Genomic DNA, 487,587 nt, shown 5'->3' on the forward strand with positions numbered 1-487,587 from the left:
ACAGCTGGATTCTTAAAACTGCTTCTATATTCAACCTGTTATGATAAGTTGTTTTATTGAAGTATAGGAAAAAAATCTGGCTGCACACAGATATGCAGTTGAAAAGAGGTGGTATGGTTTAATAGCTTTTTCAGATATTTATAGGCATTTTCTTTGATACTACACGAAAACATAACAAATGATAGAATCTTAAAGGTTACTTGTGATGTGGAATCCAAAACTATATTTATGAATTTTTCCTAGCTGCTTACATTAAAATCCATTTTTTCTATTTAAGCACTTTGAATAGCTTTTCATCCATGCATGATTTTTAAAATGTTGATTTACTGAGTTATGTCTCTCCTCAAACTGTTGATATATCATGTTATGTATATATATACCACAATAACATTTATCACATATATATCACAATAACACTTATCACATATATATGTTACACACATGTATATAACATATATACACAAATATATGTAACATATATCACATATATACATATATCACAATAGCAAAAAATATTTACTTGTTAATATCATAATAAATCTCATTAGAAAAATATGCAAAGCTTTCAAAGTCCCAATGGTGGCAGAAACATTTTTCCAAAATTCTAAGTTTTACTTAAAAGTTTGAATCTTGTCATTTGCAACAAACACTTGTAGCTGGTGTCCTTGAATTGCACACTTACCCACTGATTTTTAAGAAAATACCTGCAAATTACCCAAATCTGAGTAATTATACTTTGCCAGTCCACTTCTTACAAGTTGGTGGCAGTTTTCTATGATTCTGTGAGTCCCACGGTTTTATCATAGAGTCCCCAGAGATATTTTTCCCTTTTAAAAATATTCACACATTATTAAATTTAAGGAGTGCTGTTGTATAAAAGACAAAACCTACTCTTAATACTTAAGGTCTTTGGAATTTATACCTCAACTAAATTTCTTGATTTATAGTTCACTAACCGTGCTTACCTGTGGATTCCAAACCTAGCCGTTCATCAGAATCACCTTGAAAGTTTTTTCAAGCTACAGATTCCAGATTGACACCCCTTGAGATTCTAACCTAATTTGTATTCTAAAAGATTACATTTTAACTGAAATCTGTATAATTTTTGAAGTTCCCTCTGATTATAATGTCCAACTGGATCTGAGAACTTGAATTGGAGTTACTCTGCTTTCCTAGTCAGCCTTCCAACTATCGCAGTTTTCTATCTCCACGTGTCTGCTGCCCATCTTCTTATACTCTCTGCCCTCTTTCTACCTAATCAAGTCCTACCCACTTCAATATGGAGTTGAATTAATAACCAATCACATCTCTACAAATATCCTTCCTGGGTGCATCAACTGGAAAGCAACCACTTACTCCTAGGACTTCAGAAATACTCTCTTTGTCTTTCTATTTATTTGGCACATCATACTGTACCACTTCCTTCATTATTGCTTTGAATAACTTTTGACTTTTTTTTGGTTTGTTTTATTTTCCTATCTACAATGGAAAAACCTCCAGCACAAGAATATGCCTCATTCTTTTGATACCAAGTTCCTAGCTACTGTCTTTCACACTGCTAGCTTTAAAACAATCTGTTATTTGATGAAACATATCAAACATTCTCAGATATGCACGATGTTTAACACTCATATAAGGCTTTATGATTTGCTAAGAAATTTTTATCAGTTATTTCATTTTTCACATTCAGTTCAGTTAGTTAAATTCAGTCACTCAGTTGTGTCCAACTCTTTGCAATCCCATGAATGCAACATGCCAGGCCTCCCTGTCCATCATCAACTCCTGCAGTTTATCCAAACTCCTGCACATTGAGTCAGTGATGCCATCTAGCCATCTCATCCTCTGTCATCCCCTTATCTTCCTGCCTTTAATCTTTCCCAGGATCAGGGTCTTTCCAAATGAGTCAGTTCTTCATATCAGGTGGCCAAAATAATGCAGTTTCAGCTTCAACATCAGTCCTTCCAATGAACACCCAGGACTGATCTTTAGAATGGACTGGTTGGATCTCCTTGCAGTCCAAGGGACTCTCAAGAGTCTTCTCCAACATCTCAGTTCAAAAGTATCAGTTCTTTGGTGCTCAGCTTTCTTTATAGTCCAACGATCACATCTATACATGACTATTGGAAAAACCATAGCCTTGACTAGATGGACCTTTGTTGACAAAGTAATTTCTCTGCTTTTTAATATTCTGTCTAAGTTGATCATAACTTTCCTTCCAAGGAGCAAGTGTCTTTTAATTTCATGGATGCAATCACCATCTGCAGTGATTTTGGAGCCCAAAAAAATAAAGTCAGCCACTGTTTCCACTGTTTCCCCATCTATTTGTCATGAAGTGATGGGACTGGATTCCATGATCTTCGTTTTCTGAATGTTGAGCTTTAAGCCAACTTTTTCACTATCCTCTTTCACTTTCATCAAGAGGCTTTTTAGTTCTTCTTCACTTTCTGCCATAAGGGTGGTGTCATCTGCATATCTGAGGTTACTGATATTTCTCCCAGAATTCTTGATTCCAGCTTGTGCGTCTTCCAGCCCAGCGTTTCTCATGATGTACTCTGCATAGAAGTTAAATTAGCAGGGTGACAATATACAGCCTTGACATACTCCTTTTCCTATTTGGAACCAGTCTGTTGTTTCATATCCAGTTCTAACTGTTGCTTCCTGACCTGCATCCAGGTTTCTCAAGAGGCAGGTCAGGTGGTCTGGTATTCCCATCTCTTTCAGAATTTTCCAGTTTATTGTGATCCACACTGTCAAAGGCTTTGGCATAGTCAATAAAACAAAAATAGATATTTTTCTGAAACTCTCTTGCTTTTTCCATGATCCAGAGGATGTTGGCAATTTGATCTCTGGTTCCTCTGCCTTTTCTAAATCCAGCTTGAACATCTGAAAGTTCACAGTTCACATATTGCTGAAACCTAGCTTGGAGAATTTTGAGCATTACTTTACTAGTGTGTGAGAGGAGTGCAATTGTGCGGTAGTTTGAGCATTCTTTGGCATTGCCTTTCTTTGGGATTGGAATGAAAACTGACCTTTTCCAGTCCTGTGGCCACTGCTGAGTTTTCCAAATTTGCTGACATTCTGAATGCAGCATTTCACAGCGTCATCTTTCAGGATTTGAAATAGCTCCACTGGAATTCCATCACGTCCACTAGCTTTGTTCATAGTGATGCTTCCTAAGGCCCACTTGACTTCACATTCCAAGATGTCTGGCTCTCGGTGAGTGATCCCACCATCCTGATTATCTGGGTCATGATTTTTTTTGTATAGTTCTTCTGTGTGTTCTTGCCACCTCTTCTTAATACCTTCTGCTTCTGTAAGGTCCAAACCATTTCTGTCCTTTATTGAGCCCATCTTTGCCTGAAATGTTCCCTTGGTATCTCTAATTTTCTTGAAGAGCTCTCTAGTCTTTCCCATTGTATTTTTTTTTCCTCTATTTCTTTGCATTGATTGCTGAGGAAGGCTTTTTTATCTCTCCTTGCTATTCTTTGGAACTCTGCATTCAAACGGGTATATCTTTCCTTTTCTACTTTGCATTTCTCTTCTCTTCTCTTCACAGCTATTTGTAAGGCCTTCCCAGACAGCCATTTTGCTTTTTTGCACTTCTTTTTCTTGTAAATGGTCTTGATCCCTGTCTCCTGAACAATGTCACAAACCTCTATCCACAGTTCATCAGGCACTCTGTAAATAGATCTAGTCCCTTGAATCTATTTCTCACTTCAACTGTATAATCATAAGGGATTTGATTTAAGTCATACCTGAACGGTCTAGTGGTTTTCCCCAGTTTATTCAATTTAAGTCTGAATTTGGCAATAAGGAGTTCATGATCTGAGCCACAGTCAGCTCCCGGTCTTGTTTTTGCTGACTGTATATAGCTTCTCCATCTTTGGCTGCAAAGAATATAATCGATCTGATTTCGGTGTTGACCACCTGGTGATGTCCATGTGTAGAGCCTTCTCTTGTGTCACTGGAAGGGGTGTTTGCTATGACCAGTGTGTTCTCTGGGCAAAACTCTATTAGCCTTTTCCCTGCTTCATTCTGTACTCCAAGGCCAAATTTGCCTGTTACTCCAGGTGTTTCTTGACTTCGTACTTTTGCATTCCAGTCCCCTATAATGAAAAGGACATTCTGAGGGGTGTTAGTTTTAGAAGGTCTTGTAGGTCTTCATAGAACCATTCAACTTCAGCTTCTTCAGCATTACTGGTGGGGGCATAGAATTGGATTACCATGATATTGAATAGTTTGCCTTGGAAATGAACAGAGATCATTCTGTCATTTTTGAGATTGCATCCAAGTACTCAATTCAGACTTTTTTTTTACTCTGATGGATACTCCATTTCTTCTACGGGATTCCTGCCCACAGTAGTAGATATAATGGTCATCTGAGTTAAATTCACCCATTCCAGTCCATTTTAATTCGCTGATTCCTAGCATGTCAACCTTCACCCTTGCCATCTCCTGTTTGACCACTTCCAACTTGCCTTGATTCGTGGACCTGACATTCCAGGTTCCTACCCAATATTCCTCTCTACAGCATCAGACCATGCTTCAGTCACCAGTCCCATCCACAACTGGGTGTTGTTTTTGCTTTGGCTCCATCCCCTCATTCTTTCTGGGGTTATTTCTCCACTGATCTCCAGTAGCATATTGGGCACCTACTGACCTGGGGAGTTCATCTTTCAGTGTCCTACCTTTTTGCCTTTTCATACTGTAAATGGGGTCAAGGCAAGAATACTGAAGTGGTTTGCCATTCCCTTCTCCATTGGACCACATTCTGTCAGACCTCTCCACCATGACCCATCTGTCTTAGGTGGCCCCACACGGCATGGCTTAGTTTCACTGAGTTAGACCAGGCTGTGGTCCATGTGATCAGATTGGCTAGTTTTCTGTCATTGTGGTTTCAGTCTGTCTGCCCTCTGAATCCCTCTCTCAGTGCCTGCCATCTTACTTGGGTTTCTTTTACCTTGGACATCAGGTATCTCTTCACGGATGCTCCAGCAAAGCACAGCCTCTGCTCCTCACCTTGGACATGGGGTTTCTCACATTAGCTCTATTAAATGTGGTAGTATCTGTTACCACTGTCTTCAGGACAGAAACTAAGATTTAGAGATCACATCCTCATCTAACTCAATGAAACTATGAGCCATACTGTGGAGGACCACTAAAGACAAATGGGTCATGGTGGAAAGTGCTGAAAAAAACGTAGTCCACTGGAGAAAGGAATAGCAAACAACTTCAGCATTCTTGCCTTGAGAACCCCATGAACAGTATGAAAAGGCAAAAAAAAAAAAAAAAAAAGACACTAAAAAGTGAACTCCCCAGATTGGTAGGTGTCCAATATGCTACTGGAGAAGACTGGAGAAATAGCTCCAGAGAGAATAAAGAGACTGAGCCAAAGTGAAAGAAACACTCAGTTGTGGATGTGACTGGTGATGGAAATAAGTCCAATGCTGCAAAGGACAATATTGCATAAGAAACTGGAATGTTAGGCCCATGAATCAGGTAACTTGGAAGTGGTCAAACAGGAGATAGAAAGAGTGAACTTCGGCATTTTAGAAATAAGTGAACTAAAATGGACTGGAATGGACGAATTTAATTCAGATAGCCTTTATATCTACTACTGTTGGCAAGAATTCCTTCGAAGAAATGGAGTAGCTATTATAGTCAACAAAAGTGTCCAAAATGCAGTACTTGGGTGCAGTCTCAAAAATGGCAGAATGATCTCTGTTCGTTTACAAGTGAAACCATTCAATATCACAATAGTCCAAGTCTATGCCCCAAACCATTAATCCAAAGAAGCTGAAGTTGAATGGCTCTGTGATGACCTACAAGATCCTTTAGAACTAACACCCAAGAAAGATATCCATTTCATCATAGGGGACTGGAATGCAAAAGTAGAAAGTCAAGAAATACCTGGAGTAATAGGCAAGATTTGCCTTGGAGTACAAAACGGAACAAGACAAAGGCTAACAGAGTTTTGGAAGAGAATACACTGGTCATACAAAACACCCTCTTCCAACAACATAAGAGATGATTCTACACATGGACATCACCAGGTGGTTAATACCAAAAGCAGATTGGTTATATTCTTTGCAGTCAGAGATGGAGAAGCTCTATACAGTCAGCAAAAACAAGACTGGGAGCTGACTGTGGCTCAGATCATGAACTCCTTATTGCCAAATTCAGACTTAAATTGGAGAAAGTAAGGAAAACCATGAGACCATTCAGGTATAACCTAAATCAAAGCCCTTATGATTATACAGTGGAAGTGACAAATAGATTCAAGGGATTAGATCTGACAGACAGAATGCCTGAAGAGCTATGGACAGATGTTCATGACATTGTACAGGAGGTGGTGATCAAAACCATCCCCAAGAAAAAGAAATGCAAAAAGGCAAAATGGTTGTCTGTGGAGGCCTTGCACATAGCTGAGAAATGAAGAGACGGTAAAGGCAAAGGAGAAAAGGAAAGATATACCCATCTGAATGCAGAGTTCCAAAGACTAGCCAGGAGAGATAAGAAAGCCTTCCAAAGTGATCAATGCAAAGAAACAAATGAAAACAATAGAATGGAAAAGACTAGAGATCTCTTCAAGAAAATTAGAGATACCAAGGGAAACTGTCATGCAAAGATGGGCACAATAAATAGGTATGGATCTAACATCTGATAGGTATGGACCTAACAGAAGCAGAAGATTTAAGAAAAAGTGGCAAGAATACACAGAAGAACAATACAAAAAAGATCTTCATGACCCAGATAACCATGATGGTGTAATCACTCACCTAGAGCCAGACATCTAGGAGTGCAAAGTCAAATGGGCCTTAGGAAGCATCACTATGTACAAAGCTAGTGGAGGTGATGGACTTCCAGCTGAGCTATTTCAAATCCTAAAAGATGATGCTTCTAGTGCTGCACTCAATATGCCAGCAAAATTCAGCAGCGGCCACAGGACTGGAAAAGGCATTTTTATTACAATTCCAAAGAAAGGCAATGCCAAAGAATGTTCAAACTACCGCACAATTGCACTCATCTCAAATGCTATCAAAGCAGTGCTCAAAATTCTCCAAGCTAGGCTTCAACAGTATGTGAACTGTGAACTTCCAGATGTTCAAGCTGGATTTAGATAAGGCAGATAAACCAGAGATCAAATTGCCAACATCCGTTGCATCATAAAAAAAGCAAGAGAGTTCCAGAAGAACATCTACTTCTGCTTTATCGACTACGCCAAAGTCTTTAACTGTGTGGATCACCACAGACTGAAAATTCTGAAAGAGATGAGAATACCAGACCACCTTACCAGCCTCTGGAGAAATCTGTATGCATGTCAAGAAGCAACAGTGAGAACTGGACATGGAACAATAGACTTGTTCTAAATTAAGAAAGAAGTACATCAAAGTTGTATATTGTCACCTTGCTTATTTAGCTTCTATGCAGAGTACATCATGTGAAATGCTGAACTGGATTAGCACAAACTGGAGTCAAGATTACTGGGAGAAATATTAATAACCTGAGATATGCAGATGACACCACACTTATGGCAGAAAGCAAAGAGGAACTGAGGAGCCTCTTGATGAACATGAAAGAGGAGAATGAAAAAGCTAGCTTAAAATTCAACATTCAAAAAACTAAGATCAAGGCATCCAATCCCATCACTACATGGCAAATAGATTGGGGAACAGTGGAAACTGAGATACTTTATTTTTGGCTCCAAAATCACTGCAGATGGTGACTGCAGCCATGAAATTAAAAGACGCTTGCTCCTTGGAAGAAAAGCTATGAGCAACCTAGACAGCAGAGAAATTACTTTGCCAACAAAGGTCCATCTAGTCAAAGCTATGGTTTTTCTAGTAGTCATGCATGGATGTAAGAGTTGGACTGTAAAGAAAGCTGAATGTGAAAAACTGATGTTTTTAACTGTGGTGTTGGAGAAGACTCTTGAGAGTACCTTGGATTGCAAGGAGAGCCAACCAGTCCATCTTAAAGGAAATCAGTCCTGAATATTCATTGGAAGGACTGATGCTGAAGCTAAAACTCCAATAATTTGCCCACTTAATGCGAAGAGCTGACTCATTTGAAAGGACCCTGCTGCTGGGAAGGATTGAAGGCGGGAGGAGAAGGGGATGACAAAGGATGAGGTGGCTGGATGGCATCACCAATTCAACAGACATGAGTTTGAGTAAGCCCTGGGAGTTGGTGATGGGCAGGAAAGACTGGCATACTGCAGTCCACGGGGTCGCACAGAGTTGGCAGGACTGAACGACTGAACTGAACTGAAGGCTTAGAGAAGTCTAACAATATGACCAAGGTTAAATAAGTGTTCATTGGAAGTGTATGAAAAATAATCCAGGTTTATCTAATTCCAGAAGCTAAGTTCTGAGTTATTATGCTATATTTCTTTATATCTCATACATCACTATTTACTTTTTTATCCCTTAATTTTTATCTTATGTATATTACATATTCAGGAATACATCTGAGGTCTTAAAAATGCCATCTCTATTTCTCAGGAGCAAAAACAAATGATTCTAAAGAGCCTAGGGGGTGGAGTAAGGGGAAACCCAAGAGGGCAAATGAAAAAGAGGAAGCATGAATTGGACCTTAAAAGATGGGTAGAAATAAACTAGGCAACCACTGAGACTAAGAGAATGAGCACCACCAATTTTTAGAGTGTGATTCCTCTACGTGAGTGATTTGAGTGAGAATTTGAACTTGGCTACTTCAGAATGTTTGTGCTAGAGAGTTCCATACTTGTGAGGTAAACTGAGCTTGGTAGAGAGAGGTTGAGGTAAAAGGTCTTAAAATACCAGGAAGTTAAAGCTCTCTTAATCCCTTATGCAACCAGTTGTTAATGGGATAATTTCCTCATTTATGTGCTTTCCTAATAATGGAAATTTGATTTGAGTCAATTGATTTGTTATTTATGACCCCAAAGCTTGATATTTCTGCTGAAATCTACAACACTGAAATGTTAGCAGGGTCAATCAAAACACCTGGCAAATCATTCTGAACCATTATATCAGAAGCTATTGCTACAGTCACAACTTCAAAGGGACTGCTTTATTACCATTTCTTCTGTCTCATAGGGCCATCACTAGAATTCCTATTTGACTTTGTTTCTATGGCCAGATCCCCAAGTCAGTAGGTGCCCAATATGCTACTGGAGAAAAGAGGAGAAATAGTTCCAGAAAGAATGAGGAGGCTAAGTCAAAGAGGAAACATTAGACACTTGTGGATGTGTCTGCTAGTGAAAGTAAAGTCTGATGCTGTAAAAAACAATATTGCATAGGAACCTGGAATGTTAGGTCCGTGAATCAAGGTAAGTTGGAAGTGGTGAAACAGGAGATGGCAAGAGTGAACATTGACATTCTAGGAATAAGTGCACCAAAATGGACCAGAATGGGAAATTTAACTCAGATGACCATTTTATCTACTACTGTGGGCAAGAATCCCTCAGAAATAATGGAGTAACCCTCATAGTCAACAAGAGTCCAAAATGCAATACTTGGGTGCAATCTCAAAATGACAGAATGATCTCTGTTCATTTCCAAGGCAAATCATTTAATATCACAGTAATCCAAGTCTATGTCCCAACCACTTAATCCTGAAGAAGCTGATGTTGAATGGCTCTGTGATGACCTACAAGATCTTCTAGAACTTACACACACATACAAATGAGATCTCCTTTTCATCATAGGGGACTGGAATACAAAAGTAAGAAGTCAAGAGATACCTGGAGTAATAGGCAAGTTTGATCTTAGAGTACAAAATGAAGCAGGGCAAAGGCTAATAGAATTCTGCCAAGAAAACACGCTGGTCATAGCAAACACCCTCTTCCAACAACCAAGAGATGACTCTACATATGGACAACACCAGATGGTCAATACCAAAATCAGATTGGTTATATTCTTTGCAGTCAAAGATGGAGAAGCTCTATACAGTCAGCAAAAACAAGACTGGGAGCTGACTGCGGCTCAGATCATGAACTCCTTATTGCCAAATTCAGACTTAAATTGAAGAATGAAGGGAAAACCATGAGACCATTCAGGTATGTCCTTAATCAAATCTTTTATGATAATACAGTGGAAGTGACAAATAGATTCAAGGAATTAGATCTGACAGACAGAATGCCTGAAGAACTATGGACGGATGTTCATGACATTGTACAGGAGGTGGTGATCAAAACCATCTCCAAGAAAAAGAAATGCAAAAAGGCAAAATGGTTGACTGTGGAGGCCTTACCAATAGCTGAGAAAAGAAAAGAAGCGAAAGGCAAAGGAGAAAATGAAAGATACACCCATTTGAATGCAGAGTTCCAAAGAACAGCAAGGAGAGATAAGAAAGCATTTCTAAGTTATCAGTGTAAAGAAACAGATGAAAACAATAGAATGGGAAGGACTATAGATGTCTTCAAGAAAATTAGAGATACCAAGGGAACATTTCATGCAAAGATGGGCACAATAAAGAACAGAAGCAGTATGGACCTAACAGAAGCAGAAGATATTAAGAAGAGGTGGCAAGAATGCACAGAACTATACAAAAAAGATCTTAATGACCCAGATAACCATGATGGTGTGATCACTCACCTAGAGCCAGACATCTTGAAACGTGACGTCAAGTGGGCCTTAAGAAGTGTAATTATGAGCAAAGCTAGTGGAGGTGATGGAATTTCACCTGAGCTATTTCAAATCCTAAAGGATGATCCTAAAGCTAATGCACAAGTGTATTTCACAAAGAAATGAAATAGGATACTACATCATTCAACCTCACCTGGAGAATTTTTAAATTGCAGTCCACGCTTCCAACCTAATACAAGACAACAGAACATAATTGCTATGATCTAAATGTCCCCCTAAAATTCATATGTTGAAACCATTGTGATAGTATTAGGAGGTAAGGCATTTTGGAGGTGCTTAGGTCATGGAGGTGGAGTCTTCATGAATGAGATTAGTGTTTTCATAAAACAGACCCCAGAGAGATCCTTTCCCTGTCTGCAGTGTGAGCATGCAATGAGCAATACCTTCTATGATCTAGGAAGTGGGTTCTCAACAAGCACTGAGTCTACCGGTATCTTGATCCTGGACTTCTCAGATTCCAGAACTTAAGAAATAAATGTCTGTTATTCTACCTATTTCATAGTATTTTGTATAGCAGTATGAATGGACTGTGACAATAATGGAAAAGCAATGTGAAATGGGGCTGGACTAACAGTCGACTCTCTTTTCTTTCCACATGTTCTCTTGGTAAATATTGTTCTTATGGATCACAGCAGCAATATTCCAAGTGAATAGTATAGTGTATTTCTTACTATCGTAAAAGTGTTATGTATTTTTCTTTTATCGTTATAAGTAGGAGTGTCACAATAAAATGATGCTATTAATCACTTTTGAGATTCGATTTTTCATTTTTAGTAATTAAATATACTCTAAATATAATCCAAAATGAAGATCATTGGGGCACCAGTGACATCACTGAGATGGTGAACAAACGGGAACTTCATCCACTTTTGAACCAGTAGAGGACCAACAGGGAATCTTTCAAATCCAGTGAAATGAGTCTGGATTAACAGCACTTGATGTCTAAAGGTAGCCAAGCTTCCTCTTAATAGAGTTTAAACTGTGCTATCATAGACAGAGAGCTACACATACCCAGTAATCACAAGTGCTTTCTTTAGATTCATTCCTCCAGCCACCAAAAGGTGATAACAATCCTGCAACAATTCTGTCAACCCTCAAGACATAAGCCAGTTCTAAACAATAATGACAATAATGGCAGCTACCATTTATTGAGCAGCAAGGATGTTAGTCTGCAAAGTTGGCCACAATAAAACTTTGTGATCTCTCTCTTAAGAAGTGACCCTTTCTTCACCCTTTGAATCTGGGCTGGTCTTGTGACTTGCTTTAACAAACAGAATGTGGTCAAATGACATTGGACAGGTGTGAGAGCCTAGGCCTAAAAGGTTTATTGCTTCTGCTCTTGCTCTCTTGCAAGAGAACCAAACTAGCTACCTGGAGGATAAAAGGCCACATGGAAAGAGAGAGGCAATCATCCTAGTTTTTCCAGCCATACAAGCTCAGGCCTCAGTTTCATGAGAATGGCGGTCCTACACCGTCCAACCAGCCCCAGTCAAGCCACCAGCTGACTTCAGCTACATGAATGAACCCAGGCAAAACCCATATAAGAATTGTGGAGTCAACAAAAATCATGAGAAAGAAATCATTGTTTTAAGCTCTTAAAAATCAGAATGAGGGTTTTTTTTTCCAATTATTGATAAGTGATATCCTAAACATGGGTTAGAAAAGCTAAGTGTTTTATTTAGTATCTAATTGATCTCAACAACCCTGTGTGGCCAAAGACACCACATTACAAATAAAGAACTGGAAGTTCAGTAAATTTGAGCAGCTTGTTCAAGGTCACCCAGTAGCGCAACAAATAAAATCAAGCTCTGTCTGGCCTCAAGAACCTATTTACATCACTTTACTATTCAGGACGATGCCCTGGAGAAGGGAATGGCAAGCCACTCCAGTATTCTTGCCTGGGAAATCCCATGGACAGAGGAGCCTGGCAGGCTACAAGTCCATGGGGTTGCAAAGAGTCAAACACGACTGAACGACAGAGCGTGCACTCACGCACCCACACACACCATTCTATAAGAACGTTTTAAAATATCATTCCATGATAATGTCTATGAAAGAGAAAAAGGTAAGTGACGAGGATTTTAAATCCAAGCCAGTATTATTTTTCTACATGGAATGTAACACCAGTTTCTGGAATTGCAAAAACATAGTAGTGTGCATGGGAAAAGGAGATAAATGTAAAGCACAGAAAATGTGGGACTTCCTTGATGGTCCAGTGGTTAAGAATCTGCCTTCCAAATAAGGGAAGACAGGTTCGATCCCAGATCAGGAAGCAAAGGCTCCACATGTCTCAGGCCCAGGTACCACAGTCAGAGTGCCTGTGTGCTGCAACGAAGACCCAGCACAGCCAAAAATAAATGAATAAATATTTCTTTAAATACAGTTAATTTATTTGTGATTGAATATGTATATTCATACATCAATCAACATCTTATACTCCAATAATTTTCAAGGACTTTAATAAGTGTATAGTGCAATAATTTTTAAAATTTACGCAATGCATGATACAAAGGCACTAGATCCTCAGCAAAGTTACAAAAAGTGAATTCTACCAAATTTCTTTGATACCTTCATAAGCTTAAAAAACACTAAACATTGTGCTTCCTAAGGCACTCAAGTCACTCTGAAATTTTTGTTTCATGCCAGGCCACCACCTTCAGGATCCTTTTGCTCAGCTGAACCTGCATCCACTCAGAGGCAAGCTAATTAATCAAAATGCCTATAGGTGAGAGGTTACATTCAATTAACTATTTATTGAGCACTTACTAAAAATCTCATTGCTAGGTTCTGTGGCAGAGACAAAGAATCTTAATATTCATCTCATGTGAAGCCAAGAATGTATAATGAAAATCCACCAAGTTGTTCCCTCCCTTCAGCCTCTCTGGCCATGAGACAAAAGATCTGACAACATTATGTAGCAGCTGGACTCATCCACCGAGAGCGTAATATTTTAACTGGTGTACCAAAAGCATACATGAAAAACAGTCATGAAAGGAACTGTTCTAAAAGCCTCTGCATGAACAAATTGCTCATTGCTAGCCCTCATGGTTGTCCACCTGGTTTCCATCTCCCACACCTATTTGGTGTCTTTTAAAAATAAACACACTCATAATATATCCAAAATAACAGATAAAATGAACATCTGCATTAAAGAGAAACAGTCTAACCCTCACTGTTATTGAGAGTCCCCATCAAAGTGTGGTGTTCAGCACTTAATGTTCAGAGCTTCCTTTTCCACTTCTGATTCAGCCTCAATGCATGTGGCTACTGATAAGCCTGCTACCATTGCCTTGGCAGCATATCCATTTGCTAAAACCCATGGTTTATATTACATTTTCTATCTGCTGGGTCTCTTACACTAATTTAGGAAATGTTTTACTTATTTGTTTATTTAATCTGTGCTGGGCAGCTTGCAGGGATCTTAGTTCCCTGTCCAGAGATCAAACCCAAGCCCATGGCAGTGAAAGCATCAAGTCCTAACCACTGAATCACCAGGGAATTCGGGAAAATATGTTTTAAGCAATAGATATTAGTAGCCTAAAAACAGTAACAAGAAAATATTTCACAAGAGAAGACATTGATGAAAATGTCTTCGTGAAGATGAAGTAAAATATACTGTGTTTAATCTTTTAGTAACTTTCTGGATTTTTCATATTGGAATTTATTTATGATTAAAAACAGTAAAGATTATGGTGAGGAAGACCTAACTATAGTTTTGAAAACTATAAAAGATTAGTGTTTTAAGGGTATAGTACTTAAATCAAATAAAAATGCAAGTTTAAAACTAAAGAATTTTTGAATCCTTATCATAGGTTTCTATGATAGAAACTGTAGCCTCATAATTGTGATCTGTTATTTATAGTCCACTTTAATCTTCCTGCGCTTTTACTTATTTTCTTTTATCAGATTCTGTTGGTAAATGAAAAACAGAAGAGATGGAAGAGTTTTCAAATCTGAACCTAAATACTAAATAGTAGCAGATTGTAGAACACCCATATACCACAAAAATATTCATAGCATTTAATTTGCATGCTTCAATTTGTTGGGTAGAAACTACATTTAATAGTTATCTCACAGAGATTGCTCACAATTTAGGAAGTCAGCTAGGCAACTTTCCCAGGAAATACAAAGAACATGAAAGGGCCTGCACTCTATTGGAATAGAAGCACATTTAAGACCATCTTGGAGCACAGTGCCAGAGTCTGCATTCCTTTACCCTATAATTAATTATTGCTGTTGCAATAGGATTCTCATCTCCATAGATATTCTTCCAATTAATCTAAATGTTTATCTTATTTTCAAAGGAATTATTCTAATGAATCATTGAATTCTGAAAGTATTCAAAATGACCTCAGTTTAGTTGTTTTTTATTTACAGGGACTATTACACAGCTAACTAGTAGAATACCTAGAATACTAACAGTTGGTGAACACTCGTTATATACCACATAATTATATTAAGTGCTTGCATACATGACTCATTCACTCATTCAACATATCTCTATTATCTACTATGTGCACTACTCTAGGTCTTGGAGACAACTGTAAACAAAACAAAGAACCTGTTTTCAAGGAGTTTACATTCCAGTTGGAAAATAATAACCAACAGTTATAAATATAGAGCATATGTATGAAAATAAGTGCTGTGAAGAAAAATGAAGCAGAGAAGGGAGATAATGAGTGCCTCTGTGTGTGCAAGCACATGTGTGCGTGAGAGAGAGAGACAGAGACAGAGAAACAGAGCATCTCACCCAAATGATAATATATGAACGAAGACCTGAAGGAGGTGAGGAATACAAAAGTGGAACTCAGTGGGATGCTTGTTAAAGAGTATTGAACAATGATTCACTGGGGTTTTCTTATGAACCACTTATTTAATTCTCACAGCAGCACTTCATGGTGGGTACTTTTATTGCTCCCGTTTTATAGGTAGGAGTATTAAGGCTTAAAAATGTAAAGACACTTGCTTAAGGCTACACTATAAAAGGACAAGCTAAGATTTGAACCCAGATCTGCCTCATTCACAACTCGGTGCTTTTAACCATCCTGTCAAATCACCCAAGTACCCATTACCAACATTTCTACATTCTCAATAGGATATTATTAGGCTAGTCAACTACAACATTACACTTGGGAAAAAAAAGTCGATTTGAGGGGAAGAAAGTAAATGAAGTTTGGACCAATCAAATAAATAAATGAGAAACATTCCTCTCCACTCCCCTGCTGAAGGATCTATATGGAGGCAGAGTGGACTTTATTAGGCGCAAAAACCAAGGAATGGCCCAGCTGACCCTGTGGGACAGGTACTTAATTTATCTTTCAAAGCAGCATTTACAGAGCTGCCAGAGGAGGCTACCAGGAGGGCGGTGGAGGGAGGAAGAAGAAGAGGACAGGAGTGAAATTCAATGTTGGAAGTCTCTATCATCACTTTCCCTTCAGTTCACCCTTCTCTTTTTCAGTTGAATCTCAGCACCAGGTTTGGATATTTACATCTGGCTATATATGTAAGTTCTTCGCAAGGTATGTGTGCCTGTGTGCTAAGGCACTTCAGTTGTGTCCAACTCTTTGCAACCCCATGAACTGTAGCATGCCAGGCTCCTCTGTCCATGGGATTCTCCAGGAAAGAATATTGGAGAGGGTTCCCATGTTGTCCTCCAGGGGATCGTCCCAAACCGGGGATCAAACCCATGTCTCTCACATTTCCTGCATTGGCAGGCAGGTTCTTTACCAATAGCGCCACCTGGGAAGCCCTCCCAAGATATAATCCACTTTAAGACTAGTCCTACTGGGATAGGACTTCCCTGGTGGCTCAGACAGTAAAGCGTCTGTCTACAACGTGGGAGACCTGGGTTCAATCCCTGGGTTGGGAAGATCCCCTGGAGAAGGAAATGGCAATCCACTGCCTGGAAAATCCCATGGACAGAGGAGCCTGGTAGGCTACAGTCCATGGGGTCACAAAGAGTCGGACATGACTGAGCGACTTCACTTTACTGGGATAGGAGGAATTGCATAGAAGACCCACCATCTACATGGCTTCACTTAAGCCATGTGGCCAGCTGAGAAAGGATGGCAGAATTGTCGCCACTCCGGTTGTCCAGGCTTTGGGCCCCTTCACTTCCTATTCATCCCCTGGAAGGCCTTATACTGTGCTTTAAGTGTGTGTGTAAAGACAAAAGGATATGCCATAGGAAAATGGAGACGGGAGAAGCTGTGTTCTCTAGCCACCAGAAACCTGAATAAGTGAGGTTCTGTAATAACTCAGTGATTTGAGGTAGAGTGAACATAGAATCCCAAGTAATCAAATGGAATTTATCTTATTACCGGGGATAGATGTTTTTCTTTCTGCCTCTCAAGTCCAAAGAGGGAAAGCAGGATGAGTGACTTAATTTGAAAGCTTTAAGGTCAAGGGCTCTTTCTGTTGAGTTTAGCTCAACAATGTTCTCTGTAGTTAACGAAGTGTGAAACACAACTAATAGCAATACATTGTGGAATACACGACTGAAAAGTCATAGACTCCTTCCATGGGATCCCTACAAAGGGATAAAAAGGACTTTAAAAGTATCAGCTATTGAAAGCGTGCTTGCTCTCTTATCGGAGCTTCTCTGTGTGGGAGTGTTCATAAGAGAGGAGTGGGTGAGCAAGAGTGTACTGGGTACAATTTGTGTATGTGCAAGAGAAAACAGAAACTCTCAGTAAGGAAGAACATATGTTTCCGGGACTGCATCTGCGCAAAAAGGACAGTCCCTGAAACTGTACGAAGGGGGGAAAAAAATTATTTTAAAAACTCATTTATTTCACACAGATCGTCTTCTCAGCACATTTCCCTCCTACTGCCTTCTTAAGCCTGATCAAATAACCCCTTCTCATCTCAGATCCAGGAAATGTTTCGAACAGTCTGACAGAGCCTGACGAACCAGACAGACTACTCCCTCGGAGATCCCAGAGGCAAACCTCGGCCCAAGAACAGCACTGACCCTCCAGGGAGCAAGTGCCTGCAGGTCGACCCCGGCAGTCAGGCGGAGATCACGTCGTTCTCGAGGGCTAGGCGGAGGCCGGGCGAGGCATAGAGAGCGGGGTGCGGCCCCGGCCCGCAGGATCCGAGGTGACTCGGAGAGTGTGCACGCCCCACGGCGGACCGCGCCCCTCTCCCGCTTCCTCGTGAGCAGTTCAACTCGCCAGGTGTCGGCGCGCGAGGTCCGCTCGGCCCAGCTCCCTAGCCGAGTGCTAGGCGCGCTAGAGCCGCGCCCCTCTCCTGCCTTAGACCCAGCTCCGGCCTCCGAAGGCCCAGCTCTCCTCAGCTCCGGCCTCTCACCGGCGCGGAGGCGGGGCCGGAGGCGGGGCCGGGGCGGTGGGGCGGGGCTTGCACGGGTGCCCCCGGGCTCCGCCGCAGCTTCTCCCGCAGGTCTCGCGGCAGGCGAGCGGCTTGGTCCCCAGCTCCGGCCTCATGGCTGCTCCCGGCTCTTCGGCGGAGTGCGGCTACATCCGGACAGTCCTGGGCCAGCAGATCCTGGGGCAGCTGGACAGCTCCAGCCTGGCTTTGCCCTCCGAGGCCAAGCTGAAGCTGGCGGGGAGCAGCGGCCACGCGGTCAAGAGCCTGCGGATCCAGGAGCAGGTGCAGCAGACCCTGGCCCGGAAGGGCCGCAGTTTCGCGGGCAACGGTGAGTGCAGCCCCGCTGTCCCCTACACCGCCCTCATCCTGCCCTTTATCCCTTCCCTACTCCCCGTTCACCCTCAGCGCCCGGTTGCTTCCTCTTGCTTCTTCCTGAGGGTGCAAGACCCGGGTTCTGCACACCTGTTGGTTGCCGGCCCATTGTACGGCCAGTCGTGCCTCCAGACTCAAACCAGCTTACTTTGGAAAAGCACTCTTTCTTAAAATTACCTCTTACTCAGATTTGTCATGTATGTATCTACGTATATTAAATGCATATACGTGTGTATATATATATATTTGAAAAGAATTCAGTCCAAGATTTTCACCCCTTCCTTAACCTACTCCCCTAGGCCCTCCACCCCAGGGGACTTCATCTGAAGGTTCCAGGAATTTGTAAACACTTTGAAATTCTGTGCAGAAATTTGATATAATCATTTTTTTCTGGGAGAAAGCGCCCCGAGCTTTTATTAAAATTTTTAAAGGATCTGTGACCTCCATTAATATTTTTAAAAAGAAAACCTGAAAGTACTGGCTCTCCTACAACCTATAAATTGGGATTGTGGGCCTTGCCTAGATACTTCGGGGCACTCCACCTCGTGTATGGAGCGAGTGGTTTCATCTAGGAAGTGAAAGGTAGGAGACTTTGGACTGGGGAGCAATCACACCACCCCGCGGGTTGACTAGGAAGAGGAGAAGAAAGAAGGGGACTTTGACCCGGCCAGCAGCAGTCCCGCCTGCCTTGCTTGCTGTGCCCCGCCAACGCACTCGTGAGTACAGCGCTGGTATTTACAAAAAAAATTAAACTTTGGAAGTGAACAAGGTTTGGTGGGTTTTTTTTCTTTCTTTTTTTTTTTTTCAGTAATTGATAGTTAAGGAGGTGGAAGGGGAAGAAGATGGCAAACCAGTTCTGAAAATTAGAGAACGTGAAATACCTTTTCTCTCTTGCTAAAAGTCAGATGATCAGAGCCCCCCAGTAATTATTTTATTAGTTGTTTAATTTTTTAATATAAAAGTATTCTAGGCTTGTTATGGAAAAGAGAAGAGGAAAGAAACAGTTAAGTTGGGTTACCAGTTGTTTCATGCAATGTTGAACTGTTTGTCTAGGAAATTAACTGGAGAAATGACAACTGTAGAATCGATTAGGAAAAAGAAAAATGCTTGCAGACCAGATCAGAGATCTAAAACAGCAGAAACTGAGAGGCTGTATTGTTTTCCATTTGTGTAAAATAATTTTAAAGGGTCAGGCAATCAATATTTATGTACTTGAAAGGTAAAGAGAAGCTGTTTAATGATTAGAGTTGATATAATTGTGTGCCTACTATGTGCCAAGAATTGGACTTTGTGGTGTGTATTCATTATGTTATTTATGTTTCCAGGAAAAAACAATGCTTGTGAGGTAGGTTGCTTTACTAAGCAGTTAAGTAACAATTTCCCACAGATAGTAAGTAGCAGAAAAACTCCCAAGCCTTAATTTTTAAACTACTCATCAGTTACGTTGTTAAGCTTTTTGGTAATTAATACAAAGTAGGATTTTTATTAGACCCAAGCCTGTCTATGGTCCATTCCCATTTTTCCTTTAAATATAATTGATAAAGTTCTGAGAGAGTGGAGACATCTCAGTGACACAGAACTGCCATAGCACATGGAAAAAAAGAACCTAATTTACATTTAGGAATCTGACTAAAGATCCCAGGACAACTGAGGCCAGTTTTTGACCAGTGAGATCATTGTACCCCTTTAGTCTGTGCGGATCCAGTGCTAAACTGGAGCCAGACTAGCTGCTTCTGCATAGGGGAACGCAAGGAAGGCACATGAAATATTTTTCCTACCCTTTGAGAATGGCGAGGAAGAGCAAGCAGACATCAACTATTCAGTGAAAATAGGGAATGAACAAAAGGAAAGGGAGCATTGCTGAGCGTCTACTCTGTGCCTAACCCTGTTCAAGATTATGTTTGCATTTTATTGTATCCTTCAAATAGTTACATGAAATAGATGCGAGGATCCATTTCACATATGAAAAGTCTGTCAGTCTCTCAACATTTATTGGACGCTTAGTTCCAAACCCACACATGATTTTTCTCTTGAAAATGGTGCATTCATGTTGTGTGGTGAATTCAAGAACTTTCTGTTGTGTCTAGTCTTCATCCAGGGCACTGTTGCAGGTGCTGAAATAAACATACACTCTTTTTGCTTTAAAGCAAGGAGTTCAAAGTCTGTAGAAGAAAAATGCTCTCTAAAAAATGTGTTAATCAAATAAAAAATGGCAAGCTACTCAAAGGAAGAACAGCCAACAAATTATGAAGTTTAGAAGTATGAGTTAGACTATTATCTGGAGGGAATTTTGAAAAGTTTCTTGGAGGAATCGGGATTTTAGGTCTCAAAAAATCAGTAGGATTGGACATAGGTAATGGGTTGAAGGAAGAGTGTTCTAGGGGGAACAGCAGGAATATTACACAGTTCACAGAATTGATATGGTAGAACAAAGGGCCCTGTCATGATGCTTCTGCTGTAACTGCTTGAGTCCAACTGAGGAACAAAGCTTCTGAGACTCAAAGAGGAAATTAGCTTCCGAGGAATTTAGCATTAACATACTATGGAACAATTACCAGGGGTGGTTTGTATATATTGTTAAAGTTCTTTGAAGAAGTCTGGGGGCTTCTTACGGTTGGGAGTGTTGTTTCAATGTTACTGTCCTGTCTCTAAAGTTGAAACAGACAGGGGACTGTTGAAACTGTGGTGGTCTGGAGAGAATCCTGTATCAACATAAATTCCAGGAAGAAGTGACCCTAATGTTAACTGCTTTTAGCTCCAGGGCTCTGGAGAATTCTGAATTGTTGACATACCTGTAAGATTGAACCAGCAGATAATCTTCTGAAAGCAGAGATGAGATAAATACTGACTGATTTGTTGATAAATACCCTGCAGGGTTCTTTAACTTGTTAGCTTCTCTCTAATGCCTTTATATAAGTGAGTGGTTTAATTGGAAATTACTCTAACTTTTGATGTTATTTTTAAATTGTGTTGAACATTTTAAAATTGGCTGTAACTCTTGAGGGGTGGGGAGACGTAACTGAGGTCTATAGCAGCATTGTGAGATGAGTCTGTATTGTAGAAAATTTTAATTTTTTTTATAAAAGTTAGAACTCATTTACGAATTGCAAGTACATTATTATATTAGCAAAGGGAAGAATTTTAAGTGTCCATATCCTATTTATTACATTTACTTTGAAAATACTACTACTTTACTTATTGTAACAGTTCCCCCTTGGGTGCCTGGGTAAGGAAGTCATGTTTTAAGTTATCATATGTAATACTTCTAAACACAATGAACAATATCATAATAAAAATTGAAACTTCGGAAATCAACCAAAGGCATGCTGTTTACTTAAATGGTTTTCCTTGCCAAGATGTTTTGAATACCTGTAATCAGAAGGATTTGGGGGGAAAGGACTGAAAATTGGCTAAGGTAGCAAAAAAGGCAATTAATAGGTATTATTGGGGCTGGGGGGTGAGGGTGAGGATTGTTGGACATTGTTTAAACCCTGTGTGAATTATTTGTTGCCAAAAAAGGAATTCCAGGAATGAAGCAATTCTGGGAGCAAGGCGACTAGTCCTTTACAAAGTAGGAGAATTCTGGAGAGAAGTAAAAAAAATTAGATGGTGGGATAGCAGGAACATGGCTGTGTTGCTGTGAATGTAAAGTATCAGTACTGCCACCTGATTTAATGTACTTCCTTGTTTGCCTAATATATGATATAGCCTAATGTCTAGCAGATCAATTGCAAGGATTAAAAAAAGTGTTGTTGTTGTTTTTTTTCAGAAATTCTTCCAATTATAATTAGTCAAAGGATATAGAATGTTAACAACATGGTGATTACAAAAAAAATTAACTCCTCATCCCTAGATAATGGTGACAACACATCTTTTATGGATAAGGTCTTGAGTGAGGGCATGAGTAGCGATGCCTCAGAGTCAATTGAAATGTAACAGTGTTTGATTATAAAAGTACATTGCTCTGTCCCAGATAAGGTATCTGAAATTACCTTAAGAGAAGACAGCTGTTCACTTAGACTTTTTAAAGACTGCATTAATGTTATTTATGCCCTGTGTTAGTAAGTTCCAGTCATGAGAACACAGGGTAGCCCCCTTGAGCTAGAAATTCTAGGCATATGTTTTTCACCTTCTCCTAACTGTTTTGGATATCAGCTTTAAATTTTTTCCTGTGTATTAAAATAAGGCTATACATATTATCTTCAAACAGTTAACATTAATTTTATATTCAAATTGAGTTTCTGGTCTGATCAATAGAAATTATTAGAAACTTTTTTTAAGATTTCCTGAGAGAACAAGCATATCTTTGATAATAATGAAATATAAATAACAAATATGTTGCTAAAACCTCTGGGATTTATATATCAGACTTGATTAATATTATCTATAACAAGATCATTTGGTACTATCTCAGATGACATTCAAGAATTTTAAATTATACCATTCTGAGGTAAATGTTGGACTCCAGCTATTTTGTGCATGTACACAAATGTATGAAGACATAAATATCATACTCCTTCTGGGAGGGTAAATAGTAAAAAGAGTGTTGCAAATGGGAATAGACAATTAGTAGAATTACAATTAGTAGAATATTTAATCTTTGTATTAGAGTGAACCATCCTCTGACTTATTAGGATAAGAACAATAAGCAGAATTTCAGGTCCTTTTAGAATAGAATTATTGAAAAATCTATTGTGTATCTTTTGTGTAATTCCATTAATGCAGACCAGATATAGGACATAAATACAGTCGCTCTGTTATTAAGCAAAGTGCTTAAAGATGAGCTGAGGAGCCCATTCAATATGTAGACTTAAATGAAAATACATATTCAGAAAAAAGAACTTGAGCGTTTGAAAACACAGCTTGCTATTACCATTAAAAGAATTTACATGCTTGTGTTCTTGGAGTAGTCAGCTTTAGGCTTAAAAGTATTAATTGGCCAAAGCATCATAACCAAAGTTCTGCAACTCCTTGATATCCAGAAGAAAATCCTACTCACTAGAAGCTTAATAAATTATTCCCACTAAATCTTAAATCTCACTAGTATGGTCACAGGATGGTGGTGAGGAAGATCACATCAGAATTATTGTATCTTGATGACCTTTTCTTTTGAAGGAGGAATATAAATTTAAACTTTTCTTGACAGATCATAATAACTTATTATAGAATATCAAAATATTACAGAAAAATAGACACACCAAAAAGATAACAGAATGGCAGTAAATATATATTATGCAGATGTAGAATCAACCTTGCCACAATGAACATACTCAGCTTTTCTAATCACTTAGAAAGAGTCTGCCTATGTTTCGGGGAAATTTTTTTCTTCCTCTCTTTATTTCCAGAATGACAGAGAAACAATAGGAAATATTTGAGCACCTTCTATCCATAAGACAAAAGCAACTGTCATCCTCCCATTTTGGCTCCACTGTGGTGATCCACAGGAAGGATTAAGTGCAAATTGAATATGTGTAACTAGGATATTTTGAATGTACAAGGAAATATTGACTGATCATCCATTAACATGTCAAGTTCTGATGTAGGACTGCCAGAAGTGGTAGTAAAAGATGGATTCTACATTAAGAAGGTAAAAATTTACTTGGAACATAAGACCTCTTCCTGCTTTTACTGGCCTTACTCCAATTCATTCTCCACCTAGGTAGTAAAGTTTCTAATCTCAGCGCTCCATTTCCTGATTTAAATGCTTCAGTTTCTTGCTGTTCTCTACAGGAGTGAAATTCCTTATTCAGCATGGCATTTCAAGTTCTCTGCGCTCTGATGCCTGCATCTTCTCAAACTTGGTCCTATCACCACTATTCTGGCACACAACCAAACGCCAGCAGTTTATCTTGCTCAATTCCTCTCCCTACTACTACTCTGACTCCCCCTTCCCTTCTCTTGGCTGGCTTAACTCTTACATGCCCCTCAAAACTCAGCTCAGTTTGTGCCCCTGTATAGGCAGCTTTCCCTCATCCCTCCACCTCATAGTGTCGAGTTAAAGATCCAAGTTAAAGATTTGATCACTGTGAGTCAAACAAGATGTTTCAAAGGGGAGAAACATGAAATATGCAGGGGTTTTCTGAAAATACATCTGGCAGATTTGGTGGATTTAAAGAAGGGACAGAAGTTATGAATCAGCTGGGAGAGAAGAGGTTAGCACTGGCAAGTGAGAGGCAGTAGAAATATCATGATTTAAGAGTTACTACCAAAACTGGTAGAGTTTTTTAAAGGAAAAAGTTCTATAAATTCATCTATTTGACTATTAGTTGCATCATTGTGAGTATAATGTGTTATTTGTCATTGCAGTTCTAAAGTTTTATAAGTAAAACAGTTTGGTGATAAATTTTTATAAGTTTTTATAAAACTTTATACTTTTTTATAAGTAAAAAAGTATGGTGATAAATTATAGGAATTCCTATAGATTTAAAAAATTCCAGGATGTATCTACTTAGTATTTTACCAGTATGCTAAATTACCAGTTTATAATCACATTTTATAATAACATATGGCTACTCAAAGTATATGATATAGATACCTGCAGCATAGAAGGAACTTTTAAATGTGTGTTTTGTGGTTATCTATGGACAGGGAGGCCTGGCGTGCTGCGATTCATGGGGTCGCAAAGAGTCAGACACGACTGAGCGACTGAACTGAACTGAACTGAAAGCAGTAATTTGAGGAATACCTCAAAAATGTCATAGAATGGTATCATAAACTACATAAAGGGACTCCTAAAAAATAAGGACTTCTGGCGGCTGGTTAGTATATTAATGGGTGATAGCCAATGACTAGTGACACAGTGGCACTCGGAGTTCAAGGCCCTTTCTGCCAGGATTGTTGGTCTGTCTCTGGCATACTCAACTTTGAAGCCAGCTGTGGTCACCACTGTACTGCCAACACTGACTCCTGGCATATTCCACTTGGTAAGAACTCATAGCCAGTACTTTCCAACTGTATACTCAATACACTCAGTTGTTCCTCAGGGTTGATCATGTGAGCTTTCTTAACTGGTCATTTATAGCACCACCACGTTTTGTTAATATTTTCATAATGCAAGACATTAATAGACTCTAGTCTTCTTTAAAACAATTCTTTACCATAGTTTTTTCAACCAACAAATTCCACTCATTTTCCAGCCTGAGCAAGTGCTTACCTGAGTTGTGTAACAGGGTTGTAGAATTGTGGTTTTCATGAATATATTTTTCTTAGAAAGTAAAAACAGAAAGTAAAAGAAATAATTTTTTTTAATGTTAAGTCAGGGAAAATGAATTCTATGTTACATGACCACACAGACAAAGAAAAGTTCTTCACTAACTCAGTGAAACTGAAAGAGTTAATCACTCAGTCGTGTCCAACTCTTTGCAATCTCATGGACTGTAGCCCACCAGGCTCCTCTGTCCATGGAATTCTCCAGACAAGAATACTGGAGTGGGTAGCCATTCCCTTCTCCAAGAGAACATTCCAACCCAGGGATCAAACCTGAGTCTGTTAATGTCTCCTGCATTGGCAGGCAGGTTCTTTACCATCCAAGCCACCAGGGAAGTCCATTTGGTTCTTGATGGGTCCTATTTTGTGTTTTCTTTTAGTACCTACTTTTGTTAGTAAATGATTTTAAGGAGCTTTTTAAATATGAACTGCTATACAGATTCCTTCTAATAAGTTTCAAGACGTCATGTAGTTAAATCTTTTTTAAGGTATGTGGAGAAAGAGAGATGTTGTTCCCCAGAGGTTGCTGTGAAAAGACCAAAGAGAAGAAGGTGATAGCTTTTAGACTTCCAGAGTCTAGTCTCTTTCCATTCAAAAGACCATTGTGAGTTCACACAGTGAAGGCAACTGTCTGTGATTGAGCACAATAAATTGTAGCATTTAAATCAACACCGGTAGTGAACACATACTGATTTCTATGAGTACCTGTTTTCATGGGAATTTATTATACCGCCATCTCTACACATTCTTCTTTTAGAGTTGAATGTGAACCAAATCAGTTTTTCAACATGCGTAGCTCTTGCCTGGAAAATCCCATGGACGGAGGGGCCTGGTGGGCTGCAGTCCATGGGGTCGCTAGGAGTCGGACACGACTTCACTTTCACTTTTCACTTTCATGCATTGGAGAAGGAAATGGCAACCCACTCCAGTGTTCTTGCCTGGAGAATCCCAGGGATGGAGGAGCCTGGTGGGCTGCCATCTATGGGGTCGCACAGAGTCGGACACAACTGAAGCGACTTAGCAGCAGCACCAGCAGCAGCAGAGAGTGCTGGAGGCTTAAAAACAAGATGCTTTTCTGAATGTGAATGCTACTCTCATCTCTCTAATAAACACAAGCTATTTAAAGGTGTTTGTTTAGCAACTGTATCACCTGTTAATGCTTGCCATAAAGGAAGCTGTGTTTGATTTTTTTTTAATGTGCCCAGATACAGGTAATAGAGTCATAATTAGAGACTTGTCGATTTAATTTCATACATACATTGTTGTTGTTCAATTGCTAAGTCATGTCCGACTCTGCGACCCCATGAACTGCAGCATGCTAGGCTATCCTGTCCTTCAATATAATAAATGTACTAGATTTATTTATCTATAATATATACAAATCAATGTATTAAATTTAACCAAATAGACATTTATATATATGTAATATATATAAATAAAGTATTACATTTAACCAATTAGGTAATAAAGCTGGTCACAAAAGCTACAAAGAAAGAATTGATTATAGAAATTAATTTTCAATTTTTAACTCTAAGAGTATTTCATTATCTTGGACAATACTTGCATAGATGACCAGAAACCAAGATGTTTTCCCATGAACAGCTGCTTTGGGATCACATCATTCCGATTAACATTCAGAATTGGAAAGAGAGAAAATTACATTTCCTGTGAGGTCTACACCTCTGCAGTCCTCTAAGCCATTTGGAATCAAAACCAACCCCCCCAACTCTCACCCTCCTACCCTGCCCCCGCAACTGCTTTGATCTGAATTGCTTGTTATTTGAGGAGGACTGAGTTCTGTAACTTCCTCCTTCATGTTCCTTAAATTGGGCTCCATAGATGTCTGCAGTGCTCTTATAAGAAACAGTTTGGATAATGTTGCCTGAGTGAGTATTAATTTGAAATAGTGACTATAAATCATTGCCTTTTTAGGAAATAGCAAAAGCACATTATATGAATGACTATTTAAAACCACAATAATGTCATTGTGATCATCCTCAATGGCTGGGTCAATCAAAATAACCAGAAAAAGCCAAATTCAATACCTGAATAAAAACTCTTAGATACAATACAGTGTGAATTAAAGCATGCAAACCAGTTTATCCCTCTTTCTACAACAGATTAATTCATGAAAATGTGTGAAATACAAATTTTCTTATCCAAATTCTGTTTTTAAAGCCTTATCTAATTTTTGCATGTTGCTTTACAATTTTAAAAGCATTGAATATATGCTTTCTTGGATAAATGTCTCTCACCAACTCTGTTAATAGGTGGAATTATGGGAAATAAATGTAGGTAATTTGTCAAGACATACAGAAAGTAGTAGAGTTGGGGGCCTCAGATTATTTCAGTTTAAAGAAGATACCCATGTCCTTTTGTGATGTAAACAAGTCCTTTGAAATAAGGGCATGACCTGATTTTCCATGTTACAAAATATGAATTTTTATGTTGGATTTATTTAAAGCAGTATGTACCTGCATGTATAATATGTTTTTGTTGCTTTCTTATTTCTGTTTTTGGAGAAGGGCATGGCTGAGTTATATGTTCAGCCATGACTATATTATATGACTATATAATATGACTATATTATTATGTGTTTTATCCTCTGAGTGAACGGAAAATAATGATTTGCCTTAAAGAGATTTGTTTCCATCCTGATTAATATTTTTTAATTCCAGCCAGTTCAAAATATTTTTTAAATCTTACATCACAGCTGCTAATTCATTACTCCCCTATACTGATCTCAAACTCATGACTGCCTAGGCAAATAATGTGCATTATTTATTGTTTAAGATTGGCCTTTTAACCAGAGAAACTATCTATTGAGCCATCCTGCAGTTTGAATATCAAGAGTTACAACTCTTCTTGCATAGGAAGAGAGTCTGTGGTTTAAAGATCTAATCTTATTTTACTCCCTGTTACCAACTACCTTGTAGTTATTTTGGGAACCAGTAAATCAGTCTCAATTCATTCATCTGAAAACAGAAGAACTTCCTTATAAGGATTTATGTCAACAAATTAAAAACTTACAGAGTATTTGGAGTTGTCCAGGTAAAGGTTCTAGAGGAAAGAGAATGATTGTTTTGGTTCTCATAAAAAACTGATGATAATTCCTCCAGGGATTTGATAAATGACAATTTCAGAAGAGCCACAATACAATCAAATAGTAGAGATCAATACTAAAGATCAGTGGAAAGGATGAACCCAGAGTTCAAACCTGATAGTAAGTCTCTTTGCAATTTAAAGCAAGTAATTTAAGTTGGCTTTGAGCAAACGCCCTCTTCCAACAACACAAGAGAAGACGCCACACATGGACATCACCAGATGGTCAATACCAAAATCAGATTGATTATATTCTTTGCAGCCAAAGATGGAGAAGCTCTATACAGTCAGCAAAACAAGACCAGGAGCTGACTGTGGCTCAGATCATGAACTCCTTATTGCAAAATTCAGACTTAAATTGACAAAGGTAAGAAAAACCACAAGACCATTCAGGTATGACCTAAATCAAATCCCTTATGATTATAAAGTGGAAGTGACAAATAGATTCAGGGGATTTGATCTGATAGAATGCCTTAAGAACTATGGATGGAGGTTCTTGACATTGTACAAGAGGCAGTGATGAAGACCATCCCCAAGAAAAAGAAATGCAAAAAGGCAAAATGGTTGTCTGAGGGGGCCTTACAAATAGCAGTGAAAAGAAGAGAAGTGAAAAGCAAAGGAGAAAGGGAAAGATATACCCATTTGAATCTAGAGTTCCAAAGAATAGCAAGGAGAGAGAAGAAGCCTTCCTCAGTGATCAATGCAAAGAAATAGAGGAAAATAATAGAATGGGAAAGACTAGAGATCTCATCAAGAAAATTTGAGAGAACATTTCATGCAAAGATAGGCACAATAAAGGACAGAAATGGTATGGACCTAACAGAAGCAGAAGATATTAAGAAGAAGTGGCAAGAATACACAGAAAAGCTATACAAAATAGATCTTCATAACCCAGATAATCACAATGGTGTGATCACTCACCTAGAGCCAGACATCCTGGAAATGAAAGTGGGCCTTAGTAAGCATCACTATGACCAAAGCTAGGAGAGGTGATGGAATTCCAGTTGAGCTGTTTCAAATCCTAAAAGATGATGAGGTGAAAGTGCTCCATTCAATATGCCAGCAAATTGGGAAAACTCCACATTGGCCACAGGACTGGAAAATGTCAGTTTTCATTACAGTCCCAAAGAAACGCAATGCCAAAGAATGTTCAAACTACCACATAGTTGCACTCATCTCACATGCTAGTAAAGTAATGCACAAAATTCTCCAAGCCAGGCTTCAACAGTATGTGAATCATAAACTTCCAGATGTTCAAGCTGGATTTAGAAAAGGCAGAGGAACCAGAGATCAAATTGCCAACATCTGTTGGATCATCGAAAAAGCAAGAGAGTTCCAGAAAAACATCTATTTCTGCTTTATTGACTATGACAAAGACTTTGACTATGTGGATCACAATAAACTGTGGAAAATTCTGAAAGAGATGGGAATACCAGACCACCTGACCTGCCTCTTGAGAAATCTGTATACAGGTCAAGAAGCAACAGTTAGAACTGGACATGGAACAACAGACTGGTTCCAAATAGGAAAAGGAGTACGTCAAGGCTGTATATTGTCACCCTGCTTATTTAACTTACATGCAGAGTATAACATGCAAAATGATGGGCTGGATGAAGCATAAGCTGGAATCAAATTGTTGGGAGAAATATCAATAACCTCAGATATGCACATGACACCACCCTTATGGCAGAAAGCAAAGAAGAACTAATGAGCCTCTTTATGACAGTGCAAGAGAAGAGTGAAAAAGTTGGCTTACAACTCAACATTCAGAAAACTAAGATCATGGCATCCGGTCCCATCAACTCATGTCAAATAGATGGGGAAACAATGGAAATAGTGACAGACTTTATTTTGGGGGGCTCCAAAATGACTGCAGATGGTGGGTCACTGCAACCATGAAATTAAAAGACTCTTGCTCCTTGGAAGAAAAGTTGTGACCATCCTAAACAACATATTAAAAAGCAGACATTTACTTTGCCAACAATTGTCCGTCTAGTCAAAGCTATGGTTTTTCCAGTAGTCATGTATGGATGTTGTACCATAAAGAAAGCTGAGAGCCAAAGAATTGAAGCTTTTGAACTATGATGTTGAGACTCTTGAGAGTCCCTTTGACTGCAAGGAGATTAAACCAGTCAATCCTAAAGGAAATCAGTCCTGAATATTCATTGGAAGGACTGATGCTGAAGCTGAAACTCCAATACTTTGGCTACCTGATGCAAAGAACTGACTCATTGGAAAAGAACCTGATGCCAGGAAAGATTGAAGGTGGGAGGAGAAGGGGATGACAGAGGATGAGATGGTTGGATGGCATCACCAACTGGATGGACATGAGTTTGAGTAGGCTCCTGGAGTTGGTGATGAACGGGGAAGTCCGGCATGCTGCAATCCATGGGGTCGCAAAGAGTCAGACACAACTGAGCAACTGAACTGAATTTAAGTTTCCCTCTTTTAAAGGGATATGATAATAGCTAATTCTGCATCACAAAGTATAAAATAAAATAATTTGAGTTCCTTAAAAGTAATCTTGCAGTTTAAGGTGTTAATCCATGTTGCTTTAAAAAGCCTTACCACCCACAGCAACAATGTTGAGTTAAGAATGTAAGCCAAACATTTAGCCTCCTTTCCCACATGGGTGGGACTCTTCCTTGCAGCATTACCTCCCTGATAGTCGGGGGTGGGGGTAGGGGCGAGAGAAGGAACAGTGAGACCTGAGTTGGGGACTACAGACAGCCTGAGCAGGAACCTCAGGCAGACACTGAGAACTGAGTACTTAAGCCTCTCACAGCTTTTGATATGGGTTCGTACAGAAGATTTTCCTTCCAGTGTCCAAGTTCTAGGCTTCTTCTGACATTGAAGTTAAAATTAAGGGGCTGCCTGACCTTGTGCTAACTCTTGAGAAGAAATCAAGCCCCTGGAAACAGCTGTCTGCTGCTGCTGCTGCTAAGGCGCTTCAGTTGTGCAACCCCATAGACGGCAGCTCACTAAGCTCCTCCGTCCCTGTGATTCTCCAGGCAAGAATACTGGAGTGGGTTGCCATTTCCTTCTCCAATGCATGAAAGTGAAAAGTGAAAGTGAAGTCGCTCAAGTCGTGCCCTACTCTTAGCGACCCCATGGATTGCAGCCTACCAGGCTCCTCCGTCCATGGGGTTTTCCAGGCAAGAGTACTGGAGTGGGGTGCCATTGCCTTCTCCAAACAGCTGTGTACCTTTGCTCAACACCCCCGATCTTTAGGGTGATACTTACAAGCCTGTAGCTGTCTTCCCCAGGACCCCTTGAGGCCTGAAACATGTTTACTAGCCAGATTACTTGGCTCCAGGAAATAAAACACATGTACAAAAATAATCTGGGATGGATTCTTACTTTTTTAGCTTTTTGACAACAACACTCTCCATTCTACCTCTCCGTCAAAATAACTTGAGAATATATTTAGTTAGACTCTAACAATTTATTGGGAAAGTATGTTGGTATGTTCTAGTTGTATTGGAAAGGGTCTACCTGTGTTATTTTATTACCAACATCTTTCACGAGTCTCTGAAGCCTAGAAGAGTTAATTTACTATTTTATTTTTCCTCTAATTTCTAAAAGAATGCTATGTGACAGTAATTTTGGTTAACATTAGGAAATTAGAAATTACCTAAGTTTTAGAGCTATTTGATTATTTTGATTAGTTTTTTGGCTTTTTTATTTTTATTTTTTTGTAAAGCAGTGGGAGATTACAAAAGAACTGATTAAAAAACGGGAAGCTTTTTAAGACATTTGAAGCTCAAAGAGTATTTTAAGATGTGCCCCAGTTAGAGTCTGACACAACTTAGCAACTAAACAACAAAAAATTTGCTTGAGAGTCCCTGTAGTCCCCACAGACCGGGGCAGGAAGGGCTTGTCTCCTGTGCAGCATTTGCAGGAACAGGCTATCTGTTAAACCCCAAACTAAGAACCAGTCACCAGTTCTTTTTTGGTGTGGAAGTGGATTCCCTCTCCTGCCTGACTCTCACATTGCCTAATGCCCCAGGCCCAGAGTTGGCATTTTTCAAACTGACCCATGTTTGTCTGAATACATTGACCCATTATATTTGTTGCCTCACCTACATTCTCTCAGGAAACTTCAGAGTTCTGCCGTGGGTATTCCTCTTAACTTACAGAAACTGAGCTTTTATAGTACAAACCATGTAAGCCAACGGAGTGATTTCCAAATTCTTCAGGATTGTAATAAACGTTTAGATTTTTGTGAAAATCTCCTCTCTCCTTTCTTCCCTTTCCTCAAAAAAAAAAAGTTTTAATTTTATTTTTAATTCAGCTTTTATTTTGAAAAGCTTGTGAAGGATGTTGCCAGAACTTGTGATCATTTGCCACATTCCAGGGTCATATTAACCTTGCCTTGTATTGCATGCATGCTCAGTTGTGTCTGATTCTGCAACCCCATGGTCTCTAGCCTGCCAGGCTCTTCTGTTCATGGAACCTTCTGGTAAGAATACTGGAGTGGGTTGCCATTTCCTACTCCAGGGGATCTTCCCAACCCCGTGGATCGAACCCACATCTCTTGCATCTGCTGCATTAGCAGGCAGATTCTTTACCATTTCGTCACCTGGGAAGCCCCATGTTAACCTAACACTGAAAAACACTAATATAAACCTAATACTTGTCACTGACTTTAGTTACTTAAATTTAAAATATACTATTGTTATATATTCTTGCCTGGAGAATCCCATGGACACAGGAGCCTGGCAGGCTACAGTCCATGGGGTCGCAAGAGTCGGTCACAACTTAGCGACTAAACCACCACCACCACTGATTGGCCCACTTATTTTGTTTGCTTTCAGGAAATCTTCACCGAACTAGCAGTGTTCCTGAATATGTCTACAATCTACACTTGGTTGAAAATGATTTTGCTGGTGTGCGTTCCCCTGTTACTAAAACCTATGACTTGCTAAAGGTAGGATACCAAAGAATAGAACCATAGTTATTAAAATACCAAGTAAACATTTTAAAACTTCTATGAGTTATTTTTTAATGTGTACCGTTCTCAAGTATTACCATTTCCTAAATGTATTATAAGAAGATTGGTTTTGTGTGGACATCATGGAAAACTGGAAACTTTAAACAGTATCAAATCCTGGTGCGAATAACTAGACAACCAAGTCTTGTTAAAAACAGATTTTACCCAGAAGGGAGCCGACTTTCTCCATGTGATTTAGAGAAACCAACATCTTGTGTAATAGTCCTAGGATAATTGATCTTCAACAAAGATGAAAACTGATTCATGCCTCATTTAAATTTTATTTCTCTTTTGTGCAGACAGGCACAGCTCCCACTTATGAAGGTCGCCGGGGAAGAGGAGCTTCTCAGTACAGCTCCCAGAAGTCGGTGGAGGAAAGGTTCTTCAGGCAGCCTCTAAGGAGACTTGAGATTTCCCCAGACAGCAGCCCTGAGAGGGCTCATTACGCACACAGCGAGCACCAGTACAGCCAGAGAAGCCAGGCCGGGCACACCTTGCGGCACCAAGAGAGCAGGAGGTCCACGCTTCTCGTGCCGCCTCGCTACGCCCGCTCAGAAATTGTAGGTTTCAGCCACTCCGGGGCAGTGGGCAGACAGCGTCACTACGACACCTACAACAGGCGCTACCAGTACGGGTCTGTGAACGAAGCCGAATTTGACGGCGCCCCTGTCCACCCGGTAGTGCTTACCTACCCCAGGCCTGGGACCAGCCACAGCCTGGGCAACCTCCTGGAGAAGGAGAACTACGTGACTGCGGGACTCGCCGCGGGGCAGGCCAGGCCGGCGCCCATGCCGCCGGGCACGCAGGGCCGGGCAGAGCGGTCGTCCTGGAATCAGAGCTCCTTCCACAGCACCCGCACACTGAGGGAAGCCGAGGCGGGCGGGAGGAGGCCGCACATGACCGTGGGCCAGGTGGCGGCAGGAGGAAGTGGGGTCATGCTCGCCGCCGAGAGAAGCGCTTTCGCCGAGGCCCAGTCTGGGTGAGTCCCCTTCTCAATCTGCAGCGCTGTCACTGCCAGCACATCCTGTTCCCACAGCCCTTAACTGCGTGAGCTGGCGCTTCTGGGGCTGCAGAGGAAGGCTTCCAGAGATAAGTGATTAAAATAATGGCTTCTCAGGCCGCTGCCTAATTGACAGATTAAGCCTATTTACCTCAGGGACAGGGGCCAAGCTACCTGCTTGTATGGCAGCTCTGCGGGGAAATGTGGCTTTTAGTCCATCTGTTTCAAATTAGACGATGGCTAAAGGGAGGCCTGACCCCTTGGTTATGTGAAAATCTGCTTTGAATGGAGCTAACTCCAAAGTAGAGGAAGAAATGGATAATTACATGCATTTTTCACAATCATTCCTTGAAATAAAGGAAGGAAAAAGGCAAAAATGTTTATTCCCGGTGTTAAAAGTGAACCACAAATGCTGTTTTGATAACACTACTGAAAAAGGAAGTGCTAATCAGAGGCAACTAATTTCTAAATGTCTCTTTTCCTTTGATATACCTGATAATTTTATTCAATATTATTTGACTGTGTATAAGGAATTTATCGGAGTTTTTGTTTTGTAGTACTGAATAATTAAAATACTTGAAGTTTCAAAGTCATTCCTTTGCCTCTCCTGTTTACGTTATGGCTTGACTAATCTAGTTTTTGGAACTTTAACTTTCATTCAAGTTTAATGCTGGAGCACAAATTTCATAAACTGAGGAACTCACTAAGAGAAAAGTTGAGAAATGGATGGATGATTACATTTAGTAACTACTAAAATAATGATGTATCATTATGGTAAAACATTAAATATTTGACTTTTTTTAAACCTGTGAAGTTGGTTAATGGAAATTATTACCTTTAATCATCCCTTTAAGTGAAATTGTGCAGTATTCTCATTGATTAGGTAGGCACCGGTGAGAAAAGATTTTAGGGCTAATCTAATCTTGAAGCAAGAAATATTTTTTATAAAATAAAATTAATATGAGACATAACATTTCTTTAGAAAGTAGATCTTTGTCAATATGGACACACTTATAAAAAGAAAAATGCATGAGGTAATTATTTATGGAGGGAAAAGCTGATCAGTTCTTTTAAATTGATAATTCAAGATGTATTGCTGCTGCTAAGTCACTTCAGTCATGTTCGACTCTGTGCGACCCCATAGATGGCAGCCCACCAGGCTCCCCAGTCCCTGGGATTCTCCAGGCAAGAACACTGGAGTGGGTTGCCATTTCCTTCTCCAATGCATGAAAGTGAAAAGTGAAGGTGAAGTTGCTCAGTCGTGTCTGACTTAGTGACCCCATGGACTGCAGCCTACCAGGCTCCTCTGTCCATGGGATTTTCCAGGCAAGAGTACTGGAGTGGGGTGCCGTTGCCTTCTCCACAAGATGTATTAAATGCCTGCTATATTGTAAGATTTGTCCTTGGTCAGTTTTAATGAAATGATTCTAACAGTAACAGAACTATTGCTTCACCTTCTGCACAGCTGGCACTCTTCTCTTCTTCCATCTCTGTCCTCATGCTTCCACCACCTTGTCACTTCCCATCCACTGCAGTGAGTGCAGTGAGTGCTGCCATCCACTCACTGAAGTATGACTTTAGTCCCCAACATTTTTGAAATAGACTCCCCACAGATCTACCAAAGACTGCTCTAATGCTACATCTGAAGCAGACACATAATTAGCACCTGTATTAGTCTGTGGGCAGCATTTAATAAACTGTGAAATTCTCTCTTCCCTGGGTTGTCGGGACACCAGCTTCTCCTGGTTTCTTCTAGCCATGCCTTAGTCTTCCCTGCAAGGACTTCTTTGCATGCCCAAGGAAGTCATCTTCATCAACCCTTCTGTTTTGGTCTTGGTGCTCTTCTAAAGAGGCCCTGCATACTGCACTCACATCCTGTGATTCCGTGTTGCATTTTCATCTCTGTCCTCTATCCTCAACTCTAAATTTGTTTATATTTCTAACAACCTCATGGACTTAGTATGTTCAAAATTGAATTTATCAGCTCTTCCCTACCTTCTATTCCTGACCATCTCCTCATACTAAAGTCCTGTCATTTACAAACCTGGGAGTCATTCTTGTCTTTTCCCTTCATAGTTACATATCACCAAGCTATTATTTTTAACTCCTTAATGGGTCATAAATTTTTACCCTCTTTCTGTCTCTATTGCATAGGTCTCTCTGCCTCTGGTCTTGCTCTCAACCATTCTCTAAAACTGTTAGATTGATCTTTGAAACTCTGATGATTCCTCTCCACAACTTATAATCTTCCCATAATTCCACCAAACCTTTGTGCTTTTTAGCATGGCACACAAGGCCCATGTTTCCACCTCCGCTTACACTCTAGTCTGATTTCTTTCTACTCTTTTTCACCCTTCATCGTCACCATCCCCAAAAACATGCCTGAACACTCAAACCACCTTGAACCTCTTGCTTTTCTTGTTGTTGTTCAGTTGCTAAGTTGTGTCCGACTATTTGCAACCCCATGGACTACAGCATGCCAGGCTTCCCTGCCCTTCACTATCTCCCAGGGTTTGCTCTAACTCATGTCCATTAAGTCAGTGATGCCATTCAACCATCTCATCCTCCATCTCCCTCCTTCTCCTCCTGCCATCAATCTTTCCCAGCTTCAGGGTCTTTTCCAATGAGATGGCTCTTCACATCGGGTGGCTGAAGTATTGAAGCTTCAGCTTCAGCATCAGTCCTTCCAGTGAATATTCAGAGTAGATTTCCTTAAGGGTTGACTGGTTTGATCCTCCTTGCTGACCAAGAGACTCTCAGGAGTCTTTTCTAGCACCACAGTTTGAAAGCATCATTTCTTTGGCGCTCAGCCTTCTTTATGGTCCAACTCTCACATCCATATATGACTACTGGAAAACCATAGCTTTGACTATATGGACCTTTGTCAGCAAATGGATGTCCCTGCTTTTTAATACGCTGTCTAGGTTTGTCATAGCTTTTCTTCCAGGGAGGAAGCATCTTTTAATTTCATGGCTGCAGTCACGGTGATTTTGGAGCCAAAAAATGAAATCTGTCTCTGCTTCCATTTTTTTTCCCTTCTATTTGCAATGAAGTGATTGGACCAGATGCCACAATCTTAGTTTTTTGAATGTTGAGTTTTAAGCCAACTTTTTCACTCTCCTCTTTCACTTTCATCAAGAGGCTCTTTAGTTCTTTTGTGCTTTCTGCCATTAGAGTGGTATCAACTGCATTTCTGAGCTTACTGATTTTTCTCCCTACAGTCTTGATTCCAGCTTGTGATTCATCCAGCTCAGCATTTCTCCTGATGTACTCTGCATATAAGTTAAATAAGCAGGGTGACAATATACAGCCTTGGTGTATATTCCCAATTTTGAACCAGTCCATTGTTCCATGTCCAGTTCTAACTGTTGCTTCTTGACCTGCATATAGGTTTCTCAGGAGACAGGTAAGGTGGTCTGTTATTCCCATCTCTTGAAGAATTTTCCACAGTTTGTGGTGATCCACACAAAGGCTTTAGCACAGTCAATGAAGTAGAATTAGATGTGTTTTGAAACTCTCTTGCTTTTTCTATGGTCCAACAGATGTTGGCAATTTGTTCTCTGGTTCCTCTGCCTTTTCTAAATCCAGCTTTTATATCTGGAAATTCTCGGTTCATGTATTATTGAAGCCTAACTTGAAGGATTTTGAGCATTACCTTGCTAGCATGTGAAATCAGCAGAATTGTATAGTAGTTTGAACATTCTTTGGCATTGCCTTTCTTTGAGATGAAAAGTATTGATTCACTGATTTTATTTCTTTTTATCTTTGTGCCTTTTTTTCTTTCCTTCCTTTCTTTCCCTCTTTCTTCCTTCTTTTCTTATCTACCTACCTAATCTATTTCTTCCCAGCAGCTATTTTTTGGCTGGCTAAACATGATTCTAGACTTACCTCGGTTACCACCTGACCACTTACCTCGGCAACTAGGTGCTCCAGATAATTGCGCTGTGTGGATGTCTCTACTACAGAATAATACATTGTGGTTATTCATTTACCTGTCTGCTCTCCCTCTAATTTTGAGTTATTGTTTTAATAGAAAAAAATTTTATTACAATAATTAATCATGTTCCAAGAATAGGAGAAATACTTGGGATCAAGAAATTTAAAATAAAGGGCAAGAAATCTATTCTTGATGATTCCCAAAGTTGCCATCCTAGAGAACAGAAATCATAGAAATGACCACTTCTTGAATATGTTGCTATGTATGGAAAGGAAAGGGGGTCAGGGATACTTCCTATAATGATCAAGGTGGCATCCATATCTGGTTCTCTTCCTCCTTTGATGTGTCCCATGGCTCACTTCAGTTCCCCAGGCTGCCCCCTGAGAACACATGCTCTGCTTTCCTATGCCTTGCAGTGTCTCACATTTCAAGCTCTATCCAGTGCCTATATATGGAATTCAATTTTTTCACAAAGTCCCACATGTGAAGAAGTGTTCTTTCACATTTGTGGAACATTCCTTATAGAATAGGAATAAAACTATACTCTCTAAAACTGTAATCCTGCATAATGACAGAAGATATTAAACCATGGGTCTTTGTTTCTAAAAGAAGAATGGCTGACCAGTTTCTAATGTAGCTGAAAATCAAAACACTGGAGTAGAAGATAGATAGTCAGTAGCTGCTCTAAATCAGACTATTGAAAAAGATTTAAGAAATGGCTAAGTAAAACACTGTAATCAGTTTTATGAAAATATTATTTCTGAAAAAAAAAGAAAAAAAAGAAAATATTATTTCTGTACATATAACGGACTGGTGGTTCAGCAAATGAATATTAGGTTGCTTCGCCGTACCCAGCACTTCGGTAAGCACCATAGAGATAAAAATTTAATGAGATATATGAAGGTCTAGAAAAGATCTGTGGAAGAAGGCAATGGCACCCCACTGCAGTACTCTTGCCTGGAGATTCCCATGGACTGAGGAGCCAGGTGGGCTGCAGTCCATGGGGGCACGAAGAGTCGGACACAACTGAGCGACTTCCCTTTTACTTTTCACTTTCATGCATTGGAGAAGGAAATGGCAACCCACTCCAGTGTTCTTGCCTGGAGAATCCTAGGGATGGGGGAGCCTGGTGGGCTGCTGTCTATGGGGTCACACAGAGTCGGACACAACTGAAGTGACTTAGCAGCAGCAGAGAAGATCTGTAAAGAAGAAAATAAGACACATCAAGTGCTAGATTGTACTAGTGTCTATAGGAATTCAAAGAACAAAAGAGTGATGCTTTTGCATTAGTTCAGTTCAGTTGCTCAGTCGTGTCCGACTCTTTGCGACCCCATGAATTGCAGCATGCCAGGCCTCCCTGTCCATCACCAACTCCCGGAGTTCACTCAGACTCACATCCATCGAGTCAGTGATGCCATCCAGCCATCTCATCCTCTGTCGTCCCCTTCTCCTCCTGCCCCCAATCCCTCCCAGCATCAGAGTCTTTTCCAGTGAGTCAACTCTTCACATGAGGTGGCCAAAGTACTGGAGTTTCAGCTTTAGCATCATTCCTTCCAAAGAAATCTCAGGGTTGATCTCCTTCAGAATGGACTGGTTGGATCTCCTTGTAGCCCAAGGGACTCTCAAGAGTCTTCTCCAACACCACAGTTCAAAAGCACCAATTCTTTGGTGCTCAGCTTTCTTCACAGCCTAACTCTCACATCCATACATGACCACAGGAAAAACCATAGCCTTGACTAGACGGACCTTTGTTGGCAAAGTAATGTCTCTGCTTTTGAATATGCTATCTAGGTTGGTCATAACTTTTTTTCCAAGGAGTAAGAGTCTTTTAATTTCATGGCTGCAGCCATCATCTGCTGTGATTTTGGAGCCCTGCAAAATAAAGTCTGACACTGTTTCCACTGTTTCCCCATCTATTTCCCATGAAGTGATGGGACCAGATGCCATGATCTTCATTTTCTGAATGTTGAGTTTAAGCCAACTTTTTCACTCTCCTCTTTCACTTTCATCAAGAGGCTTTTTAGTTCCTCTTCACTTTCTGCCATAAGGGTGGTGTCATCTGCATATGTGAGGTTATTGATATTTCTCCCAGCAATCTTGATTCCAGCTTGTGCTTCTTCCAGCCCAGCGTTTCTCATGATGTACTCTGCATAGAAGTTAAATAAGCAGGGTGACAATATACAGCCTTGACGTACTCCTTTCCCTATTTGGAACCAGTCTGTTGTTCCATGTCCAGTTCTAACTGTTGCTTCCTGACCTGCATACAGATTTCTCAAGAGGCAGGTCAGGTGGTCTGGTATTCCCATCTCTTTCAGAATTTTCCACAGTTTATTGTGATCCACACAGTCAAAGGCTTTGGCATAGTCGATAAAGCAGAAATAGATGTTTTTCTGAACTCTCTTGCTTTTTCGATGATCCAGCGGATGTTGGCAATTTGACCTCTGGTTCCTCTGCCTTTTCTAAAACCAGCTTGAACATCTGGAAGTTCACGGTTCACGTATTGCTGAAGTCTGGCTTGGAGAATTTTGACCATTACTTTGCTATCATGTGAGATGAGTGCAATTGTTTGGTAGTTTGAGCATTCTTTGGCATTGCCTTTCTTTGGAATTGGAATGAAAACTGACCTTCTCCAGTCCTGTGACCACTGCTGAGTTTTCAAAATTTGCTGGCATATTGATTGCAGCACTTTCACAGCATCATCTTTCAGGATTTGAAACAGCTCAACTGGAATTCCATCACCTCCACTAATTTTGTTTGTAGTGATGCTTTCTAAGGCCCACTTGACTTCACATTCCAGGATATCTGGCTCTAGATGAGTGATCACACCATCGTGATTATCTGGGTTGTGAAGATCTTTTTTGTACAGTTCTTCTGTGTATTCTTGCCACCTCTTCTTAATATCTTCTGCTTCTGTTAGGTCCATACCATTTCTGTCCTTTATTGAGCCCATCTTTGCATGAAATATTCCCTTGGTATCTCTAATTTTCTTGAAGAGATCTCTAGTCTTTCCCATTCTGTTCTTTTCCTCTATTTCTTTGCATTGATCACTGAAGAAGGCTTTCTTATCTCTTCTTGCTATTCTCTGGAACTCTGCATTCAGATGCTTGTATCTTTCCTTTTCTCCTTTGCTTTTTGCCTCTCTTCTTTTCACAGCTCTTTGCATTAAGAGAGGGAGACAAAGGTGAGTGACTGTGTCTCTGGTTTGATCGCCAGTGAAGTTTGTCATGTAGAGCAGCACAGAACAGAAAAGATGTCATATTAACTTCCCTTCACATCCTCTTAGTTACCTGCTTCTTTAGTTCTTTGATTATTCAGGCCTCTTTCAACTATATCTTTCTTTCTATTTTTAACAGCCCAGTTCACAACTTCATTGCTTCAGCTAAGACTTTTGTAATGCCCTCAAAACTGTCTCTAGAAACTCATATCCACTCTAAAGTCACCTTTATGAAGCAGTGCTTTCATCACACCTAAAATCTTTGTGAGGTAGGAGGGTTTGCATTTCCTAAGCATCTGACAACACGAGGGAGCTCTTCATTCATCATTTGGTGTTTGCTTGACCTTCAGAGCTGTTCTGATATCTGTGAACCATCCTGGGGTAGGGCGGTGTTGTTATTGTCAGGAATGTGGTTGCTGAGGGATTGCATACCAAAAAAAAAAGTACATGTTTTTAATTTTTTCCTATAATTACTCATATTCTGACCAATACTTTACACTGCTTCCTGTTTACATTTTTATGATGAAGGTATTGACATCATATTAACATGTTAACTAAAGTGGTTCAAAAGACTCACTATTGGAGAATACATTCAGTGGATAATGGAACCCAGGAACAACTGCTCGTCCTGATCCTTCCCTTCCCAACCCTTTCTCCCAAGCCACATTTCTATAGGCTTCAAGAAATGTTTTATAAGTGAGCAGAAAGAGAAGGAGGAGGGAAGAAAGGGAGGCAGAGAAGAAAGTAAGGAGGAAGAGAGAGATTGAAGGAAACCAAAAAGGAGCCTGCAGGGCCTTGCCTGGGTGCAAAATTCCCTCCATGTCCCCCGTTTCTTGTTTGAAGAAAGGCTTTAGTCTCCTAGGCTTTCTCTAAGACCCAAAGAGCAAGAGCTTAAGCAGTTAATGATTATAACATGAGTCACAGGACTCCTGGTTCACCCTGAGGACTATAGATAACAATCTGACATGTATCTTAGAGTTGTTTTGCAGAAATTAGGATCCCTAATCATGGTGGATAGTGACTACATGCTCACCACCAGCACCTTGACCCCATACTGGTTGGAACCAGAAGGCTGAGTGTTAAGATTCCTGAAACATAATTCTGTTACCCCACTAGGAATCAATCAGAAGAATATCCACAAACTGACTAGGCACCTTGCAACCCTCACCCCTAGTTTTCCATATCCTGTCCTGACAGCCATCCTGTGTTTTGAGCGTGAGCTGCCCTTTCTCCTTGCTGGGTGTCCTATAACAAACACTGTACTTTCCTTCAGCACAACCCAGTGTCATTAGATTAGCTTCGCTGAGTGTTGGGTGAGCAGACTCCAATTCCACTGGGTAAAGAGAGAATGGAGGAGGAAAGGAATACCTTTAGCTGGGGATAGGAATACAGAAGGGATGATATTTGAATTGAGTCTTGAAGAATGATAAGAAATAGGTAGAAGGGTGGGTTTCCTAGAAACATCAGAGAGAGTGGCTTGTGAAGGGCATGCAGCATTTAGAGAAGGATTAAAAGTGGGGTGTGACTGGAGGAAGAGTTAGTCCATCAGGGGAGGGAGAGGAGATGGGGTGGAGGATGGCAAGAGAGGGAGCCAGACTGAGGTCAGATATGCTGTGCTATATGGTTAGACTTTACAGACAGTAACACAACAGAAAATTGATGCCCTGACAGCTGTGGCAGACGTTCTTGTTGAGGAAGTCTTTGTTCTGTTTGGGAATTGTTTTTAGTGATAAATTGAAGTAGCATTAGGTTGGCTGCCAGTGAATAAAGAACTTCTTTGTGAATCATGTTCAGGAAAATAAAGGATTAGAGTAATGGAATTATTTGTTGATTGGGAAATTTTGGTTTGGATGGGAAATTTTGTTGGGAAATTCAAACTTTCTTGAGTCATTTATGACCTATGAAATGGATTAATGGCTAAATCTTAAAAAAAGAAGTATTAAACAGAAGGCTATTCTTAGCTTATGAATGCTGTCTCATCAATTTAAACACCTATAGTGGTAGATGGTGAAAGACTTAAAATTTTTTTGACTTTTGATTTCCCTGTAATTGGAGTCCATGCCTGTGAAATATTTCCATCTTTTTAAAAGGGAGTTTATGTTAAATAAAAGTGATTCAGATTCTAGTTTTAAAGGTAATAGCCTACATTTTTACCAATTAAATTGACTCCTGAGGCATAAAAGTTTAAAATATGAGATCATTATATAATTCTCAGTATAGATGCCAGAACTGCTTCATTTTTAATACCCTTATACTCATGAGGTAACACTTCTATGTTTGGACATGTGTTTCAGAAGCAGTGGGAATTAGTTTTTAGTCATGAAGGCTGTTACTCTTATCCTCTCACCTGTGCCACACCCATTCACACACAGACATGCCACTCACAACATAAAAATCCTCCCCTCAGTACATAGGTGCATGTATTGGTGGGTTAGCCTGATATAAGAGCGAATTTCTTCACAGTGCTTGCTAGCAGATGCTGGAAAATACCTTCCCATAATGTCTTAGAAGTCTCTGTTAACTGAAATGAATCAGTTGTGATCCTCTTTGACACCGAAGAGAACCCTAGGTCACTTTTAAGGCATGACTTTAGCCACAGTCCTAAGGTGGTGCCATCCTCAGTGTGGTTTCTCTGAGGTGATACTTTTTTGTTGTTGTTCAGCCGCTAAGTCATGTCGGACTCTCTGTGGCCCCATGGACTGCAGTATGCCAGGCTTCCTTGTTCTTCAGTATCTCCTGGAGTTTGCTCAAATTCATGTCCATTGAATCAGTGATGCTGTCCTAACCATCTCATTCTCTGCCCCCCTCTTCTCCTTTTGCCTTCAATCTTTCCCAGCATCAGGGTCTTTTCTGTCAGTGGGCTTTTCCAATTAGGTGGTCACAGTATTAGAGCTTCAGCTTTAGCGTCAGTCCTTCCAATGAATATTCAAGTTTGATTTTCTTTGGAATTGACTCATTTGATCTCCTTGCAGTCCAAGGGACTCTCAAGAGTCTTATTCAGCACCGCGGTTCAAAAGCATCAATTCTTTGGCACTCAGCCTTCTTTATGGTCCAACTCTCACATCCATACATGACTGCTGGAAAAACCATAGCTTTGACTGTACAGACCTTTGTAGGCAAAGTAATGCCTCTGCTTTTTAATATGCTATCTAAGTTTGTCATAGCTTTCCTTCCAAGGAGGAAGCATCTTTCAAATAAATAAATAAAATTTTAAAAATAAAAAAGGAAATACAAATATACCTTGGTAATAGGCTGCCTAAACTTAGTCACCCTCCAGGCAGAAATAAAATGGGAAGGAGAATTAATGCCACTTTTGTGAGGCATTTGGGAGTTATTGTTTTATTCATAACAATTTTATTTATTCTCTATAAATTATCTTCTCAGTATCAAACTATATCCGATTTCATCAATACTGTATGCATTTGCAGTTAGTAGAGGACAAAGTATGTTACTTAGACTGTAGCTGAATGTCATTACAATGGTAACAGAATGTTTATTAAATTGTATTTAAAAGGGACTTTTTATTAATATTATTCCATTTAATCATTATCTTTCCTGTTGGATTCTGTCATAACTTATTTTAACCATACAAACTCAGTTTTCCTGGCTTATACTGTTTGTATACTACTGTATTCATTAAATAGTAGCACTTTTACAATGCTTCTTTTAAAACTTATTCTCAGGTGTAATAACAGATTTTAAGCAGCTGTGAGAAAAATATAATAATTTTTGAGGGAAGGTATTTAACTTTCAGGTATGAGATTACCAAGGTAGGGATAATTTTTAATTTCTGTGACCAAATTTCTTTTAAATTTCATGTCAGATACATTTATATTTCATGTGAGACATATATGTATCTTAAATAGAGAGAAGTTCCTTCCCAATTCAGTAGTGTCCTCAGAAGCTAGTCTGACCAGAAGTGGAGTGTTTCTGCTGCTGGATTCCTATACCTTCTGACCTCAGAAGCTAATTTTTCTTTTGCCTGAACAGGAGCCAAGGCTCAGATGTTCTAGGTGCTTTAGGCAGGTTATCCCCTGGAGGATCAAGTTGACAGGCAGGAGGGAGCAGGTTTGGAATCTTGCTGAATCTGTGATTGTTTGTCTAGGAATGTAGACACGGAGATGACTCTGGAGCGAGCAGTGAGTATGCTTGAGGCAGACCACACGCCACCGTCCAAGATTGCTATTGCAGCTACTTTCATACAGCATGAGTGTTTCCAGAAATCTGAAGCACGGAAAAGGGTGAGTATATCATCTCAAGTCTGGTGCAAAACAAGCATACTTTCACATCTATTATGGTGATCCTGCAAACTGAAACCAAATTTAATTTAATATTTGAAATTATTGAATTATTTGTGGGCTTCCCAGGTGAATCAGCTGGTAAAGAATCCGCCTGTAACGTGGGAAACCTGGGTTTGAACCCTGGGTTGGGAAGAGCCCCTGGAGAAGGGAACGGCTACCCACTCCAGTATTCTGGCCTGGAGAATTCCATGGACCGTACAGTCCATGGGGTCCCAAAGAGTAGGACACAACTGAGTGACTTTAACTTTCATTTTTTTCATGTCAATCATAGCTTATTTTTAAAATTAATTAAATAATTAAAAATAATCTTTTATTGAGACCTTTTAATCTAAAAGGAAATATACACTGATTACCAAAAAAATTTTCTGCAATCCAGAAAATTAGAGCATAAATGACTACATGTACCTCTCCCTTCTTTGTCTGACCTTTCCCTTTAGAACCATCTCCAGAGATAATTGTTTATAGCAGTCTGTGTATTTTCAGGTTGTTTTGAGAGAAGAGGGGAGAGAGAGAAAATGAGTGTACATTTTAGGCTATTGTTTTCTATATTTTAAAAATATATTAAATGTGAGCAATGTGTTCTAAGTTTTTATTTTCCTTAAACAGTTTCTTTAACATTACAACAATGACTCAATGAATAGCTTTATGCATATATCTTTCGGCATTTCTACCAGTGTTGCTATAGGACAGATCCTCTAAGATGGAATCAATAGGTCACTTTGTTTTAAATGATACGTTTGTAGGGGGGAAAAAATCACGGTTTAAAAAGCTACGCAGTGAATAGAAGTTTTTCTCCTACTCCAAACCCCAGTCTAGGCCTCCATCTCCCTCTTTTTCTCTCAACCTCCCATTCTCTGTCCTCCTCCTCCTCCCCTCCTTCTCTCTTTGTCTCTCACATCAATTTTAAGGTACCTTTCCAGAGATAGTTTATGCATGTAGGAGCAGTTATTGGATGGGTTGATTGAATATCCCTTTTGTTTTAAAATAAAATCACAAATGGTAACAGGTTACTTACAATACTCAGTACTTTGTTTTAATTTAACACTGTATCTAGGAAATCTTTCAGTATATATTACCCCTACCTTCATTCTTTAAAACTGCTACCTACATAGATTTTTTTTAATTTATTTCTTTTTAATTGGAGGATAATTACTTTACAATATTGTGTTGGTTTCTGCTGTACATCAACGTGAATCAGCCGTAAGTGTACCTATGTCCTCTCCCTCTTAAACATGCTTCCCACCCCATCGCACCCTTCTAGGTTGTCACAGAGCACTGGATTTGAGCTCCTTGTGTATTTTACATATGGTAGTGTATATGTTTCAGCGTTAACTCTCAATTCATCCCACCCTCACCCTCCTCTACTGTGTCCTCAAGTCTGTTTTTTGTCTGTGTCTCCTTTGAAGTGAAGTGAAGTGAAGTCGCTCAGTCTTGTCCGACTCTTTGCGACCCCATGGACTATAGCCTACCAGGCTGCTCCCTCCATGGGATTCTCCAGACAAGAGTACTGGAGTGGGTTGCCATTTCCTTCTTCAGGGGATCTTCCCAACCCAGGGATCGAACCCGGGTCTCCTGCATTCCAGGCAGACGCTTTAACCTCTGAGCCATGCAGGTCAGGAAGCTGCCCTGCAAATAGGTTCATCAGTCCCATCTTTCTAGATTCCATATGTGTGTGTGTGTGTGTGTGTGTGTGTGTGTGTGTGTTAATTAAAACCGCTACATAGATTTCTCTTGTATAAATGCACTATTTTGTTTGTTCCATTTTTTAGCAGTTTTATTAAGGTTAAAAATGACAAAATTTTTGATACATGTTTTGATACAGTGAAACCATCATTACAATCAATACAGTGAGCAAATTCATTACCTCCAAAGTTTCCTTGTGCCCCTTGGTAATCAGTACATCCTACCCCTCCACGACCCACTTCCCATCCCCAGGCAGTCAATGATCTGCTTTCTGTTACTATAGATTAGTTTAATTTCTAGAATTGTATATAAATGGTATCATAGAATAAATATGCATTTTTTTTGTCTGAATTCTTTTACTCAGCTTAAATCTTTTATGGTTGTATGTATCAAAAGGTGTGAGTATGTGTGTATGTGTGTGTGGCTGAGTAGTATTTTGTTTTGTGGTTACCATAATGTGTTTATCCACTTACCTGTCGATAGGCATTTGAGTTTTGGCTATTACAAATAAAGCTGCTATGAACATATGTTTACAAACAAATGTTTTAATTTCTCTGAGGTAAATACCTTGGAGTAGAATACCTGGATGATATTGTAGTTGTTCGACTTTTTAAGGATTTGCCAAACTGTTTTACAAAGTAACTATACCATTTTACATTCCCATTAGCGATGTATGAGAGTTCTGGTTCCTCTATGTCCTAACACTTGATATGGTCAGTCTTAATTAGAGGCAAAATGTAGTAGTTTTTCATTGTGGTTTTAATTTGCATTTTCCTAATGACTAATGCTGAGCATCTTTTCATTTGCTTGTTATCTATATGTTGATACCTTCTTTGGTGAAATGTGTTTTCAGATCTTTTGCCTGTTTTTTTATTTAGGTCTTCTGTTTTCTTATTATTGAATTTTGATATTTCTTTATAGATTCTGGATATAAGTCTTTTTTCATATGTATCATTTGGAAATATTTTCACTCAGTTGTGTTTTGTTTTTTCATTCTTTTAACAGTTTTAAATTTTGATGGAGTATAATTTATCAGTTTTTTCCTTGTGGATCACACTTCTCATGGTGTATCCAAGAAATCTGTCTGTTCTCAAAGGTCACAAAAATAATCTCCTATATTTTCTTCCAGAAGTTTTCTTAAGTATAAGACTTTATAGTTGAATAGGACATTTGTGATTAATCTTTGTATATATTGCAAGATGTTTACCAAAGTTCCTTTTGTTAAAACATGTATATCAATATATGCAATTGTTTAGGCAGGATTTGTCAAAAAGATTATCCTTTTGGTACTGAGTTATTTTTGTACTTCTGTTGAAAAGGAATTAATCATATACATGAGTTTAATTCTGGACTATGCATTCTATCCCATTGACCCCTATCTTTATACAAATACCATACTGTCTCGATTACTATAGTTTTATATTAAATCTTGAAATTAGGTACTGTTAGTCCTCTGACTTTGTTCTTTTTCAAATTATTTTGGCTGTTCTAGGTTTTTTTGCAGTTCCATTTGAATTTTAGAAATAAACTTGTCAATTTCCATATTTTAAAACCAACTGTTTGGATTTTGTTTTGAGGTTGCATTGAATCTATAGATCAATCCGTGGAGAACTGACATCTAAACAAGTCTTCTGACCTCTGAACATGGTATATTTTGCCACTTATGTTGGTCTTTAGTTTCTCTCAGCAGTGTTTTTTGGTTTTTACTCTAGAGATCTTTCATGTCTTTTGTCAGATCTGCCCTTAAAGTCCCATATTTCTAGATGCTTTTATAAATGGTCATGGTTTTTTCATTTTAATTTTTGATAGTTTCATGATAGTAGATAGGAATTCAGTTTATCTGTTGATTTTGTATGTGTGTTATTACTGAATTTACTTATTAGCTCTTATAACATATTTATAGATTCATCATGTTTCTACATAGAAGATCATACCAGCTACAAATAAAGAGAGTTTTTTTTCCTTTCCAGTCTTCTTTGATTTTGTGCTGGCTAGCACCTCCAGTACAGTGTTAGAGAAGAGTGGATATGTTGTCCTGTTCCTGATCATAAGGGAAAGCATTCAGTTGTGCTTTCATTCTTAAGTATGATTTTTACCTGTAAGGTTTTTTAGTTGTTTTTTTTGAGGAATTTAATATGGGGGATTTTTGTTGCTTTTCTTTTCTTTTTTTGGAAGAAAGGGAAAGGCTTGTACTTTAATATTCTTAATAACAGTTTTTCCTGCTTTTTGTTTTGTCTTTTGTGTTTTTTTAATTGAGATATAACTGGCATATAACGTATTAGTTTTAGACATACAATATAATGATACAATATATGAATGTATTGTACAGTGATCAGCACAATAAATCTGGTTACCATTCATTACCACACATAGTTATGAGGTTATTTTTGTCATGAGAAGTTTTAAAATCTACTGTCTGGCAACTTTCAAGTACGTGGTACCATATTATTAACTATAGTCATCAGGCTGTACATTACATCCCCGGAACTATTTTATGTTACAGCTGTAAATTTGTACCTTTTGACCCCCTTCGCCCAGTGTACCCTTCCTCAAACTCCCTCCCCAACCTCTGGCAACTGCCAACCTGTTCTCTGTATCTGTGATTTTGTCTTTGTTTTGTTCTGTTTGTTTCTTAGATTCCAGATGTGAGTGAGATCATAGGGTGTTTGTCTGTCTCTGACTTATTTCACTTAACATACTGCCTTTAAGGTCCATCCATGTTGTTGCAGTGACAATAATTGCTTACTTTTTATAGCTGAATAATATTCTGTATATATATGGAATATATATGTGTATACACACATACACCACAACTCCTGTATCTACTCATTCATCAGTGGATACTTAGGTTGTTTCCATGTCTCTATAAATAATATTGTAGTGAACATGGGGATTCATATATCTTTTTGAGTTAGTGTTTTTGTTGCCTTAGGATAAATACCTTTAATTAAAATTGCTGCATCATATGGTAGTTCTCAGTTCAGTTCAGTTCAGTCACTCAGTTGTGTCCAGCTCTTTGAGACCCCATGAACTGCAGCATGCCAGGCCTCCCTGTCCATCACCAACTTCTGGAGTTCACTCAAACTCACATCCATTGAGTCGGTGATGCCATCCAGGCATCTCATCCTCTGACGTCCCCTTCTCCTCCTGCCCCCAACCCCTCCCAGCATCAGAGTCTTTTCCTTCGCATGAGGTGGCCAAAGCACTGGAGTTTCAGCTTTAGCATCATTCCTTCCAAAGAACACCAAGGACTGATCTCCTTTAGAATGGACTGGTTGGATCTCCTTGCAGTCCAAGGGACTCTCAAGAGTCTTCTCCAACACCACAGTTCAAAAGCGTCAATTCTGCGGCGCTCAGCTGTCTTCACAGTCCAACTCTCACAGCCATACATGACTACTAGAAAAAACATAGCCTTGACTAGACGGACCTCAGTCGGCAAAGTAATGTCTCTGCTTTTGAATATGCTATCTAGGTTGCTCATAACTTTCCTTCCAAGGAGTAAGCGTCTTTTAATTTCATGGCTGCAATCATCATCTGCTGTGATTTTGGAACCCCCCAAAATAAAGTCTGACACTGTTTCCACTGTTTCCCCATCTATCTGCCATGAAGTGATGGGACCAGATGCCATGATCTTCATTTTCTGAATGTTGAGCTTTAAGCCAACTTTTTCACTCTCCACTTTCACTTTCATCAAGAGGCTTTTTAGTTCCTCTTCACTTTCTGCCATAGGGTGGTGTCATCTGCATATCTGAGGTTATTGATATTTCTCCCGGCAGTCTTAATTCCAGCTTGTGCTTCTTCCAGCCCAGCGTTTCTCATGATGTACGCTGCATAGAAGTTAAATAAGCAGGGTGACAGTATACAGCCTTGACGTACTCTTTTTCCTATTTGGAATCAGTCTGTTGTTCCATGTCCAGTTCTAACTGTTGCTTCCTAACCTGCATATAGGTTTCTCAAGAGGCAGGTCAGTTGGTCTGATATTCCCATCTCTTTCAGAATTTTCCACAGTTTATTGTGATCCACACAGTCAAAGGCTTTGGCATAGTCAATAAAGCAGAAATAGATGTTTTTCTGGAACTCTCTTGCTTTTTCCATGATTCAGTGGATGTTGGCAATTTGATCTCTGGTTCCTCTGCCTTTTCTAAAACCAGCTTGAACATCTGGAAGTTCACGGTTCATGTATTGCTGAAGCCTGGCTTGGAGAATTTTGACCATTACTTTACTAGCATGTGAGATGAGTGCTATTGTGTGGTAGTTTGAACATTCTTTGGCATTGCCTTTCTTTGGGATTGGAATGAAAACTGAGCTTTTCCAGTCCTGTGGCCTCTGCTGAGTTTTCTAAATTTGCTGTTCTACTTTTCATTTTTTGAGGAACCTCCATACCATTTTCCAAAGTGTGCCAATTTACATTCCCACCAGTAGTGTACAGGGTTTCCTTTTCTCCACGCCCTTGCCAGTGCTGTTATTTCTTGTCTTTTGGTAGTAGCCATTCTAACAGGTGGGAGGTAATCATCTCACTTCGGTTTTGATTTGCATTTCCTTGAGGATGAGTGATATTGAACATCATTTCATGTATTTTTTGGCCATCTGTCTGTTTTCTTTGGAAAAATGTCTATTATTGCCCTCTTCTCATTTTTTAATCAGGTTGTTTGGATGTTGACTTGTATGAATTATTTGTATATTTTGTATATTAACCCCTTATCAGATGATTTGCAGTTATTTTCTGCCAGGTATAGGAAGCCTTTTTCATTTCTTTTAGATATTTGTTGGATGTGGGCCATTTATAAAGTTCTTAGTGAATCTGATTTAGTGCTTCTGTTTTATGGTTTAGTATTTCGACCACAAGGAATGTAGAATCTTAGCTCCCCAAGAGTGATCAAACCCATACCCTATGCACTGGAACATGTAATCTTAACCACTGGACCACTATTTCTGCTTTCGTTGCTTTTTTCTTCATGTGTCAAATCCAGAAAATCATCACCATTACCAAGGTCAAGGAGCTTATAGCCTATATTTTCAGGAGATTATAGTTTCAGGTCTTAACATTGAAGTCTTTAATCCATTTTCATTTGATTTTGGGGTATGGTATAAGATAGTTATATTAAACATGTTTGGAGCTAAGTTGTCAACCAGAAAGGGATAAGGAACAAACTTGTCAAGGGCTGCACTTGCTGCATATCTGTTTTCAATTCCTGTAGAGGACTAATTTTCCCAGGAGGTGCTAGCACATCTAGTACATCTTAATTTGATCGAAGTAACCTGAGACCTGGAGAACAGCTAATCTTACCTATTCCACAAGAAAGCTTTTGCAACTTGCTATATTTGACTGGAGAATGAACATGTTGGGTTTTTAAAGTCATTCCTTTGGGTGCTCTTAGCATCATAAGGTGGTTGGAAGGGATTTTTCCAGTCCTTTACAACATGACCAGCAGTCACCCTTGAGGGGGAAAGAAATGGAAACACAAAATTAGATACTGTAGGACATGGTCATATACTTTTTGATGTCTATGAATGTTCAATAATTTGATTCAACAAATTTTGTGTTTTCTGGTACTGAAATACATTTCTGAAATCTAGGAATAAATATATTGAATTCTTGCACAAAAACTGTATTTCTTCAGAGGCACCTAAAAATATGTTATCAACAAAATTTTAGCTAAAATACAACTATTAAGTTCTTAAACTGCCTTCTAAATAGTAGCCTCCCAAGCTCCTCTGTCCATGGGGATTCTCCAGACAATAATGGAGTGGGTAGCCTATCCCTTCTCCAGGGGATCTTCCTGAACTAGGAATCAAACTGGGGTCTCCTACAAGGCAGGTGGGTTCTTTACCAGCTGAGCTACTGGGCAAGCCTGTTTCTATGTTTTCTACTACTATATATATATATATATATATATATATATATATATATATATATATATATACACATATATACATATACATACATATACTATATATATATACATATACATATATATACAGGTGGATTCTTGATTCCAGCTTGTGCTTGTGAGATGAGTGCAATTGTGTGGTAGTTTGATCATTCTTTGGCATTGCCTTTCTTTGGGATTGGAATGAAAATTGGCCTTTTCCAGTTGTGGCCACTGCTGAGTTTTCCAAATTGGCTGGCACATTAAGTGCAGCACTTTCACACCATCATCTTTTAGGATTTGAAATAGCTCAACTGGAATTCCATCACCTCCACTAGCTTTGTTTGTAATGATGCTTCCTAAGGCCCACTTGACTTTGCATTCCAGGATATCTGACTCTGATCTTGAAGATCTTTTTTATATAGTTCTTCTGTGTATTCTTGCCACTTCTTAATAGTTTCTACTTGTTAGGTCCATACTATTTCTGTCTTTTATTCTGCCCATCTTTGCATGACATGTTCCCTTGGTGTCTCTAATTTTCTTGAAGAGATCTCTAGTCTTTCCCATTCTATTGTTTTCCTCTATTTCTTGGCATTGATCACTTAGGAAGGCTTTCTTATCTCTCCTTGCTGTTCTTTGGAACTCTGCATTCAGATGGGTATATCTTTCCTTTTCTCCTTTGCCTTTTGCTTCTCTTCTTTTCACAGCTATTTGTAAGGTATCTTCAGACAATCATTTTGCCTTTTTGAATTTCTTTTTCTTGGGGATGGTCTTGATCCCTGCCTCCTGTACAATGTCACAAAGCTCCGTCCATAGTTCTTCAGGCACTCTATCAGATCTAATCCCTTGAATCTATTTCTCCCTTCCACTGTATAATCGTAAGTGATTTAATTTAGGTCATACTTGAATGTTCTAGTGGTTTTCCCTACATTCTTCAATTTAAGTCTGAATTGGGCAATAAGGAGTTCATGATCTGAGCCACAGTCAGCTCTCAGTCTTGTATATGTGTGTATATATATACATATATGTATATATATACATGTGCATATGCATGCAGATGTATTGGGCTTCCCAGATGGCTCAGTGGTAAAGAATTCACCTGCAATGCAGGATACATGGGTTTGATCCCTGGATTGGGAAGATTTCCTGGAAAATGAAATGGCAACCCACTCCAGTATTCTCACCTGGGAAATCTCATGGACAGAAAAACCTGGCAGACTACAGTCCATGGGATTGCAAAAGAGTCAGATGTGACTTAGCGACTAAAAAATGAGATAGTGGTACAGTCACATTCTTTGGCGAGTGGCTGTGCAGCTTATGCAAAACCTTTTATTATGCATTCTTGGCTCCTTTGTTGTAAATCAATCAATTAAAGTGTTTGTATTTACTTCTGGGCTCTCTAATCTGTTCCACTGATCTGTATCTCTGTGTTTATTTCCAATATCATACTCTTTTGATTATTATAGCTTTTTAGTATAGTTTGAAATCAGGGATGCATAATGCCTTCAGCTTTGTCCTTTTTTCTCAAGATTCCTTTATACATTCAAGGTGTTTTTTGTGGTTCCATATAAATGTTAGGACTGCTTGTTCTACTTCCATGAAAAGTACCATTGGAATTTTAATGGAGACTTCACTGAATCTGGAGATTGCTTTAGATAGTATAGACATTTTAATGGTATTAATTCTTCCAATCTGTGAGCATGGAATATTTTTCCATTTATTTATGTCTTCAGTTTCTTTCATCAGTGCCTTATAATTTTCAGTGTACAAATCTTTTATCTCTTGGTTAAATTTATTCCTAGGATTTTATTATATTTTTTGTACAATTGTAAATGAGATTGTCTTCTTAATTTCTCTTTCTGATAGTTTGTTATTAGTATATAGAAATGCAACTGATTTTTGTGTATTGATTTTGGATCCTACAACTTTTCTGAATTTGTTGATTAGTTCTGATAGTTTTCTGTGATGTCTTTAGGGTTTCCTATCTATAATATCGTGTAATCTGCAAATAGTGACAATTTTACTTCTTCCTTTCTAATTTGATGCCTTTTATTTCTTTGTATTGCCTAATTGCTCTGGCTAAGGCTTTCAATAATATCTTGAATAGAAATGGTGAGAGTAGACATCCTTGTTGTTTCTGATCTTCAAGGAAAAGCTTTCAGTTTTTTACCATTAAGTTTGATGACTTCTCTGATAGCTCAGTTGGTAAAGAATCTGCCTGCAGTGCAGGATACCCCACTTTGATTCCTGTGTCGGGAAGATCCGCTGGAGAAGGGATCAGCAACCCACTCCAGCATTTTTGGGCTTCCCTTGTGGCTCAGCTTGTAAAGAATCCACCTGTAATGCAGTCCCTGGGCTGGAAAAATCCTCTGGAGACGGGAACGACTACCCACTCCAGTATTCTGACCTGGAGAATTCTTTGGACTGTATAGTCCATGGGGTCATGAAGAGTCAGACACAACTGAGCGACTTTTGCTTTCACTTTGATGTTACCTATGGGTGTAGACTTTTCATAAATCACCATATCAAGTTGAACAACTTCCCTTCTATCCCTAATTTAATATATTTTATTTTTACTAAAGGGCTTTTCTGGTAGCTCAGATGGTAAGGAATCCTTCTACAATGTAGAAGACCTGGGTTTGATCCCTGGGTTGGGAAGATCCTCTGGAGTAGGGCATGGCAATCCACTCTAGTATTTTTGCCAGGAGAATCCCCATGGACAGAGGAGCCTGGTGGGCTACAGTCCCTGGGGTTGCAAAGAATTGGACATGACTGAGGGAGTAAGCACACACAGATTTTTACTAAGGAATGACTTGAGTTTTATCAAATGCTTTATATACATCTATTGAAAGATTTAATTTTGCTAATATGGTCTCTTACTATGATTTTTAAACTTATCCCATTCCTATGATAAAACTCACTTGGTCATGATGTACTGTCACTTTTTTTAATTAGATATTTTTTAATTAGATTTACTAAAATTTTGTCAAGAAATTGCACAGCTAATTTATAAATGATATTAATATGTAGTTTTCTTATAGTATCTTTGTCCAGCTTTAGATTGAGGGTTCTCCTAGCCTCATAGAATAAATTAGAAAGCGACCTCTCCTCTTGAAAGAGTCTGATTGGACTTGGTACTCTTTCTTCCTTAAATGTGTGTTAGAATTCACCAATGAAACTGATTTTACCTTTAAGTCTTATTTGTGAGGTTATTAACTATATATTTAATTTCTTTAACTGATATGGGGCTATTTGGACAATCCATTTCTTCCTATTGAGCTTTGTTAGTTTATGTTATTCAAAGCCCAAAATCTTTGTTCATTTTGTCTAAGTTGTTCTCTGCTCTTCATTTCTTTTTATAAATATCATCTGATGTCATTTCCCTTTCCCTGAAGAATTTTTTAAAACATTTACTATAGTACAAGTATTTTGATGATTAACTACTTTAGCTATTGTATATCTGAGAAAGAATTTCATTTTTGCTTTCATTTTGTTTTACTAGCAACAAAACTCCTAATAACAGAATTTGAAACTTGTTGCTCTGCTGTCCTGTCACTTGCATTGTTTCAAACAAGAAATCTCCTGTCCTCCTAATTGTTCCATTATACGTGATGTGTCTCTCCCTGCCTACTCAAGTTGCTTTCAAGATTTTATCTTTCTCGTTGTTGTCGACAGTTTGTACCTTGGTGCAGTTATCCATAGGTTTCTTGTGCTTCAGTATCAGTTCAGTCGCTCTGTTCAGTCTGACTCTTTGTGACCCATGAACCGCAGCTCCCCTGGCCTCCCTGTCCATCACCAACTCCCAGAGTTTACCCAAACTCATGTCCCATCGAGTTGGGGATGCCATCTAACCATCTCATCCTCTGTCATCCCCTTCTCCTCCTGCCCTCAATCATTCCCAACAGCACAGTCTTTTCAAATGAGTCAGCTCTTCACATGAGGTGGCCAAAATATTGGAGTTTCAGCTTCAACATCAGTCCTTCCAGTGAACACCCAGGACTGATCTCCTTTAGGATGGACTGGTTGGATCTCCTTGCAGTCCAAGGGACTCTCGGGAGTCTTCTCCAACACCACAGTTCAAAAGCATCAATTCTTCTGCACTCAGCTTTCTTCACAGTCCAACTCTCACATCCATACATGATTACTGGAAAAACCATAGCCTTGACTAGATAGACCTTTGTTGGCAAAGTAATGTCTCTCTGTTTTCATATGCTGTCTAGGTTGGTCATAGAAAGAAAGAAAGTGAAGTCGCTCAATCGTGCCTGACTCTTTGCAACCCCATGGATAGTAGCCTGTACCAAGCTCCTCCATCCATGGGATTTTCAAGGCAAGAGTACTGGATTGGGTTGCCATTTCCTTCTCCAGGGAATCTTCCCAACCCAGAGATTGAACCCAGGCCTCTCACATTGTAGACAGACGCTTTACCATCTGAGCCACCAGGAAGTCCTGGTAGAAGGTTGGTCATAACTTTCCTTCAAAGGAGTAAGCGTCTTTTTGCTTCATGGCTGCAGTCACCATCTGCAGTGATTTTGGAGCCCCCAAAATAAAGTCTGCCACTGTCTCCACTGTTTTCCCATCTATCTGCTATGAAGTGATGGGACCAGATGCCATGATCTTTGTTTTCTGAATGTTGAGCTTTAAGCCAGCTTTTTCACTCTCCTCTTTTACTTTCATCAAGAGGCTCTTTAGTTCATCACTTTCTGCCATAAGGGTGGTGTCATCTGCATATCTGAGGTTATTGATATTTCCCTGGCAATCTTGATTCCAGCTTGTGCTTCTTCTGGCCCAGCATTTCTCATGATGTACTCTGCATAGAAGTTAAATCAGCAGAGTGACAATATACAGCCTTGACGTATTCCTTTTCCTATTTGTAACCAGTCTGTTGTTCCATGTCCAGTTCTAACTGTTGCTTCCTGACCTGCATACAAGTTTCTCAAGAGGCAGGTCACGTGGTCTGGTATTCCCATCTCTTTCAGAATTTTCTACAGTTTATTGTGATCCACACAGTCAAAGGCTTTGCCATAGTCAATAAAGCAGAAATAGATGTTTTTCTGGAACTCTCTTGCTTTTTCAATGGTCCAGCAAATGTTGGCAATTTGATCTCTGGTTCCCCTGCCTTTTCTAAAACCACCTTGAACATCTGGAAGTTTACGTTCACGTATTGCTGAAGCCTGGCTTGGAGAATTTTGAGCATTACTTTACTAGCATGTAAGATGAGTCAACGAAAGAGTCTAAAATGCAGTATTTGGATGCAGTCTCAAAAATGACAGAATGATCTCTGTTCGTTTCCAAGGCAAACCATGCAATATCACAGCAATCCAAGTCTATGCCCCTACCAGTAATGCTGAAGAAGCTGAAGTTGAACAGTTTTATGAAGACCTACAATACCTTTTAGAACTAACACCCAAAATAGATATCCTTTTCATTATAAGGGACTGGAATGCAAAATTAGGAAGTCAAGAAATGCCTGGAGTAACAGGCAAATTTGGCCTTAGAGTACAGAATGAAGCAGGGCAAAGGCTAATAGAGTTTTGCCAAGAGAACACACTGGTCATAGCAAACACCCTCTTCCAACAACACGAGAGAGGACTCTACACATGGACATCACCAGATGGTTAGCACCAAAATCACATTGATTATATTCTTTGCAGCCAAAGAAGGAGAAGCTCTATACAGTCAGCAAAAACAAGACTGGGAGGTGACTATGGTTCAGATCATGAACTCCTTATTGCCAAATTCAGACTTAATTTGAAGAAAGTAGGGAAAACCACTGACCATTCTTGTGGTTTAGAGCTCATTAAACTTCTCAAAATTGTGGATTTCTACTTTGCATCAAATTTTGAAATTTTACTTAGGAAATTTTCTGTCCTGCCTTTGAGAACTGCCATTACATCTATTACATATATATTAGGCTGCTTGAAGCTGTACCGCAGTTCGTGCGTACTCTGTTTCTTTTTTAGTTGTTTTTCCTGTATGTTTCTTTTTGGGTAAATTCAGTTTCTATGCTTTAAATTTACCGATCTTTTCTTCTGCATTGTTGAATATGCCATTATTTCATTCAGTGTACTTTTTATTTTGTAAATTATAATTTCCATATCTAGAAGTTAAATTTTAGTCTTTTTTTATATCTTCTGTGTCCATACTTAACATGTTTCTCAACATATGCAAGACTGTTAAAATAGCTCTTTGACTAGCCTTGTCTATCTGGCTGGCTGGTGAGAATAGGCACCATTCACAGGCCTTTGTGAGCCTGAGGAGCAGTAACTATTTAGGCAGTTACTTCCCTGGCCTCAGGCAATTTCCTCACAAAGATAAAACTGGTAAATACTCTACTGAATACTAAATGGGGACTCTGCAGATCTCAGGAGTTCTCCTTCTATGCAGTACTTTTCTTGCTAGTACTCGTCCTGCCTTGTTCTTGTATTCTTCACTCTCTCTTCTCAGCTCTGCTTGTTGAATTCCACTGGAGATTTCCCTTACAACACCACAGCCTGGGGTCTCTCTCAAGACTGTGACCTGAGGCAGCAGTAGTGCTCTCCTTACCTGTTCGCCATCTCTTAGGGATCACTGTCTATCATTGCCTCATGTCCAGCTATTGAAACAATTATATATTTTGTCTGGTTTTTAAAACCATTTAAGTGGTAGGTAAATCCAGTCCTCATTACTAGTGAGTCATTTTTAATTTTGATAAATAACTTGCTATAAATCTTCCCCTAAATTATACAAATGTACCCTCCACCAACATGGTGTCAAAGTGCCTATTTACATGCACCATTATCATAAGATATGATTCTTCTTCATTCATTTTTGCTAATCTGATAAGCAGAAAGAAAGGTATTTCTTTATATTATAAATTTTCCTCTTTTTGAAATGAAGACAATCACTGATAGGGTTATCAGAATTACAGAGAAAATCTTTTAAAATATTATAAACACACAGAGTTTGTCATTGTTTTTCATATATAAACTATGCCCATTATGTTTCATTTGCCATTTTTTAGATTTTTTGGAGTAAAATGAGAACCTAATGGCCCTAATTCATTGGAGTTCATATCCTTCTAGATTCTTATATTTTTACCTAGCCTTTTAGGTTAATTTCTTCCGGTTACAACCAATTACAGATCTTTTCAAAGCTCTTCACCTTTATCTAGTCTTTCTAAAGCATTCAAATAGCTTTCAGAGAGACAGAGCTTTTTCAGAATAGGTAAATACATAGAATAGGTAAATAAATTACATAATTACAGTAACAAGTACAGTTGGCATAAATGCATTGGGTAACAAACCTAATTTGCTCTTGGTAAACAGAATAAATAAGAGTCCAAAGGCCAACATATACTAACCTGCCAGCTTCGACAGTACTCAAAATCTGGATTTCACAGCGGAGAAAGAGCATGTGATTAATCCTACAGATTGGGTAGTAAGTCAGAGCTTCCACTGTTTTTTTTTCCCCACTTGCATGTCATTAATTATTCATGAAGATGAGCACCTTTTTATATTTTTTGACTTCATATTTATTCAGTCAGTTGTCATTGTTTAACTCATATTATTTTTCTAAGACGTTTGCCTGTTTCTTAATGAGTTGTAAGTGTTCTTTATTATGCACATTAGCCCATCCCTACATATGTGACAATGTTGTTTCCTGACTTTTCTTATGATATCTTTCATTATGCATAATTTTAAATTCTTATGAAGTAAATTTGTCAGTCTTTTTCTTCATGATATCTATTATGTATTGTTTCAAAAGATCTATTCCATATATTTTTACTTCTAAAAGTTATATAAGTCTTGGGTATTTCTCACTGACCCTTTGTCTATGTTTATTCCATGGAAAAAATAAGGATTTTTAAAAAAAAATAGCATATTTAGTAATAAACCTTCTTTATACACAAATCTTTTTTATTCCCAATTTTTAACACTGAGCACTTTTATACATGCTTTCATTTTATAATGTGGGATTACATGAAATATTCTCTTGTTACCCAAGTTGGGCTAGATTTCCACTCTCTAATTACTAATTTGACTATCAATATCATTCTGCTTACATGTAAGATTAAACTGTGCTTTCCTTCTTAGCTCTTATTCAGTGCAATAAAGCTAAAACAAAGACAGGTTTTGAGAATAGTGAAACATGAAAACTATATGAAACCTAAACACATACATGCTTGATAGGAAATCTAAGAATTGTGACAATATAACCCAAGGGCATTCACAAAACCCCATTAATACTAAGAATGATAATATATATTTTTTAATGTATTTACTAAAAACAACAACAATTTGGATATAAAGGTCAATATTTTAAATAAAAAAAGTTTTAAGACCACTGACCACTTTTCAGTTATTATTTTATATAAGATTCAGCATTTAACATCATCAATTCCTCATTCCTTTTTGAAACTTTCTTCTTTTGGCCCAGAGTCTCCTGGCTCCTTTTCCATCTCTCTGGCTCCTTCAGGTTTCCTCTATTAAAAAAAAAAAAAATTATCCTCAACCTGTACCTTAAATGTTCATGTTTCTTAGATGTTTTCCTGGGACTTTTCTTATTTGACACCATCTCCTGACCGACCTCATCTACTCCTCTGACTTCCACTAATGTGATCTCAGTGCTAACAACTCACAGCATCTCCAGTCTTTCCCCGGGTTCCAAACCACATATCTGTCTATTTCCTAGGCATCCTGCTGTACTCAATACCAGCTCATCTAAAAAAGAACACATCGTCTTGCTGCATTTTCTCAGCTACCCTGTCCTCCTTCTAAACTTGTTCTTTCTGCTGAGTTGAGAGGTTCAAGCATTGACTCTCAAGAGTAGCCAGGGGCTGAGTGTGAATCCCAGTACCCTAATTACCTATACTTTACCACTCTCAACCTCAGCTTTCCTAGCTTTAAGCTGAAAATAATAGTCCTACTACTGAGTTGTTGTGAGAATGCAGTTAGATAATCATACAACACTTGCCCTGAAATAATAGCTCTCTCCTCTCTGAGTGGTAATTCACTCACGTAGTTTGATACAAAACATGGACAGACTTTGAACCTTCTTTTTTCCTTACCTCTCATATTCATGCAGGCTTCAGGTCCTGTTAATGCTGCTCTTACACGTGTCTGGAATCTACCTACACTTTCTCTCCCTACTCAGTGCCACCATGCTCTGATCCCTGTCACCATCATCTTTGTTAATACAGCTGACTCCTAATTAACCTCTCTGCCTCCATTCTTATCCACACCTAAGCCCAGTCTCTTCACAGCATCCAGGAGACCTTTCCAATATCTGTCCTGCTTGCCTATAGTATAAAGAACAAATCCCATAATTTATTCTGTAAGACCCTTTTTAGGCTGGTTTTATTTCCATGCCTACTTCAGATCTCATCACAGAAGCAGTGACTGCCATAACTGTTTTGCAAAATCTTTGTATAAGTTTATTATAAGAAATTTGAGAAATTAAAAAAGAAAAAATGTTTTAGAAGGAAATCAAGAAAGAAAAAAGCCCACAGTCCATCTATTATTATTTTGGTTTTACTCTCTAATTTTTTAATGCATGTGTATACATAGCTGTCATCAAATTGAATATGTAGCTTTATTTATGAGGACTTTTTGTTTTGTTTTTTAAGAGCATGCATAAATACATGCTTGCTGTTCAGAAAAAAATACAAAGTAGCAATCCCCATTCATACATTATATCCCGTCATTTCTCCCAAACTCCCTAGTCACATTCCCTTCCTTGTATCTGTGAGCAGAAACACATAGATATTCAACTTTTTTTCAGTAACATTGCATGAATCATTTTCTTATAACATTAAAGATATTTTTAAACAGAATTCCCTAGTGATCCAGTAGTTTGGATGCCATGCTTCCACTGCAGGGACATGGGTTCAGTTCCTGGCCAGGGAACTAAGATCTCACATGCCACTGCATGGCAAAATATATTTTTTTTACTGGTGGCATAGTAATCATAATAGTAGTAACTACTATATATTGAGAACTACTGTGGGCCTAGCACACAATTGCCAATCTTATATAATCCCATTTAACTGATGAGGGAACTATATGACCAATAAAATCGCTGTCAGTTCAGGCATTGCTGTGCCTCTTCTGTGGATACCTCAGTATATGAATATGTGACAGCCATTAACCAGTCTTCCCCCATCACTGGACATTGATGGTTTCTTATTTTTTAGTATTATAAATAATGTAGTTACTATCATCATGTTAATCTGTATCTGCATTTCAGATTATTTCCTAATGAAGTTTACTAAAAGTGAGTATGTTTGAAGTTTTTAACACATATTGACAATTGCCTTCCTGAAAGGTTATACCAGTTTACAAGGAGTCATTAATTGTAATGAGAGGAAAAGAAAGAGTGACACTTGGCAGAGGGAGGTAATATTTGAGCTGGTTATGCAAGATGAGTGGGACTTCGCCAACAGAAAGGCAGAATGGCAGAGCATTTCAGACAGGAAGGCACCAGGGCATGAGGAAGCCCTTGTGCCAAGAGAATTTGTCTGTTCCCCTACTTATTTGCTGTCAGAAACCCTCATCATTTAATTCTTTAAGAGTTTTCAGGGAAGAGAATCAGAATAATCAAGGAGAAAGTTAAAATTCTAGTATACAATTCTGCCCTTTCATACATTTAGAAACCATTACAAATGAAGTTTTTTTGAAGTTCTAAAATGTTTGTGTAATTCTGGTTTTTTTCCTTTCCCCAAAGGATTTTCCCCCCTGAGGATTCAGTGTAAAATAAACATGCAACTTCTCTGGTCCTGCCTGTTTCCCTGAATTCAAAGGGGCAGGAACAGTGCATTTAACATTGGACCTAACGTGTATAGGGCTTCCCAGATGGCTCAGCAATAAAGAATTCACCTGCCGAGCAGGAGTCATGGGTTCAATTCCTGGGTTGGGAAGATACCCTGGAGAAGGAAATGGCAATTAATACTGGAGTGGTATTAATTGCCTAGGAATTCTTGCCTAGGAAATCCCATGGACAGAGGAGTCTGGTGGGCTGCAGTTCATGGGGTCACAAAGAGTCAAACACAACTTAGCAACTAAACAACAACAAATGTGTATAGGAGTCATTACCAGCTGTCCAAGTTATAGACAATACGCAGAATGTCATCAACTTCTTGTACTTGATATGATTTATATTCATTTAATTGATAAAATGGGTAAAAATAGCTAAAATCTATTTTTAAATGTGAGGTAGGTGCCAAACACTTGAGAGGCACATTCTCTAGTGAGCAAAGCTATAGCTGGATTTCAGCATTTATCCGAGTATGGTGTGTCTGAAGTTTCTTCTTTCTAGACTGGAGCAAGTGCTGCAAGCCAAGGGGATAAAGGTGACAGGGTAATAGAATGGGTCAGAGGGATGTGAGCAGAAGCCAGCCATTCATGCCACCCGGACAAGGCAGTGGAGGTTTCCACTAGCCACTTCTGACGCATGCTATCATCACAGGTAGAAATGAAATTTGGCCAGTAAGCCATTTCATATCATATTTTGAAGAAGGCAACTTGTAAGTTATAAATTAAGAAATGAAATATTTCCATAGTCAATCTACCATTTAAGGAGTTTATAGAATAGGAATTCAGCCATCATAAAACCTAACTATTGACAGAATTAGGGAAACACAAGAGTTATCGGCTATTTTCAAGTAAGTTTTGCCTTTCTGCTTTTGAAATAAATGATCAAATAGATGATCTGCTGGACCAGATCTAATTGATAGCTATCATTAGCATTTTCTTACAAACACATTAGAATGGTTTTAGACATAGCCCAACAAAATTGCTGTAGCCAGTCTCCCAGTCGTCTCTTCCCTCTGAAGGGAGTCAAAAATGGAAGTGTTCTTTATTGCCTTAAAGGGACCCAAAGAGTACTTTCCTTTTAAGGTTCTTGCAAGCTATTGCTTAGATAATGTTTGTATTAATATATAAAATTTTTAATACTATGCCAATACCTCCTAATGATAGAAGTAGGAGGAAGAGTTGTTATTTTTGTTTAATTATTATTGTGGTTATTATTTTTACTAGATTGTCTCACAGCCTTGACTTTTATTCCTGACTTGCTAATCTCTCCCCAGTCCTGACAAAGGAAGATTGTAAGACTGGAAGACAGTGTCTTAAATTCCATTTATCTGCCTATCAGATACATAGAAAACGTGAAATGCGCCACTGAGCCAAGTGTGCAGGTCTCTCCTGTTTGGAAACTGTTGTGCAGTTAGGACATCATTCATAAAGTGATGAACTTTATCCTAAGGGGAAGTGTATTCACAGCAACTTAATTCCTATAAATGTCTGCATTAAGACAGTAAAAATGACTGAGATCCTTACCAAAAGGTCTTACCAACTAAAAGTGAAGTCGCTCAGTCGTGTCCGACTCTTTGCGACCCCATGGGCTGTAGCCTACCAGGCTCCTCTGTCCATGGGATTTTCCAGGCAATAGTTCTGGAGTGGATTGCCATTTCCTCCGCCAGGGGATCTTCCCAACCCAGGGATCGAACCCGGGTCTCCCGCATTGTAGACAGATGCTTTACCGTCTGAGCCACCAGGGAAGTCCATACCAACTAAAAAGTTTTCATCAAATGCTAGTGGAAGCCTCTGAGAAAACAAGCCCTCAGTCTGTAACTTAACATTTCTCTTCAGCAATACTGCATCCACCTCCTGATTTCTTCAATATTTGCAGCTTAAAACACAAAGTCACCTTGTTCAGAATGTCATTATTTGGCCTCTTATTAAACAGCCTTAGGTTTCAGAATCAAAGCCATCTTTTTTTCTTTTTTCTTCCTAGTTCTTACCTTCAGGTTCCTTCTCCAGTAGCATGCCCTTTCTTGCATATTTGTATAGAAGAAATATTTTTTAAATAGCATATTAAAAATTATAAAGTTACATTATTTACTTAAAATGCTTGCATAACTTATTTAAATGTTTTTAAATAGCCAAAACAATTGGTTATAAAAATAGCTTGCATTCTTCTAATTATAAAATAAATGTCATGGGAATGCAATATACAGCCTGGTAACAATAGAAAGTTGCTAAGAAAATAGATCTTAAGAGTTCTTATCACAAGAAAAAAAAATTTGTAACTATGTGTGGTGAAAGTGAAAGTTGCTCAGTCATGTCTGTCTCTTTGCAACCCCATGGACTGTGTAGCCTGCCAGGCTTCTCTGTCCATGGAATTCTCCAGGCCAGAATACTGGAGTTCCCTTCTCCAGGAGATCTTCCCAACCCAGGCATTGAACTCAGGTCTTCCACATTGCAGGTGGATTCTTTAACAACTGAGCCACCAGGGAAGTCCAATTATGTGTGGTGGTAATAGACTTTTTATATACCGATGTTGAATCATTATGTCCTACACCTGAAACTAACATAAATGTTATGCCATTTATATCTCAAAACCAAAAACTTGCATTTAGGGTTGGTTTTGCATTGCTGCTACAATTGCCATGGTAAATGAAAAATGAATTTTTATTTCTACTACTGATGGAGGTGATTTCTATTGTATATATCGACTGTATAGCTCTGTCCTGGAAAACAAATTCATGTAATATGGTATTCTTCCATAAAACTTTCTCTGTTTCTTGGATTCCTAGTTCTCTTCATCTTTATTGTGATTAAGGCTTTTCTGTCCCCTTAACTGGGCCTCCCAGGTGGCTCAGTGGTAAAGAATCTGCATACGGTACAGGAGGCTCAGGTTCAGTCCCTGGGTCCGGAAGATCCCCTGCAGAAGGAAACGGCAACCCACTCTAGTATTCTTGCCTAGAAAATCCCTTGGACAGAGGACCCTGGTGGGCTACAGTCCCACGGGGTCCCAAAAGTTAGACATGACCGACTAAACAGCAACCACATCCACTTAACTATCATTTATTCAGCCTTTATCACTTAACTTTGCCCTTCAGTTTTTTTCCTAGGTTTCAGTCTTAACTTCGCAGATTTATCCTGAGCCCCTGATGAGAGTTACTGCCTTAGAGCTGGGAGTGTGTTGTACACTGGAGTGTCAGGTTGCACCACACATTAATTGGTGGTAGTTATCAGCAAATTCAGTGAACTTCATCTGTTCATTCATATTACATTGAATATCTTTCTATCAAATAACAATTAATAAGTATCTGAAATATGCATCTACTTCCCAGGTTTATCAGCTTCATGGCATCCCCAAGCTTCTACAGCTGCTAAAAGTTCAGAATGAAGATATCCAGCGAGCCGTGTGTGGAGCCTTGAGAAACTTGGTGTTTGAAGATAATGACAATAAATTGGAGGTAGCTGAACTCAGTGGAGTGCCTCGGCTGCTCCAGGTGTTAAAGCAAACCAGAGACTTGGAGACTAAGAAGCAAATAACAGGTAATACTTACTGTTAACAGGGGTAGCGTAGTGCACCCCAGCCAAATGTGTTTGAATTAAAAATTCTATGCACCTTTCATCACCTGGACCCCTGTCAATACCAGCTTCCTAACTTCCTGTCCTTTGACCTCCTAAAAAGAAAACATGACTAGATATGTTTTTCAGTTCTCCATTTCATATTTCTATTTAAATACTGATTTGGAAAAATAAATATCTCTTTTCGGTGTGTGGATTGGAAAACTAAAATAATCAGAATAAAGTAATGCTTTTAATAATTCTTGAACCATGGAGAAACGTGGCTTAATTTTGTTTAAAGGAATAGTGCATATGATAGAAAATAACTCGTTGAAAATGATTCATCAGCTCTCTGCTGAAGCTCCCTGAACTCATAACAAAGAATGTAAGAAACCATTACTGAGTATAATCATTAGTAGTATTATCTTGGGGAAACTTTTAAGTATCTTCAGTGTCCTAGGTAGTAGAAATTTTTAATTTATTCTCACAAAAACCTTGGTTTTGAGGTATTTTGAGGTATTGGGTACTAAATCTCAGTTTTACAGATGAAGAAGTTAAGTCCAAAGAAGTTAACCCTTTTTAATATATAAAAGTTTTTCTTAGTGATATAGTTGACAGTGTTCATACTCATCTAAAAGAGGTGCTCCATAAATATTGAGGGTTTTTTTGTTTTGTTTTTTTATAAATATTGTTTAAATTGAACTGAATATCTGTTGTACTTCGGCTATCTTTTATTATACAACAGTTGTCTTTTTCCCTATGAAAATGTTGTCATTATATCTTCTCTACCCATTTGTATCTCAAAATATCACATTTTTCTATCTTGATATAGTTTAATTTTGTAAAACTACATGAAGCTTTGTAATTGTATAAAACTATATGGAGAGTTGCAGCATACTGCCCTCCTGCCAGCACGCTGTCATGTCCTAGGAGAGATTTCCTTGCATATCCATAACTTACATTAAAGTACCTCAGAAATTAAGTCATCTCACTTATTCATTCATTCAGCCAACATTTGGAGAGCAGCCTTCAAGTGTCAAGCAACGCACATCACAGACTAGAGAGGTTGTGAATTTTATTTTCCATCTACTAAAGCATGAACAATTATACAATGGTTGGCCGTAAAAAAAACACACACACATACACACACACACACACACAAAAAACAAACCTCACGTTTAGAACCTAACATTTTCTTCGTTAAACTACAGTAGTGAACACAAAAGAGAATCAGATACATACACAGTCAGAAAGGACTTCATGAAGGAGATATGTCTCATTGTGGACCTTAAAAGAGGTATAGACTTTGGACTAGTGTTTTGAAAGAGAATGAAAGTTATTCCCAGCATAGTGAAAATCGCTAGTAGAGCAAAGAAGCTGCTGTTCATCTAGAGGAATCTTCAGTAATAAAGTGATCAAGGTTAGGGTACATGATAGCCAGAAAACTTAGGAGGAAGTGTTTGTAAAGGAAATAATCTGTTGTTTGTGAACTTCCTCTTCTTTTGTGTAGGAAGAAGGAAACTAAGAACAGAGAATATTCTGTGGTATTCATGCAATAGATATCATTCAGTCTTCTTTAGATAATCTACAGAGCTGAGAAATGGAATTTGTGCAATTCTCAGAGTTTCTAGTATAAGCCAAACATCCCTACCAGCAAGTGCTCGTTACATATTCATTTAACTGAGTTGATACTTGAATGTTTGATACAAACCCTACTAAATAACAGGCTTCCCTGGTGGCTCAGTTGGTAAAGAATCTGCCTGCAATGCAGGAGACCTGGGTTCGGACCCTGAGTCAGGAAGATCTCCTGGAGAAGGGAATGGCAACCCACTCCAGTGTTCTTGCCTGGAGAATTCCATGGACAGAGAAGCCTGGTGAGATACTCTCCATGGGGTCCCAAAGAGTCGGACACGACTGAGTGAGTCACACTGCTAAATAACTTCCTTTAGCTCTATTAATAGAAGCACTAAATAAGTGCTTTGTGGGCCTCAAAAATAGTTAACTTAATTTAGACATGTTTATATCTTTGTTTAGAAACATAAAGTGAGTAGCCATATATATGAATCTTATCTGTTTTGTAAACATCTTTTTCTTTTTAATTGAGCCTCTATCATGGGCTCAGTCATATCTGACTGTTTGGGATCCCATGGACTATAGCTTAGCAGATTCCTCTGTCCATAGAATTCTCCAGGCAATACTGGAGTAGGTAGCCATTCCATTTGTCAAGGGAATCATTCCAAAACCAGGGATCAAACCCAAGTCTCCAGCATTATAGGCAGATTCCTTAACATCTATGCCTAGCCATAACCTTGAACTTTCCATTTTTTACCTCTGTTCTTCCTGACAGCTCCATAAGGTATGGTATTATTGACTGTTTGCATATGACTAGTGTAAGACTCAGGGGGTTACATGAGTTGCCCAACGCTGCACAGCTAGGAAAACAACAAAGCCTAGATGTGAGTCCAGTATTATCTGAGTGTTTTGCTGTATCAAAGTGTCCAAAGTTGCTCCCTTTGGCAACAATTGACTATCTCCTGGAGTTTGCTCAAAATCATCTCCATTGAGTCGGTGATGCCATCCAACCATCTGATCCTCTGTTGCCCCCTTCTCCTCTTGCCTTCAATCTTTCTCAGCATCAGAATCTTTTCCAATGAGTCAGCTCTTCGCATCAGGTACTGGAGCTTCAGTTTTAACATCAGTCCTTCCAGTGAATATTCAGGGTTGATTTCCTTTAGGATTGACTAGTTTGATCTCCTTGCTGTCCAAGGGACTCTCAAGAGTCTTCTCCAGTCCTACAGGTAGAAAGCATCAGTTCTTCAGCACACAAACTTCTTTATGGTTCAACTCTCAAATCCCTACATGACTACTGGAAGAACCATAGCTTTGACTTTGTCAGCAAAGTGATGTCTCTGCTTTTCAATATGCTGTCTAGGTTTGTCACAGCTTTTCTTCCAAGGAGTGAGTGTCTTTTAATTTCATGGCTGCAGTCACAATCCACAGTGATTTTGGAGCCCATGAAAATAAGTCTGTCACTGTTTCCTTTTTTTCCCCATCTATTTGCCATGAATTGATGGGACCAGATGCCATGATCTTAGTTATCTGAATATTGAGTTTTAAGCCAACTTTTTCACTCTCTTTCACCTTCATCAAGAGGCCCTTGAGTTCCTCTTCACTTTATACCATTAGGGTGGTGTCATCTGCATATCTGAGGTTATTGATATTTTCCCCAGCAGTCTTGATTCCAGTTTGTCATTCTTCCAGCCTGGCATTTTACATGATGTACTCCACATAGAATTTAAATAAGCAGGGTGACCAGATACAGCCTTGACATACTCCTTTCCCAATTTGGAACCAGTCCATTATTCCATGTTCAGTTCTAACTGTTGCTTCTTTGCTGGGAGCCAGCGTGAGGAATCCCACCCATGGCAATGGTCATGAGGAAGGAAGCCAGACAAATCACAAAGGCGTGATCTAGCTTCAGGGGTTCCCCCTGAGTTTTCCTGAATATCTACCCCCCCAAAACCAGAGTCTGCCTGCACACCACCACTCTTTTCTGGAAAGAGTTAACTCAGGGCTTCAGTTAACAGTCTCCTGCCAAAGGAGTGTCTCAGCTCAAACCCCTCTGATGGCTCTCTAACTTGCCTGACAGTTAGAGACTTTTACAATTTGTGGATTGTTTACAGCCCCCCAACCACAAGAGGCACAAAGCTTAAAGCATCTTAAGATACAGAGCCTTTTCTAAGAGCTAAAAATCATTTTGGTGACAGGTTTTCACTGTTGACTCAATGACTGCTGCCAGGCCTCCATATTCTTTATCTTTTAGGCACCTGAAGGATATTAATCAATGTAATTGGATATAGAAATAGGAATATAGTAGTTTTGATGTTAGCAACACTAGACTTTTGAGTTAATTACTTTTCTTTGTTATTTATCACTGCACTCCTCTTGTGTCCTTGCTATGTAAGAATGTAACTTTATTTAGTGCTGAGAGTGGCACCAGACTTTGGGAAGATCAACACAAATAAGTCTTCTGGTTGACAAACCCTTATCAGAAAAAAGGCTGTAAAATGTTAATTGGCCCTCTGGCTAGAAGATGATGTAAATCACCTAAGACTTGTGTATACAATTAGGTATGCAGAGAGAAAGCCTGGTTTTGATAAGAGTCAGGGCTGCTGACGCTGCATAACTTTATATTACCCATTGATCTCTATGTACAATCAAAAAGGTATAAAAGGCCTTTCTAGACAATAGAAGCTGGGCCAGTCATTGGAAGGACTGGTTTCCCCATGTCTCCTCTTTACTCTGTTTTCTGGCTGAATTCCCATCTGGGGCGTGGAGGCTCGCCATGTCTACTTACTTGCCCCGGCTTCTAAGATCCACGAGAGAGGGAGCCCAAGGTGGGGCACCCCCCGCTATTCAAGAGGACACCAGTGGCCTAACGTAGATGGTGCAAGCTCCTTGTCTGGAACTTTATTGGCTTTCCACATAAACCAAGTTATTCAGCTTCTTTTCTCCACTTAATTTTCCTACTACACTATTTCTTCCTAATCTGATCTTATATTTCTAAATAAATAAGCTTTCCTCCCCTATGCCGTCTTTCCCTTCGAATTTCCCTGGATCCACTGGGGCTGGACCCCGGCACTTCTTGATCTACATACAGGTTTCTCAGGAGGCAGGAAAGGTGGTCTGGTATTCCCATCTCTTGAAGAATTTCCCACAGTTTGTTGTGATCCACATAGTCAGAGGCTTTGGCATAGTCAATGAAGCAGAAGATGTTTTCCGAATTCTTGCTTTTTCTGTGATCCACGGATGTTGGCAATTTGATCTCTGGTTCCTCTGCCTTTTCTAAATCCAGCTTGAACATCTGGAAATTCTCAGTCCACATACAGTTAAAAGTCTGGCTTAAAGGATTTTAAGCATTACCTTACTAACATGTGAAATAAGTGCATTTGTATAGTAGTTTGAACATTCTTTGGCATTGCCCTTCTTTGGGATTGGAATGAAAACTGTCCTTTTCTAGTCCTGTGGCCACTGCTGAGTTTTCCAAATGTGCTGGCATATTGAGGGCAGCACTTTAACAGCATCATCTTTTAGGATTAGGAATAGTTCAGCTGATACTCCATCACCTCCAGTAGCTTTTTTGGTAGTGATGCTTCCTAAGGCCTACTTGACTTCACACTCCAGGGTGTTTGGCTCTAGGTGAGATGACCGCACCATCTTGGTTATCCAGATCATTAATACCTTTTTTGTACCATTCCATGTATTCTTGCCACTTCTTCTTAATATCTTCTGCTTCAGTTTGGTCCTCAAATTTCTGTTCTTTATTTTGCCTATCTTTGCATGAAATGTTCCCTTGGTATCTCTGATTTTTTTTAAGAGATCTCTAGTCTTTCCCATTCTATTGTTTTCCTCTATTTCTTTCCATTGTCCACTTAAGGCTTTCTTATCTCTCCTTGCTATTCTTTGGAGCTCTGCATTCAGTGGGGTATATCTTTCCCTTCCTCTCTTGCCTTTCACTTCTCTTCTTTTCTCAGCTTTTTGTAAATCCTCCTCAGACAACCATTTTACCTTCTTGAATTTCGTTCTCTTGAGATTTATTTTCAAATAAGTGACCTATGTTATAATATGATATTCCTGATAAGTTTTATACAAGTTAGGTTAAAGAAGGAATGATCCATGTAAGGGACATTACAGAAACACATTCCTCCTATTCTGTGATCATTTTGAAATATAAATTTTAAAAGAATCACTTCTCCTCCTGCTGCTCCTTGAAGATTTAATCATAAAATTTATAAGTTTTGCTATTAACATTATACAGATTTGGTTAACTTTATTTGTGGTCCTAAGGGCAATATTAATAAAGCTGGGGTTTAATATCTATTAGATCCCTTTATTCAGTAACTATATTTTATAAATATCAGTTGGCAATAAGTTTCTCAATAATGCAAGTTATCATTCTCTCACTTAAAATTGCTAATTGTTCAAATTATACCCCTTACCAGAATCCTGTTCTTTATTTTTGGCTAGAAAGATAGCTTAGTGACAGAAAATTACAGACAGTACACCTACAATAAAGAACTGTAATAATAGAAATTAAGGTACTATGAGTAAACTGACCGAAAGTTAAAGCAAATGAAAATCTAAACCCCAAATGTAATGCAGTATCAGGGAATACAGAATGTAATCATTGAAAGGGACATCTATTCAGGGTCATCTAAACCATTAATTTCCCAATGCCAAAAATGTGAATCATTTTTAAAATGTAAATTCCTGGAATCCATCCTGAGAGTCAGGCTTAGTCAAATTTTTTAGGAGTATGCCTAAAAAAAATTGCAGGTGTGGCCCAAGAGTACATGATTCTAATTTGCCACTGCTGCTGCTGCTGCTGCTAGTCTCTTCTAATACTCTAGCTTTGAGATAAAGCACCTTGTTGATATTTTCATAAAAGATGAACTCATTTTTGTTGGCTCCAGTGATAAGGCTGGATCTTACAAGAAGATCTTTCTGTTTTCTTCAAAGTTCTTTTAGAAGTTTATACTTTCACTGAGCCAAAATCTTCCTCGGAATTTCCACTCATTGCTCTGGTTTTGCCTCCTGTAGCCACAGAAAATGATATGTAGTTGTTAAATAATGCATTTTTTTAAGTTACTAGAGAGCCTGCGTTCTTATATGTATTAGACACTTTTCACTTTGGGTTGGGCTTCTCTTGTGGCTCAGCTGGTAATGAATCCGCCTGCAATGCAGGAGACCTGGGTTCGATAACTGGGTTGGGAAGATCCCTTGGAGAAGAGAAAGGCTACCCACTCCAGTATTCTGGCCTGAAGAATTCCATGGACTGTATAGTCCATGGGGTCGCAAAGAGTCAGACACGACTGAGCTTTGGGTTAATTTTTCTACTAATAATTTAATTTTTAAAGATTTATAAGAACTTTTTATATTAATGGTAGTTAACCTTTGTCCTGTATTGTCATATACCTTTTCCCAATTGGTAATTGGTCATTTACTGATTTTGTATGCATGTGTGTGATGGTGTGTGTAAGGATGTACAATCCTGAATCTCTAGTGAACATTTAAGCTCTTTCCTAGCTTTGTATCATACATAAATTTGGCAAGCATAACATTTCTGTACAATATCTTACGTTAAAAATTCAAAAATTATACTGAAACTCCCCAAACCATATACTTCTGTAGTAATAATATAGCATGCCAAACTACAAAGGACATTGACTGTTGGAAGAAAATTCCATTCCCTTTGTTCAAATTAACCCTCTCTGGTTTTATTGTAAGGTATACTTTTCCTTTGAGTGCTCTGTGTGGTCTTTCTTAAAGAGAGGAAATGCCATTATGCTTCACATTTTTAAGCTTCTGGCAGGCAGAGACTGTTAATTTGTTTGCTTATTTAGGACAGGAAGCTTTTATTTTCCTTTTCTCTCTTTTCTCTTCAGCTTTCTTTTGTAGCTTAGTAACCAAAACTCAACCTCAGATCTGCCTTTCAGTTGTTTTCAGCCACCTTAGGAGTTCTCTGCAATTTTATTCTGTCTCTCCCTTTCCAGGGCCTCTTAATATGAGGTGTGACCAATGAAGTCATTGTGTTGCAAAGCCTGTGGCTGAGTGACACTGCTAACCCCAAGTGCAAGTTTAATCAGGAAGAGACCTCATCAGCCAGAATTCTGGTCCTCACGAAACACTAGACCCCACATTGCTTTGTCTAATGGAAGCTAGGTGTAAGCTGTGGTGGCTATTTGGTGATTTAAATAAAAAATTAGTTACTTGTACACAGCTAAGTAAACTGTTTAAGCCCCAAAAGACTACATCAGGCCTAGAATGCGCTAATTGAAGGGCCAGATACAAGTATGGTTGATTAACTACTAAGCTTTAATCACAGACTAGTATTTCTGTCATTAATATTAGGGGAGGTAATATCACCACATAATTTAGCTGAGACCAACATGTTTGCTTTATTCATAAAGTGGACTGCCCTGTGTGTCTATGCTTCTCTGTTCTTCATGCAGAAAAAGCAATAAATTTAAGAAGTAAGAATTACTGACTGGGCAGTGGGGCATGAATAGGAAGAAAATTCTCTTTCTGTCCCCTCTCTCTTTCCGCTTTCTTGGATGATGGTGAGTTATAGTAATTTACTGAAGAATGAATGATGGCACAGGAACTTGACACCTGCTGGGAGTCACTGGAATAGCAAGCAGTAGGTATATAGTCCTTCCACTGGATCAGAGGTATTTGAGCACCAAATCTGTGAGAAAAACAAATCCTAAATGTAAATACATGCAACTTTGTATTCTCTCTCAATACTCAGCTTCAGTCCCTGTGGATGTCCTGGGAAGTACAGTATTCTGTTATCTTAATTTCTTCCTGAGTTGGCTGATACGGCCTTTCTTTTTAATCGGGGGTTGAGGGGATTCAAGAGGACAGGAAAGTTAAGTGAGTAAATGTGGTACCAGTCTTAGACCAATGCTTAGCCCCTGCAAGTTGGCAAGTAAAGACTCTTATCTCTCCTTCTCTGCCAAACTGTAATATAAGATGAGGTAGTGCTAGCATCAGAGAAGGAAATGGCAGCCCACTCCAGTATTCTTGCCTAGAGAATCCTGTGGAAAAGGGAGCCTGGGGGGCTGCTGTCCATGGGGTCACACAGAGTCAGACACAACCGAAGCAACTTAGCATGCATGCATGCATTGGAGAAGGAAATGGCAACCCACTCCAGTATTCTTGCCTGGTGAATGCCAGGGACAGAGGAGCCTGGTGGGCTGCCATCTATGGGGTCACACAGAGTCGGACACAACTGAAGCGACTTAGCAGCAGCAGCAGAGCCAGCATAAATTCTGGGAGGACATAAAGTTTACCATTGGGTAGGAGTTAATAAATATTCATTGGTAATATTGATCAGCCTACTCTTGACAGGCATAGGCAAAGGCTTTCTACAGGTTTTTCCTGCTGTTATCGGCAAGTGAATGTCTGGTGGGAGTTGTGGGTAGTAGGGAAGCAGGAGGCAGGCAGAGATATTCTTAGAAATGTATCTAAGGGAGAAAAATATGAGTCTTAAAATGTTGAACTCTTAATTACAGTAGGATCATTTCAAGCTTTCCTGTTGATGAGCCCAAAATGTACTATCCTAATGAGGTCAGCTTTGTGGTAGGATCTTTTAAGAGAATAGTAATAACAATTTTTGGCATTCATTTATGTTCTTGATTAATTTAAATATGTATGGTTTCACATTTTAAGTTCTCTTTGTTTTATATATATTTTATTTGTTCTTATGGGACAGCTTCCATTGGCATCTAACGAAGTCTAAACAGGTTCTTTCCCTTGTGAAAAGGACCATCTCCCCTGCCTTTTTTTTGTTTTTGTTTTTTTTTATAACCAGCCATGGATCTAAGGGTGATGGTCTTAATTGACCTTTTCAGCAGTCATTTTGACCTAGCCTTGCACTGTTTTGATGGTACTCTTTACTTTTCTAGGTTTGCTGTGGAATTTGTCCTCTAATGACAAACTTAAGAATCTCATGATAACAGAAGCCTTGCTTATCCTTACTGAGAATATCATCATCCCCTTTTCGGGGTGGCCAGAAGGAGACTACCCCAAAGCAAATGGTTTGCTTGATTTTGATATATTCTACAATGTCACAGGATGCCTAAGGTAATGCCACTCTACATCTCCCTCAACATTTTCTCTGTTGACTCTAAATACTGCATCCAGATCTGTCTTAAACTCTACCCAATTACCTGGAAATACAGTTAAAAATTATAAAGATCACTCTAAGTACTAGAAGCACAATGTAGAAAAGAGTATTGTTTTTCCTGACATGTTTGATTCCAGAAGCTACCCACAGTAGCTCAGGAGAGAGAGCATATCATTTCCGATAGATAAACTGGAAATCCAATCCGAACACCTACAAGTCTGTGCAGACTGCAATTCCCTATCTCACAGGATTTAAGTCAGGCTACATGCTATTTTTCAGTTGACAAAAATATAATTTAATGACTTGGTTAAAAAAATATAGTTTTGAACCTGGTGTTTTTAAATAGGCAACAAAACCTAAAGGGATAGATTATCTTGCCACAAGAATAGCTACAAAAGAAGTTAGTTTGATCAGCATTTCTAAATATTGGGATGAAAAAGGTGCTTGAAATGTTTTCTCCCCTGGACTGTCAGGTGCCAGCTAAACCAGGAGGAAATAGAAATGCATGCAGGAAGAGGAAATGTTAGTCTTAACTCCTCTCACAGTGTGTCTCAGGCTTTCTTACATATATTTGAAAATAATCATTGTCCTTTATGTCTAAAGATTAAAAGAAACCAAAGAGACATGTAACCAAAATTAGGCAGCCCAGAAGAAGCTGTGATATATTCTGCCTTTTGATCTTTTCTCTAGTTTCACAGTTCACATTTTGAGGGAATCTGTTTGGATGATAACGGAGGGAATTTATTATGGTAAGATGTTTTATCTTATCTCCATAATTAATCACACTATGTGTGTGCATGCACACGTGCTCAGTCATGTCCAGTTCTTTGTGGCCCCATGGACTGTAGCCTTCCAGGCTCCTCTGTCCATGGAATTTCCCAGGCAAGAGCTGTGGAGTGGGTTGCCATTTCCTCCTCCAGGGGATCTTCCCATCCCAGGAATCGAACCCACACCTCGTGTGTCTTCTGCAGTAGCAGGCAGATTCTTTACCACTAGCTCCACCTGGAAAACCCATAATCACAGAGTAATACATATCAAATGCCAAGTTTTTATGAAGGATTATGTTAGCCACTGAGAGTTTTTCAAAGATGAATGAGAAAATTCTTAAGAAACCTAGAATCTAGCAGGGGATACAGATGAGCAAATAAACTAGAATGCAATGAAATAAGTTACAGCAAATTTTTCTATAGCTCCCATTGCCTTACCATGTGCAGCAGAGTTCTTAGTGTGGCAGATTAGGTTAGGACTGTTTCACTTCATTGTGTACATGACAGGTACACAATTCAAACTTCCTTGTTTACATGTTTTTGCTTATTTATTTTAATTAGAGTATAATTGCTTTACAATGTTCTGTTAGTTTCTGCAGTATCACAGCGTGAATCACCTTCACACCCTCTAGGTCTTCACAGCACCGAGCTGAGCTCCCTGTGCTCTATATAGCAGCTTCCCACTAGCTATCTGTTTTACAGATGGTGTGAATATGGCACTGTATATATCTCAGTGCTACTCTCTCAATTCACACCACCCTCTCCTTCCCCTACTGTGTCCGCAAATCCATTCTCTACATCTCTGTCTCTATTCCTGCCCTGTAAACAGGTTCATCAGTACCATTTTTCTAGATTCCACATATATACATTAATATGTGATATTTGTTTTTCTCTTTCTGGCTTACTTCACTTTGTATGACAGACTCTAGGTTAATCCACATCCCTGCAAATGATCCAGTTTCATTCCTTTTTGTGGTTGAGTAATATTCCACTGTGTATATGCACCACATCTTTTTATCCATTCATCTGTCAGTGGACATTTAGATTGCTTCCATGTCCTGGCTATTGTAAACAGTCCTGCAGTGAACATTGGGGTACATGTGTTTTTTTCAATTATGGTTTTCTGAGGGTATAGTAGTGGGATTGCAAGGTCATATGGTGTTTTTTGTTTTTTAAGGAACCTCCATACTGTTCCCTATAATAGCTGTATCAATTTACATTCCCACCAACAGTACACAAGGGTTCCCTTTTCTCCACACCCTCTCCAGCATTTATTGTTTGCAGATTTTTTGATGATAGCCATTCTGACCAATGTGAGGTGATACTTCATTGTAGTTTTGATTTGCATTTCTCAAATAATGAGCAGTGTTGAGCATCGTTCCGTGTGCTTGCTGGCCATCTGTATGTCTTCTTTGGAGAAATGTCTAAGTCGTCTACCCACTTTTTGATTTGCTTTTTTGTTTCTTTGATTTTGAGCTGCTTGAGGAGCTTTTGTATTTTGAAGATTAATGCTTTGTCAGTTGCTTTGTTTGCAGATACTTTCTCCTAGTCTGAGGGTTATCTTTTCATCTTGTTTATGACTGCCTTTGCTCTGCTAAAGCTTTTGAGTTTAATTAGTTCCCACTTGTTTATTTTTATTACTATAGGAAGTGGATCAGAAAGGATCTTGCTCAATTTATGTCAAAGAGTATTCTGCCTGTTTTCCTCTAAGAGTTTTGTAGTGTCTGGCCTTTCATTTAGGTCTTTAATCCATTTTGAGTTTATTTTTGGTATGGTATTAGGAAGTGTTGTAATTTCATTCTTTTACATGTAGCTGTCCAGTTTTCCCAGCACCACTTATTGAAGACGCTGCCTTTTCTCCATTGTATATTTTTGCCTCCTTTGTTAAAGATAAGGTGACCACAGGTGTGTGGGTTTATCTCTGGGCTCTATCCTATTCCATTGATCTGTATTTCTGCTTTTTTGCCAGTATCATGCTGTCTTGATTACTGTAGCTTTGTAGTATAGTCTGAAGTCAGGGAATGTGATTCCTCTAGCTCCATTTTTCTTTCTCAAGATTACTTTGGCTATTTGGGGTCCCTTGTGTTTCCATACAAATTGTAAAAAAAAAAAATGTTTTCTAGTTCTGTGAAAAATGCCATTGGTAATTTTATGGGGATTGCATTAAATCTGTAGATTGCTTTGGGTAGTATAGTCATTTTTACAATATTGATTCTTCAAATCCAAGAACATGATACATCTCTCCATCTGTTTATATCATCTTTGATTTTGTTCATCAGTATCTTATAGTTTTCTCCATACACATCTTTTTTCTCCTTAGGTAGGTTTTATTCCTAGGTATTCTATTCTTTCTGTTGCATTGATGAACAGGATTGTTTCCTTAGTTTCTCCTTCTGATTTTTTGTTGTTAGTTTATGGAAATGCAAGAGATTTCTGTGTAATAATTCTGTATCCTGTGACTTTACGAAATTCATTGATTTAGCTATAGTAATTTTCTGATGGCATCTTTAGGATTTTCTATGTGTAGTATCATGTCATCTGCAAAAGTGACCATTTTACTTCTTTTCCAATCTGGATTCCTTATATTTCTTTTTCTTCCCTGATTGCCATGGCTGGGACTTCCAAACTTCGTTAAACCAAATGACTCCTGTGGCTGAGATGTTGATAGCCACTTGTGGAAGTGAAAGAAATACACCAAGAACCATGACCTCAAGGACTGGGGTAGAAATTCAGCATCTCTAAGACTCAGTCTCCTGTTGACAGGCATACCTCAGATATATTGTAAATTCAGTTACACACCACTGCAATAAAGTGAATATTGCAATGAAGCAAGTCACGCAAATTTTTTTGTTTCCCTAGTGCATACATAAGTATGTTTATATTATACTACAGTCTGTTCAATATGCAATGGCAGTATGTCTTTAAAAAATCAGTCCACATACCTTAATTTAAAAATACTTTACTACTGGGATGTCCCTGGCATTCCAGTGGTTAAGACTCATGCTCCCAATGCAGAGGGCCCAGGTTCCATCCCTGGTTAGGGAACTAAGATCCCACGTGCTGTACATGGCATAAAATAAACAAATAAAGATTTAAAGAAATATTTAATTACTAAAAAATGCTAACCATCATCTAACAACACAGAGTTGCCACAAACCTTCAATTTGTTAAAAAATAATTGTAATATCTATAAAACTCAATAAAGCAAAGCACAATAAAACAAGATATGTCTGTATATCCCATCTCTGCTTACTCTTCTTTGAAGACTACTGGGCTCATTCTCTAAAAATGCAAACAAGCCTTCTCCACATAGCAGATCCCTAAACCACAGGCCACCCAGCAGAAAAAGTACACTTCTTTCTTCAAATGTCAGTCTCAGGGAAGATTTAACCCTGACCCTGCTTCTGAAAAGTGCATACATATCATTTGAGCCTCTGTCCCCCTGGCTTGGCCAGACCTGGATCAGATACTTGCTTCATGGCAACGATGACAACAAGGTTTGTTAAAGTAACAAGAGGGAGGGGAACACTTGCTGGGAAAATAAAGCAAAAATAGAAGACACCTTCCTCAGTTACAGCATATGCAACCTTTCTGGGTCTGTCTACAAGCTTCTTTACAGTCTTACTTCACATTTTTCCACCAACATACATCAAAGTACAAGCAAACTACAAAATACTTGCTTTCCTTAGATGTTATAGGTAATTTCATATAGTCAAGGCTTTATTCAATTTTATTTCCTGGGAACATTTTCCATTATCTTCCCATTAAATGCTTAATCTCCTAATCATCTAACACCAAAGATAAAGTTCATCTTTTCTAGAAAACATTTTTCTGCCTCCTCAGACAAACACCATTACTTGTTTTTTAAGAATTCAGATGGGAATTTTTACAGGTAAATCACCTGTGTACAGATTTTGCATCCATTACTGTTTTTATCGGAAGTTATTTGCATACCTTTTTATTAGATTGTGAACTCTTAAGAGCTAAGCCTATGCATTGTTTTAATCTCTAATTCCTAGCACCTAGCAAGGTTTCTGACACATAGTAAGCAAATATTTGAGTGAAATGGGTAAATGAATGAATAAGCAAATTAAAATCCATCATAAATTAGGTGGATAATCAAGCCTGGCAAGCTATCAAATTTGTAATGGAAAGTAATGAAACAGAAGTTAGAAACATTAGCTAAGGCCAGATATAGGGGCATTATAAAACATGCTAATGAGTTAATTTTCTTTCTTCTGTAAGTAAAATTCATAGTGTGGGGAGAATAGAAATATAAGTTCTGTGTGAAGTAGAAAAATTATAATATCAACATGAAAGGTATGTTGGGAAGGTAGAAATCTAAAGACAAAGATATTGGTTACAAATCTTCCTGTAGTCTTCTTTTATGAACAAGGAATAACAGACTTGCATGGTTTGAGAGAAGCACATTTTTCAGATATATTTTATCCTAAATCCACTCCCATCATAATGATATTTTGCAAAGACAATCCAAACCACTGGTTTGAACTACTTTCAGAAGCAGAATATTACACAAAGACTGGGAAATTGAGCATCATGGTATTTGCTTGCTAAAATAATCTATTCTTATTTCATCTGTATATCTAGTTTATAATAATAATAGCTAATATATATTGTATATTATGTTGTAAAAACTGTTCAAAATGCTTTATGAGAATTTCCTCAATTTATTCTCAGAGTAACCCTTGTAAAGTAGGCCTTCCCATTTTATGGGTAAGGAAACTGGAGCTGAGGGAGGTTAAGTGATTTTCACATCATCATACAGCCAGTAGGAGACAAAGCTGGAATTCTCATCCAGGAAGCCTGTCTCCAAAACTGAGCTCTTCATCTTGTCCTGGATATGTTGATGTTAATCAATGTATGCAAACTGTATACCTGTTTACCAACTGCTCCGCTGTGGATTAAGCCTCTTCTGCCCTTTACAGTCTCATAACCTCACAGAGTCAGGTATGCCAGTGTATAGTCATGTTCCGTCTTCTTATAGGCATTATATCTATGTTTCAGTAATTGCCTTTTTTAAAGAGTTCTGTGCAAGTAGAACCTCTGCACTGAATTTCCTATTAACAAAGAAAACAGAAAGCATATGAAGTTGGAGGTCTTTCTAAGAATGGAGTTGGCTTTGTAGACTACTTCAGGTAGATGTCACAATAGGTATAAAAGTCAGTAAGGAGATGTAAATTAGAACCTAAGAAAAGACCTAGAGGGAAGCTTCAGTCAAATAGACTCGATTTCCATGAGAGCAGAGCCGTCTTCTGAATAGTTGCTTACTTCTTTTTTCTTTTTAATTTTTAAATTTGTATTGGAGTATAGTTACTTTACAATACTGTGTTATTTTCTGCTATACAGCAAAGTGAATCAACTATACGTGCATGTGTGTGTGTATATATGTATATATATACCCAGTGTGTGTGTATATATATATGTATATATGTACCCACTTTTTTTGTATTTCCTTCCCATTTAGGTCACCACAGGGCACTGAATTGAGCTCCTTGTGCTATATAGTACATTCTCATTAGTTATCTGTATTATACATAGTAGTGTAAACATGTCAAGCCCAGTCTCCCAGTTCATCCTACCCCATCTCTCCCTGTTTGGTGTCCATACATTTGTTCTTTACATCTGTGTATATATTTCTGCTTTGTGAATAGGTTCATCTGTACCATTTTTCCAGATTCCACATATATGTGTTAATATACAATATTTGTTTTTCTCTTTCTGACTTCATTCTGTGACAGTCTCTGGGTCCAGCCATGTCTCTGCAAATTGCACCATTTCATTCCTTTTTTTGGCTGAGTAATATTCCATTGTATATATGTGCCACCTTTTCTTTATCCATTCTTCTGTTGGTGGACATTTAAGTTGCTTCCATGTCCTGGCTGTAAATAGTGCTGCAAGAAACATTGGGGCACATATATCTTTAGGAATTATGGTTTTTCTGACTCCAAGTTACTCTAAAAAGATTTTGACTGGTGTTGACTAGCTCTGATAAAAATGAATCTTAACTACATAAAAAGGTCATAAATGTTAACAAATATAATTTCTACAAGTTCACTGGAGGTATTGTCTCCCCTGCTGAGTGTGGAACCAACAATGATTTGGCATCCTAAGTGTATCTTTGACATTGTGGTTGACTTAGGTTCAGTTCAGTTCAGTTCAGTTAGTTGCTCAGTCGTGTCTGACTCTTTGCTACCCCATGAATTGCAGTACGCCAGGCCTCCCTGTCCATCACCAACTCCCGGAGTTCAGTAAAACTCATGTCCATTGAGTCGGTGATGCCATCCAGCCATCGCATCCTCTGTCCCCTTTTCCTCCTGCCCCCAGTCCCTCCCAGCATCAGAGTCTTCTCCAATGAGTCAGCTCTTCACATGAGGTGGCCAAACTGCTGGAGTTTCAGCTTTAGCATCATTCCTTCCAAAGAATACCCAGGACTGATCTCCTTTATTTTTTTTAATATAAATTTATTTTTTTAATTGGATGTTAATTACTTTACAATATTGTATTGGTTTTGCCATACATCAACATGAATCTGCCACAGGTAAACACGTGTTCCCCATCCTGAAACCCCCTCCCTCCTCCCTCCCTGTACCATCCCTCTGGGTTGTCCCAGTTCACCAGCCCCATTTAGAATGGATTGGGTTGGATCTCCTTGCAGTCCAAGGGACTCTCAAGAGTCTTCTCCAACACCACAGTTCAACAGCATCAATTCTTCGGCGTTCAGCTTTCTTCACAGTCCAACTCTCACATCCATACATGACCACTGGAAAAACCATAGCCTTGACTAGACAGACCTTTGTTGGCAAAGTAATGTCTCTGCTTAGGTTAGTGTAGCTAAATTCCTTCAATCTACTTTGGAATAAAACTTCTGCATACCAGTATACCAGTGACTTTGTCTCTTGATTAACTTGATGATGAGATCAGTTCTGAGAGGGACCACCCAGGTCTTTATGTAGCAGTGGTGCAGAGTGAATATGCTCTGCAGGTAAAATCTTTGCTTCATTAATGAACTTGTGAGAGTGACTCCAGTTCTGCCCATCTGGAGCTGTTACCAGCTCCAATGCCATACTGTGAGATGGCATTCAAATAGGAGAACACACCTGGTTTATCCTTCGAAAACTGTCAAGTACACCATGTGCATGCATGCTAAGTTGCTTCAGTCATGTGTGACTCTTTGCGACCCTATGGACTGTGGCAATTTTTTCTTAAACAATATGCTTACATAATGATTAGTTAGTAAAAGAAAAATAAATTGATACATTCCAATTTGTGGTAGAGCTGTCAGAAGCAGTTGTTAGAATCTTTTCATACCTCCACATGCAGTGGCATCACGTTGCCACCTTGAAATCAGCCATGGCAGAAATATTTACACCACAGAAATTTGCAAATGCTACAAGTCAGAACTCTCCCCACTCCCCTTCCCCTGCCTCCAGGGGTCAGACAGGCACTTAAGTGGACGGGTGTGAGACTATGGGCTGCTGTCTGACTAGAAAGTCGGAAAAATGCTTACCCCAAAGAGAAGTAATATTCAAAGTTCTGGAAAACACTTTAGGCCAAACACAGACTCTTCTGAGGCAGCCTCTGTTAGCAGTCTCATTCTTCAGTTGAAGAAATTAAGTGCCAATGACTCTTCAACAATAATAGAATCAGTTATCAGAAATTTGAGGAAAGCAACTAATTCATGCTTCTTGGGATTTTACCACTTGGTCTGTCTTTCCTCTTTCTCTTATCCAACCCTGTCCAGTACTTGAGTGCCTGCTGTATCCAAAGCACTATTTAAATTTCTGAAATCTCAAAGGGGAATGGGACCTATTTTTGCCCTGGAGGAACTCCAGGTTTAGTGGGGGAAAGGCACCAGAAGAGATAACCACAATCCATTTGATAAGAAGTGTAGAAGCGGTCCGAAAAGACTGTCATGGAGGCACTGAGTTGCTTAACTGATGTCTCCTGGGAGTTGGGGAAAATGTTGACTGGAGAGTCGCATGTGGTAAAGGATGAGTAGCTGTATGAATGATTGTCTCCTCAATCATAGCTCATCATTCCATCACTCATTCATCTCTGTCCTTTTTCAGTATAGCCATATAAAAATATGAATTCACAAAAGTCTGAAAAGTTGCTTTCCTGAAGTCCTATTATTTGTTAACCATTTGCTTAATTTTATCTCCACATCTGATTACCAGTTATTTCCACAACTCACAGACTTAGAGAGAACCAGTATGTGGTTGCGAGGAGGGAATAGATTGGAAGTTTGGGATTGACATATACACACTGCTACATCTAAGACAGATAACCAATAGCACAAAGAATTCTGATCAATTCTGTAATAAGCTAAATGGAAAAAGAATTTGAAAAAGAGTAGATACATGTGTATATATAACTGAATCACTTTGCTGTAAACCTAAAACTAATATACATTTTTAATCAGCTATGCTCCATTATTAGATAAAAATTAAAAAACAAAACACACACACAACCATTTCTGCATTGTAAAGGCTACCTCAGAATTTGCCATTTTGTTTAGGATAATAAGACAAATGACAAAACATTACTATGAAACATTATGAAACATATTCCTTTTTCCTAATTGTATTTTATGCTGTGGAAGAAGAAAAGCAATTGGTAATGCATTTCTCCTGAAAATGACTTAAAACTTTTCCTATATCTATCATTGTTTAGTAAATGTGTTTTAATGAATGTATAATATAGTTATTTGTACTAAAATTTATAACTGTCTTAAAAGAAAATTCCATTTTCACTTATCGCTGAAGATCTAGCTAGTCTAGGGTGGGGAGTAATCAGAGGAAGCAAACTGTACTTCTAGAAAGAAACGCAATAATTATTAGCCTTAATCCTGATGAGCCTCTTGATTAAGGACAAGTTTTTTGGTAATATCAATACCAACTACTTTTTGGAAAAAGAATATCTCCATGTAAATTTTTAATATATTCAATTATATCTGTCTCAGTTCAGTTCAGTTCAGTTGCTCAGTCGTGTCCTACTCTTTGTGACCCCATGAATTGCAGCACGCCAGGCCTCCCTGTCTAGCACCAACTCCCCGAGTTCACTCAAACTCATGTCCATCTAGTCAGTGATGCCATCCAGCCATCTCATCCTCTGTCATCCCCTTCTCCTCCTGCCCCCAATCCCTCCCAGCATCAGAGTCTTTTCCCATGAGTCAACTCTTCGCATGAGGTGGCCAGAGTACTGGAGTTTCAGCTTTAGCATCATTCATTCATATATCTGTCTAGTCCTGCACAATAAAGCATGTAATTGTATTTTTGAATTTCATTTTTTATAATACCTGGATATCAAACTTCAGAACTCTGCTGAAACTGTGTTTCCTTAACTGTGCTTTTCATTCTGTTTACCTTTGCTTAGTTATCCCTTATTCTGAATACTCCTGACAAAAAGATTTATCTGGTCTGTCTCTGCGTAATCCTATTTAGTTACTCAAATAATTAAGAATTAGATAATTAAATGAGAGTCTAATTTCTCTTATTATCAAATAACTATTTTCCTTTTTTGAAAAACATATCTTTAGTAAAGTTGATGTTCCTTGTCCTGGAAGGAACAAGACATGTAGGTTGTACAGCTTTGTTCTGTTCCCAATGTTGCTTCTGTTTGCAGAATGAGCAGCTGACTTTGGCTGATGTTTGCAGATACCTGCAGGATCTGTTGTTGACTTCAGAGTAACAGACAAACCCTTCTTTTGGCATAGGGTTTTTGTTCCTCTGCCAGTTCAAGTGAGGCTTCCCTTTTGTTCTGTTCAACCACAAGCTGCCTTTGCTGCTTTCGCTAGGTTAATCACAGACAAGGCCTAACTGTTTGATATGTATCATCTGAGAGCTAAACAAAAACCCAGACCTAAATCTCAAATAACAACAGGAAGAAGGATGCCTCCTTATCAGCCAGTGTCTTATCAAGTGCCTATTGGGTCTTAGAATGGACTTAGACCAAGCTCTTAAATTGACTGGTACCACTTGGGATACAATTTATAACATGTATTATTAGGAAGTGTATAATTGTTGGTGAAAATGAAAATATAGCCACAGTTTTTTTAAAACCATTGTGGTGATCACTAAGTATGCTGATTAGACCTTTAAGATAGGCACATTAACACACGTGTAAATTTGTGTGTTAGTAGAAAACCACCTATTATCAGAAGTAGTCCCTCGTGGGTTTTTTTTGTTTTTTTTTTTTTTTAATCTCTGCATCTTAGAATTACCTGTCAGTGAAATGTCTTGAAAAGATTCACTCCTATCCTTTTGTTGCCTGCCGTTCTCACGCCCTGGTGACTAACTATGGCCTTTAATTCCAGTTGTCCATATATGACATTTGGACATTCTGTGTTGTAACAAACTTTCTTTTAACGCCTATAGACTATATTTGACAGCTTGCCTGCACATAGCCCCACACAGATAACTTTTTATGGAAGGGCCATTAAAAATCCCATTAGAAGTGGGTAATTCTGATTTTAAAAAATAGCCATAGGTCAGGACTCTGAATGAAATTCAGCACACCCTAATTTCAGGAATTTTGTGAAAGCATAATATTTGCAAAGTATACAATAATGTCTAGCAAATGCACTACATTGCCGTTATTCTTATCATTTGACACTGTTCACACTTTGGTTTGCCATATGAATTTAAAGTTTATTGTCATTAATTTTAACTGTCATTAATCTTAACAAAGACAGTTCTTTATTTTAATTCCAGCAAGGTCCTGGGTGTTTGTTTTCTGGGTTTTTTTTTTCCCCCTCCTTTTGATTGTGACACTGAGGAATGTGTGAGATAAATGGCGCTGGAGAGAGTCAGGAATCACTGATTCTCTTTCAGATAAACCACCTGAAGCCTCCTATGTGAAGTTTTGGTTAGAGACATGCAGAGGTTCAGATTCTATTTTTTTCTCACCCCTTACAGGTCACATTACCAAAAAGATTCTTCTTAATATCAAACATAAGCAGCTATAGTTTGTGCTGGTATCCTCCTACTCAGGCCCAGTGGAGGTGAAGAGCTCTGAACCAGCCCTGCCTTTATATTTAGAGTAGTTCACATCCTTCTCTACCCACTTCCTCCTGAAGCCCTAGCCCCTAGCCCCAAAGACCTGATATTTAAATTTTAATATACAACAGGGTACAGTTCTGATTTCCAGAAAGGTGCTCACATATTTACTCAGACTTCTGCTAAATTATACCAAGGGGAAATAAATTCATCATTTAATCAAATTCAAACCGTAGACACTAAATTAAACATTTCCAATATATTCATTGGGTTTCCCTGGTGTCTCAGAGGGTAAAGTGTCTGCCTGGAACGTGGGAGACCCGGGTTTGATTCTTGGGTCAGGAAGATCCCCTGGAGAAGGAAATGGCAACCCAGTATATTCATTGGTAACTCTGATAATGAACTTTTATCGAGTAACTACTGTGGTTTTTATGCTCTTTTTTACTTTTCAACAAGATAGTTGTTTTAATATATTTTGTGAACAGTTTTGAGGTAGTTTTCCATATTAAACCTCTATTGGGCTACGTCTAGGAAACAGTGATACATATTTCTCAGGACTCAGGAGACACAATGTGAAAGGATTGATTCTTCCTAAGATTAGCCATGTTAATTCTCTCATTCCCACAAATTTATGTATTAGTTGTTGAAAAAATACTGTAAGATGAATTTCTTAATAATTTCCTCATAATTACTGATTATTTTCAGAGTGATACAATAGCAAATTCCTTTTTAACTAGTGACCTGTATTCATGGATGTATTGCTGTAAAATAATCCACCCTTATCATTTATCATATTTCTGAGTATCTGAGTAAGGTAGGAACTATTTTTGATATGCAAGAACAAATATTGAGTTAGTAGTGTTCCATGCACTTTCTGTCAGCAAAGGTATCAGCTGTCAGGAACCCCTGATAAGTCCCGTTTCAAGCCAGTAGAGTCTGGATAATACCAAACTACAAGACAACAGTTAGTGTGTGTGAGCTGGAAGTACTGCCAAATTGAATTACCATCCTCACCCAAAATAAACAGCCTGAAGTTAAACAAAGCTGAGTCATTCATCTGCAAGGTATGTAAGGGGCTTTGCTAGAAAGAAAGACCTTTTGATTTGTCAAAGCCATTTTAAAACTACTGCCATTCTCCAAGCCAGATGTTGAAAAGGTCAAAGGGAAGCTTTAAAATATGATAACTCTGTCTTGGAGTTGGGGGACATATGGTACTTGCTAAACAAATGGCAGACTGAATAAATGTTAGATAAGGTTTGCTCTACTCTGGTGCCGCCCTCAGCACAGAATAAAGAACAGCTCTCCTATCCTGACTTCACCACTAACTTAATCTCACCAGTAAAAGTAACTTCAGCTCTTTGGTTTCTCCATGTGCAATATAAGGAGACTGTGAAATATGCTTTTTCAGTTTTGTCAAGCTTCTTAAGATCCCATGACCTTAAAGGGCTCAGAGAATAGACAAAGGATCTTGGTTCAAATAATCATTTCTTGAGAAAAAAAATTACAGGAAAAAATGGTTTTATTTACCGTCTATGAGCCAATTCATAATCTTTTTTTTAATGGACAAAGTATCAAAATCTTTCAAGTACAGGGAAAATAAGGAAGTGAATAATTACTCATAGAGGGGATTTTGTTAAAATAAAAAACTCACTGTATCATTTCAGCAACCATTAAATTATTAGTACATGCTTAGTTTTAGGGTACTTGTCTTATTTCCTCAACTATTAGGTTGGATTCTGAAACTGCATTTTCATGGGGTAAAGACAGCCGAATATTATAGATGTGATCTCCCCGGGAGCAGGTGCAGTGCTGGGTACTCCTTCCTTGTTCCCTGCAGTTCTTTATACAATGCCAGGCACTTTTGTTCTTTGACAGTATGTATTGAAAACAGTATTTGGGGACAGAAAGGCTTTTTTAAATCACTTAGTACAGTATATTAAAGATGAAGAAAATATGACCCCCAAAGTTCTCAGAATTGTAGTTCTTTCAGTGTTCAGTATCACACTGAGACTTTATACACAAAAAGAATATGCTTTGTAATGTTCTGCCTACAGTGAAAGGAGCTGGTCTGATAAATTTTTTAGGAATAGTTCTTAGCCAATGAAGTTAGCAAAAGAGAATGAGGGTGGTTTTCAAAATTCTAAAAACCTGAAGTTGTTCTTTTGTCATTCTTGTTTATAGAGCTGTTAAAATTTTTGGAAAAAAATATTTTTAAATAGTTAATGCTGACAAGAAAAATTAATGCAAAGGAACATAGTAATACCAACATAAAAACATTATCTGAATCTAAAATATGATCCCTAAATATATTACTTTACTGTATTTGATAACCTTCAGTGTCTATAAGGAAGCACTTTTCACATGTAGATTTAGTTACTGTTTATAGAAAGGTGTCATGGCTTAGCCAAATTAGAAATAGACTAAGTGCAAAGATGTTTATAGGTCAGGCTTGTAACTTAGGTCTTATACACTGTGAAGCTGCATTTTTCGTGGCATCTCTCTGTCATTTTAATTATAGAATCATCACATTTTAGAGCATTTGGTTCAATATTTGTCAGTAACAGTTTATGCTGAAGCCTGGAAAACCTCCAAATGGTATAGTCTAACACTCTGTATTTACAAATTAGGAAACTAAGGCCCAGAGAATTTAAGAACTTTTAATTTAATTAGAATCAAGGCACAGAATAAGTTGAGACTTGAACATGTAGTGTATTGCTACAGCTAATATGCCATTTATTCTACTTTTAACTGTAAGATGTTTTCCTCATATATTTATACCCTTTCAAAAATAGGGTGAAGATTAAGTAAATAATACTCTGGTGCTTGGAATGAAGTAGACAGAAGGCTTACATTACACAATGATGTGTTATGAATATATTTATTAAGTTGTGTCCAGAGTTGATGACTGTAGGCAATTGGTGATTTATTGAGTCTAGGACAAGTCTGTCATACTTTGACAAATTTTCCAGTTTTCCCTTGGAAGAAACTTTGAAACAAAAGTAAAGCTTTGAAACAAAAACCTATTAGATACACAGCCTGAGTATATCTTCAGTTCAGTTCAGTTCAGTCGCTCAGTCGTGTCCGACTCTTTGAGACCCCATGAATCACAGCACACCAGGCCTCCCTATCCATCACCAACTCCCGGAGTTCACTCACATCCATCAAGTCAGTGATGCCATCCAGCCATCTCATCCTCTGTCGTCCCGTTTTCCTCCTGCCCCCAATCCTTCCCAGCATCAGAGTCTTTTCCAATGAGTCAACTCTTTACATGAGATGGCCAAAGTACTGGAGTTTCAGCTTCAGCAGCAGTCCTTCCAATGAACACCCAGGGCTGATCTCCTTCAGAAAGGACTGGTTGGATCTCCTTGCAGTCCAAGGGACTCTCAAGAGTCTTCTCCAACACCACAATTCAAAAGCATCAATTCTTCAGCGCTCAGCTTTCTTCATAGTCCAACTCTCGCTTCCATACATGACCACTTAAGCCTAAATCTTATGACTAATTGTTTGTTTGTTTTTCCTAATAGAAATATGAGTTCAGCTGGCCCTGAAGGGAGAAAAGTGATGAGGAGGTGTGATGGACTGATTGACTCACTGGTCCATTATGTCAGAGGCACCATTGCAGATTACCAGCCAGATGACAAGGTGATTTAAGAGTTAGATATCTCTCATATTAAATTACTTATTTTGTCTTACTAAGACTTCAGAGTATTCTTGAAGTAGCTGCTTGGGTTTGGCTTTATTCATTAACTCATTTGTTGAGCTTAAGATTTCCCATACATGCTCATAAATTTTAAAATCTATATAGTCCGGTTTTTCTTTCTACTTTCCAGAACCAAATTTCAAGCTGTTTAACACCTCTAGATATTTGAAAGGAGCTTAGATGCTACATTTTCAGCAATGAAATTCACCTCTTCCTTCATCCCCAAACTTGCTCCTCTGTATAATCCCCCTTAATATTTATCACCATCTACCAAGTGAAAATAGAAATCTAAGTAATCTAGGACTTCCTCTCTTCCATCATATCCCACATCCTCTGGACAACAAATCATGTGCATTCTACTTCTGAAATACTCTATAGTTTAACCACTCCTCTTTAATGCTACTACTGCTATCCTAATTTGTGCATCTTTCATACTGATTATTGTCGTCAACTCCTGATTGATCCCTATAAGTATTATCTCCTCCTGTTTTCTAACTCCCATGGCTGGTAAGCAATATACCTAAAATATAAAATCATTCTGAACACACTGTAAAAACCAATGTTTTAAAAAATTCAGCCTCTATTTCTTAGCATTGTGCTCATGACCATTTATGATTTAACCCTAGCCTTTCTAGCCATACTTATGTCACTCCCCCAGGCACCCCGTAGTCCAGGCACACCCTGTTGCATCCAGTTAACCTTGTAAGATCTAAAGCCTCAGAAGTTCTGTGATATGATACCTGCGAAGTTACCTATATATACATATATATAATCAATATGCTTGTCCTGTTTCTCAGGCCACAGAGAACTGTGTGTGCATTCTCCATAACCTTTCCTACCAGCTGGAGGCAGAACTCCCAGAGAAATATTCCCAGAATATCTATATTCAAAACCGGAATATCCAGGCTGACAACAAAAGTATTGGGTGTTTTGGCAGTCGAAGCAGAAAAGTAAAACAGGTATATTGGGAAGTCTTTGAAAGAAAAAGTGTGCGTGTATATTTCTAAGTACTTAGTGTATGTCAGGCTCTACTTTAAGTTCCTTTAATCTTTGTATCAGTCCTATGAGGTGTATTAATATCTTCCTTTACTGATGAGGAAACAGAGATACGAAAAAGTTAATTGATCTTTCCAAAATAATTCAGCAAGTTAGTAAAGGAGATAGAATTCCATCCCAAGCAATCTGGCCCCAGATTTACATTGTTAGCCATCAAACCATATGCTCTGTGCCCCACAGTTTAGGAAGTAAACTTAATACCATGTGGCCAGTGGTATAGCATTGTCTTAACATTAAAAGAAGCCTAGACATTCAGCTTTAAATGTTCTAGAAAACAAACAAGACATCCTAAAAGCAAACCGCATAGGAAGGACACCTTCCAGACTGGCATTTTATGAAAATTGAAGGAATGTGATCTCTCCTACTCCTCAGAGTACCACCGTGTTGATGAACTTGTAGAATACTTGGTAAATTTAGAATCCTGATGCTATCCTGGACAACTTCACAAGACTCTGAGAAGAAGCCTGTTTTTCTTATCTTCGGAGCAGTTGTGACTAATTTAGCTTTTAGCTTATCAGCAACCTGAAAAATATTCTAGAACAGTCTTTGCTTAATTCTCTGTATTCTCTCTCATGGTGAGGGAGAAATAATCATCATGGGCTAAAAGTTAAGTGATTGTAAATCATACATGTCTGCCTTTTTAATGGTTAAGGTCTTATTAGTTTCTCTAGACAAGACAATACTTCTGGTCTCTTGGTTTGAGTATGGAATTGTATAAATCACTTGAAGTCTTTAATTTTGGATTCCGTTGTGTGTGTGGTTAGCAATACCAGGACATGCCAATGCCAGAGGAAAAGAGCAACCCCAAGGGCGTGGAGTGGCTGTGGCACTCCATCGTGATACGAATGTATTTGTCCTTGATCGCCAAGAGTGTCCGAAACTATACTCAAGAAGCATCTTTGGGAGCGCTCCAGAATCTCACAGCAGGAAGTGGACCAGTGAGTATCGTGCTACTTTTTAAAATAATGACATTATAGATACACCTACATTAAGTTCAGAAATGATTGAAGTAAAACCATCAGTTTTCTCGCTTTAGTCAAGAAAGTTCTCAGGAATTGCCAGAGAGTTTGGCTTTCCAGGACTTTCAGCTTCAGCTTCTGCAGAGCCAGGTCAAACTGTAAGTGAAAGACTCAGTATTTATCAGTATTAGTCAGAGCTCTTTCAGTTAGAAGTCTCAAAATCCTACCTAAACTGGCTTAGGCAAAAGAAAGGAATTTCTTGACTCATATCACTGAAAAGTCCAGGGTGGGTTTTCCTTCTATCCTGGTGGGACGTAGGTACCCCAGGGATTGTAATTGTGATTCTCTATCTCTGGCCTCTGTTTTCTTTCCTCTGTTGGTTTCTTTCTCAAAGGCTATCCTCATATTACAGCAAAGATAGCCACCAGTGATTTCAGGCTTACCTTTCATCCAGCCCAGTGTCTCCACAAGAAAAGAAACTACTACTATTTTCCCAATAGCTGTAAGAACTTAGCCATTTGCAAACAAGTTTCTGTGGCTAGGAGTCTGTGATGTTCTAACTGGTCAAGTCTGAGTTGTGTGCTCACATGTGAATTTCAGGGGCATGTGGTTGAGTGAGCAAGAGTCACTGCCACTTGTACCATATAGAGTGACTCTCTAATGGAAAAGTCAGTGTTGTTACCAAAAAGAAGAATGACTGCCAGAAAACAGAGACAACATATGTCCACTACAGTTGGAAAGAACATCTGTGCTTTTGTGTCCCAGAAAGTCAACTGCAAAATGAAGAGCTACGTCTCTTTTCAGATGTACTTACTTTACACCAGCAAAATCAAACTATTAAAAAGAATAAAAACTTACAAGGTCCTGTGATAAACCATAATGGAAAAGAATATGAAAAGGAATGTGTATATGAATCACTTTGCTGTATGGCAGAAATTAACACAGCACTGTAAATCAACTATACTCCAATAAAATTTATCTATTTTTTATTCTTTGGCCACCCCACATGGCATGTGGGGATCTTAGTTCCCCAGCCAGAGATCAAACCTGCACCCTCTGCATTCGAAGTGCAGAGTCTTAATCACTGGACCACCAGGGAAGTCTTAAAAAATTATTTTTAAAAAGAGTAAAAATTTGTTCCTTCTCCCATGTATTTTGCAACATAGTAAGGGATTCTATAAGTATTTAATTATTTGAACTAAGCTTGTGTTCTTTGCCTTGATCATAAAATGATTAGAGTAAACTCTCTTCCAATAGTTCATTATAAGGCAGCCTAATTATCCACCATCAGAGAGGAAAGCACTCTTGTACCTAACAAAAATATTGTTTGTTCTTTACTTGAGAAGCCATGTTCATTCTTTTGTTTATACAAAAGCTTGTTCAGCTTCGAATAAAACTATGAAATACTGAAGCCAGTATTTCTCTGATTTTAGCACTGTGGTTAAGAATACAACCAAACTTTAATCTCTTTGAAATTCTTTAAAACATACTTGTGCACAAGAAGGAAATGGGGAGTGGCCAGGGAGCCCTGACAGCAGAGAGACAGAGCTTATCGCCTTATCTTCCCACTTCCCCATGCTTGGTTTCCCAAAACCACTTCTTTCATTTTCCCAAACTACAGAGGCTCTCTTATTAACCAGCAACCAGTCAAATTAATAGAAGAGATCAGAAGTTATCCTGCTGTGTACTTATGATTTAAGCTCACTGTGCTCTGCTGCTGCTGCCGCTGCTGCTAAGTCGCTTCAGTCGTGTCCAACTCTGTGCGACCCCATAGATGGCAGCCCATCCAGCTCCCCCGTCCCTGGGATTCTCCAGGCAAGAACACTGGAGTGGGTTGCCGCTTCCTTCTCCAGTGCATGAAAGTGAAAGTGAAGTCACTCAGTCGTGTCTGACTCTGAGTGACCCCATGGACTGCAGCCTACCAGGCTCTTCCATCCATGGGATTTTCCAGGCAAGAGTACTGGAGTGGGGTGCCATTGCCTTCTCCACACTGTGCTCTGAGGGTGGTTCAATATGAGCTAATCCTTTAATATGGATTTTAGAACCTTTTCCATCCCAAATTCTATGTTGGAATCAAAACCATTCAGAGGTGTTTCCATATTCCTATCAAAACAAGAATATTTGCCACCTAATATACAGGAATATGCCACTTAAATTCTGAATATGTAGTTTGTTACCTAGATTCTAATTCCTCTATTCATTTATTAAACAGTATTTGAGCACTAAAAGGCACTAGCCTAGTGCTAAGTATATAGTGATGAATAAGACAAAATCTCTGTGTTTGGTAATAATTTAGCTGCGATAAAAAAATAAACAGAAATCTAAGATACCAGGAGAGTTCCAAGTCAAAAGGAATCCAGGAAATGGAGATATCTTCACAACTGTTCTAATTACGTGAAGGCATTTAAAATCATACCTAACCTTAGACCAGTCCAGTCCCCTGCAAGGAGACCTGTACTAAACTGGTAATAATCTGTACCCAAAGCTGTTGGAATTGAACTTAAATAGAGATTTATAGGAGAAAATTATTAGCAGCATGGGACAATGATAAGAGGAGTCTTTATTCTTTTAAGTTGTGAGATGCTTTTTATTAAAGTTTTGACTTATATGTATTTCTTTTCTAATTATTTCATTCCCTGATTTTCTGTGTTTAGATATATGATAAAGAATACTTGGCTTTATAATTTATAAAAGGAATCACTGAACAGAAAAACATGAAAAGCTGGCCATTAAACATAGTTCTAGAAAATACTCCATCCATCTACCTGTGTTCATAACAGAGACATCACTGAAAATTGATGGCCATGTGTCTTAGATGGCAAAGAACCTGAACTGGACTGAATAGCTTCTGAAAGATAGAGTATGGAATTTTTATATAAAATATGACAGTAATTTTTGTCAGGAAGAATACCTTAATGTAAACTTTATTCAAGTATAATGGCCATTATTTTTAAATGACACAGAAAGCACAGAAAATATAAGGAAAGGGGATAGGATGATAAAATTTGCCCATTTAGCAAATTCTCTAAATATAGTGTGAAGTATAACGTACAATATAAATAACTCTTGGAGGTGTAGTGTACAGCATGGTGACTATAGTTAATAATACTGTATTGGTTAAAAGTTCTCATCACAGAAGGAAAAAAATTGTGACTATATGTGATGATGGATGTTATCTAAACTTATTGTGGTAATTATTTCACAATGTATATCAATACATATATCAACTCATTATGTTATATACATGTAAAATTAAAAAGTACATTGTAAAAGTTAAAATCCATTGAAATAAACAGTTTTCAAGTTTCTAAAACACTAAAGGCACTTAATTTGATACCACTGAAAAAAAACAAAACATATTTCTTATATCACACTGTACCCACAAATTAGTTCCAACAGCAGTGCGATTTAAATGTGGAAGATAAAACAATAGAGATTCTAAGTGTTAACATAGAATATCTTCATGACCTGAAATAGGGAAAGATTTCTTAACAGTGGACATAAAAAGCACATAAAGTAAAAGTTTCATGAATTGATTACATAAAAATTAATAGCTTATGCTAGAAAACAAGCATAAGCTGAAATCAAGATTGCCAGGAGAAATATCAATAACTTCAGATAATGCAGCTAACACCACCCTTATGACAGAAAGCAAAGAACTAAGAGCCTCTTGATGAAAGTGAAAGAGGAGAGTGAAAAAGTTGGCTTAAAACTGAACATTCAGAAAACTAAGATCATGGCATCTAGTCCCATCACTTCATGGCAAATAGATGGGGAAACAGTGACAGAATTTATTTTTCAAGGCTCCAAAATCACTGCAGATGGTGACTACAGCCATGAAATTAAAAGACGCTTGCTCTTTGAAAGAAAAGCTATGACCAGCCTAGACAGCATATTAAAAAGCAGAAACATCACTTTACTGACATAAGTCTGTACATTCAAAGCTATGGTTTTTCCAGTAGTCATGTATGGTTGTGAGAGTTGGGTTATAAAGAAAGCTGAGTGCCGAAGAATTGATGGTTTTGAACTGTGGTGTTGGAGACGACTCTTGAGAGTCCCTTGGACTGCACGGAGGTCCACCCAGTCCATCCTAATGGAAATCAGTCCTGAATATTCATTGGAAGGACTGATACTGAAGCTGAAACTCCAGTACTTTGGCTGCCTGATGCAAAGAACTGATTAATTTGTAAAGACCCGGATGCTGGGAAAGATTGAAGGCAGGAGAAGGGGATAGCAGAGGATGAGATGGTTGGATGGCATCACCGACTCAATGGGCATGAGTTTGAGTAAACTCCAGGAGCTGGTGATGGACGGGGAGGCCTGGCGTGCTGCAGTGCATGCTGTCAAAAAGAGTAGGACACAACTGAGTGACTGGGCGGAACTGATGCTAGCAAAAGACGGTAAAAAGGCAAAGCAGAGGAGGAAAAGATTTCGGTAACGTATATAAGTAGTAAAGGCTGGTATCTAGGAAATTTTTTTTTTAAAGACTCATCAATTTAACAATGAAAGGATAGACAACCAAATTGAAAATGAACAAGAGATTTAAACAGGCATTTCACAAAACATAATATAGAAATGGCCATTAAACATTTGTTAAGATGCTCAGCCTCATTAGTAATCAGGACAATATGAACTAAAATTGCTATGTGTAAACAGTTATAGCAGTCATTTTCACAAATTCCCTAAAACTGGAATATGAAATCTCTATTTGGTAAATCTCATTGCTTATTTTCCTTAATGAGCAAATTCTAAAGGCCATTCCACGTCAGCCTCTCCCATTTCCTTCAATGAATCAGAATTCATGTTTCCATAATCATTTTTATATACTAGACCTTGAGATGACAAAGAAAATGCGGTGAGAGTGATAGAGCTCAATGGCAGTGACTCAGAAGAGCAGAGCTTTTGCATATGAGGAAAGATGTAGTTACTTAGATGGACCATTAGAAAGAGAGATGAATACCTCCATCTTCAAGGAGGAGGACTTTTACAGAATCCTACAGAAGAAGGATTTTTCTCAGAGAAGAGAAAAGAATCTAATGGAATGTTTTGCAAATCAGTGAAAGACAAAGCGTAGCTTTGGAATAAACATTGCAAAATAGTGGCTATTAAACTTCCGTGAGATACTCATGGATATTTTGAGTACCTAATAAAAATGAGAGATTCTTTCCTTGAGAAAGATTATTATAAACACAAAAATAATTTTAAGGACCTCCCGTTCCCTCCCTGAAACCTATCCTGGCTCCCATATTAACTCCTTCTCTGGAAGGTATAGTGGAGAATATAAGGGGAGCAGTCTGCAGGAGGTAGGGGAAGCAAGCAGTGTTAGGTAAGATAAACAGGAGATAGACACCCTCAAAAATGGTTAAGAATGTATGGATTTTTGGCACAGTGACCTAATATTAGCTTCAAATAAAAATACATAAAGTTGCAGGCACAAGTTAAGGCCTCAGTATTGTTGGGGGTTTGCTGATGCCAGGTAGGGCCTACTTGGTACTCAGACCTGTGAAAGTAGGTGACCAACCTTATTCCAAGTAAGATTTGCTTCTGGTGGACTTAGACCTGAAACAAGAAACTTGCACATGCAGCCTCCCATACAGAGCATAGAGTTACAGGTAATCTGACTAGCCATATACTCCTTTTAAAGTCCAGTGTATCTTTCAGAATAAACTGGCTTTTTAGAAAAGAATGTTTTTAAAATATGTAAAATGCCAAAGTTTAAACTAGAGAAACAGAAAAGATAAATAAGCCAACAGCCAGTAAATACATTTAAATAGTAATCAAAGACATCTCCCTGTAAAATTTTTCTCCGTTCAGTTGGCTATATAGCTAAGTCCTACCAGAGCCACAAAGTTGAGAGTATTTTTGTATTACACACATAGGAAAAAAAACAATAAATTTTATGACATTAGTGTAAATTTCATCCTAAAACATTCTTTTCTTTTCATAACAATGAACTGAAAATGTGAGTAAAAAGCAGAATATGAAGAAAAAGAAAGGAAAGAGAAAGACAGACCCATTTTATTTATGAGGTGAAGTGAAGTGAAGTCGCTCAGTCGTGTCTGACTCTTTGCAACCCCATGGACTGTAGCCCACCAGGCTCCTCAGTCCATGAGATTTTCCAGGCATGAATACTGGAGTGGGTTGCCATTTCCTTCTCCAGGGGATCTTCCCGAACCAGGGATCAAACCCAGGTCTCCCGTATTGTAGGCAGACACTTTACTGTCTGAGCTAAACTGATGCAAAAAACATTGTAACTAACCAAATCCAATATTTTTATTTTAAAATACTGAATAAACTGTCTTTATCCAGTAATTGAAAACTTAATAAGAATTTGAAGCTAGCTTTTTAAACATATTTACATCTTATATTATATAAACATCTTATATATTACAATCTCCAGTAATCTACAGAAACTTAGAAATTTTACCCCGAAATGAAATACAGTAGTATTTATAGGGCATGTCTCACGAAACAGATGCCAACATCAGTAGCTCAGACAGTTGTCCAGAAGGAAAATGGCCTTCAGCACACACGAAAGATGCTGCATGTCGGTGATCCAAGTGTGAGAAAGACTGCCGTCTCTCTGCTGAGGAATTTGTCTCGGAATCTTTCTCTGCAGAATGAAATTGGTAAGTGAGTATAAGTCTCTAGATGTAATGTATCTGTATTGAAAATACAAACGCACTAAAACAAAAACATTGTCCTTATCCCATTCTTTTTACGATGATAAGTTGAAAGTGTGAATGAAAAGCAAAATGTGATAAATAGAACTGGGTTTCGTGTACCTAGACATCAAGAGTAGACTTTCACACTGGTTTCAAATATCATTTTTCTTAGTATCCAGCTTCATTTTTGTTCCAGTTACTACTGAAGAGAAATTTTAAACCATACTAAAAATGAACAAAATATGTAATATATATGATATTTCTTGGCCCTCAACTATGCCATCCAATGACATCTTTTTTAAACCATGTCTTTCAGAATGTTCTGTGTAATCTGCTGAAGCACCACCCTTCTAAAACATTAAACACACACACACACACACACACACACAGTGCTTGTTCACTTAAGAAGCTTGGCCATTGTTATACTAGAAAAAATGGATGGACAGATGATCACAGAAAGAATGAATCACTGAATATACCAGATTTGGCATAGGTTTTAGAATAAATACGATAAAACACATTTGCTCCCTTTTTTGTAAGCCCATATTATTGACAAAAATGATAACATGTTATCCTTTCAAATAAAACAATTTTTTATTCATTTTCTTTATATCTGAATATGTAAATGTTTGTGACTTAAGTCAAAAGCTGTAAAATGAGATAGTAGGATGATAATGCTAAAATTAATCATGCTTCCTAATGTTCCATAAATTAGTCATTTCAGACTACTTAAAATTCAATTTTTTCAGAAATTCCAGTATTTTTTTTTAATGAATTAGATTACTTTGAAATCTACATACAGACTCACACAGTGTGGTTGTGTTTTAATAATGTCATTTTCAAGACAACCAACAGCACAACATTGAACAGGTTTCATACAATGGTTTTGTGCCCATTATAAATGTAGAGAGCCTGAAAATTTTTCAATGAAATCTAAAAGAAACTTTGCCAAAGGCAGTGTCTGAAAATTGTGAAAGTGTTCTCCTCATTATCTTTTATGGACTTTTGTGCTGTACTTCAATCAGGTGTATTATCCTTTTTTTCTCTCTCTCTCTCAAATGAACTATTGACTCCATCTTTAGAACACAGCTGATGAGAACTGTGCTCTACACACTGAGCCTGTGCCTTCAGGGCAGAAATGCTATTGTCTCAGGTTCCACGGTCCTCCAGCTGTTAGGACAATAGAGCTGTAGCCCTACAAGTTACATAAGGTGATTTCACTGATAAACCTCTCCAAGTTTTATGGACAATCATGAGAAGAGGCTTCAGTAAAATAAATGAAATTTTTTAATTCCATATTGGCATTATGTCAAATATGTAATTTGAGTAAAATAACCTGTCTTGATTTAGAGTATTAATAGCCAGGAAGAAACGAAAATCAGTTTGAAAGATAAGCTTTTTGTTTTTCTTGAGATTTGTAGGCCAAGTAAAACTTTCCATGTGTTGACTTGGAATGAAGTCATCACATTTTACTTTGATTTACAGAAGTCAACTTGAAATTATATTTTCTTAAAAACTAGAAGATAGGCAACTTAGCATGGCGACAGAATAACAGGTCTCATGCAGAAGACACTGATCTGTGTCTTCCAATGCTACTTTGCCACATGTCACCTTGGATAGTCATTTAACTGCCCTAAGCTGAGTAAAATTAGTAGTCACTATGAATAGTGTTTTTCCAGGGATCAGACAACCTAATGTATGTGAAAGCACCAGCATTAAATAAAATCTCCTCAACAATATGACATTGAGCTATTGACCCTCCAGTATCATGATAGGGCCCTAATTTTATATTTCACTGTTGAAAATCTAATTTTAACTATCTCAAAGTGAATGTATTTACTCAGGTCCACAGGGTGTGTGTGTGTGTGTGTGTGTGTGTGTGTGTGTGTGTGTGTGTGTATAAAAACAGAATGACCCTTTACTATATTGTAATATTTCACTTTGTCTACTTTTCTAAGAAAAACAAGCAAGATATAAAATGTTAAAGACTCTAATTTCTCTAACTCTCACTCCTCCTCAAACATAAGCCAAAGTTTCAACCATAAAATTGACCTGTAGAATTGGACGTTCTCGTTGGTCACACAGAGGCAGAAGTAAAACCCTCTCAGCAGGGCTCCGTCTCAGTGTGGGCAGCCTGGTCTCAGCCAGCCATAGCTGCACCCTGCAGAGAGATCAGTTAGACATTTTCTGGTGTCATTGTCTCACCCTTGCTTTCATGCTGTCAACCTAATTTCAGCAAAAGGAAAATTCAGGTTCTCAAGGCTTTTCATTCTGTTTTACCTTTCTAAAAGGAGGAAGCCTTCTGGTAATAGCTCACATCTATGGAGAACTTACTGTGTGCAGGGAACTGTGACACAGTTCACACATAGTAACTCATTTAATTCCTCAAAACGGTCCTGTGAAGTAAATACTGTTATTATCCCCTTTTACACATTGGGAAAATGTAGCTTACCCAGACCACACAGCCATGAAGTGGCAGAGACGGGACTAAAATTTTAAAAGTGTAGCTTCAGAGACTCAGCTCTGAGCTCCAACACTACACTGTGATGCTTAGACAACAGTGAAAAAGGAAGTGTTCAGGCCTTTGAGCAGAAGGTATGTTTTTCCTGTCAATCAGTTCCAGGTATTATCAAAGGAAAACATACAGTTCATTTCCTTTTATTGACTTTTTCTTTTAGGCATAGTGATTGATGTTGAAATCCAGAAATAAATACAATAATTATTCTCAAGGAACTCATGGCTCCGTTTAGAATTCAGACAAGCACGTAACTAATTACAGTCTGGTGTTAGAGAGAGGGGTTACCAAGTGGCACAGTAGTAAAGAACTGCCTGCCAGTGCAAGAGGTGCACGGAAGATCCTCTGGAGTAGGAAGTGACAGCCCACTCCAATAATTGTTCTTGCCTGGAAAATCCAATGGGCACAGGAACCCTGGCAGGCTCCAAGTCCAGTGGGTCACAAAGAGTCAGATATGACAAGCAACTAAGCACACGCAGCACCAGTATTCTTTCCTGGAAGTTTCCATGGACAGAGGAGCTTGTTGTGTTACAGTCATGGGGTCACAAAGAGTCAGATATGACTGAGCATGCATGCGTATATCAGGGAGAGAAGAACAGTTCAAGGTGCCATGTAAACTCAAATGAAGAAACAATGAAGTTAGGCGCAAGTATTTGTACAACCAAACAACAAAAGCAATAGAAGCATGCTATCTTTCAAGGAGAGTCCAAAGTAGTTAGGGGTGGAGAAAAAAGAAAACCTCTCATTACAATAGAAAAAGTGAAATGAAAACACTGTAGCCAGGATCTTACATATGTAGTAAAAAAACAAATTTTAAGTAGTCTTATCTTTTTTTATATAATGGTGTTATTTTCACATTAAGATAACTTTGAGCAGTACAGATAATTTTTTAAGAATATTTTGAGATCACCATCAGTATTGTAGAAAAATAAATCCTATTAGTATTTTAGTGTATTTCTTCTCAGGTTTCTTCTGTATGAGTTTTCCTTTAAGTATATCAGTTATTTGCACATGAAATATTAACAAATATTTTCTTGTCATTATACATGCTTCATAGATATGTTTTGGGATACATGAGATTCTTTGAAGATATGTTTTAATTAATCATAGTCATATTACTGGGATGTTTAGACTTTGTAAATTTTTCATTTTATATAACACTAGAATAAAGATCTCTGCTTTAAAGTGATATCTTCAGGATGAATTCTCAAAAGTGAAAATACTGAATCAAAAAATGTGAACATTAAAAAAAATTTTGACATTTCTGTCAGATTTCTTTCTGGAAAGATTTCCAGTGTGCTGAGCACAGAATATCTTTAAAAAAAATTTTTTTTGGTAATTTGAATATTAAAATGGTTGCATCCTTTCATATGTTTGTTAACCAAATGTTTCTTCTTAAATGTTATTGAGCTCCTAAGGTTAAGAAACAATCTTTTTAATCACATGTTCTTTTTTCTTACATTTGTAGCCAAAGAAACTCTACCTGATTTAGTTTCCATAATTCCTGACACAGTCCCAAGTACTGATCTTCTCATTGAAACTACAGCCTCTGCCTGTTACACATTGAACAATATAATCCAAAATAGTTACCAGAATGCACGGGATCTTCTAAACACTGGGGGCCTCCAGAAAATTATGACCATAAGCGCAGGAGACACGTAAGTCCTCTAGCACTGCCTGGCGGTATCTCCCCTCTTCCCACCGCCAATCCCATATATAAATAATGTAGTGAATGCTCAGTCTTTGAGTACCATGGCCAAAAAATTAAGGTTGTAAAGCTGGGCCAGATCATGTGGCCCAGTCCTTGGTGATCAGGTAAGTGAAAACCTGAATCCTCTAAGCCAAATAGTTGCTCATTCTCTACTGAAATATGCAGAAATAGTCAAACTTCATAACTTATCTGAGTCATGCATTCCAGCATTTTATTGACCTAATGAATTGTTTCCCAGAGCCACAGCTGTGATTTAAGACAGAAGAATGTAGGCAAATTGGAGTCCTATGGACAAGGAATGCCCTTATCCTCACTTAGCTATGTGAAACCAGGGTCACCCCAGGAGAAGTAGGAGGTAGCATAACAAGAAGTTCTTGCTTCCTCAGTTTTCTTTATCACATCTCTTCCACCTCTTACTCTCTTTTGAAAGTAGAAAGTTTAATGCATGTAAGTCATCTCACATCCTTGTTTCTATGTCTTTAAATATTCTCCATTCTTAAAAAAAAAAGATGAAGAAGAATGTAACTAATTATTACTGTTAGTTAATTTAGAGTGGTGGGATTCCAAGGAGGTATGAAGATTATTTTTTCTCTTTATACAATTCTGAATTGTTTGACTTGTTAAATAAAGTTAGTTTTATAAGTGACCATAAAAGAAAACCAGTGTTATTATAGTCCAGACTTGTACTTCTAATGAGTTGCCAAGCAAATGGACTTTTGACTTGTAGTAGACAAACGTGTGCTTGGCTGCACAGGGGCTAGCATAGGGATCTGTGGTATCCTAGAATAAGCACATCCCTTCTCCCACAGCTCCACCCAGTTTAGCCCCTTGTGCTCTGTGATTTCCCTCTGGCAAAGTTCACAGGGAAGGGGGACTACATTCAGAGTCACACGATTAAAAAGAGCACAGTTAGAATGTCAGTTTCCCAAAAGCAGGAAATATTTACCTGTTCCCATGTAGCAGTTTCTCTGCCTTTGTGGAAAGTCATCTTTAACTTTCCTTTGTGGAAATAGTCATCTAAACTTCTAACCAAATCTCCATCGACAGTAGATGACTTTTTTTTAATATGAGTATTCAGACATAATAACAAGCACATGGGAATATACCATCACTTTTGGAAATTTCTTGTAGCTTAGCCAGTTATGGGGTGTGCTGTTCTGTTACTTCTTTGTTGTACTGAGTATCCATTTGGGAAGTTCTGTCTCAGGAAAAAAACCAACAAGGACACCCTACCATTGGGTCTGCTTCCTTGCTAGAGTGTTGCATAGCTAACCCATAATTTATAGACTAGCCTGATAACCAATCAGTCATCAATTACATTCCCTCTTTGAGTAAATGAGTTCCAAGTGCCAAGCAATCAACTTACAAACAGACTTTATAACACCTTTGCAGTTTAAGAACTTTCAATAGTAAATATTAGAGATCCATAGCTTTCATGGATGTCTTAATACTTGAGTTATTAGCAAGTCACTCTCAAAATCCCCTGAGATACTAAAGAATCTGTGAAGTGCTGATTTGACTTACCATCCCTATTATGCTGGTAGCTAGCTATTGAATGAGCCCAGCATGGGCTTCTTCATACATCTTTGCATTCTCTATTCTTGGTTGCATACTTACAAATTCCTATGATAGGAAAAATAATATCTTTTGTTTCTTTGTTCAAAGAAGAAAATACAGTCATGTGCTAATTCAAGTGATGGAAGAGAAAAAAATCTATGAAAGTAGTGATCTTTAGCCAGAAGCTAGAAGTTTGAGATGAATTTTAAAGAACATCAAAAACTAAGAACATATAATAATAATAATAAAGTTAAAACAAAAAAAAGAGGACATCCCTGGCTGTCCAGTGGTTAAGACTCCACACTTTCAATGCAGGGAGCATGGGCTTGATCCCTGGTCAGAGAACTAGAATTCCCACATGCTGTGCAGTGTGGCCAAAAAAAAAGTAAGGACAGTGTCAAAATCAGTGGTGACTCGGATTCATAATAGGAACACATTTTCCATTTGCTATACAAAAAAGCATAAATTTTTAAACTATTTTAAATGCTCCAGTAAGAATTTATTAATTTGAAAAAAATACATAATTCCTATATTCATGGAGTCACTAAGTTATACATATTTTTCAGTCATACTTTCATGCATTTGTCTCTATAAATATGCATTATAGACAAATATTTTCTAAAAATATAAAATATAAATACAAATATAAATTTTATTCTATAAATTCAAGGATTTATAAAACTTTTAAGAATATATGCCTTATAAATATCAGGGATTTGCTTAATAACTATTTATTTGTTAGCACTTTGCTAGTGGTTTAAAAAGATTTGAAAAAAACAAAAGTACCCACACGGCTCCTGCCTCCTAAAGCTCTCCATCCTAACCTCCTGTCACGGTGAGTGGCCTGACTTAATGGATGGCTCCTGAGCGACAGCAATTAAAGAAGATTTACAGAACATCCAGGGGCAGCATCCAGAAGCCTCACACATTCTCACTGATCATGGAAAAATGTCCTTTTCTTATTTTCAGCTATGCCTCCACCAAAGCAAGTAAAGCTGCTTCTGTTCTCCTGTATTCTTTGTGGACCCATGCAGAGCTCCATAATGCCTACAAGAAGGTAAGAATGCTAAAAAGAGCCAAGTAATAATGTCCCACTTGATTTGACCCTGGTGACAAGTTACTAAAACCTACATTGTCTTGTGCATAAATATTGCTACCTTTCACATTTCTGTTTGTTTATTCCAAAGGCTCAGTTTAAGAAGACAGATTTTGTCAACAGCCGGACTACCAAAGCCTACCACTCCCTGAAAGACTGAGGAATGTGGAAAAGTGCTCTCAGAAATTTACAAAAAGCCCCAAAGGAAAACACCTATTTTTCTACTTCCCAGCTTAAGAAACCTCAAAAAAGCATATCCTGTTTCTATACTTTTCTATTTCCATAGTCCTTGAATCCGTGAGTTTGACACCAGTAGGTACTGGCAACAGGCTCAATTTTACCCTTTACAGATGGTGGTCTTTTTGATCAGGGCTAATGGTGCATGGCCTTCTGGAATCAAAATATGAATTTATATGGAATGGACATTAACTAAGTAAATAAGGAAGAAAGCTGTTGTATCACTAGGGTTTTTAATTTTGACTCACATTTATATTCCTTTCCTGATTTCCATGTTTTGTCACTCACCTGTGTGTTGTTTCACCATTGAGCCATGAGTGTATTGTTCTGCAGTGTTGAAACAGAAACAAAAAATATTTGTGGAGCCGTCCAGGAGAAAATATAATGGCAACATTGCCTGTTTGTTTACTTTGTGCTTGTTTTTATCCTCTTGGATTTTTTTCTCAGCTTTTCAATAAATGTAAGAAATTTAGATCACAGAGCATGCATGACTATAAGAAGAAGAAATTGAAAGGAAGTGATCATAGAAAATTTAAAAATCTTTCCTACAATTTGAAATTCGGTGTTCCCTCTAAATAATAAATAGGATTTTTACTCAAGGAAACACTTCACCTATAACAACACTATTAAATGCAAATTACTCCTGACAGTAGTATTCACAATACTGTTTGCTGGACGTCAGCCACTGCAATGAGCTGGTGGAAGAATGGACTTTACTGTTTGGCTACAAAAGGAACCTAGATCTCTCAATCTGTTGGACAAGCCAGGGCCATGAAAACCCAGCTCATTTTAATGAACTACATTATCAACCAGCCTACCTTGCCCAAAATTTTAAAAATAGTACAGAACCACTAAATCTCATGTGATCTGCCTTAAGCCATTATTTTAAGTCAAGAAAACACTAGAGAAGAAAAATGAAGTTATGTTGAGGAAAAAAATGTGTCTAGGCCATCCAGAAATGATATATATGAGAAATGCTAACATTTAAAAGTTGACAGCATCATCTATTGGAGTCTATATTAAGTGTTATTTTAACTGGGCTGTGATTAATACCATTCAGATAGAATTAGTCTTCTTAACCATAATTCTGTTATATTTTTCTTTTGAAAAAGAATCTGACAATAGTTATGTCAAGAAAATAAGAAGGAAAAAAATCCTTCAGCTCCTTTTGGCCAGCAAAGTATGATAGGAAATAAATTGCCAGTTTCAATTTGAATGTGTACTTAAGTCTTTATTATATTTGGAACTTTAATTTTTTCATTTCAAAAGCTCAGTGAAGAAGACTAAGGTTACTACGTCAAAATGAAATTATTTAGGTACCAGTTTTAAAAATGCTGAAGAGAGAAATTATATCTCTTTTTCCAAAATTCTGATGATAAGCATTTGGAGTATATTTATTCCTCCAGATAATTAATGTATATTTAAGAAATTTCTGTGCTTTTAAGGCATAGTAGAGCCTTCAATAATATTAAACACAAAATGAGGCCTTGGTAGTTGGGTATATGTGACTTATTTGTGTATCTTGGTATCTGTGATATGATTGACATGATGTTTGAGTATTTGACTTATAAAGTTCAACTTTAATTACTAAGAGTTTAATAAGAAATATAATTGCTTATATTTCTCCCCTAATTAGTCCTAAATTCTTTACCAAGAAACACTTCCTGTAAGAAAGATGGGAGTAGCTAGTGACTAAAGATGGAGAGACATACAAATCTAGATATTGTTAGATTTTAAATTGAGTGGGTCTGCGACCATGAGAAGATAGACTAATGTTTGATCCCCCATGTCCTACTTTGTTTGCAAAAATCTCAGTACTTTACTGTCTATGAACACTTCTGAGGGAGATCCATATGTAGCTGAATATCACTTTGATCACAGGGCTATATACACAAAGCTTTTCTTTTCTGTGTGTCCAAGACTGTGTCCATGTCATCAAAGGGACTGAGCTGGACCTCTGCATTTATTTCTGCTAAAAGATCTAAAGGCCTTGCTGCTTTGTCAAGAATTCTTCATGATCTTCTGGGATAGGGGAGGTTGCTGCCCTGGATTTCTATTAAATGGAAACATTGTTAATACTTGATAGAAATAACCAAAGGGTTATCTGACAAGATAAAGAGGGGATTAATGTGTCAAATGGGAAAATTAAGCAACATATGTAGATAAACCATAAAACCAATCTAATCACCCTATAAAGAAGCAATTCTTTAGAAGAAGGAAATGGAGGGGAGATATATATAAAAACATGTATATATAATCTACATACTATAGTTACAAATGAAATTTCCTCTAAATAAAGTGCATGGAGTGAGGACTTCAATATGTATATACTTTGAAAAAAATTGCAGAAGCCTCAAATCACAAAATCTGAGGATTAGGAGGGAATTTAGAGGACATCTGGTCAAGTCCTCTTTAGAATATCTTCTTGTATCAGAAAAGATTCAGTTCTTATTAAGAGGACAGAGAAGGAAAATGTGCAATCATTCATTCAGTTAATGCCCAACATGACCCTGTAACTGGCCCATGTTAAGATTCAGTAACTTACATTTTAAAGTATTTGTTGTAAGAATGAAAACAGATTAAAAAGGAAACAAACTTTTCAAAATAAAATTCTACTTTAATGTTTTATTTATAGTAATACTGACAGTTTCATCTCTTAAGAAATAAACTTCAACCCTTTAAGGACTATGAGTAAAAGGAAAACTTTTTTATGGTCTGTTCAGGAGAGAAAAATCAAAATACCACACATTGGCATAGGAGTTGTTTAAAATTTATTAAGGGGGAAGCATTCTAAAAGTCATAGTCTGGAAGACAGTTTTAAAAAAACAGCAATATTCAGCCTGGAAGAAGAGTGTCACGTTATCTATCTTTAAATATCTGAAAGACCACAGTGTAGAAGATGACATGGTCTTCCTCTGACAGAGTAGAGGACACCCTAGGGTCAGTAGGGGGAGGCTTGTATGACTATCTTTGACTGAATAAGAATGGACATATGTTGAGCACTTCTCACAGCCTCCTCATAAAGTATATACTTTTTTCTTTTCTTTTTTCATTTTACGTGTGAAAATAACCTGAAGCAGAGAAAGGTTAGGTTACATTCCAAAGTGGCTTAGCTGGAAAATGCAGATGGGCCATGTGAATCCAGGTGAGATGGCTTCTCTCTGGGGGTTCCCCGGGAGCCAAGAATGCAAGACTGTGTCTTCACTCTGGGGAAATGTGGGGGCTCTCTTTGGTTTGTCTCTTGGCCAGTTAAGAGGACTGATTCTAGGACCAGCCAGCTTGAACTCAAATTGCAGTTGTCCACTTGCTGGGAGGGTAAAGGTTAGGCTTAGTTGGGGTAAAGTCCTTACTCTCTCTGAGCCTCAGTTTCCTTCTCTGTTATACATGAATGATAGGGGTAGTTACCTCATGGGATCACTTTAAGGATTGAATATTTTCATAACTATAAAGCACTTAATGCCTGACAGTATCTACAGAATAAACACTGACTAAATTATTTGGAGTTTCCTGTGTGGATGGGCCTTTGTTTTCCTTTTTTAATCTACTTATTTGAATTTCTCTTTCAGATAGCTTGATTTAGATAAAAGCCCAATCTTCCCCCCAGTCAACCATTTTATACACACACATAGACACTTATGATTCATCCCTCAGAAGGCCAGGTAGAATGAGGAAGATAAATATTGCCCAGACAAATGTTCCTGAAAGTCTGTTCTTCAGAACACAAGTTTTTTGGGGGTATTTATACATGTTACATGAGAAGAAATAGCCTATACTTAATAAGTTTGAAGATGGCTGAGTTATACAAAGATTGAAAAGATCTAAATTATAAGATTTCTCAGTCCCTAATATGCAGCATGCATTGTGAAACCTCTAAGAAGGAATAGAGTATGCTGCATGTCACCAATCTTTTTGAATCAATAAACCCCTTTTTTCCTAGATGATTATTGTAAACACTGTGACATCAGTGATCTGAGCTATAGTCAAGAGGGGAAAAGGCATTTATCTTATTCACAGTCTAGCCCAGGCTTCCCTGGTGGCTCAGTGGTGAAGAATCTACCTGCAATGCAGGAGACACAGGTTCAATCCTTGGGCAGGGAAAATCCCCTGGAGAAGGGCATGGCAACCCACTCCAGTATTCTTGCCTGGAGAATCCCATGGACAGAGGAGCCTGGCAGACTATAGTCCATAGGGTTACAAAAGAGTCAGGCAAAACTTAGTCACTAAACAACACAACAGTCTAGCCCAGTTCATCCAGCTAAAGCCTTGACTACTGGTAAATCAGACCTGGGCCTAATCATGATTTAGTAAAACCTGAAAATCAGTGATTTCAATAGATTTAGGATTAGTTCCTGAACATTTTGTCTTACTCCCACTGGAATGCTGCATCTGTGGATGGAAAGACAACTCAGAAGGTATAGATTAGTCCAGAGAAGCAGGCTGAGGCAGCCACAGACATTCCTTCATCTTGACTGATCAGACCTTCAAAGATCCCGCTTCAAGAGGCAATTAATTCTCTCAGAAGCCTGAATTTTGCTTGTAAGCTGCTAACATACATCTGGCATTTTTATTTTGAAGAAAAATGAAGTCCAAACTGTTGCAGATTTTCTTTGAATCACTGCAGGGTATTTTCTTATGTTTAAAAGAAGTTAGGGATTTCCATTTTCATTTAGAGTACCTTTCAACATGCATACACTGGACACTTATTCCTAGAGCTGTGGACCAGTGAGATGTACCTTTCTAAGGAAGCACTCACAGCTCTTGATGGAACTGACTTCACTGTGACACTGTCACAGTTTATAGTGCCCTTTGTTCCACCTGGGACATGAGGAGTCATCAACTGTGTGGTGAGAGTAAAGGCACTCTAGACCTATACAAGTCTTCTGGAAAAGATCTCTCTCATAAAACAAGAAATGATTAGAGTGAGAAGCAGAGAATTAATGAGAAAATACTTTTGTTTTTAGCCAAAATGGGTGAAGTCAGAATTGACAGCCTCTATAATAAGAGTGCATGAAAACTAGTATTTTGAAAATTGACACTATTTTCCTCAGGAACTTGTTTCTTTTATTCCTTGCTCAAATTGGAGATTTTTGCAGTCATAAATTTAAAAGATAGAAGTAATCTGTTTTAGTGGTATTGTCAAAACAGATTTTTAAAAGAATTAGGTGTGAACGTATTAATAGCATAGTAACATATTCCCACTCTTGGTGGCTCATATCTAAAGTGACCCAACTCTTCATCTCAGGTTGTGTTTCTCCTGTTGGAGTTTATCACTTAAAATGCTTCATTTTGCAGTTGAGTAACAAGAAAGTTCAACTCAAAATGGTTTACGCAGTAAATGTTTTTTGCTTAAGAAACAGAAATGTCAGGTTTAGGCTCAGATTTGGTTATTTAGCGATTCATTGCAGTCATCAAGAACTCAGATTCCTTCCATCTGCCTACTGGATCATTGTCACTGTATTAGATTTTGTCTCTAGGTTGATTTCTTCATTTTGACAAAACGGTTACAGCAATTCCAAACACCTCATCTTCACAGAGCGATGTTTAAAGGCCAGAAAAGTAAACATTCCTTTCTTGCATTCTTTTTTTTTAAATAAAAAATTTCCCAGAAGTTTCCATCAGACATCACTCATACTGTCCAGTGTTAGATCACACATCCATTCCTAACTCAATTCATGGTAAGAAAAATGAAACTACAATTCGTTTCCTAAACCAATCATACTTCACCAAAGGCAGGGGCTACCTTCCCTAGGACTCATGAATGGTGACTACTTGAACAAAATCAGTGTTTTATTGAGCAAAGAAAAAGGGGGCTGCAGAATAGTCAACCAACATTGCCTGCCTTATATAGAGACACTCAAAAAGAATTCAACAATTTTAGCAAACTGATTTCTTCTGACTTTCAAGATAACTTTTTTCAAATGCTACAGATTATCAACTATGGCTGTTTCATTGTATTCAGGACAAAGTTCATGAAAATTTATGGTTAAAGAATGATAGGTGAGCTAAGAACTGCAGTTAAACCAATAATCATGATTTCAAGGAGAACAAGAAAAGATGATGCGCAGTTGAACTACAGGGATGGAATAAAGTCATTTCAGAAACTACTGTGCCTCTTTTTTCATTCCTTACTTTTCTTGACAGTTGCCATTCCTCACCTTTAACTGCTAATTATGGAACACAAGTTGTACCTTCATTGAGCAGATTACCTTGGAAGAAAGTTGGCTTGAGCATCAGCTGTTTGGGTAATCTCCAGTTACTTCAATGAGACATTAGTTTAGCTGAGTAGAGAATTGGGGTTTGATTCTGACTTTACTTCTCAATGACTGTGTGACTCTGGAGAGTTACTTTAACTTTCTGAATGTCAATTTTACCTCACTGATAAAATGGAGTTGAAACTTCCTGATTATAAGATTGTTGAGGAAATAAACTAACATGATGTTTCCAAATGTCTGGCTCCTACTTAATAAAACATAGTGATTGTTGTTGTTCAGTTACTAAGTTGTTTCTAACTCTTTGCAACCCCACGGACTGTAGCACACCAGGCTCCTCTGTCCTCCATGATCTCCCAGAGTTTGCTTAAATTCATGTCCATTGAATCAGTGATACTGTCTAAACATCCCATCCTGTCACCCTCTTCTCCTGCCTTTAGTCTTTCGCAGCGTAAAGGTCTTTTCCAGTGAGTTGGCTCTTTGCATCTGGTGGCCAAAGTATTGGAGCTTCAGCTTCAGCATCAGTCCTTGCAATGAATATTCAGAGTTGATTTCCTTTAGGATTGACTGGTTTGATCTCCTTGGAGTCCAAGCAACTCTCAAGAGTCTTCTCCAGCACCACAATTCCAAAGCATCAGTTCTTCAGCACACAACCTTCTTTATGGTCCAGCTCTCACTTTCTTATGGGACTACTGGGAAAAAACATAGTTTTGACTATATGGATCTTTGATGGCAAAGTGATGTCTCTGCTTTTTAATATGCTGTCTAGGTTTGTCATAGCTTTCCTTCCAAGGAGCAAGCGACTTTTAATTTCATGGCTGCATTCACTATCCAAAGTGATTTTGGAGTGCAAGAAATAAAATCTGTCACTGCTTCTACTTTTTCCCCTTCTTTCTATCCATGCCACGAAGTGATGGGACCAGATGCCATGATCTTAGTTTTTTGAATGTTGAGTTTTAAGCCAGCTTTTTCACTCTCTTCTTTCATCCTCATCAAGAGGCTCTTTAGTTCCTCTTCACTTTCTGCCATTAGAGTGGTATCATCTGCATGTCTGAGGTTGTTAATGTTTCTCTCAGCAGTCCTTTGATTCCAGCTTGTGATTCATCCAGCCTAGCATTCCGCATGATGTACTCTGCATAGAAGTTAAATAAGCAGGGTGACAGTATACAGCCTTGTTCTCCTATCCCAATTTGGAACCAGTTTGTTGTTCCATGTCCAGTTCTAACTGTTGCTTCTTGATTCGCATACAAGTTTCTCAGGAGACGTATAAGATGGTCTAGTATTCCTATCTCTTTAAGAATTTTCCAGTTTGTTGTGATCCACACAGTCAAATACTTTAGCAAAATCAGTAAGCAGAAGTAGATATTTTTCTGAAATTCCCTTACTTTCTCCATGTATGATCCAACAAATGTTGGCAGTTTGATCTATGGTTCCTCTGCCTTTTCTAAACCCATCTTGTACATACAGAAGTTCTCAGTGCACGTACTGTTGAAGCCTAAGTTGAAGGATTTTGAGCATTACCTTACTAGCATGTGAAATGAGCACAACTGTGCAGTAGTTTGAATATTCTTTCTCATTGCCCTTCTTTGAGACTGGAGTGAAAACTGACCTTTTCTAGTTCTGTACAGTATTTATTTATTTGGGAATACCAGACCACCTTACATGTCTCCTGAGAAACTTGTATTTATATTTATATGTCTGCTTAGTTGCTCAGTTGTGTCGGACTCTTTACGACCCCATGGACTGTAGCCCACCAGGCTCCTTTGACCATGGGATTCACCAGGCAAGAATACGGCAGTGGGTTGCCATGCCCTCCTCCAGGGGATCTTCCCAACCCAGGGATTGAACCTAGGTCTCCAGCACTGCAGGCAGATTCTTTACCCTCTGAGCCACTAGGGAAGCCCATATTTAAATATATTTGTCTATAAATAATTTATAATAATATAAATTTTATATTATAAAATATATAAATATTAATGTAAATAATTATAAATTATTTTTATAATAAATTTTATTACTTAAATAATGAATAATTTTTAAAATAGGTGCAAATTTCCAGTTTTAAAGGAAATCAGGCATGGGCATAAAATGCACAGTGTGGAAAATATTGGCAATAACTAATATCTTCAGTGACACTGTAACTAGACTTATTTTGGTGATCACTTTGAAATGTACAGAAATACTGAATCATTATATTTTATATTAAGAACTAACATAATGTTGTGAGTCAATTATACTGCAAAAACAAACATAGAAAAAGAGATCAGATTTGTGGTTACCAGGGGCAGGGGTGGGAGAAAGGGGAATTGAATGAAGGCAGTCAAAGGTATAAACTTCCAGATACAAGATAAATAAGTACTAAGGTTATAATTTATAACATGATAAATAGAGTTAACATTGCCAAATGTCATATATGAAAATTGCTAAGAGAATAAATCCTAGTTATCATCACAATAAAATTTTTTTCTATTTTTCTATTTTATTCTATTTTGTACCTCTATGGGATAATGGGTGTTCACTAAACTTATTATAATATCACTTCATGATATACATAAATCAAATTAGTATTTTGTATACCTTAACTTATACTGTATGTCAGTTATATTTCAGTAAAACTGGAAAAATAGGAAACCACTATGCAATGTCACCTCATGGCTGTTAGAATGGCTGTGAGTGCTAAGTCACTTCAGTCGTGTCTGACTCTGTGCTACCTCTGGACTGTAGCCCACCAGGCTTCTCTGTCCATGGGATTCTCCAGGCAAGAATACTGGAGTGGGTTGCCATGCCCTTCTCCAGTTAAAATGGCCATCATCAAAAGAAAGAGATAACAATTTCTAGTGTGAATGTGGAGAAAAGTGAACCTTGTACACGGTCAATGAGAATGTAAATTGATATAGCTCATATATTAAAGAGTATTGAGGATCCTCAAGACATTAAAAATAGAACTACTATATGTCAGCAATTCTACTTATGAGAATATGTCCAAAGAAAATGAAAATACTAGCTCAAAGAGTTATCTGCTGCCCCATATTCATGGCAGCATTATTTACAATAACCAAGGCAGATAAACAACCTAATTCATCATTGGATGAACTGATAAAAGAAGCCATGATACATATAGATACTATACACGTATACTATGAAATATTATTCATCCATGAAAATGAGGAAATCCTATCATTTGCAACAACATGGATATATGGTAAAGGTATTATGCTGAGTGAAATAAGTCAGACAAAGAAAAATAGTGCATGAACTCATTTGTGGGTGGAATCTTTTTTAAAAAGAACAAGCAAACTCATAGAAAAAGAAACCAGAACTATGGTTACCTTAGGTAGAGGTTCAAGGGAGAGAAAGTGTAGGAAGGTTGTAGAACGGTATAAACTTCCAGTTATAAATAAATATTGTGGAAAAAATAGATAACATGATGACTAGTTAACACTTCTGTGTGATATATAGAAAAATTAAGAGTATATCCTATGAGTTTTCATCAAAAAAATAAATTTTTTCCTTCTTTTCTTTTCTTTGTATTGTATGTTTACGAGAAAATGGATATTTGCTGAATATATTTCACAATATATGAAAATCAAACCATGATTCTGTATGTCTAAAACTTAAACAGTGATCAATTATTTCTCAATAAAACTAGAAAAAAGTAGAATCATTATAAGAAATGGCAGCAGGTAGCCTTAATAATGGTCCTCAGACTTGAAAGGTTTTTGCCAAAAACAGTAACAAACAATCTAGTATTTTTCTTGGATTCAGAAAAAGAAAACTCCCTTTTGAATGCTCAGTGTTAGCAAGTAAACCTGTTACATTTCCTTATGACCCTTTGTACAACATATTCTGATGCCATCGGTAGTTTTCTTTGTCTGTACATTAACTGATGTTTATTGGCCTCAATGTAAGAATTTCACAATGAAAGATGATTTATAATTTGCTTCCCTCTTCATACTGTATTATGAAATACAAAGATAATGATAAGGAACATGCATATGTGAGCTCCATGCTGAAAGTTTGCATTTTCTTAGCCAGGAAGACCCCTGTTAAAGTCCATTTCCAGGACTAAAAAGAGAATTCAGGCTGAGACCTTCCCTAGGATATCTCTGTCTAGTTCTAATACAGCTAATGTAACCATAACAGAGATGAAATTTATAATAATCTTCACCATTTGGATAAAGGTACAAATAGTGCAAACCCCATTGTAAGAGCACCAATTTTCTTGACCCATAATTGCAACTACAATCTATTCCTTCAGTTCAGTTCAGTTCAGTCTCTCAGTCGTGTCCGACTCTTTGCGACCCCATGAATCGTAGCATGCCAGGCCTCCCTGTCCATCACCAACTCCCAGAGTTCACTCAGACTCATATCCATCAAGTCAGTGATGCCATCCAGCCATCTCATCCTCTGTCGTCCCCTTCTCCTCCTGCCCCCAATCCCTCCCAGCATCAGAGTCTTTTCCAATGAGTCAACTCTTTGCATGAGGTGGCCAAAGTACTGGAGTTTCAGCTTTAGCATCATTCCTTCCAAAGAAATCCCAGGACTGATCTTCAGAATGGACTGGTTGGATCTCCTTGCAGTCCAAGGGACTATTTCTTAGTCTTCCTATATTTTCAGTTTAGAGCTCTGGACATATTGTTGCCATCTTCTCTGCCCATAGGACTTCATTTACACCCTAAATGTTTTCAACTTGAGAGAATGCTGAACTGTATCTTTGCTAAGTACATTGACTTCATTTGAGGCATTAACAAGAATATGTTTTTATCCAAAGATGCACACCTGGAAGAACAAAACTTTGTTTCTCATCTGAACAAACAAGTCCAGTGAAAATGACTTATTTTTGCTTTTTGGGTTGTAAAACCTAACGTTACCCTTCTATCTTAAAGTGAATGTTACTTTGAAGCCAGAGCCATTGCAGTTTAGGGTGGAGTTTAGATGGATAGCTTACCTCTGTTATCTCACTGTGCCCACATCAGAACAAGGAAGCAATAAACCCAGAAATTTATTTGTCAAACATGAACTGATTGAATTTATTATTGAAAATAGTCATAATGCTTTAGTCTTAAAGATTGTATATTTCACATTTCCGTCACATATACTGCTTTATGTGATTTTACAAAGGTAAACTGGATCAACAAATGAATATATGAGTTCTCAAACAACTATAAAGCACTGTGCCCAGTATTGTAAAGGACACATTATTCACTCTCACATTCCTGGAAAAAATTGCCAATACCTATAAAACTTAAAATTACATATCCCCTGATCAGCAATTGAATTTCTAGGAATTCATACTACAGATGCATTTGTGCATATGTAAAATAGCATGTGTAAGATGATTCATGCAGCAGAATTTGTACTGGCTAAAGATTAATGCTATTGATCATCAGCAAGTATTGGTTAAACAAATTAAACAACAGACAAGCCGGAAGCAACCTAATTATCCATCAATAGATGAATGGACAAAGAAAAGATATAGATATAGATAAAGATATAGATATATAGGATCGGATACGATAGGATATTATTCAGCCATTTAAAAAAAGGGACTTCCCTAATGGTCCAGTGGTTAAGACTCTGAGCTTCCACTTCAAGGGGCACAGGTTTGATCCCTGGTTGGGAAACTAAGATCCTACATGCTGTGTGGCATGGTCAAATAAATTAATAAAATTATGCTAAAAAAAAGAATGAAATCTTGACATTTGTGGCAACAGCAACATGGGTGAACCTAGAGGGCATTACACTAAGTAAAATAAGTCAGAGAAAGATGAATTCCATATCATCTCACTTATATGTTGAATTAAAACCAAGCTCATAGATACAGAGAGCAGGTTGGTAGTTGCCAGAGGCACAGTTGAGGATGGGCAAAATGGATGAAGTGGGTTAAAAAGTACAAACTTCCAGTTATAAAATAAATGTCAGGACTTCCCTGGCTCTCCAGTGGTTAAGACCCCATGCTTCCACTGAAGGGGCCACAGGTTCAATCCCTGGTTAGGGAACTAAGATCCGGCATGACACACAGCACAGCCAAATAAAAAATAATAATAAAATAAATAAGTCATGAGAATGTAATGTTCCTCATGTGGCTACAGTTAGTAATACTGTAATGGATGTGTTACAGTTGCTAAGAAATTAGATCATAAGAGCTCTCATCACAAAAAAAAAGAACTTTGTAACTATGGTGTGTGCTTAGTCATTCAGTCATGTCCAACTCTTTGCGACTCCATGGGCTGTAGCCTGCAAGGCTCCTCTGTCCATGGGGATTCTCCAGGCAAGAATACTAGCATGGGTTGCCATGGCCTCCTCCAGGGTTCTTCCCAACTCAGGGATTAAACCCAGGCCTCCTGCATCGCAGGATTGTTTACCGTCTGAACCACCAGGGAAGCCCTATAACTATGGTGATGGATGCTAACTTATTGTGGTTATCATTTCACAAATTATACAAATATCAAAACATCATGTTGTACACCTGAAACTAATATAAAGTTATATATCAATTATATTTCAACTAAAAAAGAAAACGAATTAGGTTAATGTAAGGTCGGACCCCGGGGGCCATGATGGGCTGCCCTTCCTCTCCCTCCCGCCGGCGAGAAAGTCCCTAACGGAGGATCCTCCCAGATCCCAGGGACCAATGACAGCACACTCCGCCAGCTAAAGCCACCCTGCCCCAGCTGCATGAACCGCGCCGCCTCAGCTGCATAAGCCACCCCGCCCCAGCCGCATAGAGAAACCTATCAGCTCGCGACGCGGTGAACTGGCAACCTATCCAAACCCCCTTCCGCTAGCCCAGCCATCCCTCACAGCGTGCCTATATAAACAAACTTCCAACACAGCCCAGCACGCGGATTTCCTCAACCTGCCCGGTTTGGTCCGGGAACCCCGCCCGGGAGCGCTTCACCATTAAAGCCTGTTAAACATTTTTTAGTGTACTTGGTTGTCTTTTACCTAACAGTTACAGCTTTTCCTTAGACTATAAAAGAATAAGGGTGTTGCTCTTTCTGTACTGACTAGCAACTTTGCCAAGATACAATGTTAAATGAAAAAAGAAAAATGAAGAATAGTCATTATCAGTGCTTTATATGGTATATTTGAAAAGATGTGAAAGAAACTGATAGCAATAGCTGTCTTTTGGAAGAAAACTGGACCTATCTAAATGCCTCAAATTTGACTATTTAGGTTTTTACATTGATCCTAAGATATGGTGGCCACGTGGCTGAGATCACAGGCCTCATTATGCAGTGAAGAGTTACCCTTCTACTTCTTAGAGCTCCTCATATGTGTCTCTTCCCTTAGGTGGATTCTTGGCTTTTCTTGTAGCACAGACCCCAAACATCATTCTTCGCTTCCACCCCAAGTGGAAAAACTGAAGAAATTGAGACTGACTCCTGCCTCCAAGCCAAAGGAAAGATCTGCTTTTCTGAACTTGCCTAAGGAAGGAAAAGAACAGCAAGAAGCAATTGAACATACTGATGAAGAAAATAAAACAGACCTGATGAACAAGCCAGTGCGGAGATTTTGAAAGCAGAACAGCAATACAACAAATTCTGCCAAACATTTTTTAAGAAGACGTCAAAATTGATTGCCAAAATACAAAATTTTACGGTGACAACATTTGTTAACCATCCACAAGTGTCTGCACTGCTTGGGGAGGAGGATAAAGAGACAGTGCATTATTTGACAAGAGCTGAAGTAACAGAATTTGAAGATATTAAATCAGATTATGGAATAGATTTTTATTTTGATGAAAACCCTTTCCTTGAAAATAAAGTTCTATTCAAAGAATTTCATCTGAATGAGAGTGGTGATCCATCTTCAAAGTCCACTGAAATCAAACAGCAATCCAGAAAGAATCTGATGAAATGTTCAAGTCAAACACAGAATAAAGCCAGCAGGAAGAGACAGCATGAGAAACCAGAGAGTTTCTTCACCTGGTTTACTGTTCATTCTGATGTAGGTGCAGATAAGTTACGAGAGGTCACCAAAGATGATATTTGGCTAATCTCCATTACAGTAATACTTGATTCCTGACAAGGATGATGAAAAGGGGAAAGGAGAAGAAGGAGAAGAAAAAGGAGATGATAACAAAGAGGAAGAATTGGAAGATATTGTTGAAGTGGATGAGGATAAACATGAAGATGAAGATGATGGTGAGTGGGAGTAATGAAAGGAAGATTAAGGAGGAGACAAACGGAACACTAATGGATTCCAGTAGTAGTAGTCAGTCGTGTCCAACTCCTTGTAACCCCACAGATTGTAGCCCGCCAGGTTCCTCTGTCCATGGAGTTCTCCAGGCAAGAATACTAGAGTGGGTTGCCATTCCCTTCTTCAGGGGATCTTCCTGACCCGGATATCAAACCCAGGTCTCCTGCACTGCAAGCAGATTCTTTAATGTCTGAGCTGCAGGGAAGCCCTTCTTTTTTTAATTTTCTTCAGTCTGTGGAAGCAAGTTGCAGCCCTTTTTTTTTTTCCTCCTCTTGTGCTTGGTTGCTCTGTTTTTGAGGTCTCTTTTCTTCTTTATACCATGGTTTGCAACTTATTTTGGGGAATAGATACCTTGAGCAGAACTCAGTTGAAAAAAACTTTTTACCCTCTTTCTGTTCCAAATTCGTTTTAATCCCTTCCAGCCTCAATAAAAACTTTATGTGATCAACACCACCATGTTCTGTGAGAAAACAGAAAAATCTTCTGCTCCCTCAGTTCTGTTGGAAGCTGGAGGGTGCTAGCTCCTATGTAGTAGTGTACAGAATTCTAGCTTTTTCACTCCTTTCTCTGAATATTGGACTCAGAGATTACACTGTATATCTATGTGAATATGGACAGTTAGCATTTACCAACATGTATCTATCTATTTTTCTCTTGTTTAAAACAAAAGATATTTTTTTAATGGGGTTATATAGGTCAACAAAGTATGGTTTTGAAATGATTGGGTGAGTTAAGTGGACATTTTAATTACATGGCTTCTTCTCTGGCATATTTAGTTATACTGTTTAATGGACATATTTGCAGTATAAGATAACACTTTTTAAATAAAATTTTATCTTAATGAAAAAAACATAAAAATAGCTACCTTTCTAGGGAAAAGTAATAAATGTCTTATTTCTATTCATGTCTCTTTTATATAAATATTTTACATGTGGGAAATGCCAAGTTATTTTCCAATATTCCAGCCAATTAGTAATTATCCAAGACTTTGAGTGGCTTCCAGGTCCTTTCCACCTTGGGCTGAATCCAGGTGATGTCTAAAAGAAATCATTCTTTTTTGCTTGCATGTATATCTTGTCAATTTTTCCAGGAAAAATATTTTGTAAAATCAATGTAAGTGTGGGAATTCCCTGGCTGTCTAGTGGTTAAGACTCTCTGCTTTTACTGCTGAGGGTCCAGGTTCAATCCCTGGTTGGGGAACAAAGATCCTGTAAGCCATGTAGCATAGCCAAAAAAAAAAAAGAAAGAAAAAATCAATGTATGTGCATGTCTTTAAATATTAAAATGTGATGGAAAATAGATTCCCTGAGAGAAAACAAGACTGAGAATAAGAAGAGTGAGCAAAAGAACAAAAGTCAAAGAAAAAAAAAGAGAGAAAGAGAAATCAAGGATTAAGTTAGTTAAGGCTTGAAGTAAGAAGGGTTACATGTATGCAGTGAGAAACTAAAAAGTCATTATTTTTTTTTTAATCTTAAGAAACTTAGTGTCATTCTGAGGGTAATTTGGGATCCAGCAGCTGCAGAGAAAAAATCAAAAGGATAAGAATCTCTTAACATTTTATCCCCAAAGGAAGAGCCATCTTCAATACCTGAGAGACCACAAAAGAAATTAGGTAGAAAATCAGAGATTATATTCTAATAGTTCCTCTCAAATTACATGATTCATTCAATCAAGAATATTTATGGCAGCATTTCTAATCCTACCAAGATGGAATAACTGTTAGCAGACTTGTCCTTTCACTGTAAACAACTGGAAAATTAAACAAAAATATGTGAAACACTTGGTTTTAGACCTGAGACAACAGACATTCCAGAACTTTGATCACTGAGAGAAAGAATAAAATGAGTGATCACTATGATCGCTTCAACTTTCTGCCTGGAGGCATTTTCCAGTCCATAGCATGGGGAGGAAGGATCCAACCAGAGAAGAGCAGCTGCCAGCAAGTAAAGGGAGAAAATTATCCAGGAAAGTTTGAAAATTTCATCGTCAGTCAAGCAGTGAGACTAAGGTCCGTCTAGTCAAGGCTATGGTTTTTCCAGTGGTCATGTATGGATGTGAGAGTTGGACTATGAAGAAGGCAGAGCGCCGAAGAATTGATGCTTTTGAACTGTGGTGTTGGAGAAGACTCTTGAGAGTCCCTTGGACTGCAAGGAGATCCAACCAGTCCATTCTGAAGGAGATCAGCCCTGGGATTTCTTTGGAAGGAATGATGCTAAAGCTGAAACTCCAGTACTGTGGCTACCTCATGAGAAGAGTTGACTCATTGGAAAAGACTCTGATGCTGGGAGGGATTGGGGGCAGGAGAAGAAGGGGGTGACAGAGGATGACATGGCTGGATGGCATCACTGACTCAATGGATGTGAGTCTGAGTGAACTCTGGGAGTTGGTGATGGACAGGGAGGCCTGGCATGCTGCAATTCACAGGGTCGCAAAGAGTCGGACACAATTGAGCGACTGAACTGAACTGAACTGAGAAAATAGAAATATATAAAATTTTGTGAATCATTTTGCTCTTATTTAACAAATTATAGCATAAACAAATACATATATACATAGATGTATTGCAATAACAATATCATTTTCGCTCATGTGAATTCTAATATGCTTTCTGGAATGCGAGGTAAAAGCATAGATTATACCCTCAGGTCATGTGGTTTTCATGCATGCAAATGTCAATCATTATGCATGTTGTGAAAAATTGTTCTAAAAGATTATTTTAATGAATACAGAATATATCATCTTATGATATATGGTAACAGTGATGTCCAAGAACAGGGCTTTGATTAGGTCATGGGGACCTGTCTTCTACTTTGAGAATCCAAGGAATGAGTGTGAAAGTCAGACACACAGTAGTAATAGCAGCAATGATAACAACAGGAATAACATAACTGTCGTTTATCAACTTTCATTATGTATATGGAACTTACACAAGGTGACATTTAATCTCCATGACAGTCCTATGAGGTATATTATCATCACTATTAATATTTTACAGTAAGGAAACTGAGACTCCTAAAAGTTAAATGACTTTCCTATGGTAATTGAAGAAACTTTGATGCCAAACCTGATTCCAGAGATTATATTCTTATCCATTACACAAACTGTCTATCAAATCATAATAGGATGGCTGCCTAGGGAGCATGAAACTAGAACCATGAGAGTGAAATAAATCAAATGAGAATTGAGTTGTCAGTCAAGATTCAGTACAGGAAACAAATAACTCCAAAAAATTTATGGGCAAGGGATTCAATAAGGAATCATTACTGTTGGAAGGAACAAAGGAGTAGGAGTGAAGGGGCTGCCACTGGAATTTCTGTGGTCTAGTAGGAAGATCAGAAAGCCAGAACCAGAAAACCGTAGCTGCTTCTACTACTTCTATAATTGCCTCACAACACCCATGAAGCTGGACACTAGACACCAGAACACAGTCTGGCTCCTTGTAGTCACCCTTTCAAATTCTTGATACATTTCCATGACTTGCTGGCCAGGAGAAACAGCATCAGAAAGACAGCTTCAAAGACTATGCAATAGGGGAAGGACAATCTCTTTTAAAAATGGTATTGGGAAAATCAGACAGCCACATGTAAGAGCTAAAATGGAGGGGGTGAAGCCAAAATGGTGGAGTGGTAAGATGTGAAGTTCATGTCACAGGGCACCTACTTGACGTTGGTGGGGGATAGATAGGGACACCTAAGAGAATGAGAGGAATGCCCAAGCTACTATGTAGGATGTGGGGGTGGGGGTGAGCAGGGAGCAGGGAGAGATGGAGGCAGGAAGGGACAGGTACCCTTGAGAGGCAAATAGGAGAGAGAAGGGGGATCCCACTACTGGAGGGGTCCACTCACGATGAGGAGAGAAACTAGGACAGGAAGGGACCCTCAGGGGATTGTGGGATGGGAGGGGAATGTGGCCAACATTTCTCCTGTCCACTTGAGCCCCAGAGAGCCTACTGGGTCCCAAGCCTGGTCCTCCACCCTCTGATGCTCCCTCCAATGCCCCCTTCAGGTCCTGGGAGCGTGGGAGGGAAGAGGAGGAGAGGAAGGGTAGAGGTAAATGGGATAACAGGGAGGGACCCTTAGGGACAGGAGGATCAAAGGGGAACACAGCCAGTGTTTGCCCAATCCACTTGGGCCCCAACAAGCCTGCAGCGGTCCTGGTCCTGATCCTCCACACTTGGAGATGCGAGGCTGCACCCTGCCCCCGACCCTTAGGGCCCTTTCCAGACCCCTGGGTCCTGAACCTAGGCCCCGCCCCCACCAAACATGAGCCCCACCTAATCCATACCCACACCTAAGCTCCAGCCCTACCACCACCAAGGCTTTTTCCAGAGTTTTGGGGGGTTTTATTTTTTGCCATTGTGGTTCTGTTTTATCTTGTTGATGTTATTTTGTTTCATTTCTATTTTTATCTTTTCTAATATATCTGTTATTTTTCTAATTTTATTTTTTATTCTTTGTTATTATTCTCCATTTTTTTTCCTTTGTGGTGTCATGCAGTTTGCAGGATCTTGGTTCAAAGGCCAAGGGTCAGGCCTGAGCTCCTGTGGTGGGAGCATCAACCTGAAACCACTAGACTAACAGAGAACCTCAGAACCCCAAAAATGTTTATCAGAGTGAGGTCTCCCAGAGATCCTCATCTCTGCACCAAGACCTGGCTCTACCCAACTGTCTGCAAAGTCCAGTGCTGAAAGCCTCAGGCCATACAACCAGTAAGACAGGAACATGGTCCCACCCATCAAAAGACTGAAACAACAACAACAAAAATATGTTACAGATGAAGAAGGAAGGTAAAAATGTACAAGACTAAATAAATGAAAAGAAAATACACAATCTACCTGAAAATGAATTCAGGATAATTATAGTAAAGATGATCTAAAATCTCAGAAATAGAATGGAGGAATAGATTAAAAAAAATACGAAATATTTAACAAAGACTTAGAAGAACTAAAGAACAAACAGATGAACAACACAAAAATTGAAATAAAAATGAAAAATACACTAGAAGGAATCAATAACAGAATAGCTGAGGCAAAAGAATGAATAAGTGAGCTGGAAGATAGAATGATGGAAATAACTGCCAAGGAGCAGAATAAGGGGGAAAAAGTCAAAAAGAATTGAGGACAGTCTTAGATACTCTGGGACAACATTAAATGCACGAATATTTGAATTATAGGGGTCCCAGAAGAAGAAGAGAAAGCAAAAGGGTGTAATAAAATATTTAAGAGATTATAGGTGAAAACTTCCCTAACATGGGAAAGGAATATCCACACAAGTTCAGGAAGGACAGAGAGTTCCATACAAGATAAACCCTAGGAGAAAAACATACATATTAATCAAACAAACAAAACTTAAATTCAAAGAAAAAATATTAAGAGCAGCAAGGGAAAGCAATAAATAGCATACAAGGGAATTCCCATCAAGTTATCAATTGATTTTTCAGCAGAAACTCTGCAGGCCAGAAGGCAGTGGTATGATATATTTAAAGTGATGAAAGCGGTGGGGGGGGATGGGGGAACTACAACCAAGATTATTCTATAAAGCAAGGATCTCTTCCATATTTGACAGAGAAATCAAAAGTTTTACAGAATAAGTGAGCTGGAAACTAAGAGAATTCAGCACCACCAAAACAGCTTAGCAACAATGCTAGGGACACTTACAGACTGAAAGTGAGGATAGGGAAAAAGAAACTACAACAGTCTCCTGAAATCTCACCTCAGGAAACAAGAAAAATCTCAAATAAACTGTCTAGCCTTACACATAAAGCAACTAGAGAAACAAGACTAAAGACAATTTAAAATCAGTAGAAGTAAAGAAGTCATAAAGATCTGAAGAGAAAGAAATGAAGAAAACACTAGCAAAGATCAATAAAATTAAAAGTTGGTTCTTTGAGAAGATAAAATTGATGTCTCATCAATTTTGATGAACCAGACTCATCAAGAAAAAAAAGGGAGAACTCAAATCAATAAAATTGATTTGGAGAAATTACAACTGATGCTGCAGAAATACAAAGGGTCATAAAAAACTGCTACAAACAACTATGAGTATTACCCTGGTGGCTCAGATGGTAAAGAAGCTGCCTGCAATGCAGGAGACCCAGGTTCGATCCCTGGGTCAGGAAGATCTCCTGGAGAAGGAAATGGCAACCCACTCCAGTATTCTTGCCTGGAAAATTCCACGGACAGAGGAGCCTGGTGGGCTACAGTCCACAGGGTTGCAAAGAGAAGGACACGACTGAACAACTGTCACTTTCATTTTCACAAGCAACTATATGCTAACAAAATGGACAACTTGGAGGGAATGGAAAAATTCTTGGAAACGTACAACTTTCCAAGACTGAATGAAGAAGATTTAGAAAATATAAACAGGCCAGTCACAAGTAATGAAGTTGAAATTGCAATTAAAAATTGAATTGTAATTAAAAATCTTTCAACAAGCAAAAGTCCAGGACTACACAGATTCACAGGCAAATTCTATCAAGTATTTAGAAAACAGATAACATCCATCCTTCTCAAACTCTTATAAAAAATTGCAGAGGGAAAAACACTCCCAAATTCATTCTACAAGGCTACCTGATACGAAAACCAGACAAAGATCACGCACATACACACAAAAGACAACTACCGGCCAATATCACTCAAACACAGATGCAACAATTCTCAACAAAGTACAAAGAAACAGAATCCAACAACACATTAGAAGGATCATATACCACGATCAAGTGGGGTTTATCTCAGGGATGCAAGGATTCTTCAAAACATGAAAATCAACCAATGTGATACACCATATTAACAAACTGAAGAATAAAAACCATGTGATCATTTCCATAGATGCTGAAAAAACTTTTGACAAAATTCAACACCGATTTATGATTAAAAACTCACCAGAAATTGGGCATAGAGAGAACCTATCTCAACATAATTAAGGACAAATATGACAAACCCACAACATCATTATCAATAGTGAAAAACTATAAGCATTTCCTCTAAGATCAGGAATAAGACAAGGGTGTCCACTCTTGCCACTGTTACTCAACATAGTTTTGGAAGTCCTAGCATGGCAATCAGTGAAGAAAAAGAAGTAAAAAGAATGCAAATTGGCAAAGAAGTAAAACTGTCTGTGTGCATTTATGATACTATACATAGAAAATCCTAAAGATGACATGAGAAAACTATTAGAGTTAATCAAAGAATTTGGTAAAGTTGCAGGATACAAAATTAATGCATAGAAAGCTCTTGCATTCCTATACACTAACAATGAAAAATCAGAAAGAGAAATTAAGAAAACAACCCCATATACCATCACAACTAAAAGAATGAAATATCTAGGAATAAACCTACCTAAGAAGGCAAAAGACCTGTACTCAGAAAATTATAAAACATTGATGAAAGAAATCAATGATGACACAAATAGATGAAGAAATATACCATATTCTTGGATTGGAAGAACCAATACTGTGAAAATGACTATGCCACCCAAAACAATCCACAAATTCAGTGCAATCTTTATCAAATTACCAATGGCATGCTTCACAGAATTAAAACAAAAAATTTTACAACTTGTATGGACACAAAAGACCCTGAATAGCCAAAGCAATCTCGAGAAAGAAAAATTGAGCTGGAGGAATCACGCTCCCCAGTTTCAGCCTATACTACAATGCTACAGTAATCATGACAGAATGGCATTGCCACAAAATACAGAAATATCGATCAATGGTACAGGATAGAAAGCCCAAAGGTAGACCCACGCATCTATGGTCACCTAATCTATAACAAAGGAGGCAAGAATATACCATGGAGAAAAGACAGTTTCTTCAGTAAGTGGTGCTGGGGAAACTGCACAACTACATGTAAAAAAATGAAATTAGAACACATCCTAACACCATACAGAAAAATAAATTCAAAATGGATTAAAGATCTAAATGTAAGATTGAACACTATAGTACTCTTAGAGAAAACACACAGAACACTCTTTGACATAAATCATAGCAAGATTCTTTTTAGATCCACCTCCTAAAGAAAATAAAAATAAACAAGTGGGGCCTAATTAAAAGAATTTGCACAGCAAAGGAAACCATAAAGAAAATGAAAAAACAATCCTCAGAATGGAAGAAAATATTTGCAAACAAAACAACTGACAAAAGAATAAAATATACAAATAGCACACGAGGCTCAATGTCAAAAAACCAAAAACCCCAATCAAAAAATGGGGGAAAGCCCTAAATAGACACCTCTCCAAAGAAGATATACAGATGGCCAAAAGACACATGAAGACATATTGATCATTAGTTATTAGAGAAATGCAAATCTAAACTACAATGAGTTATCACCCCACATCAATTAGAATGGCCATAACTGAAAAATCTATGAACAATGAATGCTGGAGAGGATGTGGAGAAAAAAGGAACATTCTTGCACTACTGCTGGGAATGTAAATTGATACAGCCACTGGAGAGAACAGTATGGAAGTTCCTTAAAAAACTAAAAATTATCATATAACCCAGCAATCCCATTTCTAGCCGAATCCTCTGAGAAAACCATAATTCAAAATGACACATGAACCCCAATGTTCATTGCAGTACTGTTTACAGTAGTCAGGACATGGAAACAATCTAAACATCCAACGATAGTTGCATGGATAAAGAAAATGTGGTACATATATACAACAGAGTATTACTCAGCCACATAAAGGAATGAATTTGAGTCACTGGAAACAATGTAAACACCCAACGGTAGATGCATGGATAAAGAAAATGTGGTACGTATACACAACGGAGTATTACTCAGCCACATAAAGGAACGAATTTGAGTCACTTGTAGAGATGTGGCAGGACCTAGAGCCTGTCATACAAAGTGAAGTAAGTCAGAAAGAGAAAAACAAATGTTACCACACATGAGGAATTTAGAAAAACGGTACAAATGAACCTATTTCCAGGACACAAATAAAGATTCAGATGTCAAAAATGGACATGTGGACACAGGGCAGAAGAGGAGGGTGGGACAAACTGGGAAACTAGGATTGATCTATATACACTACCATGTGTAAAGTAGATGGCTAATGGGAGCCTGCTCTAAAGCATAGGGAGCTCAGCTTGGTGCTGTAGTGACCTAGAGGAGTCTGATGAGGGGGTGGGGTGAGAGGGAGGTCCAAGAGGAAGATATATACACACAGCTGATTCACTTCGTTGTACAGCAGAAACTAACACGACATTATAAAGCAATTATGTCCCAATTTTTTTAAAAAAGAACTAAAGTAGACCACTCTCTTATACCATACAGAAAATCAACTTTAAATGGATTAAAATGCTATAAGAGTCATATGTCCTCCTATCTGTTAAATTCTCAGAACCTATTACAGGGTTTAATACATATTTCTTGAAGGAAAAACTACTTAAAAATTTGTTGTTGTTGTCAGAAAAATCTGCATTCAAGTACTGGTGTCTCATCATCTCTCAGCTAAAAACAAAAATGAAATTTCTCTCAAAAATGTTGGTGAGAATTAAATAATATATGTAAGGCACTTACCACAAGACCTAACACACAGCATTCAATAACGTTTGAATGGAATTCTCCAGGCCAGAATACTGGAGTAGAGTGGGTAGCCACTCCCTTTTCCAGAAGATCTTCCTGACCCTGTGCCTAAGTGAGAATTACTAAAGTTCTCTGCTTTTGTTGTTTTTGTTTTTAGATGCCAAGTCATGTCTGACTCTTTGCAACCCCGTGGACTGTAGCCGACCAGTCTCCTCTGCCCATGGAATTTTCCAGGCAAGAATACTGGAGTGGGTTGCCATTTCCTCCTCTAGGAGGAGCTATCTCTTTTTTGTTGGAAAGGAGTGTTTTCTATGACCAGGGTATTCTCTTGACAAAACTCTGTTAGCTTCATTTTGTATTGCAGGGCCAAACTTGCCTGTTATCCTCGGTATCCATTGACTTCCTACTTTTGCATTCCAATCCCCTACAATGAAAAGGACATCTCTTTTTTGTTTTTTCTTTCTTCTTCTTTTTTTTTTTTTGGTGTTAGTTCTAGAACTTGTTTTAAGTCTTCATAGAACTGGTCAACTTCAGCTTCTTCAACATCAGTAGCTGGACAATAGACTTGAACTACTGTGATGTTGAACCATTTGTTTGGAAACAAACTGAGACCACACTGTCATTTTTGAGATTGCACCCAAGTACTACATTGTGGACTCTTTTGTTGACTATGAGGGATTCTTGCCCACAGTAGTAGATATGACAGATTCCATAAATATACACACATTTATACACTCACACACAGACACACTCTTAGAAGAATGGTGTTTCCCAAACAATACTAATTCGTTTTTTGGAAAAGTAGCGTCTGATTCCTCTATCTTGTTTTTAGTTGCAGGGTGTTAACAGGGTGTTAATGTGTATTAAACACATTATATAAAGAGCAGTCTAGCACCAATCATTGGAAAGCTGTCTGATTTTCATTTTTGAATGATTTAACTGAGACATGAAGGAAGCCCTTAACATTTAGTTAGAATTTCTTAATATATATTGTGGAGGATTCTTAGATATTAATTTATTCTCTTTATCCTTTTCATGGATCACAGCCTTGTTGTAGTGATTTCCATAATTCAATGAAGCTATGAGCCATGCTCTGCAGAGTCACTCAAGACAAATGGGTCATAGTGAAGAGTTCTGACAAAACACAGTTCACGGCAGGGGGAAATTGCAACCCAATCCAGTATTCTTGCCTGGAGAACCTCATGAATAGCAGGAAAAAACAAAAAGATACGACATTGGAAGACGGGCTCCCTGGGTCAAAAGGTATCCAATATGCTACAGGAAAGAGCAGAGGGCAATTACTAATAGCTCCATAAGAATGAGCACTAGGCCAAAGTGGGAACAAATGCTCGGCTGTGGGTGTGCCTGGGGATAAAAGTAAAGTCCAACACTGTAAAGAAAACTATTCTATCAGTTCAGTTCAGTTCAGTCGCTCAGTCGCGTCCGACTCTTTGTGACCCCATGAATCGCAGCACTCCAGGCCTCCCTGTCCATCACCAACTCCCGGAGTTCACTCAGACTCGCGTCCATCGAGTCAGTGATGCCATCCAGCCATCTCATCCTCTGTCGTCCCCTTCTCCTCCTGCCCCCAATCCCTCCCAGCATCAAAGTCTTTTTCAATGAGTCAACTCTTCGCATGAGGTGGCCAAAGTACTGGAGTTTCAGCTTTTGCATCATTCCTTCAAAAGAAATCCCAGGGCTGATCTCCTTCAGAATGGACTGGTTGGATTTCCTTGCAGTCCAAGGGACTCTCAAGAGTCTTCTCCAACACCACAGTTCAAAAGCATCAATTCTTTGGCACTCAGCCTTCTTCACAGTCCAACTCTCACATCCATACATGACTACTGGAAAAACCATAGCCTTGACTAGACAGACCTTAGTCAGCAAAGTATAGGAACCTGGAATATTAGGTCCATGAATCAAGGTACATTGAACATGGTCAAGCAGATGATAACAAAAGTGAACATAGACATCTTATGAATGAGTGAACTCAAATGGACAGGAATTGGAGATTTTAAAGGTCCATCTAGTCAAAGCTATGGTTTTTCCAGTAGCCATGTATGGATGTGAAAGTTAGACTATAAAGAAAGCTGAGAGCCAAAGAATTGATGCTTTTGTGGTGTTGGAGAAGACTCTTGAGAATCCCTTGAATTGCAAGGAGATCCAACCAGTCCATCCTAAAGGAAATTAGTCCTGAATATTCATTGGAAGGACTGATGCTGAAGCTGAAACTGCAATACTTTGGCCACCTGATGGGAAGAACTAACTCATTGGAAATGACCCTGATGCTGGGAAAGATTGAAGGCAGGAGGAGAATGGGACAACAGAGGATGAGATGGTTGGATGGTATCACTGACTCAATGGACATGAGTTTGAGCAAGCTCGGGGAGTTGGTGATGGACAGGGAAGCCTGGCATGCTGCAGACCATGGGGTCACAAAGAGCTGGACACAACTGAGTGACTGAACTGAACTGCAAATTACACATTGAAAGATGAGTGGATAAAGAAACTGTGGTGTATATATATATATGTATGGAATTTTTCTCAATCATAAAAAAGAATAAAATCTTGCTATTTACAACAACATAGATGGACCTAGAAGTTATTATGCTTAGTGCAATAAATAAGACAGAGAAAGATTTCACCTTATGTGGAATCTAAAAACAAGAGAACAAATATAACAAACAGAAACAGACTCATAAATACAGAGAACAAACAGGTAGTTAGCAGAGGAGAGGGGAGTGGAGGATGAGTGAAATATGGTGGGGGGGATTAAGAGGAGCAAAATTCCAGTTACAAAATAAATGAGTCACAGGGATGAAATGTACAGTTTGGGGATTATACTCAATAATGTTGTAATAACTTTGTTGGTGATCATTTTGAACGTATAGACATATTGAATAACTATGCTGTGCACCAGGAACTAACATAATGTTGTAGGTCAGTTCAGTTTAGTCACTCAGTCGTGTCTGATTCTTTGTGACATCATGAACTGCAGAACACCAGGACTCTGTCCATCACCAACTCTGGGAGTTTACCCAAACTCATGTCCATTGAGTCAGTGATGCCATCCAACCACCTCATCCTCTGTTGTCCCATTCTCCTCCTGCCTTCAATCTTTCCCAGCATCAGGGTCATTTCCAATGAGTTAGTTCTTCCCATCAGGTGGCCAAAGTTTGGAGTTTCGGCTTCAGCATCAGTCCTTCCAATGAATATTCAGGACTAATTTCCTTTAGGATGGACTGGTTGGATCTCCTTGCAGTCCAAGGGACTCTCAACAGTCTTCTCCAACACCACAGTTCAAAAGCATCAGTTCTTCGGTGCTCAGCTTTCTTTATAGTCCAACTCTCACATCCATACATGACCACTGGAAAAACCATAGCCTTGACTAGATGGTCCTTTGTTGGCAAAGTAACATCTCTGCTTTTTAATATGCTATCTAGGTAGGTCATAACTTTCCTCCCAAGGAGCAAGCGACTTTTAATTTCATGGCTACAGTCACCACCTGCAGTGATTTTGGAGCCCAGAAAAATAAAGTCAGCCACTGTTTCCACTGTTTCCCCATTTATTTGCCATGAAGTGACAGGACCAGATGCCATGATCTTCGTTTTCTGAATGTTGAACTTTAAGCCAACTTTTTCACTCTCCTCTTTCACTTTCATCAAGAGGCTCTTTAGCTCTTCTTCACTTTCTGCCATAAGGGTGGTGTCATCTGCATATCTGAGGTTATTGATATTTCTCCCAGCAATCTTGATTCCAGCTTGTGTTTCTTCCAGCCCAGCATTTCTCATGATGTACTCTGTATATAAGTTAAATAAGCAGGGTGACAATATACAGCCTTGACGTACTCCTTTTCTTATTTGGAACCAGTCTGTTATTCCATGTCCAGTTCTAACTGTTGTTTCCTGACCTGCATTAGGTTTCTCAAGAGGCAGGTCAGGTGGTCTGGTATGCCCATCTCTTTCAGAATTTTCCACAGTTTATGGTGATCCACACAGTCAAAGGTTTTGGCATAGTCAATAAAGCAGAAATAGATGTTTTTCTGGAAATTTCTTGCTTTTTCGATGATCCAGTGGATGTTGGCAATTTGATTTCTGGTTCCTCTGCCTTTTCTAAAACAAGCTTGAACACCTGGAATTTCACAGTTCACATATTGCTGAAGCCTGGCTTGGAGTATTTTGAGCATCACTTTACTAGCATGTGAGATGAATGCAATTGTGCGGTAGTTTGAACATTCTTTGGCATTGCCTTTCTTTGGGATTGGAATGAAAATGGACCTTTTCCAGTCCTGTGGCCACTGCTGAGTTTTCCAAATTTGCTTACATATTGAGTGCAGCACTTTCACAGCATCATCTTTCAGGATTTGAAACAGCTCGGCTGAAATTCCATCACCTCCACTAGCTTTGTTCGTAGTGATGCTTTCTAAGACCCACTTGACTTCACATTCCAGGATGTCTGGCTCTAGGTGAACGATCACACCATCGTTATTATCTGGGTTGTGAAGATCTTTTTTTTACAGTTCTTCTGTGTATTCTTGCCACCTCTTCATAATATCTTCTTCTTCTGTTAGGTCCATACCACTTCTGTCCTTTATTGAGCCCATCTTTGCATGAAATGTTCCCTTGGTATCTCTCATTTCCTTGAAGAGATCTCTAGTCTTTCCCATTCTGTTCTTTCTTTGCATTGATCGCTGAGGAAGGCTTTCTTATCTCTCCTTACTATTCTTTGGAACTCTGCATTCAAATGGGTATATCTTTCATTTTCTCTTTTGTTTTTCACTTCTCTTCTTTTCACAGCTATTTGTAAGACCTCTTCAATTGTATGTCAAAAAAAAAATGTTGGAAGGAAAGAGAATTAAGCTGAGACAAAACGTCTCTAAACTGAGGCTTATGGTCACCTACTTACAAGGTGCATCCTCAAGCGCATAGTATAAAATAACTATAGAGTTCACAGTGTAGGTGTCTTAATGTATATGTATTTGGTAACAATCTGATACCTACAAAAGTGTCCCTGATTCCCACTACCTTAAATCTTCCTTAAACTCCATGCTTGGAGTAAAGTTTCATAAAATGCATAATGGGAAGAGAGGCCTGGGTACCTAACATTTCCTCTACTTTCAGGGAAAACAGCTCTGACCATATAGAGGAGTCATTCTCATTTGCTCATTGTCTGTTAGTAAGACCCTTCCAGCTTGGTCTGTCAGTCATGGACAGCTCTGAATGAGATCACTGGATACTAAAACTAAACATTTCTGCAAATGTGATTCATGTTTCATTGGTTAACTGTCCCTTCATAAATCTTTATTTTTCAAATGTTATCATAAAACAGTTAGACTCTAATTACAGCCATGTAGGGGGTTTCCCAGGTGGCTCAGTGCTAAAGAAACCACCTGCAATGCAGGAGATACGAATTTGATTCTCTAGGTCAGAAGATCCCCTGGAGAAAGAAATGGCCGTGCACTCCAGTATTCTTGCCTGGGAAATCCCATGGACAGAGGAGACTGGTGGGCTATAGTCCATGCCATCATAAAGAGTCAGACATGATTTAGCAACTAAGCATGCACGCACTCACATTGACTTCTATCAGAAGTGATAGAAGTCAGTGATTGGCTTCTATCACTAAAGTAAACCAGTAAAGAAGAAGACAGATGAATCTCCTTTTTAGCAAAACAGCTTAAATAATGAAGATAAAATTTAGAAATAGTAAATGAGAACTTTGACTAATCTAATAAAAAAAAGGCCTCCCAGAATTTTAGAGCTGAATGGGATTTTAGTGATAACCTAATCCAGTCCCTTTATCTGTAAAATGATGACACTATGGCATATAGTGCTAAGTGGTTTACCTAAGGAATACAACTAGTAGAGATTGGGTAGTGAGACTACTACCCAAGTCTATGACTCCTAGTCCCTGTGCCGCAAATCAGAACCACATTTTCTTGTAGCTGTGAGCATGAAGGAAATGATGTTTATCTTTTCTGTTTGACGCAAGTAAATGTAAAGTATTTGCCCTCATTATAGAGTAGTTAGAAAATGTTTCCAGTCTTGCTTCTCATTAGGTAATTGACCATAATGCTTACAGTTGAAGCAATAAAGCCTATACCATACTGAAGACTCTGAAAAGAAAACAAACAAACAAACAATAGATAGAATCAAAATGCAAATGCTCTACAAAATGTAGACTGATTGCTTATTGTTTTACTTCTCCAATGGAGACAAAAAATCAGGTGACCATGATGGAAAGACAATGATGAGTTGATTTGCTCATTTGTACTCTAGTCAAAGAGACCAGAAAATTACTAAGGTAAACTGAGAAATAGAAAAATTCTAAAATTATCTTGCTTGAATACTTTTTTTTGCATAAGCTCATCAAAATGCAATCATAACTGGTATCTCCAACATTCCGTTTCTAGGAGCCAAACTCTTTGCTCACCACATTGTCAAACAAATAAGCAGCTCTTATGGCTTGCTAATCAAGCCTGAAGAAGCAAAATGTTGATGTGAACATTTGGTGATAGCACCAGCTACCACCAAACTCACAGCAGAAAAGAAGGGTGGTGGGGAAAGAGTTTCCTGGGGTAAAAAATTTAGTGCAGCAACTGTGAAGGAAGACATCATTGCAGATCGAAAGGGGAAGAAAAGTTTGAATTCATCAGCCCCAAGTCCCTTTAACTCTATACCTTTTATCACCAATCTTCCACTAGGGATGTCCTTCTCTTGTCATATTATCCATAATGCTTCTCTCTTGAAGCCCCATCCTAACCCAAATGCTCCTGAAACAACCTGGAAGTCATTCCCTCTCCTTAGTGGAGGACAAAGGAGCCTGGCATGCTCTCGTCCATGGGGTCGCAAAGAGTTGGACACAATGAACAACAATGACAACATTCTCTATCTCTCTCTGCTCCAAGATTCATGGCTGGAAAAGGATTCTGGGTCAGATAAAGGATGTTGTTGAAGAACAGCACTATCAGAGAAACCTAACTCCATAAGCAATTTTATCTCCATTAGAGCAGGGAACTTCCTTAGGTTTATGAATGTGTCTTAGCCATTAGAACAGAGAATACTTTCAATAAAAATTTAAGTGAATGAACTAACTTCTTAGTCCTTAACCCACTAAAATAGTGGGAAATTGCTTCGCCATCATCACTGGGCTCCTTTCTTCCTCCTTCCAGGTTTTCATCAAAATTTGATCATCCTTCACGATTTCCAGGAGATAATAATCTATTACCTATTCTGATCACAGTAGCCAACCTTGTTGGCCAAGCCCACAGTGGCTCTCTGAGGCTTCCAGTCAGTGCTGAGGCACTACCCTGCCAGGAACCTCAGGCCTAAAGGTACATCAAGACCATCTCTTTGAGGTCAAGAAGAAATGCACAGTTCCTCTTGCAAACAGGACCAACCAGCTGGGCTCTCCCACCCAGGATGGAGGCCCTCCTTAATATGGAGATTCCTATCTGTTTCTCTAAGCTTAGCTTGTCTTTAAATTTCTGACTTTTCCAAATAAAAGCCACAAAATTTCCAGATTTATTTTGCATTCCTCCCTGCCTTCCCCAGGTACTAACACACACAAACTTCTATCAGGTTAAACAGATAAAATGGAAAGTGGAAAATGAAGGATTAAAAAAAAACCATAAATATCTCAAAACATTATCCAGACACATCGGTATGGGCAGGTGCATATACTTAGAGCAACTGTAAGTCCCACAGGTTAATCCACTGACTACAAAAGTAGCATAAAACAAAGAATGAACAGTTGTTTGTGTCCTTCTTTAAACTCCAGTACAGAAAGAATTCACATTCAGTAACAGGTTCTTCAGTTTTGTTTTTTGGTCTAATATCCTTCTGCAATGAAAAACTTAAAGAAACTAATCTCTTCCAGAAAATGTTTGGATGTTAAGACAACCACCAACTCAAAAACCATCAGAGCTACTTCAATAAAAGGATAGAGAGTAGCTTTCAAGGTACTTGGCCTACATAAATTTGTACTTTTAATTAAATTTAATGGCCTTTTTGTGAGGACAATGAGCATTATTAATTTCACATTTTAATATATTTTAAGAGACATGAAAACTTGGATAGTAAAAACATCTTTCTCTTATCCCACTAATGCAAAGGAAACTTTCTGGAAAGAATTTGTTTGGAATGAAAGGGGAAGGATTGGTGTGTAGGTAAGGCTGGGCAGAGTGGGAGGGTTCTTTAGGATTTATGGTGTTTCAAGATTAGCAACAGTGAAGCCATGAGAAAGGATGAAATTATGAGGCAGATTGATTAATTAGAAATACCATGGAAATAATTTATTTGGAAGGAAGGCCATCACCAAATACCTTACAATTTCTATTCCTTATTCCTAATCACTGCTTTGCATCCTGCGTTACCACGTATGTGCCAGAACAAACCTATACTTCTAGTCTCCAGGAGAAAAAAGGAAACACAAATAAGAACAACATTTTATAGCCATTTTAATGACCAGAACTCTCAGACTCCTTTCTGCCATCGTTTTCCTGTCACCTCTGGATTAGTTCCTATTGCAGCCCCAAGCAGGCCTCTGCTGTAGCTTGCACCGTGCTGCAGATAGACACTTCAGAATTATGTGGGAGCGCCTAACTCTAAGGGCTTCCCCAGTGCACTGGTGGTAGTGCACCTGCCAATGCAGGAGATCCAAGAGACATGGGTTCAACCCCTAAGTCAGAAAGATCCTCAGGAGGAGGGCATGGCAGCCCATTCCAGTATTCTTGCCTGGAGAATCCCTTGGACAGAGGTGCCTGGTGGGCTATGGCCCACAGGGTAGCAAAGAGTCGAACACAACTGAAGTGACTTAGCACGCATGCATGACTAACTTTAAACTGTGGGCATAACTTGTGAGAGACTAGTTAAAACACTATTAATCTGTATTATTTTTGTGTTTTTTAAATGCTCTTATATTTATAATTGTTTACATTTTAAAAATCAAATCATATAAAACAAAGATTCTTTCAAAATGAATATTATGTGGCATTTTGTTTCAGGAAAGAGTTATTGTGAAATAGATGTCCCACTAATCCAAAGTCAGCTAACCTAAAGTTACAACAGTTGAGATAAACCATATTTTCTAAAATATTTTTTAACACCGTTTGTTCACTTTCAAAACTAATAAAAACAGCAAAAAATAACTTGTGCACCTTTACTTACCCCAAGCTCAAGTTCCAGTTTCATAGAACTTTAGTCATGTATATAATTCCAAAGACTAAAATGTCCCACCTTCTTCAAATGTTTCCATCTTTGGACAAAGTTTCACTTTTCCTATTAAACCAAGACAAATTATAAAAGGAAATAACTTGCTGTCATTGAGCCACTGTCAAGACTCACATAGGACCTGTTCTGATACTACCTTCTGTACCAGATTTCACTACATGTTCATAAAACACAACTAAATTTAAAAAGACAGAACTCAAATCTATAAAGGCCCAATAATAAATTAGATAATAAATTCTAATCTCCAATAAGATTTTTCTGTTTCTCACCATCTACCTTTAAGCATGTCATCAAGTAAGGTGAAACAGGAACATAGTTCTCTAAGAAGTATGATTTCTTGAAGTGACTAATTACACCACAACATGAAGGCATAATTCCTCATATAAAATTACTAACATACCTGTAAAAGTCACCTGTCATATCAACCAGAAACCTCAAGAATGAAAGATACTCCTTTGAAAATGTTCAAATCTTCCCGTGTGTTAGGTACTAAAAATACTAAAAATATACCATGACAGGTGCTCAGGAAAATTTCTTGCTACACATACTGAAATATATATCCCTGATCAAAGTGGTATGAAATAAGAATGCAGCTAAACTGGTTATGATGGCAAATATTAAGATATGTTGAATAACAACATGAAAGCTAGAACACACCCTGCTTATTTTCTTCAGCACCAGATGGAACTGCAAATATTTTTTGAACCTGGTATCTTTTAAACTGAGGCAGAAAGATAATGGTAGACATTCAATGATTCAATGCACTTTAAAATATCACTGTAATTGATAGAATGAATGTATGGATACAAAACCTGATTCAAGAGGCTGTCTTTTCCAAATAAACTTTTTTTAAAGAAATGTTTCTCTCTTCAAATGTTCGTTTTCTTGAGGAAAATATTGCTGTGTCTTAATTTTAATTATCAAGATTCAATTTGGCCCTTGCTAATATTAAATAGAAACATTCAGTTTATGTGCTTTGGGGAAGAAAATTATGGGAATTGGGGTTATGTTACATAGCCTGATGAAACCCTATCAAAATTACTCTTTAAAATTTCTCATGAAACTCACTTCACTGATAATTACATACATAAATAAACAAATTTTTAAAAATAAGATATCATTTTGTTAAATGACTTTATAATGTTAAGAACTGGAAAAGTTCCTCTAAGAACGGTTTGGAGCATGGCCACATGCCTGCATCAGGAGCAAGGCACTTCATCTCCCAGCTGCTGAGAGTATTGGCTGCTCATGGCTCATATCTGAGTCCTCTTCTGCATCTCACTCTCTGCCATAGCTTTGCCCAGGGGCATCTCACCTTTAAGGAATGGTCAAAAACGGTACAAAAACACGCCCCCTTGCCTATATTCAGGTTGACATTGAATGGAAACTCCAGATCCAGAGCCCCTATGGGGGTTGCCTGTGGCCTCCACTGCAATGTGTTCACAAATCAACTTCTCCCTCTGCTTCCATCTTTCCAGTACAGATGTTGTTCCCAGTAATTATGCACATAAATCTCCCATTGGAGTCTCTTTCCCAGGTAACTCGATTTAAGACAGTTGACATTGAAAGCCGTCCCAGAAATAAGATGCTAATATGGAGTTTTGGAATTCCCCGTTGGCCCAGTGTTTAAGAGTCCACCTGACAGAGCAGGGGACACAGGTTCAAAACCACATGCCACAGAGCAGCTAAGGCCACACGCCACAGACTCCTTTAGACACTGCAACTACCGCACCCCCCTCCTGCAACTAATGAAGCCTGGCACGCTCTAGAGCTCTGCAATAAGAGAAGCTGCCAAAATGAGAAACCCTCGCACCACAACGAAGTGTAGTGCCTACTTGCAGCAACTAGAGAAAGCCCCTGTGCTCTGTGTTCAGTTGCTTAGTCATGTCCCACTCTACAACCCCATGGACTTCAGCCCATCAGTCTCCTCTGTCCGTGGGATTTTCCAGGCAAGAAAGCTGGAGTGGGATGCCATTTCTTCTTCCAGGGAATCTTCCTGACCCAGGAGTCGAACTGGCATTTCCTGCATCGGCAGGCAGACTCTTTACCACTAAGCCACCTGGGAACCCCCAGGGAAACACCATACACAGCAACAAAGACTCAATGCAGCCAAAAATATTGAATAAATAAAAATTTAAAAAAAATAAGTGGCAGTTTTGGACTTGGATCCCTGCCAGCCAGCTGCCAGTGAGAGGCCCATTCCTAGCCCAGAGAGGACTGATAGCATCTGGTTATTACTGTGGCAATGTGATTACTAATTTGAATTTCATATGGCTCAGTGGTAAAGAATCTGCCTGCAATGCAGCAAAAGTGGGTTCCATCCCTGGGTCTGGAGGATCCCCTGGAGGATAAAATGGCAACCCATTCCAATCCCACGGACAGAGGACATTGGCGGGCTACAGTTCATGGGGGTTGTAACGAGTCTGACACGACTGAGCACTCAGATGCCAAAGCTGTGCCCCACTTGCTTACCTGTAATTGAAGTAAATGAATTAAACAAGAGCCTTTTGCATTTAATTAATTAGATTATATCTGGTTATAGTTTAGACAAGACTGCCACCTCCTGGAGAAGCTAATAAATACTGGTGACTGAGGCGTTCCCATCTATTTGGGAATCAGCATTAGGAAACTGATTGCATCTCCAAGCCACCTCAGTATTTCTCCATGAGGTTAAACCAATTCCTAACTTCTCACAACCTCTGTGAAAAAATTTTTCCATAGGACCAAGAATTCAAAGAATTTGTGCATCACGACTTTTCTTAGGTGACAAGAAAGCGGTAATTTAAGTTTAAACAAAAAATAATATTTTAGAACTCTCAGGTCTTAATTCTTAATCCTCACATCAGCTCTCTGAAGTAGGAACTATTATAAACACATCCACGTTACCAAGGAGGAAAATAAGGTCTACGGAATTTACGGTTCCCGGACTTTTAGCCGAAACCCCACCCAGGAAGTCAGAACTCCAAGGCTGAGGACATCAGTAACTAAGTAACAGCGCCGCCTCAGTTGGGCATGCGCAGAAACACACCGACCAATTCTGTAGGAATTTCAAGAGGCGGGAACTGAGGGGTGTGGTGGGCCTCTAAGGTCCCAGCATTCCCTTCGTGCCGCCGCCAAGATGGCGGCGCCCATGTTGCGGTGCATTTCCCGGAATGCGTGGCTTGGTACCCAAGGCCTGTCAGGAGTCTTGCCCTTGGGGCTGCGTGAGGCCCACTCGGCCGCTCAGGGGTTGCTGGCGGTGCAGAAGGCTCGGGGCCTGTTCAAGGAATTCTTCCCCGAGAGGGGTACAAAGACAGAGCTCCCAGAGCTCTTCGACCGCGGCACGGGAGGGAAATTTCCCCAGACCATCTACTGCGGCTTCGACCCCACGGCCGACTCGCTTCATGTCGGGCATCTGCTGGCGCTTTTGGGCCTTTTTCATTTCCAGCGAGCGGGCCACAACGTGATCGCGCTGGTGGGAGGCGCCACGGCGCGCCTGGGAGACCCAAGCGGTCGTACCAAGGAGCGCGAGGCTCTGGATGCGGAGCGCGTGCAAAGCAACGCCCGTGCCCTGAGTCAAGGGCTAAAGGCCCTGGCGGCTAATCACCAGCAGCTCTTTGCAAATGGGCGGACCTGGGGCAGTTTCACCGTGCTGGACAATTCGGCGTGGTACCAGAAGCAGGACCTGGTGGACTTCCTAGCGGCAGTGGCTGGCCACTTCCGCATGGGAACGCTGCTGAGCAGGCTGAGTGTGCAGGCTCGGCTCAAGAGCTCCGAAGGCATGAGTTTGGCCGAGTTTTTATACCAGGTGCTCCAGGCCTATGATTTCTACTACCTGTTCCAGCATTATGGATGCCGGGTCCAGCTGGGTGGATCAGATCAGCTGGGCAATATCATGTCTGGATACGAGTTCATCCACAAGTAAGCGCCTGTAGGCCGGGAGAAATCTCAGGTCAAATAAGTTACACACAAATAGCCTGTAATGCACTGTTAATATTGTGGAGTGACGCCCTTTGTTTCAGCCCTTTTATTTCCCCGGAGAGTCTAATGGGGTTAATTTTATATCACTGGCTAATGAGAACTAAAGTGCTGAGTTAATGATATTAGGTATGGGATATATTCTAGAGCTCTGAAGGAAATAGACACCACTAGTCAGACACGACTGAGCAACTTCACTTTCACTTTCATGCATTGGAGAAGCAAATGGCAACCCACTCCAGTGTTCTTGCCTGGAGAATCCCAGGGACTGGTGGGCTGCCATCTATGGGGTCACACAGAGTCGGACACGACTGAAGCGACTTAGCAGCAGCAGCAGCCGGGATTCAGATTGTATCTGTTTGCTACTTCTAAGAAGCTTTTTCTGTGTTTCTAATTTGAAAGACTGTTTATAACCTGAACGTGACTGGGCCACCTTGAGTAGTTTCTGCTTTTGCTCTGCACCTTCCTTGAAGCTAAGTGTTAGTCATTGGTTGGCATTTCGAAAAAAATTTTTTCAACTCCAAATATTTGTGAATAATGTATCTTTAATGGCATTTTCTAGAGGGAGATGAAATACAGGGCTAGCTCATATGCTACTCATTTTAAAAATCCTCTAAAATACCTCTTTTAGTGTCTCTACCTGACCACACCTTTACCTAGTTTTCCCTCCTCTTCCCACCCAACCTTTAAAAATTTCTAGGCCCCAATTATGTGGCATTTCCCTTTGGCTTGCCCAGAGTCACTGGTTCAGTTGCAGTTCAGAATGACAAATGTCAAAATAGGGTGCTGTGAAAGCAGAAAGATGGACAAGAACCCTGGTTTAGAAGGTTAAGGAAGGTTTCTTGGAGCAAAAAACCACACTGAAATCTGAGAATGATTAGCAGAACCTGCCACCACTTGAGCTTGAAGCACATAATAAAGTTCTTCTTTATGCATAGGTTGACTGGAGAAGATGTGTTTGGAATCTCTGTTCCTCTAATTACAAGTACAACTGGAGCGAAACTGGGCAAGTCTGCTGGCAATGCTGTTTGGCTAAACAGAGATAAGACATCTCCATTTGAATTGTATCAGTTTTTTCTCAGGCAACCAGATGATTTGGTAGAAAGGTGAGTTCTTAATAAATGTGTGCTGAGAAAAATTAAGTTCATTAAGCTCATGATACAATTTTAGTCATTGACTCTCTGCACCCTTCATCCCTTCATAGTTTTTTTGGGTTTTGTTTATTTTAACATAGATTCTATTTAAGGCAGTACATCACTATAACATTGTAGTTAAACACTGTTGGTTAAAGCAGAAAACTACTGTGGGTGCTAAAAAAGTTAGAGCCAAGTTTGTGATCTACATCTAGCAGGTACTCAGGACATTATTCCTTGCATATTCTAGTTTTTCACTCCTTTCATCATAAACTTGACTTTTATTATACCATTGTCTCTAAAGCTCCTTTTCTTCAACATAAAAGAAGATCCTTTTTTTTTAAGTGATTTTTCTTATTGTTTCATAATATGTCAAACTCTTGGAAGAATATAAATTAATGAGAAATACACCTGCAACAAAGAAAAAGTGAATTTCTCCCAAAAAATGCCATCTGACATAATGATCATCAAAAATAGGAATAATTCTTAAAGTTTTTAAATATCTAAGACTTTACTACAGAACATGAAAAACCACTATTGAGTAGGAAAACAAAGTTCTCTCAGAGCACTTTCCTTTCCAATCTCTTAAGGATTGCCAGAGGGGACCAACAGTGGGATTTGGGTGAGTGTATAATAGTTGGTATATAGGATATGAAGGCCCAAGAGGTGAGAATTAAGCAAGATGAGGGTCTGGAGCAAGAGTTCGGTCCATTTTGGGGACCAGTTGCCTGAGAGTAATTTCAGGAGTGTCTCTTTAAGGAAGTTGATGATGCTCAGTGAGGCCAGGTGCCTGGGGCTATAACCTAGATGGAAATTCCAAAAAATACTATGTTGGAAAGCCCATTGTTTGGTCTCTGGAAAGATAAAGTGGGTCAGAGTCAGTAATGCCTGGCAATCCAAAGGGCACAAAAATAAATTTACTGAGGCAAGAGATTTCCATCATCTAGACAAGTCCTGTGACTGTGAAGGCGTATCTGGAGGCCCCAGGAGAAAAGGGAAGTGGCCAGTGAAATTGAATGCCAATGGGAACATGGTTGGTCTCCCCAAGGAATATGTCCCCATCTGAATATCCTCCATTGGTTTGGGAACAGAGACTACAGTCATCTGTTACAACTTTGGCTGTTGCTAAGATGATGGTGAGTCTGCTCACTAAAGCCCAAGCTGTCAAGGCCTGAATTCCTTAGTGACCCAAGGAATTGTGAGCCCATTTTTTTGAGCTGGTAGGGTGTGTGCTGGGTAGAGTGTGGTGGGCTTAGTACTGCAACAGTCTGCAGTACTGTTGAAATGGCTTCCAGCATAGCGCAGGTGGTGCTAGTATTCTTGCCAAGAGAATCCCTCAGACAGAGGAGTGGTGGGCTACAGTCCATAGCGTCGCAAAGAGTCAGACACGACTGAAACGACTTAGCACGCACACACAGAGCAGGTATTCTGAACAGAAACATGAGTAGCAATGATAGGAACTAGGGACTCCTTCCAGGTTTGGGCCAAATGGGCTTGTCTTATATGAGAAAATTATCCCTTAGCCATTGGCCAGACCAAACCACGAGGTCATTAGCAGTAGCCCAGGAGTCTATGAAAATGTAGATCTGCCAACATTCTCTTTTTTTGGCTTACTAAGGGCTTCCCTGGCGGCTCAGCTGGTAAAGAATCCGCCTGCAGTGCAGGAGACCTGGGTTCGATCACTGGGTTGGGAAGATCCCCTGGAGAAGGGAACAGCTCCAGTCTTCAGGCTTGGAGAATTCCATGGACTGCATAGTCCATGGGGTTTGCAAAGAGCTGGACATGACTGAGTGACTTACACTTTCAAGGGCTAAGTGAACAGCTACAAGTTCTGCCAGTTGGGCTGAGTCAGGACTGCCTTCAGCTAGAGAGGCCCCTGAGACCAGGGGGAATGCTGCAGTCCTCCAGCTAGCTGCAGTGCATACATACAGTGGTGGTGCTGCCATTGGTTAAGAATATGGACTCCCTGTCCATCTCAGACAGTTGGTCCCAGGGGGCTCTCCAAGCAGCAGGAGCACCACTACCAACTCCAGAAGGCTCTTAGGTAAGGAGCTGATCATGAGGGAAGCTCCATTCTCCTGTAATTTTTAAAGGCTTTGATATCCAGATTAGCCCTCTCCTGAAGGTACCATTTTGATTTTACCAAGGAGGCATCTCTAACCCAGGGCATTAGGTGGTTGTGTTGGTTGGGGGCTGTTTAGGGCCTCAGTTTCTAAAAGATCCTGGTAGAATCCTTTGGGGTTAGCCATTTAATCCAAAATCCATAGGAAATCAAGTAGACTTATATTTGGTCCAGAGACTCCAAGGAGACATAATCAGATATGGTCAAGTACTGACTTGGAATGTGGAGCCAGATGGAACTAAAGGTAGGGCTCATTGGCCTGCCTGCTGGGCAGCTTCCCAAATGTATTGTTGGGCTCGCCCCAGTGAAAGGCGGCACATTGCATGTGATTGTGGCAAAGAATTGGTAAGAGGTGAGGGATGTGTTGCCTCCAGAACATGAAAAGGCCTAGTACACGTTGTACCTGAGTGTACTGGTGGTTTAATGATGAGTGATTTCCTCCATGTCTAGGAACCCTGTCATTGCTCTCCAGTGCCCTTTGAATGGTTTTGACAGACCCAGTAAAATGCACAAGCATTACCCCATAACTAGACAGAACACCTTGTAAGAAGAATTCTCTGGACTTAGGGTCAAAGAGACTCAAGGTTAGAATGAAGAGGGGGTCATTTAAGTCACTCTGGTCATAGACATGATAAACCAATTGGCCCATGCCAGTTTTGCACAGCAGGAGACAGGCCTCTAGCAGTAATCACTGTGGTGGAAGGATGGGCCCAGAGTCAGGCAGTAAATGTCCAGATGAGGCAAGGGAGGGCCCTGGTACGAATACTGGTGGGTCTAGGATCATCTGTCTTCCTTTCTTCTCCCTCTTCATCCTCACTGGAGGCCTATAACCCTGTCAGCCTTTCCAGTGGTGGCAGGGGTATCTTATGAGGCATGTTGCTTTATTCTGTCCCATTCAGGGGAAATCTGAGGGGACTCAAGATCTTTGTTTTCTTAGAGGAAGGAAACATATATCCTGGACAGATAGACCTCTGAGAAGGTTGTAGATTCTAGGATCTTTAGATACCAGCCAGCTGATGCATTTCGGCAGCCATGAGTAACAATTTAGGTTCTAAAAACCTGCAATTGCCAATCAACTCCTTCCTTTTCTTCCTTATGCACAGAATTTCAGTTAAGGTGTAATGTTTGATCTGTTTTTACTTCCTGTTTCTCATAATCTTACATGTCGTCACCAGAAAGTTTGTGGAAGACATCCCCATGAGCCTTCTTTATAGGTGGCTGCCTCCCTTTTCAGGGTGTTGCAGTCATCCTCCCCAGTACTGGGCTTTCACTCCAATGGCAGGTTACCATAGGGTCTTTGGGAAAGCCCTCGGCCTCTAGAGCATAACACTAGCGCCTTGGCATATTGGTACCCAGCAGCAGTAAGCAACACCCAGGAAGCCTCCAGAGGGGTTCTGATTTATCAAGGAGCTGCTGTACCTCCTCAGGGGTCTTACAAGGCATTGGCACAAGATGTTCTGAGCGTTTGTATTTATCCATTGTTCAACAACATCACACCTGATACTGAACCCATGGTATCCCACTGGGTTTCAGGGACAGAGGAACAGCACACCTCAGCTGTATTTCTCTTTCTTTGCTCTGCTATTATCCTGTTGCAAGGTTGTTCCATTCATCCAGGTTAGGAAGTATAGTCCCAGTATGACTCACTCACAGGGCAGGTCTCTTTCCTCCGTACATATATGAGTATCCTTTCCTTTGCCTTGCACTCAGAGCCTCAGGTTGGGCAGTGATAATAAATAGCCTTGGGATCCCTTCCACCCTCCTCAGCTCTCCTTACCCTGAGATGTAAAGGATCTTCATGTACATTAGTAGTCAATCAAGGCTTTTCTAATTAGTGATCTGATCATCTCATTAGAGGATACGACTTTGACTGTTGATCACAATACTGCAGATATTGTTGAACTGTGGCAGCAGTGACATTTTGGGATGAATACTGAGGTAACATGAGGCAATATGCAAACGACATAGCATTATGGACCTCCAGCATACACTGCTACCCTTGCAAACGTTTTATCCATCTGGGTTAGCCAGTTAGTAAACTAGTCAAAGCTAAATGGCAGTCATGCAGTCCTGCCAACTATGCTTTTGCCAGTTATGTGGGCCTCAACCTGTTGGTAGTGTTACCATCAGCTAGAAATGCCTGGTTGGGGCAGGGGGTGGCCCTCACCTGGGCCCATACTACTTGTGGGACATTTCCTTGGCCAGAGCCAAACTTGTGACTAGACTGGACTTGTGGTCCTTATTAAAATGACTATAAGAAATGCCTCAGCAACAATCATCAGGGAACCTTAAAAAATAAAATGTATTACTTAGTTTCTGAAGGGCACAGGCACACAGTGAGTCAACGATAGAAAGGGAGGGAGGACCGACCCAGGGCTCTGCCTTTATTGGGGTGCCTAGGAGAAGGCAATGGCAACCCACTCCAGTACTCTTGCCTGGAAAATCCCATGGACGGAGAAGCCTGGTAGGCTGTAGTCCATGGGGTCACGAAGAGTCGGACACTTACTGAGCGACTTCACTTTCACTTTTCACTTTCATGCACTGGAGAAGGAAATGGCAACCCACTCCAGTCTTCTTGCCTAGAGAATCCCAGGGACAGCAGAGCTTGGTGGGCTGCCATCTGTGGGGTCTCACAGAGTCGGACACAACTGAAGAGACTTAGCAGCAGCAGCAGCAGCAGGATTCTGCAGGTTCACTCTTCACTGGCTAATTTAAAACAGGGAAAACTAGGGAGTGGGAAGGCTGGAGAGGGGTCATTCAGGCAGTCAGTTATCTCAGTTCCCCAGGGTTTTCTAAAAGGGGATTTTCATCAGTGGGGGTAGCCTGGCTCCTTACCTAGTTGGTGGGTGAACTCTGGGAGTTGGTGATGGACAGGGAGGCCTGGCATGCTGTGGTTCATGGGGTCAGAGTCGGACACGACTGAGCAACTGAACTGAACTGATGACATACAACTGGCAGTTGTTTATTCGAGATCAATGTCTTTAAAATGGATCCTTTAGCATGAAGCAGTCAGAAGCTTAATGTCAAGCACTTACATTATACATATAGAACCACCTGGGAAAATGTGTGGCTGTACCTACTCAGTAGAATATATTTATGACTTGAGTTAATACCAGCAGTCCCTCCCCTGGGCACATCCCTGACAGATTCGTGCACCAAGAGAAATACATGGGAATAGTCGTAGCAGCACCATTAACTACTGTCCAGGAGTAGGAACAACACAAAATATCCGCACCAAAATAAATATATTGTGAACTATTTTTAATGTGGAATGCTGTATTCAGCAGCTGCACACACAGCAACATGGGTGCATTGCCAACATCATGATGTGCCAGTGAGTGAAGTCACTCAGTCATGTCTGACTCTTTGCGACCCCATGAATTATAGCCTACCAGGCTTCTCCGTCCACAGGATTTTCCAGGCAAGAGTACTGGAGTGAGTTGTCATTTCTTTCTCCAGAGGATCTTTCTGACCCAGGGATCAAACCCAGGTCTCCCGCATTGTAGGAAAACACTTTACCATCTGAGCCACCAAAGAAATCTGATGTGCCAGAGTAGTCAAAAAAATATATGTTCTGTATGATTCTGTTTATATATATAAAGTCTAAAAACAGGCAAAACTAAGTGACGCTGTTTAGGGAGGCATACTGAGATGGTAAAAATATAAACAAGGTCATGACTACCATCAAAGTTGGGAGAGTGGTCACCATTGAAGTGTGAGGGGATGTGATGCAATTGTGCTTCCTTGGGTAGGAGCACTGTTGTGTATCTGTTATTGTTGTTCAGTTGCAAAGTCGTGTCTGACTCTTTGCAGCCCTGTGAATGTAGCACGCCAGGCTTTCCTGCCCTTCACTGTCTCCTGGAGTTTGCTCAGACTTATGTCCATTGAGTCAGTGATGCCATCTAACCATCTCATCCTGTGTTGCCTCCTTCTCCTCCTTCCCCCAATCTTTCCCAACATCAGGGTCTTTTCCAAAGAGTTTGCTCTTTGCATCAGGTATTGGAGCTTCAGCATCAGTCCTTCCAATGAATATTCAGTGTTTTCCTTTAGGATTGACTGGTTTGACCTCCTTTCTGTCCAAGGGACTCTCAAGAGTCTTCTCCAGCACCACAATTTCAAAGTATCAATTCTTCTGTGCTTAGCCTTTATGGTCCAACTCTCAACAGCCTACATGACTACTGGAAAAACCACAGCTTTGACTATACAGATTTTTGTAGGCAAGTGATGTCTTTGCTTTTAATATGCTATCTAGGTTTAATACACTGTGATAGCTTTTCTTCCAAGGAGCAAGTGTCTTTTAAATTTCATGGCTGCAGTCACCATCTGCAGTGATTTTGGAGCCCAAGAAAATAGTTTGTCACTGTTTCCATTGTTTCCGCATCTATCTGCCATGAAGATGGGACCGGATGCCATGATCTTCATTTTTTGAAAGCTGAGTTTTAAGCCAGCTTTTTCACTCTTTTTTCACCCTTGTCAAGAAGCTCTTCAGTTTCTCTTCACTTTCTGCCATTAGGGTGGTATCATCTGCATATCTGAGGTTGTTATTTCTCCCAGCAATCTTGATTCCGGCTTGTGAGCCACCCAGCTGAGCATTTTTGATGATGTGTCTGAGGCAAGAAGAATATATATATGATGGGGATGGGGTCATCTGTATCTGGACTGTTACTTTTAAAAAGAAAGTATCGGAAACAAAGATGGCAAAATTAAATCTTCGATTGGGGTGATGCTGTATTATTGTCATATTTTTGGTACATTTCTGCATGTTGTATTCCATAATCTAAAACAGAGGGGGGAGACAAAAACTAGGTATGTTATATAACTCTAACAGGCTTTTTTTTTTTTCACCCCAAAGATACCTGAAGCTCTTCACTTTTCTGCCTCTTCCAGAGATTGACCACATCATGCAGCTGCATGTCACAGAGCCAGAAAAGCGGGGTCCTCAGAAGCGACTTGCTGCGGAAGTAACAAAGCTTGTTCATGGACAAGAAGGGCTGGCCTCTGCTAAAAGGTGACCTTGTAGAATAAAGATCACTTGATTAATTAGTTAAGAGACTGCAGAACATTTGGAGCCACTGTTTTAAGAGTTACCTTTTACCACTAACAAGGACTGTCAGTGTTAATCAGTTTAAAATACTAGCCTTCATTTACTAGGAAAAAAGATTGTCCTGAATTAAGCTTATAAATTATATAAGATAAATGTTGCTATTTGAAAAACTTCCCATCTGGAATATAATGGGTACTTCATAACTGTTTATCAGGTAGTAGAACACGTATCTGTATAAGCTGTCAATGTGATGTGGTTCTCAAAACATGTTTTCCAGGTGTACACAAGCCCTTTATCACAGCAGCATAGATGCGCTGGAAGTCATGTCTGATCAAGAGTTAAAAGAATTGTTTAAAGAAGCTTCATTTTCTGAATTAGTTCTTGACCCTGGAACAAGCGTCCTAGATACGTGCCGCAAAGCAAATGCCATTCCAGATGGTCCCCGAGGGTAAGGTTATTTAACTTTTAGGTTCCCGGTTATATTTCATAGCATGTATTTCCAGAGATGGTGTTTTCCTGATAATGGCATCTCATTCCTTATAGATGCTAGGTTAGTCTGAGAATAAGTGAAAACTGAGAGTACTTATTGCTGAAAATAACTTAAATTTTCTGTACAGTATTACTGTACTCTTATTAAGTCTAACCTGGTAAGTTTTTTCTCCAGCATTAGAGAACTGGTTTAAGGAACCACAATTGCTGGGATCACTTGGCTCAGGGATAGTCAGTTTGAGAAGCTCACACGATCAGAGGCCCTAAGTACACAGATTCACACAGGCCCTCTCATACTCAGTCTGTGTCATCTTTACTTGAGGGGCGTAGTGGGGTTGCTCAGCTTGTTGTAAAATTTTAGTTGAATTTCTTCCATCTATTCCTTTAGAAGAACTAAAGGGGAGGCAGAATCTAATCTAGCAAATATGAAGATAACAATTCAGTGCTAAATGGTTTCAATTAGCCTTTGAAATTTAGGTGAAATAATGATATATGTGTATTGTTGGGAGTGGTCAACAATAATCAGATTTATCTAGTTACTAAACATTTCTATTTTTAGGTATCGGATGATTACAGAAGGTGGAGTCAGTATAAATCACAGACAAGTAACAAATCCTGAGAGTGTTTTAGTTGTTGGACAACATATTCTTAAGAATGGACTTTCATTACTTAAAATAGGAAAAAGGAACTTCTACATTATAAAATGGCTTCGGCTATGATGAAAACTCCTTCTGGTGTTGAAACATCCATCATTCATTATCAAGATATACAAATTTATATCTTCACTTACGCAACTCAAAACAAAGACTGGAGTATATTCTAGGCCTCAGTGTGAGTAATTTCATTGTTCATACAGGTTGGTTAAGTTTGTGGAATATTTTACTTCCTGATCCTTAAATATTAAAGACTAACACAGAAAAGCATGATTTCTAGGTTTAATCTCTTTTAATAATTATGCTTCATGAAAAACTAAATGCTAAGTTTCCTATCCTGTCCTTGCTCTTGTATCAGGTAAATATATCATTGGATTTTTCTGGTTGTTGTTCAGGAAGCAAATTCTATAAAAAAGAGAAATGTTAGAGGAAGCCATAAACAGCATTAGAAATTACAGTAGAAATCGTTTCTTTTTGAAGAAAAATCAGTACATGACTTTTCAGAAAGTTTATAATTCAGTGTTCCAGTCGCCTGTGTTTCCATGAAATTAAATTTACTCATTAGCCTTGTTTTAACTCAGTAAAAAAGGTGGGAATGTCTTATAAATTTGTCAACTTATGAATTTGTCAACTTATAAATTAGTCTTTAAGTTTCAACTTCTGTCCCCATGCAGATTGCAGCTTGAGATGAACCAAAAAGTTAAGTAAACAACATGATAAAATAGAGGCAACAAGATAAAACAGTAGATACACTATTATCATACACTATTATATGAGTGGATACACTCATATCCAAACATATGAGAATATCAAGATATTCCAGGAAGGGAAGTTTTCAGGCCAAATTTAAAGGATCTGGAATCAAGATTTAGTCAAATTAAGCTCTACATTCTTTAGGCAAGTTGATTCTCCAGAACTGTTCGCAACATCTAAAAAAATCAGATCATTGATTTTTCTTGATTTCCTTAATTTCACTTGATCACTTGAGGATCAAGTAAAACACACATACACACAAAATGGTTAACAATCAGGTTTGTTCTAGAAAATCTTACAAGCAGCAAAGCATGGCTTTAGAATTCAAATTCTAGCTATTTACTACCTGGATTATTTGGAGCAAGTCATCTTCATATGCAAAAAAATGGAGATGTATTATAATTAAACCTCAATAATAAAAAGAAAAAAGTCATTAAACTTTTATATAGCATAAGCTATATTGCTATGTTCCAAAGTAGATTTGCATGTACTCTTCTGGGAGTAGTTAGGAAGAATTCACTTATTGACAAGCTTTTTAATGTCACTTCAGACTAGCAACTTTATTTACAAAGTAAGAACATACAGGTATCCATTGTAAGTCAGAGTGATATCATCTCTACATTTCAGAACTTCACTCGGTTTAAGGGCCAACAAAAGGAGGTTTCCTCTTTCTGTACCTATCTTGCCTGTTTTTCTTTGTACCTGGTGTGTAGTACTAACAAGTGTATTACCATAGCAGGTAATGTTTTCAATTTGAAGTTTGCTGGAAAAAGGTGCATTATAAGGTTCAGTCCCCCTTTACAAATTAAAAGTTAGACTAGAATGGTAATCATCTGATCTATCTCAAATACATGAATCGTGGATGGCTATAATTTCAAACTAATATTTAATAATGGCAGAGTGATTTTAAAGTATGCTAATAAACATTTTGGAAGCATGTATTCTATGAAGATGGTACTGCGAACAGATTCATAGTCCTGTATCATCAGACTGAATCTGTTATGTTTGAGATCAGTTGCTGATCTTGTTTCTCAGTACAGTGAGTATCATTCATATGTTCCTGCCAGTATTTCTTCATAAATGTTATAACATAAAAATAAATTTAATATCTGCAATATATAATTCATCTTAAAATTTATTATGTAATTCATATCAAGAATAATCTGGGGAATTTTGGTAAAATGTGTTCTAAACCTCACTCCCAACCCTCTGAGAGCATTTAGGAGTATGTGTGTGTCAGGATGTTTTTCTGTGAATAATAAAGCCCCATCATTATTTTCGTACCTTTATTCTAATCTACTTTGTTGGTGTGAAGCAAAAGTAATAACTATTACCAACTAATCCTTAGAGATACTTAGAGAAAGAAGATACACTTAAAATCAGTACAGTATTGGTTCTAAGACCCTCCTCCAGGTGAATCTTGAAGTGTGGTCTGTGGGATCCAATTTATAGATGGATTACTGGATTACTACTACTATATTTGAAAGCCAAGGAGAATTTACTAGTTCTCCTAAAAACTAAAAGGAAATGGTCATGACCAAGTCTTACTAGATAATCAAGGCTAGATGGCTGTTCTTAATGCAGTAAAACATAATTCATGCTTCCAAGTTTAAGTAAGATCAAAGGAATTTTAATTTTTAATGCACCAGGGGAAAGTGGACCCAGAAGTGGAAGGACAGTAGCTACACATTATGCACATCACATCACTGTCAGTGTTACAGATCCTCTCATGTGTTCAGCTTTCTTACAGACACATCAAAGGTTGCAGAGAAGCTCAATAAAACTAAATCAAAAGATAATTGGAACAGTGACTACGTGAGTAACTTGTCAACTCATCTCTTTCCAAAGCCAGGTCGGTTTATATAGAGCATGCATCATAGTCGTATGAAATGGTGTCTTGGTGCATTCTTCTCGAAGGGCTGTGGCAGCAGCTTTAGGACTACTAGCAGATCACACAGGTCATCTTATTCACAGACAAACTGCTTATACAACTAGAACTATTAATGGTTCCTTTTAAGTTCAAATGAAACTGTCACAAGACAGACTTGATGTATTTTATATATACTAGGAAATTTTAGAAATAGCCATTTATTATTTGGATTAAATGTGTGATTTGTTCTGGAATACAGAGTACAATTTTCAGTTTATAGCCAGTCTTCACATCAGCAGATTCCTATCACTGCAAGACACAGGAGTTCATAAATAAAATTCTACTCAAGTAGGCAGGACTAACAAGTCAACAAAATTTCAGGATTACATAGTTCTCTTCACCAAAGATGAGTCTCTCGGATTTCAGCAATAATTTGACTGGCTCCTTGTAATGCCTGCATTAAAGAAGATGATAAAAATTGTAAATGTTTAAATTATAATACCAAAGAATCTGAATTAATATAGGATAATCTCTCTACCTTATATGTGGTTGATTCATATCTTCTCTGAAATTTGAATCGAATAAAGTGCCAACAGAGTAATATTTAGCCATCATACAAAGACTAACTCCAAGCATTTTAAATAATAAATGTTTATACCTACAACCCAAATAAGAAGATTTTTTTTAAATTCCCAGTTTACCTTTAGCATATCAGCTGCTTCTTTCCTACGCTGTGCCATGTCCTCAGATTCAGTCAGAAGATCATCCAGTAAGGATGATTTATACAGCTGTCCTACTAACTCACTCTGAAGAGTATCTTTCACATGATTAACCAAAAAATGCATTACTGCCTTTGGCACACTGCAAAACAATCAAATAATCCATTTCTTTGAGAATAAAAACCTAAACTTTTAAAAATACATATATTTTCAAAATGATTAAGAAATTATCCAGCAGTATTCTAGTCTGATTTATATACATAATACTAACCTGTCTTGAATATTCTTTCTGACAATAAGAAAATATGATTTGATGAGTCGTTCAATAACTTCACAATCTCGCTGTTCACGGGCAGATAGCTTTCGAGCAACAGGAACTGGCTAAATTGGGTGAGGGGGAGAACAAATTTAGTGTTGTGCCATTTTGAAATGACAACACGTAACAGTACGTTTCTGAGATACCAGTTCCTTCTGTCTTTTAAAATACTTCCTTGGTAATTTGGTTCTTTGTCCTCAACCAAATTCTACAGCTTACCACATCCAGCAAATTCACAGCGTGACCTTTTTGTGGACTGGCTGGCATAATTGGAATTGGTTTTGATTTTTCCTCAGCTAGTAACTCCTCAGCTTTTGAAGTTTTCAGCATCCCTCTCCAGTTGCCTGTTGTCGGTTCTTGAACAGCATCTCCAACCCCACCACCTCCAGATGCAACCTGAAAAAAACGTTCCAAGACCTGTACCAACCATATCAAACTGGCATTATCTAAACAAAGTTAATTTTTTTTTATAAGAGTCAAGGAGAATACCCATCTAGTACCCATCTGGAGTTTAATCTATTCAGAGATAGCAGGGTCTGAAAGAGATGGTGACTGGCATGTGCGACTGGAACCCTGAGCTGTCTAAGTAACAGGTTCTGTTCTAAACTGCTGGCAAGGCCTCAGCCAGGATATCTTAAATTCCTTTTTTATTACTTGTTAACTTTTCGAAGTTTTTCCTCCTCTCCAACCTCTAACACTAGAGATTGTGGAGAAAATATGAGCTAGCCTTCTAAAACAAGACTGCCATTAAAAGCACAAGGAAAGCCAAAACTGCTATTCACATTATTTCTTCAAAGTAACTTTAAACACTGTTGAACTGTGATCTGTCTGAAAGTTCAATGAACTCATGTCTCCAAAAGTTAAGACTTTATATATTTCTCAAGTCAGTTTATGTTCCTTATGGTCACAGGATAAAAGTAGGAATCCTTTAATTAACAGAAACAAGAACACACTCATGATTTTATGAGCTTGCATGCATGCTTGTGTGTACGTGTGTGTGTGTGTTAAGTTGTGTCCAGCTCCTTGTGACGCCATGGACGATTGCCCACCAGGCTCCTCTGTCCATGGGATTCTCTAGGCAAGAATACTGGAGTGGGTTGCCATTTCCTCCGCCAGGGGATCTTCCTGACCCAGGGATCAAACCCACGTCTCCTACATTGGCAGGTGGATTCTTTACCACTGAGCCACCTGGAAGGCCCAATAATGACATTAAGCTGCCTAAAATGTGGAATATGACAAACCCATGAGAAAGGATCTGCTAAAAGAAATCTAGTGTTGTCATTAATCACAAGTGCTTTCGCACCTTCTTTTTTAGGATATCTGTTAGTCTTGATTTATAAAAGAAAAATGACTGTTTAAGGTAACAGGGAGCACTAATTTACCAATATTTAAGACATGTTTTTAGATATTCTTTAAGATTTTATAATCTAAAATGAAGATAAAATGGCATTCAGAATTATAGAAATAAAAATGACTTTATATAAATTTAACAATGTTATAGCAATTGTTAAATATTTTTTGTATCATACTGATTCAAAACACTACCCAAAATTTGTCTCTAAAATATGTATTAAAGATGATGTTTATCAATATATAGGTGGAATATTTATATACTACTTTTTAAATGAGTAATTGTATTTCTAAATGCCCGTTAACTACACATTAGTGATAGATCTACATATGAAATCTTAAGGAGAGAGTGAGCAAATTCAAGGTGAAGCCATGAGTAAAATAAAAAGCAGTGATTTAAATGGTTCTCTTAAAATCTTAGTATAGTGGGCTGAGAGAAGATAAGACATTTAATTATAAGGTTTTATCTGAGGTTCAGAATCTTAAACTTGGACAATAAATAAGGAAAGGAGCTGAATGGCAAAAATAAAAATAAGAATGGGTCTGAATAACTTAAAGATTATTTTATCAAGAACTGGCAACAGTCTCAAACTCTCACAGTCCCCCTGTATGCTCTGAATTTGCTTAAGCTGTTGAGGCACATGTTAAGCTACATATTTAGGGTGACAAGTGCATAAGAAAGCATAGGAAAGAAGCCTAAGAGGACTATCAGCACTGGACAGATCTCAGAACCTTTAAAGAGGAAAAGTCCAAAAGTACAATTTTCATCTCCAGAATTTTAATTTCCTACCAAAATATTAAATTCAACACTATTCTTGAAGATAACAGAAAATGGTGGGGAAGGCTGTTATTTAAAACAATGTTAAAACTAGAATTAATACCATCTTAGAAGTTAGTTGAATAAGAGAAACAATAAACATAACAAAGACAATGAGAGATAGATGCCACTGTTACAAACAAGTTCTTCAATGGTTTTGAAGACAAGTGTTTCTGAAAACCAGGGGTACCAACATTTTCATTGTGAAGCAAGACTCACATTTTTAGTTTCTCTTCTGCTGTCCTGAATTAACTGTTAAAAGATATGTTAAAACATGCAGTTTAACAACCAAAATTTAAATACCAATGGCTTGAAATTCAAAAAGTGCAGGATAATTTCCTCTTTAAATTCTTTTCTGTGTGCATCTTCTGTATTGCAAGCAAAAGCATGGTAACAAATTTATGTTGCGAAGTGTACACTGTTAAACGACTTAAAATCAGACTAAAATTTGATCTTAGCATAATATCCCATATTAATATTCTGCTAGTCAGTGTATTGTTTCCAGATGATTATGTTGCACCAAATTAGGCATGCAGGCTTAGATTAAGAATCAGAACAGACCTTGCCATCAGCCTCAGCAGAAGCAGCAGGGGAGGGCTCCTGGGAGGCAGGTGCCAAAGCACTTGGAACTTTAGAAGACTAAAGGCAAAAAATTCAGGGAAAAAAAAAAATCAAGGATGCCAAAAATGCATTTAGAAACATTCTATAAATACGAATTTTCCCCATGAAAAACAAAAATGGGACATATTGTTTATTTTGCCTTCTTTCCTGTACTATTGTCACTGTTGTCACCTTTGTTTAAGGCTTTCTTCAGATGAATTCCTAAGAAAAGTTCAAATCCAAAAGCTTCATTTTGATTTTTACAAGCTGATGAGATCTTTTCTGGTAAAGAATTCAAGGTAACAGATTTTTACACAAAAACTGTAATATATGCAACTATTACAGGCAGCTAAAACCTGGTATGCACATATTGTCATCTTCCCTCTCCAAAAAAACCTCTTTGTTATAATAAAGTCATTAGTCATTACAACTAATTTTACAAAGTTGACAGTCACTGAATTCTTCAAAAAGTCTTGATACTTAAAATCCACCTTTAAGCATTTATTCCAATGTATTAAAAATATTTTATCTTTAAATTACTCAAAGCCTGTTCTGAAACTTGCATACCTTTACTCAAAAATGCCAATGGAATATTAAAGTGAGAAGAAAAAATTACTCTTAGAACTGAGGCTCACCAGTCCATCTCTGCATATTGGTTGGGAATATGCTTTAAAAACGTTTTTTACCTTGTCTCGTGATACAGCTGAAGGCAATTCTCTTGCTAGCCTGTTTCTCCTTTGTTCCTATGAAACAGAAGCAAGCATAAGATTCATGATTATCAGAACATAAGATATGTAAGCTACTAAAAAAAATGTTCAGCTTAGTTGAAAAGTATAGAATAACGAACAGTATATCCTCCCACTGTTGAGACTCATGCCATAATTATATTTTAAAACAAACAAGAAATCATTTAACCCAATGCGTCTCAATTTTTTTTCTGCCCCAACATACCTGAAGGATAAATACAACATCAGTAATAGTGGCTTCCTGTACCAAGAATTCTCAAGGGAGGGGCAGTGGACCAGCATCATCTCTGCCTTTCCCACTAAGTTAAGAATCACTGATTTAAACTATTTCCACATAAAAGTGTACATAAGCCTTCAACATACCATATAGAATCTGAAGTACACAGATCACAGAAAACTTAAGCAAAGCCTTTAAAAATCTCTCTAACCTGCTGACATTTCTGTTACTTTCACACAATTCTCACAAAACAATAAGAAATATCTATAAGAATGTTCTGCTTTCTTAGTGTTACAAACTGACAGTCTGTTCTACAACCTGGGTAATTAAACAGACTGATCACCTGCCACTCTTCTAATTTGTTGACATCATCAATGTAATTCTGGTACCAAACTAAAGAAACTCTAAATTCAAACCAATAGTACCTGCTGTATGTCAAGCACCATAATAGGTGCAAGACTATGAAAATATAAAAGGACGAAGGTGTTAATACTGGCTCACAAGCAGCATCAAATATAGCAGAAAAACATTTAAGTTAAATGCGGTCAAAACGCTCCCGAGTAGAAAGCATTTCGTGAACACTCAGACTTGCAAAAAAGGTGTAAGTTAACAGTTTCACAATGATGTTTTTGGGTAAGAAAATTTTGTAACAAATTATACTAACTGTTCACTATAAAAAACATAGCAAACGATAAAAATACATGGATTTTTAGCAATTTTCAGAATTACAAGTTAGCTTTAAATGTACATTTTGAAGAAGGACACAAAGCAAAAGGCAGAGGAATCAAGAGACCAGAAATTTTCATGCTAGTCTATTACCAACCATTACCAACCAATTATGACCTTAGCCAGCCCCTCAGCCCCGGTTTTCTAGTCTATTAACATTACCTTTATAAGGTTGCTCTAAAGATTAAATGAGAGTATCTATGTGTTCATTCTGACACATAGTCATTAAAATCAGAGACATTCACTTGTAAGAAAAATACTGATCTGAAATCATATCATAAATGACCTACCTTGTCAGTATTAGAAAAACTGTTTCAGACACAAATTTTCCTTGAAGGTTTCCATGTTACAAGAACTTAACTATCTTAACTCCTATCTTAAAAAGAGTGTCTACATGCCAATTTTTAACATGATAACTGTTATATAATCCACTCAAGTGTTTTAAAGTGCCTTACTTATATATGTTTTGGAATTTTTTCTGGCCATGCTACCCAGCTTGCAAGACCTTAGTTCTTCAATCAGAGATTGAAGCTGGGCCACAGCAATTCTCTGGAATTTTTTCTGACAACAGAAGTTACCTCAACTATGCAGCTAAAAAACAGTTCCCTGTACCTGTTAAAGAGAAGGTGCTTTTCCCCTCTAACAGTGTCCAGCAAAATAAGCAGTAAAGTAATAGCTGTTATCAGCTGTGGGTCTTGGGTTCTTCATCTTTTTAACTAAAAGATCCCTTGCAGTTCCCAAATTCCATGTTTACGATTTTCTCTCCACCCATGTGCATAAGAGAAAATTTGATACAGAAGAGAGACAGGTCTTCCTGGACTACGAAACAACAGAAAATTTTACTGTTTTGTATAAAAATGGCAGAGAAAAAAATGCATCCAGATAAATCATCCTATCCATCAGCCTTGGCTCCTTCTGAGTTCTTATGCAACCTACAACATTAACCTCAAACGGAAAAAAGAAAGGATCCATGAAATGCAGCAACCACAGTAGTGGCGAAACAGTACTGTTTTTCCAAATACACTATAATTTAGGTAATTCTTGGATTGCTTCCTTCAAAGCTTTCAGAATCAAGTAAAAACAAGTTTAAACATCCACTGTTTACATACTTCAGTCTAATAAACTGCAACAACAGTTAACTGAAATGGAACCAGGCAGTCCTTCAAATACAAATACCAGATCAATGAGCCCCAGATCCTCTCTGAGTTAGTTTCATAGGCAGAAAATAAGAACGATGCCTCCAGGTGGTTCTGAGGATTAAATTTAAGAAAACAACGTAATGCCCTCAGCATAATTCTTGGAATGTGACAATAATAAATTACATAAATGTCTTATAGTTATTCCTTGCTCAGTAAATTTGATATAATTGATCTAAAGCAGATTTTCTCTCTCAAAAAACAAACTGAAATTGTATTTACCTCTATATTGTTGTTCATTAACCCACAAGCATCAGCAAAGTCTGGATGTTTTGTGTTGATATAAGCCAATTCAATTGCCACTAAGTTATGGACCTAGAAAAAAATAAAATTAGGTTATATACAATATTATGCCAACCTAATTTTAATTTAGGAAGCATAAAAACTTATTTAACAGATAAATTCTGAAAGACCGTACAGGAAACATGCCTGAATAAATATTTGATAATTATACTCCAACTGATAAATCTTACACCAAATAATAATTTGCTCTCTCTTTTAAATTATTTATATTTCAGCATCTAAGACTGCATTTCTGACATTGAAGTAGATGGAATTATACTGTTAGGGGGAAAAAAGTTATCTACTTGATGCATGTGTAACTTCCAAGCAACTCTCCTATATAAAAACCTTAGACATCCACTATTCCATGTCAAAAGTTCAGGTTCAATAATAAAACATTACAGAATCAGATATAAGGTAAAGATGTTAACTTTACTTGGGTAAAGGATACATTTAAAGGCCTGAGCTAACCTAATTGATTAGCCCTAATTATGAAGCACCTAGTTTAAATATATGTAGTTCAAAATCCTAATTGGGACAATAATCAAAAAGGAAAGTTGAAATTAATTACTCTAGCATTATAGAGAGATTAAACTAAGTCCTTCATTTCACTGTCCTGACAAATCTCAGGTATCAGAACAGCACTAAAAGATCAAAACCAGTGAAAATGATTTATTTCACTGAAATTCTGATGACTCTGGTGTCAGTGGGTAGAGTCCAAGATCAGGCTAATCGTGTTCTCACTCATCTCAGTTCGTGCTTATGCTTGCCAGGGAAACAACTAAGCAGCGGCACTTACATCCTATGCTCCAAGGGCGGTTTTGTACTTGTAACGTAAATGTAAGTAAATATCCATTGGGGCTCACCACCCTGAGCCAAGGACCCAAATGCACTTTTAGAGACCAGAAAGGAAAAAAAGGAACAGTCAACAATTTGAGGCAATATGGACAATTTCAAATGCTTATCTCATATTTACGCCAATTTCAGGATTTTAAGGATAGCAGCCATGATATTATGACATTAGGTCATCAAACAAGCAAGCTGTACAAACAGCCACATTATCCTGACATATAATAAAGTGAAAAAATAACTTGCTATAACAAGGCTCAGTTTACCGGGGCTGAAGATAAAACCAACTTTCCATTAGACCAGTGCTGCTATATGTATCTGTGCTCAGTCGTGTCTGACTCTGCGAATGTGAAGTAAGTCGAGCTACAAAATGGAAAAAATTAAATGGCTAGGCTTAAAAAAAATCCTTGTCTATTATGTTACGTATGATGAGGGCACTGTATTAGAAAGAAAGTATTATTTAGTTTACATCCAGTCAAGAAAGAGTTTTTTAAGGAGGTAGTATTTTACTAGATCGATGGAACCCCTAGCATTAGTGATTCTATGCAATTGCTGGGATGTGACTTGGGAGACATTTTATCAAAAGTATCCTAATAATACCTAAAGGTAGCTGAAATTAAAAATTATGGACAGGAAACTAATTACTATTGAGTGTCTACTTACGTTTTGGACACTCTCCTGTGAGAAATTTGCAAACGGTATCTCTTTGAACCTTCCCAACATACCTGAGAGCTATTATATTAGTCTGTTTTACAATCAGGAAACTTACTAAGTGATACATTTACCAAAGTCACATGGCTGGTGAAAGCAGAGCCAGATTCAAATGAAGATCTTAGTCCAAAACCTTTATAAAATAGGAAGCACTGAAACTGCCATGAGGTCTGGGTTCTACTCCCAGTTCATCCACAAACTAGGTGTAATGTGGGTTTAAATGATTCCTAACATCTTTGGTCTCAAACCTTTTAAAATGAAAATGTTACTAATTGATGTCTTTATACTTGTCTGCTTCTAATCACACGTCTTTCTCCCTCACCCCTACTGTTGTGTTTTTTTTTTTAATTCCCATTATCTCTTTTCAAGGCAAGCAAGTGTTATAAAAGTGTTGTATTTGTAGATGGCTACTCTCCAATTTAGTTTCTTGTCCATGGATAAAATACACAGTTGATTAAGACATATGTATTTTGACCTGTTACTTAAGAGTACTGCTTTTGAGTGTGGTCAATGGTAATAATGTGGCCTACGTTATTCAAACATTGCTTACTTAAAAGTCACACAGTTTGAATCTTGGCTGAATTACTTAATATGTGACCTTGGGTAAATTAATCTCTCTGGGCCTTCCTTACTGTGTTATAAAATGAGACAATACCTATTACATGGAATTGTTTTGAGAATTAAATAAAACAAATCACGTCAAGCATTACAGACAGTTCCTGGTGCCATCATCATCAATTTTAGGCTATCATTGACATCCTCCTCACCATCCAAAGTACTTAGTACCACAGATTACTTTAGTTGAAACAGTTTTGTTAATTTTTTCAACCTTAGGAGCCAGCTAGATATTAACAATAAGAAGAATGTATCTGATTCATTCAGTGATGAATATGCTTTCCTTCAAAAGAAACACCCCTCTCTGGCTAATAGAAATGGAACAAAATATCTTGTCCAGACTTTAAACAGGTAACATTTTTTACCTTTTGGAAAATGAGATGTTTTTGGTTTGCCAATAGCTATCTGAGACCTTTGATTACATTTTTAATGCTTACATTTTTATAATGTGCTTGTCTATAAAATTTCACTTTTTGTTTCTTGTACAGTAGGTTCTTATAATATATTTATTTTTATTGAGTTGTGCCCAGTCATGTCTGACTCATGGCAGCCCCATGGACTGTAGCCTGCCAGGCTTCTCTGTCCATAGGATTTCCAGGCAAGAATATTGCAGTGGGTTGCTATTCCTACTCCAGGGGATCTTCCCAACCCAGGGATCAAACCTGTGTCTCTTGGGTCTACCTACATTGGCAGGCATATTTTTTACCATTGCACTACCTGGGAAGTCCATATATATAATAAAGCAAACCTGAATACAATCCTCAACAATAAACTTCTGCTGGCTGTTTTTAGGAAAATGTGGCTGCAGGCTAACAATAACTAAAATATGAGGAAAAATGCTTTTTATACCAGAACTACTGAAGTATCCTTATAAAACTGAAATTCACCTTTTTCTTTTAAATACACTGGGAAACATTATGCCTAAATTCATGAAGTATACAAAATGATTTATTAACAGTGACTACAATGATTTATGAAATAATAGCTCACCATTTCATTTGTAACAGGCAACCGTTTACGAAGAAGACAAGTCACTACTTCAACTATGGCATCATGAAGTTTAGGGAACCGCAACAACTCCTATATATGATGGAAGTAAGAAACAGTGTTTGGTTTGAAGGAAAATTAATCACTGAAATACTAAACCAGACTTGGAAGCTATATTTAACTATACTATGTCAAATATCACTTTTAGATAAGGAACTAAAATTTTAACTTTTAGCCCATCTTCTATATTTCCTCCTGCCCCTTGAAACCATCACCTCATGTCTTTTACTACCTAATCAGAAACCTGTTACATTTCTCAATACCTGTGTACTGTAATTGCTACAGTGCTGAATGATCCTTTGCATTTCTTCATGAACCAGTTCCACACAACGGAGGCTGGGCTCTTCCAGACGTTTGATTTGCCGTTTGACCAGTAACTCAAATGAAACTTCAGGCACAAATAAAGCAGGACGAGGACCCTAAAAAGAGAAAATTATGAGCTCTTATAGCTACATATAATTTTGGTTCTTTCCTAAGGTTAAAATAAATCACATTTTTGGGTATTTTTTCATGAAAAGTACTTCCTAATTTCAAGAATAAGAGCAAAATAACAAACTGTACCATTCATTAAAAAATATATATGGATTAAAAAATAATCTTTAACCTTATTTCAAAAAATTCTTAAAGTTCAGCATACTCACAGTTGCATTTCTAATGGCAGTCAAAATGTCAATAGTGTTAAGGCCACCGAGAGGGTCAACAGATTCTAAGGTTCGCCCAAAAGTCTCATGGAAAATATAACATATTCGAGCACCACCACATCTGAAAGGCAATGAAACATATGATTTCTAGTATTACTAAAAGGGAAAGACACTACAAACTAGAAGTCTTTCTGTAAGCAGTAAGATTATGGAAAATTACATTTAGACCATTTCCATGTATTCTCAACTGTATTATGAACCAATTACTCTAATCTTTTTAATGGGGAAAGGAGTCATTTCACAAACGGCATTCATATATGCATGTGCACGTGCACACACAGAGTAAACTGTACTGTCAGAAAACATCAGTTAACTAAGAACGACTAAACGTTTTTCTCTGCTCTAGTTTTCAACTAAACCACGCACTCCTTAAGGATATTTTCCAGTGGTCATGTATGGATGTGAGAGTTGGACTATAAGGAAAGCTGAGCACAGAAGAATTGATGCTTTTGAACTGTGGTGCTGCAGAAGACTCTTGAGAGTCCCTTGGACTGCAAGGAGATCCAACCACTCCATCCTAAAGAAGATCAGTCCTGGGTGTTCATTGGAAGGACTGATGTTGAAGCTGAAACTCCAATACTTTGGCTACCTCATGCGAAGAGCTGACTCATTTGAAAAGACCCTGATGCTGAAAAAGATTGAGGGCAGAAGGAGAAGGGGACAACCGAGGAAGAGATGGTTGGATGGCATCACCAACACAATGGACATGGGTTTGGGTGAACTTTGGGAGCTGGTGATGGACAGGGATGCCTGGCATGCTGCGGTTCATGGGGTCGCAAAGAGTTGGACACGACTGAGCAACTGAACTAACTAACTAATTTCTATTTATTCACAATCTAGAGTAGAGATCAGCGATCTTTTTCTATGAAAGGCCAGTTAAATACTTTTAGACTTTTCAGGCCTTTGTCACAACTTGCCAATTCTGCCATTGAGCACAAAAGCAACCACAGACTGTATGTAAACAAATAAGCATAGCTATGTTCCTGTAAACTTACACACACTAAAATTTGAATTTTACATATACACTACATAAAAAATTCTTTGAATTTTTTTTCAACCATTTAAAAAATGTAAAAATGATTCTTAGTCAATGGGCTTATCCTTGCTTTAAACAAATTAAATCTCTAGGCCTACATACTGGATACCTTGCGTTTCCTGTCTTAATGATTAGAAATCCTGGTATTATCTTTTATTTTTTTCATTCAAGTCCAGTTGAAACTTTACAAACATGGTATATCCCCCCAAATCATTCGTTCTTCTCTATTTTTACCATCACTTTTCACTTCTTTCTTACAGTAGTCTAGGCAGAAGGTACCAGCCTAACATTATACTAAGTGAAGTAACCCAGACAGAAAAGGAAAAATATTGTATGATTCTCCTTATATGAAATATCTAGAATAGGGAAATTCACATCAACAGAAACTAAGTCAGAGGTTACCATGGGCTAGGAGAAGAGAGGAAGACAGGTATCACTGTTTATTTGATACAGAGTTTCTGTTGGGATGATGAAAAATCTTGGAAATAGATACTATTTGATGGCTGTACAATATTGTGAATATACCTAGTAGTATGTATTATACTTTAAAATAGTTAAAATTACCAGTAACTAGTCTCTCTGCCTCCAACCTTTACCTTCTCCAAATAGTTTCCATAATGACCAGAATTACCCTTCTAAAGTGGGGAACTCCTGTGACCAAAAATGTTATCATTTTTTTATAGTAGGAAGCTCTTCAAACTCTGACATATTACACTTTCCAGTCTTGTTCTTATTAGACACCTTTCCTGCCTTACTTCCTGTTACAAGCCATCACTGTACCTGCCACTCTCCAAATTCACCCTGAACTATTCTTTGCTATTCCAAAGCCTAAAATACCCTTCTACTACTTACTGCTTACGGCCTTCCCCATATTCTATTCACAGCCCAACCCAAATGCATTCCTAACTATGGAGCTCTCCCAATCTGGAGCTCTCCCAATCCTTTAAAGAGATATAAATGGTCTCTCTTCAATGTTCTAATGAGGCTTGATTAGATAATTACAAAGATATAAATATTCTATGGAGTTAACTCACACAGAAGGCTACCAGGGTCACATCAAAGTACACAGAACTGTACACCCACACACACACATGAAGTGTAACTGGTGAAATCTGAATAAACTTTGTGGATTGTACCAGTGTCCATTTTCTTGCTTTGTTATTGTACTACAGATATGCAGGATGTCAGTGCTGGGGGGTGAAGGGTGAATGGACCTCTCTGTACATTTATCTGCAACTTGCTAGAAATCTATAGTTATTTTTCAAAATTAAAAGGCTTTTTAAAGGTGAGAGTTCAGAGAAATATATTCTTATATATTGCTACTAGTAAAACAATGCAATTTACTACTAATATCCCAGGTGGCACTAGTGGTCAAGAACCTGCCTGCCAATGCAGGAGGATGTTAGAGACCTCCAAACATGTTGGAAGACGTTAGAGATCTAGGTTTGATCCCTGGGTCAGGACGATCTCCTAGAGGTAGGCATGGCAACCCACTCCAGCATCGTCGCCTGGAGAATCCCCTGGACAGAGGAGCCTGGAGGACTACAGTCCATAGATTTGCAAAAGACAGACACGACTGAAGCAACTTAGCACTCACTACTAATATAGCAATGATAAAAGACGTTGAGAATGTAATATACCTTTTGATCTAGTAATTCTACTTCTACAAATTTACCCTAAGAATTTACTTGGATACATGCTCCAAAGATAGTCCATCACAACACTGTATATATTTGTGTATAACTGAAAGCAAACTATCAAGAGTAGGGGACTCACTGAACAAATCTAAAAAGTAAAATACTATGTAAATCTTAAGGCTGAAAATACAAATATGCAATTTCTACTAGTTGTTTGTGACAAGTTGATTTAAAGAAATGATTCTGTAGCATCTGATTTTTAAAGATGTGTATTATAGGCATTTTTATGTTTTATAAATACATAGAAAAATGTCTAGATTAATGCCAAATAATAGGGATTATTTCTGGATGATGGAAATAAAAGGAATTTTATCCTTATACTTTACTCTTTTTACTTATCTGCACTTTTTTATTTTTTCATGAACAATGTTGTTGTCCATATTAAAGAAACAAACTTTTTTAAATTAGAAAATGTTATACTTAGCAATTAAAGTCTTCTTTTTAAAAAAAAAAAAGAAATTTTACCATGTTTTACATATTTTTCCATATTTTATAAAGCATTTTACATACCTATCAGATATCATTCATAATTTCTACAAAATGATATTCCTGTTTTACAGATAAAATCATAATCAGATAATCTCAAAGTCACTGTAACAAAAGATCTTTATCTTTCTTCTTTATCTAACCTAGCAATCCAGGTAGCCAAATCCATAGAGAAATTTCTTACTTACAGCTCTGAAGTTTCAATATATTTTGCAGTTCCTTCAATAGTATTACAATATTCTGTGGCAAATTTGGTAATAAGCTGGAGTAAAGTAGCACTTTTATCATCCACTGGTTCACCATAGCTATTTAGAAGAGACTGATATTGAGCAGCTAGAACATTTATTCTCGTTTTCAACTCTGGTAAGCAATCTCTGATGTGATGCATCAGTAACCTAACAAAGGTTAGAAAGGAAGAATTTTAAAGTAAAATTGTGTATTTTGAAGATCCCAAGCAGCTCAAATTTTTAAAATGCAAATAATGGGGAAACCTGTCAAACACCTTGTCTTGGCAGGAAATAATGCAATTTTAGACTAGACGTAAATATTTAGTCTGAAAAAAAAATGACATGAAGGAAACTGTCTTGTTGAAATACCTTTAAAATTTGCCTTCAATCCAATAAATGGTAACAACTGATAGAGGATTAAATATAAATTAAAAAATTTTTTTCTCTATTACAATTACCTTAAAGAAAGTAAGCTACACAATCTAATTATATCTACATTATTTTGATTTCTGACTTATCTTTTACAATTGGTACTTAACACAGTGAAAATCAATCTTGTTAAGATCCATGTTGATCCACCTTTAATTTATTTAGGGAATAAGCAAAGACACAGACACGATTTAGCAACTGAATGACAACAATAGAAGGAAATAGCTTTCACTTAAGTTGTTTATAAATCATCTAGAAAGCTCTTCTAATCCCTTGAATGATCTAATACCATTAGTGGGTATTAAGAATTCAAGGTATATAGCTTACATCCTTTTTATGAACAGGACTAGAAGACATCCTAATTAGGACAAGATTATGTGAAAATTACAAAGTTTAATTCAGTTCCTAAAATACAAAATGGAAGTGAAGTCAACTGCCATCTATTTCTATCATCAAAGTACAATGACTGTAAATACATTCATGATTAATGTATTTTAAAATTCATTTGCACTTTCCTAGATTACATGATGATTTAATGCCAACTACCTCAATAAAAGGGTTTCGCAGGTGGCACGCTAGTGGTAAAGAAACCACCTGCCAATGCAGGAGATGGAAGAGACACAAGTTTGATCCCTGGGTTGGGAAGATCACCTGGAATAAGGAATGGCAACCCACTCCAATATTCCTGCCTGGATAATTCCAGGACAGAGGAGCCCGACGGCCTACAGTCTATGGGGCTGCAATGAGTCAGACATACCTGAGCACACCCCAATAAAAATAAATACATTATAAGAACCTACTATACAGGAAACAAAAGTGAAATTTTATAGACAAGCACATTATAAAAATGTAAGGAATTGATAATCAAAGGTCTCAGATAACACTGGCAAACCAAAAACATCTCATTTTCCAAAAGGTAAAAAAATGTTACCTGTTTAAAGTCCGGGCAAGATACTTTGTTCCATTTCTATTAGCCAGAGATGGGTATTTCTTTTGAAGGAAAGCATATTCATCACGGATTGAATCAGTTACACTCTTCTTATTGTTAATATCGAGCTGACTCCTAAGGTTGAAAAAATAACAAAACTGTTTCAACTAAAGTAAACTGTGGTACTAAATACTTTGGCAACATCCACTGGATCATGCAAAAAGCCAAAGAGTTCCAGAAAAACATCTGCTTTATTGACTATGCCAAAGCCTTTGACTGTGTGGATCACCACAAACTGTGGAAAATTCTTCAAGAGATGGGAATACCAGACCACCTGACCTGCCTCTTGAGAAATCTATATGCAGGTCAGGAAGCAACCATCAGAACTGGACGTGGAACAACAAACTGGTTCCAAATAGGGAAAGGAGTATGTCAAGGCTGTATCTTGTCACCCTGCTTATTTAACTTATATGCAGAGTACATCATGAGAAATGGGCTAGATGAAGCACAAACTGGAATCAAGCTTGCCGGGAAAAATATCAATAACCTCAGATATGCAGATGACACCACCCCTATGGCAGAAAGTGAAGAATTAAAGAGCCTCTTAATGAATGTGAAAGAAGAGATTAAAAAAGTTGGCTTAAAACTCAACATTCAGAAAACTAATATCATGGCATCCAGTCCCATCACTTCATGGGAAATAGATGGGGAAACAGTGGAAACAATGGCTGACTTTGTTTTTCTGAACTCTGAAATCACTGCAGATGGTGACTGTAGCCATGAAATTAAAAGACGCTTACCCCTTGTAAGTAAAGTTATGACCAGCCTGGATAGCATATTAAAAAGCAAAGACATTACTTTGCCAACAAAGGTCCATCTAGTCAAGGCTATGGTTTTTCCAGTAGTCATGTATGGATATGAGAGTTGGACTATAAAGAAAGCTGAGCGCTGAAGAATTGATGCTTTTGAGCTGTAATATTGGAGAAGACTCTTGAGAGTCCCTTGGACTGCAAGGAGATACAACCTGTCCATCCTAAAGGAGATCAGTCCTGAGTGTTCATTGGAAGGACTGATGGAGAAGCTGAAACTTCAATACTTTGGCCACCTGATGCAAAGAGCTGACTCATTTGTAAAGACCCTGATGCTGGGAAAGATTGAAGGCAGGAGGAGAAGGGGACGACAGAGGATGAGATGGTTGGATGGCATCACTGATTCAATGGACATGAGTTTGGGTAAACTCTGGGAGTTGGTGATGGACAGGAAGGCCTGGTGTGCTGTGGTCTGTGGGGTCGCAAAGAGTCGGAAACGACTGAGCAACTGAACTGGACTGAAGTAGTTCAAAGAGGATGTCAATGATAGCCTAAAATTGATGATGATGGCACCAGGAACTGTCTGTAATGCTTGACGTGATTTGTTTTATTTAATTCTCAAAACAATTCCATGTAATAGGTATTGTCTCATTTTATAACACAGTAAGGAAGGCCCAGAGAGATTAATTTACCCAAGGTCACATATTAAGTAATTCAGCCAAGATTCAAACTGTGTGACTTTTAAGTAAGCAATGTTTGAATAACGTAGGCCACATTATTACCATTGACCACACTCAAAAGCAGTACTCTTAAGTAACAGGTCAAAATACATATGTCTTAATCAACTGTGTATTTTATCCATGGACAAGAAACTAAATTGGAGAGTAGCCATCTACAAATACAACACTTTTATAACACTTGCTTGCCTTGAAAAGAGATAATGGGAATTAAAAAAAAAAACACAACAGTAGGGGTGAGGGAGAAAGACGTGTGATTAGAAGCAGACAAGTATAAAGACATCAATTAGTAACATTTTCATTTTAAAAGGTTTGAGACCAAAGATGTTAGGAATCATTTAAACCCACATTACACCTAGTTTGTGGATGAACTGGGAGTAGAACCCAGACCTCATGGCAGTTTCAGTGCTTCCTATTTTATAAAGGTTTTGGACTAAGATCTTCATTTGAATCTGGCTCTGCTTTCACCAGCCATGTGACTTTGGTAAATGTATCACTTAGTAAGTTTCCTGATTGTAAAACAGACTAATATAATAGCTCTCAGGTATGTTGGGAAGGTTCAAAGAGATACCGTTTGCAAATTTCTCACAGGAGAGTGTCCAAAACGTAAGTAGACACTCAATAGTAATTAGTTTCCTGTCCATAATTTTTAATTTCAGCTACCTTTAGGTATTATTAGGATACTTTTGATAAAATGTCTCCCAAGTCACATCCCAGCAATTGCATAGAATCACTAATGCTAGGGGTTCCATCGATCTAGTAAAATACTACCTCCTTAAAAAACTCTTTCTTGACTGGATGTAAACTAAATAATACTTTTTTCTAATACAGTGCCCTCATCATACATAACATAACAGACAGGGATTTTTTTTTAAGCCTAGCCATTTAATTTTTTCCATTCTGTGGCACTGCTTACTTCATAAACATTTTCTGTTTAAAAGTATCTACAGGAGGTTTTAGTGAATCTCTTTTCTTCCTTTAGAGCAATGAATTCTTTAACAATACCAAGATTATAGTAAAAGGGGAAAATATAGGGATAGTATCACATTTCAGACTCAATCAAGAAATTTACGTTTGCTTTGAAACAGGAACGCTGCAATCTTGATTGCTCACCTGTTAACTACTCCAATTATTCCCAGTTTGACCGGTATAACCCTTCCCATCAATACATCCATGGCATCAGTACCTGCATCCATGAGATCAAGTTTAGTGATTACAGCTAGGGTTCTGCGACCTGGTAAATGCAAAAATGAAAAGAAATGACCCATTAAATTAAGCTTTTAAGTATTAATAAAGGAAAATCCTAATTTATAATCCCACCTAACATTACCTCTGCCATCATTTTGGTAATATTTCTCTAACCTTTGCTTACAAATAATTTTTTAAACTAATTTTAATCATGTTTAATTTTAAAACTTTTTCACATATAATTTTTATTAGCTATTTTTGCCTAGCCTGTATAGCAATTTATCCATTTCCATCAAAATTTCTATTTGATACTATAAGTAAAATAGAAAAGCATTATTAGATAGAGATACTCCTTTTAAAAATTAAAAACGCCTCTCTTGAGGGCAGATTCACCTCTGTTAACCAAGCATCTCATTAAAAATAAATATCTATCCTTACCATCTGGATCTACCTCTCTTGAAATTTTAAGTGCCTCTGATGTTGCCATATCTGTATTAGCAGCAGTGACAGCGAGGATAATGGAATTTGGATTACTGATGAACCGAAGAATGAGCTCTCTGATTTGAAGCTCAATATCTTTAGGTTGATCACCTACAGGCACCTGAACAAAACAGAGATGATCAAGGAACAGGTAATAAAAATAAACTCAGCTTTTTTCCCCTCATTTAATGCACAGAATATAGGTGTTACTCCATTTACAGATAATTAAAATGAATTTATATTCTTCAATGTACATATGAATTTGGTAATATGTATGTCTCAAAATGTAACTCCTGCAAATATTAAACATCTGCCATGTTAAGGATTGGTCAGTGTTAACTGTGACAAATTCATTCATTCACTCAATTAGCAAATATTTATTGACAACCTACTATATTTCAGGTACTATTCCATATATCAGATTATATCACAGCAGTGAATAAGACAAAGACCAAATTTCCTGCCTTCACTGAGTTTTAGTGATAGAAGGAGGTAATAAACATTTATATACATAGTATCTAGATGATGGTAAGACTATGGAAAAATAAAGAACAAGAGGCTAAGGAATACTTAGGCTAAAGCTTATACTTTAAGCTGTTATCTTAAATTGGATTATGCTTTTAAGCTGAGTAATCAGGAGACCTCACCCAGACAATGACAGTTAAGAGAATGACTGCAAACTGGAAGAGCTAAGGGAGAGGCACAGGCAGCCATCTGGGGTGAACATTTGAGCACAACGGCAGAAGACTGGAGCAAAAGGAATTAGAAGAGCAATACGAGAGAGATCAAGGAGATGCTTTAGATCTCTTTAAGAACATAAGCTTTTACCCTGAGTGAAATGGGAAGCCTCTAGAAAGAGTCTGAGCCCAAGAATGACAAATCTTATTTTCACTTTAACAGTATCACTCTGGCTGCTTAGCTAATAAATTATGAGGAAGATGTTTTAGGAGACTATGGTGGTAATCCAGCTGAGAGGACAGTGGCTCGCTCAGGATGGTAGCTATAGACTTGTAAGTCGTGACAGAGTTCCTGATATACAGGCACACTTGGTTTTATTGCATTTTTCAGATTTTGCATTTTTTACATATTGAAGGTTTGTGTCAACAAGAAAGTCTATTGGAGCCAATTTTTCCAATAGCATTTGCTCACTCTGCCTCTGTATCACATTTTAGTAGTTCTTGAAATATTTCAAACCCTCCACCAGCAGAAAGATGACATCCAACTCACTGAAGGTTCAGATGGTTAGCATTTTTTTAGAAGTATTTTTTAATTAAGCTATGTACACTGCTTTATTAGACATAACGCTGTACACACCTAACAGACTAGAATACAGTTGATCCCTGAATAACACAGGGTTAAGGAGCACTGACCCCTTCACGTACTTGAAAATCTGCTTTTGACTCCCCAAAAACTTAACTACAAATATCCTCCTGTTGACTAGAAGCCTTATACCAACAATAGGCAATAACATATATTTTATATGTATTATATACTGTATTCTTACAATAAAGAAAACGTTGGTAAGAAAATTGTAAGGAAAATACATTTACAGTACTATATTCTGTCAATGCTTAAGTTTATGTCATCTGTTTACAAGATATCTCATCTATCAGTACCTACATCAATACTATCTTATGATACAAAACACTGTTAGTTGTTATACATTACTGACACTAAATACAAAAAAATAAAAAGATAATGTGAAAGAGAAATTGACATTTATTTAAAGATATAACAATTCATGCACTGATAATGAAGTAGCAATAAGATTGTTTTATGATAGCCTAGTATAATTGAAATGATTGCTTCACAGTAGCCTAGAATATGCAGCATTATAAAATGTTTATAGATTCCAGTGTTGAAGTCATATTCATAATACCACAGAGAAACCAATTACCTGTGATGATAGGCTGATATGTAGTTTCTCCAATTATAAGTGAAGGCATACTGTACAGTAATATAATTCTTTGAAAGCAAAGTTACAAAACAGTAAAAAACTAACACATTATTTTATATTAAAATATCACTCCTTTATGCTTATGTAGGGCTTTCCTGGTGGTTCAGACAGTAAAGAATCCACCTGCAATGCAGGAGACCTGGTTTGATCCCTGGGTTCAGACAATCCCCTGGAGAAGGGCATGGCAACCCACTCTAGCATTCTTGCCTGCAGAATCCCCATGGACAGAGGAGCCTGGCAGGCTACAGTCCATGGGGTTGCAAAGAGTCAGATGCGACTGAGCGACTAAGCACATGCCTATGTAAGGAGAGGCTATTCACTTCAATACAAGTCTTGTACATGATGTTCTACATAATAATACTTAGGCAATGATGACACAGATGACATAAAAACACACAGTTCTTCCCATACAGTTACTAGATTTCACAAGAAGACACATAAAACAGAACTCATGATTATTTGCTACTTGTTAAGTGGAAGTGGATCACCCTCGTCTTCACATTAAGTAGATAAAAGAAGACGAGAAAGAGCTGGTCTTGCTGTCTCAGGAGTAGCAGAGGCAGAAGTGGAGGAGGCCGAAAGGGAGGCAGGAGAGGTAGGCACACTCAGTGTAACTTGATGGAAATACATCATAATTTGTTTGATACTTTTTTTTTTCCACTCCAAAAATGTTTCTGAATGGTTCCATTCCTTCTTCAACCAAATCAAAAGTAGTCTTGAATAACTGTAACTTTTCTCACAAAGTGCCTAATGTTGTTATGTTTTCCAGCACAGTTTCTTTTAAATCTTCTTTCCCATCATCTGAGCTTCTCAGGTGGCTCAACATTAAAGAATCTCCTTGCAATGCTGGAGACGCTGGTTCGATCCCTCAGTCAGGAAGATGCACTGGAGGAGGGAATGGAAACCCACTCCAGTATCCTTGCCTGAAGTATCTGGTGGACAAAGGAGCCTGGTAGGCTACAGTTTATACGGTCAAAAAAGAGTTGGACACCTGAAGTGCCATGCACACCCCTCATCTGGCACTGTTTCAGAAGCACTCATCTCCATCAAGTTGTCCTCTGTTAATTCCTCTCACGTAGTGTCTACTTTAGCTCTTGGATTTCTATGAGATCCATATCTTGAAAGCCTTCACCGATCTAACCCACTTTTTCTTTTTTGGTCATGTCCACAATCGCTTTTATGATTTCCTTGATTGGCTCTGTTGTAAATGCTGAAGTCAATATATAGCATCTGGACAGAGTTTTCTCCAGTGGGAATTTATTATTTCAGGCTTCACGGCTTTCATGGCTTTTTCAATAACATCTTCAATACTGTAATCCTTTCCAGACTTTCATGTTCTCTCTATCAGGGTTCTCTTCCATAGGAATGACAATCCTTTCCATACAGTTCCGTATGTAATGAGCCTTAAAGGTCCATATGAACCCCTGATTTAGAGGGTGAATAAAGGACACTGTGTTAAGGGGAAGTAGACCACTTCAACACCTGTGCCCTGGAGCAGTGTCTATATGGAAAGAACTTTAAGTCAGTCCATTACTAGAAAGGTATTTCCTAACTTCATGGACAAAGCACTGATGGAACCAATCCAGAAAAAGGGTTATCTGTGTCCAGGCCTTCTTGTTGAGCAACCGAAAGACTGGCAGCTGGTGTTTAATCTTTTGCCTTCAAGGATCAAGGGTTAGCAGCTTTATAGATAAGGGCAGTGCCAATCATAAACCCCCTGCATTGCACAGAATAGTAGAGCTGGCCTATCCCTTCCTTCCTTGAATTCTGGTGTTTATTTCTCTTCCTTACTAATAAATGTCCTTTGTGGCATTTTTTTTTCAAGAATAGGGCACTTTTATCTGTATTAACATTAAAAACCTATTCAGGCAGATAACCTTTCACCTTAATGATTTTCTTAATGGCAACTGAGACCTCATCTGCTGCCTCCTATTAACTTGACTTTTTTTAAGCAAAACTTTCTAAGATTATCAAACTATCCTTTGCTGGCAATATAATAATAAAATAATAATAAAATATATTATTATATTTATATTATAATAAAAAATAATAATCCAGCTTTAGATCATTCACCTTCCTGTTGCTTTAAGTTTTCATATATTGAATATGTTTTTTCTCAAATCATGTTAGTCTACAGATATGCCTTTCCTATAGAAATCCTATACCCAGATAAAAGCTCAAATTTCAATAAAAAGGCATTTAACATAAAGTGCAAGGTTTTCATGCCTCCTGGCATAGCTATAGCATTGCCTTCATGAATTTCCTTTTTTACAATACTTCTTAAGCTGGATTCATTCATCTTGAAATGGTGGGCAACCAAAGCTGCAGGCCTCAATCTACAGACAGAGTACATAAAGCATTTTAACTTCTTGTAACGTCATGACTTTTCCCTGCTTGTTGGGAGCTCTTCCAACATCACTAGTGGCACTTTATATGGTATTATTCAGGGTTTACAGTATTACACTAAACACGATGAAAAAATGCAAGAACCTCAGTTCAGTTCAGTTCAGTCACTCAGTCATGTCCGACTTGTTGCGACCTCACGGACTGCAGCACCCCAGGCTCCGCTGTCCATCACCAACTCCCAGAGCTTGCTCAAACTTACGTCCTTCGAGCCAGTGATAGTATCCAATGGTTGTACCCTCTGTTGTCCCCTTCTCCTCCAGCCTTCAATCGTTCCCAGGATCAGGGTCTTTTCCAAGGAGTCAGTTATTTGCATCAGGTAGCCAATGTATTGGAGTTTCAGCTTCAGCATCAGTACTTCCAATGAATATTCAAGACTGATTTCCTTTAGGATTGACTGATTTGATCTCCCTGCAGTCCAAGGGATTCTCAAGAGTCCTCTACAACACCACAGTTCAAAAGAATCAACTCTTCAGTGCTCATCTTTCTTTAGAGTCCAACTCTCACATCCATACATGACTACTGGAAAAATCATAGCTTTGACTAAACGGACCTTTGTCGGCATAGTAATGTCTCTGCTTTTTATATGCTGTCTAGGTTGGTCATAGCTTTTCTTCCAAGGAACAAGCATTTTTTAATTTCATAGCTGCAGTCACCATCTTCAGTGATTTTGGAGACCAAGAAAATAAAGTCTGACACTGTTTCCATTGTTTCCTCATCTATCTGCAATGAAGTGATGGGACTGGAAGCCATGATCTTAGTTTTTTTAATGTTGAGTTTTAAGCCAGTGTTTTCACTCCCTTCTCACTTTCATCAAGAGGCTCTTCAGTTCCTCTTCGCTTTCTGCCATAAGGGTGGTGTCATCTGCATATCTGAGGTTATTGATATTTCTCCTGGCAATCTTGATTCCAGCTTGTGCTTCCTCCAGCCCAGCATTTCGCATGATATACTCTGCATATGAGTTAAATAAGCAGGGTGACAATATACAGCCTTGATGTACTCCTTTTCCTATTTGGAACCAGTCCATTGTTCCATGTCTGGTTCTCACTGCTTCTTGACCTACACACAAATCTCAGGTGGTCTGGTATTCCCATCTCTTTCAGAATTTTCCAGTTTATCATGATCCACATAGTCAAAGGCTTTGGCATAGTCAATAAAACAGAGGTAGATGTTTTTTTGGAACTCTTGCTTTTTTCTATTATCCAGTGGATGTTGGCAATTTGATCTCTGGTTCCTCTGCCTTTTCTAAATACAGCTTGATCATCTCGAAGTTCACTGTTTACGTATGGTTGAAGCCTGGCTTGGAGAATTTTGAGCATTACTTTACTAGCAAGTGAGATGACTGCAATTGTGCGGTAGTTTGAGCTTTCTTTGACACCGCCTTTCTTTGGGATTGGAATGGAAACTAACTTTTTCCAGTCCTGTGGCCACTGCTGAGTTTTCCAAATTTGCTGGCATATTTAGTGTAGCACAATATCACAGCATCACAGAATCATCTTTTACAATTTGTAATAGCTCAACTGGAATTCCATCACCTCCACTAGCTTTGTTCTTAGTGATGCTTCTTCCTAAGGACCACTTGACTTCAGACTCCAGGATATCTGGCTCCAGGTGAGCATTTTACAGTATTATACTAAACATGATGAAAAAAATGCAAGAACCTCAAGAGATCACATTTTACTGTGATATGCAATTTACTGGAATGATGAACTACTCAGAAATGATTTGTGTCACACAACATTTTGGGATACTCAAAAACACTTGAGCTCAGTGCAGCAGGAATAGCAGGTGGCTGTGAAATTATTACACTAATACAGTATGTACTACAGCCAATCTTATGCAGCTATGATTAAATACTGCATCTTCACATTTACTTACATTCCTTTCTACTTAAAGCACCACATACAGTCTATGTCTGTGTGTGTAGGTTTTGATAAATTTTAACTTTTTACACTAGATTTATTAATTTTTATTAATCTTTTTCAGTTGTTCTAGGCTATGCAGTTGTCTGCAAGTTTTTTAAAATTGTTACAAATCTTCAAAAAATTTTCCAATATATTTCTTTAAAAAAAGTCACATATCATATCTAAGTAGACCCATGTAGTTCAAACCCTCGTTCACGGGTCAATTGTATAGTATAAACATAACTTTTATATGCACTGGATAAACAAAAAAATTTGTATATTTGTTTTACTGTGATACTTACTTCACTGCAATATTCACTTACTAGGATGGTCTGGAACCAAATTTGAAATTTCACAACGTATGCCCGTATTTTAAGTTAAGGAAAGCTAACAGGATTTGCTAACACGTATTGAGTATGTCAAAACCTTTGTGTGAATCACCATGAACTGTGGAAAATTCTGAAAGAGATGGGAATACCAGACCACCTGACCTGCCTACTGAGAAACCTATATACAGGTCAGGAGGCAACAGTTAGAACTGGACATGGAACAACAGACTGGGTTCAAAGAGGAAAAGGAGTACGTCAAGGATGTATATTGTCACCCTGCTTATTTAACTTATATGCTGAGTACATCATGAGAAACGCTGGGTTGGAAGAAGCACAAGCTGGAATCAAGATTGCCAGGAGAAATATCAATAACCTCAGATATGCAGATGACACCACCCTTATGGCGGAAAGTGAAGAGGAACTAAAAAGCCTCTTGATGAAAGTGAAAGAGGAGAGTGAAAAAGTTGGCTTAAAGCTCAACGTTCAGAAAACAAAGATCATGGCATCTGGTCCCATCACTTCATGGGAAATAGATGGGGAAACAGTGGAAATAGTGTCAGATCTTATTTTGGGGGGCTCCAAAATCACTGCAGATGGTGACTGCAGCCATGAAATTAAAAGACGCTTCCTCCTTGGAAGGAAACTTATGACCAACCTAGATAGCATATTCAAAAGCAGAGAGATAACTTTGCCAACAAAGGTCCATTTGTCAAGGCTATGGTTTTTCCAGTAGTCATGTATGGATGTGAGAGTTGGACTGTGAAGAAAGCTGAGCGCTGAAGAACTGATGCTTTTGAAATGTGTGTTGGAGAAGACTCGAGAGTCCCTTGGACTGCAAGGAGATCCAACCAGTCCATTCTAAAGGAGATCAGCCCTGGGATTTCTTTGGAAGGAATGATGCTAAAGCTGAAACTCCAGTACTTTGGCCACCTCATGCAAAGAGCTGACTCATTGGAAAAGACTTTGATGCTGGGAGGGATTGGGGGCAGGAGGAGAAGGAGACGAGAGAGGATGAGATGGCTGGATGGCATCACGGACTCGATGGACATGAGTTTGAGTGAACTCTGGGAGTTGATGATGGACAGGGAGGCCTGGCGTGCTTCAATTCATGGGGTTTCAAAGAGTCGGACACAACTGAGTGGCTGAATTGACCTGAACGGAAAGTAGGGTGTAGGATAAGAAATGTCAAAGATGACTGCAAACTTTTTGGCTAAGCAACTGGTACAACAGAGTTGCCATTTATTGAGATGGGGAGACTATAGAAAGACCAAGTCAGGTTGAGGGACAGATCAGGCATCTGGTATTAGACACATCATGTTTTAAGGTTGGACGTGTATATGTCAAGTAGACATACAAGATGAATATATAAGTCTGGAAATATCTGAATGTTGTCAGCATACAGATACTCATATTTAAAGTCATAAGACTGGATGAAATCATCAAGAGGTTAAGTATACCCCCTTGACAATAGGTCCAAAAATTGAGCTATGGGATACTCACCGTTTAGACATTGAGAAGATAAGTAATCAACAAGAGAGACTGAGAAGGAGTGGTTGGTAAGATCAGAAATAATCCTCTAGAGTGTGGTGTCCCGGAAGCTGAGTAAAGAAAAGTGTTTCAAGGGGAAAGGGGGGTTCTACTCTGTCAAATGTAGCTGAAAGATCAAGATAATTGCAAAAAAAAGGCTGATCAATCCATATGAGGTTAAGGAAAAACGATGTCGTTCAAGTAAAAACAAACATGACCACATCCACAATGAGTAACAACTAGTTTTACCTTGGTCATTCCTGGCAAGTCCACAAGTGTCAGATTGACAACATTGGGTGAAAAAATCTTAAGATGAATTGGTTCAGGGCTTACTCCCTAAAAATAAATTTTATAATATTATATTAAAATCACATTAAAATGTCAATGAAATAAAAATGCTAAAGCAAAACCTCATTTCAAGTATTATATATTAGATGCTTTTAAATGTTAAATCATAATCTCTAAAACATGTCAATAATCAAAACCTAATGAAACATATAGAAAATAAGGCAGCCTGCCATAGGTTATACTCCTATCTAACCTTATACTATTAATATACACAATTTATTACCTGTTATTTCACATTCTTTTCTCCTGATTCTCAGCAGATAACATTTCTTAAATATGTTTAATAGACTCAGTGCTGAACAAAAGAACAATGTATCAGTATCCAAATTTATGAGGTTCTTGAATTCAGAATGAGACATAAGTAACAAGGAATCCAAATCAGGGAAATAGAGCAGTAGTAACTAAAAGGTAACCTACCCAGAGTTCAATAATAAATCTTGTCAATCACTCTAACAGAGACAAATATTTTGAATAGGCATAAAGAAATTAACATGGCTCCAAAAATGCTTTTGGGTCAGGAAAACCTTTCCAACACAGTATCCAGGAGATAAAAGGACTCAATAAATATATATTTTTAATATTAGTACTCAGCTCAGGCTGGTTGTGCAATTAAATGTATCCATTCAAGAATGGAGGTAAAAACACAAAGGGAAGGAAACAGAAAGGCAGTAAGAATAAAGAAAGAAGACAGAGAAATTAGTAGCATTTAAAGAAGGCAGTAACAGTACCTCCTTTAAATGTGCCTCATTTACCATATAATGGTATCTGAGACCTCTAATTTAAATTCTCAGAATCTTAGAAAACAATTCAGTTGTTAACATTACTTTTCATTTTCACTGGGGAAAAAAAAACACCTTGCTTTGCCTCTCTTTGCTTTCATAAGTAAATCTCGATTTACTCAGGTAAGAAAAAGAGCTCTTCAAAATAAATGTATCTTGTAAGTTATATATTGCTTCTTGAGTTAGAGTACAATCAATCCAGCAGAAAAAAATAACACTGTAGAAAGTATTAAATAGAAAAGCTATATAATAAAGTGATATATACAAGATCAAGAATAAACATCTAAATGAAATACCTGTTTATATATGAAAGCTCTAAGAAACAAAAGTGGTTTTATATGAAGTTTTTATATATTTGAGAAAATACTCCATTAGTTTAAACGACCAGAATACTCTTAATGATAAATTTACTGACAGTTATACTTTCCAGCTCTATAAAGATGCCTACCTTATTATTTCCTGAAATCCTTTCTGTTTCATTTTCAATTTCTTGTCGAATTTCATCAAAATCTGTGTAAAGCTAAAAATTATTGAAACAAAAAAAGTATTCAAAATAAGATATAAAAAATTCCTAAGAGGGCTTTGATAAATTTCAAGGATGTCTATGGATCTGCTTCAGAGAATTAATAAAAAAATTCTAATATACACAAACATCATTCTGAGCCAGAGAGTCAGAGTTTATATGAGTTTTCAAAGCTCCTTGAGCCTACAACAGTTAAGAGTCTACAAATTAGACAGAATAAGGCTCAATTTAAAATGTTTTCCAAATAAACTACTATGGTTAGAAATGTTACTAAGATAAGATTTATTTTATAGGAACTGCTTCAAGATAACAGTGCTACATTGCCAATCATAAGAAAACTAAATTATCAGTTACCTGTACCAAAAAAAAATGTTTTCAACATGTTACTTCTTCAACATATTTTTGTATGATTACCTTATTTTTGGTGTGAAGAAATTTACCCCATTCTTCTGCTTCAACTCCTGGAAAAAGAGAAATTTCACTTATTAAAAACTATGGAAATTAGTTAGGAATTCAAAAAGACAGTACAATATTATTTGTTCCTACTTTGCCACTAACTATAAGCTAACATATTTGAAATCTGGTTTTTAACTAATAAAACTGTTCACCTCTCCTCATATTATAATAAAATATGTATACTTTTTTTTTTTTGGTATCTAAAACTTTTTATTTGCACAAGTAGATATAAAGTTATTTTAAAAAGACCTTAACCCATATATTAAATGATTCACTACAATTCTATAAGATGAATAACTCCTTCTAATCCATTATGTGTTCAGTTAAAATTGTTTCTTCCAAGAATCCTCCATACGTAGTTCAATAGTCCCTCGTTCTGTATTTAGTATAATTTAGAACAATGGCCAATTAAGTATTAGATTATATTTAACTGTTCATTTTCATCCAATCTGGGACCTGTCTTTTTTGAACTTTTTATTTTGTATTAGGGTACAGCCAATTAACAATGTTGTGATGTCTTCAGGTGAACAGAAAAGGGACTCAGCCATACATATACTGTATACTTTATTTTTAAATATCTTACATATAAAAGCAATTTTATCTGATGAAAATACTCAAGCTAATGGCCAAAAGAACGCTTATGAATCATACTGAATAATAATGCAAAAAAGCATATATTGTAGACTTACACACATAACTCAAGGTAAAAATTTGCAATATGTCAACAAAATAGCTAACTTTTTGTTCTGTTTCCTCGTTTTTCATTTTAATTCAGTTTACTGTTGGCAACCCATAAAGTCACAATTTGCTGTTACTTTAAAGAGCTCTCAGTAGCATGAAGGTATTCTGTATGCATTTTCAACGTGACTTTCTTCCCCCAGGAACAAGATTATGTTTTCCCTTGGAATTGAAGGTAGGAAAGAAGTGAAATGGCAAGGGGTGGGAGGTTGGGGGAACCTGACATGTACACTGTATGGAATTGCTACTCGCCAGTGGTTTCCAAAAATAGGTCTGTTCCTCTTGCACTTGCTGAAAAAAGGAAAAAATTATTCATTTTAGGTACTGTTTTGAGTGGCCTAAGACTTAGAGAGCAAATTTTGCTCTAATTTTTCCAGACAAGCTAGAATGTAGAAAAATTAACTTCGCCTTCTCCAAGCACAGCTATTCTGCTTTTGTCAAATTCACAGTTTTAAATGTCTTAATGATTAACATATATCAGCCACCTGATATCAAAATAAAAATGACTCTAAGATATTCAAGTAAATATTTACAGAGGAAAAGGTGGAGCAGTTTCTTTGATGGGTAAAGGTAACAAAACTGGATCCTTTTTGCAAATAAAATGCTCACCCACTTGAAGCTTAATACCTTCTTCCAAGAAGTCTCATTGGAGGATTGGAATAATCTAAGTGAACAGAACTCAGAGGCAAGTACTATATTTAATTTACCTTATCATATAGAAGAGGTCTGGCTTCACAAGCATGTTTTTTAAAATAAAAATAAAATAAATTACATACACCAAAAAAAGCCTGCATTGTGATGCAATGCCAAAAGGTAACAAGAACCACTAACACCTGCAATCAATCAATGTGGATAAGCAAATAAAAATGGAAGAAAAAAAAAACGTACACAGCCTGTAAGAGTACAAAAGCACACATGCAGGCATAATAGGGAAAGAAGGGCCAAAGGCAAATGGATAAAGGAAACCTTTAGAAAGGTGTCTTGAGTTTTTCCATGTAGCAGGGTCTGTAGTCAAAGAGAAATAGCACAGAGTGAGAAGTTTAGTGCTTATCCCTAATATTTCAAACCTTTCTAAAAAATCAAATGTGCAAGAACCTGAACACATTTCAAATGCACATTTCAAATGCATTCAGTTATTCCAAATTTACAACTGTAAACTTTCCATTACAAAATAATTAGAGGGATGTATATAATGTTTAAATGGCATAAATGAAGTATATTGAGTGTCATAATTTATTTTTATTTTCCATTACATTAATTTTATCACCTCTGGTTTCTAATTCTAATATGAGTGGATTGAAACTAATTTACTATTCAGAAATTTGCTATCTGATAACTACAGGAAAAGGTAAATTACTTAATAAAAAAAATCTACAAAACATATCAAATACATCTTGAAAGTAATAAAACCTTGTAAGTAAATATGAAAGCACTACCCTAATTGCTAAGACTGAACTTAATAGGGGTTTATTTTCTTTGAAATATATAATAAATTTAACAAAAACAGTTTTGCTATTCAGTCAGCATGCCACTTTTGGATTTAGTCTAAAAGGAGATCTGAGGACATAAATGAAAGGTAATCATGAAGTTCAAAGTTCAAACTAACCCACTTGAAAACAGTTTTTGTTTTCAATAAGATTTTATCAGAAAATTCTTTTACATTGGCAGAAGTGGGGAGCAAGATGAGAAATACCATAAATCTATATGACACCTAAATTATATTATGTAGTTGACAGAATGATCTCATGTTAAATAAATTTTTCTGATAATTAAATTATACATGGTTAATATGTAAATATTTTATAAGAGTTTAACCAGTTTTGATGGACCTATCCATGTTATGTTAGAATCCACTGCTTTTAAACTTACCTATTAATGGTAACTTAGGTCTTTGTTACATAATAAAGTCATTTATGTATAGATTACAAATCCCTATACAAAATGGTTAGAGACTAATTTTTTCTTTTTTGAAATTCTCCTGTTTTCCTCCCCTTTCTCTTCTATGGTTGCCAGGCTGCCAAGTAGTTCATACTTTTCTGGCTGTCTCTTGCTTCATTGTTTCTAATTTCCTCTAGAATAGAGTGATTTGTGATCAGGTAGAATTGTTTATCCTGAGGATAAACAGGCTTTAATGATAAGGTAAAGAACTATCCTAATCATTAATAAGATACATGATATTTAGTACTCAAAATTTACAAAACCTATTTTGTGTTCTGGGTGGCTAAGTTGTCATTTTAAGTATTATGTTTTTTAATAGAAAAAATAAGCACTAAGCTTGGGGGAAAAAATTATATAGGTAAAGATATGCAGATTTATTGACCTACCGCCACCAATAAGAGACATCAACAAAACAAAGTGAACAATACAGATAACAAGAACTGACACCTCTACAGTTGTGAAATGTACACCCTTTCTAAAAATACTGCCCACGTACTCTGAGAGAAAAGATATCATCTGCCCTTTCCAAGGTGACTGAAGAAAATTAAGAGTTAAGAGAAAGACATCATCATACAGTTTCTTGACGTTTTAGTTTAAGGTATTTGGTAAATTTGATGATATTAGCAAGATTGAAATTTTTGAATAATTATTCTATACATTTGAAATTGGACCACAAATTAGCCCAAAATGATTTAATTCAAGGTTCAGAATTTCAATAATAAAGAATTATTACAGAAATGCAAAGTGATAAATAACATACCTACCTAATATAATCAAATGACTTTTACATATCCTCTGGCATCCTATCCAAAAACATTACTTGTAACATCTACAACTTCATTAATCTGCTTTAGTGATTAACTTTCTCTAGTCCTTGCAGATGCTCATGACATGTCTTTTTTTAAATCCCTTTAAAATAAAAATCAAGCTATCACCACCCAGTAAGTGAAGGAAAAGATAAGATACATAAATTAAAGTAACTTCACTGCATCAAACTAATGAAACTGCTGGAGAAGGCAATGGCACCCCACTCCAGTACTCTTGCCTGGAAAATCCCATGGACAAAGGGGCCTGGTAGCCTACAGTCCACGGGGTCGCAAAGAGTCGGACACGACTGAGCGACTTCATTTTCACTTTTCACTTTCATGCATTGGAGAAGGAAATGGCAACTCACTCCAGTTTTCTTGCCTGGAGAACCCCAGGGACAGAGGAGCCTGGTGGGCTGCCGTCTATGGGGTCTCACAGTCAAACACGACTGAACCGACTTAGCAGCAGCAGCAGCAGCAATGAAATTGCATTTAAAACAGATCTCTTGCAGAATGAGAAACAATCGTAGTACTCTGCTGCAAATGTAACTTAATAACTAGAACATTTTACAGACTTTTATAAGTAAGACAGATGGCTTTCCTGATGGCTCAGACGGTAAAAGAAGCTGCCCACAATATGAGAGACCAGGGTTCAACCCCTGGGTTGGGAAGATTCCCTGGAGAAGGGAATGGCATCACTTCCACATTCTTGCCTGGAGAATCCCACAGACAGAGGAGCCTGGTGGGCTACAGTCCACGGGGTCACAAATAGTTGGACATGACACAACTAATGCACAAATAAGACAGAGTCTGAGCCAAACACTGAAGATCAAATATATTACTCTCATCAAACATTCCAAATTTCACTAATGTAAATGTACAGTATATAATAGGGCACATATTTAATAAGCAAACTTAAATATGTTGATAAAGAGAGCATTTCTTAAAATATTTCCAGTGTAACCAAAGAAGAAAGGATGATGCATGTCTTCTTATCCTGATACTCCACATTTACTATTTGGGTGAGGGAGGAATCTAAAGAATCAAAGTAATACGTGCTATACGTAAGTCTTAGCAAAATAAGCATAGTAACAATAATAATAATAATTAGGGACTTTCCTGGCAGTCCAGTAGTTAAAAAGACTCTATGCTTCCACTGCAGGGGATACAGGTTGGATCCCTGGTCAGGGAACTAAATAAGATTGCACATGCTGTGCAGTGTGGCAAAAATAATAGTAATTTTTTTTCAAAAAATTCTTTCTACAAATAATATTTATCTTGGATCGAAGGGCCAAAGATTCAAAATTCACAGGCCCATGGCAAGACAGAAAAGTGAAGGTGAGATAACACTGTTATGCTGAAAAGCTGAATCATTTTACATTTATTTAAAATAAAATCTTTTAAACTAGAATCTAAAATTTTTAAATTCTAAAACAAAGTGAAAAAAACATTGCTTTAAACACTAGGAAAAAAGTTTAAAACAATCCAAAAGACACAAAAGCTTTTAAAAATAACTGATTCTTGTTTACTAAGTATCTCACTAGATCCTCCACTAAATAGTGTTAACAGGTTTACTCAACTACATTACCAAAAAGATTCTTTCAAAAAAGTTGACTCACAGTCCTCAAAAAAAAAATAAATAAATAAAATTACTCCCTTTTTACATGAGAAAAGATATGTATCACTTTCTTTACAGGACTTCTGACTTCACTACAGCCACTAATTTCTAATTAACTCATATCTTTTTAAGATTGACCAAAAATGAAGGAATTTTAAATAATTTTTACTCCAATTCTAAAATTTACCATTTTCTTCTCCTGTCGTTTTTCGTTTATCTTCAGGCGAAACATGGACTAGCTGCAGAATGAGAGGTCTCCGGGTGACAATACCAGTGCCTCTGGGAAGCAGGTCCCTCCCCACTAGGCTTTCTAGCACTGAGCTCTTCCCACTGCTCTGAAAATGGAATACACAAGAGCAAAATGAGTTTCTTAACAGATTTTTTTGCAACTCAGTAATACTATACTATATAGTTTTTAAAAATTATTGCAAAGTCTTTTAAAATGAAATAAAATTAGTTGTATTTTCAATTATATGATCTTTATTTCTTTAAAATAGAAAGGTACAAAAAGAATATAAATGCTAGTACAAAATAAAATCTGTAATTAAAAAAACAGAACACAAAAGTTCTACTTGCCCATAATTTTCCTACCTTTTCTGATACTCTCCCAACCATATAATATTGGTGTGTATATATATGTGTGTGTGTATAAGGTATTTTCAAAACCCATATAATATTGGTATACATAAATTATGCCCATAACATGGAGATATTTTACTCTAAATGAGGTAGTATTATGTCTATTTTTCTCTAACCCACTTTTTATTGTAACAATCAGGGATATCATTCCATATCAATATATTAACTTCTGTGCTTAATAGTTAAATAATATTCTGCATGTAAAACCAAACCCTAACTGACGGACATGTAAGTGGGCCTTGCTACAATGTTGCAATGAACATGATTTGTGCATACAACCATACTCACTTATTCTTTCATTAGACTTATTCAACAGGAGGCACCACACTGTGCTTCATATTCAATCTGCTACAGCCACATCAGCACTGGGCATTACTTTTTTGAATCTTAACTACTTTTTCTGGATTAACACTGACAGTTCATTTATATTTGCATTTCTTTATTATTCAGTCAAGGATCACTTTCTTTAAGGACCTTTTGTATATCTCCTTTGGTGATCTGCTTGTTCAAATGTTGGTATAGTATGTTTCTCATTAGTTTAAAGATCTTTATCCATATAAGTATTTATCTTTTGTTATGTTGAATATTTTCCCTTAACTTTTTATTTTGAAAATTTTAAAGCCACAAGAGTTGCAAGAACAGTGAATACTCATGTATCTGAACAAAGATACCCTATATCTTAACCAATTATTAACATTTTGACATAATTGCTTTGTCTCTTCTTACACATGCACATACCTTTTTCTTTTGCTGTCTGTTTTGTGTTAGTTAATATGTCATGACATTTCATCCCTAAATATTGTGCCAATAGCTCTAAGAAAACAGCATTCTATATAATCACAATGATCTCACTGAGGAAATTTAACCAACACAATACTAAAGAACAGTATATTATCAAATAAATATAAACCCATTGTCTCTATTATACATTTTTATATAATACATAAATTAGAAAATTCTGCAATTTTTTCAACTTGGTAATTCATATGTTTTTCTGTAACAGCATTTTTTCTGTATTGTATTTTTTCTTAATCAAAACCAGTACATCTTCTAATTTCTTACTCTCTACACAGGCAAAAACCCTAAGCTCATCTACTGTATCAGAAAGGGTTTTTAGGAAACAGATGGCCCACTCAAGTTGGATTAATTTAAGGAGTTTATTTACAAGCAGACCATTTACAAAGTTTTGGATGAGGGGGATCACAAGAGATAGTGGAATAACCCAGGCTAGTGGCAACACAGCAGCTCCTATCACCCACAAGCTCGGATTTTCAGGGAAAGCCAGCACCTACACATAGGAAGTCGAGTCAGGGGAGAATATACCCAGACTTTAGTCCCCTCCTTTTCCCAAGTCCTGTCAAGGATCCCCATTTCCAAATCCAATCAGAAGGAAAAATACGTTAAGGGCCCATTCCTGTTGTCCAGAAAGGTCCCCTATGATGGAGAACAGTAATGTTGAGTATATAAAGTGGGTCAAATTTAAAATTTGGTGGTTTTCAATGGCTAAGTCAAAAATTTCTCTTGGTAAATGTCACACTGCACTTGAAAATGTGTGTGTCATTTTCAACTATCTTTTGATATTGATCTCTAACATAATTTCACAATGATAAGGGAACAGACTCTGTATGATTTCAATACCTTCGTTTTTTAGTCACTAAGCCATTTCTGACTCTGTGACCCCATGGACTGCAGCACGCCAAGCTTCCCTGTCCTTCACTATCTCTATTCAATACCTTTAGACCACAAAATTTTTGCACCTTGTTTTACGTTCCTGGATATGTTTCAGTGTCTGCTAGTTTACAGTCTATGGGAACTTGAATAGGAATTTGCGTTGTGACAAAACTGTATAAATCTTTATTATGTTGCATTGGTTCACCATGATTTTCAGGTCTACTATATCCTTCTACTTCTCTGTATATTCATTCTATTAATTTTTGAGAGTTTGACATTGAAACTCCAACCAAAAATCTTAATGTAGCTACTTAAACTGTTCACTTCTAATATTTTACCTTTATGTTCTTTTTTCTGACCAAATTTCCCAGTTGACTATGATAATGATTTTTTGCATCAAATCTGTATTTTATTGATTTCACTTTGCAATTATTTATTTAAATTATTTTTATTAAAATAAAAATAATTAATAATTATTTATTTTTAATACTGTTAATTTCTTCTATCAGTATGCACAAAACACCTCCCAGTTTCAGCTGGTATTCTTAAATGGTCCTCCAGACTTTCCAGTGATTGGCTATTTTTTGATTCTCACATTAATTTGAAATTCCATGGCTTCCTTCTTCTTAAGTAGAAATTAATACACAGGTCTTGGAACTCTTAGTGGTCTATTCCCAAACACTGGTACGTGAGGGTTTGTAGAGAGAAACAAGGTCAACTAATTTTCTCGTCAATGTTCATGGATCTGGGGTTTTCCTATATGTCCTGTTTTTCTGGGAAAGTCATACAAGATTAAGAAACTATTCTACCATTGCTGCCATCCTCCCAGAGTCCCCAAATACAAAAAAATTGGTTATGTCTCTGTGGGAAAAATGAACATTCATCTGGGTAGCTAATATTTTTTTAACTGGGAGGTAGACACAATGGTGTCCTAATATTCTTTGTATCTTTTTGATGTTTTCAGTATTTCAAAACAATTTTTTAATCCTTCAAATGTGGCACATGATTTTATACTGATGAGGAAATTAAAGAAGTTACACTTCCACCTCCCTCCCATACCTTAAGCAGATATTTGGTACAGCCACACACAGCTTGGATATAGGTCACAGACTACTCCTTTTGTATACTCTGTCCTTCTGTGCAAGTGATCTATACTAGCTTAAGTGCCCAACTCTGCTAAAAAGTTCAAAGTATTAGTCAAGCTACAACAGGTATCTGGAAACAATTCAGGTAATATTCCAATTTTATTTCACAATATCATAGATGGGAAATAAAAAAATTTTTTTCTGTTCTTATTGTCCAGTTATTTATGCTTCACTGCATTTGATGAATGGTTATAGTAGAAATAGATACAGAATTTTATAATCAATTAATTCCCCCAGGAACTCTAAATTTTAAACATTTCTCCATGTCATCTAATATTATTTACTGATGCAGATTAAAAGTATGATGCCAATCTGAGTCTTTTTCCCTTTCAGGAAATCTTTTTTTCCTCCTTTCTTCTATTTTGATACTTGGGAGAATTCTGGGGTTTTGTAAAAGTTTAGATTTCAGAAATTTACCCAGGTTATGTCAATCCTTTCAATATTTGTGCCCAGCAACTGAAATATGAAGATGTGGGGAACTTTGGCTTATTGTTTGATTATTCTTTGTCCCTCTGTTCCAAGTGTTCTTTCTCAATTAACTATGACAAGGATTTTGGCTCTCTTAGCTCTCACCAACAAGTCTCTTATCTCTAATTAACTTCATAATATATGATTTTGATTTGTCTTTTAATAAAATTTCTAAAGTTATTTTTCTATTTCATAAATTAGGTTCTCAGCAATATCAATGTGACTGTTGTTCCCCATCACCCACTATGCCATTTTATTCTTCCTTCTTAAATACGTCACAAAAAATACTTCTTAAATTCCTCTCCTAAATTCTGTATCAAATTCATTGTTACTCTGATTATCTACCTTAGTCTCCTCCTTTGCAGCTACTGCTTTTCAATGTTTAAATCTACCAAATTTTAAACATTGCCAACTTTTTTTTTTTTCCAGTTCAGTTCAGTTCGTCAGTCATGTCCGACTCTTTGCGACCCCATGGACTGTCGCACGCCAGGCCTCCCTATCCATCACCAACTTCTGGAGCTTACTCAAACTCATGTCCATTGAGTCGGTGATACCATCCAACCATCTCATCCTCCACTGTCCCTTTCTCCTCCTGCCTTCAATTTTTCACAGCATCAGGGTCTTTTCCAAAGAGTCAGTTCTTCACGTCAGGTGGCCAAAGCATTGGAGTTTCAGATTCAGCATCAGTCCTTCCAATGAATATTCAGGACTGATTTCCATTAGGATAGACTGGTTGTATCTCCTTGAAGTCCAAGGGACTCTCAAGAGTCTTCTCCAACACCACAGTTCAAAAGCATCAATTCTTCAGCACTCAGCTTTCTTTACAGTCCAACTCTCACATCCATACATGACTACTAGAAAAACCAAAGCTCTGACTAGACGAGCCTTTATTGGCAAAGTAATGTCTATGCTTTTTAATATGCTGTCTAGCTTGGTCATAACTTTCCTTCCAAGGAGCAAGCATCTTTTACTTCATGGCTGCAATCACCATTTGCAGTGATTTTGGAGCCCAAGATAATAAAGTCTATCACAGTTTCCCCATCTATTTCCCATAAAGTGATGGGACCAGATGCCATGATCTTAGTTTTCTGAATGTTCGTTTTAAGCCAACTTTTTCACTCTCCTCTTTCACTTTCATCAAGAGGCTCTTTAGTTCTTCTCTGCTTTCTATATGTTGTATATATCAATTCAAGACAGCAACATGGGAGGATCCTGAACTCACCTCCTATCATGGGCACACTGAATTTACAGCCACAGGTAGAACAATTCCCTCTGAAAGAAACTAAAAAATTAGATGAGCAACTCCTACATATCAGGCAAATGACAAAACCCCACACTGAAACAGGCTGGAGAAGCTGAGACAGTCTCACCGTAAACCTCACCCATAAATTGTGAGGGAACTTACAACATTCAGCTTCTCTGTGAGGAGCAAAGGGTTTGGGCCCTGCTTCTGGCAGCCCCAACTCCTAAGACCTGCACCTGCAAGACAGGCCACCAAAACTAGCTTTGAAAGCAAGCATGAGAACAAGGCAGAGTGAACTAAGAGTTCTCGGATGGATTATACAGGTTCACTGTGGCTAACCTCCCAGGTTACAGTGCAGAGCGAGCAGAAAGAAATACCCATGTCCCAGTTTCCCCCTAAAAAAGGTATTTTTGCATGTACTTCAAAAGCTGCTCCCTGAGCCTCCAGCTTCCAACTGGGCTAAACCTAGATACTAAGAACCTCCTCTAGGGATACTGATAGAGCTTAGACAACCTAAACTAATACGACCCACTAAGAATAAGGTAGGCTATTTGGACAATCACAAAGGTTCGAGAGACAACCAAAATCTAGGGCAAGGTTGAACAATAAGATTCATCTCCTACACAAGGCCACTCTTCAAGACTTGGAGAGGTTGCTGTTTATTCTAATGCACCCAAACCACCACAGAGACTCAAGGAAAACAAAGAAACAGAGGAGTATGTTCCAAACAAAAGAACAAGATAAAACTTCAGGAAAATAGCCTTAATGAGATGGAGATCAATGATATAACTGATAAAGTTCAAATTAACAGTCATAAAAATGCTAAAATAGCTAGGATGAACAAAGAGAGATTTTCAACAGAAAAAAAATACAAGAAAGTAAGTTCAACAACAGACTACATGAAGCAGAAGAATCAGTAAACATGAACAAAGCACTGGAACTCATCTAATCAGCAGCAAAAAGACAATTTAAAGGACTTATAGGGCAACATTAAGTGGACCAACATTCACATTATAGGAGATTCAGAAGAAAAACAGAGAAAAGGGCAAAAAACTTAAAAAAATAATGGCTGATAATCACTGCCCTAAACTGGGGAAGATAAGAGACATTCAGATCCAAGAAGTTCAGAGAGTCTGTATAAGATGAACTGAATGAGACCCAAACTATTTATGATTTAAATGTCGAAAGTTAAAGACAAGGAGAGAATTTTAAAAAACAGCAGTACAAAACAACTTATTATGTGCAAGGAAAATCTCCCACAAAATCAGTAGATTTTTGAATAGAAACACTGCAGGTCAGAAGGGAGGAGTGGCACAACATATTCAAAGTGCTGAAAGAAAATAACTGCCAACCAAGCAATCTCTACCCAGCAAAGCTGTCTTTCATTATGGAAGAAGAGGTAAGAGTTTCCAGACAAGGAAAAGTTGAAGGAGTTCATCACCACTAGACTGGCCTTAAATGTTAAAGGGATTCCTGCAAGTTGAAACAAAAGGGAGTGAATTAGCAACAGGGAAACAAAGTATGAATTTCACTGATAAAAATAAATATATAGTAAAATTCAGAATAATCTAATGTAAAGATGGTAGGTCAATCACTTGTAAATCTAGTGTAAAAGGCCAAAGTAATAAAAATAATTAGCAAGGGAGGGGAGTAAAAGCTTTATATAGAGTTTTAGAATAGAATACACTATACTGATGTTATCAATTTAAAATAGACTATATTATCAATTTAAAACAGACTTATAAATAAGTTTTAAATAAGCTTCTTGGTAACCACAAATCAAAAACTTATAGTAGAAATGTAAAAGATAAAGAAAAGGAATCTAAACATACCACTATAGAAAAATCATCAAATCACATAGGATGAGAATACGAAAAGGAAAAAAAAAAGGAATTATAAAAGTCAGAAAACAACATGTCAATAAGCACATAGCTATCAAAAATTACTTTAAATGAAAAAAAATTACTTAAAATGTTAAATGGGTTAAATTCTCCAAATAAAAGATAAAGTGCCTAAAAGCATTAAATAAAAAGGACCAATTTATACACAGCCTATAAGAGACTCACTTCAGATGTAAGATAATACACACACTGAAAGTGAAAGGATGGAAAGAGATATTCACATTCAAATGGAAACGAAAGAAAGCTGGGGTGGCCATACTTATATCAGACAAAACAGACTTTAACACATGATTCACTGGGGGATTTTTGTAGAAACTAAAGTCCGTGGCCCATGATTTGTTATGTAAGAGAATATTGAAACATCTCCATTTGAGTAAATATCACCAACTTTTATTGTACTTCATGTACTTATCTGAAGCCTTGTACATGCCCCACTAAAGCATTTTAGTATTTCATTAGAGGGTGATAGGCAGTATAGCAGGCACCTCTGTGCAGGGGAACTGAACGCCCAGTACAAATACACCGTGGTTCACTGCATCTTGCCCTGGAAGAGCAGACTCTACACTTTCTGGTGGCATTTTTCCCCCCGTCCTGTAGGTATTATTTTCTCTAGAATATATTATTTTACCTGGTAGTTGACAAGGTGGATCTTTGCAGGAAGCTCTTTTAGAAATGCCACAACAGGCTTCCCTGGCGGCACAGTGGATAACAATCCGTCTGCCAATGCAGGGGACATGATTCTATCCCTCGTCTGGGAAAATCCCACATGCTGAGACCAGCTAAGCCCCTGCACCACAACTACTCAGCCCGTGCTCTAGAGCCCATGAGCCACAACTACTAAGCCTGTGTGCCACACCTACTGATGCCCATGCACTGGAGCCTGTGCTGAGCAACAAGAAAAGGCAGCACAAAGAGAAGCCCGTGTGAGTGAAACCAACACCTCTGAGCAGCAGCTGCCCTGTGGTCAAGGAGGGTTTCTCTGGCCAGTATTGCTCCCACCAGTCTACAGCACAGGGAATATTTTTGCAAACCTATTCAAGGGCCTTTTTGGCAAAAAAGAAATGTGCATGCTCATGGTGGGCCTAGATGCTGCTAGAAAGACCACCATCCTGTACAAACTAAAGCTGGGTGAAATGGTGACCACCATTCCCACTAAAGGCTTCAATGTGGAGACCATGGAATACAAGAACATCAGCTTCACTGTGTGGGACACGGGGGGCCAGGACAAGACCTGGCCTCTGTGGTACCACTACTTCTAAATCAGACAAGGTCTCACCTTTGCGGTGGACAGCAGTGACACAGAGCATGTGAATGAGGTCCACAAGGAGCCCATGAGGATGCTAGCAGAGGACGAGCTTAGGGACACTGTTCTGCTCATGTTTGCTAACAAATAGGACCTTCCCAGCGCCATGAGTGCAGCCAGGATCACAGACACGCGAGGTCTACACACTCTACACCGCAGGAACCGGTACATTCAGGCCACCTGTGCCTCCAGTGGGGATGGGTCTATGAGGGACTGGACTGGCTGTCCAATCAGCTTCAGGACCAGAAATGAGCTGTACTCGTCTCTCCTCCCCTCTCACTTCCTCCTTCTACCCTCGTTTTACTCTCATGTGGCAAATGTGCCCCTATGATGTGGGTGCCAGAAGCTGTCTCCAGGGTTGGTAACGGTGTGCTTCACCATGCTGTAAATGTGCAGATGCAGCCTGCAACTGGGTTTTTATTTAATGTAAATAGTTCTTGTTCCCAATGAGGCAGTTTCTAGTACTCCTGTTCAATACTGTGTGGTAGTCACTTAAGTCCTGTCTGACTCTTTGCAACCCCATGGACTGTACAGCCCACCAGGCTCCTCTGTCCATGGAATTCTCCAGGCAAGAATACTGGAGTGGGTTGCCACTTCCTTTTTCAGGGATCTTCCTGACCCAGGGATCAAACCCAGGTCTCCTGCATTGAAGGCAGATTCTCTACCATCTGAACTACAGGGAAGTTCCCCTATGCAATATTACTCAGCTTTTTTTTTTTTTTTTTTTGGTAAAAGGAAAATCAACCCACTGTTTAATACAGAGAAGGGATTTTAAGCACACAGGTCATCCAAGAGTTGCTGTGTCAGACAAGTCTGATGTGCTTCCTCTGGGCTTTAGATCTGTGTTAAGATGCATTTTGGTGGTTGACTTTTAACCCAAAGTCAGTGCATTTTTTTTTTTAATAGTTACAAATACAAGACAAGGAGAACACTTGAACACACAGAAGGGAGAAATATGCCTAGTGTAGGTTCTGCAGTAATGGCCTGAATCCAGTCTACTGACAGTCTCTTTCCCACTGGGAACGTGGAAAAGGGCAGAACCAGCCATGATTCATTCTGCATAGTCACAGTAGGGTCCCTGTGATTTGCTCTGTCTTGGGTTATCCCACACCCCACAGCTTTTGTGCTTGCATTTGGGCTTACATGGCCACCCAGGAAATGGGGTGAAGGCTGTAGCCACCACTCTCAGAATCCCTGGAAGAACCCCAGTCTTTTCTTGGGTCAGCATGGGCACTTTGGTTGGAACACCCTAGCTGGAGCAGGAGTCCTTGAAGTCCCCTTGCTTGCCTGATCTAGAGGCTCCTGTCTATACATGCTTTCACTCCTTCAGCCTAAGAGTCCGATCTGCCATCAATAATGATAACCTCTACTTTCTTCCTTTATATTTTCATAAAACACTGAAGAAGCTGGAGCTATTAAACTTTATCTTGGGGAAAAACCCAGAACTGGCTTATTTGGTGTCATCGAACTTCTTACTGCTTTCAATACACAATTAATAATCAAAACAAAAAACTTAAAAAGAAAAAAAGGGGGGCAGGGACTTCCCTGATGGTTCTGTGGCTAAGACTCTGAGCTCCCAGTACAGGGGGCCCAGGTTCAATCCGTGGTCAGGGAACTAGATACCGCATGCCACAACAGAGCATTCACATAGTGCAATTCAAGATCCCGGGTGCCGCAGCTAAAATCCAGAGCTGCCAAATAAATAAAATATATATATAAAAAAAAAAAAAAGCAGCAGAGCCCAGGCACCCCAACAAAGAGCAGTCCCTGCTCACCACAACTAGAGAAAGCCCACAAGAGCAAAAAGATCTGGTACAACCAAAAATAAATAAATAAATAACAAATTAAAGAAAATAAAATTACATTTAAAAAAAATGCCACAAGAAGGACCAAGTGTAAGACTACCACTACATTCAACAGAATGGTCAGTTACCCACTCTCTAGCTATTACTCACAAAAATTGCTTGCAAGTCATTTCACCCTATAGCATTGCTGCTAAGTCGCTTCAGTTGTGTCCGACTCTGTGCGACCCCATAGACGGCAGCCCACCAGGCTCCCCCATCCCTGGGATTCTCCAGACAAGAATACTGGAGTGGGTTGCCATTTCCTTCTCCAATGCATGAAAGTGAAAAGTCAAAGTGAAGTCGCTCAGTCGTATCCAATTCCTCGCGACCCCATGGCCTGCAGCCCACCAGGCTCCTGCATCCATGGGATTTTCCAGGCAAGAGTACTGGAGTGGGGTGCCATTGCCTTCTATAGCATTCAGTCTACAATAAATTTTAAACACATTGAATAAACTGCAATTACTCAAATAAAAACCCACTTGTTATACCATTTTCAAGTTTTTTGGAGGATATTGAAGTTTACCAGATATTGATCAGAACAATCAACTCCTTTCATATATTTATTATACTCTAACCTCGATGCTGGGAGGGATTGAGGGCAAGAGGAGAAAGGGACAACAGAGGATGAGATAGCTGGATGGCATCACCAACTCGATGGACATGAGTTTGAGTAAACTCTGGGAGTTGGTGATGGACAGGGAGGCCTGGCATGCTGCAATTCATGGGGTCACAAAGAGTCGGACACGACTGAGCAACTGAACTGAACTGAACTGAACTTACAGTGGGCTTAGTTATCTGATAGCCAGTTCTTCTTTTCCTGTAGATGTTATGGAGGTGTCATGAATAGTCATCACCATGTGGACTAGCCTTCTGTCTTTCTATATAAGAATCACTTCTCCCTTCCATAAGAATGTCTTTCCTCCCCTCTGTAGATTTTTAGATCTCTTCTTTAATTTGCTTGGTAGATTCTCTCTTGTAAGTCCCATAAGCTCTGTCTTTATTTTTCAACAATATTCCAGATGTGAACACACTACTGTAATAATTGTCTTGGTAAATACAGTGCCATGAACCAAGATAACACTGTAGAGCCAGTGATATTGTTTCCTGCAGATTCTTTCTTTCACCTGTGTAAATCTCAAGGTTACATATATATCCAGGTTTACTTCTGTTAATCATCCTGACCAAAATTCCATATTTTGTAAGTTTTCTGGGATTACAGGCTTTTGAATCTGACTTGTCCTCTCGACTTTATCATTGCCTCATTAAGTGGTAGCTCTTGTTCCGATATATAGATCTAATAAAATTTTGGAAGAAAATAATCCAAAAAAAGGTTTAACTTTTGAAATTCTGTCTGCAGGAAGTGGAGTTTCTGAGTTATTCTTAAAGTGAAGAATGTCATTATTTGTTCAAACCTTCTTCTCATCAAAATCTTTGGAAAGATAGGTGCCTCAAGTAAGGCATCAGCTGATCAATATTCTTTGCAGTGTGACTTATTTGTCCCATCAAAATTATTAATTCAAGTAACTTCTTTATGTTACTATTGGTTACATCAGTCCATTTCATATGATTTTTCAATCTGTTGGTGATACAAGTTTGTTTGAGAAACCACCAACTTGAAAGTCATTACCAAATATTAATTCTGTTATTACACCAACACTTTGCAGGTTATCACATTCCATAGCTACACCTAACACACCTATAAAGTCTAATTTTTGTGAAATGTTGTCTTCGATCCACTCTTCTGTAGAAGCAAAGGAGCATTCCCCAGCACCATGAGTTTCATTTTCACTTTCTGTATCAGAATCAATCACTGAGGTTTTCTGTTTTGTTGTTGTTGTTGGTGGTGGTGGTGGTCTAATATTCACACTGGTGATGCCATCCAACTATCTCATCCTATGTCACCCTCTTCTGCCTTCAATCTTTCCCAGTATCAGAGTATTTTCCAATGAGTCAGCATTACCAATTCAATGGACACTAACTTGGGCCAATTCCAGGAGATGGTGAGGGACAGAAAAGTATGGTGTGCTGCAGTCCAGGGGGTTGCATAGAGTCAGACACGACTTGGCAAGTGAACAACACCAATAACAAATATTCACATCATCTGAATCAGAACTATATTCTGAAGAACTATCATCTTCTGAGACACTAGTATATATGTCACTCAGACTATCAGGGAGTACCTGCACAAAATTCACTGAAAAATTCTTCACTCAAAATTTCATGACACATCATTTTAGAAAATTTTATGGTAATAAACCTGCATGTATAATATACACAAGGTTGGGACAAAAACCTAATGGCGCAAAATGTGAATGATAATAATCATACGTTGCATAATGAAGCCGTAATCAATTTTAAACTCCAACAGCTTTCCAAGGTGATATTAATTATATCACTCTCTAAAAAACATATGATACATCTCTGCTCAATAATGTTCAGGAAATAAAAGACATATTAACACATCTCCAGTCAATAATGTGCTAAGACAAAGACTACATTAAGAAAAAAAAAAGGAATTATGTTATGATAAAGGGGTCAATCCAAAAGAGGATATAACATTTGCAAATATTTGTGCTTGCAATATAACAGCACAAAATACATAAAGTAAGTACTAACAGGGATATAAGGAGAAAGAAAGCAATACAGTAAGAGTAGAGCATACTAATTAAAATCAAATATCAATCAACACTGGTTTGAAATGACACGTTAGACCATATGGACCATACACATATAGAAAACAACAGAATACACATTCTTCTCAAGCACATAAGGAATATTCTTCAGGACAGGCCACAGGACAAGTCTTAAAAATAAATTTAAGAAAACTGAAATTATATAAAGAGTCTTTCCCAATGATCATGGTATAAAACTAGAAATCAATTGTAAGAAGAAAATTGGAAAATTCACAAATTGTGGAGATTAAACAATATGCTACTGAACAACTGTACTGGGCTTCCCTTATGGCTCAGCTGGTAAAGAATTCACCTGCAATGCGGGAGACCTGGGTTGGGAAGATTCCTGGAGAAGGGAAAGGCTACCCACTCCAATGTTCTGGCCTGGAGAATTCCATGGACATAGTCCATGGAGTCGCAAAGAGTTGGACATAACTGAGCTACTTTTACTTCACTTCACTACTGAACAGCTAATGGATGAAAAAAGTCAAGAGAAATCAAAGAATATGTTGAGACAACTGAAAATAGAAATATGCATACCACACCTCTTAGAATGCAGCAAAAGCAGTTTTTAGAGGGTAGTTCACAGCAATAAATGTCTATTATTTAGAAATAATAAGGATCTCTAATAAAAAAAAAATCTCATTTTACACCTCAAGGAACTATTAAAAAACAAAGCCCGAAGTTAGTAGTAAAGGGAAGGATTTATCAAAGATCAAATCAGATAATGAAATAGGGACTAACAATAAAAAAAAAGAAAAGAAAAACTTACAGCTAGCTCTTTAAAATGATAAACAAAATGGACACACATTTAGCTAGCCTCACCGAGGAAAACACAGAGAGGACTCAAATAAATGAGAAATGAAAGAGAGGTCACAATGAATATCACAGAGATATAAAAGATCATGAGAGACTAGTATAAACAATTATACATCAAAAAGTTGAACATTCCAGAAGAAACAGACAAATTCCTATCAAAAAAAATCTAACAAGATTGATTCATAAAGAAAAAGAAAACCTAAACATATCAATTACTAGTAAGGAGACTGAATCAATAATTAAAACCACCCAACAAAAGTCTAGGTGCTGAGAGCTTCACCAGTGAATCCAAACAATCAAAGAATTAACACTCCTCCTTCTCAAACTACAGCCAGATATCCTGGAATGTGAAGTCAAGTGGGCCTTAGGAGGCATCACTACAAACAAAGCTAGTGGAGGTGATGGAATTTCAGCCGAGCTATTTCAAATCTTAAAAGATGATGCTGTGAAAGTGCTGCACTCAATATGTTAGCTAATTTGGAAAACTCAGCAGTGGACACAGGACTGGAAAAGGTCAGTTTTTATTCCAATCTCAAAGAAAGGCAATGCCAAAGAATGCTCAAACTACCGCACAATTGCACTCATCTCACACGCTAGTAAGGTAATGCTCAAAATTCTCCAAGCCAGGCTTCAGCAATATATGAACCATGAACTCCCAGATATTCAAGCTGGTTTTAGAAAAGGCAGAGGAACCAGAGATCAAATTGCCAACATCTGCTGATCATCAAAAGAGCAAAAAAGTTCCAGAAATACATCTATTTCTGCTTTATTGACTAAGCCAAAGCTGTATTTGACTGTGTGGATCACAATAAACTGGATAATCCTGAAAGAGATGGGAATACCAGACCACCTGACCTGCTTCTTGAGAAACCTGAATGCAGGTCAGGAAGCAACAGTTAGAACTGGACTTGGAACAACAGACTGGTTCCAAATAGGAAAAGGAGTATGTCAAGGCTGTATATTGTCACCCTGATTATTTAACTTATATGCAGAGTGCATCATGAGAAATGCTGGGCTGGAAGAAGCACAAGCTGGAATCAAGATTGCTGGGAGAAATATCAATAACCTCAGATATGCAGATGACACCACCCTTATGGCAGAGAGTGAAGAAGAACTAAAGAGCCTCTTGAATATTGTTGGAAGGAAAGTTATGACCAACCTAGAGAGCATATCAAAAAGCAGAGACATTACTTTGTCAACAAAGGTCTGTCTAGTCAAGGCTATGGTTTTTCCAGTGGTCATGTATGGGTGTGAGAGTTGGACTGTGAAGAAAGCTGAGTGCCAAAGAATTGATACTTTTGAACTGTGGTGTTGGAGAAGACTCTTGAGAGTTCCTTGGACTGCAAGCAGATCCAACCAGTCCATCCTGAGGGAGATCAGTCCTGGGTGTTCATTGGAAGGACTGATGCAGAAGCTGAAACTCCAATACTTTGGCCACCTGATGCGAAGAGCTGACTCATCTGAAAAATCCTGATGCTGGGAAAGATTGAAGGCAGGAGGAGAAGGGGATGACAGAGGATGAGATGGTTGGATGGCATCACTGACTCAATTGACACGAGTTTGAGTGAACCCTGGGAGTTGGTGATGGACAGGGAGGCCTGGCGTGCTGCAGTTCATGGGGCTGCAAACAGTTGGACACGACTGAGTGACTGAACTGAATTTCCCAAACTCTTCCAAGAAAGAAGAGGCAGGAATAATTCAAAATTCATTTTACAAGGCCAGCATTACCTGATACCAAAACCCAGGCAGGACCACCATAAGAGAAGAAAACTGCAGGCCTATATCCCACAAAAACATAGATGCAAAAATCCTCAACAAAATTACAGCAATTGAATTCTGTAATTCATTAAAAGGATCATATACCATGATCAAATGGGATTTATTCCAGGGATGCAAGGATGGCTCTGTTACACAACGCATTAACAAAATGAAGGATAAAAATCAGATGACTATCTCAATACATGCAAGAAATACATTTGACCAAATTCAGTATCCATTCATGATTAAAAAAAAAAAAAAAACTCAACATAGTGAATAAAAGAGGGAGCATACCTCAACTTAATAAAGGTCATATATGATAAACTCACAACTAACATACTCAACGGTAAAATGCTAAAAGCTTTCCCTCTAAGATTAGAAACAAGACAAGGGTGCCTACTACTGACACTTCTAGTCCACAAAGTATTGGAAGTTCCAGCTAGACCATTAGGTAAGAAAAAGGCATCTAAGTCAGAAAGTAAAGTAAAACTGTTACTATTTGCCATGATATTATATGTAGAAAACCCTAAAGACTCCACAAAGAATTGTTAGAACTAATCAATGAATTCAGTAAAGTTGTAGGATACAAAGTCAATATGCAAAATAGGTTTTGTTTGTGTACCATAATGAACTATCAGAAAGAGAAATTAAGAAAACAATCCCATTACAATTGCTTCAAAAGAATAAAATACCTAAGAATAAACTTAACCAAGAAGTTTATTTAAAAGACCTGTACATTAAAACCTATAGAACACTGATGAAATAATTGAAGATACAAATAGAAAGATATTCTATGCTCATGGATTAAAAGAATCAAGATTGCTAAAATATCCATACTACCCAAAGTAATCTACAAATTCAATACAATCCCTATCAAAATTCCAATAACATTTTTCAAAGAAACAGTAAATAATTCTAAAGTTTATAAATAGGATAGCCAAAGCAATTGTGACAAAGAACAAAACTAGAGGAGAGGTATCATAACATGCTTCCTGATTTCCAACTATGTTTAAAAGTTGTAATAATCTGGGAGTTCCCAGGCAGCCTAGTGATTAGGATTCTGAGCTTTCACTACCATGGCCCTGGTTCAATCCCCCTGGTCAAGGAGCAACTGAGATCCCTCAGGTCACAATATGATGATACCATAAGAGATATCACCTCACACCCGTTAGAATGGCTATTACCAAAAAGGGAAGGAATAAATGTTGTGCAGGATATGGAGGAAAGGAAACCCTCATATGCTGTTGGTGGGAATGTAAACTGGTGCAGCCACAGTTTTAAAAACAGACACACAGATCAATGGAACAGAGAGCTCAGAAATAAACCTACGCATATATGAACAATTAATTTACAACAAAGACAACAAGAATATATAATAGGGAAATGATAGTCTCTTCAATAAATGGTATTGGGAAACACGACAGCCACATGCAAAAGCATGAAACTGGACTACTATCTTATACTAAACAAACAACCAAAAATCAGCTGAAAAATGGGTTAAAGACTTGAATACAAGCCCTGAAAATGTTAAACTCCTAGAAGAAAAAACACAGGCTGTAAGCTCCTTGACATAGGTATGGGTGATGATTTTTTTGGATCTGACACCAAATCAAAGCCAACAAAAATAAACAAAGAGGAGTACAAAACAACTAAAAAGCTTCTGCACTGCAAAGGAAACCATCAATAAAGTGAAAAAGGAACCTATGGAATGGGAAAATATATTTTCAAACCACTTATCCAATAAGAGGCTAACATACAAAATATACAAAGAACTCAGACAACTCAATAACAAACAACAAAAGACAACACACTCACACACTCACACAGACACACACACACACACACAAATAACCTGATTTAAAAATGAACTTTGGGGGATTCCCTGGCAGTCAAATGATTAAGACTCCAGGCTTACACTGCCAAGGGCCAGGTCCCATTCCTGGTGGGGGAACTAAGATCCCACAAGCCACATGACATGAACAAAAAGAAATAAATAAAAATGAACTTAGAAGCCAAGTAGACATTTTTCCAAAGAAGACATACAAATGGACAAATAAGGACATAAAAAAAGGCTCAACATCAGTAATCAGTGTGTTGTTGTGTGTGCTTAGTAGTGTCTGACTCTCTACGACCTCATGGGCAGGAACACTGGCTGCTGCTGCTGCTACTAAGTCGCTTCAGTCATGTCCAACTATTGCGACCCCAGAGATGGCAGCCCACCAGGCTCCCCTGTCCCTGGGATTCTCCAGGCAAGAACTCTGGAGTGGGTTGCCATTTCCTTCTCCAATGCATGAAAGTGAAAAGTCAAAGTGAAGTCGCTCAGTCATGTCTGACTCCTAGCGACCCCATGGACTGCAGCCCACCAGGCTGCTAGGCCCACGCGATTTTCCAGGCAAGAGTACTGCAGTGGGGTGCCATCGCCTTCTCCGTAAATTGGTGCAGCCACTATTTTAAATAACAGTACAGAAATTCCTCTAGAAATTAAAAATAGAGCTATGATCCAGCAATTCTACTTCTGGGTATTTATCTAAAGGAAACAAAAACACTGAACTGAGAAGATATATGCATCACCATGTTCACTGCAGCATTATTTCAAATAGCCAAGAAATGGAAATAGCCTAAATGCCCACAAGTGTATGAACAGATAAAATAAATGTGTGTATGTATACACACGTACACACACACACACAGAAATATCATTTAGCCATTAAAAAAAAGAAGGAAATCCTGCTATTTGCAACAACATGAATGAACTTTGCTAAGTAAAATAAGTCAGAGAAAAAGCAAATAGCACATGATCTCATTTGTATGTGGAATCTAAAACAAAAACAAACAAGTCATAGAAAACAGACCAGTGGTTGCCAGAGGTGGGGGCTGGCTGAAATGGGTAAATGTGATCAAAAGGTACAAACTTCCAGTTAAAAATAAGTCACAGGGATGTTAAGTACAACACAGTGGTTATAGGTAATAATATACTATAGTATATATTTACAAAGTGTGAAAGTTACTAAGTGAAAGAAAATGTTAGCCGCTCTGTTGTGTTGACTCTTTGCGATCCCCTGGACTGTAGCTCGCCAGGCTTCTCTGACCATGGGATTCTCCGACCATGGGATTCTCCAGGCAAGAATACTGGAGTGGGTTGCCATTCCCTTCTCCAGGGAATGGAGGAAATCTTAATAGTTCTCATCATAAGAAAGAATTATAACTGTGTGGTGACAGATGTTAACTACACTTATGGGAGTGATTGTTTCCCAATGTATACACATGTCAGATCATTATGTTACACAACTGAAATATAATGTTTACATGTCAATCATATCACAATTTTTAAAAATTTATATGTCAACACACATACACCGAATAAAACATGTCTGTGCACTCCCAATTTTTACCTCAGTATTCTAAATGCCATCAGTTTCTTCAACAATTGGTTAGATCAGGGCTTGTTTCCCCCTGGTGATATAAACACTCCCATGTCTGCACTCTTTCCTCCACAAAGGTAAGCAGCGACAGGAGCTTCAAAGTGGCAAAAGTCACAGCCAGCTTGCTGGGATAATAGGGCTCACTTGGCACTGCAGTGTCTTCTGCTCTTTACATCTCTGATACTCCCAAAACTGACTTAATATCCTGTATACTTATTGTGTATATGGTCTCAGTGTAATTTTTTAGTTTCTTCCAAACTGCACTGTATTGAGATTTATAATGTCTTGGATTTATATTTTGAGATGGACCCTTAACGTTTTGTCATAGCTTTAGCTCTTTCTGATAACTATCATCAACTGGGAACAGGAAGTTGTATTCTTTTCATGCAACTGAAAATAGGATTTTATAAATATTCATTCATGTCACATTAACCAAAGCTGATTCAGCTTTTAACTTCTAAGTTTTTACTTTTCATTGCATAAAGCAGACCTCTCAATTGCTTATTTTGATAATAATATAACAGATAAAAATGTACCTTTACTAAGTCTTTAACTTTTTATTTTGAAGTAATTTTAGTTTTATAGAAGGTTTCCTTAATACTTTTCATGTTTATTTTTAAAGAGTTCTTTTTTAAATTTTTTATTTTGGGCTGCACTGGGTCTTGGTTGCTGCATGCAAGCCGTCTCTAGCTGCAGCCAGCAGAGGCTACTCTCCAGCTGCAGTGTGCAGGCTTCTTATCGCAGTGGCTTCTCTTGTTGCAGACCATAGACTCCAAGGCACAGGCTTCAGTAGTTGCAGCTTGTAGGCTCAGTTGCGGTACATGGGCTTATTAGCTGCCCCAAGGCATATGGAATCTTCCCAGCCCAGGGATCAAACTAATGTTCTTTGATTGGCAGGCGGATTGTTAAGCACTGGACCACCAGGGAAGTCCTGTCTCATTTATTTTAAATAAAATATTTCTGAGTATCCTTAGAAATATTAACTTTTGGGGTATTTAAATAAATAAACTAACATGTTTTTACCACAAAGTTCAAACACTCCACCTACTGACAAAATGTGCATCCCCAGTGTACTTCAGACAGTAAAGAATTCACCTACAACGTAGAAGACCCAGGTTCAATCCCTAGGTCAGGAAGATCCCCTGGAGAAGGAAATGACTACCACTTCAGTATTCTCGTCTGGAGAATTCCATGGACAGAAGAGCCTGGCGGGCTACAGTCCATGACGTCGCAAAGAGTCAGACACAACTGAGTGACTAAGCTCGCAGCACACACACACACTGGCAAAATATAAATCTAAAATTTAAACCACTTCAATTATCCCAGGTCCAAACTTGCTACAAAGCTAAAGACCTTAAGGAGCAGTTTTTTCCCTGGTTATAAAATACAGACCCAGTGCTGTCTGGAACATAAATGGTAAGAGTGAAATATACATATCTGAAAAGCAAAAGTAATATTCAGAAAAATCCCTACTTTTTTCATAAAAGCAGGAAAACTTGGGGAATGTGGCATGAATCTACATATTAAAGAACTCAGTGAAACTCCACCATGTAGGATAAACAAAGAGATCCACATGGGGACAAATTATAGTCAAACCGGTGAAAGACAAATATTGAAAGCACCAAGAGAGAAGCAGAGAATCAACTCAAATACAGGGGATCCTCAATAAGATTAATAATAATAATACAATAAATTTATCACTAGATATCTTGGATGCCAGAGGTAATAGTATGACATTTAAAGATGTGAGACAAAAAAAATCTATCAACCAAGAATTCTAGATCTAATTTAATACTTCGAGGGCAATACTCCCCAAAGCAATGCAGATTCAACACAACCCCTATCAAAATCGAAACAATATTGTCTGCAGAAATGGAAATACCAGTTCTAAAACTTCTATGGAATGAATGGCAAGGGACTCCTCACTGCAAAACAATCTTGAAAAAACAAAAAGAACAAAGTTGGGAGGCTCATACTTTTTGTTTTCAAAATATACTACAAAGTTACAGTAATCAAAACTGTGTGTGATACTGACTTAAGAGGAGACCTAAAGACCAACAGAAAATAACTGAGAGTCCAGAAATAAGCCTATAGATCTATAGTCAATTGATTTTCAACAATAGTGCCAAGCCCTAATGCGGGAAAGGATAGTCTCCAACAAATAGTCCTGGATCAACTGGACAGGCACATGGAAAGGAATGAAGGTGAACCCATACTTCATACAAAACACAAAAATTTACTCAAAATGGATCAAAACTTAAATGTAAGACTGAAACTATAAAACACTGAAAAGAAAATAAAAACAGTAATAAAATATAAATTTTCATTACTCTGGACTTGGCAATGTGTTATATATGACACCAAAATCACACACAACAAAAGAAAAAAATAGATAAGTTAGACTTTATCAAAATTGAAAACTTTTGTGCATCAAAAGAATGATCATGAAAGTAAAAAGATAACCTTCAGAATGGGAGAAAATATGTGCAAATTATATACTGATAATGATCTTCTATCCAAAATACATAAAGAAACAATAAGAAGACAAATAATCCCAATAAGGACCTAAAAAGATATAGATTTCATTAGTCACTAGGGAAATACAAATTGAAACCACAACGAGATACCACTTCACATTCTTATCAGAATAGCTTTATTAAAAAAACACAACAACAAGTTTTGACAAGGATGTAAACAAATTGGGACCCTGGTTGTTTGCTACCATAAATAATCTGGGGCTTCCCTGGTGGCTCAGATGGTTAAGACTCCGCCTGCAATGCAGGAGACCCAGGTTCAATCCCTGGATTGGGAACATCGACTAGAGAAGGGAATGGCAACCCACTGCAGTATTCTTGCCTGGAGAATTCCATGGACAGAGGAGCCTGGTGGGCTAAGAGTCAGACATGACGAGTGACTAACACACACAGAGACAGTGTAGAAACAGTTTGGTGGCTCCTCAGAAACTTAAAATATAGAATTACCATACAACCTCATTTTATTTGTAGATATATACCAAAAAGAACTAAAAACAGGCATTCAAATATTTGTACACAAATATTCACGGCAGCACCATTCACAACAACCAAAAGATAGAAACAATCCAAATATCCACCAACAGACGAATGATAACAAATATGGTAAATACACACAATAGAAGATTAGTCATCAATTAAAAGGAAGCACTGGTACATGCTACAATGTGAATGAATCATGTTATACTAAGTGAAAAAAGCCAAACTTAAATGGCCACATATTGTATGATTCTCTTTCTATAAAACTTCCAGAAAAGGTAACTCTATTAATAGGAAAAAAAAAAATGATGGTTGCCAGGGACTCAGGGGAAAGAGAATTACAAAATGACTGCTTAATGGATATGGAGTTTTCTTTTGGGGTGATGAAAATATTTTGGACACAGACAGAGGCGGTGGTTGCACAACATTATGAATGTACTAAATGCCACTGAATTGTACACTTTAAAACAGCTGATTTTTATGTTATATACATTTCACCTCAATTATTTAAAAAACTTTTTTTTTTTAAGTAATCAGCAGAGATCTGATCTTTTAAGGTCTACACAGAGAACCTAGGGAAAAAGAAAAGGAAAGGGAAAAACATGAGTTTACTTAATACTGAAGGAATGAAACTAAGATCAATATTTGGCACCAAATTACTAAACTTAGTGAAGCTATCACCTCTACAGTTCAGTTCAGTTCATTCGCTCAGTCATGTCCGACACTTTGTGACCCCATGAACCGCAGCACGCCAGGCCTCCCTGTCCATCACCAACTACTGGAGTTCACCCAAACCCATGTCCATTGAGTCAGTGATGCCATCCAACCACCTTATCCTCTGTCATCCCCTTCTCCTCCTGCCTTCAATCTTTCCCAGCATCAGGGTCTTTTCTAATGGGTCAGCTCTTCGCATCAGGCGGCCAAAGTATTGGAGTTTCAGCTTCTGCATCAGTCCTTCCAATGAATACCCAGGACTGATCTCCTTGGTTGGACTGGTTGGATCTCCTTGCAGTCCAAGGAACTCTCAAGAGTCTTCTCCAACACCACAGTTCAAAAGCATCAATTCTTCGGCGCTCAAGCTTTCTTTACAGTCCAACTCTCACATCCATACATGACCACTGGAAAAACCATAGCCTTGACTAGACAGACCTTTGTTGACAAAGTAATGTCTCTGCTTTTTAATATGCTCTCTAGGTTGGTCATAACTTTCCTTCCAAGGAGTAAGTGTCTTTTAATTTCATGGCTGCAATCACTATCTGCAGTGATTCTGGAGAATCCCATGGACAGAGGAGCTTGGTGGGCTACAGTCCACAGGTCGCAGAGTTGGACATGACTGAGTGAGCAAGAATACTGGAGTGGGTTGCCATTTCCTTCTCCAGGGGATCTTCCTGACCCAGGGATCAAACCCAGGTTTCCCACATTGCAGGCAGACGCTTTAACCTCTGCACCACCAGGGAAGCCCATATATAGCTTACTCTTGAGCAATATGTGTTTGAACTGTACAGGTCCACTTATATTCAGATTGTTTTCAGTAAATATTTCAGTACTGCCTACTTGAATTTTTTTTTCCAGTAAATACTGCAGTACTATATAACGTGTGGATGGTTGAATCTGTGGATGTGGAACTGTAGCTATAGAGGGCCAACTGTATAGTTATATGCAGATTTTTTTTTTTACTGTACAGTTAGTGCCTCTAACCTCTTGTGCTGTTCTGGGGTTACTTGTATGTAGGAGTAGAATTACTGGTTCATTCGGTAACTCTTGGGCTTCCCTCGTAGCTCAGCTAGTAAAGAATCCGCCTGCAATGTGGGAGACCTGCGTTTGAACCTGGATTGGGAAGATCCCTGGAGAAGGGAACGGCTACCCACTCCAGTATTCTGGCTTGGAGAATTCTATGGACTGTATAGTCTATGGAATCACAAAGAGTCGGACACAACTGAGTGACTTTTACTTTGGTAACTCTTGTTTAACTTTTTAAGGAACTGCCATAGTTCCTTAGGAACTGTTTTCCACAGCAGTGTGCCATTTTACAAACCTTTCTCTGGTATATCAGGGTTTCAGGTTCTGTACACCTTTACGAACTCTTGCTGTTGTCTTTTTTAGAAATCGCTAAATCATTTATACATCCAAGAGAACTGAAAACATATTTTCACACAAAAACTTCTAAACAAAAGTTCATGGCAGCATGATTCAATGTAGACAAAAAGTGGAAATAACCCAAATATCAATCAACTAATGAATGGATAAACAAACTGTGGCATGTCTAGACAACAGAATATTATTCAGCCATAAAAAGTAATGAAGTATTAACATCAATAGATGCTACAACATGGATGAACATAAAAACCATTATGTGGAGCAAAAGAAGCCAGGCACAAAAGGCCACATATTGTATGATTACATTTATTTAAGAAATGTCCAGAAGAGGCAAATCCAGAGAGACAGAAATTTGGTTGCCAGGCCATGGGGGAGGGCAAAATGAGGAGTGATTGCTAATGGACATGGAGTTTCTTTCTGGGGTTATGTAAATGTTCTGGAACTAGATAGTGGTGATGGCTGCACAACCTAGTGAATACACCAAAAACCACTAACTGAGTGGTTGGAATGTATGTTACATGAATTATACCTTAATTTTTTAAATGTTAAACAGTTGGTTTGCAGATTGGTCATTTAAAACCCAAGATTCCTTTTTCTTCAGTATTTGTCTGAACTGCTGAAAGTAGAGTGCTGAAATTACTGAAATAACAGGCAAAGTGAAAAGCACTATACTAGCAGCACTAATGTCACCTCTATTGGGATTCCTCTACTAGGTTGTGGTTTACATGGTTTATGTGGACTACATACCTGGAGGGCTCCCCCTTCCGATTCTCAACCTAAACAGTGATTAAATTTCCCAAGTGGAGTCACAAATGTCACTGAAACCTTATCTCCTCCTCTACCTGCAAAGTACACCAAGGTTTAAAAGTATCAACCTTCTCTCTTCCCATTTTCTGTTCTTTCCACATGGAGGTTCTCAGCAATAGAAAAAGGAAAGCAATTCATTTAGCTAAATCATAAAACCTGTGAATGATCAAATAAAACATCTCTCTCCTCAACCTCTCCAACTCTCTCGGCCTCATATAAATATTATTTGAAATTTAAGAAATAAAATATTCAGGGGTCAGCAAAGGTTGCCTGAAGTTGATACTTTGGAGCAAGAATGCCACCAAAATCAAAAGGCTACTGAAGAGTGCCATGCCCTTAGACTAAGCTTCCCAGCTTTTTCCAGTTTTAAAATCAAAGACTCACTATTACACTTTTCAAATCAGGTTCTATGAACCATCTACATCAGAATCATCTATGTTGCCTGGACCACCCCGGACTTGTAAAATTAAAATCTCTGGGGATGGGGTCCAGGAAATTTACTTTCAAAGTAATTCTTATACATTCAAATTTGAGAAAAAATTCCCCAAAATGAGATCTGTAGCCATTTAAAGTATAGGTAAAGTATAAGACAGAGACATTACTGCCACTGAGAAGTTTACCACTCGAACTAACTACAGAGCATTTACTACATCTGTAACTCACTCACTGTGCACCACTCCATTAAATGTGAGGTGCTGTATATATGCTATACAGCATTAAATGGCTTAGACGACAAACTAATGGTGTACTTATATTCAAATCAAGAAAAGTTTTTTTCCAACATATTGAGGAAAATATGAGAAAAAAAATACATTGCTTCTATTCTTATGTGTTTCTTCTGCACGTGATTAATAAAGGATTGAATTTCAATTAAGGGCATGAATGGAGATAACCCCCATTAAATCAAGTCTAAAAACTGAAGTTTTTTAGACTTCTGCGTTAATCCTAAACATTAACATGCAAATATGGCATACACCTATATAGCATGTAACTATCACTATTAGGATGGTTTTTGCTGACATATGTTAACACTGACTTTCACAATGCTGAGTTCTTTACTTTTCTACCCTGTTCCCTCCCTAATTTTGCCAACAGATTTACTCACTGAAATAAATTCTATTTCATGTAAGGAAAATCTTTCTTGATTTTAAACTATTTATGCTAACACAGTATAGCTCTGATTCTTTTACTGCTTCATACTTAAAAAGCATTGGGACCCTATTAAAAGTATATGGAAAGTTTCTGATCTACAGCTAGAAAACACAAATTACTATCAAAGAAGATTTAATTTCTTCTCCTCTATTTTTATTTACAAAAACAGACTGGTTTTGATGATAAAAGCCCAAGTGTTTAAAAAATATTATCCAGTAACTCATTCAAAGTATTTATCTTTGAAGCATCTACTACATACACAGAGACTGTACTAAGAGCTAGGAATAGGAACACAGCAGTAAACAAAATAAACTCAAAAAAAAATTCTCATAATTTACTATGTTAATGAACCAGAGTATCTAGTCATTACAAACATTAAGTTACAAGTACCATAATATGTGAAGGCAGAATTGAGCACATATTGGTATAGGATCTATACCAATCCTATAATCAACCAAGGAAATGTGTTTCTGAAATAATTTCTAAAAAGCCCCTCTCGCCCACCCTAGACAGGGTGTCTATGGTTTCCAGGGTTACTAGTGTCTGGAAATACCCTATTTTGAGTTCCCTCTCAAAATATTTATACCCTATACTCTATATTCTGAGAAGGCAATGGCAGCCCACTCCAGTACTCTTGCCTCGAGAATCCCATGGACGCAGGAGCCTGGTGGGCTTCCGTCTGTGGGGTCGCAGAGAGTCGGACACGACTGAGCGACTTCACTTTGACTTTTCACTTTCATGCATTGGAGAAGGAAATGGCAACCCACTCCAGTATTCTTGCCTGGAGAATCCCAGGGACAGAGGTGCCTGGTGGGCTTCCGTCTGTGGGGTCACAGAGAGTTGGACACGACTGAAGCGACTTAGCAGCAGCAGAACCTGATGGAAAATGAGGAAACCGTCCCCTTTCCAACAGAAAACATTATTTTTAAAAGCCTGTGGTTGATTCTCTTCAACCAAGAAAAGCAGCAGGCAGAGAAAATGAAATGTATACTTCTCTGTCATACTAAGTTATTTCAACATTTCCACATGTAAAAATGTATTATCTACAAGAGATGCCAACATGAAAAGATCAGAGAACCTTGATGCCCAATTTAGATGGAAGTCAAAAACCACAGCCTACGCAGAAAAATTGACCATCTCTTCCCTATATCCACAAACTCCAAGTACAAGTTGGTCTGGGTTTTTTTGTTTGTTTTTAACTGCTTCGGTGTTTTCGAAACGGGAATCACATGGCAGGAAAACACTCAGGTGCACCCAAGTAGGGGCCCTCCTGGGCCCCGACACCGAAGTTCCAATACTGATTCCGCAGCCCCTGAGCAAGGCAAGGAGGGAAACAAACACCCCGCCACCCTGAAACCAACCTAGAAGGGGCTACCCGGCCTGCGTGCCCCATGCGTCCCCCAGGTGCCCTTGGAAGCAGCGGCCCGCGGGGGAAGCCGCGCCCGGTCCCCGCGGACTCCAGTTCCGCTCGCCCGTCCCTCCCCCACCCCGCCCCCGGCACCCGCCGGACCGCCGCGCCGGCTCCGCCCCTCGCCTCCCCGCCAGGCCCCGGACAACCAGCCCGGGTGCAACGCAGCCCCAGGCGCCCAGGCGCGGCAGCGCCCTCCTCCCACAGGCCGCGAAGGCCGGTCGGGGAGCAAGCGCTGCCGCAGCCTCTTCCAGGCCTGCGCCCCAGGCTCCGGCCTGGACGGAAGCCGCCCTCCTCTCTCACCTGCGTTCCCACCACCACGATCTGAGGCAGCTGGATGATGTCGGCGCCCACCGTGTTGAAGACGTCCTGGAGTTTGTTAATAACAGGAATTAGCGCCTCCATAACTCGTAACACACAAGACCCCAGCCGGGCCGGCCGCGGCAATGAATGGGGCCGGGGCCCAGAGTCCGCCTCCTTCCTCTTCTCCCCCGCCCTCTCCTCGGGAGCCGGCACCCATTGGACCCCGCCCGGCCGCCCGCTACCTGCCCCCTCCCGACGGGCCATGCGCCAAGACGGAGGCGCAGGAAAACAGACGCTGCCGGGAGTTGTAGTTCTGGCGAGGCGGACCGCCGGGGCCTACAGCTTCCGGAAGGCTGAGCAGCGCAGACGGGTCGCCAACTTGGGGGGAAGGATGCTTGGGATTGGGCTGCTGTCAAAAGAATAGGGAGCGAGGCCCAGAGAGTCAGAAGGAAGAGATACATTTTCACTTGTCCGCGAGGCAAAATAAGTGTGAAAATTTCGGATAGGAATATGTGTTAAATATAGCGGAGTCTGTTAATTATCCAGGACGTCATTTCCTGAAAAGGACACTGTCAAGTAGGGCTGGTTGGAAAGGCTTAAGGAATCGTAGCCTCAGACACCCCAGCCACATACAAATGGTATGCAGGCTGATACTAGAAGACGCGAGGTGCTATTCTGCAACAAAAAATGCAAAATCAGCTCAGGTTAGAACACGAGGGTTCTCTCGAATGTTAAAATGTATTCAGAAAGAATATGAAAGTGCCAGATTTTCAAGAGAAAGGCTAGGGCTGGGCCCTTATTCTCTATATTCTGTATAAATATGTATTCACTGTGACCTGATTTCCGGCAAAGTGGAGAGCTGATAACTGCCTTACTAGCTGTTTGCTAAGTGTGCCTACTGTTTTATTCCTAAATGTTTTTCTTTTTTAGACGGAGAGTATCTCTCCTCTACTGTGAACCTCCAAAGGTTTCCTCTCTCAAAATAAAAAAAGGTGACATCTGAGCGAAGAGTCAAAGTAGGGGAGGAAAAAGGCCCCTCCCCTACTTGACTTTTTTCCATGGTGTATCTCCATGTAACATGGTACATACTGAACTTGTTGACTATCTCTCTCTTCTAGATTACCAGCTTGTAGAGGCCAGGGATTTTTGATCGTTTAATTCACTGATGCATCCCTAACCCCTGGAAAGGGACAAACAAGATAGTCCCAAACTCATTATCCTCTTAGTTTGCAATCTAACAGAGGATGACACCATAATAGACAAATGGGTAAAGTGCTATGACTGGGTTTATTATGGAGTCCTTAGGAGTGAAAGTTCAAGCAAGACTTCCTACAAATTATTAGATATAATCTCCTTGAGAGTAAGGACCACCCCCTTGAGAGTAAGGACCACTGCACAACTTTACTGAGTACCATTCACCCGCACAGCCATACATATCATGTGCTAAGTCGTTTCAGTTGTGTACAGCCCTGCGAATCCATGGACTGTAGCTCACCAGGCTTCTCTGTCCATGGGATATTTCAAGCAAGAACACTGTAGTGGGTTGCCATGCCCTCCTCCAGGGGACCTTCCCGACCCAGGGATCGAACCCACATTTCTTATGCCTCCTGCAATGGCTTCACTGCTACTTCCTTCCTACTAGCACCACCTGGGAAGCCCCCCATACACGTTGGCTGTGGGGAATATGCTTGATTTGTTCAGCAAGACACATGAGAGATACTCAATAAATACTTCTGAACAAATGAATTAAATTTCAACTAAGCTAAGACCTGAAGGTCCACTAGCGGTGTTTTGGCATCAAGTTTAATGAACATTTCCTTCTAATTCTTTTTTTTTTAATTTCAGAGTCAAAATGAGACAACTTGAGAATTCCAAAAACAGAAGGCAGACCAAAGATAGTATTTATTTTCTACCAAAGATAGTGTTATATAACAGTCAGATGTTACCCACTTTGTTTCTCAGCACTCTGTTGATGGAGCTGTTGGTCTCTTCTTTATCTCTGAGCAGTCTATATTTTGTCTGAGATGAAAAGACAGACAAAAGGAGAAGGTAGGCTCACAGTGAAGCTCCATGGGTAACTGCTTCATAGGGGCAAGGTGCCCTGGGCAACAACTATGCAACTGCTTTTCCTTTATTTGTGGCCTCAAAGGGCATAGTCTTTTTTACTTGTTAATGGCAAAATTTAAAGAGCAGGCATATATATATATATAATATAATATGGGATAATATTATAATATATCCATGGGGTCTCAAAGAGTTGGACACGACTGAGCGACTGAACTGAACGGGGAAATTGTCTGCAGATGGTAAAGTCAGTCAGGTGGCTCAGAAGCTAACAATTGAATCTGCTAAATAGTGAAATACTGACAGACCATTAGAGGGCAGCGTGACAATACAATTAAGAAGTAAGAGTAGTAGAGTCTTATTTCTTCACCCTAGACTGTTTTCTTCCCTTTGCTCCACGCTCATATACCAGTGGAGCTTATCACCTCCTTTAATGCTCCCACCTTCAAAACATTTGTCATATTTTATTAACTATTTGAGGCTGATTTTACCTCACAACAATGCCAACAACAAAATGTTACATGTTTGGCATCCCTGTTCTTAAACACCTAGCCTATCTCTGGAAATTTCTCATTAGCCTCTTTATATCTGTACTTCAGGTTCCCAAAATGTTTGGCATTCGTAGAAACTCCTCAAACCTCCTATCTCCTCTGTTTTTCAGGATTCTTTTTCATCTTTCCTGCTACTGCTGCTGCTAAGTCGCTTCAGTCACGTCTGACTCTGTGCGACCCCATAGATGGCAGCCCGCCAGGTTCCTCCATCCCTGGGATTCTCCAGGCAAGGACACTGGAGCGTGTTGCCATTTCCTTCTCCAATGCATGCATGCACGCTGTCACTTCAGTCGTGTCTGATTCTGTGTGACCCTATGTACAGCAGCCCACCAGGCTTCTCTGTCCGCAAGATTCGTTAGGCAATAATACTGGAGTGTGTTGCCATTTCCTTCTCCATTCATTTTTCCTATAGCAACTCAAAGCCCACACTTTACAGTGAAGACAAATTTAGCTTTTCAGGCCTTGGTTACCTGCCTTTGCATATCCAAGGGCTCACTGGTACACTGTAGTTAAAAAGGGACTAAAGCCAGGATTTCTTCTGTCACCAGCCCAGTCTAGAGAGACTTTGAACACCTCTCCTTTCTAATTCCCAACCAGTCCATCTAACCAGTAATGGGCAGCATGAGCCAGTTTGAGTTTTAAGAACTAGTTTTCTGGGACTTCCCTGGGTTTGGTTAAAAAACCACCTTCCAGTGCAGGGGACCTGGGTTTGATCCCTGGTCAGGGAACATGCCGCAGGGCAACTAAGCCTATGAACCACAACTACTGAGCGTGCGCGCCGCAACTAAGACTTGATGTAGCCAATACATAAATAAAATTTTTTTTAAAAAAAGAACCAGTTTTCTAGAAATGCTGTATAACTGGGATGGATGTGTCACATAAGTGACGCAGCAAAATTAGTGAATAACATAGTATATCATAAAGTTCTAAGTATATTATATATAATATGCATAAAGTTTTATCCATTAAGTGACTTTTTGTTTCTTTTTGATGGCTTTTATTTATTCTCTTTCCTCTTCAATTACTAAATAGTTGACTAAAAGAATAAATAGATATATGTCTGTATGAATGAATGAATATACGTTTTCCATATTAAATTAACTTTATTTGGGCTAGTCAAGAATTAGAACTTGTTGTTTTAGACCTAGTACAGCATGAGGGAAGAAGTTCTGAATTAATCATTCTGTTTAAGAATGATGTGACCTTACTCCCAATCCCAACCTATGAAATAGGAATAATAACATAACTACTACCAAAGATGTGACCTACTTCCAAAATGAAAGTAAGTTTTTAAGCAGCTTTGGCAGTACTAGGAAGCTAATGCAAAGGTAGAAAATGATATACCTCAAAATCCCGACAGCAGTCTTTAATGTGTGCCACTATTTACACCACTGGCAAAACCAAAAGCAAACAAACCTAAATTAAAATAGAGAATTAATATAAATAATTAAATTAAAACTATATTAAAAATTAAAGCTACAAAGGTGAATAAAATACATTCTGCAAAATTGCTCAAATCTCTCTTTTCATTCTCTCCTCTGAGGAAGAAAATCAGCAAATAACTAGAGTTAATATGGAAGTCAGCACTAGACGAAAGGATTAATAGGAATTGACCTGACAAAGGTGAAGGGAAACAACTTCCAAACCAGAGAGAGGGAACAACTTGTGCAAAAGTGAAGAGAAAGGAAAGACATGAGGCATTCTGGATGGTTTAAACAGCTTAGTGTGGCTTAGTATAGGGTGAGGCCTGTGAGGGAATAGTGAGTGGCAAGGCTAATAGCTGGTCAGACCAAGGTGAACTCATGAGAGTGAGGAGTGAGAGATGTCTCCTGAAGGTAATGAAGAAAATCAGAAGGGTGACCAAAGAAAGACATGATGTCATGAATTTTACAAAGATGACCTCCATCCCACTGAATTGGGATGGGGGAAGGGAGAACAGGAAACCTGATAGGGAGTGGATTGCCATGTAGTAAACATACCAGTAATCCTAGGAGTCCCAGTGATTCTGGGAGTATTTCCTAGATGTCTAGCCTAGAGTCTGTTTTTTTCAGGCATCCTAACAGAGTAAATATTAAGCATCTAATTGCATGTACTAAATCCCTTTCTGCTTAAATTTGATAGAGGATTGGATTTGTTTTCTAGGGCTATTGTGGCAAAGTACACAAACTGCTCTCTTTAAAACACAGAAGTTTATTGTGTCATAGTTCTACAAGCTGAAAGTTCAAAGTCAAGACCTCAGCAGGATTGGCTTCCTTTAAGGACTGTGAAGGAGAATCTGTTCCATGCCTCTCCCCTAACTTTTAGTGACCACAAACATTTCTTTCTTGTGACAGTGTAACTCCAATCTCTGCCTCCTTCTTCACACGACAGTCTGCTTCCTGCATGTGTTCACATCAACTCGCTTCTGTGCATGTCTGTCTCTGGGTCCAAATGTCCACCTTTTATAAAAGCACTAGTCTTATTGAATTAGGGCTCACTCTAAAGACCTCATTTTACTAGAGACAGAAGAAGGATGTTTTTAGTTTGGTGGCTTTTTTTTTTTTAATGTAGACCATTTTAAAAGTCTTTACTGAGTTTGTTACACTACTGTTTCTGTGTTAAGTTTTGGTTTTTTGGCTGCAAGGTATGTGGGATCTTAGCTCTCCCACCAGGGATCGAACCTGCACCTCCCTGCACTGGAAGACAAAGTTTTAAGCACTGAACTACCAGAGAAGTCCCAGAAGAAAGATTTTTACTTGAAGGCATTTTTAAACTTGATTACTTCTGTAAATACACTATTTCCATATAAAATCATATTCTGAGGCCCTGGTGGAATATATTTAAATCCATAACAAGGAGTATGAGAGGAACATTTGATATTCTTTATATGTTCAAAATGGGTCTCTGAGGAGGTCTTGCAAATAGCTACGAAGAGAAGCTAAAGGCAAAAGAAAGAAGGAAAGATACACCCATTGAAATGCAGATTTCCAAAGAATAGCAAAGAGAGATAAAAAGGCCTTCCTAAGTGAACAATGCAAAGAAATAGAGGAAAACAATAGAATAGGAAAGACTAAAGATCTCTTCAAGAAAATTAGAGATACCAAGGAAATATTTCATGCAAGCATGGGCACAATAAAGGACAGAAATGGTATGGACCTAAGACAAGCAGAAGATATTAAGAAGATGTGGAAAAAATAGACAGAAGAACTATACAAAAACAATTTTAATGACAGCTAACCATGATGATGTGATCACTCACCTACAGCCAGACACCTTGGAGTGCCAAGTCAAGTGGGCCTTAGGAAGCATCACTACAAACAAAACTAGTGGAGGTGATAGAATTCCAGCTGAGCTATTTCGAATCCTAAAAGATGATGCTGTGAAAGTGCTGCCCTCAATATGCCAGCAAATTTGGAAAACTCAGCAGTGGACACAGGACTGGAAAAGGTCAGTTTTCATTCCAGTCCCAAAGAAAGGCAATGCCAAAGAATGCTCAAACTACCATGCAATGCACTCATCTCATACGCTAGTAAAGCAATGCTCAAAATTCTACAAGCCAGGCTTCAACAGTACATGAACTGTAAACTTCCAGATGTTCAAGCTGGATTTAGAAAAGGCAGAGGAACCAGAGATCAAATTGCCAACATCTGTTGGATCATGGAAAAAGGAAGAGAGTTCCAGAAAAACATCTACTTCTGCTTCACTGACTATGCCAAAGCCTTTGACTGTGTGGATCACAACAAACTGTGGAAAATTCTTCAAGAGATGGGAATACCAGAGCACCTGACCTGCCTCTTGAGAAATCTGTATGCAGGTCAGGAAGCAACAGTTAGAATTGGACACGGAACAACACACTGGTTCCAAATTGGGAAAGGAGTATGTCAAGGCTGTATATTGTCACCCTGCTTATTTAACTTCTATGCAGAGTACATCATGAGAAACGCTGGGCTGGATGAAGCACAAGTTGGGATCAGATTGCTGGGAGAAATATCAAGAACCTCAGATACGCAGATGACACCACACTTATGGCAGAAAGCAAAGAGGAACTAAAGAGTCTAAAGATAAAGATGAAAGAGGAGAGTGAAAAAGCTGGTTTAAAACTCAACATTCAATAAACAATGATCATGGCATCCAGTCGCGTTACTTTATGGAAAATAGATGGAGAAACAATGGAAACAAGGACAGACTTTATTTTCTTGGGCTCCAAAAGCTCTGCAGATGGTGACTGCAGCCATGAAATTAAAAGACACTTGCTCCTTGGAAGAAAAGCTGTGACAAACCTAGACAGTGTATTAAAAAGCAGAAACATTACTTTGCTGTCAAAGGTCCGTCTAGTCAAAGCTATGGTTTTTCCACTAGTCATGTATGGATGTGAGAGTTTCACCGTAAAGAAGACTGAGGACCGAAGAATTGATGCTTGTGACTGTGGTTTTGGAGAAGACTCTTGAGAGTCCCTTGGACTGCAAGGAGATCAAATCAGTTAATCCTAAAGGAAATCAACTCTGAATATCATTGGAATGACTGATGCTGAATCAATACTTTGGCCACCTGATGCGAAGGGCCAGTTCATTAGAAAAGACCTTGATGCTGGGAAAGATTGAAGGCAAGAGGAGAAGGGGATGAAAGAGGTTGAGATGGTTGGATGGCATCACCAACTCAATGGACATGAGTATGAGCAAGCTCCGGGAGTTGGTGAAAGACAGGGAAGATGGCGTGCTGTAGTCCATGGGGTCACAAAGATTCAGACACAACTGAGCGAATGAACAACAATATGTGTAGTATGAACTGCTGCTCATACTGGTTCCTCTGCCTTTTCTAAATCCAGCTTGAACATCTGGAAGTTCACAGTTCATGTACTGTTGAAGCCTGGCTTGTAGAATTTTGAGCATTACTTTACTAGCGTATGAGATGAGTGCATTGCATGGTAGTTTGAGCATTCTTTGGCATTGCCTTTCTTTGGGACTGGAATGAAAACTGACCTTTTCCAGTCCTGTGTCCACTGCTGAGTTTTCCAAATTTGCTGGCATATTGAGGGCAGCACTTTCACAGCATCATCTTTTAGGATTCGAAATAGCTCAGCTGGAATTCTATCACCTCCACTAGTTTTGTTTGTAGTGAGGCTTCCTAAGGCCCACTTGACTTGGCACTCCAAGGTGTCTGGCTGTAGGTGAGTGATCACACCATCATGGTTAGCTGGTCATTAAAATCGTTTTTGTACAGTTCTGTCTATTTTTTCCACATCTTCTTAATATCTTCTGCTTGTCTTAGGTCCATACCATTTCTGTCCTTTATTGTGCCCATGCTTGCATGAAATATTTCCTTGGTATCTCTAATTTTCCTGAAGAGATCTCTAGTCTTTCCTTTTCTATTGTTTTCCTCTATTTCTTTGCATTGTTCACTTAGGAAGGCTTTCTTATCTCTCCTTGCTATTCTTTAGAACTCTGCATTCAGATGAGTATATCTCTCCTTTTCTCCTTTTTTTTTAGCTTCTCTTCTTTTCTCAGCTATTTGTAAGAACTCCTCAGACAACCATATAGTTCTACACATATAATTCTATTTTTTCACTTATAGTAAATAAAGTTCCATTTATTACAGTTTTTCTTCACTTATTGCTATGTCTTCTATACCAGGACATAAGAATTTCAAAATAGTCTTCCCAATGGCTTCACAGTAATTTCTTATAAGGATTATGATCATTTATTTAACAGTTTTTCCCTTGGTAGTTGATAGATCACTTGGGATTTCTTAATTTCTTATTATGGACAATGCTGCAGAAAATTTCCTGATACATGTGTATATTCATAGTTTTGTTAATATTTCAGCAAAGTAGATTCCTAGAAGTGAAATTGCTAAGTCAAAGGTAATGCATGTTTAAATCTGAATAGATATTGTGTGCTAATTTATATTCTAATGAAGCTATATAGAAGTACCCATTTCCTCATGCCCACCTTTGAGTAGTATCAATAATTTTATTTTTGCTAATATAATAAGGTTAAAAGCAAACATTTTTATTTATATTAGTAAATTTTTGCATGTTTGTCCTTTTTATTTTTTGTGAGTTACATATTCACAGTCTTTGCCCATTTTCCATTGCACTATTATTTTAAAATAGTTATTTTTAAGAGTCATTTATATTTATGATGGCAAATAAACTTTATTATATGTGTTTCAAATATTTTCTCTCAATATGTGCTTTGTCTTTTAATTTTGTTAATGGTATTCTTAACTCTATGGAAGTTACAGGGTCAAATTTGGCCCATTTTCAGGTAGATGGTACAGAATATGTGTGTTGGGGGTTAGGAATTAGACTTCAGGCATGACAGGTGGGCAGGGCAAAAATAGCCACTTTAATACCTTTTCAGTGCCTAAGTGCAACACTTAGAATCCCTTATCTGACAATCAGCCAAACTTATTTGCCTGACTAAAATCTTTGAATCTTGAAGAGGAGATTTTATTTGCTTATCAGCACTAATGCTGAGCCCACCAGCTACTTTATTGATTTTCACAGGATCAACTGATGCTCAGGGACTGTGGCTGAGAGACTGGAACCTTCTGAATGAAAAGGAAGGGAGAGCAGACTGGTCTACAGCACCAAATTGAGGAAGCATTTGAGTAACACTTGAAAAAATGGAACTGAAAAAAAAAAAAGAAAGAAAAAATGGAACTGACTATGTGTATTCAAACATACAATACATTAAAATTGCATATGATATCACATATAGGCTTTCAAAAAGGCAAGGAGATTCATGGGAACAATGAATAATAAAAATGTAAACAATGAGAATCTTACTACACTAAAACCTAAGGGAACACTAACAATTTTCATGATTTTAAATTTTAGTCCACTTCAGTATTTTACAAATAAGGAAACAAAGGTTAGAGAATATGATGAGCTCAGGTTTGCAGCTCTAGTTACTAGCAGAGACAGGATTAGAACTCAGTTCTCTTGACCCTCAGTTTGACAAAACCTCCTTAATTTAGGAGTTCCTTGTATCTCTGGATAAACAACAACCAAAAAGCCCATACATTTAAAATGCGACTTTTGGCAGAATTAAAATATGATAAATTAATAATCAGGTTTTAAAATTATTTTATGTCTCTGTCTGAGACCCAATGCACTCTTTGGTAGAAAGCGTATCCTAGCCCAGAAGCCTGCTCAAAGCCCCAGGAAGCAACATCACTGAGTGATGCTGCCCACAGACTCTGACTGCATCCAGACAATCAGTTCCCAAGACCAATAACTCAGAGCTACCCAAGACGCACCTCTGGCCTATGTACCTTGTCTGTAGGTTTTCTAAAAGCCACTTCCCATCCTCATCCCCACCCACCCACTTTGCCAACTGTGTGTCAGAGATCACACCTCACTGTCTAGATCCCTTTATGAATAATTAGCCTGTTGGCAATCTTTGGATTAACTTTTATGACATGCAAACTAGTGTATGTTCTCAAGCTAGGAGGTTCTCTGAGGTTGTGTTTAGATTGTTTCATCTGAAAGAAAGGGTAGAAAGTGAAGTTGCTCAGTCATGTCCAACTCTTCGGAATTCCATGGACGGTAGCCTACCAGGCTCCTCTGTCCATGGGATTTTCCATGCAAGAGTACTGGAGAGGGTTGTCATTTTAATGAAAGGTATAAGGGAAAGGCAGAAGTTGTCTGATGTCTGTTCAATCTTTTGCCCATGAGCTAACTGCTATTAAGAGTTTCTTGTGTGGGAAGGAAAGAGTGGGACAAATTGAGAAAGTAGCATTGACGTACATATACTACCATCTGTAAAATACATACCCAGTGGGAAGCTGTTGTATAACACAGGGAGCTCAGCTTGGTGCTGCTCTGCGATGGTCTAGAGGGATGGGAGGGTGGAAGGGAGACTGAAAAGGGAGGGTGTGTGTGTGTGTGTGTGTGTGTGTGTGTGTGTATTATATATATACTTATAGTTGATTCATGGGGTGTACAGCAGAAACTAATACAACATTGTAAAGCAATTATCCTCCAATTAATTTTTTTTAACTTTAAACATTTTTTTTTTTGGTCTTTTTTTTTGAGGTATAGCCGATTAACAATGTTGTGGTAGTTTCAGGTGAAGAACGAAGGGACTCAACCATACGTATACTTGTGTCCATTCTCTCCCAAAACCCCCTCCCATCCAAGCTGACACATAACATTGAGCAGAGTTCTATGTGCTATACAATAGGTCATTGTTGATTATCAATTTTAAATATAGTAGCATGTACATGACCTTCCCAAAGTCCCTAACTATCCCTTTCTTCCCCCAGCTAAAATTTTTTGAATTTATTTAATTGGAAGATAAATACTTTACAATATTGTGATGGTTTTTGCCATATATCAACATGAATAAGCCAAGGGTGATTTCCATGTGTCTTTCCATCCTGAACCCCTCCCACCTCCTTCCCGACCCTCTCCCTCTGGATTGTCCCAGAGCACTGGCTTTGGGTGCCTTGCTTCATGATCAAATTTGCACTGGTCACCTATTTTACACATAGTAATATACATGTTTCAATGCTACTCTCTCAAATCATCCCATCCTTGCCTTCTCCCACTGAGTCCAAAAGTCTAATCTTTATGACTTTGTCTCCTTTGCTGCCCCACATATAGGATCCTTGTTATTATCTTTCTAAATTCCATATATATGTGTTAAATACAGTATTTGTCTTTCTCTTTCTGACTTACTTCAGTCTATTATAATAGGCTACAGTTTCATCCACCTCATAACTGACTCAAATGCATTCCTTTTTATAGCTGAGTAATATTCCATCATGTATATATACCACAACTTCCTATCCATTCATCTTATGATGGACATCTAGGTTGCTCCCATGTCCTAGCTATTATAAACAGTGCTGCAGTGAACACTGGAGTACATGTGTCTCTTTCAATTCTGGTTTTCCCTGTGTATATGCCAGCAGTGGGATTGCTGGGTTGTATGGTAGTTCTAGTCCCAGTTTTTAAAGGAATCTCCACACTGTTCTCCATAGTGGCTGTACCAGTTTGCATTCCCACCAACAATGTGAGAGGATTCCCTTTTCTCTACACCAAGAGATTCCTATGTGTGCTTTTAGAAAATTTCCATACATGCCTAGGTAGGAGTACCATCATATTGCTTTAGAATTTATTTCTTTAAATTTTCACATACTATCTTGTAGTTGCCTTTTAAAATTACCTCATTCTAAGCCGGGAAATGTATAATATGTATGTAGGACACAATTTGCTTATGATTTGGTTTGTTTTTAAAACAGTTTTTAAAACTGCCCTTTGAAAGGCACCTACACCGATTGAAGTTGAAAATTATTGTTGGAGTACTAATATAATATGTCTTACCTAATACAATCCATGTATATGGCTTAGATAGGTTACTTGTGCTATCTGAGCTTCAGTTTTTCCATCTGCAAAAAAAGGTACCATTTCTTGGCAGGAGGCTAGTCATAGAATCTGATGAGATAATGCTTATAGCACAACCTGGTGAGGTGGAAATGATGCTTTGGGGAGACAAAACAAAATATACTGTATTCTCTAAAGTAGATGAAATGTGCTTGAATCCACAATCTATTTACTGATTAAGTTGGCTTAAAGCTCAACATTCAGAAAAATAAGATCATGGCATCTGGTCCCATCAGTTCATGGGAAATAGATGGGGAAACAGTGGAAACAGTGTCAGACTTTATTTTTCTGGGTTCCAAAATCACTGCAGATGGTGATTGCAGCCATGAAATTAAAAGACGCTTACACCTTGGAAGGAAAGTTATGACCAACCTAGATAGCATATTAAAATGCAGAGACATTACCTTGTCAACAAAGGTCCGTCTAGTCAAGGCTATGGTTTTTCCAGTGGTCATGCATGGATGTGAGAGTTGGACTGTGAAGAAAGCTGAGCGCCGAAGAATTGATGCTTTTGAACTGTGGTTTCGGAGAAGACTCTTGAGAGTCCCTTGGACTGCAAGAAGATCCAACCAGTCCATCTTAAAGGAGATCAGTCCTGGATGTTCATTGGAAGGACGGATGCTGAAACTGAAACTCCAATACTTTGGCCACCTCACGCAAAGAGTTGACTCATTGGAAAAGAGCCTGATGCTGGGAGGGATCGGGGGCCGGAGGAGAAGGGGACAACAGAGGATGAGATGGCTGGATGGCATTACTGACTCCATGAACATGAGTTTGGGTAAACTCTGGTAGTTGGTGATGGACAGGGAGGCCTGGCCTGCTGCAATTCATGGGGTCGCAAAGAGTCGGACATGACTGAGCGACTGAACCAAACTAAACTGAACCCAGGATGAGTGAGGTAAGCTTCTGCTCCTCAGTTTACTCTCTGTAAAATACACAAAAAATAGTTGTGAGATTTAAAACAAAATAATGTGTATGAAGGTCTTACTAGGGTATCTTTTCCCCAAAATGTGCTCAGTAATAATAGTACCCATTTCTGTCAAGTGAGGCCCTTGATCTGGGCTTAAAACCTCCTTCTGCCATTCCTTAGATATATGTCTCTGAGGAGCTGTCTTGAAGTTTCTGGGCCTTAGTTTCCCCATCCCACTTCACTGGATTATGAGGATGAAACAGATACTTAGTATCATCTCCAAAATATGGTAGATATAAGCACTTAGCACTGTGTCCAGGTCTTTGAATGGAAACACACATCAGCTGCTTTCTTCATCAGTTAACTTCTCTTTTTCCTTTCCAATTCTTCACTGCATAGATGACTGCCGGGGTCTAGCCCCGGTGGATCCAGGGAATTAGAAGGGGAGATGGAGTAGGCAAGGAAAAACTTTAGAAATATAAAGGAAATAAAGAAGAAATAGTATAGTAGGAAAATTTAGTGGAGGAAAGAGGCTGAATAACTTGGTTTACGTGGAAAGCCAATAAAGTTCCAGACAAGGAACCTGCACCGTCTATGCTGGGCCACTGGCGCTCACTTGAATATTGAAGGGTGCCCAGCCTTAGGCTCCCTTTTGCGTGGATCTTAAAAGCCAGGGCAAGTAAGTAGACTGGGGAGCCTCCTCGTTCCAGATGGGAATTCAGCCAGAAAAGGAGAGGGAGGGAGAGGGAGACAGAGAGAGAGAGAGAGACACGGGGGAAAACAGATTTCCAAGAAACTAGTTCGAGAGACTAGTCCGAGAAACTGGTCCATCCTTTATTGTTCAGAAGGCCTTTTATACTTTTGATTGTACATAGAGACCAATGGATAACACAAAATTATGCAGTATCAACAGCCCTGACTCTTATCGAGACCAGGCTTTCTCTCTGCATACCTGTCTTAGGTGATTTATATCATCTTCCGCCAGAAAGCCAATTAACATTTTACAGCCCTTTTCTGATAAGGGTAATAGTATTGTTCTTCCCAAAGTCTGGTGCCACTCTCAGAAAGCACTAAATAAAGTTACATTCTTACACAGCAAGGATACAACAATTTATAACAATGAAAAAGGAGTACAGTGATTTATAACAAAGAGAAAAGTAATTAACTCAAAAGTCTAGTGTTGCTAACATCAAAACTACTATATTCCTATTTCTGCATCCCATTTACATTGATTAATATCCTCCCAGGTGCCTAAAAGATAAAGGATATGGAGGCCTGGCGGCAAACCTTAACTCAACAAACTCTTCACCAAACTAATTCTTAACTCTAAAAGGCTCTATATCTTTAAGATGTTTTGAGCTTCATGCCTCTCATGGTTGGGGGCTGTAAACAATCCACAAATTGTAAAGTCCGGGCAGATAAGTTAGAAAGCCATCAAAGGGGTTAAGCCGAGACATTCTTTTTATATGCAGGAGACTGTTAACTGAAGCCCTAAGTTAACTCTTTCCAGAGAAAAGGTGGTAATGTCAGAAGAGTATAGTATAGCAGAGAGTAAACAGACAGATTTTGGTTTCAGGGTAGATGCCCAGACAGAGGACCCTTCAAGACCTGATGCCTTGCCCATCAGGCCTCTCCGCATGACTTTGTCATGGGTGGGATCTCCCGTACTGGCTCCCGGCAGATGAGGTGTATTTAAACTAGTGCAGGAGTTTTGAAGATAGAATTTTAAAGTCAGAATCTCTGCTCCTTTTTTTCACTGTTAATTTTAAAGTCCTTTCTATGGGCTAGTTTTACCCTACAATTCACAAGAAATGTAATGATGTGTAATGAATAGTGATAAAGCATATTCAGATCAGAATATTAATCATTTAAGCAAAACAAACCCATAGAGGACTTCTTTCTTCAAAGTATATATATTTTTCATCAAATTAATTTATCAAATAACAATTAACACAAGTTCCAGTTCTCTGTTGAATTTACAAGTTCAATAGAAATATGAATCATAATGGCATATTGTGGGGATGGGCAGTGGTTACTGGAGACTCTGAATCATAGTCCAGAGGAAAGGCAACACTGAGAAATATCCTAAGAAGATGTTAAACTAGACAAAAATAGTTTCTGAGAGAAAAAAAGCTTTGCAATCACAGTCCAAGGCCATTTAAGGACAGTAATTCTCAAACTCTGAAGAACACAGATCATGTCCCAATCCAGGTGTTTAAGTTATTCTTATCTCTCCATGAGTTCCCAGATCTCATAAATGAGATAAGGAGTCACTTAACTCAAGAAAACTTATTGCTAAAGACTCACCAACTACAGATTGAGAACATAGGGAGATTTCTTGAGGCCCATGAAGCATTCTGGTTAGATGCAGTCATCTTTCCATCTGAATCTGAGAGAAGTAGAGCATTGGACAGGGGAACAAGAGAAGAAAGAGGGTTGTAGGAAAGGGTTGTAGGGCTTCAACTTTGGCACTACTGACATCGTGGTTTGAAGCATTCTTTGTGGTGAGGCACCGTCTTGTGCACTGTAGGATGTACAGCGGCACCCCTGGGCTCTGCGGTATACGCCAGTAGCACCATGTGCCTCCCAGCTGTGACAACCAAAAATGTCTCCAGACTTTGCCAAATGTTCCTGGGGATGGAGGAGAAAAGACATAGAAAACCAGGTTGAGAACCACTGTTCTGGAGAATGTGGAGGCAAGGAATAGGAATATACCCTGGTAACCCCCCAGTTTCCTTTTTCCTTTACAAATATTTAGCTGCTTTAGAAAGGCTTTTTATGGGTAGCCTAATTCTCTTCTCTCTTCCTGGACAGCTATTTCTGTTTTCATTCTAGCCACCCCAGGATAGGCTGAGGCTTACCTCAGAGACCCTCAGTGAAGCCCTGGGCAGCTGGGAGGAGAGCAGGAGAGCATGAGGTCAAGGCAACAGGCCAGAGACCGAGGTCCCTTCTTAACAGGGCTTGTGGTATCCGGGCTGAGTGCAACGCTGAAGACTAATGTTATTCCCTCAGTTTTGATGGTTACAGTGGTTCATAAAATTAGGGTGGGTAGGTATGGGAAGAATGGGAAGAATCAGAATCATTGGGAGAAACTGACACATCTGTATCCATCTGCCCGCATACGGCCCCAGGCGGGGGGCTATAACTGCAGCAAGGCGTGGCACAGGCGTGCATGTTTCCAACTCCAGTGCAGCCAGTGTGAGCTGTTACTCTCTGTCTCTCTTCCAGTGGAACCACCTGTCTAAGAGGTTTTCTATGACATCTAACCTATTGAGGAGTAACTCTCAATAACAAGTTGGAGATGTGCTTTGAAGCATTATTTGAACTAGCAAAAAATGATGAAAACACTAATTTGAAAACATAGGCATTTTTATGTTCATTGCAGTATTATTTATGATAGCCAGACTAGGGAAGGCGCCTAAGTGCCCACTGATAGATGAGTGGGTAAAGAAGATATTATAAAGATTACTCGGTCATAAAAAAGAATACAGCAAGCCCTTACATATGAATTAGTTCTATTCTGAGAGCACATTAGTGAGTCCAATTTGTTAAGTCCAACAAAGTAGCCTAGGTACCCAACTAATGCAATCTGCTATATGGTATTGTACTGTAATAGCTTTATAATGCTTTTCACACAAATAATATATAAAAACAGACAAGAAAAGTATAGAAAACATTTCTAAGCTTACAGTACAGTACCTTGAAAAGTACAGGAGTACAGTACAACAGCTGTCATCCAGGGGCTGGCATTGAGTGAACAGGCGAGAAGTGTTGCTGACTGGAGGAGGGAGAGAAGGTGGGAGATGATGGAGCAGAAGGATCACCGAAAACAGGAGACAAAGGGCCAGCTGCAATTTCACTCACATCTGACCCTGATGGAACGCACATTCACATCTTTCAAAGGTTTCAGCTTGAAGGTTCGTATGTAGGGGACTTACTGTAAAATCTTCCCATTTTCAACAACGTGGAAGGACCTAGAGGGTAATGTCGTTGTTCAGTTTCCCAGTCATGTCCAGCTCTTTGTGACCCCATGGACTGCAACACGCCAGGCTTTCCTGGTGCTGCAGAGGGTAATATGCTAAGTGAAGTAAGTCCGACACAGAAAGAGGAATACAAATACAAACTGTATGATTTCACTTATATGTGGAATCTAAAAAAAAAAACAAATGAATAAACATAACTAAACAAAAATAGCCATAGATACAGGGACTAAACAGATGGTTGCCAGAGGGGAGGGGTTGAGGGAAGAAAGAAGTAGGTGAGGGAGATTGAGAAGTACAAACTTTCAGTTACAAATTAAATGAAGTCACAGATATTAATTATACAATGTGGGGAATATAGTCAATAATTATGAATTAACAGTATCTTCATATGGTAACAACTGCAACTAGACATCATGATGATCATTTTGAAATATATAGAAATATTGAATAACTATGCTTCCCTGGTGGCTCAGAGGGTAAAGCATCTGCCTGAAATGCAGGAGACCTGGGTTTGATCCCTGGGTCAGGAAGATGCCCTAGAGAAGGAAATGGCAATCCACTCCAGTACTCTTGCCTGGAAAATCCCAAGGACAGAGAAGCCTGGTAGACTACAGTCCATGGGATCGCAAAGAGCCAGACATGACTGAGTGACTTCACTTCACTTTCTCATGCATTGTACCAGGAACTAACATAGTTTTGTAGTTCAATTATATTTCAAATACAAAGAAACAAACTTATAGAAAGAGATCAGATTTATGGTTGTCAACAAAGGTCCGTCTGGAGGCTGGTAGGCTACAGTCCATGGGGTCTCGAAGAGTCGGACACAACTGAGCGACCTCACTTTCCCTTTTCACTTTCATGCATTGGAGAAGGAAATGGCAACCCACTCCAGTGTTCTTGCCTGGAGAATCCCAGGGACGGCGGAGCCTGGTGGGCTGCCGTCTATGGGGTCACACAGAGTCGGACACGACTGAAGTGACTTAGCAGCAGCAGCAGCAGCAGCAGGGATATAACGTACAATATAAGTAACACTGCTCTATGTCATATTGAAAGCTATTAAGAGAGTGAATCCTAAGGTTTCTCACTGCAAGAAAAAAATGATTTTATACTTCTTTAATTTTGAGATGATGTTCAGTAAACTTATTGTGGTAATTAGTTCCTGACTCACATGAGTTAAATCATTATTCTCATTACACTTATACAGTGCTGCATGTCAATTATCTCTCAATAAAAGTAGAAGAAGAAAAGAACAATAGATAAAACCATTGAGATTTTTTTAAACCTGTTAGAGATCAATGTAAACAACCTTTTATAATAATAAACTAGAAACTGAGAGGGAAAAGTCACTTCTACTAAATACAGGACACCAAAAGAAGAAAATAAGAGAAAAAATATGCGATATCAAAAGTAAATTAAAAAGAATGAGAAACTGGAAAAAATGGGAAAAACAAACTATAAGTATGTGGAAGCATTAAAAAATAAACTAGTGCAAAATGGGAAATTTTCAAAAACGAAAAATCAGGGTAGATTTTCTAAATACATTTGTGGGGGAGAATAAATGAAATAATCCACGTAGATCCTAGAACAGTGTGTAGTAAGCCCTCAAATGTTGACCATAACTATTAAAAACTGTTTTTAAAGATAAAGTGCTTGGAGTATGATGTTAGATGAAACTAATAAGATCTAAGACTACAAACAGTAGATCCCTATTTCATGACAAGATACCCATAATTTGGGGATCAAGACTGAGCTGTGATAGTCTATCCCTTGGACTCAGTATAGACATATTTGAGAAGTTATTCTGTTATTTTTAAGGGAAGGAGAATAAGGGGACAAAGGTGACTGGGAGAACCGCAAGGCAGCTGCACCGTCAGCTGCTCTTCGCAGCAGAGCTGGGTTAAGGGGTGGACCAGCAGGGGAGCTGTTCATGCTGCCACTGGAGGGGCTGCCATTGAAGTGAGCACTGTTGCTCACTACAGAAAATAGTGATATGGAGAAAATCATATTTACGAAAATTCTTCTTATGAACAGAATGTGGTTAAAGTCACTTGTCATAGCTTGAAACCCCCAGGGGCACACTTGAGCAGTGGTCTCTAAGCCGCTTTTTAGTGAAACTGGGTCCGGTTGATTTCCATCTTTTTACTTTGTGAATAGTAAGTGTATACAACTCTCTTGCCCAAACTGAAGAATTGAGAATACAATAGAAGAGCTTCCCCCAAGTCTTAATACTTGGCTATTCCTTTTCTGAATAAATATTAAACAAGTATTTCAGTAGCAATAATTTTGGGGATTCCCTGGTGGCTCAGATGGTAAAGAAGCTGCCAGTGATGTGGGAGACCTGGGTTTGATCCCTGGGTCAGGAAGACCCCCTAGAGAAGGAAACGACTGCCCACTCCAGTATTCTTGCCTGGAGAATCCCATAGACAGAGGAGCCTGGTGGGCTACAGTCTACAGGTTTGCAAAGAGTCAAACACAATTTTCAGCACTAATTTTAAGAAGTACCAAATTATTACTGTACTGGGGAACCTGTGTATCCCATTGGACCCTCATCCTTGGCCTCCTTCAGGGCCATAAAGGGCAGATTATTGGCAGAAGTTGGAAGAAATTTCCCTTGTTATATGCTGGTTATAAGGAATCTTTTGAATACTAAGATCTGTAGCATACGTCATATAATTGGAGCTCAGGTGACAAACAGTAATGGAAAGTGCAGGAGCTGGGGATCCTCTCTTCTGGGTGGAGCCCAGTTTAACCACCAGATAATGCCCTGTGGGTGAGAGGAAGTTTGAGTCTGCCCTGTTGCCACCACTATTGGTAAATGATGGTAGGTGGGCTGGTAGCACATTCTTTGGTGAATGTTGATAGTTCCTTAATAATGATACTTTTCATAACTTCTATTTTTAGACTTTAGAAAAACTGAAAAATACAGGGAAGGAGAGTTAAGAAAAAAAAGCGCCCAGTATTTCACCATTTTTCCACTTCATCGAACTTGGCTTTGGCAGCTTGATTTTCTGCTCAGATGGTTTCATAGTTTCCTTGCCTTGGGTTCTGAATCCTGAAATGTATAACTTGTTCTACTGCACTTTTTCTACTGTTTTCTGAAACTCAGGTCCTCTGTGAAAGTTAGGATTTTTAAAATAAATGATGCCGCCATTTATATCTCTATAAGAACACCAAATTCATGAAGGAGCTCTGGAACTTGGAAAAGTCAGAGATATTCTCAGCTTGCTATGGCTTTTATTCTGACACAATTTTTTCCTACTCAAATTCCATTAGCCTTTCTTGGATTCCTTAAATAAACTAATATTACTAAATGTTAAACAACCAGGAACATAGTCCCTTATTTGAAACAATGTGTAATTTTATAACATTTTAGAGACTTATTTGTTCATTTTTCCACTTTGGTTAAAATAGGATGCTTCTGTTTTTACTTCATTTTATAAATCTTATATTAGGTTGAATCATAGATGACAAGTGTCAGAAATTTATCTTGTGAATGTTGACATATATACATTTTGTGACAATATGACTAATATATTTTAAAATATTCAGAGTATTTTGTTTACAAAGAACATACTTTCTGATTTAGAGGCATGATAAAATATAAGGAGAGTTATTTGTATGCTAAGAGAAATTTAAAAATAAACCAACCGCCAGTATATTTAAAGTAATCCTAGACCTTAAATACTGATACAATAAGCAACTAGCATATAGGAAACACTCAGTATTTAAGTTCAGCTGTCCCAGATTTTGCTATTTGAAGCCTCTTCAAGCTGACTTCTGGGTCTTTTGACATGTTCATATCATTCTTTGAGTACTTTTTCACTTTTTTTGAGTGAGAGGGTCACTCAGTCATGTCCGACTCTTTGCAACTCCATGGACTGGAGCCCACTGAGCCACCAGGGAAGCCCAAGAATACTGGGGTGCATATCCCTTCTCCAGCAGATCTTCTTGACCCAGGAACTGAATCAGGGTCGCCTGCATTGCAGGCAGATCCTTTACCAGCTGAGCTACCAGGGAAACCCCTTCGCTTTTTGTCACAGTATGATATTCCAGGCTTATCTTGAATTTTCTCTGCTATACCCCTAGAATCAATCAGTTTTTCAAGCAGCTCTGGTTCCTTTAGTGGAAATGGTATTTAGAAGCCAACATAGGTATGCACGCTGCTACTGGGGTATTACTGCTTCTTGATCCTCACAGCATGAGTGCACATACAAATATACGTATGGATTATATCTATACCCAGTTAGCTAAATAACTATAAAATTATGTGTTCATATTGATACCTGTAATTCTAGTCCAACAACACAAAATTTAGCACATTCCCCCTTTCCCATATCGTAACTGCCTTCTCTTGTCAGTGAGAAATTTGGCTCCCATTATATTCAACATGCTAATTTGCTCAGCTCTAGAACTCATAGACTTTTGAAATGTCATACCACTGGATAAAACAAACCAATGGCCTAGAATTCATTACCTTTATAAGATTCTGTTTGCCTTTAGTCTAAGCATGTATTATCAACATACTGCATTCAAAAGTGTGCATTAGGGATTTCCCTGGTGGTCCAGTGAGAATCCACCTGTCAAGGCAGGGTCATGGGTTCGATCTTTGGTCCGAGAAGATTCCACATGCTGCAGGGCAGGTCAGCCCATGCACCACAACTACTGAGCTTGAGTGCTGCAACTACTGAAGCCTGTGTGCTCCAGAGCCCATTCTCTGCAACAAGAGAATCCACTGCAGTGAGAAGCCTGCACAATAAAACTATAGAAAGTCTGTGAGCAGCAACAAACACCCTAGATAAATAAATTGCAGCCAAAAATACATAAATACTTACCTTTTTTCGAAATGTGCATTAATTCTTCTAATTTTTGTCTAGAGTGGTTGTTATTCACTTGGCATTTTTTTGACAACTGATATGTTCATTGGTATTTATGTTCCATTTCAGTTTTTTCATCATTTTTTATCATGGGTGCTTGTGTACATAAAACATCAAAAGAGTTCGAAAGTCAAAACTCAACAAAAAAGGTATACTCAGAAAAGCATCAAGACTTAAGAAAATAATTTTTTATTTCCTTCCCTTCTATTGAAACTGTGAGCCTGTGCCTCCCTGTAGTCTGTGCCTACCTGCTTTCCACTCCCCAAGGACACACACATCTTAATGGAAAACTACAAGATGATCTTTAGGATGTGGTGTGTTTTTCCCAGCTTTGAACATGATTCCATATAGAAAAATATACTTGTTTCAGTTATTACCTTTGTTCAGTGTATGATAACCATATATGTAAGCAATCTAAAAATATGGTTTCCTGTGAAAACACCATGACTATGCAGTACCATCTTACTCTATAAAAGCAGTTTCCTTTATTGAGACAAAACAATCTGGCTCTGTATTTATAAATACAAGACCAAAACAAAACATGGATCATTTCCTCTGTAAGAGATTGACTCCAGACTAGGAGCTCATTACCCAAACCCTCTGGCAGGTCCTCTCTAGCCCCACTTCCTTGGGACATGCATCTTTCACCACTTCTGGCTCCTTCTGGAACAATGACCAGCTGCCTCTTATTTCCTCACAGACTAGATGTTGCGGTGATGGTGATGAGAGCAAGTTGAAACTGACTTTTTTTTATAGCAAGACTCCATCTGCAAAGGCTGACTAAGATTTTCAGTATTATATTTTGAAGTTCTTGACTATGTTTTAAACAATCAGGAATTTGGATTTGTTACTAAAACAATTTAACTATATAAAAAGTTGCTTTCTTTTCCTCTCATTCCCTGTTCTGTGAATGTTCTGTGTTCACAACAATTTGATAGTTTGGAAGTACATTTCTGTTCATTTTTAATTTTTATAGCCTAGCTTTTGTATCCAGTTTTTATTGAATGTCTACAAAATGCCAAGTAACTCCTAGTACTGGAGATTGGGGGCATCAGTGATTAAAACAGATAAAAATCCTTACTTTCAAGGAGCTTATGTTCTAGTAGATAAAGAACATGGAAAACAACCAACCAAACAGCTAATTATTTAGTTTGTTACAAGATGCCAAGTGCTATAGGAAAAAATAGGTCAGGTTGAGAAATGAGAGTGTTATGTTGGTAGTGGAGGCAGTAAACTGAGGTTGTGGTGATGAGATCTGAGTAGACTCTAAACTGGAAAAGGTGATCATGCAGACATCTGGGAGAAGAGCACTGCAGGGAGGAAGGAACACTGTCTATGTTCTAAGGCTGAAGTGTACTTGGCTTGCTTAAAGAAAAGTAAAATGTATGGGGTGGTGTAGTGGGGAAACACAGAAATGTATGAGGCCAAAGGACTTTGGCTTTTATTCTAAGGGAGATGGGAGTCCCTGGAGGGATTGGGGTACAGAAGTCATGTAATTTGATTTGTGTTTACAGATAACACAAACTGACTCCTCTGGCTGCCTTTTTAATAGTGGAGGGGTGGAGGGAGAGCTGGAAGACTTGAGACTAATTAGAAAGCTACTGAAATAATGTAGCAAGAGACAATGATGGTTTAGGCCAGAATGGTAGCAATGGGAATTGATAAAAAAAGAATCTGAAAAATTCTTGGAATATTTTAAAGGTGAGCTAATATAAATTCCTGATTATTGGATGTGTATTCTGAGAAAGAGAGGAGTCAAAGATGAAAGTTTTTGGCTTAAGAAACTTGAAAACCAGAGTTGCAATTAATGGAGATGGAGAAAATGATGGATAAAGTAGGTTTTATCAAGGGAGATACATTTTTCCGCCTGATTGGAGTATACTCAGGAAAGAATGGGAAGAGAGGAATTGGAAACAAGTATAGACAACTCAACTATTGCTCCAAAAAGGAAGGAAAAATGGCTGGTAGGTGGCAGGGGAAGTGTAGTGAAGAGGTTTATTTAGGTTGGGAAATACTGTAACCTTTATGTTTGCTGGTAGAAAGATTCAGTTAAGAGGGAAAGTCGATATTGTATGAGAAAAAGATAATGGTTGGAACAGCATTCTTGAGAAGGTGAGTGGGGACAGGATACAGTGTAAACTAGAAATCAGATTTAAGTAGGAATATGGATGGTTAGGAAGATAAGAGTATGTAGAACCTGTGTTGGTAGACGGCTGGATGCGGTTGTGGGAAACTGCAGGAGTCCTCTGTCAATTAATTTTCTGAGTAAAGTAAGAAGGTCATCAACTGGGTGGAGGATGAGGGAGGTGATGTTGGAGGTATGAGGAGAAAGGGGATACAAAATGGTAATCCAGTAATGAATTTAAAATGAGACGAATCAATATAGTTGTTCATTTTGTTTGGCTACTTGGCTGTAGGCTTGGAGAAGACAGAATAGAGTCAACCAGGTTTTGGTTTTGCCAAGCAAGTAAGACAAAGCTAGAGAGGAGGCTGAGTGAATTAAATGCAAATGAGTGATTATAGTGATTGAATGTTTAAACCAGATGAGGAGAGGACTTCAAGAGCTGAGTGACAGGGCCCTTCCTGGTGGCTCAGTGGTAAAGAATCCACCTACCAATGCAGGGGGCACGGGTTGGATCCCTGGTCCTGGAAGATCCCACAAGCCGTGGAACAGTTAAGCTGGTGCACCACAGCTATTGAGCCTGTGGCTCTAGAGCTCAGGAATTACAACTACTGAAGCCCACACTCCCTAGAGCCCATGCTCTGCAACAAGAGAAGCTACTTCAATGAGAGGCCCACACACTGCAACTGAAGAGTAACCCCCACTCACTGAAACTAGAGGAAAGCCTTCGCAGCCATGAAGAGCTGCTGCTACTAAGTCGCTTCAGTCGTGTCCGACTCTGTGCGAAACCAGAGATGGCAGCCCACCTGGCTCCACCGTCCCTGGGATTCTCCAGGCAAGAACACTGGAGTGGGTTGCCATTTTCTTCTCCAATGCATGAAAGTGAAAAGTGAAAGTGAAGCCACTCAGTCGTGTCCGACTCTTAGCGACCCCATGGACTGCAGCCCACCAGGCTCCTCCATTCATGGGATTTTCCAGGCAAGAGTACTGGAGTGGGGTGCCACTGCCTTCTCTGAATGAAGAGCTAGTAAGGCCAAAACCAATTTTTTTTTAAGCAGAGTGATAAATTACTTAATCTATTCCTGCTTATTTAATATGAAAACGTTAAGAGTGCTGTGTGAAACTTATGTGGAATAATGTGTGAAAAAATGTGTGTAATCACTTTCTCGAGGTTTCTCATCAGGATCATCTGGGGTATTTTTGACACTACTCATGTCCACAGCCCACCCCGCAAACAGAATTTCTGAGGGTAAGACCGAGGATGACTTGGTCTAACTACTTTCCAGGTGATTCTACTGTATAGTCAGGGCAGCAAACTTCCATGTTACCTTAATGATCCCTATTCATGATACTAACAATTATTTAATGAAGGTCTCCTATGAGCCAGGCAACATACTACAGTATTCTCTCATTTAAGTTCCACAACTTTTCAAAGAGTTTGTGCCTAAAGTGACAAACAGTAAGTGACAGAGCCAGGGATGTCTAGCCAGTTGTCTATGATATAACGCTTCTTACTCCAAGACTGGTTTGAGGAGCAAGAGCATCACCTGAGACCTTGTTAACAAGAACTGCCTTGTTACTGACCTGTTAAATCAAAATCTGTATTTGAATAAGATCTTTAGGCGGTAAAAGTTCGAAAAGCCCTCAAATAGGCCACACTAACTCTCTCCACCATAATTTCTATTCTGGGGTAAGATGCACCCAAACAATTCATATCAATGGCCAAGGGCAACATTTAGTTTAAGAAATTCTTCAGCTGATGCCAATTGCTTGTAAGTATCAATAAATAGTTCTTTAATGCCTGAAAAAGGTCATAAATGCCTAAAAAGGATTACTTCTAGAAATATTTTACTTATAACACTGAGAGTCACTTAGGACTCCTTTGAGGGATATCGTTTATTTGTTAAATTAAAGGCCAATAAGGTATGATCCCAATGAAGAGTTCCATGAAATGCTATTTTGTATAGTGCTTCATAGTTACTGAATGTCTGTTTCTTATTTCTTGAAATGAACGTGAGTTTGTTACTGGGATTCAGGCCAATTGTCTAAGATCAGATAACAGGTAATTGCAGGACTAAGACTCAAACACGGTTCGTTTCTATTTCTGTTTCACAAGACGGAGCACTATGGAGTAAAGCAGTCATTTCAAAGAGAAGAAAGCAGCCGTGCTTTACCAGTTCCTGGAGGTCTGGCCTTGTAGTTCTTACAGGGAGAAGCCCCTATATCTCTATAACCAGGCAATCCTGGCTTCTGTCAAAAACTTTATTCTTGAAACATTTACACAGGGTTTGGAGGTCAGAAGGACATCAGTACCTTATGCAGTAACTTTTTTCTGAATCAACTAAAATTTCTAACAACCAAAATCATTGTGTATTGAACATACATAATCCTAGCTCAAATAACATCGAAGCCTTTAGAATTCATTCAAGGATGTATTTATTTACAAGATACAAGTGTTTATTTAATAAGAATTAAAGTGCTTAATTTTACAATGTTTCCAGCTCTCTGACCAAATATACATATTTACACAATATATACAGTATCTGCAAGTATTTTACATTCATACAGCTAGAAAAGAAAACTTACTTTTTGTGTACACTTTTTCACATTTGAGTTAACTCTAAAATTTTGCTAACATACCTTTTCAAATTGATCATTCAACAATTCAAAAACCCAGATAGCACTTATTCAAATATAACAGTCAATTGTCACTCACAAAATGAAATGCTAGTTTGTAGAACAAACAAAATCCCCCAAATTTTATATACAGATATAATTGCTGATAGAGACCTTCCCCAAGTGATACATTCCAACATCCATATAATATGTAATATATAATGCAATTCTGTTATCATAATGGTCCCATAGACTATTATGTCTTTTTCCAAACCTATATATTAATGTATATATATCTCACTCTATGTATTTGGTATTCACTTATTCAAATATGCTACAATATTTCTTGATTTAATTTCTCACTAGTCTACCTAATCTCACTAATTCAATCTATAATGAATTTTAGGAAGGGGTAAACATCATGTAACTCTCAGTGACTCACAATGAGTTAACTATCTTGTAGAAGTCATGTGCTATTTTATTTCAAAAGACAGAAAAGTCACTGTTTCCTGCCAAATGTTCAGTCCAAAAATTAGAAGACAGACCATGACTGACTTTAGAGCAATTTTTTTTAATGTCATTAAACAGTGCAGAAAATGGTCCAACAGTATTATTATTATTTTTTAAGTCTAAAAGGAAAAGAAAGTAATAGTATGATTGTTGCTGTTTAGTTGCTAAGTCGTGTCTGATTCTTTGCAACACCATAGGCTATAGTTCACCAGGCTCCTCTGTCCATGGGATTTCCCAGGCAAGAATACTAGAGTGGGTTGCCATTTCCTTCTCCAGGGGATCTTCCTGACCCAGGGATTGAACCCACATCTCCTGCTCAGCAGGTGGATTCTTAACCACTGAGCCACCTGGGAAGCCCAAAGACAAGATACTAGTGGTATAATTTAGAGGTCAAGGTAAAAGGCCCAGGTGCAATAGATCTATGAGTGTGCAATTACATAGATTTGCATCTTATAGTTTATACACCCCCTGCAGTTTAAGTAATTTTCATTTATCTTAGATATATTGCTTTGATTTGGAGACCATGAGTCTCTTTCTGTCCACCTTTCTGTCCGTACTTGCTTGTTTCAATTCCGAATCATATTCCTCTCTGCCATATCAGTAAAGAAAGCAAAGTTATCTTCTCATGACAACATGATTACAGGGCATACATAAGAATAGATTTTACTAAAAATCCATATATATAATTTATGTTAAAATATTTAAGTTAAAAAGAATACTTTCTATAAAAATTTTATTCCTATGGAAAAACAGAATTTGAAATCAACAGTGCTTTTACATATATACCTGTATGCATAAACTCACAGAATGGGTTTCAAAAGTATATCTAGTAGTCTTTCTACATCAACCCCTATTTTCTAAATCTGGAGACTCTATAGTAAATAATAGTATTAAAATAAAAAGCAATTTGATTCTAATAAAATTGGATGAGGATGAAAAAGTAACATGATCCACTATAGATGTTCAATATAGCCCTAAGAATAAGAACACATTAGACACAAATTTCATATTAATATATTCTTAAAGAATATAAAATTTAAAAATTAACACATTAAGATATTTTTGCTTTCTGAATTAATTTTAGCATATATATGCCATGTGCTTTTAATCTTAGAGGCTCTAACAGGAACATTATGTAATGTAGACAAAATTTTCTATTCTGCAATACAGCAAGAATACCTGCAAAAACAAAAAACAAAACAACAACAAAAACCTTTTGTTCCCTAGAAGTTTATTTGTTCCCATTGTTACCTTCTCCTCAGGATATACTCAGCCCAGAAAGATTATTATTACAGTTATCACAGACAATGAGTTCAGAATAAGAACTTAAGGCTTTGGGTATAACCAAAAATGAGATCTAAAATTTAGAGGGGGACAAATCTTGTTTCCACAAAGATGACAATAAAAGGTCTGGTACGTTTTAAAAATTTGGATTTTTTTTTCTTTTTAATTTGCATACATTAGCCAGTAAATATACCAATCTACATTAAGCTTCATGGAAAATGAAATGTAACCTGATGAAGTCGTGCAGATGTGCTTTAACTGTTTTTTTTTTTTTTTAAACCATCCAGACGCTTTGCAAAAATAAAAAGGCTTTTGATGGTTACTTGAATCCCAAGAATAATGTTATCCCTACCCCAAACCCTGCCACATATACTTTCTTTTCCTTAAAATGAGCAATTTGAATTACAGTATCACTCCTAGAGGGCTTCCCTCGTGGTGCAGAGGTTAAAGCGTCTGAAGTTAATTCTCTATATCATTGTGGCTAGGAATGTTCACATTAAAATTTCAGTATAAAATCCTACCCTGTAAAATTTTATTGCTTGCATACATGATGGCATTATAGATGCCACTGTCACAAAAGTGGATGGTGGCATTTTTCATTTTTGGGTCCCACTTAAAACCTGAAGTCTGCACTACATCTCATATTCAATATACCAAATGGTAGACTTTCAATAAAGCAAAACTTATATTTTAAAAACTGGAATGTTTTATAATAAATAGTAGTTTTTATCAAAGAAGTATTTTTTTTAAGTCTGAAGGAAAGGCATGTTAAAGAAAAGATGACTTAGAGGAAAATAAATAAGGCCCTTATGGAATGTTGTTTTAATAGTAAAACAATCAATTGCTTTTCTAGGCTCAATTTATTATGACAACTTAGGTGTCTCAGAAAGCAAAAGATATTACTCTTATAATCAATTAGGTGCATTCTGAGGTCTTTTGGTTGAGTGTTTCTAAATGGCTGAAAGTATTCCTTTGCCTTTCTCCAAGTAAAAGCATTAGTGAAAACAAAGCTGCTTCATTGCTTCTCTTTGTGCCTGACAAAAGAACATGTGGAATGTGAAGACGGTGATTGGATAAGCAGAAATTTTCTTCTGATACTAACATTTCTAATTTTTTTGAAAAAAATTAAAGATAATGTTAAGAGCATGATAATAAACATTCTCTTTACATGAGTCTTCTTTCAATAATCTACATTAAATAATATCTGATATTTACTGAGCCAAAACTTCAATGTGTTCATGTTATTTCCATTCCAGGAGGACTTATTTGTAGGAAAAATGTAATCTTGCTCTTCAAAATAGTTTTCAAAAATAATTTGACTTGTAAATCTTCTAACTGGCCCTTACATTTCCATTTTGCTATACTCATTACAAAAGTCACCTTCTCCTGATAATCATTCTACATTTTTACTGCTTCTCTTTTCTTGAGATTAAGAAAATCAAAGCATCACCTACAGCCATATTATAACCTTCTCAATAGTCACCCCTAAACAGTACATACACAAATACATCCATGCCTGGCAACTAGAAAAGAGAAACAATGTAAAATATTTTAAATTTGTCCTTAATTTAATAGGGCCTAAGAAGCTACCTTTATCTTTTTTTGGCTCCAAGTATTTGGCTTAATGTTGATGATAATGGCTGGTATTCCTTTTTCAGAAGAAGGCAATCTAATCATGCCCACTATAATTAGTTTAGCTTCTCCTTAGGGATGCGGGGGGAAAAAAGAGATACTGATACTTCATATATCTCTTTAAAACACAGGGCCTGAATAAAATGTGTGGCAATCTCAAATTCTGAGTGAAATCTGATCTACCTTTAAGGTGTAATCCCCAAAGGATAGTAGGATCATTCTTGTGGATTTCTAGCAAACAGATGAATTTAAAAAATGACAATGTTTAGAACATGATAGAGTAAGGGTAGATAAAACAAGAGACAGATCTAAGTTTGAGAAAGGATTAACTTAAATATCCAACAATGTGAGATTTTAATCACAACTACAATATAATAAAGAACGGCCTTTGTGACAAGGAATCTATTAATATTAAACTTGTTTATTAAAATTCCCCAGAGGATAAAAGGGGAGAAAATGCTCAAATTTTCATCAATCATACTGTACCCCCCAAAACCTGCCATTAAAATACTATTTTTTCTATATTGTATTTTCTCCCCCACTGTTCTTTAGTGAGGTGGTTTAAAAAGTTAAGCATAAACTGTCTTAATTACCTATCCTTTACCCTTAATCATAGATTATCACATGTGAATTTTTTTTTTATCTGACAAAGGAATAAGCCCACACAGTTATCTTAAGTGTTAACTATATATAGTCCTCATTTAACCAAAATAAACAGTCTTAAGGGAAAGGAAAACATAACAATAAATGTAGTTGCCATATGTCCCAGTTCAACGTAAGGTCAGGAATCTTGTACATGCTGATGTTAACTGCCACAACAATTAGAGGACGGTAAAAGGTAAAATAATCTGTATGACTTGATCATCCCAGTGACCAAAATGCACTTTATCTCAGAGTAATCAAGACTGAAGCATTAATTAAACCCTCATCTTATATTTAACTCAGTATTATTAGCACCTTCAAAGAGAGGCACTGTTTTAAATAGGCACAGAACAAAGAAAAATAGTACTTTAAAAATACTGTTGGAACTCACTAATATATCCCATGCCACATAAATTACAGCTTTTTATTATAAAAATATCAATACCCTTAGATGTTAATCAGTTAAATGTAAGTCAGCAAAAACATCTCATAAGTTTAGAACACTGCTCAGTTCCGAGATAAAACATGCTGTATATTTAAAAATAAATTAGAGACAAATATGAACCTAACCTGAAAAGTGTGGATAGTGTGTATATATATATTTGTATTTAATACTATATGTACATAATTGCTATATACTTAAGACATTTTATTCTTAGAAGTATTTCTACAAACACAAGTATTATCTTGAGTACCAACAATGTGTTTTTTTTCTTTTGCTTTAAAAGAATGTACATCATTTATGCAGCTTGTTTTATAAACTAACTTAAATAAGTTAATACAATAGCCTAAATTGTCCCTGTATTGTTGTTTTCTTTTTTTATTTTTACTGTGGATCTATTTTGGCAACACGGAGGTATATCTTTCAAACTGTTATAAAGCCTACATGTGTAAGTAAAGACATTAAAGGATTTCTTAAATGAAAGAAGACTTCTCTAACCTAAAGTGATAGAATTAATTTATACCACTTTTTTCCAAGACAAAAGTACAAATTCAAGGAATAGCTCATTAAAAAAATGCTCCACTTTTCACATTATTTCAAACTTTATGGGTAGAATGGCTGTGCACATTAATTTCACTGAGCACATAAAAACAGTCCCCCAAAAGATGCATTTATGAGCCTTTAAAATTTTTCAACATAAAGTGCTAAGAGATGAATAAGGAGAGCTGAGAATATCGTGAGCTATAAATCTTGAGACACGCCCTACACCGTGGTAGGTCTTGGAACTTGGCATTCTGATTTTCTCTTAGGTTCAAGATGATCGTCCAAAGTGTCTGGATGCTGGCTAGGACATTCTGGCGTCTCACCTGTGACAGCTAAAAAGATGATTTTCAGCCACTTCTGTTTCAGTTCCTCACTGTCTGCAGCAAAGCTGTGCACAGACTTAGACTGGGTCAGTTTGAAACTGTGTGGCAGGTCTGCACTCCTTGGCACGTCGTCCACAACATAGCCCAGGAGTGGAATGGTGGCTTGGGCTCTGACATCCTAAGGGAAAAACATGGTGAGATGTGATCTGGCTCCCACTAACGCTCCTTTCCCACCATCTCTCCACAGGCTTGTACTGTGAGCTCTCCATGGAGATGGGAGAGATCATTGCTTAGCACTGTGCCTCTGCATGAGGCCACTGGTAATGTCACCTGAGTGAATTAATGAATAAGCACTAATGCCTAAATGAGCCAGAATTCATTGACCCCATACCTCTTTCCCTGTGAGGGAGCCCATTCAGCTCTTTATTCAGTGTAAAAGAGAAGAAAAGAACAGTAATTTCATTGTACAAAATCAGCAAATGTTTATGATGATTTCATTACCAAACACAATTCTATTTGGTGTTTAATTCATTCATGCATCAATTTACTTATGGACAGGAAAAACAATGAAATACAATAAAAAAACAAATAACCCAATAAAAAAAATGGGCAGAAGACCTAAATAGACATTTCTTCAAAGACATACAAATGGCCAAAAGGTACATGAAAAGATGCTCACCATCGCTAATTAGAGAAATACAAATCAAAACTACAATGAGGTATCATCTTACACTGGTCAGAATGGCCACCATCGCAAAGTCTATAAATAATAAATGCTGGAGAGGATGTAGAGAAAAGGGAGACCTCCTACACTGTTGGTGGAAATGTAAATTGGTTCAGCCACTATGGAAAACACTGTTGAAGTTCATTAAAAAAAACTAAAAACAGAGAAAATGATGTGTTGCAGTTCATGCAGGTTGCAAAGAGTCAGACATTACTTAGAAACTGAACGAAAACAACAAAAAGCAACTATATGATTCTGCAATCCCACTCGTGAGCATACATCCGGAGAAAACCATAACTCCATAAGACATGTGCACCTCAATGTTCAGTGCAGCACTATTTACAATAGTCAAAACACGGAAGCAACCTAAATATCCATCCACAAATGAATGGATAAACAAGATGTGGTATATATATACACACACATACACAATGGAATATTGCTCAGCCATAAAAAGAATGAAACAATGCCATCTGCACCAACTTGGATGGACATAGAAATGATTATACTAAGTGAAGTAAACCAGAAAGGGAAAGGCAAATATTATATCACTTATGTGTGGGCTCTAAAAGAAAAAGACACAAATGAACTTATTTCCAAAACAGAAGACACTCACAGACACAGAAAAGAAAATTGGCTTTTTGGTTACCAAAGGGGAAAGAGGAGTGGAAGGAGGGATAAATTAGGAGGCTAGGATTAACACACACACACTAATATGTATAAAATAGATAACCAACAAGGACCTATTTATAACACAGAGAACTATACTGAATATTATGTAATAACCTATAAGGGAAGAGAATTGAAAAAATATGTATATGGGCTTCCCTGGTAACTCAGACAGTAAAGAATCTGCCTGCAATGCAGGAGACCTAGGTTCAATCCCTGGGTTGAGAAGATCCCCTGGAGAAGGGTACAGCTACCCACTCCAGTATTTTTGTCTGGAAAAGTCCAAGGACAGAGGAGACAGGCAGGCTACATGGGGTTGCAAACAGTTGGACACAACTGAGGGACTTTCACTTTCACACACACACACACACACACACACACACACACACACACACACAGAGCGATTTCTGAATAGCTGTGCTATACATCTTGGAGAAGGCAATGGCACCCCACTCCAGTACTGTTGCCTGGAAAATTCCATGGACGGAAGGGCCTGGTAGGCTGCAGTCCATGGGGTCGTTAAGAGTTGGACATGACTGAGCGACTTCACTTTGACTTTTTACTTTCATGCACTGGAGAAGGAAATGGCAACTCACTCCAGTATTTTTGCCTAGAGAATCCCAGGGATGGGGGAGCCTGGTGGGCTGCCATCTATGGGGTCACACAGAGTCGGACATGACTGAAGCGACTTAGCAGCAGCAGCAGCAGCTATACATCTGAAATTTATTCGATGTTGTAAATCATTTATACTTCAATTAAAAAAATACATGTACACATCTTGGCATTTTTAGTCTATTTTGAAAATAAAGTTTCACTAGCCCTTAAAGTGTTCTTGCCTGGAGAATCCCAGGGACGGGGGAACCTGGTGGGCTGCCGTCTCTGGGGTCGCACAGAATCGGACACAACTGAAGTGACTTAGCAGCAGCAACAGCAGCCCTTAAAGTAGATATAGGCTAAAATACAACAGGTACATTAAAATTTTCATGTTTCTAGGTGAGAGCACAGTTGATTTGTGTGTTGCTGGTTTTTAAGCACAATATAATCCATTAATGCCTGGTGTATGTCTGTTGTTCCCAAATACTTATTTTAGATACATTCACACAAGGTCCCCCCAAATTACTACTGGATAATGGTAATCTAAGGTTGATTTAAAATCACCTTCTTCTCACATTGCTTTCTTTTTCAGGTATCCATCCTTTCGGGGGTTGGAAAAAAGGCTTATTGATATTTCCTATCATTAAAAAGGCTCCTTGCCTTTCCCTCTGATTCAACCTCTTCTTCCCATGCTATTTACCAATTCAACCCATATTTTCTCAAAACCACTGAACAGGATTGACAGAAGGGGCAAACGATCCATGGGGAGAAAACATTTTAGGCTATAGAAGGAATCAGGCTTCCCTGGTGGCTTAGACAGTAAAGAATCCGCCTGCAATGCAGGAGACCTGGGTTCGATCCCTGGGTCTGGAAGATCCCCTCTCCCTTGGATAAGGAAATGGCCACCCATTCCAATATTTTTTGCTTGGAGAATCCCATGAACAGAAGAGCCTGGTGGGCTACAGTCCATGGGGTCGCAAAGAGTTGGATATGACTGAGCAGCTAAGCAGATATAGAAGGAATCAGTCTAAATAAATCTGAATTATAGTTACTTATATTTTTCAATTATAATGAAAAATAGTGAAACTGTATGAATTCTTTTATTCTATAGAGAAGTAATGGAAAAATTTTAAGTTCAGTGTCCACCTGCCTCCCTCTGTCCCTTCAGAAAGATATAGTTTAGATACCTGGGGGGCACCATACATGTACAGCACGAGAGGGTCTTGTTTGGGGATCACACACCAAGCTTTCTGCCAAGGTTTTGACTTTTCCATATACTGAAGAAAGCTGCACACCACACTGTTTCCAGATACTTCTGCTGATTCAATCTAGAAAATATAATGCAAAGAAATAGTGAGACATAGAAATGAACACAAAATAAACCCAGATATTGAAGTAATTCAACTGAAGGGAATATTCATAAATTATAATGTATTTACATAAAATGCCTCCTGGGATTGTCCAAAAGAAGGTTCATCTGCAATAGTTATTTAAATATGCATCTAGATCTGTGATGAATTAAGTCAATTTTAATTGTATTAGCAGACCTTGAATTTACACAAAATTAAACATTTATTGACTACATACTATGAAGGCACTTTTCTTAGCTTACTACTTGTATCAATTCATGTATAATTCACACCAACACCGAAAAGGTATCGCTTTCATTATCATGAGGTTTAGAGACGAAATAGCTTTCCTAAGATTTAGGAAATGGTGTATTAGGATTTGAGTCTGGATCCAGAGCTTGAACTCTTAGCCACAATGCTCTATCAGCATCACTATTTAAGAATACAATAGCAAAAAGGCAAATGATTACCAGCAATCTCTGCCCTTTACCTGAGATAATTTCAAAGTTTTTAAAATTACATTAACTCTTGATAGAGCCATGTACAGTTTTCTGCTTTGGCTCCTAATACATAAATAACCGGTTAAAAAGGGAACAAAATCCTTTGACTAATGATGGTTTTTATTACATATATTATAGAAAGCAGTTGGTTTGCATCTATTTTCTGTTTTTTCTTTTCTATTTTTTGGCCATGCTAAAAAATGGTCAATGGTTTGCATCTGTTTTTTGCCTTTTTCTTTTCTTTCTATTTGAGGCATACAGGATCTTAGTTCCCTGACCAGGTATTGAACCTGTGTTCCCTGCAGTGGAAATGCAGTGTCTTAACTACTAGACTGCTAGGGAAATCCCTACATCTATTTTGTATTTCTCAAATCCAGTGTCATCCACTGAGCAGTGCTGGTGTGCAAACTGTTTTGCTACCAGTTAGAGATAAGCACAAAAAGTAAGAGTAAGCATTTAGAAACTTTTACAGCAATCCGACTTGTGATGATACCTGAGTATATAATTGTGTATTTTACAAAAATATAGCTAAGCAGATGAACATTTAAAATCAATCTGAAGACAAGGAACACTAATTCTGGACTCAAATGAAATGTTACCTATCTTCCCTGACCCCAAGGCATTCCATATTTTGTATTATCATACTGCAAAAATTTTATACTAAATTATGACTTTTGTTTCTATGATCTACTGAAGCATGTCTTTCCACCATGCCCTGACAGAGAAAGTCCACTCTGGTTTGCCATACAAGCAACACCTATATCCTAGAAGAATACAGAGTTATAGCTTGTGAGACTGTACTTTAACCTCAGTTCAGTTCAGTCGCTCAGTTGTGTCTGACTCTTTACAACCCCATGAATCGCAGCACGCCAGGCCTCCCTGTCCATCACCAACTCCCGGAGTTCACTCAAACTCATGTCCATCAAGTCGGTGATGCCATCCAGCCATCTCATCCTCTGTCGTCCCCTTTTCCTCCTGCCCACAATCCCTCTGCATCAGAGACTTTTCCAACGAGTCAACTCTTCGGATGAGGTGGCCAAAGTACTGGAGTTTAAGCTTTAGCATCATTCCTTCCAAAGAGCACCCAGGGCTGATCTTTAGAACGGACTGGTTGGATCTCCTTGCAGTCCAAGGGGCTCTCAAGAGTCTTCTCCAACACCACAGTTTAAAAGCATCAATTCTTCGGCTCTCAGCTTTCTTCACATTTTAACCTCAAGTGGACTTTAAAGTTTATGATCCTTCTTCAGTTAACAGAAATGACTTTTGTATGTTTATACAGCATAGATGTTTAATAAATACTAAGTGATTCTTAGAATCAATGAATTGTAGATGTTCTAAATAAACCAAGTATTTCTATAACTTTAGATACATGAGGATTTTGATCACGAGCCTATTCTTCACAGATTTCCAGGCTATCCTGAACTTTCTGTCACCCAGAGCCTTATTATATAATTTATTACTTATGTTGTTAATATATTTGGGTATAAAATTCATTTCAGATATTAATTACATTATAGTTCCTAGGTTTGGGAGGTCTGAATGTATGTAAAACATTAAATCAAATTCAGTTGTAAGACATTTCATATTTCAATATAGTTCTCAGATTACTGCCACTGGTCATTAAACGATGCTTTTAATGCAATAAGTGGGAAGAGTTCTTCAGGTAATAAGACTTTACTCTAAATTTTTATATCATACAGTAGTTTTCAAAGCCAATATGATGAAATTGTGGAGACACTTTCTTCTTAAAACTATATAGATATATTGTAATAAGTTGAGCATTAAAGAGATACAATTAATACTCTAATATTTGACTACACCTTCACAAAAGTCAATACACAATCAGCCCTCTATATCCGTGGATACAGACCCTAAGGATATGAAGGGCTGGCTGTACCACCCCACTGAATGGATATAAGAGATTTGAGCATCCACGGATTTTGGTACCTGTGGAGGGGCCTGGAATCAATCCCCCAGATACCAAGGAAGGACCAGATTTACTCTCAAATGCTTGTTGGTTAATTGAGCACTGCCCTTCTTTCTATACAACTAAGCATGATCCCAAGAATCAGCAACAGAACAAAAGTATAAATCTTGCTCATCATGGTCCAAATTGTTATACTAAGAGAAATAACAAAATATATTACTTGTATTTTTCAGAGTTAAAAGGAAATTCTATTTCTAGTATAAAAAATAAAAAAAGAAAAAATCGGAAAGATATCCAGTATTTAATATTTCATACCTCTAAAATTCCTTTTCTTTTCTTTTCTTCACTGTCTGTGAATCCACTTATTATTTGATAACAGTCTTTACAGACTTTGCTCAATTTACCACCATCATACTCAAGTTGAGCTTTATAATCAGAACACTTCCAACAAACCACCTTAAATTAAGAAAAAATAACAGAGTGAATAACCATATTTATAAAATAAGATTTAAGCAGTAATCAGTTATGGGTAATAATAACTGAGAAAAAGGTAAATGCAAAAGGCAAATTTTTTTACTAGACTAGTAATATTCCCATGAACATTTAGAATATTTGTCATCGTATTATAATGTTATCTGTGATGGGCTCTGCTTGCTCATCCTTCTCTTTCTGGCCCCTAAAGGTAGGAAATCTTCGAAGGCTTGGTACAGATTTTCATAGTTCATGCGCATGCATGTATACTCAGTCATGTCTGACTCTTTGCACGCTATACAACCAGCCAGGTTCGTCTGGCTATGGGATTTCCAGGCAAGAATACCGGAGTGGGTTGCCATTTCCTCCTCCAGAAGATCTTCGTGACCCAAGGATCAAACCTGCCTCTTCTGCGTCTCCTACATTGGCAAGTGGATTCTTTACTACCGAGTTACCTGGGAAGCACACTTCTGGATATTTAATCAATATCCTCCCCAAAGGAATTCATAGTCTTCCTTGCCCTCAGCTTTCTCCTTATTCACTCAGACCTCCCAACAGTACTCTCTATTGCTCTAAATAACACAGCCTTCTAACCAGTCATGGCAAGTCAGAAACCTAGAAGTCATCCTGACCCCTCTCTTTACCTCACCCCACAGATTCACCTTATTATAAAGCTCTGCTGATTTTACCTCCCAGGCACTTTTTCAATCTGTCATATCTTCCTTGTAATCACCTGAGTCCAAGCTATCAGTGTCCTTGGACCATTATAGCCTCATGACTGGTCCTTGTAGCATAATTACTGGAGTCCAGGTGCTGCTCTAAGAGTCATTTCAAGCTATTTTCCAAATGGAATGAGAGACTTACTTCCTTTAAAATGCTAATCTGATATGTTTCTCTTCTATTTAAATTCCTTTAAAATCTTCCCTTTGCTCTTGGATAGCCAGCGAATTTTTAACCATGGCCTATAAAGTCTTACATAATCTATCCCTTTTATTCTGTCTTCAGTGACACTGACTTCTTATAGTTCCTAAAGTGCTATGCTTCCTTCCCTCTCTCATCTATGCTTCAGTAAGTTAATTCTTGCTCATTCTTCAGATATTTTACTCAAATTCCACTTCCTCAAGGAAGACTCTTCCAACTTTCAGAATATGGCCCATCTCACTACTGTGTTACTAAAGTTTCATGTACTTTCTTCATGTACTGAACACAATTTCTAATCATACACTGGTGTGATTATTTGATTAATGTCTGTCAACCTCACTAGGCTCTAAGCTCTATGAGGAGTCATCCTTGTATACTTTGCTCCCTATTTATATAATAAATATTAATAGAATGCCAATGACATTTATAGAATACCAAGGACATTTATAGAATGAATGACTACAATGCAAATGCATGCTACTTCTTAGTGAATGGTATTTTTTTCAAATTATTATAAGGTAATTGTTAAAAAAAAAACAAAAAACCTTGTGGTTTAAAAAATCATCTCCTTGCTTCTAGAAGCAATTTTCCATTTATAGTAGAAAAACTACATTTGAGAAATAGAAATATTAGCAAAACTTTGGGGTTAGATTCACAGCATGTAAAATTCATGATCAAAATTATCCATTGTTTTCTCATGATTACAATGAAATTACTCTAGGATTTAAAATTAGACATGTCTGTATCTGCAAATTCATATCAACTAATATTTATTTTCAAATTATGCCACAGAATATTCAAACATATTTTTGTTTATTGAAAATAGTATGTCAATATCTGATATCATTTCAAGTAAACTCAGTGATAGATTAAAAAGTCTTACCCTGGTGAGGGTGGTGGTGGGGAGAGATATTTGCTATCAATTTGGTTTTGATTATAAAACTGTCTCACTGAGTCAAAACTTGGAAAAAAAATGAAGAATAAATACGCAGAGTAATTGAGCATAATCTATGAGTACTATCAATAAAAACTGTTGCACAAAAGCATACTAATAATACACTCAATCATGACACTACAATGCCTACCCTTCTGTCTTTGTGTTGCTTTTTAGAAGAAAGTATTAATCTTCAACTTGGTTTATAAGGCCCTCCAAAGCCTGCTACTACTTCTCTCCAGCTTCAGTTCATGCTTTGTTTCTTCTCACTCTTTCCACATGCAACAATTCAATTGCTGCAAACCTGTCAGCTGCCTTTTCTGATTTGCGTTGCTGAATTTTGTTAGAGAAACATCACTGTATTAAATGGGTTAGTGTGTCCTTTTAAATTTATAACCATAAACCTCTATAGGCAGCCAGCAGGCTATCACTGTAGGCTCTTTTACTTGCCCAGAGACAACTCTCTTTTTCAAATCATCTGCCCCCTTCTTCCTTGCCCTTTTACTTTTGGATGATGACTCTTCCTCATATATCAGTGAAAATGTAAATAGTATCAGACCTAAATCCCCTCATTTCCCACCAGAAAATAAAAAACACACCCACAAACAATAAATAATAAATCAAAGCGCATTAAAACAAAACAAAACCAAACCACATCTACATTAGCACTCACCTTTCCCTTCATCCTCTGTTATAATGGAGAGAAGTTGCCTTCTCCCTATCAAAAGCCTGAACTTCTACTTAAGCTATAGGTTTCATCTCTTATTTTCTTAAAGCTCTTGACTCCTTTGGTTCTTATTTATCTATTTCTTAGATCACTCATTATGCTCCAGCTGCATAACCTTTTGAGAGTCTCAAGAATAGATCAACTTCTTCCTACCAAAGGGCTTTTGATATACAACTCTTACTGCCTTAATGTACTTCTTGCCTTTCTTTTTTATGGTAGCTCACGTTTTAGGCATCAGCTTAAATATCAACCCTTCAGATAGGTCTTCATTTTTCTAAGTAAAACTGCTTCCAAATCTTGTTTCTTTACCATTATTCTCCATTTTAACTTCTTGATTTTTTATTGCATTTATAGTCAATTGAAATTCTTGTCTGTTTACTTGACGGATCTATTTTCCCCATTAAAATGTGAATTCTGTGAAACTGGCTATCATTTTGCTTACCAGTTTTCCCCCTGGACCCAACACAATCTTTTGCATTAAGTTATCACCAAAATAAGTTTATCAACTAAGTGATTTATTGAATGATTTCTTTTTATTTTCTAAGATAATGATTTTATAACACTTATATACTGATTAGCAACCTTAATGACCAGGAAATCTCACATACATGTCCACATGCTCGACAATGATGCCTTCTTCTTGTCAGGGCATTAAAAGATTCCTTGCATTTCATACACATTGTAACTTCATTATCTCGGATCCATTTTGGAGCTCTTTTGCCTAGCTCAGCAGTCTAAAAAGGAAAGAGATTCAATTTTAATGGCAAAAACTGTCATTTCCATCCATCCATCCATTTAAGAAGCATTTTAACAACACTGTTCATACCATGTCCTGAACCTCAGAATGCAAAAGAAAACAAAGGTTCAAAGAAGTTTAAGCAGCATGAAAAGGCAATCTATTGTATTCATCTAAGAAATAAGATTCTGTCCAAACAGCCAGTTTTGATGGCATAAAGGATAAAAAAAATGGATAACAAAATGACTACATAGATATTCTGCAACTGCAGAAAGAAAAGAACTTAAAGAATTTAATTCAACTTACAGAAACCTCTGAGTGAATCTCATTATCCTTGGCAATTGCATTTCTGAAAGTTTCATGCCTCTGATGGAAAGCATCAATAGTCTCTTGAAGTGCCTAAAATATATATGAAATTCAAACACATATTAAAGTATCATATGCAAATTAATTAAATACTTTATTAAACAAATACCTAAGATATAAGTCACCTTAAAAATTAAAGGTGATGACTGTAACTTATTCTGATGACTACAATATAATACAACAATATATGCACATCTGGGTATGCATACAGTTGTTGTTTAGCTGCTAAACCGTGTCTGATTCTTTCTATGATCTGAGCCTGCCAGGCTCCTCTGACTATGAGATTCTCAGGCAAGAATACTGGAGCAGACATACAGAGGTTACCACAAAACAAAAATGAAAACAGAAATCAGGTTTACCTTGATCCATTCTTCTTTGTCTTGCTCAGAACTAAAACATATAACAACAAAAAATTAAAGTGAACAAAGAGAAATTAATGAGTTATATCTGGTGCATAAAACTATGTTTTTATGTTATTCCAACCTTAGGAAAAATTTGGGGATGTCCAAGAAGGAGTTATAATAAAACTAAAACAGAATCTCTGGCAACTGAACATATGAATTTATAAACATAGTTTTAGACTATCCATTTATTTTGGTACATACAATTTTTGACAGAGAGAGTTAAGTTGGGCTTCTATTTGTTTAACAACCATCAACTAGCAGTATATATTAGGTATCTGTAGATTTAGCGTTATACTAGATATAGGCTTAGTCTTCCAATTCACTTTTATGAAAACACAAGGCTTTGAAAGGCTACTAGTCACAACCCATCTTAGGAAAGATTGTAATTATCCTTGAGAACATAAATTGTCTTTGTAAGGCCTCCGGGAGATATTTAACGTTTCTTTTGATAAGCAATTTAATTTTATTTTCCTAGGAGGCTTCAGACAACACCACGCCTAATTCATTAGAGATAAAGCACAACAAAGATTTAAATGCCTGTGGGAAGGAGATTTCACAGATTAATGAATCCCAGTATTTAATAATTTTCTGGTGGGAAAATAATTTCCCATTTAGTAGACTTTATCTCCAAATTGAGGGATTGTGAAGAATGGGCTCTGTTTGTTTGTGTGTATTTGGTAGGCTAGGGCTAAGTTTGAGGCCCAGTCTCAGCCTGAATGTCACATGCCTCAGTCCCACAGGTATCACATATGAGATGTGAGAATCTGGCAGGAGGCTTACTCCCGTTAACACCATTCATCTTTCTCACAAATTTATTATTGAGTATCATGATATGCCAGGAATGCTGCTGGAATCTGTGTCTGCCAAATGTTGAAGAGTCTGCTTATTTTTCACATGGGGATCCTTGAACCAAGAACCTTGGTGGGGGCAGGGGCTTCAATCTTACCCCTCAAAAAAGATTTCTCCTAATGCTATGCCCACTCCCACAAAATCAGCTCTGTTGCTCTGGAAACATAGTCATCTGCTAGCTGCTTTTAGCCTTTTAAATGAAAAGTAACTTGACAAGTCTTCAATGTTTTTTGTTTTACTTTCTTAATCATGACAGATTTTTTTTACTCCTTTGTTTATTCATTACTCTATTTTTATAACCATTTGGCAATAGAAAACCATTGATAAAAACTATATAAAATAATTTTGATTCAAAAGCTTATATTCTTCTGAATCTAGAAGGGGAAGCAGAGTATAAGAGGTCAGTCTTGAAGCTGACTTATTTAGTAAGAAAAGCAGTATATTTTTTCCTGTATTTGCTTCAGAAGTGAATTCTCTTTAAATACCATCAAATATATACCCAAATTGAGGTTCCATTTAATCCCTCTCACTTTCTGAGAATTTCAATGTGCGTCTATACTCTTGAGAGAGTCATTATGGACCAGAAGATAAATAATCACATTTTATTCAGATCTGCAAGTCACCAAATAGTGATAAATACAACTAATTCAATGAGATTAGGCTGCTGCTGCTAAGTCGCTTCAGTTGTGTCTGACACTGTGCGAACTCAGAGACGGCAGCCCACCAGGCTCCACCATCCCTCGGATTCTCCAGGCAAGAACACTGGAGTAGGTTGCCATTTCCTTCTCCAATGCATGAAAGTGAAAAGTGAAAGTGAAGTCACTCAGTCGTGTCTGACTCTTCGCAACCCCATGGACTGCAGCCTACCAGGCTCCTCCATCCATGAGATTTTCCAGGTAAGAGTATTGGAGTGAGTTGCCATTGCCTTCTCCAAATAAGATTAAAGGAATAAGAAATTTAAGGAAAAATGAATGTGTTTTCAATACTAATTGTAATGTACCCTATAGTACATGTTGCAACTCTGCAAAACGATAAACTGCCTGTACTTAAGAAAAAAATTTCATGGATCAGCCCCATCCTGAAGGGAAAAATAGCCCAACCTGCTAATGGAGGGGCTTGAGTTTCTCCCTACTCAGGAAAGCCAAGAAACCTTGACAATCTCTTGTCTACTGTTCAGACACATCTCTTAGGTTTGCAGATTTGGAACTATGCTCACATTCAGAGCCAGCAACACCTTCATTCATCAGTAATGAAGACTCTCATGATGATCTGAAATATTGATGAGTCTTCCTTGTTACCAGGGCCACTTAGTAAGTCAACCACTGAATAAGACTTCAGTCAGGAGCTTCCACGCACAGCAACATACATTTGTTCTCGTAGCTTTGACAGCTGGGGTCCGAATCTCACCATGATAAAGTAGGAAAACTGTAACATTTAAGGCCAAGTCCTTCACCACTTTAACTCATGCTTGAAATTCCACCTCCTAATCCTCAGAGAACCCTCCTGGAAGCTCCCTAAGCAAAGCAGGTTCATTAAATATTTTCTGTGGAAAATCAAAGAACTGGCAAGGTATTTCTTCAAACTTTCCAGGTCTGACACATGTTTCATATCTGTATTCACCATTCCCTTGCTCGCTGGGCACAAATTCATACTAAAATAACTTTTTCTCTTTTGAAACTATGAAGTTTAAGCTCGTACAGAGTTGTGTGTGCTAAGTCACTTCAGCTGTATCTGACTCTTTGTAACCCTATGGACTGTAGCCTGGCAAGTGCCTTACTAATAAGCACAAATATCTTGGATGAGTTCACGGGAGCAGCCAGAACCAGAAAGGAACAGAAGGGCTCTCTGATTCTCCACAGGCTCTAAAGTATCAAAACTATTAGAGCTGGGATTAGTAGTTAACATTCTGATCTGTACAGAACTTTTGGCCAATCTCAATTTTCACCATGCTTGGTCTTTATAGGATAAAAGGATAATAGTTTCTTAAAGCAAATATCTTAAGATCTGAGAGCATTATGTTTTCTAGAGGTTCACACATGAGGTGGCTGTGATCTACTACAGGTGGTTCTCAGGTTTTTTGTTTTTTTTTTTCTTTTCGAACATGGTTATGCTAGAAGGATGGATATTAGATCTCTAGCTCTTTTCTCCTACTCAATAAAGCATATAAGAAGAGCCACCCCTTCCATAATTCCTGGTTGCAAAAGGCTACTAACGCCCAAATGACCCTCTTTATGTATCATCAATTGTGGCAGGAGAATTAGCTTTTCCAAAATGCCTCCTCCAGTCATTCTCTAGACCAAAGTGCCATTAAGTCCTATGGATGCAGAGTCTCTGAAGGACAGATTGCTAAAGCTTCAACGTTTATCATGAAATAATAAACATCAATAAACATTTGTGAACCAAAAGGAAAGACGGAGGGGAAAATGGTTAGGAGAGACATTTTTCCTCCAAGACTTGAAACTTTGGCTTGAATGCAACAACTTCATTCTTTGCACCTTGTAAATCTCAACAGCCACATTAATTTATTGAATGTTTACTGTCTGAAAGATCAGTATCCTAGGTACCAGGAATCAAAAAGGAAGACAATTTCTGACTTTCAAGAGCTTACATCTTTCCACTTATGTTCAACCAAGCTTGGGAAAAGGCCTCAGAATTATTGTATCCTACGATTTAACCTGATGCTTTTGGAAAGTTGTGAGAAAGGAATGGTTCTCTTACCTGGCTTGCAGTTCCAGTGTTCTCTCTTTCCCAGATATCTGGAAAGTGTGTGGATATTCCTCATTGTGAGTCTCTATAATTTTCATTCCATCGATGCCTACCCTGGTTCGAACAGTGAACTTAGAGCCCACCAAGCTGAATTTTGGCACACAGTATAACAACATGTTGTTGAACTGCAAGAAAGAGGAATACACGTTAAGAAAACAGGAAAACAAGGCAGAGGAAAGTGACCAACATTGAAAGTAGCCCAAGACAAAAATTCCAGGGAATATCATGCTTTCTTTGTGAAAAAATTATTTCTATACTATAGAGCTTTTATGCTTATATCAAAATGATTAATTATAAAATATGTAGCATGTATTTTCCTTTGTTGGTTCATAAATATTTTGCTAATATTTAAGTAAATAAATCCTTTTATACTAGTAAGAAAATGAGTTAAAGAACTTAGGTTCAGTGCCGGGAGCCAGTGTGAGGAATCCCGCCCGTGACAAGGTCATGAGGAAGGAAGCTGACAGACGCAAGGCGTGCTCAGACTTCAGGGACCCCTCTGGAAATTCCTAAGCATGTGCCCCAACAAAAATCTGCCGGTTTTTGTGCTCTGCTTTTCCACTCTTCTGACATTTTCTGGAAAAAGTCAATTCAGGGCTTTAGTCTTCTGCATTTGGAAGAGTGTTTCAATCCAAAAACCCCTCTGATGGCTTTCTAGCCTGCCTGCAGGACTCGTACAGCTGTGCATGTGATTGTTTGAGGCCTCCTCACCGCAGGAGGCACAGGAAGCTTAAAACATCCTAGGAATGTAGGGGTTTCCGAAGAGTCAAAATCTTTAGAATAGGACTGATTAAAAGTTTCATTTGTTGAGTCAATGCTTGCTGCCAAATTTTCATATCCTTTATTTTTAGATATAGTTGGTATATAGAAAAACAAGTAGTAGACCTGGTATTAGCAACATTAGATCTTTGAGTTAAGTACCTTCTTTGTTATATCCCTCTGCACCTTTGTTCTATAGAGATGTAACTTTAATGCTTTAAGGAGATGCAGATTAAAGAAAAACACTTCAGGGGAAACAAAATTAACATTCATTAAGAGAGCCAAAAAGTGTTAACAAGCCTCTTGGCCAGAAGATAATGTAAATCACCTGAGACCTTTTGTATACAAAATGATATACAGAAAGAGTCTGGGCTGCGAACGCTACTTAATTTTGTGTTACCCATTGATCTCCATGTTTTATCAAAAGTATAAAAGGCCTTCTGAACAATAAAGGATGGGACCAGTTTCTCGGACCAGCTTCTCGGGCCAGTTTCTCGAACTAGTCTCTCGGCCTGGTTTCTTGGGAATCTGGCTTCCCCCCTGTCTTTTTCTCTCTCTCTTCTTCTCTCCCTTTTCCTCTCTCTGCTCTTTAATTTCAGGCTGAATCTCCACCTGGGGCTCGGAGGCTCGCCAGGTCTACTTACTTGCCCTGGCTGTTAAGACCCACGCGAAAGGGAGCTTAAGGCAAGGCACCCTTAGATATTCAAGCGGGCGCCGGTGGCCCAACGTAGATGGTGCAAATTCCTTGTCTGGAATTTTATTGGTCTTCCGCGTAAACCAAGCTATTCAGCCCTCTTCCTCCACTTAATCTTCCTACTACACTATAGCTTCTTAATCTAATCTTATATCAATCAATAAACAAGTCTTTCCACACCAACGCCGTCCACCCTTCGAATTTCCTGGACCCACCGGGGCTGGACCCCGGCAGTTCAGTAACAATTTATTAAGGATCTTCTATATACCAGAAACTGAAGTTCTCAGCCACGTAAGTTGAAGCCCTTAGACAATAAAATTAATAATTGTTGTATCTCAGCCAACAAGTCTGTAATAGCTGTTAAAGGAAAAGAGCAATATTTAGCAATTATTTTTACCAATGTGCTTAATGTTAAGTTTATTATACAGAGTGAAGTAAGTCAGAAAGAGAAAGACAAATATCATTATTCTAATGCATATATATGGAATCTAGAAAAATGATACTGAAGAATTTATTTACAGGGCAGCAATGGAGAAACAGACATAGAGAATAGACTTATGGACGAGGGGAGAGGGTGAGATGTACAGAAAGAGTAACATGGAAACTTACAATGCCATATGTAAAACAGACAGCCAACAGGAATTTGCTGTATGGCTCAGAAAACTCAAACGGGGCTCTGTATCAAACTAGAGGAGTGGGATGGGGAGGGAGATGGGAAGGAGGTTCAAAAGGGAGGGGATATATGTATACGTATGGCTGATTCATGTTGAGGTTTGGCAGAAAACAATGAAAGTCTGTAAAGCAATTATCCCTCAATTAAAAAATAAATAAACAATTTTAAAAAGTAGGTACATTATTCATTTAAATTTATTAGAGCATGGGTTAGAACAGTAAATCATCTGGAAAAAACAAAGTCACTGTTTTATATTGTCACCCATCTCCAATAAGAATTCCTCATGTATGAATTAACAGAAAAGTCATCTATTTTAGTAAAAAGTCTTTACTTAAAATGAAGAATTTATTTTGAAACTGAATCAAATTACTGCCTCATTTCAACAATGAACAGCTCCTGCTAATTACTACCAAGCAATGATTTGGGGAGGGCATTTAATTAACTTTTAAATATATTAAATTATGCAAAAGGATGAAAGTCTAAGTACCTAGATTAACTTGCAGGCAGATTACTAAAGAAGGTCCATAATTTTCTTCCTACTTCATATTTATTGTTTCTAACATTGTTTCTAAGATTAAATATATTTTTTATAAGACAAAAGCTACTGAGAACTTAACCTCTTATGTAACCTCTCATTCCTCAGGATCATTATCTGTAAAAGTCACAAGTTGCTGAGAGGATTAAATGAGGAATAATGTCCTGTTCTGCCAGGTCTTCTGTTTAACTCCAAACATCAAAGAAATGTTGATGGATATTTAAAACATTTCAACATGTTTATGTGACAATGTCCACTGTACTCATTCTGAAAGTAAATTTTTTAACCAGTTGTTCCTCATACATTATTTTTAACTTCCTATGACCAGTGTCATAAATTTCATTTCCACACTGGATAATGCGGAAATAAAAGGTAACCAAATACATTTTTATCAGATATATCTAACTACAACACTTCAAATTCACATTTCTAGAAGGGAATAGAATCCATCTTTCTCGTTAATTGCCCACTATATTCTAAGTATGGCAATCACAGCCTCCTTGTAGTGCACAAAATTTGGAGATCTGAAGCTACTCTTAAAGGTTATCATCATCACTGCAGCTTGATTAAGGCAACACCTTGCTTGCTAACTGTTCATGTTACTATTTCTTTCTCTCTTCTATCAAGGCCTTCTCAGGAGGGGGTTTTGCAACATCTGAACAGTGCAGCAGGGCTACAAAGCAGCCACCAAAATGGAGAGGACTCACACTTTCAGGACAGCAACAACAATCAAAGTTTCTGCAAACTGAGTGACAAATGTAATGTTAAGGAATGAAATTTCTGAGTTATCAGATACACATGCTCAAATGTGATGGATAAAGATCGACAAAGTCTTATCATCTTATAGAAACACAAGCCCATGAATATGGAAGTTCTGAGCATTTGCTTTTGGTAGTTATGCTCACAAAAGATGACAGACTGTCTTATAATGATGTGCTTCTCTTTCCCTTTCATGCTTTCAGGATTACATTTCCCCTATTCTTCCTAAGTGGGACTTCGCATTCTAAATTGTCAAGATTATATATTAACCTTATATAAACTCAGGTTATAAGATACCTAATAAATACCCTTCTTCTTCTACTTAGAGGTGCAGGTGATAATGCTTACAAAGAAGTCCATGTCATATACATAGAAGAATTAAATAGCTAGTCCTATTCCCTGTGTGAATCTTGCTCCTGTGGCAAAAGTCACCATCACCTTCTCTGGGTTTTTGCTAGGACTAAAAGAGGAAGTTATAACAACTGTAGGACCAAGTAGACTGACTTTCCCTTTCAGTGAAAGGGATTCTTTTTATTCCATGCCCATAGCTCAGAACTAGTTACTGATAAAGCATTCTCTGGCTGGCAAGCTGTAGAAGAGCTAGACTGTACCAAAACTTAGAAGAAAATCTCAGTTTTATTAAAACAGTAGGGGGGTTTCACCTACTTGATCTTCAGTGTTCCTTGATTCTTTCAATTCACTTAAAATATATTATCTGACTGAAACAATTCAATTTTATATCCCACTCATGACAGTTCATTAAAGTTTGCTTTAGAATGTAAAAATATAATTTTGGAGAAAATTTCCAGTGCCTGGTCTATATTAAAGTTTTAAATTAGTCAACATAAAAATATATATATGTACATATATACATATATGTATGTGTGTGTGTATATATATATATATATATATAATGACTCAGTCAAAAGCTACAAGGAAATAAGGACTAGAACTCCAAAGAGCCAAGAATAAAATCTCTTATTCTATGCGAGAATTTAGTGCTTTCTTTAAGATGTCAGATGTGATTATTTACTCAATAGAGTGCCCTACATTAACGTGAAAAGCATAATGAGGAGGCAAGAAAACAATGCAAACACATGATGATCATTTGAAAGCAGAAATCAAATTTTAAATATAAATTTGGCTTTTCAGATTTACAAATGTAATATCTTCAGAGTAAGAAATAGAAAACTAGCCCTCATTTTACCTCTAGAGAGAAAGGAAAATAAAAAGTTACTTCTGAAGTCTCTGCATATAAGAAAAGTAAGATACTCCATGGGAATAAACGTGTACTGCAGAGAAGAGAGATTCTATGACAAGTGCAGTACTAGAGGGGGAGGACTGAAAGAATGAACATCACAGGAAATGCTTCTAAGATGGTCTTCAAAAGATGGATAAGGCTTTCCTAAAATTTCTCCTGTAGAACTTCATTCTCCCGGAAGGAGAATGACATGTTTGATAACTTATAATAACTGGAACAAGAGAGGTACTTTCACGTGCTTTCCTCAAAGTCACTACTGCTGCATCCCCTCAAGGCTCTTAGTCATCTGTGCTCCAAACAGCTTCTTATACTGGCTCTGTATTAAGGTATTCAATCCAAACCTATTTCCACATAATTCTCAAATGTGAACATTAAACCAAGACCACTGGTAGACATATAGCTTAAAGTTTAACTACAGAAACTGTAACACTAATGTTGAAGAGGGGGAAGGCCGGGAGAAATATCAATAACCTCAGATATGCAGATGACACCACCCTTATGGCAGACAGTGAAGAGGAGCTAAAAAGCCTCTTGATGAAAGTGAAAGAGGAGAGTGAAAAAGTTGGCTTAAAGCTCAACATTCAGAAAACAAAGATCATGGCATCCGGTCCCATCACTTCATGGGAAATAGATGGGGAAACAGTGGAAACAGTGTCAGACTTTATTTTTTGGGGCTCCAAAATCACTGCAGATGGTGATTGCAGCCATGAAATTAAAAGATGCTTACTCCTTGGAAGAAAAGTTATGACCAACCTAGATAGTATATTCAAAAGCAGAGACATTACTTTGCCGACTAAGGTCCGTCTAGTCAAGGCTATGGTTTTTCTAGTAGTCATGTATGGATGTGAGAGTTGGACTGTGAAGAAGGCTGAGTGCCGAAGAATTGATGCTTTTGAACTGTGGTGTTGGAGAAGACTCTTAAGAGTCCGTTGGACTGCAAGGAGATCCAACCAGTCCATTCTGAAGGAGATCAACCTTGGGATTTCTTTGGAAGGACTGATGCTGAAGCTGAAACTCCAATACTTTGGCCACCTCATGCAAAGAGTTGACTCAAAAGACTCTGATGCTGGGAGGGATTGGGGGCAGGAGGAGAAGGGGACGACAGAGGATGAGATGGCTGGATGGCATCACGGACTCGATGGCCGTGAGTCTGAGTGAACTCTGGGAGTTGGTGATGGACAGGGAGGCCTGGCGTGCTGTGATTCATGGGGTCACAAAAAGTCGGACACAACTGAGCGACTGAACTGAACTGAACCTAAAGGTAAAGACAAACGGAAGACACTGACTACCAGGCATTTTGCCCAGAAAAGATATTAAGCATGTCTTTTTAATGTGGATTTCTGATGCTCTGACATTTTGGGGCCCTGCTGACATTGGAGGACCGCCCGCTCTCAGTCAGTCAGTTCAGTCGCTCAGTCATGTCCGACTCTTTGTGACCCCATGCACTGCAGCATGCCAGGCCTCCCTGTCCATCACCAACTCCTGGAGTCTACCCAAACCCATGTCCATTGAGTCAGTGATGCCATCCAACCATCTCATCCTCTGTCGTCCCCTTCTCCTCCTGTCCTCAATCTTTTCCAGCATCAGGGTCTTTTCCAATGAGTCAGCTCTTCACATCAAGTGGCCAAAGTATTGGAGTTTCAGCTTCAACATCAGTCCTTCCAGTGAACACCCAGGACTGATCGCCTTTAGGATGGACTGGTTCAATTTTCTTGCAGTCCAAGGGACTCTCAAGAGTCTTCTCCAACATCACAGTTCAAATGCATCAATTCTTCTGTGCTCAGCTTTCTTTAGTCTAACTCTCACATCTATACATGACTACTGGAAAAACCAGAGACTTGACTAGACAGACCTTTGTTGACAAAGTAATATCTCTGCTTTTTAATATGTTGTCTACGTTGGTCATAAGTTTCCTTCCAAGGAGTAAGTGTCTTTTAATTTCATGGCTGCAATCACCATCTGCAGTGTTTTTGGAGCCCCCCAAAATAAAGTCTGTCACTGTTTCCCCATCTATTTGCCATGAAGTGATACTTCCTCTCAGGACTACTCAATTCTGAGACAGTGAGTGACTCACGTGCAAGGATAACTTTAAACTAACAGACCCAGAGTCCACACCCCAACAACCTTCTCTATTGAGTTCTTATACTTTGGGCCAGTATTCCCCTTTTCCAAGAACCCTAAGGCTAGGTACCAGCCAACAGTCCCTGTGCTCCACAGCCTAATGAAATGATTTAAACCAGTAAATTCTAAGCATGTTTTCCCTGCCTTGCCTATTCCTTCTTGCAGAAACCAAACTAAAAGTTCTTGCCCACATGTTCTGCTTGCTCCCTCTGCCTTCTACCAACCTTGGTGCTTTTTCATGAAGCCCTTGGTGTGGCATTCCTCCGCCTTTTGGGATCTGTGGGTATAACTATCTTTTCAATGGCAATCATCTCCTGGTGTGTTGGCTGCACCATATCCGAGTAACCAAACCTATATTTCTAAGTAAATAGCTCTCTGAACCCTAATAAAATATTACAAGTCCCTGATTTACATTTAGGTCTCTATAAAACCTCTGAAAGGTGAAGTTCTTCTTTTGAGCCCAAATGAAGATTTTTTTATAGGTAATTTGGAAACTATCTACAAAAATTATGCTATGAGATATAATTCAAAAAACCCTTTTAAAAAGTATAATTCATGGTTTTTATATAGCTGTAAATTGTGCAACCATCACTACTAATTTCAGAACACTTTATGACTCTAAACAGAAATCCTGTGCCTATTTCCTCTCCCCACCAGCCCAAGGCTACCACCACTACTTTCTGTAAGTAGTAAGTAATATTCTAGACATTTCATATAAATGAACTCATATCATACAATGTGGCCTTTTGTGAGTGGCTTATTTCACTTACACAATGTTTCAAAGTTTATCCACATAGCATATATTAGTATTTTATTCCATTTTACTGCCATATAATATTCCAGTGGATAGGTATACCAAATTGTTTATCTATTCATCAATTGATGAACATTTAGGTTGTTTCTACTTTGGGGCTGTAATAAATAATTTTGCTAAGAACATTCATGTACAAATTTTGTGTGGGCATGTTTTCAATTTTCTTGAGCTTTATAAACTTGAACTAGAAATGTTGGATCGTCTGGTGACCAAATGTTCTTTTTTAAAAATGAGAGATATCATGAACACCCTCTGCATGACAGTTAGTTTCTATAAATTTGTCTTTCAAGGGAAGCTGCAATCAGAATCCTCTAGTCCCCAACAACTCATACCAAGGGTCGTGACATGACTGCCATGCAGCAGAAAAGTCAGACGTGACTAACATCCTGAGAATGTGTCATGTGACAGTCACAGGGCAGCCTCTTTATCAATGTAACTGTTTCTTTGCCTAGGATAACAATCACAGAAATAGCTAAAATTTACTGAGCTATTATTCAATTATTCAAGGTTAGTTTATTATTAAACATTGTTAGCTGTTATGATTATTATTGTATCATTAGATATAGAAAGGAACTGGAATTAATAGAGACTAAAATATAAAGGCCTGGATGCCCCAAGAAGAGCACTTATTGTCAGTAAGTCCTAGTTCAGTTCAGTTCAGTCACTCAGTCGTGTCTGACTCTTTGCGACCTCATGAACCACAGCATGTCAGGCCTCCCTGTCCATCACCAATACCCGGAGTCCACTCAAACCCATGTCCAGCGAGTCGGTGATGCCATTCAACCATCTCATCCTCTGTCGTCCCCTTCTCCTCTTGCCTTCAATCTTTCCCAGCATCAGGGTTTTTCCAATGAGTCAGTTCTTCCCATCAGGTGGCCAAAGAATTGGAGCTTCAGCTTTAGCATAGTCCTTCCAATGATATTCAGGAATAATTTCCTGTAGAAGTGACTGGTTTGATCTCCTTGCAGTCCAAGGGACTCTCAAGAGTCTTCTCCAACACCACAGTTCAAAAGCATCAATTCTTTGATGCTCAGCTTTCGTATGGTCCAACTCTCACATCCATACATGGCTATTGGAAAAACCATAGCTTTGACTAGATGGACCTTTGTTGGCAAAGTAACGTCTCAGTTTTTGAATATGCTGTCTAGGTTGGTCATAGCTTTTCTTCCAAGGGGCAAGCGTCTTTTAATTTCATGGCTGCAATCACCATCTGCAGAGATTTTGGAGCCCAAGAAAATAAAGTCTGTCACTGTTTCCTCCCTTTTTTGCCATGAAGTGATGGGACTGGATGCCACAATCTTTGTTTTTTGAATGTTGAGTTTTAAGCCAGCTTTTTCACTCTCCTCTTTCATTTTCATCAAGAGGTTCTTTAATTCCTCTTTGCTTTCTGCCATAAGCGTGGTATCATCTGCATATCTGAGATGACTGATATTTCTCCTAGCAATCTGAATTCCAGCTTGTGCTTCATCCAGCCCAGCATTTTGCATGACCATCACCTCCACTAGCTTTGCTCATAGTGATGCTTTCTAAGGCCCACTTGACCTCACACTCCAAGATTTCTGGCTCTCGGTGAGTGATCACACAATCATGGTTATCTGGGTCACTAATAACTTTTTTCTATAGTTCTGTGTATTCTTACCACCTCTTTCCATTATCTTCTGTTTCTGTTAGGTCCATACCATTTGTCTTTTATTGTGCCCATCTTTGCATGAAGATGCTTCCCTAATAGCTCAATTGGTAAAGAACCCACCTGCAATGCAGGCAACTCCAGTTCAATTCCTGGGTGGGGAAGATCCGCTGGAGAAGGGATATGCTACCCACTCCAGTATTCTGGCCTGGAGAATTCCATGGACTGTATAGTCCATGGGGTCGCAGAGTTGGACACAACAGAGTGATTTTCACTTTCACTTTGCATGAAATGTTCCCGTTATCTCTAATATTCTTGAAGAGACCTCTAGTCTTTCCCATTCTATTGTTTCCCTTTATTTCTTTGCATTGATTACTTAGGAAGGCTTGTTATCTCTCCTTGCTATTATTTGAAACTCTGCATTCAAATGGGTATATCCTTCATTTTTTCCTTTGCCTTTAGCTTCTCTTCTTTTCTCAGCTATTTGTAAAGCCTCCTCAGACAAACAGTTTGGTTTTTTGCATTTCTTCTTCTTGGTGATGGTTTTAATCACTGCCTTCTATACAATGTTATGAACCTCTGTCCATCATTCTTTAGGCACTCTATCACGTCTAATTCCTTTAATCTATTTGTCACTTCCACTGTATAATCATAAGGGATTTGATTTAGTTCATACCTAAACGGTCTAGTGGCTTTCCCTACTTTCTTCAGTTTAAGTCTGAATTCTGCAATAAGGATATCATGATCTGAGCCACAGGCAACTCCCAGTCTTGTATTTGCTGACTGTATAGAGCTTCTCCATCTTTGGCTGCAAAGAATATAATCAATCTAATTTTGGTGTTAGTGATGTCCATGTGTAGAGTCTTCTCTTGTGTTGTTGCAAGAGGGTGTTTTGTATGACCAGTGTGTTCTCTTGACAAAGCTGTTAGACTTTGCCCTACTTCATTTTGTACCCCAAGGCCAAACTTGCCTGTTACTCTGGGTATCTCTTAACTACCTGCTTTTGCATTCCAGTCCCCTATGATGAAAAGGACATCTTTTTGTTACCAGTTCTAGAAGGTCTTGTAGGTCTTCATAGAACCATTCAACTTCAACTTCTTTGGCATTAGTGGTTGAGACATAGACTTGGATTACTGTGATACTGAATGGTTTGCATTGGAAATGAACAAAAATCATTCTGCCATTTATAAGATTGCATCCAAGTACTGCATTTTGGACTCTGGTTGACTATGAGGGCTACTCCATTTCTTCTAAGGGATTCGTGCCCCCAGTAACAGATATAATGGTCATCTGAACTAAATTCATCTATTCTGGTCCATTTTAGTTCTCTGATTCCTAAAATGTCTTGCCATGTCCTGCTTGACCACTTCCAATTTACCTTGATTCATGGACCTAACATTCCATGTTCCTATGCAATATTGTTCTTTACAGCATGGGACTTTACTTCCATCACCAGTCACATTCACAGCTGGGTGTTGTTTTTGCTTTGGCTTCATCTCTTCATTCTTTCTGGAGTTATTTGTCCACTCTTCTCCAGTAGCACATTGGGCACCTACTGGCCTGGGGAGTCCATCTTTCAGTGTCATATCTTTTTGCCTTTTCCTACTGTTCATGGGGTTCTCAAGGCAGGAATACTGAAGTGGTTTGCCATTCCTTCTCCAGGAAGTTCTAGACTAATTGTCATTTCCAGAAACTTAAGAGAGGGACAGGGAGTGACTACAGTGAAAAAGAACTATGTAGCAAACTCATGTACTTTTACATAGACATTTGAAGCACAAGTTTTACAACTTTGTCTATATATTTCTTTAAACAAAAATAAAATAGTGATTCCCCACGTATACGCTGATGCCTATGATCTTCAAGGAAACATTAAATTTATCTTCACTATGTGTTACTGAAATAAATTACACATGATAAGTACACAAAAAAATACTTCAAAAACAGATTTGTGTCCTTCAAAGAACAAGTTTCAGTTACTATGGACATTCCCTGATGTGGAATCCAGACAGTACTGACTAAATCAGATTAGAAATAATTGCTTAGGTGAGCAAGCAAGTGCCCTTCTTTTCCAAGATACATATAACAGTGTTATAAGGTATTCTTATGCGACTTCCTCATACTACAAAACTTACTAAGAAAAGGTAGCGTTCTTGTGCTGATGTGTTTCGAGCAGCTAGTTTGAGGATCTGTCCATCTTTTATTAATTCATTTGAAGGATTTACAATGTCTTCTTCTTCTCCCAACATTTCATAAATCTCTAAGAGTTTCTTTAGGTTTTCCTAGGAAATTAAAACAAAACATAGCAAGATCAAATATAAGGAGGTTTCATCTTAATGCCTTTAATCAATGACCGCAGCTAAAATATACACAATTCAGAAAGGATTGGAACTAAGCATAAGCTTAAGTATAAAGATCAGTTAAGAGCAAATTAAAACCTGGGAGAAGAGGGAAGAGGATAATCACAGATAGTTCTAAACACTTTATAAACAATATTTTTTGTTCACTTGTGTCAATTCATTTTGGTCCAAAACTGTAGATAATATTAGACTACATTATTAACAATTATCTAACTAAAAGATTCCCATTTCCTCTGAAAACAACTTACCATTTTTCTTATTGCACTATTAGAATGGCTTGCTGCTGTAGATATAATTTCAAGTGATTCTAAACAGGAAAAAAGAAAAGTAAATATATTTTGTCCTTTTTACATTACTAGATAGCTGAGTAATATATAGCATAATAAGGAATCTGAGACCAAAGACACACAATAAAAGCAGGGGCAATTTCCATTTACAAATTGGATACTTCCAAAGTTCATTTGTAAGCACATGATTTGGAATTTGAAAGGTATTTACTCATAAAAAGTCATATACAGTGACTAGGCTCACAGGTACATTTAATTCATTAGGAATCTTCAAAATAGCAAACATCATGACAATAGCTTGTTACAAGGCGCTTTGTCAGGCGTGTTCATATATATTGTGTCAATTCATTTTTATGCAACCCTGAATGGAAAATACATAAGCTTCATTTGGCAGATGAAAGAAGTAGAGAATGATGTTCCTTGGGTAGGGTCACAGATTATGATACTGAAGGGCTACATTTGAAACTAAGCCTTCTGACTCAAAAGCTCTACATTTCAGCAGTAGTAAGTATCTAACTAGTTTTGCAAGTAAATTAACCAACAAACATAATCAGTTTTCTCTGGGAAAACACACTCACAGTTCTAATCTAGGTAAAAGAGAATTTTCTGATGCCAATGTCGTTGGAAGGTTTTGTTGCTAGGGCAAGTGGTAGTAAGAGATAGGAACGGGGAAGGTAGGAGCTCCAGGACTACTGGTGAAGAGAGGCCGAAGGTGGAAGCTGAGGCTTCCTGCTGGGTTAACCTGAGGGAATGTTCTCAATCCTCCATCATGCCCTGCTCTCCTCCTTTCTTTTCTATCTTATGAATACTGGTTGGGTTAATTCTGGTATCACAACAACCTCATCATTCTGAACCAACTTTTCTGTCTTCTTTGTTCTACTGCTGAACAAAATGCACTTTTGCTGCTTTTCCTTCTACTTTTAGGTTTCTAAAAGTATTTCTGTGTTTCCTTAGAATGTTAGTATAAGTAGTAATGGGAAATCAAAGAGCAATAAAATACCCTATTATGTTGCCGACTTTCTCATTTTGGAGAGGGGGGAGGCGGTGTGGGGACCACCAGCCCCTACCCCTCTCACTGCACAGTCTTTTTTTTCTATTTTTAAATATTTATTTATCTAATTATTTTTCGGCTGCCCTGGGTCTTTGTTTTTGTGTGCAGGATTTCTCTGGTTGCAGCAATCAGGGGCTACTCTTTGTTGTGCTGTATGGGTTTCTCACTTCTGTGGCTTCTCTTGTTTGTGGAACATGAGCTCTATGGTGCATGGCTAAGTAGTTGTGGCTTACACGTTCCACAGTTGTGGTACACAGGCTTAGTTGCTCTGCAGCATGGGGAATCTTCCCAGGCAAGAGGTCAAAACTGTATCCCCTGCATTGGCAGGTGAATTCTTAACTACTGGACCATCAGATAATTTCAACTTTCTCACTTTTGACATAGGTACCTTAGCACAAGTCTAAGCCTTTGAATATAGAAGAAAAGGAATTTTTATTTAAATTTTAGAGAATTATCCTGATTTGGGCAATTCAGTACATTCCATATAGGATCCCAGGTAGAGGAAGACAAGTTAAGATGGGCTGGGGCTACTGCCCAAGAGACTAGTCTGAGAAGTAGCAATAGTAATCTAACTTCCAATCTTACCGCTAGTTCTGCTGGTTTTAGTAGCAGTTGTAGTACATGTTGATTACCAATCCAAGTTTAATTTTCATTCTACACAGTTAACTGATTTTTTCAAAAGTACACAAGAAAACAAATATCTTATTGAAATGCTTAGGTCCTAAAAAATCTTTCATAATGATCTAATTAAAAAAAAAGATAATGAGTAGAACAGGAGTAAAGGTTTCTCAGGGAAAATGCTGACACTAAACAGCATTATTTTCTCTTCTATCTTAGTAAAAAGTAGAGAGAAATCACTTTGCTTAGGCTATTTTTAAATAGTAAATGTCATCTTAGTTTTCTTGGTATATATCTACCCACCTAATTAACCAGCAGCACTAGTAATTCTGAATGGTTGTATTCTTCCTGTGAGAAGGTAATTGTGTATTGCTATTCCAGATGTCTCTAAGACTACAGTTTTATATTTCAGAGTTAATCACTACTGTGAAACCAGCATGAGAAATGTGATTTGCATTGCTCTAAACCTATGATTTGGGCTCAAAAGTGCTTGCCTAATTGAGGTGTTGATAACAATTTCCAGTGAGGTTATTTTCTGGCACCAATATTTTACTAAAGTGGCTTCTACTTCACTTTGAAATCACAATGCTACTTGGCCATTAAATTATCCCATAATGGAAGGGGGGATTTACTTTTAGCATCATTCCAGTCCGGAGAATCAGGGGGCAATTTCCTTAGGTAGTCCTTAAGGAGCATCTCATACCGGGGAATGCGCTGAACAGGTTCTAGCATGTGATGCTGCAAAGTCAAGCTCCCACAGATCTTCTGTTTCTGCAATGAGAAAGGTTTTTAAAGAAAGATTTAAAAATTAGGTTAGCCAGTCTAAAAACTCAAGGTAATACAGAACTTTCACTAAGGGCAGCGTTTCTCTACAAAGTGTAGCCTGTGTATCACCTGCATTAGATACATTCCTGGGATGCTACTAAAAATGGAAATCCTAAACACCACTCCAAACTATGAAGCCACAATTTTGAGACCACAGCCTGGGCATATGTATTTAAGAACATCCCCAATTTTTTCCATTAAAGTCTGAGGACCACCAATCTACTCAGGAAAAAAAAAAAAAATCAAGCAGAATTTTAAATAAGAAAATTCCAGATTGATGGCATCTACTTTGACTGGTCATTACAAGGGTTTGTCAGGTCACACTATCAAATCATAACTCCAGAGATTTTCAAAAGAAGCATCTATTGAAAGAGGTTCACTAAGTAACACTATATTAAATGACTATGGATTCAGCAGAAACTATCCCATAATAAGGCTACTATAAATGTCATTTCCTTTGATCTGAAAAGACTCCACATGTAGAAGAGTGACAAGATAATAAAATTTTAATTTTTCATTAGGTCATGGTATTTTCTTTCATTAGAAACCAAACTCTGAATAGATCTCCTTTGCTCTGGCAAAATTGAGTCCATAGAACATGCCTTCAGTAAGCAATTAATGTGGAAGGGGAGAAAAAAAGATTACTTGAAAATAAGATGTGTTCCTCTTCACATTAAACACAGCGGAAACCCCTTAATATATTTACTGATGACCAGGACCAGAGCACTGCAGGGTAAAAATGTGTCAATATTAAGATAAGACATGATATTTGCATTCAAAGCAAACAAGAAACTAAAACATAATCTGGTGTAATAATGTCAAGCTGGGTTTAGATTTATTTTATCTAATGTAGGTTTTCAGGCTACGGAGTGATATCATTAGATATGACATCTATTAAGATCAATCTATTGCAGTGTGGCCTTGGGAACATGTAGGGAAACTAGTTTGAAAGTTACTGTAGACCAGGAAAAAAGTAAAAACAGCCTGAAATTAGCATGGAAGCTGAGGGTGAATGGCTCCCCTTAATAACCTGTAATTTACAAATATTATAAGTTTAGTTATCCCATTTGACTTTCTCCAGCAAGCATAGGGGACAGACACACACATATGCATACACACATATATCTCCAGGAAAATATTACTGATCCCCAAATTTTACATGAAGAAACTGGTCCAGAAAAGTTAGGGGAGCTTTCTAAGGTCAAGTGACTATAAGTAGCAGACTAGAATCTTAACTAGCTTAGCTGATTCTCAAACTACCACTCCTTTCACAATTCCATCCTTTCCTTATAATAAGGAGAAGACAGATATTGCTGATTCAGAGTTTTAATACTTGATAAAACAACAATAATAATCATTATCACCATCACCATACTGAGCATTTATATGAAACAAGCTCCATGTTAAGTCTCTTGAATATACTGTATAAAAAACACACACAGAGAATGAGGAAAAATGATGAATCAAAGATAAAGCCACGTGATCAAATTCTGGTGAATAAAAGAATATTGATGTTGTGTAATAAATCCAATCACATAATCACAAACATCACATAGTATAAATGTTATGTGGAAAAAGTGTTTGAAAGCTACAGATGGGAATTGAACATGTTGACTGTGTATTGATGACAAGATGCTCATACATAATTGTGAAGCCAGCACTCAGAATTTCATAACTAGAGTATAGGCATGAAGGACTAAATAAGAAATAATGACCCTATAAGCAGATATTGACTTATATACAGAGTACATTATGCAAAATGTTGGGCTGGATGAAGCACAAATTGGAATCAAGATTTCCGGGGGAAATATCAATCACCTCAGATATGCAGATGACACCACCCTCATGGCAGAAAGCAAGGAGGAACTAAAGAGACTCTTGATTAAAGTGAAAAGACAGTGAAAAGGCTGGCTTAAAATTCAAAATTCAAAAAATGAAGATCATGGCATCTGGTCCCATCACTTCATGGCAAACAGATGGAGAAACAGTGGAAACAGTGACAGACTTTATCTTCTTTGGGCTCCAAAATCTCTGCAGATGGTGACTGCAATCATGAAACTAAAAGATGTTTGCTCCTTAGAAGGAAAGCTATGACTAACCTAGACAGAATATTAAAAAGCTGAGACATTACTTTGCCGACAAAGGTCCATTCATCTACTCAAAGCTATGGTTTTTCCAGCAGTCATGTATGGATGTGAGAGTTGGACTATAAGGAAAGCTGAGCACCAAAGAATTGATGCTTTTGACCTGTGATGTTGGAGAAGAGTCTTGAGAGTCCCTTGGACTGCAAGGAGATCCAACCAGTCAATCCTAAAGGAAATCAACCCGGAATATTCATTGGAAGGACTGATGCTGAAGCTGAAACTCCAATACTTTGGCCATCTGATGGGAAGAACTGACTCACTGGAAAAGACCCTGATGCTGGGGAAGATTGAAGGCAGGAGGAGAAGGGGATGACAGAGGATGAGACGGTTGGATGGCATTACCGACTTGATGGACATGAGTTTGAGCAAGCTCTGGGAGTTGGTGATGGAGAGGGAAGCCTGGCATGCTGCAGTCCATGGGGTTGCAAAGGGTCGGACACAACTGAGCGACTGAACTGAACTGACCCTATAAGCATCTGTATGACATTATAGTTAAAGGCTTGAGAAGCTACGACATCACTGAGAGAGTGGAGAGAAAGATTATGCAGGGCAAAAAACCTTATATTCTGCCCACATTTCAATATTAGCAAAAGGAGTTAGTGAAAGAATCAAAGAAAGAACCAGTGTTCAGAGATAGATGACTGCTTAATCATAAGAGAAAAGAGACATTTAAGAAAAGGAGTGAAGGGCAAGGGCAGGACTTTTGGCTACGACTGAGTAATAATGATGCTGGCAAAAATCACCCCTTTAAAAAGCAACTTTAAAGCTGGATAAAACTTAACAACAACAACAATCATTTCAGTACTTTGGAAACTGACCAAAAGCACATAACAATCTGAAAATTTTATTTTACTTATTTATTTTTTAAACTGCTGAACTTTGGGTAAGAACAGTAAGAATCTGTGGTCTTCTGGCTTGTGTGTGTTAGTCGCTCAGTCGTGTCCAACTGTTTGCAACCTCATGGACTGTAGAACTCCAGGCTCTTTCATCCATGGGATTTTTTCAGGCAAGAATACTGGAGTGGGTTGCCATTTCTTTCTTCAGAACATCTTACCAACCCAGGAATCAAACCAGGGTCTCCCACATTGCAGGCAGACTCTTCTGTCTGAGCCACCAGGGAAGCTCTGACCTGAGGCTTTTGGCCTGAGACTGTACCTATTCTTCCATCAGCTCAGTCAATGGGAAGATTTTCCCAGGGTGGGACAGGCTATGAGGACTGGCAGTTTCTCTGCAGAAAATAAAGAGGGCTCATCTGATTTAGAGTGATGAACAAAGCACACACCCAGCAATATTGTCAGTGAACAGTATGAAAAGGCAAAAAGACAGGACACTGAAAGATGAAATCCCCAGGTCGGTAGGTGCCCAGTATGCTACTGGAGATCAGTAGGAGAAATAACTCCAGAAAGAATGAAGGGATGGAGCCAAAGCAAAAACAACACCCAGCTGTGGATGTGACTGGTGATAGAAGCAAAGGCTGATGCTGTAAAGAGCAATATTGCATAGGAACATGGAATGTAGGTCCATGAATCAAGGTAAATTGGAAGTGGTCAAACAGGAGATGGCAAGAGTGAACATCGACATTTTAGGAATCAGCAAGATGGCAAGAGTGAACATCAACATTTTAGGAATCAGCAAACTAAAATGGACTGGAATGGGTGAGTTTAACTCAGATGACCATTTTATCTACTACTGTGGGCAAAAATCCCTTAGAAGAAATGAAGTAGCCCTCATAGTCAACAAAAGAGTATGAAATGCAGTACTTGGATGCAATCTCAAAAATGACAGAATGATCTCTGTTCGTTTTCAAGACCAACCATTCAATATTACAGTAATCCAAGTTTATGCCCCGACCACTAATGCCGAAGAAGCTGAAGTTCAACAGTTCTATGAAGACCTATAATACTTTCTAGAAGTAACAACAAAAAAAGATGTCCTTTTCATTATAGGGGACTGGAATGCAAAAGTAGGGAATCAGGAGATACCTAGAGTAACAGGCAAATTTGGCCTTGGAGTACAGAATGAAGCATGGCAAAGGCTCATAGAGTTCTGCCAAGAGAATGCACTCATCATAGGAAACACCCTCTTCAAACAACACAAGAGACGATTCTACACATGGACATCACCAGATGGCTAACACCGAAATCAGACTGATTATATTCCTTGCAGCCAAAGATGGAGAAGCGCTATACAGTCAGCAAAACAAGACGGGGAGCTGACTGGGGCTCAGATCATTAACTCCTTATTTCCAAATTCAGACTTAAATTGAAGCAAGTAGAGAAAACCACTAGACCATTCAGGTATAACCTAAATCAAATTCCTTATGATTATACAGTGGAAGTGAGAAATAGATTCAAGGGATTAGATCTGATAGTACCTGGAGAACTAGGGACAGAGCTTTGTGACACTGTACAGGAGACAGGAATTGAGACCACCCCAAGAAAAAGAAATGCAAAAAAGCAAAATGGTTGTTGAGGAGGCCTTACGGATAGCTGAAAAAAGAAAAGATATGAAAGGCAAAGGAGAAAAGGAAAGATATACCCATTTGAATGCAGAGTTCCAAAGAATAGCAAGGAGAGATAAGAAAGGCTTCCTCAGTGATCAGTGCAAAGAAATAGAGGAAAACAATAGAATGGGAAAGACTAAAGATCTCTTCAAGAAAATTAGAGCTACCAAAGGAAAATTTCCTGCAAAGATGGGCACAATAAAGGACAGAAATGGTATGGACCTAAGACAAACAGAAAATATTAAGAGGCGGCAAGAATACACAAAAGAACTGTACAAAAAAGATCTTCATGACCCAGATAATCATGATGGTATGTTCACTCACCTAGAGCCAGGCACCCTGGAATGCGAAGTCAAGTGGGCCTTAGGAAGCAAAACTATGAACAAAGCTAGCGGAGGTGATGGAATTACAGTTGAGTTATTTCAAATCCTAAAAGATGATGCTCTGAAAGTGCTGCACTCAATATGCCAGTAAATTTGGGAAACTCAGCAGTGGCCACAGGACTGGAAAAGGTCAGTTTTCATTCCAATCCCAAAGAAAGGAAATGTCAAAGAATGCTTAATCTACCACACAATTGTACTCATCTCATGCACTAGTAAAGTAATGCTCAAAATTCTCCAAGCCAGGCCTCAACAGTACGTGAACCATGAACTTTCAGATGTTCAAACTGGATTTAGAAAAGGCAGAGGAATCAGAGATCAAATTGCCAACAACCACTGGAATAGAGTTCCAAAAAAACATCTATTTCTGCTTTATTGCCTACGGCAAAGCCTTTGACTGTGTGGATTACAATAAACTGTGGAAAATTGTGACAGAGATGAAATATCAGACCACCTGACCTGCCTCTTAAGAAATTAGTACGTAAGTCAGGAAAGCAACAGTTAGAACTGGACATGGAACAATGATTGGTTCCAAGTTCAGACAGGAGTACGTCAAGGCTGTATATTGTCACCTGGCTTATTTATCTTATATGCAGAGAACATCATGAGAAATGTTGGGCTGGATGAAGCACAAGCTAGAATCAAGACTGCCGGGAGAAATATCAGTCATCTCAGATATGCAGATGACACCACCCTTATGGCTGAAAGTGAAGAAGAACTAAAGAGCCTCTTGATGAAAGTGAAAGAGGAGAGTGAAAAAGTTGGCTTACAACTCAACATTCAGAAAACTAAGATCATGGCATCTGGTCCCATCGCTTCAGGGCAAATAGATGGTTAAACAGTGACAGACTTTATTTTTTGGGGCTCCAAAATCACTGCAGATGATGACTACACCCATGGAATTAAAAGCTGCTTACTCCTTGGGAGAAAAGTTATGACCAATCTAGACAGCATATTAAAAAGCAGAGTTATTACTTTGCCAACAAAGTCTCTCTAGTCAAAGCTATGGTTTTTCCAGCAGTCATGTATGGATGTTTAAGAGTTGGACTATAAAGAAAGCAGAGCGCTGAAGAATTTATGCTTTTGAACAGTGGTGTTGGAGAAGACTCTTGAGTCCCTTGGACAGGAAGGAGATCCAACTAGTCCATCCTAAAGGAAATCAGTCCTGAATATTCATTGGTAGGACTTATGCTGAAGCTGAAACTCCAATACTTTGTCCACCTGATGGGAAGAACTGACTCACCGGAAAAGACCGTGATGCTGGGAAAGATTGAAGGCAGGAGGAGGAGGGGACGACAGAGGATGATATGGTTGGATGCGTCACCGACTCAACAGACATGAGTTTGAGTAAGCTCCAGGAGTTGGTGATGGACAGGGAAGCCTGGTGTGCTATAGTCCAAGCAGTTGCAAAGAGGCAGACACGACTGAGCAACTGAACTGAAGTGAACTGATTCTGATATTTCATTGTTAGTGTAAAGAAGTAGAACAGATTTTTGCATGTTAATCTTGTATCCTGCTATGTTGCTGAATTTATCAATCCTAGTAGTTTCTGTGTGGAGTCTTTAGCGTTTTCTATATATAGTATCATGTCATATGCTCACAATGATAATTTTACCTCTTCACTTCCAATTCGGATAATTTTTCTTTTTCTTCTATGATTACTGTGGCTAAGATTTCAATTATTATGTTGAAGAGAAGTGCTGAGAGTGGGCATCACTATCTTGTTCCAGATTTTAGCAGGAAGGTTTTCAAGCTTTTCCCTGTTAACTATTATGCTGGGTTGGGGTTTGTCATAAATAACTTTTATGTTGAGATATGTTCCTTCAAAGGGCTTCCCTGATAGCTCAGTTGGTAAAGAATCTGCCTACAATGCTGGAGACGCTGGTTTGATTCCTGGACTGGGAAGATTTGCTGGAGAAGGGATAGGCTACCCACTCCCGTATTCCTGGGCTTCCCTTGTGGCTCAGCTGATAAAGAATTCACCTGCAATGAGAGAGACCTGGGTTCGATCCCTAGGTTAAGAAGATCCCCTGGAGAAGGGAAAGGCTACCCACTCCAATATACTGGCCTGGAGAATCCCATGGACCATATAGTTCACTGGGTTGCAAAGAGTCGGACGTGCCCGAGTGACTTTCACTTTTACTTCATGTTCCCTCAATACCCATTTTGGTAAGAGTTTGTATCAATAATGGATGCTGCATTTTATCAAATGCTTTTTCTGCATCTATTGAGATTATCATGTGGTTTCCGTCTTTCCTTTTCTTGATATTGTATATCACATTGATTTGTATACAGATACTTTTAATAGTCTAACTTCTTTAAGACATAACAGTATACAAAACATACCATAATCATATCACTGTATTAATGGGTTTTAACCACAGGTAAAAAATATCCATGTAAAACAAAAGAAGGCAGTCAAGAATACCCACTCAAATAATCTTAGGTGATCTAATAAATCAATATTTAATATTGATATTAATATTATTTAAACTTTTCAATATTTAAACTTAAGCAAAGAAATTATCAACAGTCTTGACTAGAGAATCAAATAGAAAGTATTATGGTATTCAGTTCAGTTCAGTCGCTCAGTCATGTCCGACTCTTTGTGACCCCATGAATCGCAGCAAGCCAGGCCTCCCTGTCCATCACCAACTCCTGGAGTCCACCTAAACCCATGTCCATCGATTTGGTGATGCCATCCAACCATCTCATTCTCTGTTGTCCCCTTCTCCTCCTGTCCTCAATCTTTCCCAGCATCAGGGTCTTTTCAAATGAGTCAGCTCTTTGCATCAGGTGGCCAAAGTATTGAAGTTTCAGCTTCAATATCAGTCCTTAAAATGAATACCCAGGACTGATCTCCTTTAGGATGGACCGGTTGGATGTCTTTGCAGTCCAAGGAACTCTCAAGAGTCTTCTCCAACACCACAGTTCAAAAGCATCAATTCTTCTGCGCTCAGCTTTCTTTATAGTCCAACTCTCACATCCATACATGACCACTGGAAAAACCATAGCCTTGACTAGATGGACCTGTATTGGCAAAATAATGTCTCTGCTTTTGAATATTCTGTCTAGGTGGGTCATAACTTTCCTTCCAAGGAGTAAGCGTCTTTTAATTTCATGGCTGCAATCACCATCTGCAGTGACTTTGGAGCCCAAAAATAGTCAGCCACTGTTTCCATTGTTTCCCCATCTATTTGCCATGAGGTGATGGGACCAGATGCCATGATCCTAGTTTTCTGAATGTTGAGCTTTAAGCCAACTTTTTCACTCTCCTCTTTCACTTTCATCAAGAGGCTTTTTAGTTCTTCACTTTCTGCCATAAGGGTGGTGTCATCTGCACATCTGAGGTTATTGACATTTCTCCCGGCAGTCTTAATTCCAGCTTGTGCTTCTTCCAGCCCAGCGTTTCTCATGATGTACTCTGCATATAAGTTAAATAAGCAGGGTGACAATATACAGGCTTGACGTACTCATTTTCCTATTTGGACACAGTCTGTTGTTCCATGTCCAGTTCTAATTGTTGCTTCCTGACCTGCATACAGGTTTCTTAGGAGGCAGGTCAGGTGGTCTGGTATTCTCATCTCTTTCAGAATTTTCCAGTTTATTGTGATCCACACAGTCAAAGGCTTTGGCATAGTCAATAAAGCAGAAATAGATGTTTTTCTGGAACTCTCTTGCTTTCTCCATTATTAAAATGTATTATCCAGGTTTGATCAAATTTTAAGCCACATATATGAAATGACCAATTCCCCCACCCCCAAGAATATAATTGATCCTTGCATATGGGTTTGTACGGTGCAGGTCCACTTATACACACATTGTTGTTGTTGTTTTTTTCTCCCAGTAAATATGTACTATAGTACTACTTAATCCATGGTTGGTTGAATCCATGGATGCATAACCATGGATATGAAGGGCTGGCCATAAAACTATACTGGGATTTTCAAACAGTGGGGGATCAGCGATCCTAACCCCTATGTTGTGCAAGGGTCAACAGTAATTATGTTTCAAAAATGTCATGGTTTACAGCATTCTTTATATTCATTCCAAAATTTCAACCTCTGAAAGCAAGCAAGAGACACACAGAGCTGGATGGAAACTTACTTTGAAAATTTATGTGGACCCTGATAAAGCCAGACTCTCCTTGCCTTAAAAATAAATGGAGAATTTACTGTTCAGTATATAGCATATGCTCAATAAATACTTTAACTCTGCAGAGATAATTTTTGCATAATTTATAGTAGAATGGAATTTGGCTAGGAGTCTCAATCTAAAATTTAGATCTAGAAAACCTTATGATTTGTACAGAAAAATTAATTTACTGCCTTGAACAAAAGAGTTCTAGTTACCTGAATTTCTTCAACTACTGATTTGAACTGGGGAATACGCTCTGTCATGTTTTTAACCAATTCCATTGCGTTATCGAATCCCTTCACGTATTCTCCATACATCTTAAGGAATGGTGCTAATTTCTGAAGGATGTCACCAATTCTAGGGGTAGTTTCCCTGTATGAAACATAGAAGCAAGTTATTAAGATTTCTTATAGAATGAATGAATGAAGAGGACTCCAAATGAAGTAATGATTTTTTATACACACATTCTGTGCTTTTATCAGATCCACTTTGCTGTGAAACTGACAGAATGAAAAAGCACTTTTTAAAAGAGAGGTAGGAATGACACTGTAAAGAGGGATGCTATGGAATTCTGACGTTCCAGATAATCCCTAATATCTTGTTTCCACTAATCAAACTATAGCTTGGAAAGAAGAGATAAAATGTTTTCAACTAAAGCCAAAAAATGTACAACAAGGTCTTTCAGTGATCTTTAACATAAAAATTTTGCATAAATGGTACCTTTGATATATTATTTGTTATCTACTCCTCTTACCATTCTTGCATTCTTTTCTCCAGCTCTGGCAATAGGAATTGACTATGGAAGGCATTTATTGATGAAATATTAGAAAAGATTTTATTCACCAGCTCTGCTGAAAATGAACCTCGATTTGCTTCTTCCGATAGCTTGCAATAAAATACCTGAATAAGAGAATAAAGCAAATATTACTTCAAATTTATTGGTTAACCATCTAGCATTGTGCTGAGGCACACAGTGGGCTCTTAATAACTTTTTGTTGAATAAATGTAAAAGTTCATGATTCAAGAAATCAATCACCTTTGAAATGTAGGAATGAGTCTATGCTTTGATAGAGAAAAACCAGGAATTAGAATTAGGAAACAAATTCTAATCTAGGCTGTGCCTCTATCTACAGGATATTAATCTTTTCTATTCCAGAGAAATTTCCAATTGAGGCTCATGGTGAAACAGGAGGGAAAGGGGCTGGGAAAAACTCCTGAAAGAATGACATAGCCCAAGAACACAGCATAAACCAATTAGAATCAAATGGGTCCAAGATGACAGACAAGCCAACTTCAACTAGACTTTGATCCTTAATCAGCAAGCTAAATGACACACTCAGAGGCGGCATGACAGTTCCAAGGCACTATCGAAAGACCAAAATTGGGTGGTGGCCCAATTTCTGGAAATTTCCACCCCTTCTCCAAAATATGAAATTACCCAGCCCATAAAAACTGATTATGCCACATTTGGGGGCTATTGCACTCGTCTTTTGTGATGGCCCACACTCGGTCTGTGGAGTGTGTTTCTCTCTGAATAAACCCACTTTTTACGTATCACTTTGTCTCTCACTGAATTCTTTCTGTGATGAGACACCAAGGACCTGAACTTCATTACTGTGGGTTTTGGCTGAATGCCAAGTCCCAGCCTTGTAGGTTAGAGTCCTAAGCAGGGTTTTGGCCAGGCTCGAGTCCTGGAACATGGGTTAAAGTTGGAATCTGAGAAAAATGGTTTCAATAGGATTTACCCTTCCTATCCATAGGCAGAGTTAAGAGATATGGACAATGATATATATGTACAATAATTGTATTTTCCACTCCTCTTTGTATTTTGAATGACTTTTATGTATTACATGTTGCCCTTTATTATAATTTATTGGCATAAATCTCACCTTCCCTATTTAAACAGTACACTCCTTAGGGACAGAGAACATTGTGAATTAGTTCTCATAGCATGACAGGCACTTAATAAAAAGGCAGTCAACGTATGAATAAAAATGTATTTTGGTTCTCAGATGTTTTCCTCCTTTACTAAGTAATAATGTATAGTAACTTAAAACTCAGAAACGAGGATAAAAAAATCTTCTCTTGTACATAATAACAGGTATTTTAAAGACAGTAAAAATAGTTTTGCAGTCTTAGCTCTACTCCAGTAGGGCTACTATACCTCTTAATTGCCATTCTGTTAAATGTAGGCAGAAGGAAGTCTGTTCTTTCATAATGTCCAGATGGTTGTTTATTTTCTAAATTCACCTCTATTGCATTTTCTTGGGAGGCAAAAAGAATACAAAATTATGTCCTTAGAGACTCCAATAGGATATTTTAGTAATTAAGACTCTAAATTCTAAAAGGTCAGCCAACATCACTAACAAGATAATATGGCTGGGAAAAAGAAAGAAAAAAAAGTGCAACCTGATAAAAGGAAAAAACACATTTCCACTACAAGAATATCTAAAAGTTTCAGGTCTGTAGTCTCCAAGAGAATGGACATTATTCCAAAGGTAGAAATCAACATAAATTGATTGAGTTATGGTGAAATTCTGTGAAAAGTGAGTATTTGCGTCACAAACTCATTACTTTGGAGAACACAAGTCTTAATCAGGCTCCTTCAGGCTCACCCTAACAGGCAACGTAGCTTAGTCCAGGGACTCTTGATGAGGAGGTATGCCCAGTGTGACCTGCTTCCACAAAGTTCCATTTTCCAATTGCCATAGTGGGACAAGCCTTCTTGTAACACTCAAACATAATACTCACTTTCTCTTCTAATAAGAGGAGTCTATATCAGCAATCTACCAATTCTCTTGATCTTTTATCAGTTTAACAGGATTAAGAGGCCATTGTGTTGAACAGTTATTCTTAATGATGCATTTTAAAACTTTCCTTGCAAATTATATACTTGAGATGATTCACATGATAAAAGTACAAAATGTTATTCACATATTCAACAACTATTAACACCAGGCACTGTTTTTAACTTTTCGTGCAAGGCTGAACAAGTGAAATTTCAAATTTCCATCTGGCCCTATGACTGTAGGCAATTCCAATCACTCTCAATGGCTGAACAGCAAGTGAGACAAGAATCAGTGATGTATTCATGCCAGCATCAGAATCTCCTATTTAGTAACACGGCCTTTAGGATTACAATAAAGGGTCAAGAAACAAGAGTAGTGCTTAGGTTGAAAGACACAAATAAAGACATTTTGTGACCCATAAGAGAGTCTTTCAATCTGTTTTCTATGAATTATGAAACCTTTATACCTAATTAATTCACTGACAAAGTTGAAAATGTTAGTGATTTCCTTGAGGAAGTAGCCAGAAACAGGCAAGCCCTTCTCGCAGTTTCTAAAACACTTTAATTACTAAGTTAAAGTGATGTATAATGACAAAAATGAAATAATTCTGAAAGAGAAAATATTACCTGATCTAAGAGTTCAAGTCGGCTGACATAAGCTCTTTCTGTAAGCAAAAGTTCATTGGCTATTTTGTGAAGTTTTTGTTCATCAGTCTCCTAAAAATAAAATAGATATTCACATATTAGGAAAGAAAGCTTGGATGTAAGGCAATAAATATTATCAAATGGTTTCATCAAAAGTTTTCTTAAGCTTCTCACATACTCAATTTCTTTAAGGCATCAAGGAACATCCAACCAGAAATGAATAAAACTAGACATTAGCAATCTGCTAGATGTAACCTATGACAACTTCTTTAGGTTATAACTTCTCTGATCTCTGCATCAATTAACAGTATCATTCATCTTTTCCCTGAAATATCTTTTATTTTTTTTGTTTCCCAGATACTACAGTTTCCTCATTTTTCCTCTACCTCTCTCAGGCTACTCTTTGCACATGCTCGTATCACTCTATTAGCTCTATGCACAGAACTTTTTAGCTTAAAAATTTTAATTATAGAAAATTTCAATCTTATATAAAACTAAAGAAAACAGTAAAGCAAATTCCCATGTGTCTAACATCAAGATCTAACATCAACTCATTGTTAATCTTCTTTCATCTATGCTCCCACCCATCTCCCCTTTACCTATATTATTTTTAATTATATCCAGACTTTATTATTTCCTTAGTTTACATCTACTTAACTCTTAAACATCTTTGTATAACCTTACTAGTGCCATGAGGACAGGAATATTTTCCCCTTGTTAACTGATCCATCTCTTTTGTCTACTACAGTGCTTCAATAAAACACTGGCATTCAATAAAATATCACTGAATGAATGATAAACAGCAGCTGCACATGCCTAAATATTGCTGGACATTTCTTATTGCTTTGACATGTTGTGAATTAAGACCAAAATTACCTTTTCTGTAAAATCTCCATTCTACCACCATCCTTGGACCTTACCAGCCCAGCAGTGGTTCTATCCCTTTCTAGTTAGCTGACTTAAATTACTTTAAGCTTAGTTCCCTATCACAAAATCCAGTCAGCCACCAACTCTTATTCATCATATTCTGTCTTTAGTATCATCTTTTAAGTTCTCATCACTAGTACCCTGTTTGCTCATACCTTATCTCAAGCCCAGGCCAATCAACAGTTGTCCAATTATCTGATTCCATTATTTTGGTGGCTTTAACCCATCTTGAATACTATTGTATAAGGAATCTTTCTAAAACTCTGCTCTGCTCATCTAATTCTAATTCTAATAGGAAAGGAAAAAAAAGTTTCCAATAGTCCTCTTCTCACTAACAGGATAAAATCTAGGCTCTGTGTACCATTCAGAGTTGTTTCTACCTAGTTACTTTTCTGAAATATTCTTTTCATTCTAGGAGAGTATGAATTTAATGAGTTTAGTAAAAACTTTAGTACCAAAGCAGACCCAAGTATACTTTAAGCCAGTGTCTAATTTGTGAAAAGGCTACATTTTGAACTCTGTATAAAATGCTATGAAGTTGTATAAATATTTCATGGTGTTAAACATATATGACATCTACTCTATGCTTTATATGCAATGTATATTCTAATGTGGAAAGTTATCATGCTGTTTCTTACATTATCACTGAATTGAGATATTTTTATGTGAGTCTTTAGGATAAAGTAACATAATGCTGTTTAAATAATTTGTGGTCTCAGAAACACTGAAATAAGAACTATATAGCAATCAAATTCCACAATTAGTCAAGATTTTGGTTTAACTTAATAAATTCAGAGTAAAGTACTAGCATTGTTGCCTGCCTGCCTGGCATCCCTCCCTTCCCCTATCTCTTAATGGTATCCAGCTTTGGTTGGTGTGTCTATCCCAGTACTATGTAATCTTTCCTCTGCAGAAACTGACCTTATCCACAGATGAAAAGAGAGCCCTGAATGGTGTCGCTGTCAACGGTACAGCAATTGGCTTAGGAGCCAATGTGACATGAGACAATATGCAACGGCAGCTTTGGAAAAGAAGGCTCCCTACCCTTACGCAAGAAACAAAGAAAAAAGATCTGTTTGCTGCGCCATGTAGATGAGGGCACGTGCAGGCTTAAGTGGTAAAGAGCAGTCATCTCATAACCACAGAAATGAAGCCAATAAACTTCCTTACTACTTAAGGAGGTCGAGAAAAACATCTACTTCTGCTTTATTGACTATGCCAAAACCTTTGACTGTGTGGATCACAACACACTGTGGAAAATTCTTTAAAAAAATGGGAATATCAGACCACCTGACCTGCTTCCTGAGAAATCTGTATGCAGGTCAAGAAAAGCAACAGTTAGAACTGGACATGGAACAACGGACTGGTTTCAAACTGGGAAAGGAGTATGTCAAGGCTGTATATTGTCACCCTGCTTACTTAAATTATATGCAGAGTACATCATGAGAAATGCCAGGCTGGATGAAGCACAAGCTTGAATCACGAATGCCAGGAGAAATATCAATAACTTCAGATATGCAGATGACACCACCCTTATGGCAGAAAGAGAAGAGGAACTAAAGAGGGAGTGAAAAAGCTGGTTTAGAACTCAACATTCATTGCTTCTTGGCCTTTTGGCTAAGATCAAGTGTAGAACTCAACATTAAAAAAACTAAGATCATGCATCCCGTCCCATCAATTCATGGCAAATAGATGGGGAAACAATGGAAACAGAGACAGACTTTATTTTCTTGGACTCTAAAATCACTGAAGATGGTGACTGCAACGATTAAATTAAAAGACATTTGCTCCTTGGAAGAAAAGCTATGACAACATATTAAAAAGCAGACATTACTTTGGCAACAAAGGTCCATCTAGTCAAAGCTATGGTTTTTCCAGTAGTCACGTACAGATGTGACAGCTGCACTATAAAGAAAGCCAAAGAATTGATGCTTTTGAACTGTAGTGTTGGAGAAGACTCTTCCCTTGGACTGCAAGAAGATCCACCCAGTCCATCCTAAAGGAAATCAGTCCTGAATATTCATTGGAAGGATTGATGCTGATGCTGAAGCTCTAATATTCTGGCTACCTGATGGGAAGAATTGACTCACTGGAAAAGACCCTGATCCTGGGAAAGATTGAGGGCAGGAGGAGAAGGGGATGACAGAGGATGAGATGGTTAGATGGCATCACTAACTCAATGGACATGAATTTGAGCAAGCTCTGGGAGTTGGTGATGGATGGGGAAGCCTGGCGTGCGGCAGTCCATAAGGTCACAAAGAGTTGGGCACAACTGAGTGACTGAACTGACTGACTGATGAGTAGTATTGCTGTTACTGGTAGCATCCTGATCAATATAAAAAAATTAAAATACTAAAAAATATATGCAGTGTATACCATGAAACTGATAAACTTTCAAGAAACTTTTAGATGATCACTATAGAGAAGAAAATAAAATACCTAATGAACTAAAAATGTGACTTACAAAGCTATAAGTAAGTTTAATAAGTAAATACATAAGAACATAAATACATAACATTTCAGAATAAGTCATACCTTATTTCACATACATGAAATACTGACCTGCATGAATACTACAGCTATTTGTTTCAGGTTTTAAGCCAGGTTTACTGGGATAAAATTACAAATAGTAAAATTCACCCTTTTGGTGAATAGTTCTAGGAGTTCTGACAAATGCTTACAATCATGTTACTACCACCACAATCAAGATAGGTAACATTTCTATCAAAACTCTTCTTAGGTATCTAGTCAATCACATTCCTCTTCTACCACTAACTCCTAGTAATGCTGATGTGGTTTGTTCCAGAAAGACATGTAAATGGAATCACATAGTATGTATGTGTCTTTTGCGACTTGCTTCTTTTGCTTATCAGAAACCATTTGAGATACATCCAAGTTGTTATTAGTATTAGCAGTTCATTCTTTTCCAGCCCTTCATTTTATTCTTATAGTGGTGATACCTTTTTGACCCTTCTTTTTCTATCTTCTAATGCTAAGATTTCTAACAGAAATCTTTAAAGAAAACAACCCAGCAGAATTTGTGCCATGATAAAATAATACATCTTATGAGTCAGAGAATTCACTAAACAACAGATTATACTATCTACTACTGCTATGCGATGAGGTCACCCCTGGGAAAGCGGAAGAGGAAGTGGAATAAGAAGCTTATTAGAAAAAGTCTTTTGCTAACTGCAAATTATATGTTAGCTGATTGTGGCAAATTATGGGTATCCTGGTCATATTTTACAAAATCCAAGGGGATGCCAGTAGTTATTTGTAAAAACTATACTCTTTCCACACAGATGGTCTTCTAACATTAGTTCCCTGACTTTGCCAAAGACAACACAAAGATAAGCAAAAGTAAACTTGCTAACAAATGGTTTAACCACTCATATATAAGGTTTGTGAAAAGTTACAAGGGATTTTATGGTGAAAGTGAGGACATCACAGAGTTATGGAGCCTTTTTTTTAGGTTAATCACAACAATAATGTTGATAATATCACCATAATAAGAATAGCTAACAATTATTCACTTATTGATTGTTATATATGGGTTTCCCTGGTAGATGGTTAAGAATCTGCCCGCAATGTGGGAGACCCAGGTTTGATCCCTGGAATAGGAAATGGGCCAGACTGTTACAAGCATTTTACACAGACTGACTGGTCCTTACAACAAGTCTGTAAAATGGGTGCCAATATTATTTCTATTTTATATGTAGTATACATATACAACAAAATTTCAGAGCTTAAAAAAAAACAAGACTCAAAGAGGCCAGGAAACTCGCCCAAGGTTACACAGTTAGGACTAAATCAGATTTTATTTATATAGCAGAGTATATGATTTTGAGTAACTATTAGTAAATAGTTGGCTTTCACTCTAATCTTCTTTGCAACAAAAATTGAGACTATTACTTGCCTATAAGTGAACAGACTAATACAATACCAACTATCCATTTAAAAATGGAATGAGCATTTTAATTTATATGCTAGTTATTTTTCCAACATCAATTTTACTTAAAGCAGATTTTTAAGCATTTTAGTAATAATTATCAGATATAAAAAATTCAGTCACATTTGATGTAATAATATGATGGCTTCCAAATTTTAAAAAATTGGTTTAGTTTCTGAAACTTGCTTACATTTCAGAAACATATATATTTCAGTAGATTTAGGGAGAAGTATATGATCTCTCTGTACCCACAGGACTCTATTACTCTATCAGACTTATGTTTAAATAATGAACCAAGAGTTTTAGAACTGTTGGTACATTGGGGCTGTAGCCTCATATTTTTTTAAAATAGCCCTTTACTAAGAAGTCATTTATTTTTGTAATTCTTGGGAAAACAATAATGGTTACACAATACTGATTAGATGAGTAATCTCATTTGGTTCTTTTGGAACTGAATACACAGGCCTGATTTTACAAAATAAGTATAAATACGCTATTTGAAAAGTATCTTACTTTTGATATACCTCTATAAAGGGATTATTTTTTTCTTCTTTTTTTACTTGTAAATATATACTGTGTTAAAAGCTGATTTTCAGAGTATTTCCTCGAACAAAAATACACCACAGTATAACTAAACTATCAGAACTGAAAAAGTAAGATACACTCCCCTTACAATAAAAGACTATACAACTTATTTTGCCCTACTTCTCTCTGCTTAATACATTCCTAGGCTATTATTGTGTACCTTTAAACCTCCAATAATCTTTTCACAGAGATCTGCTCCTTTTCACCAGGGTTAGGGTCAGCCTAGTTATTAGTCAATGTACCCGCTGGCATACTGCAGTGTCAATTCTGTCTCCTTTGCAGATGTCACCAACTCCTGTAGCTCTTTTCAGACTTTCTGGCATGACTCTTCCATATGGCAGGAACTGGGACAAAGAGCAGCTCACAGAGTTCATTCACTGGATAGGCTGAAAATGTTCGTGTAGAGCCAGCAATTCACTCTTCTGAATATTAGTGCCATACTCCCTGCCACATGCTTCAAAACTACCAAGAAAGGGAGTAGACATTTTGAAAAGAATTTTGGAAATGCCAATGAGCAACTGTTTCCTGAAAGATTCCTTAAGGGTAGAATCTTAACTTATTTAAAAATGAATCAGATACTGACATTATGCTTTATAATTCCTCAATAAATGTTCTCATGTCACTTTGTTTTAAGCAGTTTTTTTTTTCTAAAAACACTGAATCAAAACTACTAAAAGTTCTTTTAGCCTTCTTCATATATTTATTTATAACATACTCAATATGCTATATATAAAACTATATATATATGTAAATTATTAGGTTTTATAGAATGGATGTTTCTTGCTCATGGGGGAATTTCTATCCAAATCTGTCGTTAGTTAATTACAGTCTTCAGTTTAGCAATAAGGAGTTTATGATCTGAGCTACTAACTGACTGAAGTGAAGTGAAAGATGCTCAGTTGTGTCCAACTCTTTGCGAACCCAGTTCTCCTGCATTGCAGGCAGATTCTTTACCAGCTGAGCCACAAGGGAAGCCCTGTAAGTGACTGAGTTAAATTCAATTCAGGTTTGTGAAAACAAAGTTCTTATTCTGCTGCCACCTTATAAATAAGAGAACTCCCCCTGGATCTAGGGAAAAAGAAAATGAGAAGGTATGGGAATAAAACACAGATTTTGTATTCTAATAAGATCATATAATAATGCCATAAGTAAGGCCACATGTTCTCAGGGAAGATTTGTAATCAGGAAGAAATGTATCACTAGGTACACATTATAAGAAAAAGAGAACCACCACTACAACATGCAGGCATTGTTCCTTCCCCTGAATCATAATATAGCCTCACAAGCATAAACAGTCTGTTACTTCAACATGATCCTTCAGGAAGTTTTGGGAGCAAAATCCAAGCCTAATTGTGACCAGCACCAATATTTTCCCAGTCTACATCCTCCACACTGTTTATCATATTTGAAAGTAAGAGCTTTAAACCTGAAGGTTTAAATTACATCTTTTTGACAGAGGAGGTAGAGGAGAAAGGAACAGAGCCTGAACCGAGGAGGGCAATTTGGTCACCTCAAGGTCAGACTGGAAATGACAAGAGAGGAAAACTTTGTTCTTCTTATACAAAATTCAATATACACTAGACTAAAGTATCCTTTGGGTTTAGCAGAAATTAAAGATCAAACATCAAGAAAATATAATATATACTCAGAATCAATAACTAAATTAACCTATCACAAGCCAAAGCAGAATATCAAAGTAATTAGGTCACATAATATTTTTGCCTTGTACACATTAATGTCTTACATGGTAATAATCTATGGTGTTCAGGCAGAATAAACAAACAAAACATAAAAAATCAAAGTTAATAGGCATGCAAACTTATCTGTGTATCCTGCAAGGAGTACCTCAGTTTAAAGAAGAACTAAGAGTGAGGTGCTGGGATCTTCAGCAGGCACAATATGCTGAATGTCTATCAAGGGACATCTCAGATAATGAGTCTATTCATCTAGATTTACAAATGAGGAAACGGGATTTTTATTGTTTATTTAACAAATATACAGCTCATGTTGTTTCAAGGCACTGTTCTCTATACTTTACAACTATTAAAAGATCTACACCTTGTAAAAATGTTATGAAGTAGGTAACATTACCTCTGTTTTATAGATGCAGCAACCTGAGGTACACAGAGGTTTAAGGTGACCTGCTCAAGGTCACAAAGCTGGTAAGTGGCTGAGATGGAATTCAAACTGAGAAAGTCTGGTTCTTGAGCCTGTCTTCCTGTTGCTCTGTTTTTTTTAAGCCACATACAACAACCACTGTTTTTTCAAGTTCTGATCTTTCTATTTCTCTCACACCCACACTAAACTGAATCTTTGTGCACACTGTGGCCTCCAACCACCTGACTTCCCCAAATCTCCTGGTTTATATTAAAGTTCTGTTAAACCCAATCCCTGATTCTGTTGTCCCGCTGCTCTTCGCTCTGCTGCACGGCCAATCTCACTTTAAGTTTGCTGTCTCTTTCTTGAGTTCCAGGCCACTCAGCAAACTGGAGAGACTGCTGACTGGTCCCACCATCTTGGACCTGAGTCCTCAGAGCCTTGGCACCACAAAAGTTAATCTCTCCACCATCTTCAAACTCAAAGTCCCATTCTTTGAAGCTACTCCACTGGCCTTTATGGCAGGGGGTCCCCAACCCCCAGTCTACAGACTGTTGCTGGTCCATGGCCTGTTAGAAACCAGGTTGCACAGCAGGAGATGAGCACCAAGTGAAATCTAAACCACCTAACCCTACCCCTGCCCATGGAAAAACTGTCTTCCATGAAATCAGTCCCTGGTACCAAAAAGGTTGGGGTTCAAACTGACACACCCAGCACCAAGCCTCTATTGGCTGTGTCTCAGAATGTCACTTACTCACTCAGTGAGCTCCAGACTGCCTGACTTCTCCATTTCTGCTAACAACATCCTCTCAGCCATGCTCCAAACCTTGGCTCTATCTTTGAGCTCTCCTTTCCCCTTAATCTCAGTGCAGTTCAGTCACTCAGTCGTGTCCAACTCTTTGCAAACCCATGAATCACAGCACACCAGGCCTCCCTGTCCATCACCAACTCCTGGAGTGCACCCAAACTCACATTCATCGAGTCAGTGATGCCATCCAGCCATCTCATCCTCTGTCGTCCCCTTCTCCTCCTGCCCTCAATCCCTCCCAGCATCAGTCTTTTCCAATGAGTCAACTCTTTGCATGAGGTGGCCAAAGTACTGGAGTTTCAGCTTTAGCATCATTCCTTCCAAAGAAATCCCAGGGCTGATCTCCTTTAGAATGGACTGGTTGGATCTCCTTGCAGTCCAAGGGACTCTCAGGTGTCTTCTCCAACACCACAGTTCAAAAGCATCAATTCTTCGGCACTCAGCTTTCTTCACAGTCCAACTCTCACACCCATACATGACTACTGGAAAAACCATAGCCTTGACTAGACGGACCTTTGTTGGCAAAGTAATGTCTCTGCTTTTGAATATGCTATCTAGGTTGGTCATAATTTTTCTTCCAAGGAGTAAGTGTCTTTTCATTTCATGGCTGCAGTCACCAACTGCAATGATTTTGGAGCCCAAAAAAATAAAGTCTGACACTGTTTCCACTGTTTCCCCATCTATTTCCCATGAAGTGATGGGACCAGATGCCATGATCTTCGTTTTCTGAATGTTGAGCTTTAAGCCAACTTTCTTTCACTTTCATCAAGAGGCGTTTTAGCTCCTCTTCACTTTCTGCCATAAGGGTGGTGTCATCTCCATATCTGAGGTTACTGACATTTCTCCTGGCAATCTTGATTCCAGCTTGTGCTTCTTCCAGCCCAGAGTTTCTCATGATGTACTCTGCATAGAAGTTGAATAAGCAGGGTGACAATATAGAGTCTTGACATACTCCTTCTCCTATTTGGACCCAGTCTGTTGTTCCATGTCCAGTTCTAACTGTTGCTTCCTGACCTGCATAGAGGTTTCTCAAGAAGCAAGTCAGGTGGTCTGGTATTCCCATTTCTTTCAGAATTTTCCACAGTTTATTGTGATCCACACAGTCAAAGATTTTGGCATAGTCGATAAAGCAGAAATAGATGTTTTTCTGGAACTCTCTTGCTTTTTTGATGATCCCTTTATCTCATGATACCTTAAACAATGATCATTTATCTTAATCAGCTCAACTGCTAGTTTCCTCTTTGAACTTACTGCAGTGCCTTGCACATGGTTTATATGCAATATAGATTCACTGTATTTAATATAAGTACCCAGATTTACTGAGCTACTTAGCTGTAATGTCCCAGTAAAGGCCTAGGTCTCCAGGTTAACTCCTAATTCCACATTTTAAATGATGACAGTCCTTGCAAGTTCATCAATTCCAGCCCCTCATCCTCTGCCCTCTGAAGCCCAGTGATTCTCATAATAGAATCCTTCTTTCTCCTCTCAGAAAAATCATTATGTTCCCTTTTTGATTATGCTTGTGCTCTTCAGGGCTCAGTGCCTGGCCTTCTTCCGGTTTCTACACATTCTATTTTGGCAATATTAATCACTTGCTTATATACATCCTCTTACATTTCTACCCTCTTTCCTGAGCTCCAGATCTTTATTTCGCCTGCCTAATAACTTCCAATGGATGTCTTGTAGGTGCCACAAGCTGAGTAGTACAAAAGAAGTCTAATTAACCGTTCTACTCCCTCCCCTCATTCCAAACACAATCACTTTCCTTCTTGTCTGTCATCTCAACCAGGTTAGGAAACCAGGGCCTGTAGAATTTAGTACTAACATGCCCTGAGGTTACACAGCTGGGAAGTAATGGGGCTGAGATCTGAATTCATCTCTTTTAATTCTAAAGCTTTAGAATCCTAAAGCTTTAATTCTATAGCTTTCATCCTTAACCAATAATCCATAATGTCCTCAGAATATTCCATTTTTGTTTTAGATATCTTTACCTGGACTTTGCAATGTGTTGTGTTAGTTGCTCAGCGGTGTCCAACTCTTTGGGACCCATGGACTGTAGCCCACCATGTTCCTCTATCCATGGGATTCACCAGGCAAGAATACTGGAGTAGGTTGCCATTTCCTTCTCCAGGACATTGCAAAAGTCCTTTAAATTCATTATGTCTAAAGCCAATTAATTGACTGTGTGGATCACAATAAACTGTGGAAAATTCTGAGGGAGATGGGAATACCAGACCACCTGACCTGCCTCTTGAGAAATCTGTGTGCAGGTCAGGAAGCAACAGTTAGAATTGGACATGGAACAACAGACTGGTTCCAAATAGGAAAAGGAGTACATCAAGGCTTTATATTGTCACCCTGCTTATTTAACTTCTATGCAGAGTACATCATGAGAAACGCTGGGCTGGAAAAAACACAAGCTGGAATTAAGACTGCCAGGAGAAATATCAATAACCTCAGATATGCAGATGACACCACCCTTATGGCAGAAAGTGGAGAGGAACTAAAAAGCCTTTTGATGAAAGTGAAAGAGGAGAGTGAAAAAGTTGGCTTAAAGCTCAACATTCAGAAAACGAAGATCATGGCATCTGGTCCCATCACTTCATGGGAAATAGATGTGGAAACAGTGGAAACAGTGTCAGATTTATTTTGGGGGGCTCCAAAATCACCGCAGATGGTGACTGTAGCCATGAAATGAAAAGACACTTACTCCTTGGAAGAAAAGTTATGATCAACCTAGATGGCATATTCAAAAGCAGAGACATTACTTTGCCAACTAAGGTCTGTCTAGTCAAGGCTATGGTTTCTCCAGTAGTCACGTATGGATGTGAGAGTTGGACTATGAAGAAGGCTGAGCACCGAAGAATTGATGCTTTTGAACTGTGGTGTTGGAGAAGACTCCTGAGAGTCGCTTGGACTGCAAGGAGATCCAACCAGTCCATTCTAAAGGAGATCCGCCCTGGGATTTCTTTGGAAGGAATGATGCTAAAGCTAAAACTCCAGTACTTTGGCCACCTCATGCGAAGAGTTGACTCATTGGGAAAGACTTTGATGCTGGGAGGGATTGGGGGCAGGAGGAGAAGGGGACGACAGAGGATGAGATGGCTGGATGGCATCACTGACTCAATGGATGTGTATCTGAGTGAACTCCGGGAGACGGTGATGGACAGGGAGGCCTGGCGTGCTGCGATTCATGGGTTCGCAAAGGGTTGGACATGACTGAGCGACTGAACTGAACTGAACTGATGTTGTTCTTTCTATTCCTTTGTAGTTCAGTAAATGGTACACCATCCCATCTGCCACTTCACTTGATGAAGCTACAGGGAATGAACATGACTCATTCCCTATATCCAGTCATGCAGTTTTCAGAAACCTCTCTTCCTCGTCCCTAACCCTCTGCTTCATCCAGGACCTTTTCCTTTCACACCTGGAATACAATAGTTGCTTACTAACCATGTACCCGGCTCCATCTGTTTTTCCTTTCATCTGAGTCATTTTTCTAAAACCCACAGATGTACAATCATGTCACTTCCATGCTTTAATTAAATGCCTCTTAGACCAGATAGTATTAGGCTTATGAAAAGCTTGAAATAACATGGGAAAATACCTATCCTACAAAACAGGATGCAGAATGACCATATATTAAGCTACTGAAATATGTTTTTAAAAAATCAGCTGAGAAAAATAAGCTAGATATCAAAGCACTTTGGTAAGTACAAATAAGTTAGATATCAAAGCACTTTTCTCTAAGTGGTAGAACTATGAGTGATTTTGTATTCTCAATGCTTTGCTGCATTTTCTTGATTTTCTATGAGGATTATTAATTTTTATTCAGACTTTAAAAAATCTTAAAAAAAAAAATCTCCAGTGGTTTCAGGGGGAAAAAAATACAACCTAGGCATACAAACTCACTGCAATTTATCCTTAGCTTGTATTTTCTCGTTAAGCCTATCCTTCTACCCCAACACTCATTTCACTAGCCCTTCTGGCCTCTATTATGAGGTCAGAAAATTCCCTAGACATGGTAACTACCCTCCTGTTTCTACTCGCAGCCCTGTGCTCAGCCTAGATGCACTCCTCTTCCCTACCTCCCTGTTCCCTTGTATTTTGGACCACCAGCACCTCCCACTGCTCCTTCAAGTCCAGTTGTGCTAGCAGCCTTCCCCTCACCAGCTATCCTCCAGGCACAGCTATTTCTCATAGTGTTTCCAAAGCCCTTATTGTACCACATCGTGGTGATTTACTCATGTTTCTCTCCCCTCAGCAGACTGAGACTTTGTGGAAAGGGCCTGCCTTATTCATTTCTGTCTCCAGGACCTAGAAAAGTCCTGTATACTGAATTTTTAAAGTGAACAATAGTAGATATATGTTTTTTCAGTATAGGCTCTCTGAAGTTCACTTTATCTCATTTCTTTCTTAGAACTTTCCAACATACTAAATAGTCACCACAACATAAAGAAGTTTCTGAGATTCCCATCAGTTCTAAATGAATAATGAAAAGCTATCCTCAAGACTTTTATGAACTATCCACATGGTTAGTGGGGAAGCTTTTTCATTATCCTACACACCATTTTTAAATGCCTACAACTTTAGTTGGAACTTTCGTTAAAGTACTAGCAACAATGAAATATTGATTAGTAAAGCTGGATAAATTGTTTGTGCTGACTTTCACTTTCTTGGAATTAAAAGATGATTTGGCAAGAGAAGAAATATAGGAGTAATTTACTACTTGTCTTCAAATCTAACAAGACCACAAAAGCTGTCTCTTTATACTTCAAGATGTGAACCAAAAGAAATTTAAAGTTTTATTGGGGAATGGGGGATAAATTAGGAGATTGGGGTTGACATATATACACTACTATATATAAAATAGATAACTAATATAAACCTATAATATGGCATAGGGAACTCTACTCAACACTTTGTAATGACCTAAATACGGGAACAGAATCTAAAGAAGAGTAGATATATGGATATGCATAACTGATTCACTTTGGGATATAGCAAAAACCAACACAACAGTGTAAATCAACTATACTCTAATAAAAATTAATTTAAAATCAAAATAAAGCTTGATTATAAAAGAACTTGTGGTCCATAAGAAATGGATAACCTATGTAAGCATTATGTTTTAACTCTCAGAAAACTCTGATAACTCATATTACACTCTATAAATTAATCAACAATTTTAAGAGTTACAATTAAACTTAGAAGAAACTGAAGGAAAAATAGGAAAAGGGAATTAACTTAGATTACACCACTGGTATTCTGTTTGCAATTTACTTCTGAATGTGATTCTCTATCATTTCTCCCACCAGGAGACAATTATCTTAATTTTTGAGTATGTTCAAAAGTTATAAATCCTCAAGGTTTATTAAAAAAAAAAAAGTGGTAAAATGGCAATTAAAAAACAGGAAATAAGCGGGAAATAAATATGGAAGTTTTAAAAAATTCGTGTTTATATAAACCTCCACATTCTGTATACCACCTTCATCTATTCATTCACTTCATTATATAATTTCTTTCATCTTTGGTGGAAGAAAAGATTAATATTAGATCTGTTATTTATATGAATGTTAGTCTTAAGTGCACATCTTTACTCTTATATTTGTCTTGCTGTATGAAATATTGTCACCCTGCTTATTTCACTTATATGCAGAGTACATCACGCAAAATGCTGGGCTGGAGGAAGCACAAGCTGGAATCAAGAATGCTGTGAGAAACATCAATCATGTCAAATACGCAGATGACACCACCCTTATGGCAGAAAGCAAAGAAGAACTAACGATCCTCCTGATGAAAGTGAAAGAGGAGAGTGAAAAAGCTGGCTTAAAACTCAATATTCAAAAAAGGAAGATCATGGCATCTGGTCCCATCACTTCATGGCAAACAGATGGGGAAACAATGGAAACAGTGACAGACTTTATTTTCTTGGGCTCCAAAATCACTGCAGATGGTGACTGTAGCCATGAAATTAAAAGATGCTTGCTCCTTGGAAGAAACACTATGACCAACCTAGACAGCATTTTAAAAAGTAGAGACATTACTTTACCAACACAGGTCCATCTAATCAAAGCTATGGTTTTTCCATACCTTTGTCATGTATGGATGTGAGAGCTGGACTATAAAGAAAGCTCAGCACAGAAGAATTGATGCTTTTAAACTGTGGTGTTGGAGAAGACTCTTGAGAGTTCCTTGGACTGCAAGGAGTTCCAACCAGTCCATCCTAAAGGAGATCAGTTCTGAATATTCATTGGTAGGACTTATGCTGAAGTGGAAACTCCAATACTTTGGCCACCTGATGCGAAGAACTGACTCATTGGGAAAGACCCTGATCCTGGGAAAGGTTGAACGCAGGAAAAGGAGATGACAGAGGATGAGACGGTTGGATGGCATTAATGACTTGATGGATATGAGTTTGAGCAAGCTCCGGGAGTTGGTGATGGACAGGGAAGCCTGGCGTGCTGCAGTCCATGGGGTTGCAAAGAGTTGGACAAGACTGAGTGATTGAACTGAACTGACAAAATATAAAGGAAGGAAGTACTTCAAATAAAACTCAGAAAAAAATTACCAATCAACCTACTGAAATATAACTTGGATATTAAAAGACTCATGAAAACTGTGAAGAGAAATTTTCATTTCCAGCATAAACTGATGACTGCTGCATTCAACATAGTGCAGTTCTACTGAAGTTTACCCACTGAAACCTACAAATATGAGAAAGTGTAAGTACTTTTAATGAAATTCATTCTAACCCATCCTGACCTATTTATCTGAGTATCCTAATATGGTTTGAACTATTTATGATAGCCCAAATGTGTCATGCCAAACAGAAATTATAATACTATTGTTATCCCCAATGCCTTCAAGTACTCATGCCTACGAGGGCACATGCATATATTCTAAAACAGTCCCTAACCCTTATCTTTCCTGTAACTTATGGGCTTAGTATGTTTTCTTATAATAAAACCTTTCTTTTAGTAGATTTCAATCTTGTAATCTGCTATAATATATGGTTAATCCTAATTTAAAGACACTATTAACACTTTGAGTTTGAAAGCTAAAGGTATCATAAGGTACTAAAATTTTACTTTGACTCTGAGGTTTTTAAAAGAAATATCTGCTTACTTAGAGGTGTCTGTTTATATCTAGATCACTGGTGCAAAATGTTTAAACACTGGAAAAGTGTTGCTTTCCTAGGTATAGTAGAGTCAATAGTTTCAATGAGGAAGGGATTATTTTTTTACAAGATAAAAATCACAGGATTCTATATTCACCACTGAAAGTGACTCGATCAAAATACATCAGACAATCAGTGAGAGTTACACAGAGACTATTTTTCAAGTCAGTTCAGTTCAGTTCAGTTCAGTAGCTCAGTCGTGTCCGACTCTTTGTGACCCCATGCTTTGGAAGGAATGATGCTAAAGCTGAAGCTCCAGTACTTTGGCCACCTCATGCGAAGAGTTCAAGTCAGTACTCAATTATTAATAATGATTGTTTAAGATACATTTTGGACTTCCCTGGTGGCTCACACGGTAAAGCATCTGTCTACAATGCGGGAGACCTGGGTTCAATCCCTGGGTCGGGAAGATCCCCTGGAGAAGATACATTTTAATACGTATCTACTTTCCTGAAACTTAAGAAGACTATTCTGATGTAAATCTCTACATCCAGTTATATACAGACTGAAGTAATTTTTTTTTCAGTTCTCTGCATAGTGAAACTCAAAAACTCCATGATGTCTTAGAAGTTTAACACATTAGATAATCTTTAAGAAACAACTGACATTCTGGAAAGCTATGCTAATGAGAGAATATACCTACATACAATAGCACAGAATTATTATATTATCATCACTAAAGAGAGCCTTAAGATCAGACTCAAAGAGGGGATAGAGGTATAACTGATTCAATTTGCTGTACAGCAGACACGAACACTTCCCAGGTGTGCCAGTGGGAAAGAATGCATCTGCCAATGCAGGAGACACGAGAGACGTGGGTTTAATCCCTGGGTCAGGAAGATGCCCTGGAAAAGGAAATGGCAACCCACCTCAGTATTCTTGCCTGGAGAATCTCATGGACAGAGGAGCCTGGCAGGCTACGGTCCATGGGGTTGCAGAGTCAGATATGACAGAAACAACTTATTGTTAGAATCAGGAATGAACACAACCTTGTAAAGCCACTATGTGCTTAGTTGCTCAGTCGTGTCTGACTCTTTGTGACCCCATGGGCTGTAGCCTGCCAGTCTCCTCTGTCCATGGGGATCCTCCAGGCAAGAATACTGGAGTGGCTTGCCATGCCATTCTCCAGGAAAGCAATGATACTTCAATTAAAAAAAAAAAATTCCTGGTTCCAATTGTTTGGTCCATAATACACTACTAACCAAAACATTTTTTAATTTTACTTTTAAAATTGTGCTAAAATACACTTAACATAAAATGTATTCTCCTAACACTGCTAACATTTATCTTTGCATTTTGGAACAAGGAAAGGCAATGTAACAAGCACTAGAGCAACAAAGGAGAACACATGGTCACCATGTAGAAATTAAATCCTAATAGCCCTTTTTAGATGGGGGACTCATGTAGTATTTGGATCAATAGCTCTGAAGAGAAAATTTAATGTTTCTTCCTATATATGGCGTGTGCCAACTATTGCTTAAATGCCCATTAGGAGAAAGATCAGATGTACATGTTTCACTAATGTAATAGGAAGCCCTATTAAGTCTCTCCCAAACCATGTAAGAAACATCTATGAAAATGTATATATACATAATAATACATGACAGGGGGAAAAGAGTAGTATCCAGCAACCACAGACATCATCACCAATTAAAATATTTCCCTTAATAAAAACAGTTCTTGCTGTTTTGCTGATACTTTCTTGTGGCACCATCCCAACTGTAAAATGACAGATTGAGCCTTGAGTTCTTTGGTTCTAAAATTCTCTTCCATTCAAAGTAATTTAAGCACAGAGACACTAAAAGCTACTACTATACTGAGATGTAAAGAGATTCACTTTGTATGGTCCTGTTTCTTTAATGTTTCAGATATTGTTACCAAGGATGACTCACTTTCTCCCACCCACTTCCTTATTTAAACTTTCTCTGATTCAGAGTCAGCATTTAAAATTAAACCTCTAGCATTTTGCCTATTTGTGACATTTTTCAGGGTCACTGTGAATTGAACTATAAGACAGATTTCACTTTAAAGTTCTGAACACATCAATCAATCATTTTTACTCTAATATTTTAGTATCAGTCTTTTTGAATTTTTGCCTATGGTAGTGTCACTTAAGACACTGCTGCTGCTAAGTCACTTCAGTCGTGTCCAACTCTGTGTGACCCCATAGATGGAAGCCCACCAGGCTCCCCCGTCCCTGGGACTCTCCAGGCAAGAACACTGGAGTGGGTTGCCATTTCCTTCTCCAATGCATAAAGTGAAAAGTGAAAGTGAAGTCACTCAATCGTATCTGACTTGTAGCGACCCCCATGGACTGCAGCCTACCAGGCTCCTCCTTCCATGGGATTTTCCAGGCAAAAGTACTGGAGTGGGGTGCCATTGCCTTCTCCGACTTAAGACACGGTATCATAAAAAATAATTCTAAACAGATTTAGGACTTGGATTTGTCATTTACAAATTTTCCTATAATTGTCCAATTTTTAATTCTCAACTCTCCTACCCAGATTATTATTTATAATCAATAAGAGAGACTAAACAATGGAAACCTTTTTTCCTTGTCTTCAGAATTATAAACAACTCTCTACTCCAGGGAACTCTATAATAATGCTGATATGGCATCTCTGATCCAAGAAATTCCAAATGGAATTGGAATTTCAAATTCTGAATTCTCAATATGTAGAAGCCGTATTTATTGATTTTCCCAAAGCACTAAACTGACACAAATAAAGAATACAAGTGCAGTGGTCTTATTACTGAAGTTGTATAAAAGTTTCTGCTATAGTACAGGTAGGTTATGAATATTATTTCATCAGCAAATCAGCCGTTTATTGGCTTAGAAATGCCACTCAGGTGGTTTATCAGACTGCTGCTCTGTTTAGAAAGGAAGTGAACTACTAGTTTGCCACAGTCCCACCTCTCTTTAGCCTATCACTCATGGCTGCTGCATTCACTGACATTTACGGCAATTAGGCATTTATGCTTGTGACTTCTTGAATCAGGACACAATATTGGCTTGAGAGTTAGGGCACAAGGTGTCTGGGCTTTTACTGTGAGTCTGGAACATTAGTTAAGCTTCCCGGGACTATTTTTTCTCCTATAAATGAACGACTGAACTAAGATGATTTTTAGGATTAAATAATTTCCTGTTACTCAGACCATAAATATTGGGGATGCAGCCCTGTGTTTATTATTAGGGATGCCCATATGTTTATGGGGAGCAATTTCTGATGTCAATATAAACACTATGTTTGTGGTTTTCCTATATCAAAGTTTTTACACTGTTCTGAATCTTGAAATCATAATAGAGAGACCAACAAAAATCATATAGAAGAAAAAGTGAAGAGTCTCCTCAGAGAGTAGGGGAATCATGCATCAGCAGCTACAGCTTGAAAACTGCTGAACTGGTGGTGAGGGTGATCAGACTTATTCATCACATAAGTGCTATAAAATAGAGTTCAAAAAAAAAAAAAAAAATAGAGTTCAAACCATAGTGGAATAGTTAGTGCTTCCTCCTACTTATGCTTTACCTTCATCTCATGGTGCTGGTCCAGCTGTTCCAGTTCTAGAGGGCTTTCTTCACCTTCCCTCTCTTGTACCTTGGCTTCTGTGTCTGTCCTTTCCTCTTCCAGGGGGAGCACAGGGCTGGCACGTAAAGTCCTGCAGCTACTGTCAGAAGCATCTTCATGACAGCTATTTGTTGTGGGTGATGCAGGGCCTGTGGTTGTTTCTTGTTTTTCTCCATTCACTAAGCTTGTATTGGGCAAGGGTTCAGAAGTTTGAATAGGAGTATCTGGGCTAAGAGTGGCCGCCTTGTCCTCCTCACATTCCGCCTGGTTTTGTGCTGCTACCATTCCATTAGCCACACAAGTCTGTTCACCCTGAGATTGATCTGTACCATTTCCCTGCTTCTGTGGTGAGTGCTGGGAGAGTTTCTGCTGAGGTGTGGCTGTCAATCCATGCCTTCCTGGGGTTCTAGGAGCATTTAGGTTCACAGCAGAATCTTTTTTCAAATCGCTGTAATTTGATAAAGTGCTAAAAGATAAAACACAAAGGAAGTATGAAAATGCTGGCACAGACAAGTTCTAGAATAAAAACAAATTTATTCCAGTTGTTTAGGGACGTTTACTGAAGATATCCGCCCCCCACCCTTGGTTTTAGAAACTTGGATAAAAAGTGGTAGAGTAGCTCTCAGTTGTTCAGGATGTTATCTACACTCAAATAAACATTTAAATAAAGATGATAAGCCTGAGCTTTACCTATAGGTTTGGAAACATTTCCTTGGGTTGTTTTTTAACATAGTTAATTAGTAAAGACTTAGATGTGAGAAATATATTTAATAAGGCCACCTTATCCCAAGATTTTTACTTTCTTAACATTTTAAAGACAAGTATAGTCAGCCCTCAATTAATGAACAGGTTAGAAACCAAAGATTATTTGTCTCTGGAAAGCAGATACATTTCTCAAAAACCTGCACATGTTGCCACAGCATCCTAACTGGTCTTTCTGCTTCCACAGAGATGCCCTCTAGTCCCAGGTAGGTCACAGAAGTCAAACTGTGAGTGAGGGCTTCCCCGAACACTTGAAGGTAAATCTGGCATCTTAATCACGGCCTACAAGATTCTGTATATCCTAGCCCCTACTAGCTCTGGCCTCATTAAATTCTGTTCTTGTTTCACTCGCTGTGCTCTTATTATATTAGTCACTTTGCTGTTCCCATACGCAATAAGCAAATGTGCATATCTAAGCTGTAATTCTCCCTGCCCAGGACAATCTTCCCCAAGTCAGTAGTGTGGTTTGCTCCTTCCCATTATTCATGTTTCTGCTCAGATGTCACCTCAAAGAGGCTTAAGTTTAACTGCCAGTATATAGAAATGCTTCTGTGGAAATACTAATGTAATACTTTATCTAGGATTCCAGGAAGGAAAAATATAAAATTCTGGACTTCAGTCTTGAAGAGATTCTTATAACCTAGTGAGGAGAAAAAATTAAAACAGACTAATACTCTGTGACAGTACAAATGTATCCATCTTGTTCTCTGCTTTATTCCCATCTCTTAGCATAGCACTTGGTATACGACAATGCTCAATAAAAAGTGGAGGAACAACAGAATCACTAATTGTGATGATGATCATAACAGTAATTCAATAATACCAACTAACTTTTATTAAGTGCCAGAAACCACATTAGGCCCTTTACATAGATTATCTTGTTCCACATCATAAATAATTCCAAAGTAGGGACCCCACAATACAGGCTTAGAAACCTAGATAATGTGGCCAATGTAATGTGGCTAACAAATAGTAAGAGAGCAGTCAGAGAAGACAAAAAAACACAGTGAGGTTTACTATCACAAGAAGGGAAGGAAAAATTTGGTAGGGGGTAAACGTCTTATAAAATTTGGAGGTTGTCCATAGACTTAGAAAACAAACTTATGGTTGCTGGGGGGAAGGGATAGTTAGGGATTTGGGGAAGGTCATGTACACACTGCTATATTTAAAATGGATAACCAACAAAGACCTATAGTACAGCACATGAAACTCTGCTCAATGTTATGTACCAGCCTGGATGGGAGTAGGGTTTGGGGGAGAGTGGATGCATATATATACATGGCTGAGGTACTCCGCTGTTCATGTGAAACTATCACAACATTGCTCATTGGCTATACCATAATATGAAATATTTTTGGTGTTAAAAAAAAAAAGTTGGAGGTTGCTAGTATAAGTAAATGTGACATCTTCCACTACTGATGTCTGCCTTCTAGGAGCATATTCCTTAGGCCTAACTGAAAATGCTGGTTTAAAACTAAACATTCAAAAACCTGAGCTCATGGGATCCAGTCGCATCACTTCATGGCAAATAGATGGGGAAACAATAGAAACTGAAAGACTTTATTTTCTTGGGCTCCAAAATCACCGCAAATGGTGACAGCAGCCATGAAGTAAAAAGATGCTTGCTCCTTGGAAGAAAAGCTATGACAAACCTAGACAGCATGTTAAAAAGCAGAGACATTACTTTGTCAATAAAGGTCCGTATATTCAAAGCTATCGTTTTTCCAGTAGCCATGTACAGATGTGCTAGTTGGACCATAAAAAAGGCTGAGTGCAAAAGGACTGATGTTTTTGAACTGTGGTGTTGGAGAAGACTCTTGAGAGTCCCTTGGACTGCAAGGAGATCAAACCAGTCAACCCTAAAGGAAATCAGTCCTGAATATTTGTTAGAAGGACTGATGTTGAAGCTGCAATACTTTGGCTACCTGATGCGAAGAGTCGATTCATTAAAAAAGGCCCTGACACTGAGAAGGATTGAAGGCAGGAGAAGGGGATGACAGAGGACGAGATGGTTGGATGGCATCACCGACTCAATGGACATGAGTTTGAACAAGCTCTGGGAGCTGGTGATGGACAGGGAAGCCTGGCGTGTTGCAGTCCATGGGGTCGCAAAGAGTCAGAAACAACTGATGAACAATAAATTTCTCCAAACGCCCTTCAAGATATAAATCATACTGTCCTATTTACCTGGACACATTAGTGTCCAGCAACAAAAGGAAAGATCCTCAGAAGATTCTCCAAACCAAACTCTGGACTTACTTAGGAATTTTGGAAAGGACTACTGTGAACAAGAAGCAAGGATCTCCTGTAATAAGTGACATCCAGAGGATATGCATGGGAGAGCCGGGTAGGATAAGGTGGGGAGGGAAGCCACACTACAGGTACATGAACCTCACTCAACAAGAAATAAAAACTTCCCATTCAAGTCCTATAGACATAATGCAACAGAAACCCCTTCAGATACTTTTCAGGGTCTGTTCCTATGGGTAATACTTCATTAAAAACATATAATTTTTTTTTGTACTGGCAGTGGATTTCTGCCACAAGTACATCCCTTCACCAGATTGACCCAAATGCTCACATTACAGCCTACCTGCTCTTAGAACAATTTTGCTTAAAATGTCATACATTATAGCATATCTTTCCTTAGAGCCAACCTTCAAGCTTTTCATCAAAAAAAGGCTTTGAATCTGTTAACTGTAAAAGAAAACTGATTTGGAAGAATATATTGAAAAAATAACCAATATGGAAAAACTGCACTTTTTGTGTATGGAGAGAAATAACACTGGGTTACCAAAATAGTGAGGAGTATTGACCGATTTGGGGCTTCCCAAAGTTATACCCAAATCTGAGGATACAGGCTCTGGCATGTAATACGAATAGGGGTTGGGGCCCATCCCCCCCCTTTTATTATGAAGTCATTGGACATGGACCTGGAAATCTGCAAACATGAGGCACATCACTTTGTGCTACAGAATCAACCTGCCACAGAAAACAACCTTTTCTAGTAAAGATTACTATAATTTAAGATAGCAAAGGTATTAAAAATCCTACCTCAGAGAGTGAAATGTTGAAATGTAAATATTATGACAAGATTATGACATAACTGATCAAGAGCGAAAAAATTAAGACAGGCTTCTGAATTACTTTTCTCCAGAATTTGTTACTAAATATAGTCTCACAAATGAAGGACATTGCAGTTTTGCATTTGGTCATAATTTCTAGAAGCTGTTGAAAGTATTTTCAAGCTATGATTCACTACATAAATAAAAATGTGTCCTGCAAATAAAAAACGAAATCATCTAATGGATTACCATTCCCAAATATTACACTAGAATAAGTGGAAATATTTGGCTTCAAGGATGAAAGTGAAGTTTAATATATTGTTTAATTATATATAGACTTTTGACATATAATAAAATCTTTCTGATAAATTAAAAAAAATTCTATTTAAGTCAGTGATGGGAATTCTAAGAAAAAACCACTGAGGGTCATATAAGTAGAAAAGTAACTTATGTGAGTTTGTTTTTATCTTTAATTGAGAAACATACATTTAGCTGCTTTTTTTAAACAGAGCTAAAGAATAAAAAATTATATCTAATAAATACACACAGAGATTTAACATAAATTTTGCTACTGCCAGTATCTCTTCACGAACCTAGAACAGTATAGGGGTATGGGGAGAGGGAAAACAGGCTGAATGGATACAGATCTATACTAAACAAAATGGAATAGAAAGAAAAGATGGGACAGGCCCATAGAAGTTCATTCAAGCATACAAATGAGAAACAGACAGATATAACTTCCTGCCCTTCCAGCCCAGATATCCAGTGACCAATGGAATGACTGACCACAAGAAGCAACAACACATGGAATGACGTACACAGAGGAAGCAAGGTGTACACAGTGCATGATGCCATGAGAAGGCTGGGGCAGAAAGCACTGCACGCAAATAAATATGATAAATGACAATTCATGTAGGGAAGACTGTTGTTCAGTCGCTAAGTTGTGTTCGACTCTTTGCAAACACATGGATTATAGCATGCCAGGCTCCTCTGTCCCCTTCAGGGATCACAGCTTTGTTATAGCGAAGGGGCTTGTGTAACTCAGTGAAGCTGTAAGTAAGTAAGTAAGTAAAGTCACTCAGTCATGTCCGACTCTTTGTGACCCCGTGGACTGCAGCCCACCAGGCTCCTCAGTCCATGGGATTCTCCAGGCAAGAATACTGGAGTGGGTTGCCATTTCCTTCTCCAGGGGATCTTCCCGACCCAGGGATTAAACCCAGGTCTCCTGCATTGGAGGCAGACGCTTTAACCTCTGAGCCACCGGGGAAGCCCAATGAAGCTACGAGCTATGCCATACAGGGCAACCCAAGACAGACAGGTCATAGTGAAGAATTCTGACAATTTACACTGGAGAAGGAAATGGCAACCCACTTCAGTATTATCTGGAGAACCCCATGGACAGTATGAAAAGACAAAAAGGGCAAGATTAGCATTTTAAAAATTCACTCTTTCTAAAGGCCTACCACATCTAATGGAATAAAAAACTTTGTATTTTTATTTTTAAATCTACATCTCTATCGTACATTTTTTTCAAAAATCAGCTTTAGTCTCCCCTCAGCCTTCTCCCATTGTAAGTTAGCTCTTACCTGCCTCCTTCAAAGCGACTGATGAGATCTGATATCTTACTGGGTTTTTCCTTTGAGACACAAGCAGAGGCAGGTTTAACTTCCTCCATCCTTGGTTTTGCACTAGATAAAGCTTTATGCCTAGGAGTTTGGTGTATACTGGTCGAAGGTAAATTCTGCAGGTGTAGTGGCTTTGGAGGCACTGTAGAAAAAGAATTCATAGAATTCAGTATTTCACTGATATTTGTTCCTAAGCAAAAAATCCTAGTGTTCTTGGTGCAAAAATCTTTACCATTACCAAATCTTTGTTAAGAGATCTGTAAAATTTGGGCTGAACCTTAACCAAGATACCTTTATCTATCTTGGACACTTGTTCTGTGTCCTGTAGAAGTCCAATATCCAAGATTCAAGAGGTTATTTTAAGTGATTTTAAAATATGGCTTTAGTAAACATCTATGGATCTACATATGACTAAGGCATTCCAAACTCTACTAGAGATGACATAGCAGTTTTTTATCTAAACAGAGAAAGTTCTAAATTTGAAATGAATTCCAAATATACATTGCTTGCTATAAAAGAGATTTTCTAATAATTAGAGTGATAAAAGATATATTAAAATCCAGAGGTAGTAGGTTAGACATAAAGCCAACAAAAAAAAACAACAAATGATATTAATATAATGTTGCATTACTTAGAGCATCTTCTCAGTTAAGAAAAGCACTGTATCTCATTTGATCTTAGATGAATTTTTTTCTTTACAGACCTCTGAGATAGATCATTATTTGCCTCCTATGTCTATGAAGGCTTAGAGAGCTTAAGTGATTATTGGCCTGGGGTCACAAGCCTGATGAGATTTTATAACTGGTACCCAGACTCTAGCTTCTTCCATCATTAGCACTGCTTCTCATCATAAATCTGCAAAAGGTGGTTACAGAACTTAGACTGCTACATTAATAGTTGCCTAGCATTAATACACCACATATAATTTGCTTACTAATAAGTCTTCCACTCAACAGAATATGAACAGATCATTTCCAAAATACTAAAATCTACAGGTTTTCTCTATTAGATGAGAAATTCTGTATCTGAGAAAACATAATATGCCATAAATGCTTAATCAGTACAAGAATTACTTCAATTCTGAAAACTAGTACAGTATTATTTTCTCTTCAATTAACATTCTGGGTAAAATAATATATAACATATATGTTTCAATAAATCAAATAGAATCATCTCCATTTTTTTTTAAATCCTTTTCCTAACTTCCTGAAAATGGGTGGAGAATCATGTCTTCTTCTAACTACATGCCCCTTTTCTTGGAGCTGGTTACCCTGGTTTTCAGTAATCTTATTTCTTTTATAAACTCAGCAAGCTGACAGCTGTCTGATGCTTACTGGCCTAGATTTCATCATTTCTGTTTCAGTAATCAATCCTTACAGAGAGGAGGGAAAACATATATATAACACAATGTGCTATAGGTATAACAATCTACCTCTTTCTCTGTCAACACAAACAAGGAAAAAATTCCAATGAAAAAAATGACATGCTTCTTTTTATGAAAATGATACCATTTTCTAAGATATAATAATATTTGGGGGTGGAAAGAATAGTATAGGAACCATTGAGAAGGAAGGGGCCTAAGCAAGTGTGATATTGGTTCATTTTAAGGAAAATTTTTCTGTGTAGAAAAAATATAAACCAAAATAGTAAACCAGGACAATATTCCACCTCCCCACCAAATAGTTTCAACATTAGTAATGGTGTCTGCAGCCATAAAATTAAAAGACGCTTACTCCTTGGAAGAAAAGTTATGACCAACCTAGATAGCATATTCAAAAGCAGAGACATTACTTTGCCGACTAAGGTCGGTCTAGTCAAGGCTATGTTTTCTCCTGTGGTCATGTATAGATGTGAGAGTTGGACTGTGAAGAAGGCTGAGCACTGAAGAATTGATGCTTTTGAATTGTGGTTTTGGAGAAGACTCTTGAGAGTCCCTTGGACTGCAAGGAGATCCAACCAGTCCATTCTGAAGGAGATCAACCCTGGGATTTCTTTGGAGGGACTGACGCTGAAGCTGAAACTCCAGTACTTTGGCCACCTCATGTGAAGAGTTGACTCATTGGAAAAGACTCTGATGCTGGGAGGGATTGGGGGCAGGAGGAGAAAGGGACGACCGGGGATGAGATGGCTGGATGGCATCACGGACTCGATGGACATGAGTCTGGGTGAACTCCGGGAGTTGGTGATGCACAGGGAGGCCTGGTGTGCTGCGATTCATGGGGTCGCAAAGAGTTGGGCACGACTGAGCGACTGAACTGAACTGAACTGAACTGAATAATTTCAGTACTCCTAACTAGAATATGCAAAGGAGGAAGTGAATGTGTTCTTTATCATTCTGTGTCTAAAGAATTATAAAATAACTCTTTCATCTATGGTTTACTCAGTGAACATACCTTCTTTGATACTTGTTTAGTTGCTAACTCGTGTCTAACTCTTTGTGATCCCATGAACGGCAGTATGCCAGGCTTCCCTGTCTTCCACTATCTCCCAGAGCAAGCTCAAATTCATGTCCATTGAGTCGGTGATGACATCCAATCATCTCAACCTCTGCCTACCTACTTCTTCTCTTGCCCTCAATCTTTCCCAGCATCAGGGTGTCTTCCAATGAGTTAGCTCTTCAGATCAGATGGCCAAAATATTAGAGCGTCAGCATTAGTCTTTTCAATGAATAGTCAAGGCTGAATTACTTTAAGGTTGACTGGTTTGATCTCCTTTCTCTCCAAGGGACTCTCAAGAGTCTTCTCCAGCACCACAATTCAAATGCATCAATTCTTCAGTGCTCAGCCTTCTTCATCGTCCAATTCTCATATCCATAGGTGACTACTGGAAAAACCATAGCTTTGACTGTAGAGTGTTATCTCTGCTTTTCAACACACTGTCTATGTTTGTCATAGCTTTTCTTCCAAGGAGCAAGCATCTTTTATTTTTGTGGCTGCAGTCACCATCTACAGTGATTTTGGAGCCCAAGTAAAGAAAATCTGTCACTGTTTCCATTTTCCTCCCATCTATTTGCCATGAAGTGATGGAACTGGATGTGATGATCTTCGTTTTTTGAATGTTTAGCTTCAAGTCAGCCTTTTCACTTTCCTCTTTCACCTTCATCGAGAGGCTGTTTAGTTCATCTTTACTTTCTGCCAATAGACTGGTATCATCTGCACATAGGTTATTGATATTTCTCCAGGCAATCGTGATCCCAGCTTGTGAGTCTTCCAGCCAGGCCTTTTGGATGATGTACTCTGCATATAAGTTAAATAAGCAGGGTAACGATACATAGCCTTGTCCTACTGTATATTTACTGATTTTGAACCAGTCCATTTTTCCATGTCTGGTTCTAACTATCCCTTCTTGTCCTGAATACAGGTTTCTCAGGAGACAGCTAAGGTAGTCTGGTATTCCTAACTCTTTAAGGATTTTCCACAGTTCACTGTGATCTACACAGTCAAAAGCTTTAAGTAGTCAATAAAATAGCAGTAGATGCTTTTTTGGAATTCCCTTGCTTTTTCTAGGATACAACGGACATTGGCAATTTGATCTCTGGTTCCTCTGCCTTTTCTAAATCTAGTTTGTACACCTGGATGTTGTTGGTTCATGTACTATTAAAGGCTAGTTTGAAGGATTTTAAGCATTACTTTGCTAGCATGTGAAATGAGCTCAACTGTATGCAAGTTTTATATAACTAACAACTACAGAATAGGTTAAGCAATGTTTGGAGAGATCAGTTGTCTAGTCAAGGACATGGCAATGACATGCTGACTTTGAGGTCTCTCATTGATGATAAGTAAAATGGGCTCCATTAGAGTTAATTGTACAGATACTAAATAGAACAAAAAAATTTAATTATTAAAAATTTCCAAATATGCAAAATAATTAGAGAATGAAAAAGAAAGTATTTGCCACTCTCAACTGAAAGAAAAATATACAACAGAAAAGTTGTGAGTTAAGTTTTATTCAGGGACCTTACTGAGGACTATAGCAGGGAGACAGCCTCTCAGTTAGATCTGAAGAACTGCTCCAAAGAGTTAAGGAAGGGGCCAAGATAAATATGAGCTTTTTTTTTTTGCTGGGAAAAATATGTAGTCAAGCACAAAAAGATTACTACTAATTGCAAAGAGTCAGACACGACTGAGCGACTGAACTGAACTGAACTGAATCACAAAGAACAGAAAGATACCTTAAGGTAACGAATTTTCCTCCGGGAACACATTTAGTGGGATATTAGCTTGATCCCTGTAGAACTGGAATGGCAGGTAACATTTTTTTTTCCTTTATACCAGTTTAAATTTGCAGATTACCAGTAGGTTTCTATTACTCTTATTTTACTTACTATGAAAAACAGCTGGCTATGTATTAATACATTATAAATTTATAACATACGTTAAGAATGAAGCATTATATATAGAATTCAGCATTATACATAGAATGCTTTACTTTAGAAGCAGATGGAACTACTCAATTGAATAAATCAAATTATTTACTTAAATTATTGAAACAATAATGTGACTTTCAAAGATGAAAAATTTTTAAACATTAAGGTTTAATGATTGAGAAGGGACAGTATGTGGGCTTTATCAAAATAATTAACTATGTAGAATGTTGTAGATCAAAGTTCCTAAGAGAAAAACTAAGACTATCTTTAACTGCTAAGGAAATTCTTTTGAGTTATGTCTAGCATGGCAGAAAACAGGCCAATATTAGAAGTGGTGAACAAGAAAGACTTAGTAATTGGAGTTGCTCAGTAATTTGATTTTCTAGTAGAACTGGTATGAAGTGAATAAGCCATTGTTTCCCAAGGCCTTAGAGTATTTTCTGAGGCAAAACAACCTCTAACTATTATTACTACATAATTACTACTAATAAAAGTTGTAAATATTCTCTCCTTTTAAAAATCACCATAATAAACTGCAGCCATGATATTATTAGCACTTCACATGACAAACAAACAAATATGATTTAATTGGTGTGTGCACGCTCAGATGCACCCAACTCATTGCTACCCTATAGGCTGTAGCCTGCCAGGCTCCTCTGTCCATGGATTTTTCAGGCAAGAATACTGGAGTGGGTTGCCATTTCCTCCTCCAGGGGATCTTTCCAACCCAGGGATCGAACCTATATCTTCTGCATCTCCTGCACTGGCAGGCAGATTCTTTACCACTGAGCCACCTGGCAAGTCCAAGATTTAATTATGAGCTATTTTTAGGATCTAGATCACAGTTTCTCCAACTAATGCTATTTCAGGTCAGATCATTCTTTGTTAGTAGGGGTGGAAAAGGCTGACCTGTGTATTGTAGAATGTTGAGCAGCATCCCTATCCTCTACCTACTAGATGCCAGTAGCAAATCCCAAATGTGGCAAGCCCAAAAAAAAACGTCTCCAGATAATACCAGTGAGCACTGGGGTTGGTGCCACAGGCCTGCAAAATTATCTCCAGTTGAGAATTACTGATCTAGAATAAGAGTCTTCAACTGAAGTAAAATTACATAATGGCTCTTGAAGCCTTAGCAGCAGCATCATGCATAATTTATAAACAATTTGCCAGGAAGTGGGCATAAAGGTGTCAGTGTGATAATCTCTCAGTCTGAGCAGGAAGTCCCCACTGGTATCACCTTCATTTCTCAACCAACCTCAGTCATCCAAATGTTCTTAAGAATTGGGAGAAATTAAAAGTGGCTTCTCTCTGCTAAAGGGTGGGAAATACTATCAATCAGTCAAGTCAGTAAGATCTATATGGCAGCTGATCTGACAATATCAAGATATAGCCTCATTTTAGGACATTGGCCTCTATGTAGGGGCTTCCTAGGTGGCCCAGTGGTAAAAACTCTGCCACCAATGCAGGAGACTCGGGAGACGCTGGGTCAGTCTCTGAATAGGGAAGACCCCCCGAAGGAGGAAATGGTAACCCACTCCAGTATTCTTGCCTGAAAAATCCCATGGACAGAGAAGCCTGGCAGGTTGCAGTCCATCAAATCATAAAGAGTTGGTTCGGACATGACTGAGTGACATAGCACAACAGTCTCTACATGTCGTACATTCCAGGTTTTAAACAAAGAACAGCAGAAACAAAGTAAAAGAAACATGGTAACGGAGCAAGATTCACTCAGTGAGTATTACTGAAGGCCTGCTACACTGTGTGCGAGCTACAGGGAACACAGTAGCGTAAAAAGCAGAAAAAAACCCAAACATGGACAAGTTAAATAGTAGACCAGTCTGTAATGAATGAGAAAAACCAAAGAAGAGATGATTAAATGTGAGATTTAAGGGGTGAGAGTGGAGCTAGAAGTTTAGCTGGGGCAGGGAGCGGGTCAGGAAAGCGCCAAACAATGAGAATATTTTGGAAAAAAGTATACTCTATGTTGTTTATTTTATATCTGGAAATACTCTGTTATTATGCAAAAAATATATGTATATATAAAAATCCATATTCAAGATAGAAAGTAATCACATATGTTTAACTAGTAACACATAGACTTCAATAGAACTACAAGCAGCAAAGTCGGTGCTTTCTCCCTAAAGAGCAGGGTTATTTTGGCACACGGCAGCTCAGAAAGAACATGGCTATAATTTATCTCAATGAACTAAAAACAATGAAGTGATGCAATACATCTTTCTAAAATAGTCTTTATTAATAATTAAACTCTTGCTTTTCATCTGGGGAATTACATAAAATTAAATCGCATTTACTTCTTATATTTTTTACTTTATTTGAGGTCAGCTTACAACTAATGAGCAAGATGGCATTTTGTATTGTATAAATAAAATGGCTTTAACCATGATTAGAAAAATTTCTACTTTCATATTTACAATGTTATAAAGGAATATGGTCAAAGGTTGAGGTTATAAACTCATCAATCAGTTATTCACTTGAATTTCCAATCATCTGACTTTGTTTGATAGCCTGTATCTCATACCATCACCAATATAACTAGTAGTAAGAACAATAAGAAAAATCACCTGTGATTGAGAAGACTCCATTCTAACCTCCCTTTAAAGATCTCTTTCAGAAAAATTTAAAACAAGAACAAGAAAAGAGACCAAAGAAAATACAAATAATCCAAACAGAAATTGATTTTTTCAAAATATAGTGATTCTGAAAATGCCTAGTGTTGTTTCCTGATTGAATGTTCAGCATTTGATATAAATGAAAATACATTTGAAACAAACTAAATGTTAAGCCAGTGTAGCATAGTTTTGTGTTATACTTCAAAAGACCTTGTTCTCAATCATCAAGTCAAAATTACAATTTTGTGCTTCTTAAAGTTAATTACCATTTACTAGAAGTTTACTTGTAAAATGAAATGGTTACTGAGCAAAGCATTTAAAAATTTTCATCACTAAAAATTTTCCCCTTATTGGATGCTCAATTCTTGGATGAAGGGACTCAATTTTTGTGGATGACTTTTTACCAAGAAGCCTGAAAAGCCCCAGTTTCTTAATATTGTAAAATCACATTCTAGCTAAGTATCTTAAAGCACTGTTTTAGAATGATCTGTTTCACAGACCCTCTCACATTTATAAAGTCATGACAACTTCAACAGTACTTCTAAGTACATATTAATTTGTTACATATTTACTATGCAAATGGTAAGTTAGGCTCTGCAGTATGTCAAGCATAGTGCATGAAGAGATCACATTTCCATTAAGGGGACATATAAACAATTTATGAAAAGAGTCATAATAGGGAAATATAGAAGTATTTTCAGAGTAGAAACCCTGCCTGACTTTTCTCCTGAAAAAACAAATGCACCCAATTCCTCAATTTATAGCTTAAAACTCTTTTTGAGTGATCATCATTCCTTTGTGTCACTTTCAATGAGTAAAGCACCCAACTTGATCAAAAAAAAAAAAAAAAAAAAAATCCCAACAGCATACCTTGTGGCTTTGGACTTGCAGCTAAGTGTTTTGCTGGCGTTTTCCCATTTATTCCCTGAGCCTCTTCATCAGATGCATTCTGATCAATCAGTGTGGTTGTGCTGCTTTTCAAGCAAGGTGGAACTATAGGGATCTTTGGACAGATACTGCTGCCTGGGAGAGTTCAAAAAGAAAAGACAGGTAAATAATGATGTGGAGCATAACCATGTCTTGTGATTTAATTTCTTCTGACCCCAAACAAAAACAGTCACAGTTACAAGACTAAGCACTGAAATACTTTTCCCATGTGTGCTGGCCTTGACAGAGTTTTCCTGAGAAAGATCTCTTTCCATGTGCTTGAGAAACCTTGTAACAAACACTGACAAGAGATTGCTGACTTCCACTACTACTACAACACACACACACACACACACACACTCACACTCACTCTTTCTCTCTCCCATCCCTTTCCTTTCAGGGACACAGACAGGACAGAATGTAGCTGCTATGATGCAGGTGAAGGAGAGGACCAAAGGGCCTAGCACGAATCTGCTAAGAGTTCCTTTCCAAGATCCATTCAGTTGCCAGTCATCAAGTGGCTCAAAAGAACAAAGCAGGAAAGCACGAACATGACAGTTGACTTGAAGACTCTAGAAGAATGGCTTGATTACAAATGAAGAAATACACACACCATGTCCCTCTTTTTACTAACTTACTCAGACTCCAAATCAATGTTATCAATGCCCATGTTTTCAAAAAATGATGAGATTATGTAGGTAACACTCATATTTAGTTACAACTCAAAATCTTTAGAACACTGCAATGCTTTAAAATACTGAAATACATCATGAGACACAGAGAATAGATCAATTCTCAGTTCAATTCCTGATAAATACTGAATTTCAGAGACTTTTAAAGAAATCATATGACAGTATTTATATACACATATTAAGTTTTCCCCCCTTCTAGCTGGCACAGTGGTATTAACAACAGACTGAACCTGTTTAGGAGAAAATAAAAGTTATATATGCCATTTAAGAAACTATAATCTAAGAGAGTTTATTTTCATAGAATCCAAATACTAAAATGAGATCTATTAAAGATAAAAGGCCTTAATTATTACTCAAAACAAGAAAAACTAATAAAACCCAACAACTTTCTATTGAGTAAAAAAATTCCCTTTTCCTTCAACTGATTATTGGGTTGCTACTGCTAAGTCACTTCAATCATGTCCGACTCTGTGTGACCCCACAGACGGCAGCCCACCAGGCTCCCCCATCCCTGGGATTCTCCAAGCAAGAACACTGGAGTGGGTTGCCATTTCCTTCTCCAATGCATGAAAGTGAAAAGTGAAAGTGAAGTCGCTCAGTCATGTCTGACTCTTAGCGACCCCATGGACTACCAGTGACTAGCAGCCTACCAGGCTCCTCCATCCATGGGATTCTCCAGGCAAGAGTACTGGAGTGGGGTGCCATTGCCTTCTCCAGACTAAAAACTATAATACTGCTTTATTTTCTGGGTACACCTTAAAATGTATCTAGGTAAAACAAGTTTTAGAAGATTTAATAGTTGCAAGTATTGTCTGAGAAGTTATTAGAGACCAAATGCTACGACACATTAAATGAGTTTCATCAGGCACCCTTCTGCTAAAATGGACTGCCATCTAAATAAAGCATTGTCTAGCCAAACATAACAAAGGCCATGAATGCAAGGTTTAAGGAACATTATGTGACAACATATTGGTAAAATAAGCAAAGAAATAAAAGCTAAGTCTTCAAATGTATGACCTTATCTACCTTCTTAGAAAAACCAATTTAGTAGTCAAAGTATATTTGGAAAAACCCGCAGTGTACCATCCAGCCACTTAGTCTTTTAGGGGCATTAGAATTTTTGTTCCACAAATATCCCAAGAATGGCTTAGTATCTGAAAGATTACCTGCTGGGGTCTAGTGAAGGATGGCCTTGGAGCAGAAACTGAAAATCCACAGCCCAACTACAAAACAGAGGCAGAAACTGCAACTTAACAGTAAAATGAGACACTGTGAAAGCAAGAATACAGCTTTAGAGATGATTTATGGCAACAAAACAATAAAAGGGGGCCAGCTGGAGGGGGTAAATGAGAAAACAAATTAAATTGAATCTTGAAAAAAATAGACACCACTGCTACATATTAAAAGATGAAGCAACTTTAATAACTAACCTATTTAGAAACAAAAAATGTCTTGAATAAATAATTTTTAACTGAAAACTAGGCACTTAATTTCTGGATAGCAAACTTGTATGATCTGATGGGTTTAGTTAGTTACTTCAGTTGCTCAGTCGTGTCCGACTCTTTGCGACCCCATGAATCGCAACACTCCAGGCCTCCCTGTCCATCACCAACTCCCGGAGTTCACTCAGACTCGCGTCCATCGAGTCCGTGATGCCATCCAGCCATCTCATCCTCTGTCATCCCCTTTTCCTCCTGCCCTCAATCCCTCTCAGCATCAGAGTCTTTTCCAATGAGTCAACTCTTCGCATCAGGTGGCCAAAGTACTGGAGTTTCAGCTTCAGCATCATTCCCTCCAAAGAAATCCCAGGGCTGATCTCCTTCAGAATGGACTGGTTGGATCTCCCTGCAGTCCAAGGGACTCTCAAGAGTCTTCTCCAACACCACAGTTCAAAAGCATCAATTCTTCGGCACTCAGCCTTCTTCAGAGTCCAACTCTCACATCCATACATGACCACTGGAAAAACCATAGCCTTGACTAGATGGACCTTTGTTGGCAATGTCTCTGCTTTTCAACATGCTATCTAGCTTGGTCATAACTTTTCTTCCAAGGAGTAAGTGTCTTTTAATTCCATGGGTGCAGTCACCATCTGCAGTGATTTTGGTGCCCCCCAAAATAAAGTCTGCCACTGTTTTCACTGTTTCCCCATCTATTTCCCATGAAGTGATGGAACCAGATGCCATGATCTTCCTATATGCAGGTTAGGAAGCAACAGTTAGAACTGGACATGGAACAACAGACTGGTTTCAAATAGGAAAAGGAGTACGTCAAGGCTGTATATTGTCACCCTGCTTATTTAACTTATATGCAGAGTACATCATGAGAAACGCTGGGCTGGAAGAAGCACAAGCTGGAATCAAGATTGCCGGGAGAAATAGCAATAACCTCAGATATGCAGATGACACCACCCTTATGGCAGAAAGTGAAGAGGAACTAAAAAGCCTCTTGATGAAAGTGAAAGTGGAGAGTGAAAAAGTTGGCTTAAAGCTCAACATTCAGAAAACGAAGATCATGATCTGATGGATTTACAAGATCCCATTTATTCATCTCAGATGAATATGATGAAATGCCTGCAGTAAGAGATCAACTACACATCTATTTTCTTTTAAATCCATTCAAGTCATGATTACAAATCTTTTGCCAGTGATAGTAAATCCATAGCCAGAAACTTCATTATAGATCCTTATTTAAAGCCCATCTCAGACTTCAACCATTATCACAAGGTATGAAAATAGAGTGAAAGATGCAGAAAACACATACTTAAAAGGTGTGTTGTTTTTTTTTTTAAAGCAAAGGCAAATATGCAACAGAAACCATACAAAGTTCAAAATCTTTACTATTATTTATTATCTGGTCCTTTACAGGAAAAGTTTGTTAACCATGGTCTAGGTCAAACACATCATGCATGGTAAAGGAAGTTTGACTAAAATTAAGCAGCACCATTTCATTAAACACTTCATCTTCTAACATCTTGGATATTAGCAACACAGAGGAATATTTTTTTTGCTTGTTTATGACTGACTCAGACTACTCACATTTGGAGACAGTCCTTATTTGGGTACCAGTTGCATAACAGGGACTTGAAACCAAAATTGTAACCAGATGGTCTACCCATCCAAGAGCTTTTATTACTAACAATAGAGGCTTTCAGATTCCAATTAACCAAGAACCAGGAGGGGTGATTAAACAAGTATCTTGGGCACAGATACAACATTATGTTAGCATGGGGTGTAGGGTCTTAACCATTTTGCATTCCTCTGTCTCATGCTTGCTGGGTCACATATCCTGTAAGAAATTCTAGACATATGTAACCACAAGGTATCATCAGATATCCTCAGTTAATCCAACCTCATCCGTGACTGCATAAACCTCCCAGTTCTAACTGGAAAGGTTCCTACTGTGGCTTACTTTTCATATATTGTCTTCTGCATGATACTTGTGAGTGGCAGATAATCTCTCTGACTGGTTAGGGTGACTTTGTCTCTTATTCGCAAAACTTTGTGCTGGGTTGTTATATTTTGCCAACTTACTGTTGAATGAATCTTCCACAAATTAAGGTTGGATTTACTTCAAAGCAAAGTCCACTCACTTCCTGATTCTTCAGGCATAATCTCTTGTCATTGGATCCATGACCTCAGATCACTCTTTTGGGCATTATAGCCTTGTCTATACTGCCTCACACAACCAAAACATCTCTTCCAACTGTGCCAATTCTCTAGCCTAGAAGATCTTCATGGACTGACCACCTCTCAGGACAAAAGGATCTCTTAACTTACAAGCACAGAATAATTTTCTAAGGAAGACAATCTTTCTAGGATTATATTGCCCAGAAGGAAAGAGATAGTTTAAAAAAAAAAAAAACCCAGAAACAAAAAACCCTTTATTTTGAAATAACCTTAGATTTACAGGAGAGTTGCACTCAGACTCTTAGGTTAGCATCTTATATAACTATGGTATGTTACAAAACTAAGAATTTAATATTGGTACAATACTAAACCACAGATTTCAGATTTCACCATTTTTCCACTAACAGTCTTTTTCTGTCACAGCATCCAAACCAAGATATCATGTTGCATTTAGTTCTCCAATCTGTGAGAGTTACTCAGTCTTTGCTTGTCTTTCATTTCCTTGGCACTTTTGAAGAGTGCTGGTAGGTATTTTGTAGAGTGGCCCTCAAATTCTTTTCTCATGATTAGACTGGGTTTACAGGTTTGGGGAAAGAACATTCTACAGGTGATTTACCCATCTCACTACATTACACCACTGCATGATATTAACATTATTAGCACATGTGGTGCTAAATTTGGTCACTGAGTAAGGTAGTTCAAGGTAGGAGATAGATGGGTTCCAGGTTGGACATTTACAATCAGTCAGCCTCCTCTTTGCCTTTCCTGAGATAAGAGATAGGTGGGCTGCAGTTGAGGAATTTACAACCATCTCCCCATTTGCTCTTGGAAATGGAAGTAACAACAGAAACTGGGTAAATAGCTAGTCTTGTCTCTTGTTAACACCTTAAGGCAATAATCATGGCAAGGACAGAGAGAGGCAAAGATCCTTCTAAGTAAAAGATAAGAGAGACATTATACATGTTCAGAAAGGCTCCTTAAAGTCAAAAGTTGAAGGATGATTTCAGGCCATAATGAGTCTTGCTTCTCCCAGAAGCCTTAACTTCAAGATCCATTTTGACTGTGTGCGCACCCCAGGGCAGGGTCCCAGGTAGGTCAGGTGTGGAAAAAGAAATCAGATAACTCGTCTGAAGGAAAACCAGTTAGTCTTAAGACAGAGCAGGAAGAACTGCCTTTATATAAATGACTTAACACCACTCTTTACAGTGTTCCTCCTCACTAGGAACGGATGCCCACACCCTTTTTCTCCAGTAGGGAATCTCTGCCTTGCTTCTATCTCAACTAAACAGTTTCTCTATGTGCTCTCCCACTTTTTGTTCTGCTATGTCTTTAATAATAAACTTTGTATCTGATATTTATAGAGTTTCTGCCTCTGTGATAAACACATTTTTCACTGGGGACAAAGATCCAGGGAAAATTAGCTTCCAGCCCTTGCGGATTTGGTGGCTAGGATTCCAAGTTTTCATTCAGGGCACCCAGGTTCAATTCCTGGGCAGGAAATTAAGATTTGACTTCATGCCACCAAATGCTGCTGCCTTGCTGAGATCAGTATCTGCCAAGTTTATCCACAGGAAAATATTCTATCTGTTATAAGACATTTTTCAATAGTCTCTCCTATCATCCCTTCAAGACTCTCCATTTGTCTCACAGATTCTGGATATGGGTCATATCTCCCATGTGCTGTTTAAAATGCCTAGACTAAGACATCAATTGCACTTAAAAAAAAAAAAACAGTAATAAAGGTTATAAAACTCATGGCTAAGGGTAACAAATCTATAGCAAGTAAATTTATTTCAGAAAACTACTTTAGTTTCCCAAACTTGAAGAACTCAATAACAAAATCCATACCCACGCCCACCCTACCTTGCCAAATAATTAATAAATCACAAAAGAGAAGAATTTTCTTCTTCTTGGAGAAGAAAATATATGGACAATTTTAAGAAATTTCCTTGGACCTAGAAAATCGAAACCTAGGAATCCAATCTACAGAAAAAATCTTGTGTGTGTAAAAGCATATGTACATGGATAATCAATGCAACATTATGCAACATACATAGTTGTGAAAAACAAAAATAAGACTGGGGAAATCTTCAAGGTATTATTAAATAAAAGACCAAAAAAACTAGAAAAGTATGTATGATATAATCCAATTAAAAAAATAAGATATATACAAACATGTATAAATGTAGTGAAAGGAATGGAAGGTAACATGACAAAGGGACAGGGGTAGGGTGAGAGAACAAATGAGAACTTCTATGTTTTGCTGTCCATAGAGCAATATCATTAAAATCATTTATAACAAAAATATACTTCTATAAAAAAGAAAATCTATCAACGTTGCCAAGTAAATGTACTACAAAGTATTTTTAAAAGAATACCCTTTATATGTCATAGCTCAGTTGGAAAAGAATCCTCCTGCAATGCAGGAGGCTCCAGTTCGATTCCTGGTTCAGGAAGATCCACTGGAGAAGAGATAGGCTACTCACTCCAGTATTCTTGGGCTTTCCTTGTGGCTCAGCTGGTAAAGAATCTGCCTGCAATGTGGGAGACCTGGGTTTGATCCGTGGGTTGGGAAGATCCCCTGGAGAAGGGAAAGGCTACCCACTCCAGTATTCTGGCCTATACAGTCCATGGGGTCAAAAGAGTCGGACACGAATGAGCGATTTTCACTTCACTTCACTTGTAAGTGCACACCTATGTTCATAGCAGCATTATTCATAATAGCTAAGCTGTGGAGGCAAACCAAGTATCTGTTGACAGATGAATGCATAAATAAAATGTGGAATATATATACAATTGAATATTATTCAGCATGAAAATGAAGGAAATTCTGATACATGCTACAGATTGGGTGGCCTTGAAGCCATTATGTTAAGTGAAATATGTCAGCTGAAAAACACAAATACCTTATGATTCCATTTATATGAGTTACATAGAGTAGTCAAAACTGGGGATATGAAATGAATCGCCAGTCCAGGTTCGATGCATGATACTGGATGCTTGGGGCTGGTGCACTGAGACGACCCAGAGGGATGGTACAGGAAGGGAGGAGGGAGGAGGGTTCAGGATGGGGAACACGTGTACACCTGTGGCGGATTCATGTTGATGTATGGCAAAACCAATACAATATTGTAAAGCAATTAACCTCCAATTAAAATAAGTAAATTTATATTTAAAAAAAAAAGAAATTAGAGTAGTGGTGCCAGGGACTAGAGGGATGGAAGAACGAAGTTACTATTTTACAAAAGTTAAGTTTTATAAAATCAAAAAGAGTTCTATGGATGGATGGTTGTCACAGCACTACGACAATGGAATGTACTTAATGCCAGTGAGGTTCCTGGGGACTCTGTGGTAAAGAATCCACCTGCCAGTGCAGGAGCCTGGAGATCAATCCCTGGGTGGGGAAGATCTCCTGGAGAAAGAATGGCAACCCACTCCAGTATTCTTGCCTGGGAAATCCCACGGACAGAGGATCCTGGCAAGCTACAGTCCCAGGGGTCACAAAAGAGCTATACATGACTTAGAGAATTATAACAATGCCAATAAACTATACACTTAAAATAGGTAAGATGTTAAACTTTTTATTATGCATGTAAACAAAAAAGTAACTAAAAAAGCATATTTCTTGCTTAATAAAAAATAAAGAAATATAAATGCATTCAACTGCCTACTTAGCATCTCCACTAGTATGTCTAAGAAGTAATTAACATCTGACACACTCAAATCAGACTGTTACCTCTCAATTCTCACTCAAAATAAACTGCCTTTACCATCTTCTCCATCTCAGTAAATGGCAATTTCATCTGTGCTTAGGACTAGAGCTTGGAAGTATTCTAAAGTCCTCTTCTTTTCTCTTGCACTCTGTATCATAGTGAAAGTTGCTCAGATGTGTCTGACTCTTTGCGACCCCATGGCCTATACAGTCCATGGAATTCTCCAGGCCAGAATACTAGAGTGGGTAGCCTTTCCCTTCTCCAGGGGATCTTCCCAACCCACGGATCAAACCCAGGTCTCCCACATTGCAGGCGGATTCTTTACCAGCTTAGCCACAAGGGAAACCCAAGAATACTGGAGTGGGTAGCCTATCCCTTCTCCAGCGGATCTTCCCGACCCAGGAATCAAACCAAGGTCTCCTACATTGCAGGATGATTCCTTAGCAACTGAGCTATCAGAGAAGCCCAAAAGGGGATGTAACCACCAGGAAATTCTGTTGACTCTATCATCTACCATTACCACCTGCACAGCTACTATTCTGGTCTAAATTACCACAATCACTGACTGGATTACAACAAGACCCTCCATCTGGTCTCCCTGCACCCACCCTTGTTCTCAGTGTGTGTCCTTAGTCGCTCAGTTGTGTCTGACTCTTTGTGACTCCACGGACTAGTCTGCCTGGCTCCTCTGTCCACTGCATTTTTCAGGCAAGAATACTGGAGTGGGTTGCCATTTCCTCCTCTAGGGGATCTCCCCAACCTAGGGATCAAACCTGTGTCTCCTGTAGCTCTTGCATTGGAGGCAGATTCTTTACTGCTGAGCCAATGGGAAAAGTACTATACTCAGTATATGTTTTCAAAAATGCCAGACAGTCCCTTTTAAAACCCAACTCAGATTACGTCACTCCTGTGCTTAATATTCTTCAACAGCTCCACATTTCACTCATAGTTTAATAACTGAACTGTTAATTGCAGCTGACAGGCTTTACATGATCTGGTCTTTAGTCCCCTTAGCAATGACCTCATTGCCTAGTATTACCCCCTTGCTCACTACACTCTAGTCATACTGATACCCTGCTATTCCTCCAACAGGAAAAGCATGCTTTACAGGAATTGGTTTAGCTGTTTTTTGCTGCAATGCTCTTCCCCCAGATAACTGCTTTCTCTTCACATCTTGGCTCAAATTGCATCTTGCAACATGGGCTACCCTGACCACTCTTATCTAGTATAACTGCTACTCAAAGTTATAGCAGTTATACTTAATTGTTATAATATATAGTTATCAGTTCAGTTTAGTTGTTCAGTATGTCCAACTCTTTGCAACCCCATGGACTGCAGCACAACAGGCTCCCCTGTCCATCACCAACTCCCGGAGCTTGCTCAAACTCATACCCATTGAGCCGGTGATGTATCCAACCATCTTATCCTATGTCGACCCCTTCTCCTCCTGCCTTCAATCATTCCCAGCATCTTTTTTCCAAAGAGTAGTTTTTCGGATAAAGTAGCCAAAGTATTGGAGTTTCAGCTTCAGCATCAGTCCTTCCAAAGAATATTCAGGACTGATTCCTTTAAAATGGACTGGTTGGATCTCCGTGCAGGCCAAGGGACTCTCAAGAGTATTCGCCAACACCACAGTTCAAACGCATCAATTCTTCAGTGCTCAGCTTTCCTTATACTCCAACTCTCACATCTGTACATGACTGCTGGAAAAACCACAGCTTTGATTAGATGGACCTTTGTTGGAAAGTAATGTTTATGCTTTTTAATATGCTGTCTAGGTTGGTCATAACTTTTCTTCTAAGGAGCAAGCATCTTTTAATTTCATGGCTGCAGTCAACATCTGAAGTGATTTTTGAGCCCCCAAAATAAAATCTGTCTCTGTTTCTACTGTTTCCCCATCTATTTGCCATGAAGTAATGGGACCGGATGCCATTATCTTAGTTTTCTTAATGCTGAGTTTTAAGCCAACTTTTTCACTCTCCTCTTTCACTTTCTCTTTAGTTCTTCCTCACTTTCTGCATAAGGGTGGTGTCATCTGCACATCTGAGGTTACTGATATTTCTCCCAGCAATCTTGATTCCAGCTTGTGCTTCATCCAGGCCAGCATTTTGCATGATATTCTCTGCATATAAGTTTAATAAGCAGGGTGACAATATACAGCCTTGACGTACTCCCTTACCTACTTGGAACCAGTCTGTTGTTCCATGTCCAGTTCTAACTGTTGCTTCTTGACCTGCATACAGATTTCTCAGGAGGCAGGTAAGGTGGTCTGGTATTCCCATCTCTTGAAGAATTTTCTGGGGTTTGTTGTGATCTACACAGTCAAAGGCTTTGGTATAGTCAATAAAGCAGAAGCAGATGTTTTTCTGGAATTCTCTTGCATTTTCTATGATCTAAAGTATGTTAACAATTTGATCTCTGGGTCCTCTGTGTTTTCTAAATCCAACTTGAACATCTGGAAGTTCTCCATTCATGTACTGTTGAAGCCTGGTTTGGAGAATTTTGAGCATTACTTTGCTAGCGTGTCAGATGAGTGAAATTGTATAGTACTTTGAACATTCTTTGGGATTGGAATGAAAAATGACCTTTCCCAGTCCTGTGGCCACTGCTGAGTTTTCAAGTTTTGCTGGCATATTGAGTGCAGCGCTTTCACAGCATCATCTCATTGTTTTCCTCTATCTCTCTGCTATGATCACTGAGGAAGGCTTTCTTATCTCTCCGTGCTATTCTTTGGAAATCTGTGTTCAAATAGGTACATCTTTCCTTTTCTCCTCTTCTTTTCTCAGCTATTTGTAAGGCCTCCTCAGACAATCATTTTGCCTTGTTGCATTTCTTTTTCTTGGGGATGGTCTTGCTCACTGCCTCCTGTACAATGTCAGAAACCTCCATCCATAGCTCTGCATGCACTCTGTCTATCAGATCTAATCCCTTGAATCTGTTTGTCATTTCCACTGTATAATTGTAAGGGATTTGATTTAGGTGATACCTGAATGGTCTCATGGTTTTCCCTACTTTCTTCAACTTAAGTCTGAATTTGGCAATAAGGAGCTCATGATCTGAGCCACAGTCAGCTCCAGGTCTTGTTTTTGCTAACTGCATAGAGCTTCTCCATCTTTGGCTGCAAAGAATATAATCCAATCTGATTTCAGTATTGACCATCTGGTGATGTCCATGTGCAGAGTCTTCTCTTGTGTTGTTGGAAGAGGGTGTTAGCTATGATCAGTGCGTTCTCTTGACAAAACTCTGTTAGCCTTTGCTCTGCTTCATTTTGTGCTCCAAGGCCAAAGTTGCCTGTTACACCAGTATCTCTTGACTTCCTACTTTTGCATTCCAGTCTCTTATAATGAAAAGGACATCTTTTTTTGGTTTAGTTCTAGAATGTCTTATACGTCTGCATAGAACTGCTCAACTTCAGCTTCTTTGGCATTAGTGGTTGGGGCAATGACTTGAATTACTGTGATATGGAATGGTTTGCCATTCAACATATAGTTATAGTTAGCTGGTGTAATATATATATATTATATATAGTGAGCTGCTATATATATATAATATATATACAGTTAACTGCTATAAGATATTGTCATAGTTAACTGTTGTAACTGCTTTACACATTGTACCCCCTCCCATAGTACTTATCACCTTCTAACAAACTGCATTATTTATTTTGTTAATTGTCTCTCTGCCCTGGTTAGAATGTAAGCCCTGGGAACATCTCATGAACATCACCTGCCAAATTAAGTAGATGCTCAGTAACTAATTGTTGAAGGAATAATTTCTAGACTCTTTAGGCAAGTTTCTCTTCATCTGCTTACATTTTCATTTTCTATTTCATGAGAAGTGTTTTCTAAATTTCAACAATAAGGAAAGATGGAGCTGCTTGAGAACTCAATCTACACAAAATTTCAAACATTTCCATTCTGAGGTAAAATTTAAACATTCCAAGTTATTTATATACAAATTCTAAATATCTGAATATCTAAATATCTATATAGATAAATATCTATCTATACAAATATCTATCTAAATAGAGCGGAACTGTACCCAATGCATCTTTCTGAATCCAGGAGATTTCTAAACATCCGGAATTGTGGAACTATCTAAATGTTTGTCTTGATTGAAAAAAAAAAAATGTAGCAGCCAAAAGTCCCAGCAATGGACTGAAATATTTTCTGTAATTTTATTTACATTTAATAGCCCAACTAAAATGCACTACAGCTGCCAGTGTTTCAGACTCAGCATCTGATACTACCTAAAATTATAGAATAGTATAGAGTTAAACTGTTAGGAAAAGTAGATTGCTTCAGATCTTTGAAGTTTAAAAGTAATATGAACTTAAAATAAGCCTTGAAGGTAGGTAGCTGTAGATATTCCTTATTTTTAAAGGTTCCACTGTGTGGGGAAATTAACAAGATGGCACCAGTCAAGCTCTCTCAACCCATGCTCTCAAGCCCCTCTCACCCCATGTTCTGTAAGCAATGACTGCACGGTTGTGTATGGCTGAGATCACGGACAGCACTGCATGCGTGTCATGAGGTACTTGCTTGGCGACGGGCTACTTTTTGCGGTAGGCCTGTAAGAACTTCACCCTGGAAGCCCTGGCTGCTGCAGCATCAGTCTACACTGGAGTGACATCATGGTTACGTCATATGAGGTTACGTTATAGCTATTTATGGTTATGTTATGGCTGCTGCTACAGATGTAGCTGCATCAGCCAGAAGAGAGGCTGTGTTATGGTTGCCATGCCAGCCAGGAGAGAATACTCATGTCTGTAGTTCCTACGGCTCCTCAAGTCTCCTTCCAGCCTCCTACCTCGAGCCTTGCCTACCCTGGATTCAGCAAACAGTGTGGACAGTGTGAACAGCAAGACATCTGGTGTAACGAATAGGATCAGCAATATACACTGCTTTATGCTACAAATAAAATATGTATAAAGGTAACTAACTGTTACTACTGTATCTAAGGCAAATCCAACAATATATATAATGAGATAAAATAAATGCAGCCTCTGAAAACACAAAATAATTTGTTTTCAAACTAGTAACAATTTTCCTGAAACATGTTTCATAATTTTATTAAAATTTTTGCTACTCAAAAGTAATGGAAACATTAATAAAATTTCTAAAGACTGCTATAGTGACTAATCCTTTCAAAGTTAAAATTTTATTAGATAAACTGAAACACAAATCACTAAGATTGAGTTCCAGTTTTGATGGAAGTTTTGAGCTTATAGATGAGGCCCACAATCACGGTACCTGTTATGTATATGTATATATGCTGCAGCTACTGTCCAGTCGCTCAGTCATATCCAACTCTGCAATTCCATGGATTGTTGCCTGCCAGGCTTCTCTAGCCGTGGCACTTCCCAGGCAAGAATACTGGAGTGGCTTGCCATTTCCTTTTTCAGGGGATCTTCCCGACCCAGGCATCCAACCTGCATCGGCAAGTGGATTCCTTACTACTGAAGCCACCTGGAAAGCCCAATACAGCAGACTGTATATATCACTACAATTTAATCATGAGTTCTAGTGGTCTAAATCCCTGGTCCCCACTTTCAGAGTGACCATTTGTTAGGTGCCATGAATCCCCACACAGGAAGTGCTGAAATGACATTCCACCATGCCTTCTGGGTTGGTGCTGGGGCTGCTTGATCAGTGTGTTCTGTTGTGCTTTGATATAGTGTTATTTTGGGTACAGATCAAACTTCCTCTGCATCATCCTGCATGGGGAAGGGAGCTAGGGGCAGTTCTTCCACCCTCAACCATACCCTGATGGAGGTTCCCTTTTTGGCCATAGTTAACAAAGAATGTTGGTCAAGATTACAGAAAAACTCTTGCTATTTAAAGCACAAAAAAATTACTCTGTGTCTACAGCCATGACCAAAGCGGAAGGTGAGAGTAAAGACAAACCACAATCAATTACATGTTGTTCTTTTTGCCTACTTGCAAAGGGCAGTTCTAGTTGACACCATCTGAGATGAAGGAGGTTCACAGCCTGCTGTGCTTTATCGGATAAACTGCTGCTAATTTATCTGTTGTTCAGTGGCTAGGTTATGTTTTACTCTTTGGGACCCCATGGATTGCAGCACGGCAGGCTTCCCTGTCCTTCACTATCTCCCTGAATTTGCTCAAATTCATGTTCATTGATTCCATGATGTTATCCAATTTATAATAACACCCATTTCTTGGTTCCTTCTTTCTTATAACTAAGTGGAAGAAGCTGAGCCCTAGATTTATCAAAACATCCTGCATTACTGCTGTACTGACAATGAGAAATATCCCTGAGAAGCTGTCTAACCTAATCAAGTAAGTGCTGAGTTTTGAAGTCATCACACTTTTTGCCTGAGTCTAAGGTTTATAACAATTTAAAATTTTGAAACTGATGAACATACCATGGAAGACCTCTAAGTATATTAATGTGCAGATGGGCCTGCTAACTGGTATTAGATTTCCCCATAGGATCATCTGTATCTGATTAGAGGCTGCACACATGCACACCTAAGCAACTTTCTTTGATCCCCAGAAGCGTAACACATGGCTGTTTCTGGGCCATTTGTACTAGTTTTACAGCTAGTTTACTAAACACACCCTTGGGCTTTCTAGGTGCCACTAATGGTAAAGAACCTACCTGCCCATGCAGGAGACATGAGATGGCTGTTCAACCCTTGGATCAGGAAGATCCTCTGAAGGAGGGCATGATAACCCACTCCAGTATTCGTGCCTGGAGAATCCCATGGGCAGAGGAGCCTAGAAGACTAGAGTCCATTGGGTTGCAAAGAATCGGACACAACTGAAGCAACTTAGCACATATGCCAACACACCTTTCCAGCAATTTAAACATTCTTCAGGGTACCTCTGTCATACAACTCTCATTTGCCTAGGTTCAAATCCTAGCTTTACCATTTAATAGTTGGGTGACTGACTTACATAAATTTCCTGATCTCTAAATGAGAATTCATAGAATTTACAACAGTACCCCTCTTATAAGGTTGCTGTGAAAATTATGATTTAATTCTAGTGAAAGTACTAGAGTACTAGCTAGCACATGATAATTGCTATATAACTATTTGCTATTATTTTTATAACCCATATAATACAGCTGTATAACTGTCAGGATAGTGGATCAGGGGACCAGATCTTTACTCTCTCCTCCCTCTAATCTCTTAAAGCCCTTCCCTTTTGCCTCCTCCTATGCCTGGCATTCTCCTTATATTTACCCTTACTAAGGCCTGAATTCTGACTTACAGCACTTGCTCATGCTTGCTTACTAGCAGCTGCCATTTGCTTCAGTGTCTCTGCTACTTTCAGGGATTCCCAATAGGCCATTTTGGATAAATTTTGACCAGTTAATGACTCTTTTGCAAATTAATACAATAATGAATTATTGACAAATAAGTGGCCTGGTACATTAAACATAACAGTATTAGTAATGACAATGTGATATCTGACTTTTTTTTTTTTTTGGCTGCCCCATGAGGCTTGTGAGATCTTAGTTTCCTGACCAGGGATTGAACCTCAGCAGTCAAAGTGCAGAGTCTTAACCACTGGACTGCAGGGAATTCCTTGAGCCTGACATCTGATGCAGAGTAGAATTTACTGTAGATCATTTCAATCCCAAACAATTTAATGATTATTCTTCACTTTTACCATGATTATAAATACATATCCTGGATTCCATAACTTTTTTCATTTTCCCTCCATTTTACATTACTCACAATCACTAGTTTTTAACAATCATTTTCTGAAAAGCACCTTTAACTGCCCACCATAACCCCTTAAATTCAGTATTTAATAGCTCTCATCTTTATGCCTCCAAAGTACAAACTGCTTTTATAAGCTCTGAGAATATCCAATGGCCAACTGCAAAATGAGTAACAAAACCTTCTACTTTATTCTTTTTTCCTTTGGTTTTTCCTTACAGGTACTAAGTGATAACTCCCTAATTAAAAGTGCCAGGTACTCTGCTAATTACTGGGGACAGGAGGACGAATAAGACATAATTCTTACCCTTAGCTAATTCTGAAAGATATGTCCAGTCCCTTAGGTGTTAGTCCCCTTGCCCCCATCCCTTTGCTAACTGCCATTAGGAGGCAACTGGACCATTTACCCTATCAGCAATGGCTGCTGCTGCTGCTGCTAAGTCGCTTCAGTCGTGTCCGACTCTGTGCGACCCCATAAGACGGCAGCCCACCAGGCTCCCCCGTCCCTGGGATTCTCCAGGCAAGAACACTGGAGTGGGTTGCCATTTCCTTCTCCAATGCATGAAAGTGAAAAGCGAAAGTGAAGTCGCTCAGTCATGTCCGAATCTTCACGATCCCATGGACTGCAGCCCACCAGGCTCCTCCGTCCATGGGATTTTCCAGGCAAGAGTACTGGAGTGGGGTGCCATTGCCTTCTCCGATCAGCAATGGCAGAGGATGAAAAGGAGAGAATTAGAAAGGGACTGACTTAAGAAGGGAGGGACAGAGAGGAGGAAAGGATAACACTTACTTAGGCTCCTGACTAACTGTCAGGGAAACAGTGCCTTTCACTTTAAGAATGCAAGAAGACTAGAGTTCTGTGTGCAATATTTTAGGAGTCTGTGAGACTGCAGGAAGAACAGTCTGCCCTGTTCACTCATTAGGTTTGGCCAGTCTTAACACTCTACCTGCCTCATTTTCCAATCTCATTGTTAAACTTTTCAGATATATTCACTCTGAAATTTTCTTTAAAATATCATTTCAATGCTTGTTAAGGTAAGGGGAAGGGAAAAGCCTATTTGCCCCACGCAAGTTCAGTTAAAAGAGACTATGGCCCGTTTTTTGTTTTTTTTGGTCCCAGTAATTATGGGTTAATCACTTGTCTTTCTTTAGAAGGGCTGATTTCCTTAATTTTATCAATAACATAACAAATATCAGTCAAGGGATTAGGGTGGAGGGAAGGAAAATGCACTTATGGAGAGCAAGGCCAAGTTTCTGGTGTTTGTGGGTTCCTTCAGGACTCCACAGGGCTCACAGAAGTTCATTAAAGAGCCCAGGTGAAAAGTAACAGCAGTCTTCACAGGAGGTGTCACATGTCCTAGGACAAATTTCACCAAAGTGTGCCCTGTGAAAAAGATCTCTCAATTCCCCCTTCTACCACTCCACCACAACCAACCAACTAATCATGATTCTATATGAGATATTTGTGACCTGCCAAATTTGACAGTTTTATCTTGCAGATTCATGATATCAATAGGCATACTGAGGCATCAAGAGCCCTACAGTAAAAAACGAAAACAAAAACCTGTTTAACTCTGAACCCAGTATATGTCCAGGAAACATTTTTATCATTTATTGCAAGTTAAAATCCCGTGGCACTTAGAACACATTTTGGGACAAGTTACCCCAGGGACTCCTCCCATTCTATCAACTATTGCTCAGGCTACTTCCCATACTTCCCTAACTCCACTGCTCCTGACTTCCTGATAATCCTTTTGGCTGCCTACATGACCATAACTCTCAAATTATGAACTGAAACTCCAATCTGGCCTTGGCTTTCAGACATGGCCCTACTGTCCCCAGCTTCAATGCTGCACAATCCCAAAATGTGCTGACCACAAACGCAGCATTAGGGTCAGATCCAGGATGCTTGAGTCCTGCACATGGAGTCTAAAACTGGAATAGCCTTCAGCTTTAAAAACAACTCAGATGAAATGACACTGTGTAATTCTGCCAGTCTACTTCTACTTCCTTTCCATTCTGTCCATCTCTCTTTCTCTCACCTGCAAAATTCCACAGCCTAGAAGACAAATGCGTACTATTTAGTAAACACTTAGTTCAATCCCTGGGTAGGGAAGAAGAAGAAGGAAATGGCAAGCCATTCTAGTATTTTTGCCTGGGAAATCCCATGGCAGAGGAGCCTGGAGGGCTATAGTTCATGGATTGGCAAAAGAGTTGGATACAACTTAGCAACTAAACAACAACAAGGCATTTTAGTGTCCATGACAAAGATGAGTCAACTGAGGTGGTGTTAAGTGACTAGGTTGGTGATAGATGTCATATCTACATATAGTTCGTAAATACCTTCTGGGCAGGGACTCTAGCTGATAATCCTGTGGTTTTCACTCAGTCAGTCAGTCAGTTCAGTCGCTCAGTCATGTCTGACTCTTTGCGACCCCATGAACTGCAGCACGCCAGGCCTCCCTGTCCATCACCAACTCCCAGAGTTCACTCAAACTCATGTCCATCGAGTTGGTGATGCCATCCAGCCATCTTACCTTCTGTCGTCCCCTTCTCCTCCTGCCCCCCAATCCCTCCCAGCATCAGAGTCTTTTCCAGTGAGTCAACTCTTTGCATGAGGTGGCCAAAGTATTGGAGTTTCAGCCTCAGCATCAGTCCTTCCAAAGAACACCCAGGACTGATCTCCTTCAGAATGGACTGGTTGGATCTCCTTGCAGTCCAAGGGACTCTCAAGAGTCTCCTCCAACACCACAGTTCAAAAGCATCAATTCTTCGGCGCTCAGCGTTCTTTATAGTCCAACTCTCACATCCATACATGATTACTGGAAAAACCATAGCCTTGACTAGATGGACCTTTGTTGGCAAAGTAATGTCTCTGCTTTTCAATATACTATCTAGGTTGGTCATAACTTTCCTTCCAAGAAGTAAGCGTCTTTTAATTTCATGGCTGCAGTCACCATCTGCAGTGATTTTGGAGCCCCTTTCCAAAATAAAGTCAACCACTGTTTCCAGTTTCCCCATCTATTTGCCATTAAGTGATGGGACCAGATGCCATGATCTTATTTTTCTGAATGTTGAGCTTTAGGCAAACTTTTTCACTCTCCTCTTTCACTTTCATCAAGAGGCTTTTTAGTTCCTCTTCACTTTCTGCCATAAGGACGGTGTCATCTGCATATCTGAGGTTATTGATATTTCTCCCGGCAGTCTTGATTCCAGCTTGTGCTTCTTCCAGCCCAGCATTTCTCATGATGTACTCAGCATATAAGTTAAATAAGCAAGGTGACAATATACAGCCTTGACGTACTCCTTTTCCTATTTGGACCCAGTCTGTTGTTCCATGTCCAGTTCTAACTGTTGCTTCCTAACCTGCATATAAATTTCTCAAGACGCAGGTCAGGTGGTCTGGTATTCCCATCTCTTTCAGAATTTTCCACAGTTTATTGTGATCCACACAGTCAAAGGTTCTGGCATAGTCAATAAAGCAGAAATAGATGTTTTTCTGGAACTCTCTTGCTTTTTTGATGATCCAGCAGATGTTGGCAATTTGACCTCTGGTTCCTCTGCCTTTTCTAAAACCATCTTGAACATCTGGAAGTTCATGGTTCACATATTGCTGAAGCCTGGCTTGGAGAATTTTGAGCATTACTTTACCAGCATGTGAGATGACTGCAATTGTACAGTAGTTTGAGCATTCTTTGGCATTGCCTTTCTTTGGGATTGGAATGAAAACTGACCTTTTCAGCATATAACAAAGTGATTACATCTGTTATAGCATAGCTATGTGCCATGACTCTGTGCCTCTATTTCAATGAATACTGTGCAGCCAGGAGCTTCCAAATACCCAAGACATTAAAAAAAAAAAAAAATCCTGGATTAAGAAAAATGCAAGAGTGAGAATCTTATTTGGAGTCACTGAACTGAGACAGAATCCCAGACTTCCCTTTCCCCAGCTTTGAACCGCCTCCTTACTTGTTCTTCAGTCTTCCGATTTCTGTTATCTTTGCTCTAGGATAAGTCTCTTTAGCAGACTCTTAGATGTTCCCTCTGGAAACCAACAGGTAGAGTCCCTTAGGCTCACTCCATGCTAGTCTAGTCTTCCTTAGCTCTCGGCTACACAGCTGTCGCTTCTGCTAAACCTGACCCAGGCCTCAGTGAGGCACTTCCACATATGTCATACCATGTGAAAAGCAACAGCAGTCTTCACCCTCAGCATCCATAATACATATGTAGGACTGGTATCTGCATATTATGGTTGAAGAAAGCAAGGTTGGTAAATAGTGATAAATCCAAGAGTCACATCAGGGTTTTTGATTCCAAGGTCAGTTTTCTTTCCACTACAACTCATGGCCCTGTTGTCGGGCTTGTTTGTACTTTGCACTGGAAATAAGCCCATGATTTGGAGCTGTATTTCCAGTATTTCCAGGGCTATGAGGACTCATTAGTATTCATTCTGCTTAGCCAAAGATTCCATTAACCACATACAAGCACTACAGTGATCTTAAATCCAAATGAAGTGAAATATTGATCTGAGAAACTAAACATAGCCTTTAAATCGTTAATGACCCCCTATTTGTCACAAGACCAAGTTTAAGAAATATTTTGAGTTTTTAAATAAAATCTTGGTATCTACTCTAAGAAATTAAGATAATAATAAATGACCTCAGGGAATCAGGTCTCTATTTCATTAAAAAATTCTACTAAATCCAGCAATGACAACTTGCTACAGACTTCAAAGGACTAAAGTGTATTTCTTCCTCATAACTGGAATACAGGCCAACATTTTTCCCTACCTGAAGACTGATTATAACTGTGAGTTGGAAGTAAAAGATAAAAAGTTAAGAGTTAATAAAGTTTTATTGGAGTACAGCCACACTCCTTCTTGTGTATACTGTCTATGATGCTTTTTGCTAGGTTGACAGAGTTAAGTATCTATAACAGAAACCATATGGCCTAAAATATTTATGATCTGGCCCTTTACAGAAAAGGTCTGCAGACCTTGCCCTAAATAATCAAGGCAACAAACCACAAATCAGTACTATAAATGTTATGATATTATATGATAACACTATTATTGATATTATAACACTGCTGCTGCTGCTGCTGCTAAGTCGTTTCAGCAGTGTCCGACTCTGTGTGACCCCACAGATGGCAGCCCACCAGTCTCCGCTGACCCTGGGATTTTGCAGGCAAGAACACTGGAGTGGGTTGCCATTTCCTTCTTCAATGCATGAAAGTGAAAAGTGAAAGTGAATCGCTCAGTAAGTGTCTGACTCTTCATGACCCTACAGACTGCATCCTACCAGGCTCCTCCATCCATTATAAGACTACTGTTATCATATTATAACACTATTATTATAGCACTATGTTATAATACATTCATACTATAAATTTCCGGAATTAATCTTGGTTCTGTCCCCAGCTAGCAATGTGATCCCAGGCAAGGAAAAACCTCTAGGTTTCAGGGAACTCACTGGTGGCACAACTGATCTAGCACATTCGAGGTTACAAATGACCCAGGGATGTATTTGGTAAATGAACAATGTTACAAGGTATAATCTTTGGTTTGTTATTGGTCTAAATCCCACATGCCCAGCATCCTTGTAATTCAGTTGCAGTTGCCTTCCCATTTTTCACAAAAACTATCTTCCCCAGGAATCTACTGCATGTGAATTAATAAGCCAACAGGTCATGCTTTTTGGTCAGTGATGCTCAACCATGAATCACCTGTGGAGCTTCAGAAAAGAAAACTATAATACCTTGGCTGAATCCCAAGCCAATGAAATCACGAACTCTAGGGGTTGGGACCCAGGTATAAGCGTGTTTTAAAGCTTCTTAGGTGATTGCAACGTGCAGTCAAGGTTGAGAACCACCATTCCTGGTGTCCTGGTAACAGGCTTGGATCAAATTAGTATATTCAGTGGAAGCTGTATGAAATAAATTTCATAATTTTAAGCTGTTGAGCTGAAGCTCCACCAAATTTATATCACAAAATGTGGATTCCCAGAAGACTGTAAAATTTTAATAGAACTGGTTTAGGCTTGCAGCATAATTGACTCCTGTGTAAGTCATAGCCAATACTTATGTGTTGAGTGTGAGGCCCTCTTCAACATCTGGTTAATAAAGATTATCTGATTTTTGAACCCAGTACTGAAAAAAAAGAGACACCCACTGGGTTTACATGAAAAGCTACCTTGAGAATCCAGAAGAAGGAGATTATTTCTGGCTGATGGAGAGTATGGCAAACGTCGCTATGGAAGAAGAAACTTCTGAAAATAATAATATTAAAAATTTTTTTTGACTTCATAAACTCTGAAGAAATAAAAACAGATGTAAGAAATGAACCTGAAGGGCAAAAGATGGTTTTTCTCCTAAGAGCTATAGCCAACTCATTTATTCAAGATGTCTGGTTTATAAATTAACCAGAATCTTGGCTTTTCGTCTTCCTTTTTACCCACTGCCAAACTATTTTCCATTTATTCACAATAAATTTATCTGCAGGTCCAGAGAGAAGACGAAAATCTAACTGGCCAAAATGTTTCATAAGGTTTGACAAGGATGTTGCTAAACCAAACAGAACTGTTTTTCACAATGTCAATTACAGCAATTAAGACTGGACTTCTGTTTCCCTACACAAATGGAAAAATACATCCTTTTCATAAGCAAATCCTTCCTGACCTAGTTTGATTTTCATTCATTTTGTATCTGCTTTTCTGGTTTATTTTTCTGAACTTGATTTCTCTAAACCTGGTTTCCAGCACCCAAAACATTCTAGCCTAATGCTCTCTCAAAACTAAGTTCAGAAATTTTTCTGCTCTAGTGCTTATTGCTCGGGCACAGATCACACGTAGATGCAGACTTTGATAATTGACAGTTTTTAAAAAAAATCTGACAAGGTAGGTGGTTTTCCAAAAAGGGCATGGTGACAATCTATGGTCTATCCCAGCTCTTTTTATCTTGATACTCTTTTAAGACAAATATTAACATAAATATCATTTGACTAAAATTTTAACACTTTGACAGCTTATGTAGATATTTGCTTTCCTTATTCCTGGCTGTGTAATCAGACCAGCAGGCCTCACATTTTTCCCCAGGCTACATTTCTAGACCAGGAGCACAACAGCATTATGTGCTTAGCTTTTAACACTGTAGGTGTTGTTTTAACACTGTTGGGGGATTGTTCCAAGTCATGCAAACTTAAAAAGCAATACTGATCTAGCTTATCTTTTATTTTTTATATGTATTTTTTGGTTGATAGAGGAAGGAAGTTAAGAAGAAAAATAATCCAACTTATCAAATATAACCATTTCTCTAATTCTGAATTTTAAAACTGCATTATATAAGTCATATTTAGTTATGTCTAACACGATTGCTCCTACAAAGAAGAAGTTTATTCACTCAAAGATGAAACCAATCTTATGCTCTTGTTTAAAATTCTATAATAGTACTGAAACATCTGTAGGAAAAATTCCATTGTTTCCAAATAGGACCTTTTATCATCAGACACAAGCCTGTAAAGGCTTCGTATCTGCCTGCTCACAGTCATGCACTCCTAATGTTCTATCCACATTCTGATCTTCTCCATTCCTGTAACACACTATGCCTCTTTTCATGTCTGTATGATTTTGCATATCCGTTCCCTTAGCTCAGTAGTCTATCTTTAAACACATTAATCTAGTTTCAGTGTCACCATTTTTGAGGAAATTTCCTTGAGTCAAAAAAAACAGTTGCCCCTCCTTTTCTATTCTCCACACACACATTTTTTTACCTATACTATGACACCTGTCATGCACAATCACTGCTTTTACTGGTTTTCTACCCTTTCAAATCAAGTTTTACAAGAACTGTTGAAGAGGAAACATTTCTAGATTGCTACATTTTATTCTATCTCCTTTCTTTTCCTATCATTTTTCTAACAGGAAAATTTCAAAGAGCTAAATGTCTTAAACAGAGGAGGGGAAAAACAGAAAAACAAAAAAGGGAAGGGAGTACACCCTCGGAACTTAGCAAAATACCTTAAATAGTTTCTCTTCATCTTGCCACAATTTTCTTCATGTAAACTATTCTCTGAATTTCTTAGTCTCAAGAAAGTAGTGATGGAGTGCTTTCTGTTTTTAAAGGAGTACTCAGGTTGCTGGGCAGAGAACAGTTTAAGAGGTTAATAATCCAAGGAAAAGTTGAGCATGACTTGAACCAGAAGAGTAGCAATGAAGGCATTAACATGTGGTCAGTTTTATATCTTTCAAAGCAGGACTGATGGACAGATTGGATTGACAGACTGGGGAGAGGAAAAAAAGATTCAAGAAGACTAAAAGATTCAAGAAGACTAGTTTTAGGCCTGAGTATAAGAAGTAATGGTTACTACATAATGACATAGAGATGAGCAGGCTACAAAGGCTTAGGGGTTTTTTATGAGAAGAAAGAGAGTTTTTCCCCAGGCTAAGTTTTAATAATCACCATGCAGAATAACCAACTTCCATGACTAACATTATTTTTCTTCTCAGAGGCACTTTTCTGTGGCCTGCTTCAAGATATGACTTAAAAACTACAGATCTTCGGTCAATTAGCAGAGGAAAAACCCTTAGAAGGGTCTGATCTGAACAGGGCTTAACAGGGACTGTGGGAAGGAATAAGTTAGAGAATGTATTTAAATCAGATGAAGACCTTCAAAAATATATTTCAGACCAATAAAAATTACCTTTGTGGGGCTTCCCTGGTGGTCCAGTGGTGAAGACTCTCTGCTGCCCATGCAGGGGGTCCAGTTCAATCCCTGATCAGGGAACTAGATCCCGCATGTCACAAGTAAGACCCAGTACAGCAAACTAAAAATAAATGTTTTTTTTTTTTTTTTAAATCAGTTTCCTGGACTTCCCTGCTGGCTCAGTGGTAAAGTGTCCACCTGCCAGTGCAGAAGACACAGGTTCCACCCCTGATCTAGGAAGACCCCACATGCTGCGGAGCAACTAAGTCCATGCACCACAACTACTGAGCCTGTGCTCTTAGAGCCCAGAAGCCGCGACTACTGAGCCTATATGCGGCAACTACTGAAGCCTGCACACCCTAGAGCCATTGCTCCACAACAAGAGAAGCCACCACAATGAGAAACCGGCACAATGCAAGTAAAGAGTAGCCCCTGCTCTCCACAACCAGAGAAAAGCCCGTGGAGCAACAAAGACCCAGCACAGTCAAAGTAAAATTTTAAAAATAAATTTTTTTAAAACTTAGCTTTGAGTTTATATATATGAAATAGCAAAGAATAAAGAAGACTAACAGAGCGATAAGCACCTAGGAAAAATCCTTTTTATGAATGAATGGTATTCCAGTGTCTAAGGAAAACTGTTCAGGTTTAAATCTTTCTTTTCTTAATTTTAAACAAAATTTTATCTTTATTATGTTATAATTTTACACCTTTGAATACATGTAAACACACAATACTGTCATTCTATGAGTCCCCACTTTATATTAAGCGATCTTTGTATTAAGCAGAAACAGGACATGATATTGGAAACTTCACCATCTGCACCTTCTTCAGCCAGCTTTCTTCCCCACAGTCTAAAATGTGGCCATACCAAACTGCTTATGGGTCACATAACATGAGAGACCTTGTGGTTTCTCATTCCGGAAACTTTGCACATTTCACCTTTCCCTTCTCCAGGGGATCTTCCCGACCCAGGGATCAAACCCAGGTCTCCCACAATGTGGGCGGATTCTTTACCAGCTGAGCCACAAGGGAAAACCTCCTTCTGCCTAGAATCCTCTAAATATGCCTTCCCCCATATTTCCCCATTCCACGATGTCGACTTCTTAATTCCCTAAATCTCGGCATTACTGATACACCCTCAAATCACAAAACTGCATTCCTGTGTGCTCCCACAGCTCATTATGCACACAGCCTTCTTTTCCCATCTTGTATTTTTTTTGTTTGTATCTTTGGTGGTCCATTTGCTCCAAGAGAGCATAGATCATCACTTGTTTGCTTTCTTATGTATCCCCACTGCTTACCAATGGGCCTAGCACACTGAATACCTATTAATAGGAAAGTATTTTGGGGATTTTTGTATTGACTACGCCAAAGCCTTTGACTGTGTGGATCACAACAAACTATGGAAAATTCCTTCAAGAGATGGGAATATCAGACTTACTGAGAAATCTGTATGCAGGTCAAGAAGCAACAGTTAGAACTGGACATGGAACAACAGACTGGTTCCAAATTAGGAAAGAAGTACATCAAGGCTGTATATTGTCACACTGCTTATTTAACTTATATGCAGAGTACATCATGTGAAATGCCAGGCTGGATGAAACAAAAGCTGGAATCAAGATTGCCAGGAGAAACATCAATAACCTCAGATATGCAGATGACACCACCCTTATGGCAGAAAGCAAAGAGGAACTAAAGAGCCTTGTGATGAAAGTGAAACAGGAGAGTGAAAAAGCTGGCTTCAAACTCAACATTAAAAAAACGAAGATCATGGCATCTGGTCCCATCACTTGATGGAAAATAGATAGGGAAACAATGGAAACAGTGACAGATTTTATTTTCTTGGGCTCCAAAATCACTGCAGATGGTGACTGCACCCATGAATTAAAAGACACTTGCTCCTTGGAAAAAACACTGTGACCAACCTAGACCACATATTAAAAAGCAGAGACATTACTTTGCTGACAAAGGTCTAGTCAAAGCTATGGTTTTTAGTCATGTGTGGATCTGAGAGTTGGACTATAAAGAAAGCTCAGCACCGAAGAATTGATGCTTTTGAACTGTGGTATTGGAGAAGACTCTTGAGAGTCCTTTGAATTGCAAGGAGATCAAACCAGTGAATTCTAAAGGAAATCAGTCCTGAATATTCATTGCAAGGACTGATGCTGAAGCTAAAGCTCCAATGCTTTGGCTACCTGATGGGAAGAACTGACTCATCTGAAAAGACCCTGATGCTGGGAAAGATTGAGGGCAGGAGGAGAAGAGGACGAGAGAGGATGAGATGGTTGGATGGCATCACCAACTCGATGGACATGAGTTTGAGCAAGCTCCAGGATATGGTGATGGACAGGGATGCCTGTTGTGCTGCAGGCCACTGGGGTCACAAAGAGTCAGACACGACTGAGCGATTGAACCGAACTGAACTTTGGGGATGGTGGGGCAATAGATGATTTTGTCTCTCAACTTTCCAAACTTTCTGCACACTTGTTATACAATCTTCATAATAAAAAGACTTTAAATCCCTTTCGTAAAAACGACCCCACCAATTGATATTACCACCAATTTCAGATCACAGTGACTTGAACCTGGTTGAATTTGATAGTTGGAATAACTAATACAGTCCTTTATTTCAGTGCTTGAACTAACACAGTCTTTTCTGAAACAGCTAAAAGCAAAACAAATGAAATCTCACCTCAAGTAGAGATGAGATACTCAGTTTTAAGCAGCTTAAAGTGAACAAATGAAAATCTCCCTCAAGAATAGACAGATACTCAGATAAACTAAGAAACAGAGTGAAAGTACAGTCCAGCTGTCTGTATCCTAGAACACAGAAGCTGTGGATCCTGGGTGCTGATTATACTATGCCATTTGATATAAGGGACTTGTGTATCCCTGGATTTTGGTATTTGCAGGAAGTCCCCTGCAGATACCTAAGGACAACTGTACCTTACGAGATCTACGCCAGCCTATCTGTGGACTGGATTTTAGGGAGCTCTAAGTGGGGTAGAGAATTTATTTTTAATCCTAGTCTTTTCCAAGCTGGTTATATTAATATTACTCCAGGGGATGTTGGAATTATAATATAATTATATATTCTGTATATTAATATTCTGCATATAATTATATATTATATATAGTAACATAATTATATATAGAAATATAATTATAATCCCAAAATATGAGATTATAATACCCAGAATATGAGAAATATCTGCTACAATTAAATATATCAGAAAATTATTTGTTAAAAATGTTTTACATTAGTTAAGTCCGTTTGCTCTATTAGCAGTAAGCATCAAACTCAAAACATTCTCCCTCTCCCCCGAAACTCTCCTCACAAGTTTATGTTGAATAAAAGGTGAATATAGGTTCCATGGGGCTTGCCTGGTGGCTCAGATGATAAAGAATCCATCTGCAATGTAGGAGATCCAGGTTTGATCCCTCGGTTGACAGGATCCCTCAGAGAAGGGGATGATCACCCACTCCAGCATTCCTGCCTGGAGAATTCCATGAACAGAAGAGCCCAGCAAAGCAACATCCATGAGGTCACAAAGAGTCAGACATGACTGAGCAACCAACACTTTCACTTTTATAGGTTCCATAAGAAAATTGAAGGTATTTTTCTGATGTCTGTCTTAAATGTGTTCAAGTTCCTAGCTCTTGAAGAGTCCAACACTCTTCTTTAACACATAAGTTCTCATTCTGCATAAAAGCAAAAAGTTCACTTTCTCCCTACATTTTGGAGTCTTCCTGGAGAAACTTCCTCAAACGCTCCATGGTTGTTGCTTGTTGCCTCAAACTCCTGACCCAGTGGCATGGGGGCTAAGAGGATGGGCTGTAGCATGAAATTCTGATTTGCCTCCTGGTTCTATCACATTTAGCCATGTGACCTTGAACAAATTTCTCAACCTGCCTAAGCACCATTTCCTTGTTTATAAAACAGATATAATCACAATGCCAGTCTCATATAGTGCTGCTATGGGGATTAAAAAGAAATGGGAAGTACACTGCTTGACATATGACAAGCAACACCTACACAGAATGTCTATTATGCTTTGTTAATTGCTTCTTAACATTGTAAACTACTTCTCAAAAGGTCTTTTGCTGTCCCCATATTAATTTTCTAAAAAACATGGATACAGCCACCTCCTCTAATTCTCCCAGTTTCTGCTGAAGACTAGGAAATAACAAAGGGAAATTACAATTAAAAAACAAGCAACAAAAAAGGATGAGGAGGACACAAGATAAAATATTAGCTGGCTTCTTCTAGCTTACTGATTAAGCCATCTTTCTCCTTAGCCCTAGCAGGCTGTCAAGCTTGTAGAATTCATCTTAATAACATATTTGGGGGAATAGAGGGAGGAGCAAGGAAAGCTCATGCTTTCCCAGTACTTACTGCCCCAAAGTGCTTTTTGTTAATTAAAATTTGTTAACATAGAGGAAGTAGTTTGAAAGTGAGACACAGTCCATTAAATGGTAGAAATATCAGTTAGTGAGACATAGAGAGAAGACAACAATATGTGTTATTTAGTAGATGCTTTTTCTCCCTAATGTTAGATCTTGGCTATGTTACTGAGCCAGCTCTCTTCCAACTCCCCTCAAACCATTTCCCTACTACCACCACCTCAGAATGGTAGCTTTACCCTTACAAAACAAAAAAGCCTGTCACAACATTAAGCAGTTTTTTACCAAGCGTTTTGGCCCCCACATAGCGCTGCCACTGCCAAGAGTCTCAGTTCTATATCCCCCAACCTACACACCAAATCTGACCCTTATTAAGAGTCTCAGACTTTGACTCCTATCTCCATTTTTATTTTTTTTAATTTATTTATTTTTAATTGGAGGATAACTGCTTTACAATATTGTGTTTGTTTCTGCCATATGTTAACATGAATATATATTCCCTCCCTCTTGAACCTCCCTCCCACCTTCTACCCCATCCAACCCTTCTGGGTGACACAGAGCACCAGATTTGAGCTCTCTGTATATTACAGCAAGCTTCCATTGGCTATCTAATTTTACATATGGTAATGTATATGTTCCAGTGCTACTCTCTCAATTCGTCCCACCCTGTCCACAGCTCTTTCTCTATGTCTGCATCTCCACTGCTGCCCTACAGACGAGTTCATCAGTACCATCTTTCTAGATTCCATACATATCATCAATATATGATATTTGTCTTTCTCTTTCTCTTAGTAGACTTCACTCTGTATAACAGGCTCTTAGGTTCATCCGCCTCATTAGAACTTTCTGACTTCACTCTGTATAATACACTCAAGTTCATCCACCTCATCAGTTCCTTTTAATGGCTGACTAATATTCCAAACTTCTTTATCCATTCATCTGTCAGTTTACATCTAGGTTGCTTCCATGTCCTGGCTATTGTAAATAGTGCTGTGATGAACACTGGGGTACAGGTTTAAATCTTAATCTTGAATTACAATTTAATTTACATATCATTTGCATGAAAACCATATTATCATTCCTGCAAAGATGGACAAATACTTCCCATAGAGTCATTCTTCATGTTCCATTTTTCTCTGCAGTTTTCATGTGAGTTTGTCTACAAGCAAAAGTTTTTAAAAAGGAAAGTTTCAAGCCATTTAAAAAAAGATAAAACTTTTTACAAATAATATATACACCAAATAACCAGTGGTGTGGGCAGGAAGTGCTACATTACTGTCTTTTCAGTTTAAAAACCATAAAAGGAACTTCTAAAACCCACACTTACAGTGGCCCCTCACTATAGGAAGTTGTCCATTAGAGCAGAAAATTCGAGTAGCACTTCTCTCCAATGATCCTTAACTATTTGAAGGTGTAATGAGAGGAAACAGACGTTGTGTCAGAGAAAGAAAGAATTCACTAACCGAGAAAGGAAATACTTCCCTTTTGCTGCTTTTTTAAAAAATTTCATGTTTAGAGTGTGATGGTAAACCATGTGGAGATCACAAAAACTTTAAACTTTATGCAAGAAGAGTAGAACCCCTGCAAAGGAACTGAGGCTTCTTCCCGGATAATGGAGGGAGCCAAGGCAGACATGAAGTGGGTTACTCAATCTCTAGCAACTACCAGAACTTGGGAAAAGAGCCAGCCAAGACTGTGCAGCTGCAGGAGGGAGACTCGGCTTCCTGGCTGCAGAAGTGTGACCAGCCCCACCCTTGGACTTCCATACTCAGTGCAACTCCCACCCTCCTTCCCCGCCGCCCCCCCAAGGCCTAAAGAAGGAAGAGTGACACCGCAAGGAAAAGAATCCTGATAAACTATGAAGACTACCTGTTTTAAGGTTCAGTTCATTTTATTTAACAGTGTAGACAGCAGTGTAGACATTCCTCAGGAAGGTTAACAGATCCATGCAGACAGTGGGAAAATAGCATCACAGAATTAAACCCATCTCAGTTTTAAAAAATATTTTTAGCAGAAATTTCCTGTCACATGATTACATTTCTACCACATAGAGTTTCATTCCTCTTTGAAAGAATCAATTTTCATTAATACACTCCAGAATATTGGAGGAGAAAAATGATGGCTTAATACCACTAACAACAAAAATACTTCCATGCCTGTCTCTATTTGCTATCTCATATTGAAAAGCAGGTAATATTCTCTCTCCTGAACTTCGCTAAAACAAGAAGATGGGACGGTGGATGATTTGTTTGCTTGAACAGAACAGTATTCTGTGCAGTAGTACTTGAAAATGTTTAGTAGCAAATATTTCTTAGCTTTGTTCACACCAGTAATGCAAGAAAAAAAGAGAAAACTCTGATTTTCTTTCTCTGCATCCTCCCGTCAGTGACTAAATTTTCAAATTTCTAATGTTAGTAAGAATGAGTCAGAGAAACAGAACTATTAAACTTGTATTTTGCTAACCCAGAAACAGCCTCCTGGAAGAAGCAGAAACCATAAATAGAGTACATATTTTAATGTTAAAGTTGAAAAATAATGTGAATCTTATTCTTAACGTAAACCAAACTCTGCAACTTTCATGCCCTTTAAGCATGCTCTTATAAAATGACCCACATAAACCGGGGGGAGAAAAAAAAAGAGAGAAAAGATACACTAGAAAATGAAACTACTTACCGTCATCAGTGGACATCATTTCATATATACTGAAAATTAGTCTACTTTGGTTTGATAAGAAAATATTTGGCTCTACTCTTTTAAAGTTCATGTGATAAAATCTCACTCCCGGCTCTAAAGCCTCTTGCAGCCACAGGTCAGCCGGGAGCTCTGATGATGCACTGCTTACTTTAGGACCTTCTCAGACCTCACTGCTCACAGACAACCTCATGCATAATATGCCACTCCTCCCCAGAGGAGGGTTGCTAGAGTGTTTTTCAAAAGACCAAGTATGTGAGGATGGAGAGATGTCTATTTATTACAGCAAACAACAATAAAAGCTCATAGAAGCATCAAATGTACTAGAAATACACTTGGGAATAGGACAGTTTATAAACTGACCAATTCCTTAACTATTAGTAATGCTCTAAAAAAGCCAACATGAAAACAGTTTGTTTCCACTTGAACTGGGTCCATGCTCTGGACCAAAGAGGTTTACAGATTCAGGATTCACAGGCTTAAGATGTTAAAATGTCATTTTGAAAGATCTCAAATGCTATTTTGCCACTGAAGACTTTCTATTTTAGCACAGTTCACTGACCTTGGTGTAGGGTGAATAACTACTACTCATAAATTTCCTAAGGACACCAAGTTTTATGTGGTTTCAGAGCACTGTTTACTTATTTTTATATATCTTTATAAGTTTATATCATTTATCAGTACTTTCAAAATTTCTCATAGTCCTGAAAAATCAGAAAGTGTCAATTAAAATATGTATAAAATTACAATGAAGTAACAGGCTATAGACATCACTCTCACAGTTGAAAGCAGTGTTTCCAAACCCCTCCTTGCTGTGTCCAGATGCAGTGGTTCTCACACACCAGATCATCTGGATGGAATTTTAAAACACAAACTGCCTGGTGCTATCTCAGGAGTTGAATTCAACCCCAGAATCTGCACTTCTAACAAACTCCCAGGTGATGATGACACTGTTGGTCTGGGACTACACTATAGGAACCAACCTGGAGAACTGCTGGGGCAGAGACTTGATACTCAGTGGCAGCCTAAAGCTCTGACTGAATTGCACCTGCTTAGGAACTGCTTAATATCAGGGCAGGTAGGAAACACTCAAGGTGTGGTATGCGGGAACTATTATTACACATTCAGATAAGGCTCATCAGGAAGTAGACTTATCAACTTAATTCTTAATAAAAGAAATCTGTATATTAGGCATGAACAGACAATTACAACATGGAGAAAAGGAGTCAAAGAGAAGACACCGGAATTGCCTTTTATGACCTTCACAAACTTCACCTGTCTGTTTAAAATTCACTGTGTCAGGAAAACTCTTTATATTTGATTCCAAAGACCACTTAGCCTTGGCAAGTTTCAGTAATGCAAAAAGCAGAATGTTTCCCTGTCATAAAATGAACCAATTTTGTGCTTGCTGAATTTTGATAGCCATATTTAAATTATAATCTTAGGTTTGGTTTTCAAACAAATACCTTTTCTTTTTTTATAGCTAACCTTTACTTTGTGCCTGGTGCTCTGGTAAGCACCTTCCATGCAGCATTTCATTAAATCCTCACTGTGAGGTAATAATAATTTATCAACATTTTACAAAAGAGAATGCTCTTCTGCAAAATAAATAAATAATATAGGTAAGGTATGGATTAATATTACCATTCTGTAGAAGAGAAACCTAGGTTTAACAGGTTAAAAATCTTGGCCAGTAACACTAGTAAAATAATAACCTTTAAGAAATTCAATTCTCTTTTGCACAGTTTGAATCTATATAGTAAAAACCACAATACGACTTGCAGCTAGGAAGTGATAATTACAGTTTTAAACAAAATATCATTGACTCTTATTGTTCACAATGGGTAATCTGAAATTATATTTGGCATCTACCACAAACTAGTGACTAAATTTAAGCTACTCACTAGTAGCCATGGCAGTTTCTTATAAAGTTAAACCAGCACTTCCATATGACCCAGCAATGACACTCTTAGGTAATTACCCAAGTGGAAAGAATACTTACATTAACAGAAACTTGCAAATGAAAATTTTATTTCTTTTAATTGGAGGATAATTACAATATTGTGATGGTTTTTCTGATATATCAATGTGAATCAGCAACACGTATGTACATGAATGTTTACAGAGGCTTTATTCATAACTACCAAAAGCTGGAAAATACACAGTTGACCTTCAATCAGTGAATAAATAAGCAAACTGTGGTAAATCTGTCTTTACAACACTCAAGAAATGAACTAAGGACACTTGCATGTGTATTAGTAAGAAAGCCAACTTAAAACACTGGAGGACTTCCCTGGTGGCATGGTGAGTAAGAATCCCTTGCCAATACAGAAGACATGGGTTCAATCCCTGGTCCACAAGATTTCACAAGCCACAGAGAAGCTAAACCCGTGGGTCACAACTACTGAGCCCGTGCTCTAGAACCCAAGAGCCACAACTACCAAGCCCATGTGCTGCAACTATTGAAGCCCAGGTGCCTTGAGTCTATGAGAAGCCCACACACTACAACTTAGAGTAGACCCTGCTCACCCACAACTAGAGAAAGCCCACACACAGCAAGGAAGACCCCGTGAAGCCAAAAATAATAAACAAATGCCACACATTTAAGATTCCATATGACATTCTGGAAAAGGCAAGCACAGTTCAGTTCAGTTACTCAGTTGTGTCCGACTCTTTGCGACCCCATGGACTGCAGCACATGAGCCCTCCCTGTCCATCACCAACTCCCAGACATTACCCAAACTCATGTCTATTGAGTTGGTGATGCCATCCAACCATCTCATCCTCTGTCGTCCCCTTCTCCTCCCGCCTTCAATCTTTCCCAGAATCAGGGTCTTTTCAAATGAGTCAGTTCCTCGCATCAGGTGGCCAAAGTACTGAAGCACACAAGGACAAAAACTAGATCCAAGGTTGCAGGAGGGTGGAGGAACTGATTTGATTACAAAAGGGTACAACAGAATTGTCAAAGGTGATGGGAATGTTTCATATCTGCATTGTGCTGGTTATATGACTGTATGCATTGTCAAAACTCAGAACTGTACCCTAAAGAGGGTGAATTTTACTGTATATAAATTATCCAATAATTTTAAAAAACAAAGATTTTGATATGATCTACTGCCTTTCTCGTCATCAATAGTAGAGATAATTACTGGTTCATTCTATTTGTTTCCTGTGATTTAAAAAAAAATCTTCAAAAATTGAAAAGTGACCTAATTAGCTCCCGACACAATGTCCATTTGTGAACAATGAAGTTTATAACAATATATTTTAAAGGATCTTTCAAATTAATGTTTAATTAATAAGATTATTTGTCATTGACATCAGTCTTGAAAAATATCTAAAATCCATGCTAACCAACTCAGTTATTCACTTTAGTTATGTATTAAAGACTTTGAAGAAACTTAATACACAGGCACAAAGACTTAGTGGGCTGTCATCCTGTTATCAGGCTTCTCCTCCTTGTAGAGTGGTTACTTCTTTACAAATTCTGTTGAGTAAGGAAGTCAGAAAGTTCTCCTAGTCACAAGGTATTTCATAACTACTTGTTTTATCACTATATCAAACTTAGTTTACTTTTTATTAACAACTAAGGTCCATCTAGTCAAGGCTATGGTTTTTCCAGTAGTCATGTATGGATGTGAGAGTTGGACTGTGAAGAAGGCTGAGCACTGAAGAATTGATGCTTTTGAACTGTGGTGTTGAAGACTCTTGAGAGTCCCTTGGACTGCAAGGAGATCCAACCAGTCCATTCTGAAGGAGATCAGCCCTGGGATTTCTTTGGAAGGAATGATGCTAAAGCTGAAACTCCAGTACTTTGGCCACCTCATGCTAAGGGTTGACTCATTGGAAAAGACTTTGATGCTGGGAGGGATTGGGGGCAGGAAGAGAAGGGGACAACAGAGGATGAGATGGCTGGATGGCATCACGGACTCGATGGACGTGAATCTGAGTGAACTCCGGGAGTTGGTGATGGACAGGGAGGCCTGGCGTGCTGCGATTCATGGGATCGCAAAGAGTCGGACACGACTGAGTGACTGAACTGAACTGAAAGGCTCCTAGTATTTTTAATAGCTTACCATTTCTAATGTAAATGATGTAAAACAAAAATTTTACCATGTAACCTGTGCTTCCTGAATTAAAATTTACTAATTTATAATGTCTAAAAAAGAGGAGCGGAGTGAGGAAGTTGTCTGACCTTGCTTGTTTGTTTTTTTTTTTTTTTTTGCCAAGCTGTGCAGCAAGAGATCTTAGTTTTCTGACCAGGGATTAAACCTGTGCCCTCTGCGGTGGAAGTGCAGAGTCTTAACCATTCAACCACCAGGGAAGCTCCTGTCCCAGCAATCTGGTTTACAGCTACCTAACATATCATCTAACATATAATTGAAAACTTCCATGTACTAATGGCAAAGTTGGCTTAAATAATTATTTACTGATAAATATATTTTGGCAGAATAAAAACAGGACAATTATACCAAGTGAAAGTTAGTATTTCATTTTGTTCAAACAGAACAAGAAGTTGGAAAAAAATAAAGTACTTCTTACTTTCAGTTATTAACTAAGGAGTAAAATCCTCAAATTGATTCTCCAATGATATTTAACTGGGAGACAATCTCCATTTTCATAGAATGAAATATGAATCTTAATCTATTTTGTACACTTTAGTACTCTAATAATCATCTAATAAATCAAACAATTTATTAAAATGATTTCCTCATTGACTTAAAAAGAAACTATAATTAGAAAACCCAGTCAACTGATGTGTAATTTCTGTTTTGTATGTCTCTGAATCTTAATGAAGTGAAGCCTATAAGTTCTTGAATGCATGCTAAGGAAATCGTGGGGGATATTTTGTTTCTTTGTGGCCATGCTGTGCAGTATGTGGGGTCTTAGTTCCTCAACTAACGACTGAACCGCACCCCCCTCCCACCACCCAACATTAGAAGCATTAACTGTTAACCACTGGACCACCAGGGAAGTCCCTAAATCAAGTTTCTTGAATATTCTGTCCCAGATTATTTCTATACAGATCTTCAAAACAAACCAATTATCCCTCAATCTCTATTCTTTTAAATTAAAAGATTTTTAATATATATTTTAAGATTTATTTATCTATTTTTTGGCTCTGCTGGGTCTTTGTTGCTGTGCACAGGCCTCCTTCAGTTGCAGCAAGCAGGGGCCACTCTCTAGCTGGGGGCCTCTCACTGCAGTGGTCTCTCTTGTGGAGCACAGGCTCTAGGCACAAGAGCTTTAGTAGTTGCAGCATCTGGGCTGCACGGTTGTGGCTCACAGGCTCTAGTGCTCTGGCTAAGCAGCTGTGGTGCACGGGCTCAGCTATCTTGTGGCACGTGGGATTTTCCCAGACCAGGGATCAAATCCATATACTCTGTTTTGGCATGTGGACTCCTTACCACTGAGCCACCAGGGAAGCCTCTTAATATATGTATGTATGTCTTTGAAAGTTGCTCAGTCGTATCCGACTCTTTGCGATCCCATGAACTATACAGTCCATGGAATTCTCCAGGCCAGAATACTGGAGTGGGTAGCCTTTCCCTTATCCAGGGGACCTTCCCAACCCAAGGATTGAACCCAAGTCTCCCACATTGCAGGTGGATTCTTTATCAGTTGAGCCACAAGGGAAGCCCCTTTTAATTCATTTTTTATATTATTCATTTAGTTAAATAGTCACTTAAAGTCCCAACCACACAGTATCATTAGACAGTCCCCCCAAACCAGGGTTTCCTGATGGATGACAATATAATCGTAGGTTAAATTGTTGCTCTTTCTGGGTTTTAACTCAATTCTATTAACATTATTCTTCTACTTTGGAAGACCATGATGAGAAGCTATACCTCTCTCTAATGGCATGTGGATAGGAATAGTTTGTATATTTTAGGTATGCAGTTTAGGAGAAGAAACCTTGTATCTGAAGTGTTATATGACTTTAACAATGCTCTTCTGGTTAAAAACATTTAATCTTGGATTAGAAAACCATTCCTTATGAGCCTAAATTGGGGCATGACCCTCATGCCCCAATTTATAGTTTGTTTGACCTCACCTATAGATTTCCTGCATCACACCAGTCATTTCATCTCTTCACATACACAGCTCAGCAATAAACACAATTTTAGGTTGATAATATTTCAGCATTTCCCCTATCATGCTCCACTCTAAGATAAAGGCATGCTTTTCATCTAATTTTGCTTTGTACTAATCTCAAATCATCGATATTATCTAAATTCAAAGCAGGAACAAAGTTAATTGATAAATATGGTGTTTCTTCTTTCATTACGGCCATTATTGTTTTTACAGAACTTCTTTGGATTCCACTTGAATACAAAGTAACAACCCTAGACTGGATGAGCTATGTATTTCCTGTAAGTCACATCACTTCATCAAGAAGTTAATTCTGAGATGTCAAGTTCTACAATTCTAGTATTGCCACCAGCTAGATTTCTACCTTTCTTACTCTAAACTCCTGAACAAATCCATTCTTAGCTATGTTTCATTAAAGAACATATACAAAGCACTTAATATCATGCTGGGCACATAACAGGTGCTCGTTTCTCTTCTCTGCTCAGTCTCTCTGTATCCTTCTGCTTTACGCATCTCACGACAGAGTCACTCTTTACAAACACCCTTACTCTAGCAGCTTAGTGTTCTTTACCTGCATCTCTTTCATCTGCCTGAAAGCCCGAAGGCAGGAGAAGAAGGGGATGAAAGAGTACGAGATGGCTAGATGGCATCACTGACTCAATGGACATGGGTTTGAGCAAGCTCCAGGAGATGGTGAAGGACAGGGAAGCCTGGCGGGCTGCAGTCCATGGGGTTGCAAAGAGTCAGACACGACTGAGCAACTGAACAACCACCATGACGATGTCCACCTATCGGGTTCTAGCACTGTGGTTGTCATGTATTGTGAACAAAATATTACTGCAAGTATTAAATGGGTATATTAAATAGGTACAGAGTTTCAGTTAGGAAAAACAAAAGAAATTCTAGACATGGATAGTGGTGATGGTGGTAAAACAATGTGAAGGTACTGATGCTAGAGAACTGTACACTTAAAAACGGCTACAGTGATAAATTTTATGTTGTGTATATTTTACATAAACACATATGCTGTTTCTCAGTCTATTTGTTCACGTTCTCTACTGCCTTTACTGTTTCTCTGCATTCTTTCCTTTCTTCAGTGTCTACCTTGGACAAGCTACTCACTCACCAACTCCTTCACTAAAACATCTAATTCCAGTACCAACCTCTCTTAAACAACCTCCTTCATTGGAGAAGGGAAGTTTAAATTTTATCTTGAGGGATGAAGATTTCATTATGCAGCAAAGACAGGGAAAGGATCTTATTTCAGGTTCTAAAGTGAGGAAACCTGTAGCAGATTCACAAATTTCATTGTGGTTTGCAGAACTATTCCTCACTTGTCAGCTGATATCCTCAATGGCTGCTTACTGCATTGAGAATGAAATCCAAACTCCTTATAAGGCCTCAAGGCACTGTCCCTTGCTTACCTTTCTAGTCTCATCTCTTGCCACTTTGTTTTCAAAATATGTTCCCAAACCATGTTCCATCAATCATGGGTTTTGAGAAGGAAGTTAAGAAAAATGTTTTCTTTTCATAAATTTCCACAGAAACCTTTTTTTTTACCCCAACTTTGAAATAGCCATGCAGTTTCCAAAAAAAGCTCCTCTGAGGCTTTAAGAAAATAAAACTTGGGCTTTGCCCTGGCCAGGTCAGATAAAGGGTAAATAAAATACAGCCAGTTACTTGCTACTAACTTGGGAGTAAAAAGAGAGAGCTTTCATTTCTCTCTCTCTTTTAAAAATTAATTTATTTTTTAATTGAAGGATAATTGCTTTACAGAATTTTGCTGTTTTCTGTCAAACCTCAACATGAATCAGTCATAGGTATACATATATCCCCTCCCTTTTGAACCTCCCTCTCATCTCCCTCCCCATCCCACCCTTCTAGGTTGATACAGAGCCCCTGTTTGAGTTTCCTGAGCGATATAGCATACTCTCTTTTTGACCAAGATTTAAGTACTGTCTTCCTTTCCTGAAGACCCTAATGTACTACTTACTGGCATAACAGCTGCTGCTTAGGCCTTTTGTGTTGGCCCAAATATTCCTAAAGGATAAACTCAAGGTAAAGAAAAAATAAATATAACCCTAAATATAACCAGCATCTTATCTTTGCAAATCATCCACTCTACTTATCATTTCTTCCCTTTTATCCCATGGTAATATGGCACAATTAAAACATGCAGTTTAATTTCTGATGCAATCTCAGAAGTGTATAGTAAGTCCCCTACATATGAATGAGTTCCATTCCAGGAGCACATTGTTAAGTCCAAGATTTGTTCATTAAGTCCAACAAAATTAGCTCAGGTACTCAACTAACACAATTGGCTACATACTACTGTACTATACTAGGCTTATAGTAGTTTTCACACAAATGATATATTAAAAAATACATAAAGAAAACATTTTTAATCTTAACATACAGTACCTTGAAAAATACAGTAGTACCAGCTACATCACCATTGCTTTTATGCTTGCTTCCAGACATCCTGGCCTCAAATAAAGATACTTCACTACTATACTCTATATACAGTACTGTAAAGTACACAAAAGCACAACCAGTTGTAGAGGATTCATGCAGGAGATGATGTACGCCAGACACATGAACGAGGCATTAGACAGGCAAACACAGGTTTGCATCTTTGAAAGTTTGCAACTTGAAAGTTTGTATGTAAGGGACTTTCTGTATTATAGGAATAAAGAAAACTCCAAAGAAAGAAAGAAAAATTTACATTTAGATTTCAATAAGCTTTTCAATAACTGTTCTAAGTTATTGTCTTGGTGGCAGAAAAGATGACCAAGGATAAAAAGGCAACTAATTATTTTAACTAAAAAATTTTAAGGTCCATTTCCATCATATGGGCCTTAACTGATGAATTGGCACTTGATAAATTACAAATGTACTTGTTGAAAATTTTTAATTATTATTCTAGCAATCTGTATATTGTGAACTTTACAAATAATGCTTAGATTTTAAGTATTATACTAAGAACTAAAAATATCCATATAGTCTTTTAGACACAATAGTTTGAACATTAATGACTAATAGAACTCAAGATAAGTTACTTTATAATGGTTAACAAATCACTATTAATGGAGTATGGAGTATTTTTATCTTTTACATAAGGTAACAGGGACAAATGTATTTAGCATTCATGCAGATAATGCAAATGGGTAAGCATACAGGTTTAAAACAGTATGAATTAGTTATATGGCAAATGAGAGAATAATTTTTATTTTTAAATTTTAAAACTCAAAAACCATTGTGTGAGTCAAAGAAAATTTGGAGCCATCAATTTGAGGTCCCTTTTAAAATTGTTTAACCCATTTATTAATAATTACAAAGAAATACTGAGTCCTTACATGGGATTCAATAGAGTTCATTGCTAAGAACTTAGGAATCTTTTTTAGAAAGTTCTGATCATCACTTTTCTGGAATCTCATTTTTCTTTAGCCACACTATCCTTTTCAGTTCCTGTGGCCTTAAGATTTACACATACGAAATCTAATCTCACTATCTTCTGGATTTCCTTTGAGCATTTATAACTTCTTAGCATTTGTCATCCCTACTAGCCAAAGCGTCTGGAAAGCAAGGACCGTAAGTGTCCCATTCACTATTATGGGTCCCGTGGATGTTGCGTCAAACATAATAAAACTTCACTAAATGGTCTCTTCTAAGAAATCAAAGAGAAAGCAGACAAGCAAAATGGTGACTGACAAGTTTGGCCAGGGCCCTGTTACTGTTACTGCTGCACAGAGGAGGGTTAGGGGAGACCTTCCAGAAGTGGTCTCCAAACTTTTTGATGGCACATCGTTTCAGTATAAAATGTGGGCACTGCACTCTCAAATATGTATGTATGCACAGACCCATGTAGGAATGTATGTAAGTTAAATACAAGTATGACAGTGCAAAATGAATACTATAAAACAAAAACAACTTAAAATAGGATGAGGTAAAGATAAAATGGCTTCCCAGGTGGCTCAGTGGTAAAGAATCCTCCTGCCAATGCAGGAGATATGAGTTCGATCCCTGGGCCAGGAAGATCCCCTGGAGAAGGAAATAGCAACCCACTCCATTATTCTTGCCCAGAAAGATCCCATGGACAGAGAAGCACGGTGGGCTACAATCCATGAGGTCGAAAAAGAGCCAGAAACGACTTAGCAATCAAACAACAACAAAGATAGAATACTGTTTTAGAAAAAACAATGTGATTCAATCTGCTTTGTTTTTTAGAAATATCTTGGTTAAATATTTCATGATACAGACATTTGAAAGAGTGGAACTAAGTCAATTTACTTCCGTATGTACATGGTTTTAATGACTGCCAGAGCTGAGATTTGCTGTTCTACAGGGAAGAAGTATATCACTGGCTATACTTATAAATCATGATATATATATTTTTCAATCTTATCTACCAATTATGCAAAGGATTTCCTTGAAATTCTTCTAGTAAACATCCATCTTCCTAGATGTCTTGAAAGCTGTTGCATTTTTTTAAAAAATTTGGTCTAATATCTTGAAACTACTTACAAAAAATTTAAAGAAGATTTTTAAAAATACCTGAATTTAATACATACTACTATATATGATTGGAGAAGGAAACAGTAACCCACTCCAGTATTCTTGCCTGGAGAATCCCATGGATGGAGGAACCTGGTAGGCTACAGTCTGTGGGGTCGCAAAGAGTCAGACACGACTGAGCAACTTCTTCACTTCACTATATATGATATAGATATTAAGAACCTACTGTATAGCAAGCATAAGGAATTCTACTCAATATTCTGGAATGGCCTATATAGGAAAAGGATACACACACACACACACACACACACACACACACACACAAAGAGAGAGTAAATATATGTATATGAGTAACTGATCACTTTGCTGTATACCTGAAAAAAGCACACTGTAAATCAAGTATGCTCCAAAAAAACTGAAAACTGTACTTAAGGTTGGGTGTAAGAGGGTGTTGTATTTTTCTAACTTTTAAAAGGGAAAGATATATGTCATTTTTGGTGGTAAAATGACATAGTAATGGAAACATTTCCAATCATTTAAAAAACTTTCTGTCCACAGAGCACTGCTGCTGCTGCTGCTAAGTCGCTTCAGTCGTGTCCGACTCTGTGCGACCCCATAGACGGCAGCCCACAGGTTCCCCCGTCCCTGGGATTCTCCAGGCAAGAACACTGGAGTGGGTTGCTATTTCCTTCTCCAGAGCACTATCCCTCTGCTAACTGCAGTTACTTTCTCACTGATTCAAGTATCACCTTTACTTGAAAAAGACACGTTGTATTTATTTCTTCAAATATATCTACTAGATAAGAACCTGCAAAATATGTACTGTGTCTACTTCTCTCTTTTTTAAAAATAACTTTATTTCTGGCCGGCTGGGTCTTTGTTGCTGTGCAGGCTTTTCTCTAGCTGAGACAACTGGGGGCTACTGTAGTTGTGCTGTGCAGTCTTCTCACTGTAAAGGCTTCTCTTGTTGCAGAGCATGGGCTCTAGGCACGCAGGCTTCAGTAGCTGCAGTACATGGGCTCAGTAGCAGCATCTTCACAGCTCTAGAACACAGGCTCAAGGGTTGTGGCATATGGACTTAGCTGCTCCCTTGCATGTGGGATCTTCCTGGATCAGGGATGGAACCCATTTCTCCTGCACTGGCAAGGGGATAACTTACCACTAAGCCACCAGGGAAGTCCCCATGGCTACCTCTCTTTACATGAAGGGCTAGTAAATAGGGAACATTTGTGTTTTTTGTTAAAAGAAAAAGACACACTGTCTTTAGCTTGACAACTCATTTAAGTACTATGCCATGTATAAAACTTAACATTCAAAAAACTAAGATCATGGCATCTGATACCCCATGGCAAATAGATGGGGAAACAATGGAAACAGTGAAAGACTTTATTTTATTGGGCACCAAAATCACTGCAGATGGTGACTGCAGCCATGAAATTAAAAGATGTTTGCTCCTTGGAAGAAAAGTTATGACCAACCTAGACAGCATATTAAAAAGCGAGACATTGTTTCGCCAACAAAGGTCCATATAGTCAAAGGTGTTTTTCCAGTATAGATATGAGAGTTGGACCATAAAAAAGGCTGAGTGTCAAAGAATTGATGATTCTGAATTTTGGTGTTGGAGAGGACTTTTGAGAGTCCCTTGGACTGTAAGGAGATCCAACCAGTCAGTCCTAAAGGAAATCAACCCTGAATATTCATCGGAAGGACTGATGCTAAAGCTGAAGCTCCAATACTTTGGCCACTTTATGTGAAGAGCTGACTCACTGGAAAAGATCCAGATGCTGGGAAAGATTGAAGGCAGGAGGAGAAGGGGATGACAGAGGACGCGGTAGTTGGATGGCATCACCAACTCAATGAACATGAGTTTGAGCAAGCTGCGGGAGATGGTAAAGGATAGGGAAGCCTGGCATGCTGCAGTCCATGGGGTCGCAAAGAATCGGACACGACTGAGCAACTGACCAGCAACATATAAGTTACAAATCTCAGGTTGGTACAAAAGATGCTTGTACCTAAAATGTCAGGGCAGAAAGGAGGCAAGTAAATTTGCCACTGCCTACCTCCCACTTTTCCCTCAGAATTCCTCACCTGTAGCTGAAATACTAGGTGTATTCAACACATAAACTGAATGAAAGTGCATGAGTAAGTCTAGCATCACTGACTAAATGGACATGAATCTGAGTAAACTCCAGGAGATAGTGAAGGACAGAGGAGCCTGGTGTGCTATAGTCCATGGGGTCACAAAGAGTCAGACAAAACTTAGTGAGCAACCAATAAAAAGTGCTTTTTTTACCTACCCCTTAGGCAAAATGTTCCCAGTTCTAGGATATGCTTCCTACACTACAATGATTTATTTTTTATATCGTCAGGGCACATAATAGTTTCATAGATGACTGCTTTTGAGAAGGAAACTTCTAGAAGACAGGTAGTTTTTCACAGGGATCTTATATACATTTCATTTAATAACTCTTCAATCTTCAGGTTATTCCTGAAATTAAGTAATAATGTTGACATAAAAGTACCATATCAATGTTAAAATTATGACTAAATGTCGGCAGCATAAACAATAAATGCACTAAAATAAAATACACTGGACTTCCCTAGCGGTTAAGAATTTACCTGCAAATGCAGGGGACACAGGTTCAATGCCTGGTCCAGGAAGATCCCACATGCCATGGAGCAACTAAGCTGCACCACAACTGCTGAGCTCGCATTCTATAAGCTGAGAGCTGCAACTCCCGTAGCCCATATGCTCTAGAGCTCTGCAATAAGAGAAGCCACCACAATGAGATGCTCGCTCACCACAAAAAAGAGTAGCCCCTGCTCACTACAACTACAGAAGCCGCACACAGCAACGAAGACTCAGTGCAGCCAAAAATAAATAAAAAAGAAAGAGCAAAAGGACTTTGAGAGGTCAAACAGCTGAATTAAAAAAAAAAAAAAAAAGGAAATACACTAATTTGGAAAATAAAAATCTCCAGAACAATTTTACCTTAAATTTTTCCAAAATTTTAATCATATTCTCTATATCACTCTAGATATGAAGACTACCCAACCTTATAGTTTGATTCTAAGGATAACAATTATGATGATGAAAAATTAAGAAAATTCCATGATTCCATTTTCATCTAAAAGTAACTGTGGATAATATTGGTAAAGAAATATTTGAAACAGAATGTCATCATAATAAAAGATAAAAATTTAAATAATACCATTTTTTATCCCTGAGTTAAATGCTTTTAAATTATAAGATCCATCCTAAAGACATTGTTATCTCAAATGCTGGAGCAGCAAGTGGCCAAAAGGAGATACCCCATGTCTAAGGTCAGGAGTGGAGGCTGTGAAGAGATACCCTACATCCAAGGCTAGAGAAACCCCAGTAAGACAGTAGGTGTTGAAAGAGGGCATCAGAGGGCAGACAGACTGAAACCACAAGCACAGAAAACTAGCCAATCTGATCACATGGACCACAGCCTTGTCTAACTCAACAAAACTAAGCCATGCCCTATAGGGCCACCAAAGACAGCTGGGTCCTGGTGGAGAGTTCTGACAAAACGTGGCCCGTTGGAGAAGGGAATGGCAAGCCACTTCAGTATTCTTGCATGAAGAACCCCATGAACACTATGAAAAGGCAAACAGATAGGACATTAAAAGATGAACTCCCCAGGTTAGTAGGTGCCCAATACACTACTGAAGATCAGTGAAGAAATAATTCCAGAAAGAAAGAAAGGACGGAGCCAAAGCAAAAACAACACCCAGTCGTGGATGTGACTGGTGATACAAGCAAGGTCTGATGCTGTAAAGAGCAATATTGAATAGGAACCTGGAATGTCAGGTCCATGAATCAAGGTAATTGGAAGTGGTCAAACAGGAGATGGCAAGACTGAAAGTCAACATTTTAGGAATCAGTGAACTAAAATGGACCGGAATGGGTGAATTTAACTCAGATGACCATAATATCTACTACTGTGGGCAGGAATCCCTTAGAAGAAATGGAGTAGCCATCATAGTCAACCAAAAAGTCCAAAATGCAGTACTTGGATGCAACCTCAAAAATGACAGAATGGTCTCTGTTCGTTTCCAAGTCAAACCATTCAATATCAGAGTAGTCCAAGTCTATGCCCCGAACAGTAAGGCTGAAGAAGCTGAAGCTGAATGGTTCTATGAAGACCTACAAGACCTTTTAGAACTAAAACCCGAAACAGATGTAATTTTCATAATAGGGGACTGGAATGGAAAAGTAGGAAGTCAGGAAACACCTGGAGTAACAGGCAAATTTGGCTTTGCAATACAGAATGAAGCACAGCAAAAGCTAATAGAGTTCTGCCAAGAGAATGCACTGGTCATAGCAAACACGGTCTTCCAACAACACAAGAGAAGACTCTACACATGAACATCACCAGGTGGCCAACACCGAAATCATATTGATTATGTTCTTTTTAAGATGGAGAAGCTCTATACAGTCAGCAAAAACAAGACCAGGAGCTGAGTGTGGCTCAGATCATGAATTCCTTATTGCCAAATTCACACTTAAGTTGAAGAAAGTGGGGAAAAACACTAGACCATTCAGGTATGACCTAAATCAAATCCCTTATGATTATACAGTGGAAGTGACAAATATATATAAGGGACTAGATCTGACTGACAGAATGCCTGATGAACTATGAATAGAGGTTCGTGATATTGTTCAGGAGACAGGGAGCAAGACAACCACCCCCCTCCCCCCTCAAAAAATGGACAAAGCAAAATGGCTGTCTGGGGAAGTGTTATAAATAGCTGTGAAAAGAAGAGAAGCAAAAGGCAAAGGAGAAAAGGAAAGATATATCCATTTGAATGCAGAGTTCCAAAGAATAGCAAGGAGAGATAAGAAAGCCTTCCTCAATGATCCATGCAAAGAAACAGAGGAAAATAGTAGAATGGGAAACACTACAGATCTCTTCAGGAAAATTAGAGATACGAAGGGAACACTTCATGCAAAGATGGGCTCAATAAAGGACAAAAATGGTATGGAGCTAACAGAAGCAGAAGATATTAAGAAGAGGTGGCAAGAATACACAGAACTGTACAAAAAAGATCTTCACGACACAGATAATCACAATGGTGTGATCACTCACCTACAGCCAGACATCCTGGAATGTGAAGTCAAGTGGCCATAGGAAGCATAACTACAAACAAAGCTAGTGGAGGTGATGGAATTCCAGTTGAGCTATTTCAAATCCTAAAAGATGATGCTGTGAAAGTGCTGCACTCAATATGCCAGCAAATTTGGAAAACTCAGCAGTGGCCACAGGACTGGAAAAGGTCAGTTTTCAATCCAATCTCAAAGAAAGGCAATGCCAAAGAATGCTCAAACTACTGCACAATTGCATTCATCTCACACGCTAGCCAAGTAATGTTCAAAATTCTCCAAGCCAGGCTTCAGCAGTATGTGAACCATGAACTTTCAGATGTTTGAGCAGGTTTCAGAAAAGGTGAGGAACCAGAGATCAAATTGCCAACGTCTGCTGGATCATCAAAAAAGCAAGGGAGTTTCAGAAAAACATCTATTTCTGCTTTATTGACTATGCCAAAGCTTTTGACTATGTGGATCACATTAATTTTGGAAAATTCTTTAAGAGATGGGAATACCAGACCACCTGACCTGCCTCTAGAGAAATCTGTATGCAGGTCAGAAAGCAACAGTTAGAACTGGACATGGAACAACAGACTGGTTCCAAATAGGAAAAGGAGTTTGTCAAGGCTGTATATTGTCATCCTGCTTATTTAACTTATATGCAGAGTACCTCATGACAAATGTTGGGATGGATGAAGCACAAGCTGGAATCAAGATTGCTGGGAGAAATATCAATAACCTCAATATGCAGATGACACTACCCGTATGGCAGAAAGTGAAGAAGAACTAAAGAGCCTTTTGAGAAAAGCGAAAGAGGAGAGTGAAAAAGTTGGCTTAAAGCTCAACATTCAGAAAACAAAGATCATGGCATCCAGTCCCATCACTTCATGGGAAATAGATAGGGAAACAGAGGAAATAGCGTCAGACTTTATTTTTCTGGGCTCCAAAATCACTGCAGATGGTGACTGCAGCCATGAAATCAAAAGATGCTTACTCCTTGGAAGGGAAGTTATGACCAACCTAGACAGTATATTGAAAAGCAGAGAGATTACTTCGCCAACAATGGTCCGTCTAGTTAAGGCTATGCTTTTTCCAGTAATCATGTATGGATGTGAGAGTTGGACTGTGAAGAAAGCTGAGTGCTGAAGAATTGATGCTTTTGAACTGTGGTGTTGGAGAAGACTCTTGAGAGTCCCTTGGACTGCAAGGAGATCCAACCAGTCCATTCTAAAAGAGACCAGTCCTGGGTGTTCATTGGAAGGACTGATGCTAAGGCTGAAACTCCAATACTTTGGCCACCTCATACGAAGAGTTGACTCACTGGAAAAGACCCTGATGCTGGGACGGATTGGGGGCAGGAGGAGAAGCGGATGACAGAGGATGAGATGGCTGGATGGCATCACCGACTTGATGGACATGAGTTTGGGTAAACTCCAGGAGTTGGTGATGGACGGGGAGACCTGTCATGTTGCAGTCCATGGTGTTGCAAAGAGTTGGAAACGACTGAGTTACTGAACTGAACTGAAAATGAAACAGGCACTGAGAAGGCAAAATAGTAATGCATATTAAATACCAGAAAACTTCACATTATCTACCTTTGCCACCTGGGGTGAGCTATCCTAAACAAAGTATACACATAAAAATGACTGTATAATGTTTTTTGGAAAAGGAGAAAATTAGAAGAAGCCTAATAGTTCAATAAGTTATTTTATAAATATAGTCCTTCCCCCAAGATAACGTCAGCTCAAAGTATTTAGGGGCCACACAATATTTTCTTATTTGGATGAGTTAAAGAAGCTTTACTAAGCATTTAAGTAATTTTTGGGCTACTCACAAAAAAATACTGACTTGAACTTGCCCAACTTAAATTAGGGTAATTTCCAGGCCCCTTATAGTATTATATAATAAAGGTCCCAATATTATGTTACAGATCTGTATTTATTAGATAAATTATCATCTCAAACTAAAGTGATAAGTTTCCTATTCTTTTTTTCATTTAAATAATGGATTAAAGTTTTGGTATACCTAAAACTTTCTACTAGAATTGTCTAATAAACTCTCCTGGAATTTGAAATGAGATTTTTTTTTTCTATTAAGATAAACATTATTATATTTTAAATGTAAGAGTTCATACTAAAATATCACTTTATAATTTACATAACTTGTAGTTATGATGTACATCAATGTAAGCAAGCATATATGCTTACAACAGATTACCTTTATTAAACAGGATGGTATCTAAAAAATCTTGCATATTATGTATAAACAGAAAATGCTAATAATATTAACCCCAACTCTAGAGACAGACATCCTGGAGTATGAAGTCAAGTAATCCTTAGTCAAGCAGTACTACAAACAAAGTTAATGGAGGTGACGGAATTCTAGCTGAGCCATTTTCAATTCTAAAAGATGATGCTATTGAAGTGCTGCAGTGAAAATGTCAGCAAATTTGGAAAAGTCAGTAGTGGCCACAGGACTGCAAAAAGGTCAGTTTTCATTATAATCCCAAAGAAAGGCAATGCCAAAGAATGTTCAAACTACTGTATCATTGTGCTCACATCACAAACTAGCAAGGTAATGCTAAAAATCCTTTAAGCTAGGCTTCAACAGTATGTGAACTGAGAACTTCCAGATGTACAAGCTGGATTTAGAAAAGGCAGAGGAACCAAGATCAAATTGCCAACATCCATTGGATCATGGAAAAAGCAAGAAAATTCCAGAAAAATTATCTACTGCTTCACCACTACACTAAAGCCTTTGACTGTGTGGATCACAATGAACTATGGAAAATTTTTAAAGGGATGGGAATACCAAACCACCTTACCTGCCTCCTGAGAAACCTGCATGCAGGTCAAGAAGCAACAGTCAGAACCAGACACAGAACAACAGGCTGGTTCCAAACTGGGAAAGGAGTACATCAAGGCTGTATACTGTCACCCTGTCTATTTAATTTATGCAGACTCCCTGAGTGCTCAGTCGCTTTAGTCTTGTCCAGCTCTTTGTGACCCTATGGACTGTAGCCTTCCAAGCTCCTCTATCCATGGGAGTCTCCAGGCAAGGATACTGGAGTGGATTGCCATGCCCTCATCAAGGAGAGATTTTCTGCCCAGGAATCGAACCTGCATCTCTGCATTGCAGGCAGATTCTTCATGGCTGAGCCACTGAGGAAAGCCCTATATGCACAGTACCCAATGTGAAATGCCAGGCTGGATGAATCACAAACTGAAATCAAGATTGCTGGCAGAAAGTGAAGAGGAACTAAAGAGCTCTTGATGAAGGTCAAAGAGGAAAGTGAAAAAGCTGGCTTGAAACTCAACATTCAAAAAATTAAGATCATGGCATCCAGTCACATCACTTCATGGCAAATAGACAGGGCAGGAGGGGAATGGAAACAGTGATAGATTTTATTTTCCTGGGCTCCAAAATCACTGTGGATGGTGACTGCAGCCATGGACGCTTGCTCCTTGGAAGAAAAATTACGACAAATCTAGACAGTGCATTAAAAAGCAGAGATATTATTTTGCCAATAAATATCCGTATAGTCAAAGGTATGGTTTTTCCAGTAGTCATGTACAGATGTAGGAGTAGGCCGAGTGCCGAAGAACTTACACTTTCGAACTGTGGTACTAGACAAGACTCTTGAGACTCCCTTGGACATCAAGATCAAACCAGGCAATCCTAAAGGAAATCAAGCTGAATATTCATTGGAAGGACTGATGGTAAAACTAAAGCTCCAATACTTTGGCCACCTTATGCAAAGAGCCAACTAACTGGAAAAGACCCAGATACTGGGTGCTCTGATTGCTCTCTTTTTCAATTTCAGTTCTGTACCACTTCACTCACTCAGTAGAGGATGAACAAGAAAAATACTCTCCCATTTGTCAAGCCACCTTGGGTACTCTCCCTTAGCCATAAATGCCTGGTAGAATCTTAAATCTGCCTTAGCAACAATCATTGTAGACCTTAAAAGAACTTTCACATAATCCCATCCTTGCCTATCACCTCTTTCAAAATGTGACTCAAATTCATTGCCTCATGCTTTATCCCACAGACTCTGGCAGCCCCTCTATTACAATTTCATATCTCTTTCACAAAAGCTACTTGCTTTGCATATCTTCCCCTAATATCTAATTGAATTTTTAAAAATAATCATTCCAAAGTAAATCTCTTTTTCTAACATGGGGGTTGAAAAGGATTTTAGAGGTCATCTAATTCTTCATATCTGATAGATGAACCTATTCCATAATATCTCTTATCAATGTTTATCTATTTTCTATTTGAGTACTACCAGTGATAGGAAAAAGCTTTTGAACAGTGCATTCTACTTTTCAAAAATTTATTATTAAATCCATCCATAAGGTTTTATTATACAATTTGTAACACTACTACATGTTAGCTTAGTTACTATTACTTTACCTAGGACAAGTTTATCTTTCCTGCCAGATTATAATTTGCTTTTTTGAGTATTTTTATAAGTATAAAATTATTATATGGCCACTGTTAACCATTTAAAATCTAAAGAAAAATTATGAAGACAACAAAAGTGATTCTAAAATCTAGCATTTGGTGTAATTCCCTCTAGTATTTTTTTCTATGTATTATATAAAATGCAACCTAGTATAGCACACACAACATAATTTACATTTCATTGTAAGTATCTTCTTACATGTTTTGAAAACATGTCTTTAATATTTGCATGACCTACAATCTCATGAAGAGTCATTAGCCATTTCCCTATTTTTGAACATGTTAGTGGTTTCCCACTTCTTCCCATTCCCACCAGAGAATGTGATGTGATGTGATAAATGATTCACTAAATCACTCAGTAACTTCCTACTGGCAGATTTCTAAAATTGGGACTGTGAGGTCAAAGAACATGAACATCCTTAGCTCTGTTGATACAAGTAACAAAAAGTGTGTTCTTCTATTTGCTTACTTTACCCCGCTTTCAAAGAGTGCTTGTTTCACAGAACTTTCTGAGTAGATAGCTAAGCCAAGTGACCTTGTAGTCTATGATCACATCTGATGGGACCAAGGGTAACTGCTGACCAAAGCATAGCCCATCAGAGTCTAAGTCCAAGATATCAGTAATTGGAACTTCAGTGTTTCTACCAGGCACTGGTACTAGGAAGTGGTATAATCAAGATTTGCAATAGCCATGTTTTGTTTTGGGGTTTTTTTGGCCATGCAAACAGACATGTGGAAGGGGTTAGTCTGAAGAACAGGGAGTTGTAACAGTTCTGTTTGCAGGCTCCTCTGAGGCCTAGATGAATTTACTGCCCCTTGGCTCCTGGAGATGCCTTTCATTTTTTTTTAATACATCCCTCTTTTCTCTTGAGTTATATTTTCTTCTATTCCTTGCCACAAAGCGTTCTCTAATTAAGATAAAATATAGTACTACATTGTTTCCCCAAAAGTTAAATCAATGCATACTGTAATCTGAAGTAATATTGTTATTGAAGCATATGGGGCTGCCAATGGAAAATACAACCATTCAGTAAATTTTTTGCCAGTGTAATAAAAGAAAATTTGGTGGTTTTTTTTTGACTGCCAGTTATATAAAACTTTTTTCTCATATATTAGGCATTTGTGTTTCCTCCTTTTTGAAGTACCTGTTCACGTCAGATATTTACTTAGCTTAGTAGCACAGTTGTGTCCGACTCTCTGCGACCCCATGAAGTGTAGCCTGCCAGGCTCCTCAGTTCATGCAGTTTTCTAGGCAAGAACACTGGAGTGGGTTGCCATTGCCTCCTTCAGGGAATCTTCCCAACCCAGTGATCAAACCTGCATCTCCTGTGTCTCCTGCATTGCAGGCGGATTCTTTACCCACGGGTCACCTGGGATGCGCCTATACAAAACTTTTTTTCCTTATGTATTAGGCATTTGTACTTCTTCCTTTATTAAATATCTGTTCATGTTCCTAGATAACTATTTAAAGTCTTCTTAAACACAGTAGTCATTTATTCTCTCTCTCCCTTTCTCTCTTTGGAATCTTGTTTCTACACCACTGGTATCATAAAATTTGTTATATTTTTCTGTCCAAGTTAATGCAATGGCTTTCTAATTGAAACTGAGCATAATAGCTAAGATTATAGGATTGAAGTTGAACCGATCAAGGTTTTAATCCCAGTTAATCATTTAATTATTAGTGAACTTGAAAATAGTATGTATCTAATAGGAACAGTTTTATTTATTCAATAAAGATAAATTCCAGTTATTTCAAATGTTTAATAAAGGTTAAACTAGATGATAAATGTATTCTGCATGGTCTGACATATAGAAAACACAAAAAGTTGGTAGTGTAGTTATAGCAGTTGTATTGTAAGTGCATTTAAACTGGCTTGAACTGAACTATATACGTTTTGCAAATATAAAACACCTGTACCAGAAAGCACACAAACACAGGTGGAGCAGTCAAAGGCAACAATGCTCGTGGTCTCTGTTGTGGGAGTCAGACTGAGAGATCATGAGCCTGTTGCTTCCTCTTACTGCATAGAGCATGACCCCTAAATACAAAAGGAATTATTTCATCTGGTGCCCAAGCAAAACAGCAGCAATCTATTTCAATCCTGGGAGCGGAGGGGAACACATGCTGGATTGGACTTAATGAGAGAGTTGATCTCCAAAGTTATGCCCTCCTAAAGGAATTCTCAAGGACTTTTTGGACTCTATGCAAGTTTTACTTAGTGTGCTGACTTTAAAATCTAAATATCAAGAATAAATATGACTTAATTATATTGTGGTGGTAATGACAACATAAGAAAAATCTTGCCTGGTATGGATAAAGATGAAGATGAGAAAACGAAGAACTCAGGCTGTCTTGGAAGTTGTTCTCTCCAATATTTTCATCATTTTAACTACCAGTTATCTTTTTAGATGACAAAATTGAAGATTTATTCCTCAGATGTTTAAAACTATTCAAAGGTTTCTCATTCTTTATAGGATACAGTAAAAACTTCTATGCAAACCAAGGTTTCCATTCTCAAAGCCTGTCCTACCTTATTTAGCTCAAACTCTACACTCGGCTACCAGCATGCCTCCCTGCATTTGCTGCTGCAGACTAGAATTCCTAGCCCACATTACCTGTATAGTCGGGCACCTGTTCCTCTGCCTCCCACACCCCTCCTGCACTGTGTCACCAATCATACTGAATGCAACTGACTGGTTAACAGACTGTTAGTCGAGCACCAGGTGAGCACAGACCTGTGAGAACATGTCTAATTATGTTCTTTATGCAGAATCTAGCAAGGGGAGGTGGACGAGCAAAAAGTCTTCTTTCGGAAGTGATGAATGTATTATGGCATGTTTCACACGTATACACGTGCACGGGTGCTAAGTCACTGCAGTCGTGTCCGACTCTTTGCAACCCAATAGACTGCAGCCTGCCAGGCTCCTCTGTCCATGGGACTTTCCAGGCAAGGGTACTGGAGTGGGTTGTCATACCCTCTCCCAGGAGATCTTCCCAACCCAGGGGTCGAACCCGTGTCTCTCACATCTCCTGCATTCAGGTGGGTTCTTTACCTCTAGTGCCACCTGGGAAGCCCCTGATAAGTGTATACTTATCTTCAAAGCTCTTGAAGTTACACACATTAAGTATGTACAGTTTTTTGTATGTCAATCATGCCTCAATAAAGGGTTTTTTTTTTAAGCATTTGTTAAAATAAATGAATGTGAGGGATGAGAGAGGGAATGGAAGAGATCAAAGAAAAATTATCCTATAGAGAGAAGGCTAATAGTACCCCTAGGTTCTCACTGCTAACCATAGAAAATTATTTTAATATTCATGGGATTATTACTGAAGCCCCTCAGAGAACTGAATGGTTTTTCAATATTATCTCTTTTAATATCCACAATAACTCCAAAAGTGCTAACAAATGGGGAGACAGGTTTAAGGAACTTGCCTAGAGACCTCCAGAGTAGACAGTATGTGAGATGGGACTAATCTAGGTCTGCTTGTGCTCTTAGCTGTTGTCCTGAAGTAGACACTACTTCCCATGTTCTCCCATTAAATTCTGACTTTGGAAAAGAGCATATAGTCAACAATAAGTCCTGAAAGAAAAGACACGTGGTATGGTTTTGCAGCACCAGGTGAACAAGGAATGGTCCTGATAACAGGCTTTCCTCAATTTCCACGGGAATAAAGTGGGGATAACAACACATTCCTAGCTTTCCTGGATCAACCTGGTGGCTTATCATTTGTGACTCAGCTTATATGAGATCTCCCCCACTCAACATAAAATGTGTTGCCCTAAAATCCCGTAACACATTACATTTTGTCTTCACATACTTGTCATTATTCAAAATTACACTGTTCATTTATTTTTTTAACTGTGTATTATCTGTCTCCCTCTCTATTACATAAGACCACTTAAGAACCTGACCATTGTGTTCCATGCCCTGTCCTCCACACCTGCAACATTGCCCAGCACAGAGTAAATGTTCAATAAACATGTGATAAGTGAATGATAGCAGTAACAGAGCCAAAGAAGCAATGTCTCAGTGGACAGTAGGGGGGTCCTGAAGCAAGGTGAAGCAAGTGGGTGGGGTGAGCACAACAGAACAGAACGAGGCCAGATAAGCAAACAGGTTTTATGTCTCCACCAATGCCCACAGAAGAAAGTGCATTAACTCGGAACAGAAATATACTAACCAGGTGACAACTGGGCCCTGGAATGGAATGGTATTTGCCCTCAGGCTGTCCTTCCTTAGTGCTCTACCCCCACCCACTCTGGGCTTCAAAATCACTAAGCAACATCCTGATCATGATTTTACGACTATAAACACGGATACAAGGGCAAGAATCTGCAAACTAAGAAACACAAACATCTAGTTGACCTGGCAGTTACTTTTGTTTTTTTAACGTTTGGGTGTTTATGGAAATATATATTTCTTATGACCTTGATTATTGAGGGAATTATCTTTCAAAGTTGCCCCTCTTTGGGTGCACTGAAAATTGTATCTGTGAGACTTTAGGGTGATACCCCAATGTTCTGTTCCTCATGAAGGTAACAATGTAGGAATAAGTTGGCTTTGCCCGTATCTTTGTATTCAACATGCGATAGTTAACATTAGCTGTTTCTGCAACTCAAGTTCTGTGATCCTGCACAGGCTGCTTAATTCTTATGGGCCTCAGAGTCTTCTGACAGATCCAGTCTTTAAATTATGTGAAAATAAACATCTGGCAATGTATAGCAATGTGCTTGCCTTATGGAAATACATCTTGCCTCATAATTCATGAATCTGGGGTCAGGGCCAGGAAATTGGCAAAAATTTAAAAACAACACAGGAATTAAGCAGACAGGGAAGAAGGAAACAACTACTTACAGGGGAAGTTGGTAACTCAACACCTTTATTACAAAAGAACAATGTAGCCCCCACAGATTAGGGTTATCTGTAAAACTATGGAAGTTTTTTCAGATAAGGTATCCCTAGATACTTCCATGCAACTCCATCAAGTCATCACTAGGCTTTAAGTGGCAACAACTGAATAAGAAAGGCATGAGTATATTACACAAAACTGTTCCAAGGATCTGCTTCTGCCTACATAGACCCGTGCACTGCCAATGTATAGAAAGTTTGCCTTTTTATTTTACAGAAGCATAGAAGCAGTTATAAAAACAGAAGAAATATCTCAGAAGAAACTGATGATAATCAACTATGTGGCACATTCACAGGAAGAAAAATCCTGCCAAATGCAACCACCTTTGAGCCACAGCTTTTGGGTGAGTTTACATCTTTCATGTGCACATTTTATAGGCATCACACCCTGCAGCTCTATATCTAACACAGCAATGCAAAATTGTACTGATGCACGATGTTAACAACTCATTCTAAGCACTTCTTGAAACCATGGCAATATGGAATTGTGGGAGAGGGCAAAAGAAGGCAATTTTCAGTACATCTATTTTAAAAAGTCACATTTTTATGCAAATGGCTTCAATATTACCAGGAACATGAGAACAAAGCAGCATCAGCAATGACAGCATAAGCAGGTTCTTCCCTTCAAATCCCTACTGCTCCATCGTCTGTCCAAGGGCCAAATGGATCATCACGGCCAAAAACAGTTAACAGCAAAAATGGATTATAAATCAGTATCTCAAAAACAAAAGACAGAGTCAGTTTAGAAGTGAGACTGAATGTGGTGATAAGAAAACTGTAAGAATTTAACTGATGTTTATGAGCTCTGTGGTCTACTTGTTGAAATAGTTGTCAGGCAGCCTTCCAGCATAAAGTGTCAAAGAAGCAGATAGACTTGACTGTTCGTACTGCACCAGTGGTGGACTGAGATGCCGACTATTCATATTATTATGGATTTGAATCATTCCAGGTACTTTATTCAGTTTCCAATTTTTTATCTATATAATAATACCTTTAATGGCCCCCGACTCCAGTAGTCTTGCCTGGAAAATCCCATGGATGGAGGAGCCTGGTGGGCTGCAGTCCATGGGGTCGCTAAGAGTCGGACACGACTGAGCGACTTCACTTTCACTTTCATGCATTGGAGAAGGAAATGGCAACCCACTCCAATGTTCTTGCCTGGAGAATCCCAGGGACGGGGGAGCCTGGTGGGCTTCCGTCTCTGGGGTCGCACAGAGTCAGACACGACTGAAGTGACTTAGCAGCAGCAATAATACCTTTATAAGAAATAACTCTGAATAAGGGTTGCTTTACATATTTACCAACATAAAGCTAAATTTTCCATTTAGTAAAATCTTAAGTTGTATTAAAGGAGACTTAAAAGCCTCATGCCATTCAGAAGTTGGAAGAAGGGTCAGAAAGCACTGAATCTAGCACCTCCCTCCACCTTCAGAGACAAGGAGAGTGAGAAACAGGAAGCAATGCTTCCCAGCTGACCTGACATTTCAACTTGTTACCACAAGACTGTGGACACAGTGGAAGGTGTCCCCACTGACAACGTCTGTGAGTGGAAGTGAACATCTCCCCATGAGCAACACCAGGTCCAAAGACCACATTCCCTCACGGCAACTACACATCGTGGGACTGTGCACTCCTGTCCCCCAGACACCCTACTAGGAATCACAAGTGTTCCAGGGACTATCCCGCTGCCCACTCCTCTTCACCAATTTTAGAAAGTATAATCTTAGGCTTCTTGTCAGTGGCTGATGGACCAAAGTTTTTCAACACTTTTAAATACCCTGTGGCTTTATTGTTTATTACTCAGAAAAATTCAGCCAAGAAACATATTAATAAACATGTTTACAAGTTAAAATAAATAAATGCCTCCCAATACCTATAAATGCTGGGATACATTCTGTGTAAATACCCACTTTAAAAAAAACCACAATCTTACAACTTCAACTCAGTAACAATCATAGCAGTAAGGAAATTCACAAATACTTAGGGAACCTGAGAGGTGTACTGATTTGCCCAGTTCACTTCAACTGCTTGAGCAATCACATCCCAGGCACACGGAATACTCTAGTACTTCATACCCATTCACCCACAGGCCTTTTGAGATTTCTAAGATACAAGGTAATTAAGGCAACACAAACAGCCTAAATGTACATGCTTTTAAATTATCTCATTTCCTCTCAAAACTTATATTGCTTATCAACAACTGTTTTTATGAGCAAAAATTTCATCCAAATAATACAACATTCACTTCAAATTTTTTTACAGATGCTGCTAAGGAAATTTTCAGGTAGATACACGTCTATTGTTAGTGAAAAAGATGCTTTTTAGAGGTAGTATATACCTGATCTGATTTTACATATTAAAAAACTTGAGAATTATAAGAATAATACAATGTAAATAGCCCAGTAAGCACAAAAGAAGGTAAGAATTTTAACTACAATAACTCAACAACAACAAATACCAAGAACCCATAATTAGCAGTCAGGCTTGAAAACCTGAAGTAAGAACATGAGTCCTTGACCAGTACAAGGTTATCTAATTTTATTCTACAATCAGAAAAAGAAAATCAAAGTAAGGCCTGTTAACAATGACCTGTTCTAGCTCTCCGGGCAGCCAGTGACCCACTGACATGAACGTCCAAGATGATAGCAGAACAGCACAATTAGAGGAACTAACGCTGCATTAGCAAATCCTCTCTTTGCAACCCCTTCCCATATCAAATAAAAATGGCAGACCCAGCTAGAGGCACATATCCCTGGCACTATGGTTTAAATGACAGGAAAACTTACACAAAAGAAGTATCCAGAGTATAGACAGCACTCTTTTTGTTTTTCACTTTTATGTTTTAGGGCACAGTTTTGGGAAAGGGTATATACAATGCTGCCTTACAAAGGATATAGAAGTCCCTTGTTTGAGCTACCAACCTCTTAGCCACACAGAAAAATGTCAGTCATCCATTTGTTAGCACCAAAATCTCCTTCTATTGCTTACAATATGCAGCACACATTTTAAGGGGCTGTTCAAACAGAAAAACAAAGGAAACCCTTGAAACAGAAGCAGATCCTCCGAGCTTTGCCCTTTCCTTTATCACTCTGCCTATATGCCTGCTGTTAAAGCACTGTCACATTGCTTCCACATGCTCAAGCCCTCGAAACTTGTGCAAAAGCATTGCAAAATTAACTGCATAAACATCACATTACAAAACATGAGCTAGTAATGTGAAGCCAGTCACGTGGGCCAGAATAATGATGAATAAAATAATAACCTACAAATGTCCCTGACCTGAGACATTTTCTTATTTGAAGAAGACATTGAACACGTTGTGGCCATGAGTATATTTCGAGTATTGGTACAATTCACTCTGAGAAATCATTTAAAATCACTGTCTTTTTGCCACTTTCAGAAGTCATATTACAATTTTGACTAAATTTTTAAAGATTAAAAAATAATTATTTCATTTTTCAACATCAATATGTAACTGTACAGGTATAACTGAGCTGCTTAAAATCAATACAACAGAAGTGTGTAATGCTGGAGGCTCCTTCCAGAAGAGCTTACAGCTCCCTTTCCGGAAACCACATGGAGATAATGCCCCACACCAAATGTACAAACAAGATACATAGTACTAGAATTACTTACCTTATAAAAGCGGAATTTATTCCTTTTGGTTAGTAGTCACAAATTGTTAAGAAGTAAAACTCCCTTCATCTGTTCTTCTAGTGAGCCAAATCTAGCTCCCATTAACCCAGTCCATTGCAGATAATTCCACACTGCACACGCTCCCAGTTCCCACCCCAGCAAGGATAATCACATTCCGACGGGGAGTGAACAGATGGTGGATTCCATGGTAACCAGCCCTCCTAAGGCGATTGGTAGAATTGTGTGACTACTGCTTATTGGGTAACAATCGCTGTCTTTGTGCTCCAGCCTTGCAAATCCTAACGGAAGGAACATATAGCCACTCACATGTGCTGGGGCTTGCCTAGCAGGTGTTTGGCTATTTAAACAAGGCAATGCAGGCCAATTAAAAGCTGTCCTGCAAATCTACCCTTGGAGGTACAAAGCGCTAACATGCCAGATAGTGTCCACTGCTCATTCACAGAAAAAGGTCACATGAGGCTTAACTTGTCAAACAGAAAATAAAACTTGAAAGTAAACTTGAAAATTCAAGATAACACATTTCAGAAATCTAAGCTGTATCAGCAAGTCCTTTCTGTTGATTTACAATCCACATCAGAAAACCTGGTTTTGTATTTAGACTTTTTTAAATAAAATTTTCAAATTTGTAAAACTTAGCTTGAAAATAAGTTTTCAAAATCAACTGTCCTATAAATATACACATATTAATTTTTTAAACTTATATGAATTGATTTTTACTGTTTTTGTTTTCTGGGGGAGAGGGAGAGGCTACTGAACTTAACATTTTCATCAGGACCTTATCCAATTATATGACTGAAATCTCTTGGTTATGTACTCTCTACGGGCTTTAATTTGTTTCTGCATCCATGAAAGTTCAATGCCGATTCAGCAGGAAAAGAGCTTCCCCTGAATTCATGTATTCAAGGAATCAGAGAATATGTCCTTCGAAGAGCAAAATGACTGAAAACCAAATATATACTCCATCAAGACCAACTACTGGAAATAATGTATAAATGTAAAACAGACAAACTCTGGGCACTCAAAATAAATCCAACAGAAATAAATTTTTCAAAGGCAAGGAAAAGAAATAATTAGGATAGGCCTAAAGCAAAACTTCCTGGTGGATCAGACTGTAAAGCGTCCGCCTACAATGCGGGATACCCAGGTTCAATCCCTGGGTTGGGAAGATCTCCTGGAGAAGGGAATGGCAACCCACTCTGGTATTCATGCCCCCTCCCCCCTCATAAAAAGGGGCTCAAAGAAATTTTGGGGCTTCCCAGGTGGCTCAGAGGTTAAAGCATCTGCCTACATTGTGGGAGACCTGGGTTTGATCCCTGGGTCAGGAAGATCCCCTGGAGAAGGAAATGGCAACACACTCCAGTATTCTTGCCTGGAGAATCCCATGGATGGAGGAGCCTGGTGGGCTACAGTCCATGGGGTCGCAAAGAGTCGGACACGACTGAGTGACTTAACTTTCACTTAAAGCAAAAACTAAACAACAACTGTAAGCTATGACTAGACTTTTATGTCTTAATTACCTCCTTGCTTTATAGTTAGCCACTATCTTAAATTCAGGACTTCTTTTCTTGGAATGAACAGAAGTGAGACACAAATGTTGAAAGGAAAAAGACAAAATCATTATTTGCAGATGATATGATTGTATTGCTAGGGGGAAAACTTAAAGAAATCAAAGAGATTATTTATATCACCTGAAATTTAATGATGTGGCTAAATATATCAAAATAATTCCTTTATAAGGCAAAAACATCAGAACATCAATAAAATGAAATTTACTAACAACAGCAACAAATAGTATATTGGGTTGGCCAAAAAGTTTTTTATGGTTTTTCTGTGACATCTAATAATACTTTGGAATAATACTATCAAGAACTTTGTATGAACTATTTGGAGGACAAAGAATGAACTATCAGAAGTATTAATAAAAGAAAACTAAATGGAGAAAAATAATGCATTGCTGGATACAAAGATCCATTTTAAAGATGCCAACTCTTTTCAAATTACCAGCCTTTTAGTAAATTTATATATAAATATATATGTAATACATATATACATTCTTCTAGTAAAATGTCCAGCACACTTTACAAAAGAAATTTAACAAAGTGATCCTCAAGTTTATGTGGATTTTTAAAAAATGAAAATACCAATGAAAATTCTATGAGAGGAATAGTAATAGGTAAAATAACTGTACCAAGTTTTTAAGATACTATAAATACATAGCTATCTCCCAAATTTATAATTCCAGGATAAACCTCTCTTTCTAAGAATTGCAGACTTCTACATCTATCTACTGAACATCTCTGCCTGAATGTTTAATAAAAATCTTGAACACAGCATCCCAAAACTTAACTCCTAATTTCTCCTCCAAATCGGCTCCTCCTGCATCCTTCCTTGTTTTTGGAAACAGCAACCCCACTCTTCCAGTCACTCAAGCTGAATGCCTGAGAGCCCATCTTTGACTTTTCTCTTTCTTTGACATCTTCACATCCAACCTGACAGCTCATGATGTGGGCTATTTCTTCCAATATGGCCACTTCTTACCACCTCCACCACTCCCACCTGGTCGAAGACATACCATCTCTCACCTAGATTCTTTAATAATTTCCTAATTAAAATCTCTACTTCCACTTCGCCTTGTATAGGCTATAAAACCTAAGCAGATTATGCGAATTCTCTTCTCAAAACTGACTTTCCCTTGCACTGAGGATAAATGTTGTATTCTGTTTAAAGATTTAAAAGCCCTTAATAACCTGCACCTCACCTCCATCACTTGATTCCTCTCCCACAACCCTCCCTTGCTTTCCGTAAGGCTCTCTAAGCAGAATCTCACATTTTGTCCTCTCCTCAGCACTTTTTCAGTAACTTGGACAGTGACAACGTTTACCACAGGCCAGAGGTTTTCTTCGCGTATCTCCACTTACAAACCGAGATCCCCTCAAAGTTAGGGACTTTTCCACTCTGAGCTCTGTGCTGCTGCTGCCAAGCAAAGGTCCTTATACATAGTATTTATGGAATCTGCTGAATGAATAGCAGCTTGCTGAAAAACTTTTTATTCTATGGCAAATTTAGAGGAAACAAGAATCTAATAATCGATGAATGGTTACGCAAACTGGAATATACTCAACTTGATAGAATATCATGCAATTATTAAAAATATGGTCACAAGAACTATGGGGCATAAGGGAAATGTCAACTGGTATACTAATAATGATATTCTATTTGCTGAGTCCCTAGTCTGTGCTAGGAACTATAATAAGCATTTATAAATATTTTATTTAAATCTCACAGGGATTATGAAGTAGGTATTACTATCATAATTTTTTAGTTATGGAAACCGAGACTCAGAAACTAAGTTCTTTGCCCTACATCTCACTGCTGAGACTAGAATCTCAAGTGAGACCAAAGCTTGGGTCTGATCATTATGCCACACTACCTCCTGGAAGCACAGGGGAGAAAAATACATAACTGAGTATTTGCTATGAACAACTGCAATAAAAAATGAAAGATTCTTAGAAACCAAAGCCTAAGCCTACCTATCTCAAAATTATAAGAGCAATTGTGAAGAAGAGATTTTACTGGTATTTTCCTTTGTCTGTTTTCCAAAAATCTTAATGTCATAAATGATTATTTTCTAAAAGTAATATTTATTCTTCCTACATGTATTTTTCAAAGTTTACCTCATTATATTCTCTGGTGGATCTACTATCAAGACAATAGAAAAAAATGAAAATGAATCTGGCTCACCACTTCTAGGAAACTGATTCTATGGGAATCACTCAGAAAGAAAGAAAAAAAAAAACAGATCTAAGAAAAGCAAGTAAGCAGTAGTGTCCTTTTTAGCTCCAAGTTCACCTCTAGCTGTTCTGCCATTGTCTCCACAATAGCACCTTAAGCCACACTGCTCAGAGTCTAATAATAGGGTCCCCATACTTAAGCTGTAGGGCATGTGACAAAGAGTCAATAATCCCCATAAAGGTTCTTAAGATATAAAGTTGTTGGGAACAGTGAAGCCTGATATCTTCTTCAAATACTGGGCAGTTGGCAATGTTGCCTACAAGCTGTTACAATAGTTACTGTGTCAGTTAAGCAGTGATCAAATAACCCTAGGAGTACTATTCTATCTCCCTTCACTACTGAATCTGCACACAGACACATATTTTTGTAAGGAAGTTTTCAAGTCCTTAGCTTTTGCAAAGCTCAGTGGTAGAACCACTGTTTAAAATTTAGGAAACCTGGACTCTAGTCCCTGCTTAGCCACTGGTATGACATGGCAAACCATTGCCCTCTCTGGTCCTGCGCATTTTAACTGCAGAATGAGAGAGCTGAGTTAGATCATCTTCAAAGATCTCTACCATTCTAATAATGAGAATGAATACTGGAAGGATGGTTCCTCTTCATTCTTACTAATTTCAGTGGAAAAGGAGAAAAAAGCACTACAAAGGCAAGAACAAATGTTTATTTTCCAGAATGAAGTGGCACAGTAAAAGTTTCTGGGTACAATCCTTGGGTGTGGTAAGACTGAAAATTCTGAGCAGCGGGTATTACTAAAGTACCAGGTGAGATGGCAATGGTAGCTGCACAAAGATGCCCCAGGTAGATACACTTTGAGTAACACTGCCACCAGTTCTGATCTTGCCACATTCTCTTTTCCTTGCTGAAACTGCTTTTTGACAAGTAGCTTAAATTATGAGGTGACTGGATATTGTTAGGGTTTTGTCTGTGAATATGAAACAGACTCAAATTATTCTTAATGTGTTCACAAATTAGTTTCATTGTGTTACAAACTCAAATTATTCTTAGTGTGTTCACAAATTAGTTTCATTGTGTTACAAACCCAAATTATTTTGTCTAAAAACACGGAATTTTGTATTTTTGCTTAAGATTCTATGTAAGTTTTTTTTATTTGACTGTTTTTTCTTTTGCAACAAGTTCTTTAAAGAAGATTTAGAGCAAAAATACACATTTGTAAGGTACAAAGTACCTCACAAGCAAAAGCAAAAAAAACAACAACAACAACACTGAAATAAAAGGAACTTCTCTGTCCAGTTTGTAAGGTCTTAACAATGATGGAACAAGGAATTCTCTGGTGGTTCAATGGTTAGGACTCAACACTTTCACTGCTATAGTCCAGGTTCAATCCCTGGTGGGGAATTAATGTCTATAAGCTGCACTGCATGGCCCAAACCAGAACAAAAAAGGATTCCCCTGGTGGTCCAGTAGCTAAGAATCCACCTACCAATGCTGGGGACATGGGTTCAATCCCTGCTCCAGGCAGATTCCACGTGCCTCGAAGGAACTAAGCCTGTGAGCCACAACTAGTGAGCCCGTGCATCCTAGAGCCTATGCTCCGCAATAAGAGAAGCCACTGCGAAGAGAAGCCCATGTACCGCAACTAGAGAGCAGTCCCCACTCACCACAAGAGAAAGTCTGCACGCAGCAACGCAGACCCAGCACAGTCAAAAACAAACAAATACGAACTTTAAAAAAGAGAGAGACTTTCTTTAAAAACAACAACAAAGACAAGACAATGACGGAGAAACAATCTAGCCTGATTTGATGAAAGCATTTTCTTTTAATTGTCCATCATTCCTCTGATATGGTTAGCATAGCAGCAGTACTTTCCTTTCTAGGACCTGTCCAGCTACCATACTGCGAAGAAAAAAGTTGTTGAGGGTTAAGTCTACATTAGGGAGTTTCAGAGTGCGCTAGCCCTTTTTTCATCAAACTCCAACCATCAGGACTCTAATCCAATTCTACCAATGCCCCAGGGATTTTTTATTAAAATTAAAAGGATATTATATCTCAGCCAAATGAGAATAATGGGATCCAATTTTTCACATCATTAGATTACTGCTATCTTCATTAGGGTAAAATTCCCTGTCTTTTCATATATTTAATATTGATTCTAAAACAGAGGCAGGAGGAAAGTATACAAATATCTGGGTCCTAGTCTTCTGCCTTCCACATTCATCCTTACCCACATTCTTTCAGTAAGTGATGCATTTAAATTGGACTCTAGATGTTTTAATTCTTTTATCTTTCTTTGTCTAAGAAACTTTCTGAAATAAACACAAGGGAAGACTCTCTATGTTGAGTACATATATATAACATACGTTTAGTCACTGAGTCATGTCCAACCCTTTTGCAACCCCATGGATCATAGCCCAGCAGGCTCCTCCATCCATGGGATTTTCCAGATGTGAATACCGGAATGGGTTGCCATTTCCTTCTCCGGGAACATAATATATATGCTAATATTAATTATATAGTGACTATATTTTTTCAAATATTTGTGACAAGTGGGAAAAGGATTAAGAACAAAGGATGTTCTATAAACAAGACTTATTGAGCATCTACAATTTGCAAAAGTTCTGAACTCCGAACACAAAAAAAGGAGACACTGAGTTCCTTCTCTTGATGAGTTTTTAATATGTTTAAAATACAAAGACTTTCACCTCTTCGGGAGATGAGGGTTAGAAAGGCACTTACAACTGGGAGAGATGTCTAGCACTTGTTGTTCAGTCACTCTGTTGACTATCACTGTTCCCACTGTTTCCCCATCTGTTTGCCATGAACTGACGGAATTGGATGCCATGATCTTCGTTTTTTGAATGTTGAGTTCTAAGTCAGCTTTTTCACTCTCCTCTTTCACCTTCATCAAGAGGCTCTTTAGTTCCTCTTTGCTTTCTGCCATAAGGATGGTATCACCTGCATAGCTGAGGTTATTGATATTTTTCCCGGCAATCTTGATTCTAGCTTGTGCTTCATCCAGCCTTGAGTTTTGCATGATGTACTCTGCATATAAGTTAAATAAGCAGGGTGACAATATACAGCCTTGACATACTCCTTTCCAAATTTTGAACCAGTCCGTTGTTCCATGTCTGGTTCTAACTATTGCTTCTTGACCTGCATACAGATTTTTCAGGAGGCAGGTAAGGTGGTCTGGTATTCCCATCTCTTTAAGAATTTTCTAGAGCTTGTTGTGATCCACACAATCAAAGGCTTTAGCGTAGTCACTGAAGCAAAACTAGATGTTTTTCTGGAATTCTCTTGCTTTTTCTATGATCCAACAGATGTTGACAATTTGATCTGTGGTTCCTCTGCCTTTTCTAAATCCAGCTTGACCATGTGGGAATTCTTGATTCATGTACTGTTAAAGTCTAGCTTGAAGAACCTTGAGCATTACTTTGCTAGCATATGAAATGAGTACAACTGTGCAATAGTTTAAGGATTCTTTGGTATTGCCCTTCTTTGGGATTGGAATGAAAACTGACCTTTTCAGTCCTGTGGCCATAGCTGAGTTTTCCAAATTTGCTGGCATATTGAGCGTAGCACTTTAGGACTAGGTTAAGTGAAACAAATATATCACACAAACATCATTCTGTAAAAACGATCAAAATATCAACATTATGTTCTTTTTCATACTTTAGAGACTGAGATCAGGCTACAATGAAAATTGTATCAATCCCAGTTTTGTGCGCATAAAAATCCAAGGCTAAACAGTTAATCCTCGAAACTTAAAAAATATCCTTAAGGACCAAAGCATACAACTATTGCTCTAGATCAAATTTATGCAAAACTGTTTAGTATTCTACAGGGTTTCCTTTGAAGAATGAAAGCAAATTCAGTAAAAACTGAATGATCAACTGAACCCTTATTGTTGAAGCCTAGGGATTTACAGACTTCCCTCTGAGATATTACAGTTTTGGTTCCAGACCATAGCAATGAAGCAAGTCATATGAATTTTTTGGTATCCCGACACATATAAAAGTTATGGTTCCACTATAGTATAGTCTATTAAGTGTGCAATAACAATGTACATACTTGAATTTAAAAATACTTTATTGTTAAAAACTGTTAACCATCATCTGACAATGCAGGGTTACCACAAACCTTCAGTTTGTAAAAAAAAAAAAAATTAAAAAGGCAGTATCTGCAAAGTGCAATAAAGTAAAGCATAAGAAAACAAGGTATGATTGTATTTACAGTCTCTAATCTGAGCTCATAAAATTAACTCTTTCTAACCTAGCTACTTTTTTTACCCCAAATCCAAACCGCAGAAAGAGAAAAGTAGCCTACTTTTGTGGGCAAGGACTAAAGTGTATTCAATTGTGAACATTTATGGGCTGGGTGGGTGGCAGAGGTATGTATGTGGGATGAGTGGTGTGTGTGTGATATAGGAGTGTGCACAGATGGGTGAGAGGGGTGTGTGGGCAGGGGGGAAGTAAAGGGGTATTTGGGAAAGCTTCTTAATCTGACCTATAAATTATCTCTAAACATTTAGATTTTTTTCTGGGGTAACCAGAGGATAACCACTTGAATAAGGGGCAAATCAAGGTTAGTTAATGCTGTAAACACAGATTCCCAAACTCTGAGCAAGGCAAGGTATACTTACAAATATTCTTGCCCCACAAGTTATCAGTGGAATGACTTCTCAGCTACAAGCTCTGAGCTTTGAGGCTTTCATCTAAGAAACAGGCATAATATTTGGTACCTCCCTCTCAAGAAGATCAATGAGATCACAAAGGTGAATCTTCTTGGAATACATAGAAAAGTATACAGTTATAAGAAGTTTTAAACAAGTTTAAAAGGGCAGGGAGGGAGGGAGACACAACTGTTTGTTCTGAGCCAAGAACAACAGCAAAGGATGACTTCCTGTCATGAGGGAAAAAAAACCCAAACACTGAAGTCTCTTCCAAAAAACAAAACCCCTCAAAACCCAAAATAAAACAAAAAGCTCTTGGTTCCATCCATATTCTTCTCAAGCTATCTAATCTCATCCTTTTTCTTGTTTATACTTCTCAAAACTTGGGAACCCCAGGTCACTGTCTCCATTTCCTCACCTCCCCTTTAGCCCACCTGTCTGACAAACACAGACCTGATCCTGCTTCCACAAAGGTCAGCAGGCCACTGCAATCAGCAGCCCACCCCTCCTACCCCGTACTTCTCTGGGAGCATCTGACAGTGGTGACCGCATTTTCATTTTTTACATTCTTTCCTCCCGGGCGCCTTCACAGCTAACTCTCCTGCTTCTTTAGGATTCTCTCCAGTAAACTCCTTTCTTCTTTGCTTTAATCAGCAACTCTTCTCCCTCCTCCATCACATCCAATCAATCAGGGCTGTCCAATAAATATTTACTGAATAAACATTCATAAAACATATCACCAGTAAATATGTTTAGATATTATACAGCAATTAGTAGGCAAAACATGAAGTTGCTAGTTCAAACATGGAACCCCAGTGACTGAATAGAAGGCTTTTGATCTTTATTAGAAGAAAACAAGCCAAATAATACCTTACTGAGTGTACAGTTGGAGGTGAGTAAAAGTAAAGGCCTTGTTACCTTCCCTCATAAGCTGAAAGTTGTATAGGAATTTAAATACTTCCTTGCCAAGTTCTTCAAGTCCCTTGCACTTGCAGTTCCCTCTGCTTCATATGTTTTATCCAGATTTTCCTCTTCCTTCCATAACACATTTCATGCAAATCTGCACTTTGATGCCACTTTCTTAGGTGGGCCTTTCTTTCCTCAAAATCCCATTTTTGTCACTTTCTATTAATCCTAGTGCTTTGGTCTTTGGTATTTAATAGCACTTATCGCTATACAACATTATATTAAATGCTTCTTTTTCACTCTTTTTATTTTTGGCTCTTAACCTATTTTTTATGGACAAAAGTCTCAACTGGGAACTTCATGAAAGGTCTCCAATAAGCATATAAAAATTATTATCAGAGACATGCAAATTATTAATCAGAGACATGCAAATTAAAATCACAAAATGATATACCTGCCACATGGCTAAAATTGTTTTAGATAAAGTACTGGCTAGGAAGGGGAATTAGAATATTCACACACTAAAACCACTATGGAAAACCTTTAGGCAACATCTCCTAAAGCTGAACATACACACTTGCAACAATTCCACTAAATGATGTACAATAATGTGCACAGAAACTTTCATCATAGTAGTTAATGTCCATTAACAGCAAAATGGATATAAAATACTATTCACAATTTAGAAAAACCTACTGCTACAATATGCAATGGATAGGTCACAAGCTTTGGAGGCATGATCCTGGATTTGAATTCCAGGTAATACTATAATGCTGCTGTAACACTGAATACGTTGATAAGGGTTATAACCTTATAGAGTCTGCTTTCTCCACCAGAAAATTAAGGTCATATCACAGTTCTTACAAGCTTATTCTGAGGATTAGAAAGAATGTGCATACAATACAAAGTACTGTGTCTAACAGGTACTCAGTAAACAATAAGACTAGGATTCAGGAGATACAATTATACCACTCAGGATCAATTACCAATCCTTCTTATACATAAACTTTCTTCTGGTAAAATAAAGATGATGTTTCCCCTGACCTGCCAAACAAATCTGTAGCACTGCTGTTATCAACTCAGTCATCATGAAAACTACAACGATCAGATTATAGCATTTTATTATTCAGCTACTTTATGGACCAATTGCAGCTGTTGGCCCTAATGCCACAGGATCAAATGAGTTGGGAAGATGAAAACAAATGGGTTGGAGAAGCACCAAGAAGTATATAAACAGCTGGACAGAAGTCCAGTTGGTTCCATTTCAAAGCTGATTCCGAGGATGCTGTGAGCACTATATGCACGCTCTGAAGAAGCATATGTAGGTTGGGATGGCTTAAAAAAAAAATGTGGGCAAAGAAAAAAACCCTTGAACTACAGTGGCTTTCAGCCTAATTCTGAGTTTCCTTTGGTCTTATGTGTGTGAGTGTGAAGCCGCTCAGTCGTGTCCGACTCTTTACGACCGCATGGACTGTAGTCTACCAGGCTCCTCCCTCCAAGGGATTCTCCAGGCAAGAGTACTGGAGTGGGTTGCCATTTCCTTCTCCAGGGGATCTTCCCAACCCAGGGATCGAACCCGGGTCTCCCGCATTCCAGGCAGATGCTTTAACCTCTGAGCCAAATAAATATATTCATACTTACCATTGGAGAATAAAAACTACAAGTCTGATAATAAATCCTATTTTGACTTCTTTTTAATATAAAATATATGTATCTATATTTCCCTGGTGGCTCAGAGGGTAAAGCATCTGCATATATATATATATATATATATGTGTGTGTGTATCTATATATATATAATCTGGTATTTAATAGCAAAGAAAATCCTATATTTTAAAGTTACAATAAAAATTAGGAGAAATGACTATTTCTAAGTGTAATACATGTTCACTAAAATTTTACTCATTCATGAAGAAAAGTCGGGTATTTTATGCATGTTAAGTTGCCTTCAACTTATCCAACGGCTAATACTTTCCAAATTTCACCAACCTATGCCAGCATCCTCACCCAGATGTACATTGTAGATTTTTAATATCTTTATAATTAGCTAAACTTTTTCACTGTTTTTTCAGATATTATCTGTATCAATAATGATACAAATTACTTATAATTTGGTAGTAAACAAAGAGATAAATACCAGTTACTTTAATCTACTCATATACTCTGCATACTCAAAAAGTTCAAGTGTTTTTAAACTAAAATATTTTAAAAATAGAAACTGCAAAAACAATACTCACAGCCTCCCATAAAGAATTCCTTTCAAACAACATCCAGCAGTGCCTTTTTTTCTTCTGGTTAATCATTCTTAATTCCTGCTTATGGAGGGACTATCTGGATCTACAGTTTGTGGGTAAAATCTATAGGTATTCTTCATTTAGACACCAGTCACGCACATATCTTCTGGTCGACAGGGTAAAGATCTATCTAAGGGGAAGTACAGAGCTACGTTTCATAACTCCTTCCACCACTGATGCAGCCTCAAAGAACTACGCAAGTAACGAATTTCTAAATTCCACAAAGGTATTTCAAAATGTAGTGAGAGAACTCTAGAACACTGTGGCAAAATGGGAAGGATGGGGCCAACTGCATGTGATTTAATTGTAGTTATACTCTTTAAATCTACAAACTATCCTTGAAAACTAGGTCTTAAAGAATTTCAGAATTTTTTTCATGGTCATAAGAAAAAAAAATCATAAGAAATGCTGAATAACAAAGCCATGTCCATCTCCCCCAAAACAAGTCTTTTATCTCTTCCCAGGTTACTAGCAATCCCAAATGACTTCATTGAAAACAAAAATTAGAATTTTAAAGAAGAGGCACCAATGAACAAATTTCCCATCCTTGTCATGCTTGTAAGATAAAATTACTAATCAAAGTTATTGTTTTAGATAATATATAACATAGACTTCTCAAAACATCTAAGGTTTACCATCACATGGATTTAAAATTTTCATAGTGACACTAATTTCCCTTTCATGTGATGTTTAGATGGTATAGTCAGAATCAAACTATAATAATCTAGACTCAGAACAACTTTATAACATCATTTCTTCAAATTATTGTGTTTCTGAAAGAATTGAAAGTCATGTACTACCTTAAAGTACTTGACAGTACTTGAGGAAATTTTGATAGGTAGAATAAAACAAAACATGGAGAAAACTACTTGGAGAAACACACAGTAAAATTACAAACCCTTAGAAATTTAGAAATCCTCCCTTTGTATGGATAAGAAAACTGAGATCAAGAGTGTTAAGGAAGCCTAGATATAGACATATTGATATTAAAGAGACAAGATATATACATTTCAGACATTCTGATAGGCTTTCTTCAGTTCAATTTCCATGGCATTTTATTTCTAAATTAGGTGTTTCTTAAACATGCTTTCGTGGGGTGGTAGTTTTGAGAGTTAATAACTGGTCTGCAACAATCTCTTCCTGTCAATGAATGTTGTTATTGCAAGCTTTCATTGCAAGCTTTGAAAGCTTATTTCTATGAAATGAAAGGTATAATAATGAGACATGCCATGTTCATATGGTGTGAAGAAGTATCCAACGGCTAATACTTTCCAAATTTCACCAACCTATGCCAGCATCCTCACCCAGATCAGCTGAAAGCTGAGAGTGTCCTCTGCAGAGTTAGGGTAGGTTTTGCACAGGAAGTGTTGCTCTATGTGCTCAGGCATAAGCGATGAAGTCAAATGAGGATGTCAGCATTTTTGGTTCCTTCTCTCTTAGCTCAGAAAAGTACAGCAGGAAACTTCAAACTGACCACATGCCAGTGAACTACTGGCTGAAACTGGACCTGTTCTGCCCTGCTACAGTGTATCAGACTGGAAGTACACAAATAAGTATGTTGGCTCTGGTTCTTGACATCTTTTTCAATGTTTTAGCAGTTTGGCAGGCAAACAAAAAATTCATATGGAATATTTTCTGATTATTTGACATTGTACATTGTAGATTTTTAATATCTTTATAATTAGCTAAACTTTTTCACTGTTTTTTCAGATATTATGTGAATATAGCTCTAGAAATCTGTTACAGGGATTACACTGAAATAAAATTTCATACATATGAAATTCCCGTTAGTTTTCTGTTTACACTTTGGTCTGCTAGTTTTTATAAAAACAGATTTATACCTCTTGACTTTAAATCAAGTGATTTAAATTAATTCATTCATACAATAAATTGAGAACAGCTTTAAGAATCATAGTATCAACCAATCTGTTATAAAGCTAAAATTAGTAATCCCCTCAAAAAAGCAAAAAAACATTATTATGTGGCTAAAAATAAATCTTCATTTAAAAAAAAGGGCAAAGCTATTTATCTGCTCTTAACACCACAATCATTGGAGAAGGAAATGGCAACCCACTCCAGTGTTCTTGCCTGGAGAATCCCAGGGACGGGGGAGCCTGGTGGGCTGCCGTCTATGGGGTTGCACAGAGTTGGACATGACCGAAGTGACTTAGCAGCAGCAGCAACACCACAATCGTTCCATTCCATGTCTTGATAAAATTAATATTATCATTGGTAATTACACCTGTGTATTATTTTGCACCCTTCTCATAACAACCCTAACAAAAAGGCATTAATTAGCCCCACTGTATAGGTGATGAAGCTATATGGCAGAGCTGCAATTCAAACCTTGGACTTTTTAACTTCAAAACCTGAACTTGATCCCTGGGTCAGAAAGATCCCCTGGAGAAGGGAATGGCAACCCACTCCCTGTATTCTTGGCTGGAGAATGCCATGGACAGAGGAGCCTGGTGGGCTACAGTCCATGGGGTCGCACAGAGTTGGACACAACTGAAGCAATTTAGCATTCAAGAGGCTCTTTAGTTCCTCTTCACTTTCTGCCATTAGAGTGGTATCATCTGCATATCTGAGTGCCAGGAGCTGCCATGGGAGATCCTACCCATGACAAGGTCATGTGGAAGAGAACTGTTAAGCAAGGCTTCAGAACTGTTAAGCAAGGCTTCAGAACTCAAGGGGCTCCCTAGCCTCTCTCGAGCATCTACCCCAAAACCAGAATCTGTCTGTTTTACTGTTTCATGACTTTCACCAACTCCTCTGACATTAACAGGGGGCTAACCCTGACCACTTTTCTCTGGAGAAAATCAACTTAGGGCTATAGCTAATAAGTCTCCTGGACATGAGAGAAATATTTCAAATCAAACCCCCTCTATTAGCATTCTAGCTTGCTTGGCAGGTTATCCAGACTCTTGCAGCTATGCATACAATTATTTACAGCCTCTCAACTGTGAGAAGCACGGAAAGCCTAAAACATAGAGCCTTTGAAAGAGTTAAAAGTTATTAGACTAGTGCTAGTGCTGATGTAGGATTTCATTATTGGGCCAATGCTTGTTGCTAAGTTCCCATATCTCTTATCCACTGTGCACCTGGGAATGTATTAGTTAACATAGTGAGAATGCTAGAAAAACAAGTGTAGCCTTGAATTTAACCATATCAGACTTTTGAGCTAATTGGTTCTTTCTTGTAACTCACTGCACCTTTGCTCTGTGAAAAAACGTAACTCTGTTTGGCAGGCTGACATAGATTAGAAATATAAAGAAAAAACACTTTGAGGGAAAATAAGTTTTCTGGTTGAGCTGCCTTTATCAAAAGAGGGTCATAAAATGTTCACAGGCCTCCAAGGCCAGAAGATACTGTACACAACATCTTTTGTGGAAAAGGTATGTAGAAAAATCATGGTTTCGATAAGGGCAATACTGCTGGAACGTTGGGCTGACTCTGTATGACCTTGCATCTTTCATTTCCCTCTATGTATAAGGCAAGGTATAAAAGTACCTTTTAAAAAATAAAGCTTTTGGGCCTCGCAGAAGCTTGGTCACCCCATGTTTTTTCTTCTCTCTATCTTTCTCTCTCTCTCTCTCTCTCCCTCTCCCTCTCTTTTTCAGGCTGATCCCTTGGAGCATGGGGGCTCCCTGTGTTCACTTATCTGCCCAGGTTTCTAAGACCTGAACGGGAAGACGTTCTGCGTCTTCACTCTCTCAGGAGACCGGGAGGGCACCTGTGGCCTCCGTGAACAGGGCAAACTTCTTGTCTTGAAGTTTTATTGGTTCTCTATGTAAACCAAGGAATATCAGCCTCTTTCTCTCCTCTATTTTCTTATCTACAACATTCTTATCTATCTCTCTCTCTCTCAATCAATCGCCGATGCCGTTTCTCCCTCAGGTTTCCCTGGATCCTGCGGGGGCTGGGCTGGACCCCGGCATCTGAGGTTGTTGATATTTCTCCCAGTAATCTTGATGTAAGTTCATGATTCATCCAGCATGGCATGCACCCCAATGTTCACTGCAGCACTCTTTGCAACAGCTAAGACACGGAAGCAACCTAAATGTTCATCAATAGAGGAATGGATAAAGAAGACGTAGCACACATATACAATGGAATATTACTCATCCATTTAAAAGAATGAAACAGTATCACTTGCAGCAACATTGATGGACCTAGAGACTGTCATGAGTGAAATAAACTGACAGAGAAGCAAAAATATCCTATGATATCCCTTATATGTGCAATCTAAAAAGAAATGATACAAATGAACTTATCTACAAAACAGAAATGACTCACAGACTTAGAGAATGAACTTATGGTTCTTAGGGAGAAGGATGGGAGGAAGGGTTTTTAGAGTTTTGGATCGGCATGAGACGATGCTGTTTTTTAAACATATAACCAATAAGGATCATCTGTATAGCATATATTTTAATAAACATGCTATATTTTAAATAAACAACCAACAAGGACTTTCTGTATAGTATACGGAACCCTGCTCAATGTTATGTGGCAGCCTGGATGGGGAGAATGGTACATGTATATGTATGGCTATGTCCCTTTGCTGTCCACCTGAAACTATCACAACATTGTTATTTAGCTATACTCTAATACAAAATAAAGTTGAAAAAAAAAACAAACTGATCTCTAAAATGCACATTGCCTGCCATTCTCCCAAATTTTTCCCAAAATTTTAACCTCAGAAAGAATAAGAAAAACTTTTACCCCTATGTCTGAGTTTTCTTGGTTTTAACCCTCAAACTGAAAGCTTAAAAATGTTCATGTCTGGTAAAGCAAATTTCCTCTTTTTACTTCATGTAACTCTTCCCATTACTAAACTCTTCAAAACTTTGTATCTAATCTACTCATAAAGTGAAGCATTTTATAACTAGCCTAAAACATTAGAATCATTTAGAATAACTTATCCTATAGCCCACCAGAGCAACAGTCAGTTTTAATTTTGCTTATTAGTTATGAGAAAGAGAAGAGTCACTTCCTCAAGGTCACTCTGAGCCAGAAATAGAATTCTGGTTTAAGGTCTGGTCACTAAATCACGCTTCCTCTGCAACAGTGAGCCACCATTGGTAAACTGGTCACCAAGTGACAGAAAATAACAAAAAATATGGGATACTTAAAATACTTTTTCTGTTGATATTTATTTCCCCTACCTGTCCACTCCTTCTATTTTGGCCATTGCCAATATATTCTGTATTGTAGTTATGAAAAGAAACCGCAACTGCCTTGGCAGATAAAGAAAAAATATCTATTCCTATTTCAAACATGAAGCAAATGTTTCATTTCCTTTTCTTATTAAAATATGGGATATAACCTCAAAAATTATGATAGCTTTTAAAAGTGTCATATTAAATCTGCTGCTGCTGCTGCTGCTGCTCCTGCTGCTAAGTCACTTTAGTCGTGTCTGACTCTGTGTGACCCCACAGACAGCAGCCCACCAGGCTCCCTCATCCCTGGGATTCTCCAAGCAAGAACACTGGAGTGGGTTGCCATTTCCTTCTCCAATGCACGAAAGTGAAAAGTGAAAGTGAAGTCGCTCAGTCATGTACCACTCTTAGCAACCCGATGGACTGCAGCCTACCAGGTTCCTCAGCCCATGGGATTTTCCAGGCAAGAGTACTGGAGTGGGATGCCATTGCCTTCTCCGCATATTAAATCTACTTTTTTCTATTTAAGTTTTACTGGTACATACTATTATCTTTTGACTTATAAACTTAAGATAGTTCACTAAGAAATGTGTAGATGTTAACATGTATGGCAACTGGCATCACTGTTTTATCTAAAGCAGTAGTACCACTTGAACTTTCTGTTATTGATGGAAATGTTCTATATTTGTGCTATAGTATAAAGAAGCTATATGAGCATTTGAAACATGACTTGTATGATCAAGTAATGTGTGATCAAGGAACTAAAATCTTATTTTAGTTAATTTTAGTTTTAAGAGCAACCTGTGGCTAGTGGACACAGCTCTGAAGCCTAGGTGTATGTGTGTGTATTTTTTTTAAATAAAATATGTAAAGTTTATAACTTTTATTTTGAAGTAACTGACTCACAGGAAGTTACAAAAATAGTACAGAGAGGCCTAATTTCCCCTAAGAAAGAAAGATAGCACTAAGTCGTGTCCAACTCTTGAAATCCCATGAACTGTAGCCTGCCAGGCTCCTCTGTCCATACGATTCTCCAGGCAAGAATACTGGAGTGGGTTGCCATTTCCTTCTCCAGGGAAACTTCCTGACCCAGGAATTGAACCCAAGTCTCCCACAATGCAGGCAGATTGTTTGCCAACTGAGCTATGTGGGAAGCCCCAATTTTCCCTAACCATTATGTCATATTATATAACTATAGTACAATATCAAAACCAGGAAACTGACATTTGTACAACGTGTATGTTTAGTTCTATGCCATTTTATCACTTGTATAGACTTGTGTAACCTCCACCACAATGAAGATACTGAACAATTTCTGTCATCATGAAGAGCTCCCTCATGCCACCCCTTTATAGGGTGAACATAAGGAGAACACCCTTCTCCCCACCTTGTCTAACCCCTGGTAGCCACTAATCTATTCTATATAACACGCTGTCGTTTACAGAATGCACTGTTAAGTGGAATCACACAGTATGTGATTTTTGAGACTGCCTTTTTTTCACTTAGCATAATACCCTTGAGCTCGAGTCAATTTCTTGTATGCATCAAGAGAGTATTCCTTTTTACTTCTTTGTTGAATTCCATACTGTGGATATTCCATAGTTAACTTAGCCATTCATGTTAATGAATGTGAGGATGTTCACAGTTTGGACTATTACAACAAATAAAACTATGAACATTTTGCACAGGTTTTAGTGTAGATCTAAGTTCTCATTTCTCTGCAATAAATGTTCCAAAGTGCAGATGCTAGACTTATGATGCTAGACTATATGATGAGTGTCCACATGTGCTTATTGTCATCTGTGGATTTTTTTTCATGTTGTTTCCCCATTTTCTAATTAGATTGTTTCGGTTGTTTTACTATTAAGTTTTGAGAGTTCTTTACATATTTTAGAGAGGATCCTTTGTCAAATATAGGGCTTCAAAATATTTTTCCAGTCTATAGCTTCTCTTATCACTCTTTTAACAGACAAAAGTTTTAAATTTCAATGAAATTTTATCAATCTTTCTTTTACTATTCATGCTTTTGGTCATGTGACTAATAACTTTTTAAAAATTCTTTATTGAAGTATAATTGATTTATAATGTGTTAGTTTCAGGTGTACAGCAAAGTAATCAGATATATATATACATTATATCTCCACCCTTTTCTAGACTGTTTTCCCATACAGGCCATTACAGAGTATTAACTAGAGTTCCCTGTGCTATACAATAGGTTCTTACAAATTATCAGTCTTATATACAGTAGTGTACATATGTCAATCCCAATCTCCCAATTTATCCCTCCCTGCCCATCCTTTGATAACTGTAAGCTTGTTTTCTACATCTGGGACTCTAATTCTGTTTTGTAAATAAGTTCATTTATACCTTTTTTAAGATTCCACATATAAGCAAGATCATATATATTTGTCTTTCTGTGTCTTACTTCACTCAGTATGACAATCTCTAGTACTATTCATGTTGCAAATAGCATTATCTTGTTTTTTATGGCTGAGTAATATTCCATTGCATATATGTACCAAATCTTCTTTATCCATTTCTTTGTTGATGAACATTTAGGCTGTGTTCATGTCCTGGCTATTGTAAACAGTGCTGCAATAACCATTGGAGTGCATTTATCTTTTTGAATTACGGTTTTCTCTGGGTATACCAACCCCAGATCCTGAAGCTTTTCTCCTATGTTATCTTTTTAAATTTTTACAGTTTTTTATGTTTTACATTTAAATGGATAATCTATTTTGAATTAATTTATAGCCATATTGTAAGGTTTAGTTTTTTTGTTTTTGTCTATACCTATCCAACTGCTCAAGCATCATTTGCTGAAAAGACAAACTGTATTACTTTTGAACCTTTGTCAAAAATTAGCAGGCTGTACCTGTATGGGGCTATTTCTAAGTTCTCTATTACGTTGCATTAATCTATTTGTCCCTCTGGCAACCAGAGAGTTGATTACTATAACCACATAATGTTTTAAAACTAGATCAAGTAATTTTCTCAACATTACTCTTCTTTATCTAAACTGTTTTGGGTATTCTAGTCACTATGTCTTCCCATATACATTTCAGAATAACCTTATTCATACCTACACAAATTTCCAGAGAATCTTGGGAAAAATTGTTAAACTTGTATATTAATTTGGGAGATCATCATCTTTACAATACTGAGAGTCTTTCAGACCATGAACACAGTACATGTCTCTCCATTTATATAGACTTTTGATTTCATCAGCAGCAATTTTAGATTTCCTGGGTATATAGTTTAAAAGCAAGTCAAATGATGAACTAGAAACAGCTTGTAAATGCTACCAAAATAAAAAGTGGTAGTCCAAATAAATTTTAGGAGTCAAAATAATCTTGGCTAACAGAGTTAAAAATCAAGAATAACACAACAAATAACACAACAAATATATCCACTGGGGGATAAGTATATTTGGCTGAAAGACTGGCTTAATATAATTTATATAATTTTATATAATTTACAAAGAAATGTAAGGGCACAACACGGTATTTTGCAATTAAAACAATAAACAGGATAGACCGGAGGTATAAAACAGATATAAAATATCCTCCAATTACATGTAGCGCTGTATCCCCTTTTTTGGATTATTATATTTAGTCTATGAATCATGATACCTGTGTATTATATATGCAACAACTGTATAAGATCAAGGCTCTAAATTATATAATTTCAAAAGTCTCTTCCAAGTCCTACATTAAATTATTTTATTTTTTGAAGAGTTCATGGTTGAAAAGGTTTTATGAATTTTGCTACATAGGTATCTTTGGAGGGCAGGTCAAGTAGAAAAAATAATTCTATCGAATATAAGTGTATGTAACCATTTAGAAAATTTACTAAAGCTATGGGGGAAAGAGATACAAGAAATCTGAAGGCGATTAAAATTATCTAGCCCAGAAATGAGTATTCTGTGAAAATACCTGGAAGGTAATCAGGAACTTATGTACCTATCCAAAGGAAATAAAGAACAATTTTTGAATACATACAAAAATACATTCTTAACAACTGAGTTAAAAAATAGTGAAACTACCATAGGTGCGATTCATGGGGTCACAGAGTAGGACACGACTGAGCGACTGAACTGAACTGAAGTGAACTGAACCATAGGTGTATAAACCCTGAAATAAACAAGGTCTTATTTAATGATGAATAAAGTATAGTTGTGAAGGTGGAAGAGTATCAAAATAACACAGCGACCTCCCCACCTACCTCCCATCAACGTTCTACAAGTGTCTAATCCAAGCCTTCGGAAATCCATATCCAGCTTTCAAAGCTGACTGAGAAGGAAGAATTTGAAGACTTGAGACTAAGGAACGAATGACCATGAGCACGCCCTATTCACCTGTATGTCCCCTAGAATGTTTTATTGGTTCACACACACACTAACTGCTTGGTGGATTGATAAGTACCTAGGATACCACAAAACAAATGGAAAATTAATTTGTAGAGAAACAGAAGATGATACTTCCTAAAAACGAAGCGCATAGGCATTGTTTTCTAAACTGTTGGTAATGATATCATCCCAAAGAAGTTTGACACTGCATGAAGAATATCAAGAAGAAGCTAGAAGGATTCTTCATACAGAATCATAAATACATGTATAATAATCATCTCATCCACAATACACATTCACTCCTGAATATGTCATTCTACCAGACTTTGTAGGGTATGAGGAGACTAAAGAAGAAAAATACCAATAGATGAACCAAGGAGAGAGAAAAGAAAGAAGCAAATTGCTAGTCACACTTGATAACTACTGGGGAAGAGTAAAACTGAAAGCAAGTTAGGGAAACCAGTGCTGCCTCAAACATTTTTATATACAATTAAAGAAAACATGCTCAAATTATTTCAATATTTAAAAACTTCTCAGTGTTATCAAGATAACATATAATAAAACTCAAAAGTATGAAATCAAAGCTAAGAATAGGAATTAAAGCTCAAAGATTTAATTTACCAGTTGGAGTCTACAGGGAAAAAGCTGGCTTAAAACTCAACATTCAGAAAACTAAGATCATGGCATCTGGTCCCATCACTTCATGGCAAATAGATGAGGAAACAATGAAGACAGTGACAGACTTTATTTTGGGGGGCTCCAAAATCACTGCAGATGCTGACTGCAGCCATGAAATTAAAAGACACTTGCTCCTTGGAAGAAAAGCTATCACTAACCTAGATAGCATATTAAAAAACAGAGACACTACTTTGCCTACAAAGGTCCATCTAGTCAATGCTATGGTTTTTCCACTAGTCATGTATGGATGTGAGAGATGGACCATAAAGAAGGCTGAGTGCTGAAGAATTGATGCTTTTGAACTGCGGTGTTGGAAAAGACTCTTGAGAGTCCCTTGGACTGCAAGGAGATCAAACCAGTTAATCCTAAAGGAAATCAGTCTGAATATTCATTGGAAGGACTGATGCTGAAGCTGAAGCTCCAATACTTCAGTCACCTGATGTGAAGAACTGACTCACTGTAAAAGACTGATGGTGGGAAAGATTGAGGGCAGGAAGAGAAGGGGGCAACAGAGTATGAGATGGTTCGATGGTATCATCAACACGTATTTGAGCAAACTCCAGGAGATAGTGAAGGACAGGGAAGCCTGGCATACTTCAGTCCATAGGGCTGCAAAGGTTGAACACAACTGAGCAACTGAATAACAATGAGAGCATATGAATTTTAAAGCTATAAGATATAATTAAATTCTTTAAAATCACTATTATAATAGAACATTAATTTAGAATTTTTTTAGAGTCCCAAATTGGATTGTATGCATGTGCTCAGTCACTCAGCTATGTCTGACTCTTTGTGACCCCATGGACTGTAGCCTGCCAGGCTCCTCTGTCCATGGAATTTTCCAGGCAAGAATACTGGAGTGGGTTGCCATTTCCTACTCCTTCCGACCTGAGGAGTGAACCTGCATCTCTTGTGTCTCCTGCATTGGCAAGTAGATTCTTTACCACTGTGCCACCTAGGGGAAAATTTTACTAATTTAAGTCTTTAACAAATTCAGTAAGTGATTCTACTAGTCTGTATTAGCTAACCTAAAGGATGATTTGGGTGAATAAGCAAAAGCTAAGGCAGCTTCTGCTACCATCATCTGTTTTGTCTTCTCTTGCCAATATGGAAAGAGGTGCACACAAAAGTTCCAAACAAAAGAAGCTTGGGATCCTTTCATTCCATTATTTACCCTCTGCTTTACCAGGATCACTTTAACAAAGCATACAGAGTCCACCTTTTTCACTGTACACAATCTTAAACAGCACCTACTCCCTATTTTAAGAAGAGGAATCTTTGAAATGAGACTATTTCTCTCCATCTGATAACATATAGGGCAACCTTTACTAAAAATAACCAGATCAGTGTTAAAACCAAATAAGATACATAAGTGCATTCAGACATCCTTGTCACATACAAATCTGTATACCGGAAGTGCTTGAGAATATTATTCTGTTGATGGAAAATTTTTAAATTAATTTTACCCCCAAGATGACTTTTGTTCACCAAATTGTAACATTTAAAATTGACAGATATCAAAATGCTTTCTATATATAAAAGTTTTCCTTTAACTTTCTTCCAGAGCTTACAATCTTACTTCACACAATAAACAATTACTTTTTACCATCTCACAACTCGAGCCAAGAGTGCCTTTTCAGTACTATCAAAACAAAACAAAAAATGCCCTAACAGGAGAGTCATGACAGCCAAAATTCTGTAACTTTGCCACCAACACCCCACCAAGAGGTGGGGTCTATTTCGCCACCTCCTTGCTTCTGGGTTGGGCCTATGACTGTCCAAAGGAAAAAGGCAGAATTGACATTGTACTAATTCTGGGCTAAATATTTAAGAGGTCTGGCAACTTCTCCTTCCTTCCTTTTAGAGTCCAGCTGTGATGTTATGAGCAGGTCCAAACAGCAACAGGAATGAGAAAGGCCCACACAGAGAAGAAGACAGGCCCAGATAACAGGACCTACTTGCCACTCGTGAAAGTGAGCTATCCTGAAAGTAACTCCTAAAAGCTCTAATCAAGCTGCCTCTGCTGACAGCATACGACCTTGAGATAAGGTAAGCTGTCATTATAAAAACCCTGCCAAATCCCAAACTTGTGAGTAGAAAAGCCATTATTGTCTTAAGCCACTAAATTTGGAGGTTGATCTGTTATGTAACAATACATAGATAACTGAAAGAAAATTTGGTACCAGAAGTGCGGTTCTACTGACACAAAAACCTAAAATGTATACCAGCTTTGGATCCAGGTGATGGGCAGAAGCTGGAAGAGTTTTGAGGAGACTGCTAATAAAGATTTGAAAAAGTGAAGAAATTTTATCAGTGCTTACAGAAAAGGGACAGAAATTATGTACTGTGAAAACAATCAGCAAATCAATGCAAGCAGTGATGTGGAAGGTGGAAATGGTACCTAAGGAGCTCATGATCTGACTAAGTAAAATTCAAGAAGAATGTGGAAAGTATCAATTGGCTCATTTTAACTGCTTCTGTAGGGAGAAGAACTAAAAAAGGAACTGTCTGGTTCCTTTTCAAACAGAATATAGAGGAAATATAAAGGTGTCGCATTTGGTGGGTTCAAAAACAAAACCATTGCTCATTTCAGCCTCTTAGCAAAAAGTAAGCTCAAAGTAAGAAATGGTTCAGGGCAAAGATCAAATCCTGCACTGCCAGTACAATGTGGCCTTGAGGATGTGGCTGTATGATCCTTTGTTGACCCCTCATAAAGATTTTAGGTTCCTCATAGACTTTTTCCTTTAAACCAGTGATTCTAATATTCCACGTACACACTTCTAGGTACTCATGTCCTTGTGGAGACTCTTCCCACATTGACTCTGGGCTGAGCCTATGTTACTGCTTTAGACCACTAGAATAGGGCAGAAATCATGCAGTGCCAATTGGGGGCCCAGATCTTATTTGGTCAGGCAACATCTACTTCTTCCATTTTGGAACCCAGACACCACAGGTGACCTAAGCAGCCATGGGTCCCAGCTGAGCTCCTACCCAAACCTCAGAGGACCATAGCCATTCCAGCATCCAGCTGACAGGACATGAAAACAAAACTGCCTGGTCAACCCACCAAATCACAAGATAACAAACTGCTGCTTTAAGCTACTGAGTTTTGGAGTGGTTTACTACACTTCAATAATAACCAAAACACAGGTTCCTTTTCAGTGGTATATTAAATGTCACTTCTCTCTAATCATAAAAGGCTAGATAACTATGAAGAAATGCAATGAAAACTTTTTGTTCTAAAAATTTAATGTGCAACACAGACAGACATAGACAAGTGAAATGAGCCAGACATAGACAAATATCATATGATATCTCATACGTAGAATCTAACAAAAACAACAATAAAAAGATACAAATGAACTTATATACAAAACAGAAATAGACGCACAGACATGGAAAACAAACTTACGGTTACCAAAGGGGAAAGTAGGGGAGGATAAATTAGGAACTTGAGATTAACATATACTACTACTATATATAAAATAAATAACCAACAGGGACCTACTTATAGCACAGGAAACTATACTCAATATTCTGCAATAACCTATGAGGGAAACAAATCTGAAAAAGAATATTATTGTGTTGGCCAAAAAGTTCATTTGGGTTTTTCCAATAAGATGTTAACGAAAACCCTGAAAGAACTTCTGGCCAACCCAATATACATACAGTGTATAACACAACATTTTAAATAAACTATACTTCAATAAAAAAAACTATGTATATATTATACCTAGGATCAGTTTAACAGTTATTTAAACAAATAAAATATACCTTCTAAGTCTAAGGACAATTTTTTTTTTTAGAGTCTATCTTACAGACAGATCTTAGAGTCTGTCACCAATAAGGACAAAAACTTTAAAGTTTCCATTTTCAGTAAAAAACAATGAGCATCTATACATTAGAGAGGACTAGACAGGGAAGGAGATCTTAGCAAGGCCATACCAGGGGTACAGACAAAACTGAGGAAAGACCTTGCTTATCAGGTAAATTCCAATAGGAATGCAGAAATCAGCAGAGGAAAATACACACACACCAAACAATCTGTGCTAACAGCCAAGGAATTCTCAAGGCACAGTCACAAGAGTGAAGATGGCAGGTCTCACAAAGCCTATTGTTACAGCAAACAGCAAGATTTTTACCATCAGTATCTCCAAAGAGAAACTATAAGCTCTGCTTTCTCCTGTGCTGATGCAACTGCTGCCCTCTACTTAGCTCCTTTGGATTTAAAGGGCCCTCAAACATCTGAGCCATCACCCTGATTTCAGTCCATCCTGTGGATGACTATGATGGCATACAGGAAGGCTGGAGACTTTCTGCATCTTGAGAATAGAAACAATAAAGGTAAATTCTTCAAAAGATGGTAGTATTATTATTTTAAGTTTTATAGAACAAGGCTTAGAAGCGTTCTAATCACATAGTAAACTCTCAGCATCCAACACTATCAACAAATTACATTCAGTAAATTTGTTCAATTACAAGTGCATCTGCCCTAAAAACAGTAACTTTCAAGTAAAAAAACTTAAAGGAATATCAACTCAGAAGCCTATTAATAAGGAACTGGTTTAAACAAACTGTAGTACAGCTATAAAGCTATAAATACTATGCTGCCTTAAATGAAATAATAAAAAGTGAAGAAGATTTTAAAAGATTTGATGTGGAAAATTTTTAATATAAGTGAAAAACCAAATTGAAAAAAACATATAATTCCATTTAAAAATAAGTATATATTGTTAAATATGCATAGAAAAGAATTTCTTAGAGCCACCAGACTAAACAGCACAATTTGGGTTGGGATTTCACTTTCTACTTAACACACTGCTATAACATCTGGGGTTTTTTAAATTTATTTTAACAGCAAGCACAAATGACTCTTACAATCAGAAAAACATAAAATAAAGACACACAGATTCTTCTTAAAACAAAGCATGCTTTTACCTGAATTAGTTCACGAGTTTTCAGTGATTATTCTTCTTTGCACACAAGCAGCTCAGGTCTGTTTTTAGAACAGTGTCAGGAGCTGCTTGCTATATGAGCTGTTTCCTGTATCGGGCAGCTATTTTTAATTAATGAATATTTTGTTGTAAGAGTTCATGGGAAGATAAAAACACTACCATTGCTGCAAGTGAAACTAAAGAAAGGTTTATTCTACAAACTAAAATGAAAGATTTAAGTCATAAAAAAGTACTCCATGTTAAAAAGTATTAAGGTACATAGCATTTAATGTTAAGCACTTTATTTCCACTGTGATATTGAGATAAATTGGATCGTTTAAAAATTCCTGAAGGAGTAGACAGCATATTAAAAAGCAGAAACATTACTTTGCCAACAAAGGTCCATCTAGTCAAAGCTATGGTTTTTCCAGTAGTCATGTACAGATGTGAGAGTTGGACCATAAAGAGAGCTAAGCACCGAAGAACTGATGCTTCGGAACTGTGGTATTGGAGAAGACTCTTGAGAGTCCCTTGGAATGCAAGGAGATCCAACTAGTCAATCCTAAAGGAAATCAACCCTGAAGGACTGATGCTGGAGCTGAAGCTCCAATACTTTGGCCACTTGATGCAAAGAACTGACTCACAGGAAAAGACCCTGATGCTGGGAAAGACTGAAGGCACGAGAAGGGGACAACAGATGATTAGATGTTGGATGGCATCACCAACTTGATTGACATGAGTTTTAGCAAGCTCCAGGAGTTGGTGATGGACAGGGAAGCCTGATGTGTTGTAGTCCATGGGGTCGCCAAGAGTCAGACATGACTGAGCGACTGAACTGAACTGAAGGAGTAGCTATAATTCTATTTATTTAACTTCTCCTAAAAAATGATAAGAGCTGGTTAGAGCTTCCCTGGTAGCTCAGTTGGGAAAGCATCTGCCTGCAATGCAGAAGACCCCAGTTCAAATCTGGGATCAGGAAGATCCCTTGGAGAAGGGATAGGTTACCCACGGGAACTCAAATGTGAGCTGTGGAAAAATCAGAGGTTAAGAGAAAAGAGAATGAGCATAGAAACAGAATAAGATTTATTCCAAACAAAATATTGATTAAGCAATTATGTACAAAATACTGTCCCAAACTGACTAGAGAATTAAAATTGTGGTTACTCTGTCAGAATGAATAGCAACATAATCACTGCATCCATTTTATTTTCTTCCAAGGTTTATGAGATAAAATGGCTCAAAAGATAGCTGCTATGAAAAGAAATTATATTTTTAATCTATCCAATCCCATACTCGAACAGCATCACAAGGAGTCCTCTGGAAGGTCAGTAGCAGTTGAGAGTAGGTGGGAATGCAATGGCTGGTTAACAGAGCCAGAATTCCTAAGTCCCACCCAAGACACTTTCCCACAGAATGAAGATGGGATTTTCCTGTAGACCTAAGAAAAGGTTCTAAGAAGGCTCACTGCGCTGGGGATGATTATATGCAGTTCAATCACAAAAGGAAAGGTTTATTGTTCTCTTGCCAACCTATAACCCTCACAACAGGTAGCAATCCATCCAATTATGCTAAACTCTACCCACACCCTCTTCACTCACCACTTCCCTAAATTCCTTGCATTTGTAAACTACTTCACAATTTTTAAGTGCTCTCTTATCCATTAATTTGATTCAAACAGTTTATAAGATATCTACCTAATGTGTTTAGTTAAAACTGAATTTGAAAGGAGTTCTAAGAATAGAACAGGGCTCCCAATATCCTCTAAGAAGGCCTTGCCCTGGTGGCTCAGACGGTAAAGCATCTAACTGCAATTCAGGAGACCTGGGTTCGATTCCTGGGTTGGGAAGATCCCCTGGAGACGGAAATGGCAATCCACTCCAGCACTCTTGCCTGAAAAATCCCATGGACAGAGGAGCCTGATAGGATACAGTCCATGGGGTCACAAAGAATGGAACACGACTGAGCGATTTCACTTTCACGGCAGGGGTGAGGGAGTTAATTCTATCCATCAACATGGAGGATGTTTTGGAAAAGATAAACATTTAAATCAGTGAACTCCATGTAAGCAGACTGCCTTCCATAATATGGGTGGGCCTCATCCATTCAGTTGACAGCCTGCATACAGTGAAAAGACTGGCCTCCCTGAGCAAAAAAGAGTTCTTCAGCAGCCTGTCTATGGATTTCATCTGAACCACTGGCTTGCCTGGGTCTCTGCCTGCTGGCCTTCGGACTGGAGCCGCACCACCAGCTCTTCTGGGTCTCAAGTCTGCCAACCCATGCTGTGGACTTGGACTTGCCAGCCTCCATAAACACGTGAGCCAATTCCTTATAATATATATGTGTACACATACAATCTATTGGTTCTGTTTCTCTAGAGATGCCTAACTAATACAGGAGGTCCCACAGTTTAATAACTACACAGGAAGAATCCCTCAGTAACTAGGGGATGCCTGACCTTTCTCCCTACCATGGTGCTCTCCAACAAACAATACTGTCTGAGGATGCATGAATATACCTGGAATAGATACACACCTTATTATTTCTTACTTTTTAGACACCTAGGAAGAGAAATGAATCCTGAAAATGGTTCACACTCTGCTGAAAGTTTAAAATCACAAATATGATATAAAAATCACAAAATTAGCTAGATAAGTCTCAGCAATGCCTGCTAAGGCCACTGTGGAAAGGAGAGTAAAAGAAAAAAAGTAAAGGTGACAGTATCGGAAGTACAATGACCTTTGATTCAGGGCACCACACACATCATTCTCTATTACAGGTAACTGAATTATTCATGTCTGCCTCATAATATCTCAGTTGTAATAATATCTCAAATACCTCCCTAGATAGTTATGGAAATTCTCTACCCAGTTCTTTTAAAATCTTCATCAACATTTGGCATGGGTCATCTGCTTAACTAGACAAAGGCACCACCTTGTGGTTATGCTTCATCCTAAACTCCCATCCTCCAGAGGCTGTCTAGTCTGGACATCCCCCCCACCCCACATGCAGCAGCACCACAGAGGAGCCCTTTACCTCAATCCTCTCATGTACGACAGAACTACTTGTACTTCTTGAGTCACACTTCTGGCCCCTCCCACTCACCTTCCCATGAAGGTAGTGCCTACATCCTACACTGACAATTTTAATATTTGTACTCACTTTTCCTTCAAACCAATGGTTTAAAGTATTTTTGCATATTAACTTTTACAAAATATACTCTCTTCCACTTTCTATTGTCTTTACCCACTGTCTCTGCCTCCGCTATACAATGTATCCTTCACCATGGCCAATACATCTCTCCAGCTTTAACTGCCTACACAAAATAGAGTTGTAGGTAGAATAGATATTATCGCACAATTTAGAGATGAGTAAAGAGGCAAAAAGAGATCAAATAACTTGTGCAAGTTTAAATTCTAAATTAATCGTAATCAGGACCCATTTTCTACGACTTGTTAGTTGAATGTCTATTAAATAGAATGACAATATAACAGTTATTATATGGTTCCTAACATAGCAGAGAAAGACATGTGCTCATCTTCTCCTGCAAGAACACCAAAACTGCAACTAGCCACTGATTAACTATCAACAGGAAAATAGTGGATCCCACCAAAAAAAGATACTCGGCATCCAACAGCAAAGGAGAAGCCCCAACAAGATAGTTCAGTTTAGTTCACTCGCTCAGTCGTATCCAACTCTTTGCGATCCCATGAATCACAGCACGCCAGGCCTCCCTGTCCATCACCAACTCCCAGAGTTCACTCAGACTCACGTCCATCGAGTCAGTGATGCCATCCAGCCATCTGATCCTCTGTCGTCCCCTTCTCCTCCTGCCCCCAATCCCTCCCAGCATCAGGGTCTTTTCCAATGAGTCAACGCTTCACATGAGGTGGCCAAAGTACTGGACTTTCAGCTTTAGCATCATTCCTTCCAAAGAAATCCCAGGGCTGATTTCCTTCAGAATGGACTGATCTCCTTGCAGTCCAAGGGACTCTCTAGAGTCTTCTCCAACATCACAGTTCAAAAGCATCAATTCTTCAGCACTCAGCTTTCTTCACAGTCCAACTTTCACATCCATACATGACTACTGGAAAAACCATAGCCTTGATTATACGGTCCTGTGTTGGCAAAGTAATGTCTCTGCTTTGCAACATGCTTTCTAGGGTGGTCTTAACTTTTCTTCCAAGGAGTAAGCGTTTTTTAATTTCATGGCTGCAGTCACCATCTGCAGTGATTTTGGAGCCCCAAAAAATAAAGTCTGACACTGTTTCCACTGTTTCTCCATTTATTTCCCATGAAGTGATGGGACCAGATGCCATGATCTTCGTTTTCTGAATGTTGAGTTTTAAGCCAACTTTTTCACTCTCCTCTTTCACTTTCATCAAGAGGCTTTTTAGTTCCTCTTCACTTTCTGCCATAAGGGTGGTGTCATCTGCATATCTGAGGTGATTGATATTTCTCCCAGCAATCTTGATTCCAGCTTGTGCTTTTTCCAGTCCAGCGTTTCTCATGATGTACTCTGCATAGAAGTTAAACAAGCAGGGTGACAATATACAGCCTTGACGTACTCCTTTTCCTATTTGGAACCAGTCTGTTGTTCCATGTCCAGTTCTAACTGTTGCTTCCTGACCTGCATACAGGTTTCTCAAGAGGCAGGTCAGATGGTCTGGTATGCCCATCTCTTATAGAATTTTCCACGGTTTATGGTGATCCACACAGTCAAAGGCTTTGGCATAGTCAATAAAGCAGAAATAGATGTTTTTCTGGAACTCTCTTGCTTTTTCAATGATCCAGTGGGATGTTGACAATTTGATCTCTGGTTCTTCTGCCTTTTCTAAAACCAGCTTGAACATCTGGAAGTTCACAGTTCACGTATTGCTGAAGCCTGGCTTGGAGAATTTTGAGCATTACTTTACTAGAGTGTGAGATGAGTGCAATTGTGTGGTAGTTTGAGCATTCTTTGGCATTACCTTTCTTTGGGATTGGAATGAAAACTGACCTTTTCCAGTCCTGTGGCCACTGCTGAGTTTTCCAAATGTGCTGGCATACTGAGTGCAGCACTTTCACAGCATCATCTTTCAGGATTTGAAATAGCTCAACTGGAATTTCTTCACCTCCACTAGCTTTGTTCGTAGTGATGCTTTCTAAGGCCAAGATGGTAGGAGAGGAAAAAATCGAATTTAGAATCAAACCTCATATCTACTAGAGACGTGCAAACAAAACCTTCTGCACAACAGTTCTACAAAAAAGGAGCAGTGAGCCCCACAAGACCCTGAGCCAAACCTGCCTTTGAGTTTTTGAGTATCTCTGGTGGAAGCATGGGTCAGCAATAACCTATTACAGGGCAAAGGGCACTGAAGACAACAGTCCAGGAACGCAGGCATACTGCCATAAGTCCTTTTGAAGGTCTGAGGCCAAACTACAGCGAGGGCATACATATCGAACCATCAGCAGAAAATCGGATTAAACATTTACTGAGCTTGGTATTTTCCAGGCCTCCTACCCTATTATATAGCAACAGTCTGAATATTATGTCATAAATCTAATAAATCATTAGATAATCATCACCTCTTGGAAGTCGAGAGATACCTGGAGTAACAGGCAAATTTGCCCTTGGAGTACAAACTGAAGCAGGGCACAGGCTAACAGAGGTTTGCCAAGAGAATGCCCTGGTCATAGCACACACCCTCTTCCAACAACACAAGAGACAACTTTACACATGGACATTATCAGATGGTCAATACCTAAATCAGACTGATTATATTTTTTGTAGTCAGAGGTGGAGAGAAGTTCTCAGTTCAATTCAGTTCAGTCACTCAGTCGTGTCCAACTCTTTGCGACCCCATAAACATCAGTAACCAGGATTCCCTGGCCATCACCAACTGCCGAAGCTTACACAAACTCATATCCATAGAATCAATGATGCCATCCAACCATTTGATCCTCTATCACACCTTTCTCCTCCTGACTTCAATCTTTCCCAGTATCAGGGTCTTTTCCAATGAGTCAGTTCTTCCCATCAGGTAGCCAAAGTATTGGAGTTTCAGGTTCAGCATCAGTCCTTCCAATGAATAATCAGGACTGATTTCCTTTAGGAATGACTGGTTGGATCTCCTTCCTATCCAAGGTCTCTCAAGAGAATTCTCCAAAACCACTGTTCAAAACCATCAATTATTCGGGGCTCAGCTTTCTTTACAGTCCAAACTCACATCCATACACGACTACTGGAAAAATCGTAGCTTTCAATAGATGGTCCTTTGTCAGCAAAGCAATCTCTCTGCTTTTTAATATGCTGTCTAGGTGGTCATGGCTTTTCTCCAAAGGAGCAAGCATCTTTTAATTACATGGCTGCAGTCACCATCTGCAGTGATTTTGGAGCCTCCCAAAAAAGTCTTTCACAGTTTCCATTATTTCCCCATCTATTTGCCATGAAGTGATGGGACCAGAGGACATAACTTAGTTTTCTGAATGTTGATTTTTAAGACAACTTTTTCACTCTCCTCTTTCACTTTCATCAAGAGGCTCTTTAGTTCTTCTTCGCTTTCTGCCATAAGGGTGGTGTTACCTGCATATCTGAGGTTATGGATATTTCTCATGGCAATCCTGATTTCAGTTTGTGCTTCATCTATCTGGTATTTTGCATGATGTACTCTGCATATAAGTTAAATATGGTGACAATACAAGCTGTGACGTACCCCTTTCCCAATTTGGAACCAGTCTGTTGTTCCATGTTCAGTTCTAATTGTTGCTTCTTGACTTGCATACAGATTTCTCAGGAGGCAGGTAAGATGGTCTGGTATTCCCATTTCTTTAAGAAATTTCCACAGCTGGTCAAAGCCTTTGGCATACTCAATAAAGCAGAAGTAGAAGTTTTCCTGGAACTCTCTCGCTTTTTCGATAATCCAGCAGATGTAGCTAATTTGATCTCTGGTTCCTCTGACTTTTCTAAAACCAGCTTGAACATCTGGAAGTTCACAGTTCACGTACTGTTGAAGCCTGGCTTGGAGAATTTTGAGCATTACTTTGCTAGTATGGGAGATCAGTGCAACCGTGCAGAAGTTTCAGCATTTTTTGGAAGTACCTTTCTTTGGGATTGGAATGAAAACTGACCTTTTCCAGCCCTGTGGCCACTGCTGAGTTTTCCAAATTTGCTGGCATACTGAGTGCAGCACTTTCACAGCATCATATTTTATGATATGAAATAGCCCAACTGGAATTCCATCACATCCACTTGCTTTGTTCCTAGTGATGCTTCCTAAGGCCCACTTGACTTTGCATTCCAGGATGTCTGGCTCTAAATGAGTGATCACACCATCGTAGTTATCTGGGTCATGAAGATCTTTTTTTGAATATTTCTTCTGTGTATTCTTGCCACTTCTTCTTATTATCTTCTGCTTCTGTTAGGTCCATACCATTTCTGTCCTTTATTGAGACCATCTTTGCATGAGAAGTTCCTGTGGTATCTCTAATTCTCTTGAAGTGATCGCTAGTCTTTTGCATTCTACTGTTTTCCTCTATTTCTTTGCAATGTTCACTGAGGAAGCCTTTCTTATCTCTCCTAGCTATTCTTTGGAACTCTGCTTTCAAATGGGTATATCTTTCCTTTTCTCCTTTGCCTAGCGCGTCTTTTCTTTTCTCAGCTATCTATCTGTAAGTCCTCCTCAGACAACCATTTTGCCTTTTTGCATATCTTTTTCTTGGGGATGGTCTTGATCACAACCTCCTGTACAGTGTTACCAACCTACATCCATAGTTCTTCAGGCACTCTATCAGATCTAATCCCTTGAATCTATTTGTCACTTCCACTGTATAATCGTAATGGATTTGATTTAGGTCATATCTGCATGGTCTAGTGGTTTTCCCTACTTTCTTCCCTACTTTCCCTACTTTCTTCTGAATTTGGCAATAAGGAGTTCACGATCTGAGCCATAGTCGGCTCCCGGTCTTGTGTTTGCTGACTGTATAGAGCTTCTCCATCTTTGGCTACACAAAATATAATCAATCTGATTTTGGTGTTGACCATCTGCTAATGTCCATGTGTAGAGTCTTCTCTTGTGTTGCTGAAGAGGGTGTTTGCTATGATTGGTGCATTCGCTTGGCAAAACTGTTAGCCTTTACTCTGTTTCATTTTGTATTCCACGGCCAAATTTGCCTGTTATTTCAAGTATCTCTTGAATTCCAACTTTTGCATTCCAGTCCTCTATAATGAAAAGGACATCTTTTTTGGGTGTGAATTCTAAAAGGTCTTGTAGGTCTTCATAGAACTGTTCAGCTTCTTCAGCATTACTGGTCAGGGCCTAGATTTGGATTACTATGATACTGAATGGTTCGCCTTGAAAATGAACAGAGATCATTCTGTCATTTTTGAGACTGCATCCAAGTACTGCATTTCAGACTCTTTTGTTGACTATGATGACTACTCCATTTCTTCTAAGGGATTCTTGCCCACAGTAGTAGATATAACACTGAGTTAAATTCACCTATTTCAGTCCATCTTAGTTCGCTGATTCCTAGAATGTCAATGTTCACTCTTGCCATCTCATGTTTGACCACTTCCAATTTGCCTTGATTCATGGTCCTAACATTCCAGGTTTCTATGCAATATTGCTCTTTATAGCATCAGACTTTATTTCCCTCACCAGTTACATCCACAACTGGGTGTTGTTTTTGCTTTCAGTCCCTCTGTTCATTCTTTCTGGAGTTATTTCTCCACTGATCTCCAGTAGCATATTGGGCACCTATTGACTTGAGAAGTTCATCTTTCAGTGTCCTTTTTGTCTTTTCATACTGTTCATGGGGTTCTCAAGGCAAGAATACTGAAGTGGTTTGCAATTCCCTTCTCCAGTGGACCCCATTTTGTTAGAACTATCCACTGTGACCCATCCATCTTGGGTGGCCCTATACGGCATGGCTCATATTTTCATTGAGTTAGACAAGTCTGTGGTCAACAAAAAGCTCTATACATCAGCATAAACAAGACCAGGAGCTGACTGTGGCTCAGATTATGATTTTTTTTATGGCAAGATTCAGACTTAACTTGAAGAAAATAGGGGAAACCACTAGACCATGCAGGTATGACCTAAATCAAATCCCTTCCAGTTATTCAGTGGAAGTGACAAATAGATTCAAGGGATTAGATCTGATAGAGTGCCTGAAGAACTATGGATGTAGGTTGATAACACTGTACAGGAGGTGATGATCAAGACCATCCCCAAGAAAAAGAAATGCAAAAAGGCAAAATAGTTGTCTGAGGAGGCCTTGCAAGTAGCTGAGAAAAGAAGAGATGTGAAAGGTAAAGGAGAAAAGGAAAGATATACCCATTTGAAAGCAGAGTTCCAAAGAATAGCTAGGAGAGATAAGAAAGCCTTCCTCAGTGATCAGTGCAAAGAAATAGAGGAAAACACTAGAATGGGAAAGATTAGAGATCTCATCAAGAAAATTAGAGATACCAAGGGAACATTTCATGCAATGATGGGCACAATCAAGGACAGAAAAGTTATGGATCTAACAGAAGCAGAAGATATCAAGAAGAGATGGCAAGAATACACAGGAGAACTTTACAAAAAAAATATCTTCATGACCCAGATAACCACAATGGTGTGATCACTGACCTAGAGTCAGATATCCTGGACTGTGAAGTCCATTCAGCCTTAGAAAGCATCACTACAAATAAAGCTAGTGGAGATGAGTGATGGAACTCTGACTTAGCTATTTCAAATCCTAAAAGATGACGCTGTGAAAGCACTGCACTCAATATGCCAGCAAATTTGGAAAACTCAGCACTGGCCACGGGACTGGAAAAGATCAATTTTCATTCCAATCCCAAAGAAAGCCAATGCCAAGGAATGTTCAAACTACTGCACAATTGTACTCATTTCACACATTAGCAAGATAATGCTCAAGATCTCCAAGCTAGGATTCAACAGTATATGAAGCAGAACTTCTAAATGTTCAAGCAGGATTTAGAAAAGGCAGAGGAACCACAGATCAAATTGCCAACATCTGTTGGATTACAGAAAAAGCAAGAGAATTCTAGAATATCTACTTCTACTTCACTGACTATGCTAAAAGCGTTTGACTGTGTGGATCACTACCACTGTGGAAATTTCTTAAAGAAATGGGAATACCAGACCACCTTACCTGCCTCCTAAGAAATCTGTATGCAGATCAAGAAGCAACAGTTAGAACTGGACATGGAACAATGGGCTGGTTCAAAATTGGGAAAGGAGTACATCAAGTCTGTACACTGTCACCGTGCTTATTTAACTTTTATGCAGAATACATCATGCAAAATGCCACGCTGGATGAAGTACAACCTGGAATCAAGACTGCAGGGAGAAATATCAATAACCTCATATATGCAGATGACACCACCCTTACGCAGAAAGCGAAGAGGAACTGAAGAGCCAGTTGATGATGAAAGAAGAGTGTGAAAAAGCTAGCTTAAAACTCTACATTCAAAAAATTACAATCAGGGCATCCTGCCCCATAACTTCATGGAAAATAGATGAGGAAACAATGAAAACAGTGACAGACTTTATTTTCTTGGGCTCCAATATCTCTGCAGATAGTGACTGCAGCCATGAAATTAAAAAAGACTTGCTCCTTGGAAGAAAAGTGATGACCAACCTAGACAGCATATTAAAAAGCAGAAACATTACTTTGCCTACAAAAGTCCATCTAGTCAAAGCTATGGTTTTTCCAGTAGTCATGTATGGATGTGAGAATTGGCTCAGCCATAAAGAAGGCTGAGCACTGAAGAACTGATGCTTTTGAACTGTGGTGTTGGAGAAGACTCTTGAGAGTCCCTTGGATTGCAAGGAGTTCCAACCAATCCATCCAAAAGGAAATCAGTCCTGAATATTCATTGGAAGGAATGATGCTGAAGCTGACACTCCAATACTTTGGCCACCTGATTGAAAGAGCTGACTCATTAGAAAAGACCCTGATGCTGGGAAAGATTGAAAGCAGCAGGAGAAAGTTAGTACAGAGGATGAGATGGTTGGATTGCATTACCAAGTCAATGGAGGTGAGTTTGAAGAAGCTCTGGGAGATGATGAAGGACTAGGAAGACTGACATGCTACAGTCCTTTAGTGATGCAGTCAAAGAGTCAGACAGGACTAAGCAACTGAAAGATAACAATAAGTTATAAAAGGCACAGGCTCTCAAGTCAGATTATACTTGCTCTGTGTGCTGTGTGCTTAGTTGCTCAGTTGTGTCCAACACTTTGTAACCCCATGGATTGTAGCCCACCAGGCTCCCTCTGTCCATCAGGATTCTGCAGGCAAGAATACTGGAGTGGGTTGCCATGTGCTCCTCCAGAAGATCTTCCCAACCGAGGGATTGAACCTAGGTCTCCTGCATTGCAGGCAGATTCTTTACCAACTCAGCCACCTGCTCGACCACTTACCAATCAACATTAAGCTAAACTATTAGTGGTTTGGTTTCTTTATGTATAAAATTTGAAACGATGGTATTACCTTCACATGGGTTTTAAAATTTCATGAGTTAAAATGGTTAATAAAACACTTTGAACATTGCGTAGCACACTGGATACTCTCAATACACTTTATCCACCTTATTACTACTTATGAGCTTTCCAATGGGTATAAAACATTAATGTCCTCCTCACCTTGTCCTTTTTTTCTATAAGTTTTTATTATTATTAATATTTTATTTTTTAATTGAAGGGTAACTGCTTTATAGAATTTTGTTGTTTTCTGTCAAACCTCAATATAAATCAGGCATAGGTATACATATATCCCCTCCCTCTTGAACCTCCCATCTCCCTCCCCATCACAATGTCCTTTTTCTTTAATCTTTTGTAGAATCATGAATTTCAGCTGGATGAGACCAAACATATAAAAACCAAGGTTAATTCATTGTTTATTGACATAACAAGTTTCACTGGGTCACAGGCAAAATTTAAGTGCTCTAAAAGAAACTTGGGGCAGAAAAGAAAATCACATTAAAGAATATTTCTACCTGTTACTGGCTATGTGAAATAGCTGGTAAGTGCAGAACTTTACTTAACCTTTCCCTCCCTCATGGGATTACTCCGTTGCCTCACATGATTACTCTGTTGAAAATGACAAAATAGTCTTGACAAGGCTACACTCTAAACCCAAGCAAAAAATACATTGTGAATTATGAGGTCTTCTTCCTTTACCATTTTTAACCTTGGGCCTTTACTCAAAACACACAATTACTCTGTCCAAACAGATTAATGCATCTGCAAAGAAGTCAGCCGGTGGTCAGAAGATCCAAGCTCTTACTTAAATTCTTACCCAAAAATTTTAGTGTTGCCAACAATATCACCACCACATGCCCCACTACTTCAGAAGTTTTCAGAAAAAAAAAAAACAGGAAAGATGACAAACCAAAAAACATAGGTATTTACCATAGGCTTCCAGCTTTGTTTACAAAGAGGAAAAAAATGTAATTGTGGGGACTACATCAACATTCCTCCAAATTAAAGGCATCTTAAATATCTGAAGTAAAAGTTGAGAAGAATGGTTATTTACCTTTAAACAATGATAGCTGAATGATACTTTCTTACCCTTTATACTCTTTTTAAGACTCCCCCCAACCAATGTGGATCATTTTTAAAGTTTTCTTTGTATTTGTTACAATATTGCTTCTGCTTTATGTTTTGGGTTTGGGGCTGCAAGGCATGTAAGATCTTCTTAGCTCTCTAACCAAAGATTGAACCCACACCCACTGCACTGGATGTCAAAGTCTTAACCACTGGACCACCAAGGAAGCCCCTCTTGTGCTATACTCTTTGAACTAACTTGTCTCCCAAAGAATTAGAATTTTAAGTAGTATTTAATCCACAAGAAAAGTACTGTCGGTATCAACATTTTAAATTATGAAGGGTTTTGGGATCAAGATTTTTAGTAATAAGACAGACCTGGGTTGAAGCTCTACTCTCTCCCATAGCTATGTGACTTGAACAGGCTAGCTAAGCTCTTGAATCCTTGGATTTTACTTGTTTGCTTGTTTTTCAGTGGTGATGATGGTTTTGAACAAACACGATAATTTAATCTCTTCTCTCACAGGGTTGGGGGAACAAATAAGATCACACACTACAAGTTATCAACAAGAAAACACCAGTCAACACTACTGGCCTACACTATGAGCAGCTGAGGCAGCAATCTGTTTCATTTACAATTCACACCTTATGGCATAATGAACTATGTTCAATATCCATAATGGCAAAGAATATTTAAAAAATGTATAGATGTGTATAACTGGGTCACTTTGCTATACAGCAGAAATTAACACAATACTATAAATCAATTATATTAAAAAAAAAAAAAAAAGAAACAGTTCACACCTGAATTTCCAAAGCTACCTCAAGTGGGTCTGTTAGATGATGTGGGTTAACATAAGCCCACTGATCCAAGAGCTGCAAGAAATGAGGTTAAAATTGACCCACAAAAGAAATATAGGGTGAGTAAAAGTTTTAGCAAAAACGTTAGCTGTGTCTCCCAGTACCTACACTGCATTTTCTTTCTGTTCTCACTGCCTTTAATCATAGGTAGGGCACAGGTAACTGTGAGGTGAGCTGATAGAAATGTCAATACTCCTCAAATACTACTGGAAGCACTTACATGTTCTAAGAGGTATAACCTTCTCATCTTATTTTGACTTCGACCCTGGATTTGCCAGCCTGGAAGGTCTTTAGTTAAGATGGAAGAAAAAAAAAAGAAGCCCAAAATGAATGTTTTCTTATCTTTCTCTACAGCATAAGATTTTTCAAACTGTGGTCGCATCTTATTAGTGGATATGATAGAAAATAGTCGAGTATATAAACACACAGAAAGGATTAACTTTTATTTCAGACACAAACACAGATGTACAAGCACACACAGAGTACTAGGTTATGGTTAAAAATTTTGAAAGCTGCTATTCAGAAGTATAGTCATGGACTGTTCTCCTTCTGAAAATAAGTGGGAAAGTATTATGTATTCAATTTCCACAATAACACTTCTTTGAAAAATCAAAGTTCATTGCTGTGACAAAGAAAAGGAAGACAACTTCTTGAGAAGAAAGTTTTCCTTCCCATTTCAGCATGTTGGTTCCAACTAAGAATTAATATGCCCAGATAACTAACATATTTTCAAAACAAAGAAACAAATATGAGGGGCAGCTTCAGAGGGAAAAACATTTTATTAATTTCAGGTTATATGCCAGGCACACATATAGGCTTCCTCTTTTAATTTTCACAATTCTGTAAGTATCACAATGTGGTAACTGCTATGACTTTATAGCTCTGCATTTTAAGTGACCATCTAATGAAGGTTGTTTCCTTATTGTCACAGGACTGGTGTAACCAGCCTGCTTTGCACTGCATAGGGGCCTATACTCAGGACTATGGAAAGCCAGAAAGTAGAAGTCAAAACATCTCCTAGTCTCTATTTTTCCTCATAAATAGGCTTCACTTAAAATAGCTTAATTGGTACAAAACTGTAATTCAAAGAGCAAGACCAACCAGTGACTTGCAGTGAAATCTTGGAAAAACCAACTTCTATGGACATCTATTTGTGTATCTATAAAATAGGGAAAACAATGCCTTACCAACTTGATGGTAGAGCTCTGCAAAGTTTCTAAAAGCTAAGATTTTATGGTTCATGCTTTTAAGACCATACATTCTAAATACTAACTTCCATCACCAGAAACTTCATTACCAAGGGCAGAATTAAAATCAATAGTAGAGAAATATACTCCATGTCTCAAGTTCTTTCCAACTGTGGCACCCCAACCAACCACGCCATATCTCCCACCAGTGAAGTATGGCTGAGCAGGCTTCCTAACCTTACACATCTGCCTAGAATCTTTGCTTCTGTCTTGCCACCTAGTGGCAGCAGGATTCACATGACTATAGCAAATGCTGACTCCTGGTGTTCAAGAGAAAGAAACTGAAAGTCAATCGGTCGTGTCTGACTCTTTGCAACCCCGTGGACTATACAGCCCATGGAAATCTCCAGGCCAGAATGCTGGAGTGGGTAGCCTTTCCCTTCTCCAGGGGATCTTCCCAACCCAGGGACTGAACCCAGGTCTCTCGCATTGCAGGCAGATTCTTTCCCAGCTAGGCCACAAGGGAAGCCCAGAGAAAAACAGGTAAGGGCCATTTCCTGAGCCAACAAATTTTTTCCTCAGTCACCAGGCAGGAGACGCAAACTTGGGAGCTCTCCTTACTGGAATCTGGCCTACAGATGCCTCCATCTTCCAAAACTTGTCTTCATTAAGAGAAGCTTCATGAGATGAAGTTTTATCATGAGAAGCTTCAAGAGATGAAGTTTTATAAAGAAAAACTTCAACCTGAGAAACCATCAAGCATTTGCAAGCATTTTTTTTAATGGTAAAATATATAGATGGTATCCTAAAGAGACTAAAAGACCCATACAAATAGAAAATGAACTCTTAGAATTTATCCATCTATTAGACTCAAGGCCACAGCTCTGGAGTGTGATGGGGCATTCACAACTTAGCATATAAGAACGGCACCCCAACAACCATTTACATAGGCTCAAGGGCCCTGATGAGACTTGCTACTACTTAATAAACACATCTCTGCATTTATTGTGTAAAACTTGTCAGAACTTCCCCTTACTGCTTTATTTGTATCCAGGGCCTCCTTGCCTTATGAAAAGCTAAGCTCTAGAAATGCTTACTTATTTAAAAAAAGAGGAAAAAAATCTTCAAACTTTTAACAGAACCATTTGAATCAGCTCTAGCTTTCTACAGGTCTCAGTTGGCTCCCACTTACATTCAAAATAGAAAAGCTCTCTGTGAGCAATCCCCTCATGGTAGCTTTTTCATGTAGGGCATTTCATTTCCTCAAGTTGCTCCTTCTCCCAAAGAAAGGAAACACAGCAACTACCCCCTTTGTCTCTTTTTAATTAATTGCTTTACTGATAGCTACAAAAGTTTAGAAAGAGAGAAGGGAATCTACTCTTATTAAGAATCTACTCAACTATATTTCAACTAAATAAGCCAACTACATTTAGAAAAGAAGGACTGAATATGTGACAGACACCAAGTTAAGCCTTTTTTATATATAGGTTATACTTTTCAAGAAAAAGCAGTGCAATGGTTCCAAAATCAGAGATTAATTCCCTGTGTCAGTTACTAGAGGTTTACAGCCTTGAAATGCTTGTTATTTATATTCTCTGGAGCCTATTTCCACCAGTGTAAAATGGGGATTACTACATTCTATTTTTACTAAACATCAAAGCACTGTGCCAGTGAAGTGCTGACTGCATTTTCTCCCTTACTATTCCCTGCTTCTGCTTTCTTAAAGCAATGGGGAAGAGGGTGGGGGTTGTAGAGTCCCATGCATCTTAGCACTTATAAACTGCCTCCAGCCTTTTGTTCATTTTTAGAAATATTTGGAATTAAGTTTCATTTAAAATAAAGGCACAGAGCAGCTTCCTCAAACATCAAAAAGAAGGCAAATTTTAGTGCATGGGAGGAGTTCAATAGTATTTCCCTGGGGCTCAAATGGTAAAGAATTTGCTTGCCATGCAGGAGACCTGGGTTCAATCCCTGGGTTGGAAAGATCCCCTGGAGAAGGAAATGGCAACCCACTCCAGTATTCTTGCCTGGAAAATTCCATGGACAGAGGAATCTGGCCAGCTACAGTCCATGAGACTGCAAAGAGTCAGACACGACTGAGCAACTAACTTCAACTTTTTTCAGAAGTTCAATGGCATTCATTTAAAAAAGTGAGCAAACTCTAGAGAGAATGTATAAGAAATAGTGAAAATTGAAGACCCTGAGTCAGAAAGGGAGCGAGTCAAATACAGGAGAAAACAATATAATCACAGCAACTAATTACTGAGCACTTAAAAGTTGTGCATGCACACTGTATTTGACACTCACCAGAAAAGGCCAACCACAGACCAAGGTGTGAAGGCTGTTAAGGCTGCCACATTGGAAACAGAGAAGCAAATTCTATACCAATTTTCCTATGACATATGTAGTGTTTATTTTTATTAACCACCTACCACTAACATAACGCAGAAACCAAGTCAAATCTATAACTAAAAAAAAAGTCACAGCCCAAAGGGAAGGATAATAGTTACAGGGCAAAGGGCAAAAATCGGAAACAAAAGAAGCAGTTACTTCCATTTTAAAAAATACCCAACATTGTGAAATTACCCCAGGAAGGTTTCTGTTCCCTTTAGAGCATCTTTCAGTGACCTGTGCAAATAGGTAGATTCAAATTCCACTCTGCTAGTTGTATAAATTTACAAATAAATCACCTCACCAAAAAAAAAAGAAAATCAGAAAGAGAACTAGATGGCAGAGGAGTAGGTGGACGAGGAGTACATCTCTCTCCACAGATACATCAGGAATACACCTTCAGACACAGAAGGGCATGCAGAACATCAGTTGAGAGCAGACAGGAGTACCTGACCAGCGGAAAAGAACATATAGAATCATGGCAAAACAGGGTAGGACAAAGGAACTAGGGGGAAAAACAGGAGTGTTAGTAGGGCTTGACCTGCCCTCAGCCAGTGGGGAAACTGACGCAGGGTCTGATCCCCACATTGGGGCAATTGTCTGAGTCAGAGGATAAACATTAAAGGCTGAGAGTGAAACAGCTGATCTGTGGCGGCCTAAATGGAATGCGAATCAGACAGTCCTTGCTGCAGCCATACATACCCCAGACAGGGACGTAGGTCCCCTGGAAGGTGCAGCAGCTGGGAGCTGGAGTTTAGGGATTGTGGAGCAATCCCAGGGTGAGGGCTGCTATTGACTGCAGAGACAGATGGAGAGAATGTGAGGGAGGAGACTGTGGTGGAAAGTCCTGCAGCCATGCATAGTGGGTGGAGCCATCACCATAGCCTCTCTCCCCCTACATGCCAGCATCGGCAGCTGAACAATAGAGAGGCTGGCCCATCAAACATCTGATGCACTGAACTACAGAGCAGAACCCTGCCCAGGGTGCGCCTTTAAGTAACTGATGTGCCAAACTAAAGAGTAGGACCACACCCAGGGGAGCCCCTCTATGTGCCTGACACGTCAAACAACTGAGAAGGACCCCAGGCAAGGGAGCCCTCTAAGTGCCTGAATGGGCAGAGCTACACAGAAAGACTGGCCAAAGAGGCCTTCTGATCGCCAGCTACAAGAGGCCTGAAAAAAGACTCTGATAGGGCCATAACTCCTGCGGCGGAGGAAGTCCATGTCCCTGCATACTTGGCACTGCCAGGGTCCCTGCAAGTCAAGCAGCTGCACCACCTTCACACTCAACTCTCAATAGGGCAGAGCTGCCACAGGCAAAAAAGTTTTACGTCTATGCACATATCCGACTCTTTGCAACCCTGTAGACTGTGGCCTGCCAGGCTTCTCTGTCAGGGAGGGGATTCTCCAGGCAAAAATACTGGAGCGTATTAGCCAATACAGGTTGCCATACCCTTCTAGAGCACTATAGTTCCTGCTGCCCTAGCCACCAACTCCCCTGAGTACATGGTATGAAGCTGCCAGAACCCCTGCAACCTAAGCAGCTGCACCACCTCCACACCAGGCCCTCACAGGGGCAAACTCAAGTCCTACAGGGCAGCCTCAGGAGAAAAGCCCAGTAGACAACACACATGCAAAGGTGGAAATAAAACTACAATTGAAACTCAGAGCCAGTGTGGCTAAGGAAGAAGACCCAAAACCATCACACTAGCTGTACAGCTGCAGATTAAATCTACACAATCAATTAGGCAGACTCTGTGTCTATGGAATATATAAAAGGTCACTGAGAGCTCCCACAAAAGAAAACTGACTGTATAGAGCTTCTCCATCTTTGGCTGCAAAGAATATAATTAATCTGATTTCAGTGTCGACCATCTGGTGATGTTCACGTGTGAGAGACTTCTCTTGTGTTGTTGGAAAGGGGTGTTTGCTATGACCAGTGACTTCTCTTGGCAGAACTCTGTTAGCCTTTGCCCTGCTTCATTCTGTACTCCAAGGCCAAATTTGCCTGTTACTCCAGATGTTTCTTGACTTCCTATTTTTGCACTCCAGTCCTCTATAATGAAAAGGACATCTTTTTTTGGGTGTAAGTTCTAGAAGGTCTTGTAGGTCTTCATAGACCTGTTCAACTTCAGCTTCTTCAGCGTTACTGGTCGGGGCATAGACTTGGATTACCATGATATTGAATGGTTTGCCTGCATTTCGGACTCTCTTGTTGACTATGATGGCTACTCCATTTCTTCTAAGGGATTCCTGCCCACAGTAGTAGATATAATGGTCATCTGAGTTAAATTCACTCAGTCCATCTTAGTTCACTGATTCCTAGAATGTCGATGTTCACTGTTGTAATCTCCTATTTGACCACTTCTAATTTGCCTTGATTCATGGACCTAACAATCCAGGTTCCTATGCAATATTGCTCTTTATAGCATCGGACCTTGCTTCTATCACCAGTCACATCCACAGCTGGGTGTTGTTTTTGCTTTGGCTCCATCGCCTCATTCTTTCTGGAGTTATTTCTTCACTGATCTCCAGTGGCATACTGGGCACCTACCGACCTGGGGAGTTCATCTTTCAGAGTCCTATCTTTTTGCCTTTTCATACTGTTCATGGGGTTCTCAAGGCAAGAATACTGAAGTGGTTTGCCATTCCCTTCTCCAGTGGACCACATTGTCAGACCTCTCCACCATGAGCCATCCGTCTTGGGTGGCCCCACACGGCATGGCTTAGTTGCACTGAGTTAAACAAGGCTGTGGTCCATGTGATCAGATTGGCTAGTTGTCTGTGACTGTGGTTTCAATCTGTCTGCCCTCTGATGCCCTCTCGTAACACCCACTGTCTTACTTGGGTTTCCCTTACCTTAGATATGGGGTATCTCAGAAGGAACCTACCTCAACACAGTAAAGGCCATGTATGATAAGCCTACAGCAAACATTATTCTCATTGGTAAAAAAACTGAAAGCATTCCCCCTAAGATCAGGAACAAGAGTGTCACTTTCACCGCTATTATTTAACATAGTTTTGGAACTCCTAGATACAGCAATCAGGGAAGAAAAAGAAATAAAAGGAATCTAGATTGGAAAATAAGTAAACCTCTCACTGTTTGCAGATGACACAATACTGTACATAGAAAACCCTTAATATAGTATCAGAAAATTACTAGAGCTAATCAGTGAATTTCACAAAGTTTCAGGATAAAAAAATCTATACACAGAAATCATTTGCATTTCTATATACTAACAATGAAAAATCAGAAAGAGAAATCAAGGAATCAATCCCATTCACCACTGCAACAAAAAGAATTAAATATCTAGGAATAACTTCCCTAAGGAGACAAAAGACCTGTACACAGAAAATTATAAGACACTAATGAAAGAAATCAAAGATGCCATAAAGAGATGAAGAGATATCCTATGTTTTAGGTAGGAAGAATAAATATTGTGAAAATGACCATACTACCAAATGCAATCTACAAATTCAATGCAATCCCTATCAAATTACCAATGGCATTTTCCACAGAACTAGAACAAAACATTTCATGATTCATATGGAAACACAAAAGACCCCGGATAGCCAGGGCAGTCTTGAGAAAGAAGAATGGAGCTGGACGAATCAACTGCTCTGACTTCAGATTATACTACAAAGCTACAGCCATCAAGACAGTATGTTACTGGCACAAAAACAGGAATATAGACCAATGGAACAAGATAGAAAGCTCAGAAATAAACCCATGCATCTAAAGGTACCTTATTATTGACAAAGGAGGCAAGAATATACAATGGGGCAAAGACAGCCTCTTCGATACATGGTGCTGGGAAAACTGGAGAGCTACATGTAAAAGAATGAATGTAGAACACTTCCTAACACCATACACAAAGATAAACTCAAAATGGATTAAAGACCTAAAAGATCTAAATGTAAGACCAGAAACGATAAAACTCTTAGAGAAAAACATAGGCAGAACACTTGATGCCATAAATCAAAGCAAGATCCTCTATGACCCACCTTCTAGAGTAATGGAAATAAAAGCAAAAGTAAACAAGTGGGACCTGATTAAACTTTGAAGCTTTTGCACAGCAAAGGAAACTATAAGCAAGGTGAAAAGACAACCCTTGGAATGGGAGAAAATAATAGCAAATGAAACAACTGACAAAGGATTAATTTCCAAAATATACAAGCACCTCATATAACTCAATACCAGGAAAATAAACAACCCAATCAAATAGTGGGGAAAAGACCTAAACAGACATTTCTCCAAAAAAGACATACACATGGCTAACAAACACATGATAAAATGCTCAACATCACTCATTACTCAGTTCAGTTCAGTCACTCAGTCGTGTCCGACTCTTTGCGACCCCAAGAATTGCAGCATGCCAGGCCTCCCTGTCCATCACCAACTCCCGGAGTTCACTCAGACTCACGTCCATCGAGTCAGTGATGCCATCCAGCCATCTCATCCTCGGTCATCCCCTTCTCCTCCTGCCCCCAATCTCTCCCAGCATCAGACTCTTTTCCAATGAGTCAACTCTTCGCATGAGGTGGCCAAAGTACTGGAGTTTCAACTTTAGCATCATTCTTTCCTTCAGGGCTGATCTCCTTCAGCATGGACTGGTTGGATCTCCTTGCAGTCCAAGGGACTCTCAAGAGTCTTCTCCAACATCACAGTTTAAAAGCATCAATTCTTCAGCGCTCAGCCTTCTTCACAGTCCAACTCTCACATCCATACATACCACAGGAAAAACCATAGCCTTGACTAGACGGACCTTAGTTGGCAAAGTAATGTCTCTGCTTTTGAACATGCTGTCTAGGTTGGTCATAACTTTTCTTCCAAGGAGTAAGAGTCTTTTAATTTCATGGCTGCAGTCACCATTATTAGAGAAATGCAAATCAAATCTACAATGAGATATCACCTCACACTGGTCAGAATGGCCGTCATCAAAAAGTCTACAAATAATAAGTGCAGGAGAGGGTATGGAGAAAAGGGAACACTCTTGCACTGTTGGTGGGAATGTAAATTGATACAGCCACTATGGAAGACAGTATGGAGATTCCTTAAAAAACTAGGAATAAAACTACCATATGACCCAGCCATCCCACTCCTAGGCATATACCCTGAGGAAACCGGGTTGAAAAAGACATGTGTATCCCATTGTTCATTGCAGCACTATTTACAATAGCTAGAACACAGAAGCAACCTAGATATCCATCAACAGATGAATAGATAAAGCAGTTGTACATATACACAATGGAATATTACTCAGCCATAAAAAGGAATGCATTTGAGTCAGTTCTGATGAGGTGAATGAACCTAGAACCTATTATACAGAGTGAAGTGAGTCAGAAAGAAAAAGATAAACATTGTATTCTAACGCACATATGCGGAATCTAGACAAATGGTACTGAAGAATTTATTTACAGGGCAAATGGAGAAACAGACATAGAGAACAGACTCATGGACATGCAGAGAGGGGAGGAGAGGGTGAGATGTATGGGAAGAGTAACTAACATCGAAACCTACATTACCACTTATAAGATAGACAGCCAACGGGAGTTTGCTGTATGGCTCAGGAAACTCAAACAGGAGCTCTGTATCAACCTAGAGGGGTGGGATGGGGAGGGAAATGGGAGTGAGGTTCAAGAGGGAGGGGATATATGTATACCTATGACTGATTCATGTCAGAAAACAACAAAATTCTTTAATGCAATTATCCTTCAATTAAAAAAAATTAAAGGAAAAAAAAAATCAAGAGAGTTTCCTTGGTAGTATAGTGGTTGAGAATATGCCTGCCAAAGCAGGGGACACGGGTTTGATCCCTGATCCGAGAAGATTCCACATACCACAGAGCAGCTAAGCCCGCATGCTGTAGAGCCTGTGCTCTGCAAGAAAGGGAAGTCAGTGTGATGAGAAGCCCTAGAAATCACAACTACAGAGAAGACCCTGATCACCACAACTAGAGAAAGGCTGTGTACAGCAATGAAGACCCAGTGCAGCCAAATATAAATAAATGAATATTTTTTAAAAATCAAAAGAATCAGAGAAACAGATAATTAGATGGAAATATTACTATTGTGAGGGAAGTCTTTGTGTGTTTGGAACTGTTTTGTACCTCCTAGGGTTTTCTAGTTCGTTTTTGTTTCTTTGTTCGTTGTGTTTAGTTGGTTAGTTGGTTTGGTTTTTTTGGCTGCACCATGGATTGCAGGATCTTAGTTTCCCCACCAGAAATCAAACTCAGGTCCATGGCAATAAAAGTCCAAGTCTTAACCACTGGGCCATCCGGGAAATCTCTGGAATTATGATTAAACTCATCAAGTAAAAAGCCTCTTAAACATTGTGGCATTTTTCTTCATTTTGTTAGCTTCTATGATTGAAGAAATTTTTTGAAAACTTTTGTTACAATCCTGAAAATACATGAATCATAAGTGACCATGAAAATCTTTATCTGAAAAGGGCAAAAAAAAAAAAAATCAGTAAATGTGTATTTATACCATTTAATTGTATTTAATTGCCTAAACAGTTTTTGCCACATGATCCTGATTCAAAATATGATAATTTCTCAAGGGTAAAATATTTTTTCCTAAATGAATATTCTATCATCAAACATAAACTTAGAAGAATCAATATTAACTTTGAACATGGTAAATATGATACGGATCCCCAGAGACAGAAATAAATAATACTCATCATATATGGATTAGATCTCACCTAATAGCTAGGGTAATAGGATAGGTAGGGTTACTCTACATATAACTTCATTAAAAATTCACTAGTAATCCACTGGATAAAATGAGTTACTTATATTCTTTAATCTCAGCTAACTGAATTTTCAAATGCCCAGTTATTCAAAAGAAACAATAGGTAGAAAGAATGTGGGTCTTAAAGAGACCTAGCTGAAATACTGAATACCATAATTGTGTCCTTAGGCAAGGTATTGAACTTCTTTGAGCCTCATATTTGCCATCTATAAAATGGCAGTATCTACTTCATAGGATTACCATTATCATTATACACATAATATATGCAAAAGAAACCACATAATCTATAATATGTAGTAGAATCTGAATAGATCCTTCCATGACCCTTTTCCCTTAAGTTTTTCAGCATCTTTCTCTCAACCAGTCATCTCAAATTTTTTTCACCATACAACCAATTAAAACTTTTGACTCTGCATCTGAGGAATGTATATTTATAAATTCTATACTATGTACTATTGTGTAATACTATATTACAAAATATACAAAAATAGAAATTTTAATAAGATGCTAAAGATGACACGAAAAGCAGTTTTAAATACTGGCCTCATAGTATTAGTTAATTTATCTCAAGGCATGATAAAACCTAACATACTTAACAAGAGTAGGAGTTCCCTATTGGTCTAGTGGTAAAAATCCACCTGCCAATGCAGGGGACATGGGTTCAATCCCTGGTTCAGGAAGATTCCACACGCTGCAGGGCAACTAAACCGAAGCACTTTAACTACTAAGCCCCCGCTCTGCAGCAAAAGAAAGCCCATGAATAGCACTGAAGATCCAGTTCACCCAAAAATAAATAATAAATTAAAAAATGTTTAAAGAGGAAGAGTAGATGTAAATTCAGACGTCAAAGAATATTCATGGTAATTTTTGCTTGTTTGCTTGCTTTTTGTTTACCTTCTTGTCCTAAATGGTTAGACAGTCTGATTGTTTTTAACATCATAATATGACTCAGAGTTACTAGAAGTATAAACTGTACAGTTTACTTATTGTTCATGTGTCTTGTATTCTTAGGCTTATCTTCAAATTGTGGTTTCTTTAAGACAGTATTTGAATTTGATGTCATGTATCATTTTATGAGAGTTTAGTGAAAGTGAAGTTGCTCAGTCATGTCTGATTCTTTGCAACCCCATGGACTGCAGCCTACCAGGTTCCTCCATCTACGGGATTTTTCAGGCAAGAATACTGGAGTGGGTTGCCATTTCCTTCTCCAGGAGATCTTCCTGACCCAGGGATTGAACCCGAGTCTCCCGCATTGTAGGCAGACACTTTACCGTCTGAGCCACCAGGGCAGCTCGAGAGTTTAGTTAAAGCTAAACAATATATCCTATAAGCTCACTAAACCAAATACTTAAAGATTATACTGTTTAGCAAAAAGCTAAAAGGAAAGGGCAAAATGGCCTGCCATCTCTCTGAGTCACAGAATTTCATTCTCCTTTTAGGAAGCCTTCTCTACCACATGGGATATGGCATGTGACAGTGTGACATTCAGATCAGGAAGTCACCATCAACACATAAAACGATTTTTCAACGTATATAATAGAAGTCAGTAAGGCTTATTTTTTAGACAATAAGTAGAAGTTCTAATATTTTCTCCCAATACCTGGATTGCCTTACAAACCCCCGGGGTATACACAGCTTACACCCCACTTGACCTTCAAATCTTAAATCAGCCTCATGACCAATGTCAGTCTCTCCCCTCCTTCAGTGTCTTTTACACTGCTCACAACTGCTCCTTTCTAAACAGTAATTCATACTGCTACCCACTCCCTCTCAGGATCCCTCAATGGCACTACAACTCCTTGCAGAGTAAATCCAAACTCTTTAGCATGGCATAAAAAGCCTGTAGCATAAAAAGTCTAGCTCTAAACTCATGTACATTCAGCTTCATCTCTTACCAATGCTCATACTATGGCTTATTCTGGAGCCCCACCAAAAGGTCAGATGTTTCCCACACATGGTCTCACATACCTCACTTCACTCAGCAAGCAATCAGTGGCTACCTACCATGAAGGTATGATAAGTCACTGCCCTTGAAGGCACCAGTCTCCCAGCATTACAATCAAGTAAATAAAATTACAGCATAAAGTGAAAAGTACTCTGATGGAGATATACAAAGTACGTATTGTGAAAGTCTGGCGTCAGGAACATTTCCCTTAATGTTGCCAGAGCTGCACCAGATCTTTGCTCAAAATCCGGCAACCTCCACCTTTAGCAGGAGTTAACCTAAATCTTTAAGGCAAAGGAGCCAGAGTTTTCTTTTTGAAAAGGAAGCTACAAACAACAACAACAACAACAAACAGAACTGGCTAGAACCAAGAAATGTCAGTAATCTGATTTCCAACAGACTCTGAGTCTCATTATTTGATTTTACTACCAACAGCCATGACAGTCCATTACAGACCAAGAAAGGTAAGGGGTTAGCACTGTACTCCCTCAAAAAGCCCTGCTCCTTTCCTGTTAGACTAATGCATAATGCCTTCCCATCATTAACCTCACTCCATTTCCCTTGTTCTTTACTCTTTAAAATTAAATCCCTCTTGCCTGTGAAAGAGTATACTTGCTTCCCTTATTCCTTGTATGATAACTTCTTTATTAATAAGTTCCAAAATGTCAATTTTTACTCCATAAATTGCCCTAGCAAGATGTGGTCTCTTCTTTCCAGAAGCTCCTGTAGCACTTTGTCATGCTGTTGTAATACTCACTGCTATTTCATAATGAAAACTTTAAAACAAGTTTTGTACAAAGGGAATCATCAAGTGTTGGAAAGACTTAGGGAAAACCTGTAAAATAATAACGACAATTGAAAAAAAAATTAAGATTAATCATTCAAGAAATATACTTGCTCTTTGAGGGGATTTCCATTTTCAATCTTCAATGGAAGTATAACATACACAGACAAAGGTGCTCATATGCTCAATTGATTTTCACACATTGAACACACTCCAGAAACTTTGCACCCATCCTTAGGTCTTTATGAATCTCAGCAACTATCTGATCATCCATATTTAGACATTATGAGATTGATAATCTAGATTTTAACCACTGGAGCTTCTTTAAAAAATAAGAATGCTTTCTTTTAAATATTAAATTGAAAATTCAAAGGACAGAAAAATTATAATAGGAAAATATTTTGTAAATAAACATGACAGTTTTAGTCAGTTACATAATTAATACCTTCATTTCTCATACTGATCTAAGATATTTCAAAACAAATATCTTTTTTCTTGGAAACACTTTGATTTTAAATGCATATGTTTCCTTTTATAAAACTTTATAAGTGTCTTTAAGTGCATTAAAAATATTTTCTGTGATCCTTATAATAGAAGTATTCAAACATAATCAAATAACCATAATTTACCAAGCAAAATGATTCTCTCTTTCAAATATCCATCTGTGGATCAAATTCTTCCTGATGTCTAAATTCTTGAAATTTTGTAATTCTAATGAGTCAATGACTCAAGAGATTTCTGAAAGTACCATCACTCTTATTTATAATTTCTAACCAATTTCATGAAGGATCAGCAATTTTAGTACATGACCTGACTTCATCTTCAACTATCAGAGAAACTTTAGCAAACTTAAGCAAACCTCTTAAATGGTGTAAGCCTGTTTCATCTGTAAAAATGAAAATTACATAGGTGAAGAATAAGTAAGTCCTTCTCAAACAAAAAAGCTCACTTCAAATTCAGCTATACTACCTGTGAAGTATTGCTACTAAATCTTGAACAATGAATATAAAGTTAGAAGCCGAATAATAGAGCCCTTGTGCTCACCAGGACCCAGGGACCCCACAGAGACTGAGGCAGAACTGCGTTTGAGTGTCTCCTGTGGAGGGACAGGTCGGAAGTGGACTGCCACAAGGGCAGGGGCTCTAGATGCAGTAAACCTGGGTGTGGCATAAGCCCTCTTGGAGGAAGTTGTCATTAAACCCACCTTCGAGCCACCAGAACTTACACAGCACTGGGGAAACAGACTCTTGAGGGGCACAAAGAAAAGCTTGTGTGCACTGGGACCCAGGAGAAAGGAGCAGTGACCCCACAAGAGACTGACCCAGACTCGCCAGTAAGTGTCCAGGAGTCTCCGGCAGAGGTGTGGGTTGGTGGTGGCCTGCTGCATGGAAGGGAGCACTGACTGCAGCACTGTGACCGTGGGACCCATTATGGGACATTTTGAAGGAGGTCACTGTTATCTCCATTACCTCCACCTCAGATCAAACAACAGGGAGGGAACAAAACCCCACCCAACAATAGAAGATTGGATTAAAGCTATACTGAGCACGGCCCCAACCATCAAAACAAGATGCAGCTTCACCCTTAGTCAGTCTCTCCCATCAGGAAGCTTCCATAAGCCTCTTATCCTTATCCATCATAGGACAGACAGAATGAAAATCACAATCACAAAAAACGAACGAAAATGATCACATGGACCACAGCCTCGTCTAACTCAAAGAAACTATGAGCTATGCAGTGACGGGCCACCCAAGAGGGACTCACGGTGGAGAGTTCTGACAAAACATAGTCCACTGGAGAAGGGAATGGCAAACCACTTCAGAATTCTTGCCTTGAGAACCCCATGAACAGTATGAAAAGGCAAAAAGATATGACATTGAAAGATGAACTTCCCAGGTAGGGAGGTGCCAAATATGCCACTGGAGATCAGTGGAAAAATAACTCTAGAAAGAAACAAGAGAGGGAGCGAAATAAAAAACAAGATCCAGTTGTGGATGTTCCTGGTGATGGAAGTAAAGTCCCATGCATAAAAAGCAATACTGCAGAAGCCCTGGATTGTTAGGTCCATGAATTAAGGCAAACTGGAAGTGGTCAAACAGGAGATGGAAAGAGTGAACATGGACATTTTGGGAATCAATGAACTAAAATGGACTGGAATAGGTGAATTTAACTCAGATGCCCATTATATCTACTACTGTGGGCAAGAATCCCTTTGAAGAAATGGAGTAACCATCATAGTCAACAGAAGAGTCCAATATGCAGTACTTGGGTGCAACCTCAAAAACGACAAAACGATATCTGTTCATTTCCAGGGCAAATCATTCAATATCACAGTAATCCAATTTGAGGCCTAGACGAGTAATGCCAAAGAACCTGAAGTTGAAGAGTTCAATGCAGACCTACAAGGCCTTCTAAAACTAACACCCAAAAGGGATGTCCTTTTCATCAGAGGGGACTGGAATGCACTCTTGGAAGTCAAGAGACACCTGAAGTAACAGGCAAATTTGGCCTTGGAGTACAGAATAAAGGAGGGCAAAGGCTAACAGAGTTTTGCCAAGAGAACGCACTGGTCATAGCAAACGCCTTCTTCCAACAACACAAGAGAAGACTCTACACATGGACATCATCAGATGGTCAATACCAAAATCACATTGATTATATTCTTTACAGCCAAAGATGGAGAAGTTCTATACAGTCAGCAAAAACAAGACAAGGAGTTGACTGTGGCCCAGATCATGAACTCCTTATTGCCAAATTCAGACTTCAATTGAAGAAAGTGGGGAAAACCACTAGACTATTCAGGTAAAACCTAAAACAAATCCCTTCCATTTATACAGTGGAAGTGACAAATAGATTCAAGGGATTAGATCTGATAGAGTACCTGAAGAACCATGAATGGAGGTTCCTGACATTGTATAGGAGGCAGTGATCAAGACCATTCCCAGGACAAAGAAATGCATCAAGGCAAAATGGTTGTCTGAGGAGGCCTTACAAATAGCTGAGAAAAGAGAAGTGAAAGGCAAAGGAGAAAAGGTAAGGTATATCCATCTGAATGCAGAGTTCCAAAGAATGGCAAGGGGAGATAAGATAGCCTTCCTCAGAGCTCAATGCAAAGAAATACAGGAAAACAGTAGAATGGGAAAAACTAGAGATCTAAAAAAAATTAGAGATACCAAGGGAACATTTCATGCAAAGATGGGCTCAATGAAGGACAAAAATGGTCTGGACCTAACAGAAGCAGAAGAAATTAAGAAGAGATGGCAAAAATACACAAAACAACCATACAAAAAAGATCTTCATGACCGAGATAACCAGGATGGTGTGACCACTCACCTAGAGCCAAACGTTCTGGAATGTGAAGCCAAGTGGGCCTTGGGAAGCATCACTACAAACAAAGCTAGTGGAAGTGAAGAAATTCCAGTTGAGCTATTTCAAATTCTAAAAGATGATGCTGTGAAAGTGCTGCACTTAATATGCCAGCAAATTTGGAAAACTCAGCAGTGGTCACAGGACTGGAAAAGGTCAGTTTTCATTCCAATTCCAAAGAAAGGCAATGCCAAAGAATGTTCTAACTACCGCACAATTGCACTCATCTCCCACACTAGCAAAGTAATGGTCAAAAATTCTCCAAGTCAGGCTTCAACAGTACATGAACCATGAACTTACAGATGTTCAAGCTGGATTTAGAAAAGGCAGAGGAACCAGAGATCAAATTGTCAACAAACACTGGATCATTGAAAAAGCAAGAGAGTTCCATAAAAACATCTACTTCTGCTTTATTGATTTCATCAAAGCCTCTGATGGTGTGGATCACAACAAACTTGAAAAATTATTAAAGTGATGGGAATACCAGACTGCCTTACCTGCCTACTGAGAAATCTGTATGCAGGTCAAGAAGCAACAGTTAGAACCAGACATGGAATAACAGACTAGTTCCAAATTGGGAAAGGAGTACATCAAGGCTGTATATTGTCCCCCTGCTTATTTAACTTACATGCAGAGTACATCAAGCAAAATGCCAGGCTAGCTGAAGCACAAGCTGCAATCAAGATTGCCAGGAGAAATATCAATAACCTCAGATATGCAGATAACACCACCCTTATGGCAGAAACCAAAGAAGAACTAAAAAGCTTCTTGATAAAAGTGAAGACGAGAGTGAAAAAGTTGGCTTAAAACTCAGCATTCAGAAAACTAAGATCATGGTTTCCAGTTCCATCATTCATGGCAAATAGATGGGGAAACAATGGAAAAAGTGGCAGGCTTTTATTTTGGGGGCCCCCAAATCACCACAGATGGTGACTGCAGCTATGAAATTAAAAGACGCTTGCTTCTTGGAAGAAAAGCTATGACCAACCTAGAGAGCATATTAAAAAGCAGAGACATTGCTTTGCCAACAAAGATCCGTCTAGTCAAAGCTATGGTTTTTCCAGTAGTCATGTATGGATGTGAGAGTTGGATAATACAGAAAGCTGAGCACCAAAGAATTGATGCTTTTGAACAGTGGTGATGGAGAAGACTCTTGAGAGTCCCTTGGACTGCAAGGAGACCAAACCAGTCTATCCTAAAGGCAATCAGTTTGAATATTCATTGGAAAGACTGATGCTGAAGCTGAAGCTCCAATACTTTGAAAACCTAACTCGAAGAACTACTCACTGGAAAAGACTCTGATCTTGGGAAAGATTGAAGGCAAGAGGAGAGGGGACCACAGAGGATGACGTGATTGAACGGCATCACCGACTCAATGGACATGAGTTTGAGGAAGCTCCGGGAATTGTTGACAGACAGGGAAGCCTGGAGTGCTACAATCCATGGCGCTGCAAAGAGTCGGACAGGACTGAGCGACCGAACTGAACTGAATAGAGCCCTAACCCTACTATTGATTTTTTGGGTCACCTTAATTGAGTCATTAAATTTCTCTGGGCCGCACTGATAAGTAAGAACACTGGACCACACCACTAGTTGTATTAACTGCTAGGTGATCGGAGTACTTGAAATTCATGATGATCTTTGCAGAACATGTTCCTGAGGGATAAAATATTGATTTATCACAAAAAACAAGCTGTTTGAAGTTTTCTATTAATTTGCATTCATTTGTACGAGTACAAATTTCACTTTGAATTCAGTTAGTGCTACCAAGCAGACAAACAGCAGGAAATGATAAAATTTTTTTTAATTAAGTAAAAATATTTGTGAAGAAATTCTATTAATTACCTATCTAATAGAAAGGAAAGCAATCTTGTCATTATAAAATTTAATTATTAATCACTTAGTTATTTAATTTCAATAGCAGAATTCACTCTAGCTCCTAGAAACAGAGCTAGAGTATGGAAGCATAAGACACTCTCCCAGATTCCTTTCAGTCCTAGGATTCTTGTTTCCACTGAAATTTGTATTCTATCTGTAAATGCTGCAAGCTGCTCTGAGCACAAAAATATACATAATATTTTTAACAGAGCTAATAAGTTGACTACTTTCACCGAAATAGCCCATCACACTCATACATAAACAGATACCCACAAAACTCAATCCTTCAGTTTTAGGTCCACGGAAGACATCTTGAAGCTCACTGAATGCTGTAACAGTGCATATTATTCCTTATTAATTTGACAGATGAAACAAAACCATCTTTTTTCGCAAAAGAATCTAGCAATCAGAAGTTAGAAATTTCCTTTAACAATCTGTACACACTTATGGTGTATTGTGATGTATGCTTGTGGCACTGAATAGACAAGTTCCAAAATGAGGACAGTTTTAAGTGGTTAAGAAAAGTAACCTAGTTATTGTAGTTCCCTATCTTAAAAGGATCATGACACCTTTAGGTGTTATTATTTTGGCTGTATAGTTGTGAATTAAGTTAATGGACAAAAATAACCCTAGATGCACTTCAGCTATAATATAAATATTTCATAATAATTCTTCATGTAACTCTGATTTTTAGTTAAAACAAAACTTAGTTACCAAAGGGGAGTGGTAGGATAAGAGGGACAAATTAAAAGCATGATATTGACAGATACAATTCAGTTCAGTTCAGTCACTCAGTCCAACTCTTTGTGACCCCATGGACTGCAGCATGCCAGGCTTCCCTGTCTGTCACCAACTCTCGGAGCTTGCTCAAACTCATGTCCATTGAGTCAGTGATGCCATCCAACCATCTCATCCACTATGGTCCCTTTATCCTCCTGCCTTCAATCTTTCCCAGCATCTTTTCCAATGAGTCAGACTTTGCATCAGGTGGCCAAAGTATTGTATAGTCCTTCATTGTATTGTATTGGAAGTGCAAAGTACAGTCCTTCCTATGAATATTCAGGACTGATTTCCTTCAGGAATTGACTGGTTTGATCACCTTGCAGTCCAAGGGACTCTCAAGAGTCTTCTCCAACACCACAGTTCAAAAGCATCAGTTCTTTGGTGCTCAGCCTTCTTTATTATGGTCCAACTCTCACATCCATACATGATTACCGGAAAAACCATAGCCTTGACTATATGGACCTTTGCTGGCAAAGTAATGTCTGCTTTTTAACATGCTAAGTTGGTAATAACCTTTCTTCTAAGGAGCAAGCATCTTTTCATTTCATGGCTGCAGTCAACATCTGCAGTGAATTTGGAGCCCAAGAAAATAAAGTCTGTCACTGTTTTCATTGTATCCCCATTTATTTGCCCTGCAGTGATGAGACCGGATGCCATGATCTTCATTTTTTGAATGCTGAGTTTTAAGCCAGTTTTTTCACTCTCCTCTTTCACTTTCCATCAAGAGGCTCTTAGTTCCTCCTTGCTTTCTGCCATAAGGGTGGTATCATCTGCCTTTCTGAGGTTACTGATATTTCTCCTGGCAATCTTGATTCCAGTTTGTGCTTCATCCAGCCCGACATTTTGCATGAAGTACTCTACATATAGGTTAAATAAGCAAGGTGACAATATACAGCCTTGATATACTCCTTTCCCAATTTGGAACCAGTCCGTTGTTCCATGTCCGGTTCTAACTGTTGCTTCTTGACCTGCATACAGATTTCTCAGGAGGCAAGTGAGGTAGTCTGGTATTCCCATCTCTTAAAGAATTTTCCATAGCTTGCAGTGATCCACACAGTCAAATGCTTTAGTGTAGTCAATGAAGCAGAAGTAGATGTTCTTCTGGAATTCTCTTGCTTTTTCTATAATCCAAGGGATTTGGCAGTTTGATCTCTGGTTCCTCTGCCTGACGTGTCCAGCACAGCGGGTGAGAAAGACCTGAAACGGGGGCAAGTGGAGTAATGAAAAGAGAGATACATATAATTTGGCAGGCAGGGAGACAGAGGGCCCTCCTGTTCTCCATGGCAGGAAGACAAAATGGTTCCTTTCTGCATGCACTTTTACAGGCAGAAGTTACATGAGATCATCATGGAATAGCTATTCTGGGGAGTTTGATCACCACGCCATGAAGAGGGAGTAAAGTTAAGACTGCTGTTGATCAGGAACATCTTGTTTTGTTTCCATGGGGACAGACACAGGGGCAAGCAGTGAGGTGGAGCAAAGAGCATGTCCTGCCCCAAGAATGTCCGTCCAACATGCTTACTAGGACAATCGCGAGGGCACAGTTTGCAGCATCCTTGAGTCGTCGAGCAGGTTCTGGTCTCTGCTCCACCAGCTTGCAACACCTGCCTTTTCTGAATCCTGTTTGAACATCTAGAAGTTCTTGGTTCACGTATTGTTGAGGTCTAGCTTGGAGAATTTTGAGCATTACTTTGCTAGCATGTGAGATGAGTGCAATTGTGTGGTACTCTGAACATTCTTTGGCATTGGCTTTCTTTGGGATTGGAATGAAAATTGACCTTTCCCAGTCATGCCGCCACTGCTGACTTTTCCAAATGTGCTGGCCTATTGAGTGCAGTGCTTTCACACCATCATCTTTTAGGATTTGAAATAGCTCAGCTGGAGTTCCATCACCTCCACTAGCTTTATTCATAGGGATGCTTCTTAAGGCCCACTTGACTTCATACTCCAGGAGGTCTGGCTCTAGGTGTGTGATCACACCATAGTGATTATCTGGGTCATTAAGATCTTTTTTGTATAGTTGTTCTGTGTCTTCTTGCCATCTCTTCTTAATATCTTCTGCTTCTGTTAGATCCATACCGTTTCTGTCCTTTGTTGTACCCATCTTTGCATGAAATGTTCCCTTGATATCTCTAATTTTCTTGAAGAGATCTCTAGTCTTTCCCACTCTACCGTTTTCCTCTATTTCTTCGCACTGATCACTGAGAAAGGCTTTCTTATCTCTCCTTGCTATTCTTTGGAACTCTGCATTCAGATGGATATATCTTTCCTTTTCTCCTTTGCCTTTCACGTCTCGTCTTTTCTCAGCTATTTGTAAGGCCTCCTCAGACAACCATTTTGCCTTGTTGCAATTTCCTTTCCTGGGAATGGTCTTGATCACTGCCTCCCGTACAATGTTAGGAACCTCCATCCATGGTTCTTCAGGCACTCTATCAGATCTAATCCCTTGAATCTATTTGTCACTTCCACTGTATAACTGGAAGGGATTTGATTTAGGTCATACCTGAATGGCCTAGTGGTTTTCCCCACTTTCTTCAACTGAAGTCTGAATTTGGCAATAAGGATTTCATGATCTGAGCCACAGTGATCTCCTGCTCTTGTTTTTGCTGATTATACAGTTTCTCCATCTTCACTGAAAAGAATATAATCAATCTGATTCCACTGTTGATCATCTGATAATGTCCATGTGTAGAGTCGTCTCTTGTGTTTTTTATATAAGCAACAAGGATTTACTGTATAGCACAGGAGTTATTTTCACTATCTTGCAATAACCTATAATGGAACATAATCTGAAAAAATAATTAAATCACTGTATTGTACCCTTGAAGTTAACACATTATTAATCAACTACACTTTGATTTTTTAAAAATCTAAAAAAAAAAAAAATCAACAGTATTGGAATAGAATACTTTTTAAAATGACACTATTGGAATTTCCGTGGTGGCCCAGTGGCTAAGTCTCCACATTCTCAATGCAGGGGACCCGAGTTCGATCGCTGGTCACGGAACTAGATGGAAGATCCTGAGTGCTGCAATTAAGGCCAGGCGCAGTTGCCTGGAGAATCCCCATGGACAGAGAAGTCTGGCGGGCTACCATCCATAGTGTCATAAAGAGTCGGACATGACTGAGTGACTGAGCACAGCACAGCAGTCAAAATAAAAATAATTCAAAAAGCATAAAATGACACTGCTTTTCTTGATAAAAATTATGGTTTACCTGAAAGTAACTTTCTAAAGACAACATAGAGTACATGGAAAGTAGAGAACAGAATCCCTGTTTTGCTTTTTAAAATCTAAAGGTTTCCAAATAATTTAATTTCTTCACTGAGTACATGTCTGCTCATTACAGAATTCATAACCTGAACCAGTATAACCTACTGGTTGATGTTCTCCCATTTCCATTTTTTCCCAAATATTACCCAAGCAACACAGAAACAATGAACATTTATTTATTTATTTATTTTAGAGCCAAAGCAGCCCAGCTCATTAGGTGACTAAAGACCTTTGTGTCTTAAACACAAAAGGGAGGCAAAAATCTCAGATCATTCAAACAAAAAAAATGTCAGATTACTTGTTCACAGAAACCTCCATTTTAAACAACCCCACCCCTCTTTGGAAAAAGTAGTGAACTTCTTTAGAACATATAGCACTCTATTTTTCTTAACATTTATCAATTCTTTCAGTATAACTTTTTATTACTTTGGTTAATTCTTTCTGGATTAAGCACATTCAAACATAAAAGAGCATGCTGAACTTTACAGGTTTTGGTTGAAACAGATCCAAGTTTAAGTTAATGATAATAACAATATCAATCTCATAAATACAGTTATAAATAAATCCTCCCATGAGTTCCTTTGCCTTCTGAATACCTTTGAGTTTTGAGCAGAACAAATTCTCCTAAAAGTGGTAATTCCAGGAGAACCAAGGGACATTATCCTTTTACTACCATACTCTCAGCCAAGTCACTAAATAGCCTTTATTCAGGTGCCTTGAAAATAGGAAAAGCAAGGAAAACAGACGAAAGGATTACTGTTCTTACGTTGTCCCCATACGTCACATTCACAGTCTCTATTCTCCTGAAGCCAGCAAGTCACCAGTACATTTTGATCACATGCAAAAGTATCTAACTACAATGAAGAAACTGATAAAATGTATCTCCTGAATTTCAACCAATGTTAGACAGCTCTTAATAACAGCTGTGAGAGTACTACATTTGCTAATGTAGAAGAGCTATGACATTTGCTATTTTAAATATAATTATTAAAACTGTATTAAAATCAACACTTAACATAGTACTTTAATGACAGTAATACTCATAGATAATTTACACAAGAGACCTGTGATCTGCAAATGGAAAAGCACCTATGCATTAAAATTATTAATTCCTTTATTTTCTCAATCACTAGGCTACTGCTATGGCAGTCACAGTAACTCCTTTTCAGGTAATCACAAAGAGAATGACAAAATCACCAAATCTCTTTCTCCAGGACTCTATCAGCCACTATCTTATTCATTCCCAGTGTAACTTTAGGATTCAGAGGGCAAAAAATTTCATGCAGGAAAATTCTTAAAATGACATAGACCGTTTCCTTATTCAGGATCCAGAAACTTTACACTAGATCATGATGCCTCCTAGAGGTCAAGGTACATAAAAACACTTCCACATTCATCATACTGTAACAAACATCATATATCTTAAAATTCAAATCTTGATAATGACCAAATGGAACATAACCTACCTATGTTATTTTTTAAGTGATTCTTTTTCTAATCTCTGTATCTCCTTGCATTTAAAAACCTGAAATAGTTAGGAAAAAAATCTACTGCAAGTAATCCAACCCTAAAGAAGGCAAATGACATATTCTGTCAATCAAACAATCAAATACTAGGACTTACCTAGTAGTTCAGTGGCTAAAACTCTGCACTCCCAATGCAGGGGGCCTGGGTTCTATCCCTAGTCCAGGAATTAGACACCACATGCTGCAACTAAAGATTATAGATGTGGCAACTAAAAGATTCACCTGCCACAACTAAGACCCGATATCACCAAATAAATATTCTTTAAATCAATAAGTACAAACATTAAAAATATATATTATATGCACTTTTAATCATATATTATATGTTAAATACAATTATCTCCATAGGTCTTTAAATATGTAAGGGACTACAATGCTATATCCTTAAAAATGGCAATTTTAGGCATAAAGCCATATGCCTAAAAAGAGTTTCAGCAAATTTTTCTCTCTATATATATAATGCCCTAATTAAACAAATGCATAAAGGTGTTTCAAAACACAGCAATCATATTGAGATGAACACATGTAAGCAACTGCTGCTATGAAATTCTTGTTCAAAATATTATTGTAGTAGAGTCCGTAGAACAATGAATAAAACTTAATTCAAGGAAGTCAAGCACAATGTAAATTTCCTCACTTCTTTTTGGCTGCACGCAGCTTCATTGTGTTTGTGTAATAAAAGACTTTGTAAGTGGGAAGTTTCAAGGCAGTCACCCAGGGCAATTCTGTAGCAGAATTAACCCTAGGGATAAATATGCTCTCCAGCACAAAGAACCATTCTAAGTAGGTCAAAGCACCGCCAAAGAGTATTTAGATCACCAGAACCTTCATGAAAGACTTTAATACTCTTTTACTCCACCAAGAAAGGAAGAAAATTACAAAGAATCACAAGATATGTTGTTAAAAACAAGAACATGGAGGGATTTTTTTTTAAGTAATATTAAAAGAATTTTTTGAGATTTTAAATTGGATTCTAGTCAATTTAAGATATTTATCAGCAAAATATCTGGGTAAAAGCATGCTTATAATCTTGTAGAATTAAATAATTTTTTTTTAAAAACTGCTAGGTTAGAGATACAGACAAACAGCAATCAAAACTTGTTTAAAACAATCATTTGGTATAAATTCAGAGGCTGGAATCTATCACATTGCACTACTTTTAAAACATCTGCTGCTGCTGCTGCTGCTGCTGCTAAGTCACTTCAGTCGTGTCCAACTCTGTGCGACCCCATAGACGGCAGCCCACCAGGCTCTGCTGTCCCTGGGATTCTCCAGGCAAGAATACTGGAGTGGGTTGCCATTTCCTTCTCCAGTGCATGAAAGTGAAAGGGAAAGTGAAGTCGCTCAGTCGTGTCCAACTCTTCGCGACCCCATGGACTGCAGCCTACCAGGCTCCTCCGTCCGTGGGATTTTCCAGGCAAGAGTACTGGAGTGGGTTGCCATTGCCTTCAGTAATTTTAAAAGGATTAAAAGGGCTTACAAAAGACTAATGATTAATGAAAGGACAAAGTCAAAGATATTATCTATTTAATAACAAAATGGGTATTTTGTAGAGAAAACTAGGAGAGCAAATTGTGCATATATAAAACTCTAATTTTTCCTGTACTTTCACACCAACATTAAGGCACCTGCCTTTGTTTCCCTCGTTTCTTCAACAATTTCTGGCTTCCTGGGCACTCTAGAGAGTGAGAAGAGGAACCAACTTTAAAAATATCTTTTTCCTCCAAGACTTAACAGAAACGCAAGGCCTTAAGGTTTTCTGAGAAAACATGTTGAATATCTCAACAATGATGGACCTGGTAAGGCTAAATCCTCACAATTGACTATTATTTCTGTTCTTATGTCTACATGTGACAACATCAGCATGTTTAAAATACACAAGAAAGAAAATTTGGAACCTGTGTGTGCGTGAGACAAGTTTCAAGAAAATGTAGAGCTAGCTTAAAAAGAGCTAAGTTTACTCTAAAGATGAAATAGCTTCTCACAGAAACCAAATGCAGGGTTGCAACTCAGTCTCAGAAAGACTAAAACAGAGAATTAGAAGACATCCAGAAGCCAAGAGAGGTTTCTAGCCTCACCTCTGTATCTCATTTCATGGACTAGTCTTTCTCCACTCACCACCTTCTGTTATTCAGTCCCCATGGTTTACCACACAGTGGTCCAAGTTTCACATATTAATATGATTTTCTCAGTCCAAGTTCCCTATCCCTAGTGTCAACTAAAAAAGATGCACAACTTAAAAGTTGTGAGTTAAGTTTTATTTGGGGCAAAATGAGGACTGTAGCCCAAGAGACAGCACCTCAGATAGCTGAGAAACTGCTCTCAAGAGGTAGTGAGGGAAGGGCAATATGTAAGATTTTGATGAAGGGGGAGTTCAATGCAATTAAGCGCTCATTTCACAAAAGGATTTTTACTAGTCACAAGGAGCTGATGTCACCATGAAGGGATTTAGTGCTTTTCTAGATATGAGGTGATGCAAGGATTGGGATCATGAAATCCATTCCTGAAAAATACCTATCTAAAGACCTGTTCTACCAGTTTCCCTGGAGCACAGAGTGCCTCACTCTCCACCCTGAACTCCCTTCAGGCGTGCTGAAGGTCAACAGCTGCAGCAGCCCAGGGTTCAGTCTCCACAGAGGCAGGTGGCAAATGCCCTTGGCAAGCACCAAGTACTTTGACACTAGAAAGACATTCTGACTGACCAAGCTAACATCTGCCTATTTATGGTCAAATTATCTTTGCCCAATCAAGTAGGGTACCTGAAAGTCCATCTATTTGATGATGAATTCTTCTGGCTTTTGTATGTCTGAATATGTTTATTTTTTTAATTTTTAAAAAATATTCATTTATTACTGGACTGCACCAGGACTTAGCTCTGCACATAGAACCTTCACTCTTTGCTGCGGCACACAGGATTTTTTAGTTGCGGCCACATGGGGTCTTTTGGTTGTAGCATGCAAACTTTCAGTTGTGGCTTGTGGGATCTAGTTCTTGGACCAGGGATTGAACCAGGGCCCCCTGCATTGGAAGCATGGAGTCTTAGCCACTGGACCACCAGGGAAGTCCCAGAAAATGTTCAAAATGTCCTTATTTCACTTTTATTTTTGAAAGATATTTTCAATGGGTACAGAATTATAAGTTAAAAACCTCTTTCTCTGAGTACTTTAAAGGTGTTGCTCCTTTGTTTTCTTGCTTACATTACTGCAGAGGAGAAATCTGCCACCAAGATCCTTATGTCTATTACTCTACATGTAATAAATCTTTTAACTCTGACTGCTTACTTCCACTTATTGTAAAAACCCTCAACAAAGTGGACATTGAGGGAATATACTGCAACATAATGAAAGCTATATATGACAGGCACTTAGCTAACATCACACTCAACCATGAAAAGCTGAAAGTATTGCATCTAAGATCAGGAACAAGACAAGGATGCCCACTCTCACCATGTTCATTCAACATAGTATTAGAAGTACTAGCCACACTGACAAGAAAAAAAAGTAAATAAAAGGAATCCAAATTGGAAAGGAAATTGTGTAACTGTTTGTTGATTACATGATGTTATACCTAGAAAATCCTAAAGACATCATCAAAAAAATACTAGGATACATTAAGAAAATTGGTTAAGTTACAGGACACAAAATTAATATACAGAAATCCATCAAATTTCTATACACTAACAACAAACTATCAGAAAGAGAAATTAAGAAAACAATCCCACTTAGAATCACATGAAAAAGAATAACATACCTAGAAATGAATCTAAGGAAGTAAAAGACCTGTACACTGATGAAAGAAACTGAAGACAACACAAACAGATGGAAAGATATACTGTCTTCTTAGACTGGGAAATTATTGTTGAAATGACCATAGTGCCCAAAGCAATCTACAGATCTATGCAATCTCTATCAAAATACCAATAGCATTTTTCACAGAAGCCACAATGGCAGAAAGCAAAGAGGAACTAAAGAACCTCTTGATGAAGGTGAAAGAGGAGAGTGAAAAAGCTGGCTTAAGATTATTGCATCTGGGGGCTTCCCTGGTGGTCCAGTGGTTGGGAGTTTGCCTTCCAATGCAAGGGACACCAGTTGAATCCCTGGTCTGGGAAGATCCCATTTGCCCCAGAGCAGCTGAGCACATGCACCACAACTACTCAGCCCACATGCCCCAGAGCCCACACTCTGTAACGGGAAGCCCATGCACCACAGCCTCTGCTCAGCTCATCTAGAGAAAGCCTGCACAGTGACAGACCCAGAGCACCCAATGAATAAATAAATAAATAAATAAATATTAAAAAAAAAAAAAGATTATGGCATCTGGTCCCATCACTTCATGGCAACCAGATGGGGAAAAATGGAAACAGTGATCGACTTTATTTTCTTGGGCTCCAAAATCACTGTGGATGGTGACTGCAGCCACAAAACTAAAATATGCTTGCCCCCTGGAAGAAAAGCTATGACAAACCTAGACAGTGTATTAAAAAGCAGAGACATCACTTTACTGACAAAGGTCCATATAGTCAAAGCTACGGTTTTTCCACTAGTCATGCACGGATATGAGAATTGAACCATAAAGAAGGCTGAATGCTGAAGAATACATGCTTTCAAACTGTGGTACTGGAGAAGACTTCTTGCAAGACACTTGAACAGCAAGGAGATCAAGCCAGTCAATCCTAAAGGAAATCAACCCTCAATATTCATTGTAAAGAATGATGCTGAAGCTGAAGCTCCAATTATGCTGATGCTGTAGCTGAAGCTGTGGCCACCTGGTGTGAAGAGCCAACTCATTGGAAAAAAGCCGAACTCTTTCCCTGATGCTGGGAAAGACTGAAGGCATAAGAAGGGATGACAGAGGATGAGATGGTTGGATGGCATCACTGACATGAACATGTCACCATCAATGTCAACATGGACACTGGCATCATCAATGGACATGAGTCTGAGCAAACTCCAGGAGATGAGAACAGAGTGGACAGGGAAGTCTGGTGTGCTGCAGTCCATGGGGTTGCAAAAAGTCAGACACAACTTAGCAACTAAACAACAACAAGAAAAAATACTTATAAAATTTGTATGGAAACACAAAAGACATCAAACAACCAAAGCAATCTTAAGAAAGAGAAACAAAGCTAGAGGTATCATGCTCCCTGATTTCAAACTATACTACAAAGCTATAGTCATCAAAACAGTATGGTAGCGGCACACAAACAGACACAGAGGTCAATGGAACTGAATAGAGAGCCCAGAAATAAACCCACAGTTACATGGTCAATTAATCTATGATAAAGGAGGCCAGAATATACAATGGGGAAATTTTAGTATCTTCAGTAAATGGTGTTCAAACTGGACAGCGACATGCAAAAGAATTAAACCAGATTACTCTCTCACACAATGCACAAAAATAAACTCAAAATGAATTAAATACTTCCATATAAGACCTGAAACCATAAAATTTCTAGAAGAAAACAGAGGCAGTTCACTCTTTAACATCAGTCTTCACAGTATTTTTTTGGATGTCTCCTCAGGTAAGGGAAACAAAAGCAAAGTGTGACTGTATCAAACTAAAAAGTTTTTGCACAGAGAAGAAAATTATCAACAAAATGAAAAAGCTGTCAATTGAATGGGAAAGGATATTTGCAAATGATATAGCCAACTGTATTATGAATATTAAATTATATAAATATATAATATTTAGTATACTTTTAGAATAAAATATATTAACTTATGATCCTGCTTTAAAAATATTCTGTCTTAGGAGATGTCTCATGGTTTCAGGTTTTCCCCAGTTTTTCCCTGCATCCCTCTTGCACATCTCCTATAATTCAGCCTACAGGAAGTGATCAGTCTGCTCCTGTTCCCCATGACCTACTGTTCTCTTCCTTTCAATATTTTTCCCTTCCCCTTGCTAAATACACACTAATTTTTCAAGACCAAGCTCAAAACACCCCTTCTCCCCTAGGAGCCCATCTGACTCTGCTCCATATGCTCAGACAGAAACGATGCCTCTCTTACTTGTGTTCCCACTATACCTTCTATATATATCCATCACAATACTTCTAATACCATATAGCACTGTGATCTGCTTCTATTCACTGCTCTAGTAATATCACGGCATGAGCCCAAATTCATCATGCTTAAACCTGGTAGGAGCCCAATAAGTGAATTCTGACTGAATAAATAAACCAAAGTGAATGAGCAAGTGAGGGAAAAGTAGAAGGTATCAATTTGAGGAACCTGAAGATTTGAGGACAGATCAGGCAGGCAGGCATTCACTTCTCATTTCTGCCAAACAGATTTTGTCTCATATCTGTGTTCTTCCCCTCTTCTAACACCATGGGGGTAGAGGGGTGGAGAGGTCCTCTTCTCTGCTGATTTTAACCAATGTAGAAGGGAAATTCCCCTCCTCTGTGGTGTTAGAATAAAATAATAATAATAATAATAAATGCTGTCCCTTCCCCATGCCTGTTATGTGCGAAGATTCCATGATGAACATATTAGAGTGTCATGGGGGAGGGGACAGAATTTCTATTTGTGTATTACAAACCCTGCCCTATTTAAGTATTCAGCTAGACTACGCTTTATTTAACAGGTGAAACAAACAATGCAGGTCACTCAAGGTAAGTGATTTACCCTGTAACTGAGTAAGTTAATGGATCACCAAGACTAGAATGTTAACCTTTCACTGTACACTTAACTCTTAGTTGTGTCCGATGATCTCATACTTCAAATGGCAGTCTCATTTAATACAGCACAACTGTGTTCATATAATGGTGTCACTTTAAATCAGCAATCTAATGCTTAAAGGCAAGGACAATAAACTTTAACTCTGGAAAGGTGAAATAATAACTTTAATAGCATTTATTTGAGCATCCAACCACACCCCAGAAACTACTCCTTAAGAAATATAAAGGTAATTCTAAAACATAAAAGTACAGTGAAGGAAAAGCAAAACTTAAGAGACCAAAGACTTAAATTCTCCCAGTATTGAGCCAAACTCTTCTTTACTTACAGATGTGTGAAGGTTTTATTTTCAGTCCAGTGACTTGTCAGATGAAAAATGGGTGATTACTTAAAGAATAGTAGACCAAGCAGCAGCTCCCCAATAGAAAAGTGCATGATTCACTTGAGGAGGTTTTCTGTTTAATGTTTTCATTTTTTGTTTGTTTGGAGGATTTTATTGCGGGTTTTGTTTACTTTTTTGTGGGAAGTGGCTTACCCAGATTTTGAGGAGGGCTTTACTTGGAATATCTCAGCCTGCGGCTGGTGGCTAAATTAACTGCATTCACAATAACTAGCCTGTGCTTTCCTATTCCCAGGCGGCGCCAGTAGTAAAGAAACCACCTGCCAATGCAGGAGACAATGGAAGATCCCCCGGAGAAGCGCAAAGCAACCCCCTCCAGTATTCTTGCCTGCAGAATCCCCATGGACAGAGGAGCCTGGAGGGTTAAAGTCCACAGGGTCACAAAGTCAGACACAACTGGAGGGACTTAGTACACATGCATGCACACTTTCCCAATCTAGGCAAGGCAAACATCCCTGATTGACCCAAGGCTAAATCAGGGCCTGGACTGGTGCCCCCTACTCCTCTCTGGACTGTTCCTTATGGCCCCTGCTGTAGATTCTTGGTACCTCTATGTGCTCTAGGAATGATCACATAGGTACTGATTGTGTACTATTGATGCTCTCTCCACTGAGGGCAGAATCACATCCCACTCTGCCTAGGCCAGGGAGTGCACATGAACAAGACTAAGCAACATTCTTAAAATTAGCTGCAACCACTGAAAAATTTTACATAGCCTTTAGGCTTCTCTACAAAAACTGAAAGTTCGACAAGCAGGAAGTCCTTACATAAGCTGTTTTGAATCTGTGTTTAACTGATAAATTTTAGACTCTTAGAAATAATATGTATCTTATTCACAACTTAGAGTTTACCTAACTCCCAGTCTCAAATTATGCCTCATTCTCAAAATGATTATTTATATAAAATGTGTAACTTTGGTTCCAAAATAACCAATGCATAAAGACCTACTGACAGAATGCAATAAATATGCTTCCTGACTGCCATTTTCAGCACTAACAGAAACAACAGATTTTATTCAGTATCCTAGCATGAGATGTTTCCTTCAGTTCTTACCCATATAAAAAGCCATTGTACTATAGGCAACCCCCAATCTGCAATCTAGTCATTCCTAAGCAATGGTCAAAGGGTAAGAATTACATAAGTCAAAGTCAAATTTTCTAAATAATTATTTTATATCACAGAAACAGCAAGATAAAAAGAAAATGTCAACATAGGCTTTTACAAATACTAAGCATATAAAAAGTTATCTTTAAAGAGTCATATTATGAATATTGTACATCTTTTTAAAGGATTTTTTTCTTGTAACAACTAGACAAGACTGTTTCACTAAAAATTTCATTAGCAACACCTTTGTTTTCTAACAAATCTTATTATAGCAAGTACAGGCTTTCCTATCTCTTAAAGGAAATCTGAATCTTTATACTTCATTCACCTCACAATCTTTCATGGTCAATTATGAACACACCCAAAAGTCTTCAACTGGTAAATGTTACAGGAAGGTACATATTTGCATGGGAACTTATTCATCAATGACCCTTGCTCTTCTATGCCACTCTGCTAAAAGCTTCTGTGCAAGATACCATGAGTAAGTCAACTGTATCTATTTATATTATCAATCACCATTTCAATGTTACACAATTTGGTTACAAACTGAGGCAGAGTATCTTCATAAAGGTTGCCAAACCTTTCTGAATTCTGAAGAAATACCACCCATTCTTTGTTTGATCTTTGCCTCAGTTCTTATGTTGCCACAATGAAGCATCTCGAAAGAGAAGAAATTCCTCTGTCAAAAGTCACTGCCTAATTCAGAGTTCTATGGGATAGTACTGAAGCAGTGCAAAGTTTCTCCATCTCAGAAGTCAGTCTATCCCTTTTAAATGGGTAAACTGTACGGCATCCGAACTCTACCTCAAAAAAACTTTTTTAAAAGCCAGCCTGTCAACTTTTTTTTTTTTTTAATCACAATGTATTACTTTAGTTTGGTTTTAGGCCCTCTCAAATATTATTTCTTCTTCAAAACTGTCATCACAGTCAAATGCAAAAAAAAAAAAAGGAATTGAAAGCTGTATCATTCATTTTCACCTGGGCTTTTGATCACTATCAGTACCACGCTCTTCTAGAATGAAAGATTTTCTTGACATGTGTTTCTCACAAACTCTTTCCTTAGTAAGAAAGAAAAACAAAAACTTTTAAGGAATATGACAATATACAACAAGAACTTTAAGGATAAAACATTTTTTAGGAACAGCTGGGGACAGGAATTGAGACAAGAGATAGAAGGGCCCCAGGCTGGGCAGCTGGAGTTGTCCCCTGTGGACAGATACTCCAAAATAGCAGGAGCAAAAGAAGAGCTGAGCCCTGCCCAGATAAATTATAGAGACCATGTATTTCTCATTCTTGAGCTTAAGGAGACCATTCCAACTATACATGTGCAAAAAGACTCCTCAGAAGTCAAAAGGGAGGGGGTGTCACCTCATAGTAAGCAATGTCAACCTACCCATAGGCTTCTTTGCTAGAATCCATTTTGGCTAAGAGAAGCGCACATACATGTGGGCGTGTACTGCTATATACCAAATACAGACTCGGAACCGGGCAAAGCAAGATGACTGGCCAAGGAAACCCAGAAGAAGTGCCCCCATGTAAGTAATTCAAACTGCCATGAGAGCATGACTCTCTGAGCCCACCCATGTGTCTATCCACATGTGCTCTTTTTTCCCCTAAATGAACACTTCACTGGTTTCACTACTTACTGTGCCTTTGTGGAAATTCATTTCTGCAAAATCAGAGGGCCAGGACCTTGTCACTGGCCACCGGCCTAGTGGCTAGGATTCAGCACTCTCACTGCCATGGCCTGACTTCAGTCTCCGGCTGGAAACTGAAACCCTGCTTCAAGCTACTACAAACCAAGGCCACCTGAGATTAGAATGAGCCTGAGTCACTATGATCAAATGCCAGAGCTGACAGTTCAGTGAACTTTCAGTAACTAGGAGGGACAGAGGAATTATTTATCATAAAACATACTATAAAACCAGAGGCTACTAGCCTACTGTTTCATAAACTGGGATCACCTGAAGTAATTCTCTAAGAAAAGAACAATGTAGAGGTTTTTACTTAAGCAGACGGTAGTGGGCAAGAACACTGTCTGAGATATATCCAGATGATTTACAGATTTATCTTACCATAAATTAACACTTACTGTACATGTAATTGCTTTACAGCATTAAAAAATATCTATCTGAAAAATGATAAAGAAAAAAAGAAATCTATATAAATATCCACCTAGATTAACAACCTACCAACCCAAACGAGGAAGGCACATGCACACTCATGAGAAGAAAAGGAATGAGCGTTATTCTGCTAGAAGACAGGCTCTCACAGGGCCAGAGAGTGCTATATTTCTCCTCTTCTCAGTGGTCTGACCTATCAGTAAGCAACGGATGTCACAGACAACAGCAACTGCCAATGGTGAGCTGGTGACCCCTGAGGGAAGGGAAGAATATCTGCCATCTAGAAGGCAATGGTACCCACTCCAGTACTCTTGCCTGGAAAATCCCATGGACAGAGGAGCCTGGTAGGCTGTAGTCCATGGAGTCGCTGAGGGTCAGACACGACTGAGCAATTTCACTTTCACTTTTCACTTTCATGCATTGGAGAAGGAAATGGCAACCCACTCCAGTGTTCTTGCCTGGAGAATCCCGGGGACGGGGGAGCCTGGTGGGCTGCCATCTGTAGAGTCATACAGAGTCGGACACGACTGAACCGACTTAGCAGCAGCACCATATTACCTGAATAATGCTGTGGTTACCACTGCAGGCTTCAGAACTGGACCAGCCTGGATGTGTCCTGGTTCTACCATTTAGTAGCCTTTGGGCCAATCAGTCACTGTTCTAAGGCCTTGGCCTCCTCATCTGTGAAATACCTGTAACAGCACATGCCTCAGCAAGTTGGTGAGAAGATTAACTGAAGCTGTGTATACCAAGTTCTTTGCTGAGCACCTAGCATGTAGAAGACTCAAATATGAATATGAATAAAATGTCTACTCTATAGAAATATCTCTTCAAATCCCCTCTGACTGCCCAAGCACTCCTCACATTCTGTCACTATTCTTGGGCCTATTTAAAACTCCCTCACAGCATTCCCATAGCCTCAGCCTCCTTAGTGCTTCTGCCTATCCCTGGTTCATGCTACTGCAAAACCAACATGGAAATGCTAAAACTTGCTGGAATGAGAAGAGAAGCAAATGAAAAAGCAAGGCCAGGGAGATAAAGGCTGGGAACGTTCATCTCCCTCGTAGATTACCTGCTGTTCCCTCCCATGGTGTTCAGCACCCCAGAGACTGAATTCAAGAGAACCAGCTAATTTAAGGCACCAGGTACAAATCAGGCAACTTGCAAGTGCTCTTCCCTTCAACCAGCACTTGGCATTCTACTAGAATCATATGGCTTGCCAAGAACTCTAGAAGTTTCTATAATGTGGAGCTATTAATAAAACAATGTATACTTCCTTGTGAGTCACAGAAATCCTTTTCAGCATTTAAAGTGGCAATATGGACAATGTGAAAAAGTAGAAAACACAGGCAGTTCTCTTCTCTACTCAACAACAAAAAAGTGAGACCAGAAGATATCCAAAATAACCAACCAGAAATGATGGTAACTGGATGCTCTGCATCAGTTCAGTTCAGTTCAGTCACTCAGTCCTGTCTGACCCTCTGTGACCCCATGGACTGCAGCACGCCAGGCCACCCTGTCCATCACCAACTCCCGGAGTTTACTAAAACTCATGTCCATTGAGTCAATGGTGCCATTCAACCATCTCATCTTCTGTCATCCCTTTCTCCTTCTACCTTCAATCTTTCTCAGCATCAGGGTCTTTTCTAATAAGTCAGTTCTTCCCATCAGGTGGCCAAAGTAATGGTGTTCAGCTTCGGCATCTGTCCTGAATATTCTTTGCAAGGACTGATTCATTGGAAGGACTTCCAATGAACTGACTGGTTGGATCTCCTTGCAGTCCAAGGAACTCTCAAGAGTCTTCTCCACACCACCATTCAAAAGCATCAATTATTTGGCGCTCAGCATTCTTTATAGTCCAACTCTCACATCCTTACATGACTATGGGAAAAACCATAGCTTTGACTTCACGGACCTTTGTTGGCAAAGCAATATCTCTGCTTTTTAACATGCTGTCTAGGTTGGTCATAACTTTCCTTCCAAGGAGTAAGCGTCGTTTAATTTCATGGTTGCAGTCATCACCTACAGTGATTTTGGAGTCCCTTTCCAAAATAAAGTCAACCACTGTTTCCACTGTTTCCCCACATATATACCATGAAGTGATGGCACCAGACTGTAATTTTCTGAATGTTGAGTTTTAAGCCAGTTTTTTCACTCTCGTCTTTCACTTTCATCAAGAGGCTCTTTAGTTCTTCTTTGCTTTCTGCCATAAGGGTAGTATCATCTGTATATCTGAGGTTATTGATATTTCTCCCGGCAATCTTGATTCCAGCTTGTGCTTTATCTAGCCCAGTGTTTCTCATGATGTACTCTGCATATAAGTTAAATAAGCAGGGTGACAATATACAGCCTTGATGTACTCCTTTTCCAATTTGGAACCAGCCTGTTGTTCCATGTCCAGTTCTAACTGCTGCTTCCTAACCTGCATACAGATTTCTCAAGAGGCAAGTCAGGTAGTCTGGTATTCCCATCTCTTTAAGAATTTTCCACAGCTTGTTGTGATCCACACAGTCAAAGGCTTTGGTATAGTCAATAAAGCAGAAGTAGATGTTTTCCTGGAACTCTTGCTTTTTCGATGATTCAACGGATGTTGGCAATTTGATCTCTGGTTCCTCTGCATTTTCTAAATCCCACTTGAACATACGGAAGTTCACGGTTCATGTACTGTTGAAGCCTAGTTTGAAGACTGTTCTGCATAGCTAAAATAACTAACAATGCATTTGGTTCATACTTAAAGTTCCCATCTAACTTAAATGCATTTACACTAAACCAGCGGTTCTCAAATTGGGGCAATTTTGGCTCTCAAGGGATATTTGGCTATGTCTAGAGCTACTGGTATTTAGTTAATAGAGGGTAGGATGCTGCTAAACATCCCATAACACACAGGACAGCCCCCCGAAAATGAAGAATTATCGAGCCCAGAATGTTAATAGTGGTGACTTGAGAAATCCAGCACTAACCAAATACCTTATTGATGGTCATCTTAAACATCATAAACATTATCAATAAAGAAAATTCTGTTAACCACATTCATTTGTTAAATAAATTTTTAAGACCCTTTAATTAAACAGTTTCTTTAGATCTCAGAAAGAGCTAAGAACTGGGCCCACTGGAAACCAAAGAAGAAAAGAGATGCCTGGCTGTGATATTAATGGTCAGAATGCTATCTCTAATTATTTTACATTACATGTGTATATGAATTACACTATATGCATATATGTATACTATACTGGTATATGAAACTATAGTTGAAAAATATTTCAGTTGAAATTTCTAGGAAATTAAATACTAACTCGTTTTCTACAATGCTGAATATTATTCAACATTTTTGATGAAAAGGATATATTTATGACTATCCTTTACTGAAATAATGGGTGGTATTGAAAGCTATTTCAACTCTTGATACCAGACTGTCAGACAATTTCCACTGTCATGTCTAAAACCACACTCCTGTAGCCACTTCCCATCACATCAACTGCCATCCCTTTTCTCTTTAGTGGCATTTTATTTGCCATGCATAAACAGTGAAAAAATTAAAATCAAGTTCATTAAAGAATTTGCTGAGTGAAGGCTAACATGAATGAAGTACAGAGCTTTCCACATTATTTTAAGAGCAGATACTCTTTCCTTTTCCAAGGTGGGCTGATGTCCTAGAAGTTAATACTGTTACGTCAGCAATGACCTATGAAAGCACAGTTTTAAAAGATACTCTATTTCCAAACCATTTCTATGAAGCAAGTAAGAATTTAATGTTTTCTAAGATGTGAAGAAACAGTTCAAGAACACATTCCTACCGGCCATAACAGAGAGCAATAAAATTGTGAAAAATAATTTTCACAGTAACAAAAGGTATATACCTGCTATATACATATATGTGATATTTAGGATGACAGAGTGAAATAATGTGTGATAGCAGGATTGTGCACCTAGAAAAGATATTTCACTTTAGCTGAAAATGAAAAGGCACTGGTCAGATAGAAAATATGCAAAAGGGTAATGGGTAATTCATATGACATATTAATGCAATTTCTCTTTGAAAGATGTTAGAAGCAAATAAAGGCATCTGCTGGGCTTCCCTGGTGGCTCAGTGGTAAAGAATCCACATGCCAATGCAGGAGACATAAGTTCAATCCCTGGTACTTCTTAACCCCCTCAACAGCTTATTCCCTGGAGAAGGAAATGACAACCCACTCCAGTGTACTTACCCACTCCATGGACAGAGGAGCCTGGAAGACTACAGACCACGTGGACACAAAAGAGTCAGACAAAACATAGCAACTTAACGACAACAACAACAACAAAGGCATCTGTGAATATGAAACCTGTTGATTCTACGCCACATCGCTTCCACAAGTGAAAATGATCAATGTGAAAACAATGCGCAGTTGTAGATGTGACTGGTGAAGGAAGTAAAGTCCAATGCTGTAAAACACAATACTGCATAGGAACCTCGAATGCTAGGGCCATGAATCAAGGTAAATTGGAACTGGTCAAACAGGAGATGACGAGTAGAATATCGACATTTTAGCAATCAGTGAACTAAAATGGACCAGAATGGCCAAATATAATTCAGATTATCTACTACTTGGACAAGAATCCCTTAGAAGAAATGGAGTAGTCCTTATAGTCAACCAAAGAGTATGAAATGCAATACTTGACTGCAATAGCAAAAACAACAGAATGATCTCTATTCATTTCCAAGGCAAACCATTCAACATCACAGCAATCCAAGTCTATGTATGCCCCAACCACTAATGTCAAAGAACCTAAAGTTGAACAGTTCTATGATGACCTACAAGACTTTCTAGAACTAACACCAAAAAAGATGTCCTTTTCATCAGAGGGGACTGGAATGTAAAAGTAGGAAGTCAAGACTTACCTGGAGTAACAGGCAAGTTTGACCTTGCAGTACAAAATGAAGCAGAGCAAAGGCTAATAGAATTTTTCCAAGAAAACACACTGGTCATAGCAAACATCCTCTTCCAACAACACAAGAGACGACTCAACACATGGACATTACCAGATGGTCAATATGGAAATCAGACTGATTATATATTTGCAGCCAAAGATGGAAAAGCTCTATGCAATAAGCAAAAACAAGACCGGGAGCTGATTGTGGCTCAGATCATGAATTCCTTATTGCAAAATTCAGACTTAAATTGAAGAAAGTAGGGAAAACCAGGAGACCATTCAAGTGTGACCTAAATCAAATCCCTTACGAATATACAGTAGAAATGAGAAATAGATTCAAGGGATTAGATCTGATGATAGACAAGAGTGCCTGAAAACTATGGATGGATGTTCATACATTGTACAGGAGGCAGTGATCAAAACCATCCCCAAGAAAAAGAAATGCAAAAAGGCAAAATGGTTGTCTGAGGAGGCCTTATAAATAGCCAAGAAAAGAAGAAAAGTGAAAGGCACGGAGAAAAGGAAAGATATACCCATCTGAAGGTAGAGTTCCAAAGAATAGCAAGAAGAGATAAGAAAGCCTTCGTCAGAGCTCAATGCAAACAAATAAAGAAAAACAATACAATGAAAAAGACTAGAGATCTCTTCAAGAAAATTAGAGATACCAAGCAAACATTTCATACAAAATGGGCACAATAAAGGACAGAAACGGTATGGATCTAAAAAGCAGAAGATATTAAGAAGAGGTGGCAAGAATACACAGAACAACTATACAAAAAAAGATATATGACCTAGACAACCACGATGATGTGATCACGCACCTAGGGCCAGACATCCTGGAATGAGAAGTCAAGTGTGCCTTGGGAAGCATCACTACAAACAAAGCTAGTGGAGGTGATGGAATTCTAGTTGAGCTATATCAAATCCTAAAAGATGATGCTCTGAAAGTGCTGCACTCAATATGCCAGCACATTTGGAAAACTCAGCAGTGGCCACAGGACTGGAAAAGGCCAGTTTTCATTCCAATCCCAAAGAAAGGCAATGCCAAAGAATGTTCAAAATACCACACAATTACATTCATCTCATACACTAGCAAAGTAACGCTCAAAATTCTCCAAGCTCGGCTTCAACAGTATGTGAACCAAGAACCTCTAGATGTTTAAGCTGGATTTAGAAAAGGCAGAGAAACCAGAGATCAAATTGCCAATATCCAGTGGATCATAGAAAAAGCAAGAGAATTCCAGAAGAATATCTACTTCTGCTTCACTGACTACACCAAAGCCTTTGACTGTGCGGATCACAACAAACTGAAAAATTCTTAAAGAAATTGGAATACTAGACTACTTTATCTGCCTTCTGAAAATCTGTATGCAGGTCAAGAAGTAACAGAACCGGACATGAAACAATGGACTGGTTCCAAATTGGGAAAGAGTACATCAAGGCTGTATATTGTCACACTGTATATTTAACTTATATTCAGAGTACATCATGCGAAATGCCGGACTGGATGAACAGAAGCTGGAATCAAGATTGCCGGGAGAGATATCAATAACTTCAGATATGCAGATAACACCACCTTTATGGCAGAACGTGAAGAGGAACTAAACAGCCTCTTTTTGAAAGTGAAAGAGGAGAGTGAAAAAGCTGGCTTAAAACTCAACATTCAAAAAACAAAGATCATGGTATCTGGTCCCATCACTTCATGGGAAATAGATGGGGAAACAATGGAAACAGTGACAGACTTTATTTTCTTGGGCTCCAAAATCACTGCAGATGATGACTGCAGCCATGAAATTAAAAGATGCTTGCTCCTTGGAAGAAAAGCTATGACCAACCTAGACAGCATATTCAAAAGCAGAGACATTACTTTGCCACCAAACATCCATCTAGTCAAAGCTTGGTTTTTCCGGTAGTCATGTATGGATGTGAGATGTGGACTATAAAAAAAGCTGAGCACCGAAGAACTGATGCTTTCTAACTGTGGTACTAGAGAAGACTCTTAAGAGTCCCTTGCACAGCCAGGAGATCAAACCAGTCAATCTTAAAGGAAATCAGTCCTGAATATTCATCGAAAGGACTGGTGCTGAAGTTGAATTCCAATACTTTGGACACCTGATCCGAAGAATTGACTCACTGGAAAAGACCCTGATGCTGGGAAAGATTGAAGGCAAGAGAAGAAGGGGATGACAGAGGATAACATGGTTGGATGGCATCACCGACTTAATGGGCATGAGTCTGAACAAGCTCCAGCAGTTGGTGATAGACAGGGAAGCCTGGTGTGCTGAGATTCACGGGGTCGCAAAAAGTCAGACACAACTGAGCAGCTGAACTGAACTGAAACGAGTAGAGGAGTGGGCCTTCCAATTTTAAATATGGTGACCAGGGAATAGCCTCAATGAGAAGGTGTATTTAAGTAAAAATGTGAAGTAGATGAATTCAATACATTTAAACACTGAAAGTAAGACTTCAACTGACTAAAATTTCCTGTTAGTCGAGACTTTCAGGTCTACAATAAAAAGTTGTGTTATTTAACACAAGAACAAAGGGAAAATATTAAAAGAAAAAAATTAATAAAGGAAAATTATTCTTTTTTAACCTATTCTGAGAGTGGCAGTTTCTGACTAAAGGAAAATAAGCAGACATAAGCTACTAAATTTTTCTCAATGTCCATAAAAAAGTCTATTTTCTGAGTGAAACACTATAGCATTTGAAGGAACTAACTGTAAGGAACTAGCTTTGAGACCCAAACTAAGGAGTGAGACTAAAAATCCCTTTTCCAGATTAAAAACATATATTGCAGTGACCCAGGAATTTATGCCAGAAATGAACAATTAACAAAAGACATGTAGGAATGACTGTTCTGAAATATGGCATTTAGTGTATCAGTTATAGATGGAAGTTTACAGAAATGAACCACCATCAAGACCATGAGGAAGAGAAGCACTGGCCCCATCCCTGCCAGCTGGCTCATCAGAGGCCTTCAGACATTGTTTGATGACAGCTGCCACTGAAAGTGGAGAAGGCAATGGCAGCCCACTCCAGTACTCTCGCCTGGAAAATCCCACGGACAGAGGAGCCTGGTAGGCTGGAGTCCATGGGGTCGCTAAGAGTCGGACATGACTGAGCAACTTCACTTTCACTTTTCACTTTCATGCATTGGAGAAGGAAATGGCAACCCACTCCAGTGTTCTTGCCTGGAGTATCCCAGGGATGGGGGTGCCTGGTGGGCTGCCGTCTATGGGGTCACACAGAGTCGGACACGACTGAAGTGACTTAGCAGCAGCAGCAGCCACTGAAGGTGAGGGTTATGTGAATATCTTTTAATTTTCTATTTCTTTTTTCTATCTCCCCAATGCTCACAATGTGGTTAAGGCAAATCTCCCAGGTTAACAAAAATATACAAGTCAGTCATTCAGTGCCAAAACTCAGAAATGGGCATTAATTCTCCATGAAAATGAGCTTATACTGGGCACCACGCTGACTTTAGAACAATGACTGCCATCATTGGCAGTTTCCTCTCTGCTTCCTCCTGAATCCTTCTCTTCCCTTCTTTTCACAGTTTTCATAACCAGTGGCCTGAGTTTACTGCTTTCTGTAAAAGGACAATAAGGGCCTCTAATTAGCACCCTAGTCAGTTCCCTAGTTCTTCTATGGGAGACAGCCTCTCTCAGTATAACTACTCACGTCCAAGTTTTTATTACACCAAGATGTTTAAAGAGTGAAAAGAGCTATGCATAATTTTCTTAATTAAAAAAACTAAAGTGGTTTGCTAATACATACCAACAGGATCATGGTATTGATATATTAATACCACATACATACACCTGTATATGTATATTGTATTCATATGTATTATGTTAAGATATACATGCTATATTATTCTATACTTTCTATTATACAGCCACTCATTATAGCCTTTTTAAATGGGGTAAAAGAAGAGAAGGGCAGTTTTGCCTCTTTTTTTTTCAGAACACCTCAAATTTAATAGGATTCTTGAAAATTAACACTATTTACATAATTTCAAAGTTCAGTATGTAACCATCACCTTGCTAATGAGATGTAAGAGAAAGCAGTGGAGGCCTGAATTAGGCAAGTATTCCCAAGAGGTCTGGTTGCACAGCAAAGACCAGAAAGCTATGCTTTGTTTCCATCTTCAGAATTGTTTCTAAGTTTCTCCTTTTCCTTGATAGGTCTTTTTTTCCCCTTCCTCATTTGCTATAGTTGACCAGTTGCCCTTTTTAAGACTCTGGATAAACTGGATAAAAATATCAGAAACAGTGTCTTTCCCATTACTAAAGATCAATAATTAGTATCCTTATATTTAGAGATATTAAAAAACTGGCAATAAGAAATTTATGGAGGTAGGAAAGTACAGTGGTTAAGAGCTGGAGTTTAAATCTTAGCTCCGTAATAGTGAGAAATAACAAGCAAAGACAAAAAAGGCTGCTTAAGGAGAGGATACAAGGAACTGGAAATGACAGATGTAAGGTAATGAAACTATTGACAACGTAACAAAGCATTCTGAGGCCTTTTAGTGGAGGAGCAACCCAGGGCCTACAAACTCTTGTGCCAAGACATATCACAGTATCAGAAAGGATGCCAGGAATAATCAGAACTGTTACACTAAAAGGGACATCTAGTCCATGAAACCTCAAAGAGAACAAAGTATACTATTCCCATGCCTTTCCTAATGATACACTCCTGCACAAAATCAGTACATATTCTTGATAAAAGAGTACATGAATGGTGTAGATGCAGAAGGACAGCTAAGATCAGTGACAGAATATTTTAGTGTGCAAGCTGGGATTACTGGTCAGAAAAGGTTACATCTGACATTCTGTCTACGCTACAGGCACCAAGACGTCTTGCCTCTCTTTGAATATTTTCATAGGGAATTCACAACCATCAAAGGAAATCAATTCCGTATTCTGTCAGCATTGTCAGAAAATTCATATGTTGAAGCAAGATATGATGTGCTGCTTTGGGGTTCTTCTGTTGAACCAATATTTACTGACCCCTTGAGTTGACTTTGAGGAGCAATGGCAATGAATGACTCAATTTAGGGACTGGTGGGCCAGGCACAGGAAATAGAAGGAGAAATTTAGTCAAGAAGTTGAGGTGGCTGGCAGGAATTAATTCAGAAGGATTTTTTTTCTAGGAGGGTAGAAAAAAATACTCAGGAAAAGGGGAAATCTGGGTCTTACTCCGATGGGCTCTTTGCAACCCCATGGTGTGTACCCTGCCAGGTTCCTCCACCCATGGGATTTTCCAGGCAAGAATACTGGAGTGGGTTCCATTTCCTTCTCCAGGAGATCTTCCCAACCCAGGGATAAAACCCAGGTCTCCCTGACTGCTGGCAGACTCTTTACTGTCTGAGCCACCAGGGAAGCCCTGGGGCCACGCTCAATAAATCTTTAATCCAATCTTCTGTTGATGGTGGGACTGTGTTCCCTCCCTGTAGTTCGGCCTCATTATGGCAGAGGTAATGGCAACCTCCTTCAAAAGGACTTATGCCAGGGCTGTTGTATTCCATGCCCTTGAACTCACAGCAGGCCAATGTCGACCCATGCCTACACTGGAGACTCCTGGACACTCACAGGCAAGTCTGGCTTAGTTTCTTGTGGGGTTACTGTTCCTTTCTTCTGGGTCCTGATGCACAAGGGTCTGTTTCCCCAGTCCTGTGGAAGTTCTGTAATCAAATCCCACTGGCCTTCAAAGTCAAATTCTCTGGATGTTCTCAGCCCCTTTGCCAGATCACCAGGTTGGGAAATCTCTTGTGGGCCCTAGAACTTTCACAGCAGTGCAGGAACTTCTCTGGTATAACTGTTTGCCAGTTTGTGGGTTGTCTGCTCAGTGGCTCTATGGTGGGGCTCACACGCGATGCCTCCCAGGTCTGTTGCTGTGAGAGCCCTGTCCCTGTCACAGGCCACTGCTGACCTGTACCTCAGTAGGAGACACTCAAACACTCAAAGGCAGGTCTGGCTCAGTCTCTTGTGGGGCCCCTGGGTCCTGGTGTGCACAAGGTTTTGTTTGAGCCCTCAGAGCATCTCTGGCGGGCGTGAGGTTTGATTCTAAACGTGATTTCAGCCCTCCTACTGTCCTGTTGCCCTTGGATGTGGGGTATCTTTTTTTGGTGGGATCCAACATTCTCCTGTCAATGGTTGTTTAATGGTTAACTGCAATTTTAGAGTTCTCACAGGAGAAGAGGAGAGCATATCCTTCTATTCTGCCACTTGGAAAACTCAGCAGTGGACACAAGACCGGAAAAGGTCAGTTTTCATTCCAATCCCAAAGAAAGGCAATGCCAAAGAATGTTCAAACTACCACACAACTGCCCTCATCTCACACGCCAGCAAAGTAATGCTCAAAATTCTCCAAGATAGGCTTCAACGGTATGTGAACCGAGAAACTCCAGATGTTCAACCTGGATTTAGAAAAGCTTTAAAAAAGGGTTTAAAAAAGGCAGATATCAAATTGCCAATATCTGTTGGATCACAGAAAAAGCAAGAGAGCTACAGAAAAACATTTACTTCTGCTTCATTGACTATGCTAAAGCTTTTGACTGTGTGGATCACAACAAGCTGTGGAAAATTCTTCAAGAGATGGGAATACCAGACCACCTTACCTGCCTCCTGAGAAATCTGTATTCAGGTCAAGAAGCAAGAGTTAGAACTGGACATGGAACAATGGACTAGTTCCAAATAGCGAAAGGAGTACATCAAGGCTGTATATTGTCACCCTGCTTGTTTAACTTATATTCAGAGTACATCATGTGAAATGCTGGGCTGGATGAAGCACAAGCTGGAATCAAGATTGCCGGGAGAAGTATCAATAACCTCAGATACGCGGATAACACAACCCTTATGGCAGAAAGTGAAGAGGAATTAAACAGCCTCTTGATGAAAGTGAAAGAGAGTGAAAAGGCTGGTTTAAAACCCAACATTTAAAAAACGAAGATCATGGCATCCAGCATCATGTCACTTCATGACAAATAGAAAGGAAAAAGTGGAAACAGTGAGAGACTTTATTTTGGGGGGGTCCAAAATCACTGCAGATGGTGACTGCAGCTATGAAATTAAGATGCTTACTCCTTGGAAGAAAAGCTATGACAAACCTAGACATCATATTGAAAAACAGAGGCATCACTTCACCGACAAAGGTCCATACAGTCAAAGCTATGGTTTTTCCAGTAGTCATGTACAGATGTGAGAGATGGAAATAAAGAAGGCTGAGCACCAAAGAATTGATGCTTTCAAACTGTGGTGCTGGAGAAGACTCTTGAGAGTCCCTTGGACAGCAAGGAGATCAAACCAGTCAATCCTAAAGGAATTCAACCTTGAACATTCACTGGAAGGACTGATGCTGAAGCTCCAAGATTTTGGCCACCTGATGTGAAGAGCTGACTCACTGGAAAAGACCTTGATGCTGGAAAGATTGAGGGTAAGAAGAGAAGAGGTGGCAGAGGATGAGATGGTTGGATAGCATCATAGACTTAATGGACACGAGTTTGAGCAAACTCCGGGAGAGGGTGAAGGAAACGGAAGCCTGGCGTGTTGCACTTCGTGGGGCCGTAAAGAGGTGGACTGGACTTAGCAACTGAATAAGAACAAAGGGGAGCAGAAGGCTAAGCAGGAAGTGGATAAAGAGGGTGGGAAGATATGTGCCTAGAAGAGCTTACTTACATTTGGGGCAGTAACTTGTACTCTATAGGTACAAGTGTAAACAACCAATCACATCCAGGGAGACAGTGCTAGATCAGATACACATAAAATGCAAAAAGAAACCCAGACTGAGGATAGATTTGTGTTAATCCCAACAAAAATACCAAAGAATTTATTATTTGAACATTTCCCAAGCACTGTTCTAAGCCCTTAAAAAAACTGTTTTATTCTTCCAACAACTCCATGATGTAGGTAATATACGTTACTACCATTTTATAGATTAGGAAACTGATTCAAAAAGAATTCCAAATCACCCAGTTAATTAACAGAGAAGAATCCAAACCCGGTCAATTTAACTCCAGAGCCCACAGTCTTTTAAACCACTATAGTGTCTTCTTCTCACCTTGATTTCTAGGCCCTAACACAACTGGCTGTCCAGAGTAAACACTGAAATACTTCTTGAAGAGCCAAAAGATCCAGCTTTAGTGGGATCTTAAGAGGCAAAATTTCTAATGAAGGATATATGGATCTGAAAAGAGAACACAGAAATACTAATACATTAAATGGCTTATGGGTCTGAATGGAAACCTGTGGGTAGATTCATTTTTCCAACTTGCTATGGCTTTCCAGCTTGCGTCAGCAGGAAGGTGCTCCAATCAGCATGAGCCAGCACACAGGCTCACGGGTGACTTCAAAGGCACAAGTCAGATGTGTAGTCTTCCACAAAGTGTGGATGAAACACAGTCAAAAATGTGCCTTCCTCTGTAATATGACCACTCTGATCTCTGCTCTTATACCTAACATGACCTTATACCCTGGTGTTTATTATATATCATTTCCCCCCTTCTAGGATGGAAATTTGTCTAGGAAACTTGTCTAGGAATTTGTCTAGGTCAAGGCATTTGTCTTATTCATCTCTGGATTCCCAATACCACTTATCAATACTGGTACATCATCAATCTGACAGCATTAAGAGAGCATGTTTTAGGGGAAAAAAAATATTTCATTAGTCAATATTCTACAGAGGAAGTAAAGATGACTTTAAAAGCTGTCATTTTCTACAAATGGCTTTTAGTAATTAATTTTAATTAAATTTGTCCATAACTTGAGAACCTCCCACACATAAAACACTGCACTTGAAATTATAATAACCCCTAAGAAAGTGAAGAGGAACTAAAAAGCCTCTTGATGAAAGTCAAAGTGGAGAGTGAAAAAGTTGGCTTAAAGCTCAACATTCAGAAAACAAAGATCATGGCATCTGGTCCCATCACTACATGGGAAATAGATGGGGAAACAGTGGAAACAGTGTCAGACTTTATTTTGGGGGGCTCCAAAGTCACTGCAGATGGTGACTGGAGCCATGAAATTAAAAGACGCTTACTCTTTGGAAGGAAAGTTATGACCAACCTAGACAGCATATTGAAAAGCAGAGATATTACTTTGCCAACAAAGGTCTGTCTAGTCAAGACTATGGTTTTTCCAGTGGTCATGTATGGATGTGAGAGTTGGACTGTGAAGAAGGCTGAGCACCAAAGAATTGATGCTTTTGAACTGTGGTGTTGGAGAAGACTCTTGAGAGTCCCTTGGACTGCAAGGAGATCCAACCAGTCCATCCTAAAGGAGATCAGTCCTGGGTGTTCTTTGGAAGGAATGATGCCAAAGCTGAAACTCCAGTACTTTGGTCACCTCATGCAAAGAGTTGACTCACTGGAAAATACCCTGATGCTGGGAGGGATTGGGGGCAGGAGGAGGAGGGGACAACCGAGGATGAGATGGCTGGATGGCATCACTGACTTGATGGATGTGAGTCTGAGTGAACTCCGGGAGTTGGTGACAGACAGGAAGGCCTGGCATGCTGCAATTCATGGGGTCGCAGAGTCGGACAGGACTGAGCGACTGAACTGAACTGATTCTTCAGTTGAGGTATCATATAATTTATGTGGTTCTACACCCTGACTTTTTGGCCTCCTAAATGTACTCATTGACATTACGTTTTAAAAGTAAAATAATATATGGTACAGTCATAGCACTTTTAAAGGCTACTATTTACACATGGCCTAACACAAAATCCTGCCAGAGGCCCCAGAGAATAAACCAGCCTTGCAGAGCAGGCTGGATACTTCTCTGCAGCAAGGATTCACTGGGACTCAGTGCAGTCCCCAGAATGGAAGCAGCTCCCTGGTGTCTGCAGATGCTGCAGTTGGTGAAGTTGACAGCTTAATTTCAGTGAACAGGTATGTGTGTGAGTCAGGCACAGCGACTGGGTTTCTGTGCACTCTATTCCTGCATAAGTGAGGCAATAATATAAAGTTGATTATGGGCTCTCAGAGTACTTGCTGGTGCTAATTCCACTCACTATTAACTTGCACTCCAAGGACAGGTTAATTCTAGATGATACTCTACAATGACAAATTTATTTCTGAAAACATGCACATTCACAACTCCTAAAGTGTGTGCCTAATGCATGACTATTCTGGGTTTAATAAGATTAAACATTTGCATGAATTTCAAAAGGTCCATCTCTATACCGAAAGATTACTGGTAAAGGTTTAACCAACCAGTCATTAAAGTGATCAGTTTTGAATATAGAGTATTCCATTATAAACATCAATAACAGACAGCTAGGAGCCATAGAAAGCTTTTGACTATGGGAAGAATATGACCAATACCCAGATTAAAAAGAATTAATTGGGGGCTGGGGGCACTAATGTAAAATGGATAGCTGGTGAGAGAAACAGCCTGAAATAAGACAAAGGCCACCATCACGACATGGAGACTCAATAACAACTGGTGGCTGACTGCATGGCAAGTAGATAAGAGGAAAGAGTAGACTTAAAATAAACTTTGAAGCCTGGAAAAGCCAGGTTAATAATACCTCTAAGAAAGTCAGGAGGAGGGTCTAGACTGCAGCAGAAAAAGGAGTTGAAGTTTGGTGCCCTCAGGACATTTACATTTATTCAGCCAGGGTGCTTCAGTGGTAAAGAATCAGCCTGCTAAGCAGGAGATGTGGGTTCCATCCCTGGGTCAGGAAGATGCCCTGGAGAAGGAAAAGGTAACCCACTCCAGTATTCTTGCCTGGAGAATCCCATGGACGGAGGAGCCTGGTGGGCTACAGTCCACGGGGTCGCAAGAGTGGAACAAGACTTAGTGATTAAACAGCAAAAACACAGATTAAGAAAAACAAGCCCAGGGGGTGGATGACACCACCAAAGAATAGAGGAGGCAGGAAATAATGGGAAGGAGAAAATGGGAATGCTGGAAGAGAGAAAGGACAAAAATGAGCTAGTCAAAGGAATAAACTTGTAGATCCAGTGAAGTACGAAAATCAAGACCAAGAAAAGAGATTTAAATAGAAGCAAATAGGAATCCCCTGGTAGTTCACTGGTGAGGACTAGGTACTTTCAACTGCTGAGGGCATAGATTCAATCCCTGGTCAGGGAACTAAGATCCCACAAGCTGCAAGGTGTAGCCAAATTAATTAACTAATTTTAGGAACAAGAAGAAGAAATAATGACTCTTTGATCCATGGACTACAGAATGGATGCTGTGTTAGCAGGCATGAATACAACATAAACATCTCCATCAGAGCTCTTGAGTGGCCAGGTGCACTGTCAATGAGCAGTAACATTTTGAAAGGAATCTTTTTTTCTGAGAAGTAGGGCTTAAAATATTCAGTAAATCATGGTTGTAAATGGATGTTCTGTCATCCAGGCTTTCTTGTTCTATTTCTAAAGCCCAGACTGAGTACATATGGTATAATTCTAAAGAGTTATAGGATTTTCCAAATGGTAAATGAGCAATGGCTTCAACTTCAAGTAACCAGGTGGATTAGCCCCTACCAAGAGGGTCAGCCTGTCCTTCGAAGATTTGAAGCCAGGCACTGCCTTCTCTCTAGCTATGAGAGCATTAGATGGCATCTTCCTCCGATGAAGGCTGTTTCACCTACACTGACAATCTGTTGTTTAGTGTAACCACCCTCATTAATTATCTGAGATAGATCTTCTGGGTAAGTTGCTGCAGTTTCCAAGTCATCCTTCCTATTTCACCTTGTCCTTTTATGTTATGAAGATGACTTCTTTTTTTAAACATCATGAACCAACCTCTGCTTGCTTTCAACTTTTCTTGTACCGTTTCCTCACCTCTCTTGGCCTTAACAGAATTAAGGAGAGTTAGGCCCTTGCTCCGGAGAAGGCAATGGCACCCCACTCCAGTACTCTTGCCTGGAAAATCCCATGGACGGAGGAGCCTGGAAGGCTGCAGTCCATGGGGTCATGAAGAGTCAGACAGGACTGAGCGACTTCACTTTCACTTTTCACTTTCATGCATTGGAGAAGGAAATGGCAACCCACTCCAGTGTTCTTGCCTGGAGAAACCCAGGGATGGGGGGGCCTGATGGACTGCCGTCTATGGGGTCACACAGAGTCAGACACGACCGAAGTGACTTAGCAGCAGCAGGGTTATTAAATGGCTAAATTTCAGTATTGTGTATCAGGAAATAGGGAAGCCCATGGAGAGGGACAGACAGGGGAAAGCCCAGTTGGTGAAGCAGTTAGAACACATGCATTTATAGTCTTTATGGATGAGGTTCGTGGTGCCCCAAAACAATTACAACAGTAACATCAAATATTTCACTGTTCACAAATCACCATAACAAATATAATAATAATGAAAATGTTTGAAACATCACAAAAATTATCAAAATGTGACACAGAGACACAAGGTGAGCAATGCTGTAGGGAAAAAAGTGCCAAAAGACTTGACACAGGGTTGCCACAAACCTTCAATTTGTGGGGGAAAAAAAGAAAAAATACACAGTATTTTTGAAATACAATAAAGCAAAGTACGCCTATAAAACCCTAACTATTTTAAGACCAAATCCACATGCCCAAGAAGCACAGAAGTAACGGCCTTGAGCCAATCTCTAATTCCTACCCCAACAGGTCCAGGTTGTCTTCTCTGTTACCAGTTAGATCCATGACCCTAAGTTTTTCTCAGCAGAGGAAAGGAATGCAAGCAAAAACATAACTATGGATTAAAACTCTCTCAACATTCCTAGGTTCACAAGCTTACCTGGCTACTCACTGAAAGACGACTGACTACTCTTTAAACTGCTCTTGGCCTTCCAAGAAATAAGAAAACTCTTCCCGGTTCCTATTTCTCTGAAGGACTTTTCTTATTTCAACGTCACTCTTAAGCAGCTTCTAAGAATAACTGATAAGATCACCATTACCACTTTATTATAAACCTTTAGATAGTTTGCTTAGATCATTGTTTCAAATATAATATGCACTTGTTATTGCTACAAACAACATTAACCCTAACATATGTGAAACACAGTACTTGCACTGCACTTTGCCTCTGAAGCCTGAGAAAGCTTAAGAACTAGTATTATAAGTATGTATTATGAGCATGTGAGTACTGGAATCAGAGAGACCTGGTTCAAATTCTCTCTCAGAAGATTAGACTGGTTGCAGAGTGCTGAAACTTGGTTTTTCCTTTCCTCTAAAATGATAATACCATCTATCTTGCAGTGCTGTCATAAAAATAAGTAAAACACAAACAGTCCTGGTTCACAACCAGCATTCAATAAAAACAGTTACTCTTACTGTTTTGTTTAGGCCCTAACTCATGTCCAACTCTTGTGCAACGCCATGGACTGTAGCCTGCCAGGCTCTTCTGTCCATGGATTTTCCTAGGCAAGAATACTGGAGTGCATTGCCATTTCCTTCTCCAGAGGACCTGTCTGACCCAGGGAGGGAACCTGTGTCTCCTGCATTGAATGCAGATTCTTTACTGCTGAGCCACCTGAGAAGCCTACAATTACTCTTACCGCTATAACCTGAATCATCATCCCTCCTTCTTCAACAAAGGTAAAATTAGTCCTCTAAAAGTGCACAGGATATTGGAGTATGCGTTGAAAAAAGACCCCTGGGTTGGGAAGATGCCCTGGAGAAAGAAACAGGCTACCCACTCCAGTATTCTGGCCTGGAGAAATTCATGGACTCTATAGTCCATGAGCCACTTTCACTTTCGGGAAAAATCTGCCTTCCATCCTAACAAGGGTGAGAAATGGAAAAATGAAATCTACTTATAGGAAGTCTGCACATCAAATAGTGTGGAAAGCCCTTGACCACAAAGGACCCAGATGCTGAATAAATTACAACAGATATGCTTTAAAATGCATTGCTGAAATCATAAGAAAACAAAGGAGATTCCTAAGGACAAGAGTAAAAAAGAAAAACTAAATAAATAAATAAGCCTAAACCTAGGTGGTAGAACCTAGAGCCCAGGAACTTCCGCCCTGGCAGTATAGGACATGAGTCTTGAGCTTGTGAAACTCGAAAGGGACTGAACCTGGAACCCACACTGAAGGAATTACACCTTGGTAAAAAGAACGGCCTAGGGCTTCCCTGATAGCTCAGCTGGTAAAGGATCCGCCTGCAATGCAGGAGACCCTGGTTCGATTCTGGAGTCGGGAAGATCCCCTGGAGAAGGGATAGGCTACCCACTCCAGTATTCCTGGGCTTCCCTGGTGGCTCAGCTGGTAAAGAATCTGCCACAATGCAGGAGACCTGACTTCGATCCCTGGGTTGGGAAGATCCCCTGGAGAAGGGAACAGGCTACATACACCATTATTCTGGCCATGACAGTCTATGGGGTTGCAAAGAGTCAGACAAGACTGAGTCACTTTCACTTTCAGGAAAAAATCTGCCTTCCATCCAAGAGAAGTCTGTAAACCTACACCAAACCTAAGTGGAAAAATTAATGACAACAATGCTGATCTTCCCTCAGCAAACCTGAGCTAAATTTCGAAGAAATGCTTGGCTAATCAAAGTGGCCATGGTTGGAAGTAGAAGCAAATATATTTTCTACAGAAAATCATCTTCAATAAAGATTCTTCAAGATTCTCATAAAACTAAGGAATAACTGAGAAGATAAGCTACCTTCAATGATATTCAATAGATACACTCTCCCTCAACCCCAAGGGCTTTGGATATTCAGACTATGGAAAAGAAACAAGGGAAAACAGAAAAAAAGCTGGACCAAAAACAAAAACACATGCACACACACAAAATAAGAAAATTTTCATTCTGCTGTGTGCATAAAATATACCTTAAATATAGGTTTTTACCATAATGGAATTACATGCTTTATGTGAAGTGTGGTAAGAACACTGCCTTTAATGCCAGGCATACCTGAATCTGCAACTAGCTAAACAAGTACTAGTTTAAGATTCCCAGCAAGTTTAGTAAAACTTTCTGGGCTTTAATTTCTTTAGCTGGAAAATGAACATAATACTCCCTATCTACTAAAATTGTTGTGAAATAAATTCGCACACATACATACTTACATGTGTGTCACAAACCACAGTTCTTGGTACAGAAAATGCACTCAATAAATAGTATGAACATCACAGGAGAAGGATTTTCATTCATCCAACAAGTAATTACAGTGTCTCTTACGTGCCAGTCCCAGCGCCAGACTTTTTGGGAAACAGATAATGACTCCTTGCTATGTGCTGTATTGCTGGTTTGTGTCAGATATTCATCAATATAAGCTTACTTTATCCTTCCACAATCTTAAAAAGTTCTGTTATCTCCACTGTCCAGATGACGAAACTGAGAAATTAAGAAACTTGATTCAATTCATACAACTGACAGTGTAAGGACTTGAAATTGGGTGCTATATGACCCCAAAGCCTATGTCTTAATTTAATTACCTCACCTGGATGAGGACATCCCCATTCAGATATATATGGAGGATGCAGTTGGTAGACTGTCTTCTTTTTCTTTTTTAGGAAAAAGCAGAGAACTCTAAAAATAATGGCTTTCACAATCATAGAATATAACATAACATCATTAAACTGAATTCTCTACATTCTTGACCTTTCAGTTTTTGTTCCTTCTTCAACAGAGAAAGTAACATTTCAATTCTAAGGAACATCTACTACATATGCAATGGGTCTAAATGTTGTAGTTTTCATTTATAAATACTTTTCTAGGTATTACAGAGTAAATTGGCATTTCTTGGAAATTTAAACATGGTTTACTTTTTGATGAGGGGAGGATCTTACTTATATAATGATAACAGATAAAACTTAACAGGGAGGCAGATAAGACTCAAAAAAGGAAGCAACTTCTAAAATGTTTTCATCTCACCAAACTGAATAGTTTCAGACTACTTTGTAAAATATTAGATCACTCTCCAACAGATACTACAGATTACACTATGGTAAAGACAAACAATTATTCCATACAGTAATTAATTTTCAATCTTGAAAATAATGGCAACAAAAACTTTTGAGTTCTTTTAAACAATACTGAGACAACCTAACAGATCTAGAAAAGTTATTGCAGGTTCTCCACCTCAATTTAAAAAAAAAGTGTTCTGGATTTTCTCCTAAGGAAAAAAGAGAATAGAAAAGAAGAAAGGACTCTTCTAAAGGCACAGCTGCCTTGTAGAAATGGTTTACAGACTGCTCACTCCTACTTCTAGGAGAGAAATTCATCCTCTGTTCACCGACTCAGAGTTTGAAACTAAGCATGTGATTTTAAGTAACAGTAATTTTAAATAATAATGATGTAAAGAAACTGGATCCCTTTACCCTCAAACTAAAAACTGCTGATGATTAAGAAAATCAAGTAGCTCAAACAATTTAAAAATTGATAAATAAATAACTCCAAAACAAAGTAATGAACTTTCACTTAAAATGGAAGAAAATCCTCTTCTATTCATTTTAGAGTGACTCACAGCTAAATCTGGAGGAGATTTTTAGAGATTATTTCACCAGTCTTCACTTTAAAGATAAGGAAATTGAGAGCTAGAGCACTGTGATTCAATTACCCATCCCCTGGAGAAGGGAAAGGCTACCCACTCCAGTATTGCGGCCTGGAGAATTCCATGGATTGCATATGTATAATCCATGGGGTCGCAAAGAGTCGGACACGACTGAGCGACTTTCACTTATATTTTTTCTCACATCATTATTTCTTCCCTTATCTAATGTAGCTATAAATTTGTAAGTCATCATCCATCATGTTTTTCTGCCCTGTGAATACTACAGCTTCAAGGCAAGGACAGAGAAAAATTTTTAAGTTCCGATACTTCACATTTAAACCATCATAACAGCTTTGCTTAATAAGAATAAAATGAGTGTAAGTGAATAAAAGAATTATTATTTCCGCCACTCAAATAAGGTTTCTGCCTCATAACTGGTCTACATACAAGCCATCTCTGGTTTTTGCACAATAGGAGCGCAAAACCGGGGGCAGGGACTTTAAAGAAAAGTTTCGCAATTCAAGAGAAAAATCCCTGGTGTGCCCTACATAGTTTCAAGCCTGCCTAGAGAGAACAGAATGCCTTTAAAAAAAGAAGGAGAAAAATTCTGGGCTGGAATAGGTCAGTTTCAGGATTTCTTCCAAGACTAACAGTCAATGAGAATTCAGAACTCAAAATACCGCATTACTGATCATCTTAATTAAACAACACAAAAACACAATAAAATTCAAGTTCTTGAAAGTAAGAATATGCTTCCTTCTGAGAGACCTGCAGTTTTTCACACTCAAGCGTCTTTTTCAAAAGGGAAAACTGGAGCACTCGGGATTGCTCGTCCGAAGTCACTCAAACACGAGTCTACGGGACCAGGGTGGATCTAGCCTGCCGCATTCATTGTATTAATCCTTCATATGGTCTGCCCGAAGCAATTCAGCGAAAAAACTTAAACCTCAGTATGTAGAAAACGGTTCTTATTAATTCCTAACCAAACTTTTTTTTTTTTTTAATGTTATCCTTTACTTCTGGAATTCCCTAGTAAGTGACCTCCAGGACAGGTAGTTCGGTGCCAGGCGCGCTCCCGCCTAGGACCTTTGGGGGAAGGGACACAATTCGCTAAGTGGCTGGGCTGACCGGCGCGGGCCCCCGGGAAACTCTCGGCGCCGGCTCCCAAGGCTGCTGCGGACCCGACGCACCTGCCGGGCAAAGGCGGTCCCTCACCTGCGACAACGCCCCCGCCCACCCTTACCTCGCGAGACGCTTACCTGGGGCGTCTGCCGAGGCCTGGCCCCTGGACGTGGCCGACTCGGCCCAAGCCAGGTGCGACGAGGGCCGACTCCAGGGCCGCGGGGTCCCGAGCGCCAGGTAGGAGGGGTTGGACTTCCGCCGAATCGCCACCCGCCTGAAGTTGTAGTCGCCCTCGCCGCTCATCTGGCCGCTTTCATTCGCGGCTCGGCGCCCGCTCCCGCCCTCATCCAGCCGCGAGCGCGCGCTCGGCGGGCACCTGAGGGGAGACCTGACCCAGGGGGGCGTCGCTTCCATGACAGACTCTGTGCGACTCGACAGGGGCAACTTCTGCTTCGAGTCGTCTGCAAGTGTCTCCGCGTCCCTTCCTCCCAGGACGCGCAAGGCCGCGCAGCGAGTTTGGCTCCGATTCCCTGTGCGGCAGCCGCCACGCCCGAGTCTCTGCGGCTAGCGCTCTCACCTGACGCCGCCGCGAGAGCGGCGGGTTCTGGCTACCGCCACCCCCTGCTCTCTGGACCAATCACCGGCAGACCCCCGAGAGCGCCGAGAGCTCGGCCTGTGAGCGCCACTGCTGCTGCCGCCTCCTCGTCTCTCCCGGGCAGTAGCCCAGGACGCGCGGTGCCGCCGGGAGCGTCCCGGGCAGCTCCGCCCTCCCTCTCCCCCGCCCCCTCCCGCTTCCTTCTCCCCTCCCCCGCCACTGGCCGACTGGAGCCGAGGGGGCACTCACCTGCCGACGCAAACCTGGAGTGCTCCGAAGGTCAGCCGCGCTCACCGGTGGGGCACACGCACTGGGCTCCGGAAGAAAGAAGAGATCATAACAGCTACTCTGAACTCTGTAAAGGGCCTGCCATCCTCGCAGACGCGTAAGACAAGGGTCACACGTGTGTCTCAAGACGCTACTGAGCCCTTGATAATGATCTTACTTATGTTGTAGAGCTACCCAGTGAGGTAAGTATTTCAGATAAGGAAACCAAGATGCGGAACTTATACTGGGTCACTTAGTACTGCACGGCTAGAATGCTTACCTGAGGCTCTGCCCCAAAGTCTGGCCTTATCTCACTCAACCAAAAAATCTTGCCGGGAGCATCGAGACAGAGAAAGGTGAAAAGGTGCGTGAAAGTAAAAGAAAAGGTGGCGCTGACGATCGGCAGGTTTCCTGAAGAACATCAGCCCCTCCATCACCACAAACACTTTTGGGGCTTCGTTAGTAATGCTCTTCAGATTCCTTTAATTTGTCGAGTCATTTTTTAGAAGCGTCAGCTAAATAGTAAATTGAATTTTTTTTCCCATTGGTTTGCTTACCTGCATTTTATTTTATTTTATTTTTATTTTTATTTTTTACCTGCACTTTAGAATTCATTAAAGTGAAGAGGCTAAGTTACAAAACCACAGAGATAGGAGGTGAAAGAGCAGCGTTCCAAGTATCCCAGCTGAAGCAGAAAGAATTCCCCAGCCATCACTCCCACCTTGGAAGTCACCCCACATTTTTCTCGGATGGACCTTCACCCAGGTAACATCTCTTCCATCTCCCTGAAGTATGTCCCATAACCCAGTCCTCCTCAAGAAGCCTTTTAGGAGGCAGTTCAACTGTCTTAGTCTCCTTGGCCATTACTCCAACAAATGTACCCTTTAGAAGAAACTGGGATTCCCTGGTGGCTCAGAAGTTAAAGTGTCTGCCTGTAGTGCCGGAGACCTGGGTCCGATCCCTGGGTCGGGAAGATCCCCTGAAGAAGGAAATGGCAACCCACTCCAGTATTCTTGCCTAGGGAATCCCATGGGTGGAGGAGCCTGGTGGGCTACAGTTCACGGGGTGGCAAAGAGTCGGACACGACTGAGCGACTTCACTTTCACTTTAGAAGAAACTACACGCATAGTTTCTAATGCATCCATTCTGACCTTGTTAAAAGGAGCTTTTGCTCCCTTTGGATTTATTATCCCTGTATCACTGTATTGTAACTATTGTTACTCTTTCTCTGTAATTGTGTTATCTACTACACTACATGATATCAGAAGTGATTTAAACAAGTGCTTTCACATATAAATGAATAATGAAAGAGGTTTTACCTCTGTATGCATAAGTTAACTATAACTTAAATGCAGGTTTTTTGACATAATTTATTTGGTTCAATAAAAAGGCAATGTGGGGTGGAAGCAAAAAAAAAAAAAAAAAAGAAGGTGGTATTGCAATCAATAATACCATACTGGAGAAGGCAATGGCAACCCACTCCAGTACTCTTGCCTAGAAAATCCCATGGACGGAGGAGCCTGGTAGGCTGCAGTCCATGTGGTCGCGATGAGTCAGACACAACTGAGCGACTTCACTTTCAGTTTTCACTTTCATGCATTGGAGAAGGAAATGGCAACCCACTCCAGTGTTCTTGCCTGGAGAATCCCAAGGACGAGGGAGCCTGGTGGGCTGTCGTCTTTGAGATCGCACGGAGTCGGACACGACTGAAGTGACTTAGCAGCAGCAACAGCAGCAACCTACTTCAGAGCGACCTATTTTTAAGTGAGAAGATGATGGCAATCTTCTCTTTTAAAGAACTGGCTGTTGATGAAAAGTTCCCCGCCAGGTGCCTCCCTGCTACTATTCAGTATCGGCACTTACTCTTTCTGTGGAGAACTGCAGTAAACATACCTATATGGGGCAAAAAGATATCTTATCAGACATATGTAAGGCAGCAGTTTAATGCTTCCTCATTTGGATATTTTGACTTGTCTACATTATACATATTTCTATTTCTTGGCTCAAGTTGTTCACATTACATATTAGTTTACAACAGTGGATGTCGTATTTTCAGGCATTCAAACATCATCTGACATTTCCTCTAAATGTTACGATGCTTATTATTTTCTGATAGAAACCATTTCTAAAGGACTTTGCATTTGATGACTATATTTTTGCAACATTAAATAAATAAGAGGTCAACAGAACTTTATTTGATCTCAAGTTATTATAGGCTAGAATAGAACAAAAATTTTGAAAATCATTATAAATGATGATCTAGTCCTTAGGTACTATTTTATTTGCTTATATAGCCAACAGAAAGTTCGATAGTAATTCATTACCACATGTTGAGTGAGAACTATGCTGGGTCCTGAAATACAGAGATGTATGCAATACATAGTTGCTTATACTCCACGTCGCCATGACTGAGACACTGCTGAATGCTGACTAAATCATGTATCTTTCCTTAGGCACACTAAGAGACTGATTTGAATCTTCCCTTACAGTTAGGTGGAGCCACCTAACTAAATTCTTCAAAACGTTTTGTGGGCAAAAGTAATGTGTGTCACCTTCAGGCCTGACTTTAGCACACTGGACATCTTCTCCAACTGCCCCCTAGAATGCAAAGTGGCCAGTGGGGAAACCTGAGCCCTTAACCATGGTGGAGCCACTGTATGGAGAGGAGCTGGCAGCCCAGAATCACCCGTTTGCTGTGAATTAACACAAAATCAGACTAGCAAAATGCATAAGAAGACTAAACTAATTCACGTTCCTTAAATATTATCTTTATATGTTCTAGTGTAGCAAAAATTATGTATATATTATGTCTCAATTCTAATTAAAATGTTTTAAACAAACATTCAATTTAATTTTAACATAACCAGTCTCAGATTGGTCTAGTCCCTAATAAATAAGATAAAACCAAAAAGGAACACTCAAGAAAAAAAAAATGAATCAATAAGCAATTTCAGCTGTTGGCAGAACATCACTTCCAAAACTAGAATTTAAGAGAAATCAACACTTTATAGCAGATTCACTCATTTTAATCTCACTCAGTTCAATTCAGTTCAATTCAGCCACTCAGTCATGTCCGACTCTTTGCGACCCCATGAATCACAGCACACCAGCCTCCCTGTCCCTCACCAACTCCTGGAGTTCACTCAAACTCATGTCCATCGAGTTGGTGATGCCATCCAGCCATCTCATCCTCTGTCGTCCCCTTCTCCTCCTGCCCCCCAATCCCTCCCAGCATCAGGGTCTTTTCCAATGAGTCAACTCTTTGCATGAGGTGGCCAAAGTATTGGAGTTTCAGTTTCAGCATCAGTCCTTCCAGTGAACATGCAGGACTGATCTCCTTTAGGATGGAGTGGTTGGATCTCCTTGCAGTCCAAGGGACTCTCAAGAGTCTTCTCCAACACCACAATTCAAAAGCATCAATTCTTTGGTGCTCAGCCTTCTTCACAGGCCAACTCTCACGTCCATACATGACTACAGGAAAAACCATAGCCTTGACTAGACAGACCTTTGTTGGCAAAGTAATATCTCTGCTTTTCAATGTACTATCTAGGTTGGTCATAACTTTCCTTCCGAGGAGTAAGCGTCTTTTAATTTCATGGCTGCAGTCACCATCTGCAGTGATTTTGGAGCCCCAAAAAATGAAGTCTTGCACTGTTTCCACTGTTTCTCCATCTATTTCCCATGAAGTGATGGGACCAGATGCCATGATCTTTGTTTTCTGAATGTTGAGCTTTAAGCCAACTTTTTCGCTCTCCTCTTTTACTTTCATCAAGAGGCTTTTTAGTTCCTCTTCACTTTCTGCCATAAGGACGGTGTCATCTGCATATCTGAGGTGATTGTTATTTCTCCCAGCAATCTTGTGCTTTTTCCAGCTTGTGCTTTTTCCAGCCCAGCGTTTCTCATGATGTACTCTGCATATAAGCTAAATAAGCAGGGTGACAATATACAGCCTTGACGTACTCCTTTTCCTATTTGGAACCAGTCTGTTGTTCCATGTCCAGTTTTAAATGTTGCTCCCTGACCTGCATACAGGTTTCTCAAGAGGCAGGTCAGGTGGTCTGGTATTCCCATCTCTTTCAGAATTTTCCACAGTTTATGGTGATCCATATAGTCAAAGGCTTTGAAATAATCAATAAGCAGAAATAGATGTTTTTCTGGAACTCTCTTGCTTTCTCCATGATCCAGCGGATGTTGGCAATTTGATCTCTGGTTCCTCTGCCTTTTCTAAAACCAGCTTGAACATCTGGAATTTCACAGTTCACGTATTATAGCTGAAGCCTGGCTTGGAGAATTTTGAGCATTACTTTACTAGCATGTGAGATGAATGCAATCGTGCCATCGTTTGAG

At 38.6% G+C, this 487,587-nt stretch overlaps 4 protein-coding genes and 2 pseudogenes across 14 annotated transcripts; 4 read left to right on the top strand and 2 right to left on the bottom strand.

Annotated features, from left to right (window-relative positions):
* Window positions 17,994-110,156, top strand: PKP2 (plakophilin 2). The gene is made up of 13 exons (XM_018048314.1): window positions 17,994-18,288; window positions 33,458-33,570; window positions 33,933-34,612; window positions 45,890-46,025; window positions 67,752-67,959; window positions 77,445-77,622; window positions 92,975-93,092; window positions 93,948-94,109; window positions 94,971-95,144; window positions 101,641-101,794; window positions 105,814-106,003; window positions 108,583-108,670; window positions 108,801-110,156. Exons 1-13 carry the CDS (start codon window positions 18,075-18,077, stop codon window positions 108,867-108,869), a joined length of 2,484 nt encoding a protein of 827 aa, XP_017903803.1. The 5' UTR covers window positions 17,994-18,074; the 3' UTR covers window positions 108,870-110,156.
* Window positions 122,357-123,334, top strand: LOC102181103 (annotated as a pseudogene).
* On the top strand, window positions 145,149-157,547 carry YARS2 (tyrosyl-tRNA synthetase 2). Its single transcript, XM_005680682.3, has 5 exons — window positions 145,149-146,013; window positions 147,009-147,176; window positions 154,178-154,333; window positions 154,647-154,817; window positions 155,418-157,547. Exons 1-5 carry the CDS (start codon window positions 145,232-145,234, stop codon window positions 155,575-155,577), a joined length of 1,437 nt encoding a protein of 478 aa, XP_005680739.1. The 5' UTR covers window positions 145,149-145,231; the 3' UTR covers window positions 155,578-157,547.
* DNM1L (dynamin 1 like) lies at window positions 157,873-220,300 on the bottom strand. Of its 7 annotated transcripts, XM_018048316.1 has the most exons (21): window positions 220,033-220,294; window positions 192,557-192,704; window positions 188,974-189,012; window positions 187,228-187,274; window positions 186,739-186,810; window positions 185,413-185,499; window positions 177,002-177,164; window positions 176,489-176,609; window positions 173,833-173,964; window positions 172,434-172,640; window positions 168,967-169,087; window positions 168,589-168,744; window positions 168,269-168,358; window positions 165,044-165,136; window positions 162,623-162,679; window positions 161,898-161,975; window positions 161,556-161,588; window positions 159,389-159,565; window positions 159,125-159,234; window positions 158,836-158,995; window positions 157,873-158,588 (listed from the first exon to the last, which is right to left on the bottom strand). In XM_018048316.1, exons 1-21 carry the CDS (start codon window positions 220,132-220,134, stop codon window positions 158,532-158,534), a joined length of 2,250 nt encoding a protein of 749 aa, XP_017903805.1. In that variant the 5' UTR covers window positions 220,135-220,294; the 3' UTR covers window positions 157,873-158,531. The 7 variants fall into 7 exon arrangements, with proteins under 7 accessions (XP_017903805.1, XP_017903808.1, XP_017903806.1 ...); XM_018048319.1 differs by lacking the exon at window positions 188,974-189,012; XM_018048317.1 differs by lacking the exon at window positions 161,556-161,588.
* On the top strand, window positions 197,846-201,283 carry LOC102181371 (annotated as a pseudogene).
* Window positions 246,329-482,905, bottom strand: FGD4 (FYVE, RhoGEF and PH domain containing 4). 5 transcript variants are annotated; one of them, XM_018048323.1, is made up of 17 exons: window positions 482,516-482,905; window positions 325,247-325,399; window positions 317,342-317,522; window positions 311,890-312,394; window positions 292,799-292,888; window positions 290,138-290,283; window positions 289,599-289,755; window positions 280,027-280,165; window positions 277,687-277,745; window positions 277,214-277,360; window positions 265,791-265,963; window positions 262,179-262,209; window positions 261,760-261,852; window positions 261,326-261,451; window positions 257,980-258,120; window positions 255,076-255,216; window positions 246,329-252,079 (listed from the first exon to the last, which is right to left on the bottom strand). In XM_018048323.1, the coding sequence occupies exons 1-17, from the start codon at window positions 482,790-482,792 to the stop codon at window positions 251,798-251,800; spliced, it is 2,841 nt and encodes a 946-aa protein (XP_017903812.1). In that variant the 5' UTR covers window positions 482,793-482,905; the 3' UTR covers window positions 246,329-251,797. The 5 variants fall into 5 exon arrangements, with proteins under 5 accessions (XP_017903812.1, XP_017903814.1, XP_017903815.1 ...); XM_018048325.1 differs by lacking the exon at window positions 482,516-482,905 and adding an exon at window positions 397,145-397,294; XM_018048326.1 differs by lacking the exon at window positions 482,516-482,905 and adding an exon at window positions 385,559-385,839.

This window comes from Capra hircus, chromosome 5, assembly GCF_001704415.2.
Source record: "Capra hircus breed San Clemente chromosome 5, ASM170441v1, whole genome shotgun sequence".
NCBI lineage: Eukaryota > Metazoa > Chordata > Mammalia > Artiodactyla > Bovidae > Capra > Capra hircus.

Excerpts from the sequence above, each read along its gene's own strand:
- PKP2 (XM_018048314.1), top strand. The coding sequence starts at position 18,075 with ATGGCTGCTCCCGGCTCTTCGGCGGAGTGCGGCTACATCCGGACAGTC. Across the intron at positions 34,613-45,889 it reads TTCGCCGAGGCCCAGTCTGG|GAATGTAGACACGGAGATGA; the intron begins GTGAGTCCCCTT and ends TTGTTTGTCTAG. Across the intron at positions 67,960-77,444 it reads GACTAAGAAGCAAATAACAG|GTTTGCTGTGGAATTTGTCC; the intron begins GTAATACTTACT and ends TTACTTTTCTAG.
- YARS2 (XM_005680682.3), top strand. The coding sequence starts at position 145,232 with ATGGCGGCGCCCATGTTGCGGTGCATTTCCCGGAATGCGTGGCTTGGT. Across the intron at positions 154,334-154,646 it reads GGGCTGGCCTCTGCTAAAAG|GTGTACACAAGCCCTTTATC; the intron begins GTGACCTTGTAG and ends CATGTTTTCCAG. Across the intron at positions 154,818-155,417 it reads ATTCCAGATGGTCCCCGAGG|GTATCGGATGATTACAGAAG; the intron begins GTAAGGTTATTT and ends TTCTATTTTTAG.
- DNM1L (XM_018048315.1), bottom strand. The coding sequence starts at position 220,296 with ATGGCCCGTCGGGAGGGGGCAGGTAGCGGGCGGCCGGGCGGGGTCCAA. Across the intron at positions 186,811-187,227 it reads TTCTTCACACCAAAAATAAG|CTTTACACAGATTTTGATGA; the intron begins GTAATCATACAA and ends AATAATTTTTAG. Across the intron at positions 185,500-186,738 it reads GGATTTCAGGAAATAATAAG|GGAGTAAGCCCTGAACCAAT; the intron begins GTAGGCATCTTT and ends ATTTATTTTTAG.
- FGD4 (XM_018048323.1), bottom strand. The coding sequence starts at position 482,792 with ATGGAAGCGACGCCCCCCTGGGTCAGGTCTCCCCTCAGGTGCCCGCCG. Across the intron at positions 317,523-325,246 it reads TGCAAGTCCAAAGCCACAAG|TGCCTCCAAAGCCACTACAC; the intron begins GTATGCTGTTGG and ends CTTTTTCTACAG. Across the intron at positions 277,361-277,686 it reads ATAGTGCAATAAGAAAAATG|GAAAACCTAAAGAAACTCTT; the intron begins GTAAGTTGTTTT and ends TTAATTTCCTAG.